This window comes from Phacochoerus africanus, chromosome 1 (assembly GCF_016906955.1).
Source record: "Phacochoerus africanus isolate WHEZ1 chromosome 1, ROS_Pafr_v1, whole genome shotgun sequence".
Taxonomy (NCBI): Eukaryota; Metazoa; Chordata; class Mammalia; order Artiodactyla; family Suidae; genus Phacochoerus; species Phacochoerus africanus.
The window spans coordinates 112,333,461-112,892,301 of NC_062544.1; the positions used below are offsets into that span (position 1 = coordinate 112,333,461).

The 558,841-nt window shown below is 48.2% G+C and overlaps 17 protein-coding genes and 2 long non-coding RNA genes across 69 annotated transcripts; 8 read left to right on the forward strand and 11 right to left on the reverse strand.

Annotated features, from left to right (window-relative positions):
• Positions 1-19,514: 19,514 nt before the first annotated feature.
• LOC125110531 (formin-like protein 5) lies at positions 19,515-21,466 on the reverse strand. Its single transcript, XM_047751831.1, has 2 exons — positions 20,969-21,466; positions 19,515-20,911 (listed from the first exon to the last, which is right to left on the reverse strand). The coding sequence occupies exons 1-2, from the start codon at positions 21,464-21,466 to the stop codon at positions 20,489-20,491; spliced, it is 921 nt and encodes a 306-aa protein (XP_047607787.1). The 3' UTR covers positions 19,515-20,488.
• Positions 20,827-80,155, forward strand: DAG1 (dystroglycan 1). Of its 12 annotated transcripts, XM_047774367.1 has the most exons (5): positions 21,014-21,137; positions 28,132-28,188; positions 47,504-47,665; positions 57,906-58,296; positions 75,357-80,155. In XM_047774367.1, the coding sequence occupies exons 4-5, from the start codon at positions 58,012-58,014 to the stop codon at positions 77,754-77,756; spliced, it is 2,685 nt and encodes an 894-aa protein (XP_047630323.1). In that variant the 5' UTR covers positions 21,014-21,137; positions 28,132-28,188; positions 47,504-47,665; positions 57,906-58,011; the 3' UTR covers positions 77,757-80,155. The 12 variants fall into 12 exon arrangements, with proteins under 12 accessions (XP_047630300.1, XP_047630346.1, XP_047630323.1 ...); XM_047774344.1 differs by lacking the exons at positions 21,014-21,137; positions 47,504-47,665 and adding an exon at positions 20,827-20,964; XM_047774323.1 differs by lacking the exon at positions 47,504-47,665.
• A 14,601-nt stretch (positions 80,156-94,756) lies between these two features.
• Positions 94,757-192,715, forward strand: BSN (bassoon presynaptic cytomatrix protein). Its single transcript, XM_047751845.1, has 12 exons — positions 94,757-94,968; positions 149,800-150,208; positions 163,307-164,191; positions 171,528-171,995; positions 172,435-179,112; positions 181,291-183,364; positions 183,673-184,484; positions 184,618-184,717; positions 185,250-185,381; positions 185,641-185,695; positions 186,083-186,175; positions 188,787-192,715. Exons 1-10 carry the CDS (start codon positions 94,757-94,759, stop codon positions 185,679-185,681), a joined length of 11,811 nt encoding a protein of 3,936 aa, XP_047607801.1. The 3' UTR covers positions 185,682-185,695; positions 186,083-186,175; positions 188,787-192,715.
• A 2,341-nt stretch (positions 192,716-195,056) lies between these two features.
• On the forward strand, positions 195,057-203,830 carry APEH (acylaminoacyl-peptide hydrolase). Of its 3 annotated transcripts, none has more exons than XM_047774455.1 (22): positions 195,057-195,140; positions 195,216-195,348; positions 195,834-195,960; positions 196,328-196,421; positions 196,521-196,596; positions 196,686-196,849; positions 197,016-197,153; positions 197,248-197,339; positions 197,422-197,462; positions 197,546-197,667; positions 198,136-198,196; positions 199,224-199,483; positions 200,114-200,165; positions 200,990-201,078; positions 201,500-201,638; positions 202,128-202,211; positions 202,296-202,376; positions 202,692-202,780; positions 202,890-203,080; positions 203,187-203,289; positions 203,373-203,479; positions 203,570-203,830. In XM_047774455.1, exons 1-22 carry the CDS (start codon positions 195,129-195,131, stop codon positions 203,673-203,675), a joined length of 2,361 nt encoding a protein of 786 aa, XP_047630411.1. In that variant the 5' UTR covers positions 195,057-195,128; the 3' UTR covers positions 203,676-203,830. The 3 variants fall into 3 exon arrangements, with proteins under 3 accessions (XP_047630411.1, XP_047630417.1, XP_047630422.1); XM_047774461.1 differs by having other exon boundaries at positions 199,386-199,483; XM_047774466.1 differs by lacking the exons at positions 195,057-195,140; positions 195,834-195,960 and having other exon boundaries at positions 195,212-195,348.
• A 416-nt stretch (positions 203,831-204,246) lies between these two features.
• MST1 (macrophage stimulating 1) lies at positions 204,247-209,276 on the reverse strand. 7 transcript variants are annotated; one of them, XM_047774485.1, is made up of 18 exons: positions 209,116-209,243; positions 208,058-208,205; positions 207,874-207,986; positions 207,676-207,790; positions 207,438-207,574; positions 207,237-207,357; positions 206,969-207,087; positions 206,620-206,788; positions 206,346-206,476; positions 206,163-206,265; positions 205,882-206,018; positions 205,750-205,785; positions 205,538-205,658; positions 205,299-205,376; positions 205,010-205,156; positions 204,823-204,929; positions 204,586-204,725; positions 204,247-204,481 (listed from the first exon to the last, which is right to left on the reverse strand). In XM_047774485.1, exons 1-18 carry the CDS (start codon positions 209,207-209,209, stop codon positions 204,320-204,322), a joined length of 2,178 nt encoding a protein of 725 aa, XP_047630441.1. In that variant the 5' UTR covers positions 209,210-209,243; the 3' UTR covers positions 204,247-204,319. The 7 variants fall into 7 exon arrangements, with proteins under 7 accessions (XP_047630441.1, XP_047630439.1, XP_047630429.1 ...); XM_047774483.1 differs by having other exon boundaries at positions 204,247-204,725; XM_047774473.1 differs by having other exon boundaries at positions 205,750-206,018.
• On the forward strand, positions 207,716-240,555 carry RNF123 (ring finger protein 123). Of its 7 annotated transcripts, XM_047774444.1 has the most exons (39): positions 210,094-210,158; positions 211,646-211,763; positions 212,029-212,113; positions 214,361-214,440; positions 214,557-214,651; positions 215,002-215,056; positions 215,170-215,255; positions 215,503-215,589; positions 215,825-215,892; positions 216,073-216,198; positions 216,586-216,700; positions 216,781-216,885; positions 217,258-217,383; positions 217,528-217,620; positions 217,696-217,769; positions 218,727-218,844; positions 219,020-219,119; positions 219,334-219,395; positions 219,574-219,645; positions 219,835-219,955; positions 220,529-220,630; positions 221,858-221,964; positions 222,354-222,552; positions 222,904-223,049; positions 223,330-223,413; positions 224,205-224,312; positions 231,987-232,164; positions 232,997-233,071; positions 233,223-233,310; positions 233,399-233,486; positions 233,586-233,670; positions 235,011-235,150; positions 235,254-235,442; positions 235,532-235,607; positions 235,842-235,926; positions 239,508-239,650; positions 239,799-239,893; positions 240,017-240,102; positions 240,189-240,555. In XM_047774444.1, the coding sequence occupies exons 2-39, from the start codon at positions 211,682-211,684 to the stop codon at positions 240,307-240,309; spliced, it is 3,945 nt and encodes a 1,314-aa protein (XP_047630400.1). In that variant the 5' UTR covers positions 210,094-210,158; positions 211,646-211,681; the 3' UTR covers positions 240,310-240,555. The 7 variants fall into 7 exon arrangements, with proteins under 7 accessions (XP_047630382.1, XP_047630361.1, XP_047630394.1 ...); XM_047774426.1 differs by lacking the exon at positions 210,094-210,158 and adding an exon at positions 207,716-207,924 and having other exon boundaries at positions 211,653-211,763; positions 239,799-240,102; XM_047774405.1 differs by having other exon boundaries at positions 210,078-210,158; positions 211,653-211,763; positions 239,799-240,102.
• AMIGO3 (adhesion molecule with Ig like domain 3) lies at positions 236,270-239,132 on the reverse strand. Its single transcript, XM_047774507.1, has one exon. The coding sequence runs from the start codon at positions 238,792-238,794 to the stop codon at positions 237,268-237,270; it is 1,527 nt and encodes a 508-aa protein (XP_047630463.1). The 5' UTR covers positions 238,795-239,132; the 3' UTR covers positions 236,270-237,267.
• Positions 239,271-242,980, reverse strand: GMPPB (GDP-mannose pyrophosphorylase B). Its single transcript, XM_047774527.1, has 10 exons — positions 242,841-242,980; positions 242,608-242,744; positions 242,404-242,484; positions 242,265-242,313; positions 241,984-242,126; positions 241,621-241,779; positions 241,456-241,534; positions 241,254-241,381; positions 240,988-241,170; positions 239,271-240,909 (listed from the first exon to the last, which is right to left on the reverse strand). The coding sequence occupies exons 2-10, from the start codon at positions 242,734-242,736 to the stop codon at positions 240,778-240,780; spliced, it is 1,083 nt and encodes a 360-aa protein (XP_047630483.1). The 5' UTR covers positions 242,737-242,744; positions 242,841-242,980; the 3' UTR covers positions 239,271-240,777.
• Positions 242,981-243,329: 349 nt separating this feature from the next.
• On the reverse strand, positions 243,330-305,345 carry IP6K1 (inositol hexakisphosphate kinase 1). Of its 2 annotated transcripts, none has more exons than XM_047774514.1 (6): positions 305,126-305,345; positions 266,080-266,430; positions 252,682-252,892; positions 250,070-250,251; positions 247,333-247,508; positions 243,330-246,773 (listed from the first exon to the last, which is right to left on the reverse strand). In XM_047774514.1, exons 2-6 carry the CDS (start codon positions 266,300-266,302, stop codon positions 246,240-246,242), a joined length of 1,326 nt encoding a protein of 441 aa, XP_047630470.1. In that variant the 5' UTR covers positions 266,303-266,430; positions 305,126-305,345; the 3' UTR covers positions 243,330-246,239. The 2 variants fall into 2 exon arrangements, with proteins under 2 accessions (XP_047630470.1, XP_047630476.1); XM_047774520.1 differs by having other exon boundaries at positions 304,522-305,310.
• Positions 305,346-307,352: 2,007 nt separating this feature from the next.
• Positions 307,353-315,575, reverse strand: CDHR4 (cadherin related family member 4). Of its 6 annotated transcripts, none has more exons than XM_047774582.1 (19): positions 314,398-315,144; positions 313,863-314,047; positions 313,576-313,738; positions 313,406-313,497; positions 312,807-312,917; positions 312,131-312,234; positions 311,814-311,950; positions 311,372-311,555; positions 311,117-311,270; positions 310,786-310,879; positions 310,297-310,500; positions 310,077-310,216; positions 309,696-309,846; positions 309,389-309,609; positions 308,998-309,140; positions 308,452-308,508; positions 308,265-308,352; positions 308,009-308,036; positions 307,353-307,501 (listed from the first exon to the last, which is right to left on the reverse strand). In XM_047774582.1, the coding sequence occupies exons 1-19, from the start codon at positions 314,444-314,446 to the stop codon at positions 307,446-307,448; spliced, it is 2,361 nt and encodes a 786-aa protein (XP_047630538.1). In that variant the 5' UTR covers positions 314,447-315,144; the 3' UTR covers positions 307,353-307,445. The 6 variants fall into 6 exon arrangements, with proteins under 6 accessions (XP_047630538.1, XP_047630530.1, XP_047630544.1 ...); XM_047774574.1 differs by having other exon boundaries at positions 308,009-308,039; XM_047774588.1 differs by lacking the exons at positions 308,009-308,036; positions 314,398-315,144 and adding an exon at positions 315,418-315,575.
• Positions 315,576-315,702: 127 nt separating this feature from the next.
• INKA1 (inka box actin regulator 1) lies at positions 315,703-317,493 on the forward strand. The gene is made up of 2 exons (XM_047774610.1): positions 315,703-315,886; positions 316,646-317,493. The coding sequence occupies exons 1-2, from the start codon at positions 315,836-315,838 to the stop codon at positions 317,450-317,452; spliced, it is 858 nt and encodes a 285-aa protein (XP_047630566.1). The 5' UTR covers positions 315,703-315,835; the 3' UTR covers positions 317,453-317,493.
• A 170-nt stretch (positions 317,494-317,663) lies between these two features.
• UBA7 (ubiquitin like modifier activating enzyme 7) lies at positions 317,664-326,611 on the reverse strand. 3 transcript variants are annotated; one of them, XM_047774538.1, is made up of 24 exons: positions 326,402-326,608; positions 326,150-326,318; positions 325,921-326,055; positions 325,706-325,812; positions 325,282-325,372; positions 325,043-325,178; positions 324,748-324,845; positions 324,509-324,655; positions 323,918-324,100; positions 323,630-323,737; positions 323,217-323,297; positions 322,984-323,139; positions 322,717-322,882; positions 322,433-322,638; positions 322,280-322,344; positions 322,004-322,187; positions 321,842-321,916; positions 321,423-321,606; positions 320,840-320,922; positions 320,471-320,563; positions 320,182-320,373; positions 318,523-318,615; positions 318,347-318,447; positions 317,664-317,878 (listed from the first exon to the last, which is right to left on the reverse strand). In XM_047774538.1, the coding sequence occupies exons 1-24, from the start codon at positions 326,455-326,457 to the stop codon at positions 317,749-317,751; spliced, it is 3,039 nt and encodes a 1,012-aa protein (XP_047630494.1). In that variant the 5' UTR covers positions 326,458-326,608; the 3' UTR covers positions 317,664-317,748. The 3 variants fall into 3 exon arrangements, 2 of the variants coding, with proteins under 2 accessions (XP_047630494.1, XP_047630502.1); XR_007134300.1 differs by lacking the exon at positions 317,664-317,878 and having other exon boundaries at positions 318,428-318,447; positions 320,182-320,396; positions 326,402-326,611; XM_047774546.1 differs by lacking the exons at positions 324,748-324,845; positions 325,043-325,178 and having other exon boundaries at positions 326,402-326,609.
• LOC125124519 (uncharacterized) lies at positions 326,561-371,551 on the forward strand. Of its 3 annotated transcripts, none has more exons than XR_007134301.1 (4): positions 326,561-326,735; positions 331,608-331,686; positions 353,322-353,410; positions 363,921-371,551. It is a non-coding gene; the product is annotated as an uncharacterized LOC125124519 (long non-coding RNA). The 3 variants fall into 3 exon arrangements; XR_007134303.1 differs by having other exon boundaries at positions 364,245-371,551; XR_007134302.1 differs by lacking the exon at positions 363,921-371,551 and adding an exon at positions 355,032-355,936.
• Positions 329,428-364,568, reverse strand: TRAIP (TRAF interacting protein). 2 transcript variants are annotated; one of them, XM_047774606.1, is made up of 16 exons: positions 364,440-364,568; positions 356,517-356,574; positions 355,930-356,013; positions 353,848-353,887; positions 353,190-353,317; positions 351,883-351,977; positions 351,290-351,403; positions 350,189-350,276; positions 348,546-348,635; positions 348,044-348,132; positions 335,249-335,404; positions 333,350-333,398; positions 332,888-333,037; positions 332,726-332,776; positions 331,715-331,848; positions 329,428-330,193 (listed from the first exon to the last, which is right to left on the reverse strand). In XM_047774606.1, the coding sequence occupies exons 1-15, from the start codon at positions 364,535-364,537 to the stop codon at positions 331,723-331,725; spliced, it is 1,416 nt and encodes a 471-aa protein (XP_047630562.1). In that variant the 5' UTR covers positions 364,538-364,568; the 3' UTR covers positions 329,428-330,193; positions 331,715-331,722. The 2 variants fall into 2 exon arrangements, with proteins under 2 accessions (XP_047630562.1, XP_047630558.1); XM_047774602.1 differs by lacking the exon at positions 329,428-330,193 and having other exon boundaries at positions 331,558-331,848.
• On the forward strand, positions 333,021-335,661 carry LOC125124533 (uncharacterized). Its single transcript, XR_007134304.1, has 2 exons — positions 333,021-333,430; positions 334,596-335,661. It is a non-coding gene; the product is annotated as an uncharacterized LOC125124533 (long non-coding RNA).
• Positions 371,552-381,118: 9,567 nt separating the features above from the next.
• LOC125110542 (uncharacterized) lies at positions 381,119-384,871 on the reverse strand. The gene is made up of 2 exons (XM_047751857.1): positions 382,831-384,871; positions 381,119-382,776 (listed from the first exon to the last, which is right to left on the reverse strand). Exons 1-2 carry the CDS (start codon positions 384,869-384,871, stop codon positions 381,119-381,121), a joined length of 3,699 nt encoding a protein of 1,232 aa, XP_047607813.1.
• A 9,606-nt stretch (positions 384,872-394,477) lies between these two features.
• On the reverse strand, positions 394,478-407,123 carry MST1R (macrophage stimulating 1 receptor). Of its 8 annotated transcripts, none has more exons than XM_047774630.1 (20): positions 405,612-407,123; positions 402,542-402,730; positions 402,339-402,467; positions 401,993-402,163; positions 401,546-401,706; positions 401,071-401,236; positions 400,821-400,957; positions 400,233-400,394; positions 400,045-400,138; positions 399,678-399,887; positions 399,431-399,577; positions 399,183-399,345; positions 398,911-399,012; positions 398,629-398,832; positions 398,207-398,287; positions 397,874-398,055; positions 397,659-397,768; positions 397,265-397,430; positions 396,728-396,864; positions 394,478-395,012 (listed from the first exon to the last, which is right to left on the reverse strand). In XM_047774630.1, the coding sequence occupies exons 1-20, from the start codon at positions 406,836-406,838 to the stop codon at positions 394,766-394,768; spliced, it is 4,185 nt and encodes a 1,394-aa protein (XP_047630586.1). In that variant the 5' UTR covers positions 406,839-407,123; the 3' UTR covers positions 394,478-394,765. The 8 variants fall into 8 exon arrangements, with proteins under 8 accessions (XP_047630586.1, XP_047630583.1, XP_047630595.1 ...); XM_047774627.1 differs by having other exon boundaries at positions 398,629-398,835; XM_047774639.1 differs by lacking the exon at positions 398,911-399,012.
• Positions 407,124-411,608: 4,485 nt separating this feature from the next.
• Positions 411,609-422,925, reverse strand: MON1A (MON1 homolog A, secretory trafficking associated). 2 transcript variants are annotated; one of them, XM_047774672.1, is made up of 7 exons: positions 422,646-422,925; positions 418,267-418,394; positions 416,442-416,581; positions 414,473-414,958; positions 412,866-413,631; positions 411,992-412,139; positions 411,609-411,892 (listed from the first exon to the last, which is right to left on the reverse strand). In XM_047774672.1, the coding sequence occupies exons 3-7, from the start codon at positions 416,566-416,568 to the stop codon at positions 411,752-411,754; spliced, it is 1,668 nt and encodes a 555-aa protein (XP_047630628.1). In that variant the 5' UTR covers positions 416,569-416,581; positions 418,267-418,394; positions 422,646-422,925; the 3' UTR covers positions 411,609-411,751. The 2 variants fall into 2 exon arrangements, with proteins under 2 accessions (XP_047630628.1, XP_047630622.1); XM_047774666.1 differs by lacking the exon at positions 418,267-418,394 and having other exon boundaries at positions 422,646-422,907.
• Positions 422,926-430,047: 7,122 nt separating this feature from the next.
• RBM6 (RNA binding motif protein 6) lies at positions 430,048-550,307 on the forward strand. 7 transcript variants are annotated; one of them, XM_047774680.1, is made up of 22 exons: positions 430,048-430,182; positions 444,483-444,592; positions 449,742-449,851; positions 454,904-456,182; positions 457,833-457,922; positions 460,641-460,710; positions 487,822-487,895; positions 522,456-522,530; positions 529,321-529,378; positions 531,188-531,460; positions 531,885-532,045; positions 533,633-533,730; positions 534,405-534,447; positions 534,588-534,669; positions 535,428-535,513; positions 536,551-536,697; positions 538,413-538,508; positions 540,457-540,714; positions 543,160-543,234; positions 543,927-544,024; positions 549,227-549,356; positions 550,062-550,307. In XM_047774680.1, exons 3-22 carry the CDS (start codon positions 449,808-449,810, stop codon positions 550,185-550,187), a joined length of 3,363 nt encoding a protein of 1,120 aa, XP_047630636.1. In that variant the 5' UTR covers positions 430,048-430,182; positions 444,483-444,592; positions 449,742-449,807; the 3' UTR covers positions 550,188-550,307. The 7 variants fall into 7 exon arrangements, with proteins under 7 accessions (XP_047630636.1, XP_047630633.1, XP_047630655.1 ...); XM_047774677.1 differs by lacking the exon at positions 444,483-444,592 and having other exon boundaries at positions 430,049-430,182; XM_047774687.1 differs by lacking the exons at positions 430,048-430,182; positions 444,483-444,592; positions 449,742-449,851; ... (1 more) ...; positions 457,833-457,922; positions 460,641-460,710 and adding an exon at positions 521,391-521,557.
• Positions 550,308-558,841: the final 8,534 nt, after the last annotated feature.

Here is a 558,841-nt window from a genome sequence, read left to right on the forward strand (position 1 = left end):
GCCAGTATGCCCGGGAAAATATGCTTAACATGATTATTCACGAGGGAAACATAAATTAGAGACCTCACACACACCCACTAAACACCAGTAAGCAGGCTAAAATTAAAGACTGACAAGAATGTGGAATCCACTAATAATTAACTGGTACTTCGAAAAGCGGTTTAGCCATTCTTTTTTTGTTTGTTTGTTTTTGTGCCATTTCTTGGGCCGCTCCCGCGGCATATGGAGGTTGCCAGGCTAGGGGTCCAGTCGGAGCTGTGGCCACCGACCTACACCAGAGCCACAGCAACGTGGGATCCCAGCCGCGTCTGCGACCTACACCACAGCTCGCGGCAACACCGAATCCTTAACCCACTGAGCAAGACCAGGGACCGAACCTGCAACCTCATGGTTCCTAGTCGGATTCGTTAACCACTGAGCCAAGATGGGAACTCCCAGCTTAGCCATTCTTTAAGAACTAAATTTATACCTATAATATGATGCAGCCTTTGCACTCATTAGTGTTTACCCAAGAGAAATGAAAGCACATGTCCATCCAAGGGCTTTATTCACAATAGCCAGAAGTTGGAAATAATCCAAATGTCCAACAGATTAGCTAATTGTGGTATGTCCACACAATGGAACACTACTCAACAATAAAAAGAAATGAACAAAGCCATGTGTCTATCAACAGATGAATGAGTAAACAAAACGTAATTATATAAGATGGAATTATTCAGCTTTAAAAAGGAATGCAATTCTGATGTATGCATCAACATGCATGAACATTGAAAATATTATGCTCAGTGAAAAAAACAGACATAGAAGTACAAATATTGTATGATACCACTTATGTTAGGTACCTAGACTAGTCAAATTCATACAGTAAGTAGAATAGAGGTTGCCAGGGGCTAGGGGCAGGGGAAATGGTTATCGTTTAATAGGTACAGAGTTTCAGTTTAGGATGGATAAAAAAATTCTGGAAATAGGTGATGATTACACATCACTATGAATATATGTAAAACCAGTGAACGATAGGAGTTCCTGTCGTGGCACAGCAGAAACAAATCCGACTAGGAACCATGAGGTTGTGGGTTCGATCCCTGGCCTTGCTCAGCGGGTTAAGGATTCGGCGTTGCCATGAGCTGTAGTGTAGGCCAGCAGCTACAGCTCCGATTAGATCCCTAGACTGGAAACCTCCATATGCCAAGGGAGCAGCCCTAGAAAAGGCAAAAAGACAAAAACAAACAAACGGAGCAAATGGGAAGGTCTCGCTATGGTTAAACAGGATTGGTGGTGTTTTGGGAGACATTGGGATGCAGATTCTATCCCTGGCCTGGCACAGTCATCCCTTGCCATAGCTGATTCCTGGCCCAGGGCAGCCAAAAATGACAAGAAAAAAAAAATTAAAAACATGTGTCGTGGCACAGCGGAAATGAATCCAACTAGAAACCATGAGGTTGCGGGTTTCCATCCCTGGCTGGCACTGCCATGAGCTGTGGTGAGGCTCGGATTCTGTATGGTTGTGGTGTAGGCCAGTAGCTGTAGCTCCAATTTGACCCCCTACCGCCCCCGCCCCCAGCCTGGGAACCTCCATATGCAAGCAAAAAAAAAAAACAAAAAGCAAAACGTGAACATGAGTAAATGGTATCGGAGTTCCCATTATGACTCAGCAGGTTAAGATCCTGACACAGTGTCCGGGAGTGCAGGGGTTCAATCCCTGGCCTTGCTTAGTGGGTTAAGGATCCAGCATTGCCACAAGCTGTGGTGGTAGGTCACAGATGCCGCTTGCTACTCAGATCCAGCACTGTGGCATAAGCCCTAGACTGGGAACTTCCATATGCCACAGGTATACTCCTAAAAAAAAAACTGAGTAAATGGTAAATGTTATGTCATATATATTTTTACCACAATAAACAAGCAAATGAATGAACAACTAATATACACAATAATATTTTTTTTTTCTTTTTTGGCTGCCCTGAGGCATATGGTGTTCCTAAGCCAGGGATCAGATCCCAGCCACAGGATCCTGAACCCACTGTCCCAGGCCAGGAATCAAACATGCATCCCAGTGCTCTAGAGATGCCACTGATCTTATTGTGCCACAATGGAATTCCAATAAGCAAAAGAAACCAAATCCATTGGAGTTCCTGTTGTGGCCCAGCAGAAACGAATCTGACTAACATCCATGAGGATGCAGATTCAATCCCTGGCCTCACTCAGTGGGTTAAGGATCTGGCATTGCAGTGAGCTGTGGTGTAGGCCAGCAGCTACAGCTCCAGTTTGACCCCTAGCCTGGGAACCTCCATATGCCATAGGTATACCCCCCCCCAAAAAAAATCAAATCCAAGTGAGTTTATATGGTATGCTTCCACTTACATGAAATTCTAGAAAAGTCAAAACTAATCTATAAGTAATATAAATTACAACAGTTTTCCCTGGGGACAAGAGTAAAGGGTGAGGATTGACTGTCAAGAAATATAGGGGAATATTTTGGGGTGGTGGAAGATTTCAATTACCTGATTGAAGTAGTAGTTATATTTGTGTAGACATTTGTCAAAATTTTTAAACGGAATGTTTAAGATTTGTGTATTTTTGGAGTTCCTACTGTGGTGTAGTGGGTTAAGAATCCAACTGCAGGAGTTCCTGTTGTGGTTCAACAGGTTACAAACCCAGCTAGTATTCACGAGGATGTGGGTTTGATCCCTGGCCTGGCTCAATGGGTTAAGGATCCAGCGTTACCACAGCTGTGGCATAGGTCACAGATGTGGCTCAGATCTCATGTTGCTATGGTTGTGGTGTAGGCTGTCAGCTGTAGTTCTGATTCAACCCCTGGCCTGGAAACTTCCATATGTCGCGGGTGTGGCCCTAAAAAGAAAAAAAAAATCCAACTGCAGGAGCTCAGGTTGCTGCAGAGGTGTGGATTTGATCTTCAGCCAGGTACACAAAAATTCTGGCAGCTGCGGCTCTGATTCAATCCTTGACCAGGGAACTTCTGTATGCAAGGGTGAGACGGTAAAAAGATAAGTAAATATGTGCATTTTTTTTCTTTTTCTTTTTTATTTATTTATTTTTTTATTTTTTAAAGAGAATTTTATTTTATATTTTTGCTTTTTAGGGCTGCACCCGTGGCATATGGAAGTTCCCAGGCTAGGGCTCCAATTGGAGCTACAGCTGCTGGCCTACACCACAGCCACAGCAATGCCGGATCCTTAACCCACTGATCGAGTCCAGGAATCAAACCAGCAACCTCATGGTTCCTAGTCAGATTCGTTTCCACTGTGCCATGATGGGAACTCCTCCAGTGATAATGTTTTTATTTAAACTGCATCTCTGGCCCTCTTCTCCTAACTCATCCCTAAATACTCCTCACTCACCTGCTCTGGTCACATGGGCCTCCACATTGTCCCAGGCTCACAGGTTTATTTCCACCTGTTTGTTCACTCTCTCATTTCAATCACTTCTCAGCTTTAATATCTCCTCACCAAACATCATATTGCATATTTGTTTATGTGTTGTCTGATTACCCTCTAGAACAGCACTGTCCGGTAGAAATATAATGCAAGCCGGAGTTCCCGTCATGGCACAATGGTTAATGAATCCGACTAGGAACCATGAGGTTGCGAGTTCAATCCCTGGTCTCGCTCAGTGGGTTAAGGATCCAGCGTTGCCGGGAGCTGTGGTGTAGATCACAGATATGGCTTGGATACTGCATTGCTGTGGCTGTGGTGTAGGCCGGTGGCTACAGCTCTGATTAGACCCCTAGCCTGGGAACCTCCATATGCCACAGGAGTGGCCCAAGAAATGGCAAAAAGACCAAAAAAAAAAAAAAAACCAAAAGGAATAAAGACAATGTAAAATAAACCAAAATCTTCATATGGCAGGAACTTTGCTTTTTTAGGGCCACACCCACGGCGTTTGGAAGTTCCCAGACTAGGAGTTGAATTGGAGCTACAGCTGCCGGCCTATACCACAGCAACAGCAACGCCAGATCCAAGACAAATCTGTGACCTACACCCCAGCTCATGGCAACACCAGGTCTTTAACCCACTAAGCAAGGCCAGAGATCGAACCTGGGTCCTCATGGATCCTAGTCAGGTTTGGTACTGCTGAGCCACAATGGGAACTCCCATTTCTTGGGATAGGTTGCAGGCACAGTTCAGATCCTGTGTTGCTGTGGCTGTGGTGTAGGCTGGCAGCTACAGCTCTGATTTGACCTCTAGCCTGCGAACTTCCGTATGTCCAGGTTCGGCTTTAAAAAACAAAAAACAAAACAAAACAAAAATTATTTTTTGGCCATACCAGTTCCCAGGCCAAGGATGGAACAGGGAGTTGTGCTCAGGGTGCATAATCTTTAATTTACAGGTGATTGTGCTTAAGGTGCAGTCAAGCTGCAGAGAAGCACAAGGAAGGGCTCTAAGCTTTTCAATTTTAGATGATTCATTTTTAAGCTATTCATTTTTTTTTTTTTTTGTCTTTCTGTCTTTTTCTAGGGCCTCACCTGACGATCTGATTTGACCCTGGGAACTTCCACATACCACAGATGCAGCACCCCCCCAAAAATTATTTTTAATAAAACATTCTATTTAACCCAAAACATATGAAATATCATTCCAGTATAAAAGCAATATTTTATTTTATTTTATTTTTTATCTTTTTAGGGCCGTCCGAGCCTCGTCCTCGACCTACACCACAGGCCACTGCAACGCTGGATCCTTAACCTACTGAGCAAGGCCAGGGATCGAACCTGCAACCTCATGGTTTCTAGTCAGATTCGTTTCCGCTGCACCACGATGGGAACTCCTAAAACCAATATTTTATTTATTTATTTATTTATTTATGTATTTATTTATTTATTTTGTCTTTTGTTGTTGTTATTGTTGCTATTTCTTGGGCCACTCCCGAGGCATATGGAGGTTCCCAGGCTAGGGGTCGAATCGGAGCTGTAGCCACCGGCCTACACCAGAGCCACAGCAACGTGGGATCCGAGCCGCGTCCGCAACCTACACCACAGCTCACGGCAACGCCGGATCGTTAACCCACTGAGCAAGGGCAGGGACCAAACCCACAACGTCATGGTTCCTAGTCGGATTCGTTAACCACTGCGCCACGATGGGAACTCCCTAAAACCAATATTTTAAATGTTAGATGGTTTACATTATTTTCTACCAAATCTTTGACATCAGGTATATATTTTACATTTATAGCACTTCTCAATTCAGACTAGCCACATTTCAAGAGCTAAATAGTATTGTGTGTCTAGTGGCTTCCATTTTTTGTTTTGTTTTCTTTTTGTCTTTTTAGGGCCGAACCTGCAGCATAGGAAGGTTCCCAGGCTAGGGGTCGAATGGGAGTTGTAGCTGCCAGCCTACGGCACAACCACAGCAACTGGGGATCCAAGCCATGTCTGTGACCTAAACTACAGCTCACGGCAACTCCAGATCCTTAGCCGGCAGAGCAAGGCCAGGGATCAAACCTGTGTCCTCGTGGATACTATTTGCGTTCCTTAACCACTGAGCCATGACAGGAATTACTAGTGGCTTCTGTATGTGGTAGCACAGCTCCAAAATATAAACCCTGAAGAAGAGCTTGGTGTGTCTGGTTCCTGGTTAAATCCCCAGCACCTAGAACAGTGCCTGGTACGCTTTTCATTATATATTCAATTAGTGGTTTTTGAATTTGTAAGTGAATGGAATGGTTTTGCCGCCCCTAGAACACTTCCCTAGGGTAGGTCCCAACCCTCGGAGAACAAACATCTCCTGGCAGGCAACCCTCAGACATAGTCTGGACAGCAGCACCACCTGCTGGAAAACAGAGAGTCACTCACTCAAGAGGATCAGGCTCCTTGATGGAAGGCTGAAGGAGGGGGCATAGGCAGAAGGGCTCTGGATGCCTGGAATGATATTCCTTACCTGGGTCTTGGACCTTCAACTTTCCAAAAATCTTTCCTAGATCTTAGCTCCTAGTATCACTAAGGCAACTATCATATCAAGAATTCCAGGAGTTCTCATTGTGGCCCAGTAGAAACGAATTTGACTAGGAACCATGAGGTAGTGGGTTCAATCCCTGGCCTTGCTCAGTGGGTTAGGATCCGGTGTTGCCCTGAGCTATGGTGTAGGTTGCAGATGCCGCTCAGATCCTGCGTTGCTGTGCTGTGGTGCAGGCCAGCGGCTATAGCTCCGATTCGATCCCTAGTCTGGGAACCTCCATGCGCTGTGGGTGTGACACTAAAAACAACAACAACAACAACAACAACAAAAAAGAATTCCATTAACAATCAAAAACAAGGAAACCATGCTAGGCTCCCTCTTCCATGGTTTACACCTGAATTCTTATTTTTTTTTTCCCTGTCTTTTTAGGGCTGCAGGTGCAGCATGTGGAAGCTTCCGGGCTATGTTAATTGACAGCTCACAGCAATGCCTGATCCTTAACCCACTGAGTGGGGCCAGGGTTCAAACCTGCATTCTCATGGATACTAGCTGGGTTCATTACTGCTGAGTCACAACAGGTACTCCCTGCCGTCTGATTCTTAACCCACTGTGCCACAGTGGGAACTTCAAGGAATACATCAACATACTCTTGCCAGGATTCTGCTAGGCCCTTGGTTAAAAGCCTCCTGGGTCCTAGTTCTTTTCTCATCTCCTACCCTGAAGATGGGTCCACAGTTGCTGGTTGGCGGCAGGAAGTGGCAAAAAATGGAGTTTGCTAGTAGCTCAGCAGTTAAGGATCTAGCGTTTTCACTGCTCTGGTTTCTGCTGTGGCAAAAAAATTTTTTTTTATATATAAAATGATTTTTATTTTTTCCATTATAGCTGGTTTAACAGTGTTCTGTCAATTTTCTACTGTACAGCATGGTGACCCAGTTACACATACATGTATACATTCTTTTTTCTCACATTATTATGCTCCATCATAAGTGACCAGACATAGTTCCCAGTGCTACACAGCAGGATGCTGTGGCAAAATTTTGATCCTTGCCCTGGGAACTTCTATATGCTGCAGGCACAGCCAAAGAAAAAAAAGTGACTAACAAGGCCAGGCTCCACCTAGAGTTGGCCACACTAGGCAGCTTACCAAAAGCCCTGAATGGTATAAGAGGGATTCAATTTCTTTTTCTTTCTTTTTCTTCTTTTTTTGTTTTTTTAGGGCTGCACCCATGGCATATGGAAATTCCCAGGCTAGGTGTCAAATCAGAGCTGTAGCTGCCAGCCCACGCCACAGCCACAGCAACACCAGATCCGAGCCAGTATGTAAGACATGTTTCTTTGAAAACTCCATCTTGTTCTTCTTTACTTTATCCCATCTTCTTGTCTTACTTGATCCCATCTTCCTGCTTGGAAAAACAGTCACAGTGCTGGTAAATGACTTAAGCTTAAGAATAAAGATCTAAAGGCATAAGTGACTTAAGCTTAAGAACTGTTATGTGCCTAGATGTCAGAGTAAGAGCTTAACCTTTTACCACCTAAGTGGCTTTTTAAATAGTAAAAGAACTTATATAATAGTAAACAAACCCTGTATTATCCACCTATAGCCACTCCTCACTTGATCTCATCTAAAGAGCACAATAAAAGCAGTGTGGTTTCTTGAGGCAGGGCTCTTGGCCCCTGAGACCTTGAGTCCCCCGTTCCCACCTTTACTTAAGATAAATGTCTCTGTGTCTTGTTTTATGTTAACTTTTTTTCCTTAAGTTCCACAGCACCCGTTCTTCAGCCTCATCCTGCTGAGCTGGTCTCCGCAACCAACACCACAGCTTACAGCAACACCAGATCCTTTAACACACTGGGTGATGCCAGGGACTGAACCAGAGTCCTCATGTATACTAGTTGAGTTCATTACCACTGAGCCATGATGGGGGTTCTGTGATTCAGGATCAAGATGAATCCATTGGGAAGGCTGTGCTTGGTAGGTAGTGAAGGTTAGAAGGACATGAGATTCAGGCAGGACCCAGAAACTTGGGAATGATTTGGATGCCCACACAGCAGTGATAACTCCAGATCCTTAACCCGTTGAGCCACCAGGGAACTCCAACACTTTTTTTTTTTTGGTCTTTTTGCCATTTCTAGGGCTGCTCCCGCAGCATATGGAGGTTCCCAGGCGAGGGGTCGAATCGGAGCTGTAGCTGCCAGCCTACACCAGAGCCACAGCAATGCAGGATCCTTTAACCCACTGAGCAAGGCCAGGGACCGAACCCACAACCTCATGGTTCCTAGTCGGATTCATTGACCACTGCACCATGACGGGAACTCTAGCACTTTTAAATTATAGGCAAGATTGTGTGTGTAGGGAGTGTTTGTCTGGGAAAAGTATCATTAGTTTTTTCAGATTATGGAGGTAAGAAAGGCTGGGGACAATGCCACAGGGAATGAAATCCATGGTACCACTTTCCAGAGTTGGTTTTCAAAAAGGCTCTCTGCTGCCTTCCCAAATGTCACCTCATAGCACCCCCATCTCTCTTGGGGCCTGCCATGGAGTATTCAGCTGTTCGAATCCAGGAGACTGTGTGTTCAATCAGGAGGGTGGCAGGAAATAAGACTTCCTCTGGTTCTTGGGGGCTGCTGGGTACAGCTGGGTTTGGAGTAGCTTCCTGCAGCTGCTGTGGACAGGGAGCCAAGGAATGCTTGTTTTTCCCTGGCTTTCCTGGGACCCGCTGTCCTGCTACAGAAGTCACTAGGCCCCACCAGGCTCCACTCTGGGACTCACTCTTGGTACATTTTATCCCATTATGAAAGGAATCTGGAACGAGGTGACTCTAGTGTTGGGCAATGCAGGACCAGCAGCAGGCTGCCCAGCTGGCTTATCTTGTCAGTTTCCATACCTCCTTCCCTGAGCTCCCCCTGCTGGGCCCCTGCTCCAGACCACTGTGCTCAAAGTCAGGCAAGTTCCAGCAAAGTCAATGATGCCTGGTCAGGGCCTGCTCAGGCTGTCACCTTTGACCCATTCTTGTCCATTTGGCCAGGCCTGGGCATGCTCTGCTATGACTGAACCCCTCCTGGGAATTCCCCAAGCCAGCAGGAACTCAGCAGCTCTCCTCTCAAAGACCCATCTTCAGTGACTCTTCCTCCAGTTGTTCTTAGACCAGGCCCGACTGCCTGACTCCCCTACAGACACCTCCTTGTTTCCTTTCCCCGAGGAGCTGGAACCCAGGATTCTCTGTCATCCTGGCTGTGACTTTTAGTTCTCTGGCTTTGGCCTTCTTGCATGTCTGAGAAAAGAGTAGGTGCTCAGTAAAGGACTTTGTGCTTTGACTTGAGTACTTCCTTGTTTTCTACCCTGTTCCTTACCCTTTCATTTTTTATTTTACTTTGGCTATGCCTGGGGCATATGGGAGTCCTCAGGCCAGGGATCGAACCTGTGCCGTAGCAGTGACTCTGGCCACTTCAGTGACAACATCAGATCCTAAACCCACTGAGCCACATGGAAACTCCAACCATTTTACAATTAAGGACTAAAGTGGGCTTAGATTAAATGCTATAACTTATAGAAGATGCTATAATTAGGCCACCCTGAGAACACCAGCCACTATGTCCAACCACTTGTCCCAGGCCTTTTTGCTCTTTGAAAGGGGCTGGCCGACCTGGAGCCCTCTGCCTTTTCTTTCTCACTGAGGTTGCCCTGCAGCCTCTTCCCTCCCTCAGTGGTCACTGTCTACTCCCACAAATCAACAGTGTCAGGATCCCACCAAGGCGAGGACAGGGTGGCCACTGGGCATGTGAACCAAAGGAGAAGGAGACAAAGACCTGAGACCTGGCCCTGTTTCTCCCAAGTTTGGAAGCCCCTAGCATGAGTTCAAGGCCTCTGTGTCCTGGGCTCTGGGGGTGGATAGGCCCTGGTAGTTGAAGTTTTGATGCAGCTGTATTTATTTGTTGACTTATTCAGCAGGCTTGAATGGAGCTCCTTACTCAGGCCAGTCAGAATGAAGGGTAGGAAGATGAACACAGATTCACAGCTTGGCCATTTTACTGGCTCTGTGACCTCTGGTGAGTGGTTTTACCCTTAGGCCTCAATTTCCTCATCTGTAACGTGGGGCCAATAGTAACAACTGCTGCAGAGGCTTGTTGGGAGGCAAAGTGAAACTTTGGGTGTCCAGGGCACAGGACAGGCCTTGGTGATGTTATCATCAAGGGCAATATATGTCTTCCAGGAGCTTGAGGTCTCCTAAAAGCAATAGGGAGTCAGATGCTGAGAAGGCTTGTGGGTGTTGTTCTTGAGGGGAATAGGCAGGACTTGGGTAGGTGGAGGAGAAGGGGCCTGGTGGTATTCTGCAGGGAGTTGAGGGGAGGGGATGTGACTGGTGAGTCTTGACAAGTCTAGGGCAGGTCTCTATTGCCCAGGGTGGTATAGGGTAGGACTCTATTCCGTAGGAGGCAAGGAGATGCTGAAAGTATATTGGTTTATGAGGTTTGGGCTCCAAAATGCCAACTGGACTCTCTGGGAGGTCTCTCCAGAAAGCTACCCATCTCTAGCTCAGACTTAAGGCTCCAAGGGGCCTCAGTTTCAACCAAATGTTCATTGATTTATTTTGATTTATTCCAATGTTACTGAGTATCTTCTAAGTGCCAGGCCCTGTCTCAGGTGCTAGGGGTCCCCAGGATGGAGGGAATAGCCAGACACATATCCTCCAGTCTATCCTGGGGGTAACTTCTAAATGAGACATAATAATATGGTAGGGTAAACAAGGGTCCAGAGCAGGGAGAGCTTGTCCAGGCCAGAAACTGAGACAAGGGACAAGCAGGAACAAAGTCGGGAAAAGAATGCTGTGGGCAGAAGTGTCACAAGTGGGAAGGCTTGAAAGGCTTGAGGGGAGCTAGAAGATGCCTGGAATGTTTGTAGGAACTTAAAGAGGCTCCATGTGGCTGGGATCATGTGCAAAGAAAAATGGGTAAAGATGTGTGGGTAGGTGTTGAGAGAAATGGAGAATGGAAGAGAGGGTGCCAGGGTAGAGCGGAAGGGAGGGGGCCAGGCTAGGCAGGTCAGGATGAATGAGGACCCCTTGTCTGCCTGCCCCTCTTCACAGCATCCCAGTGGGAAGTCAGAGGCAGAGTACTGAGGGGGGTGGGATCACAGGCGGATTTAAGTTTGGAAATTAGCTTTGGTGACTGCTACACAAAGACTGGGTCAGCAGAGGACAGGGCCCCATGGCCCCCCTCCCTGCAGGCCACAGTGGTTTTATGGGAGAAGATGCACAGAAAATCAAAGCCCATGAAGACTAAGGGGATGTGCAGGATAGAGCTGGCACCTCACCTTCAGGCTGACAGGAGGCAAGGGGACTTTGGCCCTAAAGGATCCTGGGAAAAGCAGCAGCTGTTGCTCCTTTTAAGGATGCAGGCAGCCCACAGCTGTGGTGAGGCTCCAGGATTTGAGGTCAAGGACATCTGAAGGGCCGGGCTGTGGGTGGGCCAGCAGGGCCACCAGGCCAGAGAGGAGGAAGACCCCAGCAGTTCAGCAGGAGGCAATGTCCCACTCTGACCCAGCTGTCTGGGAACAGCTGCAGGCCAGGAAGAGGGTGGAAACCTAGGCAGCAGCAGGTGAGGAAGCTCCCTGGCTGCAGGGTTGTGGGAATGGAGGGACAGCCAGGGGAGGGGGAGGACACTGGGGGAAGGGCAGCATCTGCTGCCCACGGGCCTGCCTGGCTCCAGTGCTTTCTCAGGCAACTGGTATTCCTCTGGGAAGGAAAGGCCGGGGTGAGAAACACCAGGTGGCAGGGGCGGGGGGGGGGGGGGGGGAAGGGGGAGAGGCAGGGAAGGGGTCACCGCTAGGGAGGGAGCTCAGTGCTCTCCTCCCTCTTCCCCCAAAAGACCATCCAATACCCCTCGAGGACCCTCTCCCACCCTAGTCCCTGGGTTGTTTTATTTCCCCCTCCAGACTCTGAGTTCTCAGCTCCTTATCTGCACCTGTGTCCTGGCCCGTCTTCAAAGAGGGAAAGTAAACAACTTGGCACCTTCCACAAAGCTCGGGCCCATTGGGTCACAGAGAGAATGGGGTTTGCCCAAGGTCCTAATCAGTCAGAGGCAAGAGCCAGGGATTCTGCTTGTGTGCACCCAGCCCTTGGGGTTTCAACCCTGGGCCATAGACACCCCTAGGCCCTGCTTCCTGAGAACTGAGGGATTGAGGGGACTTCCTAGGAATGAGGCTGATCCCAGAGGTTACGGGTATAGGAAGGAGGCCTGTGGGCTCCCACTTCTCTGCCCACTTCAACACTGGGGCCTAGGTAGCACTGCTACTGAACCAATTGCTGAGCGTCCCAAGCGGCAGGGTGAGTACAAGGAAGTTTCAGGCAAAGGGAGCATAGGGGGTCAGCTGAGGTCAGTCTTCCTTCCCAGGCCCCCAACACAGGATGAGCAGCTGCTGGGCTCTGGTTTTTTGTTTTTTGTTTTGGCTGTGCCTGCAGCACATGGAAGTTCCTGGGCCAGGGATCAAACACGAGCCAGAGCAGCGACCTGGCCCCCTGCAGTGACAATGCCGGGTCCTTAACCTATTGCACCACAAGGGAACTCCTGGGCCCTGCTTTTGAGGCCCAGACTATCCATTTCAGGAATAGCCTTCCCTCCACACTGATGTCTCTACCTTTGTATTGAATCAGCTGCCACATACCCAGATGTTCTTGGGGGAAGAGAGATGAGATCCAGGAAAAAGAGATGAAATGCATCTTATAACCTTTTCTGTAAAAATTCTCCAGGGATCATGAATTGGTCTTTGTATGATTCTTAGGACATGTGAGTGCTTCTACAAAGAGCCACCACCATGTTTGCTTACCTCAAGGGCCCATACTGAGCCCAGCCACGAGTCCTTCCCTTTCCAGGCCTTCCTGGTCCCTGGTGTCCCTTGTCAGTTTCAGTCTACTGAACCCATCTGATGAATATAGATCCTCTCCTGCCCATTCACAGGTAACTCCAGCCAGGACCTCGGTCCATTTTGACTCAGTGGCAACTTCAAGGAGGGACCTTTGAAGGTTACCAGGCCTGAGCAGTGAATAAGAGGGAGATGGATGGGACAGTTGGCTGAGGTCTCATGTGCCTGCCAGGTGACACCCTATCTGTCCTGAGGGCCTCCTGCAAGCCTGTGTCTGGCAGCAGTCCCAGGGGTGATGGGATTGCCTTAGAACCTATCTTAGGGCAGGACATTCTCCCCTCTCTAGTCCTCTACACCCCTGCCCCCTTGGGCCAGGCCAAGGGCTTCCTTCCCTTGGGAGTTTGTACTGAGTCCTCTCTGGTGGGCTCTGCAAGGTCTCTCCTGAAGCCCTTAGGGGCAGCGCATTCCTCTCCCTTCCTCCTCTGCTCCTCTGGGGCTGGAAGGAGGGGTGCCGCCTGTCTGGCCTCTCTGCATTCCAGTGGAAGGTGGAGGCATGGAAAGTGAGGAATTTTCTCACCAAATGCTTGTTCTGACTTGACTTCCATGGCACCTGGTGCCCATCCCCCACAGGACCCCCATCTCTGCCCCTACACCTGCCTTCTCCCCCATCTCTTTCCCCACCTCCCAGGGAAGGAGTTCAGGGGCTGGGGCCAAGTTGCTGCCCCCTCATTCCTCACCCCACTGCATTCTTTCCAGGAGGCCTGAGGGCACTGTCCCCACTCCCCTCCTCCTCGCTCCCACCTTTCAGCTTCCCTCCCTGCTCCTTGCTTCTAGGATCTTTTTTTTTTTTGTCTTTTTGTCTTTTTGCCATTTCTTGGGCCGCTCCCGCGGCATATGGGGGTTCCCGGGCTAGGGGTCGAATCGGAGCTGTAGCTGCCAGCTTACGCCAGAGCCACAGCAACGCAGGATCTGAACTACGTCTGCAACCTACACCACAGCTCATGGCAACGCCGGAACCTTGACCCACTGAGCAAGGGCAGGGATCGAACCCGCAACCTCATGGTTCCTAGTCGGATTCGTTAACCACTGCGCCACAACGGGAACTCTGCTTCCAGGATCTTATTCTCTGGCAAACCCCAGTCTGGTTAAGTCTAGCTCCAGTGCTCATCCTCCCAGTAGTCACTCTTTCTCCCTTGTTCTGTGTTCCATTCACTGCTCAGGCCATGTGACCTTCAGGTTTCCCCAGACCTGCCTGGCCACTTCCTCTTCTGCCTTCACCTTGGTGGCCATTCCCTAGAAAACCCCAGGATTCCCTCCTTTACCTCCTGCAGGCTCTGCCTGCAAAGAGGGGACTTCTCTGATGAACTGTACCACAGAGCAGATTGTGGCCTCTCCAGGCTCTCTCATCCCCTGATTATTACATTTTTATTGACTTATTTATTTACTGTATAGCTTATAACACTAGAATTTGGGCTCCACAAGAGTAGCTTGTTCCTTTTATTCCTTGCTGTGTTTCCAGGATACAATAGACCCAGTAAATATCTGTGGATTAACAATACACTGATAGATGGCTCACACTGGTTCTGACTCAGTCACATAAAGGGATCTTCTGTCATCTCAGTGAGAGGGCAGGTCTGAAGCTCACACATGAGGTCACTTGATGATGAGGGACATGCTCAGAGAAGGCAAGTAGTTTAGGTCACACCACACAGTAAACTTAGCTTTGGGTCTTATCAGGGGCTTATTCCTCACGTAGACAAACCTGGAGGTTTGGCTGATGGGCTAACATTCACTCTTTCTCAGGTCCCCTCAAGATGGTTGGATGTTCCTGTCATGGCTCAAGTGGTTAACGAACCCTACTAGGATCCATGAGGATGTAGATTCGATCCCTGGCCTTGCTCAGTGGGTTAAGGATCCGGTGTTGCCATGAGCTGTGGTGTAGGTCACAGACGCGACTCAGATCCTGCATTGCTGTGGCTGTGGCTGGCAGCTAGCTCTGATTAGACCCCTAGCCTGGGAACTTCCATATGCTGCAGGCACGACCCTAAAAAGACAAAAGACAAAAGACAAAAAAAAAAAAAAAAGATGGCTGGATGGAAGTTCTCTTGTGGCATAGTGGTTTAAGGCTCTGTCTGGTGTTTTCACTGTAGCAGCCCAGGTTGCTGATGTGTCTCATGTTTGATCCCTGGCTGGGGAACTTCTACATGCCTTGGGTATGGCCCCCCAAAAAAGATGACTGGATGAATCCCTCTTATTCCTCTCAGAAATATTGGGGGTTTCCCAGACCAGAGGAAGGGCTCCCAGAGGATTGCCTTTCTCCGTCAATGCCCGGCCTAGAGCTAAGTGTATCTGTCCACTCAGGTTCAACACTTTGCTGTGTTCTAATGGCATATACCCATCAGCAGTGATAGTAAAGTCATAATCAGTTGTTGTTGGGTAGCCTGTCTCTAAACTAAGGGGCCACTGAGAGGAGCCCAGCCTGCTGAGAAGGACAGGCCCAGATCTTAGGTCAGCTCTGAGAGGTAGAGCTGGAAGAGCCTTTGGCCAAGCTCTGAGCCAGACATGGACTTTTGGACTTTTATTTTATTTATTTATTTATTTTTGTCTAGGGCTGTACCTGTGGCATATGGAGGTTCCCAGGCTAGGGGTTGATTCAGAGCTAGAGCCGCTGGCCTATGCCACAGCCACAGCCATGCCAGATCCAAGCCTCGTCTGTAGTCTACACAACAGCTCATGGCAATGCTGGATCCTTAACCTACTGAGTGAGGCCAGGGATTGAACCTGCATCCTCACAGGGACAACATCAGGTCTTTAACTCACTGAGCCACAATAGGAACTTCCAGACATGGACTTATGACTGAGCGTAGAGAAGGGAGTCTTTTTTTTTGTTCTTTTTAGGGCCACACCCAAAGCATATGGAGGTTCCCAGGCTAGGGGTTCACTCAGAGCTACACCACAGCTCACAGCAATGCCAGTTCCCCAGCCTACTGAGCGAGGCCAGGGATAAAACCCACATTCTCATGAGTCCTAGTCGGGTTTGTTAACCACTGAGCCATGACAGGAACTCCCAAGAAGAGATTTTTTTTTTGTCTTTTTGCCTTTTCTAGGGCCGCACCCGCAGCATATGGAGGTTCCCAGGCTAGGGGTCCAATCGGAGCTGTAGCTGCCAGCCTACGCCAGAGCCACAGCAATGCGGGATCCGAGCCACGTCTGCGACCTACACCACAGCTCACAGCAATGCCGGAAGCTTGACCCACCGAGCAAGGGCAGGGATCGAACCTGTGACCTCATGGTTCCTAGTCGGATTCGTTAACCACTGCGCCACAACGGGAACTCCCCAAGAAGAGATTCTTAATCTGGCTGAACCAGAAGAGTATAGATAGCTTCCCCAAGACTCTGGGTTTAGGGGCTAGCTGGTTGGTGATTGAAAAGAATTAACAAATAGGCCCTTCAGCTTTGCTGGCTTCTACTGGCTCCCCGGCCAGACCAGACCTAATCTGGTGTTTTGCCCAGTGCTCAAGGCCACAAGCCCAGTATTTGGAGGATAATCACCCAAAGTTGGCCTTGGGGGACTGTCTTATCCCAGAGCCTCAAGGGAGTGGGAATATGGCTGAGGGAGGGGGCAGTGGACATGTATGTCTCCTCAGCAGAGAGGTGACTTTTAATTCTGTGACCAACCCTCATCCTTGCTGTGAAGTTCCTGTCCCCACAGGACTGTATGTATATTCCTGGAGGGCCAGGTATAAAAGCAGTCACCTGACTGATGAGAGGAAGGCCCTCTGTCAGACATGTATGAAGGAGTCTGGTGGAAGTGTTGGAGGGGAGGGCCCTGCAGGGGAACGAACTGACTTCTGGGAAGGCTGGTGGTGACCCACAAACACGCCTACAGGCAGTTTCTCCCGGATGAATTTATCAGCCCTTTCTTTCTTCCAGAGTTGCTGGACAATCTGCCTTCTGTTAAATCCAGACAAAAGGGACCCCTCCCTTCCCCTGATTTGGCTGGCCCTGCTTCCCAGGGCCTGAGGCAGACCTGCAGGTCTGGCATTTGGGTCTGGATCCTCCACCCTCAGCCAGCACTGACTCCTGCCCCTCACCATCAGGCCTTGGGGAGGATCAGCCACAGGAGCCTCCCTCCCTCTGGAAGTGTCTAAGGCTGGGCACTGGCCCTTGGTCCTCAGTTCCTTGGGAACATGCTAGAATAAAAGAGCTCTGGAATCCTAGGACCAGAAGAAAGTTTGGTCCATGTAGGTCTCTGCTGGATTTCATGTGAGCTAGAGCCAAGGCCTTAGCTTAAACCACATCAGCCCCAAGTAAACACTGGGATGTTTGCCTTGGGCCTTGCACAGGGCTTAGACTCTTGGGGTAACTGTCAACCAAGAAGTGAGGTAGGCAGCACTCCCTGATGCCTTCCTTCCAAACAGAAATTGTGCCTCTATTATGTGCATGCTATTAGGTGATTGTTGCAATATAGGATTAAGCAGGTGCACATATCTAGCCTCAAGGGCTCATACTCTAGTTGGGAAGACAAACCTTAATCTGAGAATCTTCCTGAAGCCTCTAGCTGGGGGTCTAAGTGGAGGGTGGAGGAAGCCCCAGAGGCTAAATGGCTAGAAGAGTTGAGGGCTGAGCATCCTACCCGAATAGCCTCATTCTTGGCCTCTTGATCAGTGCCCGCCTGGGCCCATACCACATGGGCCCTTGGGATAGCTGTTCTTGGGTGTGCCCTGGGCCTCACTCTTAGCTGCAAGCACCAAGCCTGAACTAGGGTGGCCTAGGCCCTGTGGGGTTGCAAAATAGCTCCCAAGGGCGAGTAGCTGTGGACCTAGTGCTAAGCCCTAGGGTGGGGTGTGCAGTTTTCTACAAAGGGAAAGGCTTCAACTCTCAGGACTATAGGGAGTAACAGTACCTTGCATTCACAGCCCCATCCAGCCTTGGCATACATGGAGGTGGCCACCTCCCTCTTTACTCTGCTATGCATTCCATGGGAACGGTTGGGCTCCAGTAGTGGCTTGTTAAGCCCCAAAAGGCTGGTCCAACTCTGGCCATTCAGGCCTCTTGCCTTCTAGGGCCTGAAGGAACAGAGGGTTGTGGAAACCCCAATTCTAGACAAAAAAGGAAGCCACCAATGAGGCCCAGAACGCACAGTTGTTCTGGCCTGGGAGGGAAGTGCCAAGGCTGGAAGGTTGCAGGAGCAGGTGAGCATCGGGGCCAGCCTGAGACTCAGACCATAGCATCTCCAATTGAGTCCCAAACCTAGAGAGGCAGAGACTGGAAGGATTTTGCTGTGAGAGCTTCAGGCAAACTCTGGTTTTTGCTCCCCTCCTCCTAGGACTAAGAAGATCCTACCCCACCTTTTGGCACTAAGTATTTGAGGTAAAGACCTTCCCTTAGCTAGAGCTCTAGGGGAGCTTGGGCATGGGGTGCTGGGTCCCTGGAGGCCAGATTGAGGCATGGTGTCTCATCTAGCAAGACCAATGCCAAAAATGAAGGGGAGTTACTCTAGCATCCATGGATGGTCAATGAGGACTAAAGAGCAGTAGCTTCTGTGTAGATGGTAAGAAGGATGAGGTCTGTGCTCACTGCTGTCTTTTGTTTTGGAAGAACATTTACATATAATTGTACAGTCAGACACTAAAATCCTCAGCAGAATTTAGGGCTGCAAAGCAGTGTCTGGTGTATGTTTGGGGGAGGGGAGGACACTCTGTAAGTTGAAGGAGTGAATGAAAGAATGTATTTTGTTTAGAAACTCATAATTTTCTGCATTTTTAGCCTTTTCAAAGAAGCTAAATTTCAGAGCTGGATTTTTTAAAGTTTTAATATCTAAAGAATGATTTGGGGATTTTCCTTAGTCTTTTTTTTTTTTTTTGTCTTTTTGCCATTTCTTAGGCCTCTCCCACGGCATATGGAGGTTCCCAGGCTAGGGGTCGAATCGGAGCTGTAGCCGCCAGCCTACGCCAGAGCCTACTCGGGATCCGAGCCGCATCTGCAACCTACACCACAGCTCACGGCAACGCCGGATCGTTAGCCCACTGAGCAAGGGCAGGGACCGAACCCGCAACCTCATGGCTCCTAGTCGGATTTGTTAACCACTGCGCCACGACGGGAACTCCCTTTTGTTTTGTTTTTTTTTTGTTTGTTTGTTTTTTTGTGGATTTTCCTTAGTCTTTACTTCTTTTTCTGGTCTGTATGAAGTTTGGAGCCCATGAATTTAAGTTTACAGAATCAAAGGGAAGGAGTTCCTATCATGGTGCAGTGGAAATGAATCTGACTAGTATCCATGAGGATGGAGGTTCGATCCCTGGTCTTGCTCAGTGTTGCCATGAGCCATGGTATAGGCCACAGACGAGGCTTGGATCCCACATTGCTGTGGGTATGGTGTAGGCCAGTAGCTGCAGCTCTGATTCCACCCCTAGCTTGGGAACTTCCATATGCTACGGGTGAGGCCTAAAAAAAAATATCACAGGGAGTTCCCATTGTGGCTCAAGGGTTATGAACCTGACTAGAATCTATGAGGATGCGGGTTTGATCCCTGGCCTCACTCAGTGGGTTAAGGATCTGGTGTTGCCACAAGCTGCTGTGGAGGTTGCAGATGAGGCTGGATCAGGTGTTGCTGTGGCTGTGGGGTAGTCTGGCAGCTGCAGCTCTGATTCAAACCTTTCCATAGGCTGCAGTTGTGGCCCTAATAAGAAAAGTAAAAGAATCACAAACAGGTATGTGCATTTGGGAGATGGGTCATTCTTTTTTTATTTTTTTGCTTTTTAGGGCCGCACTGGTGGCATATGGAAGTTCCTAGGCTAGGGATCAAATCAGAGCTACAGCTGTCAGCCTACGCCACAGCCACAGCAATACCGGATCTGAGCTTTGCCTGTGACCTACAACACGGCTCACAGTAAAGCAGGATAGCAGACTCACTGATAGAACCTGCATCCTCACGGATACTAGTTGGATTCACTAGTTGGATTCGTTTCTGCTGAGCCTAAAGGGGAACTTCTGGGGCATTCATTTTTTCTCTCTCTGGAGTCTGCTTCTCCCAGTCTTTCCTAAGGAGAGGAAGAAAGTAGGGGAAACCCAGTTCCACCAGGATCCCACGAGCAACCTCTGGCAGGCAGTAGCCAATTCTGCGTTCAGAATGTAATAGCTGACAAGAGTGCGGACCTGGAATTCCAGCCTGGCCACAGGCCCAGGAAGGGATGGACACATTCTGCACAGGGAACAGAGTCCACCACAGGTCCCATACCCCGACCCGTCGAGTAATTGTTCAGGTCTAGTAACTGACGCGTCTGAGGCCTTTGAGGTGTGGGGGGGTGGCTAGGTAAGCCCTAGGGACAGTGAGAGCGTCTGCAGGAGCCTCCCCTTGAAGGGAGACAGACCTCAGCAGTAACTACCCGCGTTTCTTCCTCCCACCCCCTGAAAGAATGCGGGCCTTGAGCGAGTGACCAGAGCCAGCGGGTCAGAGCTATTTCTGGCGCCTGAGGAGCATCAGATTCCGGGTGTTGAGGGCAGGAGGAGGGGACGAGGGTCAGGCCCGAGCCACTTCCTGGACGCCCCCGCCTGCTGGGGGCACCCGGAGAGGGGCGCGGCTCCCTGCCCTTCCGGCCCTTGCCTCAGTTTCCTCATTAGTATAGGAGGCGGGCAACCGGGCCATCATCGTTTGCAATTTAGAGGACGCTTCCTGAGTGTTTTCTTGGCTTAGAAGTACCTGATCTGCGTTAGAGAGAAATCAGCAGGGCCAAAGGCAGTCTATGGATGGCCAGTTGCGGCAGGGCCAGTCATTAAGCCTGACCACCAGGGTAGGTTGGATGATTCTCAGCGGCTCAAATGCCTGAGGTTGGGCGCGGCGCCCCTCCCCCGCTCCCAGCTCTGAGAGCTCCCCGAGACACGGACTGCTTGGGGTGTGTTCTAGGGGCGGACTTGGCTCGCCGCGGGGCGGGATTTCCAGGATGGGGCGTGTCTTTTCGGGTGGGGGCGTGGCGGGCCAATAGGCAGAGCGACGCTGGCGCGGGCGGGGGCGGAGCCTTTGCGCGGGTGCGGCGCTCTGCGGGGCGACCGACGCAGGCAGAAGCGGGCGTCGCGGGGACTGTCGGTCGGCGCCGTACGGAGGTGGCCGCGGGATTGGCTGCAGCACTCGTGTGTCAGGGGGTTGCTAGGCTCCGGCCGCGCGCCCCGCCCTCGCGCTCGGCGCCCTCTCACCGCTCGGTACGTGCTCGCGCTGAGGCTGCGGTGCGGCGCTCGCGCTCCTTGGGCTCGGCGGCGGCGGTGGCGGCGGCGGCGCGGCAGCGGCAGCTTTGCTCCGAGTCCCCGGGGAGAGGCGACGGAGTCTTGCGGCCCGGAAGAGCGAGCACCTGCTGCAGCCCACTAGCCGGGGCTCGGTGAGTGCGCCGCCGGTCCCCCGCCGCCGTCCTAGCCTCCCGAGGAACACCTGCTGCTGCTCGCTGTTTGGCCCGGGGCGGGGACACGGTCGCGGACGTCCTTGCGGGTGAGGCGGCGGCTCGGCCGGGGTAGAGCCATCCTGTTGTTCTCGGCCCTTCAGGCCAAGGCTGGGGGCGTCCGACGTCCGGGCCCAGGCTGCGCGCCGCGGTGATGGGCCAGGCCTCAGCCCGGAATGCGCTCGCGGGAGCGAGGGGCCTGCGCGTCGGCCGCAGGCGTGTGCGGCCTGCGGACTGCCTCCCGGGCTTCCACAGAGGGTCGCGCGGCCCATTTTGGCCAGGGCCAGAGAATGGGGCGTTGAGCCCCCGCGGGAGGCAGGGAAGAGTGCCACAGCTGCTGGGTCTTGGAGCACTCAGAGTTCTGGGGTCACCCGTCCACACACGTATACACTTGGGTTTCTTCGGAAGCCTGCTACTACCTTTTCGTCTTTTTACTAGGTATTTGAAAACCATATTCTCCCGCGGGTATATTTGGAAAATGTCTTCAGAGAAAATGCTCTCTCGGTTTAGAATCCTTTTGCCATAAATTCCAAGTTAATTTCATAAAAACAACTACTAATTTAAAATGCATATTTTAGTCTCTGTGACTTGAGAACCTCTTAGGTTTGTGAACTTAGTTCAGAATCAGTTTTAATGGTGACCATGCATGAAGTTTTGCTTTGGCGAGAGCTGCAGCCTGGGACAGCTCGGTTATAGCCTAGAGTTCTAAGTTAAGAGTAGGGCCTGCTGTTTCCTTAAATAAGCAAGCAGGCATGGTTCCTGGCATGGAAGCCAGACTCTGTGCAGGGAGGGTGGTGTTTATAGGACATAAGTCCAGATAAAGAGTTGGATGTGCTACCAGGTGTTTTGAAGTTTGGTGTAGATGGGATGTTGTAACTTTATCAAGTTGTTCTATGCTTAGTGTTCGGAGACATAATTTTGGAATGTCCCCTTTTAAAAAAGAATTTAACATTGGAGGCATAGTGTGAATATGGAGAAGCTGAATTAAACTTGGTTTGCCTTGGAGTCTAGGAATAAGAGCTCCTGGCCTGCATGCTTAAAGGAGTTTGAGAAGCCATTTGAGGAGGGAGTTGGATGCCTAGTGTGAGCCAGCTCAAGGTCTGTGGGATACTCTCAAAAGTAAAAGTACTATATAGGCACACATCTGGTTGGAACATGAAAGCTTGTGTTGTTATGTGCCTCTGTTTAAAGAGGCTGAAAAATTGATTTGGCAAAATGCATTCATTTATTTAACAAATATTTGGCTTCACTACTTAGCAAATACTGTGACAAGTCCAGGGGATCTACATGAAAGAGGCTGATTCTGCTCATAAGGAACTCAGTTTTGTGGACATTGGGGGATGGGGAACCTATGATTGATAGTGTCTGCCTCACTAAGTGTCACATCACTAACATGGTGTTTTGGGAGCCTGAGGAGAGAGGGAATTCCTGAGTTGATTCTTGCAGGGCCAGCAGGAATTAGCCAGGGGACAGCAAGGTCCCAACACAGAAGAACCACATGTATATGAGTGCCTAAAATAGCACTTGTGAGTCCTCCAGCTTGGCAGGTGGGAGCCCTAGACCTTTCTTACTGAGCTCAGGAGTTCACACTTCATACTCAAGGTGCAGGAAAGCTTTTCCTCAGTGGAGTGGCATGGTCCAGACCTCTGTTTAGAAAGATCTTGCTGGTGGCCCCATAGGTAGTAGCAGGGAGGGGTGGGAAAAGGACCTCTGGCTGTGAGGGCAACCAATAAAGGAGCAATGAGGGAGGAGGAGGCAGCTCTGGAGACTGGCTGAAAAGTTTGAGCAAAGGGGATACCAAGCTGTGATGGGGGAGGAGACTGCATTCTGGAACATGTGGGCCAGAAGATTGAGCGTGACCAAGAATTTAAACCACCTCTTCTGCAAGTTTGCTGGTGTCTCTTAAACAATGAATATGATGGAGTTTGGAGGGACCTTGGGGCCACTTAGACTGGGATTGTTGTTTAGAAACTGGGATTGTTGTTTAGAAAAGGAGAAGCATGGCATTTGTTTATTAAAAACCTTAAACAACCTTATTTCTTACTTCAGCTGGGGGCATTGCTTTTCCTCTTGGGCAGACAGGGCTGGTATATTAACCTCTGAGAGTAGATGTGTATTCATCCTTGTTGTGACACATGAGAGCATGTTCAGTCTTTTAACTTCACAGTTGTTCCAGCCTTTTCCTGAGCCCTGGGTCAGTGATGCGATGGATCTACATCAGCCACAGTTGAGGGTCTTCTGTGTTTCTGCTGTATATGCATCATTGCTAACGTTTGTGAGAATCCTTGATAGTGGCCTAACAAACTGAGTCACAGATGAAGGAGTGTTCCCACAGTCACACAACTGTTAAGTGGCAGAATTAGGATTCAAACCTAGTTTGAACGTTTTGTTATATCAATCTGTGTTTGTGTTGCATCAAACTGATAATGGTGGCCTCAGTTGGGTCCTTCTCTGGCAGAGACCAAGCACAGGTGTCTGGTGGTGGGCAGAATGCCAGGATGAGATCCCACATGGAATTCCAGGAACATACTGTTAGGGACCATTTTCAGAAACCTAGGGCTGGTCGGAGCCTTCTTGAGGCCTGTGCTGGTTGCTCTGGCACCATGCTGAAGTAAGCCAAGGAACTTGGATTCTAGGATGGGGAAGGCCGACTTTAGGGGAGAACTACATTTGAGCTAGACATTCAGGAAGGGTTAATGGATTGGTGAAGGAGTGGTGTCAAGAAGATCGCAATTAGGGATTCCTGTCCTCGTGCAGCGGAAACGAATCCTACTAGGAACCATGAGGTAGTGGGTCTGATCCCTGGTCTTGCTGTGTGGGTTAAGGATCTGGTGTTGCCATGAACTGTGGTGTAGGCCAGCAGTTGTAGCTGCAATCAGACCCCTAGCTTGGGAACCTCCCCATATGCTGCAGGTGCGGCCCTAAAAAGCAAAAAAAAAAAAAAAAAGGAAAAAAAGTCACAATTATGTGGAATAAAAAAAGGTGAGCAGAGGAAAGGGGTGGGAGGGTGAAGACTGGAGGTTTTTCTGTATATTCTGGAAGGTTGGGTTAAAGTCAGAATGCCACATGGAGGAGTTTGGTGTTATTTAAGAATGGGGAACCTTGAAGGTCACAGAGCACAGCTGTGGTGGGGTCAGCTTTTCCAGTGTGAATGTGGAAGCTGGGCTGGACTGGAGGCAGGTTGGTTACTGCTGTGGTTCAGTGGGAAGACAGTGGATTTGAACAAGAACATTGGTTAGCAAAGGTGTGGAGAGATAAAGGGGATTCACGATGAGCCAGTTCAGTAGAGGGACCTGGGTGATACAGGGACCTGGCAGGGGTCTACCATTCAGTGGAAGGGCAGGAGGTTTACAGTGAAATGAGGATGTAAGGCTGCGTCAGCTGAGTGTTGGTGAGGACTTGAGAAACTTGGAATAGAAAGGGGCTCCTAGACTGTAGGAAGGCTTGAGTCTGTGACAGGCAGGCAAGATGGTGAGGAAGAGGTGAACTTATGAAAGAGAAAGTATGATTTGTTAACCCACTTGGTAAGTAGAGGAACAGTTTTGTTTTGTTTGTCTTTTTGTCTTTTCTAGGGCTGCACCTGATACATGGAGGTTCCAGGCTAGGAGTCTAATCAGAGCTGTAGCTGCCCGCCTATGCCGCAGCCACAGCAATGCTGGATCTGAGCTTAGTCTGTGACCTACACCACAGCTCATGGCAACGCCGGATGCTTAACCCACTGAGCGAGGCCAGGGATCAAACCCAAAACCTCATGGTTCCTAGTTGGATTTGTTAACCACTGAGCCACGACAGGAACTCCAGGTTTGTTTTTCTTTTTAGGGCCGCACTGTGGCATATGGAAGTTCCCAGGCTATGCCACAGGCACAGCAATGCCAGATCCGAGCCGCAGCTCATAGCAATGCCGAATTCTTAACCCACTGGTTGAGACTAGGGATTAAACCTGCATCCTCATGGGTGCTAGTCAGGTTTGTAACCCACTTAGCCACAAGGGGAACTCCCAGGAACGTTTTCAAAATGTCTACAGTTTTGGGGACTCAAGATTACAGCAGTGGTAATGTAGTTTTAGTCTGGATTTATTTAAAGAATTGCCACTGGCTCTCAGATTTGACCTGTGGCGAGGCAAACTAAAGGTGGCCTGAAGTTGGAGTCCTTTTACCTGTGCTTGCCTCTGTTTTGGCCTTGGCTCAAGGCATGCGGAAGTTCCTAGGCCAGGGATCAAACCATTGCTATAGCAGTGACCCAAGCTGCTGCAGTGACAATGCCGGATCCTTAACCTGCAGTACCACGAGGGCACCCTCTGTGCTTGCCTTTTTGAGCTGGGTTTATTTTGGTCATAGGGTTCCCTCCCCACTCCCCAGCATGTGGAAATTTCCAGGCAGAGAAATTCCTACCTGATCTACAGCAGTGATGATGCCAGATCCTTAACCCACTGAACTACCAGGGAACTCCATGGTCATAGCCTTCTTCTTCTTTTTTTTTTTTTTTTTTTGGTCTTTTTAGGGGCATATGGAGGTTCCCAGGCTAGGGGTCAAACTGGAGCTGTAGCTGCTGGCAACAGCCATAGCCACAGCTGCAACCACAGCGACACCAGATCTGAGTCTGCGACCTGTACACAGCTCACAGCAATGCCAGCTCCTTAACCCACTGAGTAAGGTGTCATGTGTCCTCATGGATACTAGTCAGATTCATTTCCGCTGAGCCACAGTGGGAACTCCAGTCATAATCTTCCTGATAAGAGGCGCATAACTAGCCCAGTGGAATGGCAGGCAGTGATAGACTTCTTTTGTGGTTAGGCAAGAATAAGAGTAAGGTCTCGGGTTTTTTCCTAGCCAGTTTAGAAAGTCAGCAATGAGAGGTTTGATTCAATATTCCAGCTTCTGGGGTGCATTGTTTAAATTTGAACCACTGTAGAGTGTGATTGCATGGAGACTGGCGCCTTCCAGAGTATCTAAGAAGTAAGAAATGCTGGTGTGAACATCCAGCCACCCAGATGGGGACTAGAGTATTGAACTTTAAGGGAACTCAAAGAGAATACATTCAGATACTGTGGTCTTCACTGTGTCCTGTGTATTGGTCGGGGATTTCCCCTTCCTTTTCTGGAGTAAGTTTTCTCTCTCCTTCATGTTAAAAGAGTGTTACTAGCATTACTGTGCTGTTGCTTCTTAAGCCCCCATCTTTCTCCGATTTTTCTGTGTTGACACTTCAGTCTGGAGTAAGGTAATGGTGGTTTTGAATACACTAGCGATTAATCTGGTTGTTTCCCAGTAGGTCTTTGTGCATCCATGCCTTTGAGTATTAATTTAAAACAGTCTTCCTGTGAGTTGCATAACCTGCTTTGTCTTTTGACCGTCTTCACTCTGATCATTAGTCGGTAATATTGCTCAGATAGCAGTTTCTATAAATAGAATTTTAGAGTAGTTTACAAAATTACACCAGCCGGAGGGCTTAATTTAGCCTTAATAAATAGAGTTTCCCATTTTCCTATTTCTTAGGTTTGATAGCTAAGCATTTTCTTAGCCTTGCTCTGGGCCCACAGTGAAAGGATTGGTGGGATACAGTGGTAAAATAATCATAAACTGAGGGTGTCTAAGTTGGTGAAACTGTTTTGTGTCCTCTGTCAAAGTGAAGTAAATCTAAATGAAACTCTTGCAGTATATTGACTTAATTTATATTTTATTTAATTTAATTTATTTTTTTTGCTATTTCTTGGGCCACTCCCACGGCACATGGAGATTTGCAGGCTAGGGGTCTAGTTGGAGCTGTAGCCACCGGCCTACACCAGAGCCACAGCAACACGGGATCCGAGCCACATCTGCAACCTATACCACAGCTCATGGCAACGCCGGATCGTTAACCCACTGAACAAGGGCAGGGACCGAACCTGCAACCTCATGGTTCCTAGTCGGATTCGTTAACCACTGGGCCACGACGGGAACTCCTAATTTATATTTTATTTATTTATCTATTTATTTATTTATTTATTTTTGGTCTTTTTTTTTTTTTGTCATTTCTTGGGCCGCTCCCCTGGCACATGGAGGTTCCCAGGCTAGGGGTCCAATCAGAGCTGTAGCCACCGGCCTATGCCAGAGCCACAGCAACTCGGGATCCAAGCCTCGTCTGCAACCTACATCACAGCTCACGGCAATGCCGGATCCTAAACCCACTGAGCAAGGCCAGGGATCCAACTTGCAACCTCATGGTTTTTAGTCGGATTCATTAACCACTGCGCCACGACAGGAACTCCTAATTTATATTTTAAAGGGAGGATTTCAGTGGGAATAATCAGCTGAATATATAAAAAAAATCACTTTTATTATGCATTGTCCTGAACATCATAGGTTGCATTTATTTATTTATTATTTTTTTGTCTTTTTGCCATTTCTAGGGCCGCTCCTGTGGCATATGGAGGTTCCCAGGCTAGGGGTCTAATTGGAGCTGCAGCTGCCGGCCTACACCAGAGCCACAGCAACATGGGATCCAAGCAGCGTCTGCAACCTACACCACAGCTCACAGCAACACTGGATCCTTAACCCACTGAGCAAGGCCAGGGATTGAACCCATAATCTCATGGTTCCTAGTCAGATTTGTTAACCACTGAGCCACAATGGGAACGCCCCATATGTTGCATTTAATAGCCCTGAGGTTTCCCTTCTTAATTATACCTTCTTGAGCTAATTTTTTTTTTTTAAATACCAGTCTAAATTTTAGGCATTGGGATTAATTTTATATCTTTGAAGCTGTTTATAATTTTTGGCCCTGGATTGAGTGAACAGAAAAAAATTTCACTTTCTTATTACCTGTTGACAATAAAGGGTGACTGGTGGTGTGGACAAGAGACTGAGCAGCATTTCCCACTTCCCTTGGTGGTCATTGTGGTATATATAATCCTCTTTTGGTTGTGGGCATTCACCAATATTGGTTCCTTCTTTTCCTGCAGGGTCTCTGCTCTCCAGGAAGATAAGCCTATTAAAACAGCCTAGCTATAGGAGGTGAGGTAAGGTACTTGAAAATGAAGATTTCTGCAAAAGAAAGATGATGAATAATCATGTACTTGGTAAAATGATCATGGAATTTTAAAATACTATAGTGGGGGAAAAGCTGTATTAAATAATACATATGTTTAAAACAAGAAATGTGGATGATAGGAGTAGAAAGGGAAGGAAAAATCCCCCTTGTCCTCCCAACTTTATTTTCTCTTTAAATAGGAAATGTCGACACATACAAACTCAAAAAGTTCGAAAGGATTATACAAGGGAAAGAAATCTTTCTACCCATTCCCTCAGTCCCTACTTCCCCTCCCTAGGAGCAGCTGTTATCCTGATTCCTGGGTGTCCTCCAGAGATGGCCCTTGGGCAGCACTTTTACTCAGTTTAGGTTAGAATATAAATTTAATTTTTAATCTTGCTTTTCTCCTCCTAGAATTGCAGCATGATTGTTGTTCTATAAACACAACATTTCGAATGGTTAACGTGTCCCTAGTCCTTAAACAGTTGTTAATCTTGCTTTGTTTACAGTATGTAATGTTGCAGTTAACATCTTTGTGCATAAAGTTTTTTTAGAATCTTTTTTTTTTTTTAAATCACCACAATATTAAATACAAAACTTTTGGGAAAAGTGTGACATAATTTAGAGTTTTGGAGGCGTACATCTATAATGTCAAATAAGACAGATTTATATTGATTTTTATTTTTAAGCACTGTGTACTTTTTCTGTAGTTCTTTTTCAGTGACTTGCATGGGTATGCGATTTTTATAGCCACATAGAGGCCCAGACTCCATATTCCCTGCCATTGGAGGTGTGTGTAGCCACAGATTCATTCTTCCTGAGGCATACACTAAGTAGGGGAGTGTGCCAGTTGGGGAGCTCATGGACAAGTGAAACACTTGGAAAGATGTGTCATACTTAGGGAAAGAGGTGCCAGTGCCCAGCTTGGTCCAGTTTTGGCATTTGCTCTTCATTTCTATGAATGTTGAGTTTTTGTGTGTGGAGTATGGGAATCAACAAATAAGCACTGTTTACAGAGTTCTTCCTAATGGCTGGTGTATATATATTGAAACAGATTCATGGAATTGGAAGATACTTGTTTTGGCAAATGTCACACTTGTCTCTGTTTTACTTTTCACTCTTCTGGGAGCATTTTCCCCATGCATTCCAGGGGTTGGTATAGGATTACTTAAGAAGATTCCAAAGACTGTGAACCAGTTCTGCCTTGGTTTTCATAAATACCTCTCTTAACTAGCTTAGCAGTTCTCCAGGGAGGGTTGATTCTATAGCCAGTTTTTGCAAAGAAAAATGATAAAGTCAATAATAGAATTGCAAATACTGTTTCCTTTTTATTTGACTATTAATCACAACCTGGTATATCATCCGTATTTTGGGCTCTTACACTATAAAATGATTTCATAAGACTTGCATCTCTTATCACTGAAAATGTCCTTTGTATACTCCTGCTTGAGCTGGTATGTTGTCTTTTTATCGGACCCACCCTGACCTTAGGGAGCCTTGCTTATTGGGTTTTTAAATAATGGAGACTAACCTGAAAAGTTAGTGGATTTTTGAGCAGGGGTGGATTCTGGTTCTTATGGAAAACAAGGAAGTGTAGAGAACTTTGCTCTACCTGTTATGTTAAACATGCCTGAATAAGTGCCTTATATTTTCATATTTTTACTTGGGAAGATTGAATTGCCTGAGTAGAAAAATATGGTAGGAGGAGACTAGAAGAGAGCTCTTTATTAAAGATCTAAAAATAGAATTCATTAAAATCACAAATAGATAATAGTAGGACTCATGTCTCCTACTTCTCTGGATTGTGCTACCAGCTGTTGCTTCTGCTTACCTGGAAAAGATCACAATATTTTGTCAGAAGGGTCAATAGTGTAGACTTAACATACTGTGTTTGCCAGTCTGAACATGTGCGTTCCAGTTTTAAAAGTAGTTTAAAAATTGACTGGATTCCTTGGCACTGGGCAAAAATCCTTAGCCGGAAAAGTTGATTCTTCTGCTTGTAGTGCCAGCCCTGGGCTGACAGGGCCTGTGAGTCCCCTGTCCTCTCAAAGCCCTGACTTTTTTTTAACCCCTTCTGGTTGGGCACTGCTGACCAGAGAGAGGACTCCTCTATAGGTCGTCTAATCCACATGACTTAATCTATTGGCACCTCAGGTCTCCCTTCTGGTTTTTTTTAGGAGGGGTCCTTTTAGATTTTCACAGCTGGAAAGAAAATGGCTGCTTAGGTTTTCTTCTCATGCAGGCGTCTGATGCCCTGAGCTGCCTGTGCCCTTTCCCTCTATGTGAGGGGGTGAAGGAATGTCCTGGCTTCCTCCTCCTCTCCTGCCATGAGCTTCCAGGGAGAATGGGGCCCATTGTGGGCTCTGCCCACAAGCACAGCCCTCCACTTCAGTGTCAGGCCTGCCGTAGTCCCTCTGTTCAGTCTGCTGTGGTTATGGGATGCCGAGGGGCCAGAAACACAGCATACAGTCATTTTCTCACATGCCGACCTGCTGTTCAGGAGTGTTCTTGGGGATGGTGCTTGTGCATTGTTTGCCTCTGGGTCTGCCCTATGATTTTGTCACATCCTGGTAAACATTCTTGTGGACCCTTTTGTAGGCCTGAGCTCACTCTTGTGGTAGATCTCAGGCCATATTTGGAGAGGCAGGCCTGCTGCTCCCAAGGGTGACTGAGTGCCAGGTCACAGGAGGCTGGGCAGTCTCTCCAGGCCTTTCTTGTGTTTCGAAATCTTCTGGGAAGCATAGGATTAATCTGTATGTGAGTTAAATAGGACTTCAGAATCTTGTTTTTCAAATCAGTTTTGGCCTTCTCTTTATATCAGTAAGACTGGGAAGAAACATATTTTGTTTTTTTGTTTGTTTGTTTGTTTTTGGTCTTTTTGCTATTTCTTTGGGCCGCTCCCGTGGCATATGGAGGTTCCCCGGCTAGGGGTCTAATCGGAGCTGTAGCCATTGGCCTACACCAGAGCCACAGCAACGCGGGATCCGAGCTGCGTCTGCAATCTACACCACAGCTCATGGCAACACCGGATCGTTAACCCACTGAGCAAGGGCAGGGACCGAACCCGCAACCTCATGGTTCCTAGTCGGATTCGTTAACCACTGCGCCACGACGGGAACTCCGGAAGAAACATATTTTGGCCTTAACTGTAGGACTGGTTTGAAGATGTGAAATGCCAGAATATTGGGTAGGAAAAGCTGGAGAGATGCAACTTTTTAAAAAACAGGTTTATTCTGGATGTGGGAGCTCTCCCCTCATATCAGACTGCCTTACCCATCAGAAAGTTTTTCTCCTGACCCCAGGCGAGTGTGTCCCTGGAAAAGAATGTAAGAGATAAGTATGGTTTCGATGAGTGGACAGATAGAGACCACTGGCTGCTTCTTTTTTGAGGTATTGGCTTCAGATAAGGAGCCAGATGTGTGGTCAGCTGTTTAGCAGGTTCTGTGAAGGTAAGTGAATGTGCTGGTAGTGGTGGTGGGGATGGGAAAGGCCTGGTCAGGTCCTCCTGGAGTTGGTGATGGGCTTCTTTACATGAGGTCTATATGATTGCATGGAGGGCTGCTGAGAAATTTGCACCTCTAAGGAGTTCTCTTGTGGCACAGTGGGTTAAGGATCTGGTGTTGTCACTGCAACAACTCAGGTCGATGCTGTGGGTTCCATCCCTGGCCTGGGAACTTCCAAATGCTGTGAGTGTAGCCAAAAAAAAAAAAAAAATGCTCCTCTAAAACTTAGGTTGACTTGAGAAATTGTTCTTATATTTTAAAAAAATTCCATTCTTTCTTTCTTTTTTTTTTTTTTTTTTTGCTTTTTAGGGCTGTGGCATATAGAATTTCCTAGGCTAGGGGTTGAAATTGGAGCTACAGCTGGGGACCGTGCCACAGCCACAGTTGTAGGATCCCAGTGGCATCTGCAAGCTATACCATACCTCACTGCAATGCCGGATCCTTAAACCACTGAGCGAGGCCAGGGATTGAACCTGTGTCCTCATTGATGCTAGGCGAGTTCATTTCCATCGGGAACCAAAAATTCCATTCTTTCCATGATGCTTCAGTATGTACAATTTCTTTGTGCTCTGTGAGAGTGTCCTGTGAAAGGAGCAGCTGGCACTGGCACTGCCCTGGATATTTACCTTCCTCCTACTTTTTTTTTCCCTTTTATTACAGGAAAAAAATTTTTTTAGGACTTCCTGTCTTGGCACAGCAGAAGCGAATCTGACTAGGAACCATGAGGTTGTGGTTTCGATCCCTGGCCTCGCTCAGCGGGTCAAGGATCTGGCATTGCCATGAGCCGTGGTGTAGGTCACAGACTCGGCTCAGATCTGGCGTTGCTGTGGCTCTGGCGTAGGCTGGCGGCTACAGCTCCAATTTGACCTCTAGCCTGGGAATCTCCATATGCCGTGGGTGTGGCTCTGAAAAGACAAAAGACAAAAAAAAATTTTTTTTTAGCCTATTTTATCCTTCTGATCAGAGTGATATGTTTCCTTCTCTGTTTTAGGATTGGGAGTGGCATTAGTTTTTATGGAATAAAGGAATAAAACATATTTGCCATGCTGAGATCACACTGCAAGTGCCAGCACTTGTTAGGAAATGGTATTGAGTTTTTTAAAGGACAACTGATCTTTCAGGTAGTGCTTGGTCATGCCGTGGTATTTTGGGTCATGACTTCCAAGATATGAGGCCTGTCCATTGAAGGTCCTTGCTTTTTTGCAAGACAGGTAAGATTTTTGGCACAAGCGTAATGAGATTGGACAATGGGAGTTCTCTTCATGGCTTAGTGGTTAATGAACCCTACTAGGATCCATGAGGATGCAGGTTTGATCCCTGGCCTCACTCGGTGGGTTAAGGATCCGGTGTTGCTGTGGTGTAGGTCGCAGATGTGGCTTGGGTCCCGTGTTGCTGTGGCTGTGGTATAGGCCAGCAGCTGTAGCTCCGATTTGACCCCTAGCCTGGGAACCTCCATATGCCTCCAGTGTGGCCCTAAAAAGCCAAAAAGAACAACAAAAAAAAAGATTGGACAGTGAAAACACTGAGTACCCTCAGCAATATAAATTTGGGCCTGAGAAGGGAATCTGCCAGAGGTACTGAGTCCCCTGGAAGCCTCCTGTCCTAAATGTGGCATTAAGTAAGGTCTTTGACCTCTCTGCTCGGTAAAATTGGCGTAGAATGTCCTCCCCATGGGCTGCCGAGGAGAAAGTGGCAGCTTCTTGGTAATGTGCCCTACACCTATCCCTAATTGCTACTTATTATTACACTTGTCCTTTTTCTGCTGTAAACCTAGAATCTAATATTTAATAAAGGCTGGACATATTTCTTAGATTAAGTGATGGGTTCAGGGGTGTTTTTTATTGTCTTATAATTACCTATGTAATAGATTATATTTTATATGCACCAAATAGTATCTCATTAAAAAAAAAACACAACACCCTTGGAGTTCCCATCGTGGCTCAGTGGTTAACGAATCCTACTAGGAACCATGAGGTTGTAGGTTCGATCCCTGGCCTTGCTCAGTGGGTTAAGGATCCAGCGTTGCCATGGGCTGTGGTGTAGATTGCAGACGCTGCTTGGATCCCGCGTTGCTGTGGCTCTGGTGTAGGCCGGCAGCTGCAGCTCCAATTAGACCCCTAGTCTGGGAACCTCCATGTGCCACAGGAGCTGCCCTAGAAATGGCAAAAAGACAAAAAAGAAACCAAAAAAACACCCCAAAAAACAACAAAAAACCCCACCCTAGATGTGTACCCCTCGGTAGCTCCCAGGAAGCGGCTCTATCTTGACTGCTTGCTCACCTGCGGAGCTTTGAGTACTGGTGGTATCTTACTGGGGCACGTGGTCCATGGAGACATTTTACTCATCAAGATGAAAAAAGGACAAAAGTAGTTTGAAAACCAAGTAGTTTTGTTAACTAGACAGAATTGTTTATATATATATATATATATATATTTTTTTTTTTTTTTGGTCTTTTTGCCATTTCTTGGGCCGCTCCCACGGCATATGGAGGTTCCCAGGCTAGGGGTCGAATCAGAGCTGTAGCCACCAGCCTACACCACAGCCACAGCAATGCAGGATCCGAGCCGTGTCTGCGACCTATACCACAGCTCACGGCAATGCTGGATCCTTAACCCACTGAGCAAGGGCAGGGACCGAACCCACAACCTCATGGTTTCTAGTCGGATTCGTTAACCACTGCACCACGACGGGAACTCCAGAATTGTTTATATTTTAAAGGAGTTTCTTGGGAGAGTCCTTGACGTGCCCAGGTTTGTTTTGTTTTCTTTCTTTTTTGGCCACACCATGGCATATGGAGTTCCTGGGCCAGGGATCAGATCTGAGCCATGGTTGCAACCTATGCTGCAGCTCTGGCAACACAGGATCCTTAACCCACTCTGCTGAGCTGAGGATCAGACTTGCATCCCATTGCTCCAGAGATGCTACCAGTCCCGTTGTGCCGCAGTGGGAACTCTTGTTTTCCTTTTTTTAGGCCACACCCGAGGTGTATGGAAATTCCTGGGCCAGGGATCAAACCTGTGTCACAGTAGTGAGCCCAGACACAGCAATGACAACACCCAGGTCCTTAACCCACTATGCCACGAGGGAATTCCCTATTTCCTTTTTGTTGTATAACATTTATTTATTTTTGAGTTATCAGCAGCAATGCATGCCTGATATGAAAAGCCCTTGGTTTTCAAGGGACTACACATATACTTATTTTTTTCTCATATGACCATATGACTTCCTGCCTAGGTAACCTATATAGTGGTTTGACTTTTCAGCCAACAGATACATTTTAAGAGACTTGGAGCCATTGAGCGCTCCTGGTTGAATGTTGGGTAGCAGTAGGTTCTGTACCTGGAACATAAAATTCAACTGAGCTGTCCAGTTGTAATTCTTTGGTGTTTTTTTTTTTGGTCTTAGGGCCACACCCACGGCATATGGAGGTTCCCAGGCCAGGGGTTGAATCGGAGCTGCAGCCGCCGGGCTACACCACAGCCACAGCAAGGCAGGATCCAAGCTGTGTCTGTGACCTACCCCACAGCTCATAGCGACACCAGATCCTTAACCCACTGAGTGAGGCCACGGATCGAACCTGTATCCTCATGGATGCTAGTCAGATTCGTTTCTGCTGAGCCGTGGCAGGAACTCACAGTTGGAATTCTTTAGAACAGAAATTTTAAGATTTTTTTTTTTTGCCTTTTAGGGCCACTGGAAATTTTAAGATTTTTTGTTTGTTGTTTGGTAGGATGAACTTAGTCTAGAATGTCAGAACCTTACTCTGTAAAGTCAGCATCCTCCTGGGAAACCTGAAGTGTTTTTAGGCTTTCTTGATTCCTTGAGGGACAGATTGAACATAGAGCTGTGGGGTATGAGGAAGATGAGGGTGCTCAACTTCTGAGCAGAGGATAATTATCCTAAAGACAAATACTGTGTTCTAGCCTCCAGGTGATGAAGGCACTGTATTTTATGATTCTGTGTTGAGGGGGAACTGCCTGTGGGTTCCCAGTAGAGAAGGCTCCAGGTGATTTCCAGATGGTGAAGGCATTTGGTCTTTGACCTTTGTGTTAGAGACAGTGAGTGTAGAGCCGTTGGCTTTTAACAGATAAGAAAATGACATGATACCACCAGAGGGGAGCTGAAAATCTCTAAATGCTCAGTCTTAATCCTCTGATAGGGTAGAGGGGAAGCAGAGCCCACAGGGCTTCTCCCAGCCTGGGAGTAGTCCTGGGGCAGTTAAGAACAGTCCAGAGGAGGCCACTGTACAGGAACTGATTCTCAGTACAACAGAATCCTGTGTAGAAATAAGCCCATTTTTATTGCAGGCACTACAGACTCCTTATCGTTGTGACAGGATTATTGACCTTGGCTGTTTTATTTTGAATTTGGATCTGGGGTGGCAAAAGCAGGACACTTGTGTGTATACAAGTTCCTTAGCTGGTCTGCTCATGCAGGTTGTCTGAAGCACAGAAACATTACACACATAAGAGATGATATGAGTGACTAGATTAAGATTGTTTGTATTTTGTATGTATGCGTATATGTGTGTTTTTTGTTGTTGTTGTTTTGTTTTTTTGTTTGTTTGTTTTTGGCTGCACCCATGGCACACGGAAGTTCCCAGGCCAGGGCTCCAACCTCTCCTCAGCAGTGACTTGAGCCATAGTAGTGACAACACCACCCCAGATCCTTAATTCACTAGGCCACCAGGGAACTCCTGTATATATATTTTAAGGTTTTTTTTTTTTTTTCCTTCCCCTCTTGCACCTGTGGCGTATGGAAGTTCCCAGGCCAGGGGTTGAATCTGAGCTGCAGCTGCGGTAGTGCCAGATCCTTAACCTGTTGAGCCACAGTGAGAAACCTAAGGTGTGTATTTTGTGTCAGGTCCTTTTCTTTTCATGCATCACCTTACCTAATGAATATATGTTATACTTGGAAAAAGTTAAAGAAAAGAGGAATTTGATTTAGGAAGTGTTTAAAATTAAATATTAACTGTTAAATGGCTCTATAAGACAGGCTAACCATGCGCTGTGGAGGGGACTGTCATCTGGCACCCAGCAAGCAGGCCCGGTTGGCAGTGAGTTTCAGTTATTTGTTCATTAAAGCAGATGGTTTTTGAGTCACTGTCATGTCCAGGGCACTGTGCTAGGCCCTGGAAATCGATCTGGTGATGGATAAGAGAGGATTGGGCCCTACCCCTGCCCTGAAGAAAAGAGTGTGGATAAGTGATTATTGTTTCCCTTCAGTTGATTTTTTTTTGGGGGGATTTTTAAGGCCACACCTGTAGCATACCGAAGTTCCCAGGCTAGGGGTCAAATCGGAGCTGCAGCTGCTGGCCTATGCCATAGCCACAGAAATGCCAGATCTGAGCTGCATTTATGACCTACATTGTAGCTCATGGCAATGCCAGATCCTTAATGAGGCCAGGGATTGAATCCACATCCTTATGGATATTAGTTGGGTTTATTACTTCTGAGCCACAGCGGGAACTCCTCAGTTAATCTTTTTCAGAAGAAGTGTAGTTTGGAGAACCTGATGGTACTGCCATGTGCCTCTGATTCATCATAAGGGGAAATGGGGGGCTAGGCCCATCTCAGAGTGTGACATAAGGGATCAGGGAGAGGATCTTAGCTTGTAAGCCATTCTAGATTATTTTCAAAGCCAAGGTGACATTTGGGTACACATTGATGTGTCTGTGTCCTATTGAGCCATTTCCTGACCCTGATGCCTTAGGTGATTCTGATGGGGTCTTTGAGATGGAGTTGCAGGGAGTGGTCACAGTGAACTGTGGGTACCCCTTTTGGTTTGATAATGATTTGGATGAGGGTGTGTGTTAGGGGGGCTTTGCAGGATAATTGAGGAAGCTGTAGGAGGAGATGGGAGGGGAATTAGGAAAGATGAACCTTGGAAAGGGGTAGGGAGGGAGAAGATCACTCACAGTGTGCAGAGGAACTTTGCCATATTTGCTGTTTTTTGTTTTTTGTGGCCTTGCCTATGGCATGTGGAAATTTCTAGGCCTGGGATTGAACCCAGGCCACAGCAGTGACCAAGCCATAGCAGTGACAGCACTGGATCCTTAACTGCTAGGCTACCAGGGAACTCCTGTGTTTTCTCTTTTAATCCCTAAGTCAGCTGAAGGAGGTTGGAGGTGAGGAGTGCAATGGGTTACTGTCTGGGGATGGAGAGGAGTGGAGACTAGAGGCCACTATGGGGCCATGTCAGCTAGTGGTAGGGGTGGGAGATGGGTATGGAGGCTTTGGCCAACCATGAGAGGATGGAGTTCTGGTGGCATAGATAGAGCTAGCTGAACAGAAACAGAGGCTGTGAGATTGTACTAGCCCAGAGTTGAGGAGCCTGAAAGACAATGCTGGTGTGCTTGACCTGGGGAGGAAGTTAAAACTTTTCAGTCTCTGGGAATCAGGAAAATCTACTGTGGAAGGGAGTAATGACTGGATACATTGTCAGGATTTGGGGGCACCTTGTTTTTTAAAAAAACCTCAACACCTTTACTATATCCCTGGGAACCAGTTGAGAGGGATAAAGGAGCTATGCAGGTAGCTACAACATGAGCTTAGTAAGCAGCAGAGCTATTGGAGTGTGGGACCTGGATGAACAGCCAGTGGTGGTTCCCAAGGCCCAACCCCTGAAAGAGAGGTCACCACACAGTTGCCTATGAGGCCACCCTCTCTGTTCTGCGCTTCCTGTTGGGATTGTCTTTTTGCATATGCTGTTTCATAAAGTCCTCAAGCTCTTCCAGGGCTGGTTTTATGTTTATTTCATCTTATTTTTAAAATATATGTTTCTAAATTTAAAAAACTTTACTAGTGTAAGATGAAACAAAAATGGAGAAAACACCCCCCCCCCAAAAAAAAGTATAGCTTAGTGAATTATAAGGTCAAGAAACAGAGCATTGTTGGTTTCACTACAGGTCCCTTTGTGGGCCCCAACTCTGCCACAACTCCCCTCCCGTTCCTTCCCAAGGTGATCCCATCTTGTCTTTTTGTATCCATTTCCTTGCTTTTAACAATTGTTTTATCTCTGAAATGTCTATCCTTAGACACTGCATTTTAATTTTGTCTTTTTTTTTTAAGTTGGCATATCTTTTAAGTTGGCATATCTTTTAAGTTGCTTTATTTACATTTTCTCCCCTCTGTCCCTTTTCTCTGTAATTATCTACTGAAGAACCCGGGCTTTTAGACTTGTAGAATCTCCCACAGTCCAGATTCAGCAGATTGTGTTCGAGGGTGCTGTTCAGCATGCTTTTCTCCATATTTCCTGTGAATCAGTAGCAGGATCTCAAGGCTTGGTCAGCCTCAGGTTTGGTCCCTTTGACAAGACTGAGGTGGTTTGGGTCTTCCTCTGGAGTGCTGCTTTCTTTCCTTTTATTTATACTTTGCTCATAGCAGGTACTCAGAGCACCACTTCTGTGACAGGGTAGTGGGGCCTGAGGAAAGGCCAGGCCCAGCTCAGCCTCTCAGTTGCTCTGCAGTCCTTGTCAAACCAGTTTCCCTGGCACAGGTGTTGCAAGAGGAAAAGCCCAGATGTGTTCCCTGGCCTAAATCACTGAGATGGGTTCATAGTCCTGTCACTCTCTCAGGCCCTCCCTTCTTCCTTTACATTGCCCTTTTCCCCAAATTCTCAGCTCTACTCTCTTTCATTATCTGTCCATCATCTTATTCCTTCTCTTCAGGTTTCCTCTCTTCCCCTCCCCCCCCCCTTTTTTTTTGGCCACGCCTGTGGCATGAGGAAGGTCCTGGGCCATGGATCTAGCCCATGCCAGAGCAGCAACCTGAGCCACAGCAGTGACAACACCATATCCTTAATCTGCTATGTTGATAGGGTGTTGTGATGGGGAAAAGGTTGTTTGAGACTTAGGAGAGGAATTTTCATCCTGCTTCATTGCTCACCATCCGGGGGACTGTGGAAGCCTTGGTTTACCCATCTGTAAAGGAAGGTGTGGCTCCTGATGACTTAAATGGTCACCTTAAAGCTCTGTCTTATGAGTGTTGTGTTTTCAGATTTTCTCTGTATTTGAAAGCTGTTTTAGAGGGATTTTCCTCCTTCTTCATGTAACAGGGCACACAGCCCCACTGGTAAGGAAATGGAGAAATAGGTAGCGCTTAGATAGCAGCCAGAATTTAGTCTTTCCCATATCTGCACCATCAGGCCTGATAGGTTGGGTGGACAGTGGGAAGCTTTGTGGGCTCTGGTCATGGTCATGGCCTTACCTTGTAATCTCAAGCTCTGGGTACGGAGACTTGCCTTACAGAATGGGGATGTGTGTCAGCTGCCAGTGTTGCTGGCTGGTGGATGGAGATGTGGGCATGTGGAGAGAGTGAGTGTTGCTTTAGTGTGCCATTAGGTTCAGGCTTCAGGCCCAGGAACTTGTCAGCTGGTCGTGGCTTTTTTTCTGAAGGCCCCACCCCAGTTTACCCCAGCATTTGATGGGCAGGGCAAGCTGATGTCTGGTGTGAGGGCTACTGTGTGCCCATCTTGTAGAGCTGCTGCCTAATCAGTTGTTACCCTGAATATCTGGAGGAAAAGGGCTGTGCTCATGGCTGGCCTGTACCTTTGTATATATCATTCCCATTGTTCTTCAGATGGGAACTGCCCCTGAGAAGAGGTATTGTGTGATATACTAGGATTTATCTGGCCTTTCCCCAGTACTATAACACTTAACCATGTGCCTGTGAAGTTTTCGTTGTGCTCTTATTTCACACATTTAAAATTCCATTTGTATTTATACTTAAAATAATTTTGAAGCCACATAAATTCAGGTTTTTGCATTCTGTGTATCCAGTCAGGTTACTTAGGCCTAAGCAGGTAGACCAAGTTTTGTTTCTTGTTTTGAATTCAAGTTTTCTGAGGGTTGTCCTTCATAGAGGTGAATGTAAGGAATTCCAGAATCAGGGAGACATGGGCTGTGCTTGTGGAAGGGCTGGAGAGGCTGCTGGGCACTGCTTAGGGGCTGCCCAAAGGAGTGGGTATCAGCAGCAGGCATGGTGATGAGGGAGGCCCTGAATCTCCTGTATAAGAGATCTATACTATGACTTTTTTTTTTTTTTAACGGCCACAAACCCCCAGAGAACACAAGGACTAGAGAGGAGCATGAAGCCCTTCAGCAACTATTGTGGTTACAAACTCCCTTCTAGAGATACACACTAAACTACTGATGGATGAAATAACAGGATGTCTGAGATTCACTTCAAAATAATGTGTGCAGGCAGTAATTGGGGGTGTGAATACACCAAGATTGGCCAGTAGTTGATGAATGTTGGGGCTTGTGATAGGTACATGGGATTCTGCTTCTGTGTGTACCTGAGATTCTCCATAGCAAAAAGATCAAAAATAAAATACAACAGATGTATATAAACAAAATTCCCAGTAATTAAAACATCAACTATATCCAACAATTCATTCTTAGGTGTACTCAGAAGCCATAGACAAGAATGGTTCATATCAGTACTATTTGTGATAATTAAAAATTTAACAACATGGAGTTCCATGGTGGCCTAGTGATTAAGGATCAGGTTTTGCCAATGCTGTGGCTCAGGTTGCTATTGTTGTGTAGGTTTGATCCCTGGCTGGGGAATTTCTGCATGCCATGAATATAGCAAAAAAAAAAACCAAAAAACAAAAATTAAAAATAACCCAGGAGTTCCCATCGTGGCGCAGTGGTTAACGAATCTGACTAGGAACCATGAGGTTGCGGGTTCGGTCCCTGCCCTTGCTCAGTGGGTTAATGATCCGGCGTTGCCGTGAGCTGTGGTGTAGGTTGCAGACGCGGCTCGGATCCCGCATTGCTGTGGCTCTGGTGTAGGCCGGTGGCTACAGCTCCGATTCGACCCCCTAGCCTGGGAACCTCCATATGCCGCGGGAGCGGCCCAAAGAAATAGCAAAAAGACAAAAAAATAATAAAATAAAATAAAATAACCCAAATGCCCACCAACAGTAAATTGTGGTATATTCATATGTTAAATACTATACAACAACAAAAGAGGATAAACTGCTGCCCACCGTGCCCATTAATCCAACAATGGGAGAGGGGGAACTGTCTCTTTTTGTTTCAACCTGTCCCACTCTCCTTCTTCTTCTGTATCATGTCATTAATGAAGGAGTTTGACAGTAACTCAATTTTAGTGAAAGGGAAAGTCATTCATATCTTCAGGTTGGAATGTAGGTTGAAAGGTGTTTTGCCAGTATCTATCAGTTCTAATGTACATAACTTTTGATCCAGCAATTCCACATCTAGGATTTTATCCTCAAATTTCTAATCAGTATGCAAGTCAGAGAGGGCACCCTTTAGAGCAAAATATACAGGGTACACTTAGCCATGTACATGTCCAAGCAGCAGCAGGGAGGGAGGAGGTGGATTTACCCTCACAATCTGAGGTCTTCCATTAGTAAATTTTAAGAAGTGACAGTTTGGGGAGTTCCCTCATAGCTCATTGGGTTAAGGAGCCGGCATTGTCATTGCTGTGTCTCTGGGTACTGCTGTGTCCTGGGTTCAATCCCTGGCCCAGGGATTACCGTATATCTTCTGAATTGTGCCCAGGAATTTGTTAGGAATCTGATGCTGGGAACCACTGATTTCAGCCTGCCCAGATTTTAGCTCAAGGACCTTTGAACTTGGTAATGGTCTGGTCAGGGTTTTTTTCCTCCAGAAGTGAACGCTCCTGGGAAGGAAAGATGAAACTATTTTTAATCTTTAGCAAACATAGCCTAGTGTAGTAATTTCAAGCTCCAGTGTGACATTTTCTTCTGTTATAATTTGAGTTATTTTGAAAACAAATAAAGTCCTTTTTTGTATGTTTTGTGTTTGTAGTGTTTCTAGAGGGATTTTTATTTTTATTTTTTTCATCTTTTTAGGGCCACACAGTGGCATGTAGAGGTTCCCAGGCTAGGGGTCAAATTGGAGCTGTAGCTGCTGGCCTACATCATAGCCACAGCAACACCAGATCTGAGCTGCATCTGTGACCTACACCATAGCTCACAGCAAAGCCGGATCCTTAACCCACTGGGCAAAGCCAGGGATCGAACCTGCAACCTCATGGTTCCTGGTGGGATTCCTTAACCACTGAGCCATGACGGTAACTCCAGTATACCACATCTTCTTTATACATCCATTCATGTATCAGTGAGTGGACATTTAGGTTGTTTCCATATCTTGGGTATTGTAAATAGTGCCACAATGAACATTGAGATACACGTATCTTTTTTTTTTTTTTTTTAAATCGCCACACTAGCAGTGTATGGAAGTACTCAGGTCACAGATTGAATCTGAGCTGGAGCTGCAACCTATGCTGGAGCTGCAGCAACGCCAAATCCTTAACCCACTGCACCAGGCTGGGGATCAAAGCTGCTGTGGTCAGGTTTTGGGTTTTTTTTTTTTTTTTTGGTCTTTTCTGGATGCCCATGGCACATGAAATTTCTGGGCTAGAGGCTCAGATCTGAGCCTCAGTTGCCACCTATGCAGCTGTGGCAACACTGGATCTGAACCCACTGTGTTGGGCCAGGAATTGAACCTGCACTCCAGAGATGCTGCTGATCCTATTGCACCACAGTGGTAACTCCTGCAGTCAGATTCTTTTTTTTTTTGCTACTTCTTGGGCCGCTCCTGGGGCATATGGAGGTTCCCAGGCTAGGGGTCGAATCGGAGCTATAGCCACCAGCCTACGCCAGAGCCACAGCAATGCGGGATCCGAGCTGCGTCTGCAACCTACACCACAGCTCACGGCAACGCCGGATCGTTAACCCACTGAGCAAGGGCAGGGACCGAACCCGCAACCTCATGGTTCCTAGTCGGATTTGTTAACCACTGCGCCACGACGGGAACTCCTGCAGTCAGATTCTTAATCCATTGTGCCACAGTGGAAACTCCAGAAGTATCATTATTTAATTTTTCATTTGCCTAAGTTATCTCTGTTCATGCTGTTAATTATTTTTGTGTTTGGTGTTATTTCATTCTGTATTTGACTAGAAAACAAGGTTTCTAGGAACATTTAGATTTACAAAATTACTTCTTTAAAAATCCTGTCAGCCAAAAAATTGCTGTTGTTCCACTGCACCCTCCGTTGCTCTGCTCTCTATAGTTCTTCGACCTGTGATTGTCGCTGACCTCTTTCCAGTCCCACCCCCAGAGTACATCCACACCTGAGGTTCTCTTGGACAAGACCACTGCTTTCCTATTGAGGTATAGATGAAGTTAGGACATATTTATTCTCCTTCAGAATGTTTAGATATGATTCCTTTAAAGCCTGTTGTGTCCAGGCCTATATAATAAGTGCTGTGTACTAACCATTTACAGCCTTTGGTGCTGTGGGTCATCCAGCAGGACATGAGCCACAAGGAAGTAATCATTACCAGACAGATGCACACCAGTCCTTTGTGAGGTACTCACTGAGTCTTAGATGCCTGTTGAGGTCGAGGTCTTGTTACTTCCCTGGCCCCATAGTCATTGTCAAATTCAAGTACTTAGAACTTAGTCTGTAAAGGTAAAAGAGAGCTGCGATCCCTGGATGCATTGCAAATAATGCAAAAAGCAGATATGTAAGCTTTAAATTAGTCTTTGAAATAGTTGCAGTTGCTTTACAGAGTGGATCCTTCTGAAAGCTGCTGTTCAAGTTGGTAGCTGCAGTAATCCTCAGGGTACAAGATGTGGAAACTCTGGTGTCAAGAACATGTCGGGTGACTTCCACCTGCTTCTTAACTTTTCTGCAAGTAGAGAGCCTGAGAGACTTTTTGAGGTGTCTGTGGATTATGAGTTTATAAAGAGAGCTTGACTTTGAGATCAAAACAAAACAAAAAACTCCAGCTCTCTAGATAAATACTGTTGGTAACTGGTGAATTTATTATATTTTTAGTTCTTTGTCACAAGAAAGAACTTGCGGGTAGTGATCTAAGGCTGGCAGAGGATTGGAAGTCTGCTCTCTCCCTTGTGATGAGAGGAATCTCTGAGGAGCTCCATTTGCTCCCCATCCTGTTCTGAGTCAGGTTGATCGGCGAGACATCTACGTGGGTTATAATAGCGAAATCCTGAAAGAGATCTTACAGAGGGATCTACAGAGAGTAAGGACTACTGGGATGGGCCGGGGGCTTCTGTGCTTATATTAGAAGTCAGTTGAAGATTCTTGGGAAAAGAAGAAGATAGAGTATCTGAAGAATTAAACTGTGGGCTGGTGGGATCTTTGTTCATTCAGGCTATGGGAGTCCATTCGTTCCTGACAATAGTCCAGCTTTGAAATCTAGATCTTGGCTCTGTTTGGAAGAAGAAAACAACACCTTTGTGCATTAGGAGATTCTGGCCACCACTGAAAAGTACTTGGTGCTGCTACTTTCTCCCCATTACTTGGGAATATGTAAATTGTAGCTGTACCCTTTTGATAAGACAGATGATCTTTTGCATTTGTCTTTCTCTTATCTGTTTTTGCTTTTAATTTTTAATCCTTGGGGAGTTCTTATTGTGGCTTACGGGTTATGAACCCAACTAGTATCCATGAGGATGTGGGTTTGATCCCTGGCCTCACTCGTGGGTTAAGGACCTGGCATTGCCATGAGCTGTGGTGTAGGTAGCAGATGTAGCTCAGATCTGGTGATGCTGAGGCTTTGGTGTAGGCCGGCAGCTGCAGCTCCAATTAGACCTCAAGCCTGGAAACTTCCATATGCCTCAAGTGCGGCCCTAAACGCCCCCCCCAAATAAATAAATAAAATCCATGAATTAATTTCCAAATAGTTACTACTGAGTGGAAACCCACTTTTTCTTCTTTGCTAAGCGAGTGCCCAAAGCCTGGAGAAAGAGGCGGTAGAAGCAGAGGACAAGGGCAGCTTCAAGTATTTCTTCAGTTGTGTTAAGCCTGGATAAATCTGTCGCAGCAGATTTCCTGGAGCTTTGAGGAGCAGGAAAGCCTTGGGGAAAATGGGTTTGCCCCATCTTACTTTGTGTATAAATACCTGAGCTGGATATGTTCCTCTGAATCTGCTGTGGTTCTTGAGCAGCCCAGCATTCTTTGCTGGGGAAGCCGGCAATGCAGGAGTTGATGGGATTTGGCCCTGGAGCTTTCCCTTTACCAGTTCTTTGGGGGCTGATGCTTTCAGGTGCCATTCTAGGCCTGATTCCAGGGTCATGCATGGCAGGCGTCCCTCTTCTGCTCAGCATAGCCTTGCCCACTGCTTTGCTCCTGGTCGTAGAGTTGCTGGCTGTGGCTTTGCAGAGCAGGGGTTCCCGAAGTCTGCAAGGTCATATTTTGTCTCTTTGGCTCCAGCCTTTGGAAGCTCACCCCTAAAACTTACCAGAGAAGTTTGTGGTTATTTAGGTTTTGTAGCTGTGGCAAGGCTGAGGTAGGTAAAAGGGCCAATTAGAGCCATATGTGGGAGGGAAGGAATTCAGCTAGCAAGAAAGTCTAAACAAAGGGAGTGGGTGCTAGTTGTGTCTTGTCCTTTTATAAACAGGATTTGTTGATCTGGCAGTTTCTGGCATGGTTGAAATGTTCTTCATGGTCGAGCCTTAAGAATGTGGCCCCAAACAAGAATGTGGCCAACAGCAGGTCACAACTTTAAACACTGAATATTTGCCTAGATAAATACTCAGAACAATGGCACCTTACACTGATGGTGGAAGGGCTCCCAGTCACTGCAGGCGGGATACCCGTGTCTGGCTTCTGAGGTGTATATTGTCGACACCGCTGGCAGGCTGAAGGGTTGCAGTAAGGGAGAGCCTGAGTAGGGACCTGGGAGTGGCTGGGCCACCCTTATACTTCATCTCACTGCACTGTTCTGGAATCTGATTAGCCAGTTAGGTCAGGAAGGCCAGCAGACAACAATTATTTTCGCCTTTTTTTTTCCCCCTAGGGCCACTCCCTCAGCATATGGAGGTTCCCAGGCTAGGGGTCTAATCGGAGCTGCAGCCGCCAGCCTTCACCACAGCCACAACAACGTGGGATCTGAGCCGTGTCTTCGACCTACACCACAGCTCATGGCAACTCCAGATCCTTATCCCACTGAGCAAGGCCAGCGATCGAACCTGCAACCTCATGGTTCCTAGTCAGATTCGTTAACCACTGCACCACAATGGGAACTCCCTTGTCTTTTTGCCTTTTTTTTTGTCTTTTTGCTATTTCTTGGGCCGATCCCCGGGCATATGGAGGTTCCCTGGCTAGGGATCGAATCGGAGCTGTAGCCACTGGCCTACACCAGAGCCACAGCAATGCGGGATCCGAGCCGCGTCTGCAACCTACACCACAGCTCACGGCAACGCCGGATCGTTAACCCACTGAGCAAGGGCAGGGACCGAACCCACAACCTCATGGTTCCTAGTAGGATTTGTTAACCACTGCGCCACGATGGGAACTCCTCTTTTTGCCTTTTTAAAAAATTTTTATTTTATTTTCTAAACTTAATTTGTTGAAGTCAGATTAGCAATTCATTTTGAGGTATGGTTCTTTTTTTTTTTGGCCATGCCCACGGCATGCAAAGGTTCCATGCTAGGACTAGGGATCAAACCCATGCCACAGTAGTGACCTGATCCACAGCAGTGACAACTCCAAATCCTTAACCTTCTGAACCAGGGAACTCCTATGGTACTTATTTTTTATTTTTGTGTAGTATAATGGAAAAAATAACTCTCTTAACTGTTTTGTGTGAATGGTTGAATACTGAATAATGTTTAACAGCAGCATATGGAGCTCAGTGGAGTGTAGAAGGAGCTGTTTTTCAGTGAGCTTTATCACATAAAATGTTAAAAATCTACCCAGGTTAAAAACCATGGTCCAGTGGAGTGGCCATTCAGTCTGGCATCTGAACCTTGTCTTTCTTCCCTTCCTCCAGGATGTGTTTGCACCTGAGTGGGTTTGTACCCAGGTAGAAAACCTTTACTTCCTTCCTGCCTTTGTTGAGAAACCCAAACTACCATCAACAGAAACCACTGCCCTTCCGGGAACCTCTGCTTTTGGTATTTGTGATAACTGAGAGTTTGCAAGAATTTTCCAAGTAAGAAAAGTGTTCAGATAGCTTTTCTGTTTGGTAGACTATTGTGTAGTGCTTGCTTCTCACGGGTGGTAATTTTTTTCACACATGTTTTTACTTTGAAATCTCTTGCTGTGTATGTGACCCTGGACTCTTGGGGGTTCCTGAGCTCCCTAATGGTGTCTTCGCCAGGCTGCCCCGACACCTCTGGTGATACTCCTATGGCGCACAGGCCAGGTAGGAACTTGGTCTCATGTAATGGAAACCTTATATGCCTCCTGAGCTATGAACAGTTTTAGGATGACACCTTGCGTTGTCCCCAGAGAGTTGACTCAACACCTTCCTCATCTGACACTAAGAAGTGAAAAAGGCCTGTTTTAAACTCAAAGCAGAGAAATCTGCCTGTCTTTTTGGTATTTGAAGCCCATATAAGCAATGACTTCACACTATTGTTTTCCATTGTGTTGAGTACATCCTGTTGGCCATCAGATTGAAAAGTTTTAAACTGATTAACCCTCTAGAATTTTTATATTAATATTAGACTGACATTTAATATTAAATTTTAACTTCTGAGTGTCTGGACAAAAGCCTTTTTGTTAGATGCAACATAAAGTGGTTTAAGATTATTTATTTTGACTTTTCCAAAACCACTTAAAGCAAGCTTATGGAATTTTGTTATTTTTGGTTTGGCTATAAAAAGAAAATCCCATTTTCCTTAAACGTTTCAATTACCATGGTGAATGGCAGCAGTTTGACAGTTTTAAGTACTATTTTTAGTTTATATAGCTATTGGAGATTAGTAGTTCCTCCAAAATGGTGGGGCGGGCTGCCTCTGCCTTATTTTGTATGGTTAATAATGGGTTGAATCTCACAACTTTTCCTTCATTCTTGGTAAAAACTAGTAGGAAGCCATTCTTTCAGAGTTTTTTTTTTGTCTTTTTTTTTTTTGCCATTTCTTGAGCTGCTCCCACGGCATATGGAGGTTCCCAGGCTAGGGGTTGAATCAGAGCTGTAGCTGCTGGCCTACACCAGAGCCACAGCAACACGGGATCCGAGCCTCGTCTGCAACCTACACCACAGCTCACAGCAATGCTGGATCATTAACCCACTGAGCAAGGGCAGGGATCGAACCCTCAACCTCATGATTCCTAGTCGGATTCGTTAACCGCTGAGCCACGATGGGAACTCCTCAGAGTTTTTATAGTTAAGACATTTTAAAGTTTCATTCCCTGTGGGTTTTTCTGCAAATGGGGAAATGGTAAGTTTACTATGAATTGAGTTAGTACCATCTATACATTTGTTCCTTGTGTTTTTTGAGTGGAAAAAGTATTTGTCGACTGAGCCTCCTTTGCACGTGTGGCACTCATAACCTCTGGGAGGTAGCCTTAGTGGAACAGAGCTGCTTCTTTCTTGGGGCTGGAATTCCAGAGGAATCCTCTAGTTCTCAGGGACCCAAGGCTGTGTGGATAGGGTAGGGTTGCAGATCCTTGTGTCTCCTGTCGTGGTCGCATAGAGATACATATGCAGTGGGGGCGGGGGAGAGAAACAGATACAGACACCACTCACACAGCATATGCTTCGTTTGCTGATAGATAGGGATTAGTATGGGTGACAGGAAGATGGCCAGAAGGATTCTGCTGAACTCTTTCTCAAGTATCTGGGATCCTTGCCTGTCACTGCGTAATGCTTTTGATTCCTTAGTTGTGTCCTTACTGACTGATCTGGTAAACTTTATTTATTTATTTGTTTTGATCTGGTAAAGTTTAAATATACCTACTTCTAGGGCAGATTTTTATGTTTTGTTTTACAAAGAATACCACCTTTTAGGCATTGCTGAAAAGTTCACTTTTTATTTCTGCTCCATTGTCACAATTGGAGAAAATAAGTACACCCATTTTTCACACAGTGTGCCCTGGCTGTTGAGCTTGTGTTCAGACTGCGTGGAGTTTTACCAAGGCTCCGGGAAGGTCCTTCTTCACAGAGTTGGATTTTGCTGGGGTTTGGAGCAGTGCTGAGCTCAGTCTTAGTGGTGGGAATTGCCACTGAGGAATGAAGTACCCATTCCAACTACCTATTTTCTCAGTAGAAGAGCTTTGGCAGCTTTTTATAGCTGGAGAGGGGCAAGTTCAGCTGAGATGTATTCTTGGGCTACCCTTGAGTCCCTCTGATGTTGCAGAGGGTAATGTGAGTGTGCATGTGTAGTGTTTAAAATGAGTGGCTGTGTCAGGAAGACTGGGCAACTCTGGTTGTAGTTTCTTCAGTTCATGTTCCGGCCACAGGCTGTGTGTGACCATACTTGAGTGTTACCTCTCTTTAGGCCTTGGTTCTGAGAAATGAGGAGGAGAATCTCCATAGAGCCTCCATCTCTAGATGACCAAGGGTATGAGTGTGAGACTGTGTGTAAAAGACTTCCAGGATGTGCGAATTCTGGTGTTTGGATGTAGCCTGAGGGTCTGCTAGCACAGGGACCCTGCTTATAGGAAGCCACTATCAGAAGGATTTGGCAATCTGTAAAAAAGACCTTTTCTTCCCAGAATATGGAAAACCAACACATAGCAGTTGGAGTTGTGCCCTGGACATTGCCTGCTTGCTAAATGCAGAGCACTTAGTCATGTCCATGAAACAGATACCCTGTGTTGTCATATGTCCACAGATAGCAGATTGAGCTTATGAGACTGGTAGGACAGGGTGTGTCTCATACTGTTGCTGTTTTCAAATAAGCTGAGATTTTTTTTTTTTTTTTTTGTCTTTGCCATTTCTAGGGCCGCTCCCTTGGCATATGGAGGTTCCCAGGCTAGGGGTCTAATCAGAGCTGTAGCTGCCAGCCTACACCATAGCCACAGCAACACGGGATCCAAGCCACGTCTGCAGCCTACACCACAGCTCACCGCAACGCCAGATCCTTAACCCACTGAGCAAGGCCAGGGATTGAACCTACAACCTCATGGTTCCTAGTAGGATTCGTTAACCATTGAGCCACGACGGGAACTCCAAGCTGAGAATTTTTAAATGGAGTATCAGATTGGGAAGGTAAAAGATCTACTGAGTCTAATAGTAGAAAAAAAGTAAGTACACAAAAGAGTAAAGACCTGGGAAGAAGATTTTTTTTTTGTCTTGCCTTTTCTAGGCTGCTTCCCGCGGCATATGGAGGTTCCCAGGCTAAGGGTCTAATCGGAGCTGCAGCCACCGGCCTACACCAGAGCCACAGCAATGCGGGATCCAAGCCGCATCTGCAACCTACACCACAGCTCACCGCAACGCCAGATCCTTAACCCACTGAGCAAGGGCAGGGACTGAACCCACAACCTCATAGTTCCTAGTTGGATTCATTAACCACTGTGCCACGACGGGAACTCCCCATGGGAAGAAGATTTAAAAAGAAAAGTTGGTAGTTCCCTTTGTGCTGCAGTGGGATTGGCACCGTTTCTGCAGTGCCAGGAAGCATGTTTGATCTCCAGCCTGGCACAGTGTGTTAAAGGTGATGTGGGCACCGTGAGATAGAGGTGGACAGAGATAGGGGTGATGGATAAGGTAGAGTTAGGGCAGTGCAAGAGCTCTATAGACCTGGGATCTGGAATTTAGATGCCATTCAGAATACACCAGACACATATTTGAGGATAGGGTTTTCCAGTCTTGAGAAGACAGTGAAAAAGACACAGAGAGGTGAGATAGAGCAGGAGGTGCTAGCTGTTTTATAACTTGTATTATTTTGAGATCACATGACTTAGACAAGCTCTAAGCTCTTTGCCTTCGTGTACTACAGGTACTTGGCAGAGGACCTGGATCAGCAATATTACACAACCTGAGTATTTGCTACCCAGACTTGTCATACCTTAATGTTCTTCTGTGTTTTTGTTTGTTTGTTTTGTGAGATCCTATTTTAGGAAGTGAAGCAGTCATAAATTTGGAGATCCTTATGAACCCTTCCTTTTTCCTTTGCCTTCTCTTCCTAGACTGACCATTATCCTCAATTTTGTATTTATGATTGCATGTGTGATTTTATTTATTACATTTAAATGAATCTATAAATAGTATATAAACATTTTACATAAATGGTATTAATATCTTTATGCAGTGGCTCTTTTTGCTAAATGTGTTTTGAGATTTATCTATTTCAGTTCTTGTAATTTTGGTTGATTTTAATTGTCCTACAGAGTTCCATGAAGTGAATGTACCACAGCCTGTTGGTGCTTTCTCCCACCGATGAACCTTGGAGTCATTTCCAGCTTTCCACTGTTGCAATGAATGTACTTGTTCTAGCTCTCCTTGTAGTGTGCGCATTCCTCTGGGTGTGTGCCAAGGAATGGAAGGGCCCAGCAGGGTTGGTCAGTCCTCTCCAGGTGATTGGACAATCCCACACTCCCGCCAGTAGCTATGCAACTCCTTTTCCTCAGTGATGTCACATTTCAGCATTTTTGCCTATTCTGATTGTTATGGTGAGTTTTTTCATGTTGCTTTAGTTTTCTCCCCCCTCCCCGATTACTAGTGAAGTTGAAGGTCTTTTTGAATGTTTATTGATCTTCAGATTTTCTTTGTTATCTCTCTGTCTTCAACCCATTGTTATTTTGGGGAGGTACTTGATATATTTTGATAGGAATCCTTTAGCCATGCTATGCACTTAAAAGCTGTCTCCTAGGCTGTGGTTGGTCCTTTTTACTTTCTATATAATGGCATCCTTTATTGAATAGAAACCTAAAATTCCAATTCAAATTTATCTTTTTTTTAGGTTCAGCTTTTTTTTGAGATAATTGTGGATTTACAGGCAGTTGTTAAACAGTAATACAGAGAAGTCTTGTCTACCCGTTACCCAGTTTCTCCTGATAACAACATCTTAAGTCATAGTACAGTATCACAACCAGGGTAGTGACAGTGATACAGTCAAAACACAAAACATTTTCTCACAGCAAGGATCTGTTATGTTGCGCTTTCGTAGCCACATCTAGTTCCCTCATGTCCTAGCTCTCTCTTTAACTCCTGGCAACCACTAATCTGTTTTCTGGTTTCTATAATTTGTCACTTCAAGAATGTTATGTAAATGAAATCATAAAGTATATAACCTTTGGGGAGTAACATTTTTCACTCGGCATAATTCTCTTGAGATTCATCCAAATTGTTGAGCATATCAGTAGTTCATTCTGTTTTATTGCTTGTTAGTATCGCATGGTATGGATGTACCACAGTTTGTTTAACCATTCATCCATTGAAGGGACGTCTGGGTTGTGCCATTTGTTGAAAAAACTCTTCCCCCCGCCCCACTTAACTGCTTTGTACCCTTGTCAAAAATCAGTTTAGCATTCTTGTTTAGGCTTATTTCTAGATTCTCTATTCTGTTCCATTGATTTATGTGTTTGTCACTCCACCAAGAATCTTGATTTCTTAACTAAGTAGATATTAAGTAGAATAATTCCTCTTTATCCTCTTTTTCAAAATTGTTACTGTGTTCTGAAGCTGGAGCAAGTGTATTAAATTTAAGAATATGCAGATTATGACCTGCTGAATCGGGGGGCAAAAGCCATCCACTCGAGGTCAGCAGAGGTCAGCAGGTAGCTTCCTCAGCATTTGAGCTCCCACTTTGGAGAAGTGAAAACCAATTGTAGATTTATTTTTTCCTTTCAGTTCTATCAGTTTTTGCTTCACATGTTCTGTAACTCTGTTCTTTGGTGCATATACATTTAGGATTGGTATTCTTGATGGATTGGCCCGTTTATTATTATACAATGTTCCTCTCTTTGATAATTTTCTTTTTTTCTGAAATCAACTTTATCTGATATTAATATAGATACTCTTGCATGATACGTCTTTTCCCATCCTTTTACTTTCTACCTGTTTTGGTCATCTTGGTGTTGTCATCTGTTGTCTTTTTTTTTCATTCAGTTTTTCATTTTCCTGGTTCTTGGTATGATGAGTGGTGGTTTTTTTTTTTTTTTTTTTTATTGTGCCGGCAGCAAGTGGAAGTTCCTGGGCCAGGGATCAAACCCACATCACAGCAGTGACAACACCAAATCCTTAACCCACTGTGTCACCAAGGAATTCCTGATGAGTGATTTTTTATTGCAACTTGAACAGTTGTGTATTTTGTTCTGAAACTCTAGATTCTGTTTTAGCTGGCTTTTGTCTGACTCTTCACTGGCAGAGGAAGGGTAGAGGAGGCACTGCCTGATTACTGGGAAGTTTAGGTAGAAATCCAGGTATCCCACTAAAGCTTTGTTGACACCTGAGGGCAGGTGAAGTTTTAGTTCCCTTGGCCCCCCTACTGCTGGGCAGTGGTTAAAGTTCTGACTCTCTACTAGTCCTCCTCTCACACTATCCCAGCAGGTTCCTTATCTTGGAGATATAGAAATCCAGTTTCCACATGTGGTGTCCACTGACACAGGGAGCTGGAGGAAGAGGGTTGTGCATTACTATTGGCCAGGAGGGATGAAAATCCCGTCTCCCTCCCTGTCGAGATATTAGGGCGCCTTGTTACAGCCTCATGAGAGTGGAAGTCTGGGCTCCCCACTTGGCCTTTGCCAGCATGGGAGTTGAGTGAGGCCACAGTTTTTTCTGTGGTGTTTGTCTAGAATAGAGCTGTTATTGTTTAAAGGTTTTCTCTCTTGCTAGACTATCCTCTTCCTGCTCCTCTGGCTAAAGAGAACAGACTTTTGTTAGGACTTTTTTTCTTCTCATTTGTTGGCCTTTTTGGGTTGCCAGCTTCCTCAACTCCAATTCTGGAATATATGAGGCAAAAAGAAAACCCAGGGAACTTGCCTCTGTATCTTTCCTTGAATCCTGGAGTCCCTAGCTAGACTGTATCCTCTTGACTTTTTATTTTTTATTTATTTATTTATTTTTGTCTTTTTTGTTGTTGTTGTTGTTGTTGCTATTTCTTGGGCCGCTCCCTCGGCATATGGAGGTTCCCAGGCTAGGGGTTGAATCGGAGCTGTAGCCACCGGCCTACACCAGAGCCACAGCAACTCGGGATCCGAGCCTCGTCTGCAACCTACACCACAGCTCACGGCAACGCCGGATCATTAACCCACTGAGCAAGGGCAGGGACCGAACCCGCAACCTCATGGTTCCTAGTCGGATTCGTTAACCACTGCGCCACAACGGGAACTCCGACTTTTTATTTTTTAGCGTCTCATGTTTAACTTAAATATATGTATAATATCTATGATTTTCCCTATTATGTAGTGGGAAACTAAAGAGAAATGCGTCTACTCCATCTTCCTAGAAGTGAAAGTCCAATGGTCTTTTTCTTTTGTGTTTTGTGGGTTTTTTTTTTTATATCTTTTAAAGTGAAATTCTTAGGAGTTTCCGTCATGGCTCAGTGGTAACGAACCCAACTAGGATCCAAGAGGATGTGGGTTAGATTACTGGCCTTGTTCAGTGGATTAAGGATCTGGCATTGCTGTGAGCTGTGGTGTAGGTCGCAGATGCAGCTCAGATCCTGCATTGCTGTGGCGGTGGTGTGGGCTGGCAGCTGCAGCTTCAATTCGACCCCTAGCTTGGGAATTTCCATATGTGGCACCTGCGTCCCTAAATAGCAAAAGAAGAAAGAAACTGACATTCTACTATATTCTAAAAATTTTAAAGTTCTGCCTTTTACATTTATGTACTTAATCCAGTTGGGATTGATCTTGTTTTTGATGGAGAAGTAACAGAAGAACCTAATGGTGTTTGTTTTTCTTCATAGATGGCCACTTGTTCTGGTGCCTTTGAATAGCTTTGCAAGTTGGTTTGGGGCTCTCCCTCTGGTTCCACAGGCCTCTGTCTGTTCTGCCCCATGTGAGACTGCCTTAAATACAGTAATTTGATAAGTCTTAGTTCGGTAAGATGGGACACCCAGCCCTCAACAATTGTTTTGCTTTCTTTTTCTTTCTTTATTTTTTGCTTTTTAGGACTGCACCTGCAGTATATGGAGGTTCCCAGGCTAGGGATTGAATCGGAGTTGCAGCTGCAGGCCTACTCCACAGCAACACAGGATCTGAGCTGCATCTGTGACCTACACCACAGCTCATGGCTGGATCTTTAACCCACTGAACAAGTCCAAGGATCGAACTTGAATCCTCATGGATACTAGTCGGGTTCGTTTCTGCTGAGCCACAGTGGGAAATTCTGTTTTGCTTTCTTGAGTTCTGTCTCTTTTTCATGAATGTTAGTTCAAAAAATAAGAACAGGAATAGCAAAATCAATAGCAGAAACAAAAACGAAACACCCTTTTGGCCTTGGCTTGGATTTGCATTGACTTTAGATTGTGCTGCCCATTTCAGTGGCCTTGTTTTCTTCAGCAGTTTTATTTACTTTGCCTTACCCAAGTTGAAAGATACCATGTGGCCTCTCAACAGCTTGGCTCAGGGCAGGGCTTCATCCTTTCCAGAATGGGAAATTGCTTGTAATGGCTGTGGGCACACAGAACATCCTACGGTACATCTCTGTGACTGCCAGCCTTAGAGCAGAGTCGTGAGCTGCTTGAATCTGGTGTGAGGGAGAGGGGACAATGTACAGGGTTCTAATTACTCTGTTGGGGGTGAAGGACAAGAGAGTTCACATAAGTTTTGTTTTTTTTGTACCCACAGCATGGATAAATTCCCAGGCCAGGGTTGAACCCATGCCACAGCAGTGATTCAAACCACAGCAATAACAATATTGGATCCTTAACCTGCTAGGCCACCAGGGAACTCCATCAAAGACGTTTTGCTCACTGGCACGGAGTTTGCAAATAAATGCCCTACATGGGGATGAGAAGTGGGCAGTTACTACACTTCTGTGTGCAAATGCTTGGTTTTTTAATCTTTTCAGAAGTATTTTTTTGAGACTTAATAATTGTGATACTTGCCACATTGTTTTATCTCTATGTACATGCACTTTTTTTTTTTCTTCTTTTGGACCATTTCAAAGTGAAATGCAGAGATTTTTGATACTTTATCCCTACAGACTTCAAAATTGAGGATAGTCTCTTACTGAGCCACACCACCATCAGCTCACCTAAGAAAATTAACAGTAAATTTAATATCCAGCTCAAATGCATAATTCCCCAGTTATCCCTTGGGAGCTGGTCTTATGTGTTTGTTTTGTTTTTAAAGTAAATCCAGGATCCAGTCAAGATGCACACTGCATTTGGTTGCAATCTTTAGATCTAGAACAGTCCCCTTGTATGTAGAGATGTCATTTGGAAAGACCAGACCAGTTATCTTGTTAGAAGTTTCCACATTCTAGATTTGTCTGATTGTGTCTTCATGGTCCCAGTGTTTCCTGTAAACCGAAAGTTAGGTCTAGAGCAGCATTAGCCAACAGAAATATAATGTGATCCATATGTCATTTAATTTAAATTTTCTGGTAGCCACATGAAAAAAACTGAAAATAAGTAGATGGAATTAATTTTAATCATATATTTAATCTTTATTATTTATTGTTTATTAATATTTGTTTACTTAACTGTTTTTTATAAACAAAATTTGTTTCGGTATGTAGTCGATATTTTAAAAGAATTAATGAGGGAGTTCCCGTCGTGGCTCAGTGGTTAATGAATCCGACTAGGAACCATGAGGTCACAGGTTCGATCCCTGGCTTTGCTTTGCTCTGTGGGTTAAGGATCTGGCGTTGCCGTGAGCTGTGGTGTAGGTCGCAGACGTGGCTCGGATCCCACGTTGCTGTGGCTCTGGCGTCGGCTGGCGACTGCAGCTCTGATTGGACCCCTAGCCTGGGAACCTCCATATGCTGCGAGAGCAGCCCTAGAAATGGCAAAAAGACAAAAAAAAAAAAAAAGAATTGAGATATTTTTACATTCTTTCTTTATACTTAGTTTTTGGAATCTACTGTGTTTGTTTTTTGGGTTTTTTTTTTTTTTGGTCTTTTTTTTTGGCATTTCTTGGGCCGCTCCCTCGGCATATGGAGGTTCCCAGGCTAGGGGTCCAATCGGAGCTGCAGCCACCGGCCTATGCCAGAGCCACAGCAACGCAGGATCCGAGCCGCATCTGCAACCTACACCACAGCTCATGGCAACGCCAGATCCTTAACCCACTTGGCAAGGCCAGGGATCGAACCTGAAACCTCATGGTTCCAAGTCGGATTGTGTTTTTTACACTTAATGGATCAGCCACATTTCCAGTACTCAGTAGCCACATGTAGCTGGTAGCTCTTTACTGGACAGTGCAGGATGAGGCTTGATCCCACTCAGGGTAGATGTTTTGGGCAGGAGCACTTAAGGGGTAGTAACTGCCTATGCTCACCTTTGAAACCATGGAAGTTGCTGAAGTCTGAGTCTACTCTTTTTCTTTTTCAGGCTCTGGGTGCTCTGGGATGGAGCAGGTGTGCAGAGGGTGAGGACCCATTTCTGGGACCACGTCGCTTGCTTCCTTTCTTAGAGAGACTATCCACTTGAACCTGGGATGAGGATGTCTGTGGGCCTCTTGCTGCTGATCCCCCTCTGGGGGAGGACCTTTCTCCTTCTGCTCTCCGTGGCTGTGACTCAGTCCCGTTGGCCCAGTGAACCTGCGGACGCTGTCAGGGACTGGGAGAACCAGCTTGAGGCGTCCATGCACTCAGTGCTCTCAGACCTCCATGAGGCTGTTCCCACAGTGGTTGGCATTCCTGATGGCACAGCCGTCGTCGGACGCTCATTTCGAGTGACCATTCCAACAGATTTAATTGCCTCCGGTGGAGAAATCATCAAGGTGAGACTGGTTATAAACTATAAATGAGGAAGAATTCTCATTTTCCATTTTAGTTTTGGTTTTAGTTTTAGGTTTTTTTTTAAGTTTCAGTTTTTCAATTTCCCAGCAATTCTTTTTTTTTTTTTTTTTGGTCTTTTTGCTATTTCTTTGGGCCGCTCCCGTGGCATATGGAAGTTCCCAGGCTAGGGGTCGAATCGGAGCTGTAGCCATTCCAGAGCCACAGCAACGCGGGATCCGAGCCGCGTCTGCAACCTACACCACAGCTCACAGCAACGCCGGATCGTTAACCCACTGAGCAAGGCCAGGGACCTCACGATTCCTAGTCAGATTCGTTAACCACTGCCCCACGACGGGAACTCCTCCCAGCAATTCTTGAGTTCAGTTCTTCTAGGACCTGGTAAGTATTTCCTAAGTGAGGAACAGCTGCTGATGTTCACTAGGGGTCCCCGTGTATCGCAGAATAGCATTCTCAACCTTTATTCTTGCTCCTATTTTGAGGTAGTCACCATTAAAAATCTTTATATCTGTATTCTGAAAGATCTTTTGGTCATCAAGTTAGGAACTTAATGGAAGGGCCTTTGTTTTTTTTTTTTTTGTCTTTTTGCTATTTCTTTGGGCCGCTCCCGCGGCATATGGAGGTTCCCAGGCTAGGGGTCGAATCGGAGCTGTAGACACCGGCCTACACCAGAGCCACAGCAACGCGGGATCCGAGCCGCGTCTGCAACCTACACCACAGCTCACGGCAACGCCGGATCGTTAACCCACTGAGCAAGGGCAGGGACCAAACCCGCAACCTCATGGTTCCTAGTCGGATTCGTTAACCACTGCGCCACGACGGGAACTCCTGGGAGGGCCTTTGTATAGGAAAAATTCTCCTTCCATTAACCATGGGATTAAACCTAAGAATTACAGAACTTTTAAATACTTTGAACTTTTTTTTTGTCTTTTTTTGTCTTTTTGCCATTTCTAGGGCCACTCCCTCGGCATATGGAAGTTCCCAGGCTAGGGGTCCAATCAGAGCTGTAGCCGCCAGCCTACGCCACAGCCACAGCAACGCCAGATCCGAGCCATGTCTGTGACCTACACCACAGCTCACGGCAGTGCTGGATCCTTAACTCACTGAGCAAGGCCAGGGATCGAACCCACAACCTCATGGTTTCTAGTCAGATTTGTTAACCACTGAGCCATGACGGGAACTCAGAACTTATTTTTTTAAAATAAGGTATAAGTAAATATTGGAGTTTTGCTCTGCTTTGGTATTCTGTTTACTAATGTATTCGGTCACTTAAAAATTAGTACCCAAGTTTCAGCCTTGCCTTTCATCTCTTTTTGGGGAAGCAACTCAGAGAACAAGAGGGTATGAGATCGATATAATAGAAGAGAGTTTTGGCCAACGTAGAATAGAAATCAGGTGGAACAGGAAGCTTTTGTGTAAAGAAGTGCCATCCGTTTTTCTGGGGTTGTGGGATTTTGGAATTTCTCCTAGCTTCTGAGTGAGTTTGGTGATGGTGATGTGGGTGGGTGGGCTATACCCCTCAAGCTATGAACATCTGCTAGAGCAGAGGTCAGCACACTTTTATTTCTGTTTCTTTTTTTTTCTTTTTTTTCATTTTGGGGCAGCACCCACAGCATATGGAGGTTCCCAGGCTAGGGTTCTAATTGAAGCTGCAGCTGCTGGCCTACACCACAGCCACAGCAACTCATGATCCCAGCCATGTCTGCAACCTATACCACAGCTCATGGCAATGCTGAATCCTTAACCCACTTAGCAAGGCCAAGGATTGAATGCACATTCTCATGGATACTAGTCAGATTTGTTTCTGCTTACTGCAATGGGAACTCCCAGTACACCTTTTCTTAAAAAGGACCAGATAGGTGTTCCTGCTGTGGCGCAGTGCGTTAAGATCTGACTGCAGTGTCTCGGGTTGCAGAGGCGTTGGTTCGATTTCTGACCAGACGGAGTAGGTTAAAGGATCTACCATTGCTGCAGCTGTGGCATAGGTCACAGCTGCATCTCAGATTCAATCCCTGGCCTGGGAACTTCCATATACTGGTATGGCCACTAAAAAAAAGGAGGGAGTGGTAAAATTGTTTTTGGCTTGTTGGCTGTGTGATCTCTGTTGTAACCCCTCAACTTTGTCAGTGTAGCATGAAAGTAGCCATAGACAGTATGAAAATGAAAGGACATGGCTCTATTCCAATAAAACTTCACTGAAACTGAAATTTGAATGTCATATGATTTTCACATGTCAAGAAACACTATATTAAAATTTTTTTTTTCTTTCAGTCATGTGAAAATTGCAGCCTTTATTAGTTCATAGGCTGTAAAAAAAACAAGTGTCAGCCCAGATTTGACTCATGGCCATAGTTTGCTGACCCTTGCCCCACAGTATTCTTTCCTCAGAGGTGTGGCTTGAAAATGAACTAAAAATATTCCAGGACTTGCCTGGTGGCCTAGCAGTTAAGGACTTGGCATTGTCACTGCTATGGCTTGGGTTTGATACTTGGCCCAGGAACCTCCACATGCTATGTGAATGACCAGGAAAAAAGAGAGAGCGAGAAAATGAACTAAAAATTTTCTAAGATGTCTATGTTGTTATCATAGTTTTTGTATCTGTTTTGCGTTTAGACTTCTACATACACATAGTGTCTTAGCTATTTATTGGTATGTTTAAAGCACCAAGACATAGTGGTTTAAAATAATTGTTTAAAATTTGTTTTGCTAGGAGTTCCCGTCGTGGCGCAGTGGTTAACGAATCCGACTAGGAACCATGAGGTTGCGGGTTTGGTCCCTGCCCTTGCTCAGTGGGTTAACGATCCGGCGTTGCCGTGAGCTGTGGTGTAGGTTGCAGACGCGGCTCGGATCCCGCGTTGCTGTGGCTCTGGTGTAGGCCGGTGTCTACAGCTCCGATTCGACCCCTAGCCTGGGAACCTCCATATGCCGCAGGAGCGGCCCAAGAAATAGCAACAACAACAACAACAACAAAAAAGACAAAAGACCAAAAAAAAAAATTTGTTTTGCTCACAATTTTGTGGCCAGGAATTCAGGGATTCAGAGCTCATCTGGGAATCTTATCTCTGGTGGTACCTAGAGTGGCTCATCTGGCCCTGGAGGATCCATTTCTAAGATATCTCATTCATGGCTGGCAAATTGGTGCTGCCTTTTGACAGGAAGCTTAGCTGATGCTGCTGATCAAGTTCCTTGGTTCCTATCCCTATAGACCTTTCCATGACTGCTTGGATTTCCTCATGGCACAACAACTGGGTTCCAAGATTGAGTATTTCAAGATAGAGGGAAGTAGAAGCTGCCTGTTTCTTAAAGTGTGAGCTTGAAAACTTACACAGTGACACTTGCTCTGTACTCCATTGGTCAAAGCACACATAAGTTTTAGTAGGTCTTTACTGACTTGCCCCTCTCTGACCCACATGTCCTAGGCATTAAGATTAGAAATGGTCAGCGTTCCCACCATGGCACAGTGGAAACAAATCCAACTATGAACCATGAGGTTGCGGGTTCCATCCCTGGCCTTACTCAGTGGGTTAAGGATCTGGAGTTGCCATGAGCTGTGGTGTAGGTCGAAGATGTGGCTCAGATCTGGTGTTGCTGTGGCATAGGCTGGGAGCTACGTCTCTGATTAGACCCCTTAGCCTGGGAACCTCCATATGTGTCAGGTGTGGCCCTAAACAGACAAAAGACCAAAAAAAAAAAAAAGAAAATTAGAAATGGTCACAGATTTCATGCCACTCATCCCATTGAGAGGTATGTCTGTTCCCCTTTGCCTTGAATCTGGGCAGACCCACTCCTCACCTGACCTTCCTTGTATTACTTCCTTTTCCTTTTTGGCCCCTTCTTTTTATGGTTATGATTCTCAGGGTGGCCTTGTGTTCTCAGAGATGATCATACTTCTGAAGGTCCTGGCTCACTTCCATAGGGCTCTTTCTAATTTGTAGAGTCTTTGCAAAAAATTTCCATGTGATCTTTATGATAACCCAGCAAGCTAGATTCTGGTGTGACCATTAGATAAGGAATGGTGGCTTTAGAGGTGCATTTCTTACCCAGCTTCAAATTTCATTTTTTTTTCCTTTTTTTTTTTAATCTCTTAAGGCCACAGCCAAGGCATATGGAGGTTCCCATGCTAAGGGTCAAATCAGAGTTGTAGCCGCTGGCCTATGCCACAGTCACAGCAATGCAGGATCCAAGCCGTGTCTGAGACCTACACCACAGTTCACGGCAATGCTGGGTCCTTAACTCACTGAGTGAGGCCAGGGATCGAACCTGTGTTGTCACGGATACTAGTCAGATTTGTTTCCACTGAGCCATGATGGGAACTCCCAGATTTCATCTTCTGAATATCCAAATGCTTCAGTGACTGCGCTTGTTCCAGTGGCCACTGAAATGTTGCACCTAAATTAGTCTTAACCAAAGGTGCCTTGAATTGATACAGTGAGCTGGATATTTGTTGTGTTTGTCAGAGAGACATTTAAAAGGCTTAATTCACCAGGAGAGCAGGGATTTTACTAGGAAAACAGGATTTGATCTGAGCATATTTATCAGTAGAAAGCAGACCATTTAGTAGCTGATTAACCTGTAGAAAAACAGATGAAAATGTGTGACTCTACATCCCAAACAGTCTTAACATCAGGGTTGCATAGAGTGAGAAATCAGATCAGAATGCTTGACTTAATTCCTAGAGCTTTGGTTTCCTTGTGTGTAAAACAGGATTGAAAAGTCTTTACATTAAAGGAGTTGTCTCTGTACCCCCATAATAACGATGTGTAAATGTACATTGTAGAAAAGGGAGAAAGGGGCATTCCCGTTGTGGCTCAGTGGTAACAAACCTGACTACTATCCATGAGGATGTGGGTTCAGTCCCTGGCCCTGCTCAGTGCGTTAAGGATCTGGCATTGCTGTGAGCAATGGCTTAGGCAGGCAGCTGTAGCTCTGACTCAACCCCTGACCTGGGAATATCCATATGCTATGCTGTAGGTATGGGCCTAAAAAGCAAAACAAAAGAAAAAAGAAAGGGAGAAAGAAAATCTCTTGTAGTTCCTATTACTGGTAGACTCCTCTGTCATTTTCTGTTCATCAAGACATGTCCATATCACATATGCACACAGACATTTTAGACAGACCTGAAATCATACTGGACCTATTTTTGACCTTTCTTTTCATTCATTGTAGTTTGAATTTTTCTTTTTGGTTATTAAGTATTCTTTGGGAATGTAACATTATTGTATTTTTTTGGCTGCACCTGTGGCATGTGCAAGTTCCCAGGCCAGGGTTTGAACTTCTGTCACAGCAGCCACCCAGGCTGCTACAGTTTCAACTCCAGATCCTTAACCTGCTGTGCCACAGGGGAACTCTGAATGTGACTTTAATGGGTGCCCAATATTTTTGTGTATGTGAGGAACATTTTAGATCAAGTGTCCCAAGGAGCCTTCTTGGAGGTGACCTCCAAGACATATCCATCACTAATACTGTCATCCAGATTACCGATCGATTTTCCCTCTTTGCAAGCCCCCTTGCCTCTGTTCTTGACCACTCAATCTGGTCTTTATATAGAGGCAAGAGACATCTTTGTCTCTATAAAGCTTAAATCTGCTAAAGACAGGCCTCCTCTGCTCCCCTGCACTTAGGATTAACCCCAGTTGAACTGGCCTCTCGCCTCTTTTTTCTTTTTTTTTTCTTTTTTTTTTTTTGGTCTTTTTGCCATTTCTTGGACCACTCCCTCGGCATATGGAGGTTCACAGGCTAGGGGTCCAATCGGAGCTGTAGCCACCAGCCTACGCTACAGCCACAGCAACTCCAGACCCGAGCCGTTTCTGCAACCTACACCACAGCTCACGGCAACGCCGGATCGTTAACCCACTGAGCAAGGCCAAGGGATCGAATCCTCAACCTCATGGTTCCTAGTCGGATTTGTTAACCACTGAGCCATGACGGGAACTCCTCTCACCTCCTCTTTCTCCCATTTTTTGCATATCACGTCCCAGCCACACAAGCCCCTTTCTGTCCCACAGATATGCCAAGCTCAGGGCTTACCCCAGGCCACTTGTTCTTTTTTCTTTCTGTCAGCATGGGTACAGCCACCTCTTTCAGGCTTCAACTTGGAGCCTTTTCTCTCCACCGTGATGAAAGCAGACTTCCCACAGAAGCCTGGCTGCCCCACAGAATATGGAATTCCTGGGCCAGGGATCAAATCCGAGCTGCATTTGCGACCTAAGCTGCAGCGACCTAAGCTGCAGCTGTGGCAATACCACATCCTTAACCCACTCTGTCAACCTGTGTCAAGGCAGCAAGAGACTAAGCTTGTCCAAGCCTTATGTGGGGTTTCCAGGTATAGGATTGGTCTTTGATTCAATTTGAATGTGACCAAATTGCCTAATGAAGATGCATGGGCAGAGCATGGTCTGTCCCGAGAACCGATGAGATTAGGTAGTGTCATACTTGCTGACAGGTCAGAAAATGTGTGTGGTGGTTGGAGATAGAGTGATTCAGTGTTTGTAACAGACTATATAACAACAGTCTATAAAAAGGATAGAAAATTAAGTCTTTCGCTAAGCGAGTTGTACTGGCCACCTGCCAAGCCTTGTTTGACCTGTGTAGGTTGATGGTTTTGTTATTTCAGGGGGTTGTGGCAATTTTGGGAATCACAATGACAGAGAAAGTGCTGCTTGGCATCAGCCAGGTGTGCCCATCCAGTAACATCAGCTCCTAAAACAAGGGCTTCCCTATATTTAATACACTAGGCTTTAAGGAAGCAGGTCTGGAAGAGGAAGAGACTTGCCTGCCTGGAGGATTAGCCCTGAGGTCCTGAATCCTTTGCTCTACTCCATACCTCACACTCTTTTCATGTCTGAAAAGTCTTTGTCCAGTCTCATCCCATCCAGCCCCTGTTAGTTCCCTGCTGTTCTCTAGCTCTACCTCAATAATCAATTTGCAGAGTTCCTGCTATGGTGCAACAGGATCGACAGCATCTTGGGAGTGCTGGGATGCAGGTTTGATCCCCAGCCCCACGCAGTGGGTTAAGAATCTGGCATTATCACAGCTGTACTTTATGTTGCAATTGCAGCTTGGATCTGATCCCTGGCCCAGAACTCCATATGCCGAGGGACAGCCAAAAAAGGAAAAAAAAAAAAAGAATCAGGAAGTTCCAATTGTGGCTCAGCGGTTACGAACCCGACTAGTATCCGTAAGGATGTGAGTTCGATCCCTCGACTCACTCAGTGGGTTAAGGATCTGACATTGGCGTGAGCTGTGGTGTAGGTTGCAGACGCAGCTTGGATCCTATGTTGCTGTTGCTGTGGCTATGGCATAGGCCGGCGGCTTTAGCTCCAATTCGACCCCTAGCCAGGAAGCTTCCATATGCTGCATATGTGACCCTAAAAGACCGAAAAAAAGAGAAGAATCAGTTTGTGTTATTGACCCCAGTTTATCTTCCAGATGGAGTCCATTGATCTGATGATGCAAGAAGGGGCAACAGGCTACCTCCAGACCCTCGAGGCCAGCATTACGTCCCCCTCCTGTGGCCTCAGGACATCCTAAAGCAGATGGTCCTAGTGTGTGCTCCCTTGGACCAGACTAGATGTGTATACAAAGCTCATCCCAGCTCTTGACTGTTCTTTTCTCTCAAAGCTGCCTTTAGGTCTTAGAGCACCCTCTCTCTTCATCAGGGTCTGTGGGGATAGGTCCCACAGAACCCAGCTTTGCCTTTGCTGGGCAGATCATAAGCTGTCCCGAACTGGCCATAATATGTTACCCCTCCTGACTCTTGCTTCCCTTGGGATTGGCACCAGCTCCCTGTGGGTGCCTCTCCTCTGACTTCAGTGGGACTGGCTAAGGAAGGCGATTATATGGCTGGAGGCATTCTAACATCTCTTCTCTAGAGTGATCAGGAGAGACATCTTTGCATCTCATGAAATGATTGGGCTGTCCTTCTAGATCCCCCTCAGATGTATCATTTTGGTAGGGCCCATGAAGGTGGCTCTTAAATCCCTTCTTCCCTTTAGCCTCCTTGTCTGGAGACAGTGTGGACTTTCCCTCAGCCCAGGGTGTCAGCAGACTGGGAGCAGCCCTTCTTGGGACTGTGCTCTCAGCAGCTGGCATGGGCCCCCAATTGTTCTTCTGTGAACAATGGACACTCTTTTTGGCCAGGAAGGGAAACTCATGAAAGGAACATTTCTTTGGATGCTTGAGAGCTTTGTGGCAACCCTGCCTGTGTGAGATGAACTGCAGTTTCTTCCTGCCTCAAGTGGGTGTTCCCTGGCTCTGAATGGACCCCTTGTGAACGGAGCACACCGGGAAATTTGAGTTGGCGAAAGAAAGCATCCTTGGGGGTGGGTTGTCAGAATGGCATTTGCCCAGGCACATCAACTCAAATACTCATTGAATATATAGGCTTTTATATTTTAGAAAAATAAAAACAGATTACTGACAAGGACTGAAAGAACATGACAAAGTAAAAATAGATTATGTTAGGGCTTGGGATTGAGTGACTGATTCTGAGAGTTTTATTAATGGCTATAACTCTGCTGAGCTATCCCTTACTTTATGAGGAAAATGATTAATCTTTGTTTTTAGATGAGAACAGTTAACATCAGGTAAAATACTTTATAATTCAGACCAGAAAGGCAGTGACTGAGCTGGAGAAGTTGTGTTCAGAATATGATCTTGTGGCCTTGGCCTCTATGTCAAGAACCTTGTTCTAGTTTGAGGGTTGAATGTCTCTTGATTGTCTCTCATGGATGTGGCTCTGCTTTACAAAGCAAAGGCCTCTTGTACCCACTTCTACCCTGGTTCCTCACATTAGGTGGTGTCAAAGCCTTGGCCCTTTGACTTCAAGCCAGAGGCTCTTGTTGACCTATGCCATCTCCCTGCAGCCCAGCCATGTGACTGCCTGTGAGCATCATTTGTAGAGGCTGAACTTGGCCACAGAGCAGATTTGTCTCATTGTCATAGTCTATGGCACAGACACAGGATCACTGAGAATGCAAGTCAGCATCATGGCAGCCTCTGAAATGTGACCGAAGGCCTGCTCTATCAGAGGGACTGTTTCTTGCCTCCCTGAGTAAAGATGCACGCCATGCGTTGACCTCCTCCAAGGAGGCCTTGATCACCTTATGTATGGGTGCCTCCAGGGGCTTGCCTGTGGTATCCAGCCATAGATAGCTGCATGGTGGTTCAGCTCTGCAGCTTGACTGAGGGGTGAGGGGCTGATGGGTCAGGAAGCCAGTGACTAGATCTTAGGGAAGGCAGGGACTTTGCCAGGGCAGGCTTCTTAGAGCCCTAAGCAGTGGGATGCTACAGGGCAGCAGTGTATGCCACTGTGACATGAACTAGCCAGTGGTCTTCTCAGGAAGACCCCTCCAGCACATCTATTAGGTATTGAGGAAAGGGCCCAGCTCAAACCCCTGGGGCTATCCTGTCTCAGGGTGTTGGTTGGAAGGTGACACAACTGAGGCCCAGGAAGAACCCTCCAAAAGATCCGTAGTGTGAGGGAATTCTCACCAAATACAGTAAGATCCCTCTTTGCTGGCTGTCATCAGCTCATCCAGGTGACATGGTTATGCAAATGCTCACTCATCTTTCTCAAGTCTTTGCTTGCCGTTTCTAAGTCCAGTAACTCTTGCATGGGTAAGATACCACCTTGTGGGTTCTGAATGATAAAGCTTAGGTTTTCTTGAAGTCTGTGGAAGGTGGTGGTGGCAGCAGCACCTGCGAGCAGAGGCCGAGGCAAGCCATGGCGATGCCAATGGCCCTGTAAGAGCAAAGTGGCTGCGGGTTCTGCCGTGCACTCATGGCCCTGACATGGGCACCAGCGGCTCCAAAGCTCAAGGCCTGTGGCCCTTCGCCTTGGTGGCTGCCTGGCGTCAGTCACTGAGCAAGCTTGAGTGTGACTGGGAAGCCACGTCTTTCCCCACTTCGTATTCATGTGCCTGGTTCCATGTTCTATGGCAAGGATGGGGATCTGGCTCACAAGTTCTATGAGAAGATAGATGTCACCAAGAACAGGCAGAAGCAGGCCATGCTGAGGCAGGTGCATAAGAACCTGATTCCGGAGTTCCCATCGTGGCTCAGCGGAAAGGAATTTGACTAGGAACCATGAGGTTGAGGGTTCTATCCCTGGCCTCATTCGGTGGGTTAAGGATCTGGCGTTGCCATAAGCTGTGGTGTAGGTTGCAGATGCAGCTTGGATCTGCTATTGCTGTGGCTGTGGCCTAGGCTGGCAGCTGTGGCTCCAATTAGACCCCTAGCCTGGGAACCTCCATATGCCATGGGTGCAGCCTAAAAAGCAAAAAAAAAAAAAGAACCTGATTCCTCAGGGCATCGTGAAGCTGGATCCCCCCCCCCGCCCCCCCGTGATCCTCTATGAGGTGTGAGCCTGGGAGGTGGCAGGCATAAACACCCCCTGCCCCAGCAAGAAACCCCTAGGCGCAAGGTGTGGCTTCCACTGAGGAACCTAGGCTGGGGCCACAACCCTGAATAAACTCCACTGGCCTGGAACCTTCAGCTGTGAGCAGGGCAGTCCTACAGTGTTGGTTGGGTGTTGGTTTGTATGTGGACAAGAAGTGGCTGATGGCTGGCGAGGGCTGATGGCAGAGTTAGCAGCCCACCTTTCCCAGCAATTCCTACTAGGAGCATGGTCAGGAAGGCCAGGTTCCTGTGCCCTTGCCTGGCCTGCCTTCTTCCACGCTTGCCTAGGGCCCAGCCCTGATAGAGGCTACAGCACTTTACAAGCAAGGTCTGCCTTCTTCCAGCCCCAGGGCTGTGGGAGCTGTACACAAGTGGGAACTTCGTTTCCCTTACTTCCTTTACCCTCTCGTTGGAGTGTTTCAGCCGTTTGCTACCTCGATTCCTCCTGTGTTGGACAGAGGCTAAGGGCAGCGCAAGCCTGATTTTTCCTGCCTACCTGCCCATCTGTTCCCACCCCCAAATGGATGGACAGTTTGCTGGCTGTTAATAAGAGTTAGGACTGGTGTGGGAGGCATCTCCCTCGACCCAGGGTGAGGCTGATCTCTCCCCACTACAACTAGTTGTGTCCCCCCCCCCACAGACACACACTGCACCACCAATTGAGAGGGCATAGGATGGGGATCAGGAAGGGCTCTGGATGCCTGTGCCTGTCGGGAGTTGCCCTATCCCACCTACTCTGTCTAATCTCCCTTGCCCTTACACATCCAGTGCCCTGTGTAAGGGACAGCACCTGAGCGCTGGTGCCAGTAGCTCTGAGGAGCCCACCTCCCCTTCCCCTACAGTATACCCATCCCTTCAGGATCAGTCAAGAGAAAGTACTGGAGCCGCTGGGTAGGGACAGAAAGGAGAGAACCATAAAAGGAATACTTAAAATGAAAGCTTGTAAATAGTCTAGTCCATGATATTGTTGGAGCAGAGTCTGGTTTCTATATAGAAATGACTGTTTGTTTGCTTTTTGTCTTTTTGTGTTTTCTAAGGCCATACCCACGGCATATGGAGGTTCCCAGGCTAGGGGTCCAATTGGAGCTGTAGCCGCCGGCCTATGCCAGAGCCACAGCCACAGCAATGTAGGATCCGAGCTGTGTGTGTGACCTACACCACAGCTCACGGCAATGCTGGATCCTTAACCCACTGAGCGAGGCCAGGGATCGAACCCGCAACCTCATGGTTCCTAGTTGGATTTGTTAACCACTGAGCCATGACGGGAACTCCTGTTTGTTTTTTGTTTTTAAATCCTTACTGTGCAAACTCTGTGCTTTAAGAGTGTGAGAAATGGCTTGGGGAAGGTAGCCTTTAATCTAGGAAGGCTGTTGTGTTATTTGTTCAATAAAATTATTTGTAGGAAAAGAAACTTGGGTTTTCTTGATTTTAGAAGCCAATGGTCATATAATTAATTTGACCCTAGTAAGAGTCCAGCTTCTCAGTTTTGTCTGTCAGCTATGCCTAGCTGGCTGGCTGAGATTGTAGGCAGCAAACCTGCTCTTCGATGAGGGACTAAGTAATAGAAGCTCCTCTGTGTATTTGTTCTTCATCCAGGTGTGGAAGGATACTGATTTGAGGCAAGAGACTTTACTTGTGTTGCATGGTGTTTAGCATAGGTGCCATATCTTTAACAAACCAAGTGTTTGACGGTCTACTGTGCAAGAGAAGACTCTAGCAAAGCAGTCGGAGAGAATGTCTGAGGACTGAACAGGAAGTCAGTTATTAGTTGTCTATTAGTATATTGACTGAGGAGTGACCAAACCCTTCACATTTGGCAGTTCCCCAGTCATTGGTCATGAGGATTAATTGTTGGCGTCACTGTGCAGGTAGTCTTTAGAACTTTTGTGTCTGCCCAGGTTTTGTGGTTTTGATTCTTAATGTTTTGGGATATACTTTATGTATCAAGATTTTTAAAATTGGGTATGTGCCTGTTTGAGATCTTGTTTTCCTTAGTGCTGGACTTATTTACTTTCCATCTCAGAAACATGTTCTCTTTGAGGGTTGCTAAAACTGGGAAGATTTTTGGGTCTTTCTGGGTGGCCTGTGCTCTCAAATTAGGCTTCCTCCTGCAGTTTCCACCTGCTGCAGGTGTTCCTATTGCCTGAGGACTCCTTTCCAAGACAGTTGCTTTATCAGGTCAGCAGGCCTTGCAGCCCACAACTCCAAGCCACTGTTGGTATTTAATGATGGAGGGCCAGTTGACTTGAAACCCTGGGGAAGTTCCGTGGCCAGGACAGCTTGTCACTCCAAATGCATGAACTGGTGCTATGAGTACATCACACAGAGCTCTGATTCCTGCTTCTTTCCTACCATTCTGAGCCTGGCAGTCCTTAGAAGTGTTTGTTGTGGGTGGTTACAGTACAGCTAGGACAGAAATTTCTATATGAGTAAACCAAGGATTCTAGGGATAGTCAGAATTTCATGTGAAAATATGCCAGGATCAAGCACACCTGTTTTAGATTTAGAGGCTGGCTTTGGGCTGTCACCTGCAGCAAGTTCTCCTTGCTTCCCTATGCACTTCAACATTTTCGTCAACTCTTGGCAAACAGGTCTTAACAGGTAAAAGTTGCTCAGGGTCCCCAGCCTTGGCCTTATTCCCATATAGGATCTTGCTTGGCCGCCTCTTCCTGTGGCCTCTCCACTTCCCTTTGATGCTCTGAGTTTCTGCTTTCGGGTATGAACAAGGCCTCAGTGTAAGTTGGGTCCAAGTCCATTTGGGAAGGATGACTGGGGAGTGGAGCCTTGGCATGCCCTGGGCCCATTTCTGCAGCAGCCTCAACAATGTGTACTGTGTCCTCTCAGCCCACAGGGGCGGGTGGGGAATGAGCACTGACAGAGTCCAGAGTGTTCCTGGCCCTGTGATCGTACAAGGTTGGCATCTTTTCCCGCTTTTTACATATGAGAAAATGGGCTGAGATTGGATCAAGCCTCAGACTGCCTGGAGCTGGAATTTAACGAAGAGCTCCTGGAGATGGAGCTTCCCTTGGGTAGGCTGTTGATGAGTACTGGCTTGTCATGGCACTGTGTCTCTTAGAAGGAACTTTTATATCCCACTTCATTCACCCTTAGAGCCTGAGAGGAAAAGTAGTCTAGAGCCTGGGAGTTTTGAAAGCCGGGGAGGATGTCTGGAGTTCCCATGGGCTGAGAGGCTCATGCTTTGTCACAGCAGAGCAGATGTTGCATCCCAGAGCATTTTCTCACTGAGTGCCTTTGAGAGGGATGGGCTGCTAGTGGAGTCCGGGACACTGTCAGACCTTCAGGCATGTTGTGACTTCCCACCTCAGAGGCTTTCCCCAAATGGCCTTGAAAATGCAGAGATGCCAGCTTATTTGTGACTTGGCTAGGTTTCTTGTGGAACTCAGATTTGTTTTGCTTCCTGTGTCCCTTCTCTTAAAATGAATCATTGCCAACCAAAGTGCTGCCTGGGCCTGATGTACCCAGTACCAGGATGTTCAGAGATGCATGGATTTTATTTTTTAATTTTATTTTTGTCTTTTTAGAGCTGTACCTACAGCATATGGAGGTTCCCAGGCTAGTGGTAGAATTGGAGCTACAGCTGCTGGTTTGCACCACAGCCACAGCCATGTGGGATCAAGCCACATCTGCGACCTCCACCACAGCTCATGGCAACAGTTCCCACTGAGCAGGGCCAGGGATTGAACCTACATCCCCATGGATGCTAGTCAGATTCAGTTCCGCGGAGCCATGATGGGAACTCCAAAGAGACGCATGGGTTTTAGAACGTTCAGGTTAGCACCTCTTCTTTCAGTCTGATTAGTGAGAACCCAAGACACTGGATACTGTTGGCTTCAGGGCTGCAGGTCCAAGTTGAATGCCTGACCAGTAGCCAGTGCGCCAGGATCCCGAGGAGCCAGAATCTGTAGAGGGGAAGGCAGGTATAGGTTGGAATGATTTGGCGCTTTTTTCGTCATGGCTTATCCCAAATGTCTATAAAGCTGTAGGTGGACCCCCAGTGAAATAATTTGTTTCAGTAACCAAAATAGAGCCACCAGTTCTGCTCTTTCATCTCCCAGTTTGAGATTGAGCATTTTCTTTAATGTTTGTTATTTATGTTACATTATTAATACGTTATATAATGTTACTTGGCATAGTTGAAATAAGTGTATATTTTCTAAAACTGGCTGTGTGAGAGCCTTGGCCAAGAGTGGCCTGGGTTTATTCCTTAGGAAATGTCTGACAACAGAACTGTGGCTGTTGGGGTCAGCAGAGTAGGAAGTGAGCCAGGCAGGGGAGCTAGAGGAGGTGGGGGCCCTCGTCTGTTTTCTCTGTTATAAAGTGCTCTTACGTAGCTGGGACAGACTTGAAAAAGCACTGGGGCTGCTTACTCATCTCTCCTGATGGAACACACAGGGCTGGGTACACACAGGCCTAACTGGCTGGCAATTCAGGCATATCCCATGGGCCTAGCTAGCCACTTGGCACCCACCTCTGGAGCGTCTCTTAGTCTCTCTTGGTCCTGTTTAGTCTTTTCTAGGTGGCGTCTGCTTGGTTGACTTTATTCAGAGCTCCATACTAGACCCTCCTGTTCTCCTTTGTCTGCCTGCACTCTTCCAGGTGTAGTCATTGGGATGGAGTGGGATTAAGAGAAATACCCTTGGGAGGCTGGAGACCTGGGTCCACATACTGACTCACCTGCTCTGCCTCTCAGGACTGTAGTTCCTACCCCACATCTATAAAACATCTCATGTTTCCCTTGACTTCTCCATTTGGCCTTACATCTTGGCTTCACATTTTTTGCAAAACAAGAGCATTCAGCCTTTGCTTTATATGTTTATATGTGGATATGGAAGTTTTTGTATTTAATATAATTGAACTGAAAAAAATTTAAAGCATAGGTTTTTCAGTCAAAGCAGTTGTAGTAAGTGTTTTTTTTAGCTAAAAAAGATTGTAAAGGAAGAAGAGAACATATTTAGTATTTTTCATGGATTTGAAGACAGACACCCATGTTTACAGTCATTTTACCGTTTCAGATGTTGGCTGTGTTTTCAGTGAATGGTGAGTGACAGGATGGAAGATTCTTGGTGGTGCATTAATTAGATGGTTGTGCACCCTAGAGTTGATGGAATGTGGTGTCACAAAAGAAACACTGTTCATAGACCCTCAGTGAACTCAACGGCTCAAAGAGCAAGTACTGAAGGACAACTCCTCATAATGTCATGTCTTCTTATGGCTTTTTGCTGCAGATAGGAAATCTGTTTTTTTGGGGCAGTAAATATCTGGTCCCCGATAAAGTTGATAGAATGGCATGCCACCTGGACACCTGGATCCTAGCTGGGAAAATTAGGTAAAAGTTCAGGGTTTCCTCCTCAATCACTCAGGCACCTGGCTCTTGGCAAGATGAAGCCTGAGGAACCAGAGCCCCTGGGGAACCCAGTAGGCGTAGCTCTGCCCTTCCTGCCACAGAGAAGGCCATTCCTGTCCCTCTGCTGATAAGCAGTGACTGGGCTGGGGCTGGCAGTAAGACATGCCCTCTATTGACCAGTGTCTCTGGACTTGATGGACAGGACAGTGGAGCTGAGAGTGCCTCAGGCAGACTAGGGTCTCCACCTTTCTTGCTTTGGGCGCAGGAATGGGTGTTTCCTGAAAGTGAGAGTAGTCATAGATGGGGCCTGAGCAAGGGACAAGTCTTGTTTCCCTGTTGTCAGCTGATGGTGGAAGTTTTTATTGCTTCATTCCCTTAGAAGCTTTATATATTACCAGTCATGCCGCTGTGGAAAAGGACTTCTACCCTGAAATAAGTCTGCAGGGTGCTATTGGGTGGAAAAGGAGATGAGCTCCCAAGGCCTGCCTCTGTGCATCGGCTTTGAGGGAAGAGGTAAGCTCTGTCAGTTTCCCAGGCTTAGTTGCCTACAGAATTCTCTTTTAGAGATACTGGAGCTTCTTGTAATGCCTTTGATAAACAGTCTTAGAATAAATGTTTCCATTCCTCTACTCTGGGCATTGCAGTTTTTCTTGAGGTTTGAAAAGCAGGATTAATTAAGACATTAGATACAGCTAACCAAAAGTGCCCCACTAAACTTGAATGTAACGGGGTGGTTATAAAATGAGTCATTTGGGAGCATTGAATTGTCTGTGCACCCAGACCTGTGTGTATTTCCACTTCTGGGCAGGGAAGACACTCTAGGCCAGGCATGTGACTTAATAAGCAAAGTTGCGGTGTCTGCGGAGGGCAGGGGAGAAGTCTGAGGCGAGGTCGGAAGGGGGTGCTGAGGGATGAGGCACTTGAGCTTGATTCTGCAGGCAGAGTGGATGAGTGGGTGGCAGGGCCTGTCATTGGTGTAAAAGCCAGTAACATTCTTGAGCTCCATGGCATCAGTTCTCTGGGATGAGGCTTGTGTTTGAGTGCCAGCACTGCTGTCTCCCCACTGTGTGCTTGAGTGAATCATTTGCCTTCCATGCTAGCCCTGGCACCCCCAGTCTTTTATGACAGGCAAATGAATTTCAGGACAGAGGGGTTGGTTCCTTCAACAGGAATTCTGGAGTGTGCTCCAGGCCTGTCGCACAGTTCAGTGGTTAACTGTTGTGAATCTTTTCAGGTTATGCAGTGACAGTAGCACTTAATTCACGTTAACATCTCTTACAGGTGTCAGCAGCAGGGAAGGAGGCCTTACCATCATGGCTGCACTGGGACCCCCAGAGGCACACCCTGGAGGGTCTCCCTCTTGACACTGATAAGGGTGTGCATTACATTTCGGTGAGCGCTGCACGGCTGGGAGCCAACGGGAGCCACGTCCTCCAGACTTCAAGTGTGTTCTCTATCGAGGTCTATCCTGAAGACCACAGTGAGCCACAGTCTGTGCGAGCAGCGTCACCAGATCCGGGCGAGGTGGTGTCATCTGTCTGTGCTGCTGATGAGCCTGTGACTGTCCTGACAGTAATTCTGGATGCTGACCTCACCAAGATGATCCCAAAGCAAAGGCTCGACCTTCTGCAGAGAATGCAGAGCTTCTCAGAAGTGGAGCTTCACAATATGAAGTTGGTGCCAGTGGTGAACAATAGACTCTTTGACATGTCAGCCTTCATGGCTGGCCCGGGAAATGCGAAAAAAGTGATAGAGAATGGGGCCCTGCTCTCCTGGAAGCTAGGCTGCTCCCTGAACCAGAATAGTGTGCCTGACATTCATGGTGTGGAGGTCCCTGCCAGGGAGGGTGCTATGTCTGCCCAGCTCGGCTACCCTGTGGTGGGTTGGCACATTGCCAACAAGAAGCCCCCTCTCCCAAAACGCATCCGGAGGCAGATCCATGCCACACCCACACCTGTCACTGCCATTGGGCCCCCAACCACAGCCATCCAGGAGCCACCTTCCAGGATTGTTCCCACCCCCACATCTCCAGCCATTGCTCCTCCAACTGAGACCATGACTCCCCCAGTTAGGGATCCTGTTCCTGGGAAGCCCACAGTCACCATTCGGACTCGAGGTGCCATTATTCAGACCCCAACCCTCGGCCCCATTCAGCCCACTCGGGTGTCAGAAGCAGGCACCACAGTCCCTGGCCATATCCGCCCAACAATGACCATTCCTGGCTACTTGGAGCCCACGGCGGTTGCTACCCCTCCTACACCTACCACCAAGAAGCCACGAGTATCCACACCCAAACCAGCCACACCTTCTACTGACTCTTCAACCACCACAACTCGAAGGCCAACCAAGAAGCCGCGGACACCCCGACCGGTGCCTCGGGTCACCACCAAAGCACCCATCACCAGATTGGAAACTGCCTCCCCGCCTACTCGCATCCGCACCACTACCAGTGGGCTGCCCCGTGGAGAGCCCAACCAGCGCCCAGAGCTTAAGAACCACATTGACAGGGTAGATGCCTGGGTTGGCACCTACTTTGAGGTGAAGATCCCATCAGACACTTTCTATGACAATGAGGACACCACCACTGATAAGCTGAAGCTGACCTTGAAGCTTCGGGAGCAGCAGTTGGTAGGTGAGAAGTCTTGGGTACAGTTCAACAGCAATAGCCAGCTCATGTATGGCCTGCCCGACAGCAGCCACGTGGGCAAGCACGAGTATTTTATGCATGCCACAGATAAGGGGGGCCTGTCAGCTGTGGATGCCTTCGAGATCCATGTCCACAGGCGCCCTCAAGGGGACAGAGCTCCTGCACGATTCACAGCCAAGTTTGTGGGTGACCCAACACCAGTAGTGAATGACATCCACAAGAAGATTGCTCTGGTGAAGAAGCTGGCCTTCGCCTTTGGGGACCGCAACTGCAGCACCATCACTCTGCAGAACATCACCCGGGGCTCCATTGTGGTGGAATGGACCAACAACACCCTGCCCCTGGAGCCCTGCCCCAAGGAGCAGATCACAGGGCTGAGCCGGAGGATTGCTGAGGATGATGGCAAACCTCGGGCTGCCTTCTCCAATGCCTTGGAGCCTGACTTCAAGGCCATGAGCATTGCTGTGACAGGCTCTGGCAGCTGTCGGCATCTACAGTTTGTCCCCGTGGCGCCACCTAAGAGGGTGCCCTCAGAGGCACCACCCACAGAGGTGCCAGATAGGGACCCTGAGAAGAGCAGCGAGGATGATGTCTACCTGCACACTGTCATCCCAGCCGTGGTGGTTGCAGCCATCCTGCTCATTGCTGGTATCATTGCCATGATCTGCTATCGTAAGAAGCGGAAGGGCAAGCTCACCCTTGAGGACCAGGCCACCTTCATCAAGAAGGGGGTGCCAATCATCTTTGCAGATGAGCTGGATGACTCCAAGCCCCCACCCTCCTCCAGCATGCCACTTATCCTGCAGGAGGAAAAAGCTCCCCTCCCCCCTCCTGAGTACCCCAACCAGAGCGTGCCCGAGACCACTCCTCTGAACCAGGACACCATGGGAGAGTACACACCTCTGCGGGATGAGGATCCCAATGCACCTCCCTACCAGCCTCCGCCTCCCTTCACAGCCCCCATGGAGGGCAAGGGCTCCCGTCCTAAGAACATGACCCCATACCGGTCGCCCCCTCCATACGTCCCCCCTTAACCCACAAGCGCCTGGGTGGAGGCAGGGGTAGGGCAGGGCCCTGGAGACAACATGGTGTTGTCTGTGGAGACCGGTGGCCTGCAGACCATTGCCTACCAGGAGCCGACACCTGATCTAGCACACACTGACACACATGGGGCCTGGACAAGCCCGCCCTCTCTGGTCCTCCTAAACCCCAAAGCAACTGGAGAGACTTTGGGGACATTTTTACTTTTATTTTTTGCCTAACAGCTTTTTGTTTGTTCATAGAAAATTCTTCGCTGCGTTTTTGATGGCTGGCTCTGAAAGCACCATTTGGAGTAGAGGTAGATGGAGGGAGCGAGGAACCGTGAATGAACTTGCAGGCAGTGCTGGGTGGCCTCCCGGCTCTCTGCGTTTTGCCTTTAACACTAACTGTACTGTTTTTTCTATTCACGTGTGTCTAGCTGCAGGATGTAACATGGAAAACAGTAGCTAAAGATTAAATTCAAAGGACTTTCAGAAGTTAAGATTAAGTTTTTACATTTAATCTGCTGTTTACCTAAACTTGTATGTATAATTTTTGGGTGGGTATGGGAAATTGCTTTGCTAAAAATAAGCTCCCAGGGTGTTTCAAACTTAGAGAAGACCAAGGGGACAGTATTTTTTATCAAAGGAATCCTATTTTTTCACACTACGTAAACTTGGTTGCTCTGATACCCCAGAGCCTGACTGGGGGCCTCCTGGCCCTGGCTCAGGGGCCAGGGCCCTGGTGCTGGGCTTGCTGTCCCACTGTTGCCAGGGGCTGAAAGCTAGAGGGGCCTCTCAGGCCATGGACATCCACACCCCCACCCCATGCATGCACGGCCCACCACCAAGGGGTCTTCATTTCCATGGAAAAGGGACTCCAAGAGGCAGTGGTGGCCGTAGCCTCCAACCTAGGTGCTCCAGGGTGGGCCAGCTGCTCATGGGGGTGCCTGGGGAGGTCGAAGGACTCGACCACATCAACCTGTTTTCTTTTACCCTTCTGTGTGGTCCCCCCCACCCCATCCTAAAAGGAATATCATGGTTTTTGAGACACTCAGTGGGGGACATTTTGGTGAAGATGCAATATTTTTATGTCATGTGATGCTCTTTCCTCACTTGACCTTGGCCACTTTGTCCCAATAGTCCACAGCCCCACCCTGACCACCCCACACCTCTTCTCTGGCGCTCTAGTCCCAGGCCTGAATGGCTGGGAAAGGTCTGGTGGCTAGGGAGGAATGCCAGCAATATAGTTCATAGTAAAAATCTGTGGGCTCTCAAAGCTAATTTTTTACTAAAGTTTTTATACAGCCTCAAATTGTTTTATTAAAAAAAAAAGATAAAAATGGTGATGCTTACAGCAGTTTGTACAAGCTCTTAGTGTTGATTCCATGGAACTGACGGCTTTGCTCTTTGCGATTCCACCCCCCACCCCCACTTCTTTCCTAATGGTTTAAATTTCGGAATTACACTGGGGCTTCTTTTGCCTTTTTTAGCAGAACGTCGGTCCATCCATCTGCATCTCTGTCCCATGACTCAGGGGCACCCACTCTGCTTTGATTCTCCTCCTTTGGAAGAAACCATTTTGAGCATGACTTTTCTTGATGTCTGAAGAGTTATTTTGGGTACCTTTTAGGGAGGAATGCCTTTTGCAATAATGTATCCCTTCCATAATCTGTAGGTGGGTGGGTGGACCCAGGCTCCCTTTGCACGCCAAGCAGCTACTTCTAAGCCATATTGACTGTTTTGCAGAAGATTCGAGTGTGCTGCCTCAGGAGGGGAGGGACGGTCAGAGTGGAGAGGTCTCTACCCTGACTTTCTTTGGAGGGTGTTCCCCCTTGCTCCTCTCCCACAGGGCCTCTCTCCTGCCTGGATCTCCAGTAGGGGGAGCAGTGCCCTGGTGTGGGGAGCCTGTAGAGGAGGGCTCGGTGGGCCTTGTACCTCCAAGCCCTGATCCAAGCCAGAGTTTCCCTAATGCCCCAGAGTCAGGAGCACAAGCAGGGTCTGACCTGGTCAGATTGTGTTTGATGACCTCCTCAAAAAATAAACAATTCCCAGTGTTCCAGGTGAGGGCTTTGAAAGGCCTTCCAAATAGCTCCGTTGCCCTTAGCAACCCCAGCATTGGGCACTGCCACGCAGAGAAGTGGCTGGCCCAGAATGGCCTGTTACCATAGCAACAGGAGGCGATGGGGCAGTGAACAGAATAACAGCAACAATGCCCTTGCAGGCAGCCTCCTCCCCTGATCGCCCAGCTGGCAATGGTCATTGGACTCTGTGAGACAGAGAGCCAATCTCACATTCAAGTGTTCACCAACCACTGATGTGTTTTTATTTCCTTCTATATGATTTTAAGATGTGTTTTCTGCGTTCTGTATAGAAACATATCGAACTAAATAAAAGCAGTGTCTTTATTACAATGCCATTGCCTCCAAGCATCTATTACCCTGGCCCCTACACGACATGAGTATAGGGTGGGACTAGAGTCCATGGGACAGAGGGAAAGGGGACCCAGCTAGGCTCACTCAGAGGTGGCCTTTGAGCAGCTGACCAGATAGCCTTCACAGCCTCACCATTTCTGTGCTTCTGGGAGGAATGGATGTGTGCAGCAGAAGCTCTGTCAAACAATGAGCTCTCCTTAGCACGTCTTATGCCTGAGCCAGCTGAGACAGATCTTGAGCTTCAGTTTCCTCGTCTGTGATGGGGGAGAGGGATGGGCAGAAAATCCAGTGAGACTGGGTGGGAGGGGAGGATGGTGGGAGAGGTCTTGCTGAAGGTTGTCTGCTCCAGAGTGGGTTGACTCCTGCAGTTCCTAGACAGGGGTCCTTCAGTCTGGGCCCCCTGCACATGACCTTGGGTTAAGGCTGGCCCTCTCCCAAGCAGTCTAAAGGCAGGTTTGGCCCTTGCCTTGGAGTGGGGAGAAGGGGAGAATGGTTTCTGGCCAGGCTATTCTGCCTTCTTTGGGCCTATAGATTCTGGGGGCCTGCCCCTAAGTACCCTGCCTGGGACAGAAAGACCAGCTGGGTAGGCTTAGCATGACTTAGTCCCCAGGAAGGGGCAGGTTTTCCTGGGACACTGCCCAGGGTGCCGGAGGCAGGGGATGCAGCAGCTATGTTTTCAGAGGCAGGATTGGGGCCATTGGTCACAGAACAACTGATGCCTCTAACGGGCCTCACTCCCACCCCCACAGAGTCCTCACCATCTCTACCTATAGCCCTCAGGCTGCTGCTCTGCCCACAACCTTCAAGACCCAGAGCTGAGAGATTGGTCCTGTACTGCAGATAAAACTGAATCCCAGAGTGGGGAGCTGAAGGTCAAACAATTACTTGTGGCATACCAATACTGATAAATACCAGGAAAAGCTGTCCTCAGTACAGAGTTAGGGGACACATACCTCATACCTCACCCCCTAGACCTAGCAGCAGGAGCCTGGGATATGACCCTGCCCTTTGCTTTCTTGGCCTCAAGAAGTTGTTTAATACCTAATCTGAAGCCATGGGGTTATGAGTGGATTCACTGTCCTGTACTCTAGTAAAGGGATTTCTGGTTTCAGCAGAGAATGTATGGTCAGTAGAATAGGAAGAAACCACAAGGGCCTCTGGCCTCTGTCCTGCCCTACTCTTCTTTGGGAATATCTGACATTTGGCCTGGCGGACCCCTGACCTGCAGCACTCCTGCCAGGTCTCTGTGACCTCTCCTTGTAGGAGACAGATAGGGAATGTCTACTCAGATTTTTCAAGCTAGAGAGGGCAGTGTAGGAAAGGGGCAGAAACAATGGGACACAGTGGAGAAGGGGAGAGGGAGCTGTCAGACCCACAGAAATATGCATTCGCCTGTGCTTCTGACCCAGAACAAATTCCCATGAACCTTTTGGCCTGGCTTCCCCATCTGTGAAGTGGGGACAGCACTGGTCTCCAAGGGATTCTGAGGAACCCTGGGGACTACGGGATGGAATCAGGATAACAAGTCACCCCCAACACATCTGCCTGTAAAAGGGACAAGAGAAGCCAAGGAGGCTAGAGGATTCCTCTGTCTCTCCTGGTATAAAGGCATTGCTTTGGGCCAAGATCCTTGGGCCAGGATGATGGCCAGGGAATATTGGGGTGTCTAGGAGCTCCTGGCTAGCCTCATCCTGTAGAATTATCATCACTTTGGTGGGAACTGGAGGCTCCACATGACTTACTTGCCTCTACTTGTTCCCAATAGGCAGAAAACCTCCTAGAACAGGCCCTTCCCTAGCTCCTCTGGAGCATGGAAGTCCCCACCCAAGCATCAGTCTTTTGAGGGTGAGCTTTATTACTATATCTGAAAAATACAAATCAGCTTATGCTTTTAAGTTAAAGCTTCCTGCTTTGCTTACCCTTCTTGATCACCATCTTGAGTCAAGGTGACTGAAGTCCAGAGGGGGCAAGGGTCCAGGTACTATGGCCAGTGAGTGGCAGGTTCAATTCTAAAGAGTGACCCCATCACTATAGGTTTTTTGAGGGTGCTGTAAAATTTTGTGCATATTGTAGAGTAGTAAAGAATTATTTGAAGCCCTCACTGGGAGATGGGGCTACCATTTCCCATAATGGGACCCGAGCAGACCCAGAGAAGATAGGGCAAGAGATTCAAAGTGAAGGTTCCCATCTTCTGGGGCTGGGGTGCTCCTGCACCTGAAGTCAGCCACTGGAGCCCTCACTAGCCCCATTGTCCTCAGCTTTGGTAGAGGAGACCCTAGTGTCTCAGCTGGAGTGAAGTTGGTCTGTTTGTGTCCCTGTGGAGGGCTCCATATGGCCAGAAGGTGCCCTTGTGTAGTTTCTGGGCAGTATTGGGGCAGCACTCAACCTTGGCTTGGCAGTGGTTCAGGTGCGCCCCACTTGAGCCCTGCAGAGAAGGCCAATTGCCTGGCTCTCTGAGCCAAAGAGGGGTCAGTGCCTGCAGGCTTCCAGGAGGTGGCGCCAGAGGCCTGGGTAAGCCTGACAGCACCACGCAAGTCCTAACGTAGGCAGGATTAAGTAACTCAGCAGGTTTGGAGAGAGTCTGGGAGGTAGGAGAGGCTCGCCATGGAAGGGTGGAACCCCGCCTAGAGCAGAGCTGAGTTGGCCCCTGGAGTGGACCGAGGCCTGGAGTAGGACGGGGCCAAGTGGAACAGTGGGTAGAGCTAAAGCTGTTGGGCCAGCTGCCCAGAGCTGCTCAGAGTTAGGCTGAGGACAGGCGGTTTAACTGGACTGATCCTTCCTTGCTCAGCTACCCTGCACAGACTCTGAGGGCATCAAGATAGATGTTGCTGGGGTTCGGAGGCTTTCTTTTCCCCTAGCAGTTCTTCGGAAAGAAGCTAGCAGGGAAGGGGGAGGGGAGTCTGGGGCCCAGGCTTCCAGATGGCTTCCATTCCTGGGGCCTCACAGGCAAACATTGAATTCGGATGTCTGTAGGCGGAACGAATAAGGAAAGATCTTTCCTTTGCGCTGTTGCTTTAGCTTTAGTACGCCTCCAGGCTTTCTGTTGTGGAGGCCAGAGTCGGGGAGCTGCCCACAGTAGGGCTTGGTTTATAGGATGCTCCCTGAGTCTCCTCTTCCTCCAGCCTGAGAGCTCCTGAGGACATGCCCTAAAGCACTGCGGATCTGGGAGGGTCCTGGATGGAAACTAGGGGTTCCAGCTGCTGTGTCCCTAGGGGGAAGACACTTGGTGCTAGAAGTAGAGAGGGATGGGTTAGCAGATGACACTTTTAATGTGGAGATGTCCTGAAGCCCAAGGAACACCTTGCCCAAAGCTGTCTCCACAGCCCTGGGCACACACTAGGACAGCAGGGGACATCCAGTTAGCAGCTGGCTGGAACTCTCAGAACCAGAGCTGAGGATACTGTTGTCTTGTGTTCTCATGGTGTTGCAGCCTCAGGCTATAGCGGGCAAAGCATGGATTTGAGACTTGCCAAAAAAGGCTGGGAACTCTGGTCAGGCCAGCTCCTTTTTCAAGGATCACTCCCCACTTCTCTCAGCACTTCTTTTTTTTTTTTTTTTTTTTGCTTTTTCTAGAGCTGCTCCCACAGCATATGGAGGTTCCCAGGCTAGGGGTCCAATCGGAGCTGTAGCCACCGGCCTACGCCAGAGCCACAGCAACGCGGGATCCGAGCCGTGTCTGCAACCTACACCACAGGTCATGGCAATGCCAGATCCTTAACCCACTGAGCAAGGCCAGGAATCCAACCCGCAACCTCATGGTTCCTAGTCGGATTTGTTAGCCACTGAGCCACGACGGGAATTCCTCTCAGCACTTCTGTAACAAAAGTCTTGGGAGAGAAAGGTGAAGAAAGGGGCTGGCTCAAGCCCACGATGGCAGGGGTAGAGAGGTCCTGTTGGGAGGTGGCAACAGCTTGTCTCTGGGTGTGCCCTGGGGAGAGGACCAGCTTTGTCCTGGATGAACTCACCCTCAGGAATATATCTGCCTGATTGGGCTGGGCAAGGAGCTGGGCTTGGGGGATGCTGAAGGGAATGGAATCCTCCTCTTGTTTGAGAAGCACATGGTGTGTATGTGTCTAGTGCGAAGGCCAGCTCTGCATTCCTGTGTCCAGTACAGTGATTATAGTGCAAATGAGAGGCTGAAGAGGCATCCGCTGTGACCCCAACGGCTCTGACACAGCAGCCACTATGCCTCCCTCCCAAGGCTTGCCCTCGGTCTCAGGCAGCACAATCAGCTTACTCCTGGACCTCTAGTCTCCTCAGAGAAGCCTTGGGCCAGGCAGGGCTAGAAGAGGAACACAGCCATCCTGAGTCCCAGGAAGATCCCTGGAGCAGATTTGGGGTTGGGGGAGGACTTGGTTTGAATGAGCAAAGATTTGGGGAGGGAGGGCTCCAGAGAAACACATGGCCTTTCTGCTATCTGGTGGCAAACGGAGGATGTCCTTTGTTCGGCCTTGCTAGAATTCATTAGTCTACTCTGTCAGCTCATGGTCAGAAAAACCACCTGATGCTCAGACCATGCCTGCCAGCCAGAGGAGTTATTAATACACAACTAGCAGTGGTAACCCAGATTTTCTGTCCAACTGATACCCACTGCTACCCAGCCCAGAACCTGGGGAAACCTGAATGTGACTCCAGCCCTCACAGGCTGGCCTGGTGATGCTTTGGCCACACACAGAGCTGCAGGTGATGACAGCGGTTGATGACAGTGGTTCTGCATGGAGGGCCAGCAGTCAAGCCATCCAGATTTAGGGCCTGCTTTGAGCAGAATGGGAGACAAAGGCCAGACTTGGAGATTACAAGGTCAGTGAGGGTAGAAGAGAGTCAACAGTGTTGATTTCTGCTGCATCCTTAGGGCCTAGCATGATGCTGTCTATGTCCTAGGACTCAACAGTGCCAAATTTAACTTAAATTTAACCAAGTTGAATTTAACTGAATTGAAATCATCCATCCTCATAGAGGTCTAAGGGACTGTGGACCATGGACCTTTCTACTTGCTATAGGGTTTTGTTTCACAGACCTGTTTTATTCTGTCCATCTTTCCTGGAAGGGAGGAGCTCTTCCAGTGGCTCCTGGAAGCTTCCTGGGTTTGCTCTCTCATAATCTACTCTGACCAGGACAAAGATGAAGCTCAGTGGACAGAGTGGTTATGTCCCATGGCCTAAAATCCCTGGTTGTAAAGGGTAATTCTCAGTAATGGGCATGTATTTGCAATAGTTGAGTCATAGAGGGGTCCAGAGATAGGTTTCCTTTTATTTTTTAAAATTTATTTTTATTTTTATTTTTCGCTTTTTAGGGCCGCACTGCCAGCATATGGAGGTTCCCAGGCTTTGGGTCAGATTGGATCTGTAGCTGCTGGCCTATGCCACAGCCATAGCAATGCAGGATCTGAGCCATGTCTTCAACCTATACCAGAGCTCACAGGAATGCCGGACCCTTAACCCATTGAGCAAGGCCAGGGATTGAACCTGCATCCTCATGGATGCTAGTCAGATTCATTAACCACTGAGCCACAATGGGAACTCCCGAGGTAGGGTCCCCATTAAAAGACTTTCTTGAAGACATGTAGGGCTGAGTTTGATGGAGGGGCTGAACTAGCTGCCCCTTCCCATGAACAGTCCGAGTCATGTTTGAAGCTCTGTTGCCTGGAGTAGGACATGTGGGCTGGTTAGGAGAGGGCATTCAGACATGAATTTCCACCTGAGCCTGTTCCCCATTCCTGCCACACACCCCCACCTCCCCATCCATGGAACAGAGGTAGTTGGAGGGAACTCCATGGAAACTGGGATTCTGGTGGGAAGGATTGCAACAGGGATTGAGGTAGCATTTTTTTTTTTATTTTCCCACTGTACAGCAAGGGGATCAAGTTATCCTTACATGTATACATTACAATTACATTTTTTCCCCACCCTTTTCTCGTTGCCAACATGAGCTATCTAGACAAAGTTCTCAATGCTATTCAGCAGGATCTCCTTGTAAATCTATTCTAAGTTGTGGCTGATAAGCCCCAAGCTCCCTATCCCTCCCACTCCCTCCCCCCTCCCATCCAGGCAGCCACAAGTCTTTCTCCAAGTCCATGATTTTCTTTTCTGAGGAGATGTTCATTGTGCTGGATAGTAGATTCCAGTTATAAGTGATATCATATGGTATTGGTCTTTGTCTTTCTGGCTCATTCACTCAGTATGGATTCTTAGTTCCATCCATGTTGCTGCAAATGGCATTATGTCATTCTTTTTTATGGCTGAGTAGTATTCCATTGTGTATATATACCACATCTTCCGAATCCAATCCTCTGTCGATGGACATTTGGGTTGTTTCCATGTCCTGGCTATTGTGAATAGTGCTGCAATGAACATGCGGGTGCATGTGCCTCTTTTAAGTAGAGTTTTGTCCGGATAGATGCCCAAGAGTGGGATTGCGGGGTCATATGGAAGTTCTATGTATAGATTTCTAAGGTATCTCCAAACTGTTCTCCATAGTGGCTGTACCAGTTTACATTCCCACCAACAGTGCAGGAGGGTTCCCTTTTCTCCACACCCCCTCCAGCACTTGTTATTTGTGGATTTATTAATGATGGCCATTCTGACTGGTGTGAGGTGGTATCCCATGGTAGTTTTGATTTGCATTTCTCTTATAATCAGCGATGTTGAGCATTTTTTCATGTGTTTGCTGGCCAGCTGTATATCTTCTTTGGAGAAATGTCTATTCAGGTCTTTTGCCCATTTTTCCATTGATTGATTGGCTTTTTTGCTGTTGGGTTGTATAAGTTGTTTATATATTCTAGAGATTAAGCCCTTGTTGGTTGCATCATTTGAAACTGTTTTCTCCCATTCTGTAAGTTGTCTTTTTGTTTTCTTTTGGGTTTCCTTTGCTGTGCAAAAGCTTTTCAGTTTGATGAGGTCCCATGGGTTTATTTTTGCTCTAATTTCTATTGCTTTGGGAGACTGACCTGAGAAAATATTCATGATGTTGATGTCAGAGAGTATTTTGCGTATGTTCTCTTCTAGGAGTTTGATGGTGTCCTGTCGTATATTTAAGTCTTTCAGCCATTTTGAGTTTATTTTTGTGCATGGTGTGAGGGTGTGTTCTAGTCTCATTGCTTTGCATGCAGCTGTCCAGGTTTCCCAGCAATGCTTGCTGAATAGACTTTCTTTTTCCCATTTTTATGTTCTTGCCTCCCTTGTCAAAGATTAATTGACCATAGGTGTTAGGGGTTTATTTCCAGGTTCTCTATTCTGTTCCATTGGTCTGTCTGTCTGTTTTGATACCAGTACCACACTGTTTTGATGACTGTGGCTTTGTAGTATTTCTTGAAGTCTGGGAGAGTTATGCCTCCTGCTTGGTTTTTGTTTCTCAGGATTGCTTTGGCGATTCTGGGTCTTTTGTGGTTCCATATAAATATTTGGATTGTTTGTTCTAGTTCTGTGAAAAATGTCATGGGTAATTTGATAGGGATTGCATTGAATCTGTAGATTGCTTTGGGTAGTATGGCCATTTTTACAATATTGATTTTTCCAATCCAGGAACATGGAATATCTTTCCATTTCTTTCCATCTTCTTTGATTTCTTTGATGAAAGTTTTATAGTTCTCGGCATATAGGTCCTTTACCTCCTTGGTCAGGTGTATTCCGAGGTATTTGATTTTGTGAGGTGCAATTTTAAAAGGTATCGTATTTTTGTATTCCTTTTCTAATATTTCATTGCTGCTATACAGAAATGCAACTGACTTCTGAATGTTAATCTTATATCCTGCTACTTTGCTGAATTTATTAATCAGTTCAGGGAGTTTTGGGGTTGAGTCCTTAGGGTTTTCTATGTATAGTATCATGTCATCTGCATACAGTGACAGTTTTATCTCTTCTCTTCCTATATGGATGCCTTTTATTTCTTTTGTTTGTCTAATTGCTGTGGCTAGGACTTCCAAAACTATGTTGAAGAGCAGCATTTTTTTTTTTAATGGCCATACCTGCAGCATATGGAAGTTCCCAGGCGGGGGGTTGAATTGGAGCTGCAGCTGCCATACTATATCTCAGCCACAGCAACGCAGGATCCCAGCCACATCTTTGACCCACACTGCAGCTCACGGCAGTGCTGGATCCTTAACTCACTGAGCAAGGCCAGGGATCAAACCCACATCCTCATGGATACTAGTCAGGTTTGTAACCTGCTGAGCCACAGCAGGAACTCCCCAAGGTAGCATTTTCTATAGCTCATGGGAAACTGTTTGTGTGCTTGTTTCTCTCCTTCTGCAAACTGAACTCCTTGAAGAAAGGCCCCATGGTCTTCACTGGGCCTGGCACTGGGTGGGAGTTGGGTACACGCTGGCTGAAGGAGGATGAGTGTGTGTGCATGAATGAATGAGATCAGCAGAGCCAGCCTGGAGGCCTGTTTGGGGGAAGGCAGAGGGGCAAGGAAAACAACATGTTTTGACTTGGACACTTATAATTTGGAGAAACCATGTCTTCATTATTATTTTTTCTTGTCACAACAAGCCTTTGGAAACATATAACACTAATAGCAACGGGGCTTAATTAGCTTTCTTGGGAGCAATGCATGGGCGGTGGGGCTAGGCTGGTGATAAACATTTCTGATGATTTTTTTTTTTTACTGGCTTTTTTCACATAATGCAAAGAAAGATTTGCACATTACACAGGAAAGGAATTATGCAGACATGGTATCAAGCAAATTCTATACTTTTCTGTTTTGTTCTCTTTTCCTACTCTACCAATGGCTATGGATCATCTGAAGACCCTAGTACACAAGCAGAATTGTCCTGGCTAGCCCAGATGGGCTTCTGAGCAGGACAAAGATGGATCAGGTTTCTTTTTTTTAGAGTCACACTCATGGCATATGGAGGTTCCCAGGCTAGGGGTCAAAGGAATCGAAGGTACAGCTGCTGGCCTACGCACAGCCATAGCAATGCCAGATCCGAGCTGCATCTGCAACCTACACCAGCTCACAGCAATGCCAGATCCTTAACCCACTAGTGAGGTCAGGGATGGAACCCGTAATCTCATGGTTCCTAGTTGGATTCATTTCTGCTGTGCCACGACAGGAACTCTGGATCAGGTTTCTTGATTATAGCCTCTTACCAGCCTGAGGCTTGCTTGGGGAGCTGCCTTATTCCCCACGCTAGTGGGTGATGCTGACAAACCTCAGCCGGAAGGGCACTTCTTTCTTTGGGCTTCCTTTCTTCCTCTTCAGTTCTGTTTTTCCATCCCAGAGGAGGAATGTGGACTGGGATCCAATTTCCTGAGTTGCTTTTCTTTCTTTTCTTTTTTTTTTGTCTTTTTAGAGCTGTCCATGTGGCATATGGAGATTCCCAGGCTAGGGGTTGAATTGGAGCTGCAGCTGCCAGCCTACACCAGAGCCACAGCAACACCAGTTCAGAGCCTCATCTGTGATCTACACCACAGCTCATGGCAACACCAGATTCTTTTTTTTTTTGTCTTTTTTGTTGTTGTTGTTATTGTTGTTGTTGTTGTTGCTATTTCTTGGGCCGCTCCCGCGGCATATGGAGGTTCCCAGGCTAGGGGTTGAATCGGAGCTGTAGCCACCGGCCTACGCCAGAGCCACAGCAGCGCGGGATCCGAGCCGCGTCTGCAACCTACACCCCAGCTCACGGCAACGCCGGATCGTTAACCCACTGAGCAAGGGCAGGGACCGAACCCGCAACGTCATGGTTCCTAGTCGGATTCGTTAACCACTGCGCCACGACGGGAACTCCAGCACCAGATTCTTAACCCGCTGAGCGAGGTCAGGGATTGAACCCACATCCTCATGGATACTAATTTGGTTTGTTACCACTGAGCCACAATGGGAATGGAAGTTGCTTTTCAATGGGAGGTGAGACAGGCCTCAGCAGCACTACAGCAAAAAGAAGAGTGCAGAGCTCGGGGGAGGGGGGGTGCATAGACTAGAACTGGCTCTCCCAGCCTCTCTGGAGCAGTCCAGAGCCCATGGCACCACATCCTCCAGAACTGTCCTCAGTCATCTTTCCTCATTCTCCCTCACCTCCACACTCTCTGCTACCTCTTCTTGTCTGTAAATTTGTCATTCCTCCTTGCCACCATCAGCATCTTCGTCTTTGGATCCTGAGCCTCCCTGGGGAATTGGTCATGCTGAAAGGAACAGCCTATGGTGAAGAGGGCCATGTGGGAGATCCCTTGCACGTTACCTTGCCCATGGCCCAGCTGGTATCCAGGTATAGCTCCTGAGGCCCCGCATCTCTTCATTCTTCCAAGATTTGCCTTCCAATGACCAATCATTTCCACAAATCCCAGCAGTGGGCTGGCTCTGACTGGGCCTTTTCCTATGTGGATGTATTAACCTCCCCCCATTTCATTTTTCCTCTGTTTTTTGTTTTGTTTTGTTTTTGTTTTTGTTTTTTTGCTTTTTAGGGCTGCACCCATGGCATGTAGAGGTTCCCAGGCTAGGGGTCAAATTGGAGCTGTAGCTGCCAGCCTACACCACAGCCACAGCAACACAGGATCTGAGCTGCATCTGCAACCTACACCACAGTTCACAGCAATGATGGATCCTTAACCCACTGAGCAAGGCCAGGGATCGAACCCGAAACCTCATGGTTCCTTGTCAGATTCGTTTCTGCTGTGCCACGACAGGAACTCCCCACCCACCAATCTTTTGTAAGTGAGAGCACAGACTGGATAAGTAAGTGGACATGTGTCCATCCATCAGCTCTCTTTTGGCATGTGAACCAATTCTCCTCCCATCTGGTCTTTCTACAAAATGACTGCCATGTGTCATATGTCACACTGAAGTGGAAGAAAATATCTTTGGCAAATGAAGTTTAGGGGGCTGGGAAACTTCCTCAGGGTCTCCAAGTCTATCCTGTCCCTGGCTGGGCAGTAGCTGGACCCAGGAGGGAATGGCACCAGACATATCACACAGCTGAGAGGTTTGCTCATTCACTTGTCATGAAGTCAAGCCTAGTGAACATCCTGGGGATGTTTCTCAAAACTGAGAAACTGAGATTTTGAAAGGAAGATTGGGGTAACATTAACCCAAACTTCCAGGTCCTCCTGGGTCCACTGTACTGTGTCCTTTGTCACCAAGACAGCAGAGACCCTGGAGGTCTGCTAACAGCCAGGAATTCACTCCGAGGAGGGCAACTCCCCAGGCCCACTGGCTGAGTAGGGCTAATTATCCCCATTGGAACCAGGGGCAGGTTGATTTAAATCTGTGCAAAGCCACAGCTCCTATAGCATCTACCAAAACAGATAAAAAACATCCTTCTCTACCCTGCTTTCAAGTGGCTCAGCCCACACTGACTGGTATCCGTGAACCAAAATGGCCAGGGTTGGGCCAAGGTAAGGTCACTGGCCTGCCCATAGTGCCTGTATACATGCTCTTTCCCGGGAGAGAAGATGTGGCAGAAAAAACCCCAAATCCCAGAGTGATCTCCAAGAGACAGCAGTGAGTGATGGCTTGAATCGAGATCTCAATTCTCTGCTCAGGAATTGAACCTGGGCAGCCTGGATAAAAACCAGGAATCCTAGCCACTAAGACTAGCTAGAGGCTGAGAGCAGAGTTGCCATAATTCTTGGCCACTGTTGAAAGCAAGAATGTTTCAAAGAGGCATAGATTGTAAAAACAGGTATAAAGTTTATTGTACAACATGTGGGAGAGCACACAGAGAAGTAGTTTTTATTTAAGTCAGAAGCAAAGAAATAATACACATCTGAAGGGGAGTGCAGGCGCGGCTGTCCCTCTGAGTGAGGAGTGCACTAGAGAGGTGATTTAACTCACTTATACAGGACAGTACTTCTGGGTGTTTGTTTACCTTTGGCCATATATCTTGTTTTATTTCTCACACCTGACTGGACACAGGCCCCTCCCCTTAATGCGTGTACATCTTTTGGCAAAGACGGATTCCAGAGCAAGGGATGCTGGGACAGTATCAGGACTTAATTATGGTCTGGTGCCCCCTCCTTTTTTTGATCCTTAGGGGTCTTACTGTGCATGGGTAATTGGGGAGCTCTTCTTGACACCAGGATCGAATGAAGTGGTCAGTCTTATCTTTCTACTCTAGTAGAGCTCAGCTCCGGCTCTTAACTTTCTTCTTGAGGTGTTAGAGAGGCAAGGCCCAATCTACTTGGCTTAACAAGTTCTCAGCCCAGGGACTCATCTACCTCCTACCTCAAGATCACCCACCAGAGAACCAACTAATAATAAAGTTGATCATGTGACAGAGTTCCTGTTGTGGCTCAGTGCAAATGAATCTGACTAATATCCTTGAAGATGCAGGTTCAATCCCTGGCCTTGCTCAGTAGGTTAAGGATCTGGTGTTGACATATACTGTGGTGTAGGTTGCAGACATGGCTCGGATCTGGCATGGCCGTGGCTGTGGTGTAGGCCAGCAGCTGCAGCTCTGATTCAACCCCTAGCCTGGAAACTTCCATTTGCTGTGGGTGTGGCTCTAAAAAAAGAAGAAAAAAAAAGTTGGTCATGTGTATGCCAGGCACTTGTTGGTATGTTTTACTTACATTAGCCACTCCACTCTCACAACCAAACACACACCCCCACCCAGTTAAGAGAGGCTAATATTATAACCTTTTTTTTTTTTTTTTAATGGCTGCACCCGTGGCATATGGAAGTTCCCAGGGCTACAGGTTGAATTGGAGCTATAGCTGCTGGCCTACGCCACAGCAAGCCTTATCTTTGACCTATGCCGTGGCTTGTGGTGATGTCGGATCTTTAACCCCCTGATAGAGGCCAGGGATTGAATTTGCATCCTCATGGACACATGTTGGATTCTGAACCTACTGAGCTACAGTGAGAACTACTATTATTCTAACTTTGCAGGCTAGGAAATGGAGGCTTTGTGAGCCTCAGTTGCTAAGATCCCATTTGGGAAGTGGCACAGCTGAAACGTGGATCCTTGTAGAGCCTAGATGAGCACCAGGTACAAAGATGATTCAAACACAGGAGGAAACACAGTGAAGACCATCATAACACAGGCAGAGAGGCTCTCATCATCCCAGGCAGCAGAGTCAGTCAATTCAGGGATCCAAGCTTCAGGAGCTCCATCCCAGAGGTTGAGGGAGAAGATAAGAATGCATGGGAAGGCCCAGCCAAAGTCTGTCCATCAGCCTGGTTATCAGTGTTCATTGGGTTTTCTGAGTTATTCCAGGTCAGGTTAGAAATGCTGACATCACATTTGATTTATTCTTCATCATTAGCAGAATTAAATGGGTTTGTAAAATAGGTCCAAGTTTACTCAAGTTCTTCTTCACAGCCATGATTGATTGATTGATTGATTGTCCTTATAGGGATGCACCCATGGCATATGGAGGTTCCCAGGCTAGGGATCTAATTGGAGCTGTTGCCGCCAGCCTATGCCACAGCTGAGCCGCATCTGCGACCTACACTACAGCTTATGGCAACACCAGATCCTTAACCTACTGAGCGAGGCCAGGATTGAACCCGCAACCTCATGGTTCCTAGTCGGATTCGTTTCTGCTGTGCCATGACAGGAATTCGTACACAGCCATGATTTATGAAGCCAGGAAGTTTGGAGTATAGTCTGGATCTTCTAAGAAGTATTCTCTCTCAGGAAAGTACAGGTTTGTGTGAGAAGCCAGGAGGCAGAGTAGTATGCAGACACCGAAGTCTGTAAAGTGAGGTAATGGAAAAATAATTTGGTGAGCTCTCAGGTTAATGCAGAGGCAGCCTGCAGCCCCTCATCTAGACAGTCCCTGGGAACCACAGCCCAAGGACTCTAAGAAACATCAACTCCTTTTCCTCATCCCCAAGGTCACTGTCCCAGGGCCTGCTGAGGCAACCTTCCATCTGGCTTCAGGCCAGCCCTGACACACCCTCCACCTTTCCCAGGGACACTTCCTGAGACTCCTTCCCCTGGGACAAGGGCTCAGCATGAAACCCAGATGGTTCCCATGGCGACATCTGGATAAAGTCTTCAATCCCTTTGAGACCCTCATAACCAGCCCCATCACCCAGCATCCTTTATCTCAGTCCTTCCATGACAATGCGCCTCTGAACACACTTGTTCATTTGTTTCTCTAAACATCCTTTGATGCTACACTCAGTGACCCCTCTCTGAGGCCTGTTCCCAGAAGTCTGCCAGTTGGCACCCTGAAGTTACCCAAATGAGAGCTCCCATTCCTGAGTTCTCTGAGGCAGTAAGCGTCACTGACTCCAGGGCAGGGCACGGCGGGACGCCCTCACAGCCCTTTCTCGTGGTCTGTGTCTCTCCAATCCTGGTTTGATCGGATGCTCCTGCCGACACTTGCTGGGCCCCGGATAGCGAACGCCGGCTTTGGCGGCCCCGGAGGGCGCATGCGCGGGCCAAGGCGGCTGTTTCCCGGCCACTCCGCCGGGGGCTCTTGGACACGCGTCCTCACCAGCAGGAGGGAGCGCGCGCGTGCGTGGGGTGGGGGTGTGTACAGGGAAGAGGCACGAGGGCCGCGCATGCGCAGCGGCAGGCGGCGGCGCGAGCCGAGCTGGGAGATGGCGGCGGCGGCGGCGCGGAGCGTGTGAGCAGCTGCCCGGGAGCCGCCGGCCCGGGCCCAGTGCGACCTCGGCCCCGCCCGTCTGCCCGCCATGGGCAACGAGGCCAGCCTGGAGGGCGGCGTTGGCGAAGGGCCGTTGCCGCCCGGAGGCTCCGGCCCCGGCCCCGGCCCGGGCCCCGGGGTAGGGAAGCCGCCTTCAGCACCGGCTGGCGGCGGACAGCTCTTGGCAGCAGGCGGGGCACGGGCTACCGCCGGACCACCGGGTCCAGGCCCCGGCCCCGGCCCCGGCCCTGGCCCGGGCAGGTAAGCGCAGGGCAAGGCGCCCGGGGGCGGGAACTGCAGCCTGAGGCCGAAGCTGGGGCTCACGACCCTGCAGTCTAGTCTGGACAGCGAGATCGGACGTCCAGCTACACTTTGAGCCCAGTCGGACTGACGTGAGCCGAGTGGTCAGTCGCGAGAAGCATCCCTTCCATTACAGCCGCCCTGCCTTAGTAAAGCAGGATGGTGAGCGCAGGGTCAGTCTGGGCCTGCAGACCGTGACTCCGTCACGAACTCCAAATTCGCTTTCCCCCAGTGCCAGGCTAAGGAGGGGCTTATGTAACCTCAGCCTGGTTCTTCTGCACTGGGAAGCAGTGGGATGGAAAACGTCTTCCCTGTCTGCTTGTGTCTGCATGTGTCCATTGTGTTGGGCCAAGGAAAGAGCACAATGGGAGTGGCTGTCAGGGAAGATAAGTGTCACTGCGAGGAGCAGAAAGATATGGAAATAGTTGAACCATGAACTTGGTCATGCGCTTTCCTCAGGCATTTAGTAGTCAAAATCATCTTTGGAGGAAGGGAAAGTGGCACTGGACACCACAAGGTACTTATTTAGGCTCAACAATAGTAACAGGGTCATGTGCTTTCATCATGGTTTAGTGAAACACTTTGGGGTGAAGCAAAAATGCTGTTGAATCATCTAGAACCGAGTATGTTCATGTTGTCTTATGACTTAGGTTACCACTCAAATCAGTGGAATGCTTTAAACAGACATATCTGATCAAATACTCTAAAACCAGCTTGTTTAAAATGTATGCCAGTTGAGGTCGTATAAACAATCAAGTGGAAAGGAAATGCAGAGGAAGAAAATGGCAATCTATAATAAATTAGTAGACTGAACACTCAGGAAAGCTACCAAGAGACAAGATAAAATGGAAGCACTGTCTTTACACCAAATAGACCTGGGAAGTAGCAAAACCTAGGGGTGCTTCTGAGTCCATATGAGTCTGCTGATAATGTTGCCTTGGCTTTTCTATGTGAGGGCACATAAACTGTGAGGGAGCATAATTTTTTATTCTTCAGCTGCCCAGCTGTGCCTCTTACGGGTTTATTTCCTCAGAAGTCATTTCTTAGACAACTAACAGAAATGAAAGGGTCTTAGTAGCCTGAAACCTGCCACAGACAGGCCAGCCTGTGAACATCTCTTTTGGAAGGGGGATTTACCCATTTTATATTAGCTATTATGGTAATGCTAATAGCTATCTGTGTTTGTTAGCACACCGTTCTTAGTCCTACAAATACTGTCCATTTTGCTGCGCATTGAGCTGCTCTTTGAGTTTTAGCTTGAGGAAGGCTCACTTAGGCTTTAGAGCTTTCCTTCCAAGGGAAAGCATCTACAGCTGAGTGGAAAAACACCTTGTTATTAGGAGTTTTCTATATGGGGAATCCAGTGTTTCTCTTCTGGTAACCAAACAGGCTGCTGTGCTTGGTGTTTATCTGATGTTGCAGAGCCAAGCATGTGAGATTTTGGAAAGACTTGGGCAGCTCAAAGGGACAGAAAGTGGTTAGTGTCTACTCATATTCCTTTCCAATATTTCATTTCTTCCCTGTCTATATGTTCTGCTACAGGGTAGACCCACAAACTACAGTGGGTTAAGGAACCACGAGCTCCTGCTGTATTTAGCAGTCATATAATCTTGCTCCTGGCTGTGGGCAAGACACACACATGGGCTGTGGTGCTAAGGTCCTACAGTTGTTAAGCGCAGGTGGTGAGCTGGCTATTTTTCACCAAAGCTCAGGATTGGGGGCTTGTAGGAGATGAAATTTATTCTTTTAGCTGATATTCAGCTTGTCACATCACCTCAGCTGAGCTGCACCTCCATGGTATGTTTCTCCTTCAGCATCAGAATGACTTCTACTTCCTCTCACCAGAGTGTCTCAGGTACCTGATGCCAAATTTAGCATGTTCTGTTCTGAGACGCTGCTGAACAGATTGGCCCATTGATGGAGAAAAAGCCCTGTGGCATGTGCTTCTGGGTATTCAGGAAAGAGCGTTGGCATAATTTCAAGCTGGTTTGTGAATTTGGGGGAATTATATTGTGAATTGAGGTAGGTGGAAGGTCAGATAAGGTGGAGATCGTTTTACTAACCCCTGATGGGAATGGAACTGAGGTTCTGGAGGAATCAATTCCTGGCTCTTTCCTGTTGCTGTATTACCCCTTGTCACCCCAGGCTGAATTAGTATCTTCATTTTCATTGTGAGCTGATTTGGGCTCTCTGAGGGGGCAGCTCCAGCATTTGTGGCTGAAGAGCTCGAATCCTGTGAGTAGCAGTATCACCACACCCATAGTGCTGCCTCTTAACCTAGTGCTGTTTGGATGATGTGGCACTTGGGGCATCAGAGATTTCCTTAAGGCAGTGCTCTCTGCTTCTGGTCTCAGGGTCATATGAACACTTACATAGGTTGTGCATTTCCCAAGGAATGCCAGGTCAGGGAAGGCTGAACTCTTATCTGTGGCTTTGCACTATGTGCCTTGGTATGGGCTGTGTCTGCCTACAGGAAGGGGGTACCTTTCGCTCATTCATCCACTTATTTTTACAGAGGTATGCTTAATGTACAATGAAGGTCCCAAGTTGCTGGGACTTTACCTGTAGACACATCACCAGTTCAGGAGAAACTTGATCAGTACCCCCGGAAAGCACCTTTAAAAAAAAATTGCACAAAGAAGCCACATAGACCAATAGCAGCCTGTTTAATCTACATCAGCTCTGTGGAGTTGGAGAGCTTTAACATTTGCAAATTGATCTTTAGTTAGTCAACCAAGTTGTATTTACTGTATGAAGAGCAAGCACTGTACTGGGCTTTGTGAAGAGCCTGGAAGGATATACGACGCTCTGCTGTCCTCTAGCACCTCACAGTCTGGTTGGTCATAGAGCTCTTGAAGAGCTCTGAGAACAAAGTCATGGAGGATCCTAGGAGTGACACTGTAGGTAGCTCAGTGCATGAGAAGTGTCAAATAGGTAGTGCTTATAGAGGGTTGAGATAGAGCCAGGCTTCAAAAGGAGAATCCTAAGGCTCCTTGGGACAATGGTGGTATTCTGAGACATGGAGAGAGGAAGAAATGACATGAGGTGCACAGGCAGGGACAGTAAGCAGATAGTGGAGCCGAGTGCAGGGGTGTGGAGTAGAGCTGGGGCGAACCAGGTAAGATACCTCGCTTTTATTACCACATCGAAATTGGTGATCTACACTGAGGTTGCCTTTCACTCCCTTCCAGTCCATATGCCAAGGAGACATCTTGAGCTAAAGGCAGCTGGGCACATAGAGATTCTGGTCTGTTGCTGAAGGTGGGTGAGGCTACTCTGAGACCAAGTACCCAGAGTTGCTTCCTCAAAATGGGTTTGCCATAATTATATCTCAAAAATAAATGAATGGAGTTCCTGTTGTGGCTCAGTGGTAATGAATCCGATCAGTATCCATGAGGACTCAGGTTTGATCTTTGCCCTCACTCAGTGGGTTAAGGATCTGGCATTGCCATGAGCTGTGGTATGGTTAGCAGACGTGGCTCAGATCCTGAGTTGCTGTGGCTGTGGCATAGGCCGACAGCTGCAGCTCCGATTCGACCTTTAGGCTGGCAATTTTCATATGCCACATGTGCAGCCCTAAAAAGCAAACAAAAGAACAAACAAAAAAAAAAAAAGAGAGAGAGAGAGAGAGCAAGAATGAATGAATGGGTTTGTCAGTAATAGTATCTCTGGTCTGGGCTCAGCTAGATTTATTATACTATATCAAGTAACAGTCAGGCTCTGGAAAGATCTGGGATTAATTTGTAAGGATAAAATGAAAGGATAGATTTGTCAGATTTGGAAATAATGATTCTTTTCAGAGATCATGTTAGGCTACTGGATTCTCATGGAGAGCATGTCACAGAGTTTCTGCTAAAATGACTTAACATCTGAATAGTGATGATGTCAAAATCTCACTCAAAGGGGGCAACCATTTTTGCAGTTCTTGCCAGGGAGAGAGGGGCAGTTTTGATAATATAGCTGTTTTTAGCATTAGTAAGACTGATAAGGTACAGTGTATCTAAAAGAAAAAGTTATGGCTGTGTTTACTATGGAAAATTTCTTTCTTTCTTTTTTTTTGTCTTTTGTCTTTTTAGGTACACACCCACGGCATATGGAGGTTCCCAGGCTAGGGGTCCAATTGGAGCTGTAGCCGCTGGCCTACACAACAGCCACAGCAGCGCGGGATCTGAGCTGCTTCTGTGAGCTACACTACAGCTCATGACAACACCAGATCCTTGACCCACTGAGCGAGGCCAGGGGTTGAACCCATGTCCTCATAAATGCTAGTTGGGTTTGTTAACCGAGCCATGATGGGAACTCCCTACTATGGAAAATCTCAAACACACATACATAAAAGTAGAGAGAACAAGCTAGTGAACTCCCATGTTCCTGTTGCCCAGCCACATCAACTCATAGCTGATCAGGTTTATCTATCTATCTATCACTTCCTACCCCTATGGAAGGGGTCTTCCATATATCCCAACATTTCATCAGCAGTGTTTCAGTGGATATTTCTTTTCTTTTCTTTTTTTTTTTGTCTTTTCCAGGGCTGCACCCGTGGCATGTGGAGGTTCCCAGACTAGGGGTACATTCAGAGCTGTAACTCCTGGCCACAGCCACGGCCACAGCCACGCCAGATCCAAACTGTGTCTTCAACCTACACCACAGCTCACAGCAATGCCAGATCCTTAACCCACTGAGCAAGGCCAGGGATCGAACCTACAACCACATGGTTCCTAGTCAGATTCGCTAACCACTGAGCCATGGCAGGAACTCCTCAGTGGATATTTCTAAGAAATAAGGGATTTGTATAAACATTACCACAGCACCATCATCACATCTAAACAGGCTGACAGTCCCTTCTTAATCTCAGCAAATATCCTGTCAGGGTTCAGGCTCTTTTGATTACCTTACGAATTTATTTTTACAGTTGGTTTGTTTGAGTTGTGATCTAAACAGGATTTATAGGCTGCATTTGCTTGATACACCTCTTCAGTTCTTCTTTTTTTCCCCTTGCTATTCATGATTGGCTGTGTTGTTTGTCCAGTTTCTCATATTCTGGATTATGCTGATTGTATCCCTGTGGTGTCATTTAAGGTGTTCCTCTCTGGAGTTCCCATCATGGCTCAGTGGTTAATGAATCCGACTAGGAACCATGAGGTTGTGGGTTTGATCCCTGGCCTTGCTCAGTGGGTTAAGGATCCAGCGTTGCTGTGAGCTATGGTGTAGGTTGCAGATGTGGCTCAGATCCCGCATTGCTGTGGCTCTGGCATAGGCTGGTGGCTACACCTCCGATTAGACCCCTAGCCTGGGAACCTCCATATGCAGCGGGAGCAGCCCAAGAAATGGTAGAAAGAAAGAAAAAAAAAAGGTGTTCTGTCCCATATTTCCCCTGAAAGCTGGGAATTACATATAGAAGCCATTCAGAATCTTTTTTTTTTTTTTCAGGGCAAGGGGAAGATTCCAAATTTTTAAGAAAGAGTTCATTGAGGGCTTTGAACCTGAAGGGGCTGGGCATTCATTGAAAGTAGATCCAGACTTTGGACTAGTTTGGGAACCAGAGAATGGTGCAGTGGGCCACTTTTCTGTTCTTTTTCTAAAGCTCTCCTTCTGTGAATAGGTTTAGTTCTGAGTTTAAAAAGTCAAAGGTTTCAGAGACTCTGGGTCATGCCTTTTCACCCCAGCGTCACAGGAGGAGCCTTCCCTATATATGTAAGTAGCAGGCTGCTGGGAGATAGGATTTGGGGCTTCAGTAAATCCTCCCCTTCTCATAGGTCCTGCACATTTGAATGTGGCCCTTTCCGCTTGTCTCTGATGGAGGTGGGGAGGGACAGACCTTGCTGTGTGGGCTACTTGAGGAGAATTTGTTCTTGGAGTCTGTGGCCCATATGCAATCAGTTGGGACTGATTGTGGTGGTAGGTTGGAAAACTCTCTTAACAGTTCAGACTACTGTTGCTGATTCCTGGTCATTCCACTAAGTGTTTTATATGCACTTATTCCTGCCTGGCCATGCAGCTCCCACAGGACCCACCTGTGCTGGCCTTGCTCATCCTGCCTGCCCAGGGACTCACTTTTTAAAATGGTGACATGGTAGCTGAGACCTGCATGCCTGCAGTAAGAGCAGAGTGTCACTTTAGGACTTCATGCCCCCTCATAAGCTGTACTCGGTGGACATTCGAGCTGTGGGGGCTCCTGTCTCAGTGGTGCCAGGGGCATGGCATTGCTGGTGTTGGTACTACATTCGTAGGACTTCTTCAGGCTTCTTTCCCTCAGGGCCTTCTGCCATCCCCATTTGCCAGCAAAGTTAATGGAAGCTGACCATAGCTAGGGAGTGATTGGGACCCTGGGCTCTGGCAAGGAAGGTGGAACTCTGGTGTCCCACCACTGTGGATTGGGCCTCTGGTGCGTGCCTTCGCCCCCCGGCAGTCTCTCAGCCCATGTGTTTCGCAGTTTAGGTTCTGGTCACTTGTGCCTGTGGGATGGAGCAGAGGGGCGTGCTCTCTGATTCATTTGGGCTGTACCTTGGTCCCCAGGCTGGTCTCAGGACTTCTGTGATCTCTCCTTGTGTTTTGCTCATAGGGGCATCTTAGGGTTCTTTTTTTTCCCTCCTTATTTGGCTGCCCCATGGTATATGGAGGTCTGGGGCCAGAGATCAGATCCGAGCCATAATTGCAACCTAAGCCACAGCTGCAGCAATACTGGATCCTTTACCCACTGTGCCGGGCTTGGGATTGAACCTGCATCCTGGAGCTCCCAAGACGCCTCCAATCCCATTGCACTATAGCAGAAACTCTCATCTTAGGGTTTTTATGAGTGCCTTGCTGTAGCAGAGACCTCTTACCTGGTATCCCCAGTTCTTTCTCACAGGAGGGTCACATGGAGGCGTATTGGGAACGTCCAGGGAACTTTGGATTACCCCTGGGATCAAATCTAGATTTCCTTGGAGTTCCCGTCGTGGCTCAGTGGTTAACGGATCCAACTAGGAACCATAAGGTTGTGGGTTCGATCCCTGGCCTCACTCCGTGGGTTAAGGATAGGGGGTTGCGGTGAGCTGTGGTGTAGGTTGCAGACGCGGCTCGGATCCTGCGTTGCTGTGGCTCTGGCATAGGACGGCGGCTGCAGCTCCAATTTGACCCCTAGCCTGGGAACCTCCCTATGCCACAGGAGCAGCCCAAGAAATGGCAAAAAGACAAAAAAAAAAAATCTAGATTTCCTTGGAGACGCCTGGCTACTTCCGAAGTGGTGGGACTGCTGTCAGGGCCAAAGGTGAGGAAGAGATTTTCCCTAAGTGGTGGTAGGACTTGGTCCCAGCCACTGAGGAGATCAAAGAGCCCCAGCAGCTTGACCACAAGCTCACACAAGGATCACCCCACCTGGTCCCATCTGGGACTGCCCCCTGTACCTAGAGGAGCCCAAGCTCTCTAGTGTCACAGGCTCAGGGAGGGAGCTGTGCTCCCCGGGGATGCTGGAAGAACCAGTAAGGCATTCAGGTGCTTTGGAGAAAGGGAGAGGTAAGGAAATTTCTCAGTAGTCACACCCATACATTGGTTACATTCTTGTGTGCTGGCAGGTGATAAGGGTCATCTGTACTTTTTATATATGGAAGTAGTTATGAGGGATTTCTACGATTAAATTCTACTTAGAAATAGGAGGACTTTAAAGAGAAGTTTATCCATGAATGGAGTTCCCGTCGTGGCTCAGTGGTTAATGAATCTGACTAGGAATCATGAAGTTGCGGGTTCAATCCCTGACCTTGCTCAGTGGGTTAAGGATCCAGCGTTGCCGTGAGCTATGGTGTAGGTTGCAGATGCGGCTCAGATCCCAAGTTGCTGTGGCTCTGGCATAGGTGGTGGCTGCAGGTCCGATTCGACCCCTAGCCTGGGAATCTCCATGTGCTGCGGAAGCAGCCTTAGAAATGGCAAAAAGACAAAAAAAAAAAAAAAAAAAAAAAAAAAAAGAGAAAGAGAGAGAGAAGTTTATCCATGGAAACCCTCTCTGAGCTCCTCCGGGATGCCTATCCCAGGTGAAATGTGAGGAACAAAGGAAGGAGCAAGGAAGTTGGCTCTGCCTTCAGGGAGCTCACAGTGTGGTGGGAGAGAAAGAGACACTTCAGTTTACATCTTTTTCCTCAACTTCCTTAAATTAGAGTTTGCTCCCGCCATCTCTTTGTCTCACAGAGGTAAGATAAATGAGCATTCGGTTAAAAGGGGTTGTATTATTTCATCTTCTAAAATAGTACAGCACCTATTTGTGTGGTGTTTTATAGCTTACAAAACACATTGCCAGCGCTGACTTACTCTCTTGGGAGCTCCAAAGGTCTAACATGAGAGATTTAGCAGAACAGCCAGCTAGCTGACTTTAGCAATATCTAATGCCATGCACTGAGCACAGCTGGAGAACCACGTCACTTCTCTGCCTCCTGCTCTCAGAAGATGGAAAATTTAGCAAGAGGATGGGGAGGGCTTTGAGGATAAGAAAAGGATCTGGAAGTAGGACATTTGAGCAATGGACAGTGTGGGGTGGGGAGTGAAGAATAGTGGAAGCATCCTGGGTGGGGATCAGAAACTCAGGTTTTAATCAATCCTGGCATTGCCTGAAACTGGCTGTACATATTGGATAGGTCCTCAGTTTTTTTCCATCTGTAAAATGGAGAAATTTAACTAAATAATCTTCAAGTCCCCTCCACCTCTGATAGCTTATTTCTTTGAGGTGATTGAAAAGGAAGGGGGATGCTTCCCACCATTCAGTTTCACAGAGGAGAGAAAACAAGTACAATGTACAGCATTTGGATTCATTAGAAGAGAGATGGATTACCTGAAGAGAGATGCTCTTCCATTGTGCTGCAGAGATCTCCTGGACTGGACAAGATGACCTCACAATCAAGCCTGGAGCCAGGAGAGGCACTGGCTGCCACCTTGCCTCTTGGTGGCTCCTGGTAATCAGGGGCTCCTGAAAAGCTTTGGCCCCTTTCTCTTGGCTTGGCTGGCCAGCCAGCAAGGCTTCCACCTTGGCCTGCAAAGCCTGCCATAGGCTCCCTCTTCCCAGCTGTGCTCAACTACTTATCTCCTAAGTGTTATCCCATCCATATCCTGCAGGTGCTCTGGCAGCAGCCAACGTGCCCATGATTTCCAGGGGAACTGGGGGTGGCAGACACTCCATGATGGGTGAGATGGAGCATGGAAAGGGCTGGCCTGAAAGAGACTAGAGTTCTGCTCCCTCCAGCTGGGTGGTAGTGCAGCTTGTGGTGTGAGGAGATGGATGTGGTACTCTCTGCAGTTTCTTCTGCAGCTCCATGGGTTCCATGGACTCAGGCCAGGTCTCCTCCAATGTCAAGTTCTGACATGTGAGTCTACCTCCTTGAGAAGCATGGTTTAGGAGTTCCTGTCTTGGCTTATCAGGTTAAGAATCTGACATATTGTCTGTGAGGATGCAGGTTCCATCCCTGGCCTTGCTCAGTGGGTTAAGGATCTGGCATTGCTGTAAGCTGTGGCATAGGCTGCAGATGCAGCTTGGATCTGGCATTGCTGTGTTTTTGGCGTAGGCCTGCATCTGCAGCTCCAATTCGACCCCTAGGCTGGGAACTTCCATATGCCACACGTGCAGCTGTAAAATGAAAAAAAAAAAAAAAAATAGAGAGAAGAAGCAGCATGGTGTAGCTTCAGCAGGTGATATGTGTGCTCTGTCCTTTTATTTTGAGCCTCTAATTCAATCCCTAATGGATGCCAGCATGGCTGCTTCCATATTCCTTGAAGGCAGGAGCTCTGCTCTGGTGTGAATACCCCAGTGGTCTGTGGCCTTTGGTCCCTCCCAGGCAGATGACTCCACTATTGGAAAGTTCTTCTTTCCCTTTGTGGATCTCTCTCCACCTCCTGTCTCTTGGTCCTGGCACAGCTGACTTATCCACTCACAGGTTTGGCAGGAGCTCACTGTGCTCGCACATCCTCAGCCCTGGTTTTCTTTGTAGGCTTGAGTTCTCCTGCTCATGTGCCTGGGATGTGACTCTGGGACCTTTGCTGACTTGGGTTCTCGTGCTCAAGGCTGTCAGTATCCTGAGGCTCAGAGGACAGGGCTCAGAGCTTAGGTCATTACATGGACTGTGAATGACACAGTCTGAAAGATGAAGGCCTTTGGCTCATGCAGCCCAAGAACACTATCCTCCACTATTCCGAGGGCTCTTTGGCACTCCACCCCACATCTGGCCAGCCTCATGCTGGGCATCTCAGTGTGAAGGCAGGGTTTCCTCCATCCTGGGCTTGTACAACCTGAATGTGACTCTTTGGGGGGTCTGCATGAGTCTCTGCCACGACTTCTCTGGTTGTACTTGGTAAATCCCTTTCAACCTAGTGAGACTCTTTGGATCCTGACCCTGTCTGCTGAACTGGGCTAATATTAACTAAGGCAGTGTGATTGTCTTGGTCATCATGCTGTGAGAACTTTTCTCTTCCTGTGGCTCTGTGAGCCCACTGTCTAAACTCCTGTATCTGATCTTGGGTGGCCAGTGTCAGGTTCTAGAGGCCATAGCCTTGATAGCTCAGATGAGGACAGTGGCAGAGACAGGGCTGGATTGAAGAGGCAGCTGCCACTTGTACTCTAGCTGTGGCAGCCCCTGTGCACTGTGGGAAGCCCCTGTGCAGGACTGTCCTATCCTGGTGGCCAGGTCATGCTGACCTCTCTTTGGGATACACTGGCCTTTGGCTCTGGAGGTTAGATGTCCCCAGGAAGAGCAAATACTCTGCAGATAAAAGTTTCAAACACATATAAAAGGAGAAAAGATTGTTTGGTGAAGCCCCCCTCTGAATCAGTCATGTACCTTTAGCAATGATCAGTGTTTTGCTAGCTGTTTCATCTATATTCCTCTACTTTTTTTTTTTTTTGCTGAAGTATTTTCAGTCAAAATCAAACATGTCATTCACTCATAAATACTTTAGGATATACCTCTAGTAGTTAAAATATATTTTTATTTTAATTCAGTGACATTATCACCTGATTAATTAATTTCTTAATATCACCTGATACCTAGTCCATGTTCAGTTTTCCTTGATTATCTCAAAAATGGCTTTTTAGAGTTGGTTTGTTCAAATCAGAATCCAGATGAACCTTGTATGTATAGAGACTATTACATATATGCAATGTATATATATGTACTTGTTTCAAAATAATAGTGAAGATATTTTTTACTAGCAATAATACTAATGAATGTATTTATTCATTCAATAATGTGGTTTATTTTGTCCTTAGTTTATATCTTTTCAGTGATGTACAGTCAAAGATCTGTGTTTTGGAGTTGTTAGAAATGATTCTTCTCTGTGTAGTTACTAAAAGGATATACAGTTAAGCCTCCTCCCCACTTGTGTTCAGTTTGTAAGGACTGCTTTTTTTTTTTTTGTCTTTTGTTGTTGTTGTTGTTGTTGTTGCTATTTCTTGGGCCGCTCCCGCGGCATATGGAGGTTCCCAGGCTAGGGGTTGAATCGGAGCTGTAGCCACCGGCCTACGCCAGAGCCACAGCAACGCAGGATCCGAGCCGCGTCTGCAACCTACACCACAGCTCACGGCAACGCCGGATCGTTAACCCACTGAGCAAGGGCAGGGACCGAACCCGCGACCTCATGGTTCCTAGTCGGATTCGTTAACCACTGCGCCACGACGGGAACTCCAGGACTGCTTTTTGATCACATATCTGTTGCCAGCATCTTACGGCACAGTAGATCAGCCAAAACTCAGTGGCTCCAAATAGCAGTTTTTTATTCTCACTCATGCATCTGCATACTGGCTAGAATTCACTGATCTAGGCTGGGCTCCAGGCTGCAGGTGAGCCCAGGGCTGCTCCATGTGTCTCATCCTCCTCAGACAGCAGGCTAGTCAGGGCATGTTCTTCCCATGGTGATGACAGATGCTCAAGAGGGCATGCCTAACCGCACACACTCATTTCAAGCCTCTGCTTGAAATGACATAACTGCTGAAATTCCTTCAGTCAAAGCAATTTAGTTAGGCCCAAAGTCAGGTGTGGTGTTGCAGTTACATAATAAATTAGCCCAAAACTTATGGTATAAAACATCCATTATTTTGCTTACAGATTCTTTAGGTCAGGAATTCAGGGAGAGCACAGTGGGATGGCCTATTTCTGCTCCACAATGTCTGGAGCTTCAACTGGAAGACTTGAAGTCTGGGAACTGGAATCATCTGACATGTCTTCATCATTTATATGTCTTACAGCTAATGCTGGCTATTAGCTGGGGACCGCAGTACTTCTCCATGTGGGCAAGATTGAGCTTCCTCACGACATGGTTGCTGGGTTCTAAGGGTGTCCTGAGAAAGGAAGCCATTGGAAGCTGTACGTGCATTTATTGTGGCAATCACAAAGTCCTGCCCAGGTTTGAGAGGAGGAGACAGACTCCATCTCTTGATAAGGAGTGTCCAGGTTCTGTAAGAGTGCATGGGATTGGAAATCTCACTGATACTATTTTAGAAAAATAGAGTCTACTGCAGCTGGAAAAATATGCTGTTCCTCTAGTGGGAGGAGTTGCAAAGTCACACAGCAAGGGGCAGAAATCCACGGAAGGTAAAGAATGGAGAACAAGGCCATCTACCATATTTTTTTCTTTTTCATTAAATTTTCTTAAAATTTTGTGAAACTTTCATGTGATTGCAAATAAAACAAGGCATATCGAGAATAGTCTGGCTTCAACTTGTACCCTTCTACTTTGTTCTCTGCCTTCCCTGATAAGAAACAGTGTTTATTAGATTTTTCCATTGTTTTTAAAAATATAAGGAAAAAAATAAACATTTCTTTACCTTTCTTTTTTATATAAAAGGTAACAGACTCTAAACACTATTCTATACTTTGCCTTTTTTTTTTTCATTTAATATAGCCCAAAGATCACATCATAGCAGAATACAGGAATCCTCCTGATCTCTTTTTGCATCTCTATATGGCTCTATCATGTGTCCAGTCTTTTGCTCTTATAAATAGCAGTCCAGTGAGGAACCTGGTATCTATGTCATTTTGTACTTTTACCAGTGTATCTGTGGGATATTTTGTGTTTTTCCCACTGTATTTGTAAGATACTTTCCTATTGGATGCTGAAACAAAAAGTGGGTAAATGCATGTTTTGCTATGTGTTGCCAAGCCTGAGGGGCAAGGAAGCTGGTGAGGGGCTTGGGACAGTATTCAGGTATGACAGGATGGTCACTGGATGATGAAGGGAGAGGAGGGTGACAGGGAGTGGGGAGGAGGGTTAGGAGTGCTGAAAAGTGCTCAGCTCGTGAATATAGTCTGGAAGTAGAGCAGCAGGATGACTGAAGTGTTGGCTGTGAAGAGTTAGACAAAGAAAGGAGTCAGGAGGACCTCTGGGTTTTGGCCTGAACATCTTGTGCACACAGTGGTTGGTGGGATAACAAGGATGGGGCCTGATATCAGGAGTTTGTTCCTGGACAACTTGCGTTTTAAAGGCATCTGAGTGACATGTTAGGTGGGCAGCCGTGTATTCAAGTCTGGGCTAAAAAAAATAAAGTAGCACTTCACCTGCAAATGCTTTAATATTAATGCCTCCTGGTTCCTACAAGTACTCTGCAAAAGAGATAAGGAAGAGGAATACATTGAGGCAATACTGGGGTTCCAAGAGGGCAAGTCAACTCAACAAGCATTTATCTCAGCTAATGAAATGCTAGAAATGAAAGCACTCACAAGCGGCCTGGCATTAAATGCCAACTGGTGCCTGGTTCCTGCTCAGGGCTGAGGATATAAAGGTGAACAAACGGGTAAATTAGCATCCTTATTGCCTACTACAGAGCATGTTTGAATTAAACTTGATGGAGGGTAAGGTCTCTGCCCTCTAGGAGCTCTGATGGACTCAGTGGAGATGCCTGGGAGCCCAGAGAGCCCACTGTGGTCCATCCTTCTCATCTTCACATAGAGCTGCTAAAACAGGTACAGAATTTGAGCCTCATCCCAGAGGGTTTACTTGAAAGTCCTAGCCCATCCCACAGACTCTCCGATTCTATCGCTAGTCAGGTCTGAAGCCCAGACCACCAGCACCAGAGAGAATACCCTTTTACTATAGGAAGAGTATCACTTTTTCTCTTAACCCTCACGGTGTTCATGAAACTCTGGGAATGCTGGACTCTGGTGTGGTACAGAGTCCCCTTGGCAGATTTTGGGGATTCAGAAGAGGACAGGAGGGAGGGAGCTCTGGGTCTGGGGTTCTGCTCATGGGCAATTGGCTAGAGAGAACATAATTTAACTCCATGGTGTGTATTTCTCTGGGCCTAAGTCCCTGGCTGCAGGCTGTGCACATGGAGCTGGCTCAGAAGCCAGTGGACTAGAGGGGGTCTTTCCCAATGGCCAGGTTCTCATCTCTGCTCCTCTCTGATACTGAAGCTCTTTTGCAAATGACAGTGCTTAGCACCAACTGCTAGGGGGAAGGGGGGTTCCTGCAAGGGTGCTTTTGGGAGCTGTGATGCAGGCTGAGCCTGTGGAAGAAGGGAGGAAAGGAGCAGGAAGGGAGCAGACAGAACAGGGCAGCCTGCTCTCAATTCTTCCAATGGACCAGGCCTGCCACACTGCCTCTCCCACCCTATCGCTGGCTCCTAGCTTTATCAGGGTGTATGGTGGAGCCCCTCCAAGGGTACCTGCTCTCACTGTTGCTTGGCACCTTCCTGGCCAGCATGGTGTACCCCTTGGCTTTCCTGAGCTGAAACACAGAGACTGAGGGGCAGCAGACACGAGGCCCCTGTGCTCTTCCTCTCTAGGTACTTAGTCAAGTATGAGGAGCATTGGGAAACACGTCCCAGGCTCCAGGGAGGTGTCACATGACCAGCTCCTTTTCTAAATGGTAAAAAACCTCCAAACTCCTGAGAGTGGAGTAAGAGAGCAAAAATGTCCTCCCTGTCCTCAATTCATAGACCTGTGTGGGGACCCTTGGGGAACACTGCCCCTTTCAGTTGCCAAGATCTTGACTCCTGCTCTGGGTCTCCCTGGTGGTATGTAGAATCTGTTTTCAGAGGCATAAAGAAAGAGGAGACTAGAAGCTTTGTCTTTTTGGAAACCATCCTGTGTTCCCTGTACTGCCACATGAGTCCTTATTCTGGGACTCTCAGGCTTGTGTGATGCAGGGACAGTGACTGCAGGAGTAATTAACGCTGAACCTCCTGGCACAGTTTCCTGGGAACATGGGCCTTGGTCAGGCTCCCTCAGCTTCCTTTTTCTTCATCTCTACTGGTGGCTCAGGATAAGGCATTCAGATAACGATGTACATGGCTTTTGAAAAGATAGTAATGGTACTTAGTAATAATTGAGTCATTTTGCTTAAGTAGTATTTTTTCTTTCCATGTAGTTCTGGCCAATAGAAGGTCAGGATCACTGGTGAGGGATGGAAAGACTGAGGCCAGAGAGGCAATAGGCATTTCCAAGGTTGGATGGGACTGGGAGCAGGGGCCTGGGCTGCCCACAGTGGCCTTTACTCTTTGAATCTCACTGGCCACTGTGGGAGGAGGAGACCTCCCTGTGTCCACTGAAGAGATCCGGCGTTGAGTGTGCAGAACTGGCTTGCTTGGTATCTTCTCTGACCTTGTATAGAGTGAACTGGGGAGCAGGTGACAATCTCAGGGTGGCCTTGGGGTATCAGGTTCCAGGGCCAGAAGAGAAAAGCCCAGTGCCCACTGGATGGAGTTTGGGGGCAAGGCCTCTGCTACAGTGAGACTCCTCTGAACAACTCCCTCTCGTGGTGCGCCTCTTCTTTCTTGTGCTGGCATGGATGCAGGGGACACCTTGTGAGCAAGCCCATAAGCTCCAGACCCTTGTGCATATGTAAGCGATTCCGATCAAGTGTGTTGCTTATTATTCCGTGATATGCCTTGGGGGTGGGTTTAGACACCTAGGATATAGGCAGCACCATCAGTACCCTCTCCCAACAAATTAATTTCTCCAGAGACCCTGATTTATCATGGAAGGCCTTGTTCCTCAAAGATTCTCATTCTAAGAATGTTGTTTCTTTGTCCCACATTTTTGTGTATTGTTTATTTGTGTTCCGTGTTTGTTCATTCAACAAGCATTTATTTATTTATTTATTTATTTTGTCTTTTGTTGTTTTTGTTGTTGTTGCTATTTCTTGGGCCGCTCCCGCGGCATATGGAAGTTCCCAGGCTAGGGGTTGAATCGGAGCTGTAGCCACTGGCCTACACCAGAGCCACAGCAACGCGGGATCCGAGCCGCGTCTGCAACCTACACCACAGCTCACGGCAACGCCAGATCGTTAACCCACTGAGCAAGGGCAGGGACCGAACCCGCAACGTCATGGTTCCTAGTCGGATTTGTTAACCTCTGCGCCAGGACGGGAACTCCCAACAAGCATTTATTAATCCCTGCTGTGTATCTGGGTCTGTGCAGGCTCTGAATTCATAGAGAAACTACAATAGCCTGCTTGGATCTCACAGTATAGGGGAGCATGAAGGGCTCAGTCAAGGCCACGCAGTACAGAGAAGGGGCAGCAAAACTTCTCAGGTGCCCCCACGTGCTGGTGTCCTGCCAGCCTTGGGCAGGATTTCTTTTGTAGCTGGACAGGCCTGAGCCTCAGATGATGGCTGCTCATCCCCTAAAACACACATGCACACACTCACGCACGCACGCATGCACACGTGCGCACACACACACCTTGTTACCTCCCAGAGTTCTCGGAACTGAAGGGATCGGGCATCCTAGTGACCAGTTCCTACCCTTAGCTGGGTAGGAACTGAGTCCTGTCTGGACTTCCTTGTGGGCTCAGACCCTTGTGACCATGCTCTCTCTCTCCTGGAAACTCCCTTCTGGGTTGGGTAGCACATCCTTGTTTACTTGTCAGTTTTCTTTGTGGCACTGCTTGGCCCTGCCTGCCTGAGGTACCCAAGACTCAATCTGAGCCACATCTCTTCTCACTAGGCTCTGCCCAGAGCCCTGTGAGCTGATGGCTTCCCAAACCCTCCAGCTCAGGTTCTCCAAGTCTCAGTGGATATCTCCACAAGGGCACGCCTATGCAGAGTGCCGTCACTTACCCCCTCACCTTCTTATCCTTTTGGCTGAAATAATACCTGATATTGGGTTTGCAGGGTCCCTTTTCTTGGGAAGACATGAGCCTGTACCATGATGGAATTAATCTGACATAAAGACTTTTTGAGGACAGGAATGTCAATGATTTTGTTTGATGTCCATAAGAGATCTTAAAAAGTCTTTTGTTTGGGAATGACACCTCTTCCCAGGCCTGGGCTCGCCAGGTCCATGGGAGCAGGTGAGCAGTGTGGATGGTCAAAGAATGCTTCTGGTGGGAAACATCATAATCCAACTTGGATAGCCTTAGGTCAAAAAGAGGGGCCATATTGTAAGATCAGAGTTGTATCTTTCAGAATCCAAGAGTAGTTTACAGTCAGGCCTCAGACAGGGATGAGGACCAGGGAGACCATCTTCTCCTCCCAGCTCTGCTTCTCTTCTCCCTGCTGCTGCTTTCTGCAGCCTAGTGATTCTGGCTTCTCCAGACTGGCTGGTTGGAATCTTGGCAACTCACAGCTCACACATCCCTCTCGCTATTCTCCTTTCCCTCTTCCATTTCAGCTCTCCAGGGGAGAGACCCCGAAAGGCTCAGTGTAGGTCAGGGGTCATCATTGGCTCTGATCCACAGTGCAGGTACGGCCAAATTGTACAGTCTGCACAGGACCCTTCTGCAGATCTGGAGCTCCAAAGGGCAGCTTCTACAAGGTGGGTGGGAGACACTAAGAAAAGAGGTAAACTTGGGGAAAATTCTGAAAGGTTAGTTCATCTTTCCCACTTTTCTTCCTTTTCCCCTTTTTCCTGTCCTCTCTCAGACAAGACCCACCCCAGGATCACCTCCCTAGCTGTTTATTTTGCCAGTGACCTTTTCATTCTCTTCTGACTTGACCTCCAAGGATCTCAAGGTTTTTAGTCTCTGTTTGTCTACTGGGCTTAGCTGTCCTGGTTTGCAGTTGACTCTGCAGGACTCATCCCAGCCCTTCCTTTCATAGGTGGCAGGATTGTGCATTTTTTGTCAGTCCTCTTTCTTTTTTTCTTTTTTCTTTTCTGGTTGCCCTGTGGCATATGGAGTTCCTGTACCAGAGATCAGACCTGAGTCATAGTTGAGATGTAAGGCGCAGTTGCAGCAATGCTAGATCCTTAACTTACTGTGCTGGGCCGGGGATAGAACCTAAGTCCCAGGGCTCCTGATGCTGCCAACCCATTATGCCACAGCAGGAACTCCATCTTGTCAGTCCCTTTTCTAAACCCACTGAGCGAGGCCAGGGATCAAACCCGCAACCTTATGGTTCCTAGTCGGATTCATTAACCACTGAGCCACAACGGGAACTGTCAGTCCCTCTTCATTAGCAGGATCAACTTTCATTTTCATTCCCCCCTTGGATCCCTCAGCTGCATATACAGAAGATGAGGAAAGCCAGCGGATAGGTGGCATTTGCCAGGTGCCTCTCTTAGGGACAACTCTCTTACTCTGAGACTCTTAGAAAAGGAGGCCACCTAAAGAGGCCAAGACTCATGGACACTTGTCTGTCCTCTCCTTCTTGGGCACTGTGCCAGGGTCTGAGATGTAGTGGCGAGCAAAGAAGACACAGCCCTATTCTTGAGGAGCTCAGGGCCTACTGTGGAAGGCTGATATTAATTACACACAAATCGAAGTGCTGTTGACAGAGGAAGACCAGAAGCCATGAGAACCAGGGCCCCGAAGAAGTGATGCCAGGTGGGGATCCATGCGTAGGGTATGTCTGAGAGCTAAGTAGGAGTCAAGGAACAAGGTTGGTGGAAAGACAAGGGATCTGAGCCTTCTAGGCAGGAGGGACCACACATGCAATGGCCCTGAGCCTCATGTTCAAAGAAGCAGGTGAGGAGTTCCTGTTGTGGCTCAGTGGTAATGAACCTGACTGGTATTCATGAGGATGAGGGTTCGATCCCTGGCCATGCTCAGTGAGTTAAGGATCTGGCGTTGCCATGAACTATGGTTACAGACGCAGTTCAGATCCTGTGTTGCTGTGGTTGTGGCTGTGGATGGCAGCTGCAGCTCTGATTTGACCCATAGCCTGGGAACTTCCATATGCCGCAGGTGTTAAAAGCAAACAACAACAACAACAACAACAACAAAAAACCCAAACCAAACCAAACCCAAAACAAACAAACAAAAAACAAAGAAGCAGGTTGTTTTTCAGTGGAAGATGGACCAGAAGCATAGAGAGCAAAGGGGCTCTTCTGGCAATAGTATACACAGCCTGTTTCCAGCTAGGATGTCTTCCTCCTGTGACCACTGAGGCTGGTTGTTTGGATGGAGTCTGCCTCCTGTGTCCTCTTGGACCACTCCCCAGCTTTGTCCTCTAGGCTCCAAGAAGAGCTTACTGTCTCTCCCCACTTTTGGGCTATTGGTCTAGCTGGGTGCCCCTGCCACTGTGGGAGGACACCAGAATGGTCCCTGCCCCACAAAGAGAGGTAGAGAGGTAGCAGTCCTTTTAGGTCATGTTTTCAGATACACAGTCAAGTTTCTCTCTCTTTTCCCAAGGCTCACCAGGAGTAGAGGCACTGTCAGGTGTGACTGCTGGCCCAGTGTCATTCCACCAGATTACCCACTGAGTAGAAAGCTTATGGTCCACCCATAAGGGTCATCTTCAGAACCCCTTGTGTCAAAGTGCCCCTTTAAAACCTCTTCCATGCACAGCCCTTTTGACTCCATCTTACACCCTGGGGAACCTGGTATCCAGGTGAGAAGAAGAAGGCCAGGTACACCAGTGATTGCCAGAGCACATGCCCCAAAGAGTAGAAGATGGCTCCTAGGCCTGACTCTTTGCTTGTCCAGGAAGAGAATATATTCCAACAGCTTTGGCTGACTCTGCCCCATCCCCTTAGACTCCCATGGGCAGCTGTCTTTTATAGCAACAGCCTTACCTCCCGAAGCCTACTGCTGGGGTCCCCTTCTTTTGCTCTGGGACCATCAGTGACTTCTTCTTTTCCACCCAACTGCTTCTGCTCCCCAGCTGAGTCCTGGTCTCTGGTCCCATTCTCTCTTCCATGAGTGTACCCTCACCATGGCATTGGAGCCTTTCCTGTGGCTGTTGCCTTAGTTTAAAGGCTTGCTGCTGGGGGTAGGAGCAGGAAGGGGCTTGTTCCTTCCTTTTCTTGTTGTGGAACAGTGCTGGTGGAAAAGTGCTGTCAACAGCTGTTGGGATTCTCAAGGCTTCCCAAGGGCAGAAACTCCATCTAAGCCTTCAGGAAACTTTGGGGAGGGATGGGGCTCAGGGTCAACTATGGAAAATTGCACCTCCTTGTCGAGAAGCCTTGCAGTGGGTGGGCCCAGGTGCTTCTCCTAGAGTTGGATTTCCCCTATGGATGCTATCCATTTCCCTTTTCTAAGCAGGGGTGCAGCAAGGTACTGAGCAAGCCCAGTAATTCTCATCAGCCATATCAGCTTATGACAGGGCTCATAGGGAGGTCTTCCTTGCAACTTTGGCTTCAGGGTGAGCCTCCTAAACCCCAAGCAGCACAAGCCACACCTTTGGGAAGCCAAGGCCAGGCCTCCAGACAGATGTAACGAGAATCCCCCCACCCCCGCACGCCCCCCTCACCCCCATGCCCAGGGCTGACCTTATTGCCCCATTGGTTTGGCTAAGTTCATTAAGGGAGGAGAGACAGAGGGGAGAGACATGATGGGGGCAGGAGAGCCTGCATGGGATGGCTTCCCTAGGTGACCATGATACCATTGATCAAGGTGCTAACTGTGTGGTTGCCAAGCATGACTGGGACATTGAGAGCAGGTTAACTATATTTTCATCCCAGACTAGATCACAGTGGCGGGGGCGGTGCCTGGGCTCCTGAGTACTCAGTGGAGGGGCATAGTGGAGGTCCCAAGAGTGAGATGGACCCTCAGCAGTGACTTTGGTTGGAGAGAAATCTTGCCTGGAGATAGCTTTCAGCCTCTTTGGATCCTGCTACCCCCATGTTTCTCAGAGATCTTGCCTGAGCTGGACTCTTGTTGCCAGTGAAGTTTATTCTTTGTTGTTGTTATTTTTGGCCACATCTGTGGCACGTGGAAGCTCCCGGGCCAGGGATCAAACCTGCGCCACAGCAGTGACCCAGCTGCTGTGGTGACAATGTCAGATTCCTAGCCCACTGCTCCACAAGGGAAATCCTGTGAGGTATATGCTTTGTCTTTGTTCCAGTGTTCTTTTCTTGGCCTCCCCTTTTTATGTTACTCTCCTTACTCCTGCTATATCCAGGTACTTCTGAGTTTTAACTAAGTTGGCAGGGCTTCTGGAATTAATAAAAATTATACAAGTAACACATGAACATATTATTTTTTTTAATTATTTCCCCAATACAATTTTTTTTCTACTGTACAGCATGGTGACCCAGTTACACATACATGTACACATTATATTTTCTCACATTATCATGCTCCATCATAAGTGACTAGACGTAGTTCCCAGTGCTACACAGCAGGATCTCATTGCTAATCCATTCCAAAAGCAATAGTTTGCATCTATTAACCCCAAGCTCCCAATCCATCCCACTCCCTCCCCCTCCTCCTTGGCAACCACAAGTCTATTCTCCAAGTCCATGATTTTCTTTCACCTGAACATATTCTTGATGTAAATATTCAAACAATCCAGTCATATATTGAGTACAGTTTCTATTCTCCCTTCCTTTTCTAGCATTATTACTCTTCTGTGTATATTTCTAAGATTTTTCTCCAAGCATTTATATTCATGAATCTTTTGTATACGTACACACACACTTTGTTTAGTAGCTCAGTTTTGTTTTCTATAGTAACAAACATTTAATCACCAAACAAAACCTGTGGATCCTGAGTGCCCAAGGACAACTAAGGTAAAATGTTAGCTTGCAGTAATAAAGTGGCAGCTACTCCAAAAATTGGTGCCCCAGGGAAAGATGCGCTGCTTAGGAGGGACACGGAGTTAAGACTTAACCCCCTTTTCCCTGCTAAGGCTGAATAAAAAATGGGGCACAAACCTCTGCAGGGTTTTCACTACCAGAGAAAGCTGGTCAAAACAAGGGTGAATGGAAATTGAGAATTGACCAGAGTCTTCAGCCATTCCCATTAAGTCTTCACCCATTCACTTCTGAACTCTGTCCCTCAGAATTTAGCACGTGGGGTCAGGAACTGGTGGGCACTCTCCACTTCCATGGGTGGCAGCAAAGGCATAGTGAAGGTGAACTAGAACAGTCAGTTACCTGGATCTTCAGCCACCAGGCCCTGGTGCATGGGGTGCCCACTCTGTCTGGGGAGTGCCACTGGCTGTGACATCTTCTTCTGTGACACCAGGGATTTACAATCACCCACGGTCTCCAGGGCCACCTGAGCCACCAGGACAGGCCTGCCCCAGCTGTTGGCACTACCTGATGCATCCACTGCACTGGCCATGGCTCCTGCACCTTCCTTGGTTGTGTTCGTGGCACCTTCACTATCTGCCATCGTGAATCTGCCCACCCACTCCGCTGGCCACTAAAGGGTCAACACACATACTTTTTTTTTTTTTTTAACACACATACTTTTTTTAAAGAAATGGGATCACACTGAATGTGTTGCTTTGCGGTCAGCTTTTTTTCTTCACATAACATTATGAGGAGACATTTCTCCCTACCCTCCTACTTCTCAATGAGTCAGCAGTTTGGGCCCTAGAGAACTTTTTGTCACTTTGTCCATTCCTGAATCGGAGCAGTCTACATGACTTTTGAAGGCTGTAGGCCACTCCTGTGTCCCAGGCATATCTCCAGGCAAGCTACCAGACCCTTAGTCTGGCTGGACACCTGCTTGTTCAGCCTTTGCTGAACTGGAGCAGCATCCTGCTGGAGGAGGACAGTGTCCTTGTCCTTGAGGCTTTGCCTCTGATGTTCAGAGAGTTTCCAGCTGCTAGTCTGTTTTTCAGGCTGGGGCCGTCTCCTGGATGCACAGGTCCCTGCAAAATCCCTTTTTCTTCCCTGACATGTGTTGTGAATCACTTTTCTCTAGTCATACCTTCTGCTAGTTGCATTGCTTGGATTCACAATTATCTGAGCAGAACACTACTTGCAGGAGTTTCCATTATGGCTCAGTGGGTTAAGAACCTGACTAGTATCCATGAAGATGCAGGTTCAATCCTTGGTCTCACTCGGTAGCTTAAGCATCTGGCATTGCCACAAGCTGCAGTTGAGGTTGCAGGAGCAGCTCAGATCTGGTGTTGCTGTGTCTGTGATGTAGGCCAGCAGCTGTAGCTCTGAATTGACCCCTAGGAAAACAAATAAACAAACAAAAACCACTGCTTTCAGGGCAGGGCCACCTGCAGCAAGAGGAATCATCTGTGCCAGCATCTTGCCTTCCTTCCTAGTCCCCAGATTCTTTGTTTTGCTGGTTTCCTCACTGCTTGTGGGAGGCTTTTGCCTCTAAATTTGCCCTAGGAATGCGAATCTCAAGTTTCCAACCAGTCAAATCACAAGAGCTTTTCCCTGAGTTTTTACTCAAATTCCTGTGAAATGCCAAACAAACCAGAAGCATGTTTCCTAGAAACTGGCCTTGGGAAGTTCCCATCATGGCTCAGTGGTTAATGAATCCAACTAGGAACCATGAGATTGTGGGTTCGATCCCTGGTCTCACTCAGTGGGTTAAGGATCCAGCGTTGCTGTGAGCTGTGATGTAGGTCGCAGATGCAGCTCGGGTCTGGCGTTGCTGTGGCTGTGGTGTAGGCTGGCAGCTATAGCTCTGATTAGACCTCTGGCCTGGGAACTTCCATATGCAGAAGGTGCGGCCCTAAAAAAGGCAAAAAGACAAAAAAAAAGGAAAAAGAAACTGGCCTTGGTGTGTTTCTGAGGAGGCACTTTGGGGTTGGGAGCGTGAGAGTAGGGCTTGGGGGACATAAGTTCCCAGGCCAGGTCCCAGCTTCACTACCTGTTTTTCTGGTGCATTTAAACTGCTTTGTTCCTTCAGTCCTGTTCTTTCACTGGAAAAACTGGGAATGGTAAGGGTCCTCATACTGTGTGGTTGTTAAGAGGTTGATTATGTAAACGGTGAGCCTGGCAAATAGAGTGAGCTGATCACATAGTAGCTGCCGGAGATGATGAAGTGGTCTGACTCCTAGGAATGAAAGGTATTGAAACTATTACCTATTTCATGAGCCAAGATTTTTTTAAAAATATCACTTTCTATTTTCTAATTTTGTGAATGCTTAATATATTGGCACAGTAGGACATGCTTGAAATTTAGAGATGAATATTGCACCCCTATATTTGGGGGTATAGGCTCAAGTATTATTTTGAAACTTTTTTGAAATAAGACATACACAATAAAGTCCATCCATTCAAAGTGTACCATTCAGTTTTTTTTTTTTTTGGCCTCATCTGCCACTGCATGGTTCAAATTGGATCCACAGCTGCGACCCATGCCCCAGCTGCGGCAACACTAGATCCTTAATCCACTGCACTGGGCTGGAAATGGAACCCGCACTGCCACTGCAGAGACAACACCAGATCTCTAACCCACTGCGCCTTCTCAGTGGTTTTTAGAACTAACGAACTTGTACAACAAAAGCTACAACCGAAGTTTAAAACATATTCATCACCCCCATAGAAACCTCATATCCATTAGAAGTCAGTTCTCATTCCTTCCCACCCCAGCTTAGAAAGCCACTAATCTACTATCTGCCTCTATAGAGTTTCCTATTCTGGACATTTCCTGATTAAATAGAATCATGCGATATGTGGTTTTTTTGTGTCTGACTTATTTCCTTTGGCATGTTTTCAGGGTACATCCATGATGCAGCATGTGTACGTACTTCATTCCTTTTTATTGCCCAATAATATTCCATTGTATGGATAGAGCAAATTTTATTCATTCATCAGCTCATGGACATTTTGAGTTGTTTCCAGTTTTTGGCCTTGGCTATTATGAATACTTCTATGAATATATATATATGTATATATATATATGTATATATGTGTGTGTGTATATATATGTATATATGTATATATATGTGTGTGTGTGTATATATGTATATATATATGTGTGTATATATATATATTTTTTTGTCTTTTTTCCTTTTTCTGGGGCCGCTCCTGTGGCATGTGGAGATTCCCAGGATAGGGGTCTAATTGGAGCTGCAGCCACCGGCCTACGCCAGAGCCACAGCAACGCAGGATCCGAGCTGCGTCTGCAACCTACACCACAGCTCACAGCAACGCTGGATCCTTAACCCACTGGGCAAGGCCAGGGCTCGAACCTGCAACCTCATGGTTCCTAGTCGGATTCGTTAACCACTGAGCCACGACAGGAACTCCAATATTTCTTCTATGAATATTTGAGTACAAGTGTTTCTGTTGACATAGGTTTTAAATTCTTTTGGGTATATTCCTAGAAGGAAAATTGCTGAGTCATATGGTAACTCTACATTTAAGATTTGAAGAACTACTGGACTGTTTTCTAAAGTGACTGTCCCCCCCCCCCCCCCCCCCGCTTTTTTTTTCTTTTAGAGCCACACGTGCAGCATATGGAAATTCCCAGGCTAGGGGTGGAATCGGAGCTGCACCTGCCAGCTTATGGCACAGACGCAGCAATGCAGCCACAGCAACGTCTGCGACCTATGCCACAGCTCACAGCAACATCGGATCCTCAACCCACTGAGCGAGGCCAGGGATCGAACCTTCATCCTCATGGACACTAGTTGAGTTCTTTAATACTGAGTCACAATGGCAATGCTCCTTACTGTCCCATTTTACATTCTGACTAGCAATTAATCGTTATTCAGTTTTTTTCCACATCCTGTCCACATTTGTCATCTTTTTTTTTTTTTTAATTTTCAGCATCCTAATGGGTGTGAAGTGGTGTACATTGTGGTTTTGATTTGATAATTTCCCTAATGACTAATGATTTGAACATATTTTCATGCGCTTATTGTCTATACCTTCTTCTGAGAAATATCTAGTCAAATGCTTTGCCTATTTTTACTTTATCTTATTTATTTTTTTATTGGAGTATGGTTGCTTTATAATGTCCTTTGCCACTTTTTAAGTGGGGTTGTCTTTTTATTGATGCTTTGCCAAAGCTCTTTATATATTCTGGATAGTAGACTCTTATCTGATATTTGAGTTGCAAATGTTTTCTCCCATTCTGTGGTTTGTCTTTTTACTCTCTTAATGCTACATTTGCAGTAAAAAAGTTTTTAATTTTGATATAGTCCCACTACCTATTTTTTTTTCTTTTGTCACTTGGGCTTTTGCTTTTGTATCTGAGAAACTATAGCCTAACCCCAGGTCATGAAGATTTTCTCCTTATTTCTTAGAATCCAAGATTCTAAGATTCTTACCTTCTAAGAGTTTCCTTACATTTAGGTCTATGATCCATTGAGTTAATTTTTATGTGTGGTGTGAGGTAGGAGTCCAACTCCTTTCTTTTGCATGTGGTTATCCAGTTATCTCAGCACCATTTGTTGAAAAAACTGTTTTTTCTCTATTGTATTTTCCTGGATCCTTATAAAAAAATCAATTGGCTATACATATATAAGTTTCTGGACGCTCAATTCTATTCTCTTAATCTATATGCTTAATTATATGCCAGTACCACAGTGTCTTGATTACTCTTGCACTGCAGTAAGTTTTGAAATTAGGAAGTGTGGGTCCTCCAACTTTGTTTTTTTCCAAGACTGCTTTGACTTATCAGGATCACTTGCATTTTCACATTTCTATATGAATTTTAGGAGCAGCTTGTCAATTCTGCAAAGAAGCCAGCTGGGGTTTTGACAGAGATTGCATCTGTAGATCAGTTTGGGAATATTGTCATCTTCACAATACTAAGTCTTTCAATCTGTGAACATGGATGTCTTTCTATTTATTTAGATCTTCTTTAATTTTTTTTTTTTTTTTTTTTTTTGCTTCTTTAGGGCCATACCCGAGGCATATAGAAGTTCCCAGGCTAGGGGTCTAATTGGAGCTGTAGCTGCCGGCCTACGCCAGAGCCACAGCAACACAGGATCCAAGCTGCATCTGTGACCTACATCACAGCTCACAGCAATGTTGGATCCTTAACCCACTGACTGAGGCCAGGGATCAAACCTACATCCTCATGTATACTAGTTGGTTTCGTTACCACTGAGCCACAATAGGAACTCCATTTTTTTTTTTTTTGGTTTGTTTAGCTTATTCCTAAGTAATTTATTCTTTTTGATGCTATTGTAAATGGAATTATTTTCTTATTGTGTTGTTCATTGGTAGTGTTTGGAAATAAAATTGATTTTTGTATTGATCTAGAATCCTGCAACCTCACTTAACTTTTTTATTGGTTTGAATAGTTTTTTAGTGGATTCCTTAGTACTTTCCTATATTCAAGATCATGTCAAATAGAAATAGAAATAATTAACTTCTTTCTTTATAATACGATTGTCTTTTCTTTTCCTTGCCCAGTTGCTCTAGCTAAGACTTCTAGTACTATGTTAAAGTGGTGAAAATGGACATCTTTGTCTTTTTCCTGACCTTCGATGGAAAGTTTTAGTTTTTTTTTACCATTGCATATGATGTTAGCTATGCTTTTTCATGTGTGGCTTTTATAATGTCGAAGAAAGTTATTTTATTCTTGGTTTATTCCTAAATCAGCTTTTATCATGTAGTGAATTTTGTCAAATGCTTTTTCCGTATCAATTGAGATGATCATGTGGGTTTTTTCCTTCATTGTATTAATCTAGTATATTCCATTGATAGATTTTCAGATGTTCAAGCACGCTTATATTCCAAGAATAAATCTCATTTGGTCATGATGTATAATCCTTCTAATATGCTGTTGAATTATGGTTTGCTGGTATTTTCTTGAGGATTTTGGCATCTATATTCATCAGGAAAATTTACTTGTTCTCTTTTCTTGTAGCGTATTTGTTGATACAAATTCTTTTTCAGTGTTTAGTAGCATTCATCAGTGAAGCCATCTGCACCTGGGTTTTTCTTCGTTGGAAGTTTTAAATGACTAATTCAGTCCTTTACTTGTTATAGGTCTATTCAGATTTTTTATTTCCTCTTGAGTCTGTTTTAGTAGTTTGCATCTTTCTTGGAATTTGTCTATTTCATCTGAATTACCTAAGGGCATGTGCTGTTTGTAGTATGCTCCTGTAATCCTGTTTATTTATTTAAGATCAGTAGTGGTGTCTCTTCTTTTTTTTTTTTTTTCTTTTTTGGCCTTCTACAGCATATGGAGTTCCCTGGCCAGGGATCAGATCTGAACCATGGTTGTGACCTACACCTACACCTGTGGCAACCCCAGATCTTTAACCTGCCATGCCAGGCTGGGGATCGAACCTGTGTCCCAGTGCTCCAGAGACGCCACCAATCCTGTTGTGCTACAGCAAGAACTTCTCTTCTTTCATTTCTGATTTTAGTCATTTGTTTTTTTCTCTTTTTTCTTCATCAAAAGAATGTTTGCTGGTTTTATCGATCTTTTCAAAGGACCAAATTTTTATTTCATTGATTTTTTTCCTATTTTATGTTTGTCTGTTTGTTATAATTTTTATTATTTTTTTCACTGTACTTTTGTGTTTACTTTCCTCTTCTTTTTTCTGGCTACTAAGGTAGGTAGAAGTTTAAATTATTGATAAGAGGTCTTCTTTTGAATATAGGTGTTTACAGCTGTGCATTCCCCTCTGACCACTGCTTTTGCTGCATCATCTATATTTCGGCATGCTATGTTAAAGTATTTTATAATTTCCCCTGTGATTTATTATTTGACCCATTGGTTGTATAGGAATGTGTTGTTTAATTTACATTTATTGAAATTCCTGCTATGGCGCAATGGGATTAGCGGTGTCTTTGTAGCGCCAGGATGCAGGTATGATCCCCTGCCCAGCATGCTGGGTTAAAGGATCTGGCGTTGCCGTAGCTATGGCGTAGGTTGCAAATGTGGCTCAGATCTGATCCCTGGCCTGGGAACTCCATATGCTGCAGGGTGGCCAAAAAAGAAAAGAAAAATTTACATTTATTTGTGAATTCTCTAAATTTCTTTCTGTTTAGTAATAATAATTGATTTCTAAACTAATTATGTTGTGTTCAGAAAACATATTTTGTATGATTTCAGTTCTTTTAAAGTTATTGAAACTTGATTTATGGCCTAGCCTATGGTCTGAACTGGAGAACATTCCCTGGGCACTTGAGAAAAATGTGCATTCTGCATTTTGGGGTGAAATGTTTTATAGATGCTTGTCAATTCTAGTTGGGTTATAATGTTGTTCAAGTCTTCTGTTTGCTTGTTGGCCTGTGCCCTGTTGTTCTATCCATTGTCTTTTTAGATTTTTAAAAAATTTTATGGCCCAGGAGTTCCCATTGTGGCTCAGTGGGTTAAGAATCCGACTAGTATCCATGAGGATGCAGGTTTGGTCTCTGGCCTCTCTTACTGGATTAAGGATCTTGTGTTGCTGCAAGCTGTGGTGTAGGTTGCAGATGTAGCTCAGATCTGGCGTTGCTGTGGCTGTGGTGTAAGCTGGCAGCTGCAGCTTTTATTGGATCCCTAGACTGGAAACTTCCATATGCTGCAAGTGCTGCTCTAAAAAAAAAAAAAAAATTACGGCTCCTTGTGCAACATACGGAATTCCTGGGCCAGGGATTGAATCTGAGCCACAGGTGCAACCTACACCACAGCCGCAGCAATGGTGACTCCTTTAACCCACTGCGCTGGGTTGGATATTGAACCCATACCTTTGCAGTGACCTGAGCCGCTGCAGTCAGATTCTTAACCACTGTGCCATGGTGGGAACTCCTACCTGTTATTAATAAAGTATTGAAGTCTCCAATTATTGTTGGCGAATTTTCTGTTTCTCCCTTTAATTCTGCCACTTTTTGCTTCATGTATTTTGGCAGTCTGTTTTTACGTGGATGTCCGTTTATGTATATATGTTTATAATTGTATATATAATATAATTAATTATGTTATAATTAACTATATAATTATAGTAATTGTATATAGTTTAAACCTAATGAATTGACTTTTAAAAATCAATCTTTATTTTCAGTAACTTTTTTTGTTCTACAGTGAATTTTGTCTGATATTAGTATAGCCACTCCAGCTCTCTTATGTTTGCTGTTTCTGTGGTAATATTTTCCCATTAAATTTTTAAAAAAATACTTATATCTTTAATTGTAAAATATCTCTTATAAATAGCATATAGTTGGATTTTTGTATTACTCAAATGAATTTATCATATCTGTAGTTGTATAATGATCATAAAAATCTGATTTCACAGGATTTCCATCCCACAGCCCAAGCACATCCCCCCACCCCCCAAACTGTCTCTTCTGGAGACCATACGTTTTTCAATTTCTGTGAGTCATCATCTGTTCTGCAAAGAAGTTCAGTCTGTCCTTTCTTCAGATTCCACATGTTGGTGAAAGCATTTGATGTCGGTGTCTCATTGTATGGCTGACTTCATATAGTTGGATTTTTTAAATCAAATCTGATAACCTCTGTCTTTTGATTAGCTTGTTTAATTGATTTTTATTTAAATAATGTTATTAGTATAGTTGGATTTACATCTGCCAATTTGCCTTTTGTTTGCTATATATCTCATTGCTTTTTTATTCCTCCTTTTGTATTAAGTGGACACTTTCTGGTGTAACATTTTAGCTCCTCTGATGATTTTTAAATTATATATATATATATATATATATATATATATATATATATATATGTTTAGATTATTTGGCTAGTAGTTGCTTTAAGGCTTACACAGTATCTTTTTGTTTTGTTTTTTTTTTTGGCCACTCTGTGACAATTGGAGTTCCCAAACCAGAGATGAGATCTGAGCCACAGTTGTGACCTATGCCACAGCTACAGTAGTGCCAGATCCTTAAAACACCACTGTGCTGGGCCAGGGTTCAAACCTGCGTCCCAGTACTACAAAGATGTTCCCGATCCCATTGCACCACAGCAGGAACTCCCATAATATACATATTAATTTGCAGTATCTAATTCAGATTTATGCTAACTTAATTCCATTGGAATATAGAAACGTTACTCTTATACAGTTCTATTTATTACTTTCTCCCCTTTGTGCTATAATTGTTATGTATACTACATCTATATATATTGCAAACCCTACAGTGCATTGCTTTAATTATGACTATATAATATTATATAGACCTTTTGAATAACCTGAGAAAAAGTATATTTGTGAGGAGTTCCCTTCATGTCTGAATGGTTAATAAACCCACCTAGGATCCATGAGGATGTTGGTTCAATCCCTGGCCTCGCCCAGTGGATTAAGGATCTGGCGTTGCCGTGAGCTGTGGTGTAGGTTGTAGACACAGCTCAGATCCATTGCTGTGGCTGTGATGTAGGCCAGTAGCTGTAGCTTTGATTCAATCCCTTGCCTGGAAACTTCCATGTGCTGCAAGTGTGACCCTAAAAAGAAAAAAGAAAAAAAAGTGTATTTGTGGAGTTTGTTATATTAACTTTCTTATTTCCTTTTTCTTATTGTCCTCATTTTCCCCTGTGGCTTCAAGTTACTATCTGATATCATTTCCATATTTCAATAGAGCTTTGTTCCCGCCCATCTCTTTTGTGGATGTATTACATGTCTATGTATTATAAGCTCAACGACACACACAGAATTTTATGCAGTTGCCTTTTTATCAGTTAAGAGAAGAAACATGCAGTTTTACTTTCTTTTATACTTACATAATTGCCTTTACCAGCACTCTTTGTTTTTTGTGTGTATATTTAGTTTTTTTTTTTTTTCCCGTCTTTATAGGGCCACACCCGTCGCATGTGGAGGTTCCCAGGCTATGGGTCTAATCAGAGCTGTTGCTGCTGGCCTATGCCGGAACCACAGCAACGCCAGATCCGAGCCGAACCTGCGACCTATGCCATAGCTCACAGCAATGCTGGATCCTTAACCCTCTGAGCGAGGCCAGGGATCGAACCCACAACCTCATGGTTCCTAGTCAGATTCGTCTCTGCTGTGCCACGATGGGAACTCCTTGTGTGTATATTTGAATTACTGTGTGGCATCACTTGTTATCGCCTGATGAATTTCTTTTATTATTTCTTGTTTTATCTCCCTAGCTTTATTTGAGGTATAATTGACCTTTATTATTTCTTGTAAAGCAATTTGCTATAGACGATTTTTTTCTGCTTTTGTTTATCTGACCATGTCTTTATTTTGCTTTCATTTAAAATTATCTATTTTTCCAGAGATTTCAAAGCTCATTTTATATTTGTTATTAAAAAGGTTGTTGACTATGATAAGGTTGAGAACCAGAGACACAGAGTAATATTATTAGATGATGAAATATCAGAGTAATATTATGAGATGATAAACACATTTTTAAAAATGGCAAGCCGATGGAATAGGATAATTTGGGACATATTTGATTTTTTTTTAAACTTTATTTATTTATTTATTTATTTTGGTCTTTTTGCTATTTCTTTCGGCCGCTCCCGGGGCATATGGAGGTTCCCAGGCTAGGGGTCCAATCGGAGCTGTAGCCACTGGCCTACGCCAGAGCCACAGCAACGTGGGATCCGAGCCGTGTCTGCAACCTACACCACAGCTCACGGCAACGCGGGATTGTTAACCCACTGAGCAAGGCAGGGATCAAACCCACAACCTCATGGTTCCTAGTTGCATTCGTTAACCACCATGCCACAATGGGAACTCCAAGGATCTCTTGTGTTGTACTTTATTACTACATCCAAGCTCTCTCCTGTGCCTTATCTGCATTTCATCCCTAATCCCTGGCAACAAAAATCTCTCATCTATTAAAAAAAATTTGTCATTTCAAAAATGTTGCACAAGTGGAATCATACACTGTGTAACCTTTTGGGGTTAACTTTTTTACTTTTTCCAACTTTAATTTCATAGAGATTTGTCCAAGTTGTTATGTCTATAAGTCGTTCATTCCTCTTTATTGGTGAATAGTACTTCATCAATGAATAGGTCTTTACCATAGTTTGTTCGACCTTTCACTGTTAAAGGACGTCTGGGTTGACTCCAGTTTTGGTCTGTTACAAATAAAGCTTTTATGAACATTCTTTCACAGGTTTTTATGTGAACATAAGTTTTCATTTCTCTGAGATAAATGCCAGGAATGCAATGGCTGGGCCATTTGACGGTTGCATGCTTAGTTTTTAAAGAAATTGCCAAACTGAGTGGCTGCACCATTTACATGTCCATCAGCAGTATATAAGCAATCTAGTTTCTTGCATCCTTTCCAGCCTATGATATTAACATTATTTTTTATTTTAGTTATTCTGATATTAATTGTGGTTTCAATTTGCATTTTCCTAATGGCTAGTCATGTTGAACATCTTTTTGTATGCTTATTTGCTATTTAGTCTGTTCATGTCTTTTGCCAATTGTCTAATTAAATATTTTTTCCTATTTAGTTTTGAGATTCTTTGTATATTCTGGATATTAGTCCTTTTTGGATATGTGATTTCAAATACTTCCTCTTACTCTGTATCTTTTCTTTTCATTCTCTTTATATAGACTTTAACAAAGCAAAACTTAAAAAATTTGGTGAAATCCAGTTTATCATTTCTTCTATAAGGGATCATACTTAAAGTATCACGTTTAAGAACTCTTTGCCTAGCCTAGGTCTTGAATATTTTCCTGATATTTAAGTCTGTTATCCATTGTGAATTAGCTTTTGTATAAGGTGTGGGACCTAGGACAAAATTTTTTCTTCCATTTTTATATATCTAACTTTTTCAATATCGTTTGTTGAAAAAGGTATTCTTTCTTTTTAAAAAATAAATTTTATTGGAGTATGGGGACTATTTTTTTTTTTGCCTTTTAAGGCCACACCTGCGGCACATGGAGGTTCTCAGGCTAGGGGTCTAATCGGAGCTGTTACTGCCAGCCTACACCAGAGCCACAGCAACACTAGATCTGAGCCGCTTCTGCGACCTACACCAAAGCTCATGGCAACACCAGATCCTTAACCCACTGAGCGAGGCCAGGGATTGAATCCACAACCTCATGGTTCCTAGTCAGATTCATTTCTGCTGTGCCACAATGGGAACTCTAGGACTATTCTTAATTGGTTGGTTTTGCACCTTTGTAGAAAGTCATTTGAGCATATTTGTGTGCATCTTTTTCTTTCTTTCTTTCCTTCTTTCCTTCTTTCTTTCTTTCTTTCTTTCTTTCTTTCTTTCTTTCTTTCTTTTTTTTTTTTTTGTCTTTTTGCTATTTCTTGGGCCGCTCCCGCGGCATATGGAGGTTCCCAGGCTAGGGGTCGAATCAGAGCTGTAGCCACCAGCCTACACCAGAGCCACAGCAATGCGGGATCCGAGCCGCGTCTGCAACCTACACCACAGCTCACGGCAACGCCGGATCGTTAACCCACTGAGCAAGGGCAGGGACCGAACCCGCAACCTCATGGTTCCTAGTCGGATTCGTTAACCACTGCACCACGACGGGAACTCCTGCATCTTTTTCTGAATCCTTTACTTATTTACTTATTTTTATGGCTGCACCTGTGGTGTATGGAAGTTCCCTGGCTAGGGTTCACATCAGAGCTGGAGCTGCAGCCTATGCCACTGCCACAGCAACATTAGATCTGAACTGCATTTGTGGCCTACGCTGCAGCTTGAGGCAGTTCCAGATCCATAACTCACTGAGTGAGGCTAAGGGTTGAACCCGCATCCTCACATAACTTTAACCTGCTGAGTCACAACAGGAACTTCATGAATCCTTTATTCTGTTCCATTAATTTATATGTCTATCCTTTACCAATACCAATACCATACTCTCTTAATTAATATAGTTATATAGTAAACCTTAATATTGACTAGAGTGATTCCTCCTACTTTACTCTTCTTTGACAAGATTATTTTAGTGTTCTAGGTCCCATGCTTTTTCATATAAATTTTATTGTATTTTTTATTTTTTTTCTTTTGTCTTTTTAGGCATATGGAGGTTCCCAGGCTAGGGGTGGAATCAGAGCTGTAGCTGCTGGCCTACACTGCAGCCACAGCAATGCTTGATCTGAGCTGCGTCTGCAACCTGCACCACAGCTCACGTCAATGCCAGATCCTTAACCCACTGGGCAAGGCCAGGGATTGAACCCGCAACTTCATGGTTACTAATTGGGTTCATTAACCACTGAGCCACGATGGGAACGCCTTCATGTAAATTTTAGAATAAGTTTGTCTATGTTTACAAAAACATTAATGGCTTTTTTTTTTTCTCTTTTTAGGGCCACACCCACAGCATATGGACCTTCCTAGGCTAGGGGTCGAATTGGAGCTACAGCTGCTGGCCTACACAATAGCCACAGCAATGCCAGATCTGAACCACATCTGCAACCTATACTAGAGCTCATGACAAGCCCAGATCCTTAATCCACTGAGCGAGGCCAGGGATCAAAACTGCACCCTTATGGATACTAGCCTGGTTTGTTATTGTTGAGCCACAACAGGAACTCCAAAAAATTCACTGGCATTTTGATAGGAATTGCATTAAACCTATAGTTTACTTTGGGGGGAATTGACATCTTTTCTATGTTGAGTCTTCTAGTTCATAAATATAGAATGCCTTCCTGGAGTTCCCGTTGTGGCTCAGTGGTTAACAAATCCAACTAGGAACCATGAGATTATGGGTTCGATCTCTGGCCTCACTCAGTGGGTTAAGGATCCGGCATTGCTGTGAGCTGTGGTGTAGGTCGCAGACGTGGCTTGGATCCCATGTTGCTGTGGCTCTGGTGTAGGCCGGTGGCTACAGCTCCGATTCGACCCCTAGCCTGAGAACCTCCATATGCTGTGGGAACAGTCCTGGAAATGGAAAAAACAAAACAAACAAACAAAAAAGAATGCCTTCCCATTTATTTAGGTCTTCTTTGATTTCTCTCATCAGCACTTTGTAATTTTCAGCTACAGATTCTATAAGTGTTTTTTAAGTGTGTATCTAAGTGTTTTATTTTCTTTGGGGTGATTATAAATGGTATTGTTTTTTACTTTTGATTTCTTCATTGTTAGTGTGTAGAAATAGAATTGACTTTTATAGATTGGTATCCTTCCACCTTGCTGAACTTATTTAAAAGTTCTATGATTTTTTTGTAGATTCTTTGGGATTTTTAATGTAGATAATCATATTATCTACAAATAGTTTTATTTCTTCCTCTCTATTCTGTATGATTTTTATTACTTTTACTTGCCTTATTACCACAGCTAGAACTTGTAGTACTAAGTTGACTAAGAGTGCTGAGGGAGTGCCTGGAAGGGAGGGCTGGGGCAAGGGACCTCCAGACATCAGGTTGAATCGGGTGGTGAGACCAGAGGCCAGAGGGCTTGGAATGGTAGGTGAGATTTGGACGTGAGTTTGTTAGGCAAATTCCTCTGGCCACTGAATATAACATTGATGAAGGAGGGGATCCTGGAGCCCTGGCAATGAATGGAGGCTATAGTCACAGCCCAGAGCCGTATCTTAGAGCCATTGACAGATACTGTTGAACATGGGTCTGAGGCAGAAGAACAGCCCACAGGGAATGAGGAAGGAGTTAGATGAGTGGCCATCTTCAAGACCAGGTCAAGGCAGGACAAGAAGCCCCAGTTCATTTTGCTTGCTCCTGTGTTGGAGTTAGTGATCAATGTCAGATACCAACTCTGTGTCAGAGAAACCTCTCTGGGGGAACAGAGAAAAGAATATGTTCTCTAAGAGAAAGGAAAGTAGGGAGGTTCCTGGGCTCCGAAAGAGGAAGACATAGGGAGGGTAGCCTGGAAGTATGGCCAGGAAAACTGGAGGGACTGAGGGAGTGGTCTGCAGTATAGGTGGCAATCATCAGAGCTGCCTAACATAATACATGAGATCTTTTCCCTGAAGGTTCTATAGAAATTAAGACAGCTCTTAGTGGTACTTCTGGGCGTGGCAGTGTCCAGTGGGCTCAACTCTGCTTTCCCATCTGAGGCCTTATGAGTAACCAGTAGCCTAGAAAGATTTTTTTTTTCTGTCTTTTTGCCTTTTCTAGGGCTGCTCCCTCGGCATATGGAGGTTCCCAGGCTAGGGGTCTAGTCAGAGCCATAGCCACTGGCCTATGCCAGGGCCACAGCAATGCAGGATCCAAGCCGCGTCTGCAACCTACACCACAGCTCACAGCAATGCCGGGTCTTTAGCCCACTGAGCAAGGCCAGGGATCAAACCTACAACCTCATGGTTCCTCGTCGGATTCGTTAACCACTGTGCCACAACAGGAACTCCCAGAAAGATCTTAGGGCATGGTTCCTTAGAGGTTGGTCTTCTGAGTATAGCACCTCTTTGAGTGCTGTGTTGTGGGTTTGTGTCTTGGCCAAAAATTTGAGATTGAGGAGTTCCCATCATGGCTCAGTGGTTAATGAATCCGACTAGGAACCATGAGGTTTCGGGTTTGATCCCTGTCCTTGCTCAGTGGGTTAAGGATCCGGCATTGCTGTGAGCTGTGGTGTAGGTCGCAGATGCAGCTCGGATCTCTTGTTGCTGTGGCTCTGGTGTAGGCTGGCAGCTACACCTCCGATTAGACCCCTAGCCTGGGAACCTCCACATGCTGCAGGAGCGGCCCTAGAAAAGGCAAAAAGACAAAAAAAAAATCGAGATTGAGGCTAAGTCCAGAGCCTAAGTCTCTCTCTGGTGGCAGGACCTGGGGAAGATTCCCCTTAATGTCATTTTCCTCTCTGAAGTTGCTCCACAGTGTCTCTTTCAGAGTGAAGGCTGAGTCTCAGTCTAGCCTAGTTAATATCCAGTCTCAGAAGGACACCAGACAATTTTCCCATTTTTTTGTTGTATCACTAGTATGGTTTGCTTCTGAAGAATTTATACTTTTATTTCTCAATAGGAGGTAATTATTAGATTTCTCGAATTTGTTTAAATGAGTCACAGCATTTGGCTGAAATAGAGAGGACTCCATCTGTTGCCTTTGCGTGGTCTCCACTTCTGTTCTTTGTGACTAAGCTATAAGGGAAGCAGGAGAACTTCGTGTTCTCTGAGCTCACCATGACTGGCCCTGCCTGTCAGAGACATAAGCCTCACTAAGTAAAGATGCAGGGAAATAGACATTGTTTCCTGAGAGCCTCTCAACCTGAGATCCCTACAGTTAGCCCACTGTGTTTGAGTGAGAGAGGGTGGGGACAGGAGCCAAAGCCTCTTTGTCCACTGACCTCTGACACTTCTTTTGTCAATGACAGATCATTCTCATGTGCAGACTGAAAGAAGAGGTGTGTTGTGAGTCAGGCCACAGTCCAGAAAATGCCCACAGCCCTGCAGCTCCCTGCAGAGGGATGGCTGCTTTGTGGGTGGAGCAAGTTGTTCCCAGAGCCTCAGCAGATTGACCCACTGGTTAGCTGGTGCCTGGCCTTCCCCGCCCAGGGGAGGGGCCAGGACCCTAGAGTCATACCCTGCCTCTGCTGGCTCCTCTAGGAAAGCAGCCTGGGAATTCTTGAGGGGCACAGTGCTATCCCTATTCTGCTCTAGTCCTGGAGACACTGTTCTCAGCTGTCACAGGAAGTGCCTTTGCCTCTATGACTCACCTGCATCTCTGCCTATTGGTGGTGTGCTGCCCAGCCAGTGTGTAACCTTAATGGACTCCTCCTTCTTTAGGGCCATTTGGAGTGGCTCTGTGGCCTTGTAAGCATGTACCACCAGCTTTGCCTGATTCCTTCTTCAGTTTCCCAACTACATTGGGAGTATCACAGGAGCTGCCTGCCTAGGTTGGCACCCTAGGCAACACAGGCCTGTCCGGTTGCATCATGATTACCAAATTGGCAAATGACCAGAGCCTTTTCCAAGAGTGGGCCCTGCCCCCATGTGTGAGGAGTGCTGTGCTGAGTGGAGCTGCTCCATTGCTGGAGACAGCCCAGCAGCTGTCCACTGCAGTGACACTAGTAGCACTGAAGGCCCAGGGAGATAGATTTCCCGTTGGCTGTTCTTTTTTTAAGGCCGCACATATCTGCTCACAGCCCCTAGTGGGAAGCCATTATCTCCTCATATCTCAATTTCTGTTCAGATTATCATCATCATCATCATCATCATTATTATTGCTTTTTAGGGCTGTGCTTGTGGCATATGGAGGTTCCAGGCTAGGGGTTAAATCAGAGCTACAGCTGCCAGCCTATTCCACAGCCACAGCAACATCAGATCCGAATCATGTCTGTGACCTACACCACAGCTCAGGGCAACACCAGATCCTTAACCCACTGAGTGAGGCCAGGGACTGAACCCACAACCTCATTGTTCCTAGTTGGATTTGTTTCTGCTGTGCCACAATGGAAACTCCCCCTCTTTTTTTTTTTTAACTAAAGTGAAATTTAACTAATATAAAATCAACCATTTAAAAGTGGCATTTGGGGAGCTCTCTTTGAGGTCAGTGGGATTGGTGGCATCTTGGAAGCACTGGGGACATGGGCTTGATCCCCAGCGCAGGACAGTGGGTTAGAGATCTGGCATTGCTGAAGCTGTGGCTCAGCGTGCAACTGCGGCTCCGATGTGATCCCTGGGCCAGGAGCTCTGTATGCCACAGGAAGGCCAAAAATGAAAAAAAAAAAAGTGGCATTTGGTTCATTTGCAATGCTGTGTAACCATCACCTCCATCTAGTTCTAAAACATTTCCTTCACCCTGAAAGAAAACCCCATACCCATGAAGCAGTTGCTCCCTATTTCCTCCTTCCCCCAGGCCCTGGCAACCATTAGTCCACTTTCTGTCTCTATTGATTTACTTATTCTAGATATTTCATATACATGGAATCATAAAGTATGTAGCCTTTTGTGTCCGACTTCTTTCAATGGGCGTGATGTTCATCTACACTGTAGCACATGTCAGAACGTCATTCCTTTTGTTTATTGTGATAAACTATACATCACATAAAATTTACCTTTTTAATAATTTTTCAGTGTACAGTGTATCAGCATTAAGTACTATCATATAGTTGTATAACCATCACCACTGTCCACCTCTAGAACATTTTCATCATCCCAAATTGAAACTCTGTGCCCATTAAACAGTAACTTCCCAGTTCCACTCTCCAACTCCTGGTAACTACTGTTCTTCTTTCTGTCTCTATGAATTTGACTCTTCTAGGTACCTCATATAAGTGGAATCATATAATAATTATCATTTTGAGGGAGGTCCCTGGTGGTCTACTGGTTAGGACTCAGTAGTTTGACTACTGTGGTCCGGGGTTCAATCCTTGGTCTGCGAACTGATATCCCATATCAAGCAGCTGCATGCTGTGAACCAAAAAAGATTATCCTTTTGTATCTGAGTTAATTCACTTAACGTAATGTCTTCAATATCACCATCCATGTTGTAGCATGTATCAGAAGTCCATTTAGTTTTAAGGCTAACATTCAGTTGTATGTACATAACACACTTTGTGTATCCATTTATCCATCCATGGATGTTTGAGGTGTTTTTTTTTACCTTTTGGCTGTTGTGAATAGTGCAGGAATCTTTGAGTCTCAGCAGCCAGGTGGACAGTTAGAGCAAAGACTTGTAGATGAGCACAGGGACAAGATGCCAAGGCTTAGGAAGGAGTCCAGAAGCAGGGTCTGCTCCCATGTCCCAGGCCTCCCAGACCTACTCCCCCATGTTTCCCCTTCCCACACCCCTCCAGCCACACTGGCCTGCTGGCTTCCCTGCCTGCACTGGACATTCCTGCCTCAAAGCCTGTGCCCCTGATATTTCTTCCCCTGGGATGCCCTTCTCTGGGCCTTGGCTCAGCCCTTCCCAGGGTGTTTGCACAGCAGCTTTGCTCAGATGTCCCCTCTTCAAGGGTCATTCCCCTCTTTCATCATTTGTATTGTTCTTCTGAATGACTCAGGCTTACCTATTTGTCTCCTTTGTCTTTGCCTCTCTCTCTATACCAAGTTCCATGAGACGAGGGGCCTTGTTTGCCTTATGCACTGCTAGGTAACCAACATCTGCAGTGCAGCCCAGTGCCAGGTACCCTGGAGGTCTTGATAAAAAGGATCACTGAAGCCTTGCACTTGTGCTTCCATTAGAACCCTAACTCCTTTTGTTTTCCCATCTTGCTTTTGGATCTGCCTTCACCACATCCTCTGTCTAAGGCATCCAACCCTGTTACCTGGAACCCCAAACTACCCATGGTTCTCAGCACCTCCCCCAGACATTCCTTCTGCCTTCTTCCAGGTAAGACCCTGGCTTTGCCTGAGTACCCAGCATTCCCCTCACTCACTCAGCAGGGCTGTCCAGACCCACGCTCCCTCACTTGTCACTCCTGGCCAGGGGGCCTCTGGGACTGTTGACCTTGCCTTCAGACCCTAGCTCTTCCTCTCCTGTTAGCCATAGGCCATATGGTTCTACCACTTCTTCTCCCTTGGCATTGCTGGCTGGACCTCTCATTGCTTCCCACTTCCCTAAAGACTTTGGCATCAGAATGCCTGCTCCCTGCCCACCCCCCTTGCTGTAAGCCAGGGAGGGAAGGAAGGGAGGAAGGAAAGAGCTGATGTTTTTCTCAGTGCCTACTGTGCAACTGGCATTGCTTGTCCTTGGGCTGTAATGACCCTGGCCACGCTGTTGGCTCAGGCTGGCCTGGGCACTCTGGGTGTGGTAATGTAAAGCTAGCTTAGTTCATCAGGGCATTTGCTTTTCCCCTTGGGAGCAGGTCTCCTTGACAGGGTCTTACTACTCGGGGCTCTAACTCCATATGCCATGAAGTGTGTGATCACATGTTTGCTCCCATGGTTGCATGTGCATGCATGCGGTGTATGTGCATACATACACACTGGCACGCACACACATACCCCACACTTATGTGTGCACATGTACACTCACACAGCATCTCATGCTTTTCTTAAAAAGTCTTAATCGCTGCTCTCAGACCCACATTTTCCTTATGAGTACATCTGTCTTAATGGATTTTAAGCCTGAGTCACTGAGCTTAATGCTCTCAACATGTGAAAATCTGTTGGGTAGGAACATGCATCCCTGAACCTCTGCTGTTCAGATGCTGAGCCCTGGGAAAGGGAAGAGAATAGGGAAGGTGGCTCCTGAGGGAAGTACTCTCCTGGTCAAGGGTCCCATCTGAAAGGGACTTTCGCTCCTTGGATGGGAGGTTCTGGCCTTAGGCCAGGCTCAGGGAGCCTTGAGAGTGTTAGCTCCCCTGCAACAGGCTGAGCAGTTGGGGGCTGTGGGAATCAGCTCCTTGAAGCAGAAGGGAAGGATGGGAAGGATGGGAGAAATGGGGAGGGGGCATTTCCTGCAGGAAGCCTCCCCAGCCTCTCGTGTTATTGGGAAATCTCTACGTGGAATGCAAGCTACCTTGGGGGGGTGGTGCTGATAGGTGAGTCTCCAACAGGAATGATTTACAAAGGAACCTCCAGCATCTTCCTGGCCCTCAGTCTAAGGGAGAGGGAGTTTCAGGAGCCAGAGTGCCACAGGTAGATACTAGATTTCTCTTTTTCTGAGTTAGATCCCTCAGAAGTGAAAGGCAAGGGAATTTCAGAGGGAAGGCAGAGTTGGTAAAGAGGAAATTGATGGAATTCCTGTTGTGGCTCAGTGGTTAATGAACCTGACTAGTATACATGAGGATGTGGGTTTGATCCCTGGCCTGGATCAGTGGGTTAAGGATATAGTGTTGCTGTGGCTGTGGTGCAGGCCAGCAGCTGCAGCTCTGATTTGACCCCTAGCCTGGGAGCTTCCATATGTTGCGGAGGTGGCCCCAAAAAAGACAAAAAAAAAAAAAAGAGGAAAACAAGCCTCCATCCATGTACATTTTTCTGCAACTAGGCTGACAGTGCAGGTGGAACAACGACATGGTGATGTTGAAGGCTGGAAGGGTGGTGGATGGCTTTCCTTTTGAAATGTCCTTTCATGAAGAGGGCATGTTTTTCCTGCTGGAATCTTGAGTCAATATTGAGATGTCAATTTTTGTCATTATGATTTTTTTTTTCACAAGCCCTGTAAAGAATTGCATTCACTAGATCAGCTCTTCCTCAGCACCAGTGCCATTTGGATCTGGGTGTTTAACCTGGTGCTGCCTGCATGTAAGGGGAGGGAGTGAGGCCACAGAGCTGCCTGCAGGCCCCAGTGGGGGCTGCCCTGACAACAGGGTGACTGTGGGAGATAAATAGGAATGGAAGCCCTTCTGTCGTTTCACTCAGGGCTGAAACTAAGGACCATTGATGATCCTTAATCAAATTTACTTTTGCTATTTTTGGGTCACAGGTAAGTTTTCCTTACTGTATAGAAACATAAAAAGCAAGCAGTGAGAAAGGAGTTAAGGGGTCCTCAGTCTAGGTGGGGTTTCCCTGGAAGTCTGGAAGATTGGGTTCTGGGAAGCCTCCTATACTTGAGGTGTTTTCAGGTCCAGCCCAGTACCTTCTACAGCTGTTTAGCCAGTTCACATATTAATGATTCAGGCACTGGCTTATCTTACTAACTGCATTGCTGCCCCCTGTCTTCTTTCTTGTGCTTGGATCAAGGCTGGGCATGAAGCAGGCCCTAGGCCATTTTTGTGGGCTAAGGCTGTGTCCTGTTGTCCCCAAGGGCAGACTGAAGTCCGAGTCCTATGCATTGGGGCTGAAGACTGGGCAGAAGCTTGTCAAGCTTTCTGAACCGGAATCCTGGCCTCTGCCAAGTTGCAAGTGGAGTGGGGAGTGGGGAGTGTGGGGCCTGCTGATCCATTGTCACAAAGACTTATAATTTTCTCTTAACTTATCTCCTGGTTTCAGCAGAATTTGGAAGAGAGCTGACAAGCAGATTACTGTCCCTTTGGCAAAAGGCTGTAGTAATAGAATTTGCTGGAGTGAGAAGTGGGAAAAGCTGGCTCAGCTTTATGTAATGACTCCTGACTTCCTAGCTTTAGGAGTCCTCCCCCTGAGCCAGAAAACTGGGACACTTCATAGCTCAAAGCTCTCCCCATGTGGGGTCTCAATGCAGATGTCTGTAAGCCTGGGACCGAGTGGGAGCAGGAGCCTCCGTGGCTTGGGCTGGATCACAACTCCTGGGCTACACCTGGGAGGCGTGGCACTCCCATAGGACAGGGTTGGCAAGGGAGAACCAAGAGCTGGCCCAGGGCCAAAGCTCTTCAGAAGGCTCTAGAGAAGGGTCTAAGAATTTGCCAGTCCGCCATGTATGTCTTCAGAAAGCTGAGCCTAGTAGTGGAGTCCATGGGGGTATCTGGCTGGCCTGGAGGCACTCTTGGCTGGAAACCCAGTCACCACAGGCTGGAAAGACCAGGGAGTTCCTTACAATTGAAATGCTACACATGTTGTAGGTATTAGTATTGGGATGTACTATGATTTGCCCGTGCAAATGTCAGCACCCTGGGTTCAGTCGTTATGGTGCCCAAAGGAAAGAGCCCCTAAGATTGGGGCCCTTCTTTCCTCTGGTGTCCCAGGACAGGCCACCTGGAAAGCCTTGGAGGTGATGGGGAGGACCTTTGAGGAGCTGCTGACCTGGGTCTCATCTCTGCACAATGACTCTGGTCTGGCCACCTGCCTTTCTCCTCTGGCCCTCTTGGCTCCCTTAGCAATCTCCTACTGAAGAGCTCTCACCCAAGTCTTAGGAGTGGGAAAAAAGGCATTAGGGCACTAAATACAGTAACACTCCCCTCCTACTGAGTTCTATCGAAAGAGACCACTCCTTTATGCACTATAGTAAAACCCAAACTTTGAATCCCTCCCTTTGGATTGTTTGATAATTGGCTGAACCATACCTTTGTATAAGGCAAATAATATAAATATGATTGCTTAATTTACCTAAAATAAGAAGTTGCTTTCAAGCCCTCCCAGAGTCATTTCCTACAAATCTTTCCTAATTATAAATTATTTTTTGTCAATTGATTATAACAACCTATGGTATCTCTACTTCCTTCAACTGGTAAACAGGGATTGCACCCACATTAAATTCTGGTAACCCCTGCCCTCATGAGGTGCTCAGTCTGACTTAAGAGACAAATAGTAAACAGATGGTGCCTTGCAGGGGGGCAGCACTGGGACCGGGATGGTGAGAGGCACATAGGGAGGGTCAAGACCCCAGGAGGCTCCACACCAGAAGTCAGGTTTGAATGGTGCTATGGAACTGTTGGCCTAGTCCTCTGGAGAGCCTCTGGGCATGGATGCAGGTAAGTCCCTGGTTTGGAGAGCTCCTAGGCCTTGGGCAGGGCTTGCATTAGGGGACATTGTGGGGTGACACTTGAGAGTCAGGCTGATGTGGTACCAGCTGTTGAGGAGTCTGGCCTCCATGGGCTTCCAGACCATGGGCTTCAGGACCAGAACCTTCTGAAATCAAACAAAAAATGTTTATGAATGTGTACTTTTCTTAGCATAAGATCTAAGGTTTTAAATCATATTTATAAAGGGATCATACTTTAGAAAACTGAGAACTTGCACAGGTGGAAAGCCAGAGAAAAATGGCATTTGTTTTGCACTGTAAAATGCCTTTCTAGTTAAATATGTTGAGTTAAAAGCATCTCTTTGCTCAGTATCCTTACTGAACTAACCAAAAACTGCAAGAAGAACAAGAAACATAAAAGAAAACTCTTATCTTCAACAAAACGAACAACACCCATATGCTGGAATGCAATGAACAAAGAATGGCTTCCAAGTACAAGGAAAATTAGTCTGTATTGGGGAGGGTCCATGGAGGGGAAATTTGCTTCTGTAGAACTAGGGAAGGGAGATCAGAGGCCAGAGGGCTAAACATAAGAACCACCTACTTGGACTGGTTAGCAAAACCACCCTATGTGGGGGTGTTTAAAAGTATCCCTGAACCCTGTGTGTTGCCAGAAAGTCACTAAGGAAATGGAATTGTTCAGGGAGATGAGCAGGTTTGGGGGAGGACAGTGGGTTGCCAGCAGCCTGGACAATGGAAAGACAAAGGAAATTTAAAGTAGGTACAATTGGTATCTCTGGAGAAGAGAGCAAAACAAACGGAACAGAGAAATATTCAAAGATATAGTTAATAGAAAACTTTTCCCTCTGAAATAAAGGAACACATAAATCTTTGGTTTGAAATGACATACTGAATTTCAGGAAAAATAGATATGGAATATTCAACCCTAAAACATCTCTTGGTGAAGTTACTGAACCTCAAAGAGGAAAAAAAGAGTTCTATTGCATCTAGATGACAATGTTAATACACCTAAAGAGGACCTAATCAGGTGGCACAGAGCTCACTGCAATAGTAGTCAATGCCAGAAAACACAGGGGCTGTACCTACAAAGTCCTCAGGGAAAGGAAGTGTAAACCTAGAATTTTGTATCCAACCATCCTCTGTTGTCCAGATTTAGTGTCCACAAAGGGATGTTGAGACGTTCAAGGACTAGAGAACATGGTTCCTATGAGTTCTTTTAAAATGAATGAATGAATAGAAATTTCTGGAGATACACTCCATAAGCCATGAACGGACAAGCTATGATTAGAGGACTTGTAACCCCTCAACAGAGTGTGAATGGGGTGGTGTCCACCACTCACTTGCCTTCAGGTGAACCCGTGTTTACATAATGCCTGTCATAAGCACTGTGGTGCAAGAGACATTCTGAGTGAGACACTCCAGGAAGCTGGGTTACCACTTGAGGCAGGCCCAAGGGTCTGGTTTGGTTTTGCATCATGGGTGACAAGTCCATAGCCTTTGTGCTTATATACCCTATTTCTGGGTTCATCAAAGACCTTACTAATTGATGACAATTTTTCCCACTGATCTTTCTCATACTCTGCCCTCTAGGCAGACACTACAAATTAATGGGATTAAAGGAAAGTTACCTTTATTTCCCATCCTTGTTCCAGATCCTGGAGACTGGCTTGGCCTAAAGGGAACCAAGGCCAAATCAGGTAGTCCTGAGAGATGCTCTCAACCTGGTGGACCCATATAGGCATCAGGGCTGGGAACGAGGTCTCCAGGGCTTCCTTTCCTTGCAGTTACAGCCTGGCTCCCATCTCACCCCCAGCTTCCTGCTGGTCTCTCCCCTTATGCTGGTAGCTTTCCCAAAGCAATTCTTATTCCTACCTGTCTCTCTTCTCATGTTCTCAGCCTTCCTGACCCACTTGCAGCCTCATCCCAAACTCTCCTTCAGCAAGAGCAAAGCAGTCAGAGCTAGATGCCCTAAATGAGTTCCCTGCCTGGGATCAGTGAAGCTTGTTAGGTCACAGGAAGAATCCCAACTGGTAGATGTTTCTGAGCAGAAGGGATGAGTGGAGGTGGTGGGTATCTGGATAACACTAATGGTTTCTTGCATGGGTTTGTCTGCTTAGGGATATGGGAATGTGTTTGCACAAGTGCGTCATTAAGTACCTGCTTTGAGGGCTGTTATCAGACTCTCATGATGCTTTGTCACCACCTGAACCAAAGATAAGCTAATGGTTCTCTGGAGTCTTTTGACTCTTGGAATCTTACCCTCTTAGAGGGGCAGCACCTTCGGGGGGCTGGGAAGTTGAAAAGGAAAGATGTCAGCCTCTTGGGAACTCTGCTTATAGTATGACCCCTTCCTGCCCCCCACCTAGGAACCCTGTGAGTGGCACCTTCCCTCCCCAGCCAGCGGGGCATCTCCTGGCTCCAAGAGAGCATCTCAGAGGCTCTGAGCCCATGGTACTGGCTTCCTGTCCAATCCCAGGTACTTCGGCTAAGTGTTATGGAGATCCTCTCCTCTGTGTTGCTGCTGTCAGCAGAACAATTTCTTTTTGGTTCATAGATGGTCAGAAAGGCTGGTGAGGGCAGCCCTGACACTGACCTAGGTACACCTTCAATGAGGCAGGGCTGAGAGTGAGAGAATCTGGTCATGGCAACCAGTAGACTGCTTTCAAGATTGAGAGATTAAGAATTTCCCTACAGTGGCCTTTGCACTGGGGCACACGTGCTGGGAGGGGGAGGAGATAGGACAGTCAGCTGAGGCATGGGAGAAAAACGTGAAAACTCCTCTTTACATTTATGTCCTCTCATCATTTCTGACTTTGCCATTTGGGGAGGTATTTTATCACTAATATAGATGCACGTAATTGGTAAATAAATACTCGTGTATGTTGGAAGTATATAAACATGTTGGATTGATAGGGACCCATGGTCAAAAAGGCAGGAGGCCACTGGCCTGAAAGATGGGCAGGTCAGGAAATGTTTTCTTGTGTGACAGCTGGAATTTTTTTAAAGTTCAAACTTCCTGAGAGAGCTGCTCAAGGACCAAGGACCTAGATCGTGGTGCTCACTGTTCTGTAGCTCCTGCCTTCTCTGCTTGTTGTGCTGGCCTCCTGTTCCTTCCTGGCCTGGTCTTTAAAGGGGGGGGGTCTTCCATTGCCATCTTCCTGGCTGTAATTTCCTGTTGTGGAAAGGTCAGCCATGAATTCATCAAAACCGTGTTTGAAGCTGTGGGATTCTTCTGGCTGCTCTGACTTAGAAAAGCAGTTTCTTAAGTGTACTCCCCTCCTAGGGAGCAAAGACAGCCACTTATTTGTGTGAAATATTCCCCTTACAGATATTCAACTGGAAGCAATGGGGTGCATGCCCCAGAATGCTATGATGTGGATCCAGCCTAGTTTCCCTCAGAGCCCAAACCAGCTCCATGCCTCCCTACTTTTTGCACTAGTCAGCCTCTGCCTGAGCAGCCCCTCCCTGAGGGCAGCTGCCAGAGTGCCTCCAGCACCTTCCTACCATGGACCAGGGCAGCCACGGCTCTCCCTGTTGGCTCTGCCCTTAATGGACATACCTGGGCTCTGAGCATCTTTGGTCACTGGAGCTACTTGGACTCATGCATTTCTTGGGGGTTTCTAACAGAGGGGAGCCCAGCTTCTAACCAGCGTGGTCTGGATTGTCCTTCCAGGAGTGGTCACTGTTTGGAACAGAAGGCCCAAGTTTACTGAGGAAAGCTGGGTCAGGGTGGGGGGTGCTGACTAGATTGATTCTGCAACCCTCCTCAGCCACCCTGTGGCTGAGGGCACCTTTTTGCCCTCCTAACCAGCTTTAAGACTTATTTCTGATCAGTCAATATCCTTAGATGCTGAAAAGGAGAAAAGCTGGTAGAAATACAGCTATTTTTACATCCTCTACTTTTCTTGGCTATCTTTTAAAAATAGCTATCCCTGGAGGGAGTTCCCATTGTGGTGCAGTGGTTAATGAATCCGACTAGGAACCATGAGGTTGCGGGTTTGGTCCCTGGCCTTGCTCAGTGGGTTGACGATCTGGCGTTGCTGTGAGCTGTGGTGTAGGTTGCAGATGCGGCTTGGATCCCACGTTGCTGTGGCTCTGGTGTAGCCAGCAGTTACAGCTCCGATTCAACCCGTAGCCTGGGAACCTCCATATGCCGAGGGAGCGGCCCAAGAAACGGCAAAAAGACCAAAAAGACAAAAACAAACAGACAAACAAACAAAAAAAAAACCCCAAAAACCTATCCCTGGAAAAGGCATTTTGAGTCTTCCCTTGCTTGTCTTCTGGCCACTCCTTCATATTTCTGCCCTCTTCCTCCTTCTTCACTTACCTGTCCTCCTATGTCTTTCCCATTCTGTTAAAGTGTCCCTCTCCCCTCCTGCTCATCTGTCCTCATCCCAGCTCTCCCCAAGGAACACGGCTTCCAGAGGCTGCTGGGAGGACCACTTAGCCTCTAGGGCTCTCACTGCTGATGGGCCATATCCAGGAAACCAGGTCTTCACTGGGGCTGGGCTGGGTCCCACCTGTGGATGCCTCCCTCCCTGCCAGTGGAGACCTTTGTCAGGAGGGCCTCCTAGAGGGTGCGGTTCTGCCCTCCTAAGGAGGTCTGAGGCTACTCCAACCACCCTGGCCCCCTGACACTTGGGACCAGTGTCCAGAAGTGTGTCACAGACAGATCTGAATCTCTGGCCCTGGGCAGGCCCTGTGTTCAGCAGGATAGGGAGCTGGTCCCATCTGAGCTGGACTGGGTGGAATAGGGCTCATGGCCTTCATGGGCGTAGTCTTTTTCTCCAGGGCTTCTGAGACTTGACAGCTCTTATGGATGTAGAGCAAGTTGTTGAATGCCCTTCCTGTGGGAACTTCTCTAACCCTGGGGGTTGTGTCTTGTTCTCTTTTCTATGACTTCTCTGTTTCTGGCATCCCTTCTGTTCCCATAAATGTGGGTGCTCCCCGTAAATTTTTGCTGGACTACTGCCCTAGGTGTGATCTCTCTCCCTGAGACTTGTCTGTGAACTGAACCCTTAACTCTCCCAGATCAAAATATCTAGACATACCTGAATTGAACCCAAACTCTGGCCCACCTCCTGATGTCTCTTGGATGCCCCCCACCCCCAACCACAACCAACTCAACAAAACTAAATACAGCCTCTTGATTTTGCTATTTCACTCCCCAATATCTACCCACCAATTGGCTTCTCTTTCTGGATCCCCCATCTGAATCAAAAGGACCACTTCTTCCTAGATCCCAATCCAGAATACCCCTACTGAACCTTCCCTCTTTCTCAGTCCCTGGACTATCTCTTGGGCTATTGCCTTATTCTCACTGACTCCCTACCTCCACCATGTCCTTGACAGAGAACCAGAGCACTCCCTTGTTTGAAAAGCTTAGAGGCCTCACTCTCCTGGCCTTCTCCATTTTAGCCCAGAGCTTTCATGTCGTTCAGGGTAGTTGGGTGCACACTGTGGCCAGGAGCTGTTATAGGTCCTGGGAATAGCCCTGACTTATACCTTATCATGCCTCTGGGCCCTTGCATGTGCTTCCCCTCTGCCTCAATTTTCCTTAGCCTTGGGGAGAAAAGCCCATCAATTTAGACACAATTTAGATGCTTCCTGGTCCTCAAAGCCTGCTCAGGCTTCTGCCCCTCCCTTGACCGTGTGGGGGTGTCTTGCTTCAGTTTGTTCGTACATCTGTCTCCTCTCTAGACGAGGCTCCCAGAGCACTGGATCCCTGTCTGATTCACTTTTTTAAAAATTTATTTTAATTAAATATTGAATAGGTGTTTATAAAGAACATAAGAATACTCATAAAATATGTATAAGATGTAAAGGATAGCAATACAATGAACACCTGTGGACTCACCTTCCCTTGGAAGAGACATAGTCCATTCATACCATCAGTACCAATTCCGGGGCCTAGAACTGTCATTCCAAGGGCCGCTAAATGTTTGTGAATGACTGAATGCTCGGATGAATGAATGAATGAGTGTGGTTTTCTCTGAGTCAGCATTGCTGGCCAACTCGAGGGGCAGTGGTCATGATTCAGTCACGTCACTGCTCTAGCTCAGCCACACTCCAAGAGCCCACTGCACGGCCCACACATCTTCCTGTCCACTTGATATCTACGCTTGTTGGATGTCTACTCAGTGCCCAGAGTGGTGGTGGGGCCCGGGCTATAGTAGGAGGCAAGATGTCAGAGACCACTTCCTGGGGAACCTCCACTTAAACCACTCCTCAGGAAAAAGGGAAAAGAATCCAAAGAACCCAAATTGCAGCACTTCCCACCCTTCCACTGCCTCATGCTGCTCCTCTAGAGAGGCCTTGTGGGAATGCAGTTAAGGATAAGGACTGGCGGCCTTGATATTGGAATCCCAGCTCCACCATGTGCGAGTCATATTGGCTTTGCTAATTCCTTAACTTCTATGTGCAGCAGTTTCCTTGTCTGCAAAATAGATGAATTGGATCCTACCTCATGGATTTCCTGTGAGGCCTAAAGGAGTTAATGTGTGACAAGTGCTTGGCACACGGCAGTGCTCATGGTGAGGACTCGGTTGGCATGAACACTACTATGATTGGCGAAGTGTTCTATGTGGTAGGACTGGGGGTGCAGCCAGCGGTGACAGGGGACTCCAGTTGTTTTTGCTATTCTGTCCCACATGGGGTTAGATCCAGGAGAGGGCTGTGTGCCATGCCAGTCACATGCCATGTTTCCTCAGCTCAAACACACTTCGGGGCCACATTTTACTGTTCTGAGTCATGAAGTGCCTGCAGTCCATCCTGCCAGGAAACACATATTGAGCATCCAGTATGTTCCGGGCACTGTGCTAGGCTGCGGGGTACAGCTGTGGGGAAAGCACAGAGGCCCTGCCCACAGCACTGGCAAGCTAATGCAGAAACCATGGAGGGCACACACTAGCAGTACATATGTATATAGTGAGTCGGAGGGTGCTCAGTGCCATGAGAACAAAGAGGCAGGAGGGGCTGAAGCTGCATTTTAAACAGGCTGGTCCAGGAAGGCATCCCTGAAAGGAAAGTGAATAAGAGCAAAGACTTGAGAGAGCACATGTGCCAGCAGCTACAGATGCCGAGGGGCAGAGGTGGGCCTGGCATAAGGGAAGGGACACAGGGGAGAGAGCGATTAGTAGAAGATGGGAGGGAAAGGGGCTGAATGTGTGGGGCCTTATGGGCCATTGTAAAACCTTTGGTTTTTCCTATGGAAAGGAGAGGAGGGTTTAAGCTGAGGAGGGAAGTGTTTTGATTTGTGTACATAAAGGATTATCCTGGCTGCCGTATAGAGAAGACCGAAGAGGGGCAAGTAGGAGCAGCCAGGCTTGAACAAAACTGAAAAAAAGAGGACACAGTGCCTTGAATCAGGTGGAGCGAGGAGGCTGTGGGAGTGGCCTGACTCTGAAGCCAATAAGATTTCCTGGTGACTGACATGGGATGAGAGGAGGAGAGAGTCAGAGACTCTGAGAGGAAGATGGGGAGGAGCACATTTGTGGAAATATCAGGGGCTCACCTTCATCATACAAAACAAACGCAATAGAAATTGCTACATTTCTCAGGAGAAGCCACAGACCTTACACAGCCTGGGCACGGGGCTACAGTCCCTTCACATGTTATAAAGGGCTCTCTGGAGCTTCTGATTAGCTTTCAAAGGCTGCTTTTAAATCCAGCCACAAATAATTTAAGTGAAAAATGAAACTATGGGGAGTTTCCATCATGGCTCAGTGGTAACGAACCCAACTGATACCGAGAGAATGTGGGTTTGATCCCTGGCCCCACTCAGTGGGTTAAGGATCCGACATTGCTGAGAGCTGTGGTGTAGGTTGCAGATACAGATCGGCTCCCACGTTGCCATGACTGGCATAGGCTGGCAGCTGTAGCTCCAATTTGACCCCTAACCTGGGAACTTCCACGTGCTACAGGTGTGGCCCTAAAAGGCAAAAAAGAGAAAAAAGGAAAAAAAAGAAAAGAAACTATAAATTTTAAAAAATGAGGTTATGTCTTTTCTCTTCCTTCCTTTCTTTCTCTCTCTCTCTTTCTTTCTTTCTTCCTTTCTTTCTTTTTTGTCATGCCCACAGCATACAGAAGTTCCCAGGCCAGGGATGGAACCTATACCACAGCGATGGCAATGCTGGATCCTTAACCCATGAGCTACCAGGGAACTCTTCACATGGGATTATTTCTCTGTGATACCTAGAAATTAGTCTACTGAAAGGCCAGTTTCCAAGTCTGGGCCAGAAATGGCTGCAGCTGCCACCACACTGGGCCTCCCAGCTAGTTGTATAAAGGTGGCAGGCAGGTCCGTGAGACTGGATGGTTGGGTGTACTCTGTTGTTGGTTGATGAAAGAAATGTGTGATGGATATTTAGCAGTGTTTCTTTTTCCTGGGAGAGTCTTTATTAGACCAAGAGTGTGTCTCTTCCCCAACAGCTTCTTGGAAGGGAGGAAGAACTGCAGAGTGTCTTGGAGTGGGCCTCCCCAGGTAGATGAGGAGCCATCCCCTCTGAGATGGCTTATCCTCAGACATCCTACCAGCTGGCTCCTGAATCTTTTTGGCAAGAAAATGGCCCTCATATAAGAGCATCAAACTTAGATTCCCCTCCAGTTAGTCAGACGCTTCAAGGACCAGCAGCACTGGGGCTGAGGGGCCAGGCCAGGCTGCTCCACAGGTGGCTGTGGCCAGGCTTCCACACTAGCTCCAAGCCAGTCTGCCCTGTTGCCTGGGTGCCGGTGTCCATCCAAATGAATACAGACTAGAGAAAGTTTAGAATTTCAGGGAAGCAATATGAAGCATTGCCTTTGGCTTTTTGTGCTCAGCTTCTTTCAGGTTGGAAAACTGGCAGAAATGAACTTAAAGGTGGGTCAAACAAGAAGGAGTATAAGGGATTGTGTTTAGCCTGATGGTTTGCCTTCTGCCTCATTGAACTCCTCACCTCTGCTGGCGTGGCTGCAACAGGGCCATGCTGGATGGAGGTGAAAGTCAGGCATATTGATCTTCCCTCGGTGGTTCCTCAAGGCCTGGATCCTAGAACTCCAGCCCCACCCTGCCCTGAACTAGCAAAGCAACACTTCACCCGTCTTGATGTACTTGGTCTGGCATTAGACTTGCTGGAAGACTGCCAGAGGAAGGCTCCATTATCCCTGCTGGTGATGGCATTAACTAGGCACTGGAGTCCCTCCTCCACTCACCTCCAGCTGCCTGAGGTCAGCTTCTGAAGAGGACAAGCCAGGGCATACCTCTAAACTTAAGGTGAATGTCGAAATCCCCTAGGGAGGAAAAAATATTAATGCCAGGGTCCTTCCCTCACAGGTTTTGATGTAATGTGTCTGGGGTGCAGTCTGAGAGTCAGAAATTCTAAAGCCAGCCTAGGTATTACTAATATATAAGTTTAGAACCTTGGTACTCGATTTGTGGTCTGTAGACCATAGTAAAGGCATCAACCTAGAGATCCTTAAAAACACAGACTCCACCCCAGACCTACTGAATCAGAATCTACATGTCAGTGGGATGTAAGAGGAGATACTCCTGAGTCTACCATATGGCCTGATGCTGAGGGTTCAAGAGGGGAACACTTGTCAGAGCTCAGCATGGGGCACAGTCAGCACTTGGCTAATGGTGACTGTGACGATGCCCCTAGGCAGGAAGAGGAGGGTGGTAGTGGGGCTTGGCAGAGACACCTAGGTTGGTAGAGACCTCTGAAGGCTGCTTTTCTAAGATATGTCTCTAACGTCATCATTTTCAATGTCATTTCAGCGTTTCCAGGAGATTGGACCCCAAGGAGCCCCTGGCTAGCCAGAAAGCAGCTTCCCCAACCCTGAAGCAGCCTTCTGCTACGGCTCCCAGCCATGAGAGCCCCCGGGAGACGAGGGCACAGGGCCCAGCAGGCCAGGAGGCCGACGGCCCCCGCAGGACACTGCAGGTAGACAGCAGGACACAGAGATCAGGGCGGTCGCCCTCTGTGTCACCGGAAAGAGGCAGCACCCCTACATCACCCTACTCCGTCCCCCAGATCGCCCCCCTCCCCAGCAGCACACTGTGTCCCATATGTAAGACCTCGGACCTCACGTCAACCCCCAGCCAGCCAAACTTCAACACCTGCACCCAGTGTCACAACAAGGTCTGCAACCAGTGTGGGTTCAACCCGAACCCTCATCTCACCCAGGTAATCACCTCTGCGCCGGCTCCCCAACCCCGCCTGTATCTCATGCCTCCCCTGGCTCCCCTTTTCACCAACTCTCTTTTCCCGGTTACTTCCCTTGACCATCAGCAGCTGTGTCTTCCTAGGGCTTCCTGGCTCCAAGATGTGGTAGCAGAGAACAAGTCCTGGCCCCAGATCTCCTGGGGGATTCCTACACCCCTGAAAGCTTGAGGACTGTCCCTAAGTAAAAGATGCTTTCTTAACTGGTCCAAGTTTGACTGGCTTTAGAGAGGGCCAATGACAGTCTCATGGACAATGTTTCCTAATGGATGCTCATTTGAAGAGGGCCATGAGCAGCTGCAGGGCCCAAAGGGAAGCAAGTCTCCCTGGCCCTAGGCCAGCCTCTCCCTGACAATGACTCTGGAGACACATCCTGGTGAGGGGAGCAAGGTTTTAAGGGAGGCAGGAAACTGCCTACCACCTGGGCTTAAGAAAGCTCCTCCTCTGGGCTTCCATTCCAGTTTGCTGGGCATGCAGGTTGTGGGCCGAGCAGCTCCCCATCTTTATCCCAAGATTGGGGTAAAGCAGAGACCCATTCTGGGGGCCAAGCATTCACATAGTATGGTGTCCTAGAGTCACCAACAGACCACTGCAAGGCCATTTCCATGAGACTGGTCTCCTTTCTGCCCCAGAGGACCCTGGGTCTCCAGCCCGATCCAGTGTTTCAGGAATGCCTTGAGTTGTGGTGGGATTCTCAGCCAGGCCCCTGAGCCTCTCTTGGGTGCCCTGCAGGCTGAGCGCTCCAGTATACTACCTGGGCCAAGGCCATGCCTTTGAAATGAGTGGGTTTGCTGGCTTCCTCCGTCTCCTCCGTGGTAACCCATAGGAGTCTCCGGTTGTCCCCCTAGGGCTCTGCCCTTGGGCGGGATGGAGAGTGGTGACTGCAGGGCTGTAGCTGGGATTATCAGCAGCAGAAGCGTTTGGACCACGTGGGTAGGGGGGATGAGTGAGAATAATTGTTCACAGGTCGGGGTCTATTTGTGACATGAGGTGCTGTGGGTGTGGGACGTGTGGTTTGCGGGAGGTAAGTGTGAGATTCCGAGGAAGGAGCTGCTGGTGTGGGGAGATGACTCAGTGTGTTTGGAGTCGCTTCTGGAGTGTGGGGGCTTCCTGAGGAGGCGTGCACACTCGTGATTATTACATCTGTGATTAGAAACAGCCCATCCCTGCACTGATCAGTTAGGTAAGCGTTGCTTTTCAGTATTTAGAACAGTGTGATTAAGGCCAGGGAAGCTCACCTGTGTGTTTGTGCCAGCAAGAAGCCAGAAACTCCCAGCCTCACAGGAGCAGGGAGGCTTGGCAGGCAGGGTTGAGAGAGGCCGCTGTGGGGATGCCCCCCTTCCCCGTGATGGACCTGTCCCCCTGGGTTCCAGCCTCTCTGAGACACTTACTAGAGCTGCAGGACCTGAATGACTCTGGGTGGGGTAGGCAGAGATCAAGGGAGAGCCACACATGGTGGCAGCAGTTTCCTGTGGGCATCCCAGTCCTTCCCACACAACAGGCTCCCCCAAGCCCAGGACCCTCACTGAGGTGGGAGGAGAGCCAGCTTTTGGCTGTGCCTAGAAAAACAGCAGAGTGGGAGGACCTTGGCAACACTCAGTCCATCTGCCTCTTTGTGCTGGGAGGAAGCCAAGGCTCAAGTCCAGAAGGAGAGGGGCATTCCAACTTACTGCAGATTCACAGTATTTGGTGATGAGCAGGCCTCCCCCCCAGGTACTTCAAGGAGTAGGAGCTCCAGGACAGGGCTGTCATTGGCAGCCTTTCTGAGACTTGATTTCACAGAACATTAGGGGCTGGTGTTCCATGGTATCCAGTTTGGGAAATGCTGACCAGTCTTCAAGTTCTCACTTGGTAGGTACAGAACCTTTTCTTCTGTACGGTTGGCTTTCAGTGGTGTTCCTGTCAAGGAGAACCCTTGGCCCATTTTCCTGAGGGGCTGGCAGAGCCTCGTTCTTGAGTTAGAGCAGTTACCCTTTGTCACTTTACTAAGAACAGGTTCACGTCCCTGGCCATACTACCTTGTAATAAGAAAACAAGTTTGCAGGTTTTGCCCACATCCTGCTGCTAGATCCACCCTGGTCAGACCACATCTGTTCTGGCCCTTCTAACATGATGTTATGTCAGCCATGAAGGCTGTTTGCTGGATTGTCCTGGTTTCCTAGGCCAGACTCCTGCTTGGCCTGAGGTTCTGGGCAGCTCAGGTGGTGGGTTCTGAAGTCAGGTGGATGTAGGTGGTAGGGGCTCAGGCAGAGTGACCTTTTCCAGGAAATTTGGCTCCACCATTCACTTCCTTTTTTTGATTTCTCACTTCCTAGGAGAGGCCACCTAGAGTGGAAAAGGGCAGAGGACTGCGGGTCTCAGCATAGACGCACTGCAGACACTGGCCATGGGGGGAGCTCGATAGGGGTCCCGTCTGGGGGTGTGAGCTTGTGCCTGAAACTGCTAGTGTGGTAATGCCAAGGTAGCCTGGGTCCTGCATCCTGCCTCAAAGGCCACCAAGGCCTCACCAGGGCATGTCAGTAGGATATATTGCCCCTCAGCTTCCCACTGGCAGAGGGAGGGATATAGCAGACCTAGAGAGGGACAAGGGCCACATGAGTGACATGGAGGGTTTCATGCCACTAATGACCTTTGGATCTTTAGAAATGTGACCGTGGAAAATGGACCTTTTTTTCATGTGTGTCATAAATAGAGAAACAGTGGCTGATTTGTAACCCAAGTTGAAGCACAGATTAGGAGTGTGATAGGACTGTTGTGCTGAATGGCCGCATGAGGACAAAGGAGCAAGAAGGAGGGAAAAGACTGGCTCTGCTGGGCCGATGGTCACTGAAGCTCAGTATTTTGGTTTTTCTCTCTCATGGCATCTGTCAGGTCTTATTACTTTAGCTAGGTTCTGCAGAAACAGCAAACCAGGTCTGGAGATGAGGTTCATATACAGCCTCATTTGGCCAGAACAGTGTCTGAGATCTGGAATCACTGCTTTTCTGGCTGGTGGAGGCTGGGCTGCTGGATGGGTTCTGCACTCAACAGACACAGCGCTTCCTGTCCTGCCCAGGCCTAGGCTGGCCAGCCCTCGAGGTTATGATGCCTCAAGAGGAAGATTTCTTCTGCCTGTGTACTTTAATGGGTTTCTGAGTTCTTGGAGCACATGAAGACTTCTTGGAAGTTGGGGAAGGCGCTCAGAGCACCCTCTGTTTACAGACGAGGAGACCAAGTCTTAGGAAATCTTGGTTTATTCTGGAGCATGAGACCCAGCCAGAACCAGTGGCTAGGTCTCCCAGTTTTTCCCCAGGGACTCCCAGCCTCATTCTTCTTACTAACAGTCCATTTTTGCTCAGGCTGAGGATGATTTGGGACAAATAGGGCTATCCTAGCCACTCTTTGCGGTGGAGGCCATTTTTCCCTGGAGCTCAAGGCAGGTAAATAATTGAGCCCTTTTGAAACCATGACCTTTCTGCTCTTCAGTGACTCAGCATTCAGGCCTGCCATCCCTTTCTCCTCTAGGAGGGAGCTACTTGTTCTGATAGCTGAGGGGAAGCAGGCGAGGTGTGGCCCCCAAGCCAGCTGGGTGGAGGGGGAAGGTAAGGTTGTGGGCAGCCGGGTGGGAATGAACTCCTGGAGAGTCTGAGCCTTGGCCTGGATCAGGCATAGCCTGTCTCCATCAGCCCTCTCAGGGGCCTCCTTACCCCACTCAGAGCAGCCCCAGCAGCACATTCTGGCCTGGAGCTCCTCCAGATGTCTGTCTTTGCCCTAGGAACAGTGTCACAGGAATGAGTGCTGTGCAGAGGCAGGTCTGCATGCCTGTGCTCCCCGGTTGCATCAGCAGAATCCTCCCTGAGCACTGCCTAAAGTGAGGTTGCAGCCTGCACCTGGGAGGCCCACCCTCTGTCCTGTGGGCAGCAGCAGGGCTGCCACCACATCCCCAGCCTTTCGGGTCCAGGTAGCCCATCTGCCTTCCACCTCCCCTGCTCCAGTCAGAATCGCTTATAAGCCCCCTAAGAAAATTACAGAAGAGTGACCATGGTCTTCCTTTGCCTGCTCCAAGGTCTAGACTTTGCTGAGACCAAGCCAAAACCAAGCTATTGTGCCCTCCCCGCCACCCCCACCCTACTGGCAAGCCTTGGGCTTAGGCACTTACCCAGGGTAGGTGGTGTGGAAAAGGGAGGGAGAGATGTAATGGCCACAAGCCTCTGCCTCTCCTGCCTGCATCCCACTCTTTTCCCGTGAGGGCTGGGCAACAGATGGCCCGGGGGTGGTACTGTGAGTGCAGCATGGATCCCTCTGCTGCAGCCATCAGCCTTGCCCCCTTCCCTCTGCTCCCTCCTGGCCAGTGAGGAAAGAGGAGCATGTGTTAGAATGATATGGATCAGCAGTGGGCTGAGGAGAGGCTGAGGTATCCTCTTCTTTCCTGTGCCCAGCCTTCCCTCTCCACCCCCAAACAAGGTGGAAGTGAACCTCCAGGTGGCGGAGGCCTTTCTCCCACCATATGTCTAGTCCTGAGCGCTTTGCCTGACAGTAGCCATCTTGACCCAAACAGTCTCAATCAATAGGGAAATGCCCCGCAAGCTTCAGTCAGCCCTGGGCAGCCATCCCTGCTCCCTATAGATAGACCCCTCAGCTGCCTTGCTTGGACCACTGCGGGTTGGAAGCCAGAGCTACTGGGGACAGGTGCTAGAGGCAGTTGTGCGGGAGCGGGAGCTGTTGCAGGGCTGCAGCTATCAGGCATGGGATGCTTAACTTTTAGCTCTGAAAAGTTATCTAAGAATGAATGTAAAAAATCAGAACAAAAAAATAGGAAATTGTATTCCTAAAACACCTGCTTTTGTATGTAAGGGCAAAAGAAACAGAATGTAAAAGAATGGAGTAAAAATGGTAGAAAGGGAGAAAAAAAGTGTGAGTGGGGAGAAGGGACAAGAGGGGAGAGGCAGGGAAGGGAGGTGATGGAGAAGCTGGAGGTCCAGAGGCAGGGAAAGGTAAGTAGCCAGTTGCTGGCCAGTCACTTGTTGGTCTTGCTGTTTCTACCATTGATTAGCTCGACCTTTGGCCTGGGCAGACTTCACATCTACCCAGTCAGAGGGTGGCTCTCTCTTTTCTTCTCATCCTTTCTTCCCTCCACAAATGCTTTTTAAGTCCCTGTGATAAGCCAGGAACTGTCCTTGGCACTGGAGAGTCAGGCAGAGCTGAAGCAGATGGGTTGCTCAGCCCTGGGGAGCCTCCAGGCCAGGAGGAGAGGCAGCCTTCCCACCATATCACCCCCGTGAACACATGGCCACACCTAGGGGTCAGGGCTGCAGGAGCTTGGTGTGATGCTGTGACAAGACCTGGGGACTTGTAAAAGGAGGAGAAGTTAGACTGCAGATGTTAGACCGATGCTGGGCTGGAGACAGGTGGAAGCAGGGGAGGCCAGAAGGGAAGTGTGTGGTCCACTTGAGGGCCCAGGAGCAAGCCAGGTCCAGGGTGGGTGGGTTACCATAGGCCAGGACCAGAGGGCAGGCAGAGCCTGCTGGGGTCTTCAGATGGGATTTCAAAGGTTGTGGAAGGTGGCAATGGAAAGGTCAGGTGTGCATTTAAAAACACCTCTTTGGAAATAGTGGTGATATTTGCACAACATTATGAATGTAATGTCACTGAATCTGCACTTAAATGATTAAAATGACACTTTTTCTGGTATGTTTATTTTACCACCCATATATGTATATGTACATGCAACAATAGCACACAGACATACCCACCCACCCCCTCTGGCTGCTGTGTGGGAAACAGCCTATAGGGGCAGCTGTGGGTTCCAGGAGTAGGCTGGGACTGGGGCTGGGGCTGGGGTAGTGATGGGCATGATGAGGAACTGCAACAGATTCCTGGTGTTTTTTGGACGCTAAGCAGACAGTTTTTGGAAACGTAGTGGCCATGGGGGTGGCAGATGGAGGATTCTTCTGTTTGGACCATGTCAAGTTGGAGGTGCCTGTGAGTACCCAAGTGGAGTACAGTAGAGTGATAGGTCTGGCATGTGGCAGGCAGGTTAGGGCTGGAGACCTTGGAGATTCACAACTGTATATTCCCACTCAATACTTCAGCAAGCATAGCATTGGTTAGAGATTAATTTTTGTTTAAGGTTTTTTTAAGGTAAAATTTACACAGGATGAAATGTGCAAAGCTTAAATGTACCATTCAGTGACCTTTGACAAAAACATGCACCTCTGTCACCCAAAGCCCTCCAGTCAAGGTAGACAACATCCCTATCACTGCAGAAAGTCCTTTCAGGCCCCATCCCTGTCCATCCTCACCCCTCCTCGAGGGACAACTGCTGCTCTGATTTTTATCTGCCGTAGATGAGTTTTGCCTATTATAGAACCTCATATAAATGGAATCATAAAGAATGCATTCTTTTTTTTTTTTTTGGTCTTTTTGTCTTTTCTAGGGCTGCACCCACAGCATATGGAGGTTCCCAGGCTAGGGGTCTAATTGGAGCTGTAGCTTCCGGCCTACGCCGGAGCCACAGCAATGCAGGATCCAAGCCTAATCGGATTCGTTAACCACTGAGCCATGACTGGAACTCCGAATGCATTCTTTTATGTAAGGCTTCTCTCACTCAGCACAATGTTCTTTGAGTTTCATCCACATAGTTAACTCTTGGGAAGCTTGGCTGAGAAGGAGAGGAGAGCATGGGCAGAAAATAGGGAATGTGTATGGGCAGGAGAGGGTTTCTGAAAAGCAGGAGACAGTGGCACTGCCTGAGTTCTAAGAGGAAAGGGATGCCTAGGCATGTGGGGGATGGGGCGTGATTGAAGGAGTGGGGCCCCTGAAGAGGCAAGTTCAGATCCTGAGTGTGGAGGAGGCATCCTATTATGTGGCTCCTTTTTGAGGCACTGGAAGTAAGGCCATCATTTGATCCAGAAGGCAGGGGATGGTGACAGGTGGGGAGGGGGCTGGAGAAATTGAGCCAGCCAATGTGGAGAAATGATGTGAGTTAACCAGGCAGTTGTGGGGGCCTAGGAGAAGCTAGGGTATAAGTTAATTTACAGGGGAACACATTTGCCTGGTGTCCATTCAGCTGTTTGGGAGTAGGCCCAGAGAAAGAGGCATGCAGTTGAATCGAGTTCTGGACCAGACATAGGTCAAAAGAGCATAGAGATTTAGTGGACTGTGACTGAAACGGCAGACCATAGATTCAGCTGGCAGGAAGAGATTTAAAGGCAAGGGGTCCGTGGATAAACAGAAAGCAGAGGCTCAGTGGGGGAGGTCTGTGAAAGGCCCCAGGGCTGCTGTACCAGGGAGGCCTGGGAAATGACCTAGAGGCCGAGAGGAGGACAGGCGCAGGGGCAGTTTTGAAGGAGAGACAGTTTTGGGCGATGGTAAGCTTGAGAGGGAGACTGAGAAATAGAATTGTCAGTTGGGTCAGCTGGTGGCTGCCATCTGCAGTGACTGCGGAATCCTGGGAGGCAAGGGCCCAGGACTTCTGAGAACAAGAGGCCATGGTGAAGGGGCTGGAGGGCAACAGCAACCAGGAGGGAAGCAGGGTGGGGCAAGCCAAGCGCTAAGCCCTGAGGGCCCAGGGATTTTAAAGAAGGTGAGGCATTGCCACATTCTGAAGTCCGGGGAGTGCAGCTTCTCCTGGAGAGGTTGACTGGGGTCTGAGAGGACGTGAAGGATGGAGTACAGTGGAGTTGGCTTGGTCCAGGAAAGGAGGCTTTGTAGGGTACAGTGGACAGGCCTTGGAGGTGGGGAGGCTGTCTGGGGCAAGGTCGGAGGAGTGGAGAAATATCGGGAGGTGAGATGGGTTGTCTCCCCTTCATGGAGCTCCAGGCTAGTGAGGCTTTCGAGCCCCAGGCAGCAATTGGGTTCAGCCTCCACTACCCAAATCCTGGCCTCAGATTCAGGGCAGGTTCCCAGAGCCAACATCAGGGTCCTGGCCCAATGAGATTGGCACAGGCCTCCCTTTGAGCCAGGTCTGGCTGATCCAGCTCTGGATCAACATGCCCTGCCCTGTGGGACCCTGTGGTGCCCAGCCCTAGGCTTGAGGTCAGCCAGTTGACAGGCGAAACAGATTGGTGGAAAACTTGGGGCAGCTAGATGCTGGATGAAACAGGCAATATGTCCAAGGCCATGGTCAGTGAGAGGGCACAGACCCACCCTTATCCTTGGCCCGAAATGGGCCATGTGCCTCCTGTCAAGGCCTAACCAGTGACTCACAGCCCGGAAGAGCATGGAGTCACACCTGCCAGTTGGGCCCTCCCAGAAACCTCTGGACTTGGCACCAGCAGGGAGGGTTCATTTATAAGCTGGCTCTGAGATGTTTCAACTTATATCAAAATGGAAAAAAACCTGAATGCAGCATCAGGCATGATGTCAGTGCAGTGATCCAACACCTCTCCCAGGGATGCCTGGGCCTCAGAGGCAAGCCGCTGCTCCCCGCAGGAAGGCAGGCTAAGTGGCAGCTGTTATCCTCCTGCTTCCTTGCTGGTGGGAGGGGGCAGTAGAAAGAGAACCCGTTACTGCTGGGGGCCCTCAGAGCTTCCTGGCAGCCATGGGGGTGACAATGCATCAGGCTTCCCCCAGGAATAGAAGCAGTTTCCCTGGGCAGCATTCTCTGGGGCCAAATGTGATATGTAAGGCTGGATCCCACCCTTTGAGGCTGAGACACAGGGTGGCATGTTTCAGTGCCACCAGTGTCCCTGTGGGAAAGATGTAGAAACCCCTCCCCTCAAATGCCCCTACTCTTCTTCCTGCTCCAGAGCCAAGTGGAGGGAGCTGTAGGGAGAGGCCAGAGGTCATGCAGACTGGTCACAGCTGACTGCGTGTTGAGTGTGTGGTCCCTGAGCCTCTGGATCCTGCACATGGAGTGGCTTGAGTAAGGGAGCAGCTGAGAAAGGCTCTTCTTGCAAAACTTCAGAGCCCGCAAGGCCTGCTTTTCCAAATCTCTAGCTGGTTCCTGACAGAGCAGGCACTGGCTTCCTGTGAAAAGCCACTTTGCTGTAACTTCTGCTTCCTCCACCTCCAGGCCAGCTCTTGGCTGTACACCACACTGAGCCTTCCCACCCCACTGCTGTTCATGCCCCCACTGGGCTGGGGGTAGGGACATCTGCGCCTCTGTGATAGCAGGATGGACCTCCTTGCTGGCAAGAAGGGTCAACTTGACAAAAGCTAATGTCTGGCAGAGCCAGGTCTCGGAGTGGCCCTGGGAAGTCCCCTTAGCTCCACCTCTGGGTCCTGGGACATGAAGGCTGTGACGTGCCCATCTCCTGGCAATGTGCCAAATCAGGTTTATGGAGATTTTTGATAATAAGACTCGAAGAGAGGTTCCTTGTCACACTGGTAGAAGGCCCTGCCCTCTGATTCTGGTGGGCACCTGGCTAGGAGGGTGCCCAGGAGCCACAGACACTGTGTCCAGCCAAGAAAGATTCTCACTGTTGCTGGGCCAGGGCTGGAGGAGCTGCCACAGGCCTGGTCATGAATCCCAGCCCAGGTGGGCAGATGGGCTGATGGTGCCCAGCCATCTCTCTCCCTACCCAGTGGACAGCCCTCATCCCCCTAATATGGGGTAAGGACCTTGGAGCAAGGAGGGAGAGCCCCTCCTGGCCAGCTCCTAGGGATCCATGGGGGAGGCAGAGAGGCAAGTCTTGCTGGATTCAGAGAGAGATCCCCCGCCAGCATCTTCCTTTGGAGGCTCTGCATGCTGGGCCTATCTGCCTGGGCCTGAGCCTGGGAGGGGCTGGGAGAGGACATGGTCAAGGCTCCTCGCCGTCTGGAAGAGGCTGGATAGAAATAGCTGCACCCATCTGGGAGATGAGTCACTGAGGGGCGTTTTAGCCATTTCTTGGAGAGGTTCTATTTTAGGTGAGCCGCCTGTGACAGCCTGGGTGATGGGGGCTGGGCAAGGGAAGGTTCTGGTGGTGAAAGCAAGAGTTTTAGCACATGCCCTTGATCAACCCTGTCCAGAACCCAAAAGAGGGTCACCCTGAAGTCCCAGGATAAAGAGCTTTACCTCCCAGATTCCCTTTCTCGGGAAGTCCCACATCAGGGCATGTTGCAGAGATGGGGCCCTGGATGTGGGCTGGGCGCCCGCCACGGGAACTGAATTTGTGGCTGCAGTGCTGGGTCAGGGCCTAGGCCTCCCCTCAGAGGCCCCCCAGGGTCCCTCTAAGGGCGAGCCCAAACAGCTTGCCCCTAGGAACTTCTACTTTTGATGGGAGTGAACCCCTGTTGCCTCTCTCCACCCCAAGAATGGCCTTTCTAGTGGAGACTTTGGGCTGAGTTGCAGGACACAAATTGTTTCTTCTGTGGCTTTCTGTCCAAAAGTAGAGCTGCCTTGGTTCTTCACAAGCATCTGGGTGAGTTAACAGTTCCCAGCTTGGGTAATAGCTTCACACCCTGGGGCTTTGGCATCACTTCTTAGGGTTTCTAGAGCTGAGCTTGGTCTTTGAGTTTCCCAGGGGCAACCCTAGACCCATGATTTGACCTATGTGAGACTCAGTGGCCTGCGGAAGAGGCAGACATGCAAAAGGCACCAGGCTCCAGGGGCTGGGCAGGGCTGGTGGGGCCAGTGTCACCAGCAGCCCCCTTCCTACCTGAGTGACTACAAGAGCCGGTGACCAAATCATATTAGACCTTGGCTTTCTCTACTGTGAAGACAAAGTGAAAGAAGGCCTGTGAACCCATCCTGTGTGGTGCTGGGTGCCAGGGGATACTCACCAAAATGCGGCCTTCTTCCCACTCCTCAGATGCTGCTCTTGGGCTGCTGGGCAAGACAGCCAAGCCCAGACTCCTAAAGCAACCAGAGCCACATCAGCACAGCCCTGTGGCCTCAAGGCAGAGAGCAGGGCCAAACCCACCCCTGAGGGTGGGCAGCAGGGCCTTTCTGCCTCCAAGGACCTGACTGGACCTTTGCCTGGCAACTGGGCCACCATGGTGCTTCCAGATACTCTGGCTGCAACCATAGATGAGCACACTTGACCTCTGGCCTTGGCTCTGGAGCCTCCTCATGGGGTGCCGATTCTCCAATCTCATGGCTGCAGCCTTCTGAGAGCTATGCCCGTATTAATAGGCTGTCAGGATTAATCCCACAGCCAGCCTCTCTGGAGTGAGCCCTGCTCTGTGCCACACACTGTTCACTGTCCTGAAACCACCTCAGCGAGAGAGCTCATGGGCCCCGTGGGGAGATAGGAGACACTCAGTGGAACCAAACAGCAGAAGCTTTAGGAAGGATAAATACTGTGAAGAAAACAAATGGAGTGATTAGCTACAGAGGACTTCGGCGGTATTTTAGATTGTGTGACCAAGAAGGGCCCCGATGGGGCAGTGGAACTTGGTTGAGACCTGCACAGCTAGCTGGGCCCTGGGGCAGAGAGAATAGTGAGTGCAGAGGCCCTGGTGACAGAAGAGAGCTCAAAGGACCACCTGGCAGAACAGGAGGCCCAGAGTGTCTGGAAAGGAGAGGAGAGAGAGGACTGGGATGGGGTGGATCGGGGGCCTCATGGGCCATGGCAAAGAGTTCCTGTGGTAAGTGTGGTGGGAATCCACTAGAGGGCTTTGAGTCTGTAAGTGACGTCCTTGGACTTATGTGTGGATTTTAGAGGAAGATGATAATGGCCCATGTAACTGGAAGTCTGAGTATAGCCTTAAAGCAGAGCTGAATCCAGGGAATTAAATGAAGTCTCCAAAATAAATAAATAAATAATAACAATAAAAAAAAAAAGGGAGTTCTCGTCGTGGTGCCGTGGTTAATGAATCCGACTAGGAACCATGAGGTTGCGGGTTCGGTCCCTGCCCTTGCTCAGTGGGTTAAGGATCCGGCGTTGCCATGAGCTGTGGTGTAGGTCACAGATGTGGCTTGGATCCCAAGTTGCTGTGGCTCTGGCATAGGCCAGCGGCTACAGCTCCGATTTGACCCCTAGTCTGGGAACCTCCATATGCCGTGGGAGCAGCCCAAAGAAATAGCAAAAAGATAAAAAATAAAATAAAATAAATGAAGTCTCCAGATCTGCCCCTTCCTCCTTGTCTAGGCTCCTCTTCTGACAGTCTCTTGACTCATCTTTAGCTCCTCTCTGCATGCTGAGCAAGAAGGCTACTGACTGCTCTAAGGCTACATCTTCCTGATGAATGATCCTATCTCCTGTTAGTTCACATACAAAGTAACAAGGGAGGGCTCTGATTGGCTCTGTTTATAGGTCACCTGACCATCCCTGCATCCCTCGCTGAAACCAGTGATTGGCCCAACCTGAGTCGTGAGTCTGCTTTCCTCAGGAAGGAGTTAATGACAGAGAGAAACTACGTGTCAATCAATGTGAACAGCAGTACACGGCTTGTTTATTCTGGAGGCACAAATTATCCCATTTTCTTAAAAAATGCCCTCCTTAGGAAAGCAAAAGTCTCTTTTATTCTACTTATGTCACGTTGCATTACTTTGCCTTCACTTATTTTGCTCTCTAGATAGTTCATTTGTATCTTGTCTCCTTAGCTAGACTCTAAACTCCTCTAGGATGGAACTCATGATTTCTTTTTATTTTCTATGCCTTCCTCTCCCACCTATTACTCTTCACCTCTTTATTCATTCTGCAAGTTTTTATTGATTACTTACTGCCTACCAGGCACTGCACTACACCTTCCCTCCTGATTTATTATGTTATGAGATCACTCTGGCTGCTGTGAGGAAATGGCCTGCAGGGGGCAGCAGGGGAAAGAGAGTAGACCAGCTGGAGGCTATTGGGGTCATCTAGCCAGGGGGAATGAGAGCACAGATCTGTGAGATGGGATGTGGAGATGGATGATATATGCAGGTGTGAGCAGCCAGTGGGCATGGGGAGGACCCTGGCAGACAGTGGTTGGTAGTTGGGGCTGGTGAGTGTGTGACTGCCTCTGTTCTGTTCCACGTACCTGGCAGCTCCTCAAAGGCAAGGCAGTGCCGTCTGTCCCTCAGCCCCACCTCCTGGCATCCCAGAAGCACCTGAGCCAGGTTTGCTGCTCCTACCTGTGCTAGGAGCTGGCCCTGGCTGCTGTGGGCTGCAATGACCTGGGTCATGGGCGTCCCCAGTGCTGACCACTCTGATGACCATGATGCTTCCTCCTCAGGTGAAGGAGTGGCTCTGTCTGAACTGCCAGATGCAGAGGGCTCTAGGGATGGATATGACCACTGCGCCTCGCTCCAAGAGCCAGCAGCAGCTGCACTCCCCGGCCCTGTCTCCTGCCCACTCCCCAGCCAAACAGCCTCTGGGGAAGCCGGAGCAAGAGAGATCTCAGGGCCCAGGGGGACCACACCCTGGCCCCTGGCAGGCTGAGACAGCCAGGGCCACCTCAGTGCCGGGGCCTGCCCAAGCATCTGCCCCTCCAGAGGTAGGGAGGGTGTCTCCCCAGCCCTCTCTCCCCATCAAGCCTTCCACAGCTGATCCCAGGCCACCTGCAGGAGAGGTCCCGGCCAAAAGTGCCACCACAGTGCCCTCTGGGCCTGGTGCTGCTGAGCAGACCCAGGAGGGCCTCACTGGGAAGCTCTTTGGCCTTGGTGCATCACTGCTGACCCAGGCGAGCACCCTCATGTCTGCGCAGCCTGAGGCTGACTCCCAGGGCCAGCCCACCCCCAGCAAGGGGCCACCCAAGATCGTCTTCAGTGATGCCAGCAAAGAGTCTGGCCCAAGACCCCCAGGCTCAGGGACCGGGCCTGGGCCAGCACCTGGAGCCAAAACTGAGCCTGGAGCTAAAACAGGTCCTGGATCAGGGCCTGGAGCCCTGGCGAGAACTGGGGGAACAACCAGTCCAAAGCATGGCAGAGCAGAACACCAGGCAGTGTCCAAGGCTACTGCCAAGTCAAAGACCATGCCCAAGGAAAGGGCCACCTGTCCTCTGTGCCAAGCCGAGCTCAACATGGGCAGCAAGGGCCCTGCCAACTATAACACCTGCACCACCTGCAAACTCCAGGTGTGCAACCTGTGTGGCTTCAACCCGACGCCCCATCTGGTGGAGGTAAGAGCTGTGGAAGTAATGAGCATGTCCCCTTGGCCATTGGTGAGGGGCCAAGGCCTGGGGTAATGGGGGGCATGGGAGCAAGAAAGGGCTGTAGAAAGCTGGATCTGTGGCAGTCACAGGTCTGACTCTGAACAGCTGCAGGGGGGCTATGCTTCCTTATCTGTCCCTGCCCCCTGCCTGTCCTTCCACTCACAGAATTAACTGGCACAGTGGATGGAGTAATGGTGCCCACTGTTTCTGAGCCAGAGGTAGCTGGGTCAGGAGGCCCTCTACTGGCCTCCCCATTCTCAGCTATCATGGGCATGGCCCTGATGGAAGATGCCATTTGCCCCTGCTCCTGTAGGAAGAGCCTGAGGTCCCACCCTGCCCTCAGTTCGTGACCCTAATGGGGGTTGAAGGGCCATTAGGCAGAGGGCTGTTCCCTGATGCCCAGGGCAGGGCAGAAGGCTTTCTCACAGCGGGGATAGGCCATGGCCCACTGCCCCAGCTCCAGCCCAGGCAGGCAATATCCTCCCTCCCTCTCCTCTTTTGGGGTCATGGATGTTGATGTCTACTTATTCAAGCTATAGCCTTTGGTCTACATATTTTCCCCTGGCAGGGCCTAGATCTCCTTGGAGCTGATTGTGGGAATGCTCCCAGATGCTCTTCATACCCATAGGAAAGTTTGAGGAAGTGCTGGGGTTGGGGCCTGTCTCTCTGCATTCCCTCTTCTGCAGGAGGGTTCTGGGCCTCGTGTAGAACTGAGTGGAAGTTAGCAGGAGGCCCGGTGTGCTCTTGAAGCTTGGAGCCCAGCCAGGGAGGCTCAGAAGTTATGGAGATACCCTGGCAGAACAGGATGGACCTGGGCCAGGAGGCTGCTTCTACTCCTCTGCTTACCCGCGCCACCCTGCCTAGGGCCATCCACGAGAACCCTACGTTGGCTGCCTTGTGCATAGCTGGGTATGTCCCCTTTTGTGAGTGCCCTTGAGGTCTATGATTGGCTCATCTTGGCAGATGGTTGTGTCCCCAGCTGTGTCACATCAGGGGATAGCAAGCCAAGCACCCTCCTCCTGCACAGGGCAGCCACCTGAGTTCTTGAGGCTCCTGGGCTGAGCCATGTGTGACTGATGGCAGGGCAGGGGGGTGTGGAGTGCAGACCACTGCTGGCCCAGAAGATGGAGGAGAGTATGGTTTTGCTGTGGTATATGTGGCATCTTGTTCTGACTTGCCTGGAGCCAGGCCTCCGTGGGAGCAGCCCATTGTGATAAGGAAGACTACTTTGGCTGCCACAGGCCATATTTTCTAACATGCAGGGATGAGTGTCCTGAGCAAGACACCTCCTCATGTGATGCCCATGTGGCCCTCCAGGCCCTCACTGCCACCTCCCCAAGCCCTAGGTCCAGGGGCTCATTGGAGGGCAGCTGGCCTGGCTGCCTGGGATGGTGAGGGGACACCTGGGGGTCACCACAGGGCCAGGGGAACTCCAATCCACAGCCAGGCATATGCGTACTGCCAGGTAGGGCAGCCTGACACTGAGAGACTGTGAATCCTAGTGGACTGCTGAGCTGGCCCAGCCTGGAGGACCCTTGTCCCCAAGAGACCTCCTGGCCCACATTTCCTCATTAAGCAGGATATGCAGAGAGGAAGGGAAAAATGTCTCTGTCCAGGAGTGTAAATGTTCCTGACAGTTCCTTTCAGCAGCCTCTGGGCCAGGCCAGGGGACGTGCTGATTCTGTCCAAACAGAAGTGTTTCAGTCACATGCTGACACTGGGGAAGTGGTCTGGGTTCTGATCTCAGCCTCTTACTACTGCTCAGGTGTTGCTTTCTTGGACCCTGCAGCTTCTGTCTCTCAATCGCCAGTGTTGCCCCCTGCCCAAACTCCTCATGTCCCACTGTCTCCATGTCCTACTCTCCTGCTACCTCCTTGGCCATGACCACCCTTGGCTCCACAGGATCTGATGGGCTCCATGGGCTTGATGGTAAAGCTGCTGGACGTCCTGGACCTAGCTCCTCCCCACTCGCAGCCTCTGCTTCCTTGCCCCCTGCTCCTGACAATCAGAAAGTGGCCAAGCTTCTCTGATTCCTTTCTCCTCATGGCTCTGCTTATTAATGCTGCTGTCCCCAGAAGGAGAGCCTGTGGCTTCTCCTGGCAAAAGTGTGGATGGGCAGCCATCATGCCCCCTCCCGTGGTTCCTGCTACAGAAACTGTGCCACTGTCAGTCATCAGAGATGCAGGCCTGGGGTCACCCTCAGCTCTCTCTCTCTCACTTCAGTGTCCACTCCATGGACCAAGCCATGCTGGCTCTGCCTTCCCACTGGCACTAGAACCCTGGCTTCTTCTCTCCATCCCTGCGGCCACTTCCCTACTCCAAGCCCTTGTCTTCTGTCACCCAGACAATGTTGAAAACTTTCTCATGGCTCCACTTGCCTTGCAAGGGGCTCGTGGGGAGGGGCTGGTGCTTGGTGTGTCCCCCTCCCCTCCCCTTTAACCTGCATTGTTGCTTTTTTTCACTGAGGATCTTCACTAGGCCATGGGCCATCTTTAATCTCTCCTCAGTGAATGGCCACTTGGCATTCAGAACAATTTTGTGCTTCCCTGTGTGTTCTTGGTAAGAGGCTCCTGACTTCTCAGAAGGTGCCCCAGATACATCCTGCCTTGGAGGGAGGTGGCAGGGCTGGCAGGACCTTCTCCAGGACTGAGGGGTAGGTCTGCCCTGGCTGTCACTCCCCATCAGGCTGGGGATGACTGTGCTGTCTCTGTGCACAGCGTGAGGCAGAGGGACCCATGTCTGCATGTAGGCTGGGGGCCTGAGGGAGGGATGGGCCAGGGGAGCCCCACTGCCAGAGCCCCACGGGCCTGTTTGACCTGCTGTGGCTCCACCTGAGGTCGGAGTCCTCTTTCTGGGATGCTGGGGTGGGACTTATCCTTAGTATCTCTGAGCTCTAGAACTCTTTTTACCTTCTTTCCAGAAAGGGAGTCCAGAGCATACAATGGAGGAGGCAGTTGATCCCTTTTCCCTTTGAAATTTCCTTTGAAAAAATAACCATGGTACTATTTAGTGAGTCATTTCATAATTAAGAGTTGTTGATTCCAAATTTTTTATCTATTTATCTTTCTGAAGGATAATAGTACCCTCTGGCTTAATTTTTAATTGGCTTTCAGTTCAAAATAGAGTTTGTGAAGAAATTTGTGGAATTGGAATTGTTACAGTAACACTGGCGTTTCTTATCTTGTAATTGCCAAAATACCAGCCATGGCCTTGAGAAGTCAGGCCTTCCTGGGCAGAGGGCTTGGCACCTGTGATTTGTGGGATGAGCTGGGCTTCTTTGGGGCAGAGGCTTTAGCTGAGGCATCAGAGGAGAGACCAACAGCTGCCTCTGCTCTAGATGTGCCTCAATCTGCCTATGGGGGGAGTGATTTCAGGGAGCCTTGTTTCCTCCTCTGTGCACTGCAGGCCATAGTTCCTGACTCTTAGGTTTCTGTGAGAACCAGGTGAGACACCATCCCTCAGATGCTTGTGCAAGGCCTCACACACAGCCCTCAAACCAGGAGATTGGAGCTAGAGTGTCCTAAAAGAGGGTCTCTACAGGGAAGAAAGAGCTGCACCAGCCCCAACTATCTTGACACCAAGGTCGGTGCAAGATCCTGGTTTCCTGCGGGACGGCCCACAGGGAACAAACACATTTGATGCGGAAGCAGGAGAGCATGGTACACATTCGGGGTATCAGGGAGGATCCCTCTTATTGGAGGCAGAGGCCCAGGAAGGAGGAGCCTATGCATGTCTGGGGACAGGGAAGTGTTGGGTCACAGAGTTAGGAGAGGAACAGTAACTCCAGTGATGGCCAACCTGTAGCCTAGTGTGCAAGTCTCAGGCTTTTTTACCTCTAGGTATCCTTCTCTCAGGAGTTCTCATCCACTGCCCTTGGTTGGCAGTGGGGCTGGTGGTACGTTGAGCTCAGCAGCCAGCCTGGTGTCACCTAGGCCAGCTCCATATACAGAAAGACTGTGTGCTGCACGGTCATTTGGACTGTGACAGACAGTGCAAGGAGGATGCCCAGCTTCCTCTTGGCCCACAAGGCACAGGGGCCAGTGATCCTGGAAGGTAGCAGGTCACCTGCCTGTGGGGTACCCCACCAACTCTCTCAGAAAACTCACTTCCCCTACCTCACCCTGAACCCCCTAGCTCCATCTGGAGGAATGCGCAACTGTGCCTCCCACCGTTATTAGACAATGATTGCCCTTGGGGATTCCTACCTTCCTGCCCCCAGAAAGGAACTGGACAGAGGAAGACAAGGCAGAAATTGTCCTCAGAGCTTTGCATTGTCCACCCCCAGCTCCCAGATTGTCCCCTACTCACTTGCCAAAGGGGCTAAGTAAAGGGGCAAGGGAGTAGCAGCTCCCCAAGGGCTGGGGCTGGGTGAGGGAGAGTAGGAAAGAGAATGTGCAGGTGAATGAATGAATGAGGGAGTAAACACTAAAGGGAGAAAAGGAGTGAAAGAACAGGAAATGAAGGATCAGGGAGGGGGGCTAAGAGGGGTGGGGGCCTGACGTGAGGGGCAGAGATGAGAGCAGCATGAATAAAGGAAGGAGTCCAGGCCTCAGTTCACAGCTGCCTGCCTCCCACCCCATCCTCATCCTCCAGAGGATTTGGGTCTCAGCCCGGTCTCCCCGGGCTCTACCACTAGTGGCCCCAATGCACTGTACCCTCTCCCCAGATCCCCGGAGAGCTGGGGAAGGGCCTCCAGCAGCCAGGCCAGGTGTTTATTTTTAGCTCTTACCTCACATGCCTCCTCCTGCCTGCCCTCCCTCCCTCCCTCCTTCCTTCCTTCCCTCACCGTCTGCTATAGCAGAGCCAGGAGCAAGAGGGCCGACTGGGCAGCCCCTCCGGAAGCCTGGCTGCCTCTGTGAGTAAGCGTGGGAGGGAACAAAGCCTTGGGAGCATGTGACCTCTGCGAAGGGCTAGGCCTCTGGGCTCAGGTGGGCAGGCCACCGCAAGGGGTTGCCCTGAGCTCTTGGCATTAATTCTGCTGCTTCCATCCAGGCCACCCTTCCAAGGTACCCTTGCTTCATTTGGATTGTTGCTTCTGGGGTTGGGTATGCAGGCCAGAGGTGGAGGTCAGAGGTTTGCCAAGCCACCAAAGTGAGCCAAGGCAGGCAACCTCACCTTAAAAGGCCTAACCTGGGATGGCTGTGCATGGACCCAAGGTAGAGTCAGAGCAGTGTGGTCTTGGGCCAGTCCCCTGTCTCAGCCCAGAATCCTAACTCTATCATGCCGATCCTGGGGCTAGGGACAATGCTGTTTGCTCATTTCCACAACTCTCTCTGGGCCTCTGCCTACACCCCTCCCACCTCTTTAGGATCTTTTTGCCATCTCATAGTCCTCTCTGACATGGAGGGATTTCCACTGAGACCCCAGGTGATTCTAGGGCCCTGTGGATGGTATTCCTGGCTCAGCCCATCCTAGGCACCAAGTGAGCTCGAGGCCCAGCAAGTGACCAGCACCTATTGCCTCAGAGAAGTTCGTATGGAGGATACATGGAGCATCAGATAAGGCCTAAGGGAGTCAGCAGTGGGGCCAGGCTTTGTAAGGAACAGGGGGCATACTTCCAGGACCTCTGAAGAGTCCCCCTTCATAACTGAGCCCCTCTGCCTGGGATCTATGTGTGGAATTGGTTCTCCAGGCAGAGTTGGAGCTCCAGGCTCTGGGAAGCAGTCTCAAGGCCTTGAGTAACAAGCCTGTGGAACAGACCTAGTCCTCAGTAAACTCAAAGACCTTGCTACTTGCCCGACCTGGCTTCTGCTAGGGCCCAGAGAAGAAATGTGGTGTCTACTTCTATGGGCAGGAAACCAGGGCAGAATCATTGATATGGCATCTGCCATGGTGGCCTGAGGATGCCAGGCTGAGGGCAGACACCTTAGAGGTATGAGGCTCCCAAGGTTCTGCCAGGTAGGCTAGGGTCTGACTTGGGCCCAGGGGCTGTGTGTGAGGTAAGGGTGCTGAGGATGCTGACCCATTGTGGGCTAGTGAGAGCCAAGGGCCACCTCTTTGCCCTGTCCCTGGCTCTTTGACTTTGTGGTTCTATATCCTGTGGTTCTCCTAATGTCCCATCCTGGTGGTTAAGCTGCTGCTAGGAGCCTGAGTGTTGTGCAAGAGCAGGACAGTAGGAGTCTATGCTCTGCACCCCTGGGGCAGGAGCAGACATGGGTGTGTGCTGTTGCTCTCATTTCCCATCCAAACCCCTTGTGGGCTGGGACAGGGCCTCAAGTCTTGCCAAGGAGGAACCCTGACTCAAGGAGGCTCCTGGGAGACATGCTCCTGCCAGCCTCTCACCTGCTGCAGAAATCACTTTCTCAGGGCCTGGGATGCTCAGACTCCATCCCTCTGCAGATAGCAGGACCTAAGGGGTCTGACTTGCTGTCTGGTGTCGTTGGAACTTCGCCATTGATACCCATGTCTTACTCAGAATGACCTCTCTGGGGCTCTGAGCTCTAAGAATGCTCATGCCAGCCTGTGTCTGTCTTAGTCATGGCTGTGTCTCCAGCCCCCAGCACTGAGCCTGACGCAGAGAGCGATCCTGAAAGTGGTGGACTGATGGTCCAGGACTTGATCCCAGCCCAGCTCTGGAGGAAGCAGGGCCCCTGGCCTAAAGGCCAGCACACACAGTCCCCATCAGAAGAACAGCCCAGCGCTCAGGGAGCTGGGGAAGGTTTCTGCCTGGTGGTCTTTGCTGGCCTCAGACAAGGTGACTTGGGCAGGAGGTGTGAGCAGAGGGGACTGCTCAGCCCAACTCCCCACCCCCAAGCAGGGCCTCTCCCAGACAGCCTACCCTGGCCCCAGGAGCCTGCACCTTCCCAGCCCAGCCCTACTTGGGTATGGAGGACAGTTTCTGAGGCCTGAGAGCTAAGAGGCTGGGTGGGGCAATGTGTCCAGGAGGTGCTCCCTGCCTGATGCCTTCCTGGTCTACAGGGGTTCTCACCTGGGGGACTCTGCACCACTCGAGGGGCTCTTTATACCTTGAGGGTGAGCCCCGAGCAACCTCCTTTCCCCAGACCCTTGTGCTACTTTCCCTTCCAGGGTCTCCTCCTTTTCTGGCCAAGTGAAAAGCTCTCTATGTAAGGAAGGGGCCCTTCTTTGGGCTTCATCTTTTTAACTCTGTGTATGTGCATCTGAAGGATGGGGAAATCTGTTATTTGGGGGCAACAAATCTATAAGACTTTTTCTCCTCATGCCTTTACTACCATGCTTTGGAACACCTTCTACTTGAGGTTACAGAAATAGTCACAGAAATAACCTCTGAGTACTTCAGTGTCTGTGATTTTCATCACACCCCTCTTCTCCCATTTCCTTACAGAAAACCGAGTGGCTCTGTCTGAACTGCCAAACTAAGCGGCTGCTGGAGGGCAGCCTAGGAGAGCCGACCCCCCTGCCACTGCTTACCTCACAGCAGCCCCCTGGAGGAGCCCCTCACCATGCAACTGGAACAGCCCCTCCAAAGCAGAAGGGGCCACAGGGACTGGGCCAGCCATCAGGCCCCTCGCCTGCCAAGGCCAGTCCCCTGCCCACCAAGGCCAGTCCCCTGCCCACCAAAGCCAGTCTCTTGCCCAAGCCCCTCAGGGCTTCTGAACCCAGCAGGATCCCAAGCAATGCCCAGGAAAAGAAGATTGGAGTCCCAGCTAAAGCTGAGCCTGTGCCGAAGCCACCTCCAGAGACTCCCCTCCCCCCTGGAACTCCTAAAGCAAAGGCTGCAGTACGGAGGACTGAACCTGCCAGCCCCGCTGTCAGGGCTGTTCCAGAAGTCCCCAAGGGTGGAGAGGCAGAGGTCAGTCTCATTCACTTTCAAGGAATCCTAGCTTTCTAGATTCTAGCAGTCTAGAGAGGGCTTAGTTCCCTCGGAGACTGGGATGTAGGCCTGGGACAGGCCCTTTGGGACCACAGAGGACAGCAGGGCCTAGATGAGGTCCTGGTGGGCCTGGAGCCTTTGAGCTCTAGGCCGATCCTGTGTCTGACACCTTGGAGGATGCTTTGTTTGGGTTTGCTACTACTAGATCTAGTAAAGTTTTTCATTGAGAACCTAGGGCTGCTTGAAGTTCGACATGGTAATTCAGGACCAGAGCATTGGAGTGGGTGGTAAACCCTGATCCCCTGGGAGGTAGAGGTTCCTTTCCCCAGGGCCCTGGGATTGACAGAGAGGTCTGGGCTCCCCCACAAGCTGTCTGCCATGGGGGTACATACAGCATCTGCTTCTCACCCTGCTACAGGAGCCAGTGGGCAAGCCTTACTCTCAGGAGCTGTCTCGAAGCCCACAGAGCCTCAGCGACACAGGCTATTCCTCTGATGGTGTCTCCAGCTCCCAGAGCGAGATCACAGGTGTTGTGCAGCAGGAGGTAGAGCAGCTAGACAGTGCAGGGGTATCGGGGCAACGCCCACCCAGCCCCTCAGAGCTCCACAAGGTGGGGAGCAGCATGCAACCATCGTTGGAGGCCCAGGGCCCGGTCCCCAGTGGCGAGCAGAGCAAGCCACCCTGCAGCAGTAGTGAGGAGCAAAAGCGGCGGCCCCATTCCTTGTCCATCATGCCCGAGGCCTTCAACTCTGATGAGGAGCTGGAGGATATCCTGGAGGAAGAAGAAGACTCTCTGGAGTGGGGGCACCAGAGAGAGCAACGGGACACAGCTGAGTCTTCAGATGACTTTGGCAGCCAGCTGAGGCACGACTATGTAGAGGACAGCAGTGAAGGTGGCCTGTCCCCTCTTCCACCCCAGCCCCCAGCGCGGGCAGCAGAACTGACTGATGAGGAGTTCATGCGGCGGCAGATACTAGAGATGAGTGCCGAGGAAGACAACCTGGAGGAGGATGACACCACCACTCCTGGGCCTGGCCCGGCCAAACATGGCTCCCAGAAGGGTGGCCAGAGGCCCAGGTCTGAGCCTGGCCAAGAGCCAGGAGCACTGACAAAGAAGCGCCTACCCCACAATGCCACCACAGGCTATGAGGAGCTACTTTCTGAGGGAGGTCCAGCAGAGGTCACAGATGGCCCTGGGGCCCTGCAGGGCGGGCTCCGCCGCTTCAAGACCATCGAGCTCAATAGCACAGGCAGCTACGGCCATGAGCTGGACCTGGGTCAAGGCCCTGACCCCAGCCTGGACCGGGAGCCTGAGCTGGAGATGGAGAGCCTGACAGGCTCACCTGAGGACCGCTCCCGCGGGGAGCAGTCCTCCACACTGCCAGCCTCCACACCCAGCTACACGTCGGGCACCTCTCCCACCTCCCTATCCTCACTAGAGGAGGACAGCGACAGCAGCCCCAGCCGCCGGCAGCGGCTGGAAGAAGCCAAGCAGCAGCGCAAGGCCCGGCACCGCTCGCACGGGCCCCTGCTGCCCACCATCGAGGACTCCTCAGAGGAGGAGGAGCTGCGGGAGGAGGAGGAGCTGCTGCGGGAGCAGGAGAAGATGCGGGAGGTGGAACAGCAGCGCATCCGCAGCACTGCCCGCAAGACCCGTCGTGACAAGGAGGAACTTCGGGCTCAGCGACGGCGCGAGCGCTCCAAGACCCCTCCTAGTAACCTGTCGCCCATTGAGGATGCCTCCCCCACAGAGGAGCTGAGGCAGGCGGCCGAGATGGAGGAGCTACATCGTTCCTCCTGCTCCGAGTACTCGCCCTCACCCTCCCTTGACTCAGAGGCTGAAGCCCTGGATGGAGGCCCCACTCGGCTCTACAAGTCGGGCAGTGAGTACAACCTGCCCACCTTCATGTCCCTCTACTCCCCAACCGAGACACCCTTGGGCAGCACCACCACTCCCAGTTCCGGCCGGCCCCTCAAGAGCGCTGAGGAGGCCTATGAGGAGATGATGCGGAAGGCTGAGTTGCTTCAGCGGCAACAAGGCCAAGCAGCAGGGGGCCGAGGGCCCCAGGGTGGCCCCTCGCAGCCCATAGGCCCCCGGAGCCAGGATTCCTTTGAATACCAGGACACCCCGGACCATGACTATGGCAGGGCTATGCAGCCTGCCTCAGAGGACACGTCAGCCAGCCTGGGAGCAGCCGTGTACGAGGAGATCCTGCAGACGTCACAGAGCATTGCCCGCATGCACCAGGCCTCCTCACAGGACCTGGCCTTTGCTGAGGATAAGAAGATGGAGAAGCAGTTTCTGAATGCCGAGAGTGCGTACATGGACCCAATGAAACAAAATGGCGGCCCTCTTACCCCTGGCACCAGTCCCACCCAGCTCGCTGCCCCCGTGTCCTTCTCCATCTCCACCTCCTCAGACAGCAGTGGGAGCCGAGTCATTCCTGACGTCCGTGTTACTCAGCATTTTGCAAAAGAGTCTCAGGACCCCCTCAAATTGCATAGCTCTCCTGCTGCCCCCAGCTCTGCCTCTAAGGAAGTAGGCATATCCTTCTCCCAGGGCCCCGGGACCCCAGCCTCCACAGCTGCGGCCCCTTGTCCGGCTGGCCTGCCACGAGGGTATGTGACTCTGACGTCCCCTGCAGGCTCTGAGCGCAGCCTTTCACCGTCCTCCACAGGCCACAGCTATGGACAGAGCCCAACCACTGCAAACTATGGGTCTCAAACTGAGGAGCTACCTCAGGCCCTCAGCAGCCCTGCTATGAGTGGCTGGGCTTCCAGAGAGAAGCCCCTGAGTGTGAGTGATGGCGAAAGTGGCACCCCCCAGACCTCCCGGGGCTATTCCTACTTTGCAGGCGCCAGCCCTCCTCTTTCCCCATCTTCTCCCACAGAGACTCCCACATTCTCCCCTGGCAGGCTGGGCCCAAGGGCCACAGCAGAGTTCTCTACACAGACACCAAGCCCGACCCCTGCCTCAGACATGCCGCGGAGCCCTGGCACCCCCGCCCTGACACCCACAGTGGCTCAGGGCACACAAACGCCACACCGACCCAGCACACCTCGCCTGGTATGGCAGCAGTCCTCTCAGGAGGCCCCCTTTATGGTCATCACACTGGCATCAGATGCCTCCAGCCAGACCAAGATGGTACATGCCAGTGCCTCCACCTCCCCAGTGTGCTCACCCACAGATAGCCAGCCCACCACCTACAGCTACAGCCAGACAACACCTCCAAGTGTGTCTCAGCTGCCCCCAGAGCCACTAGGGCCCCCTGGCTTACCACGGGCATCCAGTGCTGGTGCAGATGGGCCCCTGGCACTGTATGGCTGGGGTGCCCTCCCTGCTGAGAACATCTCCCTGTGCCGGATCTCCTCTGTCCCTGGAACGTCCAGGGTTGAGCCAGGCCCCAGGCCCCCTGGCAGCGCCGTGGTAGACCTTCGAACAGCCGTCAAGCCCACACCCATCATCCTCACCGATCAGGGCATGGACCTGACCTCTCTTGCCGTAGAAGCAAGGAAGTATGGCCTTGCTCTGGATCCAATCCCAGGACGGCAGTCGACTGCTGTGCAGCCTTTAGTTATCAACCTCAATGCCCAGGAGCAGACCCATGCCTTTCTCAGCTCCGCCACCAGCGTAAGCATCACCATGGCCTCATCTGTGCTCATGGCTCAGCAAAAGCAGCCTGTGGTCTATGGAGACCCCTTCCAGAGCCGGCTTGACTTTGGCCAGGGTGCAGGTAGCCCTGTGTGCCTGGCCCAGGTTAAGCAAGTAGAGCAGGCTGTCCAGACAGCCCCATACCGTGGTGGGCCCCGGGCAAGACCCAGGGAAGCCAAATTTGCCAGGTATAACCTGCCCAACCAGGTAGCATCTCTGGCCAGAAGGGATGTTTTGATCACTCAGGTGGGCGCTACCCAGAGTGTTGGTCTCAAGTCAGGCTCAGTGCTGGAGCCTGGTGCTGAACCCCACCGGGCTGCCCCTGCAGAGCTGCGGTCACACACCCTGTCCAGTGCCAGGAAGCCACATACAGTGGTGGTGCAGATGGGAGAGGGCACAGCAGGCACTGTGACCACACTGGTCCCAGAGGAGCCAGCAGGTGCCCTGGACCTGACAGGGATGAGGCCTGAGAGCCAGCTGGCATGCTGTGACATGGTCTACAAGTTCCCCTTTGGCAGTAGCTGCACAGGCACTTTCCACCCGACCCCCAGCGTGCCTGAGAAGAGTGTGGCAGATGTTGCCCCACCTGGCCAAGGCAGCAGCCCTTTCTACGGTCCCCGGGACCCTGAGCCTCCTGAGCCCCCCACCTACCGAGCACAGGTGGTAGGGGGCCCTGGGTCCCATGAGGAGCAGAGGCCCTACCCACAGGGCCTCCCTGGCAGGCTGTACTCGTCCATGTCTGACACCAATTTGGCTGAGGCTGGCCTCAACTACCATGCCCACAGGATTGGGCAGCTCTTCCAGGGCCCTGGACGAGACTCGGCCATGGACCTCAGCTCACTGAAGCACTCCTACAGCCTAGGCTTTGCAGATGGACGCTACCTTGGGCAGGGCTTGCAGTATGGTTCCTTCACAGATCTGCGTCATCCCACAGACCTTTTGACTCACCCACTTCCCATGCGGCGCTACAGCTCAGTGTCAAACATCTACTCAGATCACAGGTATGGCCCACGGGGAGATACTGCTGGCTTCCAGGAGGCTAGCCTGGCCCAGTACAGTGCCACTACGGCTCGTGAGATCAGCCGTATGTGTGCTGCCCTCAACTCTATGGACCAGTATGGAGGGCGTCATGGCAGTGGCAGCGGCGGCAGCGGCCCCGACCTCGTGCAGTACCAGCCCCAGCCTGGGCTCAGTGCCCCACAGGGTCTGGGTCCCCTCAGGCCTGGCCTCCTTGGGAACCCCACCTTCCCAGAGGGCCACCCAAGTCCTGGGAACCTGGCCCAGTACAGGCCTACAGCAGGCCAAGGAACAGCAGTCAGACAGCTGCTACCATCTACAGCCACTGTGCGTGCAGCCGATGGCATGATCTACTCGACCATCAACACTCCAATTGCTGCAACACTGCCCATCACCACCCAGCCTGCCTCAGTACTGAGGCCCATGGTGCGTGGCAGCATGTACAGGCCTTATGCATCTAGTGGAATCGCAGCCGTGCCACTCGCCAGCCTGACACGCATGCCCATGATTGCCCCCCGGGTACCTTTTGGGCCTGCAGGGCCATACCGATATCCTGTACCAAGTAGATTCCCCACTGCTTCCAGCATTCCACCTGCTGAGGGTCCTGTCTACCTGGGGAAACCTGCTGCTGCCAAGGCCCCAGGGGCTGGCCCACCAAGGTCAGAGCTGCCTGCCGGGGCTGCTCGGGAGGAGTCACTTTCCACAGCCACCCCTGCTGCTGTCAAGGAGGCTATGGCAGCCCCAGCCCCAGCCCCAGCCCCAGTCCCAGCCCCACTAGCTGGCCAGAAGCTGCCTGTAGATGCTGCTTCTGGGGGTGGTGGTGGGGCCCTAAGCCGGCCAGGGCTAGAGAAGGAGGAAGTGTCACAGGAGGAGAGGCAACGGAAACAGCAGGAGCAACTGCTCCAGCTGGAGCGAGAACGGGTGGAGTTGGAAAAGCTGCGGCAGCTGCGGCTGCAGGAGGAGCTGGAGCGGGAGCGTGTAGAGCTGCAGAGACACCGAGAGGAAGAGCAGCTGCTAGTGCAGCGGGAGTTGCAGGAGCTGCAGACCATCAAGCACCACGTGCTGCAGCAGCAGCAGGAGGAACGTCAGGCTCAGTTTGCCCTGCAACGGGAGCAGCTAGCTCAGCAGCGTCTGCAGCTGGAGCAGATCCAGCAGCTGCAGCAGCAGCTGCAGCAGCAGCTAGAGGAACAGAAGCAGCGGCAAAAGGCTCCCTTCCCTGTGGACTGTGAGGCACCCGGTCGAGGGCCTCCCCCGGCTGCCACAGAGCTGGCTCAGAATGGCCAATACTGGCCACCACTGACTCACACAGCCTTCATTGCTGTGGCTGGGCCTGAGGGGCCTGGGCAGCCTCGTGAGGCTGTGCTGCACCGGGGTCTCCCCAGCTCTGCCTCAGACATGTCACTGCAGACTGAGGAGCAGTGGGAGGCAGGCCGAAGCAGCATCAAGAAGCGACACTCCATGCCACGCCTGAGGGATGCGTGTGAGCAAGAGTCAGGGCCTGAGCCCTGTGTGGTCAAGAGGATTGCAGACAGCAGCGTGCAGACAGATGACGAGGATGGGGAGGGTCGCTATGTCCTGACCCCCCGGCGCCGCCGGGCCCGCCGGAGTGCTGACTGCAGCGTGCAGACGGATGACGAGGACAGTGCCGAGTGGGAGCAGCCGGTGCGCCGACGCAGGTCCCGTCTTTCCCGCCACTCAGACTCCGGCTCCGACAGCAAGCACGACGCTACCGCCTCATCATCCACTGCCACCCCCACCATGAGGGCCATGAGCAGCGTGGGCATCCAGACCATCAGTGACTGCTCTGTGCAAACGGAGCCTGACCAGCTGCCCAGAGTCTCCCCTGCTATCCACATCACAGCTGCCACCGACCCCAAGGTGGAGATCATCAGATACATCTCGGCGCCAGAGAAGACTGGGCATGGGGAGAGCCTGGCCTGCCAGACAGAGCCAGATGGGCAGGCCCAGGGTGTGCCTGGGTCACAGCTTGTAGGGCCAACTGCTATCAGCCCCTACCTGCCTGGCATCCAGATCGTCACTCCAGGGCCCCTGGGCAGATTCGAAAAAAAGAAGCCGGATCCCTTGGAGATTGGATACCAGGCCCACCTGCCCCCGGAGTCGCTCTCACAGCTTGTGAGCCGCCAGCCTCCCAAGTCCCCCCAGGTCCTCTACTCACCAGTCTCACCCCTGTCCCCACACCGGCTCCTGGACACCTCCTTTGCTTCCAGTGAGAGGCTGAACAAGGCTCACGTGAGTCCCCAGAAGCACTTCACGGCTGACAGCGCTCTCCGCCAGCAGACGCTGCCGCGCCCCATGAAGACCCTGCAGCGATCCCTGTCTGACCCTAAGCCCCTCAGCCCCACCGCCGAGGAGTCCGCCAAAGAGAGGTTCTCCCTCTACCAGCACCAGGGGGGACTGGGTAGCCAGGTATGGGCACAGGGGCTGGTCCAGGGTGGGACAGGGGTCTCTGCCTAGCCTGGGGGGCCCCACAGGGAGGGGCTTCTCCTGGGGTGGGGGTGGAGTCACCTCCAGCTCCAGAGGCCCAGAGCTAGGAGTTGAGGAACTGACCTTTCTCCATGCACTTCTGCTGGAGCCCATAGCCCAGCAAGGACATCCTGGGCAAAACATACTCATTCATGGGCCCGGCAGTGATCCAGACCCTGCTAGAAACTTCAGCCTCTCCTTAACACTGCCTCTTCACGGCCCATACATAGTCCAGTCCCTGCTACCTCCCTCTTCAGGCCTCCTCAGCCCTCCCCTCCACTCTGGGCCCCTCCTACTCCAAACCTCTCCTGTGAATGTTTCCTCAGAAAATCAGAAACATGCACCTGGCTGGGCTGCTCCCCAGTCCCCAGCCCTGGCCTGGCTTCCATTGCCCCACAGGAAGCCCAAGCCTCTTGGACTATCATTCATGGCCCATCCTAATGAGCTGCAGTGTGCTCTGCCTCATCTTGTCCCCTATCCTTATCTGGCCCTCAGCAAAGCTGTTTCCACACCCGTCTGTTCCCATAGATAGGGCTCCTAGAGCATAAACTTACCTTGTCTGTGGCTTTAGTTGCCAACCATGTCGTGGGACTGTGAGAAGTGGCCTGCCCTGGTGGGAAGATTGGGGTTGCAAGAGCCTGATGCCAAGGACTTTCAGCACCAGGCTAGGGGTGGGCTTTTCTTAGAGGCTCTTGGAACTTCTGGATGTTTCAGGCGAGTAAAATAGGCCAAGATGGGTACATTAGAAAGCTTCCTGCACAGAATGTAGGCAGATGAACTAAAGGAAAAGACTATACAAGTAGCCCTGGGGAGAGCTTGTAGGAGCCAGAGGCATTGTGAGATATATTTACTGGTTTTCTGGGTGTGATGCAGAGAGAAGGTGGGGCCTCGGGTGGGGGCTTGTGGAGGTGAGTCTGGGTAGGGGAGCACCCTGGGGTCTGCAGGCCAGAGTGGGTGGAGGTGGGGTCAGAAGTCTAGACTGGCAGGGAGTACAGGTTAGAGAGGCAGGTGGTCTTGACTCCAAGCCAGGGTCGACACAGAGGTCCCATGGGCTGGCCATGGGGGGCCACGCCAGGATGGGCACTCATGGTGTGCAACCACAACAACAAAAGATGGACAGCAGAATAAGAAGTTCAAGGAGGGAAATTTATTCCATTCCATCAAAGGTCACCCGTCATCCTGAGGTTGGGGGCATATTATCATTTCCTTTATGATATATGGTGAGAGTAGGTGGGAGGTTTTTAATTTAGTTGCTTGGCAAGGTAAAATATAAGAAGCCCAATGCCCCCAGTCCCCCCACCCCATGTATTTGGGGGATTTGAGTGGTCCATAAAAGCCAGAAGCTTGGGGCTTTCTGGCAGGCTTAGGTGCTAGAGACAAAAGGAGGACCCAGGGCAAACCTCCTGGCAAGGTGGACCTCGAGGCAATGTGGACGTTGGGCAGGTGAGGAGGGCCCTATGAGGGCATGTTAGGGACTCCCGATCAGGAAGCCAGGTAGCCAGAGACAGGGCTGGAAAGAGCATTGGGCTGACAGGGATGTGGAGGGAGCTGGGGCCAGACCGAGAGCACAGCTGGGCAGAGGGTGGTACAGGACAGGAGGAAGAGAGTGGACAGGTGGCCAAGTTGCATATCACTTTGGAGAAGAGGAGGCCAGGAGGCAGAAAAAGACTCAGAGCCTTTAGCAGCAGACATCCAATCAGCACGCAACCCTTCCCATGATCCTCTAGGGAACCCCTGCCAGATGCCAAGATCCAAACCCAGAGCCAGGCCTGTACTTTGCTCAACTCAGGACACTCAGCGGAAGGCGGAGGGTGGCGAGCCCATTGGAGATGCACAGGGGTTCTAAGGGCCACTGTGTGCCAGGCCAGTACTAGATGCCAACACCAAGTGCTGTCTGTTCCTTCCCTCCCCTCCCACTGCCCTGGGCTCAGGGAAGAAGGCCTGTAAGATGATCATAGACCCTCCCTCCAAGGCCAGTGGGTGGGCAGGGAAGGCCTTGAGGCTGCCCCAGGAATCAGCCCGGCCCCTTCCCTGGCCCAGGCCAGTGCTCTTCTACCTTGTGCCCCGCCAAGCCACCCACACCATGCGTCTCAGTGCTGCCCGCCCTTCCCTCTGTCTCAGGTGTCGGCGCTGCCACCCAACGGCCTGGTCCGCAAGGTGAAGCGGACACTGCCCAGCCCCCCTCCAGAGGAGGCTCACCTGCCCCTGGCTGGCCAGGCTCCCCCACAGCTGTACGCAGCCAGCCTGCTGCAGCGTGGGCTGGTGGGGCCCACCGCTGTCCCTGCCACCAAGGCCAGCCTGCTCCGGGAGCTGGACCGGGACCTGCGGCTGGTGGAGCATGAGTCCACCAAGCTGCGCAAGAAGCAGGCAGAGCTGGATGAGGAGGAGAAGGAGATCGACGCCAAGCTCAAGTACCTGGAGCTGGGCATCACCCAGCGCAAAGAGTCTTTGGCCAAAGACCGAGGTGGCCGTGACTACCCACCCTTGCGTGGTCTTGGTGAGCATCGAGACTACCTGTCAGACAGCGAGCTCAACCAGCTGCGGCTACAGGGCTGTGCCACTCCGGCTGGCCAATATGCTGACTTCCCTGTCACCGCTGCTGCTCCTGCCACCCCCTCCGGCCCCACTGCTTTCCAGCAGCCCCGGTTTCCACCTCCAGCACCGCAGTATGCTGTAGGCAGCAGTGGACCAACTCAGAATGGATTCCCAGCCCACCAAGCACCCACCTACCCTGGCCCCAGCACGTACCCAGCACCTGCCTTTCCTCCTGGCACCAGTTACCCTGCCGAGCCCGGCCTGCCAAATCAGCAGGCTTTCCGGCCCACAGGCCATTATGCAGTCCAAACACCCATGCCAACCACACAGAGCACCCTTTTCCCTGTCCCGGCTGACAGCTGTGCTCCCCACCAGAAGCCACGCCAGACTTCACTAGCCGACTTGGAGCAGAAGGTGCCCACCAACTATGAGGTGATTGCCAGCCCTGTCATGGCCATGTCTTCGGCCGCATCTGAAACCAGCTATAGCAGCCCAGCGGTAAGCAGCAGCTATGAACAAGGCAAGGCCCCAGAGCTGCCGCGGGCTAGTGACCGTAGCAGTGTGAGCCTGAGCCCAGCCCCCACCTACCCCTCTGACTCACACTACGCTAGCCTGGAGCAGAATGTCCCCCGGAACTATGTGATGATCGACGACATCAGTGAGCTGACCAAGGACAGTGCCTCCACTGCCCCTGACAGCCAGCGATTGGAGCCCCTGGGGCCGAGCAGCAGTAGGCATCCAGGGAAAGAGCCAGGAGAACCTGGTGTCCTTGAGGGACCTGCACTGCCCTGCTGCTATGCCAGAGGAGAGGAGGAATCCGAGGAGGACTCTTACGACCCCCGTGGAAAGAGCGGCCATCACCGGAATGTAGAGAGCAATGGCCGATCAGCCAGCACCCACTATTACAGTGACAGTGACTACAGACATGGGGCTCGAGCAGAGAAGTATAGTCCAGGCCCTGTGGGACCCAAGCATCCCTCCAAGAGCCTGGCCCCGGCTGCTGTCTCTTCAAAGCGCAGCAAGCACCGGAAGCAGGGTATGGAGCAAAAGATCTCCAAGTTCTCACCCATCGAAGAGGCCAAGGATGTGGAGTCAGACCTGGCCTCCTCCCCCTCCCCTGCTGTCAGCAGCAGCCTGGCCTCTCGGAGCAGGAAGTTCCAGGATGAAATCACCTATGGGCTCAAGAAGAATGTGTGTGAGCAGCAGAGGTACTACGGGATGTCCAGCCGGGATCCAATGGAGGAGGATGACCGTATGTACGGTGGGAGCAGCCGGGCCCGGGTGGCATCTGCATATGGTGGGGAGAAGCTGTCCAGCCATGACTTCAGCCGGGGCAAGGGGTTCGAGCGAGAACGGGAGGCTGTGGAGCGGCTTCAAAAAGTGGGCCCCAAGCCCTCGTCTCTGAGCATGGCCCATGGCCGGCCCCGGCCCCCCATGCGGAGCCAGGCCTCTGAAGAGGAGAGCCCCGTCAGCCCCTTGGGGCGACCCCGCCCTGCAGGGGGCACCCTTCCCCCTGGGGATACGTGCTCGCAGTTCTGCTCCAGCCACTCCATGCCTGACGTCCAGGAGCATGTCAAGGATGGACCACGGGCCCACGCATATAAGCGTGAGGAGGGCTACATCCTGGATGATTCCCACTGCGTAGTTTCCGACAGTGAAGGTAATGGCAGCCGGGGGTGATTTCTGCGGATCCTCAGCACCTGGGGGGCTGCCTGCCCATGGGGCCCTGGGCCCTGAGATGTCCCAGTGGGTCCTGGCCTGGTGTCTCATCCAGGGGGCCTTGCTGCAGGCTGCCCTTCCTGCCTGCTCCACCCTCACCCTGGCCTCAGTTGTGGGAGGGGGGCTGGGGGCCTAGCGTTATGCTTGTGGCTGTGGCACCCACTCTCTGTTTTCCTTGCATGGCTTCAGCTGGGCCTTCCCCTGCGGCCAGCCTGGGGGTTGATGGTGTTCTGTTTTTGGTCTCTGAAGCATATCACCTGGGCCAGGAGGAGACAGACTGGTTTGATAAGCCCCGGGATGCCCGCTCTGACCGGTTCAGGCACCACGGGGGCCACGCAGTCTCCTCCTCCTCCTCCCAGAAGCGTGGCCCTGCCAGGCACAGCTACCACGACTACGATGAGCCCCCCGAGGAGGGCCCATGGCCACACGATGAGGGTGGCCCAGGCCGCCATGCCTCAGCCAAGGAACACCGGCACCATGGTGACCACGGGCGGCACTCAGGCCGCCATGCTGGTGAGGAGCCAGGCCGGCGTGCTGCCAAACCACATGTTCGGGATGTGGGTCGCCACGAGGCCCGGCCTCATGCTCAACCCAGCCCTGGCCCTGCCATGCAGAAGAAGGGTCAGCCTGCGTATCCCAGCTCCACTGAGTACTCACAGCCATCGCGTGTTCTGTCAGCGTACCATCAGGCCTCTGAGAGCAAGAAGGGCTCCCGGCAGGCCCACTCAGGGCCCACCACACTGCAGCCAAAGCCAGAACCCCAGCCGCAGCCACAAGGTCGGCAGGCAGCTCCAGGGCCACAGCAGTCACAGCCACCTCCCTCCAGGCAGATGCCCTCAGCAATAGCATCACGCCAGCCACAGACACAGCAGCAACAGCAGCAGGAGCAGCAGCAGCAGCAAGGTCTGGGGCCACAGCCCCCACAGCAGGCCCTGTCGCAGGCTCGGCTGCAGCAGCAGGGCCAGCCAGCTTCCCGGGGTCTGGCACCTGCTGCTAGCCAGCCAGTAGGGAAGCCACAGCCAGGACCCTCGACGGCTACAGGCCCCCAGCCAGCAGGACCAGTAAGTAGGGCTCCAGTGCATGGATCTTTCCTAAGGTGGATGGTGGGACTGCAGCCTGGACAGCCCCTTGGTTCCAGGCTGGACCTGGGCAGAGAGTTGACTGGTGGTAGCTCAGCTGGGTTCTGTGTTGCAGCCACGGGCAGAGCAGGTGAATGGCTCTAAAGGGACCGCCAAAGCACCCCAGCAGGGGAGGGCTCCTCATGCCCAGCCACCACCAGGACCTGGACCTGCAGGTGAGCCTGCCCTTTGGCGCCCTTGGTTATGACCTAAAGTACCTGGGCTGCCCTTTCCCTGTGCTCACTGGCACCCTGAGCTCCCCTGCACCTTGTGCCCTCACTGTTCCCTGAGAAGGTGCCCAGTGGACAGCAGGCCACCTGAGCAGAAATGAGCCTGAGGTTAGGGTGAAGCAGTGGGGCCACCAACAGCGGGGCTTTAGGGCCCAGGCACCTCTGGTCAGGGCACCTCTAAGGGGCTGGTGAGCACAGAGTCAAGGGTCAGGACAATGGCTTCTTACTCTCTCCTTCCTTCCTCTATCCCTCCTCTTATCTTCCTTCTCATCTTCCTCTGCCTTTTCCTCCCTTTCTCCTTTATCTTCCTCAACTTCCTTTTTTTCTGCTTCCTCCTACCCCCTTCTTCCTGTTCTTATCTTCCTCTCTTTATTCCTATATCTTCCTCCTCACCCTCCACCTCAGAGGGTACTCTCCCACTCAGACCCTGAAGAGCCAGGCCAAGCACAGCTCAGGATGGCACTTTCTTTCCCCCTAGGCATGAAGGCTGGAGCCAAGCTTGGAGGGAACCCAGGGGCTCCTGCTGGCCAGCCAGGTGCCGATGGGGAGAGTGTGCTCTCCAAGATCCTCCCTGGTGGGGCAGCAGAGCAGGCTGGCAAGCTGACGGAAGGTATGCACTGGCCACAGCCAGGTGCGTGGTGGGCGACTACTCAGGGGCCCTACCCTGGCAGAGGTCGGGTCTGGGGAATGGTTGCAGGCTCAGTCACCCAGGCACAGGCCAGCCCAAGGGCCTACCTGCTGCCATCTAGTGGTTCTCTGGGTGGACCCTGCCCCTTGGGCTGAGCTTGGCTTCACTATGCCAAGTGGCCCTGACTAGGAGGGAGTCTAGCCCAATTTCCTGACACCTCTCTCCTTTTTCTGTGTCACAGCTGTGTCTGCTTTTGGCAAAAAATTCTCCTCCTTCTGGTGACCATGCCCTGTAGGGTGAGTATGAGCTGTCTGTACCCATCTTCCCCTGGGAAAGGCCTGAGGTGCTTGTGTTGGGGCTGTAAGTCCTGCACAGTTTTCTGAAAGGAGCATGGTCTTTAGTAGCTGGTGATGTGGCCAGAGCTTCAGTGTCTTCCCCGTGAGTGTGGGAAGAGGAAGAGGAAAAGGAAGGACTCTGTGCACAGAGGTCCCAACATAGGGCCAACTCACTAGAGGTCCCAAGCCCTAAAGGGAAGGCAGGGCCAAAGTCCCCTGCCTTCTTCTCCCCCACCCCTTACTCCCCACCCCCGCATGGGGCTTTCATATCTTCGAGCTGACATTAGGCTGTAGGCGGGGCTCCTGGGATACAGCTCCTCCCAGCCTTCCTCTGCGCATTCTCCACAGGCTCTTGAAGAAATGAAGGGAGATGATATCATTGCTGTGGAAAAATCTCTGGAGTCAGAGGCCTGGGCACAGCTCTGGACTCTGCGTATAACAGTGAGTATCGGTATGGGTAAGGCATAGGAAGGGGGCTGAAAGGCCAAGGCCTGGCTGACCAGACCAACCCACTTCCTACCAGTGTAAACTAGGAGGGGCGTGGTGGGCTTCCTTCAGCTAGGCTGGGCCCAGCAGCCACCTGGGAGGCAGAGACATTTGAGCTGGCTGGGATGAAGCCGCCCATGCCGCACAACCTGGGCACTGATTCCAAAGCCCCATCCCTGAGGCCCAGTGTTAGTAACTTTGCTCCAGATGTTCAGTTAAGGCCAGAGTCCCCAAACCCTGAAGAACTTAGGAGCCCTTGGTGTGACGTCAGGATCCTATTGGCTTCATAGGCTGAGCTCAAGACATGGCAAGATGGAAAAGTAGAACAAGTGGAAAAACAGACAGGAAAGGGACAGAGAGGAAAGGGAGGTCACTTGGACAGGAGTCTCAGCTCCAGACCAGGTCAGCTGAGCCAGAGGGTGGAAGGGCCTCAGGATGGAAGGCCTGGCTCTGTCTGGGCTTCAGTGGCCAAAGCAGGATCAGAAGCCTCTGCTGAGAGCCTCCTCTGTCCCTGGCCCTGCCTCTGGAGGGGAAGGAGGAAGTAATCCAGCATGCAGGATGTCCAGGAGGGTAGCCTGGCTATTGGCACTGCTCTGCACATAGCCCTCCTCCTCCCCCTCCTTTGCCACTTCTAGGGTTAAGAATACAGAGGTTTGAGCACTTCTCACGGCGGGCAGATGTGCTGTGTCGCAGGGCTGGGCACTCAGCAAGCAAATCACCGGGGGGGCACTGGGGTTCTCAGGGTCCTTTGCCCAGGCCTGGCTTGCTTCTAGGGAGAAGCTGGGTGTAGTGTCGAAAGGGCCACCTGTCTCTGGAGGACCAGCAGGGAGACTGGAAAGGTCCATTTTCCCATCCATTTATTCAACAAGTGTTTGTCAGGCCCTAGGTAGGTGCCAGGTCCTGATCCAGGTGCTAGGGATCCAGCAGTGAACAAGCCCTTGCCCTCTGAAGCTGACAGTACACTGAGAGGGGAAGAGAATAAATGAGTTTAAAAAATTAGATTGAAAGGTGATTTCTGAAGGTGGTAAGTGTTCTGAAGCCAGTGAAGCAGGATTATGGCACAGAGATGTCTGCTCTAGAGAAAGTGGTCAGTGCCAGGTAAGGCTCAAGGGACGAGAAGAGGCTGCTGTGGCATGTGCCCTGGTGAGGGAACAGCACCAGTGGAGGCTCTGATGAGACATGTAGGCCTCAGGGACAGGCAGAAGGCCAGCACAGTCAGAGCCACAGAGGAGAGGAGAGATGGTCCGGAGTGAGGTGGGAGGGGGCGGGAGGCAGTTGGGATGGGCTTTGTAGGCCAAAATAAAGAAACTGGGATCGATCTTTCTTTCTTTCTTTCTTTCTTTCTTTCTTTCTTTCTTTCTTTCTTTCTTTCTTTCTTTCTTTCTTTCTTTTTTCTTTACTTCCTTCCTTCCTTCCTTCCTTCCTTCCTTCCTTCCTTCCTTCCTTCCTTCCTTCCTTTCTTTCTTTCTTTCTTTCTTTCTTTCTTTCTTTCTTTCTTTCTTTCTTTCTTTCTTTCTTTCTTTCTTTCTTTCTTTCTTTCTTTTTTGCTTTTTAGGGCCGCACCTGCAGCATATGGAAGTTCCCAGGCTAGGGGTCGAATTGGAGCTACAGTTGCTGGCCCACTCTACAGCCAGAGCAATGCAGGATCTGAGCCGCTTCTGCAACCTACACCAAAGCTCACAGCAACACCAGATCCTTAACCAACTGAGTGAGGCCAGGGATTGATCACGCCACCTCGTGGTTACTAGTTGGATTCATTTCCACTGTGCCACAATGGGAACTCTGAGTCTGGAATTTTTTCTAAGTATGGTAGCCACAGTGCAGCACCCCAGTGTTCTTCCTGTCTTCACCCCATGATGGCGGCTCCCTGCCGCTTTCCCGCTCAGCCGGATGTTTTCTCCCAAGTTGCTGGGAACAGATGTGATATCAGAAGCTGTGCTAAAGGGTAGGGAAGGTGATACAGCCCATGGACCATGTCCATGGCAGGACCCACCTTGGGTGTAGGGCCAGGGCCCTGTCATCAGGGAGCGAAAGGAACCACTGGCACAGCTTTATTCTGTGTCCTGCCATATGATGTGCATGGGCCACAGAGACATTAACTTTGTAGTTAAAAGAGTCTCCATCAAGTTCTGACATTTGGGTAATGATTGGGCCAAGTGGTCAGAGCTTCTGTGAATGTCCATCTCCTGGTGTTACTTGTGGCAATTTCAGAAGTGCAGTGGGAGAGGCTTGTCATTTTAAACAAAATCTCACCTCCCTCACTCTTAAGAGACAAACAGCAACTTATGGTAAAGAATTGTCCCTTCCTGGCCAACTTGATTTTTCTCTTCCTGACCTTCTCTTTGTGACCTCAGACCTACCCAAGCACCCATCTCCCCCAGCCTCAGTGCAGGCAGCGGGGGGTGGGGGGGTTCTCCCATGGGTGAGGAGGGGCCAGGCTGTCAGCATGTGGCAGATGGCAGACAGTTGGGAGGAGTATGGGTGGGAAGCAGCTATCCACGGTTCTTGATAAAATCCTTCTGTCTTTCCTGTTTCCTTCCCTCCCTCCCTTCTTTTCTCTTCCAAGCATCTACAATCTGGTGAACCCTTGGCCGAAAGACTCACACCCGGTAGGACGTGGCAGGTGGGCCTCACTTGAGGACAGGATGTTTTCTAACAGCAGCTGCCAGTGTGAAGCAGCTGCTGACAAGTGGGACCACTGGCCCTGGGGGGACCTGTGATTGTCTTTCCAGAGACCTTGCTCTCCTCAGGGCGCCATCTTCAAGGCATAGCCATTGCTGGGTGGGAGGAACCCTCTCTGGAGACCCTGCCACATGACAGACTTGCTGCTCTTCCCACAGCCGCCTTCTGCGGCCTGGCCGGGCTTCCAATGCGTTATACACAGAGTTTGGGTGCACGCTGCCTGTTTTTGACGGATGCTGCCCTTCCTCCACAATGCCAGAAGTTTTTCCACAGCCTTGGAGAGGGGCTTTGACAGAGGGCTCGGGCCCTGGGCTCCGTTTCCTTCACATTCCAGCTGGTCCGGATCCCTCTGTGGCCACAGGGTCCTGCCCCCATCACCCTGCCCTCTGGGTGACACTGGAGCAGATGTCCATGTGGCTAGTGTGGGATTGGGAGAACTTTACAAACATTAGGACCTAACACTGTCTTCATCACTGAAACAAGAGGCCATAGCACCGAAAAGCAGCGTGGGCACCAGCTGAGGCTTCTCCCAGCCCATGGGTGGCCGCGTGCTAGCACGCCCACCACCATCTTCAAAGCCATCCTCCTCAGTCATCGTGAGCATCCCAGCGGCACCGCCATTGTCTTGACCAGCCGACTCCTCATTTGTACACCTGGGAATTTCTTTTGATTTCAAGAACAGCCTTAATCATTTCAGTTTAATTTAAGTGTATACCTCATAAACATTTTTCTTTTGTTTCTCCCCATCCCTTCCTCTCTTTTCTCTCTCAGCTCACCTCCTCGCCTCTCCCTTCCCCCACCACCTTGTGACTGATGGTTTGGTGTCCTCTCTGCTCTGCCCCTGCTCAGCACAGGGAGAATGTTGACTTAGAAGCAATAGTGGGCAGCAGGCCACCAAGAGCACAACCCCAGGGCAGGGTCTAGGGAGGCCCCTCAGCCCGCCTCTGTTTACCGTGCAACTCCAGTCCTTCTTAAGCCATCACCAGTGGACATGCTCAGAGCAGAGGGACCAGGGCTTCTGCCAGCCGAGGGAAGGGCCCAGAGCCCTGCATAGGGGAGTGTGGTGCTGTCCATCCACCTGGTGGACTGGGCAGTGTTCTTCTCCCGGGCCTTTCCCTTGGGGGTCTCCCTTCATCTTGGGCACAGCCACAAGTCTCATCTCTAACGTTCTATGCAATGAAATATTAACCCTCAAAGACAACTGTTAATATTTAATAAATTCCATGTTATGTATAAGGAGTTAATTGCAAACATGCAATTGAGAAACTGGATAGATATGCGCATATCAAAGCCCTCACTCCCTCCCCCTGCCCCCACTCCTCCCACCCCCGTGTGTGTGAACTTCTCAGTCTGTGGCATGTTTGACCTGTGGCAGGACTCGCTGCTGCCAGGCGAGTCACCACCGCCTGTCCCGCAGTGGAGCATGCACAGCTCGCAGCCTCTTTGCACGATTTCATCCATTTTAAATGCTCAACCCTCTTGCTTGGAGTTGTTTTTGTCTCAGACTCTCTCCTTCAGGAGTGCTTCTAGCTGGCTTCTGCACAAGCTGGTGAGGACCTGCTGGAGTTGCTGCCCAAGCATGCCAGGCTGGGGGCCAGGCCGTGCAAGGCCCCACACACCCTGTGGGTTTCTCTGACCAAGGAGTCTTTGGAGGAGACTTGCCGATGGGATTCCGCACAGGAGGTGTGTGTGTGTGTGTGTGTGTGTGTGTGTGTGTGAACATTCAGAAGATTTGCTGTGGCTGCCTCTTCCCAGCAGGGCACTGCTCAAGGGCAGAGCTGGGCCGTGTCTGTAGCCAGAGAGGCTGAGGGCAGGGCCTGGCTGTGTCCTAAGACCCGAGCTCCTGATTGCACCCGAGCTCCCGAGCTCTCCTCTGTGGCTGGGGCCAGGGGGCCAGAGGGTTCTCAGGAAGAGCTGGACCTTTGGCATTTAGGGCAAGGACAGCTGACAGTGTCATCTTTAATCAGAGTGGGTGTTTACATAGGCAGTGGCTTCAAGCTGAGCTTCTTGAGAAGCTTCTTAATAACAAAACTTACAGAAGGTTCTATTGTGACACTCTCTGCATCTGTCCCCAGGACTTAAACTCCCTATCAGCCCGCATTTCTGAAGCCTCAGTATCCCACTGCTCATCAGCTTCTCCACAACTGAGCTAAGAGTGCGGCAGGCAGCAGCTGCCTGATCCCTCCAGGCTTGGCCTCCTTCCAGAGTGCTCTGGTTTGCACTATGCATTTCTCAGGGGTCCACATTTCTCATGCTTTCCTATAAGGTCTACAAACTCCTTCAGAGAGGGATCCTAGCCCAGCTCTGGCAGCTGTGGATGAGATAGGAAGCTATAAACCCCTGTGTTGGGCCCCAGGCCCTGCCCTTCTGGATTTGGGCTTTACCCATCCAGTGGAACACTTGCCTCATCCCAGAAATCAGGCCTGGGCCGTATGAGGCCATCTGTGCAAGGGCTGGGGGAGGCCACCATCCAACACCTCTGACCACCTGGGCTAGATCTTTGTGGGGATTTTGCCTGGTGGCTGGATACATGAGCAGCTAAGGCAGTGATCCTTCCTACAGAAGGCCAAGGAATGGGACCAGGAGCAGGGAACAGGCAGGAAGATGACAGCAGGTCAGCCTCCATCAAGCCTAGTTTCAGGCTCTCAAAATTTGGCTTTTCAGCTAATCTCCTTTCTGGCCAAGTTCTCTTGAAATTTCTGACATCTGCCACTCCCCACCTCCTAACATACCCACAGAACACATCTGTACCCATCACCCCTTGTGAAGGTGGCTGGAGCAGGCCTCTGGGCCACAGGTGTCCTGGCCCTTGTGTAGTTACAGCTATGGCTCTGGGGGCCAGAGGCTGAGAGAACAGCAGTGGTGCCTTGGGCACTGGGGAGCACCAAACACATCTCCACATGGGCAAGGGGGCTTCTAGGATACAGTTGAGGCCTTCTCTACAGCCCCCCTCCTCCAGTGTCATGAGCAAGGGCACTACCTCTTCTGTCTTCTTTGGGGCCCAGTGCATTCATAGTGACATCCCTGCTTCCCACCATCCACTTAGTCCTTAGGAAGAGAGTGTGGTCTCAGGGCCAATGATAAAGAGGGCAGCAGTGGCAGCAACTATGGCCTGTCTTCTGTGGCCTGTGGGGAGTTTCCCAAGGCAGATCCTTTGCCATGGCAGCATGGTCCTGGCCTGTTGGCCCCTTGGCCTCGTACCCCTTCCCCATTCTGTAAATACTTGTCATCGTATACTCCAACAGGGTCAGAGGGACAGCCTTGATCAACTGAAAGTCCTCAGAGATAACATTTCTGTCTCCCTGGGTACCAGCAGCTCTGCTGCCAATGTGCACTGGGGTGAACTGGAGAGCCATGGAAGTTGTGAGATAATTTTGTGTGTATGCATGTGAACAAGTGTGTGAGTGTGTATGTATGAGCGTGTCTGCCTCATTCAGCCTCTGGGATCAAATCAGCTCCTTCTCTCTAAGTGCAGTGCCCTGGAGAGTGGTGGCCGCCCAACGCCTTTCCTCTACTAGCTTCCATGTCTTGTTTTTGCTTTCGCCTCACTCCTTCCCTGCCTCCCTTCTTTCCTCTCTCCCTTTCTTTCCTTCCCTCCTTCTTTATTTGAGGGGGGAAGAGTGCTGTACAAAGTCAAACAAACAAGTTTACAGTTGTAAGTGCAATGACCCAAGTCCTCCACATGACCTTGTGAATTGTGTGCCGTCCTCCTGTGCTCTGTGAGAACTCGTGGTACTTCAGTGTCCCTCCCCCTGTATTGTGACAAGGTAATTCTGTGGTATCAGAATAAAAGGACTTGATATAAACAACCTACATACTGTCTCTGGGATGGTTTCTGAAACAGGAGGGTGTAGCCAGAGGAACAGAGCCTGTCTGTTCACAGTTAAAGGGAAAAGAGTAAAGAGGTGAAGATGCAGACGGGCTGGCAAGGCCAGGCTGAGTTCACACCAATCTGTCCAAAAACAATGGGCCCCTCCACAAAGGTGCCCCAGGGCAAGTTTAATGTTTGGGCCTGGAGGGAGCAGTTAGCTTACTGAGCAGACTGTCGCGGGAAGGTGCCTGCACAGCTTGCGTGTGTCTAGGCTGCACAAGCAGCTTTCCCAGGCCTGGTTCCCAGGAGGCAAATGAGCATGTGCTGCCCTCTGGTGCTGCCAACAAGCCCTACACCTTGAGGCACTGCCTTGTATCCACTCCAGTCCCCAAACTCTTGATGGCTGCTAATCTTAGTCCTTCCACAGAACAGAAATGGGTCCTTACCAAAGTTACCCAGAGTTGCTTGAAATTTTTAAAAACACAGATAAATGAAAAGAAGCCTCATCTCTGGCCTTCTTCCAGGTTAGTATCTTGATGTTTGTCCTTCCTTCCTGTTTGTGTTTCTCTTGTTTTAAACAAAAGTCGGAAAGTTGGGCTTCCCTTTGTGGCTCAGCGGTTGACAAACCCAACTAGTATCCATGAGGACGTGGGTTTGATAACTGGCCTTGCTCAGTGGGTTAAGGACCTGGCTTTGCCGTGAGCTGTGGTGTAGATTGGGGACGCAGCTCAGATCTGGCATTGTTATGCCTGTGTCGCAGGCCAGCAGCTGTAGCTCCAGTTGGACCCCTAGCCTGGGAACCTTCATATGCTGTGGGTGCAACCCTAAAAAGACCCCCCCAAAAAAGAGGAAAAGTAGTACAACATCTTTTGCTTATCTCTAACCATTCATTCCAGATATTTAAATGTTCATCCTCCAGTGCCTGGGCTCCAGAGGACTGCACCATGAATTTACAGCCAGTCTACTGCACATGTTCTCAAGGATAGGCACCGTGTTCCCAGTTTTCCTGTTATAAACAACAACTGTAATGAACATCCTAATTTCCAACCTTCCACCCAGGTTGGTGGCTGGGGCAACTCTATCTGCCCCCAGTTCTGGCCTTAACAGTCCTGCACACACTGGATGCTCACAAATGCAGGTGGCCCCAGAAAGTGGAAACTTTTTACTTAACTAGCCCGACGTGGTTGATGGGGAAGGGGAAACTGCAGGCCAATCAAGTGAGATCTCAGTCAAAAGCAAAGCAGGGCACAGGGAGCCAGGTCCCTGAGGTGTGGAAGACCATCCAGGTACAAGGTATATGGAAGAGGGGACATCGCTGCTGGCCTGACAGCTAGCCAGCCTCTCCTGCCCTCTTGAGCCATCATAAGCCCAGCCCAGTACTGCTGTCCTGAGGGAACCTGCCTGTCCAGGTTTTTCTTTCCACAGGAAGTGCTCTGGTTCTGGGTGGAGCCTGACCCCACCAGGCCCTTTGCACTCAAGAGCTTGGCCTGAGGCCTGGGAAGGCAGACAGAGGCCCACCAGTTCATGATCCCCAGCAAAGTGCCACTGAGCGGGTGGGTGAGGGCTGCAGGAGCAGACAGCTTAAGAGGTAGGCGCGGTGGCTGATAAAACCAGGCAACACCCTGCGAACTTGGCACCCGCCTTTCGTTGCCCAACATCCTGCGAGCTATGTCAGGAGCGCACCTCCGTCCTTTCTCATTGGCCTGGGAGCCCCTTCAGAGCAGGGCCTGGCACCTCCTGGTGAATGTCTGCCTTCTAATGGACCAGGAGGACCCAACAGTCAGTTCCTGGCTGCGGGAGATCCCAGCTGGAGATAGCTTCGATCTGGTTTCAGCTCAGGGCCTCATTCCTCACCTCTCCTTTCCTGGACTTCACCCGGGCTAGGCTCAGCCCCGCCCGGCCGCACCGCCTCTTTGCAGAGCCTTCGGTCCTCCGCCGCCCTCTCAGTCCCCGCCCCCCGAATGCTTAGGGCTCACCCCCGTCCGGCCTCACCCCCCACCTCCCTTGGGCCCTGTCTTTCCTCACAGACCTCGCCCCTCCCCAAAGATATGCGCCTTTATTCCGTTTCCACAGCACCATCCCCTCTCCTCACCAAGTAACTGGCCGGGGCTTGGCCCACACAGCCCGCCTCTCACCAGCCTGGCCTGCCAGGAAAGGCCCGCTCCTTTCCCCAAGGTTCCCGCCCCTCCCATCCAGGACTCCTGCAGCCGCGGTTCCCACTTCTGCCTCACAGGCCCCACCTCCTTACCATCTAGGCCCCGCCCCTCGGGTAACGGTTCCGGCCCATTCGTAGAAGGTTCCGCCCCTCTCAAGGCAAGGTCCGGGTGGCAGGGCTGGGCCGCTGCGGGCTCCGCCCCCTGAGCTCACTTCCGGGCGCCAGCACTGACCGCCTATCCCCGTCGCCCCAGAGCAACCATGGAGCGGCAGGTGAGGGATCGGCCCGCGGTTCCCGTGGTCTTTGCAGCCCGGGCTGTGCCTGACCCTGCTGTGTCCCCTGCGCAGGTGCTGCTGAGCGAGCCCGAAGAGGCGGCGGCGCTGTACCGGGGCCTTAGCCGCCAGCCCGCGCTGAGCGCCGCCTGCCTGGGCCCAGAGGTCACCACGCAGTACGGGGGTCGCTACCGGACTGTGCACACTGGTGTGTGTATGGCGGGGAATTGGTGGCGGGCCTATTCCGGGGCCGTGCACTCGGGTGGAGAGGAGGGGGATGTGCAGGGCTCGCTGCCTGACAGTGCTTACGAGTATGTGGAAGACCGGGCTTGGAGGGTGTGGGTGTGGAAGGGTGCATCCCCCAGCCGTGCACACAGGTGTATAGGGGGTGTTCTGGAATGTTGCCCATGAGTGCAGAGTGTGGGTCTTGTAGGGGTCACCCACCCCCATCATCCCATACTGTACCCACCCTCAAGGTCCTAGGGCGGATGCTAGGAGCGGTAGTGGTTTCTCTCCAAGATGTCAGCTCAGGCTCCGGTGACCTAAACTTGAGTTGTAGCCAAGTGTTGCCCATCCTGCCCCCAGAATATCTGGAGACAGATTGGGGAGGTGGGCTGGACCTTCCTCTGGGCGGGGTAGGGGAGCCTGTGCTGGGACTGGCCAAATTGAGCAGTCTCATGCCTCTCCTCGCAGAGTGGACCCAGAGGGACCTGGAACGCATGGAGAACATCCGATTCTGCCGCCAGTACCTGGTGTTCCATGATGGGGACTCAGTGGTGTTTGCAGGGCCTGCAGGCAACAGTGTGGAGACCCGGGGGGAGTAAGTTTGAGGAAGGAAGCTTGTGGGCAAGGCCACAGCCATCTGCAAGCCTTTTATGAATACCCACCGTGTGCCTTGGTGTGGGGAGGGCCCAGAAAGGAAGCCAGGAGCTTGTTTTTTGCCACTAGGAGCTCTAGAGACATGGTCATAAGCACTGGAGACTTGCTTCTGACAGGCCAGGACCGGAGCCCCTGCTCCAGGGAGGGGAGGCAAGGCATCTGCCATGGTAGGACTAGAAGGGCTGCAGGGGCGGATGTGGGCCACAGCCTCAAGAATCTTGTCTAAGAGGTTGCAGCCAGTAAGGGGATAGGATGGGCTATCACTGGGTGGGAGGTAGTCCTGATGCGTTATCCTGCGTCCTCCTCAGGCTGCTAAGCAGAGAGTCTCCTTCAGGCACCATGAAAGCTGTGCTGCGCAAGGCTGGAGGCACGGGCACTGCGGAGGAGAAGCAGTTTTTGGAGGTAAGTCTGTGTGGGACCGGGTGGTAGGCAGCTGGGGGCTCAGATCCACAGATAAAGCTCTGCTGGAGGACAGACAACCTGACTCCCAGCTGTCCTCAGGTCTGGGAGAAGAACCGGAAGCTCAAGAGCTTCAACCTGTCAGCGCTGGAGAAACATGGGCCGGTTTATGAGGACGGTGAGGCAGCTGGCTGGTGAGCAGGCAGGGTAGACAGGAGGGGCAGCCATAGCCCAGGGCTCCCCCTGATCTGCCTTTCTTGCACCCAGACTGCTTTGGCTGCTTGTCCTGGTCGCACTCGGAGACACACTTATTATATGTAGCAGAGAAGAAGCGCCACAAGGCTGAGTCGTTCTTTCAGACCAAAGCCCTGGACGTCACTGGCAGCGATGATGAGATGGCCAGGACAAAGAAGCCAGACCAGGCCATTAAGGTGCTCATGGTCATGGCCAGTCCATGAAGGTTCTTCAGGGCAGCCCTGGGGCCCAGTATGTTCTCCACCTACACTGTGCCTATCAGAACTGGGGAGGCACTGTCTCGTAGGGGACAGGGCAGGCTCGTGCAAGACAGGCTAGGCCCTGAGTGTCTTGTGTTCTCAGGGGGATCAGTTTTTGTTTTACGAAGATTGGGGAGAAAACATGGTTTCCAAAAGTACTCCTGTGCTCTGCGTGCTGGATATTGAGAGCGGCAACATCTCTGTGCTTGAGGGGGTTCCTGAGAGTGTGTCCCCTGGACAGGTTAGTGGCGACTCAGCCTACGTCATTCCTGGAGTCTGAGGGTCCTGCCTGAGTTACTCCCCTGGTTTACACCTGCCCCCGGTCTTGTTTACAGGCATTCTGGGCCCCTGGAGACACAGGTGTGGTGTTCGTGGGCTGGTGGCATGAGCCCTTCCGGCTGGGCATTCGCTTCTGTACCAATCGAAGGTGAGGACAATGGAAGGGGCAGGGCAGGGGGCTTTGCAGCTCAGACTGTCCATGAAACTGAGTGTCTCTCTGGTGGTTCCAGGTCAGCCCTGTACTATGTAGACCTCACTGGGGGGAAGTGTGGTAAGTGGCACCTACCTCTGCTTTCCTCTGAGACACACTGGCCTTGGCAGCCTGCATGGTACTCACGTTTCTGTCTGGTCCAGAGCTCCTCTCAGATGAGTCTGTGGCTGTCACATCTCCCCGGCTAAGTCCAGATCAATGTCGCATCGTCTACCTGCGGTTCCCATCTCTGGTCCCCCATCAACAGTGTGGCCAGTTGTGCCTGGTGAGCTGGGGGAGGGATGGGGGTGGAGGGAGGTCAACAAGAGGAGGGGATGGTGGATGAGAGCTGAAGGCACAGCTTCGTTTCTCCTTGGGCCCCTCAGTGTACCTCCTGTCCCAGGTGCAGTGATGGTGTGGGCCTGGAGGCTTAGAGTGCTGGCCTGGGGGGTGCTCTGCACAATCAAAAGTCACCACCTTGAGAGCATTCTGTCTACAGGAACACTCCTCCCTTTGCGTCTCATCTGCAAGGGACTGGGAATCATGGGCAGTTATAGCATCTCAGTCCTTGCCCAAGAAGGGCTTTGGGCCCCCACTGAAAGTTAGAGGCACCCCCAGACATCTAGTCCAGGTTACCAGAAAGGAGATACATTAGGCTTCTCTCAGGTCTTCCCCTCCCTTCCCTGAGGCTACCCAGGGCTATCAGAGAAGATCTCTGTGGGCTGGTGGGCCTGACCATCGTGTTCCCTTGCAGTATGACTGGTATACCAGGGTCACCTCGGTGGTGGTGGACATTGTGCCTCGGCAGCTGGGAGGTACGGGGTGTGTGTGTGTGTGTGTGGCTGGGTGGGTTGCCTGCAGCTCTGTTTTCCTGCCATCTGTTATCTCTGTTCAGGGCCAGCCTCCTCAGCTCTTCCTCCCTGGGTTCCTTCTGAAGTCTCCCTTCCCTGCTGGGCCAGCCCCAAATTCCACCTTCACAGGGAGTGGGGCTGTCACCACAGGGGATGGTTTTGATAGAAGGAAGTCAACTGGACCAAAGCCGAGATCAGAATGGCCCAAGCTGGCTGAGGATTTAGATTGTTTCATTTATGCTGCAGCCCATAGATTTTTCTTCTTTTTCCAGTGGCTGGTTAGAGCCACTGCTCCTTCAAAGGGTCTCAGAAAGTGCACTAGGCTGGTAGGTCCTCGCCCAGGGGCGCTCATTCTCCCGCTCCTAACACCCACCCCAGCATTTGTCCACTCCAAACCCTTGAGGCAGCAGGGTCTCTAGGAGGGTGGCTCTTGGCTGACAAACTCCAGTCACAGTCTTGGGTGCTCTCTACTCTTCTTGAGATCCTGGACTATGCTAGGGATGTGAGATGTTAGTCCCTTGTTTTTTTAGGCCACCTGCCTGGACAGTTCCAGGAGTCAAGGACAAGGGATGGCCTCTTTTCTTCTCTCTGAGTTACAAGGATGCAACAGTGGGGACCTGGTCTGAATCCCACCTCTGCCCCTTATTAGCTGTGTGTCCTTGGACAGTGTCCTGACCTCTATTTCTTTATGTGATGAGGGAGTAGTTGTCCCTACCTTCTTTATAGGATTGTAGTGAGGGTTAAAAGAGTGATATTAGAGGGTAGGATTTATTCAAAGAACCCCTCCCCATCACCAGGCACTCTACACGGTATGGTAATGGACAGACAAGTGTTATCTTGTTTACAGCATCCGGTGCCTACCAGGGGCCCTGTAAGAGCAGCTCATAGGAACGCCAGTGCACTTCTGAGCACCCACAGTTCCTCTCAGATGCTCTTAAGCTCTGCCTCTCCTGGGCCCTCAAGGTCCTCTGCCCCTCGGCCTTCTCTTCAGGGAGCTCTTCATCGCCTAGAGTGCCCCCATGTATGGGGCTGCCTTTCTGTCACAGTTGTGGGCCCCAAGTGAATTCCCCAACAACGCAAGCCTGCCTCATAATTTTGACAACCTCCCCACATCTCCACTCCTGGATGTGGCCCTGGCTCTCTGCCTTTGCAGAGGACTTCTCTGGGATCTACTGCAGCCTTCTGCCTCTGGGATGCTGGTCAGCTGACAGCCAGAGAGTGGTTTTTGACTCACCTCAGCGCAGCCGGCAGGTAAGGGGCCCTGACTTGTTGTGTTCAGAGTCAGCCCTTGATCAACTCCTGGGAGCTTTGGGCCTGGGACATAGCACAGGCACACTGCTGGGTAGGCTGCCCAACCACAAGGTCTCACTGGCCGCTTAAGGCCCTGTCTGCCCCTGTCCTGGACTCCCTTTTCCTTGAGGGGGCTGGCTGCCTGCTCCATGACAGAGCCCTTGGCCCTTTTTCCCCAGGCAGAGATGCAAAGCCCCCACCCCCAGCACTTCCAGCTGGGGGATTAGGGGGCTACCCTGAACCCCACAGGAAGCTGATGGAGGTGGGACAGCAGTTTTCTCCCAGAGATTGGGTGGGGACACCATGGTGTGCCAGGCTCCTTTGGGGTGTGATATCATTTGCTCATCAGGGTAGTTCAAAGGGGCTCTAAGGCATTTCTTACCTTGCCCAAGGCCACTCAGCAAGTTGTGATGGAACTGGAATTTGAACCCAGGCCCTCAAGCCATTCCCTACGGCACTGAGTAGCTGTCAGTCATAGTCACTCATTGTTGTGGCCTGGCCCAGGGGTCCCCAACAAGGTAGAGATGAGGTAGGGCAGGACCCACAGGGCTCTTGGCTCTGGCACCACATGTGGCCTCCCTTCTGCTTCAGGACCTGTTTGCTGTGGACACCCAGATGGGCAGTGTGACCTCTTTAACGGCTGGTGAGCAGGGCTGGCAAGTGGGCCAGGGGTGGGACCAGAGCTCAGGCATATGGGGCAGCATGGGCACTCTCAGCCACTTGCCAGCCACCCCTGGCTGGCAAGTGGGCCAGGGGTGGGACCAGAGCTCAGGCATATGGGGCACCACTGACTGTCCCACAGCCTTTACTGACAGTCTCACGAGGACCCTGCCTATGCAAGACCCTTACCAGCGAATAGACTGCCTCCCCTGCTCTGCTCTGCTCTGCTCTGTGTCCTGGCCCTGCCTCAGCACGGCCCCCACCTGCTCCTCAAACCCACAAGATTCTCTCTTGCTAAGATCTGCAAGAGTCACCCTTCCCCCTCCACCAATCTCAGGCAGAAGCACCTGAGGAGAAGCCCTGGGTTGGCTCTCTTATCATTCTCTTACCCAGGCCTGATGGTTCTGCCCCTAAAATGTTTTTTGAGCCTTCTACCTGCCCTGGCTGTCCTCACTCCTTCATGCAGCTACCAAAGTATTATTCCCAAACTGCATCGCATTGTATAGTCTCTGCTTAGGAAACACGGTCTCCTTGGACCCTAGAATTAGCACCACCACCCCTAACCTTCTAGTCCTGACACCCCTGCCGACTGCAGCCATCAAGTGGGCACAGCCAGTGCCTGCTAGGTGAGCAGACTGAGCAGGAGGCTCAGCCAGAGCTGTGTGTGCAGTTGGCTGTGAGCATCCCTTTGTGGGGATCCCTTTGCTTCTGAGGGTGGAAGGGGTACCTTAGTATAAAGCCTCCAGCCTGGGACTCAGGCTCTGCAGGAAGTGGGTGGGAATAGTAGTGGCATCTGCCTTTCTTCAGGGGGGTCAGGTGGAAGCTGGAAGTTGCTCACAATTGACCGGGACCTCATGGTGGTGCAGTTCTCCACGCCCAGTGTACCCCCAAGCCTGGTGAGTGTTGGTGGGACCCAGGCCAGGAAGCAGGGGTTCTGTGCAGGCAGAGTCTGACTGTGGCCGGTCAGCGTATGAGAAGCCAAGATGTGGACCCAGTTCAGCATAGTCCACCGGGGTCTGATACCAGGGGGAGAAACTGCTGGGCCAGGATTTGCTCTGTACAGAACCGGGTGCCTGGGAGAGTGCTCAGTCCTCTGGCATAACAGCACGGGAAGACAGCAGAGCCTAGAAGCTGAGAAGGGAGGGCTATGTATGTGTGGTTATGTGAGTACCTTTGTATATACCAGCTCCCGACACGAGCCCATGCTGTGCCCTCTAGAGGTGGGCAGCTGGTTCAGTATGAGAGCTGCCCACTCACAGAGGTGGAAAAGCAGGGTGGCAGCCAGGCCACCTGTCACACTCTCTTTTCCCTTGGCAGAAAGTTGGGTTCCTGCCTCCTGCCGGGAAGGAGCAGGCGGTATCATGGGTATCCCTGGAGGAGGCCGAGCCCTTTCCTGACATCTCTTGGAGCATCCGGGTACTACAGCCACCCCCACAGCAAGAGCATGTGCAGTATGGTGAGCTGGGCACAGGCAGAGGGACACCTTGTTCAAGTTCTCCAGCACATAGTGTCTGTAATCACCTTTCCTGCCTCTTATCTCACATTTTGGGGTTGCCTGAGATTACCTCTAAGAGGTTTTCTTCTTCTTGTGGATGGTCATGGGGGTGTCCAGGCATCTGAGCACCTGCTCTGGTTATCAGAGCTGGGCATCACCAGGCCAAATCATCTGTAGTGGGATAACAGAGCCCAAAGAAGACAGCCCTACACAAGGCCTCTGTGACTACACCTCCTCCAGAATGTTGTCCCTGTAGAGAGTGCAACTTGCTACCTAGAGCAGAAGGAGCATGAGACTCCTGGGTCCATGTGTCACAGTGTGGGTTACCTTGGTCAGGTCTCTGGTTTCCAAGGTCAGCCCCAGACCTGCAGCCACAGCTGAGGCCTGGGCTGCAGACACCCCTGAGCAGTAGTAGCACTGGCTCTGCTGATTGCTGCTATTTCCCTGCAGCTGGCCTTGACTTTGAAGCAATCCTTCTACAGCCCAGCAACTCTCCAGAGAAGACCCAGGTGCCCATGGTGGTCATGCCCCATGGTAGGCAACAGACCTAACAGCCCCTGCCCTCCCACAATCCCTCCTAGCTGGCTCTTTCACCCTCTGTCTGTCCCCTACCTGCAGGGGGACCCCATTCATCCTTTGTCACTGCCTGGATGCTGTTCCCAGCCATGCTTTGCAAGATGGGTTTTGCAGTACTACTAGGTGAGGGAGCATGGCCCCACAGCCCAGGTGGGGCTGTGGGGTGGTGATGGGGTGGGCTGGATCTGTACAAGCACTGCAGGTACCACCCTAGTCCAGGCCTCTTGGCAGCCTGGACCTGGAAGCCACTATCAGGAACTGCCCTGATGACTTCCCTGGAAAAGGTGTGGGTCACGGGGCAGTATCAGATCTCTTGGCCTCTTCCCCTTGAGTCTGATATAGCTGGCCCCAAGGCCTACTTCATATATAAGCGAAAGGGTATCCAAGAATCTGAGGATGTCACTTGACCACCCTGTCTGGTCCCTCTCTGGCCTCCAGTGAACTATCGTGGCTCCACCGGCTTTGGCCAAGATAGCATCCTTTCCCTCCCTGGCAATGTGGGCCACCAGGATGTGAAGGACGTCCAGGTAGCAGGGGATGGGGCTTTCGTACTGGCTGGAGGGTAGGCTGTCGGGGGTGTGACTTTATTCAGCTGGACAGGCAGCTGGCTGCAGCATGATCTGCCCTACCCTGCAGTTTGCAGTAGAGCAGGTGCTCCAGGAGGAACACTTTGATGCAGGCCGTGTGGCCCTTATGGGTGGTTCCCATGGTGGCTTCCTCTCCTGCCACCTGATTGGTCAGTATCCAGAGACCTACAGTGCCTGCGTGGTGAGGAACCCTGTGATCAACATTGCCTCCATGATGGGCTCCACTGACATCCCTGACTGGTGGGTGCACCCAGAGGTCTCCACCCTCCTCCCCTCCACACCCTCATAGAGCTCTCACAGGCCCCACACAGAACTCCCAGGGCAGCGTCAGTTCAATCTCTTATAGGTGTATGGTGGAGGCTGGCTTCTCCTACAGCAGTGACTGCCTGCCAGACCTCAGTGTGTGGGCTGCGATGCTGGACAAGTCGCCCATCAAGTATGCCCCTCAGGTATGTGGCCCTCTCCTGCCTGGTGCACCACCAATGGGTCCATGGCCCCAGGCTCTGCTCACCACGGATCCCCACATACCCAGGTGAAGACTCCACTGTTACTGATGCTAGGCCAGGAGGACAGGCGTGTGCCCTTCAAGCAGGGCATGGAGTATTACCGTGTTCTCAAGGCCCGGAATGTGCCAGTCCGGTAAGTGTGGCAGGACAGCCCTGGCAGCTGGTGGGCAGGTGAGCAGGGAGGGATTCTCTAACTGCAGACACTGCTGCCTGACCCCTACAGGCTCCTGCTTTATCCCAAAAGCACCCATGCACTATCAGAGGTGGAGGTGGAATCAGACAGCTTCATGAATGCTGTGCTCTGGCTGTGCACACACTTGGGCAGCTGAAGCCCTATCTGTCTGCCTGAGCTGGGTGCCCACACTTGGCTCTTGGAGAGTCCCATGGTCTGGCAGAGCTGCAAGAGGCTTCCTGGGCTCTGGACTCCATGGATGGGTGAGCTGAGGAATGTGGGCTGTATACTCATAATAAATAAGGACACAGAGTCTGGTTCCTGCTGGTACTTTGTACCAGGCCACCCTAACCCCAGCCACACCCTTGAGGTTCAGAGACTGAAAGCCCTGGGTGTGGCAGCCATAAGGACTGCATCTACCTCCAGTATGAGAGGAGCGGAGACAGTGCGAGGCTCAGCTGCTGCCTGACCTGGCCAAACAGGACTCCACCAGGCCAGCTCCCTCTGCTGCAGTCCCTTCTGTTAGAGCTCCCCACAGCACCCTTCTCCCATCAGTTTATCTAGGGGACTGGTGAGGCCCTGCCCTTCCACAGCACCAACAGGCTAAGGCAGTCCTGGGGTCAGACTGCCCAGCCCAGGGCGTGCTGGACTCAAGCCACCCAGGCCCTGGTGAGGAGTTGCCAGTTCATTCCCTAGCAGCAGAGACCAAGAAGTACCCTTCACAGGCATAAAGAGGAAAGGTGGCTTTATGTCTAACAGACGGCTTTGTCCTCCCCAAGGCAAACAGGACCGAAGCTAGGACTAGCCCAGCCGCATAACCTTGTTAATCCAGTCCACAAACACAGAGACACGCATGAAGATGGCTGGCCAGCGGGGCCGTGCACACACTCGGTTGGGGATTATAATTCCCTCCAGGACCCAGCAGTCGTGGGTAAAGCAGGCAAGCGGGCCCCCGTAGTCACCCTGGTAGATGCAAGAACTGGTGAGGGGGCCTGCGCCGTGGCAAAGACTACCCCCTTGGGGGTGAAGCAGTACATTTTCAGCTTGCCAGAGGCCCTGCCACTGACCTCACAGGCACCCACAGGGGCCAACAGTCCCTCAGTGCACATCTCACTCTCACGTATGCGTCCTCGGTGTTTGACATTACATTCCTGGTTGGAGATGACATTAAGGGAGGCCATGTTCAGGACGGTATCGTCCCCTGTACCTACAGTGAAGAGAATGGGAAGAGAGGGTCTCTGGGTAGGATCCAAGGCTGGGCCTCTTGGCCTGGAGCAGTCCATGCCTCTGCACTGTAATCTTACCTTTAGTCTCACCCCAGCCTGCAATCTCACACTTTGTGCCTGGAGGCACCACATACCGCTCAGGGGGCAGGCAGATCAGGGCCACACGCTGGTTCAGGGTTGCGGGTCTTTAGAAGAAATGAGGACACTCAGGGTCTGATGCCATGAGGCTCAGCCCCACCTCACACCCTCTTGACTTGTTACACACCTCTCCAGCTTGAGCAGAACAAGCTGGGAGTCTGAGGGCCCACAGATCATCTTGGCCATTGGGATGCGCTGCAGACCTGGCTCCCCAGGCTGTGGGTTCTGGAACAGGGTGCCCAGCCACACCTCATAGCCCATGAGAGGTACATGGCTGAGAGAGAAGCTCTGCTAAATAGGTTATGACTCATGGTCTGGTGCCTCACACTCACCTGTTGGCCTGCCTGGGAAAGGTGGCTAAGTGGGAGATGAAGGCAGGGGGTTGAGACTGGGCCCCAAACCCAAGGGAGGCTCACCAGGAGGAGAAGCACTGCCGGGCAGTCAGTACCCATTGCTCCTTCACTAGGGAGCCTCCACAGAAGTGCTGGCCCTGCCTGGAGGAGTGCAGGTTAGAAAACAGTCCTGGGATACAGACTGGACCTGCTCTCTTGGCTAGGATCTCTGAAGCAGGGGACAGCTTCCCACCTCAGCTGGCGCAAGCACAGATGATAAAGCCTCACCCCCTCTACTGGGGAATAAGGCAGTTGTGCCTTACCGGTTTCGTAAGCTGACTGTCCAGGGTGAGTTCCCAGGTTGGCCCCCCACCACACGCAGCTTGGAGCGCCTTGGATCCAGGCGAGTCACCCTCTTGCCGCACTTCTCAAACAGCACTGTGTCTAGGGGATAGAGTCGGCTGGAATGAAATCCCCAACTGGATGGAGATGGGGGGCAGAGGGACCACAACCCACAGCTGGCCCAAGTCCATACCTGGGGGCTCCAGGATGGATGGTGGTTGGTCGTCATCTAAAAGACCCAAGTTCAGCTGTGTTAAGGGAGCCAGCCTTCCTAAGGGGAGGCTTGGGGTGGGGTCCGAGGATTTTTCGCCGGCCCTCAGCTCACCGCAACGCCGCAGTGCACAGTAGTCGAATGGAATCCCAGGGTCAGTGGTGTAGCACCAAGGCCCGTGACTGTCACCGTCCGGATTTCGGCAGAAGTTCTCCTCCAGTTGCGCCTCGGGGTCTGAGATGGGCGTGAACCTAGGAGAGAGAGTGAGCAAAACTGTAGCAGGGTAATCCTAACCCCCTGTAAAGTTCTGATTTGAAAAGCTGCTAGTTTGAGACGCTGGGGTCCCAGGCCTGAGGCCTGGATGTGGGAGGAGCCAGATGACCTGTAGAACTTACTGCGGTTTGTGCGGAGTCCTCGCGGACCAACTCTGGCACCTGACGCCTTTTCGAGTCTTGCTGACCGAACCGCGGTACTGTTCCCCCCAGCCGTGGTAGCAGTCTGCGACGGGCGGACCGGGGCGGCCGTCAGCTGGTTCTCAGCCGTACGGTGTGTACCTCCAGACCCAGGTCAGGCCTTACCCTCGGGCCGTACGTCGTCGTTGCAGCGCCGGATCTGGTAGCAGAAGGCCACGCGCATGCCAGGCCGCGATGTGAAGCACCAGGGCGCCTCAGATCCGTCGGGGTTGCGACAGAAGTTCTCCCGAAGGTCCCTGAGCAGGCGCTAGGCTCAGCCTGGGCGAGAGCCCGGCCTCTAGCTCCGTCCCTGGTCCCGCCCTCCTTCAAGTTCTGCCCGGACGGCCCTCAGTTCCCACCCGCAGGACTACTGTGTCCCCAGGGGCGCCCGCCAACTCACTTGCACGCATATTTTTCCGGCGCAAAGCGATGTTGATGAGGATGCTGAGCGTCCCAACGCTGGCAGGGCACGCCAGCGGCAGTGGTGTTGACCATGCCCCGGTAGCCCTCGCCTTTACCGCGGAAGCAATTGAGCGTCGTAGCCTCCTGGCGCGGCTGTGCACCGGACCCTTGGATGGACCGAGGCGGGTCGGAGCCCAAGCCGAAGCTGAGACCGGGTCTGGGGCTAAGACGGAGCCCCGCTCTCATTGGGCCACCGCTGAATCACGCCCAGCCTCTCCTCACTTCCCAGCCAGGCCACGCCCCCCACGTGTCCCAGGTGCCCTCCCAGCCCCGCCCTTGAGCTCTACCGCAGCGCGGGAGGTCGCAGAACTCTCGCTCCACCTGCGGGTCAGTAGTATAGCACCAGGGCCGCTCCGAGCCATCCGGATTCCGGCAGTAGTTGTCGTCTAGATTTTTGTCGAGGAACCTAGGAGCGGTAGCAGGGAGTGAACAAGCGCCTGAGGCTCAGACCCTGTCTGGCTGGCCCCAACTAACTACTACCTTACATCGCTCCGCCCCGGAGCCCTGGGCCCTCCCCTTGCCCGGCCCCCTCGTGCGGAGCTCGCCCACGCTTACTTGAGGGGCTCAAATGGGTGCGGGTGCGGGTGCTGCAGGTCCCAGCGCTGACACTCGCGTCCTGACTCGGTGCGATCCACTGAGCCGCGGTAATCCTCGCCATTGCACCAAAAGCAAACGGCTGGAGAGGAGGAAATTGTGGGTTGGTGGACTGCGCTGGGCATTCTCCTCCCGCCCCAGGCTTGACCTGGAGCCGCTTACCCTCCCGGCAGGACTTGATACCGCAGCTCTGGAAGCGCACGGCAGGGTCCATGGTGTAGCACCAGGGACCTCCAGGGTCCCTGTCCGGGTTGCGGCAGAAGTTCTCCTCCAAGCCGTTCCGGAGTGTGGGCGTGTACCTGGGTTCAGAGAGCGGCGATACAGTGAGTGCGGGGCGGGGGTGGGGGTGGGGTGCTAGCTCCAGGCCAGCGGGAGAAAGGGGAACTACATTCCGTCTTACTTGTGGTCATTGGGAAACCTGTGGTTCCAGCGCTGGCAGGGTAGGCCACCCATGGTGATGGCCACAGTGCCCCGGTACTCGACCCCATTGTCCATGATGCAAGTCCGAACATAGTCTGAGAGCAGAAGACCCAGCATCAACAGCGCCTGAGACCTCAGCACCTCTCTCCCCAGCCCGCTCTTCTCCGCAGCCACTCACTTTTCTTTTGGAAGAGATCAAAGCTCCCTGAATGCTGCAGCCGTGTATGAGGTGAGTGCTGGGTCCATGGAAGCAGTTGGCAACCATGGCTGCTCACATTGTAGTGGAAGGCCCTGGGAGGGGGAGGCATAAGGTCACCTGGTGCCCCTATACCCAGTTTTATCTGGATATTGTGGCCTCTTACCTGCAGTCCATCAGGGGCCCACAACGCCCTGCACACTCCTCAGCATCTGCCACATCCTCTTGCCAAGACCCGGGCCCCACTGCATGTAGCAGGTGTTGCAGCTCAGTACCCGGGAGCACCTGGAAGTCATTTAAGGGCGAGCGCTGCCCTGCAGGGTGGACATTCGTAGCATCATGTGAATATCAGCACATCCACACTTTATTCATTCAGGAAATCAAACTGCATGGCCTCTCTCATGGATCCTGTGGGTCCATTCAAGGGTCAAACCCCTGTATGGGGTGGGAGAAGCAGGCCCACACATGGTTGTTATCACTAGTACGCTTGTTTAATGGGCAAGGCACTAGGCTCAGATGTAAAACATATACTCTACGAGAGTAGCAGGTGATGGTGCTTGCCCTATGGGGCTTGGCTCCTCTCATTTCTCAGATAAGAATGGTAACGGTTGGAGTTATCATACTAAATAGGCGGAAGCCAAACCCAAGTATTCTGACTCCAAGTATAGGCTCTCATCAGGGTGAGGGCATCTGCTAGAGGGTTAGATCAGTCTTATGAGAGATTACTGCCTGCGTGTGTGGTCCTAACACTGCCTCAATGCTGCAGCAGACTTTTTTTTTAGGGCCACACCTGCAGCATATGGAAGTTCCCAGGCTAGGGGTCTAATCGGAGCTGTAGCCGCTGGCCTACACCAGAGCCACCGCAATGCCAGATCCAAGCCACATCTGCAGCCTATACCACAGCTCACGGCAATGCCAGATCCTTAATCCACTGAGTGGGGCTAGGGATCGAACCCACAACCTCATGGTCCCCAGTCAGATTCCTTTCCGCTGAGCCACAATGGGAACTCCTGCAGCAGATGTTTTAGTGTAGGCCAGAATAGGCAGTGTGTTTATGTGTTCCTGGGGCTGCCCAGCTCTGCTCAAGAAGCTAAGGTTGCTCACTGCTCCATGCCCAGTAGGAAAGTAAGTTTCTGGCTGGAATAGCGGGATGGGCCTAGGGCCAACCCCTTTCTGAATGCAGGCAGGGATCAGGGCTGGGGGTGAGGGGGGAAGAGCACTTACCAGGGGCCCCTGAGCACTGCGTCAGAAGCAGCAGGAGTGGGAGCCACCCCATCCTCCTGGCTGGAGACTGCACTGTGACCCACCACAGCCCCATCCGGGAAGTTGTGAAACTAGTCCCTACGGGATTGGGTGGCTCTGGCTCCACACCCCCACTCAAGGCCTGCTGGGGCCTGACCTGAAACCCAGTGGCAGGAATAGGGGTGGTGCCAGACCTCAGGCCCCCTAGGTGAGGTACAAGTGTCTTCGCTCTGGCACAGCTAGCTCCCAAGAGGCCTCCCTATGTAGTGAACAGTGTTGGAAAGGTTTAATGGGGACACCTGAGGTGCTGGGGCGGGGGAAGGGCAGCGGCATCCCTACAGCCTAGGCTGCTCTGAAAGGAAGAGCAGTGTGTATGGGGTTGCTGCCAGAGGCCGGGTTCCAGCCCTCAGCCCTCAGCCCCCAGCATAAGTGGTGATATTTAACTTTTCTGAGCCTCAACTTTTCTCCTGTAAAGTCAAGTTCCCTACCCCACCCCCTAAGCAGCTTACCCCTTTTGCTGACTTAGCCCCAGCTGGAGGCAGGTCGACTCACACCCCTGGCAGCAGAGCCCACCGAGCTCCCCTTGCTCTGCCAGAGATGCTATCCCAGGGAAGATGAGCGAGGTCATTTGTCTGGCCTGAATGGAAGTGAGGCTGACAGGTACCAGGGACCCTGGGAGGAGCAGCCTTTCAGACGTCCGAGGGGACCTCTGGGCTGGGCCTCCAAATACCGGTAGGAGTTGAGGTAGGAGGCCAAGGTCTCCTAGGACTCAGCGTGGCGACAAGACTCGGCTAGGAGCGCCTCCTAAGTAGACGAGGGTCGGAGGCATTTGGGCAGTGAGGCGGTTGGGCAAAAGGCAGGGGCAGGGACATTCCAGCTGGAGGCTGCAGGTGGCGCCCTCTGGCGGAGGCTGGGCGCGGGCCGATGCGCTTGCGCGGCAGAATCGCGGTTTGGCCCTGAACGGGCGCCGTAGGCGAGAGGCTGGGCGGATGTTGTGAGCCGGGACGCCACGGCCGAGGCTGGGGGTGAGTGAGGGGCGACGGGGGCCCAAGAGGGGCGGGTCCCCGCAGCTTCCGTTGCGGCCCGGCCCGTCTAGCGTGAGGGTGCTCCCCGTGCAGGGGGTTGCAGCCTGTGGTGCAGGACTCTAGGCTGGAGCTGGCCTGGAAGAGCCTCTGGAGCTTGAGGCCGGGCGGAGACGACTTCGGGAAGACAAGCGCTACCCTCGTGTCCTTGGGCTCCTAGGTGGGGTCGGTTTGGTTCTGAGCCCTGATCCCCCGGCGGGGCTGACCAGGGTCTACGTGGCAGGGACCCCCGAGCCAAGCCAAGGTCCACCTCTCACCTGTATCCTCAGCACCTGACACCCCGAGTGGATGTCTGGAAGGTTTGCTCATCAGATCAGTAACCACGTCTAATCTGTCCCGCACCTGCTTTGATGTGAGAGGGCCGGTGGTGGGCATCAGGGCGAGAGTCACTTTCCCAAGGGGCAGGCGTGGTGTGCACTGTGAGTGGGCAAGGGTGTGTGGCAGGAGCTAGAGGACCTGTTTAGGGTGAGATAAGAAAAAGGAGTGCTGTCTAAGGCAGTGCTGAAGAACCAGGCTTTAGATTAGCCCTGGCCAGTAGAGCTTTGTGTAATGACGAGAATGTTGTTTATTTTCAGCGTCTAGTCCAGTAACCACTAACCACATGTGGCCACAGAATCCTTGAAATGTGACTAATATAATTGAGAAATTGATTTTTAAATTTTAAACTTTCAAATTTGAATAGCCATGCGTAGTTAGTAGCTACTGTGTTGGACAGCACAGCTCTAGAACAGTGAAGCTGGCACCAGCTGCTTAGTGCAGCTTCAGAAGTAGCTGCACCATGGCATGTGAGGCATGGACAGCAGTGGGAAGACCAATGGGATCTGCAATTGGGACAAGGATAGTGGTCTGATGGGACAGGAGGCTGTGTGTGTGTGTGTGTGTGTGAACAGGAAAACTAGCAGGCCTTTGGAATGGAGAAGGGAGGATCTTGGGACTGAGAAAGGGGATCCTGGTCTGGGGTGTCAGCAGGACTTGTAGCTGGAGATGGCATCAAGGCCTCGGAGCGTGAACTTTCCTTGGTGTAGGATTCTCTCTTCCAATTTGGATCCAGTGTGTCTTACAGCTGAGAGGGATACAGGGGCTCTGCCCCAGGCTATCTCACCTTGGATGCTTTGGTCTCATTTCCCACCGAGTTGAGGCATTTAGTTTGGTTTAGCAAATATACATATCTGGTGCCTGGTTTCTCTTGTGCCCTGTGTGAGTACTGGGATGTGGTGGGGCCCTGTCACATGGGCCCAGACCCCTACTCACTCTCCCTGTGTAGGAAGGTGAAAGCTCTTGCTTTCCTCTGCACTGGGTTGGTGTGGATGTATGTGTGAGTGTGCATGCACTGGCTTCACCTCTCCCAAGCCTTCCCAATACCCCAGGACTGAGGTTAATATGGGGGCCCTTGCCTGGCTTTGTAAAGACCAGCCCTGCCTCTACTTGAGCCCTCAGGACCACTGGCTGCCCACAAGAGATGAAAGATGGCGTCCAAGGGGGCCGGTATGTCCTTCTCCCGCAAGAGCTACAGGCTGACCTCAGATGCTGAGAAGTCAAGGGTCACAGGTAAGGGCTGGGAGGAGGCTCCTTGTTTTGAGGGAAGGAGGAAGAGGCAGAGGCAGCAAAATCCCAGGTCCATTGAGCCTCAGACCTTCCTGCACCCCCTGTGCCTGTGAGCCAGCTCTTCTCTGCTGGCAGCCACAGAGCAGGGCACCCAACTGACTGCTTATTTGCCCACTGTGGCTTGGCAATGACCAGGAGCCTCTGGCCAGTTTGGGTTGGGAGCCACACTGACCATGTATCCCTTCTCTCCCTCTGACCTGTGGCCCAGGCATCGTGCATGAGAAGCTACTGAATGACTACCTGCACCGCATCTTTTCCGCTGCTGATCATGCATCCACGGCAGCTACCAGCAGGTATGGCCGGGTGGATCTCCCCCCTCACTCTCTGGGACCACACCAGAGGCTGGGGGCTGCGCTGTGGAAAGGAGGCCTGGGCTCTGGGTAGGCTGACTTGGGTTCTGTTCTTGCTTTGCCACTTCTGGCTGTGAGATCTGCGGCCAGAGAATCTGCCTTCTGGACTCACTTCTTCCTTTTGCCTGGCAGTGCTAGTGCCTTCCTCCTAAGTTCATGGTGAAGGTTAGGCATGTGGTGTACACTCAGCATTCAGCATAGAACTTCACACCTATTTCACACTCAGCATTTGGCCCCAAGTGCATCTGCCCTCACCTCTGCCCCACCTTGGCCCTCTGTAGCCTCTGCTTGATCTGTAAAGCACAGACCCCACCAGCCCTTTATTTTGAATTGTAATCACTCTTAAGACTCCTGCTGAATTATTTCTTCAAAGGGTTCTGTACAGTCTTCCTCCCTATGGGGAGGTGTGGGTGTCCCTATGCCCCAGCCCCCTTGCCAGCCAGGGCTAGTCTGCCTTCCACAATCTCCACTCTCTGGGTAGGCACAGAGGGCAGCATTGTCGCCTGTTCTGTTTCAGTGGCTGTGATGGCCCAAGGATTTCTACTTGTTGAGGGCTGCTGCCCACCTCCACCCCAACCCCAGTCCTGGCCCATTCCCAGGGCCATCTGATCACTGCCTCATGTGATTCCAGAAATGATTCTGCTGCCACTGGTGCCATGGCTGCCAGGAGGGAGAGCAGGTGGCAGAACCATTAGTCAGTGGTGTGTGGACACAGAACCCTGGACTGGGATGTGGGCAGTCCAGAAAGGGCAGGCAAGTGCTGGGGTTGGCCAAATAGGCCATGCCTGCAGGCGCTCAGTGTGGCACATGAGAGCAGGCACATGACTGGAGCAGCCTTCCCAAGCGGGCCCCATAGGAAGTGCTGTTGCGGAAGCCTCCTTTACCTGTGTGCCAGTTGGGGTTTTCGGAGATAGGGTCAGCTACAGCCTCCATCCTCCTGGCGAGGCAACCCATCATATGGCTGCTGCTTGGCCTCAGCTTGGGGCTCAGCAGAAGTGGGAAGGAGGCTTCGTATGTTGCCCCCTCTTGCAGCTCCAGGTTAGTGGAAGCTCATGGCAGGGGAACATGTGGTCCCTGTGCCTGGGTTGAAGCTACCTTGGCAGAGAGTGCTTTGGCCCATCTCCCCCTTCTGGAGCCTACTCTCTAGGGGATGGATGGAGTGGGGATTAGAGGTGGAGGAGCAGGTGCCAGCAATCTGTGGGATGGATCCAGATGGGCATGAGGCCCCTGCTCTTTGAGCCCTGCTAGTTACCACCATACCATTCCCTGCTATTCTTAGCAGCTGAGCTCAGGATGGAGCTGGCCAGTATTATACACAGCCCTGTTCCCTCTGGGCATATGCGCTGGGAGAATGCGGGGGCCACTCAGACAGGTTCTTTTAGCCCCCTTAGCTGGGGCAGGTGACAGATAGGCCATGTGCTCTGCTCTTCTATAGAGGACAGAGCCAGCCAGCGGCTAAAAGAGCTGAGCCCTTTTCCCTCCCAGGACATGTCTCATACCACACAGAGGCTTCCCTGCCTGGGACTATAGGCCCGAGGTCAAGGGCTGGACTAGCTGATCTTGGTCCTGACCATCTTGGGGATGGGCACTTCTCAGTGGTTAACAAATCCGACTAGGAACCATGAGGTCACGAGTTCGATCCCTGGCCTCGCTTAGTGGGTTAAGGATCCGGCATTGCTGTGAGCTGTGGTGTAGGTCCCAGAAGCGGCTCAGATCCCGTGTTGCTGTGGCTGTGGCTTTGGCTGGCAGCTACAGCTCTGATTAGACCCCTAGCCTGGGAACCTCCATATGCTGCGGGTACCGCCCTAGAAAAGGCAGAAAAGAAAAGAAAAAGAAAAAAAAAGCCACCATCCAGAGTGGGCAGGTTATGGCCTATGCAAGGAGCATTATTCCCTGGAATTTTTACATCATCTCTGACATACTGATTTCTGTTTTTACAGATGAAAGGATTAAGATTTGGAAAGGGCTTTTTTTTTTTTTTTTAAACTGTCTTGAGGTCCACCAAATTTAGGAAATATTCTAGTCTTCTGATCCCCAGCTTGCCAGAATCTGGGATTGACGCAGCCCTTTTTCTGGACTCTGGGCAGCCACCTTCCTAAGCTCAGGAGAAAGGGAACAGGAGAGGGGTTCAGTGTCATCTGGCTGGTTTTGAGGACTTTTGGTCCCCTCACAGCCTCTTGTTCTCCCCAGGAAACCTCTGAACTTCCAGAATCTCCCAGAACATCTGGACCAGCTGTTACGTGTGGACGATGAGGAGGAGGAGAGCCAGGGTACGTGACAGCTTCTGTGATGGGGAACCGGGCTGGGCCTGGGGGCTCAGCGCACTCTCTGTATCTGTCAGACCCTGTGCCTGGCCCGGTCCCACACCCTGCTCTCTCCTTTAAAGGACAGGTTGAAGGGCGACTTGGCCCATCCACTGTGGTCCTCGACCACACGGGTGGCTTCGAGGGGCTTCTTCTGGTGGATGATGACCTCTTGGGGGTGAGTGAGAGCAAGGCACGGGGTCCCCTCCCGATATGGGCCTGGTCTCTACCTCTCTTCATGGGGCCCATTGAGTCCCCAACCCCAAAACCCTCCTAGAGAGCCCTGAAACCCTCTTGGTGTGACCCCAGCCCCAAGGTCTTCCGAGCACAGCCATGAGCTCCTCCTATCATGTTCCTGGCCCAGAAGCCATCATGACACAGGCCCAGGCCCCCCCAGCCTGTTGAGGCACAGTGAGGTGTTGGCCATGACAGGCATTGCCACCAATGCGAGCTGAGTTGGAGTGGGGCCCCCCGGGGGGGGTGCCCTGTGTGCCTGGGAGGAGGCTCACCGCCCTGCTCTCTACCTAGGTGATTGGACACAGCAACTTTGGTACTATCCGCTCCACCACATGCGTATACAAAGGTGAGACAGCGCTCCACTGTGGCCCCAGGCAGTTGGGAAGAGGTTTGAGGGCCCAGGCCAGAGGCAGGAAGCGGTCTTTGTTTCCCTCCTGGGCCTGATGAGGCTTTTTCCAGGAAAATGGGTCTACGAGGTGCTCATCTCCTCCCAGGGGCTCATGCAGATCGGCTGGTGCACGATCAACTGTCGCTTCAATCAGGAGGTCTGTGCGGGAGAGGGGGCTCCCAGGGAGACTGTCTGGCAGCAGGGCTCAGCACCTGCTGCCCGCCCCAGCACACATAGGTCCTAACCCCAGACAGTCCCCTGGAGGAGGAAAGTGTCCCACCCCATCCCAGAAAAACCCAGCCCCGAAAATGCCTTCACTGCTTCCCTCAGCACATTAGCCCTGTTCTGTAGAGCCATGCAGGCCTGAGGTTGGTGGCCGGACCTCACAGACATTTCTTCCCTAGGAGGGCGTTGGAGATACACACAACTCCTATGCCTACGATGGCAACCGGGTCCGCAAGTGGAACGTGACCACGACGAACTATGGGAAGGTGAGGGCTGGGCTCCGTGCAGCCCACCTGCCCTCTGTCCATCCCCACAGCTTTCAGGGAGCCGGTGGGCACTGGGTAGCCATGAGGAAATGTAGGGTACCAGGGAGGGGACAGGGAGTCGGGTCTTCTGTCCTTGTGGCCAGTCTCCTCTGGGTGGCAGTGGAGATACAGCTGGAGAGGTGGGATGGGCAGGTTGCCAGGCATCTGCATATCTGTAAGGCCTCCTCCCCTGCAGGCGTGGGCGGCGGGGGACATCGTGAGCTGCCTGATCGACCTGGACGATGGCACTCTGTCTTTCTGCCTGTGAGTCTCTTGCCTCTGGCCATGGGCCTGGCCTCTGGGGCATCCCCAGGCTGCCCTGTAAGGGGGCCAGGCTGGCTTAGGTAGCCTGAGGGTGGGCAGTCCCAACAGAAGCCTGCTTCCTGGTCCATTTTGGCCATATCCCTCTTTGCGCTAGCTCACAGGCCCTCCCTTCTGTTCCAGGAATGGTGTGTCACTAGGCACCGCCTTTGAGAACTTATCCAGGGGCCTGGGCATGGCCTACTTCCCAGCCATCAGCCTCTCCTTCAAGGAGTCTGTGGCCTTCAACTTTGGCAGCCGTCCCCTGCGATATCCTTTTGTGAAGAAGGCTGTGGGCTGCTTGATGCTCTTGAGAAAGCTGGGCCAGGGGGCTCCTGTTCCACCACCTCTGGGCTGGTAGCCGGCCCTGCTGCCATGTGGAGCAAGTAGGGTCCACCTTAGGTGGGTGCCGAGGACAGTTCTTAGACAGCACCCTTGTTAGGTGGGTACCATTGTTGTCTCCGTTGGACAGATAAAGAGCATGACATGACAAGAGAAGTTTCATTCCATGGAGTAGTGAGAGGGTTGTGATGCAAACCAGGCAGTCAGGGCTCACAGCCCTGCCCAGGAGCCCAGGCCCACCTCACAGGGGTCTCAGTGGGAGGGGTGGGTGTTCTGAGCCTCAGATCAGGTGTTACCCACTTAACTCTGTGGCACCTACCCAGTGGCGGGCTACCGGCCCCTGCAAGACCCACCACGCGCCGATCTGGTGCGGGCACAGAAGTTGCTGGGCTGCTTCCAGGCAGTGCTCAGTGTGGAGCTGGACCCCACGGTGAGCCAGGGTCTGGGCAGGGGACTGGGAGATCTCTACAGCCCTTTGCCCCTCACCATCCTCTCCTCCCCCACACGCAGGAAGGGCAGCTGCTGGAGAAGGAAAGCTCTGAGTGGCAGTTGCAGGGCCAGCCCACCATCCTCCTCACACTGGCCCACATCTTCCATCGCTTCGCACCGCTCCTGGTGAGGGGACGTGAGGGAGGGAGGAGAAGAGGTAGGCCGTGGTAGAACACCCATTCTGGGGGCTGGGACGCTGAGGTGCACGACGTCCAGCAGCATCACTGGGCAGGAGGGGACGCTTCCAGCTGAGGGCATGGGGGATGTACTAGAAAGAAGATGAAGGGCTGGTGACACCACAGTCCGAGGAACCATGTGCAGAACCCCAGAGGGGCTACACGGCAGCAGCCTTTCCTGTATCTCAGTCCGAAGGGCTCATCCATATCTTGGGGTTGTTTAAGGAAGCCCAAGAATCTGTGGCCTTGGCCACGTGCCAGGGCAGGGGTCCCTGAGTGGGACAGAAGGCTGCCCCCTTACTATTACCTACCCTTGGTGCAGCGCAAGGTGTACCTGGTGGAGGCCGTGCTCATGAGCTTTCTGCTGGGCATCGTGGAGGGGGGCACCCCTGCCCAGGCGCAGTCCATGGTGCACCAGGTCCTGGATCTCCTATGGCTCTTCATGGAGGTGAGGTTTCTGACTTCAGGTCAGGATGTCAGGCTCCACGGAGACAGGGGAGGCAAGGGGAGGGTGTTGGAGGGGGCCGCGCAGACGGCTATCCCTGGGCCCGCTTGCAGCAGGTCTGTGTGCAGCCTGGCCTCCCTCTTCCAGGACTACGAGGTGCAGGACTGCCTCAAGCAGTCAATGATGTCCCTGTTGCGGCTGTACCGGTTCTCGCCCATCGTCCCAGATCTGGGCCTGCAGGTGGGAGCTCCCACCCCTACCGACTCTGAGCCCCCTGGGCCTTGCCTGCCGACTCTGAGCCCCCTCTCCCTACAGATCCGCTACCTGCAGCTCACCATCGCCATCCTCAGCCACGAGAAGTCCCGCAAGTTTCTGCTTAGCAACGTCCTGTATCCTCCCGTTGCCGCCAGGCAGGCCAGACACATGGTGCTCTCTGGGGTCAGCAGGGGCCAGGGAGGGCCATATGCCTCTGGCCAGGGGTCCCCGAGCACCCACTATGCTAGTCGTGATCTGGGACCTAGCCTTCCCAGCACATTTTCTACATAGCAGGGAAAGTAGAGCAAAGGATACAGGCTGGCTGGCCGGCCAGAGCAGGGGTTTCTAGATGGCTACAGCCTCTTGGGCTACACAGAGAGGTAGGTAGACTTCCAGGGCCTGCCTTCTTCAGCCAAAGCACTGCCCTTTTTTGTTTTGTTTTGCTTTTTTTCCCCATGGCTGCATCCACGGCATATGGAAGTTCCCAGGCCAGGGATTGAATCCGAGCTGCAGCTGTGGCAACACCAGGTCCTTAACCCACTGTGCAGGGCCGGGGATCGAACCAGTGTCTCCACAGCAACCTAAGCTGCTACAGTCAGATTCTTAACCAGCTGCACCACGGCGGAACTCCCAAAACCACTTTTGTCTGTGTTCTGCAGTTCCTAGAGATCTTTAAGGAGTCAGCTCTTCCTGTTTCCCAGGAATATTGAGAACTACATGAATAGGAGGGAGAATATGGCTTCGGCCCCTGGCTGGGCAGCCTGTGCTAGTAGCTGTCTTCTTGCTGTGGGTCTCAGCTTCTAGGAGGCAGAAACAAATGGAGAGGCTGCCAGGCCCTCTCTCCACCTGGTTGCAGTCATCTTCCTGTGGCAGGCCTTGATCGTGCACTTGTTGGACTTGGGTTTGGTGGATTGAACAGACACATATCTTCCTCAGGGCTCCCAGTCAGGAGACAGGCACACAGCAGCAATGGCACCCTGAGGAGTGAGAGAGCTGGGGTGGGCAAGTTTCAGGAGGGCTCCCCTGGGAGGACTCATGAGGGTGTACAGGGTACCCTGCAGTGAGCGGAGCTCTGCCTTGACAACCACCAGCTTCGACGTGCTCCGATCCGTTGTCTTCTTTTACATCAAGAGCCCCCTGCGTGTGGAGGAGGCTGGTCTACAGGAGCTCATCCCCACCACCTGGTGGCCCCACCGCTCTGGCAGGGAGGTGGGTGGCTGTCACAGCAAGGGCTGGCCTGCGGTGTCTGTGCCTCCTGGCACTTGGCATGCGAGTTCCCTTCCTGGGCTGGGGTGGGAGTAGGGACTTTGAAGTAGACCTGGGAAGTCCTGGACGAATCTTGCTGTCTTCCATCACCCCTACCCCTGCGCCTGCCCCTGCCCAGGGCAAAGAGAGTAAGGAGGTGAAGGATGAGACCTCTGAGGAGCGGCTCCGGCGTCGCGCATATGAACGGGGCTGCCAGAGGCTCAAGAAGCGCATCGAAGGTCGGCCCCCATGCTTGGGCACTGGGTAGGGGGTGGAGGATTTGCCTGTGTTTTCCCTGGGGGTAGGGGTGCTTGAGAGGAACCATGGTTAGATTGGACCCAGGGAACCCTGGTCATGGAGCCCTGATTCCAACCTGCTCCCCCTTCCTGTCCCTGGGAGCCTGAGGGCAAGGGCCCACCTGAGGAGGGCTGTTGTGTTCCCCACCCACCTCAGTGGTGGAAGAACTGCAGGTCCAGATCCTGAAGCTGCTGCTGAACAATAAAGATGACAATGGGGTGAGTGACTCTCAGGCCTTAACGTGGGTTCCTGGTGGTAAGGGGTGCCAGACTGGGCCTGGAGACACAGAGGGCAAGGCTGGCTCGGATCCCTGTGGTAGGGTGCAGACTGAGGCATGACACAACCAGTCCAGTCTGTGCTCAGCTCACCCGAGCCCTGACTTTCCTTCCTCTGAAGGGTGAAGCTTCTAGGTACATCTTCCTGACCAAGTTCCGAAAGTTTCTGCAGGAGAATGCCAGCAGCCGGGGGGTAGGTGTCCCCAGGCCAGCCCACCGTAGACCCTTGGCTGTGTTGCAGCCTTTGCACCCAGGCTTTTGGCAGCTGCCCCTGCTCCCCGACTCAACCCAAGGTCCTGGGGCAGGAATAGGAACTGGCTTGGATAAGGAACCGGCTGGCCTCGAGCTGCGCAAATGCATGTCTTACGCCCTGTGCCTGCAGAATATGCCCATGCTTTGCCCCCCTGAGTACATGGTCTGCTTCTTACACCGGTTGATCTCGGCCCTGCGCTACTATTGGGATGAATACAAAGCTTCGAACCCACGTGCCTCCTTCAGCGAGGGTGAGTGCGGCCAGGGCCTGGAGTTGCAGAGGCTGGGCAGGGCCAGGTACAGTGCAGCCCCTAGGAGTGGAGTGTGGAGTGTTGGCCAAGGGTGGGGGTGGGGGAGCCGTCCCCACCACCGCCTAATCGAGTCCTACCCACTGGGGCATAGGAGCCCTGCACTCTAGGACCTCCCGGCCCGTGTTTGCTCTGACAGTCTGCACGGATTCCTGTTCTGTACAGGCCCCTTTCTTCAGTCCTTGCCTGCCCAGCCCTCTGTGCATCCTTTTAACGGGGAAGCCTCAGGTGGCCTCTCAGGTGCTGGGGCCGTGTGTTTGTTGGGACTGAGTCCTCAAGGGTCAGTGGGCACAGCCTGGATGAGAGGCTCTCCGATGGGGCCAGGTTATGGCCTTCTCTGATTCTCCCCTGGGTGATCCACAGCCAAGAATTCCGCCATCCATTGCAAGTTGTGCAGTTGCTGGCATTGACCTGAAATGGTGGAGGGGTTGGTAGGGGAAGCCTGTTCAGGTCGGTGGCCTAGGCTGTGGTTCTGCTGGGCTCTGACTGCTGGCCTGGCCTCCCAACTCCTCGTAGAGGCCTACATCCCACCCCAGGTCTTCTATAATGGCAAGGTGGACTACTTTGATCTGCAGCGCCTTGGAGGCCTCCTGTCCCACCTTCGGAAGACCCTCAAAGGTGCGTGCTAGCCTGTGGACAGTGAGCAGGGTTAGGAGGCAGTACCTGATCCATCTCCGCCGTGGCTGCACTGTGCCCACCAGAGGGCGCCCCAGTCTCGGCCTGCTCTGCATCCAGACTTGGGTCCAACTATTCCTTTCCTCGTGCAACTACCTCAGAGGAGGTCTGGGAGTCCTGTAATGAAATAGGGGATGGGTGTGCTGATGGAGGAGGGAGCCATGGGATCCTGGTGAGGGGGCGGGGGTTGGGGGTGTACATTTGCTGCCTGAGCTGCTTTCAAGGATGAGCAAAAGTGGCCACAATTCAAAAGGCTGAGAGCACATGGTAGAAATGACAGGGATGCCAGCAGCAGCCCAGTGTTACCCGGAGGCTGAAAGCAGCCAGTGTGCCAGAGAGGAAAATGAGAGGCTGGGAGTGATGGGAAATGAGGCCAGGGAGTCTTGGGGGCAGAGTCTGAGGGCTTTGTGGGCTGCAGAGTGGCTATTAGGTTCCTTTTAGGTGCAGGGGTAGCTTTGGATGGTCCTGAGGCAAGGGAGTCAGGTCATAAGAAGCTTACTTTGGCTGCTGTGGTTTGGAGGGTGGACTGCAAGGACCAAAAAAGGAGGTAAATGTGTTGTTGAGGCAACAGAGGAGGTGGGAAGGGCACCTCCCACTGGGGTCAAGGATGACCCCAGGCTTCTGGCAAGAGGCTGTGGGGATGTGGCACCATCAGGAAGAAGAGCTTCAGGAAAAGGTCAGGTTTGCTCTGTTGGAAGTGCAGTCAGAACCGAGGCCTGAGCTGGTATGTTCAGCTGTCAGCATAGAGGTGGAGACAAGCCTGTGGCAAGGCCTGGACCCACTGAGGAGTGTGCACAGTGAGACGAGGAGAGGCCTTGGCAGCTCTGGGTCTCCTTTTATTTGTGGAGCAGGACAAAGAAGGAAGCAATGGAGCAGTCAGAGAAGCAGGGGAGCCCTGGAGAGAGTGAGGTCACGGAAATGAAGACAGGGAGTGAGGGCATGTGACGGGGAGCACCTTCTGCTGTCCTCAAAGGATTTGCCCTATGAGATATAGGGCTTTGGGGTGCAGAGCGAAGGCTGGGTTGGAGTAGGTGGAGGATAGAGTGTAGACACAGGGGTAAATGGGGCCTCGCAGTTCTCCTGCCCAGCTAGCTGGCACCCTCTTCCTTTCCTGAGCGGTTCCATCTCTGACCCTCCTTGGCCTGAGAGTCCTCCTGCCATTCTTCCTAGACGACCTTGCCTCCAAGGCCAACATCTTGATCGACCCGCTGGAGCTCCAGGCGGCCACCATGGATGACCTGGATGAGGATGAGGAGCCAGCCCCCGCTGCGGCCCAGGTGCCGCGGTAGGGGCAGGCAGGGGGCTTTGTGTTGGGCTGTCCCTCTATCCTGAGGGCAGGGTTGTCACACAGGGCATCTGTCCCTCCATGCAGGCAAGGAGCCTCTCACTAGGCAGGGTCCCTTGCTGTGGGTGGAGGCAGGAACTGACGGGTGTGATAGGGAGCACCTCCTGCTCCAGAGTCCCTGAGAGACACAGGGCCTTGGGGTCCAGAGTGAAGGCTGGGTTGGAGTAGGTGGAGGGGTAGATGGGGCCCTCCAGACCTACTGTCCAGCCAACCGCTGCCCTCCCAAGGTCCCACTCTCCCAGCCCCACGAATCAGGGGAGCCCTAAGTGGGCCTGGGTCCCGGGGAGCTGAGTGGCGCCTGGCCTCTTCTCTCCACCACAGCGCCCCATGCAGGCCCTGGCCATGGGGGGCGCGCTGCCCCTGCCTCGGCCCGGCTGGCTCAGTTCTCCAACCCTGGGGCGAGCCAACCGCTTCCTCAGCACAGCAGCTGTGAGCCTGATGACCCCACGGCGGCCTCTGAGTACCTCGGAGAAAGTGAAGGTCCGCACACTGAGCGCTGAACAGAGGACCCGTGAGGACAGTAGGTGCCAGGCAGGGCCAGGCCTGGCCCTGAGGGATCCCCTTGTCTCCCGTACAGCTCCCCACCTGGGCAAAGCCAAACACACCCCATCCCCTCCTGCTTCTGTGTCCTGGCATTAGCTCAAGGGCTTGGGAAGTGCACTCTGAGGGCAGGAAATCGATGCTACAGAAATAGGTCTTGGAGCGCAGGACCTTCCCCGCCCCTCCCCACCCGTGTTCTCCCTGCAGGTCTCTCTTTGGGCCCAGGCAGGGGAAAGGGCTCACTTTTCCTGCTGAGGCCCACCCTGACTCTGTAGACTCAGAATAATTGGAATGGTCATGACCCTGACTGTCCCCTTCCCCTGCTCCCTAGTCGAGGGCAGCCACTGGAACGAGGGCCTGCTGCTCGGGCGGCCCCCTGAGGAGCCTGAGCAGCCCCTCACCGAGAACTCCCTGCTGGAGGTCCTAGATGGTGCCATCATGATGTACAACCTCAGCGTTCACCAGCAGCTGGGCAAGGTCTCACAGTGGCGGTCCATGCTTGTGTCACATGTTCTGCATGGGTGGATACCTGTGTGCATGCGCCCACGTGTGCAGGGGTGCCCGGGTGGGACTGTGTGTGGCACATATGCTGCAGCATCACTAGTCTCTTCCAGTGCCCTGGACCTGACCTGGTTGACTAGTGGGAGGGGGCTCTCCCGGGCCTAAGGTTAAGCATTTGGTGGGGCTAGAGTCCAGGCCAGATCTGGAGAAACCTGTGTGAAGTGCCCGAGGGTAACCCTGGTGTCTGGTGCTCTAGATGGTGGGCGTATCCGATGACGTCAATGAGTATGCAATGGCCCTGAGGGACACAGAAGACAAGCTCCGCCGGTGCCCCAAGCGGGTAAGGTGGGCGGCAGGTGGGTCTCTCAGAGGGTGGAGTGTTGAAGAGGGCAACCTGGTCACCTGGGTTCCCCAGGGAGCCCTTGAGGGGAATCTGCTGTCCTGCCCCTGCCTCTGGGGGTTGCCTAGCAGTTCTCCTTGTCCCCACCCCTGCCCTGGCCAAACCACGTTAGACCAGGGCCAAGCACGACCTGAGCCCCGTCAGCCAGCCATTGTGTGTGCCAAGGTGCCCCGTGTCCCCCCCCCCCCCCACCGAGTGCCCACCACTAAGTGCTGACGCACACCCACTCTCCTCATCAATTATGGATTTGACCCTGAGTGCTTCCTCGGCCTCTTGCAGAGTCAGCAGGAAGCAGGGCCTGCCTCCTCGCCTCCCCAGAGTAGCTCTGCTGAAGCTCTCCAGCCTGGGGAGTAGAGCCAAGTTTGCCCGGTCTGGACTTCCCTGGCAGCCCCTGGCCCCCACCTGTCTGTCCACAGAGCCCTGCGCTTGGCCAGGGCAAGAGCACCCAGAGCTGCACTTCCAGCCTAGAGTCCCTGGGGTGTCCCAGCTGGGGGCACGCGCATACACACACACTCCTCTGCTACCTCTCACTCCCAAGCCCTGAGGGGCACCTGTGACCCTGTCTTGCTCAGGCTCACCAGCGGTTCAGAGGCTGAGGAGGATTTTGAAGAGTGGAGCTGGGTCTGCCCAACCCTGTGCCTGCCCCAGAGTCCAGTGGGGCCCTCGCAAGGCTGCATGAGTCTGGGCATGGCACCGTGTCCTGACTGTTCTCCCTTCTCCTTGGGTGGCAGAGGAAGGACATCCTTGCAGAGTTGACAAAGAGCCAGAAAGTTTTCTCAGAAAAGCTGGATCACCTGAGTCGCCGTCTTGCCTGGGTCCATGCCACCGTCTACTCCCAGGTGAGCGGCTGTGGCCTTGGCCAGCAGCTGTGCCCTCCTTGGGCTCATGGACTGATCATACCTGGGGCACAGTTGTGCTGACCCCTCAATGCTCTCTACCCCATCCCACCCCTGGCCTCTGGCACACACATGCCCCCTCCCTGCTCCTCATCCTGTCTCCCACCCAGTGCCACATCCCTTGAACTTGTCCTGTCCCACAAACTTAAGTAGATGCCATCTGTATACCTCAGTTCCCCGTGCAGCTCAGAAATCCTCCCTTTGAGGAACAGTCTATCTCTACCCTTCTTCACTGCCTCTCTGTCAGTGCAGCAGGGGCCCCATGGCCTCTCCCAAGCCTCATCTGCACTCTGCATCTGCTTCTCTCTGATTCACCTCCCACTCTTGAGGCCACTGACTGCTTCTCTCCTCACTTAACTCATTTACTCGTTCATTTAATAATGCGCCCAGGAGTTCCCATTGTGGCTCAGCAGAAATGAATCTGACTAGTATCCATGAGGATGCAGGTTCTATCCCTGGCCTCTCTCAGTAGGTTAAAGACCCAGTGTTGCCATGAGCTGTGGTGTAGGTCGCAGACGCAGCTCAGATCCCCTGTTGCTGTGGTTGTGGTGTAGGCCGGAGGCTACAGCTCGGATTCGACCCCTAGCCTGGAAACCTCCATATGCTGCAGCTGCGGCCCTGAAAAGACAAAAGTAAAATAAAATAAAATGTGATAAAATATACATTACATAAAGTTTACTCTCTTAACCATTTTTTAAATTGTGGGTAAAATACAAGATGTAACTTTTAAATGTGCAGCTCAGTGGTATTAAGTACATTCACATTGTTGTCTCACTAATCTCCAGAACTCATCTCCCCCAACTGAATTTAAACCCGCTAACTCCTCTTTCCCCCATCACCTCAGTGACTGACAACCACCATTCTACTTCCTTTTTCTATGGATTTGATTAGGTACTTCATATAAGTGGAATTTTGTTTGTCTGTTTTTTGTCTTTTGTCTTTTTTTTTTTTTTTTTTTTTTTTAGGGCCGCACCCGAGGTATATGGAGGTTCCCAGGCTAGGGGTCTAATTGGAGTTAGAGCTGCCAGTCTCCACCACAGCCACAGCAATGCCAGATCCGAGCTGCATCTGTGACCTACACCACAGCTCACGGCAACGCCAGATCCTTAACCCACCGAGCAAAGCCAGGGATTGACTCCACAACCTCATGGTTCCTAGTCAGATTCATTTCTGCTGCGCCACAATGGGAACTCCTAAGTGGAATTTTTCTCATTGGCTTATTCTATCCAGTAATGTTCTCAAGGTTCATCTATGTTGCAGCACGTGTCAGGATTTCTTTTCTTTTCCTTTCTTTCTTCCTTTCTTCCTTTCTTTCGCCATGCCTGCAGCATATGGTGGTTCCCAGGCTAGGGGTTGAATCTGAGCTGTAGCCGCCGGCCCTCCACCACAGCCACAGCAACGCCAGATCCTTAACCCACCGAGCGAGGCCAGGGATCAAACCCACAAACTCGAGGTTCCTAGTCAGATTCGTTTCCACTGAGCCACAATGGGAACTCCAGGATTTCTTTTCAAGGCCGAATAATAGTCCATTGCATGTATGTATATAGCACGTTTTGTTCATCCATTTATCCATCCATGGACTCTTGGATTGCTTCCATGTTTTTGTCTATTGTGTATAATGCTGCTATAAACATGGGTATGGGAATGCCTTTTCAAGATCTTGTTTTCAGTTTTTGGGGTATATATCTAGAAGTGAAATTGCTGGATCGTATGGTAACTCTATTTTTAACTTTTTGAGGAACTGCCAAATTGCTTTCCATAGTGGCTGCACCATTCCCACCAGCCTGACACAGGGTGCTAATTTCTGCCCATCCTTGCCAACACTTGTTATTCAAAAAAATTTTTTATTAATAGCCTAATCTGTGTGAATGGTATCTTATTATGGTTTTGATTTGCGTTTTCCTAGTGATTGGGAATGTTGAGTATCTTTTCATATGCTTATTGGCCATTCGTGTATCCTTTTTTGGAGAAATGTCTCTTCAAATCCATTTGCCCATTTTTTAATCTGATTGTTTGTTTTTTTTTTGTTTGTTTTGATTTGTAGGAGTTCTTTATGTATTCTGGATATTAACCCATCAGGTTCAATTTATAAATATTTTCTCCCATTCTGTTGGTTGCTTTTTCACTCTGTTGATTGTGTCATTTGATGTACATTTTTTAGTTTTGATGAAGTTGGAGTTCCTGTCGTGGCTCAGTGGAAACAAATCTGACTAGTAACCATGAGGATGCGGGTTCTACCCCTGACCTTGCTCAGTGGGTAAAGGATCTGGCGTTGCTGTGGTTGTGGTATAGGCAGTTGTAGCTCCGATTTGACCCCTTGCCTGGAAACCTACATGTGCTCTGGGTGTGGCCCTAAAAAGATAAAATTTTTGATGAAGTCCAACTTACGTATTTTTTTTCTTGCCTGATGCTTTTGTTGTGATATTCAAGAAATCATTATCAAATCCAAGGTCATGAAGTTTTTCCCCTAAGTTTTCTTCTAAGAATACTATAGTTTGTTAGCTCTTAAGTTTAGGTCTGTGATCCATTTGAGTTAACTTTTGTGTACGATATGAAGTAATGGTCCGACTTCATTCTTTTATATGTGGATATCCAGTTTTCCCAGCATCGTTTACCAAAAAGACTGAATGGTCTTGGCACCCTTGTCAAAAATCATTTGCCCATTTTTTTTTTGTTTGTTGCTTTCCTCCCCCTCTATGCCATTGGTCTGTATGTCTGTGTTTATACCAGTACCACACTGTTTTGATTACCATAGCTTTGCAATAAATCTTGAAGGAAGTGTGAGATCTGCAACTTTGTTCTATTTCAAGATTGTTTTGGGAGTTCCCGTCGTGGCGCAGTGGTTAACGAATCCGACTAGGAACCATGAGGTTGTGGGTTCGATCCCTGCCCTTGCTCAGTGGGTTAACGATCCGGCGTTGCCGTGAGCTGTGGTGTAGGTTGCAGATGCGGCTCGGATCCTGCGTTGCTGTGGCTCTGGCGTAGGCTGGTGGCTACAGCTCCGATTGGACCCCTAGCCTGGGAATCTCCGTATGCCGCGGGAGCAGCCCAAGAAGTAGCAAAAAGACCAAAAAAAAAAAAAAAGATTGTTTTGGCTACTTGGGGTCCCTTGAGATTTGATAATCTGAAAAAAAAAAAAAAAAGCCACTGAGAGTTTGATAGAAATTGCATTGAAACTATAGATTGTTTCAAGTAGTATTGACAATTAACAATATTGAGGGATTTCCTTTCATGGCTTAGTGGTTAACGAATCCAACTAGAAACCATGAGGTTGCAGGTTTGATCCCTGGCCTCCCTCAGTGGGTTAAGGATCTGGCTTTGCCATGAGCTGTGGTGTAGGTCGAAGACGCAGCTCGGATCCTGAGTTGCTGTGGCTCTGGTGTAGGCTGACGGTGACAGCTCCGATTAGACCCCTAGCCTGGGAACTTCCATATGCCATGGGTGCGGCCCTAGAAAAGACAAAAAGACAAAAAAAAAACCTCCAATATTAAGTGTTCCAGTCCATGAACATGCGATGTCTTTCCATTTGTCCCTTTTTAAATTTCTTTGAGCAAAATTTTGTAGTTTCAGCATGTCAGTGTTTCATCTTTTTGGTTAAATTTATACCTATTATTTTTTTTTTTTTTTGATGCTAAGGCAAATAGAATTATTTTCTCAGTTTCCTTTTTGGATTGTTGTTTGCATATAGAAATGAAATTGATATTTTTGTCTTTTTAGGGCTGCACCTGCAGCATATGGAGGTTCCCAGGCTAGGGGTCGAATCAGAGCTGTAGCTGCTGGCTTACACAACAGCCGAAGCAATGTCAGATCGGCCTACACCACAGCTCGTGGCAAGGCTGGATCTTTAACCCACTGAGCGAGGCCAGGGATTGAACCTATGTCCTCATGGATGCTAGTGAAATTTGTTTCTGCTGTGCCATGATGGGAACTCCTGCAATTGATTTTTGTGTATTGATTTTTAAAAATTCCTGAATTCCTTTATTAATTTGAACAGTTCTTTTGTGGAATCCCTTTTTTTTTTCTTTTAAAGTATAGTTGATTTGTGATGTGCCAATTTCTGCTGTACAGCAAAGTGAGTCATACATATAGACGTTTCTTAAGTAATATTTTCCGTTATGGTCTCTCCCAGGTGATTGGATCTAGTTCCGTGTGTAAGACCTTGTTGCTTATTCATTCTAAATGAATACTTTCCATCCCACTAACCCCAAACTCCTAATCCATGGCACTCCTTCCCCTCTCCCCCTTGGTAACCACAAGTCTGTTCTGTATGTCTGCGAGTCTCTATTTTGTAGATAGGTTCACTTGTGCCATATTTTAGAATCTATATATAAGTATATAAGTGATATATTGTTTTTGTCTTTCTTTTTCTGATTTCACTTAGTATAATAATCTCTAGTTGCATCCATGTTGCTGTGAATGGCATTTTTTTTTTAATGGCAGAGTAGTATTACATTGTATATATGTACCGCATTTTCTTTTCTTTCTTTTTTTTTTGTCTTTTCAGGGCCGTACCCATGGCATATGTGGGTTCCCAGGCTAAGGGTCCAATCGGAGCTGTAGCTGCCAGCCTACACCATAGTCACAGCAATGCGGGATCCGAGACGCATCTGCTACCTACACCACAGCTCATGGCAATACTGGATCCTTAACCCACTGAATGAGGCCCGGGTCTAACCTGCCACCTCATGGTTCCTAGTCAGATTTGTTTCCGCTGCGCCATGATAGGAACTCCAACTGTCTCACATCTTTTAAATCCATTCATCTGTTGATGGACATTTAGGTTGTTCGCATGTCTTGGCTGTTGTGAATAGTTCTGGAGTTCTCTTGTGGTACAGCAAGTTAGGGGTACAGTGCTATCACTGAGTGACTTAGGTTGCTGCTGTGGCGGGAGTTCAGTCCTTGGCCCAGGAACTTCCATATGCCACAGGTGCAGCCCCTCCCCCCAAAAAAGGAAGATACTGTGAATAGTGCTGATATGAGTATAGGGGCTGCATGTATTGTTCCGAATTATAGTTTTGTCTGGATATATCCTGAGGAGTAGGATTACTAGATCGTATTTTTAGTTTTCAGAGGAGCTTCCTTTGGTTTTTTTTTTTTTTTGTCTTTTGTCTTTTTTGTTGTTGTTGTTGTTGTTGCTGCTATTTCTTGGGCCGCTCCCGCGGCATATGGAGGTTCCCAGGCTAGGGGTCGAATCGGAGATGTAGCCACCGGCCTACGCCAGAGCCACAGCAGCGAGGGATCCGAGCCGCATCTGCAACCTACACCACAGCTCACGGCAACGCCGGATCGTTAACCCACTGAGCAAGGGCAGGGACCGAACCCGCAACCTCATGGTTCCTAGTCGGATTCGTTAACCACTGCGCCACGACGGGAACTCCTGTTTTTTGGGGGTTTTTTTATGGCCACACCCATGGCATGTGGGAGTTCCCCAGCCAGGGATTGAATCCATGCTACATCTGCAGCAATGCTGGATCCTTTAACCCACTGCACCCGCCAGGAATTGAACCCGCACCTCCACAGTGGCCTGAACCACTGCAGTCAGATTCTTAACCCACTGTGCCACAGTGGGAACTTCTTTATACTGTTTTCCATAGTGGTTGTACCAATTTACATTCCCACCAAAAGCGTGGGAGGGTTCCCTTTTCCCCACACCCTCTCCAGCATTTGTTATTTGTAGACCATTCTACAAATGGTCTATGATGGCCATTCTGTCTAGTGTGAGGTGGTACCTCACTGTAGTTTTGCGATTTGCTGTTCTCTAACAATTAGCAGTGTTGAACGTCTTTCACGTGCCTGCTGGCCATCCATATGTCTTCTTTGGAGAAACTTCTGGTTAGTTTTCTGCCCATTTTTCAACTGGACTGTTTGTTTTTTGTTGTTGTTGAGTTGTATGAGCTGTTTGTATATTTTGGAGATTAAACACTTCTGGGTTGCATCATTTGCAAATATTTTCTTCTAATCTGTAGGTTCTCTTTTTTTGTTTATGGTTTCCTTTGCTGTGCAAATGCTTGTAAGTTTAATTAGGTCCCACTTGTTTATTTTTATTTTTGTTTCTTTTTGTGGAATCTTTAGGGTGTTTGTTCTCTGTATGAGATCATGTTATTTGCAAAGAGATAATTTTACTCCCTCCTTTCTAATGTATATGCTTTTTACTACTTTTTCTTTCCTAATTCCGACTAGAACTCCCAATACTGTATTGAAAGAAGTGGTGAAAGCAGATAGCCTTGTCTTGTTCTTGAGCTTAGTGGGAAGCCTATCATTCTTTGACCATTAAGTATGATGTTAGCTGTGAACCTTTCACACTACAGCCTCTATCATGTTGAACTGCCTTTTTTGCTTCTGCATCTTAAGTGCTTATACACTTTTGCCTCCTGCTCATTTAGTTCCTCCCATTAGTAAAAGTCCCTGGTGCCTTTCCCTGACTCTGCATCTGCTCACAGCGCCCACTATCTCCCTTCCTTGTGACTTGCCTTCCTCATCTTCCCTCACTTGTGGCCCAGCTCAGGCTCCTCTGCTTCTCTGAGAGTCTTGCAGCGTGTCTGTTGAGCTCCCCCCTCCCTTTGTGGACACACCTCCTCTCCCATTACAGTGGCCCTTGGCCATCCCCTCCTCAGATTCTTGGCCTTCTGGTGCCGGCTTCCCGCAGGCCTCCTGGCCCATGGCCCTTGTGCACACCTGGGCTCAGGCCCACTCTGATTTCTTGCTTACAACTTCCCAGGCTCCCAGGTTTGAGATCACATCAGAGAGTTGGTGGAAAGTGCAGATGCTCTTTAAGAGATGTGGGTGCTCTGGGCCTGGACTGGGGTCTAGGGCCTCATTCTTGTTGGTGACCCCTCCTGGGCCCTTATGTGGGATCCTGATAGACTGTCTAGAAACCATACAGTGGGGAACAGTGCCCTTGGCAGGTTTTATCTGCTTATTGTGGCCTCTGTTCCACCAGCGGGCACGCTGCCTCTGGACTTCACAGCACCTTCTCCTTTGAGCTCCAGACCAAATTTATACTTGCCTCCTCAACATCACTGCTTTGGGCAGCTAGGCATCTCATGCCTCCCATGTCCTAAGCCACATCCCCTCTGCCCCTCACCAGGCCTGCTTCTCCTCCAGGCCTGTGACCTCCACGGAGACCCCATCCCCTTTCTGAAATGTGGTCCCCATTCTTGTGGTAACCGTTCCCTTGCCCCAGCAGCCCAGGGGTGCATCCCCATTCCTGGACACCCCATACCTCTGCTGTCTCAGGCCCAGATGAGGCTGTAGCTTCGTCACTGCCTTGTCCCCACTTGCCCCTGCAGCCCCTTCTGATCTGGGCAGTGTTGCAACCCAGGCTTCTGGTCATACAGTATCTTCTTGATTAAAAACTTGCATATCTTACAGATATGCAAACCAGAGTTCTGGTTTATTCCAGGTGGTAGTGCTGCCCTGTCCAGGCTGGGTGGCTCTTCTTGATCCCCCAGTGTGGTACTCAATCACCCCTACCTGTGCCACTGCTCCTGCTTCCTAGAATCCAGTTCTCAGTTCTCATGGCATGTTCCTGGGAGGCCTTTGCTAGTCCCCAGACTGGGCCATGCCCCCATGACCTTTCCCCTCAACAGCCCCCCTCGCCCTGTGTGCCTCCCGCAGGAGAAGATGCAGGACATCTATTGGCTGCTGCGTGTCTGCCTGCGGACCATTGAGCATGGCGACCGCACGGGTCCTCTCTTTGCCTTCATGCCTGAGTTCTACCTCAGTGTGGCCATCAACAGCTACAGCGCTCTCAAGAATTACTTTGGCCCTGTACACAGCATGGAGGAGCTCACAGGTGATGGGCCGTTCAGCCTGGGAAGGGACAGAAAAGGGGGCCTTTGGATTGAACCCCCGTGGCCTGGCAGCACACATGCACTTGGGGAGGAAGAAGGCAGCTCCTACTCTATTCTGCAGCATCATGCAAGCACTTGCAAAAGTCCCACATGGTGGTGAGCTCTGCCCTAGTACTGGCAGCCTAGCACTTGCAGCTTCTCTCTGGTGTGGGAGGAAAAGAGGCAGAATGGAGTACAGGGTGTGGGGATACCTGCCGCCTGCCCCACCCTGGCTTTGACTTGCTTCTTGGTGCTGCTGTGTGGCCCAGGAGCCAGCTGGCCTCTTGCCCTGCCACCATGACACTGGCCATGGGGTGTGGCATCCCATGCAGGGCCAGAGTCGTTTCTCTTTGCAGACCACAGCAAGGAGGTGGGGCGGTGGGGGAGGGGGCTAGGGGCTACTGGTGGCCCCTAGGAGTCTGGGCTTCTTGCAGACCACTGGTTCCAAGCTGGGCTCAGCAGTTTATATCTGGAGTAGGCTGTGCACTGTCAGGCCCCTGGCCTGTTCCCTGCTTAGGTAAAGCCTTTGTCCTCAGAGGTGGAGCTGTGGGTGCCCAGGGGACTGTGGGCACTGAGATGGGTTTGAGGCCAGGCAGGAGTCTTGCCAGAACCTACCCCAACCCCCGCAGTGAGTCTCTGACTTAGTCTCTTAACAACTGTTCCTGAAAGCCTTGCCTCAAGTCCCCACATGCCGGCTTGGCCGTGGAGCCTGCTACCCAGACCAGCCCAGCAAGGGGTGTGCTGCCTCTGGAGTCCACACTCCCAATCAGCTGCTCCTACTCCCCTACCCTGCAGGCTATGAAGAGACCCTGACCCGCCTGGCTGCCATCCTTGCCAAGCACTTTGCTGACACACGCATCGTGGGCACTGGTGAGGCGCCCTCCAGAGGGCTCAGGGGGACAGGGATGGGATGGCACCTCTGGCTGGCTGTTTTCTGTGGAGAATGCCAACCAGGTGGGCAGGAGGCATGGGTATCAGGGGTCATGCCAGGCACCTGCTGAGGTGTGGCCTGTCCCAGCAGACATCCGTGACTCACTGATGCAGGCCCTGGCCAGCTATGTGTGCTACCCAAACTCCCTGCGGGCCGTGGAGCGGATCCCTGAGGAGCAGTGAGTGGGGGTCTGGGGCAGGGGGGCACGCACTGTGCCCTGCGTGGCGCTAGCCTCACCCCGTGCCTACCACCCATTGCCCTCGCAGGCGCATTGCCATGGTGAGGAGCCTCCTGGCTCCCTATGAACAGCGGCCCTGGGCCCAGACCAACTGGATCCTGGTGCGGCTCTGGAGGGTAAGCCTGGCTGGAGGGGAGGTGAGGGGACATGGCTGAGACTGGCTGGAGGGGGGCATTACTTGCCCCATTAACCATCCCCACCTTACCCCCGCCCAGGGCTGTGGGTTCGGGTACCGCTATACACGGCTGCCACACCTGCTGAAAACCAAACCTGAGGACGCCAATTTGCCCAGCCTCCAGAGTGAGTATCCAGGTTTGGTAGGCTGGGGGCCCTCACCCACTGCTTTTTTGGGTCCTCAGACTTTCCCACTTCATCCAGCCCCAGTCCTGCCCTGACGTTGGGCCCCAAACTCCCTGTCTGTCCCCTTGGGTTTCTGTTTTCTTGCTTGCTCCCAGTCCAAGGACACTGGGACTGTTCCTCATTGCTGTCCAGTCCCATGTGTGCCCTTTGGTCCTGAACACTCTGTGTGGGTTACTACAGTGAAAAGGGGGAGCAGCTTCACAGCCTGCTGGCAGCTCGTTCAAAGTAAGGACCCTGTCCCTTGCCCTCTGAGCCAGCTCCCTGACTTCCAGCTTCATCCCAACACCATATTTTTCTGCCCTTTCATTTTCATCTACTGCTGTCAGACCTTGGATACCTGAGTCAAGGCAGGGGCACAGACTTAAGATTGCCCAGGGCCCCAAAGGGTGTCTGTGGGGCTTCCTAGAGGAAGTGGCCTTTGGTTGGGAGCGAGGTCTGCGTTTTCTTTCCTGGCCCCTGTGGTCCAACAAACCCTATGAGCCTAAAGACCTTCATTAGGCCCAGCCCAGGGCCTTGGGCTGTCTTGCTTGCAGAGTCTGCCTGCCACACGCTGTGGCCCACGTGGTATGTTTCTGCCCTTGTGGGCAGTGTTTGGGCCTAATGCATCCCCAGAGCTCAAGTGCCTTGCACAAAGTCAGAGCAAGCCCTTGCCAGTTGCCTTGGTCCTGCCTCTAGGCTGGACCTGAGCTGCAAGCGGAGAGCAGCACTGGGGCCAGATACATGCCCTTCTGCCTCAGGAACTATTGATTTCCACAGAGGAGGTATGCCCAGCTGGGTGTGGCTGAGGTCTCTGGTTACTGCTGCCTGTCAGCCCAGACTTGGCTCCCACCACCTGGGCCTTATGCCAAGGCCAGGCCAAGGACAGCAGAGGACAGTGGAGTCTGGCAGGGCCCAGAGTAGGCTCTTGGGTAAAATGGCCTTGGTACAAGTGAAGAGGTATCTAGGTTGCCATGTCTGGGTCTAGCCCTCTCTGGAGGGCGGGCATGTGATTGAGAACTTGCTGGGGATCAGGCTGGTGCTAGGGAACCGCTCTAGAACTGGGGGTGGGGGTGGGAAACAATTGCAGCCTGTGGTTTGCCCGGCAGAGGGAGGGGGACAGATTTAGCCATAACCCCCAAGCAACACTGCACCATGTCCCTTGCCTTCATGACCTGAGCATTCCCAAGGAGCCAGACATCTTTCTGTTCTTAAATTTATGGCCTAATGAGTGAGGACAGACGCAACAGTCAGGGGCCACTGACAGGAGTCCCTGATGACATCCCCTCCCCATGCCCATGTAGAGCCCTGCCCTTCCACCCTGCTGCAGCAGCACATGGCAGACCTGTTGCGAGAGGGCCCTGACGTGGCACCTAGCTTCCTCAACAGCGTCCTCAACCAGCTCAACTGGGCCTTCTCTGAGTTCATCGGCATGATTCAGGAGGTGGGTCATGGGGCGGGGGGGAGCTTATGGGCCATGGTGTTGCAGAAGCAAGTGTGGCCAGGCCACTCACTGCTCTCCACCCACCCACCCGTCGATGACTCAGATCCAGCAGGCTGCTGAACGCCTGGAGCGGAACTTCGTGGACAGCCGGCAGCTCAAGGTCTGTGCTACCTGCTTTGACCTCTCGGTCAGCCTGCTGCGTGTCCTGGAGATGACCATCACACTAGTGCCTGAGATATTTCTCGACTGGGCCCAGCCTACCTCGGAGATGCTGCTGCGGCGTCTTGCACAGGTGTGTCCGTCTGGGGCAGGAGGGTTGGGACCCTGGGGACACCTCAGTAGTGAGCCCACCCATCCACCAACGGGCCTCTGTCCTCACAGCTGCTGAACCAGGTGCTGAACCGAGTGACAGCCGAGAGGAACCTGTTTGACCGTGTGGTCACCCTGCGGCTACCTGGTAAGGACCTAGATGCCCTGCACCCAACACACCACGGGCCTTGGCTCCTCTGCCGGAAGCAGTGCTGTCGAGTCTTTCTTCAGTATGAGGACAGTTGGGCTTAGCACCCCCAGCCCCGTTCAGCCTTCCGTGGGGAGAACAGTGGGAAGCCTGGATGATGTCAGCCAGGCAGGGATGGAGCCCCTGCAGCAGGAATGGATGGGTAGCTCACCCCCTTGCTTCCCTTCCCCTTAGGCCTGGAGAGTGTGGACCACTACCCTATTCTAGTGGCCGTGACAGGCATCCTGGTGCGGCTCCTAGTGCATGGCCCAGCTTCAGGGTGAGTGCTAAGCTCCTGTGGGAGCTGGGCTTGTCTGATGGGGAGGGAGCTGGGCAGGGCCTCTCCGAAGCCGATTCGTCATTTCTCATATGGACCCCAGCATCACGCTGCAGACGGAAGGAAGCTAGTGAACTGCCAAACTAGGTGGCTGCAGCAGCAGCAGCTCAAGGTGGGAGAATCCTGGACCACAGCAGAGCAGGGTGCCCTGGCCCATGGGGAAAGCCCCTGGCTGTGGCCATAGCTCAGGCAAGGGCAGGGGAACCAAGACTTTGGCAGGGACGGGTGCCATCCTGTAATGTCCAGGACAGCACTGCTGGGGTTAAGAGCTGAGAACACACACTGCTACCTGCATCTGCAGAGGCTCCAGGAATGAGCACATACTGCCTTTATTAGAAACTCGAAGATAACTGGATCCAGGACATTTGTGGGGATCCCCCCCAGCTCATTCCCTACTTGGGAGGGGTTCCCCAGTCCCCACTTCCCTGCCTCCCTGCAGTGGGAGTGGTGAGGTGCTTATGAAGCCAGGGCACTGCTTCCGCCATTAGGCCAAGACCAGTGCCAGCCCTTAAGAGGACTCTACCCTCAGGGGACAGGGAGTTCAGGCTCAGCCCTCCCATCTTAACCATGCTCAGCTGGCTTTTTACTGCTGAAAAGCTGGGAGCACAGACCATGGTGCCCCTTAGCGCTGACTCACAAGCTTGTGGGGAGATTCTGCTTAGAGTGGCCTGCAGTGCCTCTGGGGGTCTTTTGAGAAGGGAGATTTCATGCCTCCCCACCAGACTGTGCTTGGACTTGTGAAGCTTCAAGTAGGTTGAACGTTGCTGCCTGGAGAGTCGTGCATTTCACCAGAGGGCGGGCTGGTAATTCCTTGTTCCATTCCTGGGATGGGGACTGAGTCTTCCTCTGAGGTTCTCCTCCTCTTCCCCTGTGGGCCACTCCCTTCCAGTCCCCTCGGGAAGAGAAAGTTGGTCATGCTCCAGTTCTTCACCACCGCTCCTCAGCTGCCTCAGCCCCAGCGAGTGAACCTGGGGCTCTTAACGCAAGGCTCTTCCAGATGGGCCTCGATTCCGGTCCTCACAGGACACTTGGGCAGGAGATCCCAAGGAAAGTGGGCACAAGCAGGCCCTATTAGGTCCTGTACTAGGGAGGGACCTCAACCCCTCTACCAGTAAGTGGGGTTACTGTGGTTTATGTCAAGGCCCATAAGAGAGACTGGAGGACCAAGCCTAGTCCCTCCCACCAGCATCTGGCAGTTCTCTGGGCAGCAGCAGGGAGCAGGGCAAGCAGTGGGTAAGCAGTGGCCTGGGGGGCCGAGGGTGGGGAGGGGTGGCCCTAGGCAACCTAGGTCATCACCAGGCCCTCAGAGCCTGTGGAGCTAGTGGACTCAGAACCCACCTTGAGCCGAAGCCCCATGGGATTGTAGAGATCAAAGTCCTCAGCTATTGCCAGTTGCACACGACCATTGAGTCCCCTTCTGCCAGGCTCCAGAAAGACCACATGCTTGTGGACACTGGCCTTGTGACTGGGTGCATTAGGTGGCGTGGTGCTGAGCACTGAGGACTGCGCACTCAGGTCCTGGAGTGGGCTGGGTGTTCGGGGCCAGCGTCGGCAGCGGCAGGTGCGATGGTAGCAGCGGCGACAGCCGGGACAGGGTGGTGCGAACAGGTAGAGCAGCACAAGCCCTAGGCCCACGGCACAGCCCAGCAGTGTAGTAAAGCCCGTGTTGAAAGCCTCAGGCTCAGGGTGCAGGAAGTGTACACTCACGTTGTACTCATGCGTCTGGTTGTGGTGCAGATGGGGCCCAGTGGCCAGGCACACAAAGACACCCTCATGCCACAGCTGCACGTTGCTGATGGCCAGGGTGCCATCAGCCAGCACTGCAATGCTGCCATTGCGAGATCCTGGTGCCACCAACAGCTCATGCTGTGGTGAGACCCAGGCAATGCGCCCAGCTGGGGCGCTGGTGTTGCAGTGCAGCTTCAGGGACTGCCCCACCTGCACGTGCAGCTGCTCTTCAGGCCGCTCTATGCCCCCAGCCAGGGCAGCTGAGCAGTTCTCAAAAACACGGCTGTGCTCAAAGAATCGCACTCTAGAAGCAGGTACCTTGAAGGCCAAGCACATGTATTCACGCGTGAAGTCGCTCACAGCGCTGAGCCCCCGCTGGCGCCAGCGCTGCAGCAGGTGGTAGAGGCGGCAGTCGCAGGGTAGCGGGTTGTTGTGCAAATAAAGGCCGTTTTTGAGGAAGGCTGGCAGTGCGGCCAGGTCAGGTACAGGGATGTGTCCCAGGCGGTTGGAGGAGAGATCCAGAGTACGTAAGTGGGTCACCTCCAGACCGTGTAGGTGGTGGAAAGAGAAGGACGTGAGTTCATTGCAGCCCAGGTAGAGACGACTGAGTGTGTCCAGCCCTCGGAAGGCATGCTCGTCCAAGTGTGCCAGGCGGTTATTGAACAGAAATAGCATCTCTAGTGCCCCCAGCCCATCGAGGTCGTTGCGGCCAAGTGCCCGCAGGGCGTTAGATGATAAATCGAGCAGCCGCAGGCTGCTGGCATTGGTGAAAACTCCGCGACCTAGCACTTCTAGCTCGTTGTGATTTAAACGCAGGGCGCGGAGCCGGGCAAGGGGGGCCAACCAACCAGGGTGCAGGCGCTGGAGCGCATTGTGGCTCAGGTCGAGGTCTGCGGCTGCGGCTGGTAATGCAACTGGCACGTCCTGGAGCCCCAGGCCAGCGCAGCTCAGCAGGTCGGCAGCGCAGACACATTTGTAGGGGCAGTTATGGGGTGCAGGGGGCAGGAAGCCCTCGGAGTCCAGGGTGCCTAACCCAATGCGCAGCATGCACAGCAGTGTGCCCTGTAGTACCAGCCGGGCCATGTTGGCCACTGCTAGGGATGGGACAGGGCGGTTCCGAGCAGGGAGCAGCTCCGAGACTCACCCACTTGGGCTCTGGCGGGGCGCTGAAAAAGGGATAGACAGAGGCGGGATGCAGGCTCCACCTCACAAGGCCAGCGGCTCCAGCTTGCAGGTTCCAGGTTTTGAGTTGTGAGCTAGGGCCACACTTGGCTCATCACTCCCTTCCCGGGCTTCCCCGGCTTTCCGCCTTCCTGAGCGCTCAGCTTCTAAATACTCTTCCCCTGAAGGCGCTTGCCCTGGGGGCGGAGCCTCAGGCTCGCATTGGCTCCCGTTGGAGGGGCGGGGCAGCGCCAACCCCGGGCGGTTTATGGGCCCTAGCGCGACCGCCAGACAGGGGGGGCCATTCTGGCCCCAGTGGTCCAGCCTGTGCTTGGCTGGTGACTTTCCACAGCGCCCATCTTCCGGAAGAGTAGAAGGGGAAGCCTGGGAAGCACACCTTTGAGCCACAATGTCCTTTATTTGTTTTCTTTAAACGGTTAAGCTGTGTGACCCTTTCCTGCGATGTAGGACTGACTTATGGGGGGGGGATTGGAGAGAAGCAGAGTGATGAGGTGGAATGAAGGGGGCAATAGTGCCAAGTGGGCAGGATTGTCACACACTTCCCACCCCTCCAATAAAAAGCGATTTCAGACAGACCCAACTTTCTGACAACCTCTACACCCTCTCCCACCTAGGATAGAGAGAGCCACATCAGTGCTCCTAGCTGATCCCTGCTTCCAGCTCCGCTCTATATGCTATCTCCTGGGGCAGTCAGAGCCCCCTACCCCTGGCACTGCCCTACCTGCCCCTGACCGGAAGCACTTCTCCCTACAGAGCTGTGAGTTGGTTGGGGGTGGGTCAGGGAAGAGGGGGATTTGGGGCTGGGTCAGGTCACTGGTCTTAAGAGCAAATTCCCAAGCTGGAATTACTCAAAAGGCCCTGGGTCTTAGGGCCATATTTTACTGACGCCTCCTGCCACCCTCTAGACACAGATTACATCAGTGTTGAGGAGCTGGCCCAGGTGGAACAGATGCTGGCACACCTGACCACTGCGTCTGCCCAGGCAGCAGCTGCCTCTCTGGTGAGTGGGGCCACAGCACCCAGGTTCACATCCCTCAAATACATATCAGCACAGCTGTGTGCAGTGTACTGCCAGTTGTCTAGGCATCCAACCTCAGCCCACCCTGCACCCTGCTCCCTGCAGCCCACCAGTGAGGAAGACCTCTGCCCCATCTGCTATGCTCACCCCATTTCTGCTGTGTTCCAGCCCTGTGGCCACAAGTCCTGCAAGTAAGTGGGCCCCATGGGAACAGGGGGCTGGGCAGGGGAGTAGCAGGGATACACAGACCACCCTCATGCCCTCCCCTGCTATATAGAGCCTGCATTAACCAGCACCTGATGAACAACAAGGATTGCTTCTTTTGCAAAGCCACCATTGTGTCTGTAGAGGACTGGGACAAGGCAGCCAATGCAAGTGCCACTTCCTCTGCTGCCTAGACCCACCTCACCCACAGAGCAGGAACCTTCACCCTTGAAGTCAAACTCAGGCTGGGTCCTATTTATGAGCTCCCCTTGCCCTGTCTCCCAAAGCTCGTACCCACCCACCCATCCCGCCCCAGCCCCCGCCCTCAACCTTCTTGTCTGTGTGTAACCTTGTTGGTGGGAGCCCAGCCTTGCCCTAATTGTGCCTGAGCTTGACTTTCAGTCAGGGCCACAATGAGCATTAAATTATTATTCCATACAGTTCTTGCTTGGCCCTTCTTGAGGGAGTGGGCTTTGTGGGGGATACCTAGTGAGAATCCTGCCAGGTGATGTCCATGGGAGAAGGCAGGTGTCCAATAGCTTCACCCTTGTCCAATCCTCCCCTGCCAAATGGCAGTGAGTCCAGGGCTTTCTGATGTGTTGAGCTAGTGTTCCCTCTGGTGGTGGGGAGAGGGGGTGCTCAGCCAGCCCCGCAGCATCCCTTCACATGATGATACGAGGCTCCGGAACCGACTCACCAATAGATTTGTGGGGCAGCACACTGGCCCCGTTAAGGTAGAGCTCATCATTAACTATGACGTCCTCGCCCAGCACTGTCACATTCTCCATGCGCACCTTGGGGGAAGGGGCCAGGCCTTGTCAGCAAGATGGGCATTCCCACCCCTTCCCATCTGGCCCAGCCCAGAGTCTTACCCATTGGCCCACTCGGCAGCGCCAGCCTACAATGCAGGACTCAAGCCAGGAGTGGGAGCGGATGTGGGCATCTCGCAGCACTGTGCACCGCCGGATACACACACCATCCTCCACCACTACACCAGGACCCAGGCTCACATTGGGGCCAATGCTGCAGTTCTTGCCAATGCGGGCACTAGGGTCCTGAGGATAGTGGGGAAAATACAATTGAGCCATTTATCCCCTGAGATTGAGGAGGCTGATAATGGGCTAGGGAAGGGTCTCACCACTAGCACGTTGCCCACAATGCCAGGACCTGAGCACAGTTGCTCAGGTTGCTTCTGTCGCAATGATTGCAGGAAGAGGCACATGCCTGTGAGGAAATCCTTGGGCTGCCCAATGTCCATCCAGAAGCCTATAGGGAGAGAATGCATCAGGGAGCTCAGCCCAGCCACAGACCACCCCAACCCTGTGGCCTCTCTGCCTCACCCTGCAACTCCATGGCATAGAGCTGCCCCTCCTTGGCCATGACCGGGAAGATCTCCTTCTCAATGGACGTGGGCTGCAGCTGTGGGAGTGGGCAGCTCATGAGCAGGGTCATGGCAGTGGTGGCCTGCCCTACCCCGGCCCACCCAGCAGCAGGCTTCTACACACCTGGATGCGCTGCAGCACTGCAGGGCTCAGGATGTACATGCCTGCATTGATCTTGTTGGACACAAACACCTGTGGCTTCTCCACGAACCGGTGAATACGGCCTGTATCAGCCTCACACACCACCACACCATACTTAGAGGGCTCCTCCACTTTGGTCACCTGAGTGCAGGGGGACCTCAGACCTAGTCCAGGGCTCCTGAGTCTTGAGGTACATGGTGTCTTATATCTGGGATTGTGCCCCCAGATGCATAAAGGCACATACTGCATGGTTCTGCACCCAAAACATTGGGGCAATTCAAAGCTGGGAGGTGAGAGAGGCTGGGGTGGGGTGGGTTATCGGAGAAGAAAGACCTGTTTCCTTACCAGAATGGAGCCCTCCTGGCCATGGTGGCGGTGGAACTGCACCATGGCTTGGAAGGGAAAATCGCAGATGACATCACTGTTCAGGACAAAAAAAGGCTCCGCAGTCTCAGAGAGCAGGTCACGGGCCAGTGCCAGGGGTCCAGCTGGGGAAGAGCAAGAGGTCACCATCATCTTCCAGGTCTGAGCCTCTGGACCCAGGCTCAGCAAGCCCCATGCAGGCAGAGTCTTGCCCCTCTCCTGGCCCTAAACCCTCCCCAAGGAACCTTCTTGTCTCTACTGACCTGTTCCCAAAGGCTCCTCTTCATGGGACATGGAGATTCGGATTCCTAGCTGGAAGGAAGAAGGCCCCGTTAGGTTCCTCCTACTAGGGTGGGAAGCTGAGCGGGGACCAAGGGAAGAAGCCAAGAATCCGTGCCTCACCCTTTGCTCCTGTGCCTTCATTTCCTTCTCCAACACCTGAGACATATAGCTCACGGCCAGAATCACGTGATCCACGCCTGCCTGTGGGAATGAACAGTGCCGGCCTTCAGGCGGGCTCAGCCGAAGGCACGGATCCCTGCCCTCCTGTCGCTGGCCGTCCCTCACCCTGCCAAATCCCACCAAGACCCCGTCCCTGGGCCTTACCGAGGCCAGCGCCTCCACTTGGTGCAGCAAAATGGGCTTATTGCAGAAATCCACCAGCGGCTTCGGTATGCTTAGCGTCAGCGGCCGCAGGCGCGTCCCGTAGCCACCCACCAGGATCAGTGCCTTCATTGCGCCTGCTGGAGGCCAGAGTGAGTCCCGGGCTCCGAGGTGTCCGCGGCCCGCCCAGCCGACCCCTATGACACCCTCCCGCTCCCTTCACGCTTCAGACTGACCAACTCTTGTTCTGCCTTGTCCGCGCAGTCCGCGTTGACGCTAGGTCCAAGTCAGCGGCAAGCTAGTACGCGACGCCGAAGCGAAAGCAGCGAGCTGCCAACTCTGGCTGGCGTCCGCCAGTGTATGACGGGAGCCCGGGCGGGCCAATCAGCTGCGGCATACGTGGCACGGCCATCGGCGTCGGATTGCCGCGACGCGGTATTCCGGCAGACTCAGCCAATGAGAGCGGAGCGCGCCTGGCTGCCATGGGGACCAGGACCCGGATTCGCGGGTCGGCTTGCCATTGGCGGATCCAAAGGCGGAGCTCGCGCCGCAGGCGAGGCTTCCGTTCTCTCGGGCCCAGGTCAGCCGCACCCTAGCCGCTTCCGGCCCCGCCCTGCCGGAGGAACTGGGGCGGGGCCGAGGGCGCGAGGAGGCAGGGCTGAACTAGGCCAGTCCACCCCGAGTTTCTGGGTTTTTTGGTTTTTTTTCAAAGACACGGACACGCCTCAGTTTCTAGCGGCTTTATTTTGACATACACGACCTCAGACACAAGCGGGGCGGGCAGCGCTAGGTGTACGGAAAGGGGCAGGCTCGGCCCAAGGCTCGAGCACCCCCTCTCCCGCGCTCAAGGTCCCAAGAAAAAGCAACCGCGCCCGGACACGGCCGGAGCCAAGTGTAGTATCCGGGTGCAGGGCTCGGGCAGCGTGGACAGGCTTAGGCAGCTTCCAGCAAAGTGGAGCAGAGAGTGGTCCTCGAGGCCAGGCCTTACAGTTCCCGGAGAAGCAAAGGAACCAGGACCTTCCCAGGATTCTCCCAAATTTTTTCCACTAAAACATTAAATCTGCACAAAGACCAAATTGAACAGCTCTAAAGTTCAAAGCATTCTGCACCTAGGAGTGTGCACATGGCCAGCCGTGAGCAAGTGAGCAGTGGCTACATAACTAGCTCAGGCCTTTGGCCCCTTAGGAGAAACCCCACGCCCACTGCACAGGACCGGACATGAGAGGGGTGGGGTCCCCAGCAAGTTGCTACACTGGTCCCCTTTCTTTTAAGCACCGCCCATCCCACCCCGCTAGGGGGCTGGTGTCGACTTGGCCCAGGGAAGCACTACACAGAGGGGTCGCTTGAGCGCCCCAACCAGTGATCCCGTCTTGCACTTTGGTCCCAAGTTGGGGCTGGGGAAACAGGGCCTGGCAGGGACAAGGCTCTCTGGCATGGAGCAGGGCAAAATAGTGGCAAACAGCATGTGCAGATGCGCATGCCCACCACTCATCAGATAACAAGGCTGGGTCTCCCAAGTGTTCAAAAGTGCTGAAAGAAGGAGGGACCCTGCCCTGGGGGAGAAGCAGCAGATCCCAGCCCTGCTCAATGCCAGGAAAACGCTGACTATAAGTGGGTACAGCCTCTCGTGATGAAGAGCAGAATGGGGGCAGCATCTGCTCCCAAAATATAGGAACTCAGGAGGTACAGCACATCCCCAGGCTGGAGAGGTTCCAACAAGGGGGTCCCAGCTGGCCCCCAAACCTTTGTCTTGGCCTCTGCCCTGCCAGGAAATGACTATCCACACTAATGAAGAGCTACTGCCCCTATGGCTGAAGCCACAAAATAGTACAAGAGAAAAGATGGTCATTACTAATCAGAAACAGGCAAGCTGCCCCCTCCTAGCCCCAAGAAATGGGAACCTGCCCACCAATGGCACCAGAGAGATGGGATCCCATCTAGGAGCCCATTTAAGATGAGTGGGGCTGCATCTCTATGGACCATGAAATTAGTCCATTACTTACCAAAGCTTCTTACAGACACAGGCTGGCAGGCTTACCTCTAATGCCCAAATAGGGACATGCCACAAGTGACAATGACAGTGGCCCTAGGCTTGGAGGTTAGGGCACTAACCTTGGCAATGGCTAAGTGCGAGCAGTGCCACCTCCTGACCGCATGTTTTAGAGGTAGCAAGCCTCTGTGCCATTCAGGGCTGGCATCAAAAATTACTAAAACCCTGGGAAAGGAAGGGGTCACCCCTTGGGCCTTCACTGTGCCACTGTCACTGTTGAGTGCTGAGGGGACCACACTCAATGCTCACAGAGAGGGTACTGGGCCAGCAGGGAAATACCTCCTCCAATTCATTCTGCTACCAGTTTTTTATAAAAAGGTAGCACCTGCTGAGGAAGGGCACAGGGGCAAAAGCTCACCTCAGAAATGGTAATGAGAATATCTTGCTGAGGGGAAGTGTGAAGGAAATCAATATTTACTAATGAACAAGGCTATACCCCAAGGGAAAGATCCCAAGAGACAGGGGCTAACAGATGGACAAATGGACAGACTGATGGACCCCAGTACCGATAAGACAAAACTCTCATTAGCAGAATCTGGACACTTGCATCCAGTGCCCACACCATGTCCCTATAAGCAAACAAGCTTAAACTTCTCCCTCACAAGCCTGGAGCTCCTCACAATGGGCTGCTGCCTTGAGCTTGGCCTGGGAGAGGTGAGACCCTGAGGAGACCCAGCAGCCTTTGAACCCTGGGAGGAGAAGCCCATCCAAGGCAGCACAGCTGCCCGAGCTAGAGGAAGAGGACTCCTATCCACAGCACAAGAACTGCAAATACTGTCTGGGCCAGAGCCACCAGAGACAGAGGCCTGCTGGAACACTGACTCTCCTCAGTAAATAGAGCAGGGCCCCCTCCAGCGGGAAAGAGGGGATGGCCTCCTTAGGCAAGGGATCTCTTGGTGAGAAAGGCTGACTGGGTTGTGCAGGCATGAGGAGGAGCAGGTTCAAATGCCATACACTGCCCAGGGAGCCCAAGACCTGCCCTCGGCCATAGCTGGCTTCAGCACAGTTTCATAAATCTAGCCTCATACCACGGTCAGAACCAAAAAGGATGTGTCCAGCTGTGTGCTGTTGGCCCTGTGGTGCCCTGGGGGCATCTGCTAAAGAGCCACGTGATGCAACACAAGATACAAAGTTCCCCAAAAGATGGGCACCCAACCTTCTAATTCTGAGGAACAAGGGATGAGTGAGCATAGAGGGGCCCTGCGCCATTTCAGGGCTTCACCCCACAACCAGCAGGACCCTGCAGTCACAGACCCCAAAAACCTAGGCAAGAGAAACCAGTGTCCAAGGACAACCTGGCCCTGCTGCCAGGCCCACCAGGGGCACCTCCTCCTTCCTCAGTCAGCATGGACACAGCAGTCAGAGCCACAGAGCTAAGAAGCCTGGCTGAGAGGATGTGTTCTGCTCTCCTTCACTTTATATATATGGAATTTCCAGGCTACAGCTAAAAACATTTCTTTTAGTTTACACCAAAGAGAAATATAACCCTTTAAAAGCAAGTCTGTGTGTCCTCATGGCAAGTTCAGAGCAATGGTCCCTGCCTGCGGGTGGAGTGGAAGGGGTTTTGGGGAGCCCAGAGCTGGGCCTACTGGTTCTCGTCCCGCATCTGTTCCATGATGCTGATGAGGTTCTCCAGGCCAAACACATAGCCTCGGTCAGGCCCATCGTGCACAGTGGGGTCATCCCGGAAGCCCTTGAATGTGCTGTGTGCAAAGTCGATCATGCGGACATCCACCTTGGGTGGAGAGGAGGGGCCTGCCTCCGGGCTGGTGCTGCTGGGACTGGTGCTAGAGCCACAGGGTGATGCCACCTCAGGGAGCCCTGTGTCCAGGTGTTTGAGACGCATCTCAGACCGGCGGTCCAGGTAGGACTCAGACCGGCACTCCTTGCCATCGTAGATGACAAGCAGGGAACTGGAGTAGAACCGGTAGGAGGCCTGCCGCTCCAGCACAGCTTTCAGGCCCCGAAGTTTGCTCAGGATGGGCTCAAAAAGGTCACGCCGCAGGTCCAGGCCATTGTGCAGGTACTGATAGAGGGCACTGCGGAAGCCTTCAATGGAGAGCCCTCGGCCATAGTACTTGTTCCTGCAGAGGTAATGCCCTGTGTCCAACTGGTACACCTGAAACCCCAGGAGACAGGCGGGTGAGTACCTGGAAGGTCTGATGATCTCATAATGTCCTGGGCAAATACTGTCTGGAAAGTACTTCTGACCAAGCTGAGCTTTCCAGTTGAATCTTAAACAACTGGAGTGGGGAGACCAAGTTCACCCTAAGTTTTCCTATGGTAAAACCAGGAGAATGCAGAGACCAAGCCTACAGGTTTTCTATCATCACATTTGGAACCCTCCTCCAAGCTGCCCTTGGGGGACCATCTGGACTCAAACTAGGAACATCTTGCTGACAGACAAGAGTCTAACTTGCCCCAGTATCAAGTTAACAGGCTCTCACAGTGGTTCTGCACTGGAGCCCAGCTCAAGGTCCCCAAGTAAGAACAAGAGGGCTCAGGGAACATAGCTATAAAAATGCACTCAGCACCCTATGGGTGGGGGACTCACCCTCTCTAAAGAAATTCTAGACCATTGTGGGCTAGGAGGACACCTGGCATGGAGAGAGGGCAGGTACACATGCAACCCAAAACACACAAACAGCAGCACCTAGGCTTTCACCAAGGTGACTCACCTGCATGCCACAGACCCTGACACCCAGCGTCGCTGACGTACTCTGCTCACACTTCCGCATCTGCCTGGCCGCCTTCTCAGCTGATGCATCATCACCGTGCTGCCGGGTGCCCATCTTCAGGTCCAGCACACAGGGGCACTTGAAGTGGTGCACCACATTCTCAAGCAGGAGGAACTCTGGGCCGCAGTCAAGGGGAATAATAACCATACTCACCATCAGCCCCAACCAGGAAAGCACAATCAGGTTTGCCTATAAAAAGGGCCATTCTCTTCTAATGTAATCTCTCTCTACTCACCCTTACAAACTCTCAAATATGAATTTCATGCCACTAGCTTATTATTTCTTTAAAAAAATTATTACTATTTTTTTAGGGCTGCACCCACAGCATATGGAGGTTCCCAAGCTAGGGGTCCAGTCAGAGCTGTAGCCGTCGGCCTATACAGAGCCACAGCAACGCAGGATCCGAGCTGTGTCTGCGACCTACACTACAGCTCACGGCAACACCAGATCCTTAGCCCACTGAGGCCAGGGATCAAACCTGCATCCTCAAGGACACTAGTCAGATTTATTTCCACTGAGCCATGACAGGAACTCCCAATTTATCAATGACAACTCCTATTCCTCCTCTGCCTCCAATCCTCTGGTAAACACTATTCCACCTTCTGTCTCTACCAGTTTGCCTATTCTAGGTACTTCATATAAGTGGAATCATATAATATTTGCCTTTTATGTCTGGCTGTTTTTACTTAGTAAATTGTTTTCAAGGTTCATCCATATGGTAGCATGTGACAATATTTCATTCTTTTTTGTTTTGCTTTTTAGGGCCACATGTGTAGCATATGGAGGTTCCCAGGCCAGGGGTGGAATCAGAGCTGCAGCTGCCGGCGTATACCACAGCCATATCAACACACGATACTTAACCCAATGAGCAAGGCCAGGGCTCGAGCCCTTGTCCTCATCAATACTAGTCGGATTCGTTTCTGCTGTGCCACAATAGGAACGCCTATGAATATTTGTTAATGTCATCATTTTTATTCTTTAGATCTGTCTTGCAGGCATATCATAAATAAACCAAAGAAGATTTGGCAGTTTCACATATATCCCTGGCACCATCAGTAAACCAAGGCCCTGTTCAATCCAGTGCCTCACTGGGCCTAAGAATAAGGATGAATTCTTTGTAGCACTACTACAAAATGAGAAAACAGATATAACACTCCCAAACAGGAATCTCTAGAAAAAGCTGGATTTAAAATTTCTACCTTGGGAGTTCCCGTCGTGGCGCAGTGGTTAACGAATCCAACTAGGAACCATGAGGTTGCGGGTTCGGTCCCTGCCCTTTCTCAGTGGGTTAACGATCCGGCATTGCCGTGAGCTGTGGTGTAGGTTGCAGACGCAGCTCGGATCCCGCGTTGCTGTGGCTCTGGCGTTGGCTGGTGGCTACAGCTCCAATTCAACCCCTAGCCTGGGAACCTCCCTATGCCGCGGGAGCGGCCCAAAGAAATAGCAAAAAAAAGACAAAAAAAAAATTCTACCTTGACATTTTCTGACTAAACTTCAAACCAGTGGACTATATATTCGAACTTATCTCTTAGTACTTCTAGGATGTTCTACTCAAAATGGCTCTGTGGTCCTGTCCTCCTGGCATTTATATCAATGTCCTCATCTAAATCTCTTGTCTACAATAATCTTAGATAAAGGTACAGGCTTGTCATATGTCTGCCAAAAGTCATCAGGGCTCACAGCCTAGACCTCAATTCCACATTTGGGACCATGAAGCAAACACAAGGTTTTGGAGAAAAAGATTCTCAGCATCACTCTGATGATGAACATTTTGACATCCCCTAATTATTTAAAGAGTAACTTACAATAAAAAAAAAAAACATTAAATGTAGCTTTTAATTTGTTTCCCTGTCCCCTATAATCTACCAACAAGTGATAACAGATCTTCAAGAAGGCTACATAAATATCTCACAATGCCTCAGAGCATGGGCTCTTGAATTCTGCTTTACCCAATTCACTGGTTCTGGGCACAACTCTTAACCCCCCTGAGCTTTCATTTACTCATCTATAAATGGGAATCATAATAGTTCCTCACTCAAAAGACTTAGGAAAACTGAGTAAGTACATATGCAGTGCTCAGTTCCTCAGAATCATTTATTGTCTACTGCTTCAAAACACTAAATGATTTTAAGAATTCTCATTTCATAATAGTTTTTTGCTTTTACTATCTTTAAAACATTTTAGGTTGTACAGGTATGCTGCTTATCTTTAAGGAAAAAACCAACCCAAATCAAACATATTACTTTCTAATTATTATCTTTTGGGAGGGGAGAGATACACATGCGTATCCATGCCTAGTGATTTAAATTTAAATTTTAATTAATTACAAATTCAGTAACTTAGTCTCAGCAGCCACATTTTGGTTACACAATGTGGCTAGTGGCTATCATACTTTTTAGCACAAATACAGAAAACTTCCATTGTCACAGAGAGTTCTACTGGACAATTGTTCCAGAATGCCAAGTTTAAGCTTCAGTCTTACCAGCCCCAAAAGGCAGAATAAACATGTTGATGAAAGTAAGAACAAAGAGGAAGAAGAGCCTGTGGAAAAGGGATATAAAAACAAAGGATAGGCTTTTGAACAGAGAGAGCACTGGCCAGGGTCCTGCAAAGAGGACTAACATAGGACCCGTGGTTCCAGTAGCAGGTGCTGCTGGAGAAGCAGTAACAAGGATACTGTAGAGCTTTCGGTCCTTGGACTCAGAGCGCATGCGGCTCAGCTGCTGCTTGTGACAGCGCAGGCTCCAAGGGTTGTGGCTGATCTTCTCAGAACTCAAACCACTGTTGCCATCCAGCATCTGGAAAGGGACATCCGAGTGGCTGTGTAGCTCCACCTTTGGACTCTTTGCCTCCTGGGGGCTAAGAAGGAAGAACATACATATTGTTAAGGGGCTCAGACAAGTCAGCCTCTAGGGTTTCACTACACAGGGTGTGTAGACCTGAATCAAGTCTAATGTGTAACCCATACCTTCCTGATGGGTGATATGGGGGCATGAGGTCATTAAAGTGAATAAATGGTATAAAGCCGTGTTAAATAAGTAGTAAGGAGCTAGGGTCTGCAGCTCATGTTGCTAAACAGATATGTTCTGAGGCTGGATATAAACTATGTGCTGCCACATGTAAGAAAAGTCCCAATTCTGGAGTTCCCACTGTGACACAAAGTGATCAGTGGTGTCTCTGCAGTGCCAGGACGCAGGTTCACCCCTGGCCCACACAGTTGGTTAAAGGACCTGGCGTTGCTGCAGCTTTGGCACAGGTCACAACTGTAGCTCAGATCTGATACCTGGCCCAGGAGCTCCATTTGCCGCAGAGTGGTCAAAAAAGAAAAAAGAAAGAAAAGTTCCGATTTCTTTTTTTTGAAAAGTTCCAATTTGAACTTCTAAGTCACAGAGCATCCTACTGACTAAAACTTACTTTTGATTGAGATTAAATATGTATAAAGTAATTTAATCATAAAATTTTGATATGTTTCAGGAAGCTCACATTATTTTTTATTTACATTAATTTTTATTATTATTTTTTTACAATTCAGCGGGGTTTTTTTTTTTAGTATATTCACAAGGTTATAAAACATCACCACTATCTAATTTTTAGGACATTTTCATAACCCCCAAAACAAACCCTGCCACCATTAGCAGTCACTTCCTATCTTCCCCTCCCCCTCAGTCCCTGGCATCCACTGACCTTCCTTCTCTCTCTCGGACAAAAAAGATGGACTTGCCTATTATAAACATTTTATATAAATGGAACTATACAATTTGGATTTTCTGTAACTGGCTTCTTTCATTGAACAATGTTTTCAAGGTTCATCCATGTTGCAGCATGTGTCAGTACTCCATTCTTTTTTATTACTGAGTAATATTCCAATGCACAGACATACCACATTTCATTTCTCCATTCATACACTGATGGTCACTTGGGTTCTTTCCACTTTTGGGCTGTTAGGAGTAATGCTGCTGTAAACATTTGTGTACAAGTATTGTGTGTGAATATATTCCTTCAATTCTCTTGGATATATACCTAGGAATGGAGTTGGTAGGTTTAACTTTTTGAAGAACTGCCTAATTGTTTTCCAGAATGGCTGCACTATTTTACATTCCCATCAGCAATGTAGGAGGGTTCCAATTTCTCCATATCCTCATCAAAATTTTTACTATCTTTCCGATTATGGCCACCCTAGTGGGGGGCGGGGGTCACAATTTTTACATGATATTGCAAGAAACATAATTCTGTATAGACTATTTTCCTAATCCTCAATAAAAATTAAAAATTTTTGGTCTTTTTGTCTTTTCTAGGGCCGTACCCACAGCATATGGAGGTTCCCAGGTCTAATTGGAGCTGTAGCCACCGACCTACGCCAGAGCCACAGCAACTTGGGATCTGAGCAGCGTCTGCGACCTACACCACAGCTCACAACAATGCCAGATTCTTAACCCACTGAGCACAGCCAGGGATCACACCTGCAACCTCACGGTTCCCAGTCGGATTCGTTAACCACTAAGCCATGACAGGAACTCCAAAAATCGATATTTAATGCAATAAACTAAACTTCAGGTGCAGCGAAAGGGTTAATAGTTAACATCAGAGTCTCAGAGAGATCAGACATACAAAACTTTATTTTTTTTAGTTTATCTTAATTTACTTTGCCTTTTTCGGGCCACATCCATGGCATATGAAGTTCCCAGGCTAGGGGTCAAATCAGAGCTGCAGCTACCAGCCTAAACCACCGCAACGCAGGATCCGAGCCTTGTGTGTGACTTACACAACAGCTCATGGCAATGCTGGATCCTTAATCCACTGAGTGAGGCCAGGGATGGAAACTTTGTCCTCATGGATACTAATTGGGTTCGTTGCTGCTGAGCCACACATGAGAACTCTTGACACAAAACTTTTAAAGAACACTTATCTGGATGGCCGCTCATTGCCTTTGAGATCTAACATCCCCCAAGTGAGAAAGCAGTTGGAATCTCATCATGGACCAATGCGTTTTTACTTTCTGTCTTCGGATTGTGAGACAACAAAACTGGAAAAAAGCAAGCGTGTTCCTGCTTCCAAAGGGCTGAGAGAACTTCATTCTCTCTTGACCAGCTAAAGCCAGACTTAGAAGCAGGCATCACTGGGGTGATGTGACACACAGGTGGCAGGGTACACCTATGTGGCTGGCCCAAGAACCATCTTCCCCTAACCTTGAGCCCTACTCCCCCATGGTAGCAGGACTCTAGAGATATTCTGAGTATTTGTGCTGACAGAACCAGATGCACCTCCAGCCCTGCTCACCACCCCCCTTACCTCTCTGAGGTTTCAAGAGACAGGCTAGCTTTCTCCTCCTTGTGGTCACTGCCACTTCCTGACCGGTGCAGGCTCCTGCGGGAGTGCTTGCGTCGAGGTTGCTCCCGCTCTGGTGTGTCATCCTGCTCCACAGTCTCACTTTCCACATAAGGGTAGGCCACCAAGTTGATATAACCATCACTGTCCCCCTCAAAACACACAGACACCACGCCTGTTGGGAGAAAAGTGCAGCCAGTCAACAAACTGAGTCCATGCAGCACAGACCGCTGGCACTTTTGCTGTCCCTCAGCACACTGACATCAATCAACTGTAAGAACAATGGCTAGCAGACACCTTTCCATAACATAGCTAACCACTCACCCCCCAACTCTAAGTCCACTATTTACCTTCGGCTTTAGATAAATCTCCATTTCCGATTCTCTTAACTAACCCTCTCACTTTCAACTACTGCCTTCTGTACCATTCGTAAGAATTATATTCCCAAGGTGACATCCACACTCAATATAACTTAGCCCTCTACTTACTCAATTGCTCCCATGTCCTCCTCTAGATCTGGTTTCTTTCTGCCTGACAGTGTCACCTAAAGACTTCTCCAAGACAGTCCCAAAAATATGTCTTCTGACTATACTGAGCATCAGGCTGTTGTTAGCTTAGTGACAGAACTTCTGCCTCACCAAACCACGGGCATTCCCAAGTTGAAACACTTTTTTTTTTCTTTTTAGGGCCACACCCTCAGCATATGGTGGTTCCCAGGCTAGAGGTCCAATCGGAGCCACAGCTGCCAGCCGCAGCCACAGCCACACCAGATCTTCAACCTATACCACAGCTCATGGCAACACCAGATCCTTTACCCACTGAGAGAGGTCAGGGATCAAACCTGCAACCTCATGGTTTCTAGTCAGATTCATTTATGCTATGCCAAGACGGGAACTCCTGAAACACTTTTCTACTTTCCATGATGTACTCATGGAAACAGTTTGTCATGCCCTTTTTATCAAACAGGTTGTTCATGGTTTCTTCTGGATCATTACTAAAGAAGTTGAAACACACCTAGGAATCTAAATCAAGGAGGAGAGTTTTTTGTTTTGTTTTGAAAACAGGTGCAGGCTGCCCTTCATCTGACTTTCATAGCCAACCTTCTGTCAGCTTCACTTCTCCTTATACTTTTGGTGTGCAAAATTAGCATTATAATCTGAGAATCAGTCAGGAGTATTTACGAATGTGTCACTATGCCACACCAAGAATATCCTTCTCTTTGGTCCATTTCTTTCTCCAGAAGGGCAGTGCCCCAGTCCCTTGTCTCTTTTAGGAAAAAAAAAAAAAAATCCTTAAAATATCAAGATGAAATGGATTCTTTTTTATTACATTCCCATTACATTGCTTAAATGTACATCTCACTTTAGTGGGCTTCACATCACTACCCCAGCTTTTTTTTTTTTTTTTTTTGTCTTTTTGCCATTTCTGGGGCCACTCCCGCGGCATATGGAGGTTCCCAGGCTAGGGGTCTAATTGGAGCTCGAGCCACTGGGCCTACGCCAGAGCCACTGCAACACGGGATCCCAGCCGCGTCTGCGACCTACACCACAGCTCACGGCAACACCGGATTCTTAACCCACTGAGCAAGGCCAGGGATCGAACCCACAACCTCCTGGTTCCTAGTCGGATTTGTTAACACTGAGCCACAACGGGAACTCCCCCAGCTTTCTTAAATAGATGACTGCTTCTCTCCTATAGATTTTTGTCTTTGTAACTTCCTGTCTTTACTAGAGCTTACATTTGGTTCAAGCTTGAATGCCCTCTGCTCTACAACAGTCTCTGTTTCTTGGGCTCCTCTCTGTGCTCTGATCTAGAGTGTCCTCCAGGCCTGCCATTCAGCTCCAGTGCTGGGTCCCTTATTGCTGCAGATGACTACACTGAGAGTCATTCCTTCTACAATCCTCTCCTTTCCCCCTTTTTCCTGGTTTACTCCTTATTTGGGTGGAACACATCTTCATGTAACTTCCTAAGAAAAGGTGTTTGGGAGGTCAATTTTCTGAGTCCTTTGCAGGACTTTATTCTACTCCAACACTTGAATGATAGTTTGGCTGAAGACAGAATTCTACATTGTCTGCAAATAAAGATAGTTTTACTTCTTCCTTTTCAATCTGGATGGCTATTATTTCATTTTCTTACCTAACTGCAATGGCCAGAACCTCCAAGTTAAATGTCAACTAAAGGAGTTCCTTCCTCATGGTCTAGCAGGTTAAGGACCCAGCATTGTCACTGCTGTGGTGCTGGTTTGATCCCTGGCCTAGGGACTTTTGCATGCCACAAGCATGGCCAAAAAAAAAAGTTCAAGTACTAATGGAGAGCATGGACATCCCTGTATCATTCCTGATATTAGCAATGAAAAGAACTGTTTCATTACTGAGAATTATGCTAGCTGTAGGTTTTTCACAGATGCCTTGTATAAGGTTTGAGTAACTTTTTTTTCCTTTTCTTTTCCTTTTTTAAAGGGCTGCACCTCCAACACATGGAAGTTCCCGGGCTAGGGTTCGAATTGGAATTGCTGCTTGTGGCAATGCCGGATCCTTAACCCAATGAGCGAAGTCAGGGATCGAACTCACATCTTTATGGATACTAGTTGGGCTCTTAACCTGCTGAGCTAGAGCACTCCAAGCAACTTTCTTTCCATCCCTAGTTTGCTGAAAGTTTTGTTACTGTTGTTGAATACTGTCAAACACTTTTTCTGCAACTACTTAATCACATGATTTTTCTTTTTTAGTTTATTAATATGGCAAATTATATAAACTTTTTTGGCAAGAGAAAAAAATTCACATTTACTTTTCAATAGATTTAAATCCTTGATAAGTACAGCATCACATGGATTGTGTCCAATGGCCTTAGCAGGTAGGCTGCTTTGGAATTTGGCACGAACCATGCCAGTTTCCTTGAGCATGAATTATTTTTCCCCAGATTACTGTTTTTGTTCAGTTTTCCACTAGGAGTTAATCTGTTGTTCTTTGCTTTATACACATAAGCACATCTCTTGCCTAGAGAGAATTCAGTTTCATCTCAAGTATAAATACTGTCAACTTTAAGAACTGTGTGTTCCTTCTGGTTCTAGAGATCCCACTTACAAACAGCAAAAATGGTCTTGGACCACAGCCTCCCAGACATACCTGTTGTTTTAGAAGTCTTGTCCCCAGCACGCCTCCACAGGCTTCAAGATGGCTGAAAGAGCTACTTTAACTTTTGAATACATTACTGCATTACTTAGGTAAACCCTACTTGGTCATGAATAGTATCCTTTTAATACGTTCTTAGATTCAATTTGCTAAAATTCTGTTCACATTTTTTACATCTAGGTTGACGCAGAACATTTATGTTCTTGGAATGGCCATATAGAAATGAATTGAGATGTATCCCCACTTCAATTTTTTTAAAGAGTTTGTATAGAACTGGCAGTATTCCTTTCTTATATGTTTGGTAGAACTGACCAGTGGGGCTGTGTGGGCCTAGAGTTTTATTTGCTTGAATGCTTTAAAATCCAATTTCAATTTATTTGATAGCTATTCATTTCTTCCTGAGTGTTTTTTTCGTGTGTGTGTGTCTTTTTGTCTTTTTAGGGTCGCACCAGTGCCATATGGAGGCTCCCAGGCTAGGGGTCTAATCTGAGCTGCAGCCGCCACCGGCCCATGCCACAGCCACAATGCCAGATCTGAGCTGCATCTGAGACCTACACCACAGCTCACGGCAACACCGGATTCTTAACCCACTGAGCAAGGCCAGGGATCAAACCCACTACCTCATGGTTCCTAGTTAGATTTGTTTCTGCTGCGCCACGATAGGAACTCCTCTTCCTGAGTTTTCATAGTTTGTGTCTTGCAAGAGATCATCTATTTCATCAAAGTTGTAGAATTTACTGGCATAAAGTTGTTCATAATACTCTTAGAAACTATAGTGATGACACATTTGTCACTCTGACATTGGTAATTTGTCTTCTCTTTTTCCTGGTCAGTCTGAACCTATGACACAGCCACAGCAACACAGGATCTGAGCCACACCTGTGACCCACACCACAGCTCACAGCCCTAATCCACTAAGCAAAGCCAGGGATCACAGCCACATCCTCATGGTTACTAGTCGAGTGCATTACTGCCGAGCCAAAACATGAACTCTTGTTTTTTTCAAATATACTTTTTATTTACTTTTTAAAACTGTGGAAAAATATACATAACATAAATTTGTCATTTTAACCATTTTTAAATGTACAGTCCAGTGGTATTAAGTACATTCACAATGTTGCATAACCACTTTCGTTATCTGCCAGATCTTTTAAATCACCTGAAAAAAACAACTGTGTACCCATTAAATTATAACTCCCCACTGCCCTCTCACCTGAACCCCTGGTACTCTCTATTCTGTTTCTACAGATTTGCCTGTAGATATTTCATGTAAGTGGGATCATGTGATTTTTGTCCTTTTGTTTCTTGCTTATTTCACATAGTTCATCCATGTTGTAGCATGTATCAGAACTTTTTTTTTTGTCCTTTTGTCTTTTTAGGGCTGCACCCACGGCACATGGAGGTTCCCAGGCTAGGGGTCTAATCGGAGCTGTAGCTGCCAGCCACAGCCACGCCAGATCCGAGCTGTGTCTTCGACCTACACCACAGCTCACGGCAACACCAGATCCTTAACCCACTGAGTGAGGCCAAGGATCAAACCCGCAACCTCATGGTTCCTAGTTGGATTCGTTTCCACTGCACCACGACGGGAACTCCAGAACTTTTAATGGTTGACTATTATTCCATTGTAAATATATACCATATTTTGTTTATCTATTCATCTGTTGTTTCCACTTTTGGGCTATTATGAATAATGCTTCTGAGAGCATTACTTCACAAGTATTTGATTGAGTCCCTGTTTTCAATTATTTTAGGTATATATCTAGGAGTGGAATTGTTGGATCATCTGGTAATTCTGTCTCTAACTTTTTGAGGAACTATCAAACTGTTTTTCAAAGTGGCTGTACATTTGACATTCTTACCAGCAGTGTTCTATTTTTCCACATCCTTGCCACATTTGTTTTTTTCTTTCCTTATAATAGTCATCCATTGGGTGTGAATAGTCTCTACTGTGCTTTTGAATTGCATTTCCGTAATGATTAATGATGTTGAGTATCCTTTCATGTGCTTACTGGCCATTTGTGTACCTTCTCTGGAGAAATGTTTATCCAATTCCCTTGACTATTTATGAATGGGATTGTTTCTTAACTCTTTTTCTTTTTTTGGAACTGCAGCTGCTGGCCTACACAGCCACAGTGCCAGATCTGAGCCACGTTGTCAACCTACACCACAGCTCATAGCAATGCCAGATTCTTAACCCACTGAGAGAGGCTAGGGATCAAACCCACGTCCTCATGGATACTAGTCAGGTTCATTACCACTGCACCACAATGGGAACTCCTGTTTCTTAACTCTTAATTGGCAAAATGAGATAAACTGTCTCTTAGAACAACACAAAAGTTATGTTTGTTGTTGTTGTTATCTACCTTATGCTTGGAAGCTTGGAATGTTCCTTCCACTGTCCTTAGCCCAGAGCTGCCCCTCATCCTTCAGTCCTTTAAGTCTCCCAGCCACTCTTTCCTTGATTATCCAATATCATGTGTTCTGGAAGGTTAATTATTTTCAATTACAGAACCTTACTTAATTTCTTCATAGCACTTATCACAAATGATAATTGTTTTGTCTATAATTTGTTTATTCTTTGTCTCTCATCCTAGCATGTATGCTCCATGAAGGAACAGGACTTTTTTGCTTTTACACTAATGAGCACGGTGCCTGGGATCTAGTAGATGCACAATAAGTTTTGAATAAGGATACAGAAGCCTAGAATCTCACATTTAGTATAAGAGCAGTAACACCTCATGACTACAGCTAGTCATACTAAATAAAGGGAAATCCCTCTTCAAACCTATTGCCAAGACAGAGAATATTATTGGCATTTTTATTCAGCCGAGTTTTTTTTTTTCTTTTTTTTTAGGGCCTCTCCTGCAGCATATGGACATTCCCGTGCTAGGGGTCAAATGGGAGCTGCAGATGCCAGCCTATGCCACAGCCACAGCAATGCAGGATCTGAGCCACATCTGCAACTTACACCACATCTTGTGGCAACACTGGGTCCTTAACCCACTGAGCGAGGCCAGGGATCAAACCTGCATCCTCATGGATATTGGTTGGGTTCTTAACCTGCTGAGCCACAATGGGAGCTCCCTTAGCTGAGTTTTAAAAACACCTGTGCTTCTGACAATAAAGAATTATGTGGGAGTTGCCACTGTGTGACTCAGCGGGTTAAGGACCCGACGTTGTCTCTATGAGGTTGCGGGTTTGATCCCTGGCCTCACTCAGTGGGTTAAGGACCCAGTGTTGCCATGAGCTGCAGTGTTACAGACCCAGCTTGGATCCCATGTTGCTACAGCTGTGGTGCAGGCCAGCAGCTGTAGCTCCGATTGGACCCCTAGCCTGGGAACTTCCATGTGCCACAGGTGTGACACTAAAAAGCAATTAAAAAAAAAAAAAAAGTTCACAAGAGCCAATGTTAAGAAGTCTCAGTGGCCAAATCTAGAATAATCTGAGGAATGAAATATCCATTAAGACCCAACTGATAGATAAATGTGTGCCAAGAGACAACAACTCCTTAAAGAACTGTAATTTATTTTATTTGGGGGGGTTGGTTTTTTTTTTTTTTGGTCTTTTTGTCTTTTTTAGGGCCACAGCCCCAGCATATGGAGGTTCCCAGGCTAGGGGCCCAATCGGAGCTGCAGCTGCCAGCCTACACCACAGCAACAGCAATGCCGGATCCAAGCCACGTCTGCAACCTACACCATAGCTCACGGTAATGCCAAACCCTTAACCCAATAAGTGTGGCCAGGGATTGAACCTGAGAGCTCATGGATGCTAGTTGGGTTTGCTAACCACTGAACCACAACGGGAACTCCTTGGTTTTTGTTTAAATGTTGCCACAAGGGAGTTCCCATTGTGGTGCAATGGAAACGAATCCAAATAGGAACCACGAGGCTGTGACGCAGGCCAGGAGCTGTAGGTCCAACTGGACCCCTAGCCTGAGAACCTTCATATGCCACCACTTTTTAGGTGTGGCCCTAAAAAGACAAAAAAATACAAAACAAATGTTGCTACAAATGCAACACATGGAAGTTCCCAGGCCAGGGACTGAACCAGAGCCACTGCAGAGACAATATCAAGTAGTTATGATGTAAGCCACAGGGAAAATCCAATTTATTTTAATTAATAAGTACAGAAGTGGGGAATTCCCATCACAGCTCAGCAGTGATGAATCCGACTAGCATCCATGAGGATGAGTTTGATCCCTGGCCTCAGTCAGTGGGTTAAGGATCCAGTGTTGCTGTGAGCCGGGGTGTAGGTTGCAGACATGGCTAGAATCTGGCATTGCTGTGGCTGTAGCATAGGCCAGCAGCTGCACCTCCAATTTAACTCCTAGCCTGGAAGCATCCACATGCTGCCAGTGTGGCCCTAAAGAGACAAAAAAAAAAAAAAAAAAAAAGAAGTAGGGGAGTTGCTGCTGTGGCACAGTGGGTTAATGATCTGGCTTGTCTCTGTGGTTTGATTCCCAGCCCAGTACGATGGGTTGCTGGCATTGCTGCAGCTGTGGCATAGGTTGCTGATGCGGCTCAGAACTTCCACATGCGATGGGTACAGCAGAAAAAGGGAAAAAAACCGAAAGATGATGAAAAGAGACGTCACTATCAGGCATGCAACACAGTAATAATTGTTGCAGGCAAGAACAATGGATGGATTTGGAAACTACTGAGCTGAAGTATAAGAAGAAGTAGATATTTAGAGAATCTCAAAGTATCTCCCAATATGACACTCATTAATTACAATGGGAAAACTTTACAGTGGAGAAGTCTGGCAGATACCACCTTAACTAAGTGATCAAAGTTAAATCACCAGTAACAAGATATATACCTCCTAGCATGATGAACTGAAGAGGACAAAGGATCATTTCTATTGACCAAAATATACAACCTCAATCTAATCATCAGGAAATATAAGACAAATCCAAATGTAGGAACATTCTACAAAATAACTACTAGTACTCTTCAAAAGTGTCAAGGTTATGAAAGACAAAGACTGAGAAATTGTCCCAGACTAGAGAAGACCAAGGAAGACTAAATGCAAAGTGAAATCCTGGACCAGAAAAAGGACGTAAGTGGGAAAATTCCAAATTTTGCATAAATCATACAGATTACTTAATAGTATTATATCAATGTTCCCCTCCTGGCTTTGGTAATAATAAATTATACTATTATTATGGTTTTTAAAATGATACTTTTGGAGTTCCCATCGTGGCTCAGTGGAAATGAATCTGACTAGGAACAATGAGGTTGCGGGTTCGATCCCTGGCCTTGCTCAGCGGGTTAAAGATCCGGCGTTGCCGTGAGCTGTGGTGTGGATCCACAGACGTGGCTTGGATCTGATATTGCTGTGGCTATGGCGGAGGCCAGCAACTGCAGCTCCGATTCGACCCCTAGCCTGGGAACCTCAATATGCCTGAGTGCGGCCCTAAAAAGCAAAAAAAAAAAAGATACTTTATTGGTACTAGACAACCAGCCTAAATAAAGATTTTTAGTGCAAGTCCCTTTACTAACAATAGGCATGAAATAGCACCATTCTTAAAATCTAAACCCTTTTAAATCAGGTACTTGGAGTTCCCATCGTGGCTCAACAGGTTAAGAACCCAACATTGTCTCTGTGAGGATGTGGGTTCAACCCCCGGCCTTGCTTGGTGGGTTAAGGATCCAGCATTGCCACGAGCTGTGGCAAAGGCTGAAGATTCGGCTCAGACCTAGTGTTGCCTCAGCTGTAGCTCTGATTTAACCCCTAGCCCAGAAATTTCCATATGTCACAGGTGTGGCCATAAAAAAAAAACTAAAAATAAAACAAAAATAGATACTGAAATTCACTTAAGGAACTTGAAGGCAGTATTAAATAAATGCCAGGTTTTCACAGGCCCTCATTCACTTCTGAACACTGGCTGACACTATTACATTGCAGTCTGTTGGAGCACAGACCACAGCACAACTTTAGCCTCAGTGAGTTAATTTCCAACAAGCCAAAGGCTCTTCCTAAGAGCTGAACTGCTGGAGTAGCACACAGTGGCTTTTTTTTTTTTTTTTTGCTGTACCCGCGGCATGCAGATCCACATTCCCAGGCCAGGGATCAAACTCTTGCCACAGCTATAACCAGAGCCAATGCAATAATGCCAGATCTTTAACCCACTGAACCACAAGGGAGCACTCCATGTTGGCTTTTTCTTAACTGCTCTCCTATTCTAGCTGAAAAATAGCTCGCTCTACCTAGCAATCTATGAGGGTTAAACTTACACCATTATGCTTCTGGCCAAACAGAGAAAACAAAAAGCATGCAATGTTCCCTTCTCCTTCAATAGGACACATCATTTGGACACTGAAACAAAAGAGGGGAGAGGAGGCAGGATTTGTGTTGACAAAGATGTTTTTCTGTGCCCTATAATCCTTTCCAAACTACTGAATTTAAGACCAATGCACTGGTTAATAAAGCAGTGGGCTCATCAGCTTGGATTATGTTGGTTACATCCAAATCCACATCTGGCCATCTGAAGCATCTTGGAGAGACCATCAACTAACAGCTTTCAATTCATATAGACATTTTGAAATATCATCATAGTGGAAAAAATAAAACAAAAACAAAAATAAGGTATCGTCTTTGTGGAACTCAAGAGTTGAAAAGATGGGTCACTCTTCCTGCATGCGGTATGCATCCAATACAGGGCTGATGGTCCTGCCATACACATTGGGGAGCCAATACATGATTTACATGGAGCAATAAGCCATCCAATGACAGGGCTTTACCTGGCATATTAGCATCATGGGAGAATTAGAACTATTATTTCTGAAACCTTCCTACTATTTTATTTAATTAATTAATCTTATTTTTGTATTTTTGTCTTTTTAGGGCCGTACTCGCAGCATATGGAAGTTTCTGGGCTAGGGGTCGAATCAGAGCTGTTGCTGCCAGCCTTCGCCAGAGCCACAGCAACACAGGATCCAAGCCGCATCTGCGACCTACACCACAGCTCACAGCAACGCTGGATCCTTAACCCACTGAGCGAGGCCAGGGATCAAACCCACAACCTCATAGTTTCTAGTCGATGCGTTTCTGTTGTGCCACGATGAGAACTCCTATAATTTTATTTCAAAATAAAAAGTAAAAACCCTCTGCTATCAATCTTTGAAAACATGACTCAGACCAAAAATATCTTTCATTTTCTCTGAATAAACTGGACTTCATTTGACTTAAAAAGGTATCAATTTAATTGTTGTGTTGAGAAAGTGTATTTATTTTCCCTAGTGAAAATGCATCCCAAGGAAAGAAAGGGTAGATACTAAGTGTTTTGCTAGGGCTTTTTTTTTTTTTTCTGTCTTTTTTCAGCTGTACCTGCAGCACTGAAAGTTCCCAGGCCAGGGATCAAATCTGAGCTGCAGCTGAAACCTACACCACAACTACAGGGACACTGGATCCTTAATCCATTGCCCCAGTGTGCCACTACAGAAACAGCACTGGATCCTTAACCCGCTGCACCACAGTGGGAACTACTGCTATGGGTTTTAAAGACTTCTGTTCCCTAGTCTGAGAGAAGGTTGGGGGAAAAACTGAACCAATATATGATCGACAGTCCTTCCCCTCGGAAGTACCTTGAGATTTTAACTTGTCTCAGTTCTGGTGGTCGTGATTTAAACATTTCTCTGGGAAGTTCCCGTGGTGGCAGTAATGACCCCAAATGGTATCCACAAGGATGCACGTTCGATCCCTGGCCTTGCTCAGGAGGTTAAGGATATTTCTAGTAGGTTCTGGCATATTTATAATAGAAGAATTGGCCATGGGTGTGTTGAGTGTGGGTGAACAGGCAGCTAAAGCTTTATAAAGCTTTTGTAACTGTTGTTTCTTAGCCACTTAGAAATGACACTGTATTTGATTCTGTATTTGTTTTTGGCTTCTCTCTCATTTCTCAGCTTTAGAAGATTTATTCCTCTAAATTCAATATTATTCTGATTTTGTTTTGAAAACAGTAACAAACAAACCACCCAATTCAAAACTGCACAAAAGGGAGTTCCTGTCTCAGCAGAGCGGAAATGAATCCGACTAGGAACCATGAGGTTGCTGGTTCAATCCCTGGCCTCGCTCAGTGGGTTAAGGATCCAGTGTTGCCGTGAGCTGTGGTGTATGTAGGTCGTAGACGCAGTTCGGATCCTGCGTTGCTGTGGCTGTGGTGTAGGCCCGCGTCTACAATTCCGATTTGACCCCTAGCCTGGGAACCTCCATGTGCCGCAGGTACGGACCTAAAAAGGCAAAAAAAAAAATTAAACACAGAATTACTAGATGATCCAGCAATTCCACTCCTAGGTATATACCCAAAATAACCGAAAACAAGGACTCAAATACTTATGAAATAATTCTCTCAGAAGCATTATTCATAATAGCCAAAAAGTAGAAACCCAAGTATCTATCAACGGATGAACAGATAAACAAAATACGGCATATATTTACGATGGAATAATATTAAGCCAAAAAAACAAAAGAAATTGTGACATATGTGACCACATGGATGAACTAAATGAAGTAAGCCAGAAACAAAAGAACAAAAATTACATGATTCCACTTATATGAAATATCTACAACAGGCAAATCTGTAGATACAGAAAGTAGATTAGAGGGTACCAGGGGCTCAGATGAAGGGACAGTGGGGAGTTACAACCTAATGGGTATAGAATTATTGTTTCAGGTGATGTGAAAGTTCTGGAAATAGATAATGGTAATGGTATACCACACTGAATGTATTTAATGCTACTAAATTATACACTTAAAAATGGTAAATTTTATATTATGTATACTTTATCACAATAAAAGATTTAAGGAAACAAAAGTCAATACTGGTAAGGACTCTTTTCTAAATCAAGGATCCTCCAGGTAAAGAATGGTGCAAAGAGTTCCCATCATGGCTCAGCAGAAACAAATCTGACTAGTAAACATGAGGACACAGGTTCAATCCCTGGCCTCATTCAGTGGGTTAAGGATCTAGCATTACTGTGAGCTATGGTGTAGGTTGCAGACAAGGTTCAGATCTCATGTTGCTTTGGCTGTGGTATAGGCCAGCAGCTCCAATTCTACTCCTAGCCTGGGAACCTCCATATGCCTCTGGTACAGCCCTAAAAAGACCAAAAAAAATGGTGCAAGCTGAATGCATACAGCTTTAGAAAAGTAAAAAACAAAACACAAAAGGAATTCTCTTTTAGCAGAGTGAGTTAAGGATCTGGCATTGTCACTGCAGGGGCTTGGGTCTCTTGTTGTGGCTCAGGTTTGATCTCTGGCCTGGGAACTTCCACATGCTGCAAATGTAGCCACCCCCCCCCCAAAAAAAATAAAACCCAAAAAACGACATAATTTACACATGAAGGGCAATCACAGAAATATATAAACATAGTGACAAAAATCAGATTTAAAGGAGTTCCCACTATGGTGCAACAGGGTTAGCAGAATCTCTGGAGCTCTGGAAGGCAGGTTTGATTCCCAGCCCAGCACAGTGAGTTCAGGATCCAGCATTGCCACAGCTGTGCTGTAGGTCGCAAATGTGGCTTGGATCTGATTCCTGGCCCAGGAGCTCCTTATGCCGGGGGTGGCCAAAAAGAAAAAAGAAAAAAAAATCAGATTTTAAAATAAAGTGACTCTTTGCTGTAAGCAGAAATTGACAACACTGTAAGTAACTATAATAGAAAAAATAAAAAATCCTAAAAAAAAATAAAGAGGCTTAAATTTTGGTATATATTCATGGGGTTCTAGTCTATAAAGTTAATTTACATTTTAAAACAGATTATTTTTTCCATTAAAAGTTAGGACCTCCAGGCCCAAGACCTTCTGTAAATTTCTTACCATTGATTCGTTTCTTCAGCATATACAGACACAAGCTCCACAGAGCCTTGTTGTCAGCTGTCTCATTGCCTTAGCCTGGAAAGGCAATTTGCCCTCCCCTGGAACCAGAGAAGTGCTGCCCCTTCTTTCCTAGACCATCCCAGCAAACAGGGGAAACCTTCCTGACAACAGCATTGTTTTCACCAACAGGACTTAATGCTGTGAATGCTTGGTTTCACCTATCATTGAAATCAATTTTCAACATTTCACTGATGCTTTCAGCCTCATATTTCACTTAACCAAGTAACTCTGCTGCTTTGAGACAACAGAGATCTACACTCTCATCATATGGCCAACAAAACAAGGAAAACTGAGCTGAGGGCCTGTAAGCCCAAGACTGCTGCTCTCTCCCAACTGGCCAGTGACTGACCTTTGTACTCAGGGGTGAACTCCTTCATTTCGGGAGGGAGGGACTCGTAGAAGCGCTGCTCCCGGGAGATGAGGGGCTTGCACACAGTGTGGTCATCGTAGCGCATCATGCTGCTGTGTCCCCCCACCTGGTGGATGAAGGGCTCCAGGAGGACTCCCCGGTCTCCCGCCCGACTTGCGTTCTTGCCATACTGCCCCACCTCCATGGTTTGACAAACACACATTGCGTTGGGGGCCGGTTGCACACTGAGGGCAGAGGATGCAGCACATGAGCCACAAAAAGAGAGCAGGGTAGAAGGTCCTGGTGAGCTGAAAACCAATGGTCAGAGTCTGTTCAGCTTATTCTTCTTTCCTAACAGAAGGGAAGAGAGGAAAAGATGGAATCAAAACACCTGGCAAGCTACAATTATCCTGGAAGTTCACAGAATTATCTAGTCCATGAGGTACAACAGGGATACTGTCTTATTTCCTGCTAAGTATTCCCCCAGAATGCACAACACTGCCTAATTCACAAGACATAGCTGGGTCAATTTTTGTTGAATGATGCAATTTTCATCTCCTCTATTCATCTTTTTATGCACAGAAGTTCATATTCTCTTCCCTTTCTACCTCTCAGATCCCTTCTAAGTTCACTAAGGGATTTATTTTTATTTTTCTGTCTTTTGTCTTTTTTTTTTTTGTCTTTTTATCTGTTGTTGTTGTTGCTATTTCTTGGGCTGCTCCCGCAGCATATGGAGATTCCCAGGCTAGGGGTTGAATCGGAGTTATAGCCACCGGCCTACGCCAGAGCCACAGCAACGCAGGATCCGAGCCGTGTCTGCAACCTACACCACAGCTCACGGCAACGCCGGATCGTCAACCCACTGAGCAAGGGCAGGGACCGAACCCGCAACCTCATGGTTCCTAGTCGGATTCGTTAACCACTGCGCCACGACGGGAACTCCTGTCTTTTGTCTTTTTAGGGCCACACCAGAGGCATATGGAGGTTCCCAGGCTAGGGGTCGAATCAGAGCTGAAGCCACCGGTTTTGTGCACACCACAGCCATAATAATGCAGGATCCCAGCCGCGTCTGCGAGCTACACCACAGGTCACGGCCATGCCTTAACCCACTGAGCAAGTCCAGGGACCGAAACTGCAACCTCATGGTTCCTAGTCGGATTCCTTTCTGCTGTGCCATGACGGGAACTCCGGGATTTACGTTTAGAGCTACAGTATGTTATAGCCATAAGGCAGGCCAACTATCCCTTTTTACCTCATATTCAGTTAAGAGCTCAGGAAAAACAAAACAAAACATAAGGCAACACCTTTCTGTTCAGACTTCTCATGATAAGCAGTACTGCTAAGAATATTTCCCTGACTCAGGAGTTCCCGTCGTGGCGCAGTGGTTGACGAATTCGACTAGGAACCATGAGGTTGCGGGTTTGGTCCCTGCCCTTGCTCAGTGGGTTGACGATCCGGCGTTGCCGTGAGCTGTGGTGCAGGTTGCAGACGCGGCTCAGATCCCGAGTTGCTGTGGCTCTGGCATAGGCTGGCAGCTACAGCTCCGATTAGACCCCCTAGCCTGGGAAACTCCATATGCCGAGGGAGCAGCCCAAGAAAAGGCAAAAAAAGACAAAAAAAAAGAATATTTCCCTGACTCAAAAGCAGGGTTTTCACCTGAGAAATCAGGTCACACTAAGATTCCCAACTTTTCTGCTGAAAGTGCTGAGCACTATCCAGGGAAGGCCATTCCTCCTGAGTTGTAGAAGTATAAAAAGGCTTTGTTTTTCCCAAAAGAATTCAGGGTTCATATTTCTTCTACTTTAAATCTACAGCCATCAATTTATAACTATGCCTTGCAAGAGCTTCCACAGGGGGACAAGGAAAAGCTCTTTGTACTTAAATAACCCCCTTTTAATGTCATTTTTCTCTTAAGAAAGTTAATATAGTGGGCAACTTAATATTGAATATTTCTTTCATTCATTCATTCATTCATTCATTCATCAGGCTAAGTGCTGAACTGGAGCTGCAGCTGTTGGCCTATGCCCAGCCACAGCCATGTGGGATCCAAGCCGCATCTGCAAACTACACCATAGTTGGCATCAATGCTGGAATCTTAACTCGCTGAGCAAGGCCAAGGATTGAACCTGCATCCCCACAGACACTATGTCAGGTTCTCAATCCGCCGAACCACAACAGGAACTCCCCTGAATATATTTTTTAAACTAGGAATGCAGGAGTTCCCTTCATGGCTCAGCGGTTAACAAACCCAACTAGGATCTATGAGGATGTGGGTTCGATCCCTGACCTCACTCAGTGGGTTAAAGATCCTGCACTGCCGTGAGCTGTGGTATAGGTCGCAGACACAGCTCAGATCCTGCGTTGTGTGGCTGTGGCACAGGCTGGCAGCTGTAGCTCTGATTCAACCCCTAGACTGGGAACTTCCATATGCTTCAGGTGCAGCCCTAAAAAGCAAAAAAAGAAAATTAGGAATATAGTAGGCAAGACAACATCTGGAATAGCAATACTAAAAAGAAAAAACAAAGTATTTGTAGAACAGAAATATCGTTTTACCTGCAAGAGATAAACTTTTTCTGAACAAGAAAAAATAATGAACAAAATGAGCTATGCAAGAACTCAAAATTTGCAAAACTGCAAAGTTTTCTAATCCAAAACTGCCCAGCACAGTATTATAAAGCAACTATAATTTTAAAAATTAATTTAAAAATTGAAGTAGTTGATTTATGGTATTGTATTAGTTTTGGGTGTACACAGTACAGTGATTCAGTATTTTCAAAGATTATAGACCATCAAGGGAGTTCCAGTCATGGCTCAGCAGTAACAAACCTGACTAGTATCCATGAGGATGCAGGTTTGATCTTTGGCCTTGTTCATTGGATTAAGGATCTGGTGTTGCCATGAGCTTCGGTGTAGGTTACAGATGCGGCTTGCATCCTGCATTGCTGTGGCTGTAGGTTGGCAGCTGCAGCTCCAACTTGACCCCTAGCCTGGGAACTTCCATGCAGCCCTAAAAAGCAAAAATAAAAAATAAAAATAAAAATAAATTTTTATATAGCATAATGTCTGTAATTCCCATGCTAAGCAATATATTTTTGTTGCTCTTCTATTTTATAGATAGTAGTCTGTATTTCTTAATCCCATTGAAGCCTCTTAAGTCTTTATATTCTGTCTGAGGTCTTCTAAACATCAACCCTGTCTCAGAGTTCCTGTCGTGGCTCAATAGAAACAAATCTGACTAGTATCCATGAGGAAGGACGCAGGTTCGATCCCTGGCCTTGTTCAGTGGGTTAAGGATCCAGCACTGCTCTGAGCTGTGGTGTAGGTCACAGACACCATTCAGATCTGGCACGGCTGTGGCGTAGTCCAGCAGCTACAGCTGCGATCTGACCCTTAGCCTAGGAACCTCCATATGCTGGGGGTGTGGCCCCAAAAAGACAAAAAAGAAAAAAGAAGGAGTTCCCGTCGTGGCGCAGAGGTTAACGAATCCGACTAGGAACCATGAGGTTGCGGGTTCGGTCCCTGCCCTTGCTCAGTGGGTTGAGGATCCAGCGTTGCCGTAAGCTGTGGTATAGGTCACAGTCACGGCTTGGATCCTGCGTTGCTGTGGCTCTAGTGTAGGCCGGTGGCTGCAGCTCCGATTAGACCCTTAGCCTGGGAACCTCCATATGCCGTGGGAAAGGCCCTAGAAAAGGCAAAAAGACGAAAAAAGAAAAAAGAAAATCAACTCTGCCTAAGCTAAGTTTATTTATTTCATCCAATTATATGAAAACGAAGATAACTATTCTTGGAGTTCCCGTTGTGGCGCAGTGGTTAACAAATCCGACTAGGAACCATGAGGTTGCGGGTTCGGTCCCTGCCCTTGCTCAGTGGGTTAACGATCCGGCGTTGCCGTGAGCTGTGGTGTAGGTTGCAGACGCGGCTCGGATCCCACGTTGCTGTGGCTCTGGCGTAGGCCGGTGGCTACAGCTCCGATTCAACCCCTAGCCTGGGAACCTCCATATGCCACGGGAGCGGCCCAAGAAATAGCAACAACAACAACAACAACAAAAAAAGACAAAAGACAAAAAAAAACAAACTTGTGAATTCTTTAAAAGCTAGAAAGTAACAAAAATAATAGCAGATAACTGAAATGATGAGGGACTCTGGTTTCACTGCCATGGGTTAAACTAAAAACAAAAAAAACATGGGAATATGTTGGTTTTTGTTTTTTTAACAAAATTCCAAAGGCCTCCCTAAGGAAAAATATAAATGGCACTCTTTTCCCTATGTAACATCTGACAGCTGTGTCACAACCAAAATCATGCCCAAGCTTCACTTTTCTGTGTAGGTCGCAGACACAGCTCAGATCTGGTGTTGCTGTGGCTGTGGTGCAGGCCGGTAGCCGGTAGCTGTAGCTTCGATTAGACACCCCCGCCTGGGAACCCCTGTATGCCACAGGTTCAGCCCTAAAAAGCAAAAGAAAAAAATAAAAATAAGACAATTTTATATTTTTCTCTGGAAAGGTGGAATCCCTATAGATACAGACCCCTATGCTAGGTGTCAAGCAAAGGAATGAAGCATGGTGCTTGAGCATTACAAAACGGCCGCTTTAATTCCACTACTCAGATGTGTCTAAAACAGACCTAGGAATCACATATATGGAGGAACTTGTGAGCTGCCACCCCAGTTTTTAAAACTAGCTGAAAGATGACATTTATTAAAAGCATCTCCAGGAACAAATGGGCTCTTACTCTCCCCAGTCATCCTGATGGCCCTTTGCTAAGACTGACAAACATGCACAAGTGAAAAGCAACTGGGAGTTGGGTTAAGGATCCAGCACTGCTTGCAGCTGTGGAGGGTCACAGCTGCAGCTCAGATATGATCTCTCACCTGGGAACTTCCATAATGCCAAGTGGGGTGGGGGGAAGTGACAGTAAGTGCAGCTTTCATTAGTATTTAATTTCTACAGCCTAATTCTTCGACATGCAACTCTGAAGTAGCATTTGCCCAGATTCAGAGTTGAAAGGAAAATTTCCTCGCCACAACTTTTTGTCCCTGCCTACTCTGGAGGGCATTAAGGAGCATTAAAACAAAGAAACTATAAGGAAGACCGTTCTAAGGGTTTTGAAAAGGATCCTTAGGAAACTGTCTTGGGCGGCTCTAATAGAACACTATCATAGATTGGGTGGTTTATAAACAACAGAAATCTGTTCCAGAGACTACGAAGTTAAACATCAAGGTAATGGCAAATTTGATGTTTGATGAGTCACTTGTCCTCACATGATGGAAGGGACGAAGGGGCTCTCTAAGGCCTCTTTTATAAGGGCATAAAACCCATTCACGAGGGCTCCACCTTCACATAATCACCTCTCAAAGGCCACACCTCCAAATACCATCACTTCGGAAATTAGGTTTCAACATAGGTTTGTGTTCCCCCTAACACAAACATTAGGTTTATGTTAGGGGGAACACAAACATTCAGTCTATAGGAGAAATCATGATCAGTGTTTCAAGCTCTACTTCCAGATTATCTGTTTGCTCTTTTCTTGATGAGACTTCACCATTTCTGTCATGACTTGGTTATTTGTTGAGGAAATCTTGTTTTTGTGAAAAGGAGCTTGTCCTTTTCTATGGAACAGTGTGTAGCATCGTGTGTATTGGATTGAAAAAAAATTTTTTTTTGTCGCTTTTAGGGCTGCACCCAAGGCATATGGAAGTTCCCAGGCTAAAGGTCAAATCAGAGCTATAGCTGCTGGCCTACAACACAGCCACAGCAATGCCAGATGCTTAACCCACTGAGTGAGGCGAGAGATCCAAGCCACATCCTCAGGGTTACTAGCCAGGTTGATTAGCACTGAACCACGACAGGAACTCTGGATTGAAAATTATTTTACTTCCAAATGTTTAAAGAAAATTCCCACTGTTGAAACAATGCTTTTCAGCATTTAGTAGTAAAACTGCTCTCTGATGAACATAATCTTGAGTGAAAATGAATCAAGAGTATTATCTTTATTATGCATTCAAGTAGACAAAACCACTGTGTTTTCACTATCATGTTTTTACTGGGTTGTTTGCATTAGGGTCTGAATCAGGTCCTAGGGCAGGCGGGAAACTATAGCACCAAGCTAGGCTTTGGTTTGCTAAAACAGTTACTTTGGAAAACATCAAGCTTTGGGTTTTGGCAAAATCATGTGATTAAAATTACATGACCCAGTAGATAACTCCTATGCCCTAAATAGAGGATGCAGTTTTATTCCTCTTTTTTTTTTTGGTCTTATCTTAAAAAAAAAACCAAACCTGTGACCTAATCAAAGGACCACTGGCATGGCTTGTAGGGTTTTCGGTGACAGCTATACTTTCTTTAGCACTGCCATCTGTCTCATGAGCAGAGCAGAGAAGCAGCAACAGACATTCTTCGCAAATGTGGATAACTACAGTAAAGAGGAGCTAAAGTAGCCCCAATTCCCTCCATATGTCCTGGTGATTGACATTCAGAGACGAAACAGTGTAGTCTGACTTGCCCATTTTTACTTACTTATTTATTTATTTTGCTTTTTAGGGCTGCACCCTCGGCATACGGAGGTTCCCAGGCTAGGGACTGAATAGGAGCTACAGCTGCCAGCCCACACCACAGCCACAGCAGATCCCAGCCATGTCCGCAACCTATACCACAGCTTATATAGCAATGCCGGATCCTTAACCCACTGAGCAAGGCCAGCGATTGAACCCAAAACCTCATGCTTCCTAGTCGGATTGTTTCCTTTGTGCCACAACAGGAAGCCCTGATTCAGCTTATTTTAGATCAATGGAAATTTATATTAAGATGGTTCAAACTGGAGTTCCCTGGTGGCCTAGCAGGTTAAGAATCTGGTGTTGCTACTGCCGTGGCTGAGGTTGCTGCTGTGGTGTGGGTTCGATCCCTGGTCCAGGAACTTTTGCATGCTGCAGGCTCAGCCAAAAAATAAATGGTTACAGTTTTGTCATCTTATGAATGAACTGATCTGCCAAAGGTCATGAAGTTCCATGACTCTGCCTATGAGTCTGTACATCACCAACTACATCTCTATTTGTCCTTCATTTGCTTTAAAAAACTGCATAAAAGAAGAAGTAGGCTATTTTTAAAAAGAACTTGCTGAGATTCTGAAGTTGAAATTTTTTCACTGGTGAATAACAACAAAAGTAAATAAAATTGCACTGCAAAGACATTAGTTAAAATCATTAGGTTGAACTCTTTGAACATATATAATTGAACTCTAAAATGAATTTTTTTTTTGTCTTTTGTATTTTTAGGGCTGAAACCGTGGCATATGGAGGTTCCCAGACTAGGGGTGGAATCGGAGCTACAGCTGCCAGCCTACACCACAGCCACAGCAACGCAGGATCTGAGCCATGTCTGCAATCTTCACCACAGCTCATAGTAACACCAGACCCTTAAACCACTAAGTGAAGCCAGAGTTGAACCTGAATCCTCATGGATCCTCCTTGGGTTCATTAACCACTGAGCCACAATGGCAACTCCTGAATACGTCTCTATTCAAGTAAAATGAAGTTTCTGACATTGCTGAAATTTAAATATTAAATTTGTTTTCCTTTTTCAAAGCAAAAGCTGTTGGTGAGGTTAAAATGACTATCGAATGTATGGTTTGTAAAATGAGATTTTATTCTGTTAAAAAATTACAAAAAAAAAAAAAAAGGAGTTCCCGTCGTGGCGCAGTGGTTAACAAATCCGACTAGGAACCATGAGGTTGCGGGTTCGGTCCCTGCCCTTGCTCAGTGGGTTAACAATCCGGTGTTGCCGTGAGCTGCGGTGTAGGTTGCAGACGCGGCTCGGATCCCGAGTTGCTGTGGCTCTGGCGTAGGCCGGTGGCTACAGCTCCGATTCAACCCCTATCCTGGGAACCTCCATATGCCGCGGGAGCGGCCCAAGAAATAGCAACAACAACAACAAAAAAAGACCCAAAAAAAAAATTAAAGTGGGTGAATTGTGGTATATTCATACAATAGAAAACTACAGAGAAATGAAAAAGAACTACTATCAAACACAACACAGATCAATCTCACAGGAGTGATGATACAACAAGAAAGAATCTAGACTAAAGAGGCCACGTGGTATGATTCATACCATATGTGGTATGAAATTCAGGATGATAATGGAAACCACAAAAGCGGTTTCTCTCAATACTGAGAAGGAACGCAAAGATTGAGGTGACACAGAAGAGTACTATACATATCCACTGAGCTGTGCGTGCAGATCTGTGAACTTTACTGTAAGTTAGAACAAGAGGAAAAAATCAATAGCATTCCCTATATCAGCAAAAAAAATTTTAGAAAATGAGAACTATTTAAATATATCCCATTTACAACAGCAACCAAAACTATATAAAGTACCTATAAATCTTTAAAATACCTAAAATTTAAGTACCTATAAATCTTTAAAAATTATGACAAACCAATAATAAAACTTGACTGAAGTTCCTAAAAGAAAATATAAATACACCATATTCATGTGAGGGAGGGCTCAATATGCAAATGCAATACAATTTCAATAAAAATCCCAAGAGTCTCTGATGAACTTGACAAGCTGACCTTATTCACACAGAAGAATTAAGGCCAAGTAGTGTAGCTACACAGAAATGTCAAAGAGAAATGAAAGATGATATGCCCTCTCCTACAGCAAAGCTCTTTATGAAATTATAGCAATTAAGATAGAGTATATTTTGTAAAAAGAGGCAAAAAGATCAACAGAACAGAGACCTTAGGAGGAGACATGGGAGTGGGTGTGTGACTAAATTAGTATTTAAATACCCATTTAATCAACTGAAAAAGATGATCTATGTCATAAACAAGTTAGAATAACAATCTACATAAATTCTATCCCTACCTCCAACAATCCTCCAAAATAAATTCCCAATATATAAATGCGCAAAACAAAACTTTAAGGTAATCAGGAAAAAATTCAAATGCCTTTGATAAGAGATCCCAAAAAAGGAAACACTGATGAATAAGACCACATTAAAATTTTTTTTAATTTTAGGAGCTTTTATTGAAGTGTAATTTATATACCACAAAATTCACTTAAGCATACAATGCAATAATTTTTAGCAAATTTACACAATCCAATTTTAAAATATTTCTATCACCCCAAAAGATCCCTCTTGCCCACTTGCAATCCCCCTATTCCATTAGCCACATTAAAATTATTTTTTTGTGTAAAAGAACTGTAAGTGAAAATAAAAGCCACATAAAGCAATGGTATTTGCAATATTTATAATTAGCAAGAAAATTAGTACGCAACATTTGAAGAACTTATATAAATAAAAGTGGGAGAAAAAACAGAAAATGGAAAAAGATGGAGTTGCCGTTGTGGCGCAGTGGTTAACAAAACCATGAGGTTGCGGGTTCAATCCCTGGCCTTGCTCAGTGGGTTAAGGATCCAGCATTGCCGTGAGCCGTGGTGTAGGTCACAGATTCGGCTCGGATCCCGCGTTGCTATGGCTCTGGTGTAGGCCGGCGTCTATAGCTCCGATTAGACCCCTAGACTGGGAACCTCCACATGCCGCAGGAGCGGCCCTAGAAAAGGCAAAAAGACATAAAAAAAAAAAAAAGGAGGAAGAAGAAAGAAAGAAAGAAAGAAAAAGAAAATGGAAAAAGAGACAAGACTCAAAGGGCTAATAAATATATGATAAGACGCACCCCTTCACAAATACCAGGGAAAGCCAAACTAAAACAGGAAACCATTTCAAGTCTGCAAGGTTGGCAAAAAATAAAAAATGTGAACATATCAAGCAGTGGCTAACCAGGGAGAAATGGTTCTTTTCTTATTCTGCAGATGGTAACACACGACCAAAGATATGAACCCTCCACAACCCAGCATGTACCCGTGATGGCAGGTTCATGGATGTTCACTACAGCACTGTTATAACAGAAAAATAGGAAACGACCTAAATGTTCATCAGTGGGGGAAGGGATAAATGAATGGGTATGTTCATAAATTGCAAAGTGCTGAATTAATAATCTACACATGTCAACATGAATACATTTCAAAATAAACCAGAAAAAGTGAGTATGGAAATATCTCTAGAATGATGCCATTTTTGTAAATTTTTTATAAAATATTATACATCAATTTATAGACATATATATGTATCAATAAGAACAATGATATGGAATGGAAAGACATACATCAACTTTACAGGAGGAAAGGAAATAAGGGAATATAATCTGGGAAGAAAAGGGAATTTCAGGTCTTATTATAATTTTTAATTTCTTTTAAAAAGTCTGAAACGAATACGGTAAAGTGTTACTATTTTAAAATCCATGTGCCCAGTACATTAGTATATTATTCTCTGAAGTTATATTTCATCCAAAAAAAAAAAAGCAGGGAGTTTGCTTTGTGGTTCAGCAATCACCGAAACTGACTAGGATCCCTGGCCTCGCTCAATGGGTTAAGGATCTGGCATTGCCGTGAGCTGTGGTGTAGGTCACAAACAAGGCTTGGATCCCAAGTTGCTGTGGCTGTGGCCAGCAGCTGTAGCTTGGATTTGACCCTTAGCCTGGGAACTTCCATATGCTGCAAGTGTGGCCCTTAAAAAAAAAAAAAAAAAAAAAAAAGCCTTGATAATGCTAAAAGTCTGATGTCAATACACAGTAAATGACAGAACAACATATTAACAACGGTTCCAAAGTAGGGTATGAATACCACCAGAGTCCCCTGTAACTGGGAAGAAAATATTGGAACTCCTTGATCTGTTTTTCTTCACTTGGACTTGAAGCACCACATTCTCCTTATCTTCCTGTTACTCAGTCTGCTTAGCTGATTCTTTCTCTTCTTCCCAAACTCTTATTATAGGAGGCCTTGGGGCTCAATCCTTGGTCCTCTTTTGTCTAGCTACACTTTTAACAGACTTCTAATTCAATCCTCTATAACACCAAATTCAATATCCAACTGCCTATTTAACCTGGTAAGTCTAAATTTAACATTGTCAAGACAGAACTCATTCCCCCCACCCCAGGGAAACCTCTACCTGCAGTCTTACCCATTCCCAGCTCCATTTTACAGCTATTCTCAGCAAAAATCCCGAAAGGCATTCCTGATTCCTCCCTTTCTATCAAACCCTACGGTATCAGTCGGATATCATGTAATCCTACTGAGTCTATCTTCAGAACATATCCAGATCCAACTACTTCTCACCACTTCGAACAGTACCACCTGGTGTGATCACAAACATCTCTCACCTCCTAACTGACATTCCAGCTTCTATTGTGGCCTTCCGCGGTCTGTTGGCAACACAGCAGTCAGTGACTGTTTACTGAGAGTGCATGTGACTTCTTTGTTCGAAATCCTGCAATGGCTCCCATCTCACCCAACTGCCTGCCAAGTCCTACAGGATCCCACGATATCTGCTTTCCTTTCCATCCCTATTTTATCTCTGATCTGAGTTCCTACCTCTTTCCCCATTGCTTATTACCTCATTCTAAGTCATACTGGCTAGATACACAGACATATATTTAGGGGAGCAGAGAAAATGGAGGGACTCAAAACAAAGACCTCACCTGATGGCAAAAAAAAACCTGAAGGCACGTTCCTAATCAAGGAAGGGAGCTCACCTGAATGGTACAAGCTGAAGGTGGGCTTCTGGTCAGGACAAAACTCACCTGAACAGTGCATGCCGAAGGTGGGCCTCTGGTCAGGATGAAAGCCTGCCTGCACGGTACAAGCCGTACAAGCCGAGGGCAGGCCTCAGGTTACACAGCTCTCATTTTGATGTTGATGGGGAAGAATTGGGGCTTTCCTGGGAAAACAATTTCCATGTTTGCGCTGGAGAACATGGATTGTTTCTCAGGTGACCTAGTCTTTCCTGCTGTTTTATTTGTTATTCAGTTTTCCTCAGTCTTTCCTGATTATTTACTTATTATTCTTATTTTCCATTCTTATTTTCCTGTAGTGATTTGTGATTTAACAAAGTTACAACAATAATATAGTAAGAATTTCATCCTGAAGGACTTTCCCCTATTTAAATCCAACTTAGTTAAAACATAGTGTTTATCTATTAACTAGTAATAGATATAATAATATCTATTTAGTGTTTATCTATTAACTAGTAATAGATATAAAAATATCTAGTTTAATATAGTAAACTTTAGAGTTAGGATTTTAATGAGGTTCATAAAAGTTAGACATATATTATCCAAGAAACCTAGCTGTGAGTTTTGTCTTTGATTTTAAAAGCTTTTAAGTGATAGCTAGTTTAATTAAGTTGGTTTATATTTACTTACACTGTCTCCCTGCCATAACGCTGTGAAGATAAGCACCAGTCTACAAACAAGGTTTGTGAATGCCAAATTCTTGTGTCTGTAAACTTCAAATTGTAAAGACCGGCTGGCCATGGGATGATTTGTACTGTCTCTTCCTTTCCACATGATGTACTGTACCTAACTGCCCTTAAATTGTACTAAGTTTAGTTAAAACAAAGATCTTAAAACATGATGTATAGCTGCTATACCATGTAATAGTTAACCAATGTACTTTTAACACTGTGATGTAATCTCTAGTGAAAAACTGTCTATATAATCAACCACTTATGCCAATAAAATTTGAGCAGTCCAGAGCCCTGAAAGAAGGGACAAAGAGGCTGTCTCCGATGCAAAAGCTGACGCCATCCATCTCCGATTGGGAAAAAGTGTACACTCCATGGCTGCCAGAGCTGGCCTCCGGCAATATATCTACTTTAGGGTCTTTGCACCAGCCATTCCCTTGGTCTGGACCATTCTTCCCCCATATACCCAAGTAGCTAACTCCCTCACCTCCTTCAAAAGTCTTTGCTCAAATGTCTCTCTCAATGAGGTCTACCCTAATCCCCCTAATTTAAACTGCAAACCCATCTGGATGCTCCATCCCCCTTAATCTGTTCTATTTTTTTTTTTAACGGCAATTATCCCTTTCTGACGTTATATATATTCACTGATTGATTGATAATGTCTAGGATTTATTATTTTTATTATAATGTCAGCTCCATGAAGGAAAGGCTGTTTTTTCACTATGTATTACCCAAAATGCCCAGAGCAGTGTCTGGCATGTAGTAGCCACACAATAAAAACAGCTGAACAAGTGGATATATATACATGATGTATGTAACACTGTATAGAAGGATAAGTATATAACATATGAAAAGATGTTTATGACAGGACAAGGTCTTTCTTTCTATTAGGGTTGTAAATCAAAAAAAAAGTCTACAAACTTCTAACCTAGGGTTATGAAAACTAGAACAAAGAGTTGACTTTACAGAGAGAGACATTGAGCACAGGATAGAATTTCAAACCAAAGAAATAAAGAGAATACAAAATTCTGTGCTTTGACTCTAAAAGGAGCTGATATATGAAAGAAAAAAAAAAGGTTTAAATGTACCTGGATAAGAACAGTAAAAATAAGAGTTCCCACTGTGGTGCCGTGGGTTAAGAACCCGACTGCAGAGGCTTTGGGTCACTGCAGAGGCACAGGTTCAATCCATGGCTCAGTAGAGTGGATTAAAAGACCCGGCACTGCCACAGCTACAGTTTAGGTCGCAGCAGCTGTGGCTCAGATTCAATGCCCGGCCTGGGAACTTCCATATGCCATAGATGAGGCTATAAAAAAAATAAATGAATTTTATTAAAAAGGCAACTAAACAAGGTATCAAAGGAAAAAGAAGACAGCCTATAAGGAGGAAGATTAGGCCATTTTTATTAATGATAAAAAAGAGAAACAAAGTGGAAAAATCAGTCAGACATACAGATAATCTCAATTATAAAGGATAAACCATATCAAAGACCTTGAACCAAACTTACGAGATACAATATAAGCAGCTTTGTTCGTTAGTTGGTTTTAATTCAACGGCACAGAAAGCCTAGAAAGTGGCAAGGAATAAAAAGCCCTGGCAAAGAAAGAGAAACTGCAATCAGATATGGTAGTGAGTGAGGTCCCAACTATTTTAAGATCTAGGAAGGTACTATCTTCACAACAAGAGAAAGAGAATACCTGCTCATCAAGTTCATCAGCCTGGCAGGCACAGACGCACAAAACGCATATTTGCAGACATGCACTCTAAGGAGCTTGGTAGTATCTCAAATTCCATGGCCAATGTATTATTAAAACCTTAGATTAACCACTTGGGTTTGATATACAATCTTTTTGTAAAGAAAGGCATTGCTGATACCTTTACACTGCAGAGATGTATTTGCAAATTTCTGCAAATTTTTATAAAAATTGGTTTAGAAATCCAATATTTCTACCACTTGGTCTCTTTTTTTTTTTTTTTTGGTCTTTCTAGGGCCAAACCCACAGTTCCCAGGCTAGGGGTCCAATTGCGGCTATAGCTGCCAGCCTACGCCACAGACACTGCAACTCAGGATCCGAGATCTGTCTGCACCACAGCTCACAGCAACTCTGGATCCATGAGGTTGTGGGTTAGATCCCTGGCCTCGCTCAGTGGATTGAGGATATGGCATTGCTGCAAGCTGTGGTATAGGCCGGGGAACCACCATATGCCACAGGGGCAGCCCTAAAAAGACAAAAGACCAAAAAAAAAAACCCACAAAAAAAATGATAGCTGGAGCTCCCATTGTGTCTCAGCAGTCAACGAGCCCAACTAGGATCCATGAGGATGCAGATTCAATCCCTGGCCTTGATCAGTGGGTTAAGGATCCCATGTTGCTGTGAGCCGCTGTGTAGGTAGCAGAGGTGGCTCAATCTGGCGTGGCTGCAGCTGTGGTATAGGCTGGCAGCTGTAGCTCCCATTAGACCCCTGTCCTGGGAACATCCACATGCCTCGGGTGCGGCCCTAAAAAAAAAACAAAAAACCAACAAAAAACCAACAACAAAAAACTATAGCTGAAAACTAACACGAAAGCACATTTGTTCTCTCAAATATATAATCAAGGTAACCTAATGCTTTCTGAAATTCAAGTCGATTCTTATTTTTATATATGGGACTGTAGGTGCTAATACCGGTTATGAGGATGAGAGAGAACAATCCTCCTTCCCTCACCCCCAAGAACTGTTTCAAGCAAATGCTCACAAACCTCACCTTTGAGGAGGAAGGAAATCTAAGAGAATGTTCTTGAGCTAATAAGCAGGGCTGCCAATCTGAGCCTCCCCATGCAATCTGCCAGTGACTGAGATATTCCTTACCTAGAAACCAGAAAGGTGTGCAAAGGCCTAGATAAACCTGAGAAGTTTAAATAAGCAAAAAAAAAAAAAAAAAAGGCTTAAACGGCATCTATTTTGTTTGTCATAGAAAAGGAAGGAATGTTTACACTTCTGGGTCCTATCGAGCAACAAGGTAGCATGAGTAAGGGACACAGATAGCATCCTCCTGGGGACACCCAAGCTGAGCATAATCAGGGAGCAGGGAGGAAAGGAAACTTGGCAGGAGGGCTAAGATGTGCCTCCCCATCAAGAAACAGCCAAAACAGAATTAATTTAGGACAAAGAGAGAAGGTAAAATCCAGTGAATCCTTTTCCTATTTCTACTGTATTTCTAAAGATTAGAAAATTGTGCTTCTCTAAATATATATACATATACATAGCAAAGAGTCTTTTGAAAACGTCTGTTTTCAACTATGCTTTCAAAAAAAAGTGCAAGAAAGGGGGTTTGAGGAGAGAATTTTAACACCACAGGTCCAAAGTGATATAGGGAAATCAAAATTAGAAAACACCAAGAGAAAGGATAAACAAAGGTGTCCCTTCCTTCTCACTGAAACACTGCCTTCTCACAATTATTCTTTAACAAGAAGCCACAGGAATACCTATGCTCTCAGTTCAGGTAAGAAACACCTGAATCAGGTTAAGTCTCTGCCTAGCACAGTTAAAACTGAATATAAATATGGTCACGGCTAGAAAGCATACATATAGATAGGAGAAATGGTTCTAAAAGGAAAACAAAACCACAGAACACTTAAACTGTAAACTGTCTAAGATGCTAAGATATGGAATGAGGAGCTTCCTAGACCTATCATCTCATACTACTGACCCCACCAGACTCAAAGCTGGAGAGAGAAACTTCTGCACAACTAAAAGATGCAAAGGGACGGTACCAGACTTGTTCTAGCAACCTACCTAGGTTCCTGAGATGACTGGTAACTCTAGTTCCTTTTCTTCAGTTCCATCCTTCTGAAGCACAATTAAAAGAGAAACTGAGCATGGTGGGGACAAGCTGACAGGACTGAGGCAGAGATGCACACACACCTTACGGTGACTGGCAAACTGATAACACCTCCCTACTTGGAATTTACCCTCACTATAACATCTTTTGAATAAAATCTGCTCTATTTCAGAATAGAAACAAAAGAACAATTCTTATCCCTCGATGAAATCTCAATTAACTGTAACTCTAAGTTTATAACTGGAGGTCATTCCGGGTACAAATCTATGACCTTGTACTAGTGATAGTCACATGCGTCCTGCTATTAGAGGTAAAAGATGGAAATAAAATCTCCTACACTTAGGAGAGGTGAAGCCAAGGATCTGGTCATAGTATTGAGGATTTTAGATTACTTGGGGGCCTCATTTAGAGCCTCCTCCTTCCATGAAAGATGATTACTAGCTTAAAGCAAGAAAAATCTCCAGGAGTTACCGTCATGGCTCAGTGATTAACGAATCCGACTAGGAACCACGTGGTTTCAGGTTTGATCCCTGGCCTCGATCAGTGGGTTAAGGATCCGGCACTGCCATGAGCTGTGGTGTAGGTCGAAGATGCGGCTCAGATCCCATGTTGCTGTGACTCTATTGTAGGCTGGCGGCTACAGCTCCAATTAGACTCCTAGCCTGGGAACCTGCATATGCCCAGGGTGCGGCCCTAAAAAGACAAAAAAAAAGAAAGAAAGATCTCCAGAGTAAGGAATTATACAACCATACAACAGTTCCTGTCTTTCTCGTGACATCTCAATGATACCACAACTCAAAGGAGTCGGTTTTCTGTTTTAACTTAAATATAGTTGATTTACAATGTTGTCTTAGTCTCTGGTATACCGCAAAGAGATTGAGTTACACACACACACATTCTTTTTCATATTATTTTCCATTATGGTTTATCACAGGATACTAAATACAGTTCCCTGTGCTATATAATAGGATCTTGTTTTTTAGCCATCTGCTAATCTCAAACTTCCAGCCCATCTCTCCTTTACCCCTCTTCCCCGCCCCGGCAACCACAAGTTTGTTCTCTATGTCTGTGAGTCTGTTTCAGTTGAGTAAATAAATTCATTTGTGGAGTTCCCGTCGTGGCGCAGTGGTTAACGAATCCGACTAAGAACCATGAGGTTGCGGGTTTGGTCCCTGCCCTTGCTCAGTGGGTTAACGATCCGGCGTTGCCGTGAGCTGTGGTGTAGGTTGCAGACGCGGCTCAGATCTGGTGTTGCTGTAGCTCTGGCATAGGCTGGCGGCTATAGCTCCGATTCAACCCCTAGCCTGGGAACCTCCATATGCCAAGGGAGCGGCCCAAGAAATAGCAAAAAAAAAAAGACCCAAAAAAAATGTTTTAGCTTTAAAAGTAGAAACAAAAATTAACGACTTATGGTTCTCCTTAATAAGCTAAAAAAAAAGACCAAAGTAAGCAGAAGGAAGGAAATAATAAAGATATAAACAGAACTCCAAGAGGGGGGAGGGTAATGAACAGAATCAAACTAGGTATTTCTAAAAAAAAAAATCAAGTTGATAAACTGTCTAGAGAAACTGATCAACAAAAAAAGAACACACAAATTACCACTATCAGGGATGAAAAAAGGGGATATACCATTATAGAACCTATAGGCATTAAAAGAATATGGTATTATGAACAACTGCAACCAATAAATTCAACAACTCAGACAAAATAGATAAATTTCTTGAAAAACTTACCAAAACTAACACAAGATAAATATATAATCTGAATAGCTCTAGATTTATTAAGAAAACTGAAGTTACCACAACTCTTTCTAGATGGAAAACTCCAGATACAGATGATTTTACTAGTGAATTCTACCCAATATTTAGGGAAGAAATAATACCAATCTTGCACAAAGTCCTTCAGAAAATGGGAAGAGAAAGAAAACTTTCCAGCTTATTTTATGAAGTCAGATAACCCTAATGTAAAAAACAAAACAAAACTAAAAAGATCCTTACAGAAAGAAAAAAAGAACAAATAAAAGACACACAGAAAAAGAAAAAAAAATTATGGACCAATAAATATCCTTCATGAACATAAACACAAATATCCTTCTTAAAAATTTAGCCAAACAAGAGTTCCTACTGTGGCACAGTAAGTTAATGATCTAGCTTGTCTCTGTGGAGGTGCTGGTTTGATCCCTGGCCCGGCACAGTGGGTAAAGTATCCGGCGTTGCTGCAGCTGTGGTATACAGGTCGCATTGCAGCTCCAGCTCAAGTTCAATCCCTGGACCAGGAATTTACATATGCCACAGGTGTGGCCAAAAGTACAAAATTTACCAAAACAAATTCACTGACATACAGAAGGAACAATATGGGAGCTCCCACTGTGGCTCAGTGGTAACAAACCCAACTAGTATCCATAAGGATGCGGTCCCAGGCCTCGATGAGTGGGTTAAAGATCTGGCGTTGCCATGAGCTGTGATGTAGGTCGCAGACTCGCCTTGGATCCTGTGTGGCTGTGGTGGGCAGCTGAAGCTCAGATTAGACTCCTAGCCTGAGGACTTCTGTATGCCACATGTACAGCCCTAAAAAGCACACACACAAAAAGGAATAATATGACAAAATGCGGCATGTAAGTTTGATTAAATAAATCAATGTAATCCATCATATTCTTTTTTTTTTTTTTTTTTTTTTTTTTGCTGTGTCTGTGGCATGCAGAAGATCTAGGGTCAGGGATTGGATCCTGCATTGCTGTGGCTGTGGCAATGGCCTGCAGCTAAGCTCTGATTGGACCCCTAACATGGGAACCCCCATATGCCGCAAGTGCAGCCCTAAAAAGCAAAAAAAAAAAAAGCCAATTTTATATTTGTATATGCCAGCAGCACACACACACACACACACAAAAAGCCAATTTTATATTTGTATATGCCAGCAGCACACAATTAGAAAACAAAACCTAAAAAATTCATTGGACTGACTTCACAAAAGATGTCAGAGAAGGATACTCCAGGAATCCAACCCTCCACCCAAACAACTATTGCTTTGGCAGAAATTGAAGTAACTTTTGGAACTCTGGAGTTTAGCTGGAAACATGAAGCTTCCAAGGTAGAACCAGATAAAGAGACTGGTGGATACTAGTAAATCTGCATCGTTTGTGTGGCAGCTTCCCAACCCCCAGCCCCATAGTAAGCAACAGTGGGATGGCTACCTTCATTCCTGGTACAGCATATTAGATGCTACGGTGGATACAGTAAAGATCTTATCCTCGAAATACTGGGGTTGTGTTTCCTGACTAAGGATGGCTGCTTTTGATCATTGAGGAGCAGGCAAAGCTCGTGACCACTGTTTCAACATCCACAGGCTCAAGCAGCTTCCAGGGGATTTAAGAGAACAGGACTTGTTTTTATTTTACCCCCTTCTGGAAGCCAGACATTTAAGGAAATCTTTATCAGATCACTAGCTGTATATACAATTGAACACAAACTTCAAGTGCCACAGACAACAAGGAATACCCTTTCCAAAATCTGTCTAGAAAAGTCACAAATGGAAGGCTCCAAAACTCAATGAGCAAAAACTAGCAATCCCTGAGTGGGAAAATTAGATTTCTAAAATTACCAGCACATAATACTCAAATGTCATAGTAACAAAAAATTTAAAAACATACAAAGAAATAAAATCAATGCCTGTTCACAGGAAAAGGAGAATTTGACACAAAAACAAAAAAAAAAGTACACCACGAGGAAGCAAAGACACTAGAATTATTATTAGTTAAAGATGTTAAAATCAACTGTTGTATCTTTTTTTTTTTTTTGGTCTTTTTGCCATTTCTTGAGCTGCTCCCGAGGCATATGGAGGTTCCCAGCTAGGGGTCAAATCGGAGCTGCAGCCACCGGCCTTCGCCAGAGCCAAAGCAACACAGGATCCGAGCTGCGTCTGCAACCTACACCACAGCTCACGGCAACGCTGGATCGTTAACCCACTGATCAAGGCCAGGGATCGAACCCTCAGCCTCGTGGTTCCTAGTCGGATTCGTTAACCACTGAGCCATGACAGGAACTCCAACTGCTGTATCTTTTTTTGACCTGCACCCACAGCATGCAGAAGTTCCCAGGCCAGAGTGCAAACCCAAGCCACAACACTGAATCCTTAACCACTAGACCACCAGGTAGCTTCTCATGTGTCTTAAATACATTTAATGAGCTAAAGGAAAGCACAGTCAAAGGAATTCAGGAGATTGGAGTTCCTTTTGTGGCTTAGCAGTAATGAACCTGACTAGTATCCATGAGGATGCAGGTTCTATGCCTGGCCTCATTCTGTGGGTTAAGGATCCGGCATTGCCATGAGCTGTGGTGTAGGTCACAGATGCAGCTCAGATCTGGCATTGCTGTGACTGTGGCATGTAGGCCAGCAGCCTCAGCTCCGATTCAACCCCTAGCCTGGGAACATCGATATACCACAACTGCAGTCCTGAAAAGCCACACACACACACACACACACACACACACAAAAGGAATTCAGGAAAATGATGTATGAGTAACATGAAAATATCAATAAAGAAGAAATTATAAGAGCTCCCTGGTGGCACAGCAGTTTAAGGATCTGTCACCGTTACTGCTGTAGCTCAGAAGGCAGCTATGTTCAACACTATACCACCAACACTACTTGACATGTCACTGCTGTAGCTCGGGATGCAACTGCAGCATGGGTTTGCTCCCTGGCCCTGGAAATTAAGTATGACGAGGGTGCAGCAAAAAAAGAAAGAAATTATTAAAAGGAACCGAACAGAAATTATGCAGCTGTAAAGTACAATAATGAAAAAATGCCCTACAGATGTTCAAGAGCAGATCTAAGCATACATAAGAAGTATGAGTGGGGAGTTCACGGCACCGACTAGGAACCATGAGGTTGCAGGTTCGATCCTTGGCCTTGCTCAGTGGGTTAAGGATCCGGCATTGCTGTGAGCTGTGGTGTAGGTTGCAGACGCGGCTAGAATCCCGTGTTGCTGTGGCTCTGGCAAAGGCCGGTGGCTACAGCTCTGATTTGACCCCTAGCCTGGGAACCTCCACATGCCGTGGGAGCGGCTCTAGATAAAGCAAAAACAAAAACAAAACAAACAAACAAACAAAAAAGACATTAAACAGGAATTCCCCTGGAGGCTCAGTGATCTGGCATTGTCACTGCGGTGGTGCAGGTTTGATCTCTGGCCTGGGAATTTCAACATGCTGCAGGCATGCCCCACCCCCATAAAGAAGACACATAAAACAAAAACACAGTATAAAACTGTTGAAACCCAAAAACAAAGACAGAATATTTAAAGCAGCAAGAGAGAAGCAACTAGTAATGTACAAGAGATCTTCAATATGATTCACAGCTGATTTCTCCTTAAAATCCACCAGAAGGCAGTATTTAAGATCCTGAAAGAAAAAACTGTCAGAGTTCCCATTATGAACAGCACAAAGGAATCCAACAAGGAACCAGGAGGTTGCACGTTCGATCCCTGGCCTCGATCAGTGAATTAAGGGTCCAGCATTGCTGTAAGCTGTGGTGTAGGTCACAGACACAGATTTGGCATTGCTGTGGCTGTGGTATAGGCCAGCAGCTATCACTCTGATTGCACCCCTAGGCTGGGAACCTCAATGTGTATAGGTGAGGCCCTAAAAATAAGAAAAACCTATCAACCAATAATTCCATATCTGGATAAACTGTCATTCAAGAATGAAGGGCAAGAGGTCCCTTGTGGCTCACCAGGTTAAGGATCTGGCATTGTCACTGCTGTGGCTCTGGTTATAACTGTGGAGCAGGCTTGACCCCTGTCCCAGGAACTTCTGCATGCCATGGGTACAACCAAAAAAAATTGAAAGGCAAAGTTAACATATTCCAAATAACAAAAACTACAGGAGTATATTACTGGTAGACTTGTCCTATGAGAAATGCTACAGAGTCCCTCAGACTAAAATGAAAGGACAATTCACAACCACAAGAAAAAATATATAAAACTGGTAAACATGACTACACAAATAAATATAAAAACCAGCATTACTGCACATTTGGTATGGTTTGTAATTTCCCTCATTTTCCTATATGACAACATACAAATGCATAACACTATTTACAAATCTATGTTAATAGGCAATGTATGAAGATGTAACCTAGGAGCTCCCACTGTGGCGCAATGGGACCAGCAGCATCTTGGGAGCACCAGGATTTAGGTTCAATCCCCAGTCCAGCACAGTGGGTTAGGGATCAGCGTTGCCACGGCTGCGGCTTAGTTATATATATGTATGTGTGAAAATAAAAAGAGAGATGGATAGAGGTGTACAGAAACAGAGTATTTGTATAAACTAATGAGGATGTTATCAGTTTAAGATGCTAATTTTAATCCCCAAGGTAACTACGAATAAAAGTAATTTTAAGATATACAGAAAAGGAGTTCCTGTTACAGCATAAAGGAACCAAATCCGACTAGAAACCATGAGGTTGGGGGTTCGATCCCTGGCCTCACTCAGTGGGTAAAGGATCTGGCATTGCCATGAGCTGTGGTGTAGGTTGCAGACGCGGCTCGGATCCCGCGTTGCTGTGGCTCTGGCGTAGGCGGGTGGCTACAGCTCCGATTCAACCCCTAGCCTGGGAACCTCCATATGCCGCGGGAGCAGCCCAAGAAATAGCAACAACAACTACAACAACAACAACAAAAAAAGACAAAAAAAATGTAAAAAACCCTTAGAAGAAAAGCAATAGGCAAGCCACCAGGGACTGAGAGAAAATACTCATGAACATGCATCTGACTTATATTTAGGATATACAGGAGTTCCAGTTGTGGCTCAGCAGTTAACAAATCTGACTAGCATCCATGAGGACGCAGGTTCAATCCCTGGCCTTGGTCAGTGGGTTAAGGATCCGGCATTGCCATGAGCTGTGGTGTAGGTTGCAGACACAGCTCGGATCCTGTGTTGCTCTGGCTGTGGTGTAGGTCAGCAGCTAAAGCTCCGATTCGACCTCCTCCACATGCCACGGGTGCAGACCTAAAAAGCAAAATGTGTGTGTGTGTGTGTCAGACTTCCTGACATGCAATAATAGACAAAAGTTAACATCTCAATATTTTTAAATGGGCTGAAGATTTGAACAAGTACTTCACAAAACAAGTATACAAATGATCATTAAGTACAGACACAGATGCTCAACATCATTACTAATCAGGTAACTGCAAATTAAAACCACAATGAGATATCAAAATACTTTCAAAAATGGCTAAAATTTAAAACATTCACAACACACTAAATGTTGCTAAGGATATGGAACTATCACAACTCTCATACATTATTGGTGGGAATGTAAAATGGCTCAACTATCCTGAAAAAGGTTTTAACATTTCTTATAAAACTAGATATACCTCTACCCAATGACCCAGCAATTCTATACCTCACAAGAGAAATGAATGTGTATGTTCTCCCCAAAAGTTATACAAAAATGTTCACAGAACCTTTACTTATAAGTCAAACACTGGAAACACCTCAGATGTCCATCAACAGAAGAACAGAATGAACTGGAATTTTCACACAAGGAAATACTCAGAGCAGGGGTGTGCACTGTGGCTTAGTGGGTTAAGAATCTGACATAATCTCCATGAGGATGCAGGTTCAACTCCTGGCCTCCCTCAGTGGATTAAGGATCCAGCATTGCCACAAGCTGCAGTGTAGGTCGCAGATGCAGCTCAGATCTGGCGTTGCTGTGGCATCAGCGAGCAACTGTGGCTCCAATTTGACCCTTAGCCTGAGAACTTCCATATACCGCAAGTGCAGCCATAAAAAGAAAAAGAAATCTCAGAGCAATAAAAAGGAATGAACCACTATCAAATTACCAAGGACATTTTTTACAGAACTTGAACAAAATATTGTAAAGTTTGTTTGGAAGCACAAAAGACCCAGAATAGCCAAAGACATCCTTAAAAAGAAAAATGGAGCTGGAGGAATCAGGCTCCCGGACTTCAGACTATACTTTAAAGCAACAGTCGTCAAAACTGCATGGTACTGGCACAAAGACAAAAATATAGATCAGTGGAACAGGATAGAAAGCCCAGAATTAAACCCACGCACCTACTGCCAACTCATCTATGACAAAGGAGGCAAGAATATACAATGGAGAAAGGACAGCTTGTTCAGTAAGTGATGCTGGGAAAACTGGACAGCCATATGGAAAAGAATGAAATTAGAACACTCCCTAACACCATACACAAACATAAACTCCAAATGGATTAAAGACCTAGATATAAGACCAGACACTATCAAACTCCTAGAGGAAATCACAGGCCAAACACTGACATGACAGCAACATCTTCTCAGATCCACCTATCAGAGTATTGGCAATAAAAAGAAAAATAAACAAATGGGATCTAATCAAACTTCAAAGTTTCTGCACAGCAAAGGAAACCCTAAACAACACAAAAAGACAACCCACAGAATGGGAGAAAATCTTTGCAAGTGAATCGACTGACAAGGGATTAATCTCCAAAATTTATAAACACCTTCTGCAGCTCCATACCAAAAAAACAAACAAGCCTATCAAAAAATGGGCAGAAGATCTAAACAGACAATTCTCCAAGGATGAAGGTTCAATCCCTGGCCTCACTCAGTGGGTTAAGAATATGGCATTGCTGTGAGCTGTAGTGTAGGTCGCAGATGCAGCTCGATTCCAGCGTTACTGTGGTGTAAGCTGGCAGCTTCAACTCCAATTTGACACCTAGCCTGGGAACCTCCATATGCCCCAGGTGTGGCCCTAAAGACAAAAAAAAGAAAACAAATTTGTATCCAAATAGCAACTATAAAGTCTCCAAAATAGCTAGGGACTTTTAAAGTAAAACCAACAAAAAAACCTTTTTTTTTTTTTGGTCTTTTTTGTCTTTTTAGGTCCGCACCTGTGGCATATGGAGCTTCCCAGGCTAGGGGTCCAATCAGAGCTGCAGCTGCCAGCCTACACTGGAGCCACAGCCAACACCAGATCTGAGCCATGTCTACAACCTACACCACAGCTCACGGCAACACCACAGCCTTAACCCACTGAGCGAAGCCTGGGATTGAACCTGCAACCTCATGATTCCTAGTTGGATCCGTTTCCGCTGCGCCACAACGGGAACTCCCCTTTTTTAAAGTATACAATCAAACATATGAGGAACACCTACAATGAGTGAGACCCTAACAAATATTTTACTAAGACAAATAGTTCCTGCCCTCAGAAAACTGAAAGTAAGAATGGAAGGCAGGTAGAGATGAGAGGCAAATGAGGAACTCTAAAAGAATATGGGGAACTCTCTTATTGTGCAGAGCAGGTTAATGATCCAGCGTTGTCATTGCAGGAGCTTGGATCACTGCAGTGGTACAGGTTCAACCCCTGGCCCAGAAACTTCTGCATGCTGCAGATGTGGCAAAAAACCAGAAGTATGGTAAATATTACCATATGAGAAATGTATGGTGAAAACACCAGTAGTGGCCGTTAATTAAGACAGAGGCTGGGAGTTAGGAAAGGCCTTCTAGAGGGTATGACATTTAAACTGAAATCTGGGAGTTTCTGTTGTGGCTCAGCAGAAACAAACTTGACTAGTATCCGTGAGGATGCAGGTTCGATCCCTGGCTCCACTCAGTGGGTTAAGAATCCCGAATTGCTGTGGCTGTGATATAGACCAGCAGCTGTAGTTCTGATTTGACCCCTAGCCTGGGAACTACCATGTGCTGCAGGTGTGGCCCTAAAAAGCAAAATAAACAAACAAACTGAAATTTGAAAGAAAACTTGAGTTAGGGAGTTCCCGTTGTGGCGCAGTGGTTAACAAATCCGACTAGGAACCATGAGGTTGCGGGTTCGGTCCCTGCCCTTGCTCAGTGGGTTAACGATCCGGCGTTGCCGTGAGCTGTGGTGTAGGTTGCAGACTCGGCTCGGATCCCGCGTTGCTGTGGCTCTGGCGTAGGCTGGTGGCTACAGCTCCGATTGGACCCCTAGCCTGGGAACCTCCATATGCCGCAGAAGCGGCCCAAGAAATGGCAAAAAGACAAAAAAAAAGAAAACTTGAGTTAGACAGAAAGGCAGAGGGGAGGAAAGGGACAGAGCAAAGATAAAAAGTATGGGCAAAGGCCCAGAGGGAGGACAGTTAGTCACCTAAAACACTTGAGGGTCAAGAGGTGCAGTTAGAGAGGCTGGTAAGAGCCAAATGATGACATGCCTCATCTAAAAGACTCAAGAATTGGGACCTGACCCGTTTCCCACTGGCTCATCACTGAAGAGCTTTAAGCAGAAGGTCAAGGGCTCAGATCTGCACTGCCCACAGTATGAAATGGACTGGCCAAATGAAACTATTCCCAAATAGTTTTGAAAATCTATAGTATACCACAGTTTAACAACTTGACAAGCTTCCCCTTTATCTAATCAACACCATAAGGTAAGGAGAGTAGATACTGTCAACCCAATATTGCAAGAAAAGCAGCAGACAAGAGAAATCAGTTGACTTGTCTAAGTAAGGTGCCACAGCTAGAAAGTACTTAAAACAGCAGCATTCATTTTCCTTGCCTGGTTCCCAGAAGAGCTCCAAGATTGATCTTTTCAATCTAGTCTGAGGAGGCAGGCATCACTCAGGGCAGGATTGAGTGAGATTAGTACTCTAGGCAGTTCACACGGAGGTTCATTTGCTCAGAAAGTTTATTGCCTTTACAAAATGATGTGGGAATCCTAAACCTTTTGGACACTAGAGATAACACTCATTCTGTGCCTTTTTCACACTGTAGGGAAACAAGACCACAGTGAATATAAGGAAGAAACACTACTAAATGGTTAGGACACCAAAAGTTTCAGAACCAGGGTTGCCCTTAAGAAAATAACATCACGTATTCTTTTCATAATTTTAGTTATCACCTAGAAACTGAACACAACATTGCCAAAGTTCCCACACTCTAAAAAAGTCTAAGATTCTGGGAGTTCCCATTGTGGCTTAGCAGTAACAAACTCAACTAGTATCCATTAGGACGCAGGTTTGGTCCCTTGCCTTGCTCAGAGGGTTAAGGATCCAGTGCCACTGAGAGCTATGATGTAGGTCGAAGACATGGCTCGGATCTGGCATTGCTGTGGCTGTAGTGTAGGCCAGCAGTTGCAGCTCTGACTTGACCTCTAGCCTGGAAACTTCCATATACCTTGGGTGCGGCCCTAAAAAAAAAAGACCAAAAAAAGTCTAAGATTCTGAAAGCTCCCACCGGAAGAAAGCATGATATCTGGAAACCTTCACATTACAGCTCCAAAGTTTTCAAGGGTGGTAATATAATCCTAGAGAGTTTCAACTCCCCCAGGAAATACTCGGAGTGCTAACAACCAGCATCAATGTCCATAGTCAGGAGAAAATTTTCTGAAAAGAGCAGCTGAAATTCTATCCTTTGGTGCTATATAGGAAGAAAAAAACACACCTAAATCCAGTAGCAGCTACTATTTGCATTGTAAAACTAATTTATAAGCCATCTCACAAGAGATGAGGTCTCCCACCCTCCCCCACTCAATATCCTGGCAGAGAAGCAAAACTGTCAGCACCATCTTTTCAGCTACCAAGATAATGCTATAGTTCAGAGGCAAGGCCTCTGTGGGGCTCCATTGACAACACCTGTTAAGACAAATTTTGAATTTTTAAAAGGAAAAACTGAATAATACATTTTTTTAAAAAATGACTTGGGAGTTCCTGCTGTGGCACAGTGCTGCAACAGAAATGAATCCAACTAGGAACCATGAGGTTGCGGGTTTGATCCCTGGCCTCGCTCAGTAGGTTAAGGATCTGGGGTTTCCATGAGCTGTGGTGCAGTTCGCAGACACGATTCAGATCTGGCGTTGCTATGGCTCTGGTGTAGTTGGCAGCAACAGCTCCAATTAGACCCCTAGCCTGGGAACCTCCATATATCTCAGGTGTGGCCCTAAAAGGACAAAAAAAGAAAAAAAAAAGCAAATAAATGAATACAATAAATACATAGTCTTTTTTAAGCCATTATTTAAATATTCTAATTTATTAGCTGGATAGTTGTTAGGTATATACGTGTGTAAAAATAATCAAATTTTGTGCACTTTAGGAGTTCCCATTATGGTGCAGTGGTTAATGAATCCGACTAGGAACCATGAGGTTGCGGGTTAGATCCCTGCCCTTGCTCAGTGGGTTAAATAAAATTCAGGCGTTGCCATGAGCTGTGGTGTTCACAGATGTGGCTCAGATCTGGCGTTGCTGTGGCTGTGGTGTAGGTCAGTGGCTACAGCTCCAATTAGACCCCTAGCTGGGAACCTCCATATGCCGAGGGAACAGCCCTAGAAAAGGCAAAAAAAAGACCAAAAAAAAAATTGTGCACTTTATATGTAGTCTATACTCCAGTAAGAGTTACTTTAAAAGAAAAAAATTAACAGAGCAAACCAATCATCTGAAGGGTGGAAAATAATCTGTGCTTAAACTATCATGACAAAGCATGGGTACTGTCTGAATACTGATACTCCCTGGCTGTGGCCTAAACATCTTATTTTTAGTTTTCTCAAGTGTAAAGTGAATGTACGACTACTTATAGAGCTATAAAAAAGAAAGTCCTGGAGTTCCTGTTGCGGCTCAGCAGTAACAAACCCGACTAGTATCCATGAGGACATGGGTTCGATCCCTGGCATCGCTCAGTGGGTTAAGGATCTGGTGTTGCCAGGAGCTGTGGTGTAGGTTGCAGACGCAACTCAGATCTGGTATTGCTGTGGCTGTGGTGTAGGCAGCTACAGCTTCAATTCAACCCCTAGCCTGGGAATTTCCATATGCCACAGGTTCCGTCCTAAAGTCTTTCTCTCATCAACTTAGTTATTCAAAAGAAAAACATGCAGACCAGTAAACAGAAATTCCAATCAAGCAAGAGGACTATTAGAATTCCTGTCATGGCACAGCAGAAACAAATCCAACTAGGAACCATGAGGTTGTGGGTTCGATTCCCCGCCTCTGTCGGTGGGTTAAGGATCTGGCGGTGCTGTGAGCTGTGGTGTAGGTCACAGCCACAGCTCGGATCCTGCGTTGCTGTGGGTGTGGTGTAGCCCAGCAGCTGTAGCTCTGATTAGACCCCTAGCCTGGGAACCTCCATAAGCCTCAGGTGTGGCCCTAAAAAGCAAGAGACTATTAAATACTGGTTCTCTCTCTCCCAACCAACTATAAAAAATACAATAAACTAAAAATAAAACACACACTTGAAATTTTTAATAAAATACCCTTTTAAAGAATTAGTGCATTCTCCTTACAAAATGTGTAGCTCTCTTAATAAACCTGATTTCACTTTATTTTCTTTTTTGGCCACCCTATGTCATGTGGAGCTCCTGGGCCAGGGATCCGATCCAAGCTGTGGTCATGACCTATGCTGCAGCTGCAGCCAATGCCAGATCCTTTAATCCACTATGCCAGGCCAGGGATTGAAGCTGTGTCCTGGTGCTGCAGAGATGCCACCGATTCCACTGAATCACAGCGAGAACTCCCTTGCTTTCGCTTTAAAAAAAAAACAGTATTTATAGAGTAATTTTGGGGAGTTTCCCAGTGGTCTACTGTTTAGGACTTGGTGCTTTCAAAACCACAATGGCCTGGGTTCCATCCCTGATCTGGGAAGTGAGATCCCACATCAAGCCATTGCATGTGCAGCCAAAAATAAGTAATTTCTCACTCAATCAACTCCCACATTAGTTTCATTCACGCTAAATACCCACCTTAGCTTCCATCCAGAAAATATCATTTTAGCAGCTCCATAAGAATCAATTTTATTCTTTAAGAGATTTGAGAAGCTATAGAAGATGTTGATAATCAAGTTTTGGGCCATAAAAAAACTAGTCACTGAAAACTGGCACAAGCATCCACTTGTGAGAAGCTCCTGCCATGGTGCAATGGGTTAAGAATCTGACTAGTGGCTCGGGTCACCACAGAAACATGGGTTTGATCCCTGGCCCAGCACAGTAGGTTAAAAGGATCTGGCATTGCAACACTTGTTGTGTAGATCATAGCTGCAGCTTGGATTCAGTCCCCGGCCTGGGAACTTCCATATGCCACAGATGAGGAGTTCCCATCGTGGCTCAGTGGTTAACGAATCGGACTAGGAATCATGAGGTTGTGGGTTCAATCCCTGGCCTGGCTCAGTGGGTTAAGGATCTGGTATTGCCATGTGCTGTGGTGTACATCGCAGACGCGGCTCGGATCTCGAGTTGTTGTGGCTGTGGTGTAGGCCGGCAGCTACAGCTCCGATTTGACCCTTAGCCTGGGAACCTCCATATGCCAGAGGTGTGGCCCTAAAAAAAGACAAAAAAAAAATAGAATTCAATGGTGACAGAGAATGCAATATGCCAAACAAAGCTATGAATATGCAGTGTGGACATGAGTTTTTAATAGGAGGGGGGATTTAAGGGGTGACTACTCATCACCAAAGCATTCTTCCTGCTTCTAGGAATTAACATCTAGAACACTTAGCTAGGACCCTCTAGATGGTGCTAGTTTTTCAATACCACACATGCAAAATTCAGACAAGGCAGCCTCAAGCTTTAAAAAGTTGCACTTGAGGAGTTCATATTGTGGCTCAGTGGTTAACAAATCTAACTAGGAACCACGAGGTTGTGGGTTCGATCCCTGGCCTTGCTCAGTGGGTTAAGGATCTGGTGTTACCATGAGCTGTGGTGTAGGTTGCAGACGCGGCTTGGATCCCGCATTGCTGCGGCTCTGGCGTAGGCCGGTGGCTACAGCTCTGATTAGACCCCTAGCCTGGGAACCTCCATATGCTATGGAAGTGGCTCTAGAAAAGACAAAAAAATTTTTTTTTAAATAAAAAGTTGCACGTGAATTAATTTTAATTCACGTGTAATTTTTTTTAAGTAGCAAACTACCTGCCACATGACTGACAGTCTAAGTGGCAGTTCCCATTATGGTCACTGGGCATAGACAATTACAAAGGCACAAATCACCAAGGCCAGGCTCCATAGAGGGATGAAGGATGAATTTTGTGAAACCTGTGGATGACCAGCCTGCATCAATTAACAGAAACCAAGAAACATGACAAGTAACCGAAGTAAGTTCTAAAGCAAACAGACCCTCTCAATCTAGAAGCTTGTGTCCTCTTGCAACATTTCCTGATATTTCAATTTCCCAATTCAATGGAATATTAGTTAGTTTTTGATTCAGTATGGGTAGATCTGTAAATCTGGCAAAAAAAAAATAGAAAATGAAGCTTGGAGCTGAGAACTATGAGGAAGGTATAACAACAAAACTGGGCCCAGAGCCCAAAGAACTGTTCAACTTTTCCTGAAACAGGATCCCTGTGATATAGTGTGGGAATCAGAGCAATTCTACTTGCAGGTATTTATAAAAGAAAAATGAAAACATGTACACATAAAGACTTGTACAAGAACATTTATTGCATCTTTATTCATAATAGCCAAACTAAAAACCCAAATGCCTATAAGCAAATGATACAGGCGTTAAAATGGAATACTACCCAGCAATAAAAAAGAACACATCAAAATGGATGAAAACTCAAAAACATCACACTAAGCAAAAGAAGCCAAATACAAAAGACTATACGAGCAATTTTCATTATTCACACTAGTTATGTCCTCTAAAGTCACTGCAAACACCGAGTTAGTGAATATTGAGCCAGTGCTCCTGGCGGAAGTATAAAGTTTAATTTCTGTGTTCTGTGAGCCTTTGGTCACAACTTTTTCATCAATCAATAAATCCATAACCTTCCAGGGCTACATATATACAACACATAATCTTGTACATACATTTCTACTTAAAGACACTTAATTGGAGCTCCCATGGGGCTCAGTGGTTAACGAAATCTGACTAGGAACCACGAGGTTGCGGGTTTGATCAGTGGGTTAAGGATTCGGCATTGCCGTGAGCTGTGGTGTAGGTTGCAGATCCCACATTGTTGTGGCTGTGGCTAGGCTGGCAGCTACAGTTCCAATTAGATCCCTAGCCTGGGAACCTCCATATGCCATGGGTATGGCCCTAGAAAAGACAAAAAAAAAGACTAAAGACACTTTATTAAATATATACTGTTGACCCATTAGCACTTAACTCTGAGCCAACATCACTGTAACTCAGGCCTGAACAAAACTTATCAAACACATGTATTTTCTTCATAGGCGCTTCACAGCCTTCCTGTCCTTAGGAATATTAGACAGCACTCCAGCACTATACTTGAGAACAATTTTATTCAGCGAAATTACCAATAAAAAGCACAGAAATATGAAAAACCATGGCACTAAACAGATCACTAAAAGGACACCTGTTTACAGTATAGATATCCTCCACTTTTTGGAAGCATACTTTACCCCACTTTGCTTTTATAAATGACCTACATTAGAATCTGTTTTCACTAACAAAGAAATCCAAAGAGCATTTTCACTTTTATAAAAGGCAGAAAGTGAAAACAGCATTCAGGATTTGTTTTGAAGGGAGCCATTATAGAGACAATGCGCACCCAGAATAGCGAGAGTGGCACTGCCAAGCTCCTTCCCTGAGAACTACACTCAGCATCAAGCCACCACAGCTCTGAACTGTGTGAGCATCTGTGCTTTTTCTTGACTTATTGTGTCTATCCATTAGCAAGCTATGTCCTAAGGTAACAGCCTCTTCACTTGACGCCAATCTGGAGCATGAAAGGCTTCAAAGGAGCTCTATACTTATATTCAAAAGCACTCTACTTTCCTCCAAAAGCAAGGGAAACCTTGTATTTTGCTATACCTGCAAGGCAGTGTCCCCTTGTTCCACCTTAGCTGGGAAGGTCCACCAGGAAATTCAGATTTTTCACCATTTCTGGTCTGCAAAGGATTTTCATTGACCAGTGAAGTGGCTCAAATTTTCTCTTCTTTTTTTTTGGCTTTTTAAGGCTGTGCCCTCAGCATATGGAGGTTCCCAGACCAGGGGTCTAATCGGAGCTACAGCTGCCAGCCTACACCACAGCCACAGCAACACCAGATCCTCAACCCACTGAGTGAGGCCAGGGATCAAAACCACAACCTCATGGTTCCTATTCGGATTTGTTTCTGCTGCGCCCTAACAGGAACCACCAAGTGGGTCAAATTTTCTTAATTCATCACCAAATTTTAAAATCAGGAAATTTTACATGAAAATCTAATTTTGTCTGGTTTTCCTTTAAAAAAAAAAAAATCTGGTAACACAATAACTGGCTAGACCTAAGAAACAGTGACCCTTTCAACAGGGCCTGTGCTTGCTAGTTCACCCTTGTTGCCACCACTCACCATTCATTACAATTCAGGGCTCCCCTAATTTACTACCAGCTGGTCCTGGATGTAAATATCATTTACCAGATGTTTATAATATGTTGACTGCAAAGAGGTACAAATTAGGTGTAATTTTGTAATCTCATTTTTGTAAAAATTTTTAAGACAGGGAAAAAAAAAGTCTGGTTATACAATAGAGCACTAACAGTGATGTTACGGGTGGTCTTATTTTCATTTCTTGTTACAGTACCTTTTTTTAAACTAGTGAATATATATATATTACATTACTTTTATAACAGCCTTGAGATATAATTCATACATCATATAAGTCACTGCTTTAAAGTGTACAATTAAGTAGTTTTTAGTACATGAAAGATAAGCACAACCATCGCTATAATTTTTTTTTTTTCCTTTTTTTAGAGCCAAACCCAAGGCTTGAAGTTCCCAGGCTAGGGGTTGAATCAGAGCTACAGCTGCCAGCCTACACCATAGCCATAGCAACACAGGATCCAAGCCGCGTCTGCGACCTACACCACAACTCACAGCAATGCTGGATCCTTAACCCACTGAGCAAGGCCAGGGATCAAACCCACAACCTCATGGTTACAAGTCAGATTCACTTCCACTGAGCCACGACAGGAATTCCCATTACCACGATTTTAGAACATATTCATCACCTCTCCTCTCATCTACCCCCAAGCCCTTACAATCATTAATCTACTTTCTATATAGATTTGCCTCTCTGGACGTTTCCTATAAATGGATATAAATATATATAAACATATAATATGTGATCCTCTGTGTCTGTTCTCTTTCACTTAGCATGTTTTCCAGGTTCACCCATGTTGTGGTATGTATTAGTATATCAGTACTTCACCTTCTTTTTTTTTGCTTTTTAGGGCCATACCTACAGCCTACAGAAGTTCTCAGGCTAGAGGTCAAATCAGAGCTACAGCTGCCGACCTACACCACAGCCATGTGGGACCCAAACCGAGTCTGGGATCTACACCACAGCTCACAGCAATGCCAGACCCTTAACCCACTGAGCAAGGCCAGGAATCAACCCCTCACCCTCATGGATACTAATCAGCTTCGTTACTGCTGAGCCACTATGGGAATTCCCACGTCACTCCTTTTAATTGCTAAGTAATATTCCACTGTATGTATATACCACATTTTATTTATCCATTATCAGCTGATAAACATTTAGGTCATTTCCCCCTTTGGTTATTATGAATAATACTGCTAAAAACACTCATATACAGGTTTTTATGTGGCTATATGTTTTCATTTTTCTTGGGAAGATAACTAGGAATTGCTAGGTCATATGGTAACTTTACATTTAAACCATTTAAACAATTACCAGACAATCTTCCAAAGTGGCTGCATCATTTTACGTTCTGAATATAAGGACTCTGATTTCTCTACATTCTTGCCAACACTTGTAATTATTTAACCTCTTTTTTGGTGTACCTGCAGCATGTGGAAGTTTCCAGGCCAGGGATCAAACCAAGGCCACAGTTGCAACCTGCACCACAGCTGAGGCAACCACAGATCCTTAACCCACTACACCACACGGGAACTTCCTTTTTAGTGTGTGTCTTTTTAGGGCCGCACCCACAGCATGTGGTGGTTCCCAGGCTAAGGGTTGAATCAGAGCTGTAGCTGCTGGCCACAGCCATGGCAGTGCAGGATCCGAGCCACCACTGCAACCTACAACACAGCTCACGGCAATGAGGGATCCTTAACCCACCGAGCAAGGCCAGGGATAGAACCTACGTCCTTATGGATGCTAGTCAGATTTGTTTCCACTGAGCCATGATGGGAACTCCAACTTCCTAACTTTTTGATTACAGAATAAGTTGTTTCTAAGTGTTCATGCAATCATAATATGCCCAGATTTTTAAGGACTTCAAGGTACTCTTATTCTCTGACAGCAAAGATTAGACTTGAAAAGAGCCCAGTACTACACCTGCTTCCCTAGCCTGCCCACTTTCTGTAAAAGGAGGACAGGAATAAATGAGTTAAATCCCCACCCACAAATAAAACTTTTACAGATGATATCAGCAGCAGATTTTCTAAGCACTCAACAAAATAAAGTCTCCAGGAGATCCAGCACTGAAGTGAACATATGTTCCCAACAAAATTCATTTGTAATGCCTCTTACATAAATCCAACCTCAAACCATAATAGTGGCAAACATGAGAGTCTCCATCTATTACTTCTTGTAAAAGAACCAAAATATCTTAGGTTTTCCCACTCAAAATCCATTGCTCAAATCCCGCTTTGATATAGGAAGAGAAATTAAATCTGATTTAAAATCAGGGCTAAAGCAGAGATCCACTGGCACAAATATACAAAATGACTGACTGCTCCTCCACCCCAAGCCAGAGTACACTGTGCAGCCTTTCCCCAGATTTGCCCACCACTGCTCCCTCTAAGTCTCAGTGCAGCCTTGGGAGGAGGGCAAGCAGCAAATACTACTGACACGATTACAGCAGCCCAAGGCGGCACTGAGACAATCCAACCAAGAAGAGAGTCTAAGAATCTCAGCACCCAGTGCTATGCTCACCCAATACATATTTTCCAAGACTCGAAACTGGCACTTTACCCAGGAAGGGGGTGAGCCATGTAGCCCCTCTGAGATGCAGAATTACATTCTATTCTCAGGTTTCAGTTCTGTACTTTGAGCAAGTTCTGTCCCTTACAGAATGAGAATGTGCCTCCATAAGGTGCTAGAGTCAAATGTGCAAGCACTCCAGGCAGGGTAGGAGGTGGACATCTATGGCCAACCAATCCTCATTTCTACTAGCCCATTCCCTCCATTTACTGCTTAATTATAGAGGTTGTTTCCGACTCAGGCAAATTTAGCACATTTTTTAAAAACATTTAGTCATCATCTACTACGTGCAGGTACAAGATGACACAAAAACAATCTCTGTAGGAAAACGGTTAGGGTGAATCGAGGCTAGGGGTCAAATCAGAACTACAGCTGCTGGCCTGCCTATACGACAGCAACACAGGATCTGAGCCCTGTCTTGCAACCTATACCACAGCTCACGGCAAAGCTGGATGCTTAACCCACTGAGAGAGGCCAGGGATCGAACCCGAATCCCATGGATACTAGTCGGGTTCATTTCCACTAAGCCACAATGGCAACTCCCAAAACAATATTCTTAAAAGAGTAAATACCGTGCTGTTTTTTGTTATACCAGCAATAATGCTACTGCAGTTCAGAAGGAGTGGAGTAAACCTCCCCACCCCCACCCAGGACTCAAATGTTTTGGGAATGTTTCATAAAGGAGGTAGGAAGGACATGAGCCTGACTCTGGAAAAAAGAGAAATGAAACTGAAGGAAAAGGGTATCCCAAAGAAGAGCAAAAGCCAATGCATTAGCTGGCAAAAGGATCTGTGTATAGAAACACAGTATATGGAGTATTTTATCAAACCATTTGGTTAGTGGGGATTAGGACTGGAAAGGTGGGCTTAGGCCAGCTGGGCAGCAGTATCTCAAATGCCGTTAGGACATCAAATCTCAACCTGCAAGCCTGCAGCAGTTTGACTTTGGTGTAGGATCTCCATAGCTATGAATTATATCTATCGTTCATAATAGTTAAAAGTACTGATATTTACAGGTGAATTATGTATTTACAAATTAAAGTACATAGAAAGTCCCCTATTATAACAGTTCTACTCATTTGCGCTTAAAAATGCCCAACACAAAAGGACCATTAGTTACCTTTGAGTAATAACACATGCTGAATCAAGCAATCATCATCTGATACTCATCAATATCCATAAGACAGTAAAAGCATTAATCAAAGGCAATAAAAGTCCTTGGATGTTCTGTCATTTACTTGGGGCAGCAGTTCTAACGTAAAGTTAAGACTATGAATGGACCCCTGAACCTCCTAAAACTTTGCAAAAGTTAGTATAGTAAAGTTGACTAAGGAGATGATCTGTCTCTACTCTCAAAAAGGACAGATAGCTGAAACAGGCTAGAAGCCTAACACAGCATAAAATGGCAGGAATTTAACCCTGTGGCAGTCTTAACTTTCTAAAGGAATTGTTCATCAAAAGGGGTTTGGGGAGTTCCCGTCGTGGCGCAGTGGTTAACGAATCCGACTAGGAACCACGAGGTTGCGGGTTCGGTCCCTGCCCTTGCTCAGTGGGTTAATGATCCGGCATTGCCGTGAGCTGTGGTGTAGGTTGCAGACGCGGCTCGAATCCGGTGTCGCCGTGGCTCTGGAGTAGGCCGGTGGCTACAGCTCCGATTCGACCCCTAGCCTGGGAACCTCCATATGCCGCGGGAGCGGCCCAAGAAATAGCTAAAAAGACAAAAAAAAAGGGGGGGGGGGTTGGGGGGAAATTAGCCTGTGGCAATTTTGAGAAGCTCCTAATATTTTAGTATCTCCCTCCTTTCTTGTCAAGAACTGCCCAAGGAATTGGTCTCACCAAGATCAAAACGTTCGAAATTCAAAAAATGGCCCAAAGGAGGGTACTAAAACAGCTAAAGACTACTCACTCAATTTCTCTCTCTTCTCAAAAGTAAGGGAAACAGCAACAGGCCACCAGCTGCCCCCGGTTTCAGCATTTTCTCCAAAGAGATTTCCTGACCAAGGAGCTGGTTTCTTTCAAAATTAAATATTCTGACATGACAAGATCCTGACACAAGTACACAAAGTATTGTTGCTTGACGTCTCAGTCATCTAGAGAGGATTTCTGTATGACCATATACAGGAGCCTGTGCTGAGGATCCAAGGGACCCCAGGGAAAGAAAAATGTGCCTTGGAGCACTCAGAGCTCTTACAAGACCTGCACACCTTGCCCGGGGTGTCTAACCCCCCTACCCTCACAAAAAGCGGCCTGGCAGTCTGTTTTCATTGGGCAAGACATACTTACTCTTTTAAAATTTAATTTGACAGTTCCATACCAATCACAAGACAAAAAAGTTTCATTTATTTTTCTGATTCTAACATGCTCCTACATTTCCTTTGTGTCCTGACTACGGTGACAAAATCTCTCTTTAGGAAATAAAATCAATCAAGTCATCATCATAATAGTCACTTTCTCCCAGAGCAAAGAGAGGAAGACTTACCCCAACTTCAAACAGCGGTGGTCCAAAGCCAAACAAATTTTATCTCAAAATAAAATTCGGTCATCATGGGCATTTAACCAGGCCCTTGAGGAAGAAGTAAACGGTGAGCTCCAAGGAGTCAGGGGTCGGGCAGAGGGCCTTCGCCCTGTCAGAATCACAGGGCTATCACACTGGCCTGCCTGCTTCGAGGGAGCTTTTGCATGTTTCGTCTAGTCTCAGTCCCAAGAGGTTTCAAAGTCACTTCTAAGAAAATGTTACGCGTACTTCTCACCCCGGAACAACACAAGACCCCGGAGAGCATCAAGCTGGCACTGGACACGTTTCAATGCTGCCGGTCAGCGGAGCCCAGGGCTTGGGTCAGAAAAACTAGTTTCCCGCTACCCCGCTGGCCGGTCCTCGGGCGCGAGGCTCTCAGATCTCCACCCCGAGGCTGTCCTCCGGCCTCGGCGCCAGCATCTAGGAGGCTCCAAGGACGTACGGTCAGGACGCTCGAGCGATGCTCAGCCGATGCCCCTGCCCTGCGCGCGCCAGGTCCAACCCCAAGCCCGCCGCCGCCCGCCCCGCGGCGTCAGGCTGGTCTTTCAGCCCAGATCCTGTCACTCACCGGCCGGGCCCGGGCAGCGGGTGCCCACGGCTCCCCACGGGAGGTGGGCCCCCCGGGCCTCCAGGTTTCGGCCCGCCCCCTGGCAGGCAGCGGAGGTGGCTGAGCCCCGCAGCAGCGGCCCCGAACCGGCCGCTCGGTCCTGCTCCCGGCGCTGCCCACTAGGTACGGATCAACAACAAGATGGCGGCCAGCCGAGGGGGCGGGGACCGGGCGTCATAGTAACCAGGACGTTAAAGAGCCCGCCTCCGTCTGAGAATACCCCCAATCAACAGCCGCTTTTCCCGAGTACCTCTCCCTGACAGGTCATCCTACCTGTCAGTCAGAGCCTACTTCTTGCAGCTGGTACCGAACGCTCAGCACGTGACTGTGACGGCACGGGTTGGCGCATGCGCGCGGTTCCCCGAGTAGCTGGCGGTAGAGCTTTTGCTGGGTACTATGAGGCCAAAGCGCCCTTGGCATCCTTGCTTGAGGGCCTCGCTTGTGGAACCGGCAGCGTCTTCTCATACATACGTGCACACTTAGGGGGTACTGGCTGTGTGCCTTGTGCTTTTTTTGTCACCCACCCTGGAAGGCAGGACTTGTCCCTCACTGGTGAGGAAACAGGCTCAGAGTGAGAGGCCAGGCCAAGGTTAGGCCACCTCAGGAAATGGAAGCCCTGGGTTTCAGTGTCTCTACTGGCTGCTGTGTATAATGCTCTCTTCCCAGTGGCTTCCTCAGCTTTGCCTTTAGTCCTGTGGTGCAACCTTGTGTGCAGCTTCACCCGTCCCTGGCCCTTTGCCCCTGTTTGTCCTTCTGCCTGGAGTTCAGTACCCAGCACAATCCCTGGCACAGAGCAGGCATTATTTCATCCTGCCCTAGAGCATCTATCTCATCTTCTGTTCTTATAACAGCATATTTTGCCCTGGATTGTCATGATCTGCCACCGAGGCTAACTATAAGTCTTAGGAAGATAGTTATCCCCCATGTAGAGCGCTCAACCCTAGGCTTGACTTCAGATACAGTCGCACGGCCTGACCCACCCCAAGTGCCCAGACCAGCTAGCTTTATGAGTTTTGAGGGTTGATTGGCCCATCTGTGAAATGAGGTTAGAAATAAGCTCCTCAGAGATGAACATTTAATGAGCCATTAGAGGAGAGTAAGTGCTCAGGAAGAGTCCACCTGCAATCACTCCCAGTAACAACCTGCTGTCAAGTTGCCTGAGGCCAGTTCCAACACCCTCACTTTATTGGAAGTAACATGAAGCATGTTTTCTTGTTTACTTTTTTTTTTATGGCCACACCTGCAGCATATGGAAGTTCCCAGGCTAGGGGTCTAATCTGAGATGCAGCTGCCAGCCTACACCACAGCCAAACAGGATCCGAGCTGCATCTGTGACTTACACCACAGCTTGTGGCCATGCTGGATCCTTAACCCACCGAGCGAGGCCAGGGATTGAACCTGCATTCTCATGGACACTATGTCGGGTTTGTAACCTGCTGAGTCACAAGTGGGAACACCTTTTGAAACATGTCTCCCCCCCCCCAAGAAGGTACTCAGCTTCTTCCTCCACCTGGGGTACCATACCTGGTTTAGGAAGGAGGGTCCTCTGGTACCCTAAGAGGGTTCAAGTCCACAGACTTGACAGAGGGGAGAAGACTGATAAAACTTGGGGGACACTATAGTAAGTGTAGCCCCTACCCAGACAGTAGGTCATCTGAGAGAGCTGTCAGTAACCTGAGACCTGATGCCAGGCTGGGCATGGGCCAGTCCTGCACCCCTTGGCTCACCCTCCTGCAGGATGCTACTCTCAATCCCTCCAAGGCCACCCATACCACAGGGTATTCAAGTCTGCACCAATCCTCGCCTCAATGCAAAAGCTCCAGATCCTTTTCAAGAAAACTTCCACTTACAGTTAGCAACTGCCCCAGCAGTTGGTGGAGCTCTCAAAGAAATAATACCCTCCTTTCAGTGGGAAAAGGAGCTTCATGGGCCCTCTCCATCTGCCAAAGCAGGTGTCCTCTGAGGGCAGAGGCTAACTGGAGACCCCCTCCATCATTGATAAGGATAACAGCTTCTTACCTCTGCAGAATGTTAATCACTGTCAGAGCACTGTACAAGGCCTTCTTAAAAGAAAAATGACCTTATTACTCCCTAGCCTGTTCCCACAAAACAGGGCATTCTCCGAGTGAGAACAAGGAAGCACAGATCTCAGAGCTTCTCCCACATGTAGGTTACAAGGCTAGGACTCTTCTGTTTGTAATTTTGTTTATTATTGAATCAATTTGAAAACACATGATCATGTGAAGAAAAAATTCCACAAATGTGAAGCAGCTTCTTGGCCTCAGAGCCAGCGCCGGGCTCCCGTGTGCGTGTTGAACAGATAATCTCTGCCTGTACCTGTGTTCAAATGGTCAGGAGAGAGAGAGAGGGCACTGCTGGCTTCAGAAGAACTGCCTTCTCCCCAAAGAGTAGGGAAAGACATTCCAGGACCATTGGTATGACCCACCCCCCCTTCTGCTTGATCCAGCTTGTCCCATCCCTCCTATCTCAGCAAATCCTTTAAGGTCTGGCTCAAATGCACAGGAAGCATCCTTGATTCTCCAGAACTGGACACCAGCTCCAGTGCCAGATTACTCTGCCATAATTCATGGTGACAATGGAGTATTTGGGAGCCTCTTCCCTTACCACCTTCCCCCACCCTCTTCCCCTTTTCCCTGTGGGCAGGAACCAGGTCAGGTCCCACAGGTATTTGCAGATAGTGCCTGAAAGATGATTGGGGGTGAGAAGAGACCCCATTCAGGGAAAGAGTAGATAGTGGATGCCTGGTGGTACACAGAGATACTGGGATGGTATTGAAAGAAAGTGGGCCCAAGTGGAGAATAATTTGGAAAGAGGGAGACTCACGGGAGTCCTGTGCTCTGCCATCAAAATGCTGCTGAGGTAAAGAATGAGAGGGGGCAATGAATTAAACTCTGCCCATGGGGAGCAGGTGAAGGCCTCCCCCCAAAAGGGTCAGGAGCCCACCTGCCTCCTCCATCCTGATCGTGCTTATTTGGGCCCTCCCACAGGGATAGCCATCCATGGGGAAGGAGACAGGCTTGGCAGGGAGCACTCTGGAGCAGCCTCAGTGCCCATTACACAGGATGATAAGCTGACATACCAGGCTCATGACACTGCCGAGTGCCTGGGGTGTTTCCATCCTTGGTGCCTCCGTGAACCCCTCAGTGGACCCCTCGGGTCCCTGGATACTGGGGCAAAGTAGAAGAAGGATAAAGATAAGAATCTGAACCCCAGCCTGAATTTAAGAGATGGATTTCCAGGCATAGAGGTATGCAAAAGAGGCTTACCTGTTTAGCATCAAAGCCTGGGTTGGTTTGCTTGGTGTCTGTAGCACCTGGGCCAACCTAAAATGCCAGGAGGAGGGACCAAGCAGTGAGGGCAGCAGATCTCCTGGCTGCAGGAACCAGCACCATTCATCTACCCCTTTTATTAAGAATAGCCCATGTCTGTATGCAGTACCCACACTGTTACTTCCACCTTCCCTTGGGTTCAGTCCTGTACTCACAAGAAACTCACAAGAGTCTTAGGGGAAAGTCAACTTTCAAGTGGAGTTAAGATGTCTGGAATAGGGGTAAATGCCAAATAACAGACTCAGAGTCTAAAGCCTGTGCTTCATCCACACCCACCCCATTCCAAGACTGGGTTCTAGCAACAATGAAGACAGCTTTCTCCCAGTGTCTCTCTGCCTCTAACCTGATGACCACCGGAGGGAGGGCAGACCATCTTAATATCAGTTTGTCTGCTCATCAACTTGGGCAATCTTGGGTAAAACCACTTATCACAAATGGGATCCATTATGGGAGAGGCAGGCAACACAAGGATAGGAATCCTACCCCTGGAGGAGCCTGCTGATGAGCCAGCCCAGAGCCAAGAGGAGAAGGGTACCGGTCACTGTCAACACCACCACAAACCAGGGCTCTGGCTGCCAGAAAGCCTCCGTATCTGTCACAAGCAGGGGTGTCATCGTTGAAGGCACCTGAAATGGGACCACAGCTTCACCACTGCCCTACCAGAATGCCGTGGTCATCCAGCCTTCAAACCCCTCCAAGGGCTGGGCCAACCCACACCCCAGATTTCTCTTCTCTTCTGTGAAGGCCAGGCTCTTCACACTCAGTGGTTCCGTCTGAAATGCCTTCCCACATTGTTTCACCTGGAAAACTAGGTCCCTGCACTCTCCAAGATCCTTTCTCCCCACCCACCAAGGGCCTGAGGAACCCCCCTCACTGTGGTTCCGTGGGTGATGGTGGCCACCGTGCTGCCCCTCCAGGGAACTAGGTGCACAATGACAGTGGCTGTGGTGCTGAGGTGGGGGATGGAGGGACCCGCATCAGCCACGCGGATCAAGAGCTCATAAGTACAAGGTGGCTCTGGCCAGGGGGCCGCCAACATGAGGTCATTGTGCACCAGGATGGCTCCTTGCAGGCTGAATCTGCTCTGACTATTCCCTGAAAAGAGAGTTACAGAAGAAGGGAACCATTGCTGACCTTGGCCTGCCCTTTACCCACAGCCTGGTTGCCCTCATGGCCCTCACCTCCCACGATGCTATAGGAGAAAGCCAAGCGCTGTGGCTCTTGGGGGACTCGACATGACACCTTGGTCACCTCCATGCTACGGCCCGGGTGGGGGTGGATGGTGAGTTCCTGAAATGGGGGCTCACACTCGGGGGTGTGGTCATTCACGTCCTGCAGGAAAGTAGTCAGATCACTCCCCAACCCCCAGGCCAGCCCCTCAGCCTCCTCCCACCACAGCCAGAATCTCAGAGTCAGGCAACAGACTCCAAAGCTTTCCACAGTGAGGCCCCAACCCTCTCCAGTCAACCAATGAGGAAACAGAGGCACAGAGTGGAAGATCATAATGCCAGAGGGAGATCTGAACTCTTTCCAATTCTTCCATGGCCTCAAGGCTCAATTACCTCAACTTCAATGGTAATGGTGCAGGAGCCTGAGTGGTGGCAGGTGGGGTCCTGATCTTGGCTATGGTCAGTCAGCAGGACAGTGAGCCTGTACAACTTCTGCAGCTCATAGTCCAAAGGCCCCAGGAGGCGAACCTCCCCTAGAAGGGGTGGCCACAGCCTCAGCCTTCAAAGTCAACTCTGGCTCCACCCCTCCATCCCAGCCCTGGGGTGGAAGTACCACTGAGACGGTCCACAGCAAAGGTGGCGGACCAGCCAGAGATGTAGTACTCGATGCTGTTGTGTGGGTAATCCATGTCCGTGCCCACGACAGAGCCCAGCAGCGTGTAGGGCCCTGCATCCTCACGAACCCGGAATGTGCGTGGGACACAGGCTGGGGAGAACTCATTGACAGGTGTTACCGTCACCAGTACTGGCACCTCAGCTGGAAGCCATTTGGCAGTCAGGGAGCTGGCATGGGATGCTCAGCCCTGCCCTGGGGTCTGAGGAGGGAGATGTGGCCCTGACCTGGCAGGTTAAGGAGGGTAGAGTCTCTGGAGGGAGGGAGGGAGTCTTGGAGAAGAGAGAAGTGCCTCACCCAGGGCTTTTAGTGGAGACAACCCTGATCTATTGGTTTCTGAGGGCAGAGAGATGACCTTGTCCTGAGGAGCGGGAGAGGGGTACAGAACAGCCCTGTCCTGGATGTCCAGGCCTGGGTATGGTCACTCACTGGTCATCAGAGGCTGACCATTATCAAGCACCAGGATGGAAGCTGCATGCTGAAAGCAGGTACCAGGAGTGTCACAGTCCAGTGTGGCATTCACCTAGCCAGAGGGGCCAGAGAGTGAGGCCCAGCCAAGGCCTGGGAGAACCTTGAGCCACACTGAGCTTCTCAGGCTAGGGTATTCACAGACAGCCTACCGTGAACCTCTGTCTTCCAGACTGTAAAGCATGCCGGCCCCACCACCATCTCCTTCCCCTCATTGCCTCAGTTCCCACAGACCACTGGCCCACCCTCCTTCCTGTCCCTGCATGTGGGTCTAGGAGCAGGGACTGGGCACCTTGAGGACTCTGTCTCGAAGGTAGAGACTGGCTGCGCCAGGGGGGCTGTGGAACAGCAGCTGGTAGTCCAGGGTGGAGCCAGGAGAGTCTGGGTCAGTGCAAGTGAAGGTATTTAGCACCGTGCCCACAGGTGTGGTTTCAGGGATTTGAGTCCTGTGAGCAGAGGGCCCGCGGCAGGGTGGGAGCTGGGGCTGGCTGGGCAGCGAACCGTGGCTCTTGCCCCAACAGCCAAGGTAAGACTCCCTTGTACTCACACCAGCAGCGCTGGGAGGCAGCGTGGGGGCCAGCGGTTGACCGACTGCACGTACACCCAGAGATCAAGCTCGGCGCTGGCCCACGTCTGGAACCATTCGAAGGCCTTCACCTGCAGCCTAGTGACACCGGCGCCTGGGGCTTTCGCCAGCCCCAGGGGCGCGGTAGTCCGGACCACGCCATCGACTGGGCAGGGTGGGAGGGTGGGGGAGGCAGAGTTCGGCCCCGCCCCCAGCTCAGTCCTGCCCCCACCCTCCCATGGGTGGAAGACGGTGCAGGGACTGATCACCCCGCCGCCTCCTCCAAGGCTCGCTTCTAACTTCAGGTCCCCAAACACAACCTCGCCCCAGTTTCTGCCATTTCTGAGAAGAGCAAGGAGGTAGTGCAGGTCACCTGCAGACCAGCAGCAAAGGCATCCCCATACCCACCCTCCACACCCCTCACCGCGACCGATGGAAAAGAGCCCGCAGGGCACTGGAGAGAGGATTTCATATCGCACATCAAAGCCCCGGGCCTGGAGCTGAACCACCTTACTCCCAGGGATCAGGTTCTCAGGAATGGTGATATTCTGGGCTTGCTCCCTGGACCAAAATGAGGGCACTGGCTCTGACCTGCTCCCTGCACTCCTGGGGCTGTCCACAGGCCCCTCCCCTGAGTCTTCCCTAGTAAGGAGCTAGCTGACCCCACACCTAACCCTACTCCTAATCCCCTGGGGCTAGGAGCTGCCTTCCCCAGTATTCCCCAAGGTAGGAGAGCCTTACAGGAAAGAGACCTGGCTGGAGGCAACAGGCAAAACTTTCACAGTCAGCATCCCATGGCAGCTTTGGCCTTGTCCAAAGGTCACCAGAATCTGAAGCTGGAAGACCTGTGGTGCACGCAGAATGGGAAGGGAACCTTGGCGTGTGTCCACCTATGTCTGCACCTAGACTCTCCTTCAAATAGGCAGCTCCCCTTTAAGACCCACAAGGAACCCCGACACTCACTCACTCTGCAGACAGATATTCCTTTGAGTCTCACTCTTTTTCTCTTAGGATTTAAAGAGCCCCCAAAAGAGTAAATTCTGATCATCTTAGAGTTGCCAAGAGCCAGTCACTAAGACATGGAAGTTTTAAAGAAGGAACTTCTCTAACCTCTTCCAGACTACACTAGCCGCAGGGCCCAGAGCTTTCTTTCCATGTGGGACTGCTCAGAACTTTCTCCCTTCTCTTGGAGGCACTGTGGGCTTCTGAAGCCAGGGATCCCTCTTTTTTCTAGAACTCCAGAGCCCAGCACAGACCCAGGCTAAGGCAGGAGGATAGCCAGCATGGGGCAGCAGGTGCAGGTGTGGGATATGTCTGGGAGGCGGAGGCCAGGAACAAACAAACCTCCAGCGGGTGGTGACTCTGCCCTTTTTATGGCCCAATTCATGGATATCTCCAGGTCCCAAGTCATGCTCACCTTTAAAGCCTGGCCTCTGAGGCCCTGGGATGGTGACCGCAGCCAACCCTGCCCATCAATGGAGAAAGGTCCAGGAAAGTATGGAGGGTCCTGGGCACTGGTGATGCTCATCTGACAGGAGAGAGATCCTGGAGGCCCCATTCCCAGTCCCCAGCCCCCACAAGCATCCCTGTCAAAATCCCCCAACAACTCAGCAGGTACTTGCCTGCACTCAACTCTCTACCTTGACACAGACACTTCCTCTAACCTGGGCTCCCCCTGGACCTGATCCTCAGTCCTCTCTTTTAAACCAATTATGTTGTTTTTTCTTTGGATTACAAAAATGATACAGAATTTTCATGGAGAATTCAAAACACACAGAAGGACTTTTAAAGAACTCAGTCCCTGAGATGTCCCTATAGGAACAGCCATAATCACTGGGGGTGGGGTTGGGGTGGGCAACCCTCAGAGGCTCTCTCCAAAGAACATGCATCATGCAGAGACTCAGCTGTAAACTAGAGTCCCCCTGCAGGCTATGCTTGGCCAGACAGGGGCTGGGCTTGGTCTCCCCATCCCTCCTCCATCCTGCCCTCCCACTACTGCCCATGTGCAGGGCTTACCTGGGCTCCCTGGAATTCCAGGCCTGGGAGCAGCAGAGTGTACAGCAGGGCCCCAGGTGTAACTGTTTCTGGCACCTGAATGATTTCCCCAGCTGGCCAGAGGGGAGGTCAAGGAGGCTCTGCTTAGGCCATGCCTGCCCATACCCCCTTTCTGCTGCCCCTGGTCTCACCTGGGCTGGCAAATCGACCAGCACACTGGATGTGGCCAGGGTCCCGCTGAATATCCACAAAGAGTGGTCCTTCCATCACATGTTTGCCACATGTGAACTTCAGCTGCAGCTCATAGTGGTTCACTGTCAGGGCATCCAGCCGGGCCATGCTGCTCAAGGTCATCTGCAGCAGGTGGGCAGTGCCATGTGGGACCTAGGTTCTCCATTCCCCTATACTACCCCTGGCTTAATGAATTTAGTGTCCACCTTTATTTCCCCAATGTCCCCAGCTGTGCCCATGACCCTACCTTGCCCACATAGATCCCCTGCCACCTGGTGAGGCTGGGTGGGTTGAAGAAGGTGGTGGGTGGCTTCACATGGAGCAACTCCAGGGTGGGTGTGTGTAAAGAGCAGTTGAAGGAGAAAGAGTGAAGGATGGTGCCAGGTCCCTGGCTCTCAGAGACATTTATGAACCAGGGCAGGCAGTGATGATCTGTGAGGAAGAGACAATTCAGGCTGGAGGCTCTCCATGTTCAAGCAACCATATACACAAGCAGAGTCCTTCTGCCTTAGGGCCTAGCCACATCTTGGGGACAAGCAGAAGTCTTTCCTTGTCTCTCACATCTAACCACAAGTCAGATCATTTCACAGACTAGGAGTGAGAACTTGGTTGAAGAAGAAGCAAAGATAAGGAACGAGGGCCAGAGGTTCAGATCTTTGTCCTTTCCTGGCTTCCTTCCCCCAACCCCTGCCCTCCATGGGAGCTTATCTGAAAGGGGTCAGGACTCCACTGTGCAGTGAGGGAGGTGAGAACTAAAGTCCCCCTACCCACCAGATCCTCACCAGAGACAACCAGAGCAAGAAGAAGCACCAGGGACCTGAGGAGCACCATAGCGGCCTGAAGATACAGACAGCAGAGGAGACTCCAGAAAGACAGACGTGTTTTTCAGGCCTGCCCCGTTGCCAGGTCAGTTGCTCAAACACAGCTGAGCAGGCGGTACTCCTGGGCCTCCAAGATTCTAGCCCCACCCATCCCTGGTGACTGAGTTCTAGACTCTACAGGCATCAAGAGGTCTGGAAATACCCATTTTTTTCACTGCTCCCAATGAATTCCCCAACTTATTACTACAATTTTGAAACAGATGTGAGAGGAGAAGAATCAAGTTTCAGATGGGGAAACTGAGGCTCAAGGAAGTCTTGGTCACACAGTTCTTGGAGACAGAGTAAGCACAGGACCCAGGAAAACTGGGCCCAGGACCTGCTACCCCATAGCGTCTGAACTCTAGCTTCCCCCCCATTAGAATATCACCTGCCTATAAAATCTGAGCCCAACCATCAACAAAATCTCTCAAAAGCTGTCTACATTCAACAAACAAAAGGTATCCTTGGCGATAGAAGCAAAAATAGTGGTTACTTTGGGGGACATCAACTGGAGGGGGCAAAAAGTGGCCTCCTGCCCTTACTCTCAGTGTGTATGTGGTGCTAAGTAGAGGGAACGTGAGCGTCGCGGCAGGAAGAGCAGATAACCGCGCGCTGCCCACTAGAGGGCAGCCCCGCCTAGCTTCGTCCAGACGTGGGGGCTGGGCCTGGGCTCCGGCTGCTACTCTGTGGGGGCGGTGAGGTTCCGCGCTCCCGGAGTCATCCAAAGGGCCGAACCCCTTCCTGACTTCTAAGGACTGTCGAAGCCGGCCCCATGAACAGATTGAGTGGGTCAGGCCGCAAGTGGGCCACAGCACAGTCGGATGCGACTACTGGGGGCGCTCTGGCCGCGCGAGGGCGCAGCCAGGGAACCCACGCGCTGCAGGGGCCCCTGTGGGAGGGACCGCAATTCTAACCCGGGAAAAATGGAGAAGCTGAGGCTACCTCAGGGAAGCGGCTTGTCCTGAGTCTTGCAACGAATTCGGAGTCAGCTCAACCGCCCAGGACTTCGAGGACTCGGAAGCAGGACACTGCCCAGCTCTCGGCCCCTGTCCAGCCCCTCCCCCCCAGGGCTGTTGCGGAGTGGGTAGTGGGCGTCGAGTTTCCCACCCAGCTGGACCCAGGGGGCGGGGCCACATCAGCCCCGTCCCAGCCCCATTGGCTGCGGCGCCAAGGGGCGGGGCGGGGCTGCCAGATGTTGGGGCGGTGGCTGCTGCTGCGGCGGGAGCTACGGAGAGGGAGGAGCCGCTGAGCCTGGCGGAGGGCAAGGACTCCGCTGGCCGGCCTTCCCGGCCCTCACCGCACCGCTCCTGCTGGAGTTCGAAGAGCAACTGGCAGGCCTGGCGGGGGCTCCGGCACGGGCATGCACAGCACTCGGCTTGACAGCTTTCTTGGCCAGCTCCGCTGGGAACTGGTGAGGCTTGGGAGCGGGTGTGGCTCGCTAGGACGCTTGTGGGGTGCTCGGCTGCAGTCCGGCTAGAACGACACATGGGTGGGGGGCTGTCCCGAGTGCCCATCCAAGGCAGAATGGGGGCGGGGCGGCGCAGATGGCCCAGATGGCCCACGTCGGGTTTCAGACGGTTGAGAGCTGCTCTGGGCATCAAGTAACAACCACCCAGCTGGCTGTGCAGTGCGCAGCGGAGGAAGTTGGGGGCGGGGGTGGAGGGAGAAACTTATTTGGGGCGGATCGGGGCGGGGCGGGGGGCGCTGCGAGGGACTAAAGTGGTGCCGGTGCTGCTGTGAAAGCTTAATCCAGGCTGACCTGTACCTCTGTCCTCTGCACCCCACCTGGCACGTGGTCTATCCTCTGAAAGACGTTGTGGGCTTTGGGGAGCCAAATCCCTAAAGAGGCATGGAGCGCCCCCCCCAGCCCTGAGCAGTCCTACTTCCCAATGTAGGCCCACAACCCTGCCTCCCGCCCCGATGGCGGGTACCAACTTGCCCAGCTCAGCGTGCTGCAGCCTGCCAGACTGCCACCGGGTCCGCCAATGGAAGCCACATGAGCTTCATGTGCCAGCACCCCATGCCGGCCTTGTGCCCACTAGGGGCCTTGCTGCCTAGGCCTGCAGGCCTATCCAGCTCTCCTAGTGCTTCTGTTTTGGCATAGACCTGGCCAGGCAGGCAGGCATGAGAAGCACTGCCCCTCCGACTTCTGCCCTCTCTTCCTCCACAGCTGTGTGGCCGGGACACAGGCTCATCCCCCATGCCTGGCCCCCTTCCACCACCCCCCAAACCCGATCCAGGCATGCGGCCCAAGCACCGGCTCAGGGTTTCAGATTCAGATGCCTTGGAAGAGGACTCAGTCTGTGGTGTGGAGGAAGAGGAGGAAGACGCTATGGTGACAGGAGACAGGGGTGCAGCCTTGGGAGGCCCCAGGGAGCATGCCCTGGACTGGGACTCTGGATTCTCAGAGGTGTCAGGCAGCACATGGAGAGAGGAAGAGCTGCCCATACTCCAGCACTCAGCACCCCCAGTATGGCCCCCTCATAGACAGCACCTCTCAGCCAGTAGCATTCCCCTGCCCAGCGGGGCTCCTGTGACCAGTGCACCACCTGCCCACCGACCACGGCCCAAGTCCACCCCAGATGCCTGCCTGGAGCACTGGCAAGGGCTGGAAGCTGAGGACTGGACAGCAGCCCTGCTGAGCCGAGGTCGCAGTCGCCAGCCCCTGGTGCTAGGGGACAACTGCTTTGCTGACTTGGTGCACAACTGGATGGAGCTGCCGGAGGCATCAGGTGAGGGGGATGATGGGGGTGGGCCACGAGCCCGTGCTCGCCCCCCCCAGTTCTTACTTGGTCTCTCAGAACAGCTGAGGCGCCAGCTGGCCAGGGCACGCCGGGCAGCCCTGGCAGGAAAGCGACTCTCATGCCCACCTCGCCCAGAACCCGAACTGCCTACAGATGTCTCGCGCTTTGCAGCCCTTATGAGTTGCCGCAGTCGCCAGCCTATCATCTGCAATGATGTTGTCAGCTACCTCTGACCCTGCCCTCCAGCCTGGGACAATAAAGGCCTTTCTCTGGACGTCCTGGTTCCATACCCCTGAGGTTCCAGGAGGCAGCCTCAGACCCACAAGGCCCAATTCAAGCAAATCTAAAGAGTCTTTTCCCTCCCAACAGGGGTCCATGTCATGCCTGTGTCCCACCCCCATGTGTCTGCTCTGTGTTCCATCATCCATCCTGTCCACTTACACCTTCCTTCAACAAACATTTATTGAGCACCTACTGTGGGCTTGGGACACAGGGCTTGACAGAGCTGGATAGTGGGGCTGCTGCCTTTTCAGAGCTCATAGTGCAAGGGTGGGAAGGCAGTGTCCTCCTCTTCACCCTCAAAGCTGAGCTCCAGTACAAGCACCCGCTGCCCAGGCTCAGGTGCTCGTCCTGTTATCTGCTGCACCAGATCTGTCACCCTGGTGGCATGAGGAGGAGAGGGGTGGGAGAGATAGAATATGTGAGCAGTGGCAGGCAGAGAATGTCCTGGCATGGACTAGAGGGTGCTGATGGGCTATAAGGATCCCAGGCCAGGAGCAGGAGCAGCCCAAGACAGGAAACATCTGAAACTATTTTAGGAGTAGCTGGCGGGGCTGGCAGGAGGCAGGAAGCCGTGAGTCCCTTGGGAGTGGGCTGTGAAAGGGTAGCTGAGCAGGGTGTGGAGGAGCTGGTGGGGCTGGCCAAGCAGGGAGCTCCTAGGGGCCCTTCCTCAGGCTCTTGGCCCCTCACCCCACCCCCAGCCCATTTGTTGGCTCCATTTGGCAAAAGAAAACTTCAGGAATGTGTGAGGGGCCTGAAGGGCTTGGGAAGAGGAAAGCCTACTTGTCCCTCACCTAAAACCTCTAGGGACTGAATGAGACCCTGGCTAAAGCTAGGTGTGGGCTCACCTGAGGGAGAGATGATGGGCCCGCTTTTCAGGCGACCATCCTGCCGAGTAGAGCAGGGCTGGCCCGTGCAGCAGCATCCTCACCCTCAGCCCATGTAGTTCCTAGAGAGAGATAGGTCAGGTTCCAAATGGGCCAGGCTGGGCCAGACCTGGGGACAGGGCAGGAATGGGGCACACCTGGAGATGGGCCAACAATGACTCCAAGGTCCTCTTGGGCTGCCCAGCAGGCACTTCCAGGCGGTCCCAACAGGTCCACTTCAGGTCATGGAACTGTGGGGGTGGTAGTGACGAAAGGTGAGAAACTTATACATACATCCTCTCCCTACTCCAGTTACCAACAGCTTATGGCCCCTTTCCTAGGGGAGGAGCTGGACTACAGGCAGGAAGCAGAAGCCAGAGGGTGGGGGTGGAAGGTGGGATCTGGGCCCAGAATCTCAATGCCCTCCCTGCCTATGCTGGGGCCAGCACAGGAAATGGGGCTATGGGGCCCCCTGCACAGGGAAACAAGTGATCCATCACACAGGATGGTTTTGTGTGTGTGTGTGTGTGTGTGTGTGTTGAGGGGAGCAGTGCTTCCTGAGGAAGCAGGATCAGGGCCACTGCAGTCTCTGATAAAGCTGCTTGTTCCTCAAATGCAAGGCTGGAAGCTGGGGGGTGGGGGGCGGGTGGGTACATCCTGCCCCCTAATCCTTTACCACCAGGGCCTTGAACTACTCATGGGCACATGGGCAAGGAGCACAGCGATTCTAGGAGGGATACAGTCCGCAGAGGACTCCCCTTCCTGCCACCCTTTTCCTTCCTTATTTCAAGAGTCTTGGGGTTCTGGTACCCGGAACTGAGGGCAGAAGGGTGTCAGGCAGCCAGAGGCCAAGACAGAGGGCTCTGCCAGCTCCCCAGAAAACACAGTGGGGTCAAGCTGAGCCGAGGCCAGAGGTGAGATGGGGGATCCTTCCCCTCCCCTCCCCCTCATCCACAGACAAAGGCAGCTTGTGTTCTAGCTAGAAGTGGGGCTCCTCACAAAGGGGCTCTGTGTACTGTGCCCTGAAGGACCCCAGGGCTTCTCAGCAAAAGCCCAGTGCTGGCCCATGACCTCTCCCCCCAACTCCCCTGGTGAGGGAATTCTGTCTACACCTTCTGCTGTGCCCCAAGGAAATGCCAGCTATTGCAGAGCCTGGGCACACAGCCAGGGGCATTCATAGCCCTGTACTTGAGGGATCATATACATACACAAGTCCAGACACACATGTGTACTCACATGCACACCCATGTATCCCCCCACTGTGAAAGAGGCCTGCGATCCCATCTGGCATGCAGATGTGCAAGCATGTCCCCTCCATGCCCACATACCACAAGGCCAGAGATGCCCAGACCCTTATGCACTCACATCTGTGACATGAATGCACACATCTCCACAGAGCTGCTCACCCTACACTCATGGTGGTAAACTTAGTGTCCTTTAACTCAGCTCCTGGGGGTAGGCCAGGACATGCCATGCCATGCAGGCTGATGTAGGGCTCCAGTTGGGGCTAGGGCCTTAGTATCCCCTCCCCCTCAGGGGCACTCATGGGAAGGAGGGGGCTATGGGGAAAGTCTGGCTCCACTAATGAGTTAAAGCTGCAGCTCCCCCAGACCCGGAGGGATGGGGGGATGGGGTGGCTGACGGCTGCTTCCTGTGTCTGACAGGTCCCAGCCTGGCTTTGCAGCAAGGAGGGGGCTAGAGGGAGTCTTGAGGACTTCCCTGGAGTCTGGGTCCTGATGAGAGTCTGAAGCCAGAATAGGGCCTATTTGCATTTATACAAGGAAATCTCTGGTACACCTGGGATGTTAAGGGCTCACCTTCTGGATGGCTGGGGCACGAGGTACCCAACGGCTAAAGTAGTTTTCAGCCAGGTGCAGATAGCTGTGGCGAAAGGCAGTGAGGGGCCGTGGCCCTCCCACCACCTTATACAGCTCCAGGCACACCAGGCCAGCCACAGCCGCTGTAGTGGTGGCAATGGCTGGGATAATCCGGCCCACAATTTGCTTGCTCTGTCAAGGACAGGAGATACAGTCTGGGGCCCAAGGTATGAGGCTAGGGTTTGACACCTCCCCCACCTCCAGGCATGAGCCCCAAGGGATAGATTACCTTGGCACGGTTGGCTGGTGGGATCCCATAGTTCTGAGCTCGCAGGCTAGCTGCTGCGACCACAAAATCCACATGGAAGTTGCTGTCATTGTCCTATGAGGCCCAAGGCACAGTATGTTAACTTCGTTAGAGTGCCCCCCACCTTGTCCCACATGTGCTACTGCTTAGGTCTTCACACAATTCTGTGGGGTGCCTACTCATATCTACCCACTTAACAAAGGAGGCTGAGGCTCAGGAAAGGTGAGCTGCCTCTGGGGTCTTGCTGGGCAGAGAACTCAGGCCAAGGGACTTCAAAGCTACCTTCTTAGCTCTTGACCTTCACCAAAAAACTCTCTGGCCCAGCCCTTCACCCCCACTTGGGGGTCCTACCTTCTCAAACATCAGGGGTTCCAGGGGAGCACCCATGCTCCAGGTTTCCAGGGCTTCATGTAGTTTCTTCAACTGCTCAGGGCCTGTCGGGGAATGGGATATTGGGGCAGTCCTTAGGGCCCACGTCCTGTGCTCTACTGGAGCCTGCTGCCTCTCCTTGGTCCCTGCCAAGCCTATCACTTACCACTTTCGGGGAGATCCCTTGATGGATGCTGGAGTCTCCTCCCCAGCAGCCCTAGCCATTACTTGTGCATACACACATACACGTGCACATGCACACACACACGCACGCACACACACACACATGCACACCTGTGGAAGCCACAGCCAGTTGCTCCCCAGGGCCCAGTAATTTGTGGGTTTTTATTTCCCCTGAGAATCTGCCAAAGGAATAGGATGGGGGTGGGGGTGGGAAGGTAGGAGGGAGAGAGGGCCAGAGGAGGAACCTAAAGCTAGAGAAAAAGAAGGTCAGAGGGCCTGAGAGGTTGTGAGTTGGCTGCAGGGCCTCTTTCTGCACCACAGGCTAAGGACAGGGTCAGGTCTTTGTGTGGCAGCTTGGGGGAGCGAGGGCCAGGGACCTCACCAAACTCAGCAGAAGCCAAAGTCAGCTCCAAGTCACTGGCAAAAATGGGAGCCAAGTACTGGGGGTCAGGCAGTGGTAGCAACTTCAGTAGGTCTTTGAGTGCAGTCTGGTCCTGTGAGCCAGGTAGCCCATGCATCTGGGCATACAGGTTGGCAGCAGCCAGCACGAAGAGGAGGTGCATGTCCTGTAATGAGACCAAGAGCAGGGGCAGATGCATGGGTTTGAGTAAGTTTGAGTATTTATGGTTGGGGTCACTGCCTATTCATGGTTCCGTTTGAGCCTGCCTCTGCCTCACATGTGGACACCCACATATGCACAAATATGGCTCTCTCTCTATCATCTGTGCGAAATACAGAGTGCCTACCTTCACACTGAGGGCCCACATTCCCATCTCAGGGCTTCTAGGAGACCCCACTCACTTGGCTGGCATCAAACTCCAAGGGCTGGGGACATTGTTTGGGACCTGACCAGAAAGGAGTTCCATCCTCCAAAACCTAGGGAAATAGAAGCTATTAGGCTCAGGTTCAGTCTCAGTCTGGTTGCCCTGAGCCCTCAACTTCCTGACCCCCCTAGCCACCCACTTTATCAGGTGGGAAGTGCCTCAGTAACTGTTCGATGCCATAATGGAAGCGTAGTTGCCAGTGGCCAAGGGCCCACACCACGCAGTCTCGCCAGGTCTGTGGACGCTCTCTCAGAACACCCAGCACCACTTGCAGCAGGCTCAGCATTTGTGGCCCATCCAAGTCTGCTGGAGGAGTGAGTGCCCTGTGAACAGAAGAGAAAGTTTGAGGCTAAGCCCTAAAGTCTCTTGGTATTAGGGACCCTGGATTCCCATTCACCCTTGTTGGTAGTCTTACTGTTGGTGACGGTTGATGGTCTCAGCAAACAGACGGAAAAGTCCCTCAAACTCATCCCGGGCCCACTACGGGGGAGGGAGGTACCAGTTAGGAAAGATGTCTGCAGCTAAGGACTGAGCCAGATGGGGTAGGAGGCTCTGGGGTGCTTCCCACCTGCAAGGTGTGCTCAGCTGTGCTGGGGAAGTACCGTACAGTACAGATGGGGTAAGAGGTATCTTCGGAAGCTGCTGCCGAGGCAGGGGCTCTATAGCCCTCAGTCAAGTGTGGCACGAACACACAAGCACTGCCCCAGGTGCCCTTTGTGCCCGCCTCCAGTAGTGGCTTCAGATAGTGGGTGCAGCGAGCAGCCACATAGCGCCCTGGCAAGGGGACAGAGGGTCAGAAGTGGGGCTAGCACAGCCTCAGATGAGGGTTGAGCTCCACAGTTGAGAACTTACGGGCCTGGAAACTGTCCAGGGCGGCAGCCACACCATCCACACTGGAGAAGAAGTTGTCCCCATATATGTGCTCTGTAGTAGGATCCAGCTGGTAGGTGAGCGGGGTCACGAGCAAGTGTGAGTTTAGGCGGTGAGCAGCCTCTGCAGCCACTTCTGCCTTCAGCCTCTGAGAAGAAAACCAGAAGACAACAGTAGGTTTTTTGGGGGGGACTGTATATTGTGAGAGGACCATCCAGGATATGGGTGTGGGGAAGGGTCGGCACTCACACCAATGTCCTGAGGCCTGAAGAGGAACTGCCGGCTGAGGTTGGAGCGCTCCACATGGTCCATGTCAGCAACAGTCACTCCCCCACTGCCTCTGGTCCCCAGGCCCACTAGGGCAAAGCCTTTGAGCAGCTCACAGCCAATGGCACCAGCGCCCACCTGCCCATAGGAGCAACCTGAGCCAGAGGGCCTGGCCTGGCCGTCCCACACACTCCCAGCCTTACCACGTGGCTCACCAGGAGGTAGTGCTGGTGGCTCAGCCTCTTCTGAAAATGAGCCCCAAACACTGCAATTTGCCCATCATAGCGGCAGCCTCTCTAGGGGACAGAGACAGGCGTCAGTGCTGGCCACTGGCCTGTGCTGCATCTCCCTCTTACACCTAGGGTTTTTTGTTCATCTGTTTGTTTTTGGCCACCTCTGCAGCATATGGAAGTCCCCAGGCCAGGGTGTGAACCCAGGCCAGGGAGCAAACCCACACCACGGCAGCGACCTGAGCCGCTGCAGTGACAATGCCTGATCCTTAACCTGCTGCTCCATGAGAGAACACCCTAAACCCTGTTTTCCAGGTCAGGATCTTGGGACCATTCTTCCTGTTTCACTCCCAACCCTGAGTTTGGATAATGCTTGTACCCCTACCCCCAGTTCTCACCGGTGCATAGTCCTCAGGATTGGGGAAAGATTCCCCATCTTCTGGAAGGCAATCAAGGGCATCAAAGTACAGCCACTGGTCCAGAGGCATAAACTTCCTGGAGATTGCCTAGAAGTCAGCACTTTAGTCTGAGGACTCCTGCCACCTCCTAATCCCCTCAGATCCTGGCTGAGGGCTGCACCCAAGTAGTGAAGCTTCCAAGGCCACTATCTGGTGTTGGGCACCCTCTGGTGCCCACACAGACCTCTGTACCCTTTGGAGCCCTGCCCCATCTCTCTCTGTGCCCACCTTCAGCACTTCCTGGGCAGCCACTGCACCCAGCATGGCTGCCATGGGACTCAAGCTACCAGCACTGCTCAGGGCGACTGTCCGCACTAGAGCCTCATCCAGCTGCTCTTCCAATGGCTCTCCTTCTGTCCCCTTCAGTGGTTCCAGGGCCCGGGCCAGGTCCACCACCATCTCCGTATCAACCTATGGAGTAGAACTCTGTGGCTACAGCAGCCCATGCCTGTGCTTCACTCCCTATTTGAATCTTTCAGGCAGCCATCCACCCTGTTCCACAGAAGAGAAAGCAGAAGCCAGAATGGGGAGGACCCACCAGAGGCTGCCCAGTGCCAGACAACAGTCCTGGAGGCATCCCCAAGCTAGGGGCCGCTTCCAGGCAAGACCCAAGAAGTTAGGAGTAGCATGGGTCCCCAGGCGTTGTTCCTGGCCCTTTCATGGACCCAGCCTCTGGCCTAAAGATAGTGTTTATCATCTCTTTAATATGAGTGGAAAACTGCTTCTAGGTTCAGACGTGGATGTGTAAGACAGTTATTGTTGCCTCCTGATAGGTGAAGCCTCGCTAAGATGGAGATGGGGGGCATCAGGGCCACTCACAGGATCCCAGGGCTGAGGACGGCGGCCGCTGAGTTCCTGGAACTTGTGCAGTGCACGGAAGGCCTGATGCAGGCAGTGGGCCCGGTGAACTTCCTGGGAACTCTGGGCCACCACACGGGGCTGGAGCAGGGCTATGTCCAGGGGCTCCTGCAAGAGGCACTCAGTTCAGGGTCAGGTCCAGAACACTGCGGGTCCCTTGAGGTGCCCAAGCCCACAACTTGAGATGCACTTAAACTCACATGGCTCACAGTCTTGGATTTCTTAACCTCAGTGATAACTCCACCACGCAAGTAAGGAGAGAAGGTGGATGTGTCCCCAATCTCCAAGGTCCCGTCCTCTGGGGGAGATCCAGCCTAGTCAGTATGACCTCTAAACCTGAGTAGGTCCCCACACTCCACCTGTCTTGCATCTACGTCCTCAATGTTGCTCCACCCTGAGGAAGGTGGAGGGAGGACTTATTTCCATGGATCAGGCTGTGTCCACCCACAGGGCAGACTGGGCACTGAGCCTGGAGTTAGAGTGGGGTTAACTCACCCCGCACGCGGAGAGGCCAAGGAGCACAGTTGTTGAGCTCCACCATGCCTTCAATGCCAGAGAAAGTCACCAAATCCCCGTTGTGGAAGTGATGGGCATCAGCCTGTTCTCTCAGAGTGAGAACGCCAGGGGACCCCTGGACAAGAGGTGGCTTGCTCAGGGCTGCCTGTCCCTGCCTCTCTCAGGCTCTAGCAGCCCCTCCTTAGTCAGTGGGTGAGTGCCCCCACCTTAGCACCCACCTGAGAAATATGCTGGATGGCAGCTGTCAGGGGTTCTGCCTCTGTAGGCTCCTGCACAGTGAAGTTCTCACCAAAGTCGCAGAACAACTGCCTGTTGGGGAGTGGGGGGGAGGCAGAGGTCATTAAGATGGCTGAGTAGTTGAGTGGCACAGTTGTGGTGAAAGGTGAGGGATATCAGGGCAAGCCCAGAGGAATAGGGGAAGAATGCTGGGAGGGGCATGGAAGCTGGTTTGAAGGATTTACTGGAGCAAGTCTGGAGGCTGAGGTAGAAGAAGCACATGGATGGGACTAGGGACCATAATCAACAAGGGATGCTGGGACAGGCATGGCATTGAGTGGTGGGATTCTGAGCAAGCCTGGAGCTGGGGACAGCAATGGGACCAGTTGCAACCTATGCTATGGCAGGCTAGGCAAGCCGTCTTACCCAACGAGGCCTCGGGTATCAGCTACCAGAAAGCAGATTCCATGCTTGTGGCAGAAGCTGCCCACCTTCAGCTGCTCCTCCAGCTTCAGGGCAGTCAGCACTACCACCTGGGTGGACCTCATTATCAGCAGGGCCAGAACCACTTTGAGCCCACCCTGCTGCTACGGGCTGGAAGAGGGACTGGCCTGGCCTGGCAAGTAGGGCTGGGAGGGCACCTGGAAGTGCAGCAGCAGGTCCTCGGTGATGTCACCCTTGTGGATGCACACCTGAACAGCTCCGTTGAGCTTAGCCAGAAGTTCTTGAGATGCCTCAGCCCTGCTCCTTCCTAAGTCCTGCTCTGAGAGGAAAAACTAAAGACAGACCCAGTCCAGCTTAAGCAAGGAATTTTCTCTTGGGCCCTACCCCCACTCTGGTGTGGGAACCCAGAGCCCCCAGGACCCTCACCTGGGCAGCCAGGTCAGACCAGCAGGTGGGGTGGGGATCATGAAGAGTGAGGCTGCCTATGCCCATCAGGACCAAGTTTTTGGCTATCTCAGCCCCCAGGCCCTGAAGGCCTGACAGCAGCACCTTGGCTCCCTGAATCCTCTCCATGGCTGGCAAACCCAACACATACCTGTGGGTGGAAGTAAGAACATAGGCAGTTGGAGAGCAGAAGGCAGAAGGCCACCCTGCCCTCCTCCCCACCTCGGGCCTCACAGCTGCCGAGAGTACAGCTCTTCATCCAGCAACTTGGAGGTTTCCTGGACATCCATCCTGAGGCTGGGAAACAGGCTGCAGTGCTTGTAGATAGGGTCTGTGTGGGAGGCAGTGCTACGGGAGGCGGTGCTCAGCTGTGACTGGTGCAACAGGTCACAACTTTCTTCCTGGCTTCTCTGTCATTTTGGGGAAAGCAGAAGTGAAAGTGAAACTAGACAGAGCAAGCTCCTGGTCCTGCCCCCAGCCTAGCCTGGTAAAGATGAGTTCCGGCAGCCCGCAGGCACTGGCAAAGTGGGACAGAGATCCTGGACATTTACACCCTTTGGGGAAGCAGGTAATTCTCTTGAGGAAGGGTACATGGTAGGGTTCCATGTACCTCCTATAGCTCCCTAGATGTCCCAAACCTCAGGCCCCTAAACCCCTGCCTGAATGGGTTTCCTGCCGCAGAGAGCTGGTGAGAACTCCCTTATCCTGAGGACTCGCCCGGCCTCCTATTCACACAGAGACTTAGACACCCTAGAGGGCAGAGCCATCCCATCCCAGAGGCTGTGAGAGTTTATGGGATTACTGTTGTCCCACCCCCCAGGGGACTGCCTGGACATAGTATCAGATCCTTTAGGTTAAGGGATCAGTCCTACAAGACTGTGCCCTCTCCTCCCACTTTATGTGTGTATTTAGGTTTTTTTTTTTTTTTAAGAGCCACACCAGTGGCACATGGAGGTTCCCAGGCTAGGGTGTTGAATCAGAGCTGTAGCCACTGGCCTACACCACAGCCATAGCAATGTGGGATGCGAGCCAGGTCTGTGACCTACACCACAGTTCATGGCAATGCTGGATCCTTTTACCTGCTGAGGGAGGCCAGGGATTGAACCTGCATCCCCATTGATACTAGTCGTATTTGTTTCCTCTGTGCCACAACAGAAACTTCCCAAACATTTATTTCTTAATATAAATCACAATATCGGAGTTCCCATTGTGGCGCAGTAGAAGTGAAACTGACTAGTAATTATGAGGTTGCAGATTTGATCCCTGGCCTTGCTCAGTGTGTTAAGGATCTGGCGTTGCTGTGAGCTGTGGTGTAGGTTGCAGACATGGTTTGGATCCTGTCCAGGCAGCTGTAGCTCTGATTAGACCCCTAGCCTGGGAACCTCCATATGCTGCAAGTGTGGCTCTAAAAAGAGAAGAAAAAAAAACACAATATCACATTTTCTATCTCTATTTTATTTGTATCTATTCCAACCTTTATTATATCCTTTCTTCTGCCAGCTTTTGGTTCAGTTTGCTCTTCTTTTTCCATTTCCTTGGGGTGTACAGTGGAGTTATTGACTTTAGGTCTTCTTTCTTTGGCCGTACCTGCAGTATGTAGAAGTTCCTGGGCCAGGGATCAAACCCCCATCATAGCAGCAATCCAAGCCACTGCTGTGACAGCACCACCAATCCTTAACCTGCTACGCCACAAGGGAATTCCAATCTATCTTTCTTCCTTCCTTTCTTTCTCTTCCTTCCATCCTTTCTTTTTCTTTTCTGCTTTAATGGCCTCACCTCTGGCAAATGGAAGTGCCCAGGCCAGGCAGCTCTTTTTAAAAAATGTAGATGTTCATAGCTACAAATTTTCCTCTCAGTACAGATTTTACTGCATCCCATAAATTTTGATATGTTGTGTTTTCATTTTCATTTTTTTTTGTCTTTTTGTCTTTTTTGTTGTTGTAGTTGTTGTTGCTGTTGCTGTTGCTATTTCTTGGGCCGCTCCCGGGGCATATGGAGGTTCCCAGGCTAGGGGTTGAATCGGAGCTGTAGCCGCCGGCCTACGCCAGAGCCACAGCAACGTGGGATCCGAGCCGCGTCTGCAACCTACACCACAGCTCACGGCAACGCCGGATCGTTAACCCACTGAGCAAGGGCAGGGACCGAACCCGCAACCTCATGGTTCCTAGTCGGATTCGTTAACCACTGTGCCACGACGGTAACTCCTGTGTTTTCATTTTCAATCATTTCAAGGTATTTTATCATTTCCCTTGTGAGCCCTTCTTTGATCAATTGATTAAGGGTGTGTTGTTTGAGAGTCATGGGATGATGACAAAGGAGAAAGCTGTGGAAACCCATCCTTCCACTGAAAGAATAATTGAGCTTGCCAAAACTGTCCAAAACAATTACTTTGAAAATTTGGAGTAAGATACAACATTTTTACTATCCAGGGGAGAGCTTGATGAAGAGGATGGTAAATTTCAGTAAGTTCTGGTGAATTTCTGCTTTTCTCATAACCACTACTACACCTTAAGGACCCATGTGGAGAGTTTCCATATGCTCCCTCATACCTTACACACATAATTTCCCCTATTGAGGGATATCCTGGTTGCCCCCCAATTTGGGGCAATTATGAATAAAGCTATTATAAACATTTATGTGCTGTCAAGTGTGAACATAAGTTTTTAACTCATCTGGATAAATATCCAGGAGCACAATTGTTGGGTTATGATAACACTATGTTCAGCTTTGTAAAAAATTGCCATAGTGTACAATTTTGCACTCCTACCAGCAATGAATCAGAGTTCTTGTTGTTCCACATCCTTGCTAACATTTGGTATTGTCAGTGTTTTGAATTTTTGTTTTGTTTTGTTTTGTTTTTTGCCATTTCTTGGGCTGCTCCCATGGCATATGGAGGTTCCCAGGATAGGGGTCGAATCAGAGCTGTAGCTGCCAGCCTACACCAGAGCCACAGCAACACGGGATCCGAGCCGTGTCTGCGACATACACCACAGCTCATGGCAATGCCGGATCGTTAACCCACTGAGCAAGGCCAGGGATCGAACCCGCAACCTCATGGTTCCTAGTCGGATTCGTTAACCACTGCACCAGTGGTTAACTCCCAGTGTTTTGAATTTTGGCTATTCTAATAGATGTATAGTACTAATATCATTGCTATTTTATTTTTTTTGGCCATGCCCATAGTATGCAGAATTTTCCAGGCCAGAGATCAAACCTAAGCCACAGCAATGACACAAGACACTGCAGTTGCAACGCCAGATCCTTAACCTGCTGCACCATAAGGGAATTTCTTGTGTATTTAATTTAAATTGTTCATTGCTGATCTGTAAGAAGGCAACTGACATTTGTGACTCTGGTGAATCTTTCAGTTATTATACTTTCCAGTTTCAAAATTTGTTAGTAGTAGTTTCTGCCAAAATCTTTTATCCCCCCTGTGAATGGGCCATATTTTCCTGTTTATTTGTATGCTTTGTAATTTTTTGGTTGAGAATTGGATATTCTAAGTATTATATTGTGGTAACTCTGTACATTAGATTCTCCTACTCCTCAGAGATTGCTAGATTTTGCTTCCGTTTGTGACTTTCCACACTATTTTTGCAAAGTGTGTGTTCCTTGTGTATGGACATTGAAGTTTCTTTTCCATTATCTCTACAGTTAGCTAGTGACCTGACAAAGTTTTTCTGGCTAGAAAACAAACAAACAAACAAAAAAAACCGGCACTAGGCATTCCCCTGGCCCTTTAACTCTTCTGATAGATGCCACCACCAGGCAAGCTTTAGCAGCCCAGAGGGCTAAAACCAAAGCAAGCTTCTTAGATTATCTCCAGACCCACCAAAACACACAGCCTCAGGTTTTTTAGAGGACAAGGTCCTTACTGTCCACCGTGGCACCAGTCCACTCTGCTGCTTTCAGAACTGGAGCTGCCACCCTCACAACCATGATAGAGTGGATCTGAGGAATGAGGAATGGTATCTGGTTCAAGCACATCCAATACTTTTCTTTGTTGTCAGACCAGGCTCCAGAGTTCTGAAATAGTTAATTACAATTGTTCTTTCCAAGTTCTATGTATCTAGGTTTGTCCTATTTCCAAAACTTTAAAGTCACCCCAAGCAGAAACTCTGTAACCTTTAAGCAATAACTCCCCATTTTCTCTTCACTCTAGCCTCTGGTAACCTCTATTCTACTCTTTATGAATTTGCCCATTCTAGATACCTCTTGTAAATAGAATCATACAATATTTGCCTTTTGTGTCTGACTTATTTCACTTAGGTGTCCTAAATTCTTGATCTATAATGCTGATTAGGTCCCCACCTTATAGAAAGAGAAACTAAGGCACAGAAAGTCTAGGTAATTTGCCTAGGATCATTCAGCTGGTAATGAAAGTGCTATTAGCCAGCCACTGCCCCCTTAACCTGCTCCCTCACTAAACGTCCTTGACTCAAGGTAGTACCAGAGGGGTCCAAATCCTCTAACCAGGAGGGTCACTTCCTCCCCAAGAAGCCCCAGGCTCCTCCATACCTGCTGGAGAGCAGCTGGGTGCTCTCAGCCTAAAGTATTCCCTCACCCTCCCTGCACCAGGTCTATGCTGGGACCTACAGAAACAGGTGGACTCCCATCCAGTAGTAACAGGGTAGTTTAGGGGGCCTCAGCTGAGCTAGGAGTCAAATGGCAAAGTCTCCTAGAAGAAAGTGCTCTTGAAGCTAAGACGAAGAGGCTAGCAACTTGGCTGGCAGAGTTGAAAGGTGGAAAAGCACAGGGTGTCACTGGTCATGTGTTATGCTTTATGAGTTCCCTGTGTGTCTAACCCTAGTTTACCAATTCACGTTCCTGCATATGGCCTTTGGGCTGTGCCCAGTCTCTAACAGACTATGGACAAAACTGCAGTGATCTTGTTCTTGCTAGAGTCTTTCTGTGCCCTCTGAGAAGGCACATACCTAAGGGTGTAACTGCTGGATCTGAGTCTAGGTGAAAGTGCTGCTTTGGAAACTCATACCAGTTTGCCAAAGTGAGTGTAAATTTACACTCCTGGAGCCAGAAGAGAAAGATTCTTTTTTTTTTTTCACATAGAAATCTTTCCCCCACCGTCTCCCCACTACCATCCCTCATTTCCCACCCTGCTTGGCCCAGGCCATGCCTAGTAACAAGTTAGAGGCAGGCAGAAACTTGGGCAGGCTGAAGTTGCCTGAGAAGCTTCAAGTACTTTGGTCCTTAAAGCCAACAAAAGACCTTGGGCTGGAGGTCCAGAAACAGCCCAGTCACATCTGATCATAGCTATACACAGGAGCCTGGAACAAGAAGCTCACAAGAATGATGAGCTGATCATATCAGCTCCCACAGGTTGGCCCACGATGGTGGGGGGGTGAGGCAGGATGTGTGAAGAAAAAGCAAAGTTTCTGGGCTATACCTTCACCCCATGTTCTTGTTTAATCTTTGTCCCCAGGGCTCATCCTGGAAGAGAGGCCATGCCCCCAAAAGCTGTCTGCCAAGCCAGTCACCAGTCCTTGGCTTATAAGTCAGAGGTATGTATCTGGCTCTGATCAGACTCACTGTTTTCACTAGGACAGGAAGCTGTCCAGCTTAGCCTGGGAGGGAGGGAGCACTGTCCTGGCTGCCACTCTCTGCTTTGCCCTAGCCTTGAGCTTGAGCTTCGTGGGCAGTGGGCGGATCATAGTCGTGTCAGTCTGAAGGAAGTGTCAAGGAAGAGGCTTAAAGAAGGGACTAGGGGAGTTCCCGTCGTGGCACAGCAGCAGCGAATCTGACTAGGAACCATGAGGTTGTGGGTTCGATCCCTGGCCTCCCTCAGTGGTTTAAGGATCTGGTGCTGCCATGAGCTGTGGTTTAGGTTGAAGACACAGCTGGTGTTGCTGTGGCTCTGGCGTAGGCTGGTAGCTATAGCTCCGATTTGACCCCTAGCCTGGGAGCCTCCATATGCCATGGGTGCGGCCCTAAAAAGACAAAAGACAGAAAAATAAAAAAATTTAAAAAATAAAATAAAGAAGAGATTAGGGAAGGTCACTGGTGGCTCAGTAGGTTAAGGATCCATTACTGCTGTGGCATGAATTCGATCCCTGGCCCAGTAACTTCCACATGCCACAAGTGTGGCCAAAAAAAAAAGTTAAAGGTGTTCCTGTTGTGGCTCAGTGGGTTAAAAATCCAACTAGTATCCATGAAGATAGATGCAGCTTTGATCCCTGGCCTTGCTCAGTGGGTTAAGGATCTAGTGTTGCTGCAAGCTGTAGCATAAGTTGCAGATGCAATTTGGATCTGGCGTTCCTGTAGCTGTGGTGTAGGCCGGTAGCTACAGCTCTGATTTGACCCCTAGCCTGCGAACTTCCATATCATAGGTATGGCTGTGAAAAACCAAAAAAAAAAAAAAAAGAAGAAGATTGGAATTCGGGGCAGGAAAAGCTCAGATTTGGGGGTGGACAGCCCTGCTACACTGATCAAGATCTGGCTCTGCACATCTGGGGCTGCAGCCACCGGCAAGCTGGGGGTACGGATGAGGGATAATGTTGGTGCCATAGGTCAGCTCAGCCTAATGCCACAGAACAAGGATACAGGCTGGATGAATTTCGTCCGGCCTCCAAGTCCATCAAAGCCTGTCCTTACCTAAAACAAAAGGAAGAGGTGAGTGAACCAGGCTAATGAGCTAAAGGGCTGGCCACCTGGTCCCACCCCTGAGAATGGTGGCACTTTCCACTAGTGGGAACCCACACTCACTGCATCTGTGCTGCGACAGGGCTCTGCCCTGGCCCTCTTGGGCTGTTTCTGGCCCAGGACAGCATTCCGGATGAAAACAGGGAAGGCACTGGCCAGCTCCTCATCAGGCTCTCCCAGACAGCGCTGGCCACCCAGCGAGAGCTGAGACTCCTGCAAGGGAGACCCCAGAGCCACATTTGATGAGCCAGAGGGAAGATCCCAGAGCCAGACTTGCCTGCAAAGGGGGATCCAGCAAAGAAGGGAGGTGGGAGGTGTGAAGGAATAGGATCAGGATATATGGTGCCTCACCAGGAGGCAGGAAGGACAGTGAGTAGGGTTCCCAGGGTGGCTCCAAAGTGCTTCAGACCTGGGCCAGGAATGAGCAGCCTCTGGCAAGACCCTGACCTTTCAGAAGTCCAGCTTCACCTCAGTCCTGGCAAGGGTTGGAGAGCGAGTGCCTGAGCTTCTTCCAGGAAACCTTACCTGCTTGGGGCCTTGAGGCATCTTCTTGGGAACATCCTGAACGGGAGAACTGTAAGATCAAGACATGAAGGCAAGAGGCAGGTGAGCAAGACGCAAGGAGCAAGTAAGCCAGGCTCAGCACATGCCCCTTAGGGAGCCACCATGACATGGTTGCTGGCATGGCTGTTTGCTGGGCTAGGTACCTCAGTAATCCCCACTGTAGGAACATGTCTATGAACAGCTGGAGAGCCACAGCCACCAGAGTGGTGGAAGCAGAGGAAGTTGGACCAAATTATAATCTTGTGGTTTCCACTCAGGGCCAAGCCAATTCCACTGGAATGCTCACCATTGGAGTGGTGGGCTCTCAGGTACCTCACCATGTACTGGGCTCTATGTGTGGCTGGAGAGCCCAAGTGACTCACCATCCATGGCTGAAGGAAAGCCAGCCATGCCCTGATAATGAACTCAGGCCTGGCCTCATCTGCCTAGAGTGGGGCCATCACCTCCACAAGACCCTCAGCAAGTTAGATAGCCCATAAAGTGCTCTCCGAACACAGGGTTAAGCCATCTCCCTAGATAATCTGTGCAGGCAGGGTCTGGGGCAGAACAGATCATGGCCCCCGGCCCTAGCCTCCCACTCCCAGCTCCAGAGCTGGACAAGGATGTTTCCATCCAACTCCTGGGTACTCTAATGGCTAAATGACTACCCTTTCCTCATATTTTCCCAGATGAGTGGGAGAATGGTTACCTTAGGCTGACCCTGTGGATTCACAAAGCCAAAAGGACAGGAACAGGATCAGGGCCTGCTGACACTGAGCCCCTCCACTCCTGCCCCCCATAACCTGTGGTGATGCCACATGATGACCATGGGAGGAATCTCCACTTCTGCAAATCTGGTTCTGGGGAGGCTGATCCAAGTTAGGGGTGTCCTGTGCTCGCATCACTTGCAGACACGGAAGATGGTAGAAATGTCTCTAAAAGGTCTGGCAGCCTGCAGTTCCTAGGCATCCACTTTCAACCTTTCTAGCTAAAGAGGCAACATGAGGAAGCCATGGTGTCAGGCAGGCACTGACAGGCCCCCTGACCGCAGCCCACATTTGTAGGTTTGTTTCTCACTGCTACCAAGCCTGGCCCTAAACAGCACCGCTGACTGCCCCTGAGGTTGGGGAGGGGTGGATAGCCCAGCTGGCTTTCCCTTTTGTCCTCTCCCTGGGCCTCCTCCACCTCCACTGCCTAACACCTCAATTTCTTTCTCTTCTGTTCTAAGTCTTTGACTAAGAAGAGACTTCTCAGCCTGACTCGCTTACCTGAGCAGTGTATACCCACCCATGGATGTTTGGGAATAGTTCCTGCCTCCATGATGAACTACACTTGGCCTGTCTGACCAAGGAGAGAGCCTCCTATTCCCAGTCCCACTGCACCCCTAGTGCAGGTCCCCCCATCCCACTGCAGCTCCTCACTGCTTCTCATGCCTACCCCTGTGGACTACTCATTAATAGTATGGCCCTGGGCTCCTTGGTCTGAGATGGTCCTGCCTCAAGTATAGCCTGAAGGGCACAAAATGAAAGAGGAAGTTCAGAGGCCCTAGCTTGGGACTCCAGTGTCAGCCATACAATGTACTGGGAGCATCTCCTCCCCAACAACATCAGCCCTACTGGGACCCCTGTGTTCTCGCCAATTGACATCCCAACATTTGCCTAAAGGGTAATCATGAAGACTAATGAGATAAGCAAGAGAAGGGCTTTGTACAGAGTGAGTACTCAGGAAAGCGAAGAAGAGGTGGTTGGAAGCAAAGCCATGGCCAAGCCCAAGGGACCCCTGCTGTCCTCTCAATCACACAGAACTATTAGGGCAGGACCTGCAGAGATCTCTTATCCATCTTCCTTCTGGGCTATGGAAGAGCAAGGTACTACCACTTACTGTGCTTTCTCTGGGAAGAGCCTTTTGGCACGGCCATGCTGGATGCTGGAGGGCTGGGAAGGAGGGGTGTCCACATTAAAGGTGGCATTGAGGTCAATGTCATCACCGAAGGCTGGCCGTTGAAGCTTTAGGTTGAGCATCTCCACAGGAGCTGGGCTTTAGGCAGAGACATCCTGGTTACTCAGGACCACAGTGGCAGCCCAGAAGGACAGCAGCTTCTCAAGCATCAGAAATGGCTCAGCTCCAGAAGTCTGGAGCCCACACCTAGTTTAAAACCATCCTGCAAGGAAGCCCTAATCTCTACAGAAAAAACTACTTAGCTTAGTCCTTCACACAGTGAAAATTTGGAAAACACGGAAGTAAACAGAAATGCACACAAAACCCAAATGTACAAATAAAAGACCTTTTGTTTACTTTTTCTTTTTTCTTTTTGTGTTTTTAGGGCTGCACCCACAGCATATGGAGGTTCCCAGGCTAGGGGTTGAATCGGAGCTGTAGCCACCAGCCTATGCCAGAGACACAGCAACTTGGGATCTGAGCCGCGTCTGCGACCTACACCACAGCTCAGGGCAACGCTGGATCCTTAACCCACTGAGCAAGGCCAGGGATCGAACCATGGATGCCAGTCAGATGTGTTTCCACTGAGCCATGATGGGAACTCCAAAAGGCCTTTTGTTTAAGTAGCCTCATTTCCCAGAATACTAGGCAAAGATCCAGTCAGGGGAGTTCCCGTTGTGGCACAGTGGTTAATGAATCCAATTAGGAACCATGAGGTTGCTGGTTCGGTCCCTGCCCTTGCTCAGTGGGTTAATGATCCAGCGTTGCCATGAGCTGTGGTGTAGGTCACAGACGTAGCTCGGATCTGGTGTTGCTGTGGCTCTGGCGTAGGCCAGTGGCTACAGCTCTGATTCGACTCCTAGCCTGGGAACCTCCACATGCCGTGGGAGCGGCCCAAAGAAATAGCAAAAAGACAAAAAAAAAAAAAAAAGATCCAGTCAGAGGGGTGACCACAGAGTGAAGTAGATGGACATCCATCCCTTCCAGTGCTATGTGTCATGACAAATGGCACGAAGTTAGAGATTATCAAAATGACTCCCCTAGGGGGCTGGCACTTTCATAGCTTAAATATGATATAGACATTAAGAGTGATTTTAGAGAGTAAACTTAATAATATGGGGAAAATGTTAATATGTTAATTTTTTTTTTTTGGTCTTTTTAGGGCCACACATGCAGCATATGTAAGTTCCCAGGCTAGGGGTCGAATCGGAGCTACACCTGCCAGCCTACGCCACAGCCACAGCCACGCCAGATCCAAGCTGCATCTGCAACCTATACCACAGCTCACAGAAACGCCAGATCTTTAACCCACTGAGCAAGGCCAGGAATCGAACACACATCCTCATGGATACTAGTCAGGTTTGCTAACCACTGAGCCATGATGGGAACCCCTACTTCACAAAAATTTTTAATTTTACACATCAAAAGATACAGTCAATAGAGTAAAAAGGCAATCTACAGAATGGGAGAAAATACTTGCAAATCATCTATCTGATAAGGGATTAAAATATAGAATACAGAGAACTTCTAAAATCCAACAATGAAAAAGAAAATAATCCAATCCAAAAATGGGCAAAGGACCTAAATAGTCATTTCTCCCAAGAAGATTTATAAATGGCCAATAAACACATGAAAAGATACCTAATATAGCTAATCATTAGGGAAATGCAAATCAAAACTGTAATGGGATACTACCTCGCACTCATTATGATGGCTATTATAAAAAAAAAACAGGAGTTCCCGTCGTGGCACAGTGGTTAACAAATCTGACTGGGAACCATGAGGTTGCGGGTTCGGTCCCTGCCCTTGCTCAGCGGGTTAATGATCCGGCGTTGCCATGAGCTGTGGTGTAGGTTGCAGACGTGGCTTGGATCCCGCGTTGCTGTGGCTCTGGCATAGGCCGGTGGCTACAGCTCCGATTCGACCCCTAGCCTGGGAACCTCCATATGCTGCAGGAGTGGCCCAAGAAATAGCAAAAAACAAACAAACAAAAAAACACAGAAAATAACAGCTGTTATCGAGGATGTGGTGAAATTGGAGCCATAGTGCACTGTTGGTAGGGATGTAAAGTAGTACAACCACCATGGGAAACAGAAAGGCAGTTTCCCAATTAAAACAGAATTATCAAACGACCTAGCCATTCCACTTCCAGGTATATATGTAAAAGAAGTGGAAGCAGGGGTAGCTCCCATTGCGGCTGGCACCTACAGCTCCAATTTGACCCCTAGCCTGGGAACCTCCATATGCTGTGGGTGCAGCCTAAAAAGACCCCCCCCCCAAAAAAAAGAAGTAGAAGCAGGATCTCAAAGAGATATTGGTGTTCATAGAGGCATTATTCACAATAGCCAAAAGGTGGAAGCAACTTAAGTGTCCATTGGCAAAAGAATGCATGAGCAAAACGTGGTATATAAATACAACAGAATATTATTCAGCCTTAAAAAGGAAATTATGCAATGTGCTACAACATGGATAAACCTCAAGGATATAACGCCAACCAGAATCAACCAGTCACAGAAATACTATATGACTCTACCTAAATGAGCTATTTGGAGTAGTCAAGATCATAGAGATAGAAAGTAGAATGATGATTGCCAGGGGCTGGGGGAAAGGGGAAAAAATTAGGAGCTATTATTTAATAACCATAGAGTTTTAAATTTCATAAGACAAAAATAATGGATGGTGGTGAGGGTTATACAACTTTATGAATGTATTTAATACCACTGGACTATACACCTTAAAATGTTGGTAAATTTTAGGTATATTTTACCACAATAAAATTGGGGTAAAAAAATAAAGAAAACTAGCCCATCCAGGGCTGGTGGGGTTCCCCACTTCCCAAGATCAGAGGAGAACTCTTGGGAGAGGCAGAGGAAGCCCCAAGAACACATTCTTTCTTTCCTTTCCTCAGGAGCCTTTCAGGGTCATCCACAGCCCTATTTCCACTACTCAGGGACAACTCTGGGGGTATTAGTTTCTAGTCAGGCGCCGCTGTTGTGTGCAAATCAAAGGAAAGGGAACTACCTTCACTGACTTGGGTAGAGGAGCAGTCTGGGAAGATGGGACTCTCTTCCTTTCCCTGGCTGGATCCCTGGATGTGCTACCCTTTCCTTGCCTGCAAGTGGAAGCAAAGGCTGCACAGACCCACTTCGAACCAACACCAATCATTGCTTTGCTTCTGATTCTGGGAACCACAGCATAAAGCAGCACCCAGGACCACTCATGCCAATCTTCTGTACTATTTGTTACTCTGCCACAATTTACTATCCCCAGCAAGTCCAAGCCCGCTGGAGAGATGCACTCAAGAGGCCGGCGGGGTCTGGCTTGGGGAGCCATTTTGCCCTCCAGGTGGCTCGCAGCAGGGCTTCCAGCTGCCATCCCCTTGGACCTTGCCCAGTGGTACTCATGGCACCTGCCCAGCCAGGGTTTTTCACTCGAACCTCCTGACCATCCACAACACTAAACTTAAGACTCAGGAGGTTCTGAGTGTCTTCCTCACTCCCCAACACCATCTGGTTCATATGAACACATTCCTTGCTCCCTCAGACAGCTCCTAGTAAATCCTTCTTTTATGAACTTGAACCTTGTTTTTCTTCCTGCCAATAGTCTTTCTTTCCTTCCCACCTTCTGTCTGTCTGAGGTGAAGAATCTGAGGCCCAGCAGCCACCCCCTCGTTGGTTGAGGGCCTGACTTGAGGTCCTCCTTAGGTGATACCACCACCTTTAGGAACTCACCCATCACCAACATACCAGGTTTCATGCCGGAGGCCTCAGGAATTGGGGCAAGATACTCAAATCCCTCCTCTCCAAAACTGAAATAAGGCCCTGGGCAGACCCATCACCTGTATGACACAGGAGTCAGTCAGTGTGTCCTACATGAACTCGTGGCACCTGGCAGACATAGGCAAAAGCCTCCCCAAATCCCTTCAGCTTGGAGGTCAAGGGCTCTTGAGGTCCATGAGAGAAGTCTTCCAAATACTGCTCTGTAGCTGGGCGTGACAGTTACCTCTTGAGGCCCACTAAAATGACAGGAGTGAAGGATAATCCTACTGCAACAAAGGGAATATGCAGCCATCATCAGTACCCATGGATTTCTACAAAAATCTGAGAGAGAGCATAGCCAGGGGATAGGTGACTTACACAATAGCTAGACCCCACCAGGAGAAGGCTATGAAAGCAAGGGAGGACTGGAGACATTAAACAGACACATTAAACAATTCTAAAAATGTAGATATTGATGGAGGGAGCAAGCTTCGCTCCACCCCTTCCTATACCTGCCATCTGCCTAGAAGAGCACTAGACAGTGAGTTTGCTACCTAGAGCTAAGAATGAGAAGACCCTTTCCTAAAGTCACCAGAAAACCATCCAAGGGATCTTAGGGTAGCCAGTACAGAACATGGCAGAAAATCTCTCTCCATTCTAAGTTTAGATAAGACTCAGCACACTCCCCTAAATACTGACCGTATAGGTTGGGTTCCCAGGCAGCCTTTCTGTTACTCCACTTCAGAGGGTCACAGGCAGGCAAGGGCCTCCTGGCATGGGAGGGAAGTCCGAAAGAAAGACCATGATGTACAAACACTGACCCTGACACGAAAAAAAAATTGCTAGACCATAAAATAAGGGATAGCGTATTTTGCCAGGATGCAACTCAGAGAGCAAGAAAGAATGCTTGCAAATTTATTTATTTATTTAGGCTGTACCCATGGCACATAGAAGTTCCCAGGCCAGGGATCAAACCTGTGCCACAGCAGCAATCCGAGCCACAGCAGTGATGCCATATCCTTAATCCACTGAGCCACCAGGGAACTCCAATGTATGCAAATTTAAAAGGTGATTGCTGTGAGTTCCCTGGTGGCTCAGAGGGTTAAGGATCCAGCGTTGTCACTGCTGTGGTGTGGGTTTGATCCCTAGCCTGGGAACTTCTACATGGCTCAGGCATAGCCCTCCTCCAAAATAATGCGATTGCGGATTCAGGCTTAAAAAAGGAAGTTGGAGTTCCCGTCGTGGCACAGTGGTTAACAAATCCGACTAGGAACTATGAGATTGCGGGTTCGATCCCTGCCCTTGCTCAGTGGGTTAAGGATCCAGCGTTGCCCTGAGCTGTGGTGTAGGTTGCAGACGCGGCTTGGATCCCGCATTGCTGTGGCTCTGGCATAGGCTGGTGGCTACAGCTCTGATTAGACCCCTAGCCTGGGAATCTCCATATGCCGCGGGAGTGGCCCTAGAAATGGCAAAAAGACAAAAATAAATAAATAAATAAATAAATAAAAAGGGAAAGAAGTTCTAACATATCTACGGCATGGATAAACCTTGAAGTTAGTAAGCTGAGTGAAAAAAACCAGTCGCAAAAGGACAAATATTATTTGATTCCACCTACATAAAGTTCCTAGAGTAGTCAAATTGATAGAGACATAAAGGAGAATGGAGATTGACAGCGGTGGGGACGGGCACAGAGTTAATGTTTAATGGGTAGGGAGTTTCAGGTGGGAGAGATGAAAAAGTTCTTTTTTTTTTTGTCTTTTCTAGGGCCACTCCCACGGCATGTGGATGTTCCCAGGCTAGGGGTCTAATCAGAGCTGTAGCCGCCAGCCTACGCCACAGCCACAGCAACGTGGGATCCAAGCCGCGTCTGTGACCTACACCACAGCTCACAGCAACACCGGATCCTTAACCCACTGAGGGAGGCCAGGGATTGAACCCACAACCTCACGGTTCCTAGTCGGATTCGTTAACCACTGAGCCATGACGAGAACTCTGAAAAAGTTCTTTAGATTGGAGTTCCTGTTGTGGCTCAGCAGGTTAAGAACCTGACTTATTGTCCATGAGGAGGCAGGTTCGATCCCTGGCCTCGCTCATGGGTTAAGGATCTGGCGTTGCAGCAAGCTGTGGCATAGGCTGCAGATGTGGCTCAGATGTGGTGTTCCCATGGCTGTAGCATAGGCCTGCAGCTTCGGCTCTGATTCTCCCTAGCCTGAGAACTTCCACATGCCACAGGTATGGCCATAAAAAGAAAAAAAAAGTTCTCTATATGAATGGTGGTGATTGCATAGCAATGAGAATGTGCTTAATGCCACAGAACTATACATTTAAAAATAGTTAAAACAGTGAACACCATATTATATATATTTTATCACAATAAGAAATATGAGAAGTTCCTGCTGTGGCACAATAGGATCAGCGGCATCTTGGGAGCACTGGGATGCAGGTTCAATCCCCAGCCTGGCACAGTGAGTTAGGGATCTGGCATTGCTGCAGCTGTGGCTTAGGTCACAGCTGTGGCTAGGATCTGGTCCCCGGCCCAGGAACTCCATATGTTACAGAGAGGCCAAAGAAGAAAATTGATAAAGTAAAAAATCATAAAAATTGAATTCCAACTAAAATTTAAGAAAATTTCTGACAATGTAGAGCACAAAAACAAAAACACAAGGACAAACCTAGGTCAGACTTTAGACCTACAGGTGGTCCACAAAAAGCCAGAGAAATCAGGGTGCAGCAGATTCTCAAAAGTATAACATAAGAAAGTTCCCGTTTAGGGCAGCTAATTTTGAATAAAGACCTGATCAGAGAGAAGAAAAAAAAGAAAAAAAGTTCCTAGAGTTGAAGGAAGACTCACATATTTACGTTAAAAAGATCTAACAAGAGCCCAGCAAGATGAAAGAAAAGACTCATTCAGACACATCATAGGAAATCTCAGAAGCCCAAAGGCAAAGGAAGCAGCCTAAAACTGTCCCAAGAGGAACAAGAGGTTCACCTCCAAAGAGCTGAGACTCACATGGGCATCAATTTCCCAGTGGTAATACTGGATTTTAGGCAACTGTAGAGCAGGTTTCTAAGAGAGACTAACCTTCATTTGGACCACACCCGGAAATCTAAGCTAAAAGCAGTGGTGAGGTATTCTGACACTCGGCCCAGTTGCCTTCCTTAGGAGTTATTTTAAGATGAATTTTAGCAAAGCAAGGAAGTAAATCAAAAGAGAGTAAGACAAAAGATACATGAAACAGTGGCTCTGACCCAGGAGAGAGTTGTGCAAGTCCTAGGGTAACTACCTTGCCATCTCACATCTCCTCTGGAACCTTGGGTGCTCCCTACAGTGCCGTCAACTTGGAAAACTGGAACTTTCTTGGTTATCCACTGTGGGGGGTGCCTGAGTGAACATGGCCTGTGTGCTTCATACACACAAGTGGTGGGAAGAATAACATGGATCTCTGTGAACCAACCTGTGTATATTTTCAAGGCATTTTAGGGAGCCATATTTTAGTTATAGAATGACACCAAATTATCAAGAAACTTCTAAAATCAGACTCCCAAATGACCTCCACAATGTTCTGAATGTCTCATGGGCTCTTCATCTGTAGTGGAGCAGAGGTCAAAGAGGGCACTCATCAAGCTGTGACCTGGTACCCCCTGGGCTGGAGTGCAAGTGAGTGAGGAGATGAAAATCAGAGGCATGTACGAGTCCCACCAGAGTGATCTTCCTCAAGTATTCCAACAGCTTCCATTGCTCTTAGGATAAAATCTCTGCTTCAGGCTGGCCTGTGAAGCCCTGCAGAAGTTTGGCCCACCTGCCTCTGGCTCTATTCCCCCAAGCATACCTAGATCAGCCCAACCTCAGGGTCATTGCCCTTGCTGTTCTCTTTGCCCAGACTGTTCTTCCTTTGGATCTGAATGTTGGTTGAATGTGCCTATATATTGCAATATACCAGGAAAGCCTAAGATAGTTAGACCCACACAGCAAACTGTCAGCTGCCATGGGAAGGGTAGAGGCAGTGTTTTTGAGTGGACCTGCTGTCTTGACATTGGAGCACAAGGAAGTTGAGGGCAAAGCTGCTACTGAGGATTTCACGACTATTTTCAAGAACTTAGGGTCCTAAGAGAGGACCCCGAATTTAGAACAGAATCCGCCTAGTTAAAAGAAGGACTAATACAAAAAGCACAGACCTGCTACTTGAACTTTTTTTTTTTTTTTTTTTTTTAAGCTGCACCTGTAGCATGCGGAAGTTCCTGGGCCAGGGATGGAACCGGTCCACAGCAATAACCCTAGCTGCTGCAGTGACAATGCCAGATCCTTAATCCGCTGTAGCACAAGGAAACTCCCTGCTACCATAATTTTTATGCCCAGAAAAATACTGGAGGAAAAGGAAATGAAGTCATCCTACATGTAGCTTGATGGGAAGTCCAGCCCAGCTTTGTACAGATGTAGGCTTGGTACATGTTGTATTCTCCTGGCTTGAAATGGGAGACCAGAGAAGTCTTCCCTGTACCAAGCTGGGCTGCAGGCCCTGGCATGAGGCTTACTTAGATGAAATGGTCTCACCCCCTCCTGAGAGCTACAGACCACACCCATGATGTGGTGTGTGGCTAGTGGGCTTAGGGCTTGGCCGTCTAACCCTTTAGCTTGTCTACCCCACTGGAACACAAGCTCCAAGAGGACAGAGAGGCCCTAGTATGCAGCAGGCACTTGATAAAGACCTGTTATAGGAGTCTAGGCCTCAGAGAAGCCTGGAGTGGCAAAGAAAGTAAGCAAAAGCAGAAACGCAAAGTCCCTTGGCACCAAGAGGCAGCCTGTGTGCTTCCCTCACTGCAGATGCCAAACTCAGAGAACAAGTGCATGGAAACACCAAGGTCCACGGAATGCAAAGTGGAGGGAGCACCATAGGGAGCTTGCAGATAGCAGCATTGAGTGATAGCCTAGAAAAAGGATTTTTGCTTCCTGCTTGGAGGCAGCTGGGCTCTAAATGTTTGTCCACATGAAAGGGTCATTCCCTGGAGTTCCTATTGTGTTTCAGCGGTAACAAACTCGACTAATATCCATGAGGACATAGGTTTGATCCCTGACCGCATGGGTGGGATTAAGGATCTGGCAATGCCATAAGCTGTGGTGTAGGTCGCAGATGTGGCTCGGATCTGGTGTGGCTGCAGCTGCGGCTGTGGCTGTGGTGTAGGTCGGCAGATGTAGCTCCAATTCGACTCCTAACCTGAGAACTTTCATATGCCATGAATTTGGGCCTCAAAAGCAAAAAGAAAAAAAAAAGAAGAAGAAACAGTCACTTCCTGAGGGTGGGTACTCTACCTGATAGAGCGCTCATGTTACCTGGGGCTTCTAAGGCAGCTGGGCCAATGGGTTCTGAGGATAGAGTAGGGAGGAGGGACCAGATACAGAGCTGAGTTTTTCAAAATCAGCCACAGGCTGGACCTCAGGATCATGTGTCCATCACACCCCCATAGCCCTTTCTCTGTCCAACCTAAACTGGGGTGGGCAGGCAGCTCTGGCTCCATAAAGAGAGTGGCAAAACTGAGATAAGAAATGAAAGAGAAAGATGGAGGAATTAAAGGTATAACAATGAGAGGAAACTGGCTTGTATGCATTCATTCCCCCCTGCAGAGGCTGACCAGGTACTATGGTGTGGAGAAAGGAGTGTGTACATAGATGGTGCTGAGGGATTCAGATTAGGAGGTGGCTCCCGGTCTACTCACACCCAGGTGTGTACATGTTGGGGGGACCGGACTCCAGCCAGACTCGAGCATCTCTGTGGCCCTGGCACCTGACAGCATTTGAATAAAAAGCACTATATGCACAGAGGACAGTGAGCTTATTTCTGCTGAGGAGACTAGGGAATGCTCTGCAGGGCAGCTGACCCTTCGGTGTGAAGAGCAGAAGTACAGAAAGGTAGAGGAGCAAGAAGGCAAGGTGTGTTCTATTGCAGTTGACAGTGTAATCTGGCTGAAGCCTGAAGATCCACTGTGGCCCAGTGCGGCCAGCTCCATGAGTGCCTTAAGCACAGCACAAAGGTTCCTGAGAGATGTTTGGCAAAGGAGTGGCATGATGCCCAGGGGCTGGTATACTGGGCAGACAGGAGGAGTGGGGAGATGGGTCACGAGCCTCACAAGGAGGTGGTAGCAAGGGAAAGGGTCAGGAAGGCACCACAGAAGTTAGATAGGAAGGTTCTAGCAACTGACTGGATGTGGGGAAGAGGGAGCACAATGATTTCCTAACATTGAAAAGTGGCTCAAATAGGAGTTCCCATAGCGGCTCAGCGAGTTAAGGACCAATGTAGTCTGTGAGGATGCAGGTTTTATACCTGGCTTCACTCAGTGGGTTAAGAATTCTTCAGCATTGCTGCAAGCTGTGGCACAGGTTGAAGATGCAGCCCCGATCCAGTGTTGCGGTGGCCATGGCATAGGCCTATAGCTGCAGCTCCAATTCGACCCCTAGCAGGGGAAATTTCATCTGCCACAGGTGTGGTGGTAAAGTGATAAAAAAAAGTGGCTCAAATAAAAGAGGCTTGGTCACTGGGTGTGTGTTTTCTGTCTGGATCATCAGTGGGGCAGCTAGACAGGAGATAGGCCTGAGGACGCTCCCAGCCTTTCAGCTGCTGTGAAACACTCAAGAGGAAGAATGGGTGGCCACACTGGCAGGGACATCCATCCCTCTGCCTCTTGGCTCCCTCTGCTGGCAGCTTTAATGTACACATTCCTGGGACCAGAAGAGTTATTTTTGTCCTTTTTTTAAGGATGGACCCAGGCATATGGAGGTTACTAGGCTAGAGGTCCAATAGGAGCTGTAGCCGCAGGCCTACGCCAGGGCCACAGCAATGTGGGATCTGGGCCACGCCTGCGACCTACACCACAGCTCACAACAAAGCCATATCCTTAACCCACTGAGCAAGGTCAGGGATCGAACCCATGTCTTCATGGATGCTAGTTGGGTTCGTTAACCACTGAGCCACAAAGGGAACTCCCAGAAGAGTTATTTTTGTGGATGCTTTCCTAATTCAGAATCTGGGACAAACAGATGCATTAGGTGAGCCATTCCATAAACAGGATGCTCAACACTACTAATTATTAAAGAAATACAAATGAAAACTACAATGAGTTCACAAACAATAAATGCTGGAGGTGGTGTGGAGAAAAGAGAGCTCTTTTTTTTTTTTTTTTTTGTCTTTTTAGCTATTTCTTGGGCCACTCCCGCGGCATATGGAGGTTCCCAGGCTAGGGGTCGAATCTGAGCTGTAGCCACCGGCCTACGCCAGAGCCACAGCAACTCGGGATCCGAGCCGCGTCTGCAACCTACACCACAGCTCACGGCAATGCCGGATCCTTAACCCACTGAGCAAGGGCAGGGATCGAACCCGCAACCTCATGGTTCCTAGTCGGATTCATTAACCACTGCACCACGACGGGAACTCCAAGAGAGCTCTTCTATACCATTGGTGGGATTGTAAATTGGTGCAACTACTATGGAGAACAGTATAGAAGATTCCTTGAAAAACTAAACATAGAACTATCATATGATCCAGCAATCCCACTCCTGAGCATATATCTAGAGAAAAATCACAATTAGAAAAGATACATGCACCACAATGCTCACTGCAGCACTATTTACAATAGCAAAGACATAGAAGCAACCTAAATGTCCATCGACAGAGGAATGGATAAAGAAGATGTAGTACATATATACAATAAAATATTACTCAGCCACAAAAAAGAACAAAATAATGCCATTTGCAGCAACATATATGGACCTAGAAACTACCCTACTAAGTAAAGTAAGTCAGAGAAAGACAAATATCATATGATATCACTAGCATGTGGAATCTAATAAAAAAAATGATACAAAAGAATTTATTTACAAAACAGAAACAGACTCAAAAATTTCAAAACCAGCAGTTCCCATTGTGGCTTAGCGAAACAAATCTGACTAAGAACCATGAGGTTGCCAGTTCAATCCCTGGCCTTGCTCAGTGGGTTTAGGATCCAGCATTGCCGTGAGCTATGGTGTAGGTTGCAGATGTAGCCCGGATCCTGCTGTGCTGTGGCTGTGGTGTAGGCCGGAGGCTACAGCGCTGCTTCGACCCCTAGCCTGGGAACCTCTATATGCCGAAAATGTGGCCCTGAAAAAAAAAAATAATAATTTCAAAACCAGGAGTTCCTGCTTGGCAGTAATGAACCTGAGTAGTATCTATGAGGACGAAGATTCGATCCCTGGCCTTGCTTAGTGGGTTAAGGATCTAGCATTGCCGTGAGCTGTGATAAAGTTCGCAGATGCAGCTCAGATCTGATGTTGCTGTAGCTGTGGTAATGGCCAGCAGCTGAAGCTCCGATTTGACCCCTAGCCTGGGAACTTCCATATGCTGAGGGTGCAGCCCTAAAAGACCAAAAAAAAAACAAAAAACAAAACAAACAGACAAAAAAAATTCAAAATCAAACTTATGGTCACCAAAGGGGAAACAGTGGGAGGAAGGGATAAATTAGGAGGCTGGGATTAATGCATACACATTACTACATATAACATAAATAAATAACAAAATCTGCTGTATAGCACAGGGAAATCTACTCAACACTATGTAATAACCAATATGGGAAAAGAATCTGAAAGGAATGGATATATGCATATACATAGCTGATTCACTTTGTTATGCACCTGAAACTAACACAATGCTATAAGTCAACTATATTCCATTAAAATTAAAAACAAACAAAACACAGGATGCTCTAAGTCTGTGCTTCTGCCCTTTCTCATCCCGAGGTCCCTTCTGGCCTCCCCTGGCCTCTCCTTATCAGAGCCCAAAATGCGCTTCAAAGCTGCTTTCAAGCTAAATCTTGTCTGTCTCCCAGGGCAGGAGGTCCACAGCCTTCAGGCCCATATGGTCCACCCACCCCCACAAAGCCAGGAGGAGGGAGGATACTTACTAGGGAGTTCCTCCAGCCTGTGGCCCCTGCCCCACCCAGAGAGTTAACAAACCTTTCTAAAACCAGGCGATTGACAGTCTCACTGTCCACTGGTGGCAGGTTCAGGGTTTCCTGCAGCATCATCAGTTTTTTTTTCAGGCTCTTGGGGAAGGAAACAGAGGAATGTGAAAGAGAGGCTGAGGCATCAAGCCCAGAGCAACTGCCAGAGACATGAGCAACATTCATGAAGGGCAAGCCCACGGGGGACAGAATAAGGCCCCAAACCAAATATCAGATTTAGGAGGCCTGAACCATCTAACCTAGGAACCTCTAGTAACTCAAGGATGTAGGTACAAGACAGATTGTGAGGAAGACCAGGCTCTGATAAGTAGGCTCAGGCTCCAGACCAAGGGCCAAGGTACATATCCTGACCCACTCTGACCCAGGAGGATGCAGGGAGCCAAGAGGCACCTCCAATGACTGGTTCAAGGTTTGCAGGAAGATTTGGCCCAGTCCTATTCTTGGAGGGCACATAAGCCACCCCTCATTCCCATCTGGCCAGAGATGTCCCTCACCAAGATTTCTTTGTCAGCGCTCTGTAAGTCCTTCTGGGCTGACTTCAGCTCCAATTTCGCCTGGTCCAGTTCAGAGTAGACTGTCTGCAACTACAAGAAAATGTAAGGAGGGGAGTTCCTGCTGTGGCTCAGCGGTAACGAACCCGACTAGTATCCATGAGGTTGCAGGTTCGATCCCTGGCCTTGCTCAGTGGTCTAAGGATCCCACGTTACCATGGCTGTGGCATAAGCCAGCAGCTGTAACTCTAATTCGACCCCTAGCCTGGGAACTTCCATATGCCAAGGGTGTGGCCCTAAAAAGAAAAAAAAAAAAAAAGAGAGAGAGAGAGAGAGAAAAGAAACTGTAAAGGAGGAAGTTCCCTTATGGTGCAGTGGGTTAAGAATCTGGTGTTGCTGTAGCTGTGGCTCAGGTTTGATCCCTGGCGCAGGACCTCCCACATGCTGTGTGTGTAGCCAAAAATAAACAAACAAATAAATAAATAGGGTAAGGAGTAAAGGACGAACCAAGGGGAGGCCATGTGCCCTGAAGAGTCTAGGGACACAGAGGGAGAGGCCCCTAGACCTACAGGGCTGGGCCTTAGTCCGGTAATGTCCATCTGGAGTGCCCAGGAGCAAGGGCTGCTTCCTACACACATGCCCATGGATGCGCCACGCCCAGAAATAAAAGTAGCTGTGCTGGAGTTCCCATCGTGGTGCAGCGGTTAACGAATCTGACTAGGAACCATGAAGTTGCAGGTTCTATCCCTGGCCGTGCTCAATGGGTTAAGGATCCAGTGTTGCCGTGAGCTGTGGTATAGGCCACAGACATGGCTTGGATCCGGTGTTGCTGTGGCTCTGGCATAGGCCGGGGGCTACAGCTCCGATTAGACCCCTAGCCTGGGAACCTCCATATGCCGCGGGAGCGGCCCTTGAAAAGGCAAAAAGACCAAAAAAAACCCAAAAAACAAAAAACAAAAAACCCAAAAAAGTAGCTGTGCTGACTGAATAAGTTTCAAGAAGCTTCCTACTCTGGGCCTAGAATAAAAACTGGACATTGGAAAAAAAAAAAAAGGAGTTCCCATCGTGGCGCAGTGGTTAACGAATCCGACTAGGAGCCATGAGGTTGCGGGTTCGGTCTCTGCCCTTGCTCAGTGGGTTGACGATCCGGCGTTGCCGTGAGCTGTGGTGTAGGTTGCAGATGCAGCTTGGATCCCATGTTGCTGTGGCTCTGGCGTAGGGTGAGAAGCTACAGCTCCGTTTAGACCCCTAGCCTGGGAACCTCCATATGCCGCGGGAGCAGCCCTAGAAAAGACAAAAAAAACAAAACAAAACAAAAAAAAACTAAAACTGGACATTGAAGCTGTCACATTTGGGACTTATGCACTACGGCCAGCTGAGAGGTACCCAGGGACTGAGAAGAGTAGAGGGGAACATAAGTGTGCAAGTGTTGGTGGATACCTGCCTGATCTGCCACCCTAAGTGGGCAAGCCACAGAGCCAGAGTCAATGCTCAGGAAAGACCAAAAATCAGTCTCTGTGAATCATCCAACAAGCCCTTGGAGCTAGCTGCACCATCAGGCCCCATGGCCTTGCTTAGGAGACACAAATGAGCATGACAAAAGGACAGCCACCTCTCCCCTCACCCTCTGCTCCCCACTAAGTTACCTTGCTCCTGGAAGAAAACAAGTCCTTCTTCAGTTTGTCAGTTAGTTCCCCTGAGGCCTTCCGTGCCTCTTTTAGATTCTCGTACTCTCTATTAAAGGGCCATAGAAAGAGATGTCAGCAGATGTCAGCGTCGGATGCCTGCTGGTCAGACTAAGCCATAGCACCAACCAACCAAAGCCCAGCCCAACCCCTCAGCCTTCTCATTCCTACTCTTGACACCTGAGCCCAATGGGGACCAGGTGGTGTTGCGGAAGTCCTGCACCTAATGCAAGGAGAGATGGTGAGTCTCTGTTCTCTGCCCGCCTTCAGGCACTAGTGATTTGAGAGGGTGTGCAGGAAGCCCTAGCCCCATAAGAGACCCCCTACACCGCCTGGCCTCCACACCAGGCCTCTGGGATCCTCCATGACTGTCAGCCAAGTGGCCCCTTTTCCCAAACCTCACACCACTGGTAGGGGCACCTGAGCTGTTTCTGATGCAAGCCAGGCAGGGTGAGTAATAGTGCTGATGGAAAACAGGTTCTAGATATTGAGATGGGGCTTATAGCTCAGACAGCTGTGCAAGCTTCTTTAGAAATAACACTAACAGGAGTTCCTGCTGTGGCTCAGTGGGTTACGAACCTGACTAGAATCCATGAGGATAAGGGCTCAATTCCTGGCCTTACCGTGAGCTGTGGTATAGGTCACAGATGCAGACTGGATCTGGTGTTGCTGTGGCTGTGGTGTAGGCCTGCAGCTGCAGCTCCAATTCGACCATTAGCCTGGGAACTTCCATATGCCACAGGTTCGTCCCTAGAAAGCAAAATAATAATAATAATAATAACAACAACAACACTTAAAATTCACACTCAATTCTCTTAATCATCCTGTGAGGCAAGTTATTATTATCTCCATTCAGGAAGCTGAGGATCAGAGAGGTTAAGAAACTGGTTCCTGGCCACACGGTAAGAGGTGGGTGAGGGTTCAAACTGAGGCAGCATGGCTCCAAAGCCTGCCCCTTAATTCCACCTGCTCTGCTTCATAGCAGATGGGCAACAGACAGAGGCATGGCTTGGGTGCCATGGCTTAGCTCCTGGGCTTGGACAGAGGAGCCAGAGTACATACTTCTTGAGGGACACGCAGTACACAGCCAGCTGCTCCACTGCTGATTGTCCCACACCCATTTCTCGGATCATTTCCTCCACCTCAGGCCGCTGGCTCTGGAGTAGGAGCTCAATCCTGAAAAACAACCAGCCCACGGCATTTAAAGTCTGGAGGCTGATGGGTAGATACCCGGTGCAGCTCTGCCTTCCTTTGCTGCAGTTGCTATGGTGACAGCTTGGGCTGCTAGGATGCTTTAGCAGGCAGGGATGCTTAAAGAAAGGCCCTACAGCAGAGCTAAGCACAGCTGCAGGGATGCTGCTGGGGAAGAAGAGGTGCTGACAGAGAGCCTCAAGGTCAGGGATCCCTAGAGAGAGATTCTTGGAACAAAAGCCCTGTCAGGTCGACAGGCCACAGGCAACGGGGATAGGGAGGAGTATGGCAAGAGCCCCGGTGGGAAGCAGAGGAGCCCATAGGGGCTGAGCAAGGAGGCTGGGCCCCCCTCGACCTGTGGAAAGTTGAGCAACAGAGGTGAGCCAACCATGTTGTAGTTCTGAGAGCTGAGCCCCGGGGGCCGTAGGTGCAAGGGCATAGGACGGCCCTAGCCCTAAGCTCACCGCTCCATAGTCTTCATCTTGCTCCGGAGTCGGCGGGCTTCCTCCCGTGCTTGTTTGGTCTCATCCTGCTGCTGCTCCAAGTACTTCATCTGCTTCTGGAGAGTAAATGCACCCCTATACATCTGTGACTTGAAGGCTCCCAGGGACCAAGGCTAAAGTGATGGGAGAACACTACCTTTGAAAATGCTGACAAGCTTGTGCTCCAACCCCCAGGAGGTAAGACTCCTGGGTCTCACTCTAGCTTGTGCTTTTTCTGCTAAGAGGGCCTACGCCAGCTGTTTCCTCACCTCCTTGCTTGTTTCCTCTTGAGATAGGCACAACTCATTCCCAGCATCTACAGGCCTGTTTGGGCTGCCAGGGTCCTAGGGCCTGGGCCTTATAGTTCATGCTGTGCAGGAAGCTGAAGAAGCCTGGAGCACAAATCCAGGCTATGCTATCCACCATCTAGACCCATGGACAGTTGCCAGCATAGGAAAGCTGAGCTGGAGGCAGCTGCCTAGGCTGCCCTCAGCACCTGGCCACTCCAGCTCTGACCTGGGAATGCCAGCGGACTCATGCTCGGCAGCCAGGTGCTGGTTTGCTCCTTCCCTCTCACAGGCCAGGCCACGTGATTTAGCCCAGCCACCAAGCAGAAACAATGAATACCCTGTGGTCCTGCCTGTTCACAAGGATGTCTCCCTTTCCCTTTCAAATGGCATCCAGCAAGGACTGCTCCTTCCTACAAGGCCAGAATATCAAGTGTGGATTCAGATCAATCACCTCATGTTCCTTGGAGAGCAAGAGGCTCACCAACCTAGGCTGATACAAAATTCATCTGGGTCTACAGCCGCTTGCTCTGCAGGCTTTGATCTGCCTGGTCAGCTTTGCACAGCCAACTTCAAAGGCCCCCTGCTCCTCCCAAGGTTGCTGTTTGATCTGGCTCCAGAGAGCAGCCCAGCCAAGGACTAGAGCGCTAATGGCAGGTTCTGTGGGCTGGCTTCATCAGTGGAGTACAAACCACTTTTGGAAACACGGCCCAGACTCACTGAGGTCTTGCTGAGCAGCCCCTCCACAAAGCAGTGGGTGGGCCTCACCTCTCCAAACTACCTAGTACAAAATCCATAAGCACAGGCAGTATGACCCTTCTCATACAGACTGGATGGGTACAGTATGGGAGCCCTGGGGAAGATGGGATTTGCCTCCATTTTACAACTGTACAAACCGCTGCGTTGACCAAGGCAGAGCCAAAAGATAAGCCCAGAATGGTATGTCCAGGACTAGGACTGTCTCGCCCCACCAGCTGGTGCCTACAAGACCTGGGGACCCACCTTGAGGGTGGAGCACAGCATTTCGGCCTTGTCTAAGGCCTTCTGCAGGGATTCCACAGTGGCGTTGCGCTCTTCCAGCGTGTCCCGCAAAGTGTCAATGATGATCTGGCTGTCTCGTTTTTCCTTCTCTAGAGTAGAGGTGGAGGATGGAGAAGACCACCCATCCACCCATCTATATGAGAACCTGGGCCCTTGGGCTACAGCTCCGCACCCCAGAGCAGGTAAGGAACAAGTCTCAGGCCAGAAAGGTGGGTGGCCCACTTGTCTATTTGGCAGGCACCAAACCAGGGAAGCCCAACCAGAGTCTCTTCATTCCCAGGATGAGACCCTCTTTCTGCAGCTTGGAACTACCTGAGTAATTATTTCACTGCTCCTTACTTCCACGGGTCTAATTAATTCAACAAATACTCTGTCCTATCATGTCGCCCCCTCCAGGCCTGGGTCCTAGGCAAGAAGCTTCAAAGAGAAGAGGCTCACCTGCTCTAGGTGGACGGCTTCGGTCACTTTCCTTTCTGGCCGATCACAAGAGCTGATAAGACTCTTGGACATAGAAAGCAGGGAGAGCCCCAGGCTCTGCCAGTGGTTGGAGGCTTTCCTCCCAGGGTCTCTCCCCCCAGCACTATAGTCAGGGGCTTCCCAGGGCCCCTTGGAAACTCACCTTTCTGGGAAAGCAGGGCTCTGGTATTATCCAGTTCATTCTGCAAGGTAATACCCACAATAAGCCACAGAAGGTATCACAACAAGTCTTGCGGGGAGCCCCCAGAGGGGACAGTGAGGCCTGTGGGTCCACGGAAGCATGACCCTGCTGCACCTCAATGCCAAGCTAAGTTAACAATGGAGAGAGAAGCCCTGCTTTATTTCTGTGTGCCTTTTTAAAAAATAGGTAAGATGGATGAAAATAATCTTAGGTACAAGACCCCAGAACAGGGAAAGAGGCAAAACAAGGGCGAAAAAGAAGACATAACAAGACCTGGGCCTGTGTTACCAGTTTCACAGCAGAGGCTTCCATTGCTTTCTTGGGTCTGTGCTGGCCTTTACCCTCTCTGGGGACACAGCTGGGATGACCAAAGATCTTGGGCCACCACTCCTTTCCTCTACCCTGGGTCCCGTTTGCTTCATGGGCTACCTCTCTCTAAGCTCTAAGCTGGCTCTGTGTACCAGAATCTTCCAGCCTCAGAATCCGTTAGTGTAGTTAAGCCGGGACCTCTTTGCACACCTAAATGAAACCTCGTATGTGCTTGGCTCTAATCAGACTGTTGTGAGGGTCAAATGAGCCTCTCAAAGCCCATGCATATGTTCCAAAGCCACTGCCACAGAACTACGAGAAGCTGGAGCAGAACTGAGCCCAGCTCCCATTCAGGAGTCCCATGCACTCAACACTCCTGTGGGCAAGAGAGGTGCCTATTTTATAAGCAGGAGGCAAAATCTTAAGTAGTTTGAAGCAAGGGTTTAAAAGGCAGACTTGAAAGGTTTGGACAAGGGTCCATGGTGGTATCTGGATGCAATCCAGAAAAATCCTCTAGATAACCCTTCCCGGGTTAACACAAGACTCAGAATATCACATCTGACCAATACTGAGGCCTAGCCCAAGGGGTAGCTAAGCCTCTGCTGTCAAACTCTCCACCCAGGACTCTGGGACAGGAGCCATTGGTGGCTGAGCTGGTCAGTGCAGGCTAAACATCGGGGGTGCAAGTGGTGGGTAGAGAATCACACACACAGGCTGCCTGAGAACAGCTTCTAGCCCAAAGCTATCACAGTCCCCCAGCTCCTTCCACACCCAAGAAGGGTGCCTTTTAAGCCCTTGCTTCAAACTACTTAAGATTTTGCCTCCTTGTCTCCTAGATGTGGCTTTGAAAGCCAGAAAGAAATGAAGCTGCCTTTGTTGCCTTTATCACAGGGAAGACACAGCTTAAAACTGAGAGCAGTTACCATGACGATGAACATGTTGGCTTTAAGCACAAAAGCTCCATATTCTTGAAGCAGCGAGGTTCCAAGGACATCATGGCACCCTGGGGTCAGGGCCAAATGAATCCTGATCTGACAGATGCCCAGCAAATTAGCCCTCAGAGTCCAGGTTCACTTATGAACCCCAACCCCACTTTTCTGAGAGGTCTCTGCCAATCCAATCCTTTTGTGCAAAAGAAAGCTAAATTGTAGACTTGGAGGGGAAGCAGCAGAAGTGTAGGAGGGAATCCACCCCTCCTCCCCAGCAGTGTGGGTTTCTATCCTGGCTGCACATCATGATTTCAGGGGCTCTGCCCTCCATTCTTGGTCTGGGAAAGACTCAGGCACCTGGATATATACCAAGCTCCCCAGGAAGTTTTGAGGCACAGGCAGGTTTGTGAGCAGTGGGTCCTCACATTTCCCCTGGCTGAGGACTGGAAGAATTTCTAATCTGACTTGAACTGTCCAAGCAGCAAAGTGGGCTGGGAAAGATGGCTGTAGATCCTTTGCAAGGTGAGGGAATTCAGGAGAGGCACTCTGAACTATGTTCAGAATTGCTCTGAAATCCCAAGGGGAGGGCTCACAGTCAAGCGGCTCTCTTCCTCCCTGACAGTGCATTTCTCCAATGATTGTAGGATCATCATCTGTCCTCCACTCGCATTGCCTCTGCCTTGAAATCTTTACCAAGTCTCCCTTCCAGAACTCTACCTTTGTACTCTAGATACCCTCTGGGTAGGAGCAGAAAGTAGACTCTCAGAGGGCTTGGGGTTCAGTAGAATGACATAAATTCTGGTACCTTTAGGAATTCTGCATCTAAGACACTCTCCTCCTCCTGGGCAAGGTCAAAGAAGAGCTTATTGATAATGGTTCTTTTGCCAACCTGGATGGGAAAACAAGACATAGTATGACTGAGCTGGGACATGGGCACGGAGGACAGTGACGAACATGTAGCCAAGCCCATTCTCAGGCCTAACCTTTCACAGCACATCACCTAGAGTTAGACAACCTCTGCCACCCTGAAGGGTGGCCCAAGCTGATGCCACGAGCTTGGTGGTTACTGAAGTCATGTCACGGCAGACCCATGTGTTAACAGCTCAAAAGACACCCCAATGCTAGGTGCTGGCCACTAAGGAAATGGGGAAAGGCAGGGGATGAGGCCAAATCTACCCAGGTGAAGACTGGAGCAGGCAATGACTCCATCTCCCAGCTCCCCTAGGGTATAAAGCAGACTTCCCAAGCCACTCAAGTGAGGCTCAACCAGCCTCAAACCATGAGGGTCCAAATAGGTCAAAGATATTGCCTAGCTTCAGAAATCTTGCCTCATTCCTACCCCCTGGTAAGGAGATGTCTATAGCTGAGGTGTCTTCACCTTGCCACCCTCACCTGGATTCGGCACTGTGGGCAGGTCCGACTTGGTGCTGTCTCGAACCACTGAATTAGGCTGGAATGAGAAGCAGAAAAACAGTCTGATGAGCCCTGGTTTGGTAAGACATAGAGGCCAGGTTTCCACCCTGACCACAGCAGTGTCTGTCCTGCTCTTCCTCGACCCAATGTCTGCCTACAGAGGATAGTAGCACCTATAGTTCACGAGGTGGGCCGCTATAGTTCACGAGGCCTAAGTGATACGAGCACTCTGATCACCTGGCCATTTGTTGGCCCTGTTGGCTTGGCCTTCCTTACCCCTCAGCTGGCAATTTTGTCAACCTTCTAGGCTTTGATTGGGGGGCAAGTGTCAAAGCCAGGGTCCCTCAGAGATGTGGATTATAATACCCTGCTTTAAGCTGGCACTCCAAAGGGCTACACTTTCAAAGTAAGGGTAAACTAGAGGTAAAAGTAGCAGTAGAAGCAAAACACAGCCCAGCTCTGTACCATCTATCTGCCTTAAACTTTAATTAGTCTCCTACCAGGAGACACTCCCACCCCCAGGGACCAGGGATAAACAGAGTCCTTTTTAAGAAGATGATACTATCATCCTAGGCCTTAATTTTTTTTTTCTAGAAGTAATTTTTCAAACACTGTGTCAACACATAACCACAGTTAACCATGCACAATGGAATACACACAGCAAGGAGAACAAATGAGTCTATGACTTAAGAACAAAATTACAGATGAATTATGTACATATAACATGGAGGAAGAGAAGCCAGATACAAAAAAAAAAAAAGGTATATTGTGTATAAATCCACTTACATAAAGAAAAAAGTAGGCAAAATCCATCTATGTTGCTGAAAGTCAAGACAGCATCTATTGTAGTTCCTGCCGTGGGGGGATCGGTGGCGCCTCTGCAGTGCCAGGACATAGGTTCAATCCTCCTCCCAGCAAGGGAGGTTAAAGGATCCAGCTTGGCTGCTGTTAACTGCAGCTCAGATCCCTGGCCTGGGAACTCCATATGCCATGGGGTGGCCGAAAAAGAAAAAGAAAAAAATTTTTAAAAGACAGTGATTATCCTTAAGTGTAGGGGAGAGGTGTGTTGGTGGATGTAACTTGAAGACTATACAAGTGATTTGGGTTCTTGGACTCTTTAATCAATAGAGACTGATTAAGAGGCTAGAGGAGAAACTTAGAAAAGGCTTTATTTGGACGTGTGCTGCAGCGTGAAGATGTGAAAACAAGCAATAGGTGCCCTTGCTCACACCAAGAGAGAAGTGGGGAGGGGGCGAGCTGACTGCTTTTATGGGGTAACGGTAGGGGCAAATTCATATGCTGGGCAAAAGGGGTGGCTTAGGTGGTCTGCCCACCCCCTTGGTGGTCTTGTGTGCAGGGATCACAGCACAATAAACTGCTTTTGCTCCCTGTACCTGAGAAGTGGCAGTTGGGTTTTGGTATTTTTGTATCTTCTATTCATAATTTGCCCTGACCTTGTGTGCATGTAGTTATTTTTAGTCCCTTATAGTTTCTTTGTATTCTGTTGCTCAAGAAGACGTTTGTCCAGGTGCAAGTGCAAGCACTCTGGTAGAAGGTCCCAAGTCCCAGCCTGGTCCCAGAAGCATGAAGGAGGTTTTTGGAGTGCTGAGGTCTAGGTTCTTGATCTGATCTCTGGTTGCATGGGTGTGTTTAGTTTGTAAAAATTCTGCTAGCCACACACTTATTATATGTGTACTTTTATGTAATATATTTCAATAAAAGATTTTTTTTAAAGTAAACAGTTATACAAGGGAAAAAAGCACTACAAGTGCAAACCAGAACATAGCCACAAAGACTTCAGATGTTGGCACTGGCAGACCCAGAACATAATAAATGCATTACGCTGAGTAAGATAAAAATTAAGATTGAAAATATCAGTAGAGAATTAGAAAATAAAATGACATAGCAGAATTTAATAAGAACCGAACAGAAATTCTAAAACTGAAAAAATATGACCATAATTAATAATTCAATGGATGAGTTTAATAGCAGTTTAGACACAGTTGAAGAATTAGAAAATGAAAAGATAGGTCACAGGAAACACTGAGAATTAGAAAGATGGAAAATACACAAGAGGTGATAAGAAATATAGAAGATACTCTAAGAAGGTCTAGAATACATATAACTAGGAGTTCCAGAAAAAGTCAGGTAGAATAACCCCTACCCTCAAGAAGTCTACATTCTAATATCTAAAACCTAAGAACATGTTACCTTATATGACAAGAGTAATTTTGCAGATGTAATTAAGTTAAGTAGATGGGGAGATTATCTAGGAATGTCCCATTTAATCACAAGAGTCTTTGCAAGGCAGCAGTGTTAGAGTCAAAAAGTGAGATATGAAGATGTAATGTTGCTAACTCTGAAGATGGAGAAAGAGGCCATGACTCAAACAAGGCACAGACTCACTTCCACCGTAATTTTAACCAATTAAGACCCATTTTGGACTTCTGACCTCCAGAATTATAAAATAATAAATCTGCATTGTTTTAAGCCACTAGTTAGCAGTAATTTGTTGTATATAAGAAACTAATTAAAAAGAAGAGATAATGGAGTAGAGGCAATACATGAAGAGGTAACAGCTGATACTTTTCCAGAAATGATTAAAGAAATTATTCCACAAGTTAAAGAAATGTGATGAATCCCAAGCAGAATGAATAAATAAATAAATAAAATAAAAATAGTAACAAAAAGAGAGTTGCAGCAACTATATATAAAATACATATATTTGAAGGCTGCACCAGAGGCATATGGAAGTTACTGGCCAGGGACTGGAATCCAGCAAATTCACCATGCTGGGCCAGGGATCAAACATATGCCTCAGATTCTCTACCCAGTGTGCCACAGCGGGACCACCAAGGCAACTATATTATTGTCAGACAAAACAGACTTTAAGTAAAAAAAGTTTACAAGAGATAAAGAGGGACTTTACACATTGATAAAAGTCAATCCAACAAGAAATAACAATTATAATCATATATGCAAAGTACATGAGATATATATATATATATATGAAAATGTATGTGAAATATATATGAAAGTTGTACAGAATTGAAGGAAGAAATAGTTCTACAATAAAAGTTGGAGATATCAATACCTCACAGTTTAAAAAGTGGATAGAACAATGAGACAGATGATCAACATGGAAATAGAGAACTTGAACAACACTTTAAACCAACTAGCTCTAACAGATATATACTCCATACAACAAAAGCAGAACACACATTTTTCTCAAATGCACATGGAATGTTCTCTAGGATAAGCCACACGCTGGGCCACAAAACAAATCTTTTTTTTCTTTCCCCCCGCTTTTTAGGGCTGCACCTGCGGCATTTTTTTTTTCCCACAAAACAAATCTTAATAAATTTTAAGGCGTTCCTGTCGTAGTGAAGCAGAAATGAATCTGACTAGGAACCATGAAGTTTCTGGTTCGATCCCTGGCCTCACTCAGTGGGTTAAGGATATGGCGTTGCCATGAGCTGTGTTGTAGGTTGCAGACACGGCTCCCTGCTGTGGCTGTGGCGTAGGCCGGCAGCTGTAGCTCTGATTTGACCCCTAGCCTGGGACCCTCCATATGTCACAAGTGTGGCCCTAAAAAGCAAAGTAAATAAATATAATATAATATAAATAAAAAATAAAAATTAAAAAAATAAATTTTAAAAGACTGAAATCATACAAATTATCTTTTCTGGTAAAAAAGACAAACTAAAAATAAATAATAGAAGAAAAATGAAAAATTCACAAATGTGGAGTTCCCGTTGTGGCGCAGTGGTTAACGAATCCGACTAGGAACCATGAGGTTGCGGGTTCGGTCCCTGCCCTTGCTCAGTGGGTTAGGGATCCGGCGTTGCCGTGAGCTGTGGTGTAGGTTGCAGACGCGGCTCGGATCCCGCATTGCTGTGGCTCTGGCGTAGGCCAGTGGCTACAGCTTCGATTCGACCCCTAGCCTGGGAACCTCCATATGCCACGGAAGCGGCCCAAAGAAATAGCAAAAAGACAAAAAAAAAAAAAAATTCACAAATGTGTGGAAATTAAAAATACACTCTTGGAGTTCCTGTAGTGGTGCAGCAGAAACAAATCCGATTAGGAACCATGAAGTTTCGGGTTTGATCCCTGGCCTCTCTCAATGGGTTGAGGATCCGGCTTTGATGTAAGCTGTGGTGTAGGTCGCAGATGCAGCTGGGATCTGGAGTGGCTGTGGCTGTGGTGTAGGCTGGAGAATACAGCTCCGATTTGACCCTTAGCCTGGGAACCTCCACATGCCATGAGTGTGGCCCTAAAAAGACCACAAAAAATAAAAATAAAAAAATAAAAACACACTCTTAAACACGTAATGAGTCAAAGAAGAAATCACAAGAGAAATTAGAAAATACTGTGAGATGCATGAAAATAAAAACAACATACCAAGGAGTTCCGACTGTGGCTCAGCAGTAATGAATCTGACTAGTATCCATGAGGATGCAGGTTTGATCCCTGGCACTGCTCAGTGGGTTAAGGATTCAGCGTTGACATGAGCTGTGGTGGTCACAGACGCAGCTCAGATCCTGAGTTGCTGTGGCTGTGGCCGGCAGCTACAGCTCTGATGCAACCCCTAGCCTGGGAACCTCCATATGCGGTGGGTGTGGCCCTAAAAAGATATCCCCCTCCCCTGCAAACTGAAATATAGCAAAAGCAGTGCTAAGAGGGAAACTGATAGCGTTAAACACACACATTAAAAAGAAGACACACATTAGGACAGTTATTTTTAAAAAACACACCCCCCCCCGGAAAAAAAACACCAGAAAATAATAAGAGTTGGCAAGGATGTGGAGAAATTGGAACCCCTTGTGCAATGCTGGTGGGAATATAAAATGGTGTAGCTGATGTGGAAAACAGTAAGGCAGATTCTCAAAAAATTAAACATAGAATTACCATACGATCCAGCTATTCCACCTCTGGGTATAACCCCCAAAAATGAAAGTAGGAACTCAAACTTGCACACTAATGTTCACAGCAACATTACTCACAGTAGCCAAAACATTAAAAAAAAGAGATCCATTAACAGATGAAGAGATAAACAAAATGTGGTATTTTCATACAATGAATATTACTTAGTCACAAAAAGGAATGGAATTCTGGAGTTCCAGTTGTGGCGCAGTGGTTAACGAATCCGACTAGGAACCATGAGGTTGCGAGTTCGGCCCTGCCCTTGCTCAGTGGGTTAACGATCCGGTGTTGCCTTGAGCTGTGGTGTAGGTTGCAGACTCGGCTTGGATCCTGTGTTGCTGTGGCTCTGGTGTAGGCCAGGGGCTACAGCTCCGATTCGACCCCTAGCCTGGGAATCTCCATATGCCGCCGGAGCGGCCCAAAGTAATAGCAAAAAGACAAAAAAAAAGGAATGGAATTCTGAAATATGCTACATGGATGAAGCTTGAAAACATTATGCTCAGTGAAATAAGCCAAATTCAAAAGAATACTTATATGAGGTACATAGAATAGGAAAATTCAGAGACAGAGAGTAAAATAGAGGTTTCCAGGGGCTGTGCAAAAAGGGGAATGGAAAGTTATTGTTTGTGGGTACACTGCTCTGTTTGGAATGATGGAAAAGTTTTGGAAACAGATAGTAATGACAGTTACATAACATTGTAAAGGGACTAAAGGCCACTGAATTATACACTTAAATATTGTTAAAATGGAAGTTATCTTTGAGGTCACTGAGTAAATACCCTCCTGATAAATTTTTTAAAATATATGAAGAAGTTACCACTGAAATTAAATGGTGGCAGATATGTCCAAGGACTATGAAGGAATTTGACCCCTTTATGAATCCTGTGATAGATGAATGTGTGGAGAGGCAACTAGTGGGCAACAGAACAACACTGAAATGTTGGTAATATGAGGAAATAGTATCATCATGTTAGAAGTCTTGAACCAAGCATAAACAATGGCTATGCTCACCAGAGAAGTCAATTGCTTCCACAGGTCTCCTTTCTAAAGTACCTGTTTTACTATAACATAAAAATCAGGTCATGTACATTTTCATATTGAACTTTTTTAAAAATAAACTTTTGGGGAGTTCCCGTCATGGCTCGGTGGTTAACGAATCCGACTAGGAACCATGAGGTTGCGGGTTCGATCCCTGGCCTTGCTCAGTGGGTTAAGGATCCAGTGTTGCCATGAGCCATGGTGTAGGTTGCAGACAAGGCTTGGATCTGGCGTTTCTGTGTCTCTGGCGTAGGCTGGTGGCTACAGCTCCGATTCGACCCCTAGCCTGGGAACCTCCATATGCTGCAGGAGCGGCCGAAGAAATGGCAAAAAAAAGACAAAAAAACAAAATCTGTACAACTAAAAAAAGGGTAAAATGAATAGCAACAACAACAACAACAAAAAGACAAAAAAAATTAAAAAAAAAAAAAGAGTTCCCGTTGTGGCGCAGTGGTTAACGAATCCGACTAGGAACCATGAGGTTGCGGGTTCGGTCCCTGCCCTTGCTCAATGGGTTAACGATCCAGCGTTGCCGTGAGCTGTGGTGTAGGTTGCAGGCGCGGCTCGGATCCCGCGTTGCTGTGGCTCTGGCGTAGGCGGGTGGCTACAGCTCCGATTCAACCCCTAGCCTGGGAACCTCCATATGCCGCGGGAGCGGCCCAAGAAGTAGCAACGACAACAACAACAACAACAAAAAGACAAAAAAAAAGGGTAAAATGGTAAATGTTATGTTGTTATGTTATATATATTTTTACTACAATAAAATAGTGCATAGAAAAAAAGGAAAAGGAAAAGAATAGTTGCTTTTATGTTACACATATTTTTTTTAATGACTTTTTTTTTTGGTCTTTTTGCCTTTTCTTGGGCCACTCCCAAGGCATGTAGGGGTTCCCAGGATAGAGGTCGAATCGGAGCTGTAGCCGCCAGTCTACGCCAGCACCACAGCAACACGAGAGCCAAACCGCGTCTGAAACCTACACCATAGCTTACAGCAACGCAGGATCTCTTAACCCACTGACCAAGGCCAGGGATCAAACCTGCAACCTCATGGTTCTTAGTCAGATTCGTTAACCACTGAGCCACGACGGGAACTCCTGTTACACACATTTCGCCACAATTTAAAAAAGGAGCTCTGAATTAGCCTGTCCACAGCTGCTAGGGGAATCTTGCCACCAGCCCTGCGTTCAACAGAATGATCCTACAGGTCAGCAGAATGCCTTGATGAGCAAGCACTTCCTTGCCCTGTAATGATGTTAACTTGGATTTGCTGGGGTTTCTGACTCTGGACAGAATCTTTGCAAACCACAACAAATCGGGTAGCCAGAAGTCTACCAAGTCTCGGAGAAACAAAAGGGCTTGCTGATGTGGTGAAAGCTCATCTCTGCCCCGAGCTAATAATTTTGAAATCACATCCCGTTGCAGATAGATCAAGGAAACCCCTACTTCTGTCTTCCTTAAACCAACGGCGGGGAGTTCCCATCATGGCTAAACGGTTAAGGAACCCGACCAGTATCCATGAGGACGCGGGTTTGAACCCTGGCCTTGCTCGGTGTTTTAAAGACCAAGCGTTGCAGTTACCGAGAGCTGTGGTGTCAGTTGCAGACGCGGCTCGGATCCAGTGTTGCTGCGGCGTAGGCCGGCAGCCACAGCTCCGATTCCACCCCTAGCAGGGAACCTCCACATGGGGCGGGAGCCACCCAAAACAAAAACAAAAAAAAAACTACAACCCCGTTCCCCCGGCCTCAGGTCATCTGTCATCTCCTCCCGGAAGCCTGTTTTGACCTGGCCTCTGCCCAAGTCGGAAACTCTCGTGGGACTCCAACTAACGCCGTCCTCATCACCAGTTTGGGCTCCAAGGGCGGATCGTCCGGAGGCCCGACACCCCACAGTTTTGTAGCGATATCGGGCGGAGTGCCCAGATCCAACACAGCGGTCACTCACCACTGCAAGTGGAAGGTGTGGCCGCAGTGGATGGCTGCCACGTCGCGGGAGTGATCGAAGAAGTCGGAGCATATAGTGCACAGAGCACGAATAGGCATGACTGGTCTCAAGTGGCCCAGGTAGCCAAGGAAACCGCGAAGGGTCCAGCTTCGTGGCCTTGCCTCAGCGTCCCAGCTTGCTTCAAATTTGGCTCCACAGCGCGACTTCCGGAAGCGAACCGGAAATGGCTACAAGGCGCAAAATGAAGTTTGGGCCCGGATTGGACGAACCCTCGGGGGCGGGGCTTAACGGCCTCCCGGGCCGAAAAGAATCCTGGGGCCGAGCCGGGGCCTGAAGCTCAGCGGTAAGTCCCTCGCGGCTCCCGGGAATTGCCCAGTACAAGAACACAGCGTTGGATAGGCACCAGGAGCAGCTACGCCGCCGGCCGAGCCCCTTTCTGGGGCAAGACAAGACGTTACGGTCCCAAGCCAGAGCTGGGCACGATCTCCTTAGCCCTGTTCTCTCAGCTCAGCCATCTCTGCACTTCGCCAGAGTTTAGAAGAGGCCGTAAGGGGATGAGACGATGGTCCGGATGGAGAGCGGGTCCCTTGGGCTCTGGGCAGTTATCAACCGTATAGAAGACCATACTTCCCGGACCAAAAGAATGCTCCGCCCTCTCAGTCCTCTCAGACTCTTTAGTGGTCCTCGAAAGGACACGGGTCAGGACACTCCCAGCTCGCCCTGGCTCTATACAAACAAGGTTGATGATCCCTAAGTTTAAAGGTGGTGGGGCCGGTATCCTGACTAGCTCCTAGCTCTCAGGAGAATCAGTTTTGCCTCAGTACTGCCTTTTGGAGGCCCAGATCCTTCATAGACAAGTGGCTAACAAATCTTTTTCTTATTCCCATATCAGAGAAGTTATCTTTGGGATCCTAAGTAAGAGCAGCATCCCTGGTGAATTCACCTGGGCTGATCCAGGCTGGAACAAGTATTCCTAGGAGTTTTGATGATTAACTGTTTTTAGTAGTGGTATCCCCCTCTCCCCAGAAGAAACCTTATGCAGAGTCCCATAATGTAAAGCTGATCTGTTCCACCTGAAGTAGACTCAGAGTGAAGTCCTTGGGGCCTATGTGGAAAGCAAAGGTGTTCACAGGAAGGAATAATCAACACAAAGGATAGGACAGAATCTTTGTGTAATGGCCACCCTGCACCCACTCCCCAACCCAGGGAAGCCCACTTTGGCCATGGGCAAAGTCTCTCCCTATGGTGGATGGCCCTTGGTGGGTTCCAGGTCTATGCCTAAGTCAGGATAATGGCTCCTTGTTCAACAGGACTTGTCAGAACAGTAGCATAGAGGTTATTCCTTGGCACAATTCCAGCACAGGACCCACCACCCACATGGATTTCTAGAGTCCAGAGGACCCCTGCCACCATCAAGGAACACACTGTGGTGAGGATGGTCTGTACTCTCAGCCCAAGCAATCCATATGGAACTGAGCACAGACCACTACCTGTGAACCTACTCCCAGCCTTCCCCTACCCACTGCCTTTCAGGGGCCCCTCCCCAGTAATATAGAGGAAGCAAAGGCAAGAGGGTGGCCAGAGGCTTTGGCAGAATGAAATTTATTTGCCAGGTTCAGCAGGTACACGGCCCACCGACCTTCATACACCAGAGCAGACCCACAGGCATGCAGGGAGAAGGGCAGGACTATCCCCGAGTGCCAAGTGAGGGCCAGGACCAGTGTGGCTGCCTGCCCAGGCCATAGTGGGGTCTGACAAAGGGCACTTGCCAGGAGCCTCCATCAGGAAACTGGGGAGCTTTATTCCACTCTTTGATTCCAGCAAAAGCAACTCAGCAGGGCTCAGAGGCACTTAGGCCTCACTCTAAGCCTTGACAAAAGGGGAAGTGGGTCACTGACATAGAGAGGGTTCCTTCTATTTTGTTGAACTGAGAGAGCAGAAAATCTGCCCCCGAGAAGGGCAACCCCCCAAATGAGACTGTGGGACACTGCCATGCAGCTGGCCCTCTGGGATGGAGAGGACTGTGGACTGAGCCTGAGGCGGGTCATATGGGAAGAGCCAGGGGCAGCCCTCCTTGTCTGCCCCAGGGTAAGGACTCAGCTAGGCTGGTACACTAGGTGCTAAGCCTGCACTCTTGCCCTCCCAGATCTCATTGCCACATCCTAATTGCTCCTCCTTCCCCTTACAGACTCATGAAGCTCAGGGTACAGGGCAACCACTGCAGGACCCAGGAGGGCAGGAAATAGCACACGGGTCTTGGGAGAGACTTTCCAGGGACAAAGATGGAAGTGTCTACCTTTCTACTCATTCTTTTTCACTTTTCAGGAACCCCTCAGCTACCAAGCAGTGCCCCCAGCCATGCGACCAGTCTTAAAGCATACTGCTTTAGATTATTGCATTCTCTGTACCAGCCTGTTTCACGCCTAGAGCAGCCCACACACCACAGGCACATACCTTCATGTGCAGGAGCCTAAGACCGCTGACAGGGCCTCGCTGGAGGACCAGCTCTCAGGGCAAGGCCACCCAATTTAGGGCCTGGGAGAGGATGGGACCTGCAGGGCCTGCCTGGGGGAACTGTGAGGCAAAAAGGAAAAGGGAACAGGAGCAGGGACCTCCTGAGTATCCCCAGAGCAGCATCCCATAAGGAACAGAAACTGATGAAGCTAGCAAAAGACAAAAGCCACAAGGAATCCATGCAGGGGCTGGGGCTGGTCCTGCCTCTGGCCTCCCCACCACTCACACACATACACACAGGAGATGAGACTGCTCTCCTGTGGCCCCCAGACATGCCCTGTGCTGGGAGGCAGGGGCAGGGGGCAGTGAGGGCATCATGCCAGTGATGCTATGTACAGGGCGAAGCCCCTCATCTACTCTCCCACCCTCTTGCCCATCCCCCATCCCCCACCAGCCTGCCCACTCAGCTGGTCTCCCTCCGAGACTCCTGGGCAGAGCCAGCAGCCTCTTTCCCTTTACTAGAGGGTAGAGCCTGGCCTGTTGCGCCCCCTGGGGCTGTGCTGTCCGGCTGGGCCAAAGCCGGCTCAGGAATGGCAGCAGCCTTGGTGGCCGGTGTGGCACTGCTTTGGATGGTGGGCACAGTGCTTTCTTCCATGGCAGGTGTGGCTCTCCCATCAGTGGCTGGAGTAACACTTCTGTCGGTGGCTGGGGTGACACTCCCATCAGTGGCTGGAGTGATGCTCCCATCAGTGGCTGGGGTGATGCTCCCATCAGTGGCTGGGGTGGTACTGCCATCTGTAGCTGGGGTGGCACTACGGTCTGCGGGGGCTACATTATCGCTTTTTGCAGCATCACCCGCTGTGGCTTGGGTGGCACTGCCCCCAACAGCTGGGGCAGGTCCACTTGCAGCAGTGGCCCCACCTGCAGCCCCAGGGGTGGCAGTGTCTGTGGCTGGGGCAGGCTGGGCTGCAGCCGTGCTGGACTGCTCCGGTGCCCTCAGCCGTTTCATGAGGGTGGTCACTCGGACAGCCTTCTGAAAGGAGGACAGTGGAGAGAGGCTCAGAGCAAGGCTTAAGGAGTCTGGATCTATTCCTTCGCAAAGGCCAAATCCAGACCCTTTCATGGTGCCCTGGCTGCCTCTGAGCACCTCAGAGCCAGGGACCCAGTTGCTCAGCATACTTGTTTAAGGTAGTAACAGTGGTTATGTCTATTAACCTGACGGTTGAAGAAAGGCCTTTGTGTGGCTGCAGGGGTGTAATGCAGGCAAGAAACTTGGTGCCAGAAGGAGCACTTGGCATCAAGCTAGGAAAGGGAGCCATCCAAGCCTTACCTTCCATTTAGCCCTGGCAAAGTTCTTTTCAATCTGGGCACAGACACCATCCTTGATGTTCTTATCAGAAGCAGCATTGCCAGAAATCCTGGAAAGAGTACAAGTGTGTCTGGATCTGGGTGGGTGTGGCCTTCACGGAGACTGTGCCCAGCCCTTCCCTTGTAAAATCCAGGGATTACCAGGCAGAACCTCCAGGCTGGCCTGGGCTCTGGGTCCCACCCCCGCAACCCCAACATGAGGCCCCAAGGATGGAGGCTGCTAGCTGTGAGGAGGACAGAGGTCAGGGGACCCCTGGCCTCTCCTATCCTTCCTGGGCCCTGCTCACCACTCATGGGAGATGGCCTCTTCTGCAGTGATCCGCTGGTCTTGCTCCACCTCCATCAGCCTTGTGACCAGGTCTTTGGCTGGGGACAAAGCCAGGGAGAGGCTAGGCCTGGCTCCCCCCAACTCCCCCAGACCACCATCTCACTGTCTGGAGGTGGTAAATGGGCTTGGGATAGGATCAGAGTCCAGCAGAGCAGGGTGAGAGCAGGTCCCCCACACCAACCCTTCACTCTACCCTCATGTTGGGCACCTCCTCACCCGCCTGTGAAATGTCATCCCAGTATGGAGAGTCAAACTCATAGTCGCCAGCCAGGATTTTGCGGAAAAGATTCTTATCATGGTTCTCATAGTCATCTTCCTCCACCTCCTCATAGAAAGGTGGGTTCCCAGAAAGCCTGTGAAGGGACCCAAGTGCAGGGTCACTCAGGAAGGCATGGACGTGGAACCCTTTCCCACCTGGCTGCACGCCTTTTTGCCTGCTCATCCACTCACAGGATGTACATGATGACTCCAATGGCCCAGCAGTCCACAGGGCGTCCATACCGCTGCCGGCCTACCACTTCTGGGGCTGCAAACAGTGTCCATCTACTGGTCAATATTAGGCTTGGCCAGGCCTTATATCACCCGTACCCACTTCCTGGGATGGGGACTTCCTCCCTCCTACCCAGAGCCACTCCTGGAAGGCTATCTCCCACCCTGCCCTGCCCACCCCCCCTGCTTGCCCAGATACTCGGGGGTCCCACAGGGCTCCTTGATGAGGCCATTCTCTAGCTTAGCCAGGTGAAAGTCACTGATGACGATCTTTGAGTTCTTCAGCCGGTTGTAGTAAACCAGGTTCTCCAGCTGCTCCGACAGGGAATGGCATGTGGGTGGGCATAGGAAGACAGCATGAAACCCTCAGAAGCTAGACCATGGTCCCAAGGCACTGCCCACCCCAGCCTCAGGCTGGCTGCCAAGAGACCCTCTGACCTGATTGCTGGCCTCACCTTGAGGTTCCTATGCACGATCTTGAGTGAGTGCAAGTAGGCCACCGCCTCCAGGACCTGCCGCACCACGTTGCTCGTGTCTCGCTCCGAGTAGTAGCCCTGGTCCAGGATCCAGTCAAACACCTCCCTCCCCGTGGCCCTGAGGGACACCAGCCCCTGAGCCCGGCGTGGGCAGGAGCGGGAGGTGGGGCAGGAGCATGTGGGCAGGCTGCCTACACCAGGCTGGCTGGGCAAGGCACAGGGACCTGGGACCCCAAGGGTCCAGAAGTGGGGCTTTCCCTGGCTGCAGAGGGCAGAGCATGTAAAGACGTGGGGGAATGAGGAATCCTGGAACCCCAGACCCACACTCACAGCTCCAGGAAGATAAAGTACTCCTTGCGAGTTACAAACACATCCACAAGTTGCAGGATGTTGGGATGCTTCACCCTGGCAGCAGAGAGAAGAGCCAATAGTTAGGGCTGGGGGAACCCCTAAGAGAGGCTCTGGTGGTCCCTGTGGGCCACAGCAGAATAACTGGCCAGAGTCTGGTACTGCTTGAGGCCACTGGCCCTTGAAGCTCTTCCCCGCTTCCTCCCCTGCCCGCCCTGCCCCTGGGCCTCGCACTCACATCTTGAGGATGCCTATCTCGTTCTTGGCTGCCTTCCGCACCTTGCGGCCATCTCGCTTCTGGAATTTCTTGCAGGTATGGAGCTTGCCTGTTGTCTTGTCCTTGGCCCGGAAGATCTCACAGAACTCCTCACTGCAGCCAGCAGGCACTCCACTCAGCCCTGGCCTCAGCATGGGCTGTAATCTGCTCCCCTTTCTCCAGCCCTTGCCCACCTACCCTTGCCCCAAAGACCCAGCACTCACGTCTTGATGACCTGTCCCAAATCATATCTGTCAGTCACCTCCGATGGCTGGTTATAGTTCTTCTTGTCGCCCAGAGTCACACACCCAAACGGCATTGCCAGGCTCTGAGCTGCAGGCAAGACAGAGTCTGGCTCAGCTGTACCACTTCCCACTTCTCCCCACAACACAGAGGCTGCCTTTGGGAAACCCCAATCTGGCTCAGACCAAGCCAGGGGCAGAGTATATTAGCAAGGATTAGAGAGTGGTCAGACTCAGTTCCTATCCCTGCTTTTCTGGCCATACCTCCAGCCTCTCAGCTTGGCTGCCTGAACTACAGCCTCCACTTACGAAAAATATATTAAACTGGCATATCAGGGAATCATTTTGCATTATATATAATCAAAAGATTTATCAAATCATTAAATTTCAGTTATTTCACAGATGAAGGGGGCTGTAATAACTACCCACCCATCAGAGAGTCATTTCCACAAGTCTAAAGATGCAAGTGTGGGCAAAGACATGGAGAACATGAGCACCGTTGGTGGAGGGCAAGTCACTCCTTTGCAAAACAGCTTGAGAAAATGGAAGTCAGATATACCTTATGAACCAGCAAGTGCAGTGCTAAATATATGCGCTACAGAAACACGTACATTTGTGCAGCAGGACATTCATATGGGAATGCTTAGGGTGGCAATATTCAGAATTGCCCCAAACTGGAACCAGCCCAAATATCCATCAATGGCAGGATGTATTGTGGTAGTCACACAATGGAATATTATTACACAACAATGGAAATGAGGAGCTAGAGCTCTACCCAACCACATAGTCAATCTCACCAACACAGTGTTGGGTGAAAAAAATATCGAATACACATACTGTGATTCTACTGATCAGAATTCAAGACAGGCATAACCAACCTATACTGTTTAAGGATTCAGATATAGTGGTAAAACGCTAAAGTAACACTAGGAAATAAATGCCATCAGTCTTTCCGAGAGAAACAAAGAGGTTGTAGCTGAGTGAGGACACATGGAGGGATTCTGGAGGAACTATTTTTGAATTTGAGTGGTGGTTTCACACGTGTTCAACTTTATAATAATTTATTAAAATGTATATACATGTTTTGTGCACATTCCTGAATTTTTATTGTATTGCACAATAAAAATGATAATAAAAATTATGGCCATCCATACGGAAGAATACTTGATGGCTACTAAAAAGACTAAGATAGATCAGAATGTGCTGCTGTAGGACAGTCTCTGAGAAGTGCCACTAAGTGAGAAAGCAGGGGACAGAATGGCGGGTAAAGGTGCTACTTTGGGTAAACTTTTTAAAGTTTTTTTTTTTTTTCCTCTTTTTAGGGCCGCTCCCATGGCATGTGGAGGTTCCCAGGCTAGGAATCAAATTGAAGCTGTAGCCACTGGCCTACACCACAGCCACAGCAATGCTGGATCCTTAACCAAGGATCCAGCAAGGCCAAGGATCGAACTTGCATCCTCACGGATACTAGTCAAATTCTCTTCCACTGAGTCATGACAGAACTCCAATTTTTTAGAGTACACTCACAAACTCTTTTCTGGAAGGATACCTAGGAAAATAAGAGTTCTCTTTGGGGCAAAGAATTGGGTGTCAGAGGGGCAGATTTATATCAACTCTTTTCATTTTCTGTTAAGATTTTTACTGAGATTACTTTTAACAGATTTAATAAATGCTGCACTCAGGCCCAGTGCTTGGGGGATTCCTCAGAGGAAGCACCACCTCTGGGTAGAGAAGCGAGGATAGGCTCTGAGGAGAAAGCAGGATTAGGGCTGGGCCTTAGAGGGAAAGGATTCACCAGGAGGCATGCAGAGGTAATGGTCTGGAAAAGCAAGGCAAGGCTGTAGAGTGCCTCACTGCCAGGGACCGCAGGAGACCTGGGCAGTCAGGCCCAGGGGAGGGGCCTCTGGCCAGGGGTGGGTATTCTGGGCACAAGGAGGACTGCACACAGCTGACTGCTCTTGGTTCTAGGCACTCTGGCATGTGGAGCGTGGCACCCTACAGGTCTGCCAGCCTAATCCTCACCTGCTGTGGCTCCAGCACCCAAAGGAAAAGGCACTCATAGCCCTGGCTCAGAGGTAAACTTAGGGAGGGGAGCTGGTGACAGTGTCTGGACCTTTCCAGACCTGGCTGAGTCTGCCTCCATAATGCCTGGTCTGTGCGACACCAGGGTACTAACACACTTCATACTGAGGCTGCATTCAAACTGTTCTGCCTCTGCCGCCTGTGCAATCTCCCTCCACACTGATTAGCAAAGGGCCTGGGCTGGGGCCTTGGTCACCTAGATGCCCCCCTACCTAGAGCAATTCACAGCCACAGGGTAGGTGAAGAGGGAGGAAGCTACCACCAGAGGAAGCAGCTTGATCAAAGGGACTCTGCCAGCTGGGATCAAAGGGCAGGACCCACACAAGCCCCCTGGCCAGTCCTGTCTGCTTCTTGACTCCTTCCAGGCAGAGGCTTTCCACTTCCCAGGGCCCCCAGTACTGAAAGTTCTCCCTCAAATTTGCCCTCCACATCATTCCAAATTCCATCATTCCCTCATCCAGGTTCTTTGGGCTCAGGGAACACAAATGCATTTCATCAGCGTGATTCAAGCCAGGGCTTAAGCCATCTTATAAGGCACTGCAGAGGCAAACAAGAGAAGCTTTGAAGATCGTCCCCGACTGCGTATCTTTGCCGCCATGGTCACAGCCCTGCTTCTGCATCTACCAGGAAAGGAGCTTGTGGCTAGAATCCCACTCTCACAGCTGAGAGCAGAGGCACGGCCACCCACCACTGCCAGCCACCCACCTCTATGCCCTAACAATCCAGGAAAGGGGGCTTTGCAGCAATCCCCTCAACGACTCTCGTGTGCAGCAATTCCCTTTCCAGGCTGCAACCCAGGGGCCGTGTACTGGGCAGGAGGGTGCTACCTCAGCCTGCAGGTCCCCCAGGCAGGCTGGGAGGGACCAGTGTCCCAGCTCTGTTGCTCTGCTTACACCATTTCCTCTAGCAGGAATGCCCTTCCCCCAAAGCCTACCATCAGTATCCTATTTGTCACGGCAGAGTTATTTATAACATTAAAAAACCCAGCAACTACCTAAACAGCTAACAACAGGTGACTTACCAGCTCAACTGTGTCCAAAGGCAGGAAGAGTGGGCACTGGCAAGGGCACTGCCCCTCTTGGCCTCCCTGTGAAGCAGCCTCCATGAGAGCTAGGTGCCGAGACCAGGGCTAAATCCCTCCTTTCACTGTGATTCCTGACATTCTAAGGTTGTTTGTGCCATAGGCTGTCTACAACAATCCTGAAGCTCCAGACTCACAACAGCCCTTGGCTGAGATAACTTCCACAACCTCCACCTCCCCCCACCCCACACCAGTAGCTCCCTGCCCAGCTGAGTAGTGTGGGAGGTTTTGTATATGCCTGTTCCTGATCTTGGCCCAGCTTTAGGCCGTGCATATGCACTCATACCCACAGAGACCCAGGGCTCGTCTTTGAGGGTCTCTCTTCACCACAGAAATTCTGGCCACTGCTCAGTGACATCAGCTTGGAGCCCTGTCCTGAAGCCTCATGTTAAGGGCAGGAAGAGATCTGCCTCCCCGCTATCAGGGCTGCCCTGATCTCAGCCAGTCACTGCCTCTCCTCACCAGTCTAACTGCATTCACTTGCCTCCACCCCCAATCTGGCCCCAGGGCAGAGAGAGGAGAAAGGGGGGCCCTGCTTCCGATTAGCATCCTGGTCCCCTCCACCCCCACGCACCCTACCATCTGCTACCTACTGCTGCTGCCCAGGAGGCTGCTGGTATGTGGCACCTGCCTGTGACAAGGGGGACCGTGTCCCCAAAGCTGGGAGGAGTGGCCAAGGGGCAGCTTCAAGAACAGTAGAAGGCCAGGCAGAAAGAGTGTTTGGATTTCTCACCTCCACAGCCTGCACAGCCCAGACTTAAGATCCAATGGTAATGTGCTCTCCTCCCAGTGACACAGGACTAGGCTTGGCCCCAGGTCTACACTGGGACATGGGAGGGCACAGAAGTCCTATAGTTTCCCTAGAGACATGGTTCCTTCCATTTTCTGCAGAGAAACTGACTGGTGTGTACAGGGGGCTCCAAAGGGAGCTTAGGGGAAATGCAGAGCCTGGGGAAGCCTCTAAGGGAGCCTGATGGCCAAGCATGCTCTAGCTCCTCAGGTCTGACCCCTTAGGCAACACTGAAGGAGCATCTGCCTGTTGATGCCTTGGTCATAAAGGGTCCCCTAGGGGCTCTACTGCAGCCTAAGGCAAGTCTGGCCCAGGAGAAGCCCAAATGGGACAGAGGCCAGATCCAGAGTCTCAGGGGTCCCACATAGGAGTCCTGGTCCCTCCTCCACTGGAGTCAGCCTGATTCAGGCTTGACCTTTCGTAACCACAAACAGGAGTTTCCTGCCACCCTTATCCTCTGCCATGCGGCTCCAGACCTCACAGTAAATCTAGGGAGGCCAGGAGGGGTTCAGGAGGCCTCCAGCTGCCTCCCAACAACTGTGGGCAACACCTCCCGATTTAGTGGTAGCTGTGAACACCAGCCTGCAGGCACCCCATCTCATTCCCTGCGCTCCTCTCTTAGGGACCGGGGCTGGATTCTCTGCTATAATAGACAGGCCTAGACCCAATCCCTGTCCAATCTAGGGGCCAAGGCCTCACTGAAGAACGAGCAGAAATAACAGACCTCACTCTCAGGGTCTGGTGTCAGGAGACAGAGTCAAGCTTCTTGCCCACAATCCAACTGCTTTAAATAATTGGGCAGGGGGCTGCCCTGGCTAGGCCTCCAGCTCTACCTAAATCATAGTCCATAGTTCCTGCTGCTGACTCTCCCATCTAATGAGGGAGCATATAGGAGGGGAGCCTCTCAAGTCTCAGGGGTGGGCGTACAATTCGGTGCCGCCTCCAGGAAGTTCAGCCTTCAATATGCAAACAGAGCCAAGGGCCAACCTACCCCTTCCAGGCACCTGGGGTCTCTATCTTTGAGCCCTTGGAGGAAAATTCACTGAGGATCCTGCTTCCCTATGGGTAGCGAAGGGGAAATGCCGGAAAGGCCCCAGAGTAAAGGGTTGCTATGGAGATGGAAGTTTTAAATAAAGAGGAGGGGAGGGGATGATGTTGCTCAAACCCCTTCTCCAAGAATTTCCTTTGACCTAATTCCTTCCCCAAGGGTTCTGTGACCCTGGTCGCCATCAAGGAAGGGGAGGTAGGGAACTGAGAGACTTCAGAAAAGAGAGGGGCAGGGACACAGAGAGACAAAGGCAGAACCTGCTGTGGAAGGGGAGTAAAGAGGCGACAGAGTGAAAAGGACGCAGGCACAAGGACACAGGAGCGGAAGTGGGCAGGAGGGTTTGCAGAGGCCTATGGGTGCCCAGCAAAGCCCTAAAACCTCCATGACCATGTGCTCTGAACACCTGGGCCAGGAGCTGTCCCTGGTGCCTGGACCTTTGAGCTGGAACCCTCCCATATTCTCCTAGACATGCACTGAACTTGGTGTGGGACCGCTGTAACCTGTGGAAGAGGCCAGCTGTTGCAGTCCCCCTCTGTCAGAACAGTTCCTCAGCCCCTCTTCCTGTCATCTGGGCAGCTTAGGTAAAGCAGGGCCAACATGTCGAAGGCACAAGCATGGGGGATGGAAATGAAGCTCAGACACCTGGCTGCTTCCCTTTACAGCCCCTCCTCTCAGCTGACCCAGCTCTGCCTAGGCTCCCCAGCCACCCCCACCCCCATCAGCTGTCCTCTAGAGGCCTTAGGTCCCCAGGGCGTCTCTTGCAGCTCAGCCTAATTCTCTGCCACTGCCGTCCCCCTCCCTGACAGTGGAGTGTGTCTGAGGGCCAGAAACAGCACCCTGAACAACCCAGAAACAGGATAACAACTGCACAGCATCCCTCCCACCCCCCACGCCACCTCAGTTTCCCTGGATGGAGATCACTGACTCTGTGGCCTCTCCCAGGGCAGGGACTGACCACCTGCTGGTGAGTGAGTGGTGGCCAGGATGAGGGCTGGAGAGGAGAGCCAGCAGCTGATATGGGAAAGGCAGCCTATGGCATGTGGGGGCCCACCCCAAACGCTGAAAAGAAAGGGAGAGATCTCTGCTGCACCCCAGGGCCCACCATGACACTGAGAGGGATGAAACCACCAGCTTCGCAGGTGAGGAAACCAGGGCCCAGCAGGTGCCTAATACTGGCAGGAATCAACTGAGGGTGGGGAAGGGCACCAGGTCTTTGCAGGCAGTCCTGGGGGGGCTCAAAGCCTAGGCCTTGGAGGAGGGTAGCAGGTCAGGGGCTGGACTGCTGCAGACTGAGCTTTTGGTAAGGGACAGAGAGCTCCGTTTTCCAGGTGGGAACCTGGTGGAGCAGGCTGTGCCTAGGGTGCGCGGACAAAAGCAGTTTGGCAGAGCTATGGGGGGCTGGGAGAACCTAGGGTCTCTTCTGCCAGACACTACAGACTGGGGAAGACAGAAACTCACTCCTTCATTGTTCACCCTGCTTGCGGGGGGGGGGGGGGGGGCATTGTGCTGCCACCCTGACCCCCTTCCCCAGTGCTGCTGACTCGCCCCCGCTGGCACAGCAACACACATGCGGGAGGCACACGTGTGAGCACCAAGCCCCGCACCTCCCAGCAGAAACATGTGCGTCCTCCACCCCCACCGCGCAGGGCTGAGGCTGTTCCCTGGACCCCCAGCGGGCCCGGTGCTAAGGCTTTGAAGCTGGATCTCGGCTAGGGGGCTGCAGGTCTCCAGGGGCTTGAGCCTCCACCCCCATCCCGCGGCAGCCCCGCCCAGCCCCCTTCAGGTTGTCGCCCATAAAGAACTCTCCGTTGTCATGGAAATTAGTGACTGCTTAGCGGGAGGGAGGGGGCCCCGGGGGCAGTTGGGAGGGGCTGGAGGCGGCTCTGGGAGTCCAGTGGAACGCAGAGCCCTCGGCCTCTACCCCCATGGGGCACCACGAATGTCGGAGGGTTAATGTTTTCACAATTAAGAGCTCAGCGAGACGGGGGTGGGATGGGGAACAAGGAGGGGAGATTGGCCTGGACTTGAGTCTCAGAGGCTTCCCCTGGGACCCCCGAGCCGTTCGAGGTGATGGGGAACTTTAACCCAACCCCTCACACCGGCCCCTGGATCTGCAGAACCCGCGTGCTCTGCCCCCGCCGGGACCCCAAGCCTTAGCAGCGTCCCCGCGCACTAAGCTACACGAACCTTCGGCAAGAGACCCAATCCCCTAAAATACCACAACGTGCATTCGCCGGGCGCCCCCCCGCCCCCGACCCCGACCCTGCTCACCCCGCACCTGCAGCGCTGGTGGGTCACAGGGAGGAAGCGATCTCGAGTTCAGTGCGGCGCTGAGGGCTCCGGGGGCGACGGGTAGAATCCACTCGGGGCACGCGGGGCAGACGCGGCGCCAGCTGCAGCCACTTCGGCTCGCGAACCTCCAGCATCTCCCGCCGCTCGCCAGCACCGGATTCGCACCCCGGCCCGGGGGCGGGCTAGGGGCGGGGCCTCCATCAGTCGGCTCCGCCCCGACCGTGGAGGAGACTGAGGCAGGAATGAATCCCACTAGAAGGCGGGTTGATGAGGAGTAGCAGCGGCCAGGCACTCAAAGGCTACCTTGGACTCTGGGATTGAGCAGGCAACAGGGGCCAGAGGGGCCTTCCTATGCCCACTGTAGAGGGTGCGGAGTAGAAAATATTGGGGACGGCCTGAGTCCTGGAACCGCCCAGGAGTGTCTTGCGGATAGTAGTCCCCAGGGGACCGGCACTCTGCTCAGCAACCAAAAGCTGACCCAAAGAGGAGAACCCACGTAGAAGAACTAAGTGGGCAGTTGCTAGGACAAGCTCAGTTACAGACTGGCCTGCCCTTAGCTTGTTAACACACAAGCATGTCTGTGTGCAAAATGAGGGTTCCAGACCTTAGTGGCAGAGTCTCCTACCCATCCCACCCTCCTCTCCTACAAAGTCAAGGCCTTTCCCAGGCTGGCCCTGTCTGCTCCCTCCTGTGTGGCACCAAACTTCTCAAGCTTTAAAAGTTATCTACGACATGGTGCACTCTATTTTCTTCCCAGTTTTATCACCCTCAGACACTTCATGAGCAGCATCACCATTAGTGGCCTGGGCTGGGATATGAGGATACAGGAGAACTATAACACCAAGGTGCCCCGCCAAACCTGGCATCTGATTGGAGGGAGGCTCAGAATTGCCAGGAAGGGGCTCTGAATGAAGTCCTTTACATTTCTCTGTCCCTTGTCAGGGATACGCACAGACCCTTGCCTCACCCCACTCACAAGCCTTGAAGCCAGTATCTGAAAGCCATGCTTACATTCCTCTGTGCCTGGAGTTGGGCTCCATCCCACCTGAAACTTCTCAGTGAGCCTGATGACCCTATCCTGTGTGGTTCATCTCCATGGCCATGTTGAGGGAGTCTCCCCTGCATGGCTCCCCATAGCTGTTGACAGCAGCAACTGCCCAAGTGATGAAGTGGGGCTGGGACTGGGGCTGGAATTCTAGCCTGGGAAATGACTACTCAAACAGGATCCCTCAATATCTTTCTCCAGATGAGGTGTTAAGGAACCCTTCCCTGGCTTGGTCACTTTTCCAGGCAAGGCGGGTACCAGCTCTTGGCTCTCTGGCTCTGGGTGGTCTCAATCACAGCGCCCACTCCATCACTGGGTAGGAATTCCTGGCAAGCTGGGCATCTGCAGGGCAGAGCTTGTGTCTCATCTCATTGTGCTCATTCCATGTCTGCAGAATGAATAAATGGCCTGGCATTCAGTCCTTCCTGTTGTTTGCCTACTATCATTGAAATAATGACTCTTGGAGTTGTATGGTACAGCTGAGCCATGGCTTGCTGACCCCACACTTCACACACATTTTGTGACTTTCCTAAAGGTCACGGTTATCCAGGCACAGAGAAGCTGTGCCAAAGAAAAGCTGGAATGTGGGGGATTCAGAGGCAGGGGAAGAGGTGGCTCGCTAGAGCCCTGCCTGCTGCTGGCAGTGCTCCACCTCTTCTTGGTCCTGTGCATACTCCATGTGCCTGTGGGTGAGAGCACGTGGCAGGGTGAATGTGCACATGTGTGAATATGTCTGTGTGTGTGTGCTCTTATGCCAAAGGAGATGGCAACAGCACTGTGTGCAGTGGTGCCCAGGGGCGCATGTGTTTGCATTCTGTGTGCACCGGGGCATGCTTGCTCGTGTGTGCACGTGGATGCTGTAGCTAGCTAGTCCCTAGAGCCACTGGTCCCCTTCCTGCCTGACACAGGCTTCAGGATAGTGGAGGCTGACTCAGGGTGTGAAAGCCGCCCCAATGCGTCTTGGCTCAGGGGCTACAATGACCCTACATCACTGGCCATTTCTAGTCTCTCCACTTAGGGCAGCCCCTCACTCTCAGGTGTGTGTGTGGCAGGGGGACAGGGTAACCAGGTCTCTGCTCTTGGTAGAGGGGGCAACCAAATGACTGGAACCCAGGGCTGGGACAGGGGCATGGCTTGTCCCTCAGCTCCCAGACAGAGGGGTACAGGCAGGGTAGGGCTTCTTGACTTCAACCCCAGCTGCCCTCTGGGTAGGGAGTAGCAACACCAGCTGTATGCCTCCTCTCGAAATTCCAGGCCATGGACTGGGCTGATATGGACCCTTATTCCTACCCTCACTATTCAGAGCCAGACAAGGTTGGGGTCCTGGTTTTTCGCCACCACCTGGCCAGAGGGACAGTGGGAAGCTCTTTAACACAGGACTTTGGAATAAGAGCAGGGGCAATTGGCATTGGCATTGCCCCATAGCCTCTATGAGGATCTCCTGAGGAGGCCTGTACCCTGGCACCCTGTGGGCAGGGGCTGCCCAGGTTGCGAGGCTGAAGAGGAGCAGGGAGTCCAAAGTTGATAGTTCTGGCCCCCACCAGAGTCGGATAGTCAGAAAGGATAAAGTGTGAGCCTCCAAATCCAGAGACTGCAAAGCAGGCCAGAGCCTCAGTCCCCAACTCAGGTTGTACCTCTCACACAGGATCTGGGACTTATCTGCCCCCTTGCCTTGATGTCCTGCCCCAGGGCACTAAAGGCCAGCATTCCTATACCTTCATATTCTGACCAGCTGACGGAAGCCTGTGCCAACCCATCATAGAGCTCCAGCCAAGGTTCAGACTTTAGGCCGTACTCACATTACCAGGCCACCTCCCCCAAGAGAAGCCCTGACTCTGACAGGGACCCTCCCTTGGGGGCAACAAATGTTCCAGGCCCCCCTGCCATCTGTGGAACTGTTGGCCTGTTGTCAGTGTCGCTGGCCTCAGCCATCTGTATAGGGCCCAACATGGGGGAGGGCAAGCAGTCTTTTCCTCTGGAGCTAGGGGAGGGGGCTGTCCCCTCCCCCCTTCATGACTCACTCCAGGCTGTGTGGGTTATTACATTATGTTTGAAATTGCCATGGCAACCAGCTGGCAATCAAGGGTAATTGAGCTTGTCGCCAAAGCAACAGGGCAAAACCCACAGCAGCCACACTCTGTGTTTGCCCTTGGGGTACAGTAAAGGTCAGGCTAGACCAGGGCCAATGCCAGTCAAGGGGCTCTGGGGCTCTCTGGAAAGGATAGAATTGCCAAGGCCCATGGAATTCCAGTGTGCTGAGGTAGGGTGTGCCTTGGGAGTGCCAAGGGCCCCATCCCTGACCCCTGCCGTTCTCTCCACCATCCTATGCCTAAAATATGCCAAGGTGGACAAAGGAAGCAGAACCAGAACTTTTATGTGTTCACAGATGGTACTTGTAGATGGCCCATGGGCCCTCCTCCTCATACTCATGGCGGCTGAGCCACAGGCTCTGGAAGGAGTTCCGGGACGCCATGATGGAGCCTCCGAGCCAAGCAGCAACAGCACGGTGCGGAGAGCCCAGCACAGTGGCCCCAGGGCCCAGCTCCTGTCTCAGTCGCTCAGGAAAGCCACTCAACAGGGTGCTGCCACCGTCCAGCACCACATTGGCTAGCAGCTGCTCCCGCTGCTTGGCCTCCAGCCGGCTCATACTTAGGAGGGCCAGCTGTGGGAGGCCCGGCTGATTGAGGCCTAGCAGATTGGGCTGGAAAAGGGCCTCGGGGCAGCAGAAGCGCTCAGAGCCTAGCGTGATGACCTGCTTGTCGGGAAGCACAAAGTCCACCTGGGCCTGGGCCTGGGCCCGGGCCATCTCAGCCGTCATGTCCATGGCCACATAGCAGCAGGCCTCTTTAATCTGGTTGACTAGCCCTGCCTTGAGCGGTGAGTGGCCACTTGCCAGCAACAGCTGAGCCAGGTACTCTGTGAGGTCAGCACCGGCCACATCCAGCCGGTAGGTGTCAAGTGGGGCCAGATCCCCTGTGATGATGGGCGCCACATAGGAGGTGCCATGGCCACTGCCCAGCACCAGCCCAGTGGTTCGTCCATAAGCATAGAGTGCCAGCAGGGCCTGATGCACTGTCTGCATGGCTGGCACGTGGAACCGCTCAAAGAGTATTTCAGCTACCTTTTCTCGGTTTGTGCGTGGTGAGATGGGTGAGTCGGCCACAAGCACAGCCAGTTCCTCAGGCTGCACACCCAGCCTGCAATAAAACAGGTGCTGCCACAGCACCTCCAGTGCATCCCAGTCGGAGACCACTCCTCGATTCAGCACAGAGTAGGAGCCCTCTCGGTTCTCAGGCACCGCATACCTGGGCTGGCCCTGGACTGGGTGCTGCAGCAGCTGGACACGTGAGGGCACCACACCGAGGACATGGTCCTCTCCAGCCAGTCCACATTTGGTGAAGCCTGTGCCTGTATCAATCACCACGGCTGCCATGTCCTGGTAGGGGCCCAGTGAGTGGCGGCAGAGCACTGGGGACTGTACCGGTAGAGCATCCACGGTTGGGACCAGCTCATAGCAGGCCCCCTGGAGCAGGCCAAGGTGGGTGACCACTGGCGAGTGTGTAATGTCCTCAGCTGTCAGCTTGAACCGGGGGCCCTGGGGCTCATTGCCCACCATGGCCATGGGCAAGACCTTGCAACCAACGCTGGGTGTAGTGAATGTGATCAAGGAAAGCTGCTCCTCCTGCACCCTGGGGGAGCTGCCAGGCTGCCAGGATGCGAGCTGATGTGTGCTGGAGCTTTGAGCAGCACTAGCACCAACCTTTTCTCTGTTTGCATAGACACAAGTCTCTTCAGGGGCCAGGGGCACCTGATGTACTGCCGACCGGGTAGGCGGGCCTGAAGCCTCACCTTCCTGGCACAGGGTGGAGGCTTGACCAGGGTCCCTAGCGGTGGGGAGCCCTCTTGAGAAGGTGGGCTCGTAGGGGATGGGATGTTTTTGGGAGAGGGGAGGCTTCCCAGTGAAAGAAAGCTGCCTGGACATAGGGGTCCCAATGAAATGGGGCTGATCAGGAAGAGGGGGCTGCTTGGCAGAGGGGGCTGGCTCAGCTAAGGGTGGCTGTCCAGAAAGGTGGGTCTTCCTGGTGTGGAGACACTGCTCTGTGGAGGGAGGCTGACCGGTTGAAGGGGGCTGTCTTGAGAGGGGATACTGCTCAGCTAATGGGGGCTGACAAGCAAGGGGGGCCTTCCCAGTGCCTTTGACCTGAGGGTTGTCAGAGTGAGAGCTAATGACCCCTTTCTGAGTGTGGTGGCCTATATCCTCCTGGAGCACGGGTCTGGGCACCTCCTGGATTTTGGCTGATGGTACAGACTCTGGGGCCTGCTCTGAGTTTGCCCACTGCTGTTTCTTGGCCTGGACCATAGAGGTGTCCTGCACCTTGGGGGTCTCCAGCATCCAGATGGTGTGACTAGCCTCATTTTTTTCAGCAGCAGGTTGGGACCAGCTAGGATCATGGGCATGGCTCAGTGTCCTCTCTCCAAATTGGAGGGGCATTCCCAGTGGACCAGGCCCAGTGAGCATACCCATCCTGATAGGTGTCTCAGTACCAGGGGAACCCCGAGACTCCAAGTTGAGTCTGGCCTCTTTGGGAACGAGGGCCACCTCTCGGTAGCTTCCAGATGAAAGGCTGGAGGGCACAGGACTGGACACCATGGGCGCGGTGGACCAGAAGCTGGAGCGATTGCTGTCAGGAGAGAAGATGGGCATGGGCAACAGCCGGGTGGACAGCATATTTTCAGAGGCATAGAGGGATGGGTGGCTGGGCACGAGGCCCACGAGCACGGCCCGTGAGCCCATGGGGTCATGGCACAGCAGCCCCATCCTGGTGTTGCCTGTGGCCATATCAAACACCAGCACACGGTCTTCCACAGCATCCCGAAGCTGGCAGGTAGGGGCACTGGAGGGGGGTACCTGCATGGCTTCCCTGGGAGACTGTACTGAGGACTGCTTTTGGCTGTTTACTTGATAGGCAGACAGCGGCACATTGGAGCAGGTGTTGCTGCAAACATTGAGGGGCTGCTGACCTGGCTGAGAGCCACGGATATTGTGGTCAACCCTCTGGGACTTAGGGGTTCCTGGGGGCTCTGAGCCTGCTTTGGGGCTGCCTGGCCTGGAGGTACAGGCCAGGGGCTTCTCCACTTGGTGCTCAGGCAGCTTGGGTAACACTGGCCTTCTGGCAACCTCAAGCTCCTGGACCTGGGCTGGGAACTCTTCCAGAATGGGTACTGTGGTGGGAGGCTCATCCTGAGAATAGGAGTTCTCTTTGTTTTGGCAGGATGTGACTCCTTTGGAAGACTCTATGTGGATCGGCCATTGGTTGTCACATTTCTTGGCTAAGAGGTCTTGGGACATGCCCTTGGTGACAGTATTGGTATCAGTCAAGCGGTCAAGGTTGCAGGTGTAAGTTTCAACTGCTGCTGACGTTGGGGTTGTATCCAGAGCTGGAGTATTTGCCTGAGTTGGAGTTGGAGGAGCCTGAGCCAGACATGGGCACTTGCCCTGACCCTGATTTTGGGCTAGAGGTGGTAGAGGACCTTGGGTTGCAGCTGAGCCATCCTCCCCTGAAAGAAAATAGGGTAGCCATCGGCTCTTCCTAATGCCCAACGGGGCTATCTGGTCAGGGCTGCAGGGGCCTTTGCCCCAGCCCACTAGGACCTTAGCTGGAGCCTTGCCCTCCCCCGAAACCTGCACCTGAAGCCGGGAGCAGCAGAGTCCATGCTGGGCCATGTCACTGGTACCATCACCACGCGTGCACACGGGTAGGGTCAGGGTCCTGTTCTCCATGACGAGATGAGTTTGAGCTCCCACGATGGGGCTTGGAAACGGGCTAGTGGAGGAGAGTCTTAGGACATCCTGGGAGGCCCGCTCACAGCCACATTGGGAGCTAACCTCAGCAGTGTCCCGGAGATGCTGGTGATTGGGCTCAGGGGTGTGGGCCTGGGAGGCTGGGCCATAGGCCCCATTGGTGATGGCCTCGGTGGACAATGACACCCCCTGCCTCAAGTATATAGATCCTGAGTTTATCCATGTTCCCTGGGACCCTCTAAGGCCACCCCCCAGCTGCTGGCTGCCAGCCAAGGGGTGGCCCTGGGGGCCCGATGGATCAGGGCCCCCCACTTTCTTGGTGACTTCCATAGTCCTGCTCCATGCCCTAGGTGCCCTGCCCCCACTTTGTTGCCATGGCAACTCCACACATCACAGCCCCCAGTGACCTGGGGGAGGGTGAGAGAGTGTGGGAAACCAGGGGCCCCGCCCCCCTAAGGAATGGGGGCCTGCCCAGGGAATCTTGGGAGACAGAAAGGCCAAGGCACCCTGGTGAAGTCTGCCAGCCCTAGATTGGCCTCCTCTTTCCTTGCCAGCCAGGTGACCATCTGCCCAGGCCAGCCCTAGAGTGAGGGTAGTGCTCCTAGAGATGGGAGCATGTATAAGGCCAAGGGAGAAAGGTAGGCAGGGGCAATGCTGAGGAAACCCCTGGGTTCTCAGTTTACCACAGATGCCAGACTTGGCTCTTTCTCCCCATTGCCCATCTGGCAACTTGAGACTTAAGCCCTGACCCAGGAAGGAAGTCCCAAGTGTGTGACATGAGGCCCTTGTCGGAAGGGCAAAGCCTTTTCACATCTCAGTCCTGAGGAGCAGAAGGGGGTGAGGGGCCCAGGCTCAGGCCCTAACTCCCTTCCCCCATGTTCCCCAGCTCCCGATCCAGGGACACCAGCTCCTTGGCAGTCTTTCTGCTCCAGATGGTTCTCCTCTGCCTGTGCCTCAGAGAGCCCCCTCCCCAGAGCCACATGTCCTTGAGGCCCAGGACCAGTATCCCACAGAGGCGGGGATGGGGACGACATGGGCGGGGGTAGACCTCTGCTCAGAATCCTCGAGTCAGAATGTTCTAGCTCTTGTAACATTGTGCCAACTTCACCTTGGCCAGAAGGAGGGCAGAGCACAGGGTAGAGGGCTAGGTCATGGTAGATGCCAGGTGGCCAAGTAGCAATTACAGGATGAGGCAGAGTAGGGACACAGCGCTTAAAGGGCTGTCCAGGCAGTGGGCACAGGGCTGGTTACACAGTGGGCATATGGTGGTTGCAGGACTGGGTACACAGGTGCATATACAGTGAGGTCAAAGCACTGGACTTGGGTAGGAACACAGGAAAGTAAGATATCAGACCAGGTGAGCAGTTCCAACCTTTTCTTAGATGGGCAAGCAGAGGGTCAGGAGTGGCAGGACCTGCCTGGACTACCAGCCCAGGCCCAGATGTGCCGTGCCACAGAAGACAGGCCTCTTTGGGGAACCACCCATTGCCACAGGCCTGGGTCTAGAGGTTCTGTTGAGGGGGGGGGGTGGTCAGACCCTCCTCCCTCTCCCAGCTAGGAGCTCCGGGCCTCCTCCCTCTGTCCCCCATGGCTAGCCTTTCAGGCCTCAGTCTTTCCACCCAGGAAACAGGTTCATGGCAAATGCAGCTGTAGGCTTGTCCTCTGAAGCAATGTGTTTTCACAGAAGTTAAAAATAGTACTTACAGTTGGCCGTGGGGTGTGAAGTGATGTGACTAGGGACCAAGGCTAGCGCTGCGCTTCATCTGCACCTTCCTGACTCCGCACTGGGCAAAGCCTGACTCAGCCCTGTCTCAGGCCTCCTGGGCCCCTCCCCCCTTCTCCAGATGCTGCCTTCCCTTAGGAATGGGGACAGATGTTTCTGGATACTGTTGCTCACCGCATGCTATGGCCAAGGAAGGTAGCAGAGCCCAAGGGTCTGCGGCCTGCCCGTTTGTGTGCATTCACACACACATACTTGCTGAACACTGTTAACTTTATTAATCTCTGGCCCCTAGCAAACTGTTGGTGATTTTTACTTTGTTTTTCCTCACAGAAGAGATACTAGTAGCAGCCTCTGGTGCCTGTGCAGCCCCTGAGCTGGGCTGCACCTGGGAAGACTGGGGAGGCATGGAGGGAGGGCCTGAAAGCCACTGCCTGGCAGACCACTGAACCATCCCCTACCTCCTGCAGAAGTGAGGCATAATTCTCTTTGCCCGGGGCTGGCCTGAAAAGGGTGTGGCCCATAAAGGAAGGAGCAAAGAAGGCAGTCTGGAGAGTGGAGAAGGCTCTTCCCACCTGAGAAGCTAACACCCCTTATAGCAATAAGAACCGTGACTGCTATCAGCTGGGCCCTTCCTCTGTGTCCTGCAGTACTGAGTACTGTAACTCTGCCTCACAGCACTTCAAAGGGCTAGGTGCTGGCATCCCTATTTTACGAATGAGGAAATCAAGGCCCAGAGAGGAGAGAGAAGTCACAGCTAGTGAGTTGTAGAGCCAGAATCTGAAACCAGACTACCAGGCTCTGGACCTATGGTGCCACCACTGGGTGCCAACATGCCTCCCTTCTGAGTGCTGCAGCCCCAAGCCCCCACTCAAGCTATATCCCACGTGTGGACCTCCCGCCTCCCAATAGCTTAGCAGGTGGCTCAGGCCTGGGAGGGGGCACTTTTCCTGTCCATACCACTGAGCCAGTGCCCTCCAGGAACTCAGAGGTGCTCAGTAAGGGCTAGTTACATACCCTGTTGGAGCAGGCTGAGTCCTTTCTTCTCATAATTCTTGGCTGGCCAAAGCCCACTTCATTCCACCCAGCTGAGGGGAGGGGCAGCAGGGCAGTTAGAGAGGCTCCCAGGCTGCTCCCTTTCTACCCAGCACCCTGTCCCAGATCAGGCAAGGACATTGCCCCTGTACCCCTCCCCCCAACATGTTTTTAAATAGTCTCTCACCAGGAAGAAGGGCATCCAATTCTATTTCTGATTCAGTGAGGAGGGCCAACATGTTACCATGGCAACTTGGAGAGCCCCTCCCCCTGGGCTGAGCCCATTCCCCAGACTGAGGGCTGTCTGGGATGGAGGGGCCAACAAGAAACTAGAAAGAGCTTGGTCTGAGGGTTAGGCCATCAGAGGCTCCTCTGTGATGGCAGGTTCCAGCACTGCCTCCCTTCACACTTCATCTGACCCCCTCTGGGCGGGCTTGGGGGGAAGGTCCCAACCCCTGTGGAGTCAGATTTGAGGAGATGGGGACAGTTACTTCACTCTGAGAAACGCTCTTTCCCAGTGGAAAAGGATAAGGCTGGAATCCTCCCACCAAGGAGGCTTTGAGGACGGTCGGTAGGAAGGGCAGCAGGAGGAGAGGCACAGAAAGGCTCCATTCTACCAAGAGCTCCGTGACCAAGTTTCCCAGACCTGATTATCCAAAGTGGCTCCCCTCTGCTGTGTTCTCAGGGGTCAGCTCTGTCAAGTCCCTGGCTCTGCACTCTTCCAATCTACCCACCTTCCCCTCCCTGTACTCTGGGAAGACTCTGAACATCTCCAAATATCTAGGATCAAAAGGAGTCTTAAAAGGCTTCCAATGCAGGAGTTCCCGTGTGTGGTTCAGTGGTAACAAACCAGACTAGTATCCATGAGGACTCGCGTTCGATCCCTGGCCTCAGTCAGTGGGTTAAGGATCCAGCATTGCCATGAGCTGCAGTGTAGGTTGCAGATACTGCTCAAATCCGGTGTTGCTGTGGCTGTGGCTGTCATCTGTAGTTTCAATTCGAGTCCTAGCCTGGGAACTTCCATATGCTGAGGTTCAGCCTTAAAAAAAGTGTCCCTGGAGTTCCCGTCGTGGCACAGTGGTTAATGAATCCGACTAGGAACCATGAGGCGGATCTCTGGCCTTGCTGAGTGGGTTAAGGATCCAGCGTTGCCGTGAGCTGTGGTGTGGTTTGCAGATGCGGCTCGGATCTGGTGTGGCTGTGGCTGTGGGCTGTGGCTGTGGCTGTGGCCGGCAACTACAGCTCCGATTAGACCCCTAGCCTGGGAACCTCCATATGCCACAGGAAGCGGCCCTACAAAAGGAAAAAAGCCAAAAAAAAAAAGAAAGAAAGAAAGAAAGGAAAAAAGGCTCCCAATGCAGCCAATCACTTGATAGTGGAGCGAAAATCAGTGCCTGTTTCCTAGAGGTTCATTCCTGTCTACTGTCCAGGGGCTTCTGTCCCAGAGCCTGCATTTAAATTTGGGGAGGGAAGGCACTCCAGGTAGGAGCACAGCCAGGGAAAAGGCAGGCTTCCGAGATCTTGTGATCAGCCCTCTCTGGGTCCTGATGGGAAACCAAAGCCCCCCAGAAGGAAGGCTGCACCCTCTATACACAGCACTCCGTTTACCTCTCCTCCCTATAAATCCTAACTTCCTGATTCCCTGGAAGTCTCTCCTGGCCAGGGTGCACCTACTCCATGGAGGCCGCACCATGTTTAAAGGAGCTGGTACCTTCTCCCTGTCCTCATGCCTGATCCCAAAGGAAAGCAGTCATGGTGCTGAGAACCCCAGTCTAGAGGAAGCTGGGGGAAGATGAGGGTGATAATCCACTCCTCTGGGACTGAAAGGCAGAACCCAAGAGTGCAGGAGGACGTGGCTTTTGAGCTCTAAGGCACAGGGAAATTTAAATAGCAGATGTTTAAACAACCTTCCCTGCAAGCCATGGTGCAGTGACCCCTCAGCTGTGATGTGTTACAGCTTAAAAATAGCCCACAATGAAGTGCTCTGAGCTCCAATTGACTCAAGCTTACGTAACTCTGCGTGAAAGATGGCCAGCTACACCAGCCGGGGGGGAGGACAACAGCACAGCCACCCTGGCTTAGGCTGGCTTCGGGGCTGGGGTGAGCGCCTCACCCCCCTGGGAGCAGCCCCTCATCCAGGAGCTCGCAGGGGGTGGAAGAGGAATTGCTGCCAGAAGTACAAACGCCTTCATGACTGCTGAGAAGAGACCTCCAACCACACCTGCGAAGGGGATGTGAGGAGAGCTGCCCTCCCTCAGGGTCCCCGAGGAACCTAGGCCCAGGGGAGGGTAGGGGTGACTTTAAGGACATATGGGTGGATCCAAGAGACCAGGGCAGGAGCCCATATGGGCAGAGTGAATGGGGCCACACGACGAATTCCCTTCCCCCTTTGAAGAGGGGGGTTCCGAGCTTGAAGAAATATATCAGCAGGACTGGTGTCTGGACAAAGCTATCCCTACCAGAGAGCCCAGTGGTGGAGCTGACTCTTTTTTCTTTTTTTTTTTTCTTTTTTTTTTTTTCCGTCCTTTTAGGGCCACACTCGAGGCTATGGAGGTTCCCAGGCTAGGGGTCCAATCAGAGCTGTAGCCACTGGCCTACACTACAGCCACAGCAATGCCAGATCCAAGCTGCATCTGCAACCTACACCACAGCTCATGGCAACACCGGATCCTTAACCCACTGAGCAAGGATAGGAATCGAACCCACAACCTCGTGGTTCCTAGTCAGATTCATTCTGCTGTGCCACGATGGGAACTCCTGGAGCTGACTCTTTTAGGGCTTCTAAGTCTCCATGGTCCAGTCTGCAGAGGGGGGACCTGTGACATGAGGGAGGGAGCTCTGACTTCAAAGCTGATTGAGTCATGTGATCTTGGCCACCAGTTACTTTTCTATTTTTTTGCCACGCCCACAGCAGGGCCAGGGATCAAACCTGCACCACAGCAGTGACTCAAGCTGCTGTAGTGACAATGCTAGATCCTTAACTCTCTGCACCACAAGGGAACTCCAGCCACCAGTTACTTTTGAGTTCCCCACATTCCCTGATGCATTCCCAAGACCACAAGTGTGCAAGTGGCTCAAGTGACATAAAAGGGAATGGACTGGACAGAGGGCAAGGATGTCCCTGGATCCTGTGCTCCCTCTGCCTCTGCCCATGCTGAGCCCAAGGGATTCAGCAACTTCCCTCCGCTCCTACAACCTGAGCTCAAAATAGGAACAACATGGGGCTGGCTCTGAGTACTCACAGAGCATCAGTGAGACTAGTGAGGGCCAAATACGAGGGCCCTTGTGCCACCTGCCCAGAAAAAACTGGCCGTCAAGGCACTAGTGCCCCTGCTTCCAAGGTCATGGCTGCCGGATGGGTAGAGCAGAAGTTGTAGGGAAACAGGTAGCTTTGGAGGGGCAGGAGCTGGTTCTGGGCTCCTCAACCTACCAAGCAAGGGGAGAGCTTGCTCCTGTTGCCCACCCGCCTCTCCAGGGCAGGCCAACAGTCCCTGCTAAGCCTGGCCTAAACATCCTGGGACCAGGGACAGAGGATGCTCAGGGCACTGAAGGAATAGACAGCAAGACGCAGAGGCCATGGGGAGGCTCAGGGGCAGAGCCATCCCTCCTTATAGAGGCTGGGGTTGTGAGTTCCTATTGGGATGGACTGATGGGAATGGGGTTTCTGGAGGAACAGTTCGTTTCTTTCTTTCTTTCTTTCTTTCTTTCTTTCTTTCTTTCTTTCTTTCTTTCTTTCTTTCTTTCTTTCTTTCTTTCTTTCTTTCTTTCTTTCTTTCTTTCTTTTTTTAATGGCTGCACTGACAGCATGTGGAGGTTCTCAGGCCAGGGATTGAATCCGAGCTGCAGCTGTGACCTATGTTGCCCCTGTGATGACACCAGATCCTTTAACACACTGCGCAGGGCTGGAGATTAACCTGTGCCTCCACAGTGACCCGAGCTGCTGCAGTTATTCTTAACCCACTATACCATGGTGGGAACTCCAGAAAAGTTGTTTCTGAGAGTGTCCAAGGGTGTCATTGCAAGGTGGCTGGGACCAGTGCCACATCTCTGGACTGAACTGGGTCAGGCAGGTTCTGCCACCCACTGGGCACCTGCTGCCTAGCTTTGAGCCAAGGACTGCCACCAGGGGAGGACAAGTGTGAAGGTTATTCTCCAGGTCACCATCTTTAGACCCGAAGAATGCAGCCTACCCAGGGGGCCACCATAAGCCAGAGATGAGCATGCGAGCTCTCTTGGAATCTATGATCATTGGGCTAAAAACCTCAACTGGAACAAGCCCCAAAAGAATGGAGGGAGAGACTGAGGCTCATCCGGTCCCCTTGTGCCAGATGGGAAATGCTGGGAGTGGTTCACCAAGTCATCTAGGCCAGTGTAGCACCACTTCCCAGCTGGTTGGACTCTCACATGGGAAGAGCAGAGGCTCTGGATAAAGAGATGCTTGGTTCCTGGTGTCTTCATGGAGGAGAGCTGTTCAGCCTAGTGTGGAGTAAAAGGTATTTTTCATCAGAGCCTGGCAGGTCCCAGATCAGTGCTCAGCTACTGATTCCTGGGGCTGCCTCTCTCCAGACAGAGCGAATAAGTGCAAGAGACACAACCCAGGCTTTCCTAAGCCTCAGACACTCACAGCGGCGCCCATGTCCCTCAGCCCCATCCGGCACTGGGGAGTCCTGCTCTCTTCTACAGTTGCAGGGAGTTAGTTCATGAAACAGTACTATAGGTGGACCTGGGATATCATGGGCTGCACTGAGGGAATGACTGATGAAGCTGCTGTTCCAGACAGGTGTCAGAGTTTGAAATGGGGCTATGTCTGCAGCCCTCAGGTGTGACCCCAGAGAGCTTTTGGATCCCTGAGGAAATTCTCTGAAAGGCTGGGCCTTCTGCATAAGATGAATCTCAGACCAGACTCCTGGGCCCCCATCAAAGCAGGTCAGTGTACCCCATAATGCTCTCCTGGTGCCAGACAGCAGTGACACCAATGGGCAATCAGGAGGGTGTGAGTCATCTGGTGCTTCCTCAGCCCCAGCTCCCATCCTGAACTTCCCTCAGCCTTTATTGGCACCTGCTTGACCCCAGCCCTACTGAGCTGTGATGGAGGGAGATGAGGCAGAAGAGCTGATACCCGCTCTGCACAGCTCACGATGGGAAGGCTGGACTCCCTAAGCCCTGGGAGAAATCCGTGTTCACCCTATCCCACCCTAGTGGCAGGCCCAGGCTCACCATGGCCACCAGCAACCTTCTCCTTGCTCCGGCCACTACTCAGGCCTCCCCGAAGGGAAAGGCAGCCCAGCCTTCACTAGCCCTGGAAGCCTCTCAGAAAACTCCTGGTGCCCCCAGCTCATCTGGGGGCCTAGAACTAACCCTCCCTTTCTCTTCCCCCTGGTGGCCCAGTCAGGAATTTGAAACCCTGAAGCAATTCCAGCTCCTGGCTCTCCAGATGGACTTAGGACTATCAAGTAGCTCTGAGAAAAGAGTTCAGAGTCTGGGGGTGAAGTATTAGGGAGAGGGGTGCACCTATGTCAAGCACCTGCTTAGCTGTGTCCGCTCCCTGGAGGATCCTTGCCCTGGAGGCCCTTGGCCCAGAAAGGGGCCCAAAGCCCCACATTCTGGCTGCACAGGAAACCTGACACCCCTTGTGCTTCCTCCATCTCCTGTCTATGGGACTCCTCTCCTGCCCAAGCTTCCTTCCCATCCAGAGACCACCTTCCTCTCTGAGCTCCTCTCCTATGAACAGATATTCCCATGGTCCATAAGCTGCAGAGGTCCAGTGGGGAAGGACCTCAGTCCAGCTTCAGAGAAGACTCTGAGCCTTCTCCTCAGTCCCCACCCAGGGCCTGAAGCTCTGGGTGACCCCTGGATCCCAAGGATGAGGCAAGGGCATGAAGAATGCAAGTCGGAGGGATAAAAACAGGCCTTTCCAGCTGATGTAGGGACCACAGCTGAGGGAGTGCTCCAGGACAATCTACTCACCTCTCCCCTGGCCTCAGGGGTGACACAAGTGGGGAGAGCCCAGGCGCCCCTGGTAGAGCATACATCCTCCTCTGTGCCTACAGTCATGGGCACCAGAGGTGCAGTGGCCAACAGGCAGATGGCGTCCCGTCTCTACCCCTGTCCAGCTTATAGGGTCTTAATCTTCAGTCCCCAGCACTTGAGCATAAGAGTCTCCTTTTTAAGCCCTCCCCACCTGTCCTCAGAGTCCTTTGGATCCCCATGATAGGCCTCCCACTGGCCTGAGGTGACAGAGTGAGCAGCAGATGGGTAGAAAACAGAGGGGCAGCTCCGGGCCCAAGGAGACCCTGGCTCTGCTTACCAGGGAGCTCTTGCCCCAAACCCAGGTTCCATGTATGACAGGGTACAGAGCTGGGGACTCAAACAGAGTGAGCTGGGATCTCCCACTTGGTGAGACAGAGGCCATGAGGATTCTGAGCAAGAGAGAGGAATCACCATGGGGCATGTCCTGGTACACCAGTTATCTACTCCAGCAGGGCCCAGCTGCCCCTCAGCATTGAAGGTGTGGGGGAGGGGCAGTACAAGGAGGAAGCTGTTTTCTTTCTCCAGTGGACCCTGCTCCTCTACTGGCTATTTGTATAGTGGCCTTGATAGGTATAAAAGCCTGAAGAGTCTGCACCACAAAGCTGGTGCCTTGAAAGTGTGCAGCTGAGGCCTTGCTGCTGGCTCATCTCTCTCAAAGCCGCAAGAGCAATGCTGGCAGTGCTGGCAGGGAGGGGAGATTTGACAGCAGGTGGGGAGTTGTGGGGGGAGAGTTGGGGAAAGCTGCAGGTAGAGCAGGGAGTCCTGGAATGGGGCTTGGGCCTGGGGCATGAGACAGGCAGACTGGGCAATGGGAGAAGCCATCCTGGCTGCTGCATGTCTGAGCACTCAACCCACCCTTCTTGGTTCCATCCAAGGTTACAGGGTCAGAGTCCCCAGGGCCTTGCTAACCCTTCCTGTTCTCTGGAGCCTTCTTACTGACCCAACCCCTTTCCAGCCTCAGGATATTTGCATGTGCTGTTCACTCTGCCAAAAACTCTCTTCCCCCAGCTGCTGTTCATTCCCACCTAACAGCAAAATGTCTCAGCAAAAATGTTACTTCCTGGGATGGCTTCCCTCACCTCTCTATTCATCTATCTAAGGCTATTCCGTTACCGCAAAGCAGCCTTTTTGTTGTATAGCATTTACCACAATTTGTACTTAAATATTCATTTGTTCATTTACTGATTCAAGGGCCAGTGGTCACCGTTTAGTCCCCTGTGCCCAGCATCCAGGTGCACAGCAGACACTCCATAAATACTCACTGCATCAAGGATCCCCTCACTGGCTCCCTCTGTGTGTGAGGGGCCAATGTGCCTTATAGCCCTCCTGTGCCCCTGAAGGTTAAGGGGAAGGGACAGGGCAGAGGCCAGCCCAGAGGTAGCTTGGGGTTAACTCCCATGACTATACATGTCCGACCCCAGGGTCTGCTAGGGCTGAGGTCACGTGGGCCTTGGTGGCTCTGAGAGGGTCCAGGAGCTCCTGTGCACTGGTGGAGACGGTGAATTTTTTGAGGGCAGGTTTTCCTTGTCGGAGGCTCCAGGGCCCACATTCACGTAGGCCACGGGTAGCTGCACGTAGTGGTCCCCTCGCAGCGCGGCCACCAAGCACTCTACTTCCCCTGCTAGTGCTCCAAAGGTGGGTCGTGCTGCAGGGTCCTCTGCCCAGCAGCGCTGCATCACCTCGTACCTACCAGGTAGAGAAAAACGTCAAGGGCACGGCACAGCCCCACCCAGAGGTTCTGGGCTGTCCACCTGCTCTTAGCCCCCTGGGGGGCCCCACAGGGTTAGGGCAGGTGACAAGGCCTGGTGCCTTGCATGACCCAATTATCTTCTCTTCCTTATGATTGCATTCTCACCCTGGCAGAGGTCAAATTGCCTCAGGGGTTGAGAGGTTGGACTCCTGTGACCTGGGCTATGTGACCTTGAGCAAGTTCCTTAATCTCTCTGTGCCTCTAGATCCTTCTTTGGTCACAGATCTATTGGGGCATAAGGTGAGAGGATGCCTATGAAGTTCTTAGCTTAGGGCCCTGCACACAGGCTATCCTGGTTATTATCCCATGTCTTCTAGGAAAGAAGCCCAAGTCCAGTAAAATGGAGATTAAAAGGCCTGAGATGTGTGGGGCAGCACATGGCAACATGATTCCCAAGTAGAGTTTCTCAGGTTTGTCTGGTGGGTTCTAATACATTTCCTCTATCTTGGAAATGTCATCCCTGCCTTAAATGATACTAAAAGAGTCCTACACACAAAGATGTCATAAAATTCTCAGACCCACTGAGCATGGTGTTGTTATTCCAACTTTGCAGATGAGGAAACTGAGGCCCAGAGAGAAGGGGCCTGCCCTGGTATAGAGGCTGCTGTGGTGTGCCACCCAGCTTCCCCCACTTCATTCTCACTGTAACTGCTGATGGCCCTTGGCTAAGGCCCTCTCTAGAAACTGCTCTAGGCAGAAAAGATAAGCCTCCTCCAGGCTCACACTCCTTCCTCAGGGACAGTTGTGAGCAGTGACTGAGTGCTGTCTGGTGCAAAGACTTGGGCCCCTTGATCTCAGTTGCAGAAAACTCTGAAGGGCCATCCCAATTCCAGAGGTGCCCAGGGAATGGGATGCGGCCTCTGCTGCATCTGCATTGCAGCCCAACTTCTCCCCATTTCCCTTGACCCCAGTCTACCAATAACCCCCTGCACATAAATCTCCAACTCAGAGTTGGTTTCAGGGATCCTGACCCAGAGTCAGATAGGCAGTGAAGGTAATTTCTCTTACTTTGAACCAGATTCATTAGTGAAGTAAATGATAAAGAGTAAACCCAAGGCAGGCAGGGCTGTGAGGAAGGGTTACTCATACCTTTCAGAGGCGCAGGCTGAAACAGGAATCATCAACCACCTTTACCTGTGACCTGGTTCTTCCTGTTCTAACCACAAAGACCTCAGCACAGCTGAGGCATGCCTGCTGCCTATGAAGCTGAACCACCTGACAGGCACTGATGAAACACAGCTGCCGCCATGCCTCTGGGAACAGGGAATCTGAAACTATATCCACTGCCAAAAAAATTCTGATCTGGAGATGTGGAGCGAGCTAGTGTGGGAGCTAATGGAACTTTTCCTTGAGGTTAAGAAAGCGGAAAAGATGGAAAACAGCCCCCCTTGGTGGGGATGGGGGGAGTGCTGGGAAATCAAATCACCAGCCTCAACCCAGACTCAGAACTGGGAATGCTGTTGCCATGGCAACCATGGTACCCTTCCAGCATCCAGCCCCGAATGGGGGTAGAACAAGTCCACAGATGAGGAAACTGAGACCCAGAAAGGGTCCCTTTCCAGGTCAGAGAGTTAGGCAAGAACTCTATCTCCAGCCCCCTCCTAGTCTCTGGGGCCCAGCTCCCTCCCCATCACCACTTCACCATACTCACAGAGAATCGGGGCAATATTCAGGCTGGGGCAGGCGGCGACCCTGGGCCAGGAAGTGAGTGAGGTCAAAAGGGTCGATGTGGGGGTATGGTGGGGCACCCCGTGTCAGCAGTTCCCATAACAGCACACCAAATGACCACTGTGGGAGGGGAGAGGTGAAGGGACTCAACTCTCGCCCCAAATTGGGGTAGGTGGCCCCCCAGGTCCTCTACCTCCCAGAGCCCTCTAGCTGAAAATGAGGGGCTCGACCCCCCCCAATCAGAGCCCATTCCTCAATACTTCACAAGTTCCTTCCCTCTGACCCCACCCACCACCTGATCCTGCCCAGAGTTGGGGCCGGGCAAGGCCTGGATTGTCTGTAAGGAACCAATGAGTTCACAGCCTCCTCTTACCCTGACACCTGCCTAGAGGGGGGCAAATGGGCTGTGGGAACTGCCCAGCTTGGGGATTCTCTGGGCTCAGATCATCATCTGGAGCTTAATGGGCAAGGCTGAGTGTTCTCTGAGGCCGTGTGGACTCTGGGGCAGGTGGGGCCTCACCACATCAGACTTGGTGGTGAATCTGTAGGTCCGCAGGCTCTCTAGTGCCATCCATTTGATGGGAAGGCGAGCATGGTGGTGCTGTTGGACACTGTAGTACTCCTTGTCCAGGATGTCTCGGGCCAGACCAAAGTCAGCCACCTTGACTGTGAATGATTCATCCAGCCTGGGAGGGAAAAATCTCACTCAGGACTGGACCCCATGAGGCCCTGAACCCACCTGTTCCAGGCCCCTGTAGGGTTTCAGAGCCGCAGTGTCTGATCCAAGCCTGCACCAGGCAGACAGAAAAGTGGAGGCCCAGAGAGGGGAGGACATGTCTTCCCTGAGGCACTGTCAGCTGCACACCCTGGTGCTCTGCCCCCTGGCTTCACCCCCAACTGCTCTGCCTGCTCACATGCAGTTCCGAGCTGCCAGGTCCCGATGCACAAACTTCTGCTCTGCCAGGTACTCCATGCCACGGGCCACCTGCAGGCCGAAGCTGATGAGGTCCTTCACCGTGGGGTTCTAGGGGCACAGGTGGGTCAGTAGGCAAGGCTACAGCAGCTTCTCACCAGCTTCTGCTACTCCCCCCACCCCAGTCTTCCAACCAAGGGCCAGCTGAGCACTAACACGCTGGGGTGAACGGATGAATTGGAGCAGGTCTCCGTGGCGCATGTAGGGCAGCAGCACCCGGGGCAGCCCTTCAGGTGGCAACACAATACCGATGAGAGCCAGCACGTTTGGGTGGTGCAGACCACGCATGAGTAGCCCCTCTCGCAGGAAGGCCTCCACCTCTTCTAATTCCGTGATGCCTGCAGAGCAGCTCGAGTCAGGCTCGGGGCAGGAAGCCCCTTTACAAGGATTAGATGGGCAAATGGAGAAGAAAGGCCTCCTGGTCAGGGTCATTCAGTGAGGTGGTAGCACAATAGGGTCGAGGACTCTCCCAGCCTCTGCCCCACTTACGACTCAGCGACTTGATGGCACAGTGGATTCGATTCTGGGCCTCATCTATGTATTCTCCATGGTAGACAACCCCAAAATGGCCTGATGATGGAGAGACAGGGACAGGGGCCCCAGTGCCCAGGGCTCGCACCACACCTTCTCACTGGCAACCAGACCTCAGAGCCCCATCTGGCCAATCTGATGTTAAAGACAAGCAGCAGCCTCATGATGGGAGGACATGTGGCCCTCACAGGCCCACTTAATCTGCACCAGAACCCACTGAAGAACGAACTCCTGTTTCTCAGATGAGCAGACAGAGGCTCGGTTATGCAGTATACCCAAGGTGAGAAGGCCAGAGCAGAGTCCTGCCCAATGGTCCTTCAAGCCACGTCATCTCAGGACTCCAACTCTGCCCCAACCCCACCTGGCCTAGCCCCCCATACCTTTGCCAATGACTCGGTCAGTGTGGGTGACTACCCGCTCGTGGGGAATCAGCACATCCTTGACATCTGCCAGGAGTGCAGAGTTCAGGTCCCTGAGCTGGATGGACTCTTTCTGGAGCAGTGGAACATGGGACCCATCCCTGCTGTCTGCAAAGGATGCTCTGTGCACCTGAGTGGTGGAATCCTGGCCATCGATGGCAGGGGCTGCTGAGGAGGAGAGGGAGTGAGGGGCTGGTGGAGCAGAGTGCATGGCCCCAGCCTCTGGTGCCTCTACCATCTCACCAAGGCCATTTCTGTAGTCAGAGCCTGAGCGAAGCACAGGCAGAGGCACAGCTCCTGTGGTCTGGTCCAGGGATGCCAAGTCATCCAGGTTGGGGGAAAGCACTGTGGAAAAATGGCCCCTGGTGGCCAACCACTCCTAACTCCTAGAGGTTGACCCCTATCCAGGAGGTATGGGCAGACCCCCGAGGCCTGGGCATAGAGAGGATATGGGGACTTGGAGATGTCATTGTTTGGGGGTAGGGGCTGAGTTAGGATGGGAGTGGAGAGCTCACCTAGCTGTTTTCTCTGGCGGTAATTCAGGACCAGTATGGCGGCCAATACAGCCACAAGCAGGAGCAGGGCCAGCAGGACACCAAGGAGCGTGCTCTGTGGGACCCCTTCCAGACCGGGCCGCACTACCTTGCCTAGGATGTGACACCCACCATCCACGCAGACCTGAGGGCAAGTGGCAGCTCAGGCCCAGCTTGCAGGCCCTCAACACGCGTCTCTGATGGAGGGCCAGCTGAACTGCCCTACCTACCTGCAGTGGAGCACCGTCCTTGCCAAGTTGCAGGGAGGGGGGCAGGGGGCAGACGACCACATCCCCCCGGAGCTCATGCTGGCAGCTCTCACCACCCACGGTCACGTTCACATCCACACAATCAGCCACAGTGCCCAGCCCAATATACTGCAGAGACAGTCATACGGACTGGCCAGTGCCTCCATCTCCTTCAGGTAGGCTTTAGCCCTAACCCTCCACTGTCCCCACCCCTCACCCCCATGCTTACCTCAAACTTAATGGCATGTTCCTCAGGCTTCAGTGGGGCCAGGTCCGTGCTGGGTGGATGGGGTGGGGGCAGGAATCGAAAGCCAGGCAGTGTGAAGCCAGCAGTTCCATCCCCCCAGGCACTCAGGTTCCCTGTCACCCACCCCTGGGAGCCTCGGACCACATATTCGGGCAAGCGGCACCACTGCTGCTCCGGGAGCTGCTTCTCACACTGCTGGGCCCATGGGAGAGTGGTTAGCCAGGTATGCTTACCTGTGGCCACCCAGCCCCCTCTGCCCAGCATGGGCTGGGGCTAGAACTCAGGGGACTGGTATGGCCCTTTTCCCTCTTGGCCAGTGCCCATTTGGCACCTGTCAGCACCCGCTCACCCTGTTTTCCACTGCCCTAAGCCCATCATGGAATGACAGCACCAGGTACCACACTGAAGTCAGATGCTGGCCACGGATGGTGATGTGGGAACCACTGCAGAGGACAGCAGAGCGGTGGGCTCAGGTGCTCCCTGAGGTTGGATTCCTCATTCTTAGGAGACCAGAGTGGGCAAAGAGATGGCACTTACGGGTAGCCACAGTTGGGGCTGATGCCCAACACAATGGGATCTTCCAGGTACTGGAAGTTCCAGGAGCCAGGGACCTCGGCGCCCCCCACCTTCAGGCGAATGGGAACGCTGGCAGTAGCAGCCCCAGGGGGTGTAGTACATAAAAGCTGCCCTTCTCTGACTCTGCAAAACAGGGGGATTAGGTTCAGGGGCACCCTCCATGTGATGGCCAGGCCCAGCTCCTCCAGGGCCTGCTGATCCCACCCAGTTCCTCTCTCAGTCATCTCTCCAACCTGCCCACACTCCATGGGATCTGTCTGAAGATCTGTCTGTCTTAGTCCCACTAAGGCTTCTAAGAAGTCAAGGGGGGAACAGGTTCCCAATAGCCTTGGCCAGAGCCAGTGAACCCTGTAATGAGTTCTCTTGCCATCCCCAAACCACCTCTGCACTCGAGAGATCAACGGACTCCCCTTCCTGGACCTGTTCCCTACACTGACCATGTGACTGAGCCTTCCTCCCCCTGCCCTGATACAGATCCCAGCTCCTCTGGTGAAAGCCCCTCTGTGTGGGATCCTGTGGCCTCCCATCTCCTTTCCTGCTGGCACTTACCGTTTCAGTGGGCACTCAGTTCCATTGATCAGCACAACCCAACTGGTGCCAATATCCAGGCCTTGGCCTTCAAGGGTGAGGCAAGTACCCCCTGCCCGTGGGCCAAAGAGGGGTTGTACTGCTGTCAGCACTGGCTCCTAAGAGGGCATGGAAGTGGCTTAGCTTGGAGTAGGAGACCCTCTACTCCAAACCCTTCCCTGCCCAAATTGCCCAGCTGGCCAAGGGTACAGAAAAGGCAAGGTAACCTCACCATGAAAGAGAAGCCTCGCAGCATGGAGGTGCCATCTACCCGGAAGTGCCTGCCCAGAGGCATGTTGGTCACAGTGAGGCTGACGTTGGCGGGCCCGGCTCCCTGAGTACCCAAGGGCTTCAGCTCACACTCAAGCTTTTCTGTAAAGTCCTTCCAGGGCCCTTGGCTGAGACATTAGGGGAAATTAAGGTCAGTCAGGAGTTAGATAGGCTTGGTTGCATGCCTGCTGCAACTCAAGTCTTCTACGAGTTTGAGGATTGTATCTCTCTACCCACACCTCTATCCAGGGTTGGCAGGATCTGGCGGGGCAGGGACTAGCTTTGCCATGACTCAACAGATAGGTAGAGCATATGCAGGCTCAAAAAGGGGCAGAGATGTTGTCTCCCCGGACCCAAAGCAACCAGAGGCAGTGCAGCTTGCCCCATACAAGTGGAGGACAGGGTCTCACAGCCCAAAGGCAGGGACCAGGTTATACCTGAGGTTTGAGCTGTCCTTGGGCATCAGTTGGCAGGGACTTTGACCCACGGTGATCTGATGTGTGCCCTCAGGCAGCGAACCAAAAGGGTGCAGGTAAAAGTTGGAGCCACACAGGGTCAGCCTCGTGCTGCCCCTCAGGGGTCCACTGTGAGGGTAGAACTGAGCAGGAAGGAGAAGAGAGCCTGAGTCTCTCTGAGTCAGGACTCTCAGCTGCATCTACTTTTCCCTAAGTTTTCTGCTGCATCTTTGGCATGCATTATTCTAGGTCACTTGCTAGTCCTCACTCAATACTCTATGTAGGTGCCATTCTCTCTGCCAAGAATGTCCTCCTTGTAGATACTGAGGACATCCCAGGCCTGAGGAAGATCATGGTCAAGACATGCTGACCTCCACCCCAGGCTCAGGTTGACCCACACTTACCTGTGCACTACCTGGCAAGCCATACCTCAGTAAGCTCGGGTGGGCAATGGTCCTGTTGCCAGGATCCAGGACACTCCTTCTGCTGGGCACACATGTTCCCACACCATCCACAGCCCATGAAACGTTGTGCCCGCAGGCAATGCCCACAGGTGAGGAAGTGGCGGCAGCCAGGGCCCCGGATAGGTACCTGGAAGACCTTGGACAGACAGGTGGCTCAGGAGTGGCTGAAGGAGGGGACTAAGCTTCACAGACCTACCCTGGTCCCACTGTAAATCAGGGTGGTGAGAACTGTGTCTCAGTGCCTCCCTGGAATCTATGTGGAGGCTGTGCTCCCACAGCCCAGCCCCAGGCCTTGCCCCTGCCCTCCTTACCTGGTCACCAGAGGCAAAGTGCAGGTGGTCCCCAAGTCGACTGACATCCCGATGCACAGGCTGCCCATTGCTGCCCAGTGAGAAGTTGGACACATACAGCAAGCGGTTGGGAGACCTGGCCATTTCCACCTGGGACAGGTCAATGGTGAGCAAAATGGGGACAGGATTCTGGGAACAAGGGGCTGTGGAGATGAGGCACCTACCTGCAGGATGCGGCCATCAGCTGTGCCCATGTGGGCCACTGTGACATTGTCGAGGCATGTTACATACAGTGCAGTGACCTGCACTGTTCCTAACAGCCCGTTGAATAGGTCCACACGTAAGAAGTTGTGGCTGACCAGCAGAGGGAAGTGGCGGCAGCTGGTGTTGGGGCTGGGGGCCTCCAGGCCAGGCTGGGGAGGGTCAGGGAAGGAGTCAGGGCTTTCCTGCATGCACTGACCCCTTGGGGCCTCTGTCAGTGACCACAGCAGTCCAAACTTCTACCCCTCACCTGGCCTGGCTGGAGAAAGCCCCAGGCCTGCCAGTTACCACATCCCCCTCCATGGAGCTCTCAGAAGTAGCACCACCAAGGAAGAAAGTCAAGTAAGGCTGGCTCCCCTTACACCTTGCCTTACCCTGTCACGTCCCTGCTGATAATGAGTTACTGAGTCTTACAGAGCCAATCCCATTCTGTCCTCACAACCACGCTGTAGAGTGGGTGCTCTCCTCACTCGCAACTTACAGACAAGGAAACTGGCTCAGAGAGGTTTGCTCACCCCACAAAGGCCTTTATTGCTTTGCAGGAAAGGAGCCAGGTTGGAAGTCTGAGTTCTTGACCAGAGTCCTCTCCTGCTCCCTGCTGGTTCTTCCCTGCACTTCAACAAACACTGTTCCCTCTTGAGGCTAGTTTCTCCACCTGCAGAAGGGGCTAAACTCTGAGAGGTATTGGCCAGCACGGGGTTGCTAGCATGGTCCTTCTCTCTGGTGAGACTCCAAAGATCTTCCTGTACCTTCAGCTGCTACTTGTACCTCCTTCAGGGTACAAGACGGATCAATCACGGCCTGAAGGCCTGATTGCCAGGCTAGGCCCTAGGGGTCAGAAGACACTAATTTCTGCCCTGCTCTTAGCAGGAGGGTGTTTGGGGGACACTCAATGCCCCAAGGCCAGACTGCGGAAGCTTCTGGGGAACCAGGAAGCAAAGGTATGAATGCAGGGTATTGGAGCTGGGTGCAAGGTGCAAGCAGGGCTCTGTAGCCCTAATAGCTTGGGACTCTCCCTCGTCAGCCCTCAGGACACTCCTCCAAGCTGATGGGAGGCTGCCACCAGATTAAGTATGCTTAACCCAGTCCTGAGATCTCAGTACTGATCTTAAACCTAGGGAGAAAGAGAAGATATAGAGCTAGGCTTTGACACTCCACACACTGAGTCTGTAGCCTGGATGGGTGGGGGCTGGGACTCTGTCCTCACTGGAGGTGGGTAAAAGTCCTGGCTGTAGCAGGAAGCCAGCCAGGTGTTTTCAGTATGACTCAGAGACAGGTGGAGCTGTGGTATGGAAAAGAGCCACACCCCTGCCTGTTTGCCCCAGGGCTCCAGAGCCTTAGCTCTGAGTTCCCAAGTTTGTCTAGGGGCCTCTGTCTCCTGAAAACACCTAAGTGACCAATGCTCCACAGAAGAGGGTGACTCCCTCAGACCCAAACCCTATCTGAACACATGGAGGGCAGGTGCCAGCACTGAGTCCCTCAGGCTTCATGAGGGCAGCCACAATGAGCACACAGCAGGTGTCCTCTTGGAGGCTGTGTGCCCAGTCACTGGACAAACGCTGTCCAGGCACTGCCTCGGGGCCTGGCCAGACTGTGGGCAGGGCTTAAGATCAGTCTTTTTGGAGCCTTGCGCTGCCAAGTCGTGCTAGGTGTCTTCTGATCCCCCGACCACTAGCCAAGTCAGGGAGAGGTTCTGACTCCCCAGAGAGAAAGGAGGGCTGGCAGGGCTGCCCAGGCCCAGACTAGGGATCCCAAAACCTAGGGCCTCCTCAACCCAGAGGGAGTCAGCTGAGGGAGGGAAGGTGAAGACCCCCACCTCTCATTGTTTATAAATTCTCCTCCTAACACAGGGCATCAGTCAGAAAGAAAAGAGTCAGTGAAAAATGTCACATCAGGGCCAGGGCAGCCAAAGACTCTGACAGCAGTGACTGTGGGTTAGCTTGCTGAAAAGCCACTTGTCCAATGCCATTCGTTTGTTCACCCCATTTCCTTGGTTTAATCTTTTGTAATATAGGGCAGGATGGTTTCAATGGCTTCAAGGGATCAGCTTTATTTTTGACCTCAGGGAAGCCTTTTAAGGAACGTCCCCTTTATCTCTGCTCCAGCTCCCTGACACTATGGCTGGAGAGAAACTGGGTAGGGTCCATTGGAAGGAGCCCTAGTTCAGCATGGGCTGGGAAGCCTGGGGAAAGAAAGAGGACTGGGCAAGGCCCCAACTATGGTGAAACAAAGTCTAGGACTTCTGCGTGGTGAACCAATTCCAACCAGCCCCTCCTAGGCCTTTACTCATCCTCAGATGTTTATAGTTGCTTGCATAAGACTGGGGTGAGCCTCCTGGAATTTACTAGAGCTAAGCTGCTTTGTCACTATGTCCTGAATCCTCCCCCAATCACCCCATGGAGAACATCAGCCATGAGTGGGTCAATAAAGCCCAAGGCATGCAGGCTCCCTGACAAGGCCCCAGCTTCCAAGGCCCAGGTTCTCTGGAACAGGGGTCCAGGCAGGCATTCTCTGACAACTCCTGCCCCACCTGCTCTGGAAAGTAGAGCAAAACAAGTATTCCCACAGGGAAAGTGAAACTGTGTTGGTAAGTAGCTGTGGGTCTGAGTGAATCTGTGAGCATCTGCCTGTGTTGGGGAGGGTGCTGCCTTGCTGTGTGTGTCCCTAAGGGTGTGTGTGGTGAGCAGGTAGGAAGGGACACCCATTATTCTACCCAGAGTTTGGAAGGGGGCCTGGAAGAGAAACAGTTATGATGCAATCCAGTTTTCACATAACCAGGGAAACTACCAAAAATACCAAGGATGTAGTAAGTGAGAGGGTGAAAGAGTAAAATGAGGTAGCAACAGAGTCTGGCCTCGCCAGGAGATGGGCCTCCAGTGTGGCCTTTGGCTGATTTCCTCACACCACCCCCAAAGGAATTGAGTGGAAGAGAAAACCTCCTCCCGCCTGCCCTCCCGGTCCCAGATCCTCTCAGTGCTGGAATGGAAGCATGTGAGCACTACCCACAAGTGAAGACCCCTTCTTTCTGCTCACCGGGTTGGGGCATAAACTGGGCAACTGGAAGAAGTCTAGGCCTCGCCGCAGGCCCTGGTGGACGGGAGGCTCACAACAGCGCTCCACTCCCAGATCGATGAGCGTGTTCAGCAGGTTGAGGGGAAAGGCGCAGACGACAGAATTAGGATCCACACTCGGGCCGCTGTCTCTGCTTGCTGAGAATACACCGAATAGCACTTCCTGGCCCTCAGAGATGCTCAGCTCAGTAGCCAGTCTGCCTCCCACTGCAGCAGCGTGGGCCGCCCGCAGCACGGGGTAGGGCTGGCCGCCCTCATGCGCCGAGCGACGCCGGCGTTTAGGCGCAAAACGGCAGTCGAGGACAAGCTCGCGGTAGTCGCCGAGGTCGGTCTCTACAGCGCTGAGTCGCGCCAGGTGAGTGTGTAAGCCGCCAGGAGCAGCTGCCACGTTGACAGGCTGCACTGTCAGGAAATAGACGAAGGCTCCTGAACGGAAACTGTACACGTATTCGATCCGGTAGGAAGAGAGGTGCTCAGGCAGCACTGACAGTGAAGCAAAGCCTGGTGCGAATCCTGAGGCGTCAGCCTTGAGTCGCCGGATGGAGACTGAGCGTGGGCTGAAGCTGGTAGCCACTCCTGAGTCCAGTGACGATGCCACATAGAAGTAGGAGGCATGGCCCTGCTCAACGATGGTCACAAGTGTGCCCAGAGGGCTGGCCACACAGTCGGGGCAGTCCTCTGGTCGATTGTGGTGGTCAGAGAAAAGGCAGACTGGTGGCGCCAGGTGCAGGACTGTCCCACGGGGCTCTAGCTCATGCAAGAAGCAGCGGCCATGAAGGCTGGAGCCACAACTGATTAGTGCCGGCAGCGCCGGCTCCAGCACTAGCACCTGCGCATCTGTGTCTCCCGGCGGAGCGTAGGGGCCTGGGCCACAGGCTGCACATGTCTGGCAGCCAGGGTCCCCAGCAGGGCCCGTGGCCAGGCTCTCAACTGGCTGCAGGTCAGGCCCAAGCACGTGCAGGCGATTGCGTGTGGCCACGAAGACGGCACTCCCTTCCCCGTCGCCATCATAGGTCGTCACAGCCTGTACCGGACCGCCGGCAGAGTAGCTGGGCATCACGTACTTCACGTCAAAGTTGCGGGAGGCAGCGTAGGGGATGCGCGGGCACTGCCAGGACCCACCTGTCGCGGGCACAGCCGGCAGCAGTAGTAACAGGAAGGGCAGCAACGGCAGCGGGTGGAGCTCCATTGAGGCCCAGACCGGGCCCCGCGGAGGTTCCTGCAGGCCAGGATCTGGCTGGGAGCCGACTCTAAGTCTGGGTTGGGACTAGCGTCGAAAGCCGGACCTGAGAGCCCTCAGGCAGCCGACTACGCCAGGGTGCCTGAGGTGCCGACCGCCCTCCCCTGCCCTCGGGTCTGAGCAGCTGGAGCAGGCGGACGCACACAGACAGGGAACAGAGAGGCTGCCTCACCTGCTGGCCCAACTGCGGCTCCCAGCCCGCGCCCTTAGAGCAAAGTCAGTTGGAAAGCCTGGGGCGGGGCTGGTGGGACCAGGGTGTGGGGGCGGAGCTGTGGGCGTGGCCCGCTGGAGGACTAGCCTAGCCCGACCGCTCAGCCGGTCCGACTCTTCCCGCAATCTGAAGCCTGAGTCCTGCATCTACTCCTGGGCGCCTTTTTCTCTATGGCCTCTGGATGGATGTGCTGGAGTGACCTGGAAAGAGGTTAAGTAGGTCTGAGCCTTCCTGTTCTGCCTCCCCTCCCCCCACCACGACCGACAAGGAGGAAGTGAAGGGGCGGGGTGGGGGGGCTGCCCCAGCACTTTGAGGACCACCTGGTCTATTTCTTCTCTTGGCTCCAGGATATTACAACATCCTCAGACCCTTGTTTCTGGGCAGGGCCTGGTGGACCCACCGTGTGGGAAACAGAGACCACCAATGTGTGGAGAACCAGAGGGGAAGTGGCACTACCCTCGCTTAGGCAGGGACTATCCCTCTGTGGGCCTGCCCTGGGCTGACAGCTACAGGACGCTGTCAGAGGACAGTGCATTGCACCCTGCCCACCCAGGGAGTAGAAGTTGTAATGTCCTGCTGGTTGGACATTAGAGTCAAAGGAGAAGCAGCTTATGTGGAGGCCCAACCCTAGCTCTGGTCCGTCCACCGCTGCCTCAGTAGCTGGCAGCTGTAGGATGAGGACAACAAAATATGCAATGCTGGCCTTTGTTCCTGGCTCTGCTCCAGTGCCTCCCTGGTATGGTGGAAACATGGGCTTTGGCTCTCAGGGGACCTCTAACCTGCTCTGAAGCCAGGCTGGGACTCAGTCTCTCGGTCTCTGAGATGAGGATGTAGTTCTAACTGGGTGGTTGCCCAGAGTTCTCTCTCCAGGCTCTGAGAGGTATGAGGCAGGGGGAGGGAAGTCACCCTAGGTCTGCTCTTGACACCTCTTACCTGGACTTCAGCAGCTGCTCCCTGGTAACTGGCCCCCCCAACATTGGAGGGGGGCCTTAGGGGACATTCTCAGCCTTACAGCCCCCTCAGCCAGGTGGGCCTGGACCCTGGAGGGAGGGTAATCTTCACTGGGTTGCCCTAGGCTGAGGTCTGAAGGACCCGTGAACTGTGAGTCCCAGAGCTTTGGAGGGTAAGGCGGTGGTGGGGAGAGAAGCTCTCAGCCCAACAGAGCTCCTGACCTTACATGTATATCCTCTATTCACCACCCAACCCAGACTCCTTGTTCCTCCTTCCAGGAGCAAGCTTTTACCTTCCTTCTCTTGCAACTTAGGTGGCATCTCCTCCAGGAAGCCTACCTGATCCAGGCAGTGCCAGGTGCAGTTTGTGGGTCTCACAGACCCGGTGCACAGTTTACTCTAGATACCTGACATCCCCTGCCTTTATTTCTTTTTTTCTTTATCTTTTTCTTTCTTTTTCTTTTTTTCTTTTTAGGGCTGCACCTGTGGCATATGGAAGTTCCCAGACTAGGGGTTAGATCGGAGCTGCAGCTGCTGGCCTACACCACAGCCACAGCAACGCCAGGTCCAAGCAGTGTCTGAGACCTACACCCACAGCTCACGGCAACACTGGATCCTTATCCCACTGAGCAGGGCCAGGGATCGAAACCACATCCTCATGGATACTAGTCGGGTTCATTACCATTGAGCCACAGTGGGAACTCCCCCCTTCCCCCATTTCTAATCCTGGACTCCCCTACCCCTTTAAGCTGGAGCTCAGTGAGCATTTGGTGACAGAGAGGAACAGCACATGGGTGGCCACTCCCAGTGCTAAGAGGATACTGTGCCTGAGGCAACATAAAAGACACTCCCTCCTTTAACGAGAATTGGCCCGGAAATGAATAAACACACATCAGAAATTATGGCACCATTCCTATGTTCCACAATCAACATGTCTAAAGATAGTCACACTGGGCAAGACTAAAATGAAACATTCTCTGCCTAGGGATGAGACATGGGTTCCTGTGACCCCTATTCTGACTGAGGAAATTAGGAGAGACTTCTGGGATTTGGGAGGAAACCTCACAGGCTCTCTTCGATCACCTGTTCACCTGTTTTGGGGGTGAGGGTGTGGGGGTGCAGCAGCCAACAATTGGGTCTCTGCTGCCGCCATGTGGCCCAAATGTTCACTGCCCCCAGGCTGGCATCTCCTCCCAGAAACCCTTGGTCTTTGACAGCAGAGGTCCACAGAGTGCCTTTTTCTCCCTGCTTATCCACTCAGCCTTCAGGAGGGGGGCAGGTAAGCCATGTGGGGGTAGTCAGCTGATGGGTCTTGCGGTGCCGAGTACAAGCACTCTTCCAAGTTGAACTCACAAGATCTGACCAAGCTTAGAAACTGCCCGACTGCCCTTGCATTTGTCACCTTGAAGGAGTGCTAGCCACTCTGCCATCTTTGGGCTCTCTCTCCCTCTGAACATTACCCCAGCCTCTTTCTCCAACCTGAAGGGATCATCTTAGGGGCAGCAGAGGGGTCTCTCAAACTACATGACCACGTCACTCTGCAGCTTTAAAACATGACTCCCAGTGTTTCCGTCGTGGCTGTTGTTAACGAATCCAATTAGGAACCATGAGGTTGCGGGTTCGATCCCTGGCCTCACTCTGTGGGTTAAGGATTGGCATTGCCATGAGCTGTGGTGTAGGTCGCAGACACAGCTTGGATCCCGCATTGCTGTGGCTGCAGTGTAGGCCTGCGGCTACAGCTCCGATTAGACCCCTAGCCTGGGAACCTCCATATGCTGCAGGTGTGCCCCTAGGAAAGACAAAAAAAAAAAAAAGACTCCCTACTGCCAGACTTTTACCTGGAGTTTTAGAACTCTAGACCTTAAAGACTCCTCCAGCTTCACTATAAACCAGTCATACAAGGTTTTTTCCATACCAGGTTTCATACTGGGTTCATCCCTTTGTACATGCTGGTTCCTCCACTAGAAACACTTTTCTGTTTGCTTGTTATCCCTTCCTTGATTCCTAAATAGGTAAGCCCTACACTTCCAGGTGCCCACTCTCCTAGGTATACACACTCATTTAGTGGTGACTATCTGTCCACACCCCTTCCCACCCAGCATAGGTGTTGAACTGCAAGAAGCTGAGAGCCCTACAGAGATCAGAGCAGCCAACAGGGATGCCTGGGGGCTGACTGTGGACCAGAAGAACACCAGTAGCAGTCAGAGACAGTTGGCCTGGCATTATCCTGGCCCCAGAGGCAGTGGTTTGGTGCCCTGGCCAGGAGCAAGAGGAGGAACAGAAGCAGGAAGCAGACAGAAAAGAGACCCAGGATATGTGTATAGTATGAACAGTATCTACCAAGCCTGTGGCTACTCCACATGGGCTTTGGAGTCTGGGTAGGTGGTCTGCTGCTATACCCACTCTAATGTGACCCAGGATGGGGCCAAGGGCGGGGGCTATGCTGCCCTTTCCTGGGACAGTAAGCGAATGATTCCAGTGCGCCCTTGATCTGTGCCACCTAGACAGATGCATTCTCCCACATGGGTTCATTTTAGTGGCAGAGCTCTCAGAGGCTGCATGAAGGTGATTCACTTTATAGTCTGAACACAATATTCAGTGGACACTTTACTCCCATAATACTTCCTAGGTCTTTTGCTCCCCTGGCAAAAGTTGTAGCATAACTGGGAGAGCGCCCAGCAGTAAGGTAGAGGCTTTCTGCGCTGTGCCCTGGGCTTATCCAAAGAAGGTCTCATGGTAGAGCAAATGGGGTTGGGCCTTCTCTGCCAAGCCCTCCTGGAATGTCCATGGTGACCCATGTAGGGTGAGCCATGCCAGGGAACAGGGTGACTGAAGAGGGCCCAGTACCTAATGACACCAGCCCTTCTTGGGGCAGGGTCCACTAGAGGTCAGCTGGTCTTCTCTCAGGTCGTCCAACTCACTCCTGGGGGCCATTCTGAGGAATGTGCTAGCTGAAGGTATGGGAGCTGAGGTGGACAGCCCTTAGGAGGATGCCTAAGCTGGGACAATTTCCCCAGAGGCTTTCAGCTATAGTGAGGCTGGACTCTAAATTTGTCTGTGGCGGATCCTGGGCAGCCTCACCAAGGGCTCCAATCCATGCCCCGATTGACTCTCCCCTCTTGACTGTTCCTGTCTTAGCCCAGCCCCTGCTGAACTACAGCAGCCCATTAAGCAGAGCCACAGCCAGGGCAGCCAGGGGATTGGGTGGTCCCTCAGGACATATGGCTGGGGGTCTCACCCAGGAGAGAGAGGGGAGGCACCAGGGGCTCAGACTGAGGTTGAGGGTGGGGCTTTGTGGGTGGGGGTAGGGTAAGGTCAATGGAGTACTCAAGAATTCTTTGTATGTGTGGCAGGACTTTGGCTGAATGAAAACTGCCCCAGCCCAGGGGCCAGCTGTGAGCACATATAGCCTGATGCTGTGCAAAGGAGGGAGAAGAGAGGCTCAGATTCACATGTGCCCCTATTCAAGGGGAAGCACGGGCAGGGCCTAGGGAGGAGGATCCAGTGACTGTATGTGACAGTGGGTGAGCAAAGAAACCAGTGACAAAGCCCCACAAGTGACTTCCCCAGAGCACTTTAATGCACACACCAACCCACAGTCCCTGCCTGCTGCCTGGGCAAGAGAGGCCAGCCCCACCTGGAGGCTCCCACAGTTTCCATAGCCCAGTGTGCCTAGGAGGGCTGAGCCCACACATATTCTATCAGTACGTGAGGGGTGTGAGGATGAAGAGACGGTCTTCTTCTTTGCGGATCCAGCGCATCAGTTTATGGATGGCACTGACGGCTGACGCCTTGGTCCCCAGGGGGCTGTAGCACATGTAGAGCTCAAAGGCGCCTGTCACCTGGAGGAGGGGGCACAGGGTGGTCATCCAGGTTAGAAAATCCTCGTGGCTCTTGCCCAGGACCCCGATGAAGCCCAGCCCATCCCGGGGCCGCCTTACCCAGGCCAGGAGGTTCTCGTTGGGGCCGGTGTAGTAGATAGTCTTGAGTGGGCGGGAGGCATTGTGGGCCCGGCTGTGCAGGTACTGGTAGAGGCCCAGCAGCCGCTCCTGCTCCTCCTCACTGGTGTACGGGGCCTCAATCTCAGGGCTGGAGATGGGGGAGTGGGTTCGCAAAGGAATGACTTCCACTGGCCTCTCTGGAGATCCAGAAAACACCTATTCCTAGCCAGGGAGACTCCACCATGTGTCTTACCCTTCGAATGCTCCCCTAGGACAAGGCACCATCTCCCCACCACTGAAGACTCTCCAGGATAAAGCTGGACCCACCCGGACTGAAGCCCTGTCCTCGCCTTTCCCCCAAATTCATGGCATCTTTGTTGACTTTCCCTTAGAGAAGCCAATCTGAGTTTAGGTGTCCTAGAGAGAGTGACAGGTCTGAAGTTGAGGGCCAGTGAGCTGGGAACCCTCTGGACCAAAAAGGGTAAAAGAAGTTGCCTTATCTGGCCCCAGCCCCTCTGTTGGAGGAGGAAGTGGAGGAGTTCTGCATCCTGGGCTGGACCAAAATGCCCCCTAAGGCACAGCTGTTCCAGGGCAAAAGACCCAGGAGACTTCTGTTCTCTCTTCCTTTTCTGAGTGTATTGGGTATTTCAGGGCCTTCTGGGAGTGACTGAAGTAGAGAAGTGTATGCTGATGGGGAGTAAGGTGATGGAGGTCTGGTTCCTGTTGTCTGAATCAGACACAGCTGTGTTGGTCCACTTCCAGAGGGATCGTCACCTTCAGGTAGGGCTGCATCAGTGCTCAGGCCCCATCAGCCCCCGCCCCCCGACCCTATGCCCTGCCTACCTCAGGCAGTGTCCCCAAGGCCCTCCCTCACCTGGTGAAGAGTCCCGAGCTCTTCGACTTATAAAGGAAGTGTCGCAGGTCGGGGATGCCCACTTGGGCAACACTGTAGTATGGCGTGCGCAGTGCCTCCCGCAGTGCCAGGTGGGCTCCGCGCTTCCGCAGGCGCTCCTGAAAGCGGCGGCGGCAGTCAGAAACTGCAAAGAAGTCCTCGCGGTCGGTGGAGACGAGCAGCAGGCAAAGATCCGTGTCAGGCTCCAGGTAAGAGATGTGTGCGTGGAAGAAGCCAGCTGAGTTGAATTTGGGCAGGCACACGGGCGTCCAGGCCTCACCCTCGCGGAAGGACGAGGAAGAACTTATGAGGTTGAAGAGCAGGTGCAGGTCGATGGGGTGTAGAAATTGGTCCTTGCGGCGCACGAGCGCTACCAGCTGGTTGCGCGCTAGCAGAATGGAGAAGACGAGGCTGCGCGCACGCGCCTGCTGCAGGCTGGCGCTCACGATGTCGCGCACCGCCGCTGCCAGGGGCAGACAGCGTGCCGCCCCCATCAGGAAACTGGGGTCTCTTGCCATGAGCTGCAGCAGGTTGTCGGTGATGCGCTCCGAGCCCGAGAGCAGGCGCCGCAGGTCGTAGTTCTGCTTCTGCTGGAAGATGTGGGTCAGCTGTGCGCCGGTAAGAAGGCTCAGGATCTGGTAGTAGATGTAGAGCAGCTCTTGCGCCAGTTCCTGTGCCGACTGCCGCGTGCGGGCCACCGCCACAAGCACCAGCGGGCTCCGGCGCACGAATACTACCTTGTAGCCATCTGATGGGGGACATGTGGTAATGTTAGCACCAGCTTCCAATACTGGCCCGGCCCAGCACCCGCAGAGCCGACTTTCCTGTGTAACTTGCGCCTTCCACACCCTCTCCACCCTCCCTCAGAGCTGTGAACACAGAGGGGGCTTCAGGATGATGAAAGAAAAACAGATGCCCAGGGAGTTCCCATTGCGGTTCCACGGGTTAAGAACCCGACTAGTATCCATGAGGATTCGGGTTCGATCTCTGGCCTCAGCGGGTTAAGGATTCGGTGTTGCGGTGAGTTGTGGCATAGGTGAGTTGCGTCGGAGACTGCAGATGTGGTTCAGATCTGGTGTGGCTGTGGCACAGGCCAGCAGCTATGGCTCTGATCCAACCCCTAGCCTGCGAACATCCATATACTGGGGGCGTGGCCTTAAAAAAACCCCCAAAACAAACAAAACAGATGGCCACAGGCCCCTTATCTCCCACTTTCCCCTTTTCTGCCACCTGCTTCACAGACTGGGACCAGCTACAATGCAGGAAGCACTTCAGAAAACACACTTCCTTGGGCTAAGTGGCAAGAGCTGGGTGGGGCTCAAGACCTGGGTTTTTTTGGTTACCTCTCCAGGCTTCCCACCTGAGTGCAAAGCTGATGTGCGAGCCACCTGTGGCCCTCACAACAGCCCCCTAAGGCAAGTTAATGTTGTTAGCCTGTGTTCAGATGATAACTTGGGGCTCAGCGAGGTGGAGGGACTATCCTTGGTCACAGGGCACATCCCAGCCCTCTAGTCCTTAGGAGTCCAAAACCTGCTATGAATTAACCCTGGCCAGGGATACCTCCCAGCATCCTCCTCCAGGTGGCTCACCTGCATGGATGGAACGGATGGCATTCTTGTCAGCCTCCAGGAAAGACACCAGGGCCACCATGACACCCATGGTGCTGGAAAGTGCCTCCTCTGACCCATAGCGGGAGTACACAGGCTTCCCCGCCTCGCTCAGCACGAAGACATGCTTCTGGTGCAGTCTCCATGCCTCAGCAGCCTCTTCCTCATCCCCTTCACCAGTGCCCTCCCTTGGGGGTTCTGTGGCCGGCCGCCCGGCTGCCCCTGGGGACTCCGGCCAGTCCTCAGAGCTTCCTGGAAGCATCTCCTCCTGAAGATCTCGGGCGACACCTGTCAGCTGGGTGCTCAGCTCACTGAAGTCCTGGCTGATCTGGCGCATGTCTGTAGGCAGTGGTGGGGGACCCCCAGCACCCTCCTTGGGGCTCTCCCCAGAAGCCGCTCCGTCCTCTGATTCAGTCAGGTCCTCATAGGAACGGGCATGGACGAACATGGCACCCTCCTGCCCGGCACCTGCCAGCCAAAAGCACTGGTGTTTAGAGCAGTAGCTGCTGGCAGACCACCTCCCCAGCAAGGTGCCTAATAAAGCACTCAAGCTTGACCATCTGTCCTGAGGAGGCATGCCAGTGTTCCCTCCTTCTACTGTGTACCACACATCATGCCTCTCTGTGACTTACAACCCACCAATCTCTTCCCATCACACTGGAAATAAGGCCCAAACACCTCAAGGCTGTGGTGCTGGGGGCTGCTGTTTGTCCGCCTCTCTTGCTCTCATCTCACAGCCCTTGCTCACCTCAGTCACACTGGCCTTCACCCCTCTGCTCTTCGGACACCCTCCCTTACCTCAGGGCCTCTGCATCTCCTGTTCCCTCTGCCTGGAAGGCACTCCTGCCTCCTTGCGCACCCACTCTCCATTACACTTCAGCTCTCAGCAAAGATGTCAGTTGTTCCCATCGACTGACCCCCAACCCCAGGCACTCAATCATACCCCTCTCTTTGATTTCTCTTGGAGCCCTTATCAGTTATTGCCCTTCTCCCCAACTGCATATTGGGTTCCCCCTCAAAGGCAGGAAGCTGGTGTTCACTACTGTATGCCCAGCACCTTGCCCTGTGCCTGGAATATACCTCCTGTGCTCAACGAATCTCCCTCCCTGGGAGAGACCTCCCTGGCCCTCAGCAGAGACCCACAGCTCCTAACGGCCTCCACTGCAATAGTCTCACTAGCCTGTGGCTCTCCCAAGGCAGGGACTATGTCCATCTTCCTTACTGATCTATCCATCTATCTACTTTTCTTTTCTTTTCTTTTCTTTCTTTCCTTCTTTCTTCCTTTCTTTCTTTCTTTCTTCCTTTCTTTCTTTCTTTCTTTCTTTCTTTCTTTCTTTCTTTCTTTCTTTCTTTCTTTCTTTCTTTCTTTCTTTCTTTCTTTCTTTCTTTCTTTCTTTCTTTCTTTTCTTTCCTTCCTCCTTTCGTTCTTTTTTGTTGTTTGTTTTGACAGAAGAGTTCAACAGATACATTCTGAGTCTCTGAGTTCAGCACTGCACCAGGCATTGGGAATACAACCACTCTTTGCTCAAAGAGCTCACAATCTTGTGGACAAGAGTGATGGGGAATATATACATAAACAAACAAAATTACACAATAACTACTGTTCTGTACAGACCATGGTCAGAGCAGGCCTCACTTGTGAGGAGGTGACATTTGTGAGAGCTGATGGAGGGAGAAGGAGTCAGGGAGGTACCTGCAGACCCAGGGTATAGGAGGAAAACTCCACTGGCAGCCAGACAGCACAGGGCAAGTGGCACCACATCAAATGGAAAGAAAGGTAGGGTGCAGACTGAGCCTGGATCCCTGCGGTATCCCTGGCGCATGACAAATATCCAATGAGTGAGTGAACACATGCAGGCATAAATGGGAACACAAGAGTGGATGGGAAGCCTGACTGCCCTGGAGGCTGCTCTACCTTTCAGGTGGCTGGGGCTGTGCACCCTGCCCATACCTGGCTCCATTCCCTGGGCCAGTCCTGGTGTGGGACTCTCAGCCCTCTCCACACTCTGCCCATCAGAAGGAGCCAACATGCCATCAGGGCATTCGCTGCTTCTCTTCCTCTGCATGTCAGCGGCCATCCCTTGAGCTCTCCTGCAGGGCAAACAAAGGCATCATTGAGGGTAAAGGGGAAGGTGCCACTGGCAGGGTTCATGGGTATAATTAACAGTGATTAAGTACAGGAAAGCATCCCTGACCAGGACCCAGCTAACTCAAACCTCTGGGGAATGGTTCTGCCTACTCCCTTCTAAAAATGAAGTGTGCTATTCTTTTTCTGATAATAAAAGGAAGAATGCATGGTATTTATTCATTGTAAGAAAACCTGGAAAATACAAAAAAGCTTAAAGAAATAAGTCATGGAGTTTCCGTCATGGCAATGGAAATGAATCAGACTAGGAACCATGAGGTTGAGGGCTGGATCCCTGGCCTTACTCAGTGAGTTAAGGATCTGGCGTTGGTTGTAGTGGTGTAGGTTGCAGACACGGCTCAGATCCTGCGTTGCTGTGGTTGTGGCGTAGGCCAGCAACTAGAGCTCTATTTGACCCCTAGCCTGGAAATCTCCATATGCTATGGGTGTGACCCTAAAAAGAAAAAAAAATTTAAGTCACTATTTTCCCGCCATTCAGAATCTCTCACTGTTCACATTTTAGTGTATCTCCTTCTAGTCTTTTGTTTAAAAAATGTATATAAAACGTAATCTTTGGGGGGAGCCCATTGTGGCTCAGCATTAATGAACCCAACTAGGATCCATGAGGATGTGGGTTTGATCCCTGGCCTCACTCAGTGCATTAAGGATCTAGTATTGCCACCAGCTGTGGCTTAGATCGCAGACACGGCTTGGATCCTCTGTTGCTGTGGCTATGGTGTAGGCCAGAGGCTGCAGCTCTGATTTGATCCCTAGCCTGGAAATGTCCATATGCTACAGGTGTGGCCCTAAAAAGCAAAACCAAAAACAAAACATATGTTTTTTCCAAACTGATAAGAGCTAACACTGAATGCCAAAGTAGCATGCTAGGTTTATATGGATTTTTATCTAATCCTGATAATTCCTCTCTGAGGCAGGCACTTCTGTCAGACTAGCTTTATAGATAAAGGAACTGAGGCTGAGAGAGTTTAAATACTTTGCTCAATATCACAACAAGAAAGAAGCGCTGGAACTAGGAATTGAAACCATTCTGTATCCTGGTATCTTCCACCGTACATCCTACCATGAACATTTCTCCATTCAAAACTGAGTTAAGGGAGTTCCCACTGTGGTTCAGCAGGTTAAGAATCTGACATAGTGTTGGTTAGGATGCTGGTTTGATCCCTGGTCTCACTCAAGAAGTTAAGGACCTGGCATTGCTGTGGCTGTGATATACACCTGCAGCTGCAGCTCCAATTGGACCCCTAGCCTGGGAACTTCCATATGCTGCAAGTGGACCCCTAAAAAAAAACCAAAAAACAACAACAACAAAAAATGGAGTTGAGGAATTCCTGCTGTGGCTCAATGAGTTAACAATCTGGCTTGTATCTGTGGCAGTGTGGGTTCAATCCCCGGCCCCGCACAGTGGGTTAAGGATCTGGCATTGCCACAACTGTGGCTTGGATTCTGTACCTTTTGAATCTGGCACCAGGGCTTGCCTTTCCAATTATAAACAGTGACAAGTCAGTTCTCAGTACCCACTTGATAGACACTGAGGACAGACTCAGCCTGATCTCCTAGTCCTTCTGCAGCCTCAGGGCCAGGTGAGGTGGCCATGAGTGGATGTCAGGGATAACAAATCTGGGTGGCTCACCTGGAGTCAGCCTCTGAGGCTCCCTCTAAAGCTGAAGGGTCTTCACTTGGCAGGTAATGTACAATCCAGAGGAGAGGGGCTCCATCTGAAGAACTGATCGCTTTATGGGAGAGATGTAGCAGGATGGGCTAGAAGGGCAGCAAATACTAGTCAGAAACTCATGAGGCAGGCACTGCAGGCAGGCCAGGCCTGGGAGGGACTGGTATAGGTGTGAGCAATGCAGACCCTGTCCCTGCCCTCCTGGAGCAGAGTCCCTTACTAGCTCTGAAACCATGAGAGTGATCTCAAGGAGAGAGTCACCATCACTAGCATGTCTGGCCCCAGTTTACCTGTGTCCAAGAACACTCTCCCTGACCACCCCTCCCCTAGTTCTGATCAGGCAGCTCCTGCATTTATACCCAAAGAACTGGTTTTCTTTTATCTTTTGGCTGCACCTGTAGCAAGTGGAAGTTCCCGGGGTCAGGGATTGAACCCTCGCCACAGCAGTGACAACATCAAATCCTTAACCCGCAGAGCCACCAGGGAACTCCTGGAATCTTTGCTTCAAGTTAATCTTTTTTTTTTTTTTCTTGTCTTTTTGCCATTTCTTGGGCTGCTCCCGTGGCATATGGAGGTTCCCAGGCTAGGGGTCGAATCGGAGCTGTAGCTGCCAGCCTACGCCAGAGCCACAGCAACGCAGGATACGAGCCACATCTGCGACCTACACCACAGCTCACGGCAACGCCAGATCGTTAACCCACTGAGCAAGCGCAGGGACCAAACCCGCAACCTCATGGTTCCTAGTCGGATTCGTTAACCACCGCGCCACGACAGGAACTCCTGCTTCAAGTTAATCTTTTATAGAAGTCAGTGTGCAAAACAGACAGACAGGGAGCCAGGGCCAGAGACTGGGCCGGAGGCCACTCCTATACTGATTCTGGAGCACCACAGAGTAAGTGGGGTTGGGTACCACTGATCAACAGCGTCACCCCCCACAGAGGTAGATGGGAGAACATCTATCTACCTTCTGGGATCTTCTAGGCCACCAATCCTGTCCATCAGGATAATCAGGAGTGATGCTTCCCAGTGAGGGTCAGAGCCCAGAAGACCAAGTGGTGGGCCACCTTGTTTGACAAAGGGCCAGAGTAATTAAGAAGCTGCATGTCCTCAGCAGGAACTTGAAGAGACATCCAGAAAGGTCTCCCCTTAGACTAAGACTAAGACCAAGAAGAACAATCCCAACAGGCCAAAATAGCTACTGCAACACCACAGTGTACCTTATCAGAGAGGTCTTCCTGAAATACCCTGAATTCTTTTTTTTTTTTTCTGTCTTTTGTTGTTGTTGTTGTCATTGTTGTTGTTGCTATTTCTTGGGCCGCTCCTGCGGCACATGGAGGTTCCCAGGCTAGGGGTCGAATCGGAGCTGTAGCCACCGGCCTACGCCAGAGCCACAGCAACGTGGGATCCGAGACACGTCTGCAATCTACATCACAGCTCACGGCAACGCCGGATCGTTAACCCACTGAGCAAGGGCAGGGACCGAACCCGCAACCTCATGGTTCCTAGTCGGATTCGTTAACCACTGCGCCACGACGGGAACTCCTACCCTGAATTCTTATATTCCTTGCCCTGCTTTATTTTTTCTACATTGAAGGTCACCCTGAAACCTGCTGCAAATTTCTGCATGTCAGCTCCACATGCAGGAAGACTTTAACTAACCTTTGCCAGATAGATAACTTTAGAGGGGAAAGGTGAGAGATCCTCAAAGAACACCCAGCTCCAAAAAATAAACAAACAAACAAAAACACGCAGCTCCAGTGTAGACTAGGGAGACTACTGCCTATGGGGAAGATTTGTCCTTGGTAGTAGCCAGATGCTCAGGAACATTGGCTCTGGAGTCAGACACACCTGGATTAACCTGGCTTGATTTTATGTCTCAGCTTTCTCACCTCTGAAATGAGACTAATGAAAAAAGAAAAAAAAAAAAAAGGATTTCCTGTCATGGCTCAGCGGTTGATGAACCCAACTATCATCCATGAGGAAGATGCGGGTTTGGTCCCTGGCCTCGCTCAGTGGGTTAAGGATCCAGAGTTGCCGTGAGCTGTGGTGTAGGCCACAGATGCAGCTCAGATCCTGCATTGCTGTGGCTCTGGCGTAGGCCGGTGGCTACAGCTCATTTGGACCCCTAGCCTGGGAACCTCTATATGCCGCAGGTGCGGCCCTAGAAAGACAAAACAAAAACAAAAACAAAAACAAAAAAAAGAGGCTAATGATAGCAACAATTTATTGGATTGTAGATTACTAAACGAGATAATCCATGTAATTTGGTTACCCTGGCATAGAGTAGGCACTTACTTATTTATTTATATTTTTCTTTTTAGGGCTGCATTTGGGCACATGGAAGTTCCCAGGCTAGGGGTTGGAGCTGCAGTTGCTAACCTATGCCACAGCCACAGCCATGCCTGATCCAACCCGTGTCTGACCTACACCACAGCTTATATCAATGCTAGATCCTTAACCCACTAAGCAAGGCTAGGGACTGAACCCCATCCTCATGGATACTAGTTTGGTTTGTTACCACTGAGCCACAATGGAAACTCCTCAGCTTTATTTATGTAATTATTTTGGTCAGGCCCATAGCATGCAGAAGTTCGGAGGCTAGGGATCAAACCCATGCCACAGCAGTGACAATGCTGGATCCTTAACCTGCTGAGCCACCACAGAACTCCATACCCAGCTGTCTTTAGCATGCCGTGATTATTTTTAGTTAACATTTAGACCTTGTGTATTTGCGCTTATACAGAGGTCTGGTGGTCTCTGCCATGTAAATCAGTCCTTTGAGAGCTTGCTCACCCTGAGCCAGGCCCTGAGTAAACTGGCCTGGGAATATGTACTTCTGATCTCATGAAGCCAAGTGGGCTCTGGCCTGAAATGACCTATCTGTGATGTTGAAACAAAGAGATGTCTTTGGGTCTAGAGCTGGGAGTTCCTCTAAACTAACTGGCTATTCATCCTGTTGCAGGAACAGACCATTGGGTCTTTGCTGTCTCTTCCAAGTTGAACTCCTTAGTCTACCACATGGCCCTGCTCTGTGGCCTTGCGCCTCTGGCTCAAAGACCCAATAAGGTCTATAGCACACTACTCATTGATCCCTGTGGGCTTCAGGTGACTTAGACCAGCATGACTGAGTAGTACCCAGCATGGCACCTGCATGAAGTGAGGGCAAGTTCAGCTGGCTGGGGCTAGTGGATGCCTCCTTTCTAGGAGTTCTCCTGCCACCTGAGATCATGCAGTAACCTCAACATCCCCAAGGCCAATCTAGGGATCCAGCCAAAAGTCCTGATGAAGCAAATAGTTTTCTGGACAATTTGGAACCTAGGCAGGGAAGGTGAATGACTCACAGCAATACATACCCAAACCGAACAGGAGCCATAACCTGTGTGGCTAAAGCGCCTAAGGCCTGAAGCAGTTAAGCAAGAGAGGTCTCTTGGAACCAGTTCCAGATACTCTCTCCAGGGCCCTTCTCAGCCTCTCTAGAAGCCCCCAGGGCTTACTATTTTCCCTAGAAGTGCTTGGCTATGCCTTTGAGCAATGTCACCAAACAAGTTAGCTCAATCAGCCCTTCTAAAGTGCCTCTCTCCTCTAGGCTCCTGGCCTGGAGGGAGGGAGGGCCTTTCAAGAGCCCTCCCCACTGGCTCCCTATCACTCTTGCTTCCTCTTCCTGCTTAGATAGTGCTCCATCCCACCTTCACCCTTTGAGGAGTGGTCTATCTGGGATGTTAGTGCCAGGCTGCATGAATATGTGGCAGACAGGGTCCAGGTAAGGCTGTGCTGTAGCTGCTTCAGCAGGATGCCAACTCCGTGCTTGAGAGTATGGCTTGGAACTAGTCACTGCTGGTGGCCACTCCCCTTTCTGACAAAGGCTGCTCACCCTCCCCCAGCAAACTTGAGCCCAGAATGGGTGGCTCACCCAGGTACAAGAGGTAGCTTGTTCTATGAGCCAAGGCACCCTTGAGAGCAAAGTCTCAAGCCCCAAGATCTTTCAGGAGCTTCCCTGCTCACCCCACAGTCAACTTCTGTCCATATTTGAGAGCACTCTGCCCACAGAAAGTGTGTGCGTTGAGGAGTGGGGAGAGGGTGTTACTACCTGGCTACTGCCCTTACAGGACTTTGCCCTCCCAGCCAAAGGATAAATTCCAGGCCTCGCCTTTTGTATTTCCCAGCTGGGGGCCAACCGGCTAAGGGACCTCAACCGGCAAAGGAACCCCAGAGCGACACAGTCCTCCTACCGCAAATGGCAGCCGGGGGGGGGGGGGCAGTCTTCAAGCTCCTCCCTCCAAAGATGACAGCTCTTTAGTCTCTCGGTTCCCCAGGCCACGTGGGTTGGCAGTCGGACTCACCTGTTTCTCTGGGAGGTGGGGGCAGGACGCACAGAGAAGGCTGGTCACTGCTCTTTGCCGGACCCCCAGGAGGGCATGGGTGTCCGGCTGGGCCCAGACTGGGGGCTCAGGTTCGTGGGACCACGGCCCCCTGCGGATGCAGACATGGCTACAGCGCGGACCGCCGCGCCCCCATCCCCACTGCCCCTCGCCGGCTCAAGAAGACAGCCCTCTCTGGCCTCTCGTGGCCGAGGCCCGGCTCTAGTCGCTGGGCCTGGCCCTGCCCGCCCCCCGGGATGCATTGTGGGAAATGTAGTCCGCAGTGCATGGCCGCTGCAGGATGGGGCGGGGCGCCAGGTCCCGGCAGAGCCTGGGTTGGGGGTTGGGCGGGGGTGCCTCATCACACTGCTTTCTCCAGGGTCCCGTACGATCCCAGGCACCTACCCAAACCCCAGGTGGACTGCAGGCTCAGACTTCTCAGCCCTTCCGCCCGAGCCAGTGAGAGGTTTATTTCAAGGGAAAGACAGGGACGTTGGCGTTGTTTCCTCCACTTACTGTGGAAGGTCAGTGCAAGTTTGGGGGATGAATAAATGTCGCTAGTGGGCCCGGCCCCCACCAGCTGTAAAGGGTGTAGGCACACCAATTCCAATTGCTGCTTTTAAAAAAAATTGTTTTAGCCATGTCTTAACATATAAGTATGAGTCTCTAGAATGGTAGTTCTCAACTCTACACATAGGATGGCCTGGGGAACTTTAAAAAAAAAAAAAAAAAAAAAAGCCTGGATACCACCCCTAGGGATTTTGATTTAATTGGTTTGGGTTGGGGCTCAGGCATCAATGCCTTTTTAAAAACTTCCAAGGTCATTTGCCAGGGCAAGGAACCAGTCCTACAAACATATGTAATTTCCTAGGTGCAAAGTGATAAAAACAGGAAAACAGAGCTTCCCCCAACAATTTTATTTTTGGAGAACAATTTAAAGAAATAAAATTAGGTGTTAACCATTAATGACACTGCTCATGTTTCTCTGGAGGAATTATATCACTTCATAACCTCATGGTTAATTCACCCAACAGTTTAGGAATGAAGGAAAAAGTCTGAAATCATGCCTTTGATTCTCCCTGCTGCTCCAAGCACCCCAATGCGGTGTCCCGTCTCCATCTCAATCATACACTGGAATTGGGGGGTGAGCTCTGCCCCTGGGCTTTTCTCATAGTCTCAGACAGCTGCCACTTAGAGCCATCAACACAGCACTGGCCCATGACTGACATGGTGACAAAGCTGTGGCCTTTTACCAGGTATGGCTTTGCACAGAGCTATTGGACCCTTGCACATAATTTCAGGGGAGCTTTCTCTTCCCTTTTAGGTAAGAACATGTTAGAAAATGCCCAATTCCTTAACTATCCATTCTCCTCGAAAGGAGAGAGTCTCTCCAAGTTTCCACAGATCACTCAGTATTTTCTTCATGAGCCCAAGAGGACAGGCTCTCTCCCTTAGAGCAACTATCCTTTATATATATATGTGTGTATGTGTGTGTGTGTGTGTGTGTGTGTGTTTTAGGCCTGCACCAGAGGCATATGGAGGTTCCCAGGCTAGGGGTCGAATCAGAGCTATAGCCACCGGCCTACACCGCAGTGCCAAATCCAAGCCGCGTCTGCAACCTACACCACAGCTCACGGCAATGCCAGATCCTTAACCCACTGAGCCAGGCCAGGGATCGAATCCAAGTCTTCATGAATACTAGTCAGGTTCATTAACTGCTGAGCCACAATGGGAACTCCCATTTATATAGCTTTTGCTCTCATGAATCTTGCCATATTATAAGAGTTTAAGCCAAGAAGATCTCCTATGTTCTTGTTGGTACAGAAATATCTTTAAAAAAAAATCCTGGCTATGCTCCATTAATCAGAATCTGTACCCCATGGAAATGATCCCCATAGAAGACAAATTTAAAGTTTTCTAACATACCTGATCAGTCTTGACAGTCTCCATGTGACCTCAGGGCTTCTTTGAGTCTCACTCTTGCTTTCAAGCACATCAGCTCTACCAGATAGCCCCACTGTCATGTGAAAGAATTGCATCTCCTTAGCCAAGCAAGTAGCCCTATACCCCATATGCTTCTGGCTAACACTTGATCCTAGGACACTCTCAGAACAAACTGTTGTGGCTACTTGTAACAGTGTCATAAGGTTGTTATTTACAACTCTGTTTAAGAGTTCCTGCTGTGATGCAGTGGGTTAAGGATCCAGCATTGCCACAGCTGTGGTGTAGGTTACAGCTGTGGCTTGAATTTGATCCCTGGCCCAGGAACTTCCATATGTCGTGTATGTGGCCAAAAAATAAAGCAAAAACAAAAATCCCTCTGTTTCAATCCACCTATTGACTGTCAAAAAACTTTCTAAAGGTCACTTTCTGTTGACAGAATTTCCAAGAAATAAATCTTGGTCTTTTGGAAATAGTAATACATGTCAATTCCATGATGGCTGCTGCTCTATATGATCCTGCTTCATGCCTTGGGCTTTGCCACAAACAGCAGGCTACCCAGAACCTCCAGGTCAGGAGCTTCTCAAAACTTCAGCTTTCTGTTTTGTCTAGGCTATGACTTTCATAGACCCCACATGTCATCTCCACCATAACAGTAGTGAGGACTAGCTGGGACTGGACCAAAAGTAACAAGACCTCCGTCCTGGGGGCAGACCAATTCTCTCATCCTGCCTGCTGTTTCCCTTAGCAGTGTATTCAATAAATCTCTTTTAATCCACCAAAAAAAGAAAAGAAAAAGACTTCTGTCCTTCCCCAGATCTTTTTTCTTTCATAGTTTGAGGGGACATTTTAGAACCTAAGGTGGTGGAGTTCCTGTTGTGGCTTGGTGGTTAACAAACCTGATTAGTATCCATGAAGATTCGAGTTTGATCCCTGGCCTGGTTCAGTGGGTTAAGGATCTGGTGTTGCCATGAGCTGTGATGTAGGTCGCAGACGCAGCTTGGATCCAGCATTGCTGAGGCTGTGGCTGTGGCTGGCAGCTACAACTCAGATTCAGCCCCTAGCCTGGGAACTTCCATATGCTATACATGCAGCCCTAAGGAAAAGAAAAAGAAAAAGAGGAGTTCCCGTCATGGCTCAGTGGTTAACGAATCCAACTAGGAACCATGAGGACACAGATTTGATCTCTGGCCTTGCTCAGTGGATTAAGGATCCAGTGTTGCTGTGAGCTGTGGTGTAGGTCACAGACGTGGCTTGGATTCTGAGTTGCTGTAGGCGGGTGGCTACAGCTCTGATTAGACACCTAACCTAGGAACCTCCACATGCCACGGGTGTGGCCCTGGATAAAAAGGCAAAAAAGAGAAAAAAAAAAAAGAAAAGAAAAAGAAAAAACAGAACCTGAGGTCCTGTGAAGAGGTTGTACCTAAAGCAAAACGTCCTGATTATGTCCTGAGACTGGGATCTGTTCCCAGCCCCATTGCTATCTTGCTTGTGTGACTCAGGGCAAATCCTTTAATGACTCTTTCAGTATCTTCAGCAGTTACCCCTCATACAAATAGAAGGTTATATAATATGAAGTAGTCTGATCTAATAATAAGAATATTCAGGAGTTCCCGTCGTGGCGCAGTGGTTAACGAATCCGACTAGAAACCATGAGGTTGTGGGTTTGGTCCCTGCCCTTGCTCAGTGGGTTAACGATCCGGCGTTGCCGTGAGCTGTGGTGTAGGTTGCAGACGCGGCTCGGATCCCGCATTGCTGTGGCTCTGGCATAGGCTAGTGGCTACAGCTCCGATTCGACCCCTAGCCTGGGAACCTCCATATGCCGCGGGAGCGGCCCAAGAAATAGCGAAAAGACAAAAAAAAAAAAAAAAAGAATATTCAGTCCTTCCCTGGAAATTTTGAAGAGGACTTCCTTCCTGCCTTCATTACTTTACAGCTCTGGGTAAGGCAGCTGTTTTCCTGCTCTGCTGGAAATTTTCATCTGTGGCCTTTGAATCATCTGCCTCTCTCCTGTTTTTTTTTACTTTGCTTTGTTTTGTCTTTTTAGGGCCATACCTGTGGCATATGGAAGTTCCCAGGCTAGGGGTTGGATCAGAGCTGCAGCTGCAGGCCTATACCACAGCCACTGCAATGCAGGATCTGAGCCGAGTTTGAGACCTACACCTCAGCTCATGGCAACGCCGGATCCTTAACCCACTGAGCCAGGCCAGGGATTGAACCTGCGTCCTCTTGGATACTAGTTGGGTTTGTTTGTTACCACTGAGCACAATGGGAACCCTTTTTCCTGGTTTTTGTCTCTCATCTTGTCCCTACTTGCAATGCTCAAGAGTTGTGGCCCCAAATGAGACCAAGGCAATAATGAACCACAGGCAGCACAATGTTTGCCTCTTTGCTGAGTAAGGATTTAGGGGCTCAAAAGTGAGCTAATCCACCTGTGCAGCTGGACATTGTACTTCCCACTCCAGGTGAGCGTGCTGTTCTGTGTCAACTATTCTAAATAGCTCATATTTACTGGTCTTAGGCAATATAAACAAACTTATACTATGGGCACAAGTTAAAAAAAAAAAATCCAGATGCTTCTTCCGAAAACCCTTAATAATCACCCTAAGGAAAAGGAAAAGGGGAAAGTAGTCAAGAGCATGAGTCTTGGAGTAGGACTGACCTGGGTTGGAAGCCCCCACAACCTCTACTTTCCAGCTGTGGCAAGTTAATCTTTCTGGGCTTTGGTTTCCTTAACTATAAAAGGGACTATTGCATGGTTATAGTGAAGATTAAATGAGACAATGAAGTGTTAGTGCAATACCAGGCACAGAGTTGTGATAAAGGGTAGCAATTATTATTTCCCAAGGAGTTGGGCATAAGGCAAAAATAATGTTTCTTTTTTTTAAATGTGAGTTGAAATTTTTTGTCTTTTTATTTATTTTATTTTATTTTATTGTCTTTTTGCTTTTTCTAGGGCCGCTCCTGTGGCATATGGAGGTTCCCAGGCTAGGGGTTGAATTAGAGCTGTAGCCGCTGGCCTATGCCAGAACCACAGCAATGCAGGATCCGAGCCGTGTCTGTGACCTACACCACAGCTCACGGCAACACCGGATCTGTAACCCACTGAGCAAGGCCAGGGATTGAACCCACGACCTCATGGTTCCTAGTTGGATTTGTTTCCACTGTACCACACGGGAACTCCAAAAATAATAAGTTTCTTAACTTTACTTACCTCTTTTTTTTTTGTCTTTTGTCTTTTTTGTTGTTGTTGTTGCTATTTCTTGGGCCGCTCCCACGGCATATGGAGGTTCCCAGGCTAGGGGTCGAATCGGAGCTGAAGCTGCTGGCCTACACCAGGGCCACAGCAATGCTGGATCCGAGTTGCGTCTGCAAACTACACCACAGCTCACGGCAACGCCGGATCGTTAACCCACTGAGCAAGGGCAGGGACCGAACCCGCAACCTCATGGTTTCTAGTTGGATTCGTTAACCACTGTGCCACGACGGGAACTCCTACTTACCTCTTTAGAGGATAAAGTACTATCTGATAAATGAAAAATCCACCAATAATGACCCAGTTTGGGAAGCAAAGTCAAAGTGCCAAAGTTCTGTGTAGATGCTCCTCCTCTTCCGTGAAATCTCAAAGATGGTGTGTCCCAGGGCTCAGGGCTGGAACTCTGCCCTTCTGTCCATGCTCACTCCTTCATACCCTAGGTCATCTCATCCAGGCCTTTGGCTTTTTTAAATTTTTTTATTTATTGGTCACACCTGTGGCATGTAGAAGTTCCAGGATCGAACCTGAGCCACAGCTGTAACCAGAGCTATAGCAGTGACAAGGCTGGACCCTTAACCTGCTGAGCCACGTAGGAACTCCAGGCCTATGGTTCTAAATACCAGCACCAGTGATATGTTGATGCCTCCCAGAATTGCATCTCTAACCCTGACCTTTACTTGAACTCTAATGTAACCAACTGCCAACTCCACATCTCATCTCATAGGCATCAGAAATAACCTACGCAAAACTGAGCTCCTGCTGCTTCTAACAAAATTGCTTGTCCCATATTCTTCCCTCTTTCCCCTCATCCCAGTCCATGTCTCCTGTTGCCACTGTGACCACAAGGGTAAAAGTCCTTCTGTGCTTGTATTACTACAGCAGTCTCCTAACCAGCTACCCTGCTTTTTCCTTGTCCACCTTCAGCCAATTCTCCACAAAGCAGCAAGAGGGATCCTGTTTACAGGGAAGCTGTGATATTAATTCTGTTCAGAGCCCTCCAAACAGCTTTCCATCTCCCTCCTTACAGAAACAACTCATTTTAGCAGAGACTGTATATCTTATTTCATTTGTTTGGCTTTAGTAACTGCTCCCACTCCCATCTCCACTACAGCAGCCGAGTTTATCAGCTTTGTTCAAGTTCCTATATCTCCAGCACCTGATACAGTGCCTGGCACACAACAGATGCTTCGTACAGTTCTTGACTGAAAGAATGACTTCCAAACAAGATGCCTGAAAAAATGGAAAGGTAACTTAATCCAACAATCTCTTTTCTCTACAGTTAAGTCTTTATTTTAGAATGATTTACAGCTTTTCTTGCGGCAGACTTATTTGACCCTATGATGTTGAATTTAGGCTGAGGGTCCAGTAACAGAGATACCAGGTGGCTGGAACCAGCAAACATTTTCAACAAAGTAGACAATCCTCCTAGAAGCATGGAGCAGCTGGCCATTTGAAAAACATTAGCTGTGAGCTGCAAGAGGGATCCTGTGATTTTGCACAAGTCACCACTGGCCATACTGCCCAAGAGCTATCCAGGCCCTGTGGAAACTGAGTGGATTTTCCTTCATAGATACAGCTACTGAAACTTTAACATGGATGATACCCACCTGGTATTCTTGAGCTGGGGATGCCTAACTTGGAAACCCATCAGAAGAAGGGGACGAGCCTCCCTGACTACTGCTTTTCTATCCTATCACTCGCACCTATGCTTGGATCTTGGGCAATAGGGCTACACTCCAGGATTAAGAGGATGAGGAGCAAGGCTCCTGTGTGGGCCAAAAGCCCCCGCCCCGGAAGGCTTAGGATGGAGTAGGCTCCCTTCTGTTTCCTTAACACTAACGGAAAATAAGGCGTTTTCAAGGTTGGCAGACCAGGGCCGTATCCGCGTTCTGGCGGGGAGCAAAGCTGGACAAGGCCAACCCACCACAAAATACGCGCGCTGCTCAACTCCAGAGAGCGTAGGGAGACAGCCCGCCGCGGGCTACACTACAAACCATAACCCCCAGCAGCCCCAGTGGACTGGAGGCAGGAAAGCGCGACCTCCCATTGGACACCGGCAAGAGCGTGCCCTTACGCCCCACCCCGCGCAGGCAAGGACACCTCCCCTGCCCCGCCCCCTGCCCCCCGCGCGGGGCACGGCGGGAGTGGAGTCGGCGGGACCAGCAGCTGTACTCCATCTCCCGGCGGGCAGAGCGCTGAAGGCGGCGGCGCCTTTGTGGAGGCAGCGGCCCGGCTCCGAGGAAGTTCCAGTCTCCGCGACGCTGGGTCGGTGGCGGCGGCTGAGGATTAGGAGGAGCGGGCCGCGGAGGCCGCGCTGCCTCGGTAAGGGTTTGGGGCAGTAGAGAGGGCGTGCCAGAGCCTACGGGGAGGGAGCCGGCCTGCCAGGCCGCTCTGGACGTCGCGGGCCCGCGCGGCCTGGAAGCTGCGGCTTCGGTGTCGCGGGGCGGCCGCGGCCTCGCCAGGAAGAAGAGAGCCAAGTGGCGGTGTGGTGAGGGAGGCGCCGCCCACGGGAGGAACGCCCCGGAACGGTCGCGGGCCCGGGGCGGAGCGGCGCGGCGGTAGAATTACCGGTCCTGTCTCGGGGCGGCCAGCTGCGGGGTCTGGGGCAGGCGCGTGGGTCCCGTTCGGTGCTCTCAGTCTATGGAGCTGCAGGCGGCCCTATCTTCCTCTTTTTCCCTGCTTTTGGAGGAATCCGACCCAGTTTTGAGGCATCGCTCTAGAAGGAGCCTTTCTTGCCCCTAGCACGTAACCTCACCCTACCTGGATAGACACGAATGGGTTCAGCTAGGCCACAGAGCGCGAGAGTTCGCTGCCCAGCGCGCGGGGCTGTAGAACCTGGAGGCTGGGGAGTGGTCTGATGGGTCCTGTGCCCGTTGGTCGAATGTGGGAGGAGAGGGGTGTTTTCTCGTATTTACTCTTTAAATTGCTTCTGGCATTGTAAATCCGTTTTTCTCTAAACTTTAGAATTGACGTTGTGCTACTGAACTCAACTCTGGGTGTGCATTTTTTAGAAAAGGGCTCGTTTTGTAGGGTACATAAACTGTAAGGGTAATTGTGTTTTTGCATATTCCAGGTTTGCATGTGAAGGTCAGAGTTTCGGGATCTAGGTGGAGTTCAGTAGACTGATGCACCTGGTCACCTGATTCATTTTCTGAACTCTGGATTGTGCCCTAGGTTTGTTAGTTTTCAGTTTCCTGTTGAGTAGTGCCACCAGTGCGAATGGTTTAATAATGTAAACATTAGCAAGCTTGTGAGGACTATAGGGAGCAGTATCAAGAACTGATAAGGGTAGGACTGGCAATGTCTAAAGTTAACTAATGGTGTGTTACGGTTTTGGTGAAACACAAAAATTGGATCTGAACATTGCCTGACTAACTAGCATCTAACTAGGCACCTAACTTATAGGATAGGTACTAGGTCTCTGTTTCTGCACATCTTTAGCACCCTTCTTTATAGAACTCTGTTATCAGAATTGGATTTACTTTAGGAGCCTAGTTTTAGGTTTTTTTTTTTTTTTTTGCTTTTTAGGGCTGCACCTGCTGCATATGGAAGTTCCCAGGCTAGGGGTCCAATCAGCTACAGCTGCCGGCTTACACCATAGCCACAACTTGGGATCCAAACTACATCTGTGATCTTCACCACAGCTCACCGAAAGGCTGAATCCCTGACCCACTGAGCAAGGCCAGGGATGGAACCTGCATCCTCATGGATACTAGCAGGATTTGTTTCCGCTGTGCCACAATGGGAACTCCCAGGAGCCTAGTTTTTTGTACTTTCATAGGAGAATTGTCAATGGAGAGGTTACTAAGTGAACTCTCCAGTCTTATTAAGGGTACATGAGCAAGGTTATACTTTTCTGCCAGTGTTTAAATGGATAAACTGATATGTTAATAATCTGATTCAGAGTTGTATTAAGATTAAAGCTCTTGGAAAGTTTTGAAATTTTAAAGATCATAAATCCTGGACTCTTTTAGCTGTATACCAAGTACTTAGAATTAATTTTTTTTTTCTTGTCTTTTTGCCATTTCTTGCGCCGCTCCCTCAGCATATGGATGTTCCCAGGCTAGAGTTCGAATTGGAGCTTTAGCCGCTTGCCTGCATCAGAGCCACAGCAACGCGGGATCCGAGCCGCGTCTGCGACCTACACCACAGCTCACGCAACGCCGGATCCTTAACCCACTGAGCAAGGCCAGGAATGGAACCTGATACCTCATGGTTCCTAGTCGGATTCATTAACCACTGAGCCATGACCGGAACTCCCAGAATTAATTTTTTTTTGTCTCTTCATCTTTTTAGGGCTGCACCCTCGGCGAATGGAGGTTCCTAGGCTAGGGATCCAATCGGAGCTGTAGCCGCCAGCCTATACCAGAGCCACAGCAACTCTGGGATCTGAGCCTCCTCTGCAACCCACACCACAGCTCACGGCAATGCTGGATCTCTAACCCACTAAGCGAGGCTAGGGATGGAACCTGAGTCCTCATGGATCCTGGTTGGGTTGTTAACTGCTGAGCTACGATGGTAACTCCTAGAATTAATTTTTCTGCTAGGTTTCTAGAGTAGTAGTTCATCTCATTCACTTAGTTACGGGGGTTCTGTTGGGTACCTTTTAACCCTGTCACGTTGTGGGACTCAGTAAAACAGAGTGGATAATTGCAGGAGCTTTGGATAGGGTTTGAACCCCTGGTTCCTCCACTAAATGAATGACATTGGACAAATTACCTAACTTCAAGTTCCTCATATGTAAATTGAGGTTTAGAAATGTCGCTACCTCAGAGTTCATTTGTGGCTCAGCAAGAACCTGATAGCATCCATGAGGATGCAGGTTCCATCCCTGGCCTTGCTCAGTGTGTTAACAATCTGGTGTTGCCACAAGCTGCATAGTATATCACAGATGCAGCTCGGATCTGGGCTGCTCTGGGTTGCTGTGGCTGTGGTATATGTAGGCTGGCAGCTGCAGATCTGATCCAACCCCTAGCCTAGCAACTTCCATATGCTCCAGGTGCAGTGATTAAAAAAAAGAAAGAAATGTAGCCACCTTATAGGTTGTTGTGAGGTTTATGTAATCCCTTTAGAACAGTGCCTGGTGTGCAGAAAGTTAAATGTTAGCCACCACTGTTACCTTTTTAAAAAAATAGTTTTGTTGAGATGTAATTCACAAACCATTTAAGGTGTTTAATTTGGTGGTTTTTCATGTATTACATTACTATTTTTTTTACAAAGTTGTGATAAATATGTTTTGTTACATACAACAAAACTTGCCACTTAAACCATTTTGTTGTGTAAAATGGCAGTGCATTAATTACATTCACAATGTAATGAAACCATCACCACTATCTATTTCTAAAACTTTTTCATCACCCTATATAGGAACTCTAGCCATTAAGGAAGTAATTCCCATTGCCCCCTCCATCTAGCCTCTGGTAACCTCTATATTCTGTCTCTAAATTTGCCTGTTCTAGGTACCCTAGATTGTAAGTGAAATCATATAATATTTGTATGATTGTAAGTGGAATCATTCAATATTTGTTCTTTATTTCAGTTAAAGTAATGTTATTAAGGTCCGTTCATATCATAGCATGTATCCAAACATCATTCCTTTTTTTAATATAATTAAAAAAAAAATTCAGATGTAATTGATGTCTTCATTCCCTTTTAAGGCTGAGTTGGTGTGTATAGACCACATTTTGTTTATCTGTTCACTTATTTGACCATTGGCTAGACATCTTTTGGCTCTTGTGAATAATGCTGCTGTGAATATGGGTGTACAAATATCTCTTCATGTCCCTGCTTTCAGTATCTTTGGACATATACCTAGAAGTGGGTCATATGATAATTCTCTTTGAGGAACCACCATACTGTTTTCCATAGAAGTTGTGTCATTTTACATTTCCACCAGTAATACACAAAGGTTCTGACTTCTTCACATCTCAACATGTGTTATTTTCTGTTTTTTCGCAGTAGCCACCAGAGTGGGTGTAAAGTAATCTCCCTTTTTATCCATTTTAACCTTTTTTAAAAATTTTTTTGGCTGCAGCTGCAGCAGCCTGATGTGGGATCTCAGTTCCCAGACCAGGGATGGAACCCGGCTGTAGTGGTGAAAGCACTGAGTCCTAACTACTGAACTACCAGGGAACACCCTATTTTAACCATTTTTAAGTGAACGCATCAGTGGTATTAAGTACTTTCACATTGTTGTGCAACCATCATTACTGTCCAGCTTCAAAAGTTTTTCATCTTTCCATAGTGAACCTCTGCACCCATTAAACACTAACTCCCATTCTTCCCTCCCCCAGTCCCTGGCAACCACCATTTTATTTTCCATCTCTTATGAATTTGTCTGTCCTAAATAGAAAATAACTAGAATCAGAAATTATACATTTGATCTTTCATGAATGGCTTATTTTACTTAGCAGAATGTCTCTAAGGTTCATCCATGTTACAGCATCTATCCTAATTTCATTCCTTTTTGAGACTGAACAATATTCCATAGTATGTATGTGTATATTATGCTTATTTCTTCATCTGTTGATAGATACTGGGTTGCTTCCACATTTTGGCTATTGTGAATAATATAGCAGTGAACATGCTTTCATTTCCTTGGGGTTTATAACTAGAATTGTTGGAGCATATGGTAATTCTTTTTTTAATTTTGAGGGGAACTGTCATATGTTTTACACAGTGGCTGTACCATTTTGCATGCCCATCAGCAATGCACAGGGTTCACATTTCTTCACATCTTCACCAGCCTCTGTTAGGTTTTTTTGTTTGTTTTTATTTTGTTTAATAAGCATCTGGATATGAAGTGGTTTCTCCTGGTTTTGATTTGTATTTCCTTAATTGTTAATGCTCTTGTGCATCTTTTTATGTGCTTATTGACCATTTGTATGTTTTTGTTGGAGAAATGTCTGTTCAAATTCTTTGCCCATTTTTGAATCAGGTTGTCTTATTTATTTATTTATTTTGGCTGTACCCATGGCATGCAGAAGTTCTTGGGCCAGGGATCAAACCTGCTCCACAGTAGCAATCTGAGCCACAGTAGTGACAACGCTGGATCTTTAACCTACTGAGCTATCAGGGAACTCCTGAATCAGGTTATCTTTTGTTGTTGAGTTTTAGAGATTTTCTATATATTCTGGATGTTAATATGTGGTTTGCACATATTTTCTCCCATTTGCGAGTTGCCCTTTTACTATGTTGATAGTGTTCTTTGAAGCACAAAACTTTTTAATTTGGATGAACTCCAGTTTGTCTGTGTTTTTGTTAACTCTGCTTTTGGTTTCATATCCAAGAGGTCATTGCCAAATCCAGTGCATGAAGCTTCCCCTCTGTTTCTTCTGAGAGTTTAGTGTTTGAGATCTTAAGTTTAGGTCTTTAATCCTTTTTTGAGATAACTTTTGTATATCGTGTTGAATAAGAGTCCCACTTCATTCTCTTTTGCATGCGGATATCCAGTTTTCCTATGACCATTTATTGAAAAGACTGTGTTTTCCACATTGAATGGTTTTGGCACCCTTGTTGAAAACCACCTGAGGATTTCCCTGTGGTGCAGCAGGTTAAGGATTTGGTGTTGTCACCATAGCAGTTTGGGTTGCAACTGTGGTGTATGGGTTTTTGTTTGTTTGTTTTTCTCTTTAGGGATGCACCTGTGGCATATGGAAATTCCCAGGCTAGGGGTTAAATCAGTTGCAGCTGCTGGTCTACACCACAGCCACAGCAACGCTGGATCTGAGTCACATGTGTGACCTATACCACAGCTCATGGCAACACTGAGCAAGGCCAGGGATTGAACCTGAGTCTTCATGGATACTAGGAACCTGTGTGCTGAGCTATGATGGGAACTCCTGTGGTGCGTGTTTGATTCCTGGCCCAAGAATTTCTACATGCCACAGGAATGGCCAAGAAGAAAAAAAAATACTTGACTATGTATGTGAGGTTTTTTTTTTGTTTTTGTTTTTTGTTTTCCTTTTTTTGTTTTTGTTTTTTGTTTTCCTTTTTTAGGGCCACACCTGCAGCATATGGAAGATCCCAGGCTAGGGGTTGAATCAGAGCTGTAGCTGCCAGTTTACAACAGCACAGCAATGTCAGGTCTGAGCCTCGTATGCTACCTACACCATAGCTTATGGCAATGCCAGGTCCTTAACCCACTGAACAAGGCTAGGGATCGAATCTGCATCCTCATGGATACTAGTAGGATTCATTACCACTGAACCACGCTGGGAGCTCTTATTTTTGGGTTCTCTGTTGCACTGCTCTCTCTCTGTCCTTGTATCAGTTCCACACTGTTTTGATTACTGTAGCTTTATAGTAAGTTTTGAAATTGGGAAGTGTGACTCCTCCAACTGTGTTCTTTTTCAAGGCTATTCAGTGTCCTTTGAAATTTCATGTGAATTTTAAGATGGGCTTCAGATTCAGATAGTCTTTTCTTTTTTTCTTTTTTGGCTGCTCAGAGGCATATGGAGTTCCCTGTCCACAGATTGGATCTGAGCCGCAGTTGAGTCCTACGCTGCAGCTGTGGCAATATCAGATCTTTTAACACACTCTGCTGGTCCAGGGACTGAACCCGTGTCCTGGTGCTGCACAGATGCTGCCCATCTTGTGTGTCATACCAGGTGCTCCTGGAATCCCATGGTCTTGAGTTTGCATATTGGCTTTTTCTCATAGTAGTTATTTTGTTGTGGACAAGTCTCTCAACCTATTCGAGCCTCAGTTTCATAAAGTGGGACTAGTAACAGATCTTATCCCATAGAGGACCTGGAATGATTAAATGAGAGAACCTGTGTCAGATGTGTAACAGTGGCAGAGTCAGCACTCAGCTGTGCTTGCCTTTATTATCATGTTTCGGAGAGTAGGAATAGACAGAAAAGTCTTTCCTAACTTGATGTTGTTATGATTTCAAACATTTGAGCAAAATAGCAGTAGTAATAATATTTAATGCATTCTTGCTTTAAAAATTTTCAAGACATTTTGGAGGCATAATTTACAAATACATATATATATATATTTTTTTTTTTTGGTCTTTTTTGTCCTTTTAGGGCCACACCCACAGCATATGGAGGTTCCCAGGCTAGGGGTCTAATTGGAGCTACAGCTGCCGGCCTATACCACAGCCACAGCAACGCAGGATCCTTAACCCACTGAGCAAGGCCAGGGATCAAACTCGAAACCTCATGGTTCCTAGTTGGATTCGTTTCTGCTGTGCCATGACAGGAACTCTATAAAAAATTCACTTATTCTAAGTGTTCATTTTGAAGCAATCATCATCACTATTCAGATTTAGAGTATTTCCAACATCTCAAAACATTCCCTAGAGTTCCCATCATGGCTCAGAAGTGACGAACCTGACTAGTATCCATGAGGACATGGTTTGATCCCTGGCCTCACTCAGTGGGTTAAGGATCCAGTGTTGCCATGAGCTGTGGTGTAGGCTGCAGACTCAGCTTGGATCCCACGTTGCTGTGACTATGTCTTAGGCTGGCAGCTGCAGCTCCAATTCAACCCCTAGCCTGAGAACTTTAATATGCTGCAGGTGCAGCCCTAACAAGCAAAAAAAAAAAAAAAAAAGAATTCCCTAGTTCTTGTTTGTTGTTAATCCTCACTTCCCACTCACTTCCCACTATGACTGCAAGTCCTAGTATCCACTGATTTGCTTGCTTTTTTTTTTTTTTTTTTTTGCCACATCTGCATATGGAAGTTCCTGGGCTAAGGATCAAACCCATGCCACAGCAGCGACACAAGTCACTGCAGTTACAATACTGGTCACAGCAATCTGCTGTACCACAAGGAACTCCCACAAAACTCACTTTTAAACTAGGACCCTGACTGTAATTTGCTGGTGTAAGGGACCAGGATATAAGTATATTTAAAGACTGGAAAATTTCTATTCATTAAAAAAAACACCAAACTCTAATGAAGTATTTAAATGTCTCCCTATAGTAATAAAGTCTAATTTGTACAAGAGCTTGAGATTCCCATGGGATAGTCAAGTGGCAGTTTCTTGCAGGCATTTGTACTTTTATAGGGAGGTCTAAACTGAAGATGGAGACGCGGAAATTATAAGCATAGAGCTGGTAGTTATGGTGGTTAAATTGGGAATGGATAAGATTGCCGGATGTCTGGAGTTCCCATTGTGGTGCAGCGGAAATGAATCCCACCAGGAATCATGAAGTTGTGAGTTCAATCCCTGGCCTTGCCCAGTGGGTTAAGGATCTGGCCTTACCATGAGCTGTGGTGTAGGTCACAGACGAGGCTTGGATACTTTGTTGCTGTGGCTGTGGTATAGGTGGGCTGTAGCTCTAGTAATGGGAAAAAACTTTTTTTTTTTTGATTGCCCAGTGTCTTAGCTTGGACTGTTATAACAAAATACTATAGACGGGGTGACTTAAACAATAGAAATTTCTCATAGTTCTAGAGGCAAGGAAATTTAAGATTAAGGTGCCAGCCAGCCAGTTTGGTTTCTAGTGAAATCCTCATGGTTTTGTATAACTGCCTTTAAAAAAAGGTATTTTTTTATCTTTGCATATTTTTTATGGCTGTACCCGAGGCATCTGCAAGTTACTGGGCCAGGGATTGACTCTAGGCCATAGCTGAGACCTATGCCACAGATAGGACAGTGCTAGATCCTGTAATCTACTGCACTGGGCCAGGGATCTGACATGTGCCTCTGCAGAGGTCCAAGCTTCTGTAGTTGGATTTTTTTTTTTTTTTGTCTTTTTAGGGCCGCACCTGTGACACATGGAGGTTCCCAGGCTAGGGGTCGAATCGGAGCTACAGCTGCCGGCCTACACCACAGCCACAGAACTGCAGGATCTGAGTCGTGTCTGTGACCTGCACCACAGCTCACAGCAACGCCAGATCCTTAACTCACTGAGTGAGGACAGGGATCGAACCCGCATCCTCGTGGTTCCTCATGGATTCGGTTCCACTGTACCATGACAGAAACTCCTGAACTAATGTTTAAAAGTGTGTGTTTTGCATGAGCGAGAATTGAATAGTTTACAAACAGAAAGGAAATAGCATAGTGATAATATAGGTCAAAGAGGAGTTAAAGGAGTACCCTGGTGGCCTAGTGGTTAAGGATTCATTGTTATCGCTGCTGTGTCTCCAGTTTGATCCATCGCCTGGGAACTTCTGCATGCGTTGGGTGCAGCCAAAAAAAAAAAAAAAAAGAAGAAAGAAAGAAAGAGTTGAGTGATAGGGCAAGGGCATATCCTTCAAACTACAGTCTTCAGTCTGCGGGTACACAAAAGCATTCCAGAGAGAATGTGGGCATGTATATATACATATGTGTGTGCATATACATTTTTTTTTGTCTTTTCCAGGGCTGTATGTGCGGCATATGGAGGTTCCCAGGCTAGGGGTCTAATCGGAGCTGTAGCTGCTGGCCTACACCAGAGCCACAGCAATGCGGGATCTGAGCCATGTTTGTACCTACACCACAGCTCACGGCAACACCGGATCCTTAACCCACTGAGCAAGGCCAGGAATGGAACACGCAACCTCATGGTTCCTAGTCGGATTTGTTAACCACAGAGCCACGACGGGAACTCCTGGGCATGTCTATTTTTAAAGTAATCAGTATGGAGTTCCCATTGTGGCTCAGTGGTTAATGAACCAGACTAGGATCCATGAGGATGTGGGTTGTGTCCCTGGCCTCGCTCAGTGGTTAAGGAAATGGTGTTGCTGTGAGCTGTGGTGTAGTTGCAGACGTGGCTCGGATCCCTCGTTGCTGTGGCTGTGGCATAGGCTGGCAGCTATAGCTCTGATTGGACCCCTAGCCTGGGAACCTCCACATGCCATGTGGGTGCTGCCCTAAAAAGCAAGAAAAATAGAAAAAGTAATCAACATGCAGAACTTTGCCTTCCATAAATACTATTCTTGGAGTTCCTGCTGTGGCACAGTGGGATTGGTGGCATTTTCTGGAGTGCAGAGACACAGGTTCTATTCCCCAGCCAGCACAGTGGGTTAAAGATGTAGTGTTGCTGCAACTATGGCATAGGTTGTGATTGGCTTGGATCTGATCCCTGGGCCAGACACTCCATATGCCTCGGGTGGCCAAAAAAAAAAAAAAAAAAAACTTTTAAGAATGATTCTTGGGGAGTTCCCGTCATGGCGCAGTGGTTAACGAATCTGACTAGGAACCATGAGGTTGCAGGTTCGATCCCTGGCCTTGCTCAGTGCCATGAGCTGTGGTGTAGGTTGCAGACGTGGCTCGGATCCAGCGTTGCTGTGGCTCTGGCATAGCTTGGTGGCTACAGCTCCGATTCGACCCCTAGCCTGGGAACCTCCATGTGCCGTGGGAGCGGCCCTAGAAAAGGCAAAAAGACAAAAAAGAATGAATCTTGGACAAGCTTGAGGCAATTTATTATCTTGCAGCCTCAGTGTTTACTTGCCTGGCAATAGCATTGGGATTTTATAGACTCTGGAAGTAACAGTGAAAGTCCTGTATTATGCTCCTACTCCTGCTGCTATTGACCTCTTAGAACACTCTGCCAGGATGGATTTACTTTGATCACCGAAAGTTGCAGTATAAATGTAATACAAGATTATTTAAGTACATATGGACTAAAAGGAAATGTTTTAGAATGGGAAGGTATATTTTGTCTTTTTTTTAAATTACTCAGTGAATTTATTACATTTGTTGTTGTACAATGATCATCACAATCCAATTTTATAGGATTTCTATCCCACAACCCCAGTGCATCCCCCCATCCCCCAAACTGTCTCCTTTGGAGACCATAAGTTTTTCAAAGTCTGTGAGTCAATATCTGTTCTGGGAGTTCCCGTCTTTGCGCAGTGGTTAACGAATCCGACGAGGAACCATGAGGTTGTGGGTTCGATCCCTGCGCTTGCTCTGTGGGTTAACGATCTGGCGTTGCCGTGAGCTGTGGTGTAGGTTGCAGACTCGGCTCGGATCCTGCGTTGCTGTGGCTCTGGCGCAGGCCAGTGGCCACAGCTCCGATTAGACCCCTAGCCTGGGAACCTCCATATGCTGCAGGAGTGGCCCAAGAAATAGCAAAAAGACAAAAAAAAAATCTGTTCTGCACAGAAGTTCTTTCTGTCCTTTTTTCAGGTTCCACATGTCAGTGAAAGCATTTGATGTTGATGTCTCATTGTATGGCTGACTTGACTTAGCATGATAATTTCTAGGTCCATCCATGTTGTTGTCTGTTTTTTATGTCTTTATTTTATGTTGAAAACATGCCATTCAAAACCAGATTGATTTGAGATAGAAGGGCTTTTTCTCTTTATCCTCTTGATAGCTCATAGAAATTGAACCAGTGTTTTTCTTGTGTTCACTTGAACAAGTATAAATTATGCAGGATTTCTTTGGTATCTGCTGCAAATTTGAAAACTATTCCCAAGCCTACATACTTGTTATTGTATTCAACTTTCCTGATAACTATTGCACAATTACCGTTTTGTATAAAATATTATAACAAAGTTATTTGGATTTTTAAAAGCAACTTACCACACACACACACACACACACACAAAGAATCAATTTTGGGCATTCCCTTTGTGGCTCAGTGGGTTAGGTACCTGATAGTGTCTCTGAGGATGCGGGTTCAATCCCTGCTCTCCCTCAGTGGGTTAAAGATCTGGTGTTGCTGCAAGCTGTAGTGAAGGTAGCAGATGCACCTTGGATCTGGTGTGGCTGTGGCTGTGGCATAGGCTGGCAGCTGCAGCTCTGATTCGACCCGTAGCCTGGGAACTTCTATATGCTGCAGGTGCAGCCATAAAAAGAAAAAAGAAAAAAAAATGAATCTTCTGAATGTAAAAATTAAAACTGAAGAACTCTTAGAAGGAAGCATAGATGGAAAGCTTTATGCAATGGATTTGACAATGGGCTCTTAGAAGATATGACACCAAGGGCATAGTCAACAAAAGGAAAAATAGACAAATTGGAATTCAGCAAAATTAAAAACTTTTGTGTTCAAAGAGCACTATCAACAGAGCAAAAAGGCAACCCATAGAATAGGAGAAGATACTTGTAAGTTACCTGTGTGATATGGGATTAATATCTAGGATATACAGAAAACTCAACAGCAGCAAAAACAACCTGAATTAAAAAATGGGCGAAGGACTTGAGTATACATTTTTCCAAAAAAGGATATACAAGTGGCCAATAAGCACATGAAAAGATGCCCAACATCATTAATGATTAGGGAAATGCAAATCAAAACCACAGTGAGATGCCACTTTATACCCATTAGGATGGCTAGTATTAAAAAAACAAACCAGGTGTTCCCGCTGTGGTGCAACAGGATCTCATTGTCTTTGGGGTGCTGGGACACAGGTTTGATCCCCAGTCAGGTACAATGGCTTAAGGATCTGGTATTGCCACAGATGCCAAGACTTGGATCGATCTGTGGCCTGGGACTCCATATGCTGAGGGATGGCCAAAAAAGAAAAAAAAAAAGCTAATTAAAAATGGATCTAGGGGAGTTTCCGTCGTGGCGCAGTGGTTAACGAATCCGACTAGGAACCATGAGGTTGCGGGTTCGGTCCCTGCCCTTGTTCAGTGGGTTAACGATCTGGCGTTGCCGTGAGCTGTGGTGTAGGTTGCAGACGCGGCTCGGATCCTACGTTGCTGTGGCTCTGGCGTAGGCTGGCGGCCACAGCTCAGATTCGACCCCTAGCCTGGGAACCTCCATATGCTGCAGGAGCGGCCCAAGAAATGGCAAAAAGACAAAAAAAAAAAAAAAAGAATCCAGCATTGCCGTGAGCTGTGGTGTAGGTACAGATGTGGCTCGGATCTGGTGTTGCTGTGGCTGTGGCGTAGGCCATCAGCTGTAGCTCTGATTGGACCTCTAGCCTGGGAACTTCCATGTGCCGTGGGTGCGGCCCTAAAAAGACAAAAGACAATAAATAAATAAAACACAAGAGAAATTTTTTTGAGTTTGGCATCAGCAAAGACTTCTATAAAAGATCCAGAAAGCATTAACCATAAAGAAAAAGATTAAAATTAATACCTGTTCTTCAAAAGATACTATTAAGTGAATGGTCAAACTATAGAACAGGGAGTAAATATTTGCCACATGTATCTGACAAATGCTCACTATCATTAGTCATAAGGAAAACAGGTTAAAGCCACAATGAGATACCAATACATTCTCACTAGAATTGCTAAAATTAAAGCCTCACAAAATTGGAGTTTCCGTTATGACTCAGTAGGTTAAGAACCTGACATAGTGTCTGTGAGGATGTGGGTTCAGTCCCTGTACTTGCTCAGTGGCTTAAGGATCCGGCATTGCCACAAGCTGCAGCATAGGTTGCAGATGTGGCTTGGACCTGGTGTTGCTGCAGCTGCAATTTGACCCCTAGCTTAGGAACTTCCATATGCTGTAGGCGCAGCCTTAAAAAATAAATAAATAAATAAAAGGCAGAGGAGGCTTGAAAACAATTAACTGACATCATAGTTCCAACCTTAAAAGCTGCTGACCTACAATGGGGAGGCTTTATTCCCATACCCATTGATTCGTTTTCAGGAAACCAAAGTCTTTATGTTCTGGGGCTTATTGTGATTATAAAGCTGAAAACTAAAGGAATTAGTGAGAAGGGCATCACTAAGAGTGCAGCTATAACTTAATGTGAGGCTTGCCATCTCTCAGGACCAGCTGACTCCCTTCAGCTGATACTGCTGTGGAATCATTTTTCACTTCAGCCTTTAAAACTCTCATTTGACTGCTTGATACTACTGCAGAGTTCTGTACCTGCAGCAGCTTCACTTGGACTTATATCCTAGTCTTCAGAACTTACCACACTGGGGCCCTTCTATTCATTGCTGTGTAGTGTCTGTTGGGAGTGGGATCTGGGCTGTTGAGGTGTCAGGCCTTATGCTTCGCACTTGCATGTTCACTGCCAGCCGCAGTTGTATATGAAATTAATGTTTTAGTATCTCTTATTTTCATTTTTCACTTTTTTTTTGCCTTTGTTTTGGGGGGACCACCTGTGGCATATGGAAGTTCCCAGGCTAGGGGTTGAATTGTAGCTACAGTTGCCAGCCTATGCCACAGCCACAGCAACGTGGGATCCGAGCTGCATCTGAGACCTACACCACAGCTCATGGCAACGCCAGATCCTTCACCCACTGAGCGAGGCCGGGGATCGAACCCGCATCCTCATGGATCCTAGTCAGTTTCCTTAACCGCTGAGCCACAACGGGAACTCCGCCCTTGCCCATTTTTAAAATTGAGGTTTTTTTTTTTGTTTGTTTGTTTTTTGTCTTTTTGCCTTTTCTAGGGCCACTTCCCGCGGCATATGGAGGTTCCCATGCTAGGGGTCGAATCGGAGCTGTAGCCACCGGCCTACGCCAGAGCCACAGCAACGTGGGATCCGAGCCGTGTCTGCAACCTACACCACAGCTCACGGCAACGCCAGATCGTTAACCCACAGCAATGGCAGGGATCGAACCCGCAACCTCATGGTTCCTAGTCGGATTCGTTCACCATTGCGCCACAACGGAAACTCCCTAAAATTGAGTTGTATTTTTATTATTGAGTTATAAAATGTTTCTTTATGTATTCTAGATATAGGTCCCTTATCAAATATATGATTTGCACAAGTTTTCTCCCATTCTGTGGGCTGTCTTTTCATGTTCTTAATGGTGTCCTTTTAAACAGAATTTTAGGAGCTTCCTCTGTGGTGCAACAGGATCAGCAGCATCTCTGGAGTGCTGGGATGTGACTTCAATCCGTGGTCTGGCACAGAGGATTAAGACTCTGGCATTGTGGTAGGTGTGGCTTAGGTCATGATTGTGGCTGGGATTTGATCCCTGGCCTGGGAGCGCCATATGCCATGGGGTGGACAAAAATGAAAAAACAAAACCCCAAAAACACAGAATTTTAAATTTTGATGATATCCAATTTATCTCTTTCCTTCTGTTGCATGTGCTTTTGGTATTCATCTTATTCAAGAAACCATTTCCTAATCCATCATCATGAAGATTTATGCCTGTTATGAGAATTTTATAGTTTCACTTCTTAAAACATTTAGGTTTGATTCATTTGAGTTAATTTTTTGTGTGTATCTTTTTTTTAGGGCTGCATCCTTGGTGTGCAGAAGTTCCCAGGCTAGGGGTTGAATTGGAACTGCAGCTGCCCATGTACACCACAGCCACAGCAATGCAGGATCCTTAACCAATTGAGTGGAGCCAGGGATCAAACGCATGTCTTTGTGGATACTAGTCAGGTTCATTAACACTGAGCCACAACAGGAACTCCTCTGTTTCCTTATTTATATTCTGTCTGGTCAATCAATTCACTATTTACTTCTCCCTTTAGTTCTTTCAGTTTTTGCTTCATATATTTTGAGGGTCTGTAATTAGGTGCTAATATTTATGATTATTTATCTTGGTGTTTGTGTGCGTGTGTGTGTGTATTATATATATATATAAGCTGCAGTTGCAGGCTTACGCCACAGCCATGGTAACACTGGATCAAAGCTGCATCTGTGACTTATACTGCAGCTTGAGGAGATGCTTGATCCTTAACCCACTGATTAAGGCCAAGGATCACACCCAAATTCTCACGGACACTTTGTTGTGTTCTTAACCTGCTGAACCACAATGGAAACTCCCAGGAGCTCTTTTTTTAAACTTTAAATTAATATATAATGTCCTTCTTTATCTTTTGTACCTTTTTAAATTTAGTCTATTTTGTCTGATATTAGTACAGCTACCCAGCTCTTAATTGGTTACTATTTTCGTGGAATATTTCTTTTCTGTCTTTGCACTTTCAACCCATGTGTGTCTTTGGATCTAAAGTGGGTTACTGTAGATAGCATATAGTTGGATTATGGGGTTTTTTTTTTCCCCTTTTTTGGCACCCCTGGAATTCCCAGTCTAGGGATCATATTTGAGTTGCAGTTTCAGCAACACCAGATCCTTTAACCCACTGTCCCTGGCTAGTGATCAAACCTGTGTCCTAGTGCTGTAGAGATGCCACTGTTCCCGTTGCACCACAATGGAAACTCCTGGATTATGTTTTTTTTTTTGTCTTTTGTCTTTTTGTTGTTGTTGTTGTTTTTGTTGTTGTTGCTATTTCTTGGGCCACTCCCACGGCACATGGAGGTTCCCAGGCTAGGGGTCGAATCAGAGCTGTAGCCACTGGCCTACACCAGAGCCACAGCAACGTAGGATCCGAGCCGCGTCTGCAACCTACACCACAGCTCACGGCAACGCCGGATCGTTAACCAACTGAGCAAGGGCAGGGATCGAACCCGCAACCTCATGGTTCCTGGTTGGATTCATTAACCACTGCGCCACTACGGGAACTCCTGTGTCCATTTTTTAAGATTACACATGTAAGTGATATCATGTGATGTTGTCTTTCACTGTCTAACCTCATTTAGTGTGATAGTCTCTAGGTACATCCATGTTGCTGCAAATGGCACTATTTCATTCTTTTTTTATGACTGAGTAGTATTGCTTGGTATATATGTACCACATCTTCTTTTTGTTTTTTGTCCTTTTAGAGCCACACCCGCGGCATATGGAGGTTCCCAGGCTAGGGATCGAATTGGAGCTGTTGCTGCCAGCCTATGCCAGAGCCACAGCAACACGGGATCCGAGCCACGTCTTTGACCTACACCACAACTTACGGCAATGCCAGATCCTTAACCCACTGAGCGAGGCCAGGGATTGAACCCGCAACCTCATAGTTCCTAGTCGGATTTGTTAACCACTGCGCCATGATGGGAACTCCTGTACCACATCTTCTTTATCCATTCTTCTGTTGATAGACATTTAATATTGTATAGTTATAACAATTTAATTTGAATGTATAACAACTTGAGTTCAATAGCATATGGAAACTCTGCTTCTGTACTGTTCCTTCCTTCCCTGTTATTGATATTACAGATCACATCTTTATAAATTGTGTCCCATTAACCTAGATTAATAATTTTTTAGGCTTTTGTAGCATTTATAGTTACTCTTGTTTTCGTATTTAGTGGAGATCTTTGTTTCTTCATGTGACTTCGAGTTAATGTTTAATGTCCTTTCTTTTAGCATTTTTTGCAGGGCCCATCTAGTGGTAACAGATTCCCTCTGCTTTTGCTTATCAGAAAACATCTTTTTTTTTTTTTTTTGTCTTTTTAGGGCCGCACCTGAGGCATATGGAGGTTTCCAGGCTAGAGGTCTAATTGGAGCTGTAGCCACTTGCCTGCGTTGCAGACAGAGCAACTTGGGATCCAAACTGAGTCTGCAGCCTACACCACAGCTCACGGCAACGCTGGGTCTTTAACCCACTGAGGGAGGCCAGGGATCGAACCTGCGTCCTCATGGATACTAGTCAGATTCATTTCTACTGAGCTACAACCGGAACTCCAGAAAATATCTTAATTTCTTCCTCTTTTTTTTTTAGGGCTGTGGGTGCAGCATATGGATGTTCCCAGGCTAGGGGTTGAATCAGAGCTATAGCTGCTGGCCTACGCCACAACCACAGCCACAAACTCCATATCCGAACCTCAACTGCGACCTATACCACAGCTTGTAGCAATGCCAGCCAGATCCTTGACACACTGAGAAAGGCCAGGTGTTGAACATGCATCCTTGTGGATATTAGTTGGATGCATTACCGCTGAGCCACAGCAGAAACTCCCCTCTTCTCCTTGATTTTTTTTTTGTCTTTTTGCCATTTCTTGGGCCGCTCCCGCGGCATATGGAGGTTCCCAGGCTAGGGGTCGAATCGGAGCTGTAGCTGCCAGCCGACGCCAGAGCCACAGCAACGCGGGATCCGATCCGTGTCTACAACCTACACCACAGGTCACGGCAATGCCGGATCCCCAACCCACTGAGCAAGGTTAGGGATCTAACCCGCAACCTCATGGTTCCTGGTCGGATTCGTTAACCACTGCGCCACGATGGGAACTCCTCTCCTTGATTTTTGAAGGAGAGTTTTCCTAGATAAAGAATTTTTTGCTAATCTCTTTTTTCAAAGACTATTTCTTGTTATGTGTGATTTCCGACTCTGTTCTTTTAGCCATTGTTCATCTAATGTGTTAACCAAAATTTCCTTGAAAGTCAGGAACTCAGACAGATAAACAAAGACAATCAAAACACACCCGGAGTTCTTACTGTGGTGCAGTGGGTTAAGGATTCAGCTTCAGTGGCTCGGGTTGCTGTGAAAGTACAAGTTCAATTCCTAGCCTGGCTCAGTGGGTTAAGGATTCAGTGTTGCCATAGCTGTGATATAGTTTGTAGCTACTGCTTGGATTCTATCCCTGGCCCAGGAACTCCCATATGCTGTGGGTGCGGCCAAAAAACCCAACCAAACCAAAAAAAACCACACCAACAAAAACAAGAGAAGAACAGAATAACCACCTCTCTTTGCTTTTGCAGGTTGGTTCTGTGCTGGTGCACCCCTGGGCTTGCTCTGAGCCTAGAGATCAGCCTGAGATGAAAGGTTAAAGTCTTCTCAGGTCTTGTCTGATCATATGTCATACCTGGCTCTGCTTGTGGCAGTCTAAATTTTCCCATGTACATGTTGCCTTGGAATGTCCTAATTTCCCAAAGTGTTGTCACTCAGATTTCTCCAGGTCTGTAGTCTGCTTTGTAACCTTTATTAGCAGTGCCTGCTGCTTTCTCCTCAGAGTTCTGAGTTAGGTGAAATAGAGACAGTTACCTTGCATCAGTCCTTCAAATATGACCCCATAGAGATTTGAACAGATGTACAAAATTATTTGCAAATCAGGTTTCCCTTTGTGGAGAAGAGCTGGGAACTGGGCTTCCACTGCTTCAAGATCAAAACCACTTGTCATGCTAGACAGAGAGGGTGGCAAGGATAAGTGAAAACACAAAACTTTCCTATCATTTTGAGGATGGCTTTTTCTTGATTGGTTGTTATAAAGCTTTGACTGTTTTCTAAAGCTTCAGCAAAGTTGGTTCAGACTCTTCTTTTTTGAAGTTTTTGTGGAGGAATGAAGCTTTGGAATTTCCTAATCTGCTGTTTTCTGACATGTGGGTGGTTTTCATTCTTGATAGTGTACTTTTATGCACAAAAGTTTTCAATTTTTTTGAAGTCTATTTTATTTTTTTCTTTGCTTGTGCTTTTGGTGCCATATTAAGAAACCATTGTCAAATCCAAGGTCATGAAAGTTTGCCTCTTTTTTAGTAGCTGAAGCACAGGTCCTGCAATGACTTCTCCATCCGACTTAGGTTACTCGTCTGTCTTCAAAGCGATCACTGTGTTGAGGGTAATAGACTATTCTGATTGGCCAGGCTGAATAGTTTAGGATCAGTCTCATGGCCTGAGAGTGATGTTTATGCTAAGGTGCTCTTTCCAAGAAGAAATGTAGAATGGGTGCTGGGAATTTTTTTTGTTTTGTTTTTTTGTTTGCTTTTTAGTGCTGCACTGTCTGTATATGGAGGTTCCCAGGCTAGAAGTTGAATCAGAGCTGTAGCCGCTGGCCTACGCCACAGTCACAGCAACCTACACCACACTACACCACCACCACCACCACCACCACTACTACTGCTACTACTACACTACACTACTGAGCTGAGTCTGAAACCAACACCACAGCTCACGGCAATGCCAGATCCTTAACCCACTGAGCAGGGCCAGGGATCGAATCTATGTCCTAATGGATACTAGTTAGATTAGTTTCTGCTGAGCCATGACGGGAACTCCAGTGCTAGAAAAATTAGTAAGCAGTGTAAGAATATTGCTTAGTTCATTAAAAAGTTGATTGTGCCCTAGAGTGTACATTTTAAACTTAAAATGTATTTTTCTTGTTATAAATTAATACATAAATGTTTAAAAATGACTACCAAAAATACCCCTGCTGATATGGTCTCTAATAAGTCAGGTGAAAGGAAATTGGTTTAGTCTTTACTTCGTGTTCCAGTGGACTTATTTTTTGTGGCTTGTTTTGTACAGGTACTGCTATAACCAGAGTTTGGTAGCAAAGGATCTACTTATTGGGCCCTCTTGACATAGAAAGAAATGTGGGGGGATTCTCGATCTGCTAACAGAACAGGACCTTTTCGGTAAGTCTTAAAATTTGACTAATGAAATGTCAGTATTTTATTGGTATAGCTATAGTGGCCTGCCATAAAGAAGGGTATTTTTTTTGTATGTAGAGATAGCTCTGATTTTTTAGAAGTAGAAACTGTTTTAAGAATTTCTAGTCATGGGAGTTCCTGTCATGGCTCAATGGTTAACGAATCTGACTAGGAACCATGAGGTTGCGGGTTCGATCCCTGTGCTTGCTCAGTGGGTTGACGATCCGGCGTTGCCGTGAGCTGTGGTGTAGGTCGCAGACGTGGCTTGGATCCCGTGTTGCTGTGGCTCTGGTGCAGGCTGGTGGCTACAGCTCCGATTCGACCCCTAGTCTGGGAACCTCCATATGCTGCAGAAGCGGCCCTAGAAAAGGCAAAAAGACAGAAAAAAAAAAAGAGAATTTCTAGTCATTTCTAAAGTGATTGTGAGACTGAATACCCAGCATGCCAAGTATTTAAACATTAAAAAAAAAACCTCCCAATTTTTACAAATATTTTCTCTTTTAGCAAAGTAATACATAACTTTACTAATAAGGAAAGCTAGCAAAAATGTACATAAATGTTTCATTAAGTTCAGTAACTCATGTCTAGAATCCAGAGCTGTGTCTTTCCTATGACATATGTGGTATTTCAGCTACCATAAATAGTTCTGAGAAAGAAAATTACTTGGTGCAGTTTTCTAAGCTACATTTCAATTTTAGGAGTTACTAGGTACAAAGATAAGTGAAGAAGGTGGTACCATTCAGTTGTAGATGGATTATACTTTAGATTTGTAGGGAGTTAATTTTTTATAGCCAATATAATAAACACTGATGATAAACTTTTGCATTGGAGTTCCTCCGTGACCCAGTAGGATAAGGACCTGGTGTTGTCACTGCAGTGGCACAGGTTCAGTGCCTGGCCTGGGAACTTAACACACGCCGTTAGTGCTGCCAGACAGAAAAAAAAAGAAATACTGAAAACTTTTGCATTGTGTTCACAATTAATACAGTGCTATAGAAATGTGATTTTTTAAAAAATGGCTTTAATTGGTGTATGGCGAAGAAATCTGACTTTTATTTTTTTATTTTATTTTGTCTTTTTGCCTTTTTCTAGGGCCACTCCATGGCATATGGAGATTCCCAGGCTAGGGGTCTAATTGGAGCTGTTGCCACTGGCCTACACCAGAGCTGCAGCAACGCAGGATTCAAGCTGCGTCTGCGACCTACACCACAGATCACAGTAATGCCAGATCCTTAACCCACTGAGCAAGGCCAGGGATCGAACCTGCAACCTCATGGTTCCTAGTCAGATTCATTAACCACTGCGCCACGACGGGAACTCCGAAATCTGACTTTTAAAGTTAAACATTAAAAAATATTTATGCTCCAGTTCAAACTTCTGTTACTAATAAATTTTCTTTTGGATTGGCGGTCTACAGGATTTTATTGTGTACATTGATCAGATGTTTTATTATTCTGAAGCTTGGTGTTCCAATGAAAAATTTAGGTAGAGAATTAAGTTTAAAAAATGCACATGGGAGTTACCATTGTGGCCCAGTGGTAACAAACCTGACTAGTATCCACAAGGACTTGAGTTTGATCCCTGGCTTCACTCAGTGGGTTAAGGATTCAGCATTGCAGTGAGCTGTGGTATAGGTCGCAGACTCAGCCCATATCTGGCATTGCTGTGGCTGCGGTGCAGGTTGGCAGCTCTAGCTCTGATTTGACCCCTAGCCGGGGAACTTCCATATGCTGCTGTTGAGGCCCCAAAAAGACAAAAAAAAAAAAAAAAAACCCAAACAAACACCATATGATATTTAGTAAAGCTAGTTTCATGAACAAAGGGGTCTTTATTTTCTGCTTAATAGTCTTTACAGCAGTGGTGGTGAGGTGTTCCCATAGTGGTGCAACAGAATCAAATCCAACTAGAAACCATGAGATTGAAGGTTCGATCCCTGGCCTTGCTCAGTGGGTCAAGGATCTGGCGTTGCCATGAACTGTGGTGTAGGTCACAGACGAGGCTCTGATCCTGTGTGGCTGTAGCTGTGGCATAGGCTGGCAGCTGTAGCTCCGATTTGACTCCTAGCCTGGGAACCTTCATATGCTGCGGGTGTGGCCCTAAAAAGCAATGAAATAAATAAAATAAAGCAGTGTGGTGATGCTGGATATGTTTTTCCTTTCAAAATATTAAGATCTGGATCAGTGGTCAAGAAACTACAACTTGCAGCTTGTTTTTGTTTTATTAGAACATTGCCATGATCATTTGTTTACAAATTGTCTGTGATTGCTTTCATGCTGCAATGGCAGAGTCAAATAGTTGTAACAAACTGCAAAGCCTCATGTAATTACTGTCTGATTTTTTATGGGAAACATTGCAGATCCCTAGTCTAAATTAGTGGGTTTGTACTTTAACATTTTAAAATTTATCCTTTTTACTTATATTTGAGGATAATTATTTTGTAAGTAATGCTGTTGCCAGTAAGTCTTGGGAAATATTAGGTAATTTTAGCTCTATTGCATCACTTAATACTTTTTTTCAGGAGTTCCCATTGTGGCTCAGTGGAAAGGAATCTGACCAGCATCCATGAGGACACAGATTTGATTCCTGACCTTGCTCAGTGGGTCAAGGATCTGGCGTTGCCATGAGCTGTGGTGTAGGTCACAGACATGGCTTGGATCTGGTGTTGCTGTGGTTTATGGTGTAGGCCAACGACTGCAGCTCCAGTTGGACCCTAAGCCTGGGAACTTCCATATGCTGTGCAGATGCGGTCCTAAAAAGCAAAAAAAAACAACCAGACTTTCTTCAGAACATTTTTCATCTTTGACTGATATATTATTTAAAATCATATTTCCTCACCTTAATTTTAGTTTAAATATGTCATTACATACTGTTTTTAAAGGTCTTTGACCCGAAGGAGATATAGTTTATATAGCATAACTTTTGCAGGGACTGATTTGGATGAAAAGAAGATATCTTGGAAGAAAATGATTTTGTATTTATTTTAACAGCTTATTTTCATAAAAATTTTATTTGGTCAAAGATGATTTTCATAACCATTATGAAAATGGTTTTTATACTTATTTTATATACTTACAGAATAGTCTATGTAAAATTCACTTCTAAGAACCTTAGTGCAGTAGGTTACTCTAGATTTGTTCATCTTCTCAGCTTGAGAGGGTAAAATAATCCTTATGGTGCTATTCAGTGCTGGATATGTTCTGATTAGAGAACATGTATATAGATTTAGATACCTAGCACTCAGCCCATGAGTTATCTGCTGAGGCTTCCTGCAAGTTGTAACTATTGGAATTTGAATGAAAAAAATTTTTTTTTGTCTTTTTGCGTTTTCTAGGGCAGCTCCCTCAGCATATGGAGGTTCCCAGGCGAGGGGTCTAATAGGAACTGTAGCCGCCGGCCTACACCAGAGCCACAGCAGTGTGGGATCCAAGCCAAGTCTGTGATCTACACCACAGCTCATGGCAACACCAGATCCTTAACGCACTGAGCAATGGCAGGGATCAAACCTGCAACCTCATGGTTCCTAGTTGGATTCATTAACCACTGAGCCACGACAGGAACTCTGGAATTTGAATGATTTTAAATACAGGAGACACTAGAATTAATGGTGAATTGTATTACTTATGAAGAACATTTAAACTTAACTTCTCTTATGCTGAACCCCATAGACAAAGCTAATGTTAATGAGAGCTAATGGAAGTTATCATGTTCTGAAAATCCATTAAATATGCATCATACTGCTATTTAGGTAACTATTTTAAAATTTCCATTGCTTTAGGAAAGGACTAAGCATTGTAATTGTTTCTCTTGAACTGAGTGACCCAGAACCAGTTGTCTGTTGAATCTTTCTATAGCAGTGTATATTCTGAGCTCAGATAAGTCATGTAATAGCACCTATATCTTCTGAGAGGAAGGAAATGAGTTGGACTTGAATTTTTAATACTTTCGTTTTACTGCTAAATAGCAGATAACCATTCAGATCATTTCATATTTACCTTTTTCATACCCTTCTCTCTCCTCCAAGCTCAGGATCTTAGGTACCTAATTGCCTATTTAAATTCCCTGATCTTTTACCAAAAAACATATAAAATGGTCTGGAGCTTAGGCAAAGGGAGGAAGTTGGGTAGTATGAAAGAGTGGGCCAGTTTTCATTTATCTCTTGAGTTCTATAAACTGAGAATGTGAATTTAATACTATGCTTATTTCGAAATATACTTTATTACCATGAAACTTGGAATGTGGCATTAGAATGTGGAAAATCAGCTTCTTCATTTGGGACCTGGGGATAATGCCCTTTCTAGGTTCCTTTCATCATTAAGCTCCTGGATGCTATTGCTTGGTTTAGTCGACTTACATATGCTTTGTGGCATGATTCATGCTACCCTTGAGTAGTTATAATAATAGGACTCAGGTGAGAGTGCTTTTAGGTGGAGCCACTGCAGAACTGGGATTTAGATGCAGTCAGGGCTGCTAAACACTGATGTACTCCAGTGTTTCTTCATTTTGGGCTTGCATCCATTCTCATTGGGTGGTGTCCGTACTGTAGCTATAATAAAAAATTTTGGAATGTTTCTCTTTATGCACCATGAGAAAGACAGTTTGTGAAACTTACTGTATGAAATTTACAGTGCATTGATTTTTCTGATGTATGGGAATCATCATGTTGATCTTGGAATTCTTAGTTCCCTGGCTGTAGGAAATGGAAGTTTTTGTAGCATGTTACCATTGCTAGCTTATCTGGTGTTGCGGATTTTCCCTGTTGCAGGACTGGGTGAAAGCTTTTTCTGCAGCAGTCATGTTGAAAACGTTGTGTTGACTTTCCTCGTGTTCTGAAATGGGAACATAAAAGTTTACTCCACCACTTCGTCTTAAAATAGCAAAACATTGCTGTTTTCTGCAGATCTAGGACCTTGTTACAGAACTCTGCCAAAAAAAAAAAAATGTTTACAGAAGAATGTGCTGTGATTAGAGAAGAATATGCTGGTGTGTAGATTTCAAACTCTCTGGACAATATGAATAACACTGTCTTTGTTTCTACAGTGGGAGCCAAGAAGAAAGGTTTGCTCCCGGGTGGAACAGGGATTATCCTCCTCCTCCCCTTAAGAGTCATGTTCAAGAGAGACACTCTGGCAACTTTCCTGGCAGAGATTCACTTCCCTTTGATTTCCAGGGGCATTCGGGGCCTCCCTTTGCAAATGTAGAGGAGCATTCTTTCAGCTATGGAGCTAGAGATGGACTGCATGGTGACTATCGAGGAGGGGAGGGACCTGGACATGATTTCAGGGGGGGAGATTTTTCATCTTCCGATTTCCAGAGCAGAGATTCAACACAGTTGGACTTCAGGGGTAGGGATATACATTCTGGGGATTTTCGGGATAGAGAAGGACCACCTATGGACTATAGAGGTGAAGATGGCACTTCTGTGGATTATAGAGGTAGGGAAACATCTCACATGAACTACAGAGACAGGGATGCTCACACTGTTGATTTCAGAGGTAGGGATGCTCCTCCTCCTGATTTCAGGGGCCGGGGCACTTATGATTTAGATTTTAGAGGTCGTGATGGATCCCATGCAGATTTTAGGGGAAGGGATTTATCGGATTTGGATTTCAGGGCCAGAGATCAGTCCCGTTCTGATTTTAGGAACAGAGATGTATCTGATTTGGACTTCAGGGACAAAGATGGAACACAGGTGGACTTTAGAGGCCGAGGTTCAGGTACTAGTGATCTAGACTTTAGGGAGAGGGATACACCACATTCAGATTTCAGAGGTAGACATCGGTCCAGGACTGATCAGGATTTTAGGGGCAGAGAGATGGGACCTTGTCTGGAATTTAAAGATAGGGAGATGCCCTCTGTGGATCCAGATATTTTGGATTATATTCAGCCCTCTACACAAGATAGAGAACATTCTGGTATGAGTGTGAACAAGAGAGAAGAATCCACACATGACCATACAACAGAAAGGCCTGCTTTTGGGATTCAGAAGGGAGAATTTGAACATTCAGAAACAAGAGAAGGAGAAACACAAGGTGTAGCCTTTGAGCATGAGTCTCCAGCAGACTTTCAGAACAGCCAAAGTTCTCTTCAAGACCAAGACAAGTCACAGCTTTCTGGAAGTGAACAACAGAGTTCGGATGCTAGTCTATTTAAAGAAGAAGGTGGTCTGGACTTTCTTGGTCGGCAAGACACTGATTACAGAAGCATGGAGTACCGTGACATGGATCACAGGCTGCCAGGAAGCCAGATATTTGGCTATGGCCAGAGCAAGTCTTTTCCAGAGGGCAAAACTTCCCAAGATGCCCAACGGGACCTTCAGGTATGTTAATGAGGTGGATTGCTTTTTTGACTATTGCTTTTTCATAAGACTTTTGTGACGGATGAAGTGTAGAGTCCAGAATCAGTAGTCCCGGGTAGTAACTTTGTACAACCATTAAAAAGCAAGCTTTTGGAGTTGTAGCCATGGTACAGTGGCACTGGTGGTGTCTTCTGAGTGCTAGGATGCCGATTTGGTCCCTGGCCGGGCACAGTGGGTTAAGGATCCTGTGTTGCTGCAGGTTCAGCTTAGGTCACCATGGCAGCTCAGATCTGATCCCAGGCCTGGGAATTCCATATGCCACGGGGCAGCCAGAAAAGAAAAAAAAAGAAAAAATTTTTAAAAAAGCAAGGTGCTCCTATTGTGGCGCAGTGGTAATGCACCTGACTAGTATCCATGAGATGTGGGTTCTATCCTTGGCTTCTCTCAGTGGATTAGGGATCTGGCATTGCTGTGAGCTATGGTGTATGCTGCAGATGTGGCTCAGATCCCACGTTGCTGTGGCTGTAGCTCTGATTCGACCCCTAGCCTGGGAACTTCCATATGCCGCAGATATGGCCTTTAAGAAAAAAAAAAAAAAGTAAGATTTTAAGGCTGTTGCTTAAAGGCCCTAGAGAAAAGGCCCAGTTCAGATCATATTTTTATGTTTCTCTTCATTATTTTGACAGTGCTGATTTAAATGCTTGGGAATAATTTAGTTTGAAAGTATTTGTCTTTGGGAATTGGTTCTTTCAACTCTTGTCTTCTCAGGCCTTATGGCTGTTTAGGGTTCCTTTTCTAATTTAAACTTATTTAGAGAATACTTAGGACATAGAGATAGAGGATACCTAGTTATGAGGAGGTGATGTTAATGTTGCAAGTATTCTCTTGCACCTAATTTAATTGGCTTAAATATTGAACTTATAAAATCTAATGTGTATATAATCTGAGCAAAGAATGTTATGTTTGCAGTTGGACAATTAAAATATTATCTTTTAAAATAGGTTTACCCATCTTTATTGAAGGTGCTGTTATTTTGGACAGTAGTTCTAAGACGTACTAAACAAATAATGGATTTTGAGAATGTTAGAGCTGAGTGGTCTTAAAATTTATTGTCAAGTCAGGACATTTTCAAGAGTAAAAGAGGACACTATTGATAATTATGCCAAGATAGTAGGCACAACTAGAAAGTGGTGTCGCTTAGTTATAGGGGACTTTCTTAAAAGTTAAACTGTTTTTATAACTGTTCAAATGGAGGAGAGTTAGAGCTGAGACTTTTGTGGCTATGGAAAATGCAGATTTTTCTGAATTGTACTAAGTTATGTTGTCAGATGACACTTTTTGACTTTGTTCTGGAATTTGTTTATGGATGATAATCTTTGATAAACAATATGTGGTTTTATTTTATTTGCTGTTTTTTCATTCAGGAAAAGAAAATTCTAGAATTGAGAATTTCAAAATTCCCTCAGTGAACATGGGTCTTAGCACACTTGTATTCTAATGATTTGAAATCAAATTTTGGAACTCAGAGAAAAATAGAGACAATTATAATTTTTCATATCTTCATATGATGCAGATCATATTGAGTTTTGATTCTGAGTACCTGTATTTCATGTATAGTTTCATTTTGCATATATATTTACTTTTGAAATTATTTTTTATTCTAAAATCAAGGATCAAGATTACAGGACGGGCCAAAGTGAAGAGAAACCTAGCAAGCTTATTCGATTAAGTGGGGTGCCTGAAAATGCCACAAAAGAAGAGGTAAGGCTTTTTTTTTTAAGCTATTATTTTGAAGAATTGTAGGTTCATAGGACAGAAGGTACAAAGAGATGTTCAGGGAAATCTTGCATATCCTTCATCTAGCCTTCCTCCTTCCCCCAAGCTATCATCTTGTAGTGCAGTAGCTAAACCAGGAAATTGGCTTTGGTACAATCCATAGAGCTCATTCAGTGCAGCGTTGATGGTATAGTGGTGATCGTAACTGCCTTCCATAGAGCTTTCACCAGTTATCCATGTACTCACTGAAGTGAGGTTCATAAAAAATAATTATGAAAATGTGGGGAGTTCCTGTTATAGCTCAGTGGAAATGAATCTGACTAGTATCTATGAGGACGCAGGTTCGATCCCTGGCCTTGGGTGAGTTAAGGATCTGGCGTTGCCATGAGCTGCGGTATAGGTTGCAGACAAGGCTCGGATCACACATTGCTGTGAGATCCAATTCGACCCCTAGTCTGGGAATCTCCACATGCCACGGGCACAGCCCTAAAAAGACAAAAAAAAAGAAAAGAAAAAGACAGAAAATGATTGCTGTCTTCAGGCCTGATAATCATCCTTTAAGGGATAATACAAGAGGGAGAATTGAGTGCATACATAAAGATGCAGTTTAGGAGTTCCCATCGTGGCTCAGTGGAAATGAATCTGACTAGCATCCATGAGGATGTAGGTTCTCATCCTCATGGCCTCACTCAGTGGGTTAAGGATATGGTTCTCATCCTCCCTGGCCTCACTCAGTGGGTTAAGGATATGGTGTGGCCATGAGCTGTGGTATAGGTTGCAGGCAAGGCTCAGATCTGGCGTTGCTGTGGCTGTGGTTAGGGCAGTGGCTACTGCTCCAATTCAACCCCTAGCCTGGGAATCTCCATATGCTGTGGGTGAGGCCCTATAAAGACAAAAAAGAAGATGCAGTCTATTTACAGTAGTGAAAACTGGGAGCAGCCTAACTCCTCAGTGTTAAAGAACTGGCTAAGTTATGGATGACATTAAGGAAGAATTTGATCAGTGAATGCCATTAAGGAAGAATTTGATCAGAATATACAACAGCCAGACCAAATAGTGCTTTACTCTTGTGTTAGGCATTGTATGATGGTTACAAGCATTAGTTCATTTAATTATCACAACATCCTATGAAATAGGTACTTTTTTTTTTGTCTTTTTGTTGTTGTTGTTGTTGCTATTTCTTGGGCCGCTCCCGCGGCATATGGAGGTTCCCAGGCTAGGGGTTGAATCGGAGCTGTAGCCACCGGCCTACGCCAGAGCCACAGCAACGTGGGATCCGAGCCGTGTCTGCAACCTACACCACAGCTCACGGCAACGCCGGATCGTTAACCCACTGAGCAAGGGCAGGGACCGAACCCGCAACCTCATGGTTCCTAGTCGGATTCGTTAACCACTGCGCCACGACGGGAACTCCGGTACTTTTTTTTTTAAGGCGTGTGTCCACAGCATATGGAGGTTCCCAGGCTAGGGGTCGAACTGGAGCTGTAGCTGTTGGTCTACACGACAGCCACAGCAACAAGGGATCTGAGTCTCATCTGCGACCTACACCACAGCTCTTGGTAACACTGGATCCTTAATCCGATGAGTGAGGCCAGGGATTGAACCCACATCCTCATGGATACTAGTCCAATTCGTTTCTGCTGAGCCACAATGGGAACTCCTGAAATAGGTATTCTTTTATTCCTTCATTCCAAATATTAAGCACTACTGTATGCCGGGCAGTGTTCTTGGCAGTGAGTGATATAGCATTGAAGATTATAAAGTCACTTTTCACGGATGATAAAAAAGTAAGCCCTCCACCCCCCCCCCCCAAAAAAAAAATCAAGCAGTAATAAATACTCTGAAGAAAACTGAAGGGTTTAGAGCATCACTGGGACAGGAGCTGTTTTAAATTGGGTAGTTAGGGAGGACTTTGGAGGAAGTGGCATTTGAGCCTAGGCCTGAATGCAAGTGAGAGAACAGTCCCTTTGAAAACGGGGAAAAGAACTGACCAGGCTGTGGGAGTTCAAGTGCCATGGCCTTAGACTGAAAGGGGAATAGTACATCATCTTATTGCTTTACAGATGAGGAACTGGGCACTGAAAGGTTTCACAGTAAATGAGTGGAAGGGGCTTGGAATATAGGCAGTCAGATTTCAGGGCTTGAGCTCTTGAGGTTATGTTCTGTCTTTTTTATGTATTGGGGAATTTTTCTATTTTATTTTTTTTTGCTTTTTAGCCCCATTCCTCGCCCCCATGGCATATGGAAGTTTTCAAGCCAGGGGTTGAATTGGAGCTGCAGCTGCCGGCCTATGTCACAGCCTCAGGAATTCAGGATCTGAGCCACATTTGCAACTTAAACCACATATATATTATCAAACATAATATTTAGTGGGTTTTTTTTTTGTTTTTTTGGGGGGGTCTTTTTGCCTTTTCTAGGGCCGCTCCCACAGCACATGGAGATTCCCAGGCTAGGAGTCTAAACAGCTGTAGCCGCTGGCTTACGCCACAGCCACAGCAATACAGGATCCGAGCGGCGTCTGCGACCTACACCATAGCTCATGGCAATGCCAGATCCTTAACCCACTGAGCAAGGCCAGGAATTGAACCTCTGTCCTCATGGATACTAGTTGGGTTCATTAACCACTGAGCCATGATGGGAACTCCAATATTTAGTTTTTGATTATGATGCAATTTCATTAGTGTACGTACCATATTCTTGCAGATTCTTAATGCGTTTCGGACTCCTGATGGCATGCCTGTGAAGGACTTGCAGTTGAAGGAGTTTAATACAGGTGAGTTTTATGACTTGCATGAGGCCTTGGAAGGGTCTTTGTCAGAAATATGCATCTTGTACTACTTACTTTTTTTGAGAAACCACAATTAAGATTTCCAGAAGCCTCTTGCTGATGCCTCCAGATGACAGCCAGTTTTAGTCTTAGTTGCGGTTCATTATGTGGATGATTGTCCACACATGAGTGATGAGGATGTATGTTCCACTTCTTCTGAGTGCATGTGAGCTATGAAGTGAGTGTTGCAGCATTTATCCTCGAATATATTTTACATAGTTAAATCATTAGACTTGCTGCTTATGTTCTTCATGGTGGTGGAATGTTTATGTTTGAACCTGGTAGCATTTTATTAACTTACTATACATACAGTTTTACATTTCATTGCTTCACTGTTGAATTTTCAACTTTCCAGAGAAACTATACAAGTTAGTGGTTTCTTGAAGTTTCAGTTTTGTTCTGAGAACAGAGTCCTGCAATAGCTGTTTTGTTGAAATCCATGAATACATCCAGAAAAGCTTTTTTTTTTTTTTTGACCTCTGTTCTGTGGTCTGAACTGCAGATTAGATTTTTAAGAATATCCTCCTAGTATTTTAGAGTACCGGGTTTGGTCAGTTTCTTCAAATCTTATTACAAAAAAAAAAAAGTTGTCAAAAGTAGAATGCTGTTTGGCTCAGCAGAAACAAATCTGACTGGTAACCATGAAGATGCAGGTTTAATCCCTGGCCTTGCTCAGTGGGATAAGGATCCTGCATTTCCGTGGCTGTGGCACAGGCCAGTGGTTACATCTCTGATTGAACGCCTAGCCTGGGAGCCTCCATATGCTGTAGGTGCAGCCCTAAAAAGACCAAAAAAAAAAAAAAAAAAGTGAAATGCCAAGCATTTAAGGTATTTGACCAGCATTTTTAGGACTATACAATATGAAATGGTTTAAAAATAAAGGTAATTTTTCAGTGATCTATTTTTCAGAATTTTAAATTGAAGGTAGAAGAGATTTCATTAATTCATGTTAAAGAACTCCAAGCAAGAACATGCCATATTTTTGAGGATAGAGTTTACTTTTAAGCACTTTACCATGGAATAAAATTTTTGCATTAACTAGATAGCTTCTTGCAATGGGTTCTGCAGAGGAAAACTATCCACAAAAATAAAGTTTTGTGCTTGAAATAATCTGGTTTTTGTTTTAAGTACAGAAATTATTTTTCTGTAATTTGGCAACAAGTTCAAAAGCATTCTTTCTCAAAAAGATAATTCTTTGTTTTAATGTTTCAACTCTAAATTTGTAGAAACATGTCTAAGAGTAGTTACGTTGTTCTTGCACACCACTTTTGGGGGGGGGGCATGTGTCTATTTAAATTTTCATGATTTACTTTGGAATTAAAAGTAGAATTTAGGAGTTGCCACTTTGGCACAGTGGGTTAAGAATCTGACTGCAGAGGCTCAGGTCTCTGTGGAGGTGCAGATTTGTTCCCCAGCCTAGCACAATAGGTTAAAAGAATCTAGCATTGCTGTAGCTGTGGCATAGGTCATAGCTGTAGCTTAGATTGAATCTCTGGCCTGGAAACTAACATATCTCAAGTGTGGCCATTTAAAAAAAGTAAGTAGAAATTATAGGCTGCAATTGCTTTTTAACTCAGGGCAGTAATTTCAGCTCTGATCTTATTTCATGAACTATGCTTTCATTAAATATTAGTATTTCTAGGAGCTAAGAGATGTCTTTCTTGGTATTTAAATAGCAGCAGTTTAAATTCTTTTTTTTTTTTTTTGGTCTTTTTTAGGCCTGCACCTGTGCCATATGGAGATTCCCAGGCTAGGGATCTTAGAGCTGTAGTTGCCGGCCTACACCACAGCCACAGCAATGCCAGATCCAAGCCACGTCTGCGACCTACACCACAGCTCATGACAATGCCGGATCCTTAGCCCACTGAGTGAGGCCAGGGATCGAACCCGCAACCTCATGGTTCCTAGTCAGATTCATTTCTGCTGCGCCATGATGGGAACTCTAGCAGCAGTTTAAATTCTTCATTTCTTTAGTACTTGTTGACTTTCTTTATGTATTGTCAGATTTATTAGCAGAGTAAAATTTGCATTGATGTATAAAGTTCACAGAGAATGTTCTTAAATTTGCTGGCTGTGGTGGCTATTAAAATCATAATTGGCAGGCCAGAGACGTTGATATACATATGAAATCATTTAAGACAGTAGTTAAAAAAAAATCAGGAGTTCCTGTCGTGGCTCAACAGTAACGAACCCGATTAGTTTCCATGAGGACATGGGTTCAATCCTTGGCCTCTCTCAGTGGGTTAAGGATCTGGTGTTGCTGTGAGCTGTGGTGTAGGTCACAGACGTGGCTTGGATCCTGTGTTGCTGTGGCTGTGGCGTAGGCTGGCAGCTGCAGCTCCGATTTGACCCCTAGCCTGGAAACTTCTATACCCCATAGGTGTGGCACTAAAAAAAAAAAAAAGTCAACTTTTAGGATGTGCAGACTTTTCTTGGCATTTTATTACATGCAGACTTTTCTTGGCATTTTATTACATGAAATTTCTCTTTTTTTGTCTTTTTTTGGCTATTTCTTTGGGCCACTCCTGCGGCATGTGGAGGTTCCCAGGCTAGGGGTCGAATCAGAGCTGTAGCCACTGGCCTACGCCAGAGCCACAGCAACTCGGGATCTGAGCCGCATCTGCAACCTACACCACAGCTCACGGCAACGCCGGATTGTTAACCCACTGAGCAAGGGCAGGGACCGAACCCACAACCTCATGGTTCCTAGTCAAATTCGTTAACCCCTGCGCCACGATGGGAACTCCTTACATGAAATTTTTGATAGTGTAATTATATATATGTGTGTATGTGTGTGTATATACAGACACACACATATATATACACACATGTACATACGTATATATGTGTGTATCTTATCCTTCTTTTTTCTTAGCACTGCATGTGCAGCATAAGGAAGTTCCCAGGCTAGGGGTTGAATCAGAGTTACAGTTGCAGACCACAGCAATGTGGGATCTAAGATCTAAGCCGCGTCTGTGACCTGCACCACAGTTCATGGCAACACTAGATCCTTAACCTACTGAGTGAGGCCAGGGATCAAACCTGCATCCTCATGGACATTAGTTGGGTTCGTTACTAGTGAGCCACAATGAGAACTCCTATATATATACTTCTTTAAATGAAAGAATTGGATTTCTAGCCCCATGTTATCTGTATTACATCACTGTGTGGCAAGTAAAATAAACCTTTGACATTACCAGTTAAATCATGTTACTCCAATCCCTAAAACCTTCTAATGCCCTTCCATCCCAAGTAGCTTCTTGTTCTGATTTACAAAGTCCTGCATGAGCTTGTCCTTGGCTGTTTGTCTGACCTCATCCCATATGCTTTCTACCTTTATTATTATACTCTAGCCACACTGAGCCTTTCTATAGTCTTTGATCAATACAGGCTTCTTTCTTTGTCAGGGCTTTTGCTCTTCATTCTGATCTTCACTTGTCTTCTGGGGTTTAGTTATTGGCTTCAGTCTTACCTCTCAGAGGCTTTCACTTTCCAGTCTAAAATCATCCCTTGAGCATATTTTATCATATCATGGTTTGTCGTCATAAGATCTATCACTTTGATATTTTTCTCAGTGGTTTTGTTTGTCTTATTCCTCCCAGTAGAATTAGCTTCATGACAGCAGGATACTTGTCTATCTTGTTGCCTCCTGTTTCCCCAGTTCTTGACACTCTGCCTGGCCTTGATGGAGTCCCAGTATGCATGGAATGAATAATGTGGTATAAATGGAGTGATGTATATGGAGAGCAGTTTTGGTCTCCTTTCTGATGAGGAGCATTAAAAGATAGTTTAGGTTTCACAGCAGTGCAGTCATATGTATTCTGAAGAATATACCTTTAAACAATCAGATATTCTGAAAACTTTATCATTGACTTGTTCAAAGATGGTGCATAAATTTCAGAAATGAAGCTTTTATAAATGACAGTCAATTTTTTAGGCTAGGATAGCCTATAAAACCATGCAGTATGGATGTTGTTCATAAGAGGGGGATTGTGTGGTAGAGTTCATTGTTTTATTTTATTTTTTTTGCTTTTTAGGGCTGTACTCAAGGCATATTGGAGGTTCCCAGGCTAGGGGTGGAATCGGACCTGAAGCTGCCAGCATACACCACAGCCACAGCCACTCGGGATCTGAGCCGCATCTGCGACCTAAACCACAGCTATGGCAACACTGGATCCTTAACATCCTTAACCCGCTGAGCGAGGTCAGGGATCAAACCCACAACCTCATGGTTCCTAGTCAGATTCATTTCCACTGTGTCATGACAGGAAGAATTCATCCTCTTAGTTGATGTATTGGGGAGCTAGTTTGTAACAGAGAAAAAATTAATGCCTCTTCGCTAACTCTAGTAATTATCAGTTTTATTTTTGTGTCATTTAGAGCTATGTAAGTACAACTTTTATCTGAAATCTTTGGGGTCAGAAGAGTTCATGATTATTTTTTTTTAAATGGCCGCACCTGAGGCATATAGGAGTTCTAGGGCCAGGGATTGAATCTGAGCTACAGTTGCAATCTATGCCACAGCTGTGGCAGTGCTGGATCCTTTTAATGCATAGCCTCCACAGTGACCCAAGCCCCTGCAGTTGAATTCTTTTTTTTTTTTTTGTCTTTTTGCCATTTCTTGGGCCGCTCCCGTGGCATAGGGTTCGAATCAGAGCTGTAGCTGCTGGCCTACGCCAGAGCCACAGCAATGCGGGATCCGAGCCGCCTCTGCAACCTACACCACAGCTCACGGCAACGCCAGATCGTTAACCCACTGAGCAAGGCCAGGGATTGAACCTGCAACCTCATGGTTCCTAGTCAGATTCGTTAACCACTGAGCCACGACGGGAACTCCTACAGTTGGATTCTTAACCCACTGTACCACAGTGGGAATTCCTGTGAATTTTTTTGAATACAGAAAGGTAAGGTGGTACATAGCTCACATATGAATTATATCCCCCAGTGGATGTGTATCAGACATAGTACTTCCACAGCAAAATGAGTACTCAAAGAACTAAAAAACTATGGACTAAGTGTAGTATAGGTCAAGATTTGTCTCCAAATGAATTCATTGAAAATTTATCAAAAATCTTGATATTTAGGGGGTATTTGGATTTTGGAATTGGAGATAAATAGACTGAACCTACATATGTTTTGTACTTTTGAGTTTTTCTTTTGCCATGAGTAAATATATAATAACCCTCTTGGTTGTAAATTACCTTGAGTTACATGACTATATTCCTTAGGAAAGTATCAGGAATAAAATGTCTTTTGGTGACTGGGCAAACAAACTCTGGAATATACATATAATGGAATACTACTCAGCATAAAAATGATGAAACTGCATACAAGTAACAACATGGATGAATCTCAGAAGCATTATGCTAAGTGAAAGAAATTAGACTCAAAAGGCTATACACTGCCATAAAAAGAAATAAAGTACTGATACATGCTGCAATTTGGATGAACCTTGAAAACATTATGCTCAGTGAAAGAAACCATTCACAAAAGACTGCATATCGACTGATTCCATTTATATGAAATGTCCAAAATTGGTATATCCATAGAGACAGCAAGTAGATTGGATAGTTTTGTGGTTGTCAGGGGCTGGAGAGGGGGAAATGGGGAGTGACTGGTTAATGGATATATAGTTTCCTTTGGGTGGTAACAGTGTTCTTCTGGAACTAGGTAGTGGTGGTGGTTGCACAACATGGGGAATGTACTTAATGTCACTGAATTGTACACTTTAAACTGATGCATTTTATGTTCTTAGTTTTTGATTTATAACTTTTAAAAAAGACTCCATACTGATGATCCTATTTGTATGATGTTCTGAAAAAGGCACAATTATAGGAGTAGAAAATAGTGGTTGCCACAGTATTAGAGGAAGAGTTGACTATAAAGTGGAAGCAAGAGGGAACTGTGGGGCATGATGGAATTTTTTTATTTTTTTGGCTGCTCCCATTGCATGCGGAAGTTCCTGGGCCAGGGATGGAACCCTCATCACAGCAGCAGCCTGAACCACAGCAGTGACACTGCCAAATCCTTAACCTGCTGTGTTACCAGGGAACTCCTGCAAATGCTTTATATATTATTGCGATAGTGGTGTATCAGTGTTAAATTCATTAAAGTTGGTAACTACTGTGATTATGTAAGAGAATATCCTATTCTTAGGAAATAAACACTGAAGTTTTTTGGGAGTTAAGGACCATGATGTATGCAGTTTTCTTTCATGTGGTTTAGAAGAAATATTTGATGAATATGGAGTAGAGAGAGTAGTAATCATACAGTAGATGTGACAGTGTATCAATAGATGAATCTGGTAAGAGGCATATGGGTGTGTTATTTGTACTACTATTGCTTTTTTTTTTTTTTGTAACTTGGAAATTATTTCCAATAAAAATTTGAAAAACCAGAGTTCCCATTGTGGCTCAGGGAAAATGAATCTGACCAGTAACCATGAGGTTGCAGGTTCAATTCCTGGCCTCGATCAGTGGGTTAAGGATCCGGCGATGCTGTGAGCTCACAGATGTGGCTTGGCTCCCATGTTGCTGTGGCTGTGGCATAGGCCAGCAGCTGCAGCTCTGATTTGGCCTCTAGTTTGGAAACTTCCATATGCTACGAGTGTGCCCCTAAAAAGCAAAAAAAAAAAAAAAAATTGAAAAACTGACATAAAACTGATGTATTTTATATTTAAACAGTCAACAGAGGTCTTGCAAGATAAAGAACAGTTTCTATCAACCAACTACATAGCATTGGTTCTCAAAGTGGTCCTGGACCGGCAGTGTCAACACTACCTTGGAACTTATTAGAAACACTAATTCTCAGACCACCTTCTAGACCTTCTGAGTCAGAAACTCTGGGCCTGGGGTCTGCCAATTTTTGCTTTAACAAGCCCCACATGCAATTTTTGATGAACCCAGAATTGTTAGAACCATTCCATTAGATTGACTTTTTAAAATAGTCTTTGGTCTAGAACTTTTTTTTTTTTTTTTGTCTTTTTGCCATCTCTTGGGCCGCTCCCCCGAGGCATATGCAGGTTCCCAGGCTAGGGGTCGAATCGGAGCTGTAGCCACCAGCCTATGCCAGAGCCACAGCAACGCTGGATCCAAGCCGCGTATGTGACCTACACCACACCTCACGGCAACGCTGGATCGTTAACCCACTGAGCAAGGGCAGGGATCGAACCCGCAACTTCATGGTTCCTAGTCGGATTCGTTAACCACTGCGCCACGACGGGAACTCCTGGTCTAGAACATTTTTGCACAGTTTAAAATAGACTTAGTAAGCAGCTGGATCTTCTGTAAGTAGAAATGTTCTTCAGAAGCTCATGGCAGGGTCTTGCCTACATGATGTCAGTTCTGCTATACAGAGCTAGGGCAGGAACTGGTGTAGTGTTGTTATTTTATTTAGGTCCTTAGTTGTTGTTCCTGTTTATTTATTTATTTAGCCTTTTTGGAGGGGGGCGCCCTTGGCATATGGAAGTTCCCAGGCTAAAGTTCAAATCGGAGCTACAGCTGCAGGCCACAGTCACAGCAACATGGGATCTGAGCCACATCTGCAACCTACACCACAGCTCACAGCAATGCTGGATCCTTAACCCACTGAGCAAGGCCAGGGATCAAGCCTGCGTCCTCATGGATGCTAGTCAGATTTGTTTCCACTGAGGCACAATGGGAACGCCAATGCCGGATTCTTAACCCACTGAGGGGGACCAGGGATCAAACCTGAATCCTCATGGTTACTAGTCAGTTTCATTTCTGCTGTGCCACAATGGGAACTCCTCATTTATTTTATTTTATTTTTTTTAGGGCTGCACCTGAGACATATGGATGTTCCCAGGCTAGGGGTCAAATTGGAACTATAGCTGCCAGCCTATGCCACAGCCACAGCAGTGCCGGATCCAAGCTACATCTGTTACCTACACCACAGCTCATGGCAGTGCTGATCCTTAACCTACTGAGCAGAGTCAGGGATTGAACCTAGATCCTCATGGATGCTAGTTGGATTCATTACCACTGGGCCACAGTGGGAAGTCCCTGTTCTTTCTGTTTATGTATCACACTTCCTCCAGAGATCTTGGAATGGTTGTAGGTATTTTCATATTAGAACGTATCTCTAACGTGTGAATGCAGACAAAATTTCTGTTCTTTAGATGGACTTGAATGCTGTCCAGTGTAAAACCTTGTGTTTTTTCCCAAAGGAATTTATATAATTTCAGCAAAAGACATTGCTTCTGGATTATTTTTCCTAAATTTCAAACATAGAACGTTATTGTCTTTAGTAAACTGAAGCACTATAGAAGTTTTGTTTTGTTTTGTTTTTTGTCTTTTTTTGTCTTTTCAGGGCTGCAGCTGCGGCATATGGAGGTTCCCAGCCTAGGGGGTCTGATCGGAGCTACAGCTGCTGGCCTACACCAGAGCAACAGCAACGCCAGATCCAAGCCGAGTCTGCAACCTACACCACAGCTCATGGCAACGTTAGATCCTTAACCCACTGAGCAAGGCCAGGGATCGAACCTGCAACCTCATGGTTCCTAGTCGGATTCATTTCTGCTGTACCACGAGGGGAACTCCATTATAGAATTATTTTTGTACTACTTCATTAATTAGACTCAGATAGAGTGGTGTTAGCAAGAAGCAGTATCTTGCTTTGATTCTGTCAGGATTCATATAGTGAATGATACTGTTTCTTTTTTCTTTTTTTGGTTGTCTTTTTAGGACCACACCTGAGGCATATGGAAGTTCTCAGGCTACAGGTTTAATTGGAGCTATGCTGCCGGCCTATACCACAAGCTACAGTAATAGCAGATCCGAGCTGTGCTTTTGAGCTACACCAGAGCTCACGGCAATGCTGGATCCTTAACCCACTGATCGAGGCCAGGGATCAAACTCATGTCCTCATGGATATTAGCTGAGTTTGTTAACTGCTGAGCCACGATGGGAACTCCACTGTTTCTTTTCTTTCTTTTTTTTAATATTTTTAAATTATAGTTGATGTGCTGTGTTCTGTCAATTTCTGCTGTACAGCAAAGTGACCCAATTATGCATATGTATGCATTTTCTTTCTCATACTATCCTCCATCATGTTCTATCACAAGTGATTGGCTATAGTTCCCTGTGGCATACAGCAGGATCCATTGCTTATCCACTCCAAATGCAATAGTTTGCATCTACTAACCAAACTCTCAATCCGTCCTGCTTCCTCCTCCTCCCCCTTGGCAACCACAAGTCTGTTCTCCATGTCCATGAGTTTGTTTTCTTTCTGTAGATAGGTTCATTTGTGCCATATATTAGATTCCAGATATAAGTGGTATCATATAGTATATGGCTTTCTCTTTCTGACTTACTTCACTTGGTACAAGAATCTCTGGTTCCATCAATGTTGCTGCAAATGGCATTATTTCGTTATTTTTTTTATGGCTGAGTAGTATTCCATTGTGTATACGGGCCACATCTTCTCAATCCATTCATCTCTTGATGGTGGACATTTAGGTTTTTTCCATGTCTTGGCTATTGTGAATAGTGCTGCAATAAATATAGGGGTGCATGTATCTTTTTCAGTGGATATATCCAATTTTGTCTGGATATATGCCCAAGAGTGGAATTACTGGGTCATGTGGTAGTTCTATATTTAGTTTTCCAAGGAACCTCCATACTGTTTTCCACAGTGGTTGTACCAGTTTACATTCCCACTAATAGTATAAGAGGGTTCTCCTTTCTCCACACCCTCTCCAGCATTTATTTGTAGACTTACTGAGGATAGCCATTCTGACTGATGTGAGGTGGAACCTCAGTATAGTTTTGATTTGCATATCTCTAATAATTAGTGAAGTTGAACATTTTTTCTTGTGCCTGTTGGCCATCTGTATGTCTTCTTTGTAGAAATGTCTATTCAAGTGAATGACAGAGTTTCTGTGGCCTGTTGAAAGAAATTTCTATTAGAGAGCATTTCTAGTGACCAATTCATGTGATCTCATATCCTAGCATTTGGGGTATATTGAAAGTATCGGAGGCCCTCTGTATGTATTATGGGTAATAGGCTCATATCCTTTCATTTTTTGCTATTGAAATGGTTTGAGTTTTTCTTTGGTATGTTTGTTTTTTGAGTGGTCACACTGGTGGCATATGGAAGTTCTTAGGCCAAGGATTAAATCCAAGCTACAGCTGTGACCTACAGTACAGCTGTAGCAAAGCTGGATCTTTTAACCCACTATAACGGCCCAGGTATCAAACCTGCTTCTCTGCAGCAGCTAGTGCCACTACAGTCCAATTCTTAACCCACTACACCACAGGGGGAACTCATGGTTTGAGGGTTTTTGTTTTGTTTTGTTGTCTTTATAGGGCCATACCCTAGGCATATGAAATTCCAAGGCTAGGGGTCAAATTGGAGCTGCAACTGCCAGCCTGTGCCACAGCCATGGCAATACCAGATCCAGACCATGTCTGCGATCCAAACCACACCTCATGGCAATGCTGGATCCTTAACCCACTGAGCGAGGCCAGGGATCGAACCTGCATCCTCATGGATACTAATCAGATTCATTTCCACTGTGCCACAATGGGAACTCCGAGAATTAGTGTTAATTTTAGTTGTCTTTGGCATTACCTGGGGTTCGCGGTTTCTTTTCTTTTTCCTTTTTTTGCAAGCAAGCAAAGTCTTTATTACAGGAAAGCAAATAGCTCCCAGGGCTGCTGGGAGGGAGGAGAAGAGCCCCCTTCTCTATTGTCCTATAGGAGTTTTTATCCCTTAAAGATGGGCGGGTTACCAACGTGGAGTCCAGAAAGATGTGGTTTTCTCCCATTGGCTTTGCCCAGTTACCTATATCAGTCCTTTTCCAATAAGGGTTTTAGGGGTGGAAATGTCCCATAAATTTTATGATTTCTTTGCCCTTTTCTTCCTTTCCTTTGCTTTTCTTTTTTTTCTTTCTTTCTTTCTTTTTTTTTTTTTTTGCTATACCTGTAGCATGTGGGGGTTCCCAGGTTAGGGATTGAACCCATGCCACAGTTGTGGTTTGTGCCACTGCTGTGACAGTGCTGGATCCTTACATCGTTGTGCCATACGGGAACTGCCACCTTATTTGTTTTTAAAGTTTCCCACCCCAAAGACTTTGAGTAGAAGGTCTTATTAGAGAATATGGGTGTTTTGTGACCCTTACTCTCACTTTAAGGGAATACCTCTCGTGAGAGATTACCTTGGTGTAGACCCTGGAAATGGTTAGCTTGCCAAGTACCTTGGGCAGAGACATGAGTGAGTTATCTCTGATGAAGATGTATTTTGAGCCTCAGTTGGTGTGGTGCTTACTGCAGTATAGGGGATCACTGGACTATTGGGGGAATGATAGCTTGCAGTCCCTGTAGATGTTATGGGAGCAGTAAGGACTAAGGTTTAGTGTCTGAGGGAGGTTTGAGTTTAATTGACAGCCAGGAGGGGAGGGGCAGCCTAAGAGGATACAAGTTATCTTTTCAGGGCTTAATTTGGACTGCGCCCTTTTGAGGATTTGTAGCTGACTTTGAAGTAGAATTGGGGGGGGGGGGGCGCGCGTGTTTTCTCTTCCTGTTAGGTGTTCAGCCCCTGCTGCTGCAGTGACCATCTCTGCCACTGTCGTTCCTGCCCAGCCTGGTGCTGGGGGGATCCCTGCAGGGTGAGACTCCTTCTTCTGCCACCTTCTGGTTCTCCTCCACTCCTGGAGATCCCCTCCCAGCAAGCCTCTGTTCTAGGCTCCTGCTGGTGTCCCTCGAGCATGGGAGGCTGCTGAACTTGACCAGTGGTGTCTGGCAGGAGCTGCGTGTCTCACCCCATAGCAGGGAGGGCATTCATGGCCGAAGTCAACAAAGGCAACAGGCCCAGAGTCTGGTGTATCCAGTTTACAACAGGCTATGATGCAGAAGGCTCCCAGAGCCACATCCACTTTGATGAGAAGCTGCATGACTCTGTGGTCATGGTCACACAGGAGAGCGGCTTTCTGGTCAAGCTGTTGCTTCCCCAGGGAAATAAGCAGAATGATCCCAAACTTTCAAAAATAGCTCCCTGCCTACCATTAAAAAGTCCATTCATGTCTGTTAGAGAAAATGTGGAAGACAGAGAAAATCACAAAGAAATATATATATATATACCCACAATCATACTATCCAGAAATAACCATGGTTGATATTTTGATGTGTATCATTCCAGTTCTTTTTTTTTAGCTTCGCTTCCAAAAAACAAAAAGCTGGTATAACAGTGTGCGCACTGTTTTTTGCTTGCTTCTGTTGTGAACCGTCTCCTGCCTGTGTCAGTAAATAATTTTTCATGGGATTAAAAAAAAAAAGTAGAATCCCAATACTGTTTTGGAATGCAAGATTTTAGAACTTCATGGTTTTTATTTTATCTTTTCCTTTGGGGTACATTCACTTTCCTGATACTTTTTTTTTTTTTTTTTTGGCTGTGTCTGTGGCGTGGGAAAGTCAGGGATCAAACCTGTGCCACAGGAGTGACAGCGCTGGATCCTTAATCTGCTGAGCCACCAGGGAAGTCCTAACTTTCCTGATGCTTAAGGTGAAACTCATTATCTGTTCTGGGAGCTGACTCATTCTTTACTTTCAGCTTCCTTGTTGAAACCCCTTAAGTTAGCAAGGATGGTTAGTAGTATTTTGTAGCCCTGGTAGGGAATATTATTATTGTTGACTTTTTTTTTGCCTTTTTTTGCCTTTTCTAGGGCTGCTTCCGTGGCATGTGGAGGTTTCCAGGCTAGAGGTCGAACCGGAGCTATAGCCGCCGGCCTACGCCAGAGCCACAGCAATGCGGGATCTGAGCCACGTCTGCAACCTACACCACAGCTCACGGCAACACCAGATCCTTAACCCACTGAGCAAGGCCAGGGATCGAACCTACAACCTCATTGTTCCTAGTCCATTCATTAACCACTGTGCCACGACGGGAACTCCTATTGTTGACTTTTATTGGGCTTCCTGCATACTGCCTTTCCTTGGGGCTTTTGGGCATAGAGTCTTATTTAGGTTCTGAGAATGGGACATCCCTCATAACCCAAGGCATCACTTTATTCAGAAACAAGGACCGCCAGCTTGGGAGGTTTTTTTTGGTACACTATGTAGCATTGGAGATCTCTACCTAACCTACATTTAACATCAGACAGATGTTTTGAGTCTGTAACATGACAATGATGAGCAGATGCCATAATTGGCAGGTTATATTCTATTCCCCAGAACTATTTGGCTGAGATGTGGAAGGTGTTTGAGCTCTGTTTGTAGCCCTCTGGCAGTTTATTGCCTTTCTGAGTTCCTTGTTCTTTAGGTAGAATTGCTCCTGGCTTCTGTAGTTCTCACGTGTCTTTTGGCCAAATGCTCAGGTGGTTTTGGCTGAGTCTTCTAGGTTGTATAAGGCTGTGCCTTTTGGCAGTTAGAAGAATTCACTGAAGAGTTGCCTCTGGTGAAGTAGCAATAAGAAAAGGGTCATTAATCAGCCTGCATAGTGTAACCTGCATAGTGCAGGAGCCTGTTGGACACTCACCTTCAGTCCAGGGAGGAAAAGTCATTTATACAGTTAACATCAGTGGGCAGCACATAGACATCGTTCATAAAAACTATTTACAGGATTTAACATGTATAGCCTTTTTCCTTCAGCTTTCCCCTTGCAGAACATCTGATGTGTGCTCACCCTTCCTAGCTTACATTCTCCACCCATGGAATATAAATTAAAGCAGCTTTTACTTGCTTCCATGTTTCTTACTTAGGTTATCACTTAGGTCTTCTATCTAATTTAAATATAAACCTTTTAGGAGCTAGAGGATGGTAATAGTTACACTACTTTGTGAATATATTACTGAATTAAGTATTTTAAAAAGTTCATTTTATGGTATGTGAATTATATCTCAGTTTTTGTTTTATTTTTCTATCTCAGTTTTAAAAATAAGCCTTCTTGGATATTGGTTATCAGGTCATATAAAGATTATTATTATTATTTTATTTTTATTTTTTGTCTTCTTGTTTTTTCTAGGGCTGCACCCGTGGCATATGGAGATTCCCAGGCTAGGGTTCTAATAGGAGCTGTAGCCACCGGCCTACACCAGAGCCACAGCAACTCGGGATCCGAGCCACGTCTTCAACCTACACCACAGCTCAGAGCAACACCGGATCCTTAACCCACTGAGCAAGGCCCAGGATCGAACCTGCAACCTCATGGTTCCTAGTCGGATTCATTAACCACTGAGCCACGACGGGAACTCCAAGATTAATTTCTTAAAAGCATTTTCGTGAATATAGAGAACTTTAGAGTTTCAGCATAGACATTAATAACCTGCTGACTGTACTTAGACTTTCCTAGTAGAGCTCATAATTGATTAACCCTAGTCTCAGTTCAGTTCATTATGCAATGCATAGAAAATGTATTTTCATCCTTTTAAATAAAACAGCACTCTCTTTTCTTGAAAAAATTGTGATTCTTTTTTTTGGTGTTACTGCCAAGTATGTGGCTCATTCTTTGAGGGAAGTTGACTAGTTGATGTCATTTTAAAAAGTGAATCAGGAGTTCCCGTCGTGGCGCAGTGGTTAACGAATCCGACTAGGAACCATGAGGTTGCGGGTTCGGTCCCTGCCCTTGCTCAGTGGGTTAATGATCCGGCGTTGCCATGAGCTGTGGTGTAGGTTGCAGACGCGGCTCGGATCCCGCGTTGCTGTGGCTCTGGCGTAGGCTGGTGGCTGCAGCTCCGATTGGACCCCTAGCCTGGGAACCTCCATATGCCGCGGGAGCGGCCCAAGAAATAGCAAAAAAAGACCAAAAAAAAGACCAAAAAAAAAAGTGAATCATATGTCCCTGAATGATGGTGACAGCTACATAGCTTAAGCTTCATTAGTGTTTTACCAGTAACCCGTCAATTGAATTTGTGTCACAAATTAAATGATTTCCTGCTTTCGCCTATCTCCAAATCAAAGAAGAAAATATATTAATTCTGTTGACTTATACTCAAAGCTGCAAAAATTCTAGGTAGGAATGTATGAGGTTATGTGTAAATTTGTGGTTAAATAATGTTTGTATTGGGATATGTTTCTTTAACCCAAAATTATTAGTTAATATGTATGACTAATTCTGAAAATAAAACATTGGTTAAGTAGATCCTTCTCAGGAATTATTATAAAAAATTCTAACAGACTTAATTTCACTTTTTAAAACCTTGCAGTGGTATTATGTTGAAGGAGTGGTATTTCATTCTGTCATTTGTATAATAAGTAATTTAAAATTATATATTTGCTAGGAGTTCCCATTGTGGCTCAGCAGAAACAAACCTGACTAGTATCCATGAGGATTTGACTTCAATCCCTGGCCCCTGTCAGTGGGTTAAGGATCTGGTGTTGCCAAGAGCTGTGGTGTAGGTTATAGACGCGGCTCAGATCTGGCATTTCCATGGCTGTGGCATAGGCCAGCAGCTATAGCTGTAATTCAGTGCCTAGCCTGGGAACTTTGTGCTTCACTTGCAGCCCTAAAATAAAATTAAATAAAATTCTACAAGTTCCTGTCATGGCACAGCAGAAACAAATGCGACTAGGAACCATGAGGTTGCGGGTTTGATCCCTGGTCTCGCTCAGTGGGTTGAGGATCCGACGTTGCTGTTATCTGTGGTGTAGGTCATAGATGTGGCCTGGATCCCACGTTGCTGTGGCTATGGTGTAGACCGACCGCTGTAGCTCCGATTAGACCCCAGCCAGGGAACCTCCATATGCCTCGATTGCAGCCCTAAAAAGGAAAAATAAAGTAAAATAAATAAATAATAAAATTCTATATTTGTTAGAAAATTTAAAATTTTCATTTTAGGTTTTGGATTAATATTAAACTCTAGAAAGTGCTTGCGTTGTTTATCAGTTAATGAATATGTTTGACAATGTACAGCATATCTGATGAAAGTTGTGGTAAACCTTAACCAAGAATAGTCTTGTATTTTAAAATGGCTGCATGGAGGACAAGTACTGTCAGCAAATTACCTGTTTATAGTGTTTTGGGTTTTTTTTTTTGTTTTTTTTTTTTGTCTTTTGGGGGCCATACCCATGGCATATGGAGGTTCCCAGGCTAGGGGGTCTAATTGAAGCTGTAGCCGCAGGCCTACGCCACAGCCATAGCAACACCAGATCCTAGCCATGTCTGAAACCTACACCACAGCTCATGGCAACACTGGATCCTTAACCCATTGAGCGAGGCCGGGGATCAAACCCGCAACCTCATGGTTCCTAGTTGGATTCATTTCCTCGGATCCACGACGGGAACTCCTGATTACAATGGTTTTTGCAGTTGAACCTGGCAAAGGGGACAAGGGGGCGACAGCCTTTGTGTAAATTGAAAGATGGAGCTCTGAACACGTTCTGAAATGGCATCAGCAGAAGGCAATGTTTTTGCCTCTGTGTCATATAGGCAAAGAGATGATGAGAGATTTTGTTTTTCTCCTGACACCAACCAGTTCCGGCACTGAGTGGGTGTCGTATACTTCAATTCAGTTCTGACACTAACTATCCAGAGTTAACATCAGACTCCACAGGTTTAAATGCTCAATCTTAAATCTGAATAAGTGTGCCTTACTCCAGATGCCATTCACAAGTATCAGATCCCCAGGTGACACATACTTCTTTTGGAGGTTCCACCCCCCCACCCTCTTCAGCTTTGATAATTTACTAGAATGGCTCACAACACTCAAGGAAACACTTAACCAGTTTATTGTAAAGGACCAGGTGAAGAGGTATATAGGTATTTAGGTCTGGAAGGGTTCTGAGTGTAGGAGCCTCTTTCCCATGGAGGTAGAGTGCACCACCCACCTGTAATGTGGGATACGTTCATCAACCTGGAATTTTTCCAAATACTATAATTTGGAGGTTTTTATGGTGGTTCCATTATGTAGGCTTTTTTTTTTTTGTCTTTTTCTATTTCTTTGGTCCGCTCCCGCAGCATATGGAGGTTCCCAGGCTAGGGGTCTAATCGGAGCTGTAGCCACTGGCCTATGCCAGAGCCACAGCAACGCGGGATCCGAGCCGCGTCTGCAACCTACACCACAGCTCACGGCAACGCCGGATCATTAACCCACTGAGCAAGAGCAGGGACCGAACCCGCAACCTCATGGTTCCTAGTTGGATTCGTTAACCACTGTGCCACGACGGGAACTCCTATCTATGTAGGCATTATTGATTTAACTTATTGACCATTGGTTATTGACTCGATCTCTAGCCCTTTTCCCCCCTTCCTGAAAGTTGGGAACCAGGCTGAAAGTTCCATGCTTCTAATCAAGTCTTGATTTTTCTGATGACCAGGCCCCATCCTGGAGCTATCTAGGAGCCCATCAGGAGTTGTCTCATTAAAACAAAGACTCTCATTACTCTTATTACTCAGGAAATTCCAAGAGTTTTAGGAGCTCTGTGCCAGGAAACTAGAACAAAGACCAAATATCTTTCTATGATACCACAGATGGGGCTCCTAAAGCTGCATCTGGCTGGTACCTACCATTTTTAGTTGAGCATCATTACTCTGTTACAGGGCATAGATGATCTAGGCTTGTGGTCTGGTCCGCTTGAGCCTCACAGAATGCCAGGTGTCTGTCTAATAACTCTTCTCTAGTGTCTTTTTTTTTTTTTTTTAACTGCTGCACCTGTGGCATATAGAAGTTCCCAGGCCAGGGGTTGATTGAGCTGCCCCTGTGGCCTACACCACAGCCACAGCAACACCAGATGTGAGCTGCATCTGTGATCTAGGCCAAAGCTTGTGGCAACACCATATCCTTAATCCCCTGAGCAAGGCCAGGGATCTAACTCACATCCTTGAGGACACTATGACGGGTTCTTAACCCTCTGAGTCACAATAGGAACTCCTATCAACTCTTCTCTAGATACTGGTTCACTTCTGGAATAGATGAGTGGCTGGGCTAGTGGGATCTACTGTCATTTTGAACAGCTTCCAGCTCAGAAGCCATTATCTTCATGAAACCTTCCCAGAGCCCTTTAGAACATTGGTGAATTGTCCTTTTTGTGCTAAGACCAAGGCAGTGAGGAAAAAATGTTTATGGGCTGAATTTTCCTTCCCAGTCAAAATGAAAATAGCTTCGTAACCTATGGGAAAAGCAGATATATTTTAGTATACACTAGAAATCTGAGGAAATTCATCAGTGCTAAAATTTGGCAGCAACTCAAGGGAAGCTGTCTAATTTTTGGTTTCAGATAGTGCTTTATAATAGAAGCGCAGAGGTACTGAAATGCATTAACCCATGTACTTCTGAAACCACCTGCAAAGGAGTTACTCTCATTGCTACTTAGCATGTGGGATAACTGAGGCCCAGAGAAAAGTGGCTGACTGAGAGCACACGGTGAATTAGCTATAGCTTCTTCCCTATGTATGGAACTATAGAAATTACTTTTCTTCTATGTTGCTCCCTTGAAGATACTCATCACAAATGATGTGGCATTGACTGAGTGCCGTCGTGTGCCAGGTATTATGCTAGTGTTGGGGATACAGAAATGAAAAGACTTCACTGTTTAATCTGTGATCTCTCTTGTTCTGGGATCATCTCTCTGAGCAGTCTGCTTCAGCATTGATGCTGCTACTCTCTTGAGTGATTCTTTTCCATGCCTGCACCATCTTTCCTGCCAGGTTGGAAAGATCTGTATTTTTCCCCTAGTGGGGAAAGAATACAGATCTTACTCCTGATGGTTACTCTGTAGGTTTTTTGGTTTGTTTTCATGTGAACAAAAACTGAACTAGATCATTAGCTCTATGAAGAATAGTTGTTCTCAGATTTTAAAAAAGTCTTGGGGGTATAATATACAGGGTTGTGACTATAGTTAACAATATTTTAAATTTGATGATTGCTATAAGAGTAGATCTTAAAAGTTCCCATCACCAAAAAAAAAAGGTAAACGTGTGGTGGTGATTATTAATTAAAGTTATTGTGGTAATCATTTTGCAATATATATACATATATCAAATTATTATGATTTTGTATACCTAAAAGTAATACAATGTTATTTGTCAATTATAGCTCCAAGAAAAAAATAAATGTGAGGGCACAACCAAAAAAAAAAGAATAAAAATCGCCATTAAAAAAGAATAAGTATTCCCTCTTTTGATTTATGTAGCATTTTGGGGTGGTCTATATCTGTCTCCTTGTTATCACTTTTCCATTAGACTAAGCTCTTTGAGGGTTAGGACACTGTCCTCTGCTTTCATAGCATTTTTTTCCCTCCCTTTTCTGGCCACCCCACAGCCTATGGAGTTACCAGGCCAGGGATCAGATCCGAGCTGCAGGTGTGACCTACCCTGCAGCTGCAGCAGCTCTAGTCCTTTACCCCACCATGCTGGGCTGAGGATTGAAACTGCCTCTTGGCACTGCAGAGATGTTTCTCATCCCATTGTGCCACAGCAGGAACTCCTCATTGTTAATGTTAGTGGAATTGAAATGACTTGAATAAGGGTGAGAATTTCCTAGTAAATGTTAACCTAGGCCCAGAGAACAATCATTAGTATGCAGTGACCCTAAGATTAATTTTGAACTTTGAAAACTACTTGAAAATATAAACCAAAATATATGTATATATTATATATATGTATGTATTTGTGTATATATATATATATGTATGTATGTATTTTAGAATAACCAGTTGGTGCAGATGGAAAACTAAACAAAATAGAACCACATGCAGTTTTCAGAAATTTAACAAGTAATCATCAGTGTAAATCCTCCTTTTTTCATCTGTTTTATTATAAACCAGTAGTTCTTATATGCATAGTTGAAGAGGGGAGAATTGAAAGTGTTTGTAAGGTATCAAAGTGATAGATAGCATTTGGGCCAATTTCTTTCTTCCCAGATAGTAGTTTGACATATAAATCAGATATTTTCACAATGAAAGCTGCAGGTACATATTCATTTGAGTGTTTTTGTTTTTGCTTTTGCTTTTTAGGGCCACAAGTACAGCATATGGAGGTTCCCAGGCTAGGGGTCGAATTGGAACTTCGGCTGCTGGCCTACACCACAGCCACAGCAACGTGGGATCCGAGCCTCATCTGCAACCTACACCACAGCTCACAGCAACACTGGATCCCTAATCCACTGAGCCAGGTCAGGGATCGAACCTCCATCCTCATGGATACTAGTCGGGGTTTGTAACCCACTGAGCCACAATGGGAACTCCTTCATTTGAAGTTTTAGCAGAGCAAAGTACCTGATAGAAATCTTTCATACAGGCCTCCTTTGTCATGTTATTTCCATTGATGCAAGTTCAAATACCTGGACTGATTTTCTTTGGTTTTTGTTAAAATCTCTAACTCGATAATATTTTACTTTTCTAAACACCTATATTCCCAGTGAAATGAAATTAGGAAAACAAGGACGTTAGAACTAAGCCCTCTCGAATCTCTATTAAGATTTTTCATGGTGCCTTTTATATTCATAATACTTTTTGTCCCCATAGAAATGAAGGAGAAAATCCTGTGTTTTCTTTTTCCTCAAAGATACCAAATTAAAAAAAAAAAATTTTTTTTTTTTTTTGGCTTTTTAGGGCTGCACCCATGGCTTATGGAAGTTCCCAGGCTAGGGGGTCCAATTGGAGCTGCAGCTGCCTGCCTACACCACAGCGACAGCAATATGGGATCCAAGCTTCATCTGAGACCTACATCACAGCTCACAGCAACGCTGGATCCCCAACCCCCCATTTTTTTTTTTTTTTTCTTTCTTCTCTCTCTGTTTCTTTTTTTGGTCTTTTCTAGGGCTGCAACCACAGCATGTGGAGGTTCCCAGGCTAGGGGTCTAATCAGAGCTGTAGCTGCTGGCCTGCACCACAGCTCACAGCAATACCAGTTCCTTAACCCACTGAGTGAGGCCAGGGATGGAACCCACAACCTCATGGTTCCTAGTCGGATTTGTTAACCACTGAGCCACAACAGGAACTCCCCCAAATTTTTAAAGTCTCTTTTTTCTTATGCCTTTGTCCTTTAAAATCCTGATTCTTTTTTACATTTCATAGTTGGTATGTATTTTCTGGGCTCTTCAAAGTTAAGCAGTACTCTCCTAATGGGAAACTTGTTTGTGTTAGTTGGGTTTTTCTAGATGACTTTGAATTTGGGCTGCTCATCTCATTTGCCTAAATCAAATCTTACTGTATAATTATTATGAAAGCTAGGCTTGGTATAAACTAACAGTTGACTTGAATGATTAAGGACCATGTTTATCAGCATCACCGAGTCAGCTTTTCTAGCGGCAGATACTAAAGAATTAGTCCTGGGATTGGACATTACTTATCAGGACTTTGTTTTCTAGACCTTGTTTTCCCCTAAGCACCTGGTTATCTTTCATCACATACTTTTTCAGGGAACAGACAACCACATGGTTAATGAAGATAGAGAAGAATTGAAAATTTAACGTTACCTTTATTTCCTTCCCTTGTTCTCTGCCTTCTCATCTGCCAAAAGTATAAGGAGAATTCATATCTCTGAGAAATCCATACATTTAGAAAATGGAGTAAGATATACTTTTTTTTTTTTTCTTTTTTCGCCACCCCTCGGCATATGGAGTTCCTGGTCCAGGAATCAGATGCAAGCCACAGTTGTGACCTACACCACAACTGTGGCAACACTGGATCCTTTAACCCACAATGCCAGGCCAGGAATTGAACCTGTATTCTAGTACTGCTCTGAAGAGACGCCGCGAATACCACTGTGCCACATCGAGAACTCCTCAAGATATATATATATCTTTTTTTAGGGCTGCACCTGCAGCATATGGAAATTCCCAGGCTGGGGTCCAATCAGAGCTGCAGCTGCTGGCCTACACCACAGCCACAGCAACACCAGATCTCAGCTCAGCCTGTGACCTACAGCACAGCTCACAGTAACACTAGATTCCTGACTCCCTGAGTGAGATCAGGGATTGAACCTGCATCCTTACGGATACTAGTTGGATTGGTTTTACTGCGTCACAATGAGAACTCCAAGATATAATTTTTAATAGTCATATACATAAGCACAAAGACCCCCAGCCCACCAGATATCTTCCCAGCATGTGATGGTAGAAGAAAAGGTAATAAAAGAGCCTTTTTAATTTATTCTTTTTAGGTAAGAGTCTGTCTCTGGGACTGTTAACATGAATTTACCATCTTGATGACTCAAGATAGGTCTTAGCAATTCTTTTTTTGGGAGGCGGGGGTGTCTTTTTAAGGCTGCACCAAAGGATATGGAAGTTCTTAGGCCAGGGATCTAATCAGAGCTACAGCTGCTGGCCTACACCACAACCACAGCAACAAGGGATCTGAGCTGTGTCTTCAGCCTACACCATATCTCACAGCAATGCCAGATCCATAACCCACTGAATGAGGCCAGGCCACGAACCTGCGTCCTCGTGAATGCTAATTCATTTCTGCTGAGCCACGACAGAACTTCCTTACAGAATCTTACTAAAGGGTGAAAGTAAACGTAGTGGTTTATAGCATCAGTTTGAATCTGGACTGCCTGGGTTTGAAGCCTCTTAGCAATGAGGTGATTTTGAGCAAATTGCTTCCCCATGATGGGTAAAATGAGGTTAGTGATATTTACCCTATAGGACAGTCTTGTGAGGAGGATTAAATTACCATATGTAAAATGTTTAGAATGCAACCTTGTACCAGCAAGTGCAATGTAAATATCACATGGTGTCATCACTGATTTTGGCAATTTGGAAAATCCTTATATACAACCACGAGTCTTAGACACACAAAAATGCCTGGGATCAAGCTTGGGTACTTAAATTTTTTTTTTTTTTTTGTCTTTTTAGGGCCGTACCCACAGCATATGAACTTTTTCGGGCTAGGGGTCTTTTCAGAGCTGTAGTTGCCAGCCTACACCACAGGCACAGCAATGCCAGATCCGAGCTGCAGCTGTGACCTAACACCACAGCTCACGACAGTGCTCACTAGATCCTTAACCCACTGAGTGAGGCCAGGGCTCAAACCTGTGTCCTTATGGATACTGGTCGAATTCATTACTGCTAAGCCACAGCAGGAACTCCAAAATTTTTATTTACTTATTTTTAAAGTTTAATATATTATAATCAAACCTTATATTTCTTTTTTTGATAGCTAAAGTTTCAGGCAGAAGAAATTGAGTGTGTTGGGCTTGTTAATTTAATTATATCAGAAGTACATTGTCAACATATCGTATTTCAGGATTAATATAGAGATGCTATTAGATGTTCATAATGTCTCTTCTAGACTATCTTTTCCTTCCCAAAGTCTATTTGTCCTTTAGCACAGTGTGAATGTTATGAATCCTTTCTCTTTTTTTATCTTTTTTTTTGTCTTTTTGGCATTTCTTGGGCCACTCCTGCGCCACCTGGAGGTTCCCAGGCTAGGGGTCTAATCTGAGCTGTAGCTGCCAGCCTATGCCAGGGCCACAGCAACACTGGATCTGAGCTGAGTCTGCGACCTACACCACAGCTCACGGCGACGCGGGATCATTAACCCACTGAGCAAGGGCAGGGATCGAACCCGCAACCTCATGGTTCCTAGTCGGATTCGTTAACCACAGCTCCACGACGGGAACTCCCTGAATCCTTTCTCTATCTGCACATAGATTCTTTACACTCCTGCGGGCCATAGTAGTTACTTATTTAAGTACAGAAAGTAAACTCAGGCGTTCCTGTCATGGCTCAGTGTTTAACAAATCCAACTAGGAACCATGAGGTAGCGGGTTCGATCCCTGGCCTCGCTCAGTGGGTTAAGGATCTGGCGTTGCCGTGAGCTGTGGTGTAGGTCGCAGACACGGCTTGGATCTGGCATTGCTGTGGCTCTGGCATAGGCTGGCAACTATGGCTCCGATTCGACCCCTAGCCTGGGAACCTTCATATACTGTGGGTACGGCCCTAAAAAGACCAAAAAAAAAAAAAAAAGAAAGAAAGTAAACTCAGGGCTTTGCTAATTTGGTATTAGTTCCCTGTGTTTTTCATTTTGGCAGCTATGGAGAGGGTTTGCCTTCACACCCGGATGCTCCTTTGATGTGTTTTGTTTTTTGTTTTTGTTTATTTATTTATTTATTTGTCTTTTTGCCTTTTCTAGGGCCGCTCCCGTGGCATATGGAGGTTCCCAGGCTAGGGGTTGAATCAGAGCTGTAGCCACTGGCTTACGCCAGAGCCACAGCAATGCAGGATCCAAGCCATGTCTTCGACCTATACCACAGCTCACGGCAACACCGAATAACCCAGGGATCGAACCCGCAACTTCATGGTTCCTAGTTGGATTCGTTAACCACTGAGCCACAACAGGAACTCCTCCTTTGATGTGTTTTGTAGAGGTAATCAACACACTTGAGAGTACATCTGCTTGTTCCTTAGCTGCCCCTTTCTGATTATGGACATGCATCTGAATGTTTGCAGTAGTTAGCATTGTAAACATATTGGTGATAAAAGGTGATATTTGGTGATAAAAGGCACTTTAGTTGTTTCTTCTATTCTGCAGTGTTTCCCAAGAACATTCAGACTCTTTTACAAAGTGGAGAATGTTTTATGTATGAGATGTTCCTGAGTATAGACAAGAAAATCTGCTTGAGGAGTTCTCATTGAGGTTCAGCAGTTAAAGAACCCCACTAGTATCCACGAGGACGTGGGTTCGATCCCTTGCCTGACTCAGTGGCCTAAGGATCTGATGTTGCTGTGAGCTGTGGTATAGAGAGCAGATTCCACTCGGATCTGGCATTGCTGTGGCTATGGTGTAGGCTGGCAGCTATAGCTCCCAATTCGAAATCTAGCTTGGGAACCTCCATGTGCTGCGGGGACAGCCCTTAAAAGACAAAAAAAGAAAAGAAAATCTACTTGAAAGGAATTATGTAACAAAACAAAACAATTTCCACTGTTAATAGGATATACACAATACTGTTTCACTAAAGTATTTTCATTTCTCCAAATAATTACTAATTAGAGAAGACTGATTTTTGTGGTTAAGCTTTTAAGTAGAAATTTAAAGAGTTAGTTCTTATGTGTGTTGGTCAAAGCTGTGAAATCAGGAGTTCCTGTCGTGGCGCAGTGGTTAACGAATCCGACTAGGAACCATGAGGTTGCGGGTTCGATCCCTGCCCTTGCTCAGTGGGTTAACGATCCGGCGTTGCCGTGAGCTGTGGTGTAGGTTGCAGACGCGGCTCGGATCCTGCGTTGCTGTGGCTCTGGCGTAGGCCTGTGGCTACAGTTCCGATTCAACCCCTAGCCTGGGAACCTCCATATGCCGCGGGAGCGGCCCAAGAAATGGCAACAACAACAACAACAACAACAAAGAAAAAGACAAAAAGACAAAAAAAAAAAGCTGTGAAATCAGGTAAAAAGTCTCTGTCCACCTAAGGTGTTGCTGAGATTTCTAGTAGCTTTCTTTTCATCTTCCTGGTCATTTCCTAATGTTTAAAGCAAGAATCAAATTGTACTGTTCTGACATTTCATAGTGAACTTGAACTATTTAACAAATCTAAAGTCGCAGCCTTACTGCTGTCATAGTGAAACATTTCAGGCCATTTGTTTCATGTGACAAGGAATACAACCCATTTCACCAAGTTTAGTCTTTTTGTTTGGCCATGCCTGTGGCATATTGGAAGTTCCCAGGCCTGCGGCAGGGCAATGACTAGAGCTGCTGCAGTACTAACACATTAACCCACTGTGCCACAAGGGAACTCCTGGTCAGTTTTAAAGTTATATATTTGGTTTTGTTTTTACTTTTTTTTTTTCCTTTTTCTTTTTTTTAATATATGCTTTGTTGCCTTGATTCATTGATACCAGTTTGTGGGTTTTGTGGATTTCTTGCTGTGGTGCCATGGGATCAGTGATGTCTCTGTAGTGCTGGGATGCAAGTAGAGATGAATATTCAAGCCCTGGCCTGGCAGAGTGGGCTAAGGATCCAGCGTTGTCACAACTGCAGCTCAGATATGATCCCTAGCCCAGGAACTCTGTATGCCACAGAGTGGCCAAAAAGAAAAAAATATGATGTCAGTTTACTATTGACATGTAAACTTTGTGCTCAGAATTGACCTAGGTTTTGTGTGGTTTTTCTTTCCCCGAGTTTTATTTCTCATCTGAACAAATCACATAGTTTCCTTGCTGTTCTATTTGCACAATGTTACTCCTAAAAATGAGCTTCTTTATCCTATGAGGCAGTGGAGGAAGCATGGAAGCCACTTGTGGAGCATAGCATTAACAAGTATGTTTTTGTAGTCATGTGGCGGCAGTATTGGGGCATTATAGGATAGGTTAATATTAGAGTTTATAAGCTTGTAAATCCCATGACTTCCCATCTCATGGGTCATGAGAGCTTCAAATGACATTTGCTCAGGAGAAAGGTGAAGGGTGTTTTATATTCTTAATGATATGTATAATTCTTGAACATGTATTGATTGCTAACAACTCCTGTCTCTCTCCCAGCCTATCCCAACTTTGTGCATGACCACAATTTTGGACCCAGCTATCTGTACTTATTTATGCTTTTATACCTTCTTCCTTTCATAAAGATTTTAGCTGGTTTATGACTTGAGTTGAAACAAGGAAAAAAAGACCTGAAATAGTCTATCCCCTGCCAACCAGAAGCCTCCTGTGGTATCCAAGCAGAATAGTTGCCTCAATCTATCAGCACCTCTGTCTTTGAAGGTGGTTTCTGCTTGAAAAGTGGTGACTATTCACATAGCTTTGGGATAATTGCTTCTCCTTCCTCTCTCTCGAGATAAATTTTTTTTACAGATACTTTCCTGTTCTTGGTGACTTTGTTCTTCCAGAAGATTCAGCCTGTGGTTAAAATGTTTCGGGTCCCCATTGGAACTTTCTGTGGGATTACCCAATTATGGGGCACCCTCATCAGATCATCGGTGCTAAAGAGGGCAAAGAATCTTCTTGATTAATAGAAAAGGCCATTTTGAAATGACTCTCTAAGTCTAGAAACATCCAGACTTTCCTTTAGTACTTTTTTCTGTTTGGGGTAGCAGCTTTGCCTAGTACAGGGGAGGGAGGGCCTAGTTGGGGGGCTTGCATTTAAGGGGTTCAGAAACAGGGGATTTAAGTGTGTCTTTTATGTTTCCAAGGCACTAACACCACTCCCGTCTGTATTTAAATGCTGTCCCCAGGTTACGACTATGGCTATGTCTGCGTGGAGTTTTCACTCTTGGAAGATGCCATCGGATGCATGGAGGCCAACCAGGTTGCTTTATACTTCGGTCAAATGATGCTGGAAGGATATATTTTTTATGTATGGGGAGGGAGGGTTTCAAATGATTAAACTTTGGAAAGGTGCCAGAAATCTATATTGGAGCATACCACATTCCAACCAAAAACCACTTGTGAGGAAAAACTTTAAGAGACTGGGAAGTTTTCTGTAGAAGAGTTAATGGGCATGAAGTGTATTTTAAAAACTAGTGCCCAATTGTAGTTGGACCATATTCCAAAGACAGTAGATGGAAAGAAAAATGATAGGTCTGGAGTGTTTCCCTTCAGAGTGTGACTGAGCTGGGGGGTCCAAATGCAAAGAATGATCCTTGCCTGTCTGTGATCTCAAGGAACTTCCTGGCACAGGAATTCTAAGTCAGTACTTATACCCAGACCTAGGGTAAAGCCCACTGATGGCAACTCCCATGGCACTCAGGTCCTGCCTGCATGTGCTGCTTTTGCAAGAGGGCCATTGAGGAGAGAAGAGAGTCATCGATTGTTCATGACTTTTGCACTCATCATTGTTCTTTGCAAGTTGGAGTTTCATACTCAGGTTCTTAGCTACATATAGTCAGAGTTGGTGAATCTGAATCTGTATACACTTTATGTTTGAAACACTTAGGTGCTTGCCACCTATAACTATCATCTGGGTCTTTAATTGAATCCTGTATGCTAGATTTTGGGAGGCAGATAGAATCCTTGTCATCGTGTTTCTGTGGGGGAAGCTGTTTTCTTTGTGGTGCCTTAGTTCCTCCATCTGTAAAGTGGGTGAAAGAAGCTTCGTGACATAATTTGATTTTTATGTACCCATTGCCTATATTTAACAGTGTGATTGTGATGTATTCAGAATCTTAAAAGAAGGCTCTGCCAGAGAGTAGTAGTAGTATTACTTGAGAATTCTTTCATAGTTTAATGCTCTTTCATTAGGTTGGCGGGGTGGGGGTGGGGGGCAATGTCCTTGGCATGCGGAAGTTCCCAGCCTAGGATGGAAACCATACCACAGCCGTGACCCAAGTCACAGAAGTGACAGTATCAGATCCTTAACCGCCAGGCCACCAGGGAACTCCAGCTTTGTTCCATTCAACATGGATCACTACATGGTCGTTCTCCCCTTATTGCAATGGAGATGACATGCTCTAAATCCTTTGGGAACAAGAGGTAATTAGAGGAAACTTGATGTATCCATGCCTATTTTTAGTACTGTTCATACTGCTAGATTCTTAGAACGACTGGATTAGGACCATATCCCCTTGACAGAGTTCTTGTTGACTGATTTATTTAATGTCCATCATTAAGTCACTTATTTAACAGATACTAATTATGTGTCAGAAACTACTCCCTGCAAGTATTTGGAGAGAAGAGCAAAGGTCTCAATCTGTATGTGCTTATGGTTGATTCCCTTCTAACAGGCTGTCCTGATTTGAGAATACTCATTTAATTCAAAGTATCTTGTTTTTATCAGTGAATAATCTTTAAGTCCTTTGCCACTGTTCTAAGGAATACTGTGAGTGGTGGAAGCATAAATGGGGAAGCCATGGCAGATGCCATTTCTTTTTACCATTCTCCCAACTATGTATACTCCCAGAGGGATGTTGCTTTTTATCAGAGATATTTAATCTTAAATAACAACAGTGTGTCTTAACTGCCTTTTCCCTCTATCCCAACAAAAAATCCTGTCTAAAGTACCCAGCTTCCTTGGGAGTTCCTGTCATGGCACAGTGGAAACAAATCTGACTAGGAACCATGAGGTTGCGGGTTCGATTCCTGGCCTCACTCAGTGGGTTAAGAATCCTGCACTGCTGTGAGCTGTGGTATAGGCTGCAGACATGGCTCGGGTCTGGCATTGCTGTGGCTATGGTGTAGGCCGGCAGCTACAGCTCTGATTCGACCCCTAGCCTGGGAACCTCCATATGCCATGGGTCCAGCCCTCAAAAGACAAAATGAATAAATAAACAAAGTATCCAGCTTTCCAAAGAATAGTGTCAAATAGAATTAGGACAACATTCTTTAAAAATAAGGTTTGTTTTGGAGTTCCCGTCGTGGCACAGCGGAAGAGAATCTGATTAGGAGCCATGAGCTTGCGGGATCTATCCCTGGCCTTGCTCAGTGGGTCAAGGATCTGGCATTGCCGTGAGCCATGGTGTAGGCCACAGACACAGCTTGGATCCTACATTGCTGTGGTGTAGGCTGGCAGTTGTAACTCCGTTAGACCCCTGGCCTGGGGACCTCCATATGCCGAGGGTAAGGCCCTAAAAAGCAAAAAAAAAAAAAAAAAAAAAAGTTTTGTCCTGGGTTTCTATTAGAGCCACATCTGGGAAAATGTTCATTTACACAAGTAGTGTCAAGGGGGTGTGGCCTTACAGACATCTCTTCCCCCACCCTCCCTCCCATTCTTTGAACATTCTTAGGACTCCCATAAATAACCCATGCCCAGTGAATGGGACTGCAGAATAAAACAAGAAGAAGACCAAAAGTTTTTAAGGTGTGAAATAGAATTTTTTGACAGGTAGCCATCCTCATGAGTAGGGTACAATATGGCACTCTGTGCAGGAGTACAAGTAAGAGACAGCCTCTGTGTTCTAGGACTTTATAAATGTCAGACTAAGAAAGGTGACAGAGATTAGGTGGTACTCATGGATCTCACAGAGTGTTCTCTCAGATTAACTCCAAATTTCTGTCTTATCTCATTTTCAGTATTCACTAGAGTTATTTCTTTCTTTTTTTTTTAGGCTGTACCCGGGGCATATGGAGGTTCCCAGGCTAGGGGTCGAATCAGAGCTGTAGCCATCAGCCTACGCCAGAGCCACAGCAACGCAGGATCCGAGCCACGTCTCCAACATACACCACAGCTCACAGTAGTGCGGGATCCTTAACCCACTGACCAAGGCCAGGGATTGAACCTGCAACCTCACAGTTCCTAGTCCGCTGTGCCATGACGGAAACTCCAGTATTCCTTTAATAACTTTTACCACAATTCAGATGTGAACAAATCATTTTGATGGGAAAATTTTTGAGAATGGAATATCCCAGGGGATTTTTTAACTAGGTCCTATAGTGCAGAAAAGAGGAGTATAGATTCTGCAGTCAGGTGTTACTTCCTAGTTGGGTTGTCTCCAACAAATGAAGTTTTTTTGTTTTTTTGTTTTTTTGTTTTTTTAATCCTTCTAGGGCCATGCTAGTGGCATATAGAAGTTTCCAGGCTAGGGGTCGAATCAGAGCTGTAGCTGCTGGCCTGTACCACAGCCACAGCAATGTGGGATCCGAGCCGCATCTTCGGCCCTCACCACAGCTCATGGCAACACTGGATCCTTAACCCACTGAGCTTCTGATGCCAGGGATCCAACGTGCTTCCTCATGGATGCTAGTCAGATTCGTTTCTGCTGAGGCACGGCAGGAACTACTCTCCAACAAATCTTTTAATCTCCCTTAGCTTCGGTTCCCTGTCACCAGTGCCTCTGGTGTGGATTAAATGAGATCATACATTCACCAGTGCCTGCTGTGTACCAGGCACCTTTCTGGATGCTGGAGATGCTGCAAGTAAGCAAGACAGATTGTATAATTTATGATTTAATGATAGAAGTCAGAGCATAAGCAAGTAGGCAGCTTTTTTTTGGGCCATGCCCTTGGGCCAAGGAGTGAATCCAAGCCACAGCAGTGACAATGCTGAATCCTTAACTGCTAGGCCACCAGGGAACTCCCAATAAATTTTAAATAATATTATATATGAGAGTGCTAAGTGCTATAAAGATAAGGAAGCAGGATATTGAGAGAATGCATATGAGGGAGTTTTACATAATGTGGTTAGGAAAACTTCTTAAGGAATAACATTACATTTGAATAGTAACTAGGTGAAAAATGTATACAAAAACACTTAGGATAGCATTTGCTACCTAGTAATTTGAAATTAGACAGTTTAGACAGTCATCTCTTTTTTTTTTTTTTGGCAGAGCCCTTGGTATGTGGAAGTTCCTGGGCCAGGGAGTGAACCTTCATCACAGCAGCAATCCCAGCTGCTGCAGTGACAACGCTGGATCTTTAACCCACTGTGCCACAAAGGAAATCTTCTCTTTTCATGATGAGTAATTTCCCATCAAAATTCTATGAAAAAAAATTTTTATATAGCGATATTCTTTAAGGAGATGGATGTGGATCAAGCTCCCAATAACACAGTGTTTCAAAATCTTATGGGAGACATGAGAACGTGAGAGGAGAAGTCCTTTCTCCTTGGAATAAGGTCCAAGTTTTTGTGGAGATGTCTATTCATCCATTCTTCTTCCCTCCAAGTTTTGCTTATAGACCAGATTGGTTCAGATTTCTGAGTACCATCTCCTGGGCACTTCTGCTTAGTCTTGTGTGTATGCTTCTAAGGAGGTTTCTATGAAATGTTTTGGGTTGAGTTTTTTATAACTCTTTGCTATCCTGGCTCTTGATGTGAAATGTCTTTTATTTATGTTTATCCTTGACTGATACAGGTCTAGGGGAAGGGGCTAAAGCCTTCTGCTGGCTTACTTTGTAAGATATTAAGGAATATGTTTGCCATACTGAGGCTGTTCAGGATTATAACCAAGGCCCCTCTAGCCCTTTCCTAGTGCCTTAATGGAGACATGAAACTTGTAGGATCCTCCTCAGCAGTACTGAGCATGGTTGCCAGGGGACTCATCAGGACTTTACTTAGCAAACAGCTACCTGAGGAAGTAATTTCCTACAGAAGTCTGTCAGCTCATACTTTACCATCTCTGTCTAGAATAAGTGGAAATCTAGCAAACACTGTGAGGCTCAAAGCCTTCTATTCTATCCCTTCCTGGGAAAGGCATTTCTAGCTGTGTCCTGTACCCTTGGCTTTACTTATGTCCAAGTCCCTGAGGATCTAGGGTGAATATTATCTCTTTTCTCTGTACGTGCCATTGCACTGTGACTTGCAAAGGGGCATAAGAAGCATTGTGTTAGAATATCTGTCTCTTTTAGTGATTGTCCACTTGTGAGTACTGGCTCTCTCAAACTGTTGTCGTTTGGTCTGCAGCATTTTATTTCCTCAAATTGACAGATTTGTTGCCTATTTTTTTTCAACCAAATAGTCACTAAAAGGGCTCTGGGAAAGGTACTCATTTCCCTGGTGTTTTTATTCAACTTTCTTAGCATCAGTGGTCTTCTTTAACCAAAGATGACTTGGCTGCATGACAGAATCAACCTGAATTTATAAAATACAAAGAAAAGGATGCTGTTATCACCTAATATGAAAATTCCTTCAGACTCTGGCTTTTTCTTTTGTGTAGGATGAAGGCTGTGTAATATATAAAACTTTATGACATAGTGTTTTTTGCATCAGCAGGCTTCAGAGAGTTTGGATTTTTGAGGATACCAGGATAGTCAGGGTGTTTTTGATAGTATATGAAGAAAGACAAATCTTAAATGGGATCAGTCTTTGTAATTAAAATGAGATGAATAGGAAAAGCTTATGTTTTGAGGCCATGATGGAAAAAAAGAACTAAGACCCAATTTGTTGGAGTTTTATTCACATTGTTAGCAATACTGTATAAAACACTTTAGTACTTAAATTGTGTGCTTTCCAAGTAACAAAAACAATAATCTTTATAAATTCCTGCACGGCTCTAGTATTGCCGAAAACCCTCTCCCTAATACTACTTCATTAAAGAGAATGTGACATCCTGGCCAGAGCTCAGCTGTATAACTTGTGACTTGATTCATGCCACTCTGGGGATTTCAATATCAGTACCCTCTCCTGATTGCTCTTAGTAGAGGTGTTAGTGGGAAACAGAAAAGTGCATTCTGAAGTGTGTGTGTGTAAGTCAACAACTATTGAAGATTCTTGCTCTCTAGAGAGTTAAGGTATTTAGGAGAATTTTAAATGATTTTAAGGATTGATGATTTGATTATGCAGTTTGGTTACCTGTCCAGTGACTCAGTCTTGGATGGGCACCAGGCAATATATTTTAATACTCAGATACATAGACTCTGATGTCTGCCCAGGTAGCTCAGTTGGTAAACACATGGACTTTGGAGGCAGACTGCCTGGAGTTGTGTCCCAGCTCTGTCCACCTTCTACTGTGTAACTTGGGTAAGTGGCCTAACATAACATCTCTGTGTCTCAGTGATGTCTCATATTTCTAAAGATTATATGAGTTGGAGTTCCCGTCGTGGCGCAGTGGTTAACCAATCTGACTAGGAACCATGAGGTTGCGGGTTCGGTCCCTGCCCTCGCTCAGTGGGTTAACGATCCGGCGTTGCTGTGAGCTGTGGTGTAGGTTGCAGACGCGGCTTGGATCCCACGTTGCTGTGGCTCTGGCGTAGGCGGGTGGCTACAGCTCTGATTGAACCCCTAGCCTGGGAACCTCCATATGCCGCGGGAGCGGCCCAAGAAATAGCAACAACAACAACAACAACAACAACAACAAAAAGACAAAAAAAAAAAGATTATATGAGTTGATGCATGAAAGATGATTAGAACTGGGCCTGGCACATAGTGAACATTGAGTGTATAATTGTTATTAATATAACTTTTCATCCGACTGGAACAGGAAAGTCCTAAGTTACAGCAGCTCTAATCTTGGCTTCATGGAGTATATGGTTAAAAAAGGATTTGGTGGCAGTGCCCAGAGGATTATTTTTACATCAACAATACTCATTTAGCTTTTGACTAGGACTGATTATCAGGGGACTACTTCCATGTCTCTAGGAATTTCTACTGCCTCAGTCTTCAGTCTTAAATCTTCTCAAGAGAAAGAGCAAGAGACATACCACATGTGGGCCATGGAGTACGGTTAGACCATACTGAGAATCTAGCCTTTGGTGTTAAAACCCCAAACTGATATCCAGCTCCTGGCTTTGCCATATTTTAGACTCTCTCTAGTAATTGTAAAATATATTCTAAACTGGACTCAGTATAATTTTCTTAAATTTAAAAAATAAACGTTTAGCATTTGGCAGGTTTTTAAAACTTAATTTTATTTATTTTGTTTTATTAAAGTATAGTTGATTTACAGTGTTTCTTCAATTTCTGTTGTACAGCAAAGTGACCCAGTCACACACAGTAGGGCTCCATTGCCCACACATTCCAAATATAATAGTTTGTATCCAAAAACCTCTGAACTGCCCATCCATCCCACTCCCTCCCCCTCCCCACTGGAAACCACAAGTCTGCTCCCCTTGGCTATGATCTGTTTCTGTTTTGTGCATAGGATCATCTGAGCCATATTTTGAATTGCACAAATAAGTGATATCACCTGGTATTTGTCTTTTTCTTTCTGGCTTATTTCACTTAGTATGAGAATCTCTAGTTCCATCCATGTTGTTGCAAATGGCATTAGTTTATCTTTTTTTATGGCTGAGTAATATCATTTGGCAGTTTTAAGGTGACTTTCCAGTATGTCTCCTATGATGAGCTTTATAATTATTTTTGTTATGCATATTTCATGGTCCTTTTCTGTGGATTGAAGTAATTTAGTTCTTAATTTGTTCTGAGTTGGAAATATGCCTGTATATTTTAACCTTGTGCTTTGATGCCATCATATTTCTTTCAGTTTGTATTTTAAGTTGATATAGAATGAGATTGCCCAAAGTGCTGTTACTTAGTTTTGTGGCCTTTTGGAACTTGATTACAGATAGTTGTTGGAAAAAACAAGCAGAATATGTATAATTCTAATTAAGTAGTGCAGGGGTTATACAAAGGCAGAGTTCTGTTTGTTGTCTTGGTTATAACTTTGACTTAGGACTTTGTAAGCCTCCAGTACAGTATCGAGTTAGGAGAACAGACAGGTTTAAGATTCCAGCTTCAGGAGTTCCCATCGTGGCTCACTGGTTAACAAGTCTGACGAGCATCTGTGTGGATGCAGGTTCAATCCCTCGCCTTACTCAGTGGGTTAAGGATCCGGAATTGCTGTAAGCTGTGGTGTAGGTTGCAAACGTGGCTCAGATCTTGCGTTGCTGTGGCTGTGGCATAGGCCAGCAGCTACAGCTCTGATTCGACCCCTAGCCTGGGAAACTCTATGCCATGGGTGCAGCCCTAAAAAGCCAAAAAAAAAAAAAAATTCCATTTTGGAACAATTTCAGATTTTAAAGTGGGTACCAAAATAGTAAAAAGGAAGTTCTTGCTCTGGCTCAGTGGATTAATGATCTGGCTTGTGTCTTGTGGAGGCACCAGTTCAATCCCTGGCCCAGCACAGTGACTTAAGGATCCAGCGTTGCTGTAAATCTGGCCTAGGTCGCAGCTCCATCTCGAAATCAGTCCCTGGTCCAGGAACTTCCATATGCCACAGGTGCAGCTGGGGGAAAAAAAGTGGAAAGAATACCAGTACTCTTCACTCCAACATTTCATAGTACAGTCATCAAAATCATTAAGTTAACGTAAATATAATATTATCTAATCAACGAAACTTTCAGATTTTGCCAGTTGTCCATTACTGTTGTTTTTCTAGTTTAGGATGCAATCCAAGATCACACGTTGTATTTAGTTGTCACAGTTCCTTTTATTCTCTTGACAGCTTCTCAGTCTTTGTCTTTCATGGCCCTGACACTTCAGAAAAGTACTGGCAGTTACTTTGTAAGCCATTTCTCGATTTGGGTTTGTCTGTTTCTTTGTGATTAAATTCAGGTTATGCATTTTTGGCAAGAATACCACAGGAGTTATGTGTGTCTTTCCCAGTACATCATCAGGTAGCACATGGTTTTGTTCTATTACTAGCGATATTAACTTAGACCCCTTGGTTAAAGTGGTCTTTTTTAGGTTTCACCACTGTAAAGTTACTATTTTAGGTATAATTAACTTAGTAATTATAAGTGTTTTGTGGGGACATGCTTTGAGCTTATATAAATCCTATTTCTCAGGATTCCATTTTTTCTTTTGGTCTTTTTAGGGCTGCACCCATAGCATATGCAAATTCCCAGGCTAGGGGTCAAATTGGAGCTGTAGCTGCCAGCCTGCACCAGATCTGAGCCATGTCCATGACCTACACCGTAGCTCACAGCCATGTAGGATTCTTAACCCACTGAGTGAGGCCAGGGATCAAACCCGTGTCCTAGTGGATACTAGTTAGGTTGGTTACCACTGAGCCATGACAGGGAACTCCTCAGCATACCTTTTTCACTTAATAATTTTAGCATCCATTGATAGCTTTTGCATGTAAGTTGTTACTGTGGGATTTGTCTAATAATTTTCTATTTCCATCATTCCTTACACATTTGTTAGGGTTCTTCTATAAGGATGATCCATCCCATATCTCCCTTATTTTATTTAGCGAATAGAACTAAAAAATATGGTGTATACACATATATGCCCTTTTTTATCTGTCTGTGTAAATATATTAAAAACCATGATTTCAAGGAGTTCCTTCTGTGGTGCAGTGGGTTAAGAATCCAGCTACAGCGGCTTGGATTGCTGTGGAAGTGAGGGTTCAATCCCTATCGAGGTGTAGTGGGTTAAAGGATCCAGCATTGCCACAGCTGTGGTTTAGGTCGTACTTATGGCTCAGATCAGTCCCTGGCCTGGGAACTTCCATATGCCATGGGTATGGCCATAAAATTAAAAAACAACAACATACACAGAAACATGATTTTCATGATGTTATGACTCTTGTTCCAAAGTAGTATCACAGAGTTGATTCTAGCTCTACCTCATTCCTTATTTGTAATTCCTTTTGCTAACAGTGAAAATCCTGGCTCTCACTATCCACAGTGTATTTATTTACTTTTGCTCAATCCTAGAGTATACGTAAAGTAGTTTCAAAATTGTTAATTCATGCTTCTTTGAAAAACTAGAATATAATATTTGAGTATAGCTCTTTTGTCTTCATCTTGAGAGTACATAACCAAAATACTGTTTTCCCAAATGAGGTTAGTTCTTTATATCACCCACTCTTCTGTGTGGCTGTTATTCATTTTATTGTAGAAAAAGTGAAAAATACAGGTTAAAAGAGTTACATCTCCAATAATCTCTGTACTGCTTTTTTTTTTTTTTTTTTGGTTAATGGACTTTTTCTTTTTTCCTTTTAAATAGAGTGTGTTATTTATTTATTTGGTCTTTTTGCCATTTCTTGGGCCGCTCCCGCGGCATATGGAGGTTCCCAGGCTAGGGGTCGAATCGGAGCTGTAGCTGCCAGCCTACGCCAGAGCCACAGCAACGCAGGATCCTGAGCCGCGTCTGTGACCTACACCACAGCTCACGGCAACGCCAGATGGTTAACCCACTGAGCAAGGGCAGGGGTCGAACCTGCAACCTCATGGTTCCTAGTCAGATTTGTTAACCACTGAGCCACGACGGGAACTCCTATTTTATTGATTGATTGATTGATTTAGGTTGGACCTGCAGCATGTGGAAGTTCCAGGGTCAGACATCAAATTCACACCACAGCAGTGGCCTGGGCTGCTGCAGTGACAATGCCAGATTCTTAACCTCCTGTGCCCCAAGAGAACTCCTAGAATGTGCTCTACTTTCCTCCTTGCCAACCCCTAGCAACCATTGATCTTTTTACTGGCTCCATAGTTTTTTACATAATGTCAGGTAGTTGGAATTACATAGTATGTAGTTTTTTCCAGACTGGCTTCTGTCACATAATAATATGTACTTGCTAGTAACTGATTTCTTTCAGTTAGTAATTAGATTTAATGTTTCTCCATGTCTTTTTGTGGTTTGATAGCTTTTTTTTTTTTTTAAGGCTCTGAATACTTCATTGTCTGAATATTTGTTTGTTTAGACTTTACCTACTGAAGGGCAATTTAATTGCTTCTAAGTTTTGGCAACTATCATTAAAGTGACTGTAAATAAAATAGATCCAGGAGTTCCATTGTGGTGCGGCAGAAACAATCCAACTGGTAACCATGAGGTTCAATCCCTGGCCCTGCTCAGTTGGTTAAAGATCCAGCATTGTCATGAGCTGTGGTGTAGGTCGCAGACATGGCTTGAATCTGGCATTGTTGTGGCTGTGGCGTAGGCCCATGGCTACAGTTCCTATTCGACCCCTATTCTAGAAACCTCCATATGCCTCGGGTGTGGCCCTAAAAAGCAAAAAAAAAAAAAAAATCTATGTGCAGGTTTTTGTGTGGGTATAAGTTTTCAACTTATTTGGGTAATACTAAGGAGCACAATTCCTATGTCTCATGGTAAGAATATGTTCTGTTTTATAAGAAACTGCCAAATTGTCTTCCAAAGTAGCTGTAGTATTTTGCTTTCCCATCAAAATTAAATGAGAATCCCTGTTGTGCCACATCCTCACCAGCATTTGGTGTTGTCATTGTTGGAGATTTTGGCCATCCTAATAATGGTATCTTAATTTAATTTGCACTTCCGGAATGACATAGGATGTAAGCATCTTTTCATATGTTTATTTGTCAGCTATAGGGTTCTTCTTCACCCCCACTCCACCTCCGTTGTTATTTATCAAGTAGAGAAGGATTATTGATTTTTATAAATGCTTCTTTTGCAACTATTGATATAACCATGTAATTTTTTTTTAGCTTGTTGATGTAATGAATTATATTAATTGATTTTCAAAAGTTGAACCCACCTTGTATTGCATACCTGGAGTAAATGCCAGTTGGTCATGCCATATAATCCTTTTACTACATTGTTGGACTTGATTAACTAATATTTGAGGATTTTTTATATTTATATTCATAGGAGATATTGGTCTGTAGTTATTTTCTTGTACTGTCTTTGCCTAGGATGATATCTGCCTCACATAATGAGTTAGGAAATGTTTCCTCTATGTCTGTCTTCTGGAAGAGATTGTAAAAAATTATTGTCATTTCTTCTTTAAGTGGTTGGTGGGCTTCGTCATTGAAGCCTGGTGCTTCAGTTTGGGAAGACTAATATTGATCCATTCTCTTTTATGAGTTTATCTAGATTGTTTTTTTCTTGTGTGAATTTTGGCAGATTGTGTTTTTCTAAGAATTGATCATTTTCATCTAGGTGATCAAATTTGTGGGCATGGAATTGTTCCTGGTATTCTTTTGTTATCCTTTTAATGTCCGTGAAATTAGTAGAAATAGCCCTTATTTCATTTTTGATATTGGTCATTTATATTTTCTTTTTTTAGTTAGCCTGGTTAGATGTTTATCGATTTTATTGATACTATTGATATTTCTCTATGAATTTCCACTTTTTCATATTAGTTTTTAGCATTTCTTTGGATTTTTTTTTTTTTTTTTTTTTTGCCACCCCTGTGGCATGCAGAAATTCCTAGGTCAAGGATCGAAATCATGCCACTGCAGTGACCTGAGCCACAGACCAGATCTTTAACTGCTAGGGCACCAGGGAACTCCCTCTATGGATTTACCTTGCTCTTCTTTTTCTAGTTTTTTCTGAGGTGGAAGTTTAAATTACTGATTTTAGATTATTTTTTCTATTTTGTGCATTCAGTTGCTATTAATTTCCCTCTAAGCACTGCTTTTCCTGTATCTCACAAATTTAAGCAAGTTGTATTTCCAGCTTCATTTTTTTTTTCAAATTAAAAATTTTTCTCATGAGATATTTCTTCTTTGACCCATGTGTTATTTAGAAATGCATTAATCTCCAAGTATTGGGGAATTTTACAGCTGTCTTTCTGTTATTGATTTCTAGTTTTATTCTCTTATAGTAGTGTTAAGGTATGTCTTTGGCCCAGAATATTGTCTGTATTAGTGTATGTTCCATCTGAGCTTGAAGAGAATGTGTATTCTTCTGTTTTTGGATGAAATAGTCTATAAACATTGATTAGATTCTTTCTTTTGGTATGTGTGCTTCCAGATTTTTCCATACACATATCATCTATAACTTTTGTATTTACAAAATAGGATAATCTTATACATGTGAGTTTATAACCTTTTCACTTCAAGTATTGTGGACATATTTCTTTGTCATTAAATACATTTTTATCATATCACTTCTCATGGCTCTGTAATGCTCCATGGTATATATTACCATGATTTAACTACTTCTTTGTTTGATATTTTGAGATTATTTCTTCATGCAGCATATAGAAGTTCCCAGGCTAGGGTTTGAATTGGAGCTGCAGCTGCAGCTGCTGGGCTCTGCCACAGCCACAGCCACACAGGGTCCAAGCCTCCTCCGTGACCTATACCACAGCTTACAGCAATGCCGGATCCTTAACCCACTGAATGAAGCCAGGAATCGGACCTGCTTCCTCATGGATACTAGTCGGGTTCATTACCCCTGAGCCACAATGGGAACTCCTGAGATTATTTCTTTATTTTATTAAGTAATGCAGTGTGGAGTTTCCTGGTGGCTCTGCAGGTTTAAGATACAGCATTGTCACTGCTGTGGTTCAGTTTCGATCCCCTGGCCTGGGAACTTTTGTATGCAACAGGTATAGCCCCCCCCCAAAAAAAGTAAAAGAATGTTCTGATGCGTATCCTTGTAGCTAAATAGTCACATATCCTTAGTTAGTTCTTTAAATTAATTCCTCCAGGTAGACTTGCCAGATTAGATAGAGATAATCATATTTTATGACATAATAAATGTAGTCAAATTACCATCCAGAAATTTCCCAATTTATTCTTTTACCAGTGGTGTGTGAGAGTACTTGTCTTTCTTGCATCCCAACAGCATGCAGAAGTGCTAAGAGTTAATAACAAAATATTTATACTGGGTAGTGGTACATGGATATTTATTATTTTATTCTCTAATTATCTTTGTGTTTGAAATACTTAATAGTTTTTTTAGGAGTTCCCATTGTGGCTCAGTGGTAATGAACTCAATAGGATCCATGAGGACATGAGTTTGATCCCTGGCCTCATTCAGTGGGTTAAGGATCTGGCATTGCCATAAGCTGTGGTGTAGGTCGCAGACTCAACTCTGATCTGGTGTTGCTGTGGCTGTGGCACAGTCTGGCAGCTACAGCTCCAATTCGACCCCTAGCCTGGGAATTTTCATTTGCCGCAGGTGCAGCCCTAAAAAAAAGCAAAAAATAAAAGGTTTTTTTAAATGTTGGGAATTCTCAGTGTGTAAGGATCCAGATTTGCTACAGCTGTAGCATAGGTTGTGTCATAGCTCTAGCTTGGATTCAGTCCCTGGCCCGGGAACTTCTGTGTGCTGTGGGTGCAACCGAAAAAGAAAAAAAAGGTTGCCAGTGTAGCAAAGAAGGGAATGATTCAATTTTATATCTTAGGTTATTAGTGAAATAGAATGTTTTTAAATTTTATTACTAGTTATTTGCATTTCTTGTGTAAATCATTGATTCTTGATATATATATTCAGCAAAAAGTGACAAAACAGGATATCTTAGATACTCTTCTCCAATCTTAAGGTAGATACATATAGGATATCTCTTAGACTTTTTGAAATGTTGGAAATAAGTATATTACATGAATATGACTTGGAGTTTCCCAAATGATTATCCCTCAAAAAAAGAGAATACTTTTTTTTTTTCCCAAGGAGAAATTTAACATAATTTTAGGGTTATTCTGGGGTTATAATCTCACAAATAAAATGTTAAATAACATTTTTATATAAAACAAGTATTCAAATTCACTTACAAGGCCAATGAAAGAATTGACTATTTTAGTTTCATGCCAGAAAGTATTTGTGGCATTGGATAAACCTTCCCACCCACAGTGACATTTTTCACAGATAGAAAATGTGGCACTTTTTTTCTCCCTGCACCTGTTGCATGCTGAAGTTCCCAAGCTAGGGATCAAACCCCCACCACAGCAGCGACCTGAGCCACAGCAGTGACAATGCTGGATCCTTAACCCACTGTGCCACAGCAGGAACTCCAAGGAAATCCAAGATGTAGCATATCTTAAGGAACTTTGATGCAATTAAAATTATGTACTCTAGGAGTTCCCTCGTGGGTCAGCAGGCTCAGGATCCAGGATTGTCACTGCTGTGGCACGGGTTCTATCCCTGGCCTGGGAACTCCCACATGCCATGGGTGCGGCCGCCCCCAAAAAGTGATAGGCTCTAGAAAATTGCTAGATGATCTAAAATAGCTCTATTGGTGATAAAAATATAGCATGTTAAAGAGCTTGAATAAAAAACAGAAGTGTACAAATGGAAAGGGTAATGTCTCAGAATCATTATTCTCTTTTAAAATTTTTAAAAATTTTTTATTTAAATACAGTTGATTTCCAATGCTGTGCCAATTTATGCTGTACAGCAAAGTGACTCAGTCGTACATGTAATTACATTCTTTTTTTTTCTTTTTGTCTTTTCTAGGGCCACACTGGCAGCATATGGAGGTTCCCAGGCTAGGGGTCGAATTGGAGCTGTAACCACCAGCCTACGCCAGAGCCACAGCAACACGGGGTCTGAGCCGCATCGCGACCTACACCACAGCTCACGGCAATGCTGGATCCTTAACCCACTGAGTGAGGCCAGGGATCGAACCTGCAACCTCATGGTTCCTAGTCAGATTCGTTAACCACTGAGCCAGGACAGGAACTCCCAACATTCCTTTTTTAAATATTATTTTCCATCATGGTATGGCCCAGGTAATTGGATATAGTTCCCTGTGCTATACAGTAGAACCTTATTGTCTGTCCATTCCTGTGTGTGTGTGTTTAGGTCCCCATCCAAGGCATATGGAAGTTCCCACTCTAAGGGTTGAATCAGAGTTGTAGCTGCTGACCTGCACCACAGCCACAGCAACTTGGCATCTGAGCCAAGTCTGTGACCTACACTGCAGCTCACGGCAACGCCAGATCCCTAACTCACTGAGCAAGGCCAGGGGTCAAACTTGCATCCTTATGGGTATTAGTCAAGTTCATTACCACTGAGCCACAACAGGAACTCCTATCTATCCATTCTAAATGTAATAGTTTGCATCTATTAACTATTCTCTCTCTGTCTTTTTCTTTGAAGTATTACATACTTACATAGAAGAGCACAGATCATAAGAGTGCACAGATCATTCAGTGAATTATTACACATTGAATATACCTGTTATCTTAGTTTGGGTGCTATAACAAAATATTACAGACTGGGCATTGTTTGTCACAGTTCTGGAGACTGGAAAGTCCAAGATCAAGGTGCCAGCCACTTTGTTTCCCTGTGGCGCTCCTCTTCCTGATTTGCAGATGGCTGCCTTCTTGTTGTATCCTCACATAGTAGGAAGAAAGATTATCTCTCTCTTGTCTCTTAGGGTTCTGATGTCATCCATGAAGGCTCTACACTCATGAGCTAATTATCTCCCAAAGGTCCTACCTCCAAATACCATCACACTGGGTGTTGGGGCTTCAACATATAAATTGGGGATAGAGGGGCCAATACAAACATTCTGTCCATAGTAGCACAGACCAGGTTAATAAATAGAATGCTGCTCCATATGCAGAAGCCCCTTCTGCCTCTCCTGGTCATTCACTTTTCTACCCTTCCCAGGTGTAGTCACTGTCCTAAGTTCATGGTATATGGAGGTTCCCAGACTAGGGGTCCAATTAGAGCTATGGCTGCCAGCCTACACCACAGCTCATAGCAATGCCAGATCCTTACCCACTGAGCAAGGCCAGGGATTGAACCCACAACCTCATGGATCCTAGTGGGATTTATTTCAGTTGCGCCACAGCAGAACTCCTAATGCTGTAGTCCTTTGACTTGCTTTTCATCCTTATGTGTTTGGAGTTAAACAGGAAGTATTCTTCTACCTGACTTTTATACTTAATATCTATTTTTTTCTTCTTCTTCCTTTTTTTCTGGCTGTGCCTGCAGCATACAGAAGTTCCTGCACCAGGGATTAAATATGCGCCACAGTAGAGACTGAGCCCCAGCAGTGACAATGCAAGTCTGTAACCCATTGCAGCACCAGGGAGCTCCCTTAATGTTGTTTTGAAAATTCATTTTGTGTATAAGTAGTATATGTTCATTTTCATTGTTGTACAGTCTTCCACTGTAAGAATATATCACAATTTAATCATTGGTTCCACTGTTTAAGAACATACCAGGTTGCTTTTTTTTTTTTTTTTTTTTCATTTGGGGCTGTTTCAAAGTTGTTATTTGTCGGTAAATAAGTATACTCATTTCTGTTAATGTATACCCATGGGTAGACTTGGACTTTTGTGTGTATCCTCAGTCTTTCACCTAGTAGTTTAAACATCATTGACTGATGCCTAGATACAATCATTCCGTAGATAATGATCCCCTTGCTATGTTTACATACCTGTCCGTGAATAGGTATTGCGGATAGAGTCATAATTCAGACGACAATATATTATAATTTAAATATATAAAACGAACTAATAAAGTAGACATTTGGCTATTTCATATCCCTAAAAGTTTATTCATTCAAGGTTGGTCAAATTGCTTTTTATCTATCTCTTTGTTGGGAAAATGGATGTTCCCTTCTAGTTCTCTAATTTTCAGTTTTATATGGTCATTGGGCAAGAATTGGGGTGTTCTAGGAAAAATGAGTATGGCAGTGGTGTGCAGACTTAAAGGAGAAAAGGCTAGAAGCAGAGTACTCACTGTGAGTCTATGGGGGAGGAGGTAGGTTAAGTGGGCCAGGGTGTGGCAAAGAGAGTAATGACATCACTGAATGTCTTTGTTCTGGCAATAGTCTTGAAGCCTGAAAGCTTTTAAAATTTTGTTTTGTTTGTTTTAATTGAGATATGGTCTACATACCTTAAAATTCACTCTTTGAAAAGAAAACAGTTTAGTGGGTTTTAGCGTATTCACAGAGTTGTGCAAGTTGAACACTAATTCCTGAACATTTTCATCATCCCCAAAAGAGACCCAGACCCATTAGCATTTGCTCTCCATTTCCCTCCACTTTTCCCCACCCCACACTTTGAATGTCCACTAATCTACTTTCTGTCTCTATAGATTTGCCTATTTGAGACATCTCATACATATAAATGGGATTATACACCCTTTTTTTTTTTTTTTTTTGTCTTTTGAGGACTGTACCCATGGCATATGGAGATTCCCAGGCATATGGAGGTCTAATCGGAGCTGTAGCTGCTGGCCTACGCCAGAGCCATAGCAACGCCAGATCCAAGCCATGTCTGTGACCTACACCACAACTCACAGCAATGCCAGATCTTTAACCCACTGATCGAGGCCAGGGATCGAACCCACAACCTCATGGTTCCTAGTCGGATTCATTTCCGCTGAGCCACGACAGGAACTCCACACCTTTTTTTTTAATGGCTGCATCCATGGCATATGGAAGTTCATAGGCCACGGATTGAATCTGAGCCACAGCTACAACCTAAACTGCCACTGCAGCAACACTGGATCCTTTTAACCCACAGCACTGGACTGGGGATTGAACCCTTGCCTCCACAGCAACCCAAGCCACTGCAGTTTGATTCTTAACCCACTGCCCTACAGCAGGAACTTCAGGGTCATACACTTTTTAATGACTGGCTTCTTTCACTTAGCATAGTGTTTTCAAAGGTCATTCATTCTGCAGTATGAATTGGTACTTCATCTCTTTTCTGAATATTCCTTGTATGGATGTAATACATTTTCTTTAGCTGTTAATTAGTTGATGGACATTTGGGTTGTTTCCACTTTTGCCTATTATGAACAACACTACTATGAATATTCATGTACAAATTTTTGTGTAGACATGCTTTTTCAATTCTCTTGGTTATATGTCAAGAGTGGAAATGCTAAAGCTTTCAGGTTTATTTTTTTTTCCCAGGAGCTTTCTCCAAACGGATAGCCTATTAGGCCCTATGTAGGAGTGATGCGGCATTGAATACATGGAATCCTGGAGTTCTGTTGTGGTGCAGCAGGTCAAGGGTCCTGCATTGTCATTGTCTCAGCTCAGGTCATTGTCGTGGCTCAGGTTTGATTACTACCCTAGGAACTTGCACATCCCTCACGTTCAGCCAAATGAATAAATAAATTAATTAACCATGTACTACCCATTTAAAAACAAAACCAAAAAACATGGAATATTCACAGTTCCGATGGCCAGGTTTCAGTTCTTTTTTGATCCCTTGGGTATTCATGCTGCCATTTTGAATTCTCCTTGGACTGTGGGGTTTTTTTTGTTTGTTTGTTTGTTTGTTTGTTTGTTTTTACCAGATGTCTCAGGGCACTTGCTGCCCTGGACATGGCTAAGTTCTTGTTATTTGGGTTTGAGCATATCCCGGATTTGCAGTTGATAGTCAAATAGTTAATTTTCTTCTTTCCATTCCTTATAGGTTCTCCTACCCAGAGTCAAATGTTAAATGGCACATTTGTAGTTTCTGCCTATGCATCTGATAATGCTCAGGTTGTCTAATTCCTGAAGTATTTTAGTTTAAAGATGTAAAGGGTTTTTTGAAGTTCCCATTATATGGCTCAGCAGAAACAAACCCGGCTAGTATCTGTGGATGCAGGTTTGATCCCTGGCCTCGCTCAGTGGGTTAAGGATCCAGTGTTGCCATGAGCTATGGTGTAGGTTGCAGACGTGGCTCAGATCCCAAGTTGCTGTGGCTCTGATATAGGCTGTCAGCTGCAGCTCTGATTTGACCCCTACCCTGGGAACCTCCGTATGCTGCAGGTGCAGCCTAAAAAGCAAAAAATAGTAGTAGTGATAATAATAATAATAATAATATCAACAGAAAATGAGAAATGAGGAGATAATGCCTTCCCACTAGGGGCTGTGAGCAGGTATGTAGAGAAAAAGTCAGATCTGAAAGAAGACTCTGTAAGGTGTGGTAACACTACACTGACGAAGTATCAAGAAAGAGGGCAGATTCAAAGGCCCAGACTTTCTTCTAACTCAGAGGTTAGAAGAATGGTGATACCTTGGACAGAAATAAAACATCTGGAAAAGGAAGGCTTTTGGTAGGGAGGGATGAAGATGATTGTTAAGTGTGAGGTGACAGCAGGACCTTTAGGTGACTTTTAGAGAGATAGGACTGGAGCTTGGCAGAACAAACATGAGGGGTTTTTTGTTGCCAGTTTTTTTATCTTTTGTTTCATTACTTAACTAGTTTATAGCTTTCTTTTTATTTCATAGTCTTTTTGGCAAAATACTTACCTCTGCCTATCACCAATAATTTCCAAAACCACCTTTATCAGTTATGATTAGATTGATTAGATTTGGCTGTGACAAAACACTAGCTTAAAATGAGGTGATTTTTTTCTCTTTAACATAAATTGGGTCTAAGCCATCCAGGTGTTCTTATGGTGGTATATCATCAGGGAACCAGGCTCATTCCATTGTGTAACCCTGTCATCCTCACATGTGACCTCTCCCTTTGTTGTCCAAGATGACTGCTTGAGTATCAGCTATCACTTTGACTTGCTGACCAATGGGAAAGAAAAGAGTGAAAATGGACATTGCCCTCCCTTTAAGAATAATTCCTGAACTTTGCAAGTACTATTTATGCTTATGACCAGGATATTAGAATTTAGTTATGGCCTCTCCTAACTACAGGAAGGGCAGGGGAACTTCTTTAATTCTAGATAGCCGTATACCCAGTTCAGAATCATGGGTTTGCTTCCAAGGAAAAGGAAGCAATAGGCATTGAGAAACTGCTAGGAGTCTCTTAGTTTTCCCGACTAAGAACCAGATTCCAGTTCTTTCAAGTTGTATAGAACTTGTTTTGGGGTGTTTTTTGTTTGTTTGTTTTCTGGGTTTGGTTTGTGTGTGTGTTTATGGCTGCACCTGCAACATATGGATGTTCCCAAGGCAGGGGTTGAATCAGAGCTATAGCCACTGGCCTATGCCACAGCCACAGCAATGCCAGATCCAAGCCGCATCTGCAGCCTACACCACAGCTCATGGCAACACTGGATCCTTAGCCCACTGAGCAAGGCCAGGGATCGCTAGTCAGATTCATTTCTGCTGAGCCACCATGGGAACTGCAGAACTTGTTTCTTCAAACTTTAGTTAGTCTTATAATAATAATAATTATATTAAATAATAATAAAAATGTAAAAAATATATAATTAAGATGTATACTTAATGTTTTTGTTTTTTTTTTTTAGTTTTTCCCCCCCCTTTTTTAGGGCTGCTCATGCAGCTTATGGAAGTTCCCAGGGTAGGGTTCGAATTGGAGCTGCAGCTGCCAGTCTACACCAGTCACAGCAATGCAGGATCTGAGCCTTATCTGCGACTTGTGCCACATGCAGCAATGCCAAATCCTTAACCCACTGAGCAAGGCCAGGGATTGAACCTACATCCTCTTGGATACTAGTCGGGTTCATAACCCACTGAGCCACAACAGGAGCTCCCTGGTTTTGTATATTTTTAAATGGTCTCATAGACTTATGACTAGTAGCTAAAGCATACACTATGGAATAGATCAGCTCTGATGTCATTGTCTAAAATATGAATGTAAGATCACTAGATTCAGAAGCTAGAGAAGTTACAGTATGATACAGACGTGTTCTACCGAGGCAGCTTTGATCTTTATGTAATGATCTTGTTTATCTCTTGTAACTGTCTTTATTTTAAAATCTAACTTGTCTAATAATATTACTCCACCTTTCTTTTGATTTCTGTTTGCATGGAATATCTTCTTCCATCCTCTCACTCTCAGATAGTATGTGTCCCTAGAATTGAAGTGGGTCTCTTGTAGACAGTATATATGTGGGTCTTGTTTTTGCATTCATTCAGTGTCTGTGTCTTTTGGTTGGAGCATTGAATTCATTTACATTTAAGGTAATTATTGATATGTATGTTCTTATTGCTATTTTGTTGTGTTGGATTTGTTTTTGTTGGTCTTTTTTCTCCCTTTCTCATCTCTTGTGGTTTGATAGCTATCTTTATTTGGATTGCTTTTTCTTATTTGTGTGTGTATGTATCTATTGCAGATTTTTGGTTTGCAGTTACCATGAGGGTTTGTTTTGTTTCTTGTATGGGGTGGTTTTTGGTTTTTGTTTTGTTTTGTTTTGTGGTCTTTTTAGGGCCTAACTAGTGGCATATGAAAGTTCCTAGGCTAGGGGTCAAATTGGAGCTGTAGCTGCCAGCCTGCACCACAGCCACTGCAACACCAGATCTAAGCTGCATCTGTGATCTACACTATAGCTCATGGCAAGGCCAACTCCTTTTACCCACTGAGTGATGCCAGGGAAAGAACCCACCTCCTCATGGATACTAATTGGGTTCATTACCACTGAGCCACAGGATGGGAACTCCACTATAGGAATATATGTGTGTGTGTATATACATACATACATAACATATATATGCATATGTACATACACAAGATTAAGTTGCTACTCTCTTACTTGCAAATGCATCTCTAGTATCCTGCATTTGTACCCTCCTCTAATCACTGTTGATAATTTTGATATCATATTTACATGTGGATGATTTCCTTCCTTTGCTATATGTTTGCCTTTACCCATAAGCCTTCTCATTTGTAGTTTTCTTTTCTTTCTTTATTTCTTTTTTGAAATTGAATTCTCTTAGGTTTTACTTGTCTGTAAAGCTTTTGAGGAGTTCCAGTTGTGGCTCAGTGGGTTAAGAACCCAGCCAGTATTCATAAGGATGCAGGTTTGATCTCTCTCCTCACTCAGTGGATTGAAGGATCCCAAGTTGCTGTGGCTGTGGATCAGGCCAGCAGCTGTAGCGCCAATTCGACCCTAGCCTGGGAACTTCCATGTGCCTTAGGTGTGGCCCTGAAAAGAAAAAAAAAAAAAGCTTTTGATTTCTCCTTCAAATCTGAGTGAAAGCCTTTCTGGGTAGTGTATTCTTGGTTGTAGGTTTTTTTCCTTTCATCACTTTAAGTGTATCATGCCACTCCCTTCTGGCCTGCAGAGTTTCTGATGAAAAATCACCTGGTAATCTTAACAGGGTTCCCTTGTATGTTATTTGTTGCTTTTCCCTAGCTGCTTTCAAATTTTTGCTTATCTCCACTTCACTTAGCTGTTCTTCTGGACGTTTGTTTTGTTTTGTCATCTAGCTTATATTTCTCTGCTTTTCATTTTGTATAGCTTTTTGTATGGTCTCCTTTCTGCAGGCTACAGGGTCCTAGTCTCTCGCTTCTGGTGTCTGCCCCCTTGTGGGTGAAGTAGATACAGGGGCTTTCAGCTGACTTTCTGTTCGGAGAGACTGGTGCCTGCCCACTGGTAGGTAGAGCTGAGTCTTGTCCCTCTAGTAGGTGGGGCTTTGTCTCTGGGTGTGATTAAAGGCAGCTGTGTTCCCGGGAGGACTTCAGGCAGCCTGTCTACTGATTAGTGGGGCTGTATTCCCACCCAGTTCGTTGTTTGGCTTGGGACATCTCAGCCCGATGTATGGAGCCAGATTTTTCCAAAATGGTGTCCTCCAGGGGAGTTAACGCTGATGAATTTTCCCTGGGACCTCTGCCTCCAATGTCCTGACCCCACAGTAAGCCACAATCGCCCCCTTCTTTCCCAGGAGACCTTGTAAGACCCAGAGGTAGGACTGACCCAGATTCTTATGGAGTCCCTGCTTTGCCCTGGGACCCAGTGCACTGAAACCCTGTGTGCAGCCTCCAAGACTGGAGTCTTTCTTTCCCCCAGTCCTGTTTAGCTTCTGTGCTCAAACCCCACTGGCCTTCAATGCCAAATGCTCTAGGGGCTCCTCCTCCCAATGCCAGACTCCTGGGCTTGGGAACCTAGTGTGGGTATTGGAACTCTCACTCCTGTGGGAGAGCCTCTGCGATATAGTTATTTCCCAGTCTGTGGATCGCCCACCCATTGGGCCCTGGATTGCTTATGTTGTTAAATTGTCCCTCCTACTGTCTTGATGTGGCTTCTTCTTTGTCTTTGGGTGTAAGATATCTTTTTTGGTAGTTTCTAAGTCTACTTTGTCAATGGTTGTTCAGCAGTTAGTTGTAATTTCGGCGTTTTTGCAGGAGGAGGTGAGCTTGAGTCCTTCTACTATGCCATCTTGTCTTTCTCTTACTTAGGTAGCTTTATTTATTTATTTATTTACTTATCTTTTGTCTTTTTAGGGCCACACCTGTGGCATATGGAAGTTCCCACTAGGGGTAGAATCAGAGCTGCAGCTGCTGGCCTATGCAACTCAGGATCTGAGCTATGTCTGCAACACCACAGCTCATGGCAACACTGGCTCCTTAAGCCACTGAGTGAGGCCAGGGATCAAACCCAAGTCCTCATGGATGCTTGGGTTCATTACCACTGAGCCATGATGGAACTCCACCTAAGTAGCTTTGGATGTAGTTTTTCTGTATGAGTTTTTCTACAACTTATTATCTATATATCATTAGATTTATAAAGGACAGAAATAGAATGCCTCCTGCCTGAAGGCACTAGCATTTCTGCAGAGCCTGTCTTAACAAGAATAAAAGTATATCTTGATCTTATTTATATCTGGGCTTGCTCACCTTTTTTTTGGCGGGGGGGTCTTTTTGTCTTCTTAGTGCCACACCTGGGGTATATAGAGGTTCCCAGGCTAGGGGTCGAATCAGAGCTGCAGCTGCCAGCCTACGCCACAGTGATGTAGGATCCAAGCTGTGTCTGTGACCTACACCACAGCTCACTGTAACACCAGATCCTTAACCCACTGAGCAAGGCCAGGGATCAAACTTGCATCCACCCACTTCCTCATGGATGCTAGTTGGGTTTGCTAACCACTGAGCCACAATGGGAACTCCTCTCTTAAGTGTGTTTTATCATTTTCTCTTCTCTGGATCACATCCAGCTTTGTCCATTGTATGAAAACTCACAGTGCACTTTATACCTGGTGCATTGTTGACCTCTCAACATAAACTTTGTCATATTCCTTTTGTCTCTCTTCACTTCTGGCAGTATTAAAGCACTCTTTCCATTTTGTGCTTCTGCTGATAAGAATTCAGGTAGAGGAGTTCCCATCGTGGCACAGCGGAAACGAATCCAGCTAGGAACCATGAGGTTGCGGGTTCAATCCCTGGCTTCACTCAGTAGGTTAAGGATCCAGCGTTGCCATAAGCTGTGGTGCAGGTCGAAGACTTGGCTCGGATCCCACATTGCTGTGGCTGTAGCGGAGGCCGGCAGCTGTAGCTCTGATTAGACCCCCTAGCCAGGAACCTCCATGTGCCACAGGTGGGGCCCTAAAAAGACAAAAGACAAAAAAAAAAAGAATTTCAGGTAGAGATACATGCTGCTTATTTGTTTAAAACTATACTTTTTTGTCGTCCTTGTGCTTTAAAATATAATCTCCATCAGGGCATTGCTAGGTTTTATTCACTACTGAACCCCCATGCCTAGTCAGCTATGAGAAAATATTTGTTCTTGACTAAAGAATACATAGCCTGTTCTGGCTACCGATTTGGTGGGGAGGGTAAGGAGTTGGTAGGGAAAGAGTAAAGGCATTTTTTAATCTATGTAACTCTAAAAGTCTCCCCACAAGAGGAAATAATCCCATTATACTGAACTGAAATCTTTTGGAGAGCAGCCAGGTGTGCTGTAATATTGACTATGTTCCAGAACCTCAAATTGGTTTGCATAGCCTTTTGACAAGACAAATCACAAACTTGGAACTCTTCTAAGAGATCTAGACAGGTATGGTGTTTTGTGTGATAGAAACCTCAAGATTCTTCCTAACACTGCTTAAGGTTCTTCCCATTTATTTTTTTATTTTCACCACCCCGAGGCATATGGAGTTCCTGGGCCAGGGGTCAGATCGGAGCCACAGGTGCAACCTACACTACAGCTGCATCAACACTGGATCCTTAACCCACTTGTTGGACCAGAGATTGAACCTATATCCCAGTGCTCCAGAGACTCCGCCAATCCCCTTGCACCACAGCAGGAACTCCAAGGTTCTTCCCTTTTTATTTTATTTATTTATTTATTTATTTATTTATTTTTTATTTTTATGGCCACACCTGTGGCATATGGAGGTTCCCAGGCTAGGGGTCTAATCGGAGTTACAGCTCCTGGCCCACACCAGAGTCACAGCAATGCTAGATCTGAGCTGCGTCTACGACCTACACCACAGCTCACAGCAATGCCGGATCCTTAACCCACTGAGCCAGGCCAGGGATCGAACCCACATGCTCATGGATCCTAGTAGGGTTTGTTAACCACTGAGCTGCAATGGAAATTCCCTTCAATGTGGTTCTTCCCCCCTCCCCTAGTTTTCTTTATTACAGAGGAGAAATATTTAATTATATGATCACTGTGGTTATTTTGATGGTCTTCAAACAAATATCAGGGATGCCTTTTAATACACTGGATGATGATGATAGTATTACAAGGCATTTCCAAGACTTACAGGTCTGACCAGAGGGTTTCTTGATGGCTCAAAATTGTGTCATTGTAGCACTTGACACTACCTTCCACTGGGCCAAGTTAGAGACCTCCTGGCTTTATCTTCTCCCAAACTTCAGTGATTTCTGCCCTGTGCAGAGATCATTCCCTCATGCTCTATATGTCTGCTACAATGGCAGCCATGATATTACATACAGCTCTGCTGATGTTGCTTTCTCAGTGTGGGCTAACTTAACTTGGGCACATCTTCCATGTGAAAAGCCATCTCTTGTTTTTATTAGGGACTGGAGTTTGATAATTCTGTGTTACTTGCATGTAAGAACAAGTAGATCTAAAAGAAATAAGGATCCAACTTGTTTCAGCAGCCTTTTCTGACCTGAAGCTTCCATTCTTGATCTCGTAGCTTCTATTAGAGTGGCACTAGATCTATAACTTTTTGGCTAAGAAATAGAGCAGTGGGTGGTTACCTACCTAAAATGGTTGAACAGCGTATTTTTGGAAGTCTGGCAGCTCTGTGTTTTACTCATCTTTTCAGGGCCCTGATTCTGCAGAAGGTATGTCAGCAGGGTTCTCTGAAGGGTCTGAGCCAAGGACATTGAAGCCAGAAAGGCTGGTAGAGACTGCCTTTAAGAGAGCCAAGGTTCTCAGGAGGGGATAGATAAAAGAGCAGGGAGAACTAATCTCTTTCAATGGTGAAGCTAGAAGTATTGCTGCTGGGTTTTGAGGGAACCCCTGGCGAACATTATGCAGGTTTTGCGATGGTCTCATCAATGTGACCTATGCTGTGTCTAAGGACCTGTGGGACTCATCTGCTCTTTTGGCAGTTCCTGCCACCTCTGTCATCAGCTTTGTAAGAAAAAGAAATGAGAGAGGAATGGTTTGAACGGTATTGAGTAAATAAAGCAAAACAAGAAGCTTTATATTTTCCACATTGATTTTAGAAAATTTCTTTTTCTAACCCTACCGTGATTCAGTTTAGAGACCTTCCCAGACAATGAAACATGGATGTATGTTGAACTTAGGGTCTACTTTTCCCAGAAGAAAAGAGCCAGGGAACTGGAACAATAGTCATCTCAGAATATGAAAGAGTAAAATGGAGGTTATACAAACCTGAATTCTGAAAGGAATTCTGAGGATATCAGTAAGATATGTTCAAACATAATTTTCTACTTCCACTAAAACTAGGTCATATCTCTGTTTGGAAATAAATAATTGATTAATCAGGGAAATCTTAACTCAACTGAAGTCCTTATAAACATTGGCTGAAACATTGTTCCTAAAACATTAAAAATTATAACAAACTGGAAGTTCCCAGAACATTTGTATTTTAGTGGTTCATAGTGGTTTGATTTTTCTAAGTACTGATAGGGTTTTTAAATTGTTTATTTACGGTAATATGTTGTAGTGAAGGAATTTGCTAGTTCCTCATCTGCCTAGCAGTCTCAGTCTCTGTAATAGAGCCTCATCCTCTCACAAGGAGAGAGAACTTTTTTTTAAACTGTTTTGATTATTTGTTAATTTATTTATTTGCTTTTTCATTTGTTTGTTTATATTTTGCCTCTTTGTTTTTGATTCAAACGATTTTAGAATGGGAAAGTCTCATAGATTTCCCTGGTAGGTGAGTCTATTCTTCCTAAGTTTTCTTGGACCTAAGTTAATGAGATTATGTCCAAGACTGCAGGTCAGTAATTTTCCTTCATAATAATTGAGGCATTTTCGAGAGGAACTGGGATCTTACTTTAAAATACACAAAAGAGGAGTTCCTGTCATGGCTCAGTGGTTAACAAACCCAACTAGGATCTGGGAGGACTTGGGTTTGATCCCTGGCCTCATTCAGTGGGTTAAGGATCTGGCGTTGCTGTGAGCTGTGGTGTAGGCCACAGATGCAGCTTGGATCCCAAGTTGCTGTGGCTGTGAGGTAGGTTAGCAGTTGCAGCTCCTATTCGACCCGTAGCCTGGGAACCTTCATATGCCACAGGTGTGGCCCTAAAAGGACAAAAGACAAGAAATAAATAAAATGAAATACCAAAAGACTGGCAGGGGTTGTTGGTGAAGTGAGTGGAATATATTCTCAGAACCAGATGACTTTAAAGTAATCAAGATGCTCTCTGTCAGGGCTTTTGTTGTCTTCTTGGAGCAGAGTTCATCTTGAGACCCTACTTCTACCAACTCTGAGCCTGGTGGATGGGGCTTAATGACCACAGACCAGCCATATAGCTTCAAAGAGCAGATAAGGTTTTAGCAAGATACTGGTTTTGTCCTTAAAATGGCAGATAAACTTGTCAGGTAATAAAAAATGTTATCAAGGAGCATTTTAGAAAACATTTTTGTTATGCTTTCATCTGGACAAGAAGAAATATCTCAGTATAAGTAGCATCCCAGAGGACAGTATCTCCTTGCTCCTCAGCAGTAGGATTCTGTTTCCAGTGGAGATCCCATCAGGGCCTCACTTCCTGACTGCTTAGAGGGAATCTCACATCCTGTAGGGTGAAAGGCTATTGTCAACAGAGGGTATACAGCGGCCAGTGGACCAAGCTAGAGTTGTCCCAGAGCATTCTGTGTGCTTCCTTCAGGATTTTTGGCCTCTGCCTCCCTCCTTCCTTCCACTCTTTTACTCTTTCTGTCTCATTTTGGTTTTGGCCTTTGGGAATACTGAGTTTTACAAAATGTTTGAACTATAACATATAGTTGTACCAGAAAGAATGAGCCTGGCTGCTTTGCAAAAGATTTCTATAAATACTACCCTTTCGTACCAAGGGGAATGACATATAGTCAGCCATTCATATCCACAAATTCTACATCTGCAGATATAGAAGCCAACTCTATTTTACATGAGACCTCAGCATCAGATTTTGGTTAGCCACAAGGATCCTGGAACCATTCTCCTGTGGATACCAAGAAATGACTGTTTATTTCTTTTGTCTTTTTTTGTTTTGGGTGGGGAATGTTTGGCCACCCGGGCGGCATATGACGGCAAGTGAAATTCCTAGGCCAGGGATCAGATCTGAGCTGAAGTTTCGGCCTCTGCCACAGCTGTGGCAATGCTAGAACCTTTAACCCACGGTGCAGGGCCCAGGATTGAACCTGCATCCTGGCTGTGCAGAGGTTCTGGTGATCCCATTGCACCACAGCGGGAATTCCTGTATATCTGTTATAATAAACCTGTTATTTTGTTCTTCTTGCTTTAGTCTTTTTGGTGGTCGTTATTGTTGAAATTCCTGGTAGCATACTTACAAGCAGCCCTCTGTCTTAGACATAGGGCATAAAGTAACTTGTAGGGGCTTTAAGAACACAAAGAGCACCTTGAACAGGCCAGTTTGGAGGATTGGCAATGTTATCAAGAAGCAGGGTCTTGGAGTTCCCATCGTGGCTCAGTGATTAATGAATCCGACTACGAACCATGAGGTTTTGGGTTTGATCCCTGGCCTTGCTCCGTGGGTGAGGATTCAGTGTCGCTGTGAGCTGTGGTGTAGGTCGTAGACGCAGCTCAGATCTAGCATTGCTGTGACTCTGGTGTGGGCCAGGAGCTGTAACTCCGATTAGACCCCTAGCCTGGGAACCTCCATATGCCACGAGTGTGGCCCAGGAAAAGACAGAAAAGACAAAAAAAAAAAAAAGAAGCAGCAGGGTCTTTATGACAGTCTTTTTAAAAACTCTCTATGGGGCCATTGCCTGTGAATTTCTTTAGACTTTACCTTGTGCATCTTTTCGTCAGAAGCCACTTCTTTGGTGAGGCAAGTATTAAGAGCTGGCTGATACCCTGGGAGTGTAAAAACAAAAAAAAAAGGAATATGGTGAAAAGAAAACCTGACTTTTAGTCCCTTATATGTTACTAACCAGCTCTGTAATCTTGGGCAGGCTGCTCCATGTTTCTCAGCCACACTTTCCCATGTGGAAATAGGTTTTATATATGCCTTTTTTGTGAGGATTGAACAAGATGACACTTGTAAAGAATGCCTTTGTAAACTGTAATTGCTTTGTGAATAAAGATTACTATCTCTGATAACAGTACTAGTTCTCAACCACCAGTAACCTGATTCCCCCATCCTGTGTTGGGAGGAAGCACAAATCTATGAAGAGCGCTTGCTCATTTTCAGTGTGAGTTATATTCACAAGGCTCACATACTTTACCCCCCGCCCCCCGCCTTTGATCCTGTCTGTCTCTCTCTTCATACTTTAATGAGATGATCTGTTACGTCACATAGCAGCTGTATTCATGGTACCAAGTGTAACTGTGACTGTGCTTATGGGAAATCTTCAACAAAGATGCAAAGTGCTGGCCAGAAATGTTCTTTCCTTTCCATTTTCTCCTATACCTCCCCAGTACCTTAAGAATCCTTGGGCTTAGGCGTTCCCATGGTGGCTCAGTGGTTAACGAATTTGACTAGGAACCATGAGGTTGCGGGTTCAATCCCTGGCCTCTCTCAGTGGGTTAAGGATCCGGCGTTGCCATGAGCTGTGGTGTAGGTCACAGATGGCGCTCAGATCCCGTGTTGCTGTGGCTCTGGCGTAGGCCAGCAGCTGCTGCTCTGATTCAACCCATAGCCTGGGAACCTCCATATGCCATGGGAGCAGCTCAAGAAAAATGGCAAAAAGCTTAAGAGTTCCTGTCAAGGCTCAGCGGTTAACCAACCCCACTAGCATCGGTGAGGACAAGGGTTCGATTACTGGCCTCACACAAAGGGTTAAGGATTTGGCATTGCCGTGAGCTATGGTGTAGGCTCCACACGCAGCTTGGATCCCACCCTGCTGTGACTGTGGTGTAGGCCAGCGGCTATAGCTCCGCTCTGACCTGTAGTCTGGAAACCTCCACATGCTGCAGGGATGTGGCCCTAAAAAGACAAAAAGACAAAAAAAAAGAATCCTTGGGCTTGATTATAAACCAGCTGGAACTTATGATGGAGTCTTAAATTATCTGACCCAACAAGTCCTTTACAGGTTAGCGGCCACAGAACTCAATTTTGAAGTCTCCAAGAGCAGCAGATGCAAAGGGAAATGAAAATGTGAATGCACCAGCCCTCAGGATATGCCCTCAGGATATGCTACTGTCCCTGAGATGGAGAGAAGGACTTACACGTTGCTGTTCAGAACTGCATTTATCTCTAGCTGTTTGCAGCTTCGCATTAAGATCCTTTGAGATATTCTTAGTAACATATGTATGACTTTGTTAAGTGAGGTCTTTGTGCTTGGGAGGGTTCTAGCAAGTTTTAATCTCCTTTAGGCCTAATCTAACACTAATGAGAAAAGTGTCTTTGGTTTTACTTTTAAATATATGATACATCTTTAGGAGCCAGATCTGGTTAATCAGACTCATGGTCTTCATGGTTATCTTTGCTTTAAGTAGCTTAATAAATAACCAGTAATTCAAATGATGAATAAAAATTCTAGTGTGTGAGAATGTTTTATAATCAACAATTAAAATTGGAAAACCAAAAAGTGGTGAAATCATAGTCCTACCCACTTACTAATCCAACTCCCCACAGGTTGCTTCCCTGGGAGACACTGGTAGATCTTTATGAAATCTGAAGACAGGACTTGGCAAGAATAGGGAGGGGTATAATATATGTTAGGGTTGTGCTTGGTATATCTGGGCCGCAGATGTATGATAGCTGGGGAATCAAATCATATATAAACCTGATTGTTCTCATTCAAGTTTTTTCTGTGTCTGTTTATTCTTATTAAAACAATTGACTATTGTTCAACAGTGATGGTTTTAACTACTTTGTATTCTTTAGCAGTAGTCTCTGGTAACCTCATGTCTATCCATGTGCAGGTTGAAAAGAAAGGGCTGCCTTAGTTGTAGGAGACTCTGAGGAAATAAAAATCATGGCCTTTGTGGAGTTCTTTTGTGGCTCAGCCAGTTAAGGATCTGGCCCTGCCACTGTAGCGGCTTGGGTCATTACTGTGGGGCAGGTTCAGTCCCTGCCTGGAGAGCTTCCACATGCTTTGGACACGGCCAAAAAGAAAAATAAGAAAGAAATCATGGGCTTTGTAGCACATGAGTTGAAAGTAACCTTCTCAAATTGGTATACTGCGGGTACTCCTAGCAGGGGGAGTTCCCTACCCTCAACAGAAAGTCAGCAGCAGCTCTGGGAACATGGTATTTGTTATCTGAGAAGTGTAGAGTGCTCCTTGCCCTAGGAATTCCTGAATCTGCTGATACCTCCAAGTAGTGAAATCAGAATTTGCAGCTGACTGCAATTCACAGTAGTACTTTGTTCAGATGGCATTTTCACTGTTCAAATAGCAAACCACATGCTTTGTGGACTGGATATACAGATGTACACCATGACAGCAGCACCTCCCTGCGGAGCCACTGTGTGCTAAGCACCTCAGTCTTCCAGGGATAGATAGATCCATTTGGTCTTTTTTTCATTCCACAAGTGCTTATTAAGTTCCTTTGCCATGCAAAGTACTGTGCTTGGTACTGATTTAGCCTGGATGCTGAGATTTGGCCCAGCCAGTGAAAACTAACATCAAGTGCTATCATAAAGATAGAGATTTTGACACGCAGTGACCATTTCCTTACGAAAGCTTAGTCTTTCAAGTAGTTTCAAGAGGGGTGTGAAATATTATCACCTGACAAGCAAGTGAGACAAAATGAGAGACTAACCCTGACTGGTTTCTTCACTTGCTGATGTTAGTCCTTTTCTAACACTTAGGGCTCAAAATACACTTATTGAGCCTTTACTGTATCCCATGCTCAGCACTTTACATTTATTAACTTACTAAATTTTCATAACCACCTTATAAAGTAGGTATGTTATTCCTACTTTACAAATGAGGTAACTGAAGCTCACAGAAGTTAAGGACCTTGCTGAAGGTCATGAAGTGGAGACAGGATGAATATTTAGGGAACTGGACCCAGAGTCCATATTCTTAAATGATGTGATATACTGCCTCTGGGTGGAAGGGTACTACCATCTTGATCAACCTCCTTTATGGGCAGAGTCATAATTCCCTGACTCTTCCTGTCTGCAGAGCTTTTTCTCTTTCTTGGATTAGCTCCTGAGGGCATATTACCTATCCCTAAGAGTAAGCAAGAGTTGGCAAATGCAGCAGATGGTCCCTTAATTATAGCCCCAGATGTGAATCTGACTCAGCCTTTCACCAGCTGGGGGACCTTGAGTCTCTGAGCATGTTTCCTCATCTGTAAAGGGGAGATAATGATCATGGAATTATTTAGGAGTTTATAAATAAGATAACAGTTTCTGGCTCTGGATAAGCACTTAAAAAAGTGTTATCAAATTTTTATTCTCATCATCCTCTAGCATTGAGAACAAGCCAGGAAACAATTTCCCAGAAGCTAGCTTCTAGGACCGAGGTAGTGGGGCAATTTTTTTTTTTTTTTTTTTGCTTTTGACAAGACAATAATTTTATTCTATGTATTTCTCTTGACTCTTTTGGTGTGAAAAGCAGAGAGGTAAAGCATTATTTGACAGATGTATGGATTCAAGCAAGAAACTGAGGTCCACTTGCAAAGAAATGCCTTGTATAACTCAGAGCCCTGTCTGAGGAGACACAGAGGACCCTAGAGGGCGGAGAATGAACACAGCGCAGGGGCTAGTTCCAGAGTCGCATCCTCGGTTAGTTCACTTACGAGTGTGGGTGAGGGTCCCTTGTCAGTAGGCAGAGATTTTTTTTTCCCTCTGCTCTAACCGTAACTGCTATTTAGTGTTTATTAAACAAAATTTATTTTTTCTTGATGTCTTGTCCAAAACGCAGAGGCAAAGGAGCTCTGTAACTTCAGGCTCGTTGAGCCCCTTTCCCCACCTGTTCCTGTGCCAGACTTTTCCAAAGTGCTTATTTGCCAATAGTTGCTCATCAGATCTCATGGCCAGCTTACTCTGTAGGCTCCACACCACAGTGATGCTGCTGCCACTGCCACCACCACCAGCCATTTAGTCTCCTGCTGTAAGGATGTGACCTGCTGTGAAGCTTTCACATTCCCCTTTTCTTCCTGTCTTTGGGTTATACCTCTTTCTTTTGGTGCTTTTGCCATGCAGCAGTGTTGCAAAAAGAGTTTCCAGGCACCAAAGTTAAAAGCCCTTACTACCTTGCCAAGGAGATTTGAGTTAGCTGTGGAAAAGGAGATAATTGAGAAGACTCCTGTGGCTCTGTGCTTCAGAAGAAAGAGTTTGCTTCTTGATAGAGTGCTACACCCTAGCATGGTGAGGGACTTTCTGGGACTACATGACCTCTGGAGGAGTAGACTCAGCCTAACCTGCTCAAGGACAGCGCCACAACCCGTAGGAGCCAAGGCTGAAGACTGATTTTACCTTTTCCCACTCCCTTTCTCTTAGCTTAAGCTTGCTCTACCACTCTGCCCCAAGTCTGTGGCTTTTAACAGCCATTTCCTTTTGTCAGTGAATAAGCTCACTCTTTATACAGTGTTTCAGCTTGGGGACTAGAAAGGCTCTCTGTTCCTTCCTGTCTCTGTTTCTCCAAGGGTTAATGTTGATGGCTCTGTCTTTGTTTTCACAGGGAACTCTAATGATCCATGACAAAGAGGTCACCCTTGAGTATGTACCAAGCCTGGATTTTTGGTACTGCAAACGGGTAAGTGCCAAGAATTCTCTCCTTAGAAGTAAGGATCCAGGAGTTCCTGTCGTGGCTCAGCGGTAACGAACCCAACTAGAATCCACCAGGATGAGGGTTCAATCCCTGGCCCCGCTCAGTGGGTTAAAGATCAAGTGTTGCCCCAAGCTGTGGTGTAGGTTGAAGCCTCAGCTCAGATCCCATGTGGCTGTGGCTGTGGCTGTGGGTGTAGGCCGGCAGCTGTAGCTCCGATTTGACCCCTCCTGGGAACTTCCATATGCCACAGGTGCAACCCTAAAAAACAAAGCAAAAAAAAAGAAGTAAGTATCCAGCACCACAGCTCTTCCAGGTCTCCAGGAATGTTGCTTGGTGTGGCGCAAGGGCAAGGGCACAGCTCTTTTCCTTGATTCACTTCAGATGAACCAGATGTCAGGGCAAGGTCACCCATGATTTCTGCTTCCCAGCTACTGCCTGTGGCCTTAGAAGGTTCTGGGCCTGTAGTTGGAGACACTTTCCCAATGATATAGGCCATGCTTTCTGTTGTGATTATGAACTGAAAGATTAATAGTCTCTTGACTTATAACCTCTCCCCAGTTACCCTTCCTGGGAGTGGTTAAAGAGGGATTAGTGTTTGGAGAGGTGTATAGAGAGAGGCTGCGTCTTTGAGGGGTATACTTTTTTTGGATATGGGTTTCCAAGGATATAGAACTTCAGGTAGGTATGACGGTATTTTTCCTCTGTTTAACTCCATATTCTTCTAGAATGGCATATTTAGAGATTTTAGGCTATACTCTTATTAGAAGCCCAGTTTGATTGCAGATGAGCATGGAAATGTATTTTGTCATTTTTTATTGCTTCTGAAGTTTGAAAATTTTATATACAGTTTCTGAACTGTGATTCATTAAAAGTATTATAGGATGTGATAAAATTAAGTAAAAGCTTTAGCTTGACATTTTATTAATCTTGGTGAAGTACAGTTTAAATACCTGTGGTTGTCATTAATCAAAGCATACTTATTTCATGGATATGCTTGTCAATTCAGGAAAACATTTACAGTTTTTTAAATGTATATGAAATACACGTAACATTAAACTTACCATTTTAACCATTTTAAAACCTACAATTCAGTAGCCCTAAGTACATTCACAATGTAGTGCAGTCATCAGAACAGTCCCAAGGATGTGTCTTGAACATTGCATATCAGTGGAATTATAAATTACATGACCTTTTGTGTCCACCTTCTTTCACCTAGCATGTTTTCAAATTTATCACATAAGTACTTTTTTTTTTTTTTTTTTTTTTTGCTTTTTAGGGGTCACCATAGCATATGGAGGTTCACAGGCTAGGGGTTGAATTGGAGCTGTAGCTGCTGGCCTACACCACAGCCACAGCAACACAGGATCTGAGCCGCATCTTCGACCTACACCACAGCTCATGGCAACGCTGGATCCTTAACACACTGAACAAGGCCAGGGACTGAACCCACAACCTTATGGTTCCTAATCGTTAACCACTGAGCCATGACGGGAACTCCACTTCATTTATTTTTATGGCTGAATAGTATTCTATGGATATACCACATTTTATCTATTCATCAATTCATGGACATTTGAGTTGTTTCCTCTTCTTGGCTATTGAGAATATTCATGTACAAGCTTTTGTTTGAACATCTGTTTTCAGTTCTTTGGGTATATGCCCAGGAGTAGAATTATCGCGTCTTAGGACACTTTTGTGTTTTAACTCTTTGAGGAACCACTAAACTATTTGCCATAAGCAGCTGAACCATTTTACATTCCCACCAGCAATGTTTGAGGGTTCCGATTTCTCCATGTCCTTGCCAACATTTGTTATTTTCCTTCTTTTCTTTTTTTGGGAGGACAGTAGCCATCCTAGTGAATATGAAGTATCTCGTTACGGTTTTGATTTTCATTTACCTAATGACTAATGATACTGAACATCTTTTCTTGTGCTTGTTGCCACTTGTGTATCTTCTATGGAAAAATGTTTGTTCAAGTCCTTTGCCCATTTTTAATTGGGTTGTTTGTCCTTTTGTTAAGTTGTAAGAGTTCTTTATATATTTTAGATGTTAATCTCTTATCAGATATGAGATTTGCAAATATTTTCTGCCATTCTCTGTGTCGTCTTTTACTTTCTTGATAGTATCCTTTGATGTACAAAACTTTAACCTAAAGTCCAGTTCATCTTTTTGTTGTTGTTGTTCCCTGTCCTTAGGTATCATGAAACCATTGCCAAAGCCAAGTTCTTGAAGATTTTACCCTTATGTTTTCTTCTAAGAATTTCTTCTCCAATTCGACCCCTAGCCTGGAAACCTCCATATGCCACGGGCACAGCACTAAAAAGGACAAAAAAAATAAAAATAAAAACCAATGATATAAATATATGTCACATTTATATTTCACATTTATATTTATATATAAGCTTTCACTTTTTTTTTTTGGTCTTTTTGCCTTTTCTAGGTCCGCTCCCACAGCATATGGAGGTTCCCGGGCTAGGGGTCTAATCAGAGCTGAAACTGCTGGCCTACGCCACAGCCACAGCAACTCAGGATCCGAGCCGCGTCTGCGACCTACACCACAGCTCATGGCAACACCAGATCCTCAACCCACTGAGTGAGGCCAGGGATCAAACCCACCACCTCATGGTTCCTAGTCGTATTCGTTAACCACTGCGCCACAACGGGAACTCCCAAGCTTTCACATTTTAATACTGATTGCCTCTATGTCTTGGGATTATACATGATTTCTCCCCATCTCTTATACTTCCCATTTCAGCTATAATTCACATGTATTATTTTATAATCAGAGATGGAGGGAGCTAGCATTACAGGGGAAAAAATGGGGGTGGGGGGCTGCACCTGCAGCATTTGGAAGTTCCTGGGTCAGGGACCAAACGCATGCCACAACAGCAACCCAAGCTGCTGCACTGATGACACTGGATCTTCAACCCACTGCACCACAAGGAAACTCTCCTTTTTTTTTTTTTTTGAATTTGTTTGTTTGGCTGTGCCCATAACACCATAACATGTGGAAGTTCCTGGGCCAGGGATGGATCAAACCCATGCCACAGCTGTAATCAGAGCCACAGCAGTGACAACAATGGATTCTTCACCCACTGAGCCATAAGGGAACTCCTGCAATGCTTAATCTTTAATCACTAGGCCATCAGGGAACTCCAAAAGGGAAATTTTTTTTTCATATTTTTAGGGCCGCTCCTGTGGCTATGGATGTTCCTGGGCTAGGGGTCTAATCAGAGCTGTAGCTGCTGGTCTACACCACAACCACAGCAACCTGAGATCCAAGCCGCATCTGACACCTACACCCCAGCTCATGGCAACACCAGATCCTTAACCCACTGAGCGAGGCCAGGGATCAAACCCACAACTCATGGTTCCTAGTCGGATTCGTTAACCACTGAGCCATGATGGGAACTCCTAAAAATAATTTTTTTAAAAGAAAAAAAAAACCCTGCATCCTCATAGATACTAGTCAGGTTCTTAACCTGCTAAGCCACAACAGCAACTCCCAAAAGGGAAAATTTTGACCTATTTTCTGTTAACTAGAAGAAAAAAAGGTTTAATATCTGATGTCTGAATTATATAGCTGTTGCCAAGGCTGTTGCTTGAAAAAACAGAATGGCTTGGTTAAATGGCCTCTTAAAAAGATAGGCCACATGTTTAGCTGTTTCAGGGAGTACTTTGTAATTTCTGTGCTTTTTTAGGAGGGTTGAAATGCTAGTCCTGCATGTGTGGTCTTCAGCCTAATGTGAAGTACAGCAACTTTTTTTTTTGTCTTTTTGCCTTTTCTAGGGCCGCTCCCGCGGCATATGGAGGTTCCCAGGCTAGGGGTCTAATCGGAGCTGTAGCTGCTGGCCTACACTAGAGCCATAGTGACGCGGGATCCGAGCTGCGTCTGTAACCTACACCACAGCTCACAGCAACGCCAGATCCTTACCCCACTGAGCGAGGCCAGGGATTGAACCCTCAACCTCATGGTTCCTAGTCAGATTCGTTGACCACTGCGCCACAATGGGAACTCCTGACTTTTTTTTTTTAATTCATAGCAATTGATAATATTCATAATAGCCAAAAAGTGGAAATAACCCAAATGTCTGTCAACTGATGAGTGAATAAACAAAATGTGGTATATATCATATAATGGAATACTATTTGGCAATAAAAAGGAATGAAGTATTGATGGGTGCTACAACATGGATAAACTTGAAAAAACTATACAGACACAGAAATTCTATGGACTAAGGATAAGAATGGGAGATGACTCTTAGGTTTCTTTTTGGGACAAAGAGAATGTTCTAAAGTTAGATTATGGTGATGATTGCATAATACATACACTAGAAATGATCGAATTAGACTCCTAAAACCAATGAATTCTATGGCATTTAAATTATACCTACTGAGGTTAAGATCCTGACTCCCTCACTTACAGCTTTGCTGTAGAAACATCACAAATGGTATCTGGGGGATTGATTCTAAGACCCCCTGCTGATACCCAAATCCACAGATGCTCAAGTCCCTTACATAAAATTATGTAGGATTTGCATATAATATATACACATCCTCCCATATGCTTTAAATTATCTCTAGATTACTTGTAATGGCTAATACGATTAGATGCTATTTAAATAGTTACTGGAATGTGGCAAATTCAAGTTTTGCTTTTTGGAACTTTCTGGAATTTTCCCCCCAAATATATTTGATCTGCTGTTGGTTGAATCTGAATGTGGAACCTGTGGATATGGATGGCCAACTGTATTATTTACAAATGGCCCCAAAAGCTTAGTGATTTACATTGACAGACATGTTCTTTACTCACATTACACGTTCAAGGGCTGTGGGTCATTGCTACAGTTCTGCTTCCTGGCCTCTTGGTCTGGGACCCAGGTGGGTCCTGGCCAAGGGAAAGAACAAAAGGCTCATCCACACACAAAAAAATGGTTCTTAGAGCTTCTGCCAGATCTTTGTAGATCATGTTTACTCACTTTCCATTGACCAAAGCAAGACTCACAATGAAGGATAGAAGTCATTTACCCTACAGGGAGGCCCCACAGTCACTTGACAATGGGCAGGCTGTGTGTGTGATCTGCTTACAAAGAAGAGAACAATGAAATAATTGACTGTAATCACCTTGCCCAAGTTACTTAACCTCTCCAAACCTCAATTTTGTCATGTACAAATTGGGGAGATAATAGTTGTCTAGATCAATAAGTGATAATATGTAAAGTAGGTCCAGTACACGCTGTGTGCTGTTTAATCATTAACCACTCCTGCTTTTATTATTGTTCTCTTCTCCTCCATCTGGCGTACTCTTACTAACCCTACAAAGCCCTATTCAAATTGGATCCTTGGGAGTTCCTGTTGTGGCTCAGCGGGTTTAGAATCCAACTAGTATCCATGAGGATGTGGGTTCGATCCCTGGCCTCTCTCAGTGCTGCGTCAGGGATCCTGTGTTGCTGTGACTGTGGCATAGTCTGACAACTTCAGCTCAGATTTGAGCCCTATAGGCTGCAGGAGCAGCCCTAAAAGGACATAAAATAAAATAAAATAAAATCTCATCCTTTACCTGATTCCTATTCTTGGTTTCCTACCAATCAACTCACTGCTCTCCCAGCACTCTGAAGCTCAAGGGCAAAAGTTCAGAATTTGGGTTTTGTTTTGGGTTGAACTGTAAGCTTTCCTTTTTTGTTCATAGCTTTAGATAAGAACTACATTATAAAGTGTCTTCTTCCCTTGTCTAGGCTAATGAATGTTACTTTTAACATCTTCAGAATGGCTGCCAGAGGCACTACCTGTGAATCTTCCTTGCCCTTTTCTAAATCAGTGTTTGAGGGAGTTCCTGTTGTGGCTCAAGGGTAACGAACCCAACTAGTATCCACAAGGATATGGGTTTGATCCCTGGCCTCGCTCAGTGGGTTAAGGATTTGGCATTTGTGTGAGCTGTGGTATAGGTCAAAGACAAGGCTTGGGTCTGGCGTTGGTATGGTTGTGGCACAAGCCAGCAGCTGCAGCTTCAATTTGACCCTTAACCTGGGAACTTCCATATCCCTTGGGTACAGCCCTAAAAAGACACACACACCAAAAAAAGGAGTACCTGTAGTGGCGCAGCAGAAATGAATCAAACTAGGAACCATGAGCTTGCGGGTTCAATCCCTGGCCTTGCTCAGTGGGTTGAGGATCCAGCATTGCTGTGAGCTGTGGTGTGGGTTGCAGATGCGGCTGGGATTTGGCGTTACTGTGGTTCTGGCGTAGGCTGGCAGCTATAGCTCCAATTGGACCCCTAGCCTGGGAACCTTCGTGTGCCTCGGGTGCAGCCCTAAAAAGACAAAAAGACAAAAAAAAAATCAGTGTTTGAGAAAGAAATTGATAGTTAAATTCTTCTTAGTTCCATCCAAATCTGAATAGAGCTGTGATACCAGTTCAGGATCAGATTTTGGATGCAGACTGAGTGGTAACAGCTTTAGGGCAGTATATCCTATATACTGTTTAATATTTTAGGTTAATAGTCTAATTTTCTTAGTTTACTTTCTATAGAAATCCTTATCTTGAACAAAGGTATTTGGAGCTGCTCTAAGGTCCAAATACCCTGGTAGAGGCAGCTCTCAAACAGCAGCCCACAAGATTTTGTCTGCCAGCTCTGATGAATGGAGGACATCAGGCTTGTTAGGTTTTAGGGTGGTCTGGGACATGGCTTATGTCTTTCATTTTTGGAAGTTGTTACTGTGTTGGATATAAAAATAATTTTTTGGTCAAATTGAATTCTTTCCCTTTCCCTTGCAGTGTAAAGCCAGCACTGGTGGACACCGATTGTGTTCATTCTGCAAGTGCCCAAGGGAAGGTGAGTGGAGGTTGAGTCTGAGGTGGTGGTTTTTATCCACTGAGCAGAGGATATTTCATGCCTTCATTGGCTTGAAAGAGTGGTCATCCCTAAATACAAGTTGATATATAAAGCTCAACCATACATTGCTTAAAAGTACAATGTGATAGCTAACTTCATGTGGTCTGTTAGTGAATAGTTTTGGATCTCAGAATTCCACCAGAGGAATGAGCGGGTTTGTGGGCTCTTCAACCTGAGGTAGCTAAATGGGCAGCTGACCAGAGGTCAGTAGTACTGCTACTTAGAATACGGTTTAAGGATATTGGATATTAGGTTGAGAAAGAATCAAGTTGGCATTAGTCCATGTGACCTCCCCCTACCCTGGCCCCCACTTCTTTGAAGTTATTAGGAATAATTTGTTACTGTTTTCTCATTTACATTCTAAACATTTGAGGATCTTCAATACCAAAATAAATTGTTAAAGTAACAATAAAAATAGAAATGAGAAGATAATCAGGATTAAGGGTATATTTTTGTTGTTGTTGAGTAATAGTTACCACCTTCTCAGTGGCTTGGCTTTAAAATTAATTTCTCCTGAGAACCTTTAGGTAAACAACCTTGAAGAGCCTATCAGAGGCATCCATAACAATAGTCCTGTAACAATGACTGATACATGCCTATTTCTGATATTATTCCATAAGGAATGCTAGGGCATGACCATAAAGTACAGTTCAGTGTGGGGATTCTGGTAGTCTTCTGAAAGATCTTGTTTGTTCAAGGTTAGAACTTAGTATACCTACAAAGAATTTCTTTGCTGGGCTTTTAGCCTGTAGTGGAGATTCTACTGTCTAGTGTGTGAAACAGATATTCTGAAAATCTTTGGAGAAGGCCCTGTATGCTCCTGAGACCAAGCCAACATGTAGGAAAGTGAGTAAGTAACTTTGTAGTAGACAGGTTGGAGATTTTGGGCTTCAGCTTAGGCAAAATTGTGCTTTTTCTCTCAAGAAAGACTTATTTTTCAGTCTATTCTAATAAATGAATGGATAGTTTATAAAAAACCCTGAGCACTGTACCTCAAGGTGTATGACACAGCCTTACCTTGGAAACATACATAGCAGGTGTTTACTAGTCACCTATCACTGCTGTTAAGTAATCTCTACATTGTTCCCATAGAATGTCTCTTTTTGAACCATGACTTCCTCTAAGAATGAATTAATTGCAGAAAATATGCCCTTAATTAACAAATTATCCTGCTATAGAAAGAGATTTGAAGTGAATCTTTTATATGTTGAAGGACGTTTGCCTTTTACAGTTATTTGCACACAAATGAGCTGTGCGAAGGTAGGTCTCTTAGCTTTGCCTGAGGGTATCTGTGGTCTTACAGAATTTGAGACAGCTGTCTTAGTACCGTAATACTGGAAGAAGCAAGGCTCCTAGACATACACAGTAGCAGTAAAGGTTGCTAGCAAATTTCTAGCCAGGGCCATATCCTTTGGTAATTTTGTTCCCAGGTATGTTTTTATCATTCATTGGTTATTACAGTAAAGTCCAGGGTCTCATGAAGGATTTAAATGTTGGGGAAGTGATGGAAGACTCATAGGATTAAATTTTTTTTTTAAATACTTGGATAGTTTCTTCTGTGAACTATTTCTTGTGCTGTCTTACCAGCCTTCTTTAAAGTCTGTCAGAGGACTTTTTGTTGGCACTTCTTTGACTTTTAAAATCATTCCAGTATGAATATTTGGTGGCAGGTAAGGAAGAATCACAGGAGTAGTGTTTTGACAGATAACGCTACTGTTAGAGATTCTATTTCCATTTCCGTTCCTCTAGTGACAGAGGCCAAGCAAGAATTAATAACCTACCCTCAGCCTCAGAAAACATCCATACCAGCACCATCAGAAAAACAACCCAGCCAACCCCCAAGGTCAGCTGATAAGGAACCTGAACCCAGAAAGCGGGAAGAAGGACAAGAACCACGCTTGGGACATCAAAAGAGAGAAGCAGAAAGGTATCTGCCTTCTCGAAGGGAAGGAATTACCTTCCGAAGAGACCGAGAGAAGGAGCCATGGTCTGGGGAGACACGCCAGGATGGGGAGAGCAAAAGTAAGTCATTTGTCAGGGCATGTACCAGACTCTGACCATTGCAGTTGGAGCATAGATGGCCTGTGTTGTGGCTCTGGACCAGCTGCTTCCTATACCCTAGTGAAACTAACTGCTCAGCCTGATTGTAGAGGCTATTGCTGTACTAGTTGAAGAACTCTACATCCTCCAAATAGCAAGCTGCTATTCAAATAAAGCAAAACATAATTTTATATTTCTAAGTATTGGTAATGAAAAACATGAAGTATTTGACTAGCATTTTGTTGTAGAACCAGCCTTGGTAAAGTAGGGTAACATCTGCAGTCATCTGCAGTAAATAAAAAATAATAATTAAAATAATAATACAACCAGGCTCCAAGGACTTCCAAAACCTAAGTCTTTCTCTCTCTTTCCTTTCTCCTCTCCCATCTGTGCTTTGTTTGTTCAGCAATCATGCTAAAACGCATCTATCGTTCCACTCCACCTGAGGTGATAGTGGAAGTGCTGGAGCCTTACGTCCGCCTTACTACTGCCAATGTTCGCATCATCAAGAACAGAACAGGCCCCATGGGCCATACTTACGGCTTTATTGACCTCGACTCCCATGCGGTGAGTTGTAGTTGTGTCTGTCACCACCACCACCACCACCCCACACCCCTCCCTCACCCCCTCCTCCCATCTTGGAATGGCCTAGGGATGGCTGGCTATAGAAACCTCAGAAAGATTGGAAGGACTTCTTTATCCTTAGAATTCTCATGTGCTGCTTGGTACCATAACCCCTGTTGTTCTTTCCTTTGGATATATTAAGGTGAAGTGACTGCCCTTCAAAATTGGAACTCTCTGTGGTTTTCCAAATCCATTTTTGTCTTGCGGCATTTACAGTTTCCAATTAAAATAAAGTGACAGTTTAGTCATTTGTGGAAAATCTGAATACTAAGCCTTTTCAAGATTTTAGTGAATTTTCTTTTTCTTTTTTTTTTTTTTTTGCTTTTCAGGGCCCCCACATGCAGCATATGGAAGTTCCCAGGTTAGAGTTCAAATTGGAACTACAGCTGCCAGCCACAGCAACATGGGATCTGAGCTGTATCTGACACTTACACCACAGCTTATGGCAATGCTGCATCCTTAACCCACTGAGCGAGGCCAGGGTTCAAACCCACAACCTCATAGATGCTAGTCGGGTTTATTACCACTGAGCCACAGGGGGAACTCCTGAATTTTCTTATTGCTTGAAATTGTTTTGCCTGATTATAGACAGTTTTATGTTTGATGGAAGCAGAACATATCCTCTTTTTCCTCAAAAGTATTGCTTTACTAGATTCTTGTGACCTGAATTCTTAGTTTGTGGGACCCATATCTATAAAAGCAATGTGAGAGATCATTGAAAACCATTGGTATTGCTTAGATTTCATGCTCAAAAATGACAAGGAACTTTGTAAGCTGGATCTTATGCAGTAACAGTTGCAGACTAAAAGAAGAAAATTTGAATTTTTAAAATTTATACCAGGAACTTATGTCTACTCTGACTATTATTCTCATCAACCTTTCATTAAGAGTTGCCTATTTGGAGTTCCCGTCGTGGCGCAGTGGTTAACGAATCCGACTAGGAACCATGAGGTTGCGGGTTCGATCCCTGGCCTTGCTCAGTGGGTTAACGATCCGGCGTTGCCATGAGCTGTGGTGTAGGTTGCAGACGCAACTCGGATCCAGCATTGCTGTGGCCCTGGTGTAGGCCAGCAGCTTCAGCTCCGATTAGACCCCTAGCCTGGGAACTTCCATATGCCGCGGGAGCGGCCCAAGAAATGGCAAAAAGACAAAAAAAAAAAAAAGAGTTGCCTATTTTTTGGAGTTTCTGCTGTGGCACAGTGGGATTGGTGGTTTCTTGGGAGCACTGGGTGCAGGTTCAATCCCCAGTCTGGCACAGTGGGTTAAGAATCCAGCATTGCCATAGATGTGGTTTAGGTCGCAACTGCGGCTCGGATCTGATCCCTGGCCTAGGAACTTCATATGCTAAAGGTAGCCAAAAAAGAAAAAAGAGTTTCCTGTTTTTACCAGTCTGCTCTTACTATTACAGTTATGACCAAGACATGATGTTCAGTGAACTGGTCTTTTGAGAAAGACAATCCGCATTCAGTTTTCTTTCAAAGGATGTGGCCTTCTATCTCTTTGGGTTCAAATGAGTCTTTGGTTTCCCAGGAAGCTCTTCGTGTAGTGAAGATCTTGCAGAACCTTGATCCACCATTTAGCATTGATGGGAAGATGGTAGCTGTAAACCTGGCCACTGGGAAACGAAGGTAAGGCATAGGGATGGGGCTCCTTTGTGCTACTTCTCTTCAAGCTTTTGGGAAGAAACTCCTATTCTTGGCTGGAGAGACAGAGGTAGTAAAACGTGATGCTTTCCCAGTGTGAGTTGCTTCAGATAGGTGTGTATGTTCTCTTTTTCTGAAGCTTCCCTTGTTCTGACTCTAGATTTTTTTTTCCTCGTTAAAATAATAGTACTTTAATTTTTTTTCCCCCTGTTGTCTGTCTAGTGTCTTTGGGTACCAGCTGACATATAGTCTTGGATGTACAGGAAAAAATTGCAATATATCCTTGCCCCTTGGAATCCTAAGAAAAAGCTGTCCTGACTTTGTTCATATCCCCATAGCACTGGGAAATCTAATTCTTCTTTGCCCCTTCACTCATCTTGACCCAGGAGTGGTAACTGGGAAATAGCTGCATCAGAGAGGTGGCAGACCTTAATCTGGCTATCTCAGTACAGTTGCTGTTTTATTCCAGTGGATAGCTATGTAGGAGTCCCTCTGCTCCTCCCCTCAGTAGTCTGCATCACCAGACCTGCTTGCTGTCTGGGTTGGTTCCTTTCCATGCAAAAGGGAGAAAAGAGTTTCTCAGCAAATATGTAGGGTTGGGCACTCATCAAGTAGCTTTTGGTAACAGGCTCAAGACATATTGTATTTATTTGTTGCAGAAATGATTCTGGAGACCATTCTGACCACATGCACTACTATCAGGTAGGCTTCAGCAGTTGGGGAGTGCTCTGTTAAAATCTTCAAGTGACTGAAAGAGTGATCTGAAACTCTCTCTAGTGGGTAACTATTAAGGTAAATGGCTATTAGAAGTTCCATAATTTTAACTTGCCTTTCTGTGATAGGGTAAAAAATATTTCCGAGATAGGCGGGGAGGTGGCAGAAATTCAGACTGGTCTTCAGATACAAATCGGCAAGGACAACAGTGTGAGTGACCTTTGTCTTATTTCTAATGTTCTTTGGGGCTTGGCTACTCATTAATTGAAATCTTTGTGGTCACAAAGTTGGCATGAGATGCTATTGACTAGAGGGTGATCATTCAGAAGGAGCATCGTCTACAAGTCTCTTACCCTTTTGAGTTGGCCAGCCTCATTCTTTTTAAATTTTTATTTTATTTATTTGTTTTGTCTTTTTAGTGCTGTACTTGAGGCATATAGAAGTTCCCAGGCTAGGAGTCAAATTGGAGAGGTAGCCGCTGGCCTACACAACAGCTCACAGCAACACTGGATCCTAACTCACTGAGCGAGGCCAGGGATCAAACCTGCATCCTCATAGATACTAGTCAGTTTTGTTACCTCTGAGCCACGACAGGAACTCCTGGCCAGCCTCATTCTTATGTTGTTCTTTTTTGTTTTGTTTTGTTTGTTTTTAGGGCTGCCTCCTTGGCACATGGAGGTTCCCCGGCTAGGGGTTGAATTGGAGCTGTAGCTGCCGGCCTACATCACAGCTGAAGCAACGACACAAGATCTAAGCCACGTCTGAGAACTACACCACAACTCATGGCAATGCTAGATCCTTAACTCACTGAGTAAGGCCAAGGATCAAACCTGCATCCTCACACATGCCAGCCAGTTTTGTTTCTGCTGAGCCACAACAGGAACTCCTTGTGTTGTTCATGATGAATCCTCAGCAAGAGCTGTATTGGACAGAGACTTAAACACTGGCTCTGATTTTATTCTCTCTAGCTTCATCTGACTGCTACATATATGATTCTGCTACTGGCTACTATTATGACCCCTTGGCAGGAACTTATTATGACCCCAATACCCAGGTGAGTTTTTGGTTTTGTTATTTTGTCAATGATTCTTTTGAGAAAAGTTCCTATGATTTGTTACTTTGAAGTTTTTATTCCCTGAAATTCTCTAGTTGCTTACTATATGAGAAGTGTAAAAGTTTAAATCTAGGGAAACTGAATATTTCTTTGTTCCAGGTAGCTATCTTGACTGTTATTATACTATCCATATCTCATGTCTAGTCTGGTGTTTTTAAAAGCCCAGATCTTGAGTTCCCAATGTGGCACAGTGAGTTAAGAATCCAACTGCAGTGGCTCAGGTTTATGCGGAGGCAAGGATTCCACCCCCAGCTTGGTGCGGTCGATTAAAGGATCTGTCGTTATCCACAGCTATGGCTTGAATTCAGTCCCTGGCCTGGGAACTTGTATGTGCTGTGGGTGCAGCCATAAAAATTTAAAGTAAATAAGTAAATAATAAATTTTAAAAATAAAATGTTGATGAGTTCCCGTTGTGGCACAGCAGAACTGAAACTGACTAGTATCTTTGAGGATGCAGATTTGATCCCTAGCCTCGCTCAGTGGGTTAAGGATCTGGTGTTGCTGCGAGCTGTGATGTAGGTTGTAGACATGATTCAGATCCTGCGTTGCTATGGCTGTGGTGTAGGCTGGCAGCTGTAGCTCTGATTAGACCCCTAGCCTGGGAACCTCCATGTGCCATGGGTACAGCCCTAAAAAAAAAATTAATCAATTAATTAAAAAATAGAAAGTTCAGATCTCATGTTGCATTATGTTTATTCAGGTGGATTTTAAAGATAATCTTCATGTTAACTGTTGAGCATATGGAAAATCAGTGCCTTATGGTATTACAGGCAAGAGCATTGATGAGCCTCAAAAAATGGACAGTGGTCTGGCTACATCCTAGCCCCTGAAATGGATTTTTAGATTGTGTAATATGATCTTTCTTAGGCTTGAGGGAAATAGCTATTCTTTCCCCCAGAGGGGAATTGCGCTCCTTAGTCCTGGAATTACTAGGAAAGTGAAAATTCTGTAGACTTAACTTTCCAACTGTATTGCAGCAAGAAGTCTATGTGCCTCAGGACCCGGAGTCACCTGAGGAAGAAGAGATTAAAGAAAAAAAACCCACCAGTCAAGGAAAGTCAAGTAGCAAGAAGGAAACCTCTAAAAGAGATGGCAAGGAGAAAAAAGACCGAGGCGTGACAAGGGTAAGAGGCCTTGTGAATATGCTCCTTTTTACCACATAATTACAGATTTTTAAAAAAGGAGTCAGACAAGTGAGATTTGGGTTCAAGTTGTAGAGTTACAAAAAATCTGTCAGCCCCCTAGCCCCTTACGGTCTGTGGTTTCTCTCCTTTACAAATGCAAAAACATTTGTAAAATGATGGAACAGAGTGGCTTAGATCAAACCCCAACACCTAAGTTCCACACAGTTTTACTTTCTTACATCTTTTTTCAGTCCTTGACACATTATTCAATGGGTGTAATTGTAGCAGGGAATACCATTTTGTCTTCTTTATACACTATGTATATTTGATCAGAAGTATTTTTTCATATTTCTGTAATACTCTTTAATTATTACTTTGGTACCAGTATGATAAAAATTTCTAGTAAAACTGCATCCTCCTTTTCTTTATCATTCCTACAATTGTTTGTCTCCTCTTTCTAATCTTATTCTGATTTATTTTACAGCATTTAGCATTTTGTTTCTCTCTTTAAATTACTTCCTTAGGATAAATTTTGAAGAACAAAAATCTCCAGAGATAAAATCATTTTCCCAAGAATTATATTGATTTACCCTGATGCCAGTTATAATGTGTTAATGCAAATGGATGAATTGGCTTGTGGCTTAATTCATATTTGTCTCTTTTTTGGCCACCCCATAGCATATGGAGTTTTCAGGCAAGAAATCAGATCTGAGCCACAGCTGTGGCAACACTGGATCCTTAACCCACTGTGCCAGGTCAGGGATTGAACCTGTGTCCCAGCACTCCAGAGACGCTGCTGATCCTGTTGCACCACAGCAGAAACTCCTTTTTTTTCCTTCTGATACTGCTAGTGTTTATGTAGATATATAGAAAGAGCCTGTCTGAGAACTAGACTTTTTCTTCCCATTTTATTAAGATATACTTGAAATACAGCACAGTGATATGACTTACATACATGATGAAGTGATTACGACAATAAGTTTATTGCACTGCCATCATTTCAAGTAGATACAAAACTTTTTGATGATAACTCTTTGAATTTACCCTCAACAGCTTTCATATATAACATATAGCAGTGTTCATTATATTATTTATGTTGACTATTACATCCCTAGAACTTATTTATTGTATAACTGGAAGTTCTAACCTTTTGACCAACTTCATCCACTTCCCCCACCCCCACTCCCATCCCATATCTGTTAACCACAAATCTGATCTTTCCCTATTTTTTCCTCCAAATATGATCTCTTTTTCTTTGAGTTTCGGTATTTGTTTTGTTTTTCTTTTTTTTTTTTCCAACAATACTGTATTAGTTTTTGGTGTACAACACAGTGATTCAATATTTCTACGCATTACAAAATGATCACTATTGAAAACTTAGACTTTAAAGTCATACCAGCTTACTGTTTTTTGATTTTGCTTTTGCCATTTATTGTTTCTAACTGTATTCTCATTTGTAAAATGAACATGTTAATGCTTATCTATAACTGTAGTAAAGGCTGAAGGAGATAATGTATATAAATGCCCTATCTGGTGCCTTCATTCAATATATACTAAATGTGATGTTTTTAAAGGTTTTTTGTTTTGGAATCATAGCAACATTATAGATACTTCAAAAATTAGGAGGTTTGGAAAGTCAGACTAATTTCAACAGGGTTAACTCCAAACCTAGCTTTTATGAGTATCATATACAAATTACCTGTGATTTTCATCAGTTTCAGGAAAATTCCAGTGAGGGGACAGCCCCTCCAGAAGATGTCTTTAAGAAGCCTCTGCCTCCCACTGTGAAGAAGGAAGAGAGTCCTCCACCAGTAAGACTAAGCTGGGCTAGGGCTGGGGCTGGTTCCAAATGGGAAAGTTCAAAGGTTGATGCTTTACTTTAGTGTTAGTCCTTAAGCTCTCTGTGTCTCACAGAAAAGGACTCCTCTTAAGTGTAAGCATGAGGTAAATTTTCCTGTCTGCTAAAGGGGTATTACTGGAGAATCAGAGGCAGTTATCTGTCCTCTTTCCCTTTACTTTGTGTCATTCCCACCAGACCAAGAAATGCCTGGCCCTTTTTAGTTATAATCTTGGTCTTTTTAATTCTTCTCTTCAAAATGACCAAGGAAACCCATTTTTGTGGCCCTGATGTTTCCTACCTTTTGTTGCCGCATGAAAATTTCTTAGATGTGGAGTGAATATACAGTCATTTTTATACTTTGCCTGCCTAGTCAAAGTGAACAGTGCTAAACTAATGTTGGTACCCATTTTTTAGATGCCTTAAAGTGATAGTCTCAGTCTAATCACAAGTTATTTTATAACAATAGAGACCATCTGTATGGTTTTGTTTGTTTTTTTCTTTTTAGGGCTGTACTGAAGCATATGGAGGTTCCCAGGCTAGGGGTCAGATTTGAGCTACAGCTGCTATCCTACACCACAGCCACAGCAATGCAGGATCCGAACCACATCTATGACCTACACAACAGCTCATGGCAACACCAGATCCCTGACCCACTGAATCGAGGCCAGGGATCAAACCGAATCCTCATGGGTACTAGTCGGATTCATTTCCGCTGTGCCATAATGGAAACTCCCATCTGTATGTTTTAATTTTGATTGATCATAGGCCAGTGATCATACATTATTATTTAACATTTCCTGTAAGCTAGTGATAAAACCTTTATGCCCGCTCCACATTATTGATTCAATTCATTATAACATCTATCCTAACCGTGCCTTTGCATTTACCTTTCTCAGGAGCTGGATCTGTCTACCTTGAGTTGGTTCTAGTCCATCTCGTAAATCTCTTTTGCTATAGGGATTACTTTAGCTTTTCTTTTTTTCTCTTTCTCTTTTCCAGGGCCACACCCAAGGCATATGGAGGTTACCAGGCTAGGGATCCAATCAGAGCTGTAGACACTGGCCACAGCCACAGCAACTCAGGATCCGAGCCACATCTGCGACCTACACCACAGCTCATGGCAACGCCAGATCCTTAACCCACTGAGCAAGGCCAGGGATCAAACCCCCAATCTCATGGTTCCTAGTCGGATTTGTTAACCACTCAGCCACAACAGGAACTCCTGGGGTTACTTTAGCTTTGACGAAATTTATCTTTACTTTCCTCCATAATTTTCAGTGACTTAGAAGGTGGTTGCCATCTCTTCCTTCTTGTAACCTGTAACTTTTTTAATACTTTCTTTTTTTGTTTGTTTTTTTAAGGCTGCACACATGGCATGTGGAGGTTCCCGGGCTAGGGGTCAAATTGGAGCTGCAGCTGCCGGCATACACCACAGCCACAGCAATGCGGGATCCGAGCCACATCTGCCACCTGCACCACAGCTCATGGCAATGCCAGATCCTTAACATACTGAGCAAGGCCAGAGATCGAACCTGCGTCCTCATGGATACTAGTTAGATTTGTTTCTGCTGAGCTACAACAAGAACCCCCCCCTTTTGTTTTGTAACTTGTAACTTTTAAACTCTTTTCCTATGTTCTATATCAGTTTTCCTTCCTATTCTTTCTCTTCACTGTTCTGTGGCTAGAGTCACTTCTAAGGGAACCATTCTGTCTTTATCTGAGTGAATAAGGAGAAAAGTCAAGCACAAGCCATGTTGATTCCATCTGGGAAATGAGCACTGTGGTCAGTGGGCCTATTTTGAACCCAGTTCATTATTCAGATTAAAAAAGAAGAAATAAGAGGCCCATATCAGAATATCCAGAAGACAGCCCCTTAATATTGATTGGGTTTGTGTTAATTCCAGACCTTCTCCTTCCAGCCTAAGGTGGTAAATCCACTGATCGGCCTTCTGGGTGAATATGGAGGAGACAGTGACTATGAGGAGGAAGAGGAAGAAGAGCAGACCCCTCCTCCACAGCCCCGCACAGCACAGCCCCAGCGAGAGGAGGTGATCAAGAAGGAAAACGAAGAAGAGAAACTCACTGACTGGAATAAACTGGCTTGTCTGCTCTGCAGAAGGCAGTTTCCCAATAAAGAAGTTCTGATCAAACACCAGCAGCTCTCAGACCTGCACAAGGTATTAGGGGAGGGGTTCTGTCCTTTTGAACTTTTGACTCTTAACCATCATTGAGTGTTACAATGGGAATAAAGAAGCTTATGCTGTCCTTCTCAGACTGTATCATCCCCAGCTCCTATAATTAAATCAGTTCAATTCAAAAATGAATTGAGAGTTCCTATTGTGGCACAGCGGAAATGAATCCCGACTAGGAACCATGAGTTCTTGGGTTCGAACCCTGGCCTCGCTCAGTGGGTTAAGGATCCGGTGTTGCCGTGCACTGTGGTATAGGTCGCAGATGCAGCTCGGATCTGGCATTGCTGTGACTGTGGTATAGGCCAGCAGCGACGGCTCCGATTAGACCTCTATCCTGGGAACCTCTATATGCAGCAGGTGCGGGCCTAAAAAAACCAAAAAAAAAATTGTTCCTCCACCTTTTGTTCATGAGTTGCTCTGCATTAAGATTGTGCCCACTTAATGAATCCGACTAGGAACCATGAGGTTGCGGGTTCGGTCCCTGCCCTTGCTCAGTGGGTTGACGATCCGGCGTTGCCGTGAGCTGTGGTGTAGGTTGCAGACGCGGCTCAGATCCCGCGTTGCTGTGGCTCTGGCATAGGCCGGTGGCTACAGCTCCGATTCGACCCCTAGCCTGGGAACCTCCATATGCTGCGGGTGCGGCCCAAGAAATAGCAACAACAACAACAACAACAAAAGACAAAAAAAAAAATGCCTCATAAAAAAAAAGATTGTGCCCACCTTCAGAGAACTTAGTGTATAGACCCAGGGCAAGCAGCATGGCTGGCTCTGGGGCCCCAAACACAGAGGCTGTATTGAAGACAGAGTAGAAAGTATTGTGGAAAAGGAAACTCACTTGCTAGGTTTCTCATCTTAGCTCTACCATTAACCTAACAATTAGACTGCAGATAAGGCCCTTTTCTTCTTTGATACTTGGTGACTTCAGAGCTAGTTGCACCTAGCTCTGACAGTGTGCAGTCTTCCCCCAAAGTGGGTCACATTCTGCCATCTCTCCATGTAATGAGTTCTGTAAACCATGGCACAAGAGCTATTCTTTGGGTGTTAAACTGGCCTCCATTGGTCCTCCCTTGCAGTTTTCTCATTTCTCTGTACTGGCCAAGGAGCCAAATTCTAGACAAGTGAAACCCCTAGAAGGATTCTTGTTCTCATTAGAGAGTTATTTCTTTTTTTTTTTTTTCCTTTTTAGGGCTGTAGGTGCAGCATTTGGAAGTTCCCACACTAGGGGTCTAAACAGAGCTATAGCTGCTGGCCTACACCACAGCTACAGCAACACACCCAAGCTGCATCCACAACCTACACCACAGCTCACAGCAACGCCAGATCTTAACCCACTGAGCAAGGCCAGGGATCGAACCTGCAACCTCACGGTTTATAGCTGGATTCATTTCTGCTGCACCATGATGGGAACTTCTAGTAGAGAGTTATTTCTTTCACATTCCTTTTCTAGCTGATGCTAGAACAGGCGAGGAGGTTAGATTTAGACTTCTGATATAAATCTCAAAGTTTCATGCGGCTAAAAGCTGAAAAGCTGTTTTGGTGATAGGCACACCTCTTCTCCCAGCTGCCTCTGTTGAGGCTCTGCAGAGTTTCCTGGGATTCTGAGAGGTTTCTTCTGACAGTCCCTGCAAGACTAACTCCCAAGTTCCTTTGACCTTCTGGAATTGACTGACACTTTTAAATTCCTGCTCTCTTATGAAAATTCTAATAAATGGCTAAAGAGATTAAAAGCAGTTGTCAGCCAGAGGTCTGATCACCACAAACTGAACTGGCCCAGGGACAGTAGAAGGTGGATTGTAAGCACTCTTCCTTTCCTTACACCGATGTGATGCAAAGAATCTCCTCTATGTACAAGAGCTGCTCTGGGAGTCCCCTGGTGGCTCAGTGGGTTAAGCGTCCAGCATTGTCACTGCTGTGACTCACGTCACTCCTGTGGGGCAGGTTTGATCCTTGACCTGTGAACTTACACATGCCACAAGCATGGCCAAAAATAAATAAATAAAGTGGATTTCTTTAACAAAAAAAAAAATATATATATATATATGGAGTTCCCGTCGTTGCTCAGTGGTTAACAAATCCGACTAGGGGAGTTCCCGTCGTGGCGCAGTGGTTAACGAATCCGACTGGGAACCATGAGGTTGCGGGTTCGGTCCCTGCCCTTGCTCAGTGGGTTAAGGATCCGGCGTTGCCGTGAGCTGTGGTGTAGGTTGCAGACGCGGCTCGGATCCCACGTTGCTGTGGCTCTGGCGTAGGCCGGTGGCTACAGCTCCGATTCGACCCCTAGCCTGGGAACCTCCATATGCCGCGGGAAGTGGCCCAAGAAATAGCAAAAAGACAAAAAAAAAAAAAAAAGCAGCTATCAGGAAAGGCCTGGAGGCATTTCTAAGACCACTTTTTTTAGACCTGTACTCATAGAACTCCCTTTCTTCTCAGCAAAACCTGGAAATCCATCGGAAGATAAAACAGTCTGAGCAGGAGCTAGCCTATCTGGAGAGGAGAGAACGGGAGGTAAGGTTTAGTGACCCGTTACTTCCTTGACCCCCAACTCTTTTTGCTTTCTGGTATAGCATTTGTATCCTGTGCCGAAGATAAAGAATGAAGTGGCCCCAAAAGATGGTGTGTACATTTCTCAGAATTCATCAAACTACATTAAAATGGGTGCATTTTGTTGTTTATGTTATAACTTAATAAAATTGATATTTTTTTAAAAGGTGGTATAAGAATCTCTGGGTAGGTTAAATAATACTCTTCTTTCCTGCCCGTCTTTTAAAATCAGTGGAGTGTTGGATAGGACTGCTGAAATGACATCTTTTACTGTTAAAGGAGGAAGTAGGAGGAAGTAGCTTAGTGTGAGAGCCAAATGGACTTGCCATCCAGACCACACAATTAGGCAGACTCACCCAGCTACAGACTTAATGGCCCATGGCAGGTCACATGTGATGCTTGGGAATCCACCTATGGAGGCCTATTGGGGAGCACCTCTTCAGAGGAGGAGGAGGAAAAGATAAGCCTATTCTTCCCAGATTTGCCACTAAGAGAAGCCACTACTTTCTCAGAAGAGTGTATAAAGGAGTGAGATTCCAGGAGTTAGCATTGAATTCCTTTCACATTAGAAGAAAAATCAAGAATAAAGTGAAGCTTTCCTACTCCCCCACCTCCTCAGATGGAAATCTCAGACCTGTTCTTTCGCTTACCAACAGGGAAGGTTTAAAGAAAGAGGAAATGATCGCAGGGAAAAGCTCCAGTCTTTTGATTCTCCAGAAAGAAAACGAATTAAATACTCAAGGGAAACTGACAGGTAAGCTAGAAACCTCAAGACCTCATGGTGAAATGGTCTCCTTCTCCAGTTTGGTTTTTTTTTTTTCTATCTCAGGCCAGTGAGGTTGTTGGGAATAGGTTCTCTCTGAACTCTTGGGCATTTGACCACCTGTCTACCACAGGGAATGTGTATGTTTACAAGAAAGACTTGCTGGCTGTTTAGCTGCTCAAAACCAGGGCTGGACTGGCTGTGGTTGAGAACCCTTTCTCTCCTCATCAATAATGCTGTACCTCCTTACTTGCCTCAGAGTTTCATCATGGCTCAGTGGTTAATGAACCCAACTAGTATGCATGAGGATGCGAGTTTGATCCCTGGCCTGCCCATTGAGTTAAGGATGCGGCGTTGCCAAGAGCTGTCTGGCATTGCTGTGACTGGTGTAGGCTGGCAGTTACAGCTCCGATTCAACCCCTAGCCTGGGAACCTTCATATGCCCTGGTGCAGCCCTAAAAAAGAAAATATCAGGAGTTCCCGTCGTGGCACAGTGGTTAACGAATCCGACTGGGAACCATGAGGTTGCGGGTTCGGTCCCTGCCCTTGCTCAGTGGGTTAACGATCCGGCGTTGCTGTGAGCTGTGGTGTAGGTTGCAGACGCGGCTCGGATCCCACGTTGCTGTGGCTCTGGCGTAGGCCGGTGGCTACAGCTCCGATTAGACCCCTAGCCTGGGAACCTCCATATGCCGCAGAAGCGGCCCAAAGAAATAGCAAAAAGACAAAAAAAAAAAAGAAAAAAAAAGAAAAGAAAATATCACACTCTTGGACATTTTTTCTAGGGATCTTCCATTCTCACGCATAGGTGCTAAATAAGTGGTTGGCTGCTAATCTCTAGCTTCCTGTGCTGTGTGTGGTCAGATAGCTCCCAAGTCTTGAGTCCAGACTTATATAGAATTTACCAGTAGCCCACTATGTACAGACACTGTACCAAGTGCAAGGAATATTCAAGTGGACAAAATATATATTATCCTTGACTGAACACAGAATAAGGAAGGCTTAGTGTCTCATAGGGCAGACACAGAAATCCAATTGAGAAGGGGAGAGAATGTTATTTGGAGGGAACTGCATGCTTCATGGATGAAAGAGAGGTCATGATGCATTTGAGATGTTGTAAGTAGCCTGGTGGGCTGAACACTGGGGACATGTGGATGAGTGACAAGAAGATAAGCCAGGCTTAACAGACATAGTCCAGTTCATGCTCCTTGAACACCTTGCTAAGACTTTGTCTTAGAGTAGAGGGAGGATATGAAATGATTTCAAGCAGGGTATTGATCTACCAAAAATTGAGCAAGTCTCTAGAATGGTGAGAACTGATAGCCAGAACAAATTCTGTCTGTGGGGAAAAGGGAGAGATGATTGATGGAGAAAGGCCCCTGAGAAGGCTAGATGGGGTCTGAGGCTCTAGCATTCCAACTTATTTGGTCACAACCTTCAGTAAAAATGATTTTGAAAGTTCCCATTGTGGCTCAGCAGAAACAAACCCGACTAATATCCATGAGGATGCAGGTTCAATACTTGGCCCTGCTCAAGGCATCTGGCGTTGCCCAGAGCTACAGTGTAGGTCACAGATGCATCTCAGATTTGGCATCTCTGCGGCTGTGGCGTAAGCCGGCAGCTACAGCTCCAATTGAACCCCTAGCCTGGGAACTTTCATATGCCACACCTGCAGCCCTAAAAAAAAGATTTTGAATCATGATCATGGCCCAGAAATTGTGTATGTGAAAAATACTGTAATAAACACTGATATTTTTATTTTCGTCTGGTTTTTTTTTTTGCTTTTTAGGGCCACGCTTGTGGCATATGGAAGTTCCCAGGCTAGGGGTCCAATTGGAGCTGCAGATGCAAACCACAGCCACAACAACCCGGAATCTGAGCTGCCAATGTGACGTACACCGAAGCTCACAGCCACACTGGATCCTTAACCCACTAGCCACATTCTCATGGATACTATTTCTCGGGCTTGTTACCTCTGAGCCACAATGGGAACTTCCTTTTGTATTTGCTTTTTTTTTTTTTGTCTTTTTTGTCTTTTTGCCATTTCTAGGGCCGCTCCCACAGTATATGGAGATTTCCAGGCTAGGGGTTGAATTGGAGCTGTAGCTGCCGGCCTGCAGGAGAGCCACAGCAACGCGGGATCCGAGCCGCATCTGCGACCTACACCACAGCTCACGGCAATGCTGGATCCTTAACCCACTGAGCAAGGCCAGGGATTGAACCCACAACCTCATAGTTCCTAGTCAGATTCGTTAACCACTGAGCCAAGACAGGAGCTCCTGTATTTGCATTTTTTAAGAAGTGCTACGGGGCAGATTATAGGACTTGACTGTCAATCTCAAAGGAAAGAATAGCATATAATAAATAGTTCTAATTTACAATGAAGGTTTGTAAAAAAGGAAGCACTATAAAGAAAATCTGCAAACAAACCAAAAAAAGAAGCACTACGGTAGGAGCATTTAATCGATGTAGCATCCCATTGGGGCCTTCTCTGCAATTTGAAATACACTGAACTAAGACAAAGGTGGGGGAGTCAGCCTGGAGGAGCAAGGTCATCTTAGCCCTGAATCAGTTGGGCTAGGTGTAGAAAGTGATATTAGTGGCAAATTTTGCTGGTTTCTGACATTGTCTCTCTTTGGGGGCTATTTTGTGGCTATCTGGTTCTGGGAGTCATTTCTAAAGTTGAGGCAAAAATTTGTCTTCATTATTCCATCAAATTTCAATGTTTTTTTTTAATCTCCTAATAAACCATTTTTTGCTTAAGAAAAGTGACCCTTCTCTACTCTCAACACCCTTCATGCCACATTCTACTGACTCTTCTTTTTAGTCCTCTCTCCTACTTCACTTCCTTTTCTGGGTAATTCTAGATATTTTCCTGGACTCTGCCCTCAGTGTTCCTTTATTCTTGCTGCTTCACCCTCTTGTCCTGGACTGTGTACAGTACCCAAGGCTTTAGCCACCACTAACAGGCTAACAAGTCCTGTGGCTCCATTGCAAGTCAGTTCTGTTTTCTGAGCTCAAAACCACTATTTCTTGGAGTTCCCCCTGTGTCACAACAGGATCAGCCACATCTCTGTAGCACTAGGACACAGGTTTGATTCCCCAGCCCAGCACAGTGAGTTAAAGGATCTGGCATTGCCGTAACTGTAGCATAGGTTGCAACTGTGACCCACATCTGATCCCTGGCCCAGGAGCTATAGATGCCTTGGGGCAGCCGCAAAATAGAAAAATTTTTAAATTCACTTTTTTTTTCTAATTTTTGCTTTTGGCCTCAGCTGCACCATGAAGGTATTCCTGGACCAGGAATCAAACCTGAGCTACAGTATTGACAATGCCAGATCCTTAACCCACTGAGCCACCAGAGAACTCCCATAGAAATCACTATTTCTGTTTACCTCCTGGGCATATTTTCTTGGACACCTCTCAGGCTCTTCACACTAAACAATTACTCAATGTAGTCCGCTTATACCCCTGCTAAACCTGCTGTACTCCTGTTTCAGAATAGTAATGTCATCACATCATGGTCTACCCAGTCTGACCTAATCTTCCTTGTTTATCCTCTTTATCATCAGTGGCCACATCCTTAATTCAGCCTTGCCTCCCTTCCTTGCTCACCTCCAAACCAGACTGCTTACTCTTAATCCTTGCTGTTCAGTCTTCTGTCCATTCTCTCCCCTACTACTAAAATAACCTTTATAAACAGAAATCTAACACTCACCTTTTTGTGAACACATGCCTTGCCTAGAGGGAGGCCTGGGTTCTAGGGATTCTTTGCCCAAAGAATGAAGTACAGAGTCATGATTTTTTTCCTTTTTTTTGCTGCCCTGTGGCATATGGAGTTCTCAGGCCAGGGATCAGATCCGAACCATAGGTACAACCTAAGCCACAGCTGCAGCAGCGCCAGATCCTTAACCCACTGTGCCACACCAGGGATCGAACCTGCATCCCAGTGCTCCCAAAATGCCACTGGTCCCGTTGCGCCACAGTGGAAACTCCAAGAATCATGATTAAACATAATGCTCAAGACTTTTCACAGTCTGGCCAAGCAGCCTTTTGTCAGTTCCTACCCCTCCTCTTCTAGGTAGATTATATTCTTTCCCTTCTCCTTGCTTGTGTTCTCCTTTCCTCCCATGCTTTTTCTAGCTTACAAGCTTCTCATTTGTTAAGACCAGTTCAGGTATATCCTCTTATTAGAATTTCTATCATTTTTGGTGGTACCCTTCAGATTTGAGTTCCCTCTGTTGTATTTCTGTAGTAGATATTTACTGTTGGCACATCCATGGCTGAGCTCTTCAATGTGCCATAAGCATCTGTTGACATTATCCTTTTTACTTCCTTCCTCATGAACATGGTCAGGTGTTGCTCATCTCTGTATCCCCAGGAAAAAGCCTATTGCATAGATAGCAGGCACTAGAGGATATATATATATTTTTTTTTTTTTTGTCTTTTTGCCATTTTGGGGGCTGCTCCTGCGGCATATGGAGGTTCCCAGGCTAGGTGTCAAATCGGAGCTGTGGCTGCCCACCTACACCACAGCTCATGGCAACACCGGATCCTTGACCCACCAAGCGAGGCCAGAGATCGAACCCGCAATCTCATGGTTCCTAGTCGGATTCGTTAACCACTGAGCCACGACAGGAACTCCTAGAGGATATATTTAAAATATATATATATATATATATTTCCCCCCCACATTCACAGCATGTGGAAATTCCCAGGTCAGGGATTAAACCCACACCACAGCAGCAACCCAAGCCCCTGCAGTGACAACACCAGATCCTTACTCTGCTGCGCCACAGGAGAACTCCTAAATATTCTTAAGAGGAGGCACATCTGGAGTTGCCATCATGGCACGGCAGAAACAAATCCAAGTAGGAACCATGAGGTTGTAGGTTCAATCCCTGGCCTTGCTCAGTGGGTTAAGGATCCAGCATTGCCTTGAGCTGTGGTGTAGATCGCAGACAGGGCTCGGATCCTGCGTTGCTGTGGCTGTGGCATAGGCTAGCAGCTGTAGAGCTGTAGCTCTGATTCAACCCCTAGCCTGGGAACCTCCACATGCCACAAGCGTGGACATAAAAGGCTCCCACCCCCACCCCCTGCGAAAAGGAGGCAAATCTGAATCAAGAGGACAGAGGGTTTTGGGGGCTCACAGCAGGTGCTTATGCTAGTGTCCAAGTGTGTCTGCTTCTTTTGCAGTGATCGTAAGCCTGTTGGTAAGGAGGGTATCGACAATAGCAGCAAAGGAGGCTGTGTCCAACAGGCCACTGGCTGGAGGAAGGGGACAGGCCTCGGATATGGCCATCTTGGATTGGCTTCAGCAGAGGAGGTAAAATGGTTCCATCTTTTTGAGGGTGGCATGGACCTGGAATATACTTAGTTTTCTCTCATTCTATGGCCCAGAGCTGTTAATTTGCCTATTAGCTAGGCTTTCTCCACTGTTGGCAAAGGACATGTGAGCTGAAGAACTCATTAGTCTTGATGACTAAATTATGGCTAAGCATGCCAGGCCCTTTGCAGTTAATTGGCAGTGGGAAGTTGAGAGAGAAGTTGGAAAAGAGATCATTTTACTCTTACATGGAGTAGAGGTGGAGCAGTTTGGAACTGAAGAATCGTTTGGTGAAAAGAACCAAGGAACTAGCAATAAAAGATATAAAAGCATCTCAGAGAGGAATTGTCATGAAGTTAGTCCTGGTCCCCATGAAGAGTCTTGCACCTCATGTTTCAGGAAAAGGAGAAAATAGGAAGGGTTATGAGAGAGAACACTGCCCATTTTATATTGTCTTAGTCCCTCTTTGAAAATGCCACGTATAGGAGATTGGTTTCTCATATTTCTGGGGTTAAATCCTGTATCCTCAAATTATGGCATTACCACTACTCATTAGTCATCTTGAGTGTTTATTAACTAAGCATACTTTAAATATTCTCTTATATCCTGCTCCTGATTAGTCCAGAAATTAGTCATAGTCAAAGACTAGCCCTGAGGCTATTTAATTCATAAATCCAAACTTCATTGTTTGTCTTTGTTTTACAGACTGAAGGCCGAATAAGGGGCCCTAGTGTGGGGGCTCCAGGAAGAACCAGCAAGAGACAGTCCAATGAGACTTACCGAGATGCTGTGCGAAGAGTCATGTTTGCTCGGTATAAAGAACTCGATTAAAGAGTGGAGACAAGTCCCATAGGACACAGACTCCTTCTTGTTTTGTTTGTCCGTCTCTCCTTGTGTTTTGTTACTGTTCTTGCTGCTAGAACTTTTTTAAATAAACTTTTTTCAATGTGATTTTTTTTTTGGGGGGGGGCAGTTAAATTTTTCTCCTATAGACGAGTCAGGGGGTGGGGCTAATGGTAGGAGGGGAGAATCCCTTGATGTAGGCCCATTTGAGATGATGCTGAAATGGCAACAAGAGCTTTATTGAGCCCTAGAACACTGCTGCTATCAGTGTGAGTGGACTGGTTGCAGTGACCTTTGAACTCTGGCTTATATGAATACTGTCAGATATTTAAAATTTTCCTACTCTGATTAATGAAAATAGCATATCATTCATTATCATTTATTTCTATTTCTTTGATAAATGCTAAGGTTGAACATATTTCCATGTGTTTGTTTACTACTCATTAGACCTTCAAAAGTCCTTTTCTGACTTTTTTAGGGGCAGGTGGAGACAGTGTTGTGACAACTCTCTTTCTGAGTGTCTGCTGGGTATATAATGCTCCACTCATTGTGATCACTATAGCAAGTTGGCACAGTAAGAATTACCACTCCTCTCCAGCCGCTGCCCCAGCTTTTCCTTCCCTCCATGGCTAGAACTCTCCAAAGAGATGTCTGGCCTCTTTCAAATCTTTATTTCCCACCATATCACTCATACCATTTCAGAGAATTTACTTAAAAAGTGAGGATTTTCTTTAATTATTTTTAGTTAGAAGGACTACTATATCCTATTAGTCTATTAAAACTTTAAAAAGTAATTTCTGGAGTTCCCGTCGTGGCACAGTGGTTAACGAATCCGACTAGGAACCATGAGGTTGCAGGTTCAGTCCCTGCGCTTGCTCGGTGGGTTAACGATCCAGCGTTGCCGTGAGCTGTGGTGTAGGTTGCAGACGCGTCTCGGATCCCACGTTGCTGTGGCTCTGGTGTAGGCCAGGGGCTACAGCTCCGATTAGACCCCTAGCCTGGGAACCTCCATATGCTGCGGGAGCGGCCCAAGAAATAGCAAAAAGACAAAAAAAAAAAAAAGTAATTTCTCGTGGTAACGTATGGTACTGAGAATTGCACTTTTCAGATATCTCAGGAAGCAAGCTTTTTTAGGAAGAGAACTGCATGTTTTGAAGAACATCTTTTTTTTTCCCCCTTTTGAGGGCATGGCATATGGAAGTTCCTGGGCTAGGGGTCAAATTGGAGCTATAACTGCTGACCTATGCCACAGCCACAGCAATGCCAGATCCAAGCTGTGTCTGTGACCTGTACTGCAGCTCATGGCAATGCCGATTCTTAACCCACTGAGCAAGGCCGCATTCTCATGAGTACTAGTTGGGTTTGTTACCCCTGAGCCACAGTGGGAACTCCTTGAAGAACATCTTGATTGTATAAGGTGGGGGTTTGTAAATTTTTCTGTAAAGAGCCAGAGAATCAATATTTTAGACTTTATAGGTCATATGATCTCTGTTGGAACTACTCAGCTCTGTTGTAAGAAAGCCCTATAGGTAATACATAAACAAGTGGTTTTGGCTTGGTCCAATAAAACTTTATTTACAAAAATAGGTCATAGGCCAGAATTGGCCCACGGGTTGTGATTTGCTAACCCTTGGTCTAAGAGCATAGTCTGTGGAGTTCCTACTGTGGCTCAGTGGTAACAAACCCAACTAGTATCCATAAGGATGCAGGTTCAGTCCCAGGCCTTGCTCAGTGGGTTAAGGATCTGGCATTGCTGTGAGCTGTGGTGTAGGTCGCAGACAAGGATTGAATCTGGTGTGGCTGTGGCCATGGTATAGGCAAGCAGCTCCAGCTCCAATTCAACCCCTAACCTAGGAACTTCTTTTTTTTTTTGCTTGTTTTGTTTCGTTTTTTTGAAATTTTTTTTTTTTTTACAAAATAAAATACACATATTTAAAGACAATTACATTCACACAGATTATTATATCATGGATATTAAGAAACAGATTAAGTGACTCCCTCTGGAGAAATGGAATGGAAAATATGCTGAGACAAATAGGAAATTTATTCTATACTTTATCCCATCTTGTATGGCTTTCATCCTTACTATTTAGTATTATCTATTACATTTCAATTTTTCTTTAACAATTAGCATTATATTAAAATTGTTATATTATGCCACTAAAATTTATAGAGAAGAAAGCCTTATATACCATTAAATATTTTATATAGCATAATAAAAAGAATAACTGGTAAAAATAACAAAAATGATATACCCTCTGAAAATAAATATAAAATGCATAAATTGGTTAAAAACAGTGTAATTATATAAATATGTCCTCACAATTTTTTACATATTATTGATTCTTCAATATAGGCATTACACCATTCTAGGTGATGTGATAAACAAGACATTATAGACCTTACATTGTACCATGGAGAGAAATGGTTATTAATAATACAATTGTAGAACTGTATTATTTAATTGTACAGTTGCATTACTTAATTATAAACTCTTTGATGGAAAGGAAATCAGAATCAGATATAAGAAGACTTCAGCATTCCCAGAATGATGTCAAATGACCCCCTTTATGGTGGATTATGCATTTATTTACTATGAGATCCTAGGAACGTCTATATGCTGTGGGTGCGACCCTTAAAAAAAAAAAAAAAAAGTCCCTATGCATAAGGCAGGACCAAGGAGGTTTCTATAAAAACCGAGTGAAGGTCTTGGCATTTTGGATGAGCATTGAGGAATGGGAGAGGTGGGAGTATACCAAGGAGAAAACATTTGTAGCAGGATTTCCTGCTATGGCACAGTGGGTTAAGGATCTAACTTCAGTAACTTGGATTGCTGCAGAGACACAGATTTAATTCCCAACCTGGCACAGTGGGTTAAAGGATCCAGGGTTACCTCAGCAGTGGTATAGTTTACAGCCGCGGCTCATATTCCATCCCTGGCCTGGGAACTTTCAAATGCCACAAGTGCAGCCAAAAAAAAAAAAAAAAACCAAACATTTCTAGCAACAGGAACAGTAAATAAGAATTTAAATTGTTTGCCATGCTGTGTCCAAATATAATCCCTTTCTCTTGGACTTTAATATTATTACTTAGCCCTACAAAAGGGAAAACAAACAGTAAAACATTGGCTTAGGGTAGAGTTCCCACTTGTAGCACAGTGGGGTCGGCAACATCTTGGGAACACTGTGACACAGGTTCAATCACTGGCTCAGCACAGTAGGTTAAGGGTCTGGGCATGGCCACAGCTGCCACTTAAGTCACAGCTGCTGCTTAGATCTGATCCCTGACCTAGAAACTCTAGCTACAGGGCAGCAAAAAAAAAAAAAAAAAAAAAAAAAAAAGGCAATATTGGCTTAGGGATCCAGGGTTCCTAGTTCTGGGCCTTACGACCACTAGTGCAGCATTTCAGAAGATAGGCCATTTGAATCTTCCAACCCCGAATGGATATACTCCAAGAGCCTTTCTGTTCTAACTCATGGTCTACAGATACAAATATGGTATATATTTCATTACTCTCTGACTTTCACTGAGTAGGTCAACACTTTTTGGAAGCTGGTCCAAATTTGTTCTGAACTGGCCAGACTAGATTTTCCTTCTATTTTGTGTCATCCTGTTGGGCCTAGCCTGAGCTGTGGAACACATCCTATGCTTCACTGTTGAAGAGTCCTGTAGAGGCTATTTGGTTGACACAGGTTAATGTCTGCCCAATAGAATCCCCATCAGTTTATGAAGTGTTCATTTTCTAGTGTTTTTAGAGCCTACTTTGTCACTGGGGCTATAGCAAGATGAGTGTTGGTCTCTGTGCCCGTGGGATGCATATGCCCAGGGGCAGATGAACTTTGAAAAATTTCTGATGTGATGAGAAATGCAAGGGGGAAGTACAGCATGCTACTGGAATAGTATGACATGGACTTAAATTCTCATTTGGTGGTAGCAGCACCTTCTCTGAAGTTTGGGCCAATGCCTAGTTTTATATTGTCTTCTGGTTTTATTTTGCCACTTTAGTGGGGATTTTGCCATTGGAAATAAGGTCTAAATATTTCATAACACGAGTTTCCTGGTAGCCTAGTTGTTTAGGATCCAGCATTGTCACTGCTGTGGGGTGGGTTTGATCTCTGGCCTGGGAACTTCTGCATGTGGGCGTGGCCAAAAAAATATTTCATACATTTTAAAAGCAGTACTTTGGGTATTGATGAAAGTATGAATGAGTGTGAAAAGTTTGTTACCCTATGATGTCCCTGGGAGATTCCCTGAGGCCTCTGATCAGAATGCCAGCTACATAAAGGCAGAGATCTTGGATAATTTTTTTTTTGTCTTTTTTGTTGTTGTTTGTTGCTATTTCTTGGGCCGCTCCCGCAGCATATGGAGGTTCCCAGGCTAGGGGTCTAATCAGAGCTGCAGCCACCGGCCTACGCCAGAGCCACAGCAACGGGGGATCTGAGCCGAGTCTGCAACCTACACAACCTACACCACAGCTCAAGGCAACACCGGATCGTTAACCCCCTGAGCAAGGCCAGGGACCGAACCCGCAACCTCATGGTTCCTAGTCGGATTCGTTAACCACTGCGCCATGACGGGAACTCCGGATAATTTTCTTCATTGCTGTATCTATCCTTAGGGCCTGGCCCAGGGCCAAACACAGTAGGCACTCAATAAACTAATGAATAATGCAGAGCTCATAGGTCTATGGTAGATACTGTTGAATTAAATTTTGATTGCATATCTCTCTCAGTTCATCAAACCCCATCTCTGACAAAATAAATTATTTTAGTTTCTTGGTATAGGCCAGAAAATCCTATACTAAGGCCCTGTAAGTCTTTTTACTAATTCTGAATAGCAGTTCCCAGTCTGGGACGAAAACATGTGAACTAGTTTTTTTGTTTGTTTGTTTGTTTGTTTGCCAAGTGGTGGGAAATTAAGAAAAAAAATAAAAGAAAAAAGACCAAGATCATTTCATTAGAAGAACTTTTTTTAACATCAATAAAGTAGGAAAGGCAAGCTTAAAGGACTATTTATTAAACATTTGTGGCTTGGGAGTTTCCTTTCATGGCTCAGCGGCTAACAAACCCAACTAGGATCCATGAGGATGCGGGTTTGTGATCCCTGGTCTCCCTCAGTGGGTTAAGATCCGGTGTTGCCCTGAGCTGTGGTGTAGGTGTCAGATGCAGCTCGGATCCTGCTTTGCTGTGGCTGTGGTGTAGGCCAGCAGCTGTAGCTCCCATTCGACCCTTAGCCTGGGGACTTCCATATGCTGTGGGTGTGGCCCTAAAATGCAAAAAAAAAAAAAAAAATGTGGCTTTATTTAACACAAAAACCAACTCATTTGTTTGTCTTTGTTTTCCTTACTTAGCTGGGGCCTTGTTAAGCTTTTCCAGGCCCATATCAGCTGCCAGATAGCCCTTTAGAAGCACAGCTCTGGAGCTCAATAGGGCAACGTCCACAGAGAAAGTTAGCTGTCAGAGGAGTTTGAGGATGGCATTTGCCTCTGGATGGAATACATCTTTTTTCCTAGATACCTCATTTAAGTATTTAAGAATGATTTTGTACTATTTATGAGTAGCCGTGATGAATTTTATGACTAGTGACGAGCCCAGCCCAGCAAGTACCTGAGGGATGCTCAGAAGTGCTTGTTGAATTTTGGAAATGAGGCAGACTTTTAATAGCCATTAAGCCTAGCACCATCCATTGCAGGGTTTGCAATGATCCCATCTATATTTAACTTTTTTTCTTTTTTTTGGTTGCACCCACAGCATATGGAATTTCCTGGGCCAGGGAATTGGAGCCAAATCCTTAACCCACTATGCCACAGTAGGAACATTCCTTCCCAGGGTCACATACATTTAAATTTTTCTGTGTTTTTTTTTTTTTTTTGGTCTTTTGTTTTTTTAGGGTGCACCTGCAGCATATGGAAGTTCCCAGGCTAGGGGTCAAATTGGAGCTGTAGCTGCTGGCCTACACCACAGCCACAGCAATCCCAGATCCAAGCCGTGTCTGCAACCTACACCACAACTCATGGCAACGCTGGATCCTTAACCTGGGATGGAACCTGAGTCCTCATGGATACTAGTCGGGTTCCTTAATGCTGAGCCATGACAGGGACTCCAATTACTTCATTCTGATGATAAAAGTTATATATATAATATATACATACTATATTTATATACACACTCCCCCCATAAGTTCAATACTATATATAGACATACATACATACATGAATATGAAAATGTAGAAATATACATGTGTGTGTAGGTAATGCTATGGTCTGAATGCTTGTATTCCCCTGACCCCTGTCCACTACCAAATTCATATGTTGACATCCTCACCCCCAAAGGTAATGGTAGTAGGTGAAAGCTTTGGCATGTTATTAGGTCATGAAGATGGAGCTGTAATAAATGAAATTAGTGCTCTTATAAAAGAGATCACACAGAACTCCCTTGAGGCTTTCACCATGTGAAGATAGAACAGGAAGTTTGCAACTCGGAAGAGAACACTCACTCAACCATGCTGGCACCTTGATCTTGGCCTTCCCAGCCTCCAGAACAGGTAAGAAAAAATTTACTGTTTATAAGCCACCCAGTCAATGGTATTTTGTTAACACCAGCCCGAACAGACATGACAAACAGGAAGATAGAAACAGAGAGGGGAAGAGGAGAGAAAGAAAAGTTAACCCATTATTCCAAAATCCAGAGATTTTTACTTTTCTATCTATCGCTATGTTTTTAATTATCCAAAGAGTTTGCAGAGTCAGTCATTTAATGCCTTTGATATAGATGAAGATAAGCCATAGTTAGAATGTGTTTAAAGATGTTTCCCGGGAAAAAGATTGTCCAGTATATCTGAAGTTTCTGGTTTGAAATCTCTGACATCCTGGAGTTCCCGTCATGGCACAGTGGTTAACAAATCCGACTAGGAACCATGAGGTTGCGGGTTCAATCCCTGCCCTTGCTCAGTGGGTTAATGATCCGGCGTTGCCGAGAGCTATGGTGTAGGTTGCAGACATGGCTCGGATCCCGAGTTGCTGTGGCTCTGGCGTAGGCTGGCAGCTACAGCTCCCGATTAGACCCCTAGCCTGGGAATCTCCATATGCTGCGGGAGCGGCCCAAGAAATGGCAAAAATACAAAAAAAAAGAAATCTCTGACATCCTTTTTTTGTCTTTTTGTCTTTTTTTTTGCTTTTTCTAGGGCTGCTCTCACAGCAAATGGAGATTCCCAGGCTAGAGGTCTAATCGGGAGCTGTAGCCACTGGTCTACGACACAGCCACAGCAACACCAGATCCAAGCTGTGTCTGCGACCTACACCACAGCTCACAGCAACACTGAATTCTTAACCCACTGAGTGAGGCCAGAGATTGAACCCTCTACCTCATGGTTCCTAGTCAGATTCGTTAACTACTGAGCCACGATGGGAACTCCCTCTTTAACATCCTTCTACTTATTCATGAAAGATTTCTTATCCAGAAAGAGTAATGTGGGTGTGGTTTTCCATAACTATCTTCCTCTACCTTGTCATGATTTAATTTTTCAATCTATGTATGTGTCATGAAAAATCGTTTCTGCTAAAACTACATAAATAATGACAATGGGGGTTTCCCGTTGTGGTGCAGCAGAAACGAATCCGACTAGGAACCATGAGGTTTCAGATTCCATCCCTGGCCTTGCTCAGTGGGTTAAGGATTCAGCGTTTCCATAAGCTGTGGTGTAGGTCGCAGATGTGGCTAGGATCTGGTGTTGCTGTGGCTGTGGTGTAGGCTGGCAGCTGTAGCTCTGATTAGACCCCTAGCCTGGGAACCTCCATATGCGGCAGGTGCGGCCCTGAAAAGACAAAAAGACAATAATAATAATAATGACAATGGGCAAGTTATGCTAACTGGATGCATAGGAATACCACATTTTCACTGATGAGTCAGGGTCCAAAATCTCTGAGTTCCCACTGTGGTTCAGTGGGTTAGTATCCATGAGGATGGGGGTTCGATCCCTGGTGGTTTATAGCTCATGCAGATGTGAAGATGCAGTTCAGATCCTGCCTTGCTGTGGCTGTGGTGTAGGCCAGCAGCTGCAGTTCCAACTCAGCCCCTCATCTGGGAACTTCATATGCCACAGGTGCAGCCCTGAAAAGAAAAAAATTAAATTTAAAATGGGAATAGTAACATACACCTTGCAAACCGATTGTGATGATTGGATTAGGTGCAGGTTGAATCATGTAAAACTGAAAAAGAGGAGTTCCTGCTGTGGCACAATAGGATTGGTGGCGTCTCTGGAGCACTGGAACAAAGGTTAGATCCCCAACCCAGCACAGTGGTTTAAGGATCCAGTGTTGCCACAGCTGTCACAACAGCAGCTTGAATCTGATCCCCAGCCTGGGAACTCCATATGCCTCATAGTGGCCAAAGAGGAAAAGAAAAAGAAAAAAAATCTCTCAGGAGTTCCTATAGTGGCTCAGTGGTTAACAAACCTGACTAGGAACCATGAGGTTTTGGGTTTGATCCCTGGCCTCGCTCAGTGGGTTAAGGATCCAGCATTGCTGTGAACTGTAGTGTAGATCGCAGATGTGGCTCGGATCCCACATGGCTGTGGCTGTGGCTGTGGCCAGGAGCTGTAGCTCCCATTGGACCTCTAGCCTGGGAACTTCCATATGCCACGGG

What these genes read in the sequence shown, in the direction of transcription:
- LOC125110531 (XM_047751831.1), bottom strand. Translation starts at nt 21,466, where the DNA reads ATGGGCCGCGCGACCCTCTGTGGAAGCCCGGGAGGCAGTCCGCAGGCC. An exon ending in CGCAGCCTCAGCGCGAGCAC is followed by an intron (nt 20,912 to 20,968) that starts GTACCGAGCGGT and finishes GCCGGAGCCTAG; the next exon opens with CAACCCCCTGACACACGAGT.
- DAG1 (XM_047774344.1), top strand. Translation starts at nt 58,012, where the DNA reads ATGAGGATGTCTGTGGGCCTCTTGCTGCTGATCCCCCTCTGGGGGAGG. An exon ending in CCGGTGGAGAAATCATCAAG is followed by an intron (nt 58,297 to 75,356) that starts GTGAGACTGGTT and finishes CATCTCTTACAG; the next exon opens with GTGTCAGCAGCAGGGAAGGA.
- BSN (XM_047751845.1), top strand. Translation starts at nt 94,757, where the DNA reads ATGGGCAACGAGGCCAGCCTGGAGGGCGGCGTTGGCGAAGGGCCGTTG. An exon ending in AGGGGGGACTGGGTAGCCAG is followed by an intron (nt 179,113 to 181,290) that starts GTATGGGCACAG and finishes CCTCTGTCTCAG; the next exon opens with GTGTCGGCGCTGCCACCCAA. An exon ending in CGTAGTTTCCGACAGTGAAG is followed by an intron (nt 183,365 to 183,672) that starts GTAATGGCAGCC and finishes TGGTCTCTGAAG; the next exon opens with CATATCACCTGGGCCAGGAG.
- APEH (XM_047774455.1), top strand. An exon ending in CCAGTGTACCCCCAAGCCTG is followed by an intron (nt 201,079 to 201,499) that starts GTGAGTGTTGGT and finishes TTCCCTTGGCAG; the next exon opens with AAAGTTGGGTTCCTGCCTCC. An exon ending in AGGATGTGAAGGACGTCCAG is followed by an intron (nt 202,781 to 202,889) that starts GTAGCAGGGGAT and finishes CCTACCCTGCAG; the next exon opens with TTTGCAGTAGAGCAGGTGCT.
- MST1 (XM_047774497.1), bottom strand. Translation starts at nt 209,209, where the DNA reads ATGGGGCTGTGGTGGGTCACAGTGCAGTCTCCAGCCAGGAGGATGGGG. An exon ending in TGATCTCTTCCAAAAGAAAA is followed by an intron (nt 207,791 to 207,873) that starts GTGAGTGGCTGC and finishes TTCTGCTCTCAG; the next exon opens with ACTATGTTCGGACTTGCATC. An exon ending in ACAGTCAGCTTACGAAACCG is followed by an intron (nt 205,377 to 205,537) that starts GTAAGGCACAAC and finishes GCACTCCTCCAG; the next exon opens with GCAGGGCCAGCACTTCTGTG.
- RNF123 (XM_047774426.1), top strand. Translation starts at nt 211,682, where the DNA reads ATGGCGTCCAAGGGGGCCGGTATGTCCTTCTCCCGCAAGAGCTACAGG. An exon ending in TCCACGGCAGCTACCAGCAG is followed by an intron (nt 212,114 to 214,360) that starts GTATGGCCGGGT and finishes TGTTCTCCCCAG; the next exon opens with GAAACCTCTGAACTTCCAGA. An exon ending in ACTGTCGCTTCAATCAGGAG is followed by an intron (nt 215,256 to 215,502) that starts GTCTGTGCGGGA and finishes TTTCTTCCCTAG; the next exon opens with GAGGGCGTTGGAGATACACA.
- AMIGO3 (XM_047774507.1), bottom strand. Translation starts at nt 238,794, where the DNA reads ATGGCCCGGCTGGTACTACAGGGCACACTGCTGTGCATGCTGCGCATT.
- GMPPB (XM_047774527.1), bottom strand. Translation starts at nt 242,736, where the DNA reads ATGAAGGCACTGATCCTGGTGGGTGGCTACGGGACGCGCCTGCGGCCG. An exon ending in AAGTGGAGGCGCTGGCCTCG is followed by an intron (nt 242,485 to 242,607) that starts GTAAGGCCCAGG and finishes TCATTCCCACAG; the next exon opens with GCAGGCGTGGATCACGTGAT. An exon ending in TTGTGGGCAACGTGCTAGTG is followed by an intron (nt 241,171 to 241,253) that starts GTGAGACCCTTC and finishes CACTATCCTCAG; the next exon opens with GACCCTAGTGCCCGCATTGG.
- IP6K1 (XM_047774514.1), bottom strand. Translation starts at nt 266,302, where the DNA reads ATGTGTGTTTGTCAAACCATGGAGGTGGGGCAGTATGGCAAGAACGCA. An exon ending in TCTCTTGAAACCTCAGAGAG is followed by an intron (nt 250,252 to 252,681) that starts GTAAGGGGGGTG and finishes CTTCCTTCTTAG; the next exon opens with CCCCCAGGAGGCAAAGAGTC. An exon ending in CAAGGACCGAAAGCTCTACA is followed by an intron (nt 247,509 to 250,069) that starts GTATCCTTGTTA and finishes ACTGCGGCCCAG; the next exon opens with AGTTCCTCCTGCTTGAGAAT.
- CDHR4 (XM_047774560.1), bottom strand. Translation starts at nt 314,446, where the DNA reads ATGGTGCTCCTCAGGTCCCTGGTGCTTCTTCTTGCTCTGGTTGTCTCT. An exon ending in CCATTACCATTGAAGTTGAG is followed by an intron (nt 309,847 to 310,076) that starts GTAATTGAGCCT and finishes ACTTTCCTGCAG; the next exon opens with GACGTGAATGACCACACCCC. An exon ending in ATCAGCAGGCTCCTCCAGGG is followed by an intron (nt 308,509 to 308,997) that starts GTAGGATTCCTA and finishes CTGGCATTTTAG; the next exon opens with GTTGGCCCAGGTGCTACAGA.
- INKA1 (XM_047774610.1), top strand. Translation starts at nt 315,836, where the DNA reads ATGCACAGCACTCGGCTTGACAGCTTTCTTGGCCAGCTCCGCTGGGAA. An exon ending in GCCAGCTCCGCTGGGAACTG is followed by an intron (nt 315,887 to 316,645) that starts GTGAGGCTTGGG and finishes CTTCCTCCACAG; the next exon opens with CTGTGTGGCCGGGACACAGG.
- UBA7 (XM_047774538.1), bottom strand. Translation starts at nt 326,457, where the DNA reads ATGGATGTCCAGGAAACCTCCAAGTTGCTGGATGAAGAGCTGTACTCT. An exon ending in GAGCTGTACTCTCGGCAGCT is followed by an intron (nt 326,319 to 326,401) that starts GTGAGGCCCGAG and finishes TTCCACCCACAG; the next exon opens with GTATGTGTTGGGTTTGCCAG. An exon ending in TTGGCCTCTCCGCGTGCGGG is followed by an intron (nt 324,846 to 325,042) that starts GTGAGTTAACCC and finishes GATCTCCCCCAG; the next exon opens with AGGACGGGACCTTGGAGATT.
- TRAIP (XM_047774606.1), bottom strand. Translation starts at nt 364,537, where the DNA reads ATGCCTATTCGTGCTCTGTGCACTATATGCTCCGACTTCTTCGATCAC. An exon ending in GCCCACAGTGCCGAATCCAG is followed by an intron (nt 356,014 to 356,516) that starts GTGAGGGTGGCA and finishes TTTCCCATCCAG; the next exon opens with GTTGGCAAAAGAACCATTAT. An exon ending in AGCCCTGCTTTCCCAGAAAG is followed by an intron (nt 353,318 to 353,847) that starts GTGAGTTTCCAA and finishes CCTCTACTCTAG; the next exon opens with AGAAGGAAAAACGAGACAGC.
- LOC125110542 (XM_047751857.1), bottom strand. Translation starts at nt 384,871, where the DNA reads ATGGAAGTCACCAAGAAAGTGGGGGGCCCTGATCCATCGGGCCCCCAG. An exon ending in GCCTCCCTCCACAGAGCAGT is followed by an intron (nt 382,777 to 382,830) that starts GTCTCCACACCA and finishes TAGCTGAGCCAG; the next exon opens with CCCCCTCTGCCAAGCAGCCC.
- MST1R (XM_047774625.1), bottom strand. Translation starts at nt 406,838, where the DNA reads ATGGAGCTCCACCCGCTGCCGTTGCTGCCCTTCCTGTTACTACTGCTG. An exon ending in AACATGCCATTAAGTTTGAG is followed by an intron (nt 399,578 to 399,677) that starts GTAAGCATGGGG and finishes CTGTCTCTGCAG; the next exon opens with TATATTGGGCTGGGCACTGT. An exon ending in GAATATTGCCCCGATTCTCT is followed by an intron (nt 395,013 to 396,727) that starts GTGAGTATGGTG and finishes TCTACCTGGTAG; the next exon opens with GTACGAGGTGATGCAGCGCT.
- MON1A (XM_047774672.1), bottom strand. Translation starts at nt 416,568, where the DNA reads ATGGCCGCTGACATGCAGAGGAAGAGAAGCAGCGAATGCCCTGATGGC. An exon ending in CATCCGTTCCATCCATGCAG is followed by an intron (nt 413,632 to 414,472) that starts GTGAGCCACCTG and finishes GTCCCCCATCAG; the next exon opens with ATGGCTACAAGGTAGTATTC. An exon ending in ACGAGAACCTCCTGGCCTGG is followed by an intron (nt 411,893 to 411,991) that starts GTAAGGCGGCCC and finishes CCCCTCCTCCAG; the next exon opens with GTGACAGGCGCCTTTGAGCT.
- RBM6 (XM_047774680.1), top strand. Translation starts at nt 449,808, where the DNA reads ATGTGGGGGGATTCTCGATCTGCTAACAGAACAGGACCTTTTCG. An exon ending in AGCTCTCAGACCTGCACAAG is followed by an intron (nt 540,715 to 543,159) that starts GTATTAGGGGAG and finishes CTTTCTTCTCAG; the next exon opens with CAAAACCTGGAAATCCATCG. An exon ending in TACTCAAGGGAAACTGACAG is followed by an intron (nt 544,025 to 549,226) that starts GTAAGCTAGAAA and finishes CTTCTTTTGCAG; the next exon opens with TGATCGTAAGCCTGTTGGTA.